Below are 473,911 nucleotides of genomic sequence, written 5' to 3'. Positions count from 1 at the left end.
TATGTCAAAACATAATAAAAATTCATGGTAATTATTTAGAATACGCGCTGCACCTTGAATATCAATAAAATTATGCTCATTCGACGAGTTTTGACGCAAAACGAAAGAATCTAGCAGAAAAATGCGGCGGTCTGCCCTGCAAAGCGAGATATTTAGCGTTAAAGTTGACGACTCTCAGACTAGGAAAAACTACGGAGCGCGCTATCTGGACCTCGTCATCGGCAACCTGGGACACCTAGACATCAAATTCAACGTATTTTTACCTCTGGAGACCGAAAACTATGGAGCGCACTATGTGGACCTCGTCATCGGCAACCTGGGACACCTAGACATCAAGTTCAACGTACGATTACACCTGGACACCAAAAACTATGGAGCGCACTATGTGGACCTCGTCATCGGCAACCTGGGACACCTAGACATTAAATTCAACGTATTATTACCCCTGGACACCGAAAACTACGGAGCGCGCTATCTGGACCTCGTCATCGGCAACCTGGGACACGTAGACATCAAATTCAACGTACGATTACACCTGGATACCGAAAACTATGAAGCGCACTATCTGGACCTCGTCATCGGCAACCTGGGATACCTAGACATTGAATTCAACGTATTTTTACCTCTGGAGACCGAAAACTATGGAGCGCACTATGTGGACCTCGTCATCGGCAACCTGGGACACGTGGACATCGAATTCAAGGTATCAATACACCTAGACACCGAAAACTACGGAGCGCGCTATCTGGACCTCGTCATCGGCAACCTGGGACACGTAGACATCGAATTCAACGTACGATTACACCTGGATACCGAAAACTATGAAGCGCACTATCTGGACCTCGTCATCGGCAACCTGGGATACCTAGACATTGAATTCAAGCTTGATTCATAAGAATCGACTTAAAAATTCCCTAGCGGCAGAATTAAAATTATGTCTAGACATAATAAAAATTGGCTGAATTAAAATTATGTGTACACATAATTTTAATTCATTTTTATTATGTCTAGACATAATAAAAATGGGATGAATTAAAATTATGTCTGACAAAAATAATTCCGCATTTTTATTATGTGTACACATAATTTTAATTCATTTTTATTATGTCTAGACATAATAAAAATTAGCTGAATTAAAATTATGTGTACACATAATAAAAATTAATTAAAATTATGTGTACACATAATAAAAATGCGGAATTATAATAAAAATTGGCTGAATTAAAATTATGTGTAGACATAATAAAAATTGTATGAATTAAAATTATGTGTACACATAATAAAAATGCGGATTTATTTTTACGTCAGACATAATTTTAATTCATCCAATTTTTATTATCTCTAGACATAATTTTAATTCATACAATTTTTATTATGTCTAGACATAATTTTAATTCAGAATTTAAAAGAAATATGTGTTTAAACATCATTTTCATTCGATGCATTAAAATTATGTCATAACATAATTTTAATTCTCAATTTTAATTATGTCTAGACATAATAAAAATGAGATGAATTAAAATTATGTCTAGACATAATAAAAATTTGTTTTTATTTTTGTGTACAGATAATTTTAATTCATCCAATTTTTATTATGTCTAGACATAATAAAAATTGAATAAATTAAAATTATGTGTACACATAATTTTAATTCATTTTTATTATGTCTAGACATAATAAAAATGAATTAAAATTATGTGTACACATAATTTTAATTCAGCCAATTTTTATTATGTCTAGACATAATAAAAATGAATTAAAATTATGTCTAGACATAATTTTAATTCATCCAATTTTTATTATGTCTAGACATAATTTTAATTCGTCAATTTTTATTATGTCTAGACATAATTTTAATTCATTATTGAGAATCGCAATTTTTCTGAAGACAATTATTTTTTGAAACTTTTATATTGAGTATAATTTTATTTATGCTATTAAAAAGTAAAACGGCATGCCATACATCCCGCTTGATTTTCGTCCGCCCTGTGCACATGGTACGGAATTTAGCCAAAAATTCGGCTACAGAATTTAAAAATATTTTTTCAAGTTGTAAATTGTATTGACGAAGTTTTTAATAATGTAAAGACGAAGGTAAAATTAATATTGAAGAGTATTATACATTTCGCGAATCAATAAAATATCGTCTAAAAAGAATTATTTTTTAATTTATGTTTTTACATAAACGCGTCATAACCCCCTTTTCTCTCTCTCTCCCGTACCATGTGCACAGGGCGGACGAAAATCAAGCGGGATGCGTTATGCGGGATAGCTCTGATTGGTTGTTGCTATGACGGACGCCTATCCCGCATCACGCATGACGCATCATGTGACCGCAGCCTAAACGTCAGCTTTTTTTCGCTGGTATGAAATTGCGGCTTTATTACGCTTGTCCCATTTGCTCCAATTTCAACGAGAGAGCGCGATATACATACGCAACGCAGGCAGACAAATAGATACATATAACATACGATACGTACCTATTCACCGATTTTGTCTCGTGTCAATAGGCGGTGATCGCGTATGGGTTATTCGAGTTTTGCGAGGACCGAAGGAAAGGAAGACAACGTGTGAGATCCACAACGTCCACAAGCGCTACGGAAAACGACCAAGTGTTGGCGACATGCGGCTATGACGTTTTTAAAATTCACCCGAGCGAAATATATTGCTGTCATGTAGTACGATGACGTATAGACGTCAAGATCACACGGAGTACTTATTTTTTTTCAGCTGTTATCATGGGATCTAGATTAAGGCAAGTCTGTTTTTCTTTCTTGTGCAGAGTCGCAGATTTCGATATAAATTCCTTTTGAGTGAGACGTGACGAGAGCATAGTTTCACTTTTGCATCGTAGTCAGATGGTTCTGCAATATAGAACGTTTCCGTTTCGTTCAACAGAATGTATTTTATATTGTAGATAGGGACGAAATCTCAAATTCAATATGTAATAGAAAAAATCCGAGTCAAATCCAATAATAAAGTGTTTTATTTTCTAGAATTCAAGTAATATTTTATACAAAAATAATATTTTGAACATTGTACAATACTTGCGAAGTAATCAATCCCGACTAGTTAGTTTTGTATCTTAGAATGAATACCTACGAGATTCGAAATATACATACTTATAAGGCTGCGGTCCACTTGACGCTACAAATGCTTCGAAGCATTCTTCTTCTCCTTTCTTTCAATGAAGAAAACGGGAAGAAGAATTCAAAGCATTTGCAAGTGGGCCGCAGCCTAAGTAGTTTCTAAAGTTTCTATTGTAAAGAATCGAATTTTTTAAAAGTAGTACTCGAACAGTAGAACTCTAAGAGTGAAGTTGTCAGTTTAAAGATTTTTAATAACTTTTATTCCATAGGTATTTTTAACATATTTTTATTATAATTTCAATGATCGATAATTTCTTATTTGTAATTTATAAAAATAATTGTTGCCTTATACAAACGTTTTGATTTATAAGAAGACAAAATTTATAGTGAAATACTCATTAAAGGTTTGTACATATTTGATCCAAATTTGAACTCACTTGAAAGTAATACTCTTGTTTTTCGAGGTACTCATAGAGAATTTAAATCAAATTTTATTCAAGTCTACTTTGAGCTTACTTAAAAGTAGAACTACTTAAAAGTAGTTCTATTGCTTTTATTTTTTTATTTATAAAGAGTTTGAAACAGATTCCAACTTATAAGATACTTAATCCTATCGCGCTAATTGTAACATAATCAAGTATAACCAAACCGAATAAGTACATTTATTATGCCAACAAATAATTAACAAATATTTTTCGCAATAAATAAATTATTTAATTTATTCAAAATTACATCAATTTAGAAAGATTAAAACCCATGTTGATTTATCGAAATGTCTTGACGATTAATCTGATCAAAACCGATGGTCGATTTGTCATGATGATAGTCAATCGAGTCGATTAAAAAATCTTAATTTATAATCATTACCCTTAAAATTTTGTTGCAGTACCTTCGAAGCTTACAAGCTGTATTTTATTCAAATTGCATAAACGTGGGTATTTTCTGTAATATTTTCAGGGAAAATGTCAAACAGCTTTTTGAATGCTTCTGCGAGGTAGCCGCACCAATAGGAGAAAAGCCAGCTTGGATACTCCAGAAATATCCCAATTCCTTTTCGGATGAAGAGATACTTAAATCCGTTCCTAAATTTGCATATCCTTGCGAATTTGAAAAGTATATTGACATTAATTACTATGTGATTGGTGAACTTTATCTACCTTTATCATAATATATCTGTTACATCTTTCTGTTTTAGTTTATTGGTACAGCACTTTTCGTTCGTGCTTACTAGCATAGATTCAAAATGGACTTTTGGATTCTGCCGTCACGATCCCAAAACAGAAACGGCTTTAGTAGTCCTGAGCGCACTTCCGTGGCACGAAACATTTTACAAGTTAGTTAAAATGTATTAATTAAATACTTGTACAAAATAGATCAAAATATGAAACTACGTTTTCATCGTAGATTATTGAATCACATTGCATCCTTGACCAGCAATGCCAGCGGAGAAGATCTGTGGAAATTTCTTGAGAGTGTACATACGTGTGGAGTTCCAGTGCCTGGAAACTCCCTATCCATCCCTTTACCAAATTCTACATTAGTAAATAAATTTTTGAAATCTATCGCAATATCATAATTTGTCAAATTGACAAGTGTATTTAAATTATTATTAGGATAAATTTTATGTTATTTTTCTGATATACGGACTGTTTTCTAATGCTCTTTTTAATATTACATTACTTTCAACGCATTAAAAATATTTTATTTCTTTCAGAATTTTATTTGTCAAAGCCCAAAACAGTTTCAATTACCTAGTATCCCTGAAAATGTAAGTATGTTATATCAACAGCTTATTTACACACACACTCACTCACTCACGCATGCACGCACGCACGCACACACACACACACACACATACACACACACACACACACACACACAAGGTATTCCCAGTTTAAACGGATAAACTTGAAATATAAATTTAGATCTTAAAAAAAGAAAAATTTTTCTCTAGAAGTATGCTGGCAAACGCTTTGTTCAAGAGATATTGATTTCTGAAGTTACAGAATTATTAGGAATAAATAAAATTCGAAATAATATAGATTTATCCTTTTTACTGCTAAATTATAATGAAAATTAAAACAATTATCCTCTTTACTGCTAAACAGTAATCAAAATTAAAACAATTATCCTTTTTACTGATTAATAATAATCCAAACTTACAGTAACCAAAATTAAAATCATATTTTCTTTACTGCTAAACATTAATCAAAATTAAAATAATTGTTGCCTTTACTGCTTATAGTAATCAGCTTTACACTAATCAAATTTAAGTATTAAATATTTTATTCAAAATGATGACTTTCTCCCTAGCCCAGAGACAATCATTGCATCTATGGGTGAGAGAACAAGTGGCTAATGACATTGTGTGTCTGTTATTTCTTCGCACGCTTGCACTATCGTCTGTTTTAAGACGACCTTCTGATTGAAGGTCATTAACAGCCATTTCATATACTTTTTGCTTGAGAACACCGCATTCAAAAAATCTATTATTATTAAATCATTTTGAACAAGATATTACTTAAATTTTGATTACTGTAAAACAGTAAAAAGAATAATTATTTTAACCCTCGGTGGTCACACCTCTTTTTCAAATACGTTTGTCACACGGGATCAATTTGACTCCAACCAATTCAAGCAGCTGCTGTTCAAAAACTAACAGTTTGGACAGGATCGCAAAAAATTCTAGAATTAAGTTTAAACATTATAGAATGTATTCTTAGGCATTATGTTCAAAAAATCCTAAAAAAAATGTAAATTTCGAAAAAAATCAAACTTTAATTTTTTAATATTTTTCGCTCAAAATTTTGCATAGTACTCTTAAGATATGTTACTTGAAAAAATATGGTCATTTTAACCCCATGTGACAACCAAGGGTTAATTTTGATTACTGTTAAGCAGTAAAGAAAATAATTTATTTAATTTTGATTAATGTTTAGCAGTAAAGAAAATAATAATTTTAATTTTGGTTACTGTAAATTTGGATTACTGTTTAACAGTAAAAAGGATAATTGTTTTAATTTTGATTACTGCAATACTTAGCAGTAAAGAGGATAATTATTTTAATTTTGATTACTGTAAAGCAATAAAGAGGATAAACCTACATTATTTCGAAATTATTTATTCCTAATAGTTCTGTAACTTCAGAAGTAAATATCTCTTGAACAAAGCATTTACAAGCATACCTCCAAAGAAAAATTATAATTTGAAAATAATTCAAAAAACATTAAAATAATTTTTAAAAATTTGTCTAGAACATAAAATTGTTGTCAAATATCTCTAAATTGTGGTTTTATTGTTTCAGAGGAACTTGACTGAATATTATAGCGCTGTAGATTCGCACAATATGATGATGATATTCGCATCTATGTTATACGAACGCCGTATCATTTTTATTTCAAAACGTCTATCAAGATTGAGTGCATGTGTACAAGCATGCAACGCTTTAATTTATCCAATGATTTGGCAACATATATACATCCCCGTTCTGCCATTATCATTAATAGATTATTTATTAGCGCCTATGCCATTCTTAATTGGTGTGCCTACCCTGACGCTTCAGGTACCTATAACAAAAATCTTTCAAGAATATTATTTAAAATATATTATTATTATTTATAATACATACGTTTTGTATGTACATTTTAATATTATATATACATCTATTATTTGTATAATATTGTTTGCAGAAAGTACCCAAGAGTGATTTAGGAGAAGTTGTTATTTTAGATGCTGATAATAATACAATTGAATCACCGTTTCAAGATCTGGAGTCTTTACCTCAAGACGTAGTGCGTAAAGCGATATACCACTATGATACAATAAGATAACGTATCTTTAAGGATTAATATATGTTTTAAGTAATAAAATAAAAAGTTTCTATGTTGTAGGTAACGAATTTGAAGAAAGCGTTACGCAACAGGCCAGCTCTTCTCGGAGATGGCGTATCAAGGGCATTCCTGCGTGCGTTAGTGCAGTTAACAGCAGGTTATAGAGAAGCATTAACTTTACAGCAGGGTGAGCGTATTACGTTCAATCAAAATGCATTCGTCGAAAGTAGGCCATCTTCTATGCAACCCTTTTTACGAAAGATGTTGGAATTACAAATTTTCCAACAAGTAAGTAAGTGCGCGTTATAAATATAGCATAATTATAACTGCTCGATACAATATAATAAATTTTTTGGGGTATTTTCAGTTTATAGAAGAAAGGTTGAACATGCTCAATTCAGGACTCGGTTTCTCGGACGAGTTCGAAATGGAAGCCTGCAGTTATTCAGCCAAATCAAGTAGTAAATTTATGCAGCAGTATAGGGAATGGACTTACACCATGCGAAAAGAAAGCTCCGCATTTTTCCGTAGTGTAAAAGATAAGGCATGTTACATTAACATTTTAATTAGATCAGATTCAATATCAGTTTATCTCCAACATCTAATATCTGCCTTTATTATAAAATAAAATAAAACAATGTTTTATCGATTGCAGGCTAATCCAGCAGTAAAATATGCTGTTAAATCAGTAAGTTTAAAGCACATTACTTTGCATTATATACAGTATATTCTTTTTCTCGTTAACATTTTTGATCGTTATTCATAACTTTCTGTATTATTTAGTATCTATTGGAGTATAGTAATATAGTCGATAGTTAATGGAAGAAATATGTTGTAAAAATTGATATCCACAGGTGAAAGATAAAGGCAAAGATATGAAAACGGCATATAAAGGATTAAAGTGGAAAGGTGTGTTTTTTCGTGATGTTGGTATATATAATCTTTATTTATGTTAAATATCTATTTATAAATATTTGTTTGGAGGACAGGACGGTCTAATAGAAGTGAAACCAGTATGAGATTTCACCAGCCACGATCGGCTCCTAGCTCGCCTACATTAGACAGAAGACCTATTGGATTTACATCCCCGCCAAAGTCTCCAAATGGTATATCAGCAGCAACTAGTTACCGAAAGGACTTGCGTTTGCCGAATAGCAATTTCACTGATACAAGGTATATACAATCATTTATGTATTGATCATTTCTTCGTATCACTAATATAGGGTTGTGTGGGGTGATGTGCAACGTTGGTCTGCATGTCGACATTTGACAGAACCGCATACTGCCATGTGTTTGTGTCGACAGTACCTTGTTTTAGATAAATGACTCGCAAGATAGCACGCATCCTGGTTTGCTGTACGAAAAGCGAGTTAAATTTCTCGAGCTAAAAGTTTTTTTGCTTTTCACATTCATAGTGATTTCGTGAATTGGTTTTAGTCATCTTATAGGTAAATATTTTTATATTGTTAGTTTTTCAAGTGCGTTTGATAATCCAAAGCAATTTTGTGATTTCCTTACATTGTGTTGGTGTCACGCCAGTCCGCGCAAAATAACGTGTTTGGGGTGATGTGCAACACTGTGTCGACATGCAAGGGCGCAACTATTTTACTTGTGATAACTGCGATTCAGATGATGAAAAATAAAATTTTTAGCGTTTTTTCTTTCATTATATTAATTTTTAAGCGATAAATAAATAAGAAATAAAATAAAAAATGATTGTTTTTTTGTGGTCGATTACAACACAGTGAAATTTTCTGTTCACCGGTTTCGATTAATTTGTATTTAAGAAGCTCAAATTTAACATTTAAGTCGATTGATGTCGATATTCATGCATTTTTTACCTTAATTTTACCTGTGTTGCACATCACCCCAAAAAAATTTGAAAATGCTAAAACAGACGTTTTTTTGAAAACTCGAAAAATTTTTAGGAAAAATTTAAAATTTTGAAAATCTAATCACGCAGAATTTTAGTATTTTCCTTCCTCTACATTATACAGCCATAATATATTCAAGAATTTGATTTTTGGATATGTTTTCCGAGCAACGAAAAAAAGTGTTGCACATCACCCCACACAACCCTAATTTATTCTTATACTATTTAAACTATTTTCTTATATTACTTAAATGTCAGATTAAATGTTTTATTGTAAAATTCCTACACAATTATTTCCAAAACTCCATTATCCAAAAAAATTTTTACATATAAAAATATAGATATTTATTCAAATCAATTCTCTTCACCGTTTTGCATATGAAAATTATTATGATAAAATTATCGAAAAATGAATATTTCATGATATTTTATATATATGTTATGGTCAAAGCCCCCAAAACGCGGGCAAGGATTGACTAATCAATTTTGCCGAACGGCTAAGCGTCAAAGCTTTGTAGTAATTTGCTAATATATGTGTGTATAGACAGTACATAAATAGGCGGGAAAAAGACTCCGCCACAGGCGGAGAAAGTTATGCGTGCGTGCGTGCGTGCGTGCGTGCGTATATATATAACTTTATGTTTTATATAACGTTGTAAGCTATTTTTTTACCCAAAATTATAACATTAAGCATAGCAAAGAGATTTCTCTTGTTTTTCGCAATTTATATAAAAATAATATAGAAAGGCACTAATTTGTCTTCTCCAGGTAGTTCAAGGAAAACATTCAATTTCATAAAAAAAGTATGAAACTATAAAAACAGAAAAAATTGTGTTTGGAAGATAATTGCATGGAAAAATTAAAATGGGACATCTCTTATATAAATAGAATTTTATTATGTTCATTATTATTTATATTACAGTAGAAAACAATACTCACCTTTAAGTCCTAGTTCTCCTGAAGAATCAGACTCTCCATTGGAACGTATAAATATAGATCTTATGCACGAACTTCGAGATGTGATATTTCCAAATACACCGCCTGTGGATAGGACAGTAAGTCTTCTACAGTTTACATAATACTAATACATTACTATTTTGCAATTTACATAAAGAGTACAATCTTATTAGTTGTCGAAAACGATGAAGGTATATTCATATAAATGAAATATTGTACCTTTTTTTTACAACTGCACACATCTTCATGCTTTCAATTCTTGGCTGTAGCAAAAATATTTAACATATTGTAAGCAAATTTGATCCAATGCCAATTTTTTAAAATAAATTATCTGTTTGCTTTAATCATATAAATCTCTGTTGCTTTTTGTGAATCGTTTGTTCGTGTCTTTAACAAGCGATGAACCTTATCATTTTCATGTCCAACGTGAAACATTATGAGAGAAAATAGTTATATACAGCATGTGCCCTCATAAATTACGTCCAACGAAATATTAGATGTATGCATAGATGTCCAATTCGTAGGGAAATATTTTGCATGCTCGTACTTGAATCATCCTCGTCCACTTAAATTTTCCATCGGCATTACTTTATATTCTCGATTCTTCAGTTATTATAATAAGTCATTTAAATATCTACCTGACTTGGTAAAGCAGTTACTTGGATAAATTAGATTGATACATGTTAACATGTTAAAGATATCTTTTTACAAATATTATTGTTTTATCAAATGTTTTATGCTATGCACCATCTCTGTATTATTAAATGTAATAGCACACAATTCTGACTGATAATAATTCCAAGTAAACATACTCGTGTGCCATTATCATGCATGCGTCACATATTGAGAATCAATAAAATTTAGACATTTTGTAACTTGTATCAGTTAATTTCTTATAAAGAGGAAAAGTAAAGATTTGTCGTTGCATCACTTTCAGTTGAAACCAGTACGCAGTTTAGACAGCTTGAGACCTGCATGGAGTGGGCACTTACGGCACGGCCCTCTACCTAGTACTATCATTACAAATCCACGCAAAGTTTCTTCGACAAAGCAAATTTTATTTTCCTCCTCCTCTCATCCCCTTCCCTCAAACAATTCGGGTAATCAATTGAAACCGTTTACTTCTAATTCAGTGACTACAAAGTCAAATAGTACCATGGAGATTGAAACGTCACCTTCACCTGTATTGCCCGTGTTACACAATCAAAATGCTCAACCAAATCAATTTTTACGTGAATTGCATGTACATAATGATTTCGTAAAACCTGTCGTTAACTTATCATCGTGCATTCATGAAAAAGAGAATGCGAAATCTCAAGAGAGATTTTCTTCAAATGATGGAAAATTCAATCCGAAAGATTGTCACATTTTTACACGTGCCGATCCAATTCCAAATACATGGGATGACGAACCTTTCAATAGACCTTTCAAAACGTCAAATTTTCTTCACGAAGTAAACGAAGATGATCCTTTCGATACGAGTAGAGTATTCACGCCTACTTATTTGCAACAAGCTGCGCCACTTTTTAAATCCACGATTTCCTCGACGCCCGCTCAATTTCATCCATTATCACATCCATTCGATACTACATCCTGTTCTGCACAGGCTAAGGTAAACATCATCGTTCACTATCTTTTATATCTATAAAACATTCCGATCAATTTTGGTTCGTGATTGTTGGGCCCGCAAAGTATGTGAAAATATAATACTCGAGATATTTCAGATTTACTGAGCTATTCAGTCGCAAGTGCCAAAAACCAACTTGAAAAAATTAAGTGCTATTTTTCAATATCAAGATAGCACTTATTATCGCGAATCAAAGGATTTAAGTTTCAAATCTCTCTGATTCGATAATAAAGTCTTCAACAAGGAGATTTAAAATTTAATTATCGAGTGGCTTAAAAAAATAAAAACTCGGTAAATCTATCTTTCCAAAATTTAGTTTCTTATTTATAATATTTCCACTGTCGTGTTTTTGTCCACGTCCTCAACTTTTGGCTGTGGTAAATTTTGTAGTAATTCATGTACGAACGCAGTATCAAATTGTCAAACGATAATGTCCAATAATTTTAAAAATGCGTATACAAAATAAACTATTTTCATGTATCACTTTATACGTATTTCAACTACATTTTTCATTTTAGAAAAAAGTTTTGGAAGAAAATAAAAAGTTTTAGAAGGGTATGTAGAACATGTACACATGTTTTATAATATGAACTTTTTTACGAGATACTAACGTCTATTTTTTTTAAATGGAATTATATGATTTTTCAGTAATTTGATTCTTTAAATTATTCTACACTCTGTAAGACAGTCATCGAGAAAAATCAATACTTTATGAAATATTACATTTTTTTATGTTAACACACTTTATAAAAATTCCGTCAAATATTGCTTTTCGATTATTTCACTTTAATATTTTTATATACAGAATAATAAATAACAACATATTGATATAAATATAAAAATTAATTTCTGATTTGTAATTGTATATTTCTTCTATATAACAGATGCATGATATAAAAAATTTGTTATATATCATCATAGTTTTCCCTTAAAATTGAAATTTTTATTCTATTTTTTCCGAAGTGAAAAACAACTGATGTACTCATGATGATACAGTAGAATAGCTCATTTTGTATACAAAAGCTACATACATATATCATGCACATTAACTCAATCATTACCACTAAAAAATAACATTTTGATACTGCAAGTTGAATTCGCGTTATCCTCTCACATATCAAATGCTGCCTGAATTCATTAATGAAAATTAAACGATCGGTACGTGTTTTTTTCTTACAGGATTCTCCCGATGTCCCAGATTTGATACGGCTAGATTCAACAAACAGCAACGACGATTTCGATCCGCTTCTATCTAAATCTTCCGAATTTTCGAGCACAAAACAGATGAGCCAATCGTTACATTTACCTGAAATGGGTGAAGGTCTCAGTAACCCCTTATACCCTTATTTTCAACAACCGTTGCACAAAAACAATGAGAAGGCGAAAACCTCTGATAATGTGGGTGATATGGATTTATTACAGGCGTATGGTATAGACTTTAATAAATTTAGCTTATCCAATGGTGATAATCCATCCGCAATGAATACCGCCGCGTGTAATCGAAGTGATAACAGTATTAATAACACGATGGACACATTCAGTTTAACGCTGAATACACCTGCCATTAAATCACAAAATAATTGGACGAAGTTTGAGTAAATATTAGTATTATATATATATATATATATATATATATGCCTACACACATTATAATTGTAAATATATCATTAGTATTTTGTTATGCATTTAGATACCTTTATCAGCAAACATTCTCATTAACACTCCTTTATAAGATCATCTCATCATGTTAGCCAATAATTATCATGTTATACACAGAATCAACCGCCGGAATACTGTTTTGCGTCGTAAACGACATATACTTATGTACTTTGTATATCTTTCGTATTAAAAGCCAATGGCATCTGTGCATGCATATTTCGGCCAGTGCGATATTTCTGTTTCTATCATATAATCAGTATCTTTTCTGCTACATTATTATTCGTTCACGGATTGTGCAATGCAAGAATATAATATTTTTATTTGGTAGCAACAACATAACAAAAAGACTTGAGGAAATAATATAGGTTTGGACGAACTAAAAATTTAGATACTTTAATACTTTAATGTTGATAATGTACATAATTAACGTATTGAAAACCCGCAAAAAACATATTACGTTTACAAAAATAACAGTATTGTTTATTGCTTATATAATAATACTGTCACATCCTCTTACAAAATTCTAAGGTATCATTATAATTTCTACGTTACATTCACCTCTATCTACATCTTACAAATTTTCATGAAATACTCAATTACATATATGAGTACAGTTTTATAACACATTCGTAGATGCTCAAACATATTTACTGCAATGAAAGCGACTGCATATATGCAATAGCGAAGGAAACTAAGTGAAACGAACATACCGTACAATTTTATAGTTTAGATTATTGTTAGATATATCAATTTTAATAATTGTTGCACATTTATTGGCAATGCTTTATAATAAATTAATGCAAAAAAATAAGATGCACCGTTTCTAGCATATTTATCATATTTGTTAATATCCCGTTATCATATCCTACATATACGCAATACTACATATATAAAATTTAAACATATTCTAATAAAATTACTTAAAAATCCTCATGCCTTACTGCTATTTTCTAATTTTTTCGTTTAAAGGTGGAAGCACATAAAATTGCAGGAGCCATGAGCACGAATGCAGAAGCCATATGCGCATGCGCTATGGTGTCTGCATACTGTCTATGGTTTCTGAATTTTCAATCTACATAAAAATACATAAGCATAGTGTATGTAGATTGAAAATTCAGAAGCCATAGGCAGTATGCAGACACCATATAGCGCATGCGCATATGGCTTCTGCATTCGTGCTCATGGCTCCTGCAATTTTATGTGCTTCCACCTTAAACATACTCGAAAAACAGCCGTTTAACGACTATCGAAAGGAGGTGAAAACGTTCCTTCCGCATGCAAATCTTACTTTTCAATTTTACGACTTTCACGAATACGTTAAACGTTAGAGCACAAGCACAGAGCGATAATAATAAAGAAATAGCATGCACAACAAAATAGGTTGTCAACATGTCACAAAGGACAGAATTCTTCATTGGAGAGAGTTCTGATTTCTGCCGCGACGGTACGTCGCCACCGTCAACGCAGAGTTCTCGGCTCAGGACGGGGGACCGACGTATAGTTGGCAAACAAATTAAAAATTATTGAAAATTATCTTATCCAATCGTTTGGAAATCATTTGGAGATATTTGGAAAAAACTTTTCAGAGTTTGGAAAACCATACAATAATCACAATTAATTATAATTAATTAAGCGTATAATTAGCAGAAAGTGCCTAAAAAATGTTTTTTTTTTAATCCAATCGCTCCAGAATCATTTGGATAAAGTGTCGATATAATTTTTATTATTTAGAAAACAACTCTATTCTAATAAAAATTAATTAAATGTCAATATTTCGTTTTAATGTCTGCACTATAGTGCAATAAAGTGCACATACTTTTCTATGTATGTTTGATTGGTAGCCAGGCTGTGTTTCGATATTGACTGTAAGTACTGAAAATCTACAATGTTACATACGTCATCACTTTTTCAGTACTTTATAGTCTACTAGACTACGTCGGCTTGGAGTCGGTTATTACTCCAGCGTTACTCCATCCATTTTGGAGTAAAATTAATTAGCACGAAGATCCAGCTCTGACCGATGACGGCTTTACTTATTTAATTTGTTGTTTTCATGTATCGGTCAATATTCTATATTCTGTTTTAAAAATAATTATCTACACTGCTACGGTACTGCTTCAGGGGCATAATGGAGGAGACTGGTGTGAACAGCTACGTGTTAGCATTAAAGCTTAAAGCCAAAAATTGACTTCCTAGGCCCTACATTATGTTGCACTGAACATAACAATTACGTAAGTATAGTTAACCTAACTTCAAAATCTTGTTGAAACTTTAAAATCCTTTTTTATCAATACTTTAACTAATTTGGTAATTATACAATAATACGGACCACCTTTCGATGACCTTGACCTTGACATATATTGTCAAGGTCACCCTCCTGAGTGACCTTCAGAAGTTTTTAGCCAGCGGTCGTTATTCGTTAAAAAGTTATTAACAAAAAAAAGTTTGGAAAATATATAGCAGCTATTTTGAGTATTGGAAGGCATAAATGACTAATATATATGTCGAAATAGTTCACGCATACACTTTCCACGCGAAATATTCTTTCGGCGTATAGAAGTGACGCGCTTTAAAAGTATTTATAAGTGTTTAAGGGGATCCTATACCCGTCTGTAATACCGACACTTTGTTTTAACCTCAACTTGCAAAAACATTCGCTTTATATAAAAATTCTACAATGTATTATTACAAAAAGACTGTGGCGTGGCCAGCGGATTACATCTAAAAATACGATACCGTTGTCAGAATTAGGTTTAGACTCTAAACAAAAAAGTTATCTGTAAAAAATGATTATTGCAAACGTGCAATAAAAGTGCACGCGCCCCACTTTTAGTGCACGTTTGCAATAATCATTTTTCACAGATAACTTTTTTGTTTAGAGTCTAAACCTATTTCTGACAACGGTATCGTATTTTTAGATGTAATCCGCTGGCCACGCCACAGACTTTTTGTAACAATACATTGTAGAATTTTTATATAAAACGAATGTTTTCGCAAGTTGAGGTTAAAACAAAGTGTCGGTATTACAGACGGGTATAGGATCCCCTTAAAGCACGTCAACTAACCTATGTAACCTTTTTGTTAATAACTTTTTAACGAATAACGACCGACGGCTAAAAACTTCTGAAGGTCACTCAGGAGGGTGACCTTGACAAAATATGTCAAGGTCAAGGTCATCGGAGGGTGGTCCGTATTACTGTATAATTACTACTAATTTTCATCAGTTATCTAATAATAAACTAAATTTTATTCATACCTAATTTACAGAGCATTCTTAAAGAAACTGCTACAAAGTAGTTCTTTCAATGCAACAAATTGTCAATCAACAACATCTTCAACACCTTCCATATCTTCATTATCTAACAATACAACTTCTAGTTTCATTGACGCTGCACGTTATACTGGTCTCATAAGTTATCCAAACGCCGAGCCATGGCATACATGACACTTTGCTGAAACTGGCAGAGTTAAGGTAGTTGTATCACAAATATCCTTTACCAATGAATCTGCATAAAAATTTAAGAGTTTATAGAGAAATATCTAATCAAATTGCTGTTAAAATTTTAATTCAATAGACCACATTATATTTGAGATATCAATTACACAGGTCCACAAAAAAAAAGTTGTCTGCGCCATGGACTAGACCATGGTATTCCCATGTATTTTAGCCTGCTGAAATCAAATATGACCTCAGTTTTGCCCCTACCCGTCAGGAATTTTTTTCCACAGCCAAAAATACCTGTCGATTTAATGGATTTTCTAAGGTGTTTTTGGCTATAGAAAAAAATCCTGACGGGTAGGGGCAAAACTGAGGAAAATACATGGGAATACCATGGTCTAGTTCATGGCGCAGACAACTTTTTTTTGTGGACCTGTGTAATTATAATATCTCAATAAATATGTGGTCTATCAAATTAAAATTTTAACAGCAATTTGATTAGATATTTCTCTATGTTTATAGAGAATGTTTACACAGATTCGTCGGTAAAGGATATTTGTGATACAACTACCTTAACTCTGCCAATTTCAGCAAAGTGTCATGTATGCCATGGCTCGGCGTTTGGATAACATATATGGGACCAGTATAACGTGCAGCGTCAATGAAACTAGAAGTTGTATTGTTAGATAATGAAGATATGGAAGGTGTTAAAGATGTTGTTGATTGACAATTTGTTGCATTGAAAGAACTACTTTGTAGCAGTTTCTTTAAGAATGCTCTGTAAATTAGGTGTAAATAAAATTTAGTTTATTATTAGATAACTGATTAAAATTAGTTAAATTATTGATAAAAAAAAGATTTTATTAAAGTTTCAACAAGATTTTGAAGTTAGGTTAACTATACTTACGTAATTGTTATGTTCAGTGCAACATAATAATGTAGGGCCTAGCAAGTCAATTTTTGGCTTCAATGCTAACACGTAGCTGTTCACACCAGTCTCCTCATTGTGCCCCTGAAGTAGTACCGTAGTGTAGATAATTATTTTTAAAACAGAATATAGAATATCGACCGATATATAAAAACAACAAATTAAATAAGTAAAGCCGTCATCAGTCATAGCTGGATCTTCGTGCTAATTAATTTTACTCTAAAATGGATTGGAGTAACACTGGAGTAATAACCGACTCCAAGCCGACGTAGTCGTAGACTATAAAGTACTGAAAAAGTGATGACGTATGTAACATTTTAGATTTTCAGTACTTACAGTCAATTTCGACACACAGCCTGTCTACCAATAAAACATACATAGAAAAGTATGTGCACTTTATTACACTATAGTGCAGACATTCAAACAAAATATTGACTTTTAATTAATTTTTATTAGAATAGTTGTTTTCTAAATAATAAAAATTATATCAACACTTTATCCAAATGATTCTGGAGCGATTGGATTAAAAAAAAAAATATTTTTTAGACACTTTCTGCAAATTATACGCTTAATTGATTTTAATTAATTGTGATTATTGTATGGTTTTCCAAACTCTGAAAAGTTTTTTCCAAATATATCCAAATGATTTTCAAACGATTGGATAAGGTAATTTTCAATAATTTTTAATTTGTTTGCCAACTATATAATATACGTCGGTACCAGAGCCTTAAGGGTCGACAGGAGTAACACTACCGACCTCTGTCGGGTTGCTTAGCTGCGAGTCCGTATTTTATTTATTATAAATTTTTTAAAAGCCAAAATGGAAAATCCGGCTCTGTACCAGCTTGCGGCTGATCTTACTGATTAAAACGAGCATAAGTGAAATGAGATTCGTTAATTAATTTGGCTAAATTTTGGGACAAGCCGTTCCTAAGCAGCTTTGCAGGCTTGCTTAGAGCTGCAAAGCTGCTTAGGAACGGCTTGTCCCAAATTTTAGCCAAATTAATTAACGAATCTCATTTCACTTATGCTCGTTTTAATCAGTAAGATCAGCCGCAAGCTGGTACAGAGCCGGATTTTCCATTTTGGCTCTTAAAAAATTTATAATAAATAAAATACGGACTCGCAGCTAAGCAACCCGACAGAGGTCGGTAGTGTTACTCCTGTCGACCCTTAAGAGAGGTTCGATCATTACTTGTGAGTCAAAAATGCGATTGAAATAAATGTCATTACAGCGATCCCGAATTATATGCAATATTAGTATCATGAATTGTGGATGCTACTTACGTGCTATATTCTTCGTCAATTATTAATGTATAGAATATTAACAAACATATATATATATACTGGGGTATGAGAGCGTCAACGACTCGGGAATTGCTTATTTGGCCAACATTGTAGGTTAGAACTGCAGGTCACTTTGTGACAATAAGCTTTCTATACTCGAAACCCACGGTAGAGCCTTAATTTTTTTATATATTTACATAAACACTTTACACAAATAATCGGAAAACTTGAGCAATATTGACCATATAGTTTTTTTGTAATATTATTCAGAAGTTGACCACTTTTAGCCTATTCCCTCATGGAGAAAGTCGCTCCGAGGTAGATTATCACTGGTTTACCCAGTAAGCAAAAAATCATTATTACAATGTTATTGCAACGATATTCTAGAACTTGTAATGTTGTTAAATATGTAGTTCTTAATGTTTATAGAACATCATTATGAACATACTTTGACCACGATTGCGAAATTTCAGTAATGTTGAAATGGGAGTCCCATAACGTTGCAAATAACATTGCGCTAAGGTTTCTTTATCATTCTTGTAATGTTGTTGAGATAAAAATTTAAACGTACTATCAATTTTATTACAATATTATATTAAGATTACCGTAATATTAATTCTAACATTTATTAAAAATTCTTATTGATGTTTTATTTTTATTACAGGCAACATGTTTTCAATAAATATGCAATAGTAATAAAATATCTCAATATTTATTGTCTAATTAATATTTAGATTGCTTTTATAAACCAGGCTTGGACAACTTTGAGCTCCAGAACCACGACACTTCTTTTCTATCCACGGAAAGTAGGGGAGTGTCGTGACTCCGGAGCTCGAAGTTGCCCAGATTTGTTATATACTAATCTGCATTAGGGAATAATTCACTAATTATCATAAAAAAAAGTTTTATTTAGTTTCAGTTTATCACAATAATATCTTTGGTGAAGATCATTGATCATAGCGGAAGGTTTTGGGATAAAACTCATCTTTTAAATAAAAAATCAGATTTTTGTCTCAAATCCAGAAAAAAATGCATTTTAAGGCAAGATCAGATGTGGTTCCACATCTTCGTCGTTGATCCTTGAATAAAAACTAAATGTGATACTGAGAAAAAATGTCAAACCAAATAATTTTATCAAAATCTTCCTTTTTTATTTGAAATGTGCCATGTCCCCTCGAATGAGGGTGTTAGTGCCTTCGACCTTATCCTTTTAGATCATATAGCACAAATCACTATTTCTAATGTATAAAAACTTTCTTTTTACTATCGCCTAGACCTATGTATTTTTTTTTCATTCTACAAACTTTCTAAAACGGATTATTAAACCACATACAGGTCTTTTAAGCCTTAAACCATTTACGAGGACTGTATATGCGGGATGCAGACTAAGTCGAGATCAAACCTAAGACCCTTTTGTTACTATAATAATCACTTGTGCGGAGCCACGCAAGTGAGATAATATATTTATCACTTCCTGAAAAATAAAAGTAGAATTAAATTAGTGAAAAAGTCACTTATAAATTATAACGCGGCAAACTATAATGATGTTATTTTATAGAGAGTATATACCGAAATAAATTACATTACCTTTTTAATGTTTTTTTCTTTCCTTACGGACATTTGCGAATCTGATAACTACTCCATTATAAAGTGTTCAAAATCTTTTTCTGTATTCCGAGGGAATAGTGCTCTAAAAGCTTCTAGAATAAGAAAAATTTAATACAGTTTATTGTTAGATAAAAGAAATAAATAATGTTAATTTAACGGCAATTAAAACTTATGATAATTATTGAAATAACACAAAAGTTTCCGGAATAGTTTACATATGTACTAAATCGATCAAAAGTATTAGTTTATGGATATATATATTTTTTTTTATTTTGTAAGAATTTTTAACGTGGTGTCCTGCTTTTTAACGATGATTGCCACAAAAAAATAGGAGACAATTTTAATAAATTCTGAGACATAAAACATAGCATTTAATACTGCAAGTAATATATACATCTCTTAAAAAATTACTTACTTTTAATGCTCAGGATTGCGTATCTCCAATTTTATAATTATTTTTTTGGTCAGTCCATGAACACATGGAGGTTAAGTCATCAGAAAATGTAGCACTCAAACTTCTTCTAATAAAATCCTTTTCATGTTTCCCTCCAATTAACATAACCTTGTTCACCTGAAAAATTTATACTTGTAATTCTATATAATGCAGTTTATTATTATAAATTGCAAGGAAAATAATTCAGAAGACTTTTAAAATATAATAACACATATTATAGGATATTATAGAACATATTAAAGGACATATATTATAGATATAAGTTTGTAAGATTAAGAGTCAGAGTAACCATTTTTGGTTTTAGACCCATTGGGTGCTCCTCCTCAAGATTCTATTTGATCGTTTTATACAGAAAACATACAGTTGAATACATTATAAAAATTAATACAAATACATTTTGATTTTTGAAGGACATACCATATTTGAAAACTTTACCAACAAAATTCTACCTTCTTTTAGAAAATTTACATATATCGTATTGGTTGCATAGAATTACAAATGCTTTTACATAATAAAAATAGGTGTAAATCAATTAGAGCATTTGCTCAATATATCACAAAAATGATTAAAAAATTTCAAAGTAAAGATCTCGAGCTGTCAGTGTAAATATTTATCTGTTACAAAAATTGTACAACTTTTATATATTATCAGTATGTTTGCTCCGTTAAGGGGTTATACCCAGTCATATATGTCAAAAAAATTGATTTTTTAGAAAAGATTTTTTAGAGGCAGCAGCTACAGCTGAAGACTTTCTGTATGGGCCTGGAATAAATGACTCTGTGTAAGTTAAAAAATAAATGTTTTAATTACGTGTAATCAGCTTTTGAAACTTTAAACGCGTTTTTCTCGAAACTACGTTTTCAAAGTCGGTGAGCAAGATATCTCAAAAACTACTGCATCAATCTTTCTGAAATTTTTTGTGCTTTTTTTAGATATAAAAGTCTAGTGTTTAATCGAAGGATTTTTTTTTCCTATGTATACTTTCGTTTTGATGAACGAAAAATGTCCAGTTTTTTTTCGCAAAAATCAAGACTCTAACTTTAAACACCCGCCATTTTGTTTTTACTTAATATTTCGGAAATTCCATCGATTAACCACTAGATAAACTAATATACTAACGAAATCTTTTTGGTTTTTTGATTTTAGATAACCTAGTTCCGAACGGCAGTGCTCACCGCAAAAGTACTTTTCAAAAAGTGCTTTCCGGACATCGGCTGTAACTTCCTTATAAATAAATATTTTTACACGAAAAAATTACTGAATGTTCTTCAAATGTTATTGTTTCAAATACAAAACTTTTGTACAAATATATGCTTATGATTTTTCAACAAAAATTTTCAAAAATTTGCTTTTTTTCGGCCTCTTGACTAGATATAACCCCTTAAAGAAAATTGTAAAAAAATATTACTGTACCATTTCCATTAAATTTAAAAGTTTAAAAATATATGAAAAGTTTGCAAAAAGATTTTTATATATAAATACTTAAGCTTTTTGCTAAATATGGTAAAACAAAGCAACACACATTTATATATAGAAGATCTATATGCATAAAAGACTAGAACAATGTAGTGTGAATGCGTTAGTATTTATTAGATGATTTTGTCTGTATGTTACTGACACTTTTAGAGTTTTTCATCTATTTTTTCATCTAATAAATTGTCATAAACAAAAAATATATGCATATGTTACGTTACAATCAAAATAACTATAAACATAGTAGATACAAATAATGCGCAATTACTATCTTTGCTATAAGTACTACATTGAAAATAATACCAAAAAATTGGTAAAAATTGCAAATCCTGGTGATCTCTTTGTCGACTCTAAATTGCAAATATTATATTTACTACTCTTGGAGAGAAAGGGAAAAAGAGGGAGAGAAAAGGGAGCGAGAGAGAGAGGGAGGGAGAGGATTTTCAAAGTCTGATTTTATTGTGTATATCTACTACGATTATGTAACTACTAACCGGAAATGTTATTTGTAAATGTTTATAGAATTAATTATAATTGTGATAAGCAACTTTACTTACAACTTGCATGAAAGCTTCTTGATCAGTTTTTAGCATATCTTCAAAAGTCAGAAAATTGTCAATGAAAGATAAGGGGAGATATTGTCCAATCTTTGTATCTTGTATAATACTTTCCTTAGAATATTGCTCAGCCTCGCGGCCCGAGTACATCAAGAATATGTTCGCTCCTTAATACTTTGGTATATTTCTTTTCTTCTGCAAATCTCTCTCTTACATAGGTCAAAAAATAGGTCTTGAATCACCAGCTACCTATTTACAGCACATATAGATAATTGAGTTTCTTATCATTAATATGCAAGTTTTAGAATATAATAATTACTTACCCATATAAAAATGTTGTATAGAATTAAAAGCGCTCGACAGCACAAGCACAAACGTACGTATATATGACACACTCACGCATCATACGTATGTAAGATAATATGCGACTACAGTCTCCAGAACTATTACTGCTTCCGATTGGCTGTCGCGACAAGCGTGCGTCTGCTCATGATTTCGACGCGCTCAAACAGCTGAAAATAATCGGCAGTAAATTGCAAGAAAATAAGAAATAATTCCACTATATAGCTTCTACCGATACCCAAAGAACGTTATTTGTAGTTAACCTAAATTACAGGTTATAGAAGGTTATAGATCATCATATCAGCTACTATTCATAGCACGTATGGTTAATTGAGTTCTTATTATTAATATACAACTTTTAGAATATAATAATTACTTACTTATATATAAATATATTGTAAATAAAAAGCATTCCGCACTGCTCGATCCACTATACGCACTCACGCATCGTACGTAGGATAATGTACGCATCATGGCTCTCGCGATGAGCGTTGCGCACAATACAAAACAATAACATTTTAACAACAGAAAATTAATATACTACCAACGTTATTTCCAAGTCCAAATTACAAGGAATTTTGAACTGTTGCATTGATCTCAAATAAATGTCAAAGTAACATTTGAAAAATATTTTCTATAACGTTTTTAAAATATTTTAACAACATTCAGAAAAATCATATTACAAAATAATATTTTTCAAATATGTATATAATATTATTAAAAAACGTTTAAAAAATACACATAAAGTCAATATTTCTAAACGTTAATTTAATGTTCCTTGCTTACTGGGAGTACACACTTAAGGCTCTTGCACGTAACAAAGTTTTAGTCGTAATCGTAAGGCCGTAAGAAAATAGACCAATCACAGTCGATTATTCTTTTTGAGCTCGAAGAATAATCGAGTGTGATTGGTCTATTTTCTTACGGCCTTACGATTATGACTAAAACTTTGTTACGTGCAATGGCCTTTAGCCACGTTAGGACTTTGAAAAACTAACATTAGATAGATGAAACATCAAGGATTGTATAAAGACTTTAAAAATCGGACTTTACCATGTGGATTGAAGGCTTTTATCGTCACAAAGTTCAGATTCCGGCGTAGAATAAGCGATTCCCGAGTAGTTGACGCTCTCATACCCCAGTATATGTTTGTTAATATTCTATACACTAATAATTGACGACGAATATAGCACGTAAGTAGCATCCACAATTCATTATACTAATATTGCATATAATTCGGGATCGCTGTAATGACATTTATTTCAGTCGCATTTTTGACTCACAAGTAATGATCAAACCTCCTTAATTTCAAGAAAATGGACCACTGTCACAGGCCTTTTTTTCAAAACTGAAGTATAAATTATTTTAGAAGATGAGTGGAAGTCTTTTGTCAAAAAAAATAAACTTGCAACTAGATTATTTATAAACATTAAACGTTTATTTCATCGACTACAATTGGCAAACAATCATCGTGACGATTCGACCATTGGTTTTGGTCCGGTTGATCGTCAAGACGTTAATAATCTTTGATACTTTTATATTATATATATATATATATATATATATATATATATATATTATATATATATATATATATATATATTATATATATATTTTATATTATATATATATATATATATATATATATATATATATATATAAGATTATTAAGGGGATCCTGCAGTGACTGGCGAACTTCCTCGATGTCGATAATGTCAACCTTTCTAATTTTGTTTTCCCTATATCTGTCTTTGTCTAACGAAATGACATCTGTCCTTTTTTCGATTGCTCGCCATCTCTCGCAAGATCCGGCAACTACTGTTGCTGCTCTTCTTGTCATTTGCATTCGTATTTGCATTACTAAAATAATTTTTCGATGGATCTTTTTTTGTACGCATTGAATCTTACTTCTACTTGCACGATATTATTCCTACATGTTTTCCCAAGGGCAGATGATAAAAATTATGTATGTATAAACTGCAGAATTTTTGTTTTAAGCAAATATTGTCGTCAGGTGACAGCTGCGTATGTGCCCAAATAAGTAACATTTTTAATTTTTTGGCGTTTTTGATATAAAATCGCGTTTTCTGCCCTAGATTTTTGTGCGTACTTTAATTCTAGACCAAAAACTTGCAATTCTGTAAAGCCAATTAAAAGATCCATCGAAAAACGATAATGTCGGTAAATCATACGGCTGCAGGATCCCCTTAACGTCTTGAGTTTGACGATGAATTGAACCAAAACCAATGGTCGAATCGTCACGATGATTGTTTGCCAATTGTAGTCGATAAAATGAACGTTTAATGTTTATTATATCGTTGGCGAATTACGAATGTACTTTCGGTTTAGATTATTTATAATTAAATTAATAATATTTCGCTCACAAAGCACCTCTTATGAGGAAGCTTGTATTTTATTTGATGCATAATTATTAGTATTTATTAGTTTGGCTTCCTCATAGAGAAAGCTTATTTATGAGCGAAATAAAATAGGAGCAATGGTAGGAGAAAACTAAAAAAAACATTTTTTTCGGTCTTCTACTCCTATTTTATATATAATTCTTTAAAATTTGGTTAATTAAGACCTAGCTTTATACACGATCCAAGGCCCATATACAAGGTTTACAAAAACAAAGTTTCCTCTATAAAGAAGTAAAAAGTGATTAAGGGTGGCTACTTTGACGAAAAAAAAAATCTAATACTCTTTTCATCTTATAAATAATATTTTTTGTCGCGCACGCGCGAATTCTTATGCATTTTGTGTTATTTTTTACTTAATTAAACCATGAATTAAATAATAAAAATATTTTAAATTATAATGCAAAAGTTTTATTTCATATGGCAGACATTTTCAATTGCAATTGCAGAATTTAGAGATATAATAAATAAGGTTTTCAATCTCTAAAAGCTCTCATTAAACTCAGATAAAACGGAAACAATTTACTGTGTTAGGAAAAAGAAATCCTTGAAATTAACCGTGAATGGCATCAAATGTCCTGATCACATTCAGTAAAATATTTAGTACCAATATTTTTTACATAAAGATGTCGGATGGTGTAAAGCAATAAAAGGATACGCGAATTTATACTCTCATACAAAATTCTATTTCTCTTATATTCATCGGAAATAGCCCAGTAAGCAAGGAACATTAAATTAACGTTTAAAAATATTGACTTTATGTGTATTTTTTAAACGTTTTTTAATAATATTATACACATATTTAAAAAATATTATTTCGTAATATGATTTTTCTGAATGTTGTTAAAATATTTTAAAAACGTTACAGAAAATATTTTTCAAATGTTACTCTGACATTTATTTGAGATTAATGCAACAGTTCAAAATTCCTTGTAATTTGGACTTGGAAATAACGTTGGTAGTATATTAATTTTCTGTTGTTAGAATGTTATTGTTTTATATTGTGCCCAACGCTCATCGCGACAGCCATGATGCGTACATTTACGTACGATGCGTGAGTGCGTATACACACGTGTGGATCGAGCAGTGCGGAGTGCTCTTTATTTACAGTATATTTATATATAAATAACTATTATATTCTAAAAGTTGTATATTAATAATAAGAACTCAATTAACCATATGTGCTACGAATAGTAGCTGATATGATGATCTATCCCAGTAAGCAAGGAACATTAAATTTACGTTTAGAAATATTGACTTTATGTGTATTTTTTAAACGTTTTTTAATAATATTATACACATATTTGAAAAATATTATTTCGTAATATGATTTTTCTGAATGTTGTTAAAATATTTTAAAAACGTTACAAAAAATATTTTTCAAATGTTACTCTGACATTTATTTGAGATCAATGCAACAGTTCAAAATTCCTTGTAATTTGGACTTGGAAATAACGTTGGTAGTATATTAATTTTCTGTTGTTAGAATGTTATTGTTTCATATTGTGCGCAACGCTCATCGCGACAGCCATGATGCGTACATTTTTAAATCATTTTTGTAATATATTGAGCAAATGCTCTAATTGATTTACACCTATTTTTATTATGTAAAAGCATTTGTAATTCTATGCAACCAATACGATATATGTAAACTTTCTAAAAGAAGGTAGAATTTTGTCGGTAAAGTTTTCAAATATGGTATGTCCTTCAAAAATCAAAATGTATTTGTATTAATCTCCATAATGTATTCAACTGTATATTTTATGTATAAAACGATCAAATAGAATCTTGAGGAGGAGCACTCAATGCGTTCAAAACCAAAAATGGTTACTCTGACTCTTAATCTTACAAACTTATATCTATAATATATGTCCTTTAATATGTTCTATAATATCCTATAATATGTGTGTTATTATATTTTAAAAGTCTTCTGAATTATTTTCCTTGCAATTTATAATAATAAACTGCATTATATAGAATTACAAGTATAAATTTTTCAGGTGAACAAGGTTATGTTAATTGGAGGGAAACATGAAAAGAATTTTATTAAAAGAAGTTTGAGGGCTACATTTTCTGATGACTTAGCTTCCATGTGTTCATGAACTGGCCAAAAAAATAATTATAAAATTGGAGATACGCACACACACACACACACACACACACACACACAATTCTGAGCATTAAAAATAAGTAATTTTTTAAGAAATGTATATATTACTTGCAGTATTAAATGCTATTTTTTATGTCTCAGAATTTATTAAAATTGTCTCCTTATTTTTTGTAGCAATCATCGTTAAAAAGCAGGACACACATACACGTTAAAAATTCTTACGAAATAAAAGAAAAATATATATATCCATAAACTAATATTTTTGATCGATTTAGTATATATGTAAACTATTCCGGAAACTTTTGTGTTATTTCAATAATTATCATAAGTTTTAATTGCCGTTAAATTAACATTATTTATTTCTTTCATCTAACAATAAACTGTATTAAATTTTTCTTATTTCAGAAGCTTTTAGAGCAATATTCCCTCGGAATACAGAAAAAGATTTTCAACACTTTGTAATGGAGTGGTTCAGATTCACAAACGTCCGTAAGGAAAAAAAAACATTAAAAAGGTAATGTAATGTATTTCGGTATATACTCTCTATAAAATAAAATTATTATAGTTTGCCGCGTTATAATTTATAAGTAGCTTTTTCACTAATTTAATTCTACTTTTATTTTTCAGGAAGTGATAAATATATTATCTTACTTGCGTGGCTCCGCGCGAGTGATTATTATAGTAACAAATTTTTTTATTTGAAAGATGAGTTTTATCCCAAAACCTTACGCTAGGATCAGTGATCTTCACCAAAAATATTATTGTGATAAACTGAAAACTGTAATATATGGTATATATTATTTTTATATAAATAAAACTTTTTTATGATAATTAGTGAATTATTCCCTAATGCAGATTGGTATATAACAGGCCTGGGCAACTTCGAGCTCCGGAGCCACGACACTCCCCTACTTTCCGTGGATAGAAAAGAAGTGTCGTGGTTCTGGAGCTCAAAGTTGTCCAAGCCTGGTCTATAAAAAAGCAATCTAAATAATAATTAGACAATAAATATTGAGATATTTTATTACTATTGCATATTTATTGAAAACATGTTGCCTGTAATAGAAATAAAACATCAATAAGAACTTTAAATAAATGTTAGAATTAACATTACGGTAATCTTAATATAATATTGTAATAAAGTTGATAGTACGTTTAAATTTTTATCTCAAAAACATTACAGGAATGATAGAAAAACCTTAACGCAATGTTATTTGCAACGTTATGGCACTCCCATTTCAACATTACTGAAATTTCGGAATCGTGGTCAAAGTATGTTCATAATGATGTTCTATACAACATTAAGAACTACATATTTAACAACATTACAAGTTCTAGAATATCGTTGCAATAACATTGTAATAATGGTTTTTTGCTTACTGGGAGTGTACCGAACACGAAATATAAAATATTATTCTACAAAACATACATTATCACTATACTGGTATACGCATTTAGATGGCAGAATTGCACCTGCTAAAAGCACAAATAATCCAGATAAAATACTGAAATGTACTATTAATATTAGAATTAAACGAAGCCAATGTAGAACTTACACTTGCATTAAAAATCTTTCCAACAATAAACACAATCACGAACAATCACAGTCGGTAATGATAAGCGCTGTGATCGCTTGAAGACGAAATGCAAATTTATTTCAGAAGAAGAAATAAATGGACATAGTTCTCCATTTAGGTGCTATTTACTACTTGTATTTTAGATGTAAAAAATTGTAATACAAAACTTATTAAAAACATAGGAACCCACTCGGCATGTTATGTTGCTAAAATATTGAAATATTCGGAAATGGTGCAGAAATATTTCGTTAACATTTCATTTGTAACTGCATCTGAAATATTTCAGAAATGTACCTGCATCATGTTTTTTATAATATTGCATTAATAATATTTCTGAAATCTTTCAAAAAGTTGTTACAATATTTGTAAGTTTCTGTAATATTGCAAAAAAATGTAAGATGCAATATTTCAAAAATATTTCTGAAACATTATAAAAGTAATATTACGTTTGCATTGCACGAATAATATTTCTGTAACATATCAAACGCAACATTGCATTTAAAATATTTCTGAAAAATTTCTGAAAGATTGCGTAGGTAATGAAAAATTTAATTGCAGGCAGTGAATTTCTACAATATTGCAGAAGAAATATTGCAGATGTAATGGTTTAGAAACATTTCTGATACATGATAAAACTATTATATTATACGTTTACATTGCACGCGTTATATTTTTAAATGTTTTACATACAACATTGCATTTTTAATATTTCCGAAAAGTTGCTGACAGACTTTAGAACTTATAAAAAATTAAATTTATTATTATATAATATTGCATTTTTTTCTCTTTTATTAAGAATTTTATCATATTCCAAATTTTTTCACACATATGGCATTTTTTATATAAAATATAAAACAAAAGAATAAATTTTTTTCGCCAGTATAGAATAACAATCAAGTAATTTCTTTAAATCGACCGTGACTGGCAATAAATAACGTCTTTTCGATGAACATTGAAAAACTGTGAGCCAACTTGGTTTGTCAGATTCACACAGCACTTTTTCGGATCAATCATCGAGGGATTATTAATTTCGACCATGGGTTTTGGTCAGTTGATGTAATTTCTAAATTAAAACCGCACGGTATACGGGAGGTTCCAGGTTCCAGGTTCAAACCCTGGCTGAGGTAATATTTTTCGCAATAAAAAATTTAAAACTATTTAATTTATAAATTACATCAACTGACCAAAACCCATGGTCGAAATTAATACTTAATGCCTCGATGATTGATCCGAAAAAGTGCTCTGTGAATCTAACAAAGCAAGTTGGCTCACAGTTTTTCAATGTTTATCGAAAAGACGTTATTTATTGCCAGTCACGGTCGATTTAAAGAAATTACTTGATTAAAATATAAAATATTTAATAATGTTTTATATAAAATAATATTCGACGCTGACTGGCAAAAAATATTTATTCGTATATCTGTATTGTTAATATTGTTATGCGATAGCTTTATGCTCACCAAAATAAGCAAGTATAAGAAAGAAAGAAGCGTCAGAGTCAGAGGATCACCACTACCCTGTTAGATCATCGATGTCAAGCAACAAGGCGCCGGTATACTACTTGGATGGGTGGGTGACCGGCTGAGAAAGTGGATTTACGCACATGGCTTAATATATATTTTTTTGTTTCGGTAACAAAATATTTCATTTTTCACATATCAACAAATAGTTTTTGCGTCACAATCTGCTATTTTCTGATCTAGTTTTCCTCAGACACTTTGCTTTACAGATTGAACCTACAACGGAGTTTATAAAAATTGTTTTGTTTCCGTTATCATTATAAATTTTTACGCGCAAAATTAGAATTTTATCTTTATGTTGTTACCATTTTGTAATTACATTTTTCTAATAATCTATTGTAGGTTCTATCTTTAGAGAAAAGTGTCCTAAGAGAGGGAAAACTAAACCAGAAAATAGCGGATTGTTCCCTTAGAAATTACAGAATTGTGGCAAAATCGAGAAAAATTTCCTCGCTCTCAGATTGAACCTACAACGAAATTATTTATTATTGTACTAATTATTATTTATTATTTGTAAGTATATTTGAAATGTAGAAAATTAATTTGTAATATAAAATGTATTAAAAATGTAGAAAATTTTAATAAATTAGTTTAGGTTTTTTATAACTGACAAAAAAACAAGATTGAAAATTTCGAGTGTCTCGCGTTTTGCCACAATTCTGTAATTTATAAGAAAGCATTTCTAATTAGATCAAAAAATAGCAGATTGCTTCTTTAGAATTCTAAACTTAAGTTACGGAATCGTGGCAAAATGCAAGGCACTTGAAATTTTCGGTCCTATCTTCAATGACAGAAAATTCCTATGTTTTTAATAAGTTTTATATTACAGTTTCTTACATCTCAAGTATGGGTAGTAAATAGCACCTATGTAAATGGAGAATTATGTCAATTTATTCCTTTCCATGAAATATAAATTAGCAAATTTCATCCCTTCAATTTGACTATATAAACTTCCTTTCCCCTCTTGATAGGAAATGGTTTCGTACAATATTGGGTCCAGAACTTTTACTAAAACACTCGCGTTTTATTTAAGCTTATAATATTATTTCTTTATAAACATTGATATTTTCAGTAGATAGATAAATTGAAAAAATAGAAAAAAATAAGATGGTAGTACGCGATTAATTATTTAACATGAATATCAGATGATTGATTTTAAAACTTTTTCCAATTGAACACACACAATTGAACAAAGAAATTGCCTTCTACTTTCAGAGGAATATATTCAAAAGGCTACAAAAGATGGACTATAATTCAATATATTCATAATAGGTGCCCAAAAAAAACTTGAGTAGAGGTAAAACTACCAATACAATTCAAATATAGAAAAAATATAATTATAGTATCCCAAATATTTGCATTTGAAAACTCGCATCGACTTAAATTTACTTCGTTTGTTTTCTATAAATAGGTTCATTATTTTACTTCTTTGTTGTGCCAATTACTTGCAATTATCTGTTCTATAGAAATTTACACCTTACCTAATATGTTGATTTTGGAAAGAAAAAAATAGGAAATATATAAGTAAATAATACAATAAATAAAAATATAAAACTTATTAATCAAATTGTATACTAAATAATGAGTGCAATAAAAAAGCATTTACTTTTAAGATTGCATTAGTGCTGGTCTACAACCTATTTTAAAGGATATTTAAGCTCTAAGCCGTAAGAAATTGACCAATCACAATGGAATGTAAGGAGAATACTCGATTGTGATTGGTCAATCTCTAAGTCCCCATCTACAATAGGTGTTTTAAGCCCTAAGCCTTAAGAAATTGTTCAATCATAGTTGAATTTGAGGAGAATAATTGACTTTGATTGGTCAATTTCTTAGGGCTTAGGGCTTAAGGACGTTCTCTCGTCCTTATACTAGAGAAAATCGATTTTCTTAGGATTTTCTTGAAACTGTGAATATACGTTAATTTAGGCGTGCTTTATGCGTGGTATAAATTTCAGTACCTCTTCCGGTATAAAAAATCACGATACTGAGCCTCAAATTTGAAATTGTAGATGGGCACTTACGGCTTAGAGCTTAAATACCCTTTAAAGCAAGTTGTAGACCAGCACTTACATTCATAACAACATTGATGCTACCCAATAACTGGCGCGTCGGCATTATTTGTACAATATAAGCAAATACATTAATAATTGCATTACAGTTGGTGCCTTAGAGAGTACAAATTCCTAGCGATAGATAACACAACGCAAAGTTAACGCCTGCAAAGCGAGCTTCTTTCTTGGATTTCCGAACTCTTGACCATAGTATCTTCAAGAGAGCTTCAAAAAGAGTTTTCTTTTTACTTAGAACTTTGATACTTTAATCTTTTTGATAACGTAAACTAGGAATCTTTTAGTAAAGGATCGGACAACAGGTTAATAGGCTGCGGATTGGTCGCCGCCATTCGAGAAACACTTCCGTGCTTCCTGTTATATTTATTACATGCAATATGTGTTAAGTAAATGTAATGCTAAAAATATTATATTTACATAAATATCAATAATTATTAAAATCTGTTACGTTATTTCCGAATATACAATATATATTATTTAAGATTAAACATTCATAATAAACATTTGAATGTCACTTTTGCATTAGAATATATAGTTTGAACATCGCGTGGCGGTTGCTTCCGGACTCTCAAATGGCGACGTATCCGGCGTGTCCGATCCCTTACTAGAAGATTCCTAACGTAAACGTTTATAAAGTTTACAATTATTAATAGTTATTTAAAGTTATTAATTGACTTTTAAAATATCTTTCCAACAGACTGTTGTTTACAAACTATTTGATTGTAAAAACGTTTGATTCAAAAATTTCAAAATTCTGAATAATATAAAAAGGCGGTTTAATTTAGTGTAGTTTAAACTAAACTAAAAAGGCTAAAAAATCAGACTGTTTAATTTAAAAAACCTTTTCTAATTTTACATTTAGTAAAAATTAAAGATTTAAATATTCGTAGAGCGAAACATCAAAGTTCTAAACGGAAAGAAAGCGTGATACTGTAAACTTCAAAAGGACGAAAATCCAAAAAGGAACAAAAAAAAAACTTTGTTAGCTTCTCTTTATTTGTTAATAAATGAATCATCGTTTCTGGACACAGTAAATAACTGCGTATCGTCTCTGCCATGTAGGAAGCAGATTCTCGAGAATTTAAAAAATGTATTAAGGCTCCTGTTCACTCATTGCAGCTATCTTAAATTGATGACGTCAAAAGCAAAAAAATATATCATAAAAATTCTTACAACGTACATTAAAATAAAAATATTTTTTTAATAAAATCGCATTTGTAATCGATGGATTTGTAAAATATACCAAAAACTCCCCTATTGTGTAGATAATCAATAACCCATGTATGTCGAATTGAATTGTATCTAATCAAGGACGAAACAAGCTGTTTTACAATTGCCGAATTGAAATAAATATTTGCTTTCACATATTTATAATAGATGGGAATCCTCGGTATATTTTAACACACACTACAATTATTTTAAATATAAAAACACTACAGTAAAATGAAAAATGACGCTGTATGTTACAAGAATAATTTAGCTTTTTAACGTCATTTTCATTTTTTATAAGTTGCAATTTTGCCAAGAGTGACGCTGTATGTACTGTCAACATAAACTTGGCAATCGAGCTAGTAGGAGCCTTACGCCAGCTTGCAATAGAAAACATTTACAGAATAACACGTTAGAAAGTGTCTAACTTAGATCTTTGACGCACACATTAAAAGGTTACAGAATAGACTTGTTCTGTATACATTTTATACAGTCATCTGTACATTTTCGCGCACGCACGTATTCATGTTTAATCCGACTACAATTTTAAATAAGAAAAGAGCATAATTTCTAAGTAAATTTTCTATTAACTCAATAAATAAGTTACTTAAGTATGTTAAATAATTCAATAAATAAGTAACTTATATGAATCGTAATTTAAATGTTTATAAAATTTTCTATGTATTTACTGTCTACATTGTTTGTAAGGCCATTGCTGCATCAATTATTCGTTGCAATTCGCCTTCGTTATTCGCCAACTTTTCCTTGTTATTCTTTTGAACATCAAGAGGTACCTTTACATCATAATCGGGCACAGCTAAATCCTGTTTCAATTTTTGTATAATCTCGACTAATTGTCCTTCCTTTTTTTGTAATTTTTCTAACTCTTTCTTTGGGTCAATCAAACCCTACAAAATACATTTATATTAATAAATATATAATAATAATTAAAGTTACTTTAATTATTATTGTAAAAGTATATAATATGGTGTAATGTGTTTACCTTTAGTAATAGATGCACTTGAACTTTGTCGGTTACAGTAACAATAGCACAACCTACTGGTGGTTTTCGCGTGCTGAGAATAGAATATGCAAGAGTTTCTATGAGTAATTTATACCGAATAATCTTCTCCTTTAAAGCCGAATCACTACACACAATATACGCTTCAGTTTTCGTTTTATTCGGTAAATTGTAAGTTGCGCGGGCAGATCGAACATTTTTAATTATTTTTTGCGCAAACTCAACGTCCTTTTCGACCTCTCGGTTTCTCCAACGGCACTGAAATACATCAGACATATCGCAGCTATAGCACTGACTTTAATCACGCGTCATCATCGCGGTTGTAAATATATAATTACCTACCTTGGCATCATCTGGATATGGACTTACACATATACTTGGATATATTAGCTTCTTACGAGGTAAACGTTGATAAAGCTCTTCCGTTATAAAGGGCATAAATGGGCTCAACAAACGCAACCCCACATCTAGCGTTATAAATAATATTTTTTGAGCCGCTAATTTAGCCGCATTATCTTCGCTTTGGAATATTGGCTTGAGGTATTCCTAGTAATAGACACGTAAATTGTTGTATAAAAAGATTTTTTCTCCGTGTCCCATAATGTACCATAACATAAAAAAATCAATTATTACTGACCAGATAAATATCACACAAGTCATATAGCCATAAATTGTAACAGGTAGAAGTAGCTAATGCAAAATCATACTGTTTTATTGCTTCGTCGCAAGTCGCGGCGGCGTAACTAACTCGTGATAACATCCATAAATCTACATTTTTCTCATTCCCAGTCAGCTATAATAGGAAAATGTGTTACGAGTACAGATTAAAATTTTTGCTAATTTTTCTAAACAAAGGTGTTACTTGTATATTAAATAAAGCTTTACCTCAAATGTATCGTCATTATTGCGTTGATGCTCGTTAACGTATGCAAGTTTTGGTATCATTTTATTTTGTTCCGCACGAAACACAGCCTTTTCTTCAGCCGTAAATGTGGCGACATGGTCGTACCAACGTTTAATGTGCAGATGCCTTGCAAGATCAATGTTTAATTTCTTCAATGATCGATGAACTGCCGAGTCAAGTTGCGAAGGTGTATAACCATCGAGGTACGGGTAATCCGCCAAGTAATTATTTAGCGCCTCCTGCACGCACGATTCATTCAAAGTCCACTGATACCACTCACTATCTCCAACCATGTCAATACAATTTGCGTTATTGTATTTCTGGCGTAAAAGAATTTACAATTACATATTTGATATTTTACAATAGTCAGAACATGGGTGACTTTCATAAAATGTTAAAATTTACCTTATCATTTAAATTGTCGCATTTAAATTGAGATCCAAGATAGGTAAGTGCGAATTTTGTAGCGTTCCATATCTTGTTGCAAAAGAATCTGTATCCTTGTACGCGGAATATATCAAGATTTATATCTCGCCCTTGAGTAGTATAGGCACAGAGAGCGAATCGCAGAGCATCCGTTCCACATTCGGGAATGCCTTGCGGATAATCACGCTTCTGACCTTCTTGAGCTCGTTCAAGCTCTTTTGGATCCAGGTTGGAATCTAACAATTGTCTTTGGAGATCCTGAAAGAAAACAAAACATTCTTGATTTAAAAAGAAATTACGGAACATATAATAAATAGCAAGTCATTCTTCCTACACACTTCTAAAGATATTCCTTTGATTACATCCATAGGATCTATTACATTTCCCAAGGATTTACTCATTTTTCTTCCATGTGCATCTCTCACCATCGCGTGCAGATATACTTCTCTACAAGAGAGATAGATCATTATTTCTTCATACAAAAAAATATAGATGTTGAATGCATTTAACATACTTGAAAGGCAGCTGTTTCAACAATTTTTGACCCATAAAGACCATCCTGGCAACCCAAAAAAAGAGTATATCGTGGCCAGTTTCTAATAGCGTACCTGGATAAAACGCCTTGAGCTCAGGAGTCTGAAAAAACACATTCCGACATAGAAGTTCTTTACTTTAAATTTCATAAGCTCAATCGCTTTGTTTCTTAAGGCTCCTGGAGCCCTATTCTCGAATCGTTTTCATGAAACTCGCATGCGAAATTCAATGCTTTTCAAATAGAAAATCGCATATGAAAATCATTAGGGCAAGCTCAAGAAAACGGTCCCTGGGCTCTTTCCCGACATCTCGTGAGATGTGCCGTCAGAAGCGAGAAACGTTGAGAATTCTTGCATACCATTTCCAAATAAAAAGGTATTTGCATAAAATAACACTTCAGCACACTTCGAAAATACTCCGAGTTCAGGTTAGGTCTACCCCTTTCCCTTGACAGTTAATAAACAGCCGTAAAATGAACGTAATATGAAACCTAGTCATGCGCCTGCGCATACGCCTGCATCGTTTCACATTCGTTTTACGGATGTTTAATAACTGTCAAGGGAAAGGAATGCAACTCGGAGTATTTTTGAAATGTGCTAAAGTAATCTGTAATATTATTTTAAGCAAATATCTTTTTATTTGAAAATACCATGCAAGAATTTTCAACGTGTCATTTCGCTTCTGACGTCACATTCCAACATGCAGAGTACCCAGGAGCCTTAATTCACTGTATTATGGCATACATACTTCATCTGGCCAACCAAAGACAGAGAATGGAAAAAGAGCAGAAGAGAACCAAGTGTCTAATACATCAGGATCTTGCTCCGCAATAATGTCGTTTACGTTAACGTCCAATTTCTTAGCCGCTTTCTCTTTAGCCTCAGCCTCGGAATGCGCACTTACCCAATATTCATCTATCTATATAAGATTTTTTATTCATTATGTGTAAAACTATCTGCTTAAAAATCATTCAGTACAAAAAAGCCTACAGTTTTTGAAGATTTCATAAAAATTACCTTCTTTGCGTTTATAGAAGAACTAGTAGACTTAATTGCATAGGCAGGAATGCGATGGCCCCACCAGAGCTGACGCGAAATACACCAATCTCTGATACTATCCATCCAGATATACCAAGTTTTCTTAAATTGTTCTGGAATTATTTTCAGAGCACCCGTACTTACCGCTTCCCTAGCTTGAGCAGCCATTTCGTCACACTTGACATACCTGAGTACGAAAAAAAATCAGATAAATTTCTTTAAAAAAAGGTCAACAAACACAAAGGTTCAAGTACACAATGCGTTAACTTACCATTGTGGCTTCACGAGAGGTTCGACCACATCTTTCGATCGACTACATATGGGTATTACCATTGGATTGTCTTTTATACTGATCAACAGGTTTCTTTTTTTCATCTCTTTAATGATAGCTAATCTGGCATCAAATCTTTTCATTCCCTGTAATCAAGGGCTATTTAATTCGTGTACATTTACTTTGGTATTTATATAATAAAATCTCTCGAAAAAGTTCTCTATATTATATCTATAAAGAGAAATATGATACCGTAAATTCGCCATAGTCTCCAATAACGTTTCCATCATCGTCAAAAATGTTGATAAATGGCAGATTATGCCTCTTTCCAACCTCATAATCATTTGGATCATGGGCTGGCGTAATCTTTACAGCACCTGAGAAATAGTTCAGTTATCCTTGACCTACTTTCACCACAATGTTACTTTCACAATAGCTTAACTTTCAGTACATTTGCTGATTTATCAAACTACTTATATGTATACCAGTGCCAAATTCCATGTCGACGAACTCATCTCCTATAATGGGTATATGCCTGTCGCAAAATGGATGCTGCACATATTTTCCAATATATCGTACGTATCTACTGTCCTTTGGATGCACTGCAACAGCGGTATCTCCTAACATAGTTTCAATGCGAGTGGTTGCCACAATTATTTTGTCTTCCGAATCAAGGAGCTGATAAGCGAAAAATACCAAAATACCAAATTCTACTTTCTTTTCGTAGCCAGGTATAGAAAGCAGAGTCCGTCCACTTAATTCCACTTTATCAACCTTTTTTCAACAAATATATTTTTAATAAAGATTTTCAAATTGGTCATTGTACATACATATACATTTCAAATATACATTTGTTAAAGAAATATCTATCATCTACATAGTACTCACTTCAATATCCGATATCGCACTTTTTAAAGCGCACGACCAATTAACTAAACGATTGCTGCGATAAATAATACCTTCATCATGCAAGCGCACAAATGCCTCTGTTACGGCTTTACACAATTTAGGATCCATTGTAAAACAAGCACGGCTCCAATCAAAAGAACCGCCTATCTTCCTCAATTGCGAATAAATTCTATCGCCTTTTCTGAAAAATTATTCAAATAGATAACCTAATTAAATATTATATATACATATTACATTTTGTTTTCCATGTAATTGTACAAGTTGTTTTAATAAATGTTTTGTTTACAATTTTTCTTACTCATATTTCCACTGCCATATTCTCTTGATAAATTCTTCTCTACCAATATCATGACGAGATTTATTTTCTTCCTTCCACAGCTTTTTTTCTACAACTACCTGGGTAGCAATACCCGCATGATCACAACCCGGATTCCAGAGTGTTGTACGACCTTTCATACGGTTCCTATATTAATTACATTAACAATTAGAAATCCAACAACTGCAGTTCTATCTTTTAGAAAGTGTCAAATTATATCCTAAATTCATATAACATTTATACCATCTAGTAATAGCATCTTCTACAGCGTTAGTCAGAGCATGTCCAAGATGTAAGAAACCAGTTACGTTAGGCGGTGGTATTACCATTACAAATTTTCCCTTTGGATTTTCCTCCAATATATCTTTTTTCTAAGATGAAATTTTAACGTATACAGATAAGTACGTTTTAAATCCAATGATATTACATATATTTCAATTTTTATCTTTTCCAATTTTTCGTTTACTTACTCCATATTCTGGTTTAAAAAAACCTTCCTTTTCCCACCAAGGATACCATGCAGCTTCCACATATTGCGGACTATACGTATCTGGCATTGGGCATGTGACATTTTTCTTTTCTCCAGGTGGTGTATCGATAGTATACAAGATTGCTGTAGTTTCTTTCTTGTTATCATTTTTCTACGATATATCAGATTAATGAATAAATTATTAACACATTGCTTACAAAAATGCAATATTTCTTTTCCATTAACACTAAATCGACAATACTTATTGCCAATAAAAATATATGGAAATATATAAATATTTCTAAATTATGGTGCAAGTACAGTCAGGAATTGTAAATACTCAGAAAATGTAATATTAAAATTATGTGAAATAATTATTACTCAAATAAATGTATTTGAATTATTTCACTAATCCAAATCTCAATATCAAAAAGCTAGATCCACGAATATGTAAAGAGTAGTTTGGATCTAAACTACAACAAATTAGACAGAAAACTAATTATAAAATAAAAATATGCGCCAAAATTTATCAAAATTATATGCAAGTTTCCTGTCAAACTTGAATAATGCAACTATCGTGTTTTATTTTTGTGACACAGATAACTCTCGAATAATATGTACTTAAATTGCATAGAGTTTCAAATAGCACGGTAAAAAATTGTAATAACTTAATTTAAAAAAAATTTTTTAAATAAAATAATAATTTAGGACTCTCGAAATTGGAAATTTGTAATAGGATAGCTATGAGAGTCAAACGCAGTTGTCTGTGCGTAGATGATCAGAATCACTGATTTATTCCAAATCTATTCCAAATGAAATACAATCGAATTTTTTAAAATAATTCAATTTTTTTTAATAATTCCTTGAATTAAATGCCCAATTTTATATAGATCTGGAGTCTTGAATTGCAATTTTCAATAGCACAAAACGTAATCTCTAAAATTGTATGAATCCTAAGCCTTGAATAATATAGTTTTCAATAACTTGAAATAATTTAATCATAATATATTATTTGAGGATTATCTGTATGTATAAATACAGATGGCAGTGCAATCAATTCTATACAGTAACAATATATAAAAAAGATTGCTTTACATTTTATGTATTTTATAGTTACATACATAGTAAAAATAAATACAGAAAATAAAAGTCTGACGCAAAATCTCTAAGAAATAGAGGCCTCGTTTACACTGACCGTTTGATATATGTACACAGTACTATATTCGTATTAAATTAGCTTAATATGAATGATATAATAAATCAAAATAATACGCATACTTACAATTAGTAGCAGTGTAAACATTAAAATACTAAATAATGATCAATTTAAGTTTTCTTCAAAAATATGTCTTTCATAATTCTAGTAATGAACGTATGGGTATGTGAGATCATAAGTAATCTACGAAAAATATTATAATTAATAGCATGTTGTGTAAAAAAAGACAGATATATGCTCTAAAATTTCAGACATAAGTTAGCAACGAGACACCATATATCATTTGACCTGTGCTTTGAAACCTTATTCCTACTACTCTATTTACTTCGAATCATTTGGTGTAAACGTATTGAAAATTTAGTGCTTGGTGTGTACTATCCTATTATGCCCGTTCTAGACTGGAGGATGATCCTACTCTCGGCTCATTCTCCTTTCTATAGTGTACGTGACATAAACTATAGATTTTTACCCGTCTACACTACTTCTCGGATGAGCCGAGAGTAGGATCATCCTCCAGTCTAGAACGGGCATAAAAGGTGTGTGGGATAAACTAAGTGTATAACTTGATTTTCCCTCTATGGAAAACATTCGAAACAGGTGGAAGTAGAAATAACTAAATAAATGCTAGTTAACTCAGCAATTAGTTCCTTTGTTGCGATAAAAAAAATTTGGAACTGAATTTTTGCACATTTGGACAGATTTAATTCTTTATCTCTAGATATCGAGGTTTGAATCAATTGAATAATTCAAACACTTAACAAGAATAAATTAGTAAATTAATTGCGCGAATGTCCGAATGTTAGCAAATTTGGACCACGTTTGTAAGTCTAATTAAAATAATCTAGAATAAGAGACATGGCCGATTAAAGCGATCAAAGAGTTATTTATGAAACCTACTTAATGAACGGTTAGACTCCATATGGATAATAAAGATACCAATATTTTCAGCACTCTCTCTCTATCAGAGCCAGGTATGGGCTTACCTCTGGTTTCTCTTTTACGTTTACCGGCTTTTCGGTCCCCTTTTTCTCCTGCTTCTGTTTAAATTTCTCTAACTTGGCCAACTTCTTGGCCTCCTTTTGCAACTGCTTGGTCGTTTTCTGTGGGCCATTTTCCACGACCGCGGTCTCTTCGTCCTTCGCATTGACCATTTTCTCCTATTGCTTTTTTTTAACAAAGAGTTTACACGTCTATTTTCTGCTAATATTTATTCACACACAAACCGGTTTATGAAACAAACTCGACGATTGCAAAGCTAACCACGCTGATTGTGCTGCGCCGTATCGTCCAGGAGAGCGCATGCATGCGCATGCAATAGTATGGAAATATGAAGGTATTTGGGACCGTATTCTCGAGCCTGCCCTAATGATTTTCGTATGCGACTTTCTATTTGAAAAGCATTGAATTTCGCATGCGAGTTTCATGAAAACGATTCAAGAATAGGGCCCCTGTCTGTTTCTTTTAGCTGCACTGATTGAGCTGGGGCTGAACTGGTAGTAAGGTGAAATTTCATGGGCAGTAAAAAGCAGCAGCAGATCGTACTGATTGGCTATAAAATAGAGAAGTTCTCGAGTTTCTAGAACTTCTCTATTTTGTAGCCAATCAGTACGATCTGCTGCTACTTTTCACTGCCCATGAAATTTCACCTGTACATACAATTAAAAAGGTGGAAGCACATAAAATTGCAGGAGCCATGAGCATGAATGCAGAAGCCATATGCGCATGCGCTATGGTGTCTGCATACTGCTTATGGCTTCTGAATTTTCAATCTACAAGGCCATTGCACGTAACAAAGTTTTAGTTTTAATCGTAAGGCCGTAAGAAAATAAACCAATCACACTCGATTATTCTTCAAGCGCGAGAAGAATAATCGACTGCGATTGGTCTATTTTCTTTGTTACGTGCAATGGCCTAATGCTAATGGCTCCTGCACACAGGACGCGGCAGCGCGGCATTGCGGCAACGCGGCACCGCGGTAACCAATCACCATCTGCCTTTCCGTACTACTTTCAAAAGTAGAACGGAAAGGCAAGACGGTAATTGGTTACCGCGGTGCCGCGTTGCCGCAATGCCGCGCTGCCGCGTCCTGTGTGCAGGAGCCATAAGACTCCATAGACGCGGAAACGCCGTGCGGTAGAGTGCATTGACCAATCAGAAGGCTGCCGCAAGTCGCCTGCGGCAAAATCAAAATTTGTGATTGGTCAACGCACTCTGCCGCATGGCGTTTCCGCGTCTATGGAGTCTTAGCATAAAAAATACATAAGCATAGTGTATGTAGATTGAAAATTCAGAAGCCATAGCAATATGCAGACACCATAGCGCATGCGCATATGACTTCTGCATTCGTGCTCTCCTGCAATTTTATGTGCTTCCACCTTGCGGGGAGCACACACTTCTGCACAACGCATAAGGCTGCGGTCACATGATGCGTCATGCGTGATGCGGGATAGGCGTCCGTCATAGCAACAACCAATCAGAGCTATCCCGCATAACGCATCACGCTTGATTTTCGTTCGCCCTGGCCTGCGTTCTGAAACCTTACTCGAGTTAACTCTAGTTAACTCGAGGCGTTCAGAAATGCCGAGTTGACCCCATAGACTTATATAGATAGACCGGCCCCTGCCGTAAGAGCACGCGTAGGAAGATAGACGGTGCAGACATAGCCCGTGGATATGGTCCTCTCTCTTTCTTCTGATCGCTTGGTGGGGATAGAAGTCTAGACTAGTGGGGACTAGTAGGGAATAGGGATGGGGGAAACGCACACATTGCTCGTCAGTAGATGAAAGGCAGATGGAGGGGAGAATAATGGCAAAAACATGCTGTATCTGTATGAAAGACCTTGGTATGACGGAAGATGTCTTTTTATCGGTAAATATTCAATGTATATTATATTACATTATAGAATAAAGTTAACCCAAAAAAAAAACAACTGTTTTTCATATGTCTCCTCCGTGAGATTTGCAAGTAAAAATATTTATTCAAAACATTTTCTGCACATGCAAAAGAATATTTGGAGATTGTCGTTCTTTATTATATGAAAATAGTAAAATGTCAAAATGTCTTAAAAGATTTGAAGGTTATAATAACGATAAAGCTTGTTATGTGAAAAAAAAAATTGTAAACTTATTTAGAACAATACAATTATAGATTCTGCTTTACGTAAACTGAAATGTACTGTAAATGTGTTTAAAAATGCCTTTTCCAACATATGCATGCGTTAGATTAGATTGTACGCGTAAATATTGCATTATGTTGGTTGTTATATGTTGAAAGCAATCGGAATACACTTACTAAATATAATTTAAGTAATTATATGGTAATCATTAAATAAAAAAGCAGAGGAGTGCATAACTCTTGAAAATTTGCAAATGATAGACAAAAATATTATAGATTACACTAACTATATTCAGGGTAAAACTGAAGGAGAGCTCCCTCCTCACCGATTTCGATGAAATTAGGCTTAATCGATTCGTTTTTGCACAAAACGAATGAATCTGACAGAAAAAAGCCCCGCTCGGCCCCGCGAAGCGAGATATTAACTGTTAAAGTTGACGACTATCAGGTTATGAGACCTGTCATACCGACGCGATGTAGCGACCACGAACATGCCCTGCGGCCACATGCGCATGCTCCGTAGCCGCACGCGCATGCAAAAGAAGGTCACGTGACAACTGTCTGTTTGGTAAGTACATATTTATGTGTACTTTTCACATACCAACTATTCTCTGCTTTAACAAATTATTTATGTTTTGTTAACTTAAACGCTTAATAACTGTAACAGAAATAATTTGTTAAAGCAGAGAATAGTTGGTATATGAAAAATACATGTAAATATGAACTTTTCATATACCAACTATTCTCTGCTTTAACAATTTTATTTCTGTTTCGTTAACTTCAACACTTAATATCTGTAACATAAATAATTTGTTAAAGCAGAGAATAGTTGATATATGAAAAGTAAATATTTATGTGTACTTTTCACATACCAACTATTCTCTGCTTTAACAAATTATTTATGTTTTGTTAACTTAAACGCTTAATAACTGTAACAGAAATAATTTGTTAAAGCAGAGAATAGTTGGTATATGAAAAATACATGTAAATATGAACTTTTCATATACCAACAATTCTCTGCTTTAACAATTTTCGGTATAGTTAAACGGCCTGACTGGCAAGTTTTATTAAGTATATCACAACGACGTTTCATATAATATGTCATTGAGGTTGAGCGCTCAAGTACATCACGTGACCACGGGACATGCGCGCATGTGGTCGCGGAGCATGTCCGTAGTCGCTACATCGCGTCGGTATGACAGGTCTCATAACCTGATAGTCGTCAACTTTAACAGTTAATATCTCGCGTCGCGGGGCCGAGCGGGGCTTTTTTCTGCCAGATTCATTCGTTTTGTGCAAAAACGAATCGATTAAGCCTAATTTCATCGAAATCGGTGAGGAGGGAGCTCTCCTTCAGTTTTACCATATTCAGTCATTACAAATAGTCGATAAGAAGACTGGTGAACGTATACCCATTTTGCAAAGTAAAAAAAGAGTCGGTTTTTGGGGTTTTATTGTAGGCATGAATAGCGCGTTACATGTAGCAAAATATTTATTTGAAAGAAAACTTATTACATATTTACTAACATATAAAATGTCTCAGGATCACATAGAGACATTTTTTTCAAGTATAAGAAGAATGGGAGGATTTAATAATAATCCGACTTGTCTCCAATTCAAAAGGTCATATAAGAAATTGATGACCCATGTTCATGCAATAGTACCAGAAGAAGGAAATTGTACCGTCCAAGATGAAACCCACATTCTTAAACTTGAAATAGAAACAAACAACGCGGATGAATTATTAGTTGATAACATTTTGACATTGTCTGATCATGATTATGAGTCCTCAAATAGTTGGTGCTGGAATGAATACAATTCAGAAGTTGTAACTTACATAGCTGGAGTTGTGGTTAAAAGTATTAAGGATAAAATTAAATGTGATATGTGTCGCCAAAGTTTAGAGATTAAGGTAACCAAATCTTTATTATTAAGAATAAAAAATAGGGGAGGATTATTATTTCCTAGTGATTCAGTTATTAAAATTTGTAAAGTTGCTGAGCGTGTTCTTAGACAACATAAAAATCTATTTACAGTTAAAAATTTAATGAATAGTTTTATATATAGCGCAAAACGTTTGTTACCTAATGATATATTTAGTTATTTAGATGATTTTATCCAAATAACATATGTGTTGATACTCATAAATCTGAATTAGTACATCAGGTTTTGCATAAATATTTTAACATAAGATTACACCACAAAGCTAAAAACAGTATAACAGATATAAAAAGAATAAGAAGTTTTCATAATCGATTAGTTATATTTGCTAATCAATAATTTCTTATATAAGTTTAAATATATAATTTTTAATACCACGTTAATAGCGTTTTTACAGAAAAACATACATTTTTAATATAAAATATTTACATTTAAAAAAGTAGTTTTATGTTTTATGTTTTATGTTTTATATTTTATGTTTATATAAAATATTCTTTAATATAAAAAGTATGTTTTTATATGTTTATATATACAAGATATGACGTCATATGTTTATGAAAGAAAGTTAATATGAATAAAACATTCAGAAACGTGCAAATTGCTTTTTTATTTAATAATTACCATATAATTACTTAAATTATATTTAGTAAGTGTATTCCGATTGCTTTCAACATATAACAACCAACATAATGCAATATTTACGCGTACAATCTAATCTAACGCATGCATATGTTGGAAAAGGCATTTTTAAACACATTTACAGTACATTTCAGTTTACGTAAAGCAGAATCTATAATTGTATTGTTCTAAATAAGTTTACAATTTTTTTTTCACATAACAAGCTTTATCGTTATTATAACCTTCAAATCTTTTAAGACATTTTGACATTTTACTATTTTCATATAATAAAGAACGACAATCTCCAAATATTCTTTTGCATGTGCAGAAAATGTTTTGAATAAATATTTTTACTTGCAAATCTCACGGAGGAGACATATGAAAAACAGTTGTTTTTTTGGGTTAACTTTATTCTATAATGTAATATAATATACATTGAATATTTACCGATAAAAAGTCACATCTTCCGTCATACCAAGGTCTTTCATACAGATACAGCATGTTTTTGCCATTATTCTCCCCTCCATCTGCCTTTCATCTACTGACGAGCAATGTGTGCGTTTCCCCCATCCCTATTCCCTACTAGTCCCCACTAGTCTAGACTTCTATCCCCACCAAGCGATCAGAAGAAAGAGAGAGGACCATATCCACGGGCTATGTCTGCACCGTCTATCTTCCTACGCGTGCTCTTACGGCAGGGGCCGGTCTATCTATATAAGTCTATGGTTGACCCATTTGTGGCGTTCAGAAACACGCTTGAGTCAACTCTCGAGTTAACTATTTCTACCCACGTCGAGGAGGTAGGTAGAAATTACTCGACATGCGCACATATATAGATTCCGTCACATAAGGGGCACATAACGCATGTTCTCGAAACACGCCTTTTTTAGGTTAAAGTTATTCACAAGAACCGGCGAACAAAAAGGGATACGTTTCGTTTCGACATTGAGCTTCAACGATTTTCATACTTTCGTGCAATTAATAGTTTGAAATTGAAAATTGAGAAAAATGTCTGAAAACAGACAAGAAATCGTATTTGTGACAGATAAAAAAGGAAATAAAATTTTCAACAAGGACAGGTTAGTCCTCGTTCAAAATACGGCAAGTAAGTTGACATAGAAACTGATAGAGATTAACAGAATTACTTTCATATCGATGGATTGTAATAGAAAAAAGACATTTTAAGTCTGTATGAGCATAGATGACTATATAGGCGAATTAGCTTTAGACTATCGATATTATATAAAATTCAATTATTAATTAACCGTACCTTAATAATTGTAATAGCAAATTGTTTGCAACTGTGACTGAAAACAGTATCAGTGGATTTATATGGTGAATCTCTTATAAATCTCTTTGAAATTATATATCTCTTATATATCTCTTTGAAATTTTTCCGCACTACACTTTATTATAGAGAGTCTCTAATGATTAGAGGCTCTCTACTTCATTATTCTAACAATAATTAGCGGCTTGAGCAGCGATTTGTGCTATTACAAAAGAAATTGCTCGTTTGATACGGACACTATTTTCCTGATGCGCTGCCATATTTTCACTCATATTCAATGCTTGATGAGAGAGCGCCATGTTAACCCGTGATGTTACTTTCGTCGTCCATAAACGACAGTAACCCGAAATCAACTCTAAAGCCCCTTGTACAATGCCAGGCAACAGGCAATAGGAACAGGAAATAACCAAAAAATCGTTAATTACAACCTAAAAAATTCAAATGCTATGATTGGTTGGCAATAGGCAATAGGCACAGAATTTCCAACGTGACGGAAACTCTGTGTCTATTGCCTGTGTCACTGTTTATTCTGCATTTATACATGATTTCTGATTTCTATTCCCTGTTCCTATTGCCTGTTGCCTGGCATTGTGCAAGGGGCTTAACTCTACTCCTACTCTACCTGGGTAAAAGTTTCTGAACGCAGGTCTGTGCACATGGTACGGGAAAAGGGGGTTATGACGCGTTCATGTAAAAACATAAATTAAAAAATAATTCTTTTTAGACGATATTTTATTGATTCGCGAAATGTATAATACTCTTCAATATTAATTTTACCTTTGTCTTTACATTATTAAAAACTTCGTCAATACAATTTACAACTTGAAAAAATATTTTTAAATTCTGTAACCGAATTTTTGGCTAAATTCCGTACCATGTGCACAGGGCGGACGAAAATCAAGCGGGATGCGTTATGCAGGATAGCTCTGATTAGGTGTTGCTATGACGGACGCCTATCCCGCATCACGCATGACGCATCATGTGACCGCAGCCTAAGGGTGTTGTCACATGGCAGTCAGAAATTCGGAAAACGGAATCTCGGAAAAGTAACGGAGAGGGGGTCAACCAAATCAGAGTCAGCTCGATTGGTGCGATTTTTCAAGGGCCGGGCTCCCCATGGAACGACTTTTACGGAAAACTAAATGGCATTCTAACCTTAACATATTTTTAAATTAAAGAAATTTCTATATAATTTTAGAGTATAATAAAAAATACGTCGAAACTTTATTTTTTAATAGACTCTACTACTACGGTAAGTATCTTTTTTCTTCTAAAACAATAAAAATAATTTTTTTAATTTTTACTTATTCCGGAAATATCAGTCCATGGGGAGCCCAGTCACAAAAATTTCGGACTGACAAGTCCGCAATTTTTGTATGTCCAGTATATGTACATTAACTATTTATGTATTTAAAATTTGTGTATTTATATTATTTTGTAGAGATAGAGATCATGAAATGGAAAAAAATTAAAACTTTTAACGAAAGAAGTTATTAAATGCATTTAAGGGTGCCTCCCCTGCAAGACGGAATCTCGGAAAACGGAATCTCGGAATCATTCTGATTGGTTAGTCCCATGAGGCTATTGGTTAGCCTCATGGGACTAACCAATCAGAATGATTCCGAGATTCCGTCCTGCATGGGGAGGCACCCTAATAACTTCTGATCCCCTCTCCGTTAAGGTGGAAGCACATAAAATTACAGGAGCCATGAGCAGAATGCAGAATTCATACGCGCATGCGCTATGGTATCTGCATTCTGCCCATGGCTTCTGAATTTTCAATCTACATACACTTATGCTTATGTATTTTTATGTAGATTGAAAATTCAGAAGCCACAGCCATGGGCAGAATACAGGCAGATACCATAGCGCATGCGCATATGGCTTCTGCGTTTTGCTCATGGCTCCTGCAATTTTATGTGCTTTTACCTTTACTTTTCCGAGATTTCGTTTTCCGAATTTCTGACTGCCATGTGACAGCACCCTAATGCGTAAGCATAAGAAAATCGATTGGTCCATACACATGTGCATAAGGAAATAGACCAATCAATTTTCTCATGCTTACGCATTATGCGTTGTGCAGAAGTGTGTGCTCCCCGCTTTAACCCGAGTTCCCGACACCCGACACCGCGGACACACACACACAACTACACATACACGCGTCAGTGCAATTGAAAAAAGACACACCTCACGGCTCATATTTGCGTCAGTGCAATTGGAAAAAGACACGCCTCACGGCTCATAAAGGTAGGTTTTCATGGGCAGTGAAATGCTGCAGCAACGAGTAGAGTTCCTATAATAAGAGTTAAGCCAATGTGGTGACGATTTTTGATTGGTCCCGTCATATGTTTCAGCCAAGTTAGTAAGAGTGAGACAAGCTGTAAGTGGGAGTGAGACCAAGCTATCATGGTCGCCATTATGTTTCAGCCAAGAAGTTAGTGGGAGTGAGACAAAGCTATCATTTGGCTGTACATGGCGGCAGTTTGTCCTAACTCTTATTATAGGAACTCTAGCAACGAGCAGCAGTTTAGTAATTTCTTGGAAATTACTAAGTAATTTATAGAAAAGTTGAGTAATTTGTAGGAAAGTTTAGTAACTTTCTAGGAAAGTTTAGTAACTTTCTAAGAATTTTCTAAGAAATTACTAAACTGCTGCTCGCTGCTGCAGCATTTCACTGCCCATGAAAACCTACCTTTAGACTATTGGTTCGCCCCTGCAGGGCGATTCTCTAACTTCTTAAGGTGGAAGCACATAAAATTGCAGGAGCCATGACCAGAATGCAGAAGCCATATGCGCATGCGCTGTGGTATCTGTAGAGCTCTAGAAATACCATAGCGCATGCGCATATGGCTTCTGCATTCTGCTCAAGGCTCCTGCAATTTTATGTGCTTCCACCTTTAACGTCCTTAACGACAGTTTCGGTATCGTTGCGCAAGTATTATATACGGTAAAAATGCTGCGCAACGATACCGAAACTGTCGTTAAGGACGTTAAGGAGTTAGAGAATCGCCCCGTAGTGCGATTCTGTAACTCGTTATGAGGTATCGACTATCGTTGCGCAGATATTTTATATGGTAAAAAAGCTGCGCAATTGTCGTTATAGCTCATAACGACGGCATAACGAGTTACAGAATTGCACTGGCCGTTTTCGGAGCAGGGAATCGATTTTGTATCTTGGGACGAGGTGAAAATTACAAAAGTGAGGAAATTCACTAGAGAATCTACAATTTCATTTGTCGAAATCTAGTAAATCTGTTCACTTTTGTAATTTTTACCTCGTCTTAAAATACAGAATCGACCTCCAGGGGCCCTAATTTCGAATCGTTTTCATGAAACTCGCATGCGAAATTCAATGCTTTTCAAATAGAAAGTCGCATACGAAAATCATTAGGGCAGGCTCGAGAATACGGTCCCAGGTTTGAAGGCCAATGGCTGCGTTCAGCCGAAACTCCGCTAGCCTAGCAATCGTGAGCGGTCGCTCGTTTTCTCTCCTTTGACCCAATGAATTAAAAGGAGAGGAAACGAGCGACTGCTCGATTGCTAGGCTAGCGGAGTTTCGGCTGAACGCAGCCATTGGCCGCGTTCAGCAGACACAACTGTTGAGTTCGTCTTATCAACACTCTGCGTTGATTGGTTGGTTCTAAAAGTAGGAGCCAATCACGTTCAACTGCTACTCAGCGGCTTGGTCTGCTGAACGCGTCCATTATATTGATTATATAAAGAAGAAGCACATGGCGCCGGTATCTTGTCTAACCTAACTTGAAAACCGCGAAATAGAGTGTTAATCGAATCGCTTGTTAGAGATTTACATGTTTTATGAAGTGATACAATTCCACATTGTTCTACAAGAGTTTTTGGATTAAGGCTAAAATACATGTTTCCTTAAGATAGTTATTAGGATTTAAAGAAATGGATCGTACAAACATGGCAAGCCCGTTAGGGAGGACGTTAGCTTCCCCTAGAAAACGAATGTCAATAATTCAATCACTGAAGAAAAATAGTTCGTAAGTTTCTTGCCACATAACACTTACAATTATACAGTGTGTTTTACGAGTAATGCTTCTTTACTCATAGAACAATAATATGTGAATTTTATTCAGACAAGAAATACTTGTATACCAACTGTTTATATCATGTTAGACTTTATTGATTTAGATGGAATTTATTGTTTTAACATAATCGTATTGTATAACATTTTGTTTCATTTCAAAATAACATTATTGTAAACATTTTATTTCAACTTTAGCACGACGAGCGTGTCTGTACGGACAAATCAATCTGTACAAGTGGTATGCAGGACACAGAACCACACGGTGGAAAGCTTCGGTTCTCCATTGCCAGTTTTAGTTACGGAGGCATTGACATTTGTAGATCGGAATACGGCTGTCAGCGTTAATGTATCTGTGGATGGTTGGGCCTGGCTTGTCTATGGTCGCAAATTACTTGTGTGGCAATGTAAAACCAATATTCACGATCCTAAGCAAAGAAGAACCTTTAAGACTCAGTGTCGCGAATTGTTGCTACCTCAAAGTGATTTGGCTCATAAAGCGGATTGCATAGCAGTCTGGGTACCACCAGGTCACCAGGTATCGAAGAAAGATTATATTACCACTTACAATCTTATCTACATATAATATATTTATGCACTTTCAACAAGTAGATTATCTTAGTATATTACATTGATTATTTTGATTGTTTTTTTTTTTAATGGAGAGGGCAGTGTTTCAAATAATTTTAGTTTCAAGAAAAAAAATTTATACAACAGATTTTGTGTCACACGTGTTTAAATGTGTTACTAGCTTAAATTGTTCGGCGTTACTCATCAAGGAATCCGTGAAAACACATTTTACCTCTTTTTACCCCATTAGAAGGAATATACTTCCTGAATTTCATGTAGATTGTAGGGGTTTGAGCTGAGCGTTGATGAGTCAGTCAGAACATTTGTTTATATATATATAACATTATTGATGTATATTTTTTTAATAGAACAATATAATTTTGTCACATAATTTGATTCTCTCCAACTTCAATTATTTTTTTTATCTAAATGCAGTTATATATTTTCTTTACAATTAATTTATTTTATTAGTCTATGCATACTATAGGTAAGGAAAGTGAAGATACAGGTTTTGTCTGCTATCTGTAAGTAGAGTTACTATGAAACCTTTTGTAAGCCGATGTTACGTAATGAAAAAGCAATTATACCATTAGTTTATATAGAAACATTTTTTTTGAAGAACAAAAATTCTCTTTGAATTTCTTTCGGTCAGCGAAAAGGTCCTGATGTAAATCTTTTGTAAAAACGAAGTAGAAAACTTTCAAAAAGCGGAGAATACTTGTACTTTGCATTTTCTGTCGAAATAAGATATCAAATATTTTTTAATTTTTTATGATTTAGCTCTAATACTTTTATACGATTAATATGCTTTTATAGACTTGATATTTTTATGTGGATTGATAAGAGAATCTATGTAAAAAAAAAGTAAAAGAACATTCATAATACATTTAAATACATTCTAAAATCTTATAGAAAACAAATGGTTTAAAAACTTGCTCGTCTAATGTTTTTTTGTTATAAAATTCTAGAAAATTTTTATTTGAAATCTTTTCTAAGAAACAACTATTTGAAGATTAATTATATAATATTTAGGATGATACATTCCAATTGGTTTTGAGATTTTTCTGATATTTCGCGAAGACATATGATTGACAAGTAAAAAATGCAAAACTTTTGTAAAAATATTGTACGTATATACGTATATAGGAAAACTGTGTGCATTTTTGTTCCATAGGTCCCTAGCTGCATGGCAGTCTCGCCGGAAGGAGTGGTGCGTTTCTGGGCGAGTGTGGCACACGAAGGATCTTCCGTAGAGACTAGCGCTGAACTCGCGGGACAGGAAGTGGATTGTCTTATACACATACCAGGCCATGGATGCATTCTAGCCACGACTACGTGTACGGTGGCGCTCTTACAGCCACAGTTCAACAGTGGAAAGAACCAAATTACGTGCCAGGTACTTCGAACGAGTCAGGGATGGCTCGGCGGTATAGGTCGCAGAATGACCTCCCTTATTTTCGGGGCGATACCACAATCGCCTGTCACGGAAACGAAACTGGTGAAAGTCACGTGCACGCCACTGGACGAGAAAGGCTCGAGAGTTCTCATTCTCGCCGGGTCTTCCCTGCAGTATTGGTTTTTTTCTTGTAACGAACAGGAGAAAATGGAATTTGACGAGGACATCACTCATATCGTTCAGCAAGCATTTGCAAGAAAAATTTGGGAGTCAAGCCCTCAAAACATGAACACGTGGTTCGTCGATATGCAGACATGCGAGGAAGGAATAGTTCTTTTAATGGCGGCCCATTGCGCCGACATATCCATACAAATTCATTTTGCACTTGGATTATTACCCTTGGTCGGCACGACATTGTCAAACTCGTTTAAATGGTTTATACCAGTGAAAATCGACCCAATATTTTATCACAACGATATAGAATCGAGGCTAGTTTCCTATCATTTCATATTGTGCGGTTGGGAGGCAGTTATATACAACCAGCACAACGTCCTCGTAGTTAACACCGCATCTGAAGTCGAGCAAGATAAGATCGATCTGGTGAGAGGTGGCGAGGATGGTATACTTGGCGGTGCTATATGCTCGTCGACTCCAGTTTTGTTCACAAAAAGTATTGGTCTCATATCCATTACGCCGGTGGACTTTGCGGTGCAGGATTTTAATACCGGGTACACAGATACCACCATGAGCATGGACTACACCTACAAAGTGAATCAAACCGCCCAGAACTTTTCCACTCTTATAAGCAACGATGAATTACATGATATGTATTGCAGCTCGGATGCGGCTACACAATTACGCGCCGCCTTTCTTCTAAGTCTGCGACAGAATAAGGCGCAATGCGACGAGATTCTTTCGCAGCTGTTTCCTCTACATGAGGATCCGGTAATGGACATCGACGCTACTCTCGACACGCTCGTTTTAAAGGTCGCGAAGGATTTGATCGATGATTATCCGGCGAACGATCCGAGATGGGCTCATCACAGAGATCTGTCGATGACGGTGAACGCGGTCACCTCTATGCAAATACCGCATCAACTAGAAGGTAAACAAAAGGCATTAGATCTCTTCGTAATGTTTTTGAAGGAGCACAACTTGTGGAACAGGTTCTGCGCGGTCACATGCAGGGGAACTATCATGTCTACGTCCCACATGCTCGGGGAATACGCGGAGAAAATAGTCGCGACGTTGACTCTGTACAGTCTACAAAACAGATATGCGGAAATCGTAGACGCGGTCGTAGAACAGACGTTGAGTCAGAAGGAAGCGTACGTGTCCGACGAACTTACGGCGCGTGACGTATTCTACCGCGAGGTAAGCACGGTGCACCTGTTTCTACCGATTCTGGTGGAGAAGACCGTGGAGATCACGCAGTCTGAGAGACCTTTGCAACAAGTCGGCCGGTACATTGTGCAGGTCAACGCCATTTTACTGGCCGTGTTGTACGAAGTGGTAAAGTATCGTCAGTACAACGCTGAACGCTTTGTCCCTGCCAAGTTTTCGAACGAGATAACGGAATATCTCCCTTGGACGGCCGCACCGGGTAAACACGGCTTGAGAAACTGCCTCAATACGATGCAAAGCATCACCGTTAAGCACGGCGTGACCGCGACCGGCGACTCCACCATGAGAAACGAGCTGTATGAACAACTGGTCAGCTTGATCGATTTGATATTGGACGGAAGAAAGTGTCATTTGGAGAGCATTCGCGGCACGGAGAAGTTCGAGGTTCTCTTGAAGCAATACGAAACGGAACGCGCCAATCTGATACAGCCGCTGATAAAGGAGGAGCAATACGATAACGCCGCTATGCTCGCTGAGAAATATTGCGACTTTCCCTCGCTTGTGCAAATCTGTGAGTTGACCGACAATAAGAATCGGCTGGATGGGTATGTCGAAAAGTTCGCGGCGCAGGATTTCGCCGGCTTCTTATTTTCATGGTACGTGAAGGATGGACGTCAGGGGCAGTTGGTCGAGAGATGCAGACGCGGCGGTACCGCGGAGTTGACGGAAAAGCTGTCGGAGCATCCAACCCTGTCCTGGGTGCAAGCGGCGCTGACCGACGAGCTGCGATTTGCCGCCAATACGCTTCACACTTTGGCGGTTCAGGAGTCCGAGTTGGTTACCCGTAAAAAGTCGATGCTCTCGTTAGCCAAGATGGCTCTACTCGCGTCAGACGACCCGGAGGATAAGGTGATGGACTGCGTGAAAACGATCGACAACGAATTGATGCTTATAGCTTACCAGGAGGACCTGCCGGCACAAGTGCTCACTACATACGGCTACGATATCAAGAAGTTGCGAGTACTCACACCGAGGGAATTAATTATGCTGTGCACCTCGAGTGACAATTTCATTGCCAATGAGTACGATTTCAAGAAGGCTCTCGATTTGCTCGACTACGTAGAGCATGAGGAGGACAAGTCGTCTCTGAGATTGCAAATTTGGGCACGCGCGGCTCGGCGAAATCAATGGGACAACGTAGAGAAGAATCCCGATCAACAAGTTCAAGAGACCCTATTTTTCAAGTTGATGGATCTCACGTACTTCATGGGTAAGCTACTACATTTGACAAGGCATTGATAACACTATTCAACAAAAAAATGCACAAGATCGAAGATAATCGTTTCTTGAATTTTTTTAGGCAATTCCGTAATCATTTCTTGTAATCTTTTAGGTGATTTCGTCTACCAAATTGCTCCTATCATGTCACGATTTTGAGAAATTTGTGATTAAAATGGCAAAAAGAGATATTTTAGTGTATTTTGATATATCATAATTATGATATGTAACGTGTTGGAGAAGTTTTAGTCCAATCAAAATTAAGTATGTTATTAATACTCTCAGCCCTTAAAAGAAATGTGTTAATTATGTCGAATATAGTTAAAAAATATTCGTGATTAATATAGAGTCTAAAAGTGTAATAGTTGCGATTTACATTGCCATAAAGAATCTATCAAATATTTTTTATAATTATTTTTTAAACTTAAGAATTTTTTCAGGTTGTTAAATACTAATCAGATGTTAAAGAAGATGATAAATTCAACATGATGGGTGTCATAATTAGTGTTCAAAATTTTTTATATAATTCACATACACGGGTTTTTCATACAATTTAAATTTGTCAACTCTGACCTCAGATTGGTATTCAGCAATCTGAAAAACTCTTAAGTTTGAATAAAATGATTGAAAAATATTTGATGGATTCTTATAATAGCCTAAGTTGCAATTTTGATGCAACAGAACCTATTAAAAGTTCTACTAACATATTCAATTTTGATTGCAAAAAAATTTGTTTAACACGTCACATATCGTAGTTATAATATGCCAAATAGTCTTTTTTTGCAAATTTAATCGCCAATTTCTCAAAACTGACGTGATAAAACAATTTGGTAAACGGGATTGTATTTAACACCCAAAAAAATAACGGAAAACAATTACTTTCGTTCTTGTTCTCGAAAAAAAATCATTTTTTTGTTAAATAGTGTAAGTATTCAACGAGATAAATTGATGTTTATACTTTTGCCGTTTAGGTGGGAAAGCGGATGAATTTTTGCCGCACATTGATATGCTTCTTAAAGAACCAGAGCTCGGGGAACTTGCTGTTTCTAGTAATTTTCAATTTCTTATAAAATTGATATACGAATATGCTTATCGAAGCTATTGATGTATAAAATATTTACGAGTATAATTATATTTTTGTACGCAATAAAGGAAAGAAAAATTGTATACATAAATATCGACTTGCAAAGCAACGATACTACTATTATCACCACTACATTATTATTTCTATCTTACTAATGACGCATTAAAATTTTGTCGTTAAGGGGATCCTATAGTGGCAGTAGTTACCGACATTTCTTCATTTTAAGAAATCTTTGAATTGGCTTTACAGAATTGCAAGTTTTTGGTCTAGAATTAAAGTACGCACAAAAATCTACATCGCGACATACGATTTCATATCGGGAACGAAAAAAAATTAAAAATTTTACTAATTTGGGCACATACAACTGTCATCTGACGACAATAACAAAATTACTGCAGTTTATATATATGTAATGACACCCAGGCGAGGTAGGGACAACATGTAGGAACAATATTGTGTAAATAAAACTAAGATTCAACGTCTAGAAAAAAAGATTTTGTAAAATGAAGTTTTATAAGCAAAAGCACGTTCAGGTTGATAGGATAAGCAGTATTGCGTGTAGCGAGAGATGGCGCAGCAATCGAACAAAGACAGATGCCTCTTGTTAGACAAGGACAGATGTAGATATATAACATAGAAAACAGGATTAGAAATGTTGACATTACCGACGTTGAGGAAGTTCGGCCTTCACTATAGGATCCCCTTAAGTTCGTTCATAATTATTTATGTCGATTGCTGTATCGATTTTTTTACTTACGTTATAAATTGATATAAAAAAATATCGTATCCTTAAAATATAATATAACTTGATACCTTAAGTCGCTTTAGTTTTATTGAACAAGATCCTCATATGTTAAATACAGCTAATTGTAAATATAAATAAAGCGTTACAAATACATTTATAAATATCATTTTTTTCGCTGAGTTGTATGTATTTTGCATCCTTATGATATATCTCACTTGATCCGGTAATTTACATTCCATTTCTGGAACACGAAAATGCGATATAAAAAATAAAAATAGACATGTAACGAAGAAAATTTAGATCTTGACTTTTTTATCCGAGTATAGAGACGTTACCTGCACACTTGTAAAAGGAAGTGGCGTTTTGTATACGGAGATATATGTGAGGGCAGCGTATATCAATGCATGTATAGTTGTCGATTAAGTTAATCTCCTTATGCGCATTAAGCTGTTGACATGCCATAGTTTCTTCACTATTGAATTGATTCCAAGAACAAGCTTTTATCGTTCCGTATCCAAAATTATGGACCTGGCAGAAATGTCAATAAATCATGAATTATTTGTCAAAGCATATAATTCTGCCAAATAATATTATTTCATTCTATTATCAATAGTTGATCAAAATTAGAAGCATTTCGATAAATTTTTCGTATACACTGTTGGCCAAGAGTTTGAGATCATTAATTGAAAATGTTTATTGTATAAAATAAAATCACAAACTGTGCATTATAATTTAACTAATTTATAACATATTTAACTTATTGAGTCCTAAGAAGCCCCTAGACACTTCTGTTTTAACGCAATCTTAATAAAAATTTTTAGATCGCAATTTATATTTAGGAATAAAAAGAATTGTTCTTTCCAAAAATCTAATTGGTGATAGGGTGGAAGATAAAAAAAAATAAAGGTTGAAAGTAGAAGTAAAAAAAGAGAGTGACTCCTGTCTTTTAACTGACAAATATTCAACTAATAAATGAGTTCGTTTATCTTTTTGAGTAGAAGTTTTGTTATAAATTACTCAAAGAATAATTACAATATATTGATTTTGTCTATTCAAAAAGATAGATAAAATTATTTATTAATTTAATATTTGTCAGTAAAAAGAGTTCAGTTACTTCCACTTTCATAACTTTACATATATTTTTTAAGATATTCTACCCTATCACTGACTAGATTTGCGAAAAGAGCAACTCTTTATACCTCTAAAATATTAACTGTGATCTAAAATTTTTGACAATTAAGTAATTTAAATCGACTGACTGGCAATATATAACGTCTTTTCGATGTGAACATTGAAAAAACTGTGAGCCAACTCGCTTTGTTGGATTCACACAGCACTTTTTCGGATCAATCATCGAGACATTAATTTTGACCAACGCTTTTGGTCAGATGATGTAATTTCTAAATTAAATAGTTTTAAATTTTATTGCGAAAAATATTACCCTGGCTAGGGTAACATTTTTTTATTATTTAATCTATTGTTTTATGATGAAATAAAAATAATAATGTTAAATGTTTGAGAGTTCGATAAAAAAATATTTTTTAGATAGAAAGAATATTAGACACTTGTTTCGTCAAAGTAGCTATCCTTACATTTAATCACTAATCATCTAGGTATAGATTCCTAATTTAGCTATGAGTTAATTTTTTCCGACGGAAGACTCTTCCATTCGTCTTCTAAAATAGTCTATAACTCAAGAAAAAAGGCTTTACGAGACCGTAGTCCATTTTCTTGAAATTAAATGATGCTACGTTTAAACCACAACTATGTTAAATATGTATATGCTTATTTACTTTCAAGTTAAGAAAAAATGAGTAAAGCATGAATCGGATTTTTAAGTAAAATTGCACTGAAATATTTTAAAATTTTATACATGGTCTCTCAAATTTTTGGCCGACAGTGCCAAAAATTTCTTTGCATTCTTATTTTCTTCGTAGGAGACAAAAAATTATATAATTCCTTAAAAATACTGACTGTAATTGTTATCTTCATATTAGCTGTGTGTTGCGAATGCAACATGTATGTAATTGATTTTGAAGGACTTATGTAATTTTCTATTTTATTCTTGAATTTTGATGGTTCTTCTGTGTCAAGTTTCGACACAGTTACTGGCTTCAGAGTTCGCGGCACTAAAATATAATGCACGAGTATTTATTACAAACATATTATAAATTATACGTATAAATATGATTAATTTGTTTGCAATTATTTGTTTTGCAATAATTATACAATACTTACACGTTGACAGGTATTGTGCGATGGCATCGATATTAGGGCCAAGTATTAAACGATCTTGCTCTGATAATACAAACGGTTGAAAAATACGTGAATTGTATTCCGACACATAATATAAAAAATATAGATCTGTAATATTATAAAAATGTTGACTAGGATGTATTCGAATATCTCCACTATATAAATATATTTATTTTGTTCTCGTTTTATATTCTCTTATCTTTTTTTCCAAAACACGAGGGGATGTTTATTTACTTGTGAGCAAAATGACCCCTGTTGAGCTGGCCCCCCTCTCATCTTGCAGAAATTAAAAAACAAGCACAAAATTACAAACTATTTATGAGCTTTCAAAGTTCATATGCCGCTAATTAAAATTTTTTAGCTCGTTACACTGGGCTGAAATTTAATATTTTTTGTGGAGGGGGGCTGAGTCAACGCCCCCCCCCCCCATTACTTAAAAATAGAAATATTGAATCAATCTTTGCGGCAGAATTAAGAGCTATATATTTATGATGAGCTTTCAAAGTGATATAGTTTCGATTTTTGAGCTCACCCCTTTAATCCCCAAGCAACCCTTTATGGGAAACCGGGGCGAAGTTGTCACTATTTTTTTGCTGCCGATTTTTAACAACAAAACAAATAATTTTAGTAAAATGTGGTATACCGTTGTAAAGAGTCTTGGCTACAAAATTTATACGGACATTTTTGGTCTACGTCACTTGTTCAACTGGTATAGAGTGAAAACGACAAAGGTGCAAAAATTGAAATGTCAAAATTGCCGGGGCGGAGTCGTCACTCTATTCTTGGACTGAATTTTAAATAAAAATTCATAATTTCGATCATGAAAAATGATAGGATACATTTTATTAATTATTTTTTAATAGAAAAATGGAAACATTAATTAAAAACACGATGGCGGAAAATAATTACAAGAAAAGCGCACACACTTATGTGCCCTACGCTCGCACGTTTGTCGTCAGCTCTATTATGTCATCTCTGAGCACACGCAGCATATATTATCCAAGTCCTCGCTGGTATCCGACCACTGCTGCTTCTTTGACTTTGATTTTTGCCCGATCCCTCCATGATATGGCTTGGTGACGACTTCGCCCCGGCCACAAGTTTCAACTTTGGTCGCTTATAAAATATTAGAAATCAATGAAAAAATAAAAAAAACTTTACTGGATTCGTGTTCAGCATGTATTACTCTTTAGAATCACTTACTTTGAGATTCGGAGACACAATAATATTTAAGATATTACAAATTTTCGACGCGCGAAAAATTTTACTTTTGACCTCCGAAAACACGTTTGTTTCGATAAGAATTACAACATGGCACATAACCTCACTAAATTCCGTTGGTCATGTGGACACCATAAGCCGCGTTTACAGTATTAATGACGAGTTCACACAACACAGATTTTAAGATAATTGCAATGACGACTCCGCCCCGGTGACGACTTCGCCCTGGTCTCCCCTAATTGATGCAACTCAAGAGAAAAATGTTGAGAAAAGTAAAAATACATAGTATCGTGGATGTATAGAGTATAAATTCAAAGAATAAACTCTTAAAATACGTGCATTTTGATTATTGAGCTATAACCCCTTTGCGAGAAAACCACTCCACATCTTCCCGGCATAACAGAGAACTGTACTTAAAATGAAAGAAATTAATTATTTTACGACTAAATATTGTTTACTAATTTATGAACTCGCAAAATATGCGCATTTCGATTATTGAGCTAGAATCCCTTCGCAAGAAAACCACCTCACAGCCGGGAAAATGTTTGGTGGTTTTCTTGCGAAGGGGTTGTAGCTCAATAATCGAAATGCGCGTATTTTAGAAGTTTATTCTTTGACTTTATACGCTACATCCACGATACGATCTATGTTTACTTTTTTCAACATCAAAAATCGAAACTATATCACTTTGAAAGCTCATAAATAGTTCCTAATTCTGCAAAGATTGATTCAATATTTCTATTTTTAAGTGATGGGGGGGGGGGGTTGAGTCAACGTTGACTCAGCCCCACCCCCTACAAAAAATATCAAATTCTTGCCCAGTGTAACAAGCTCAAAATTTTTAATTTGTAGAATATAAAAGCTCATATTTGCGGGATATTACAAGCTAAATAGCTTGTAATTTTGTGCTACTTGATTTTTAATTTCTGCAAGGAGAGTGCCAGCTAAGCTAGCTTAACAGAGGAAATGTAAAAAGTAGCGATGGCGGATTAAGTATCTTACAAGTAGATTCGAATCTGTTGGCGTAGTTACAAACTCTGTATGATTACTTGGAAAAATAAAAGCAATACTTTCAAATAGATCTAGACGAAATGGGTTTGAACCCTCTATGAGTATTTCGAAAAACAAAGGATATTATTTCCAAGTGGACTCGAACGTGGATTAAATAGGTTCGAATCTTTTATGAGTACTTTACTAGAAATTTTACGTTTCTTCGAATCAAAACGTTGATGTAAAGCGATAATTATTTCAATATATTATTTTTTGATAATTACAAATATTAGATTATCGATCGTTGAAACTAAATATAATAAAAATATGATTAAAAATATAGAATAAAAGTTACTTAAATTCCTTACAAATTACATTCTTTAATAAACTAACAACTTTATTCTTAGAAGTTTTTAATACTATACTTGTAAAAATTCGATTCTTTACGATAGAAACAACTTCATTCCGAATTCTGCAAGTACTCATTCTAAAATTCCGAAAATTCGAAACTAGTCGAGATCGATTACTTCGCTAGTAGGAATAATGTATGAAATATTACTTTTTATGAATTTTACTTGAATTCTAGAAAATAAAATTTGATTATTGGATTTGACTCGGATTTTCAAGTATACATGTATTGAACTTGATCTCTTTTCTAGTAAGAGTACAGAAATGTGTTTATTACCGGGATGAAGATGCTTGATCTCTTTTAATAATTTTAAAATTGTCTGTTGCTCTGATTCAGAGAACTGAGCCAATGGAGCTAATATCACGATCGCTTGACCGAGACTCCCTATTGTATGTTGTTGCCATCTTGCTTCCCAGGTTTTATTCAGATAATTGGATATTGCATTCAACGTTGTAACGAGATCTATACGCGTAGGCCCTGTATAAATATATGTAATATTAGTCATACTGGACAACAAATGATATATGACAACAAACAATATAGAGAGAACTTGCATGAAATATTCCTGAAGTTAGATATAGCGTAATAAGCAAGACTAGGACTGCTTGTTACATTGAGCAACCATTGTCCTGATATACCGTGTAAAATTCCCATTTTTGAACTATACATCGATACATCCAAGTCATCTATTAATGCTCTAATTATATAAAAGGAAGATTAAAATAGAGTTATCGATTTAATTGCGATTAATAATCATTATCCTTATTAGGTACGTTTGAGAAATAGCAAACAAGTCCACTCGTCTCGACTTACGCGACCAAATCCATTGTGTATTCCTCAGTCCAACTACCGTCGAATACGATCAACGCTTCTATTTGTGGATAACGTTTTCTGTTTCGACAGAGTAATTCTGTCAAGAGGTGATCGTTTGCGTAAACTGAGAATTTAGCAATCGCGTGATCGACCAGTCGTTTAAGAGCTTCTGGAGATTTGAATACGATATCGTTATGGTAGGCCAAAAGATGAGATGCGGCGTATGTCTGTTACAAGTGATCCGTAATAATAGAGTTTACACTTTGACTTGTTCGGCGCATGTTGTATTTATATTATATTAAAATGCGTATATAGAAAAAAAAACCTGCTCGTCCAAAAGCGTCCTGGACACGACGTACGAGAAACCCTTCTTCCTGTCACAGACTTTGATGTTTTCATTAAATAAAGTTATACCGTTATCTGAGTAATACATATCAAGAATTTGACTCAAACGAAGACTGTAAAAGTCGTTCACCCAGGTGTGCACCTTACTCGCTATGATGAGACCTATGAATCAAAGGCGAAAGGGTAGTAAATAGCGCTCGTAATCGTATAATACCGTACTTTTCTATGATAAAAGGACGTGATATATTTGTCTGCAGATATGTTTACCATCGATATCACTGACTATTTTAGCACGGGTGGCATCAAAATAGCCATTTTGATTTTTTAAATAATAAACACCGGGACGCATAGTGTTATTCCAAAATCCAGTGGCTCCAAGTTGCATATCGGAGTCTAATATAGGTCCTTGATATACTACCATCTCCGCTAATTCACCTGAAAAGTTTATCTCATTTTTCGATTTTAATTTCAATTAAGATTAAAGATCTAAAATGACAAGTGACATTGCAATTTAAAATTCTCCACCTGCAATCGTTGTTAGCCATACGTTGTCTAATTTTAGATCTGGCTTAGGCGAGGAAATATATGACATTGATTTATCATGAATCATTTCATTTCTTGGTATAATAAAGTCAACTTCTTCGATGTGAGTTACGCTAGCGATGGTAACAGGCCTTTCTAACGAAAGAAAGAAAACATTTTGTAAGGGTTAAATATATATTTGAAATTTTTGTTATTCTACTTTTTATTATTCTATTATTGTATTTTTTAAATTATTTTTTATTATGATGTACAGTTGTAAAACGAGCCGCATGGCTAAATCCGCTGAGAACAGTTTTTGAAAGTGTCTGCTGTAACGTTCGTCGACAGAGTGCTAGCAGAAATATAACAGATGAATCAGGGCATGTATGATGAAACTTTTCGAAATGGATTCCGATCAGAATTATTCTGTTTTCGGTAATTTATGCATAAAAAGACCTCACCTATCAATGACCTTGACCTTGACATATGTTGTCAAGGTCACCCTCCTGAGTGACCTTCAGAAGTTTTTAGCCGGCGGTCGTTATTCGTTAAAAAGTTATTAACAAAAAAAGTTATTTTGAAAATATAGCAGCTATTTTCAGTATTGGAAGGCATAAACGATACATCCAAGTCATCTATTAATGCTCTAATTATATAAAAGGAAGATTAAAATAGAGTTATCGATTTAATTGCGACTAATATTACGTTTTTTTTTTAAAGCAGAGAATACTTTATTTCACGAGAAAGTCACTGCTTTACCAAAACACAACATTTAAAGCAGTAAATTTGTTGATAAATTAAAGTCTTCTTGTTAATGCAGTGAATACTTTATTTCGCGAGAAAGTTGCTGTTTTATCAAAACACAACATTTAAAGCAGTAAATTGTTGATAAATTGAAGTCTTTTTGTTAAAGCAGAGAATATTTTATTTCACGAGAAAGTCGCTGCTTTACCAAAACACAACATTTAAAGCAGTAAATTGTTGATAAATTGAAGTCTTTTTGTTAAAGCAGAGAATACTTTATTTCGCGAGAAAGTCGCTGTTTTACCAAAACACAACATTTAAAGCAGTAAATTGTTGATAAATTGAAGTCTTTTTGTTAAAGCAGAGAATACTTTATTTCGCGAGAAAGTCGCTGCTTTACCAAAAAAAGAAATTACAGGACGAAATAATAGTATACATATGTATATTATAATAATTATTACTTTATTAATAATTTTTACGCGGTTCAAAATTTAAATCCAACATTTCTTTGAAATAGACACTGTAGCTGTAAAATCGACTATAATACGTCGACTTTAATTTATCAACAATTTACTGCTTTAAATGTTGTGTTTTGGTAAAGCAGCGACTTTCACGCGAAACGAGATATTCTGTACTTAAAAAAAAAAGAAATATGTAACATTGGTCGTTTATGCCTCTCAAACTCTCAATACTGAAAATAGCTGCTATATTTTCGAAACTTTTTTTGTTAATAACTTTTTAACGAATAACGACCGCCGGCTAAAAACTTTTAAAGGTCACTCAGGAGGGTGACCTTGACAACATATGTCAAGGTCAAGGTCATTGAGGTCTTTTTATGCATAATTACTCTGTTTTCTCTAGAAAACACAATAGAAATCTATAAGGAAATAACTAAATAATTCTGATCGGAATCTATTCCAAAAAATTCTGCGTTCTGCTAATGGAATATAATGGCAGATTGACTGCGGAAACTGAGCAGAATCTGTTGTTTAAATGATGTACCTATTCCATTTAAATGTTTACGAAATGACAGATTCTGCTCGATTTCCGCTGACAATCCGCTGTCGAATTATATCAACAGGCTCGGCAAATCACAAGTAGATGATACAGGATCTGTTACAATATCTGAGCAAATCTGTTATCATACTGTGGATAGTTTGCTTGGGGAAATAAGTCTCTTAAGTTTCTAAAATATTTTTACGAATACAATACCAAACGTTTCTGTGTTAACGATTTGATTTAATCCAACATTCTGATGTTGAAGGGAAGCAGCAATGGCTCCTATAATAGCACCTGGAGCAATAGTTCCATACGACGTAAGAATCACTCCGTATTCCCTCGGACAATTCCATAGATTAGCAAATAAAACTCTATCTATATCACAATTCAGTTTAATTCAAAATTTTTTATAAAAAGTATATATAGTATATAAAGGTATTTGAAAATAAATGGCATAAAAACGCATTACTTGTTAACTTTTGACCAATCTCTTCACATAATGTACTCGTGCCGCGTGAATCTTCTTTCATTATTGTATTTGAGATAGCTTGATGTAAAGTGCACTGTTCTATCGCTGTGAGTGCATCGAACGGAAAAAGTTCCGGTTTTCCTGGAACCATTTCCTTTATCAATTTATATTTGACACTTTGTCTTCCAGACTGTCCAAAAGGAAGTATTCCATCTCTTTCTTGTACATCTTTATAATGTTTGATGCCATCAAGCTTAAATCTAATACGCATGAAAAAAGGAATATAATACATATGCATGGAGTATAATACATATATAGGGTAACTCCGATATATACGCCGTAGCTAAGGGAAACTTAATTTATCGAGTACTATTTACTATGTTTAAGGCAAATAAATTATTCCAATAATTTATTATTTATACTGTCTACTACTATAAAAAAATAGAAATATGAAATATTCATCCTTTGTATTTAATTAAAAAAAACTTTTAGAAACCTTTGCATTTTTGCCATATATCCCATAGAGGTGGGATAAATGACATTCATGGGTGAAATATACGCCTTATAAAAAATTACAAGTAATGTTTATAAATAAGGCAATAAAATATATCATATATTAAGTTATAAAATGTGTACAAAGTTTATTAAGGCGTAAGAATGATAAACCAATTATAAAACTGAAAGATTTTAAAAAGAAAATAGAAGAACGATAGGATGCATTAAAATTTATTGTTATACGATAAAAAAAAGAAGGAAAAAGAACAGAAGATTTTGATTTTTACGGAGTGTCTGTACTATGGCATAAATCCCGCACGCTAAAAATGTCGATCGTATATCCTAAACAGGTGGAATGTACAAGATATCAAGCTAAACAAAGAATATAAGTGCTATGCACTTGTATTTTGCTGTATTCCATCCTTTACTATCCCTCTACACTTATGTTTCATGAAAAAACCTTTTATTACATTCCCTATACAGTAATCATTTTACGTAGGTCGTAATATATGATCGTGCTACTTACTACGGTGAGAAATCGATTCAACTCACGACGGTTTCGTTAATATTAACAGTAAGGAACTGAAATTACAACACAATACTAATATGACATAGAGGCACATAACAGTATAATTGCGAGCAAGTATCTTTCTTCCTTCTTTTTTTTCTGACTTCTGCGGCGTAAATCCTCGCGCGGCGTAAATACCGGAGTTACCCTATGTATACATACATTGCACCAACGCAATAATGCAATACACAAAGAAAGATCCAAAGTCCTTATAAACACAAGTTGAGTTTATAAAACACAAACTTTACAATTAATATTATACATATAAAAATATTACATATCAATAATATTACATATATGTATATTCTTCCCTTTCCATATATTCCTACTTTTCATACATTTTAAATATAACATATGTAATAATTTATCAATACTTTATCGTATATAATATGAATTATAAAATGTTAAACTTATTCTTGGTAAAAATTTTTCTTAAAATTTACGTAATTTTCCAGAAATTCTATTTAAATTTCAGAATTTTTCACAACTTTAATATAAATTTTATAACTTTTTAGAAACATTTCACAGATTTTATATACTAATTAAAATGCTTTTCAGAAATGTTGACAAAGTGTCTATAAAAAATTTACGTCACGTACACTATAGATTTACTAGTAGTGAATATGGGAACGTATAGCCCTCTTTTCTAAAATTCTTCCTACATGTGAATTCTAAAATATTCCAAGATTTTTCATTCTATATTTTCCGAAAACACATTCGCAAGACACGACATTCACGTTTACACGATATTCTTTATATGTTTGTAATTAGAAAATCGGATATTATATCGATTAACAATGTAATACATAGTCAATAGCAAACCAAATATTTTTCAAATTGTTTTTCTCAGAAAATACGTACACATTGTATATTTTTTACTAAAAAAAAATATCAAAATAATTTATAAATCGTTCTGTTTCTTAAAGTATTGTTTAATTATTATGCAATACATATGTTTCAGTCTATTACTTATAAAAATGATCACGTCCAAATAATAATTATTTTATAAAATATCGCGTTTATTTTTTGAAATACTTAAAAGTATATTATAAATATTCAAATTTATAGATTTTTCAAAGTCAGATTTTTTTACAATAAAATTATTATATTTATTTATCATTATAATTTTTCGGAATATACATTTATGTTGAGTACCCTCAGAATATTCTAAATTAAATTAATATATGTGAAATATATCTTCTGACTATGCAACGATTATGCATGCCCTTTGAATATTCTTGAAAGATTCAAAATATGAATGATACGGATATGAATGGAGTGTTTTTTTTTTACTAACATTTGAATACACTTTTACATTCTGCAAATATTTCTGAATATATCCAGAATATATATTCTTAGAATGTTACTTCAGAATTATTATTTCATTATGAAATTCGTATGAACGTTATTTCTATGAATATTTCAAGAATATTTAGTATTAGCCTAGATGTTATTTATGAATTTGATTTACGTCGAAAGCTTCGTACCTGTGCATCAGGGAGGATGACATTGTTCTGATATCCATCGTAGAGTAAGAATATGTCTCTGCTTTGCGAATGATATCCAGCAGGACGCGCATGTTCATGGGAAGGTGAAAATCATGCATGTTATTATTCACGTAACATTCCTTAAACTCGTCCGGTATGCGGAGTTGAGATTCCGTCGGACTTATTCCTGGGAGAAAGTTTGAGATGTTGACAATTTGACGCTGAATATTATTTATATTCGTCAATTATCGTGTTTTATTTAAATAATTTACACCACACCCTCGTTAGCTTCTTATCTTACCATAGAATATAAGTAAAATTATGAAAAAAATCCATCCTCTTAGTGACAAGATATTGCCACTTGCGACGCTCAGTATAACGCTCATGTTTCACCTGATTCGTATACTTTCCAATGACTCACGCACACATCCATTGTGCGAGAAGATATAGTAAGATTACGTTCTACTTTAATGCTGATAAGATAGCTGTGACTGCGCAATCTGCGCTTGTTATATAGATTTATATATATTACGAGTTGAAATTTTCCCTAAGAAAGAAGTATTAGCTCGACTAAAATTAGATCTGTTTAATCTGTTTAATTGTGTTAAATTCTATTAATGTGCTCTTATCTCTCGTTTATTAACAAAATTTTAATCCAATTCTATTGATCTGACGGCAACATATGGTGCGTCCAAATGCGGAGGAATGATTGTCAAATAATTTTACGTGCGATTTCGTGACAACTAATTTTACAAAGTAATATAAATCTCATAATATATTTATGAAACGATTGGATTTCGATCTGTTCTCTAATAAGGGTCATGTCTACGATCGAGTGGGGGTAGATTACTCATAACATATCGTATCTTATCTGTTGATAGTGATGGTAGGTGTTACTATGTCTCTAAAAAGGTGTGGTGTAGTACCTCGTTAAGTGAAACCGAAGGGTTAGCGTGTCTTTCTTACATAAAAGCAGCAACAGCGTGAGAGAGTCGGGTAAGTTTCCTGAATTTTCAAATGCATTTACATTTCTTTCTCTGATATTAACTTAAATGGAAATATTCGATTCGGGGGAGACGAAACTATTCTATATTTTCCGTTTTTTACAGTCGCAAAATGATTAGATTATATTCCTGGATTATTCTATTTACTCTTGGTAAGAAATTTATTATTTCAATTTACGATGCGCAATTAATTTTGCTGTACAATATCCCTGGTGAAAAATTTTCTTGAAATTCTGCACATCATATTTCAGAACTCTCATATAAATTTTATAATTTTTTAGAAAATTCGTTAGACTTTTTATACAAATGGAACACTTCAAAAATGTTGAGAAAGTCTATAATCTCTTTTCTGAAATTCTTTCTATGTGTGAATTTTGAAATATTCCAAGATATCTCATTCTACAATTTTTGAGGAAAACTTTTAAAATCTGAAGATGTTAAGGTATTTTTTTTAGAAATTATAAATTTAAAACATGAAAAATTCTTAAAAATTATTGCAAGTGTAGTATTATTGCAAGTATGTTATGCAAGTGTTTCTTCACCAGGGATATTTATTAAAAATGGTTTAAAGTTAATACAAGTTAAAACATAAAAAACTGTCGATATATGTATATATAATAAATTTTAATAATTTACATGCATTTATATATATATATATATATATATATATATATATACATTTTTTTATTTGTAAAAATGTAACTTTAAATATTTACTACATTTGCTTGACAATTTACGGAAAAATTAAAATATGACATGTATAAATACAATTGAAATATATGCAAGAGTAATTATATTATAATTGTGTAAACAATGCGATTTAATCTTAATTTTAATTACGTACATTATTTTAGGCGTTTTCGCGCAAGAAACTATATATCGAAGTGTTTCATCAACTCTCAAAGAATGTTACGAAAATAAGTATCTTTTAGAGAAAGATAATAGATTACCCCATACTTTGAATACATTAATCGCAATTCTCCAAAAAATCGAGAAATCGGAATCAAGCAGGGATTTACGAACCTTAACTGTTGGGATTATGCACAGGTAAAAGAAATTCTGATTCTCATATATATAATAGTGCCATATAAAAGATATATTTACGTGTAAAAGTAAGAATTAACCCTTAGCTGGCACACTTCACCAGAATCACATAATTGGCCTTTTGGGGTCGTTTCAGACCCCACCACTAAAATGCTTACTGCGAGGAAGCTATTGATTTTTTTACTTAAAAAAATTCCAAGATGGTCTTTGAATGTTGTTTTAACAAATGTCAGGTTATTTTGATAAAATGTAATATTAAGTATGAAAAAAATTGAAGAACGTAAAAGAAAACGAAAAAATAATTTCACTCAAAAATTCATAACTCTTATATTTGAACTCTTCCATTTTTTAGTACTATTTTCGTACTATAGGGAGGCTTAAATTAGAGCTGAACTAAGGCTGGAGTGTTTAATACTCCACAGTGCCAGCTAAGGGTTAAGTTTGAAGTTTTTGAAATGCATATTAATATTTCATTAAAAACCATAGATTTCGCCAAGATGGAATAGAAAAAAATCCAAACGTAATAGAGCAATCTGGTGTATTGCCATATAGAGCAGCTAGCCAAGCTCAAAAATATGTAGTAATAACTCGTTTCATACCCGAAAAAACGGACCTTATTCGTTGGGACAACATACTCACTGATATCGAAAGGGTAAGTTTGACAAAAGACCACAACCTTTTAAATTTTAAATGTATAAAAATAAATAGTGTAGTTTTCAAAAGAACAGACTTTTACATTTCACGTATTTGATAAAAAAATTTTCATTTAAAAACATATATAAGTTATAGAATTATATATAAAATATATATCTATATACGTTTTTTTTCTCTTGTACAAAACCTTGTTCATATAGGAAAAATAATGAAAAGAAAAATTAAAAAATAATTAAGAGAGGATAATTTTCTCATTAATTTTAATAAAAAATAAAGTTTGAAAAAATGAGAAAAATTACTAATATACCTATATAATTATATGTAAATGTAATAATCATATATAAAATGATTATATATAGATGCAGATTATATATAGAATATTGTGTAACCGTAATTTTACTTTTTGTAAAAAGAAACAATGGACAAATTATTTCTCTAATTATTCTTCTTATTATTTTTTTAAATATATATGGTCAGAGATTATACAAGAGAAAGAAAACATATATATGGACATATTTTATATATAATTTTATATATTTATGTATATTTTTATATAAAATTTTTATCAGGTATAAAAGTCTATACAGCATTTTATTTGGCGGATATTTTTGCAGTGCACTCTTCATTTTATGCTGTCTAGCAGTATTGAAATCTTTGAAAGAGGGGATGAAAACACGGTATGTAGATACACCGACAATGCTTATAGAAGCGCGAGAAGTGTGACTTATTCTAATGGCACTTATTCCAATACAAATTTGGATGTGCACGATGATGTCGAAACCTTAACACCCGAACAAATGTAAGTAAGACAATGTAACATGATGTATTGTGAAAAAATAATGTAAATCGCATAAAAAATATTTGTTTTCAATATTGCTGTAAAATTAGAATATAACGATATTGTCATATTTATTGCTATGAAAATTGATAATTAATTATATAATTATGTTTATTTTCGCGTCAGTCGTGTTGATAAAAATTATAAACAACGCATTGTAAAAGTTACACATTATTTTTGATTATTTTAAACTGTATAACAAATTTATGCTGTTAGTCAATTAATTTTTAATTAATTTTAGTTAGTCAATTTTTTTATTTAAAAAATTATTAATATTAATATAAAACACAAATATAGTAAAACGACAACTTTTATAAAAGCAACTGCATTCAAGCTGTATAAAATTCTTTCAAATTGCAATTCGCTTCACTAAAACATTCTTTAAATAGAAATGTCGCTATTATCACGGTAATATATCAGACTGTTTCGGAATAATATAAATTTTATTACAATCTTTACTATACGCGATATATTTTTGGAACATACAATAAATACATCTGTAGGTACTTATTTCTGAAAATTTTGGTTGCGAACATAGCGATGTTATCACCAATAATAAAAACGGAGTTACTGAACACGTGTTTCATCCAAACGCCTTGTATCCGGAATTACCGCCGAATCATCCGAAGATCGCTCGATATCTCAACCTGCCGCCGCTAAGCAAATGTCCTGTGGAGAATGGCGTTATAAAAACTAGGTATGTAGATTTTATATATAATTTTCATATAATTTTCATATAATCATACACACACGCACGCACGCACGCACGCACGCACGCACGCACACGCACGCACGCACGCGCGCATTCGTCCTATAATGAATTTTATTATAGGTGGGGTCCTGTTTCTGCCGGGCCACTAATTGCTGGTATAGCTGCTGGCTTGCAACCCGAATTTGTAAAGCTCTCAGATGTGTTTCCTGAGGAAAAGAACGAAGAGAGAAAGGCAAATCTATCAAGATTATTATTGGATAATAAATGGATGGCAACTATAGCTGGTAACAAAGCGTTAATTTTTTCTTGTGTTAATGTTTTGTACTGTTTTATATGTCAAAAAAGATGTTCAAGAAAATTGATAAAAAAAATTGGCGTTAAATTTATGTGTCACAAACTCATTCATATATTTTTCAAAATTATTTTATCAACTTTTGATTATTGAATACATCCATTGCAGCAGAGAGATTATACAAATTTTACATACTCGCAGGTGATTTAGCTGAAATTACTTTAATGCAAGGCCCTACAAATGAGAAGATTAGTATAGGTGTAAACGGCATGTGGAATTCATCGGCTATGCCCCGTTGGTATTTCTTGAAATCCAATCAGAAATTACAATTTACCACGGCTGAGATTAGAGGTGACATTGACGGATTAATTCTTGCTAGCGAAATTGAAGCCTTATATTCCAAAGTGCCCACTTTGAGACTGTCGCAGATTTTGGATCAGTATTATAGCTCCCGCGGATTGTTTAATTCCTCAATTAGAGCATGCGATCGAAAAACATTATTCCAAACGATACCGAAATCGATAATGTCTGCACAGGTAATATTGCATAATATATTATAATATATTATATTTAATATATTATATAATTATATATAATATATATTATATATAATTATATATAATATATATTATATATAATTATATATAACATATTATATAATGTAATTATATAACATATTATATTATACTGCGTAATAGATTATACAATCAATTCATTAATTTTGATAAGAAGAAATTGTAAATAAGATCGTTGCATAGACGTATAAAACTTTTAAAAATTATAGATCAAATCTTATATGAATGAGGCATAGATTAAAGAACTTAATTTATAGGCGTACACTGCTTCACTAGTTTTGGAAGAATATCTGCATAGAGCTACAATAAACGATGATAGGATGCAAGAATTTGCGGCACAAGCAACAGACGAGCTGTCTCGTTACGTTGGTAAGTGTATTGGTATTTAGTATTTTGCGAAATAAAATACTCAGGGGCAAAATAAGAAGTAAACTGTAAACCGTATAACTTTCAGGAGAAATGAATAAGGATTTAACATGTCAATCTGAGATGGACAATTTCAACGATGTTATTCAAGTCGCTATTGATCTGACAATTATTCTCGATACAACGTGGTCTTTTAACGCGATACAACCAATTATTGCGTAAGTATAACTTCCACGCATATATAAGCCATCTTAGACAAACATAATTCTGATGCACAAAAAATATACTTTATTTTTTTCTTGATAGAGACATATTGGATAATATCAAGATAAATCCATATAACAGTCAATTTACAGTTATTAATGGTCGTGATGGCGGTATCATGATTAATACTACCAATAGTATTTTAGACATCGGTTATTATAATACAACCCATTATACGAATGGTATGTTTGTATATTTACATGTTAACATATGCGTTAAACGATTATATTCTGTTACGAGCGATTTAAATTGAAAGTAACTTGTTTTTCAGTTACTAATAGCGGTTTCGATCTTCCTAAATCACTTGACAAATTACGTATTTTGCAAACAAAGAAATTGAACGATGAACGTAATGGTCTTGGACAAGCAAAATCTGATGTAGTCTTAATTATTCCATATACATCATCTCTTTCAAGTTCCGACAAGGAATACTGTATAGAACAGATCAAGCAGATGCGAGAGAAAGTACCAGGTAAATTGCTTTCTATAAAAACTGCATACTAAAATTATTATATCGATCATTTAGTTCAGCAATATTCCATACCTTTCTGCGATAATGTAAATTTAATGAGGCTTGATTATCGATATTATTGCAGATGCCACATTACTTATATTGGCTTACGGATCAATAGACAAATGGGCAGATCTTGTAAGTGATCCGTCAAATGATTTATTCTCCACAACCGCTGTGGGTGATATAGGAGGTTCAGCAACGATCGCTAAACTAATTTCGAGAATAAAACAAGGTAAATAGATAGACGAATATCATTTCTTTTGAAATCTACATAATTCTACAATATAATTTACTGTATTTTTATTTATAGTTCCACAGCGCTTAATCAATACGCAATGTGGAGCCGATTATTCTTCTGTTGGATCTACCAATTCGTTTATCGATTATATTGAACCGGCAACAGTTGTTTCGTACAGACTTCATCCTAATTATTTCTTTTCCACTGAGAGCAGCCATGTTTCTCAGATAAAGGTAAAATTTTTCTTACACAAAATGTAAGAAATCATAATTGAACATGTTTTCTCTTTGAATATGTATTATAAATATTTTTTTAGATCAAAGGATCCGGTCGGGGTAATCTAAGAGTATGTACATCGCGACGTTTCATAAATATTAATATGACAAGTAGCTCATGTGAGTCGATAAATAATGATGTACATACTGTTACATTTTCCTGCGGTGATGCTGGTTTGATACATCTTTGTGATCCATTATATCTAACAATTATTGCTAATTCTTCAGTTACAAATTATCAATGTACAAGTAAGTACAAAGAAAGTTATAAAATGAGTTAAATCAAAAAATCGCATAATTTGTAGCAACTGTTAACGTCCCATTTTTAATTATACATATTTTTATGCTAAATGAATATTGTCTGATCGAGATGTTATCTTTTCTTATATATCTCCTGTTTATATTTTTTTAGAGCCAGACGTGTGCAGATTTGCTCATATGATCGAATATACCATCTCCTATGAGAATCTAGTATGTGAAAGTAGTGCAAGCATAAATATACTAAATATTTTCGTTTTAATCATAAGCATAATATACATGTTTTTGTAATAAATGATACAAAAAATGTTACACAAGTTAATTTTTTTTAACAAATAAGATAAATGTGTTTGAACATTAGTGAAAATAGAATTAGAATTAGAATTGTAAATATCACTTAATAAACTGCTCTTTTGTGATAGGGTATGATGCGAAATATTTTGTAGTCACTGCATTTGTATATGTATGATACACTGAAACTTTCAAAATAAGAAAGTGTTGTGAAACTGCTTGCATAAATAAATCGATAACAAATAAACGGTATTGTTCTTTTAAATAAAAGGTTTACAGAGAGTTACTGTATGGTCCACTCCACAGGCAACCTTTCTCACTTGAGCCCCCACTGCAATCTGTTGCAAGAAGACAAAATATTACAGACGGAAAATTTCCATTATACATGTACATATATAATATATATTATACATATATTATATATGTATACATATTATATATGTATACATGTTATATACATATATGTTATATATATTATACATATATTATATATGTATACATAAGTATAATATTGCGTTGTTTTATGTCCTGTTTATTCCTTTAATCGTGTTTTATTTGTGAAATATATGATAATAAATTTACCCTTAAAGGAAAAAATTGATCTTTTACATGTCCTAATCCCAAAGATCCAAATTTATTGCAACCCCACATGTACAAATCTCCTGAATTAGTTAGCGCTGCCAATTGACTAATCCCACAATATACATTTGTTACCTAACAAAGTGTGAAAACTTTATTGATGTACAGTTTATTAGTTTTTAATGAAAAAGACTTTTTAATGTAATTCAAATTTTTTTAATTACCTTGACAGTACGATTATATATATTATTGCCAAACAATGTAGGAGGAATTATAGTTGGTTTCAATACTTTCTGCACTTGAGGTCCAAGACCGAGTATACCATATCCCCATACATAGACATTACCATCATCTATAATGTAAATGCACAGAAATTAATACAAAAAATATTTAATATTTTTAAACAGGAACTATAAATAATAATCATTAAAACAATTGGTGAATTAACATTGTTATAACTTACTGTTTAAGACCATGCAAAAACTTCCACCTGCCGCAATGTCTATAATGTGTCCTAATTCCTGTGTATCTAATTCTGTAGCAATGTTTATTTGGTAACTATTTTCTCTGACTGGTAATTGACCATACTCTGAATTACCCCAACCATACACTTTTCCTTTATCTGTAACAGAAATATTTTAATTTAATTTAATTTTATTTATACATATAAAATTATCTGTAATCTCTGACAAAAATAAATCTTTATATGCCAATATATATGCTATGTATATGCTAGACCAAGCAGTCAGTTCCTAGCAAAGTTGATGACAGAAAAACTCTGAAACAAAAAAGCTTTTGGATACATTTCTCTCTTCTCTTCTAAGGTAACCTGTAATCTTACGTGGTATCTTCTTGAGTTACAAAAAATAAAAGAGATGGTTATACTCAAAGATAATTCTTGTGGCACAGTTTCTTTTACAATTATCTATTTCACAGATTTTACAAGAACCACTTTAATTGTTTTCCCAATTACATAAATATTTGGTTTAGGTCTAGATATACTTGTTACATACCACTAAGAGCTAATACACAATCAGCGGCACAAGCAACTTTGATTATACGTTGTCCTGCTAGGTCACCCTTGACTAAACTCGGTCGATGTTCATTTTGATAGTGTGCAAGACCTGTTTGTCCATCAGCACCCCAGCCAAATGTATATACTTCACCTGTCTCTGTCAAGAGTATGCTGTTATATAATGTTAATGAGAAAATGCATGATAAGAATTGTAAACGCTTAACAGTGAAGTGATTTTATACCTATGATCTTGACCAGCTGTTACTGCAATAATTTTGTTCCTTTTAACATCAGGTATACAATGCACAACCATACTTTTCTCATAATTTTCACTCAATATAATTGGTCTGCCACATTGGCCATATGCATTATTACCCAATGTAAATAAACCTTCTGTCGTCAATATTAATAAGTGTGCTCTTCCAGCAGCCATACCTATAACTTTAGTCGAGATATCTTGCAACGGCAAGGTTATCGGCTTTGGAATAAATACCATATTAGGAATTTTCTCATCAAGGTTATGACCTATTATAAAAAAAAAGATAAGCTATAATTCTTAAAATCAAAATTTGTTCCTAACAGAGACAAATAATACGTCATATAATATTAGTTAAAGTAGTCTTAATTACCAAGTTGTGAATCTGTGTTTATGCCAGTCCCATAAACAATATTCTTATCCGAAGAATGCACAGCGTAAGCTGTAAAGCCATATCCACAAGCAATATCTGTTACCTTATATCGCTCGGCAAAGGACAATCTTTTTGGTTTTGAAAGATACGAAACGTTATTCTTTCTCAATGCCCTTAGTTCACCAAGAGCACCGTGTTCCGCAAGACCCCACACGTACACTCTGCGGTCGTCCTCTTGACTTATTGGATATTGGAAAACTGCAAACAATGTGATTTCAAGTAATCTATCAAATGGGTGCGTTCAGCCGATACTCCGCTAGCCTAGCAATCGTGAGCAGTCGCTCGTTTCCTCTCTTTTTAATCCATTGGGTCAAAGGAGAGGAAACGAGCGAAAACGAGCGACTGCTCACGATTGCTAGGCTAGCGGAGTATCGGCTGAACGCACCCAATTTGATTTGCTAATATAGGCTACAGGCCATTTGATACTAGAAATGCTTTGAAGTGTTCTTCTTCTCCTTCTTTCTTCACTGAAAGAAAAGAGAAGAGAAATGCTTCGAAGCATTTGTAGTGTTAAGTGGACCATAGCCATATATATAGGCTGCATTCCGATATTCACTGTCAGTACTGAAAATCTATATTTTACGTCACGTATACTATAGATTTTCAGTACTGAAAGTTGCTGACAAGTGAATATCAGAATGCAGCCATAGATATAATATTTGAAATAAATGTTTTCTAACTTGGGAAAGTTTTAAGCTCAGGCTTTGAAGGTACGGACTTCTGGTTGTCTAAATGCAAATTTTTAACATTTCTCGTGAGTCGTAAAAGACAACTTCTTCCCGCGCTGAACATTTCTCGTTTTCTCAAAATATATAAAATGTACAGGTTATTTGACAGTTCTTCCACAGTTTCTTCTTGGGTTTTTATCTTACAGCCCTGCGTTCGTTTTCTTCCACTGGGAACATATAAAAGTGAGGAAATTCACTAGAGAATCTACAATGGGGTTGTTCAGTGAAAGCTAGCATAGAGTGCAGCACCATATCAAAATTGGTAGTATTTCGCGCGAGTTTCAAACACCAATTGTTAACATATGGGAAAAATCAGTATTGTAATAAAAATATTATCACTGTATGTCAATCGATAATGTTTGTTCGCATTCTGTTTCGTACAAGCTCGCGCAGGAGCCTAGGCTTGAGATTTAATGAATAGATGAAACGACACATACACTTTACTTTTCGAGGGAGAGATCATATTTTACTTGGCAGAAATAATTACAGAATACCAACATTTGTTGCATGGATAAGGAAAACTGCCTAAAACCTTATCAGTATTCGTACAACACATAAGAAATGATGATACAAAAAAATAAATTGCTAGGAATATAATACATAATATTTCTCAGACGAATGATCCTTTTGTCAATTTGCATAAACTAATACGCTTCTGTTTGAGATCGCAACAATTCGCATTGCGACGAAGTCGCGTTCGGCTGCATGTCAGCACATGCACGCTTGCAGTAAATTTCGGTCTAACATTTCATGAAGTGAAAGTAACTAATGTTCGTCAAAATTGTCGCATGAGAATAGTCACGAAAATATTCGGTATAGCATGGATCTTTCGGGATTAACTTTCGAGAAACTTTAACATTTTTATCAATAATAAAGTCAAACAACAACGCTAGAACAAAGGAACGATCCATGCTATACACAAAGCACTCGAAAACAGGTGACGACCCCGTCGGGTCGCCACGTGAAATCGGTGACGTCAGCTCCATGACGCAGGACTCCGACGGCCAATCACCCTCCCGAAATTCTGGGAAATCTGCAGGGAGGGAGTTTCGCCTCGGAGGTGTTATAAGGGCCGTCGCTGCGCCGCGGAAACGATTTCGCTTGCAGATCATAGAAAACCCGCTTTCGTACTCCGCTTTGCACACCGCTGTTCCGCGTTTCGAACGTTTTCGCCGCATCGCTAGCCGTAGCTTCTGTGCGCGCTCCACGGCTTCCTTTGAAAAAGGGAAAGAACTGTATAGACCTGTACATATTAGACATTATTAAATATATTCGTTTATTTTGCAATTCGATACTTGTGCCTTGTTTTTGTGGTCGTCTCGTTACCTCGCGCTATCTCGCGCAACCGCGCGCTCTTGAACACTTCCCAATATTTAAGGAAATACAATAACTCTTGACTGTTGATTTCTCTAATGAAGTAATATATTCTTAATCTTTCTCTGGACTGTATGTAACTTCAACTATTGTTTGTAAGACTATAACTCACATAGTAATAAGTTCGTGTAATTAGACCATTCGTATGAAACAGATAATACATGAAATAAAGTAAATTGGTATACAAGATAAATAAGCATAAATACATAGCAATAAAGAATATGTGATAGATAGATTGATACGTCGTATCAACTTTCGTAATGTAATTTCCGTCTATTTATAATGCTAATATCTTTGGAAGTATTCAACAGACTCAGAATATAGTCGATAATATGCAAATATTATACATCACCTTTTATATATATATATCTATATATGTCCTTTTTTGTAATGAAAGACGTATTAATCTATAGTTATTTTATCAATAACCGTTTCAACCTTGCATATTTCTAAACGAAGATAATATAATATACGCGAACATGCGCAGGAATGTCATAATATACATATAAAGCTAAATAATTATGACGAAATAATGAATATAATAAAGAAAGTAATTTTATACAAAATTAAAGTATTTCTCAGTCAAAATGATTACTATTTCTCGTGGACTTTAATTAATTACATGTTAAAGTACGAAAATTATCTTATGTATATCGGTTGCAACCTTAAACTAATCAATCTAAGAATTTACTGAGCTCAGATTCGAATAGATTTTATCTTTACATGTAAAGCCAGGTTTGTTGGCAGACAATAGGCATCGTTATGTGAGAACGTTAGCCTCCTTTACTTTTCACGAAATCTGGTACAACGATCGCTATGAAGAGACGGGAATATTAATCCGTCGTAACACTCGTGAATACGAGTGACTCTCGATAACCGAAAAGGATCTATGGTTACCGGAAATCTGAAAGTTACCTCTTTTCTGTAGAAATCGCTGCTTACTAAATAAATTCTTAATACAAGAATCCCCTTTTTTTCAATCTGATAGGCTATCAAACATCTCAAGTCGTTCAACAGCGGTTATTCCTTTGTGAGATACGACGATACGGTAATGGCGGATCGTCCTTCCTTCTTTGCACGCAGTTATAAAGGCGTGGTCATTCTCTGAGCCGGTATAATCTCGTAGCTTATGCTTCGTAAGGTCTGTTTATCGTTGAACAGAGCTGTTATCCATGTAGCAGATATCAGAAATCACGTCGTTTATACGATAATCGGTATTTGTCAATGCTACGATTCTCGCTTCTCGAATATTCTAACACCGGTACGTCTCAAGCACGAGCACGTTGTTACCTCGACCAACGCCCGGAAACGAATGCCCGCTCGGTTCGTCGCAGGCTCGCACGCTTCCTTCTCGCGCACGCGCAATACAATACTTCATTCAAATTACGATGCGTCCAGCGCAGATCGCGCGGGAACACACAAGACGACGCTCGTATCGCCATCTAACATGTCTCGATCTGACTAATTTATTACGAACACAGTCGCGCTATATTTCCGATATATGATCTCTCCTCCTATTTTTCTTACATTTTAAACACATTCATTAACTGAAATATTAACTGAAATGAATAAATTAACTGAAATATTAACTGAAATATATTAGACATAATAACCTATATATTGACGTTTGGATATATGTCACTGTGCGGCTTGTGCAAGTTTGATTGTGCGTGTTGCCGTGTTTATTGATAGCGGTTCTTCAATCTAGAACAGAAATGATAGTGTGTTGTGCGGATAACTGCACGAATAAAGGAGTGCACAGATTTCCGAAGGATAAGGAGAAAAGAAAAATTTGGGAGAATGCACTACCCCAACATCGGCACTCGGACTTTAAGGTTACAAGTGCAATGAGATTATGTTCTGCACATTTAAGGGGATGCTAAAGCTAAGGCCGAACTTCCTCGACGTCGGTAATGTCAACTCTGTCAACTAAAGCAAAGGCCGAACTGATATTGGAGACCTCGCGTGGTGACAACGCGAAACTCCGGTTTCAGTGTTACCAACTTATTTCAGATTCTATGAAGTGGTGTATGTCCGTACACGTACACACACCACTGAATTGCTCACACGGACGCACGGTAGAGAGACATATGAGCTCTGGTAACTTAGCCGGTCAACTTCGACTTTATTAATTTTCATATTTTTCTATCGTTTGTTGGTCGTTTGTTGGTGATTGTTGGCCTAATTACAACGTTTGTTGGTTCTTAATTTTTTTTTAAATTTAAAAAGAAAAATTAGCATTAAGTTAGCCGGAAAAATTTTATTTTTAATTTTAAAAAAGCCTAATCGATGCGTAATCGTTTGCTGATGATTGTTGGTCTAATTTTAGCGTTTGTTGGTTTATTATTAGTCTTACAAACAAAAAAAACGAAAAATTATCTCACATATTAAAGTAATCGAAGATTGGTTTATTTGCCTACGACTTAAGCTTTATTTCTATCAATTTAAGGCTAACATCTATAAAACTGCCATATGAATACGGGCCTTAACATCGGCAGAAAATCGCGAAAAGATCAAGAAACATGGTGGTTCGTGGAAAGCACACACACACACAACGGGGGAGTGCGAGACTTTACAACATAAAGTACATGCTAAGTTGTAAAACGAAATTATAAAGCACATGCATGGAGGGATGCAAGGAGACTTACATGCGTGAGCGCACGTGAACAGAAAGGCTTTTCTCCCCTGCACCCTCCCCCATGCATGTACTTTATAATTTCGTTTTACAACTTAGCATGTACTTTATGTTGTAAAGCGAGGTCCACGCAGCCTACCGGCGGGGTGGGTGCGGGGGAGGGGGGGGCCGAAGGCCCCCCCCTCGCACCCCCCGTTGTGTGTGTGTGCTTCCCACAAACCACCATGTTTCTTTATCTTTTCGTGATTTTCTGCCGATGTTAAGGCCCGTATTCATATGGCAGTTTTATAGATGTTAGCCTTAAATTGATAGAAATAAAGCTTAAGTCGTAGGCAAATAAACCAATCTTCGATTACTTTAATATGTGAGATAATTTTTCGTTTTTTTTTCGTTTTTAAGACTAATAATAAACCAACAAACGCTAAAATTAGACCAACAATCAGCAGCAAACGATTACGCATCGATTAGGCTTTTTTGAAATTAAAAATAAAATTTTTCCGGCTAACTTAATGCTAATTTTTTTTTTAAATTTAAAAAAAAGTTAAGAACCAACAAACGTTGTAATTAGGCCAACAATCACCAACAAACGACCAACAAACGATAAAAAAAATGAAAATTAATAAAGTCGAAGTTGACCGGCTAAGTTACCGGAGCCAGACATATGCTATAGACGCGGCAACGCCGCGCGGCGTTGCCGCGTCTTGGATTCTTTAGCAATACGGCCTGAACCTGAAAATGCTTTCTGGCCGTCTGTAGCAGAAAGCAGTAACGTATCAAGGCTGATAAGCACCCGCTTTTTATAAATTATATATATTCTTATGCACACATGTGCGTATATATATATAATATGTATCTAATCATTATGTGTATGTTTATAATTGTCTGATGACAAATAATAACAGTAGCATAATTGAGAATGTGAATTAGTATACATAGTATATTGACGCGGGTACTTATTAGACTTGACAATTTACTGCATCTCTTGCACCTCTAATAATTTTTTTCTTGTAATGTAAATGAATGATGTAAAACTCTTTCAAAGGATCTATCCATTCTTGATGGGGTAAAATAATAACTTTTATAACAAATGCAATAAATATTAAATATATAGTATTGATTTATATATAACTAATTTTATTCTGTCTTTATATAGAAAAATATACCTTAGTCTTAGCATCAGAGTAGAGGGTAACGGCAGCTGATGAACAGTATAAATAACAAAACTGAATAAAAATCTTAATTATTATAACATAATCCCAGTAAACCAGTTTGTAACTGTTATGTAACTTAGGGAGCACATGAAAGAACAACTCTTCATTAGTACCTATACTTTACTCCTGTAAAAAAATTTTGCGATCTATAAAGCCGTTTCAAAGAACGAACTTTGACAGATATATGTCGTACAGATGCCTCATTAGACAAGGACAAATATCTCTCGTATTATTCCTTTCTCTCCTATGTATGTAATTTGCATGCACCCATTTATTCCTCTTTCTCTCTCTCTCTCTCTCTCTCTCTCTCTCTCCATCCCTGTCCCTCTCTCTCTTAGTACACTGGGTAGCGTACACTTAGTATGGTAAAATCAGGATTTTTTGGAAGTGTGGTGTTAGGATTCTAGGGTAAATTTGAAGAAAGAAAAACGGTAATGTTATTTAGGACAAGAAACTCTATTTATTATATTTCGTTGATAAAATGTTGGGAAATATAAACGAAAATACATATATAAATGAAATATATTATGATATATTATTTTTTTTATTGTTACTGTCGAAAGTAAATAATATTACATAAAACCAGTAATGCAATTCAACATAGATATACATACACACGCACACGCATACGCAATCGCACATACATATGCATACGCGCCACATACAAATTATTTTTATTATTTTTTCTGTGGGCTCCAGGCCCCGTCCACGATGACTATATCACGGACATGGGACGTCTCCAGGATCATGCTCCGATTACTTTGTACTAACAATAAAAATAATTTTGCATACTTTTTTTATTTTGTGCCTTTATATCATATGTATTTTTCAAGCATATAATAGCAACCTCGCAAAAGATGTCTTTTTTTATTTCAATTTCTGTTTCAAAAAGAATGTTTTTTTTCATATATATTTGCTTGTCATAGTGATTGAGATACGCGAGAACGCGCATAACGTGCAGTTTACGCCGAAGTGGCTGTTCGCGAGCGATATATGTTTCGTCGACGGATGATTAGCTAATTATGATTGTATACAGAATACTGGATATTTGCGTAAAGTATCGTTGCCTCGCGAATACAGTCAAAGGACCGTCGAGAAGAGGAAGCTCGCGGTGCTTTCATTTCCCTTCCGAGTGCGCTTCAATCTTTTATCCGTTTTCGCCCTCGTCTTCGTTTCCATTGCCAGTATGCGACAGCCGTTACTGCACTCCATGAAGGGTATCATTGCATGATTTGTCGAATAATACATAAGCAAAAGAGATGTCTTTCCTTGTGTTTAGAAATCCAAAAAGATTATTTCGAGAATCATAAAGAAATTGTATTCTGTTACTGTCTAATCGTTTTTATACATTTATAAGTTTACAAGTATACATATAGGACTTGAAAAGAAAGGAAAAAGGTAATCGTCGCGTTTTTTTTTCACAGAGACGAGCAAACGTGAAACTGTGTTATTCACGTTGCCCGACTAAATCAAACTCGGATGCTACAAAGTATCTAGTTTTTATCCAGCGGGACTTATAGGATGCCGCGAATGCTGATATCAAGAATAATTATGATTTATCTTACTTAGTGGAGTACGTACATCTTTTCGGAAACGAAGACGATGACGACGATGATGATCAAACGAACGCTTCCGTTCTTGTCCCAAAATTGTTTTCGTTTTCTCTTGTAGCGAACGTTTCGAGGAATTTGCTTACGACGGTTCGTTAGCATATGTCTCGCGGTAATTAACAATTATACGGAGCCGTCATATTTCCCACAACGCGTAGGGAAAAAATTAAATGGTTTCTAATATGTATTCAGAGAATGTTGATTCATCATATTATTCTTTCGAACTTGCTTTCCTCCTTTTGAAAATTTACACCAAGAGAAACTTTTGTTACATATTACTTTATATTGATTTTTTTTAACATCTCTATTTCTTAAAAAGGAAACGAAAGCCGTAGAAGAAAATTATTAAACTTATCTTTATCGTGTTGGGAATTCATTCAATTTTATCGCTACGTGTCTCAACTTCTCTTGTTCAAAACAAAAAACTAATTTAAAGCTTTTGATTTTACATATAATTGCTAAATTTCAGTTTTGTCACATGCGATTTGTGCGAGCTTATTTCGTGGAGCAAATATTTTGTTGCGTTTTCGAGAAAGTGTTTATCCGATCATTAGCGAAGCGACGCGATGCATTTATATTCGATCACGAGGGACTATGCGCAAATTTTTGCATTGTTTGCGGATTTTATAACTTTATTGACGAATATAAGATCTAAGATCTTTCGCATAATTGATTTACGATTAAACTCGCGCTTTATTGAGACTCAGATGTACACCCGTCTGTATCACGTCAATAAAAATCTGGCAGCAAAACGTGTATATGAATTCATTCGTTTAGCAAAGGATGCGCGTTGACCTTAGAAGCGCACGTTGGAATTTCATCCGGAGGGAAAAAAACTTTGTCGCGTTTTTTTAATATTTCTGATTCTCAAAATAAATTCTTCGTGTATATTTTTTCGTGCTCATAATATTATTTGATACGCGCCCTCATACGCGCCCCCATATGCGCCGCCGTCGGCGTCAAAATGGCCTAGCTTATATATAACTCATATAGACTCATTATATAAACTATAATAAATAGAGTTTCTTGTCCTAAATTACATTACCGTTTTTCTTTCTTCAAATATACCCTAGAATCCTAACACCACTCTTCCAGAAAATCCTGATTTTACCATACTAAGAGTAGCTACCCAGTGTATACTTGTAAGAGAAAGAGAGAGAGAGGGACAGGGATGAGAGAGGGGGAGAGAAAGAGAGAGAGGAATAAATGGGTGCATGCAAATTACATACATAGGAGAGAAAGGAATAATACGAAAGATATATGTCCTTGTCTAGAGGCATCTGTACGACATATCTCTCAAAGCTCGTTCTTTGAAACGGCTTCATAGATCGCAAAATCCTTTTACAGGAGTAAAGTTTAGGTACTAATGAAGGGTGGGATTGTAAAATAATTAGTAATAATTGAAAAAAATGTAAAAATGCCTAACGAGATATCTGTCCACTAAACGCTACAAATACTACGGAGCGTTTGTAGCAGCGCTACGGTTGGTCCACTTAGCGCTACGAAACGCTACAACAGACCTAGAGAGCCTCGTAGGGAGAGAGTGGCGAACTCGTCACGTGACCCCCTTTCCTCTGATTGGTCGCGGGCGTTAAAGCTCCTTGTGACGTAAAGAAGAGGTTAAAGCAGGTTAATGTTTATGCCCGATCTACAATAGCTGTAGTAAGCTGTAGTAAGCCTCAAGCCGTAAGAAATTGACCAATTACAGGCGGATGTGAGGAAAATAATCGACTGTGATTGGTCAATTTCTTACATCTTGAGGCTTACTACAGCTTACTACAGCTATTGTAGATCGGGCATTACAAACTGTTACAAACTAAGGTTCCGTCGCGTTACAGCAATCGAGTCTCCGTAAGTGATACATTATTATTAATACTGAAATTAATACTGAATACGAAAAAATTTGCCCTCTTTGATTTTATATACATGAAATAAATTCAGTTTTCAGTGTTTCCTGCATATTAAAATGCCTGGCAGGTGCAGTGCTCCAAGATGCACAAATTCAAATAAAGAAGGATTTTGTTTAACAACATTTACTCAAGATCCTAAATTAAGACAAGAGTGGATCGATGCTGCTGGAATTCCGGATTGGAACCCTCCAAAATCAGCTGTATTATGCGAAGTTAGTACTGAAGTGTATGTATGTATAAATGTATTATGGTATAACAGATATTTTTCTCTAATGTACTTGTACCTCTCATTTTAGGTTCATTTTCGTCCATCAGCGTTATACTGCGTGGGCAACAAGAAATTTATTAAAAAGAATATCATACCAAGTTTCTTTTGCAAGTGTGATGGATCTATAAAGAGGAAACCTCTTGCAGAAATTCAGTCGAAAGAACTGCAATGCAATGAATTAGTTGAATCTCTTCCTCATAAAAAAGTATTTTCAAGGAATAATTTCCCAAGCAAGTTTGAGCAAGAAAATAAAAGTTCTGAGGAAGGCCAGTGTGTCAATGAATTTAAAGAACATAATTATTTTTCTATTAAAACGTTACGAATTTATTACAAATATGTATTATAAATAAATGTTTTATACTAAAAAGTAAGTGTAAAAGAAAAATGTTTTATATTTTTCATGACTAATGTTTATAACTAATCTTTTATGACTAAAAATGAAACTTTTTATGACTAAAAATAAAATAACATTTCCTTGTTAAAAATTATTTTATTACATATTCTGTTATAACATATTTTATTAACAGTTTAATGTTGAAAATATGATGCATAGATTTAAGGTTTTATTTCTGAAATCTTGATGAAATTAATGATATCGTCGATACTCCATTACTATTAACTTCCAGAACTTTCTAAACTCATTATTTGATTGACTATTATTGTAATCTCTTACATTTAAGCCTAATAACTATAAATATTATATAATAATAATTGTTAATAGACTCTATGTATTTATTATTTGTTCATGGAATGGCAAAAGCAACATAAGAATATTATAATATATAACGTCCTATATTAATTATTAAAATACATATCTCTTACATGAAATTTTGTATGTTCAACATGTAATTTTTGTACAATACAAAATTTATTTTAAGAAAGAGAAGAAAACTTTTCCTTTATAAAGAACAATGTTTTGGTGTAAAAGAAACAAATATTTAAATAATAACTTATTCTTTAATATGTTTTTATAGTACAAATATGCATTTATAGCACAAATATGTATTTATAGTACAAATATTATTATCAGTATTAAAAGTACAAGATCGAATTCTGTTATCTCTTTCAGACGAAACTTATATAATTGAAATATATATACAGAATTAACAAACCAAAAAAGAATAAACCTTTTCTTTGCCAGTGAATAAATCAAAAGGAGAGTAATAATCGACGCTGACTGGCAATATATAAATTTATTATATATCTCACAGAGATATAATAAATTTATATATTGCTATTGCTAGTCAGCGTCGATTATTACTCTCCTTTAGAATTAACAAACATCATCAAAGAGTTAGTGCGTTATATGTGAGATCCAAATGACTTAATATGCATTAAATCATCTTGTAAACAATGAACTCTTCCCCTTAAAACTTCACTTTCCTGTACAACATTTTTTAACTTTACTTGCATTGCCTTATAGATTTGTAAGAAGTTCTCTTCTCTATTTCTTTCTTTTGTAACTTCACATAGTACAGCTGATTTTGAAGGGTTCGAATCCGGAATTCCAGCAGCATCGATCCACTGTTGCCTTAATTTAGGATCTCGAGTAAATGTTGTTAAACAAAATCCTTCTTTATTTGAATTTGTGCATCTTGGAGCATTGCACCTGCCAGGCATTTTATAATATGCAGGAAACACTGAAAACTGAATTTATTTCATGTATATAAAATCGAAGAGGGCAAATTTTTTCGTGTTCAGTATTAATTTCAGTATTAATAATAATGTATCACTTACGGAGACTCGATTGCTGTAACGCGACGGAACCTTAGTTTGTAACAATTTGTAAACATTAACCTGCTTTAACCTCTTCTTTACGTCACAAGGAGCTTTAACGCCCGCGACCAATCAGAGGAAAGGGGGTCACGTGACGAGTTCGCCACTCTCTCCCTACGAGGCTCTCTAAACAGACCTGATGACGTCATGAATTACGTCATTATATTCGCTACCAAGACGCTCCAAATGCCCTTCCTCATGAGGTGGGTTAACTGTAGCGTTGCAGAAATCTGAAATCGGATTGATTCGAATACGGACGGTTGTAGTGTTGTTGTGTAGTATTGAAAATATCAAAATGCGGAAATTGCAATTGCTTGATGAAGAAAGTGGTGATATATATGTATTAAATGTGACAGAAGAAGATTATGTTCGTGCAGACGGTATATATTCCATAAGTATTGCATGCATTTCTGAATATATGTAGGAAAATTAGGTTAGGAAACTATTACTACGTTTACGCGAGTGTTACTTCTGTAGTAACTTATGATAATTCACCCGTTTACGCGGAGTAAATTATTGTAAATTACTACAAAATCCCGTTTACGCGAAGGAAAATCCCGTTTAAGCGAAGGAATTATCGTAAGTTACTACAGAAGTAACGCTCGCGTAAACGTAGTATATGTGTAATTTGTCGGTACAAAATATCTCTTCCCTTTTCTTAGATTTAACATACCGTACCAAATTGCTGGAAAACGCAAAGAAAAATTTAAGAGAAAGCGATGATACAACAGAAAAAGAAGCTGTCGATGATAGTGAAACTTACAATGGTATGCTGTGTCTCGTATTTATTATTTCAAGTAAAGTTTAAATGAGTTTTTAATATAATATATATGTGTGTAACATTTATTTTTTCAGATGGTTTTAGATGGGTAAACCAAGCAGTCAGGTTATTGTTGGCAGCATACAAGGATCGTGAAGACCTGTTGATCAAAGGAAAAGTATCCGTAAAGAAATTTTGGGAAATAATTTCTCAAATATTAAAGGAAAAGTCCTACAACATTACAGGACCCCAATGTAAAAGCAAATTTCACAGTTAAAAAAAAACATATAAAAACATTAAAGACCACAACGCTAAAAGTGGCAACAACAGGCGCACTTGGCCTTTCTTCGAAGTATGTATCTTCATTATTTATTCACTGTCAGATTAAGAATAGAAATTAAATTATATAACTGAGAATCCAACTATGTATGTTATTTTACAGATTATGGACGAAATGTTTGGCCATAAACCATGGATGAATCCAATTCTAACTTTGGATTCTGCAAATGACATCCCATCTGGAAGTTCTATTTGCAGCAACAGTGACACCACATCTCCATCTCCAGAGATGTCTCTATCACCATCCTTACTTACTTCTACTAATGAAAGACCTAAAAAACGTAAGTAAAAATTGTTACATGAAGAAAATTTTGCAAATTACTTAATTATTTTATACAATATGGATACATAATGAATGGATTTTTCATTGTCTTATCTTGGTTTTAGGTAAGAAAGTTGAAGAAACTGCTTTGGAAGATCTGGTTGCAATTGCGAAAGAAAATAAGGAAGAAAGAAAAAATATGTATGAAGAGACTGCGGCAAGACAAGAGCGACTGTTACATATTTTAGAAAGCATTGCCAACAAAATGTAATAAATTTTGTTGGCACAATAAGTGCAATTCTTATACCAATAATTTTTTTTTTAAACCAAAGCAAAGAGTTTTTATTTTTATATTTTAATTGCAATATTTCACGTTAACATTGCATATAACAAACACATATTAATATTAATGTCCGTTTTCACCAACGTTGTTTAACTTAAACCTTAGTTCAATTCACTCTTTGCCTGTTTCTAAGGGAGTCCATTAGAAAGAGACAAAGGGTGAATTGAACTAAGGTTCAAGTTAAACGACGTTGGTAAAAACGAACATAAATATAAGAAATATATAATACTAAACAATACTGAATATAATACTTAATATATAATAAATACTGCAAAGAAATACTAAACTTAAGAAATGAGATATTAATTAATATTAATAGGAAATATATATATATTTATATTTTTTTAAAATGTAAAACATGAAATATTGCAACTAAAAATGATATTGTCTTATAATCGAAAAGTATTATTTGTTTTCTTATTTTTGTGATATTAGTCTAAATAGATAAAGTATTAAGAGTTGCTTCTAATTTTTTCATTGTATTACACAGTGTTACTTGATTCTAAGTATTCTTATTTGTTCGCTTAAAGCAATTTCCATTTCACTCTTTTGTTATTAACATATTTATCAGTATTAGAATATTTTATGTATCAATACATACGATTATCTTGACTATAGAAAATATTATTTAAATCAGATTCGTTTTATATGAGTATTTGAAATTATAGTCAAAAAGCGTTTAATAAAAAGTACAAAAATATTTTGTATGTAATTAATAGAAGAAATAAAAGTCTAAATTGTGATTATATAGCGTAACTTTAATTAATTAATTTATAATGTTAAACCATACATATAAATACTCTTGCATTTTGGTCACAAACATAAAATATCACAATAATATATTATTTAACATATAATATCACTATCCTTCACACATATCTCATACGAAGTGTTGCACATATGAGATTCCTCTTAGCCTCTGCTTCACCTCTATTATGCTCTGTATTTTGCACTCGCGTTTCAGGAAACACAACTTCAGTATCCAACAATAAGACCATTGCTTCCATTTCATCATTTCTCATCAAACAAATGTTATGCAACACACAGCATGCTAGAATATGATAAGGAATGCGCTCGACACTTTCTATCGCCAAATAATGAAGAAGGCTTCTCCAGCGTCCCTTAAGTAAGCCAATAGCTCTTTCCACAACCATACGAGAAGAAGAAAGACAAAAATTATAATTCTTTTGACGCTGTGTAAGATGGCCATTATCCGTGTATGGTACCATTAATTGTTTCGAAAGGGGATAAAGCAGCATCACCTATTAAGGAGGTTGAAGCAGTTTGGTCAACTCTAGATTTTAGTTTGTAAAAAATATATATGATAGTATAGGATCTACCGCATGTGTGAGAATTATTTCAGATTTATTGACCATCCAGAAGCTGAGATATTAATTTCCAAAAATGCGTCGTTTTACATGGGGTTAGATGGAGAAAGCGTTGACGGCGATGATTGATCCCAATTTTCTTTAATATCTAGTCTATATAAACGCTCAAAAAACGTGCCTACGCGTACAGTAAATTAATGCGAACATTTAGAACGCAAGAAAACACGTATTCACCATCTAATAACAAATATATTACAAGTTAAAGCGATCGAAATTAGACTGAAATAGCAGTTGATAGTTCGCGAGTAGGTAGATGTGGCAACGCAGCGTCGCCCGCGTTTTGGCTGTACCCGAATCCTGTCGGTATGTGCACATTTTTGTGGTTCTCTTCCGTGCTATGTCCACGATTTTTTGATTCTCCTTTGGAAATAAAACCAAAAAATCATGAATCTAACGGAAGAAAACCAAAAAATTGTGAACATAACATAAAAGAGAATCCTAAAATCGTTGACATTACTACAAAATAGTAGACACAGCACGGAAGAGAACCAAAAACGTGCACATACCGACAGGATTTGGGTATAGCCAAAACGCGGGCACCTAACCTCTTATCCAGAATGACAGAAAATTCACCGGCATGTTTACGTTTAGCAACTGCCGTTACGTGGCTCAACACAGAGGCGAGTACTGCTACCAACCCCATAAAAGTGAAACGTTGCCAAGTTTCAATCGTATTTAATATAATCGACGGAAAGTTATTAAAAAATCGATAGCTTATATAATTGTCAAGGGAGCTACCAGTAAGAATCATTATTTCATTCTATCAACGGCAAAACATATATTCATGCCATTTTTATATTGAAATAATTAGCAATACTACAAGTTTTCAAGTTGGCATTGGCAAAAAAGTGTTTCGTTTTTAGCTAATTAAAATAGAAAGATGCATAATATGATACTTTTACTATACGTTTTATGCAATAGCAGCGTATGGAGAATAAAATGATACCTAATACAGATTTTTTAATGACCTAATAAAAAACTTTTTTCTAAACCGTCAATTGACTCAACTGGATCGCTTCAACCTCCTTAAATGGCTATCATTAGGAAATTTTGATGGGTCTGCAATATAGTCTTGCAAAGTTGATAACCTGAATACACGAGCATCATGTACGGATCCTACGTTTCCAACATTTATATGTGTAAACACACGCATATGATCACAAACAACCTACAACCAAGAGCAATTATACTTAAAACATACAAGAATAAATTTAAAAATACTTATACTTTTTTATTACCAGTAACATAGTACATACAAACTAAAAAATTGTAAACCTGGGCTTGAATGGAATAATGTCCTTTTCTGTTAATATAAGCCTCTGGATTTTTCTTAGGAGCTGGTATATTAATATGTGTGCCATCTATTGCTCCAATAGTTCCTGGAAAGGCACCAACGTGAGAAAAACCTTGCTTAATTTCTTCAATCTTTTCTTCTGTCGGCCATTGTATAAATATTGAAGCAAGACCACATAATGCTTGAGTAACTCGTCGTACCGCTCTTATAGCTGTAGCTTTTCCTACTCCAAATCTAGTGTGTATTGATCTAAAATATGTTAATTAAATTAACAGAAAAGCACATTATTCCATCCAAGCTCAGGTTCGTAATATTTTACTTTGTACTGTGTTACTGGTAGTAAAAGAAATATAAACATTTTTATATTTATTCCTGTATTTTTAAAAGTATAATTGGTTTTGTTTATAAGTAGTTTAAGCAATTTTTGGCGATTGTTTGGTATGGTTTGGTACATGTATCAAAGTTGCTATCGGTGGTTGCTATTGGTTCTGGTGCAATTTAGTATCCTTTGGTTGCTTATACCAGAGTCGCCAAAAATCGCCTTTTATGATCATATGTGTCTGCTTACACATGTAAATGTTGGAAACGTAGGATTCGTACATGCTTTTTAAATTTATGATCATTTATTAATATTACAGAGTATGATTCATACCTGTAAGAATCTGGCGTTGCCATACGCCATAAAGCAATTAAAAATTGTTTTTCTGGTGATATCATTTCATTACCATTTGCAGTTCTTTGCAATCGTTCTGCAATCTGTCCTAAGACAAACTCAAATGTCTCTGGCAACATTCTAAAAATAAAGGAATGTTTTTATGAGCGTTTAATACGGAGGATAGGTAATAATAGAAATTGTAATAAAAGAAATATGTAATAAAAGGAAATTATAATAAAAGAAATATATGAGGAATAAATTGTAATAAAAGAAGATAATAGAATTAATTTTACCTAAAATGGCTTTTAAACTCCATTGCACTAAGTGACGGGACAATATTTTCCACGTAACCCTCAATTTTAGGAATATTTTCCCGTTTTGTTTTACCTTTTTCTATTACTGATTTTATACATGCATTATATATTACATCATCTTCATCATCTTCGAATAAAGATGGAATATCAAAAACATCCATACTAGCTATTACAATAGGTATTATCGGTATATTACGTTCCATTCTGATTCACGCTATTGTGCTAATCACATGCTACCACTGCTACAAGTGCTACAGCCTGGTCCACTTGTATAGCGATTGTAGCACTCGAAGCGTTCGTGGACCGCTCCTTTCATAGCACTTGGAGCGTGGCGTTTGGAGCATTTGGTAGCGCTTACTGGACCGCAGCCACAATCATATATCTACCTCTATGAAGTTGGCCGGACAACTTCAACGTATCGAACTTTCATTAATTGGAATCGATTGGTGGTCGTTTGGTGGTCTTTGGTAGTCTAGTCCGATCGTTTGGTGGTTAGTCGTTTTCCAGTAAAATAAAAATAAAATTTCCGGTGTGAAGTTAGCCTGACAATTTTTATTTTTCAACCAATTTAACTTTTTTATAGCTCATTCGACGCGGAATCGTTTGGTGGTCACGAATATCACCGGTAAAACGTTTGGTGGTCAACCGTTTTCCCAGAAAATAGAAAAAACCGTATGCGCATAATGCCGTATTCGGAACAATTGTATTTATCACCCAAATTGACTTTGATAGGGCTCAATCGACGCGGAATCGTTTGGTGGTCACGAATATCGTCATTAAAACGTTTGGTGGTCAATCGTTTTCCTAAGAAATAGAAAAAACCGTACTCTCACGCCATTGGTTGCATGACTCCGTGACGTTAGCTCGGAAATTTGATGGATAAACATTATTTATCAATCAAATTGACTTCCATACGGCTCAATCGACGCGGAATCGTTTGGTGGTCACTAATATAATCAGTAAAACATTTGGTGGTCAACCGTTTTCCTAGAAAAAAGGAAAAACCGTATGCTCACGCCATTGGTCGTATGACTCTGTGCTATTAGTCAGAAAAATTGTATTTGGCACCCAAATTGACTTTGATAGGGCTCAATCGACGCGGAATCGTTTGGTGGTCACGAATATTGTCATTAAAACGTTTGGTGGTCAACCGTTTTTCTAAGAAATAGAAAAAAACCGTACTCTCACGCCATTGGTCGCATGACTCCGTGACGGTAGCTCGGTAATTTGATGAATAAACATTATTTATCAATCAAATTGACTTCCATACGGCTCAATCGACGCGGAATCGTTTGGTGGTCACGAATATAATCAGTAAAACGTTTGGTGGTCAACCGTTTTCCCAGAAAAAAGGAAAAACCGTATGCTCACGCCATTGGTCGTATGACTCTGTGCTATTAGTCAGAAAAATTGTATTTGGCACCCAAATTGACTTTGATAGGGCTCAATCGACGCGGAATCGTTTGGTGGTCACGAATATTGTCATTAAAACGTTTGGTGGTCAACCGTTTTCTTAAGAAATAGAAAAAACCGTTCTCTCACGCCATTGGTCGCATGACTCCGTGACGTTAGCTCGGTAATTTGATGGATAAACATTATTTATCAATCAAATTGACTTCCATACGGCTCAATCGACGCGGAATCGTTTGGTGGTCACGAATATAATCAGTAAAACGTTTGGTGGTCAACCGTTTTCCTAGAAAAAAGGAAAAACCGTATGCTCACGCCATTGGTCGTATGACTCTGTGCTATTAGTCAGAAAAATTGTATTTGTCACCCAAATTGACTTTGATAGGGCTCAATCGACGCGGAATCGTTTGGTGGTCACGAATATTGTCATTAAAACGTTTGGTGGTCAACCGTTTTTCTAAGAAATAGAAAAAACCGTACTCTCACGCCATTGGTCGCATGACTCCGTGACGGTAGCTCGGTAATTTGATGAATAAACATTATTTATCAATCAAATTGACTTCCATACGGCTCAATCGACGCGGAATCGTTTGGTGGTCACGAATATAATCAGTAAAACGTTTGGTGGTCAACCGTTTTCCCAGAAAAAAGGAAAAACCGTATGCTCACGCCATTGGTCGTATGACTGTGCTATTAGTCAGAAAAATTGTATTTGGCACCCAAATTGACTTTGATAGGGCTCAATCGACGCGGAATCGTTTGGTGGTCACGAATATTGTCATTAAAACGTTTGGTGGTCAACCGTTTTCCTAAGAAATAGAAAAAACCGTACTCTCACGCCATTGGTCGCATGACTCCGTGACGTTAGCTTGGTAATTTGATGGACAAACATTATTTATCAATCAAATTGAGCCGTATGAAAGTCAATTTGATTGATAAATAATGTTTATCCATCAAATTACTGAGCTAACGTCACGAAGTCATACGACCAATGACGTGAGAGTACGGTTTTACCTATTTCTTAGGAAAACGATTGACCACCAAACGTTTTAATGACGATATTCGTGACCACCAAACGATTCCGCGTCGATTGAGCCGTATGAAAGTCAATTTGATTGATAAATAATGTTTATTCATCAAATTACCGAGCTAACGTCACGGAGTCATGCGACCAATGGCGTGAGAGTACGGTTTTTTCTATTTCTTAGGAAAACGATTGACCACCAAACGTTTTAATGACAATATTCGTGACCACCAAACGATTCCGCGTCGATTGAGCCGTATGAAAGTCAATTTGATTGATAAATAATGTTTATCCATCAAATTACCGAGCTAACGTCACGGAGTCATGCGACCAATGGCGTGAGAGTATGGTTTTTTCTATTTCTTGGGAAAACGATTGACCACCAAACGTTTTAATGACAATATTCGTGACCACCAAACGATTCCGCGTCGATTGAGCCCTATCAAAGTCAATTTGGGTGCCAAATACAATTTTTCTGACTAATAGCACAGGGTCATACGACCAATGGCGTGAGCATACGGTTTTTCCTTTTTTCTGGGAAAACGGTTGACCACCAAACGTTTTAATGACGATATTCGTGACCACCAAACGATTCCGCGTCGATTGAGCCGTATGAAAGTCAATTTGATTAATAAATAATGTTTATCCATCAAATTACCGAGCTAACGTCACGGAGTCATGCGACCAATGGCGTGAGAGTACGGTTTTTTCTATTTCTTAGGAAAACGATTGACCACCAAACGTTTTAATGACAATATTCGTGACCACCAAACGATTCCGCGTCAATTGAGCCCTATCAAAGTCAATTTGGGTGACAAATACAATTTTTCTGACTAATAGCACAGGGTCATACGACCAATGGCGTGAGCATACGGTTTTTCCTTTTTTCTGGGAAAACGGTTGACCACCAAACGTTTTACTGATTATATTCGTGACCACCAAACGATTCCGCGTCGATTGAGCCGTATGGAAGTCAATTTGATTGATAAATAATGTTTATCCATCAAATTACCGAGCTAACGTCACGGAGTCATGCGACCAATGGCGTGAGAGTACGGTTTTTTCTATTTCTTAGGAAAACGATTGACCACCAAACGTTTTAATGACGATATTCGTGACCACCAAACGATTCCGCGTCGATTGAGCCCTATCAAAGTCAATTTGGGTGATAAATACAATTGTTCCGAATACGGCATTATGCGCATACGGTTTTTTCTATTTTCTGGGAAAACGGTTGACCACCAAACGTTTTACCGGTTATATTCGTGACCACCAAACGATTCCGCGTCGAATGAGCTATAAAAAAGTTAAATTGGTTGAAAAATAAAAATTGTCCGGCTAACTTCACACCGGAAATTTTATTTTTATTTTACAGGAAAACGACTAACCACCAAACGATCGGACTAGACTACCAAAGACCACCAAACGACCACCAATCGATTCCAATTAATGAAAGTTCGATACGTTGAAGTTGTCCGGCCAACTTCATAGAGGTCATATATCTGTCCTGGTTCGATTGCTGTGTAGGAACCAGACAATGTAGCCAACCCCGAAACTGCCCACAGCTGCGTGCGCCATCGCGCCATCTCTCGCAAGATCCGTGAACTACTGCTGTGACATAATTGCTGCTCTGCGTGAATATTTTTGTGAAAAATATACACGATCGTTTCAAAGCTCTCATTTTTATTCCAGGCTTTCAATCTCAATTTCAAAGGTACGTTATTGTTTGTGCACGTCTTCTGAAGGGTGGGAAAGTTTAATTTCGTACATATTACGTATACAACTGTTTATATTAGAAAATAAGGTTATGAGGTGACAGAATTTTAAAATTATTTTCAATTATTACTAATTATTTGACAATCCCACCCTTTATTAGTACCTCTACTTTACTCCTGTAAAAGGATTTTGCGATCTGTAAAGCCGTTTCGAAATGAGACCTTTGACTGTAATTGTCGGTAATTTGAACGGCTTTAGCATCCCCTTAAGGAAGATGATTTCTTTAAAACAACCAAATGTACGGGTAAGTCGCACAAATGAGTAAACTTTTATCTTATACCACACTATAAAATTATATTATTTAATTATTTTTACAGGGTTAACGCTTAAAAGGAAAAATTTGAAACCTCATGCAGTACCTTCTATATACCAAGCGAATAAAAGCTTCTGATATAAGAAAAATGTTATTTGGAGAAACAGAAAGCACTGTAGATAGAAACTACATGGAATTGAAGGAAGACTGTGTTACAGCATGTATTCAAATTGCAGAAGTGAATGTTCCAGGTACTACAAACATTGTAGCTACAGAAGAAAAACTAAAAGACAGCAATAAAACGGTCGAGGTTAACACAAGGAAAGTGATAGATGACACAGAGACAAATGGAGGGAAAAAGATGCAGAAGACGCTTTACATAATGCAGCTAGTAAACAAGGGACCGGAGTTTTAGACAGACCAGGAGACAATCATACTAGCAGCAAAATTAGCGGTGAGTGCCACTATATAATTGTATTCTATTCCATTATTCATAAATAATATATATATATATATAAATGTTACAGAGATTATGGAGATGCATGGATGTGCAGACAGACAGATTTTGGAAGAAATCCCACGTGTAGACCATGAAGAAACAGTCAGTGAAACCTGTATTTCCGTCAGCTGCGACATGTTTCCTCATTTGCGCCTTACACTGTCCTCTAAGGTAGGTTTCGTTATTACGTACCGGTATGCGAGCATTCAGTAAAAATTCATTCTGGTACATTTCTTTGCGCAAGTCTCCGTTCACGCTATATCTCTCCAAAAATAACCGTATATGCTGCTCTGTTATTTGTGGTAATATACAGTTACTACTAATATCTCTGTATGCTGCAGGATCCGGTGTGTTGAATAATGAATTATCGGAGACATCTGCGCTTTCCGTACAAAAATTATTATTTCGATCATAATAAATTAATCTGAAAATAATTACATTCATTTCATCTTCATACACCATTGTAATAAATCACTTATACGTGTTGTAAACCTAAAAATTTATTAATTGAATTAATAACCTCATTTTTTATGACATTTCACCTTACCGATCTTGTAAATCCTTCTTTTTCCCCGTTACTTTTGCTCTCCGAAAACGGAGCTCTTTTTTTAATTTTTCCACAGACCAATTTGCGTATTTTTCGCCACTCATTATTATCACAATTAATAATGATTCTTTCGCTGCTTTGAAACAAATTTCAAACGCAAACGCCGCTAACTACCAGGCACAGTGGCTCCCCTGTGCGGGAGCAAAAGTTAGTGAACAACCTCATTTCATTTGTCGAAATTTAAATCTGTTCACTTTTGTAATTTTCACCTCTCAAAATACCATTGAACCTAGAGACCCTTCAGGGCAGCGATCATGTAACTTTTCCCCTAGGGCGGAAAGGCGAAAAGTGAAAAGTTCCACGTGAACTCGTGATCATGTAATCCGGCGGAACATCGAAAAGTGAAACTTTTCACGCGAACTCTTTTGCCATCAAATTCGTTGGCGGAAAAGTGAGAACCCTGCATAAAACGTCTTATTCAAAAATATTGTTTTGCATTCACGAGATTTTGTCATGAATTCTGCTTTGCAACAATTTCAGATTGGATCACGGTCAATACTTTTCAGTGCGATACTGGGAATAGAACGTGAAAATCTTGTATGCCTCTGAATCCAAAAACAATTAGCAGAAGAAGTGAATCCTTTTTAATGCGAGAATTCGCATTTGTTTGAAGGTTATCGATTGCGATTGAATGCGAGGAATATTTTAAGCTAAGTGAATTCTTGCGAACCAATCCCTTTCTTCGCATCAGAAAGCAGAATTTAAATTAATCTTTTCAATCCGACATTTTATGCAGGGAATTTAGTGACATTGTGAGAGAGACTTGGGGTGCGTTCGTTTATGCAGCAATTAGCGCATTTACTGCGTTTCTCATCTGCGAGTCACGTGACACAATTTGCCGAACGAGCGCCTGCGTGAATTGGCTGCTCAAGATTGTAATTGGAGTGTGTGTGTGTAAGTAAAGAAATGTTAAATAAACATGAATTATTATTTGAATAAAATATAATAACATTTTAAAATAGGATACAGTATAATATTATATTTTAATATCCCAGTGAGAATAAATGACCCGTCGAATCGACGTCTATCGACGTCTATAGACGTCGATTCGACGGGTCATTTCTCACTGAGATATTAATATTATTTTAGAAAAATTAATTATTTTCATTATTTATTTTTCATTTTTTTACAGAAACACAAATCATATTATGAAAATATTTGTTTTTTATTTAAAAAAGTTATGTATGTGAATTTTAATTGTATATATTGTAAGATATTAATTTTTTTTGAATACCTTTAAGCAAATTTTATTTAAAAATTTCAATTTTCAGAAATGGCGGATGGATTTAGAATGGACGATTTAATTTTCCGTAACATTATTGATCAAGCTATGGATCTCATTAATAGCTCAGATTCTGACTCATCATCAGAAGATAGTTCTGATGAAGAACTGCTGTTATTGGATGATGTTAATATTGTTTATTTAATTTATTAATTTGACATTTTAAATATATACACGCACACATTACATCCATTTTTTGTCTACATGCAGGAGCAGGAACGTATAAAAGTGCAGAAATAAGTAGAAAATTATTTTCATACAATTTCTGTAATGCATGACAAAACATTTCCGTCACATTTTCGTCTCACGGAATTGGTCTCATGGAATTGTGCGACGGTGCGTTAATGCCATCATTATCCGCAACTTTTTGACCAAGAACGGAACGAATACCATCCAACAGCCATCGAATTCACCTGATTTGGCTCCCTGCGACTTCTTTCTGTTCAATCGAATAAAAAAACCACTACGGGGAACGCGTTTTAACAGCCGAGAGGAGATAATGGAAAAATCGAAGACGGCTCTGATGGCCATACCGAACACCGAGTATAAAAAATGTTTCGAGGATTGGATCAAGCGCTGGCATAAGTGCGTTGCAGTCGATGGGGAGTACTTTGAAGGGGACAATATTAATATTGATGAATAAACTTGTATTTTGCATTTTCTAAATAAATTCCGGGAACTTTTTGATCAAGGTAGTATACATTATATGTGTATATAGATATATACGTAATAAATGTATATAAATTGTATATGTATATATTTATTACATTATATAATTAATAATTTAATATTAATTTAATAATATTAGGTTGTCAGAAGAGCAGTTGGTCCTATTCTTGAGTCTAATAATAATAATAATAATGGAGGTCATCCTAATGTACCTTTGGAAAAAGCAATATTGCCAACTGTGTGGTTCCTAGGAAATCAAGATTCTTTTCGAGAAGTTAGTAATCTATTTAACTTAAGCCCAAGTACTGTACATAAATTATTTTACGATGTATGCGGTGCTTTGTGTAATATGATAAATGAACACCTATACTGGCAAAATCAGGCAGAATTCCAAAATATAAGACGAGAGTTTAACGAGCCCAGAGGACCAAATAATTTCCCAGACGTGATATGTGCGGTTGATGGAATGCATATAGAAATTCCAGCTCCAAAAGACGATGCTATGAGTTATTATAACCGAAAAGGATTCCATTCGATTCTTTTACAAGGGATGTGCGATGCAAAATGTAAAGGAGGGGTGTCAATAAGGCCGTTTTTTGGACCACGTCAGAATCGCTCCAAACTGTGGTATTTTCTTCCTACCGATGTAGCTCACAACCTCCTAGAACCGTTTGCTGTCCGAGCAATTAGAGCCTGAGAACGGGCAACTTGAAGTCTCAAAAATCAATGGAATTTTTCACATGGTGGTCGTGCTGGTCTCATTTCAGCATGTCATTGTTGAGAGGGAGGGAGGAAGGGAGGGTGGGAGGTAGAGGGGGAAGGAAGGGAGGGGAAGGAAGAGGGAGGGGAGAGGGGGAGAAGGGGGAGAGAGAGAGAGGAAGGGAGGGAGGGAGAGAGAGGGAGGGATCGCTCCAAACTGTGGTATTTTCTTCCTACTGATGTAGCTCACAAACTCCTAGAACCGTTTGCTGTCCGAGCAATTAGAGGCTGAGAACGGGCAACTTGAAATCTCAAAAATCAATAGAGTTTTTCATATGGTGGTAGTGCCGGTCTCATTTCAGCATGTAATTGTTGGGAGAGAGGGAGGGAGGGAGGGTGAGAGGTAGAGGGGGAGAGAAGTAGAGGGGGAGAGAGACAGAAAAAGGGTGGGAGGGAGAAAAAGAAAGAGAGAGGCAAAGGGTGGCTGAGTTAGGTGATGGGCTGTGAGGGGAGGCAGGGGAGTCTGGCCAAGAGATTCACCATGTTGTTCCTGATTTCTTTCTCTTTCTTCGAGTTTCCTCTTCCCTATCTTTTTCTCTCTCTCTTTCAGCGAGATCTCTCTCTCTCTCTCTCTCTCTACTCTCTCTCTCTCTCTCTCCTCTCTCTCCTCTCTCTCTCTCTCTATCTCTCGCTCCCTCCTCTCGCGCGATCTAGATAGCGCTCTCGCAGAGACGCGAGAGAGATCTAGCTCTGGACCCCCTCCCTCTCTCCCTCCCCTCCACTCTCTTTTCCGCCTCTCTCCCCTGTCCCCCCTAGCTCCCCTCCCTCCTTCCCTTTTTCCTCTCGCATCTCTCCATCTTCTTTCTTTTTTTCCCCATATTTTTATTTTTTTTTTTTTTTTATTTTCTGTTTTTTTTTTTTTTTTCCTTTGTTTTTTTTTTTTTTTTTTTTTATTTTTTTTTTTTTTCCCGTCTGTCGTCCCCTTTTTTTTTCCTCTCCCTCCCCCCTCTCTTTGCCTCTCCCCCGGTCTCTTTCCCTCCCATCTTATTTTCCTCCCTTTTCCCTCTCTCTCTTTTCCTCTCTCCGTTTTGGGTTGTTCTCCCTCCCTCGATATTTTCTTCTATCTTTTTCGGGCACCCTCTTGCTTCTTTTGGATTTTTTGTTTTTTCTTTCTCTCTCCTTCCCTAGGTCTCTCTCTCTCTCCAGTTCCGGTCCTCCCCCTCCCTCCCCCACCCTCCTTTTCTCCCTCCCTCCCAACAATAACATGCTGAAATGAGACCGGCACTACCACCATATGAAAAACTCCATTGATTTTTTAGATTTCAAGTTGCCCGTTCTCAGCCTCTAATTGCTCGGACAGCAAACGGTTCTAGGAGTTTGTGAGCTACATCAGTAGGAAGAAAATACCACAGTTTGGAGCGATTCTGACGTGGTCCAAAAAACGGCCTTATTGACACCCCTCCTTTATTGACATCTTTGTTGGATGGCCCGGTGCAACTCATGATGCTCGAATGTGGAGAGAAAGTCTAATTGGTCAGGCACTTGCAGAAAATCCAACACTTATACCAGAAGGAGCTCATATTTTAGGAGATTCTGCATACACACTTTAACCCCTTATTTATATTAACACCATTCCGTGATAATGGGCATTTGTCTCAAAGACAAAAGTTTTACAATAAAAAATTAAGTTCAAAGAGAATTGTCATTGAGCAAGCATTTGGAAGACTAAGATGTAGATTTAGAAGATTAAAATATTTAAATATGTCTCTCATAAACGAAATGAAAATAGTTGTTATTGCTGCTTATGTTCTGTATAATATTTGTATCCGATGTAATGATGAAATCGATTTAAGTGACGACGAACCTGAAAATGAGGATGAGAACCGGAATGAAGACAATGCCATTTGTGAAACGGGTAATGATAAAAGAAATAGAATTGCCGATATTCAAATGTGGACAAATAGAAGATATGAATAAATTATATTTATTAATATTATAACATTTCGTAAGTATGTAACAGGTACATTACAAGTATTGTCAATAAAGTGAAGTATTTTCAACAAAATACATTAGTATATATATTTTCAATATATGACAACATATTTAACAGTCATAAGTACGAATCTCTTAACATAAAATATAAAGATGTCTTAATATTATAAGAACATACCCCCAAACAACACCACGTCCTAAATCAGAACATAAAATGTCATTACGATATCTTTTGGACATTATATCAAAAGTCATATACGAAGTCTTTATGCCCCGATTTTGAATGTGGTATATTTGGATAACATTTTATAATATACAAAAAAACGTTAGTATTGTATTGAAACATTTAAGAACAAAAAAATAAATTGTATCTAGATCATATTTGACTTAATGACAAAAAATGTAAATATTAAAACAAGACATCTGAGATCAAACAAAAAATCCAACTTTATCTAGTGAGATCATACTTAACTTTAAAAAACATAAGCATTAATGCGGGGTCTACAATAGCAGTCTTAAAGTCGTACGTCGTAGAAATTTACTAATCACAGTTGAAGTTCAGAAGAATAATCGATTGTAATTGGTCAATTTCTACGACGTATGACTTTAAGACTGCTATTGTCGACCCCGCATAAAAGGCATCTAAGGCATCTAAGAACAAAAAATACGAAAACTTTATCTGTGAGATCAGGATATTGATCATAAAACTTTTCTAAAGTGAAAGAAAAGTAATAAAAAAAAGTAACGACGCACGTAACAAATCAACATATTTAAGTTTTTAATATATCGACGTCTTTGGCATGTAAAATATTATGAAAGTTTTTAAAATGTTTATGGCATTTATATTATGTAGTGCGATTTTGTTGTAAATCTTTCAGGACAGTAACAAGATTGTTTATTGCTTCAATTTTGTCTGTTGCAATTTTTTTTTATCTTCTCAAATTTCTTTCTTTAATTGTAACGATTGTGATTTCTTTTCCTCGACAAGTCGTAACATTTCTTCTTGAAATTGGATTTTCTCTTTTTTTAATGTCCTTTTTTTTGTTGGTAAAATATTTTCTTGGATATCTACTTGAGTCTCTTCCTGATATGTGCCAGCTGAGTCATCCTTCAAGGTAAGTGTTTCCGGTTTAAAAGTTGAACCCAGGGATTCCTTCGGAGGATTTACACTCTTTTTCTCCGCAAAAACTTCATACATTTGATGGAAATACTTCCAAGTGATGGCACTTTCGCCTGTCCTTTTCAATTTACTTACATTCCGATTGTACATAAAAACTTTAACAATTAAATTCCAATATGGTGTCTTTCGGCTATTTGGGTTTTCAAACTTGTCATTCATACTAAGACGTTGTTCAAGTAAAAGCTGTATTTCTGCGTCTGTCCAACTCTCTTTAGTGGCATCTAAAATTGAAACAAAAAAATTATTTTACTTATAAAACTCATAAATATAATATTTATGTATATCTTAGGAACTCCAAAATAACTGCCACAATTAATTTCTTTTATTATATTTTGTGTTCAAATTTTTTTAATTTTTAATAAAATAAAAGTTTGATTCAGTTTGCCAATCATTTACAATAAAAATAATATAATTTAGTTCCTTCATTATTTACCTTCTTTATCTATAGAATTTGAGTATGAAAGTGAAGATGGAACAGTAGCAAGTGAAAGTCCAGAAGTTGTTATTGAATTCAAATCAATCGAATTAAAAGCTTGAGGATTGTTGATACCTATAAATTGTGATAGTGCAAAGGAACATAAATATATATAATAAAAAAATCATACAATAGTTATAGATTAAAGAAAATATAATATCATAAAAATCACTAATTTATACAATCCTATAGGAAAAGAAACTATATTAGGAAATACTTTACCAATTCGTGTTCTAGCTTTATTACTAATATTTTATTTTAATATTATAACATGCATTTATTATTATATCTATATTGAAATCTAAATATTGTTATTTTATGATTATTGTACATACCTTGTATTGTTAAAGTTGGTTCTGACATTACAAGCATCGGAGAAGTTGAAGGTTGTGTGCGTATAACATTTTCAGGAAGTGATGATGGCAGGATTGAAATGTTATTAGTAGGTAAGCTAGGCCGGTTCTAAGCCATGGGGCAATGAGGGGGGAACCGCGGGGGGGAACCGTGGGGGGGGACCGCGGGAAAGGGGAAGGGGGAACCGCATGTTTCGGGCGTCGCGGGAGAAGGGGAGGGGGGAACCGCATGTTTCGGGCGCCGCGGAGGAGGGGGAGGGGGGAACCGCATGTTTCGGGCGCCGCGGAGGAGGGGGAGGGGGGGAACCGCATGTTTCGGGCGCCGCGGGGGAGGGGGAGGGGGGAACCGCGTGTTTCGGGCGCCGCGGGGGAGGGGAACCGCGTTTTCCGGCGCCGCGGGGTGAGGGGGTCCGCGTTTTCCGGCGCCGCGGGGTGAGGGGGTCCGCGTTTTCCGGCGCCGCGGGGCGAGGGGACCCGCGTTCGCGTTTCGCCGCGCCGCGGAGTCCGCGTGACGGCACGCTCCCGCTCGCGTTATCTCTCCCCCGTCCCCCGGTTGCGCGCGTCTTCTCGTTCGCGCGGTCTCTCTCGCTCCCGTTCGCGTTCACGCTCACGATCGCGTTTAAATAAATTTATATTATACATAGAAAATTTGCTTACCACCGCAGGATTTGAACCAGAAATCCCTAACTCTTGAGTCAGTCACTTTCAGAATTCAGGCCATTGTCTCTTAATTTACACAATAATATGTATACACTAAAATACTGCAGGCTATTTACACAGGCTATTTACACAGTTAAAATTTATACAAAAACACACATAGGACACAGATTACACGGTGAAATCAGATATAATGGGTCTCCACAGGATGAACAAAAGAGACCATCTATGAGGATATACGGACATGTGTCATGTCTGCGAACAGCGTATAACATCGAGAACAATCCGTGTATTCTGACAATGCATGACGCACAAAACTTCATATGTCCTGGAGTAAAATAAAAGTATATGCAACACATCTTTGTCAGAGGGTGTAACATATTCACTTCTGCTTGATTCAACATTCTGAAAATTTCGTCCGGAATATCCTCATCAGCCATTTCACTATCATAACACGAATCGTCCGACAATAATGCTTCATCATCAACTTCCATTGTCATTCACTTCCATTTCTTCAACGTTTGCTTCAACTTCCATTTCATGTCCTTCAAACTGTAATTCTTCGAAATCCATTTTTACAGAACGTTGTATGCCTCAAAAGGCGCAATACACGGTGCTACTGTTAAAATCACACAGTGCAGACAGTACAAACAGTCACGACACTTGAAATTTTTCGACAAGACAAACACGTCCGAACACTATCAAGCATGCCAACCGACTCATAAGGCCGGTTTTCACACGCAATGATTGGTGGCGCCAGGCCGCGCCAGTCGACTAACGCCAGTAAAAATGCAAGTGTAAACACTTGATACAAACTGGCGCTAGTAATGTGGCGTTTACTGGCGGTTATTGGCCAAAGCATATAACCTCAAATTTGGAGGTTATATCCTTGCTGTCATTTACTGTGTGTTTAATAAATGTTAAATATTTTCCATAGTATACGCCAATCACTGTGTAAATACTTGTGAGTTTGCTAGTCGGTTCTGGCGCCAATGAATGCCAGTCAGTTGGCGCCACTAATCATTGCGTGTGAAAACCGGCCTTTACTTCCAGTCCTCGACTACTGAGCGTACCTTCAAATTCATCCTTCTACATTTCACTATTGTCACATCGTTTGTTTATCATATCTAATTTCATCTCAGCATCCATACAATTGCGCCTTCCGAAAAATCTGCGATGTGCAGTTTTGCACGTGTGCAATGAAGCTAGTCACCGCGAGACACGTATGTTCTCGAAAACGATATCGCGCCCTTGACTTTCGGTGATTTGATCTGTAAAACTGCTATCAAACAGCTCTTGAACAGCTATCAGACAACTAAAACAGCTCTTGAACCGCTATGAAACAGCTAAAAACAGCTAAAAACAGCCATCAAACAACTAAAAACAACTAAAAAACAGCTAAAAACAGCTCTTGAACAGCTAAAAACAGCTATCAAACAGCTCTTGAACAGCTATCAAACAACTAAAAAACAGCTAAAAACAGCTCTTGAACAGCTAAAAACAGCTAAAAACAGCTCTTGAACAGCTAAAAACAGCTATCAAACAGCTCTTGAACAGCTATAAAACAACTAAAACAGCTATCAGTATAACTGCGATCTGTATAACTGCATGCTATTGAATCGCTATTGAACCGCTATGAAACAGCTAAAAAGAGCCATCAAACAACTAAAAACAGCTCTTGAACAGCTAAAACATCTATATTATACCACAAAGTATGTAGGAAAAAGAAATAAAACATTTATATATACATATATAGTTTATTTAAAAAAAATCATAATTTTTTCTGGTGTCGCGACCACCAGTTAAATATTTTTAATACATTTTGTAATGCGCAATTCTTAACATGTTTTTCGCATCTTACAGTATTAGTAACATCTAGATTATTTAAAGATTCGATATCTTCGTAATCTGCATCCAAAGTCTCAATTTTTAGATGTTTTCTCGCTTTATTCTCAAGCAGATCCACCAGCCATTCTCGTTTCTGGCATCCCTTGACGTACACAAGAGTCGACGTCTCGTCGCCCTCTCCAAGTACGGCCGATGTAATTAGATTGTTTCGCCATGCTGTAGGGCACGTTTCCGTCCTCCCATCGTAGTCCATGGTGATTCGCAATCAACCAGGAAGCGCATGATCTGTCGGATTTTGTGAGGAGACTCCATGGCATAGGACATGTAAAAATGTAATGCGCCAAAACGGTCCCGTTTCTCAGAACCGCCACCTCCTTTACGACAAATTTCATCCCGACGGTGAATCCTTGCAGATCGACAAACGTCGGTACGATCATGACGAAACGACGGAGCAATTTGTATCTTATCGCGGTACATCAGTGTCTCTTATATTGTAATATCTGCTTATATTGCAATATCTGCTGATATTGCAATTTACATGAGTTTGCGCACTACGTTCGACAACGGACAGTATTCGATTACGCGATCATGCAAGATGAGACAATAGGCGGTAGTATTTGCAGGTACATTTTCTTTACAATCAAATTCTATTCGCACATCCACGGTGGCGCTCTTGACAGATTCGTTTTGTCGCGAGCAATCGATGACAACAAAAGGTCCTTCCACCAGGAATGTATACAAGCTGCAAAGCGTATCGAAGGAATCGTATCCGTAATAAGTTTTACGAAAACGCGCATACATATCGAAAAGAACGGCGTATCGATTTTTACCAAAATCCAGATTCATGTCATCGTACGGATAAAATTCGGAGTTTAGATAAAGTTTCACGTTGGTCAAATTACAATCATCGAATACGCTAACATTTTGAGACATGATATTCTTGCGGCCGGTCTGCAGCGCAAAGATAACGTACCGCGGCTTCTCCAGCTGAGTCGCCGTTTTGACGGCCCACGAATGCTTGGTCGTGCTCTGCAACATGGGATACTCATACAGATCCCACGAACGGAAACTGACACTAAGATATCGCCCGCTTTCCAAGGCCCGTAGCATAGATAGCTTATTGACCTCGTTTAATGTAACGTGAGGCATTCGCCATTGTATTTTAAACAATTCGATTTCCGGCTCCGTCGCAGGATTTCCTACAATGCAATTGTTATCGCTACGCGCTCGTATCAAAATTAATTCGTGACGAGCGTTAAGAACCACGCGTTTGTAATCTTCGCAAAAGCCCAGCAACAACTTGAGCGGTACGCAAAAGTTGAAGTATCCTTCCGGTATGCTCGATGTAACGTCCCAGCATTCCGCATTCCGCATGAGTTGAGAATCATTATACGATAGCGATACGTAGTTCTTGATGGTACTGGTTATGCCAACGTTTCTGTTGCGATCAATCTCCACACCGTTGAGCTCGTATCGAATTTCATCAAACATGAACGCCACGCAATTATTCGCAAGCGTTGTCACAGACTCGTCATTTTTTCTCTTTATTACCAATCGTCCTTCAACGTAGAGAAAGCTCTCGCACGGCAACGTGTATAAATCCTGCTGTTGTATGGGTATTCTTATCTCATCGTTATGTCCAAACGTTGTGTTGGCGTACGGATTGTACGTGTGTGTCTCAATCTTGACGACGCTGTCGTCAAAGATCGGTTCACATCCAATGTTTAAGATATTAGCCATTTCGTACGACGAAACCTAATGATTTCAAAAATTCAATGTTCGACGCAGTGAGTTTCTTCTTTGGCGATCGGATTGTCTTTTTGTTTCTCGTCTGTTGCACCTGCTCAGCTTCGTTCAGTACGAGCATCTCACGTTATCGCTGTCGTCTTCGTACATGCAGTCTAACGGTGATCTCTTCTCCGCGAAAATCAATCAATCGACCGTCCTGATCCACGACGCGAAGCGTCAAGTCCGAAATGCTCCGTACGATGATCGGAAGGTAAATGATCTGTGTGCCGGCGTTTCCGATATCTTATATCCTGGTGGCACGCTCGGTGAAAACTCGTGTATTGTGTGCACGTACTTGTCGTTGCTGTACGCACCCGCGGTCACGTTACACTCTATGCGAAGGATGTTTACGTTGATGATATTTAGCGGAACATCCGATTCGTGCCATTGTCGCGGCTCCAGCACGCGATTCGCTGAAAATCCCAGCAGCGATCCAATGTTGTTCGGTTTTGTGAAATTTATCCGATAAGCGCACTTGATCTCACTCTTCATCGTATTGTTATTAGCATGAATAATAATCAATGGGTGCGGTTCATCTTCGTTTGTCGAGACATTATTGGATTGGTCCCATAAAAGAGCGCGTTTCAGATACATGTCTATATCACGCAGTTCGTACGATCCTTCGGGAATGGTAATCTCCTTGTCGTCGTCATAGTAGAATTTATTGTTCGATAAATTTACATTCGGTATCGTGTGATAGGTTTCAAAATCTGTTAGACCGAGCTTGTAATCGCCATCGCTCAAATCCACGGCGGGAAAGTAGCTTACCGCGAGGATGCTGCTCTTGCCGGTGAGCGTAAATCTCAGTGACATGTTTGAATGAATACTGACAATGAGATTAAACAGCGTAACGCCGATCTTTAAATTGATTGTCAACCGACTGTAGAAAACGCAGACACAGTTGTCCGCAATTGCTCTGATCGTATCGCTGATAAGGTGTGCGATTGTACTCTATTACATTGTTCTCTAGATACTGCGTCAATTCTCTCGGTGGTCGAAGATTGCCAAAACTGTCGAAATATATGGCACGATCTCCCCTCTTCGCGTACGCCACCCAGTGAGTATCCGGTCCCTCAGTATTATCCAAATTCACGATACCGCTCTCGTTTCGACGTATACCGCCGATCGGTAACGAGTCGCGCATGAAAATACCTCTAAAATATGGAATGCGCATACGTTTTGCCAATTGTTGCAGTTGTACATTGGTAGTTACACCCTTGGGGATTTTTAGCGTCTCTTCGACGTTTTTTTTTTCTCGAGACTCCCCGTCCGCGTTTGTACGGAGCGAGATAAAGTCCGTGACCTTCCATGGCGCGATTGTGACGTTGCATCTCTTCCAGCTGACGTCGCGCGGCTTTGTTATCATTCACGGCCTTTGCGACTCCCGCCGCTCCGCCGACCAACGAGCCGAGAACCCCTAATAACGGCAGGATCGGTAGGATACCGCCGCGTTTCGCTACCGGAAGTATTCGCTTGGTCTTCTTCTTTTTCTTCGTTTTCAAACCCATACCGAGTTTCGTTTTAGCCTTCATGGCCGCCCAGACGGCTGTAGCCGCAGCTCTCTCTCCGAGAGTCGAATCGTTCGCGGTGACACGTTTTCGCGCTTCCGCGGCGAGTATATTGTCTGCCACGTGTCGTTCTGCGAGATCGTTGCTACGCGAGTAGGCTATGTCGTGCTCGCGACACGCCGCGTCCAATGGATTAATACCCCGATCACCTCTTGCCAATCGTGTTTCTAAACGAGTTTCCGGTCCGCAAAATTGATAGCCGGGGATATGTAATTCAATCGGAAGCGCGTTCATCGCGCGATTCAGCAGACCTCGACCTATCTTCGGCGGCATTCGCCGCAGTTTTTTATCAACAGTGGCGGATCGTCGATGTGCGTTTGCTGACACGGCAAATTATAATGTATTAAACAGCGCCGATATTGCTGAACCTCCGAATCTGCCTTGATATGTTCGGGAAGCTTATCCCACAAATAATCTATGTGATTATAAAACTGTCGCAGTAGAATGACCTTTGGTATATACTTTAACTGCTCGGCGGTTAAATCGTAAATATCGCTGTTATCCGACACGAACAGAAACATTTTAAAGACTGAGCATCTCAGCTCTACGCGTCTCTATAAATAGGCCAGCTTTCTCGATACTGCATTTCATTCGTTGTGGAGGGGAGGTAAAATGCGGTTCGTACGACAATCGCGGACGATCAAAGTGACAAACTTTGACGATAGGATGCCGTTAACGAAAGAGGTACGCAAACATGGAGGCATGCTACCGATTTCTATACGCGGTATCATCTGCGGTCCGTCGAATTGCGGCAAGACAAACGTCTTGATAAGCTTGCTGGAAAGTCCGCACGGTGTACGTTTCGAGAACGTGTATGTGTACTCGAAATCGTTGCAACAACCGAAATATCGATATTTGGAGAATATACTAACACCGATAGAAGAGATTGGCTACTTTACGTTCTCGAATAACAGTGACGTCATTCCGCCGAGCGAGGCGCTCCCGAATTCTATTTTTATCTTTGATGACGTGGCGTGCGACAAGCAGGATACGATAAGAGAATACTTTGCAATGGGCCGGCACGCGGACGTTGACTCTTTCTATCTTTGTTAGACGTATGCGAAGATACCGAAGCATCTTATACGCGACAACGCGAATTTATTGATTCTGTTTAAACAGGATGGTACCAATCTGAAACACATATACAACGATCACGTAAACACAGATATGTCTTACGATGATTTCAGTAAATTGTGTCATACGTGTTGGCAACAAAAGTACGGATTCGTGGTGATAGACAAGGACAGCGCGATTTCGAATGGTCGATACAGAAAAGGATTTAACAACTTTGCGATACCGAAACGTGGTTAGTTGTTGTCGACGCGTCGATTGAACAACGTTAGCGCAACATGGACAGCAGCGAGGAGATTAGAGAGCGCGAGAGGATAGCAAATCAAATTCATCGAGCCTCTAAGGCAGATTGCCGAAAACACCGTTGCTGGCAAAGAATCTGACGTGTCAAAGATTGAGAATGAAACGGCGTGGGAAGACGAAGAGCCGAAGCTCAAACGACAACGACCAAACGCCTCGTTTAACGACTCTGTAATGGCTTCAACTCCGGTTACGTTGAAACGATCGATAAATGTGCCATCTAATTTGAGCAAAATAACAAAAATTTTTAAACCGCGTAAACCGAAACGATCAAAAGGTCCATTGAATGAACCACCGATAACCTCTGCACCTTCCGTACAACCCACAGTGCTCGCAAACGAAGATGTTTTCGAAACCTCGAATGACCCACTCGTGACGTCCGTTCGACAGCAGTTGCAAACATCTGAGGGTCAAGAAACGTTGCGAAATCAATTGGGTCCATTGAGCCAAAAGTATGTCGGGGCAGTTCTGAGCGGCGATCAAGAAAGCGGTATGGACATCGCGTACGGTGTTAAATTCACCAACGATGGAATGATGCTCGGTAATAAACGTTTTGAAGTGAACTACGCGGACAAGATAATTATCGACGGCATACGATACAATGGCACACGCGGTCTTTTCGAATTAATCTTTAAGAAATATCCCGATCATGATATCTACACAGAGGACGATATGCAAACATACAAGAGCATTCTGTTGATGACGAGTGCTCATAAACGCAATTATGATGCTCACGCTCAAATAAAAGGCAACGGGGGATACAAGTACACACATATAATCGGGCCGTTGATTTCGGGTAAAAAAGCTGGAAAAGGTATACCGCGTGCCATGACAGGCAACAAGATCGACCATATAATTGCATCGTCGATTTCGGGTAAAAAAGCTGGAAAAGGTATACCGCGTGCCGTGACATTAAACGACAACAAGATCGATTATGTTCATTGGGACGATCCCAACGAGCTTGTAGATCGTCTCAGATTGCTCGAAGCTTCGCGCCTAGCGGGTCACACCGGTCACGATAACGAAATCCTGTCGATTATCGAGGAACTTCGCGAGGCTGGACTTATTATAAATTAAGTGGCGCGACAGCGAGTCATTCAATCAACATCGAAATGCCGATCAACAAGTTTGGTATATCGCTCGGAAGAGGCGGTGCGGAACCGTACTATCAATGGAGAGGATTAATCAGAAATTACGTGCGCGATAACGCTCTTTGCATGGTCGCCACCGACTTTGACGCGAAATCGCGCAAGATTCGACGGATAGCGCCGCCTGTAGATGATGGCGATGCAGCCAATAAACGTTACGTGCAGCAGAGCATGCAAATTTTGAAAGATCGACAGGATGAAATGGAGAGAAAGATGGCCGCATTCCAGAATAACGTGCAAACTACCCTAAACGAACTTCAAAAGATGATTCAAGATGTAATTGCGAATCATCGCGAATAGATAAGAACGTACATCTGATATCTGCGTCAGTTGCGCGTCATCGTCATGGCTGGTAAGAAGCAATCAACTGAGAAACGGAGGCTTGTGGAAGAATTACACGCTCCTGCGAGAAGAAATTTTTCTCGAAGACGCGTCATAGTGCGCGGATACGATGACCTGTGGCAGGCGGATGTGGTCAAGATGCGTCCTTACACGCGATTTAACAGAGGCTACCACTACATACTCACCGTTATCGACGTGCTGAGCAAGCACGCATGGGCCGTACCGCTCAAGGCCAAGAGCGGACCCGAGGTTACTGCGGCGATCGCGAAAATAATTCGAGACGGCGGAAGATGTCCGAAAAATCTGCAGACTGACAAGGGAAAAGAATTTTACAACGCAAACGTGCAGAAACTCTTGAAGAAACATAATATCAATCACTATTCGACATATTCCGTAATGAAGGCATCGGTCGTCGAACGATTCAATCGCACGCTCAAGAACGGCATGTGGAAAATGTTTACGCGCAATGGAAATTACAAATGGATCGACTCGCTGCCAGGTCTCGTATCGGATTACAACGCGCGAAAGCATCGAACTATCGGCATGCGACCCATCGATGTTACCCCCGCGATCGCCGACAAGCTCCTAACAACGGTGTACAGCCACGTAAAGATCGCTGCTCCCGCGCGATTCAAAGTGGGCGATTCGGTACGCGTGAGTAAATTCAAGACAATCTTCGAAACAGGATACACGCCAAATTGGACCACGGAGGTGTTTAGAATCGTCAAAGTGCAGAAAACTAATCCTGTGACGTATCTGTTGGAAGATTCCTGCGGAAAACCCGTCGCCGGCGGCTTCTACGAATACGAGTTACATCGCGTTGCTAATCCCGACGTGTATCTCGTTGAAAAAGTTTTGCGCAAAAGAGGGGATGAGGTTTATGTAAAATGGTTAGGATTTGATAATTCACACAATTCATGGATACACAAGAATAATGTATTGTAAAAATTTATTACAGTATAAAAATATACATATATACATATGAGTCATTTATTTTCCTAAATATCTAAATGTAATTACAATATATTAACAGCAATATTTACAATATATTTACAATGGTATTTACAATATATTTACAACCTCGAAAAAAAAACAGTGGTAGTATTATACCTTAAAAAAATCTAAGTAACAAGTGGTAGACGAAATCTTTGTATCTTGAAAAATCTCGAAAAAACCTAAACAGTAGTATCTTCACCTCGAAAAAAAAAACAAAGTAGTAGTATTATACCTCGAAAAAACCTAAGTAACAGGTGGTGGACGTAATCTTTGTATCTCCAAAAATCTCGAAAAAACCTAAGCAGTATTATTTTTATTTCCAAAAAATTATTACTCAAGTGATACACATCACAAAATTACGTTACCTTATTAAAAAAAGAGTCGCGCTTCAAGTGATCTATTATTACAATTACAAAAAAGAAATGATATCTTTTTTTAAATTACAGCGCCAATTACATAGAACATATATTTTTCGAGATACAAAGATTACGTCTACCACTTGTTACTTAGGTTTTTTCGAGGTATAATATTACTACTGCTTTTCTTCGATTAGAATAAAAAATTGAATCATAAAGAATTACACAGAGGTAACAGTACAAAATACAAATATTTTATTAAAATATTTAAACCCAATAAGGGAATACAAGGTATTTAAATACAAAGTTTATATATGTATTTTAAAAGATTTAATCGCATCGCAAAGAATTACAGAGGTAACAGTACAAAAAATAAAAATATTTTATTAAAATACATAAATTTTTCTTGTCAAAAAACTTGGCGCTGCTAGACCTCAAAATTAGGTCAGCCTGGTGTGTATGTGCGAGCGAGTGGGTGTGGGCGATGTGTCTAGCGGCGCCCAGTTTTTTGACAAGAAAAATTTATGTATTTTAATAAAATATTTTTATTTTTTGTACTGTTACCTCTGTAATTCTTTGCGATGCAATTAAATCTTTTAAAATACATATATAAACTTTGTATTTAAATACCTTGTATTCCCTTATTGGGTTTAAATATTTTAATAAAATATTTGTATTTTGTACTGTTACCTCTGTGTAATTCTTCATGATTCAATTTTTTATTCTAATCGAAGAAAAGCAGTAGTAATATTATACCTCGAAAAAACCTAAGTAACAAGTGGTAGACGTAATCTTTGTATCTCGAAAAATATATGTTCTCTGTAATTGGCGCTGTAATTTAAAAAAAGATATCATTTCTTTTTTGTAATTGTAATAATAGATCACTTGAAGCGCGACTCTTTTTTTAATAAGGTAACGTAATTTTGTGATGTGTATCACTTGAGTAATAATTTTTTGGAAATAAAAATAATACTGCTTAGGTTTTTTCGAGATTTTTGGAGATACAAAGATTACATCCACCACCTGTTACTTAGGTTTTTTCGAGGTATAATACTACTAATTTGTTTTTTTTTCGAGGTGAAGATACTACTGTTTAGGTTTTTTCGAGATTTTTCAAGATACAAAGATTTCGTCTACCACTTGTTACTTAGATTTTTTTAAGGTATAATACTACCACTGTTTTTTTTTTGAGGTAACAACATATACACTACTATGCGTGTACTTGGCGCCTTTCTTTACCTTTTTTTTAAAAAAGGTAATTTTGTACAGATATCACGCCTTTTTGCAGTATTACGCATTGTATAAACAATATGTACAGGGTGTTATTTCGAGGTATAATACTACCACTTTGTTTTTTTCGAGGTAACAACATAATACATATATACTACTATGCGTGTACTTGGCGCATTTTTTTACCTTTTTTTTGAAAAAGGTAATTTTGTACGGATATCACGCCTTTTTGTAGTGTCATATAAGACGTCGGCGTTAGAAGTAGATAGAAGAAGAAGTATCTTAATAAAAAATATTCACATTTGGACTTTGCGTCGCAATATCTCCGCTCGTAGGGCACGGAGCGGGATATTATAAGAGAAACCCCCCCCCCCCCTAATTGGACCCCAAGCTATCGATCAAGCCTACTTAGAACTTGATCCGTTCACTCGTTATTGAGATCTCAACATCTCGGGTACTCGCAACCCGTCGCGTCGCGTAAAAAAGTCACGGTCGGTCTCGCTCCGCGTGTACTTGGCGCGAGACACTACCGTGTCTCTTGATTCTGCCGCTAGGGAATTTTTAAGTCGATTCTTATGAATCAAGCTTGAATTCGATGTCTAGGTGTCCCAGGTTGCCAATGACGAGATTCACATAGTGCGCTTCATAGTTTTCGGTATCCAGGTGTATTAATACCTTGAATTCGATGTCCACGTGTTCCAGGTTGCTGATGTCGGGTTCCAGATAGTGCGCTCTATAGTTTTTGGTGTCCAGGTATAATAATACGTTGAATTCGATGTCTAGGTGTCCCACGTTTCCGATGACGAGGTCCACATAGTGCGCTCCGTAGTTTTCGGTGTCTACGTGTATTAATACCTCGAATTCGATATCTATGTGTCCTACATTCAGATTTAAAGTTATTAATACACCTAGACACCAAAAACTACAAAGCGCACTATGTGGACCTCGTCATTAACAACCTGAGACACCTAGACATCAATTTCAAGATATTAATGCACGTAGACACCGACACCGGAGCGCACTATGTGGACCTCGTCATCGGCAACCTGGGACACTTAGACATCGAATTCAACGTACGATTACACCTGGACACCGAAAACTATGAAGCGCACTATCTGGATCTTGTCATCGGCAACCTGGGACACGTGGACATCGAATTCAAGGTATTAATACACGTAGACACCGAAAACTACGGAGCGCACTATGTGGACCTCGTCATCGGCAACCTGGGACACGTAGACATCGAATTCAACGTACGATTACACCTGGACACCGAAAACTATGAAGCGCACTATCTGGATCCCGTCATCGGCAACCTGGGACACGTGGACATCGAATTCAAAGTATTAATACACGTAGACACCGAAAACTACGGAGCACACTATGTGGACCTCGTCATCGGCAACCTGGGACACGTAGACATCGAATTCAACGTACGATTACACATGGACACCGAAAACTATGAAGCGCACTATCTGGATCCCGTCATCGGCAACCTGGGACACGTGGACATCGAATTCAAGGTATTAATACACGTAGACACCGAAAACTATGAAGCGCACTATCTGGACCTCGTCATCGACAACCTGGGATACCTAGACATCGAATTCAAGCTTGATTCATAAGAATCGACTTAAAAATTCCCTAGCGGCACTTTCTGCCAAGCGTAGAGAACCTTCTTTTCCGTTGACTTCATATATATTATATCAAGCTTGATTCATAAGAATCGACTTAAAAATTCCCTAGCGGCACTTTCTGCCAAGCGTAGAGAACCTTCTTTTCCGTTGACTCAATATATATTATATATTACCTAATTTACCTAAATAGAAATCTTCCTCCTGACCGATAAGTCTATCGACCTAATTTTGAAATACGCGCGCGATATCGAAACTGGCGATACCTGCGCCGCCAGCGTCGAAAAAGTGAAAGTGACGTTTCTGATTATGACGTCATCATATAAGTCGGCGTTAGAAGTAGAAGAAGTATCTTAAAAATAAATTTTCCCATTTGGACTTTGCGTCGCAATATCTCCGCTCGTAGGGCACGTAGCGGAATATTATGAGAGAAACCCCCCCCTAATTGGACCCCAAGCTATCGATCAAGCCTACTTAGAACTTGATCCGTTCACTCGTTATCGAGATCTCAACATCTCGGGTACTCGCAACCCGTCGCGTCGCGTAAAAGAGTCACGGTCGGTCTCGCTCCGCGTGTACTTGGCGCGAGACACTACCGTGTCTCTTGATGGTATTTTATAATGTCCCCATGGCAGCGTTTCGGTAGAACCGGGTATAATGTATCGCTTATCATCGTACGGACTTAGAGCTATTTTCGTTTCGGACACGGTGTATACCTCGTGTTTTTTGGATCTTATGCAGGTTTGCTGTCGCGTCATTTCAATTTCGTCGCGCAGACACCGCGTGTAATCGTCAAACGTTATCGACCTGGCTACGACGTTACTCTTAACACCTTTAGCTTTTTTCGTATCTTTCTTACCGTCCACTCGCAAGGCGTACATCTTTGCTCTAAGCCCGACGAATTCGGTCATTATCGCACCGTTATTTTCGTCTTTCATTAAGCCCGGAACTTTTTTATTGACGAGTGGGATACCATACGTATTATCAATCGCGTAATCGCTAGTGTCAAATCTATGAATGTGGCGCTTCATGATATCATACACATCGTCGCACTCGATGTGATAAATGAGACTGTCAGTATCGGTGTACGTGACTTTACACTTGTCGCGATACAACGGTAACATGTACTCGTGATGAAATTCGTACAAACATGTCTTGGATATATCGAGGATGCACATACCCACATAGATTGGTTTGTCGAACTTCACCTCGAGTTTTCGCATTTTTATTGCTACTAAATTCTCCGAAAAGACGCTTCGGCTATGAAAATTTGGTTTCGCAATCATAGCCTCCGCGCCGTATCTACCCTCCCAATGAGTCACGAGTCGCACGTCAACGTGATTGCGCACATTCTCCATGGTTTTGCCAAACACGGCATTGTTCATCAATTTGTATAAATTTTTCTCGAAATCATTGTTGGCCAACGTTCTAAATTTCGTATTGAGGTCTATATAATCGCGAAGCCATGGAGATTGCGCGAATTTCAGTATACGGTGAATTTTTGATATACGGAGACCGTGACGAATACACTGCTGCAGGTTGCGATAATGTATTACATAACGTTTCTTATCGTATAATGTTGCGAGGAGCTTGTCCTGCCGCTTGCCGGGTGGTTTATCGCGCGTCGGACAGAACGGTAGGTCAGTGTGCGCGTCGTGAAGATGTTGCGGATACTCCAAGTCGACTTCGAGAATGTAGCCTATCGAGGAATCCAACGCGACATCCATAACATTAAAATCGGTTACGTCGTCGACCCATTTAAAATCTGCGTATGGCAATGGTTGACTCATTGCCCAGCCGTATAAGTTATTTACATCAAAATACATGAGGTACGACGACGGTTTCGATGGATCGTACGACTGCATGTACTTGTTGTTGGCCAGCGCGTATCTGTTTGAACATTGACTCAAACCGCCGCGTATACCGCGTTCGATAAACATGACCATGTCAATGTCGGTGAGCAATTCGAAATTGATGTGTGTATGCTTCAACATAGCATCCCACGTAAAACGCGGTAGAGTATAATAATACGCCGGATCGAGTCCATAACTCGCGACGCAACTATCGCGAAAATTTTCAAAGATATCGGCCAACAGCAAGACATCGGTCTTGAGATATAAATCGCTGTAATCACCGAGCGTTCGAATGGAGAACCGCTGCCAGACGTCGACGGCGTGCGCGTAATCGCTCTCGGATACGGTGTCACCTGTCAATGAACTGTAAAACGAGTCGCGCGGTGGTAAACACAAGTCCTCCAATTTTTCGACGCAGTCAATGTATTCATATGGAAATACGCCTTTTCGTGTCAGCAAATTAAAATTTTCTGCGGATAATTCACAAAATTCGCGTTGCAATATTCGCAGTTTATCCTTGCTGAGATAAGATGCCAATTTGTCGAGACTAGCGGTGAGAAACTTGTACGAATCGATAAATCGCAATTTGACGCACGTTTTCTTATCTTTATCTTCGGTGCTTTGAACGTTTTTTGTAAACGAAATATATTTTTCTTTTGTGATCGGGAGTAAATCTACATGTCCTTCGTATGCTGTTGCTATTTCAGTTATAATAAAATGTGCATCGTATCCCGATAAATTATGAAACACTATGGGAATGCAATGCGAATCTTTATAATTTAAGTTACAATTCGAATGCGCGGGACCTCTGTATCGACCGGTCAGGTGACAATGGTCGCGTACTCGCACGTCGTCTGGCTCGAACGGTTCTTCGCACACGTAACAGTGCGTTGCGCTGTTAAACTTTTCCCACTCGTCTCGCGTGAAATCTGCCATGGGTATATTAGTGGACAATATAGTTTTTACGTCGTGAGCTAAACGTCTTAGCTCCTCGGCGAACCACGCGACGCAATCCTTATCGCGACAAAACCGATACATAGATAACGACTCGTCGTACGAGCAACGCACGTAGTACCCTATGCTAAACACGCGATGATGTTGATATGTGTACCTGGACGTTTCCGGATCCGCTTCCATCTTCTCCAGGGTACACTCCAGGTCGGCGTATACGACAACGGAACTCGTTCCTTCCTGTTGTGATTTTTAAAGGCCAATCACTTGTCGTTATCGCTCGGTAACTTGATCGCGCAGTCATTCATCTCCTGACAGTCGACGGTGTGGGCAGCCAATTTCTCGTTGGAGCTAAAGTAGTGCAAACATCTGCAAAAATAAACGCAAATATTATAAATTTTTTTATACACAAAATATTCTATATTATCACGGAGAAAAAGTTACGGTTGCTACAACAGAATAATGCTGTTAATTTTCGCCCATCCATACAAAAGGGTTATGGAAACCATAGTACTCTGGAAGTGACCTATGGTTTCCATATGGTTTCCATATGGTTGCCCTAACCTTAGTGAGGGTAGCTACTATATGGATGTTGCAACCATAATATATGGACGTTACAACCATAATGAACAAATATTCACCCGACAAAAAAAATTATTTATTTCGAAATTTTATTACTATTTTTTAACTAAATTTGTTTCTTAAGATGCAGTCTATGATTATAAATATTTTCTCGTATTTAAAAACACATAAAAACACACTTACCTTGGTGGGATTCGAACTCGGGACCTCTGGATCGTGAGCCAACTGCTTTACGTGGTAGACCACTTCTTAATTTAATGTTAGTGTTATATATAGTCTACATATGGCAACCAGCGCAAATATATAATTTTTCAAAAATCATCTTAAGAAACAAATTCAGTTTAAAAAGAGTAATAAAATTTTGAATTGGATATATGATATAATATTTCTTATAATGTCGGGTGAATGTCAGAAACCAGTGTCGGCTCATTACGAAATTTTGTGTTCGTAAATATATTTATGAAAAAAGTATATTTATAAAGGCCTATCTACATAAGACGCAGAACGCGAGTCGCAAGACACACGCACAGTCTACATGTCAATCTAACCTCTATACACAAAGAGGTTAGATTGACATGTAGACTGTGTGTGTGCTTGCGACTCGCGTTCTGCGTCTTATGTAGATAGGCCTTAAAGTTAAAACATCCTTATCAAATCCACTTTATTCTATGCAGAAATTCTTTTGCGCGCGCAATGGAACTAAACTCTCAATCATGCAGTGATTCAGTGCTGTACCGTGCAGCTATATCTTATGGATCTCTCAACCATAATAGTTGTGCTGCAGACCACATAAGAGGGATAGCAATAATCCTTTGGTTGAGGGTTGAGGCAACCATATACGAGGGTATTATAACCGAATGTTACGTATCGTAAGAACTACGGTTATGACAACTGTATAAATAGGCATATCTTAACAGCTACATTCAATGTAATATCAATTTAACTTGAATTCACATACATTTCTCTTTTAATCATAGAGAACATTGTTGTAACAACCGTAACAATTTTCTCCGTGTATTAAAAGAACTACAGGTACTTACCGATCGCAAAAGTATTTCCTGTGCTCTTTTTTACTGATTTGCGAGCTCACGAGGCGGGATAGGTTCTTGATCCACGCAAAATGTCCCACGTTGTCGTTATGCACGTACAGCAGATTTACGTGTCTGTCCATCTTTCGGTCAGTAACACGTATTGGTAGGATTGCAAGTTTCTTGTTTTTTTTCTCGATGCTGTACACGTTGATGGAGATGTTGTTGTGATTTTCAAATTTTTTAATATGATTCAACGTCATTGGAAACTCAATGTCCGTAAGATCTAGCACCGACGTGTAATGAGGATACGACGATTCCAGATCTGCGTGTCTCTCGGCTGGATGTAGAGCAGCCACCACTGACCATGCGAAACATGCATATTGTCCATTGATCGCACGTTTATCACCGCCTTCTTTTTTTTAATTTCTTGCGGTATTTCCACAAAACACCCCGCGTGCAACGGATTGTATTTGTTCACGTTTACCATTAAATTGAGTATACGCGACAACGCCCATCCGCTATCACGTTCCTGGAATTCCTCCAGCTTTGCTAAGGTAGGCTCGATGACGTGTCTCTTGTACCACTCGTGCAGATCGGACTCACGAAAGAGTTCATAGTTTCTCGTTGCGATACTTTTATTTGCGCGTTTGTCACCCGCAACAAATTCACCATTAAACACTGTGTTAATTTTTACATTGCCATGTCGTTGCATGACGTTCCGCACACGATCGAGTACAATGTCTCCCGCATCTTTGAGAAATTGACGAGGGTCGATGTGTTTGGAATTTATCACCGCACCAGTCAATATACGGCTTTCAAAAGCCGTATCTATCTCGCGCCATCTGAGTCCTGTCTCACTCGCACTGTATCCAGCACCCACATGTATGAAACGTTGACGTACCGAGTCTTTCAAACCTTCGAGTCTTGCGATACAAGCGACCAATGACTGTTTGAGACCGATCGATGACTGATCGATTGATTATCGTGGCCGTTTAATTCGGCTTTGTTCTTCCAACGATTCGATAAACTCGTCGCATCGTTGCTCCCACGCGGCAAAGTCTTCCCTCGAATTTAACAGGGTGGATTGCTTCAACAACTCCTGCTCCCTGTTATTACACGATCCTCTTGCTAACGCCATTTGTTGCACTCACGACTTCCAGTTTTCGACTATTGAGCGTATTCCCTAGATTCGTCATTTTATATTCTACTAATGATGCATCGTTTGCTTATCATATCTAATTTCATCTCAGCAGCCGTACATCGGCGCTATTTGCAAAATTTGCAGTTTTGCACGTGTTCGATGAAATCATTGCGAGATACGTACGTTCACGAAAACGCGCCATTGACTTTTGGTGATTTGATCTGTATCAATGCAGCAGCCGTACATCGGCGCTATTTGCAGTTTTGCATGTGTTCGATGAAATCATGGCGAGACATGTCGCGACATGTTCTTCAAAACAATAACGCTCCATTAACTTATGCGAAATTGCAAAATTTGCAGTTTTGCACGTGTTCGATGAAATCATCGCGAGACACGTATGCTCTTGAAAAGAAATTATATTTGATGCCCGATGAGGTGATCTCATCACAAATGTTCTTGACAGAGATATCACATTTAACGTATATGTGGATTGTGGTGGCGGTCACCATGCAGCAGCCGTGCATTGGCGCTATTTTTGCAAGATTTGCAGTTTTGGGTATGTATAAATGGTCTACGTGGATTCTAGAGCGCAGTCGAGAGTTCGATACGGTTCGAGTACGTCGCAAACAGCCTCCAGATACGATGAACACTCACGGTGCGAACTACTACGTTCCGATTCAGGACGAAACGTGTGGGAAACAGCACAATGAGTATGTACCGATAATTTTCATATATACTTGTGCAAAAAAAACTTTTATAAACATACTAGCATGCCCCGCCGGGCTTCGCCCCGGAGAACATGTGTATTAAGACACGCAAATAGTCTCTCTCTCTCTCTCCCCCTCCCCCTTCCCCCTCCTCGCCCCCTCCTTTCCTCCCTCCCTCCCTCCCCCTTCCCCTCCTCCTCTCTCCCTCCCTCTCCCTAAATATCTTTCTAGATTAATTTTTTTTTTTACGTGGTAACGAAAAACTATACAGCCTATATCACTCCCTGGGAAATTCTACCCCTACTTTATATACAATACTTTCAAAATCTGTCCAGCCGTTCTTGAGTTATAAATGGTGTAACTAACCCGACTTTGTTTTATATATAAAGATAATTGTATTTTTTCAGTTTTGATAAACCCCGCTACACGCCACGTATTTTGGGAAGGAGATTTGCCTTGACATCAACAGCGTATAAATTTTTGGATGTTGGAATCAACGCGGGACCTATGTCCTCTGTGGATATACTTATTGGCAATAATCGAGGCAATCGGATAATTCTGCTACATGCAACGTGGGTGACATTCATCGAAAAACGTGCAGATATACAGCGACTCGTGCAGTCATCGGCACCATCATCGCTAACGTTTCGAGATCTGGAGCTTGTTAAAATACGTGACGCAGATATTGTAAAATTGACGTTGTGCGGCACCAGCTTGTACATGAAACCGTCAACTGTACTCTTCCTGTTCGAACTAGAACATTGTGTCGAGAATGTGTATTTTCAACTATGTCAAAATGTTCACGGCGTAAGTGAAAAATTCAAACAGTTTGTAACAATTTTACGTCAAAATTGTATCACTGATAAATGTAACGCAATTACAATCTTGCGTGACGTTTATGATAAAAATTCGATTATTGATTGCGAATTATTAGCTTACGCTTTGGACACTATTGTGTATAATGCGCTACATGATAAATAAATGCATATAATATGGTTAAAAAGTTTTTCCTTTTCATTTACCGTTCATCCCATTTCCTGTCATAAAGCTGTCTTCGTTTATCGTTTACTTAAATGTCATATTAAAAATTAAATATTGCGAAGATCTGAACGATTAAATATCGTTGGCGAAGAAAAGATACGTGATCGCGAGCGAGAACGCGCGAGGGAAAGAGACCGCGCGAACGAAAAGACTCGCGCAAACGGGGGGGCGGGGGCGCGAGACACCGCGCGAACTAGAAGACGAATGGGGGGACGGGAAAGAAACATCTACGAGTGGGAGATAACGCGAGCGTGCCGTGTGACGTCACGCGGACTCCGCGGCGCGGCGAAACGCGAACGCGGGTCCCCTCGCCCCGCGGCGCCCGAAAACGCGAACGCTCCGCGGCGCGGCGAAAACGCGGATCCCCCCCTCGCCCCGCGGCGCGGCGGAAACGCGGTCGCCCCACGGCGCCGGAAAACGCGGACCCCCTCACCCCGCGGCGCCGGAAAACGCGGACCCCCCTCGCCCCGCGGAGCCGGAAAACGCGGTTCCCCCCTCCCCCTCCCCGCAACGCCCGAAACACGCGGTTCCCCCTTCCCCCTCCCCCGCGGCGCCCGAAACATGCGGTTCCCCCCTCCCCTTTTCCCCGCGCGCCCGAAACATGCGGTTCCCCCCCCCCCCTTCTCCGCGGCGCCCGAAACATGCGGTCCCCCCCCCCTTCTCCGCGGCGTTCGAAACATGCGGTTCCCCCTCCCCCTTCTCCGCGGCGCCCGAAACATGCGGTTCCCCCCTCCCCCTCCCCCGCGGCGCCCGAAACATGCGGTTCCCCCCTTCCTCTCCCCCGCGGCCCCCCCCCGCCCTCACCCCCCTCATTGCCCCATGGTTAGAACCGGCCTAGCTTACCTACTGTTATTGTTTAATGATTTCTCAGATCTTTCCAAATTAACTGGAGATGAAGTAGCTTTATAGTTAGGAACCACTGTAACAGAACTGTATCTGAGATAAATTCATAAAAACAAACCACAAAAAGTTACTGAATTTGTTTATACAAAACACATTTTTTTCAACAGATTACTTTAAATTTATATTCTTGATAAATGTGCATTTTTAGGTTAATTTGATCGCAAATATGAATTAACAGACTTCATAGTTTTATTGTATTTGCAGTATTACTTACCTTGCATTATTTTGACTTTTGTGGGATCTATTTGGAGGAGTTGTTCTTCACCTTCTTTATTCTGAACTTTTATAACATAACTCATATTGAATTAATTTTTCAGGCAACGCTCAACCGGCTTAATAATGGACACTAATTTCACATTGGTTTACGCAGTACTGCGAGCAGAGCATCCAGAGCAGGACCTCCGAGATGGCTGCGCAGATAGGCTGCAGCTATGCTTAAACGAACGAAACTGCGCTGCAGTCGGTTGTGCAGGCGGAGTAAACGAACGACATCTGCGACATTCTGCGGCAGTCACTGCATAAACGAATGCACCCTTGTATTACAGGTATCATGGCTGCAGCGTGGTGGATAATTCAACTCGCTGCTGAAGAAGAACAGAAAAGATTTTTAAAATTACAAAGATAACACCTACGGGATACAACTAACCCGTTTGATATATTGGAATCACAATTTATTTCTTTATATCGGTAAGTAAAAAAATTGCAGCAAATAATATTCAACTTGATAAAAATATTAATTATATATATATATTATATCTGCACATAATATAACGATGATGATGAAACTTACTAACAATAAGATGAGTTACAGAAAATAGCCTTAAAACGACGCGACTTATCGACTGTTAGCGACTTTGTCCGAAAATGACCCGCTTTATCTTAAGGGGGTCGTCTGGTCAAGAGGCTGTTTTTTTGGGGAATTTTTTGTAAGGAATCATAAGAATACACTTTTTTGAAACTTTTACATCATATTTATTGATATTTGAAGAGTATTTAGAAATTTTTCCAAGTTGATATATGGCCAAGAATCCGCTGTAGAGCGCCCCGACGACAGCTGTGTAAAAAAAAACGGTACCCACGAATCCGGATCTCCAGTTCATCCTAAAAAAAAAAATTCCTCTTAATCTGTGGATGTGTGGCTATCGTGTGAACTAGAACCAAATAAAAATATTGAAATTTCAATTTTTGCCAACGTTTTGAAAAAAAGTTTCATTATGAACATCGTCACCCATGACGATGACGCGCAACTGACGAAGAGATCAGATGTACGTTCTTATCTATTCGCGATAATTCGCAATTACATCTTGAATCATCTTTTGAAGTTCGTTTATGGTAATTTGCATATTATTCTGGACTGCGACCATTTTTCTCTGGATTTCATCCTGTCGATCTTTCAAAATTTGCACGCTCTGCTGCACGTAGCGTTTGTTGGCAGCATCGCGTTTATCTACAGGCGGCGTTATCCGTTGAATCTTGCGCGATTTTGCGTCAAAGTCGGTGGCGACTATGCAAAGAGCGTTATCGCGCACGTAATTTCTGATTAATCCGCTCCATTGATAGTACGGTTCCGCACCGCCTCTTTCGAGCGATATACCAAACTTGTTGATCGGCATTTCGATGTTAATTGAACGGATCGCTGTCGCGCCATTTAATTTATAATAAGTCCAGTTTCGCGAAGTTCCTCGATAATCGACAGGATCTCGTTATCGTGCCCGTTGTGACCCGCTAGGCGCGAAGCTTCGAGCAATCGGAGACGATCTACAAGCTTGTTGGGATCGTCCCAATGAACATAATCGATCTTGTTGTCGTTTAATGTCATGGCACACGGTATACCTTTTCCAGCTTTTTTACCCGAAATCGACGATGCAATTATCTTGTTGCCGTTTAATGTCATGGCACGCGGTATACCTTTTTCAGCTTTTTTACCCAAAATCAACGGCGCGATTACCTGTGTGTACTTGTATCCCCTGTTGCCATTTAATCGAGCGTGAGCATCATGATTGCGTTTATGAGCATTCGTCATCAACATAATGCTCTTGTATTTATGCTTGTCGTCCTCCGTGTAGATCTCGTCATTGGGAATTTTCTTAAAGATCAACTCGTAAAGACCGCGTGTGCCAGCGTGTCGTATGCCGTCGATAATTATGTTGTCAGCGTTGTCCACGTCAAAACGTTTATTACCGAGCATCATTTCATCGTTGCTAAAATAAACGCCGTACACGGTGTCTATACCGCTTTCTTGATCGCCGCTCAGAACTCCCCGACGTACTTTTGGTTTAATGGACCCAAGCGATCTCGCAAAGTTTCTCGACCCTCAGATGTTTGCAACTGCTGTCGAACGGACGTTACGAGTGAGTCATCAGTAGTGGTTTCGAAAACATCGTCGTTTGCTAGTGATTCGAGCATTGTGGGTTGTACGGAAGGCGCAGAGGTTATCGGTGGTTCATTCAATGGACCTTTCGATCGTTTCGATTTATGCGGTTGTAAAATTTTGATTATTTCATTCAAATTAGATGGCACATTTATCGATCGTTTCAACGTAACTGGAGTTGAAGCCATTACAGAGTCGTTAAACGAGACGTTTGGTCGTTTTCGTTTGAGCTTTGGCTCTTCGTCTTCCCACGCCGTTTCATTCTCAATCTTTGACACATCAGATTTTTTGCCAACGGGTTTTGTACGTAAATTTAGTGCAACAATTTCCGAACGCGACACTATTTTATCGATGACTTCTTTATGATCATCGTCTTCATCGCTGAAGTAATCACTGTCGTCCGTTAACGCGCGATCCTCGTCGAAATTATTGTCTATCTCCATATTTTTTTATGCTCACTGTTACGAAAAAAAAACTTTTTTACTTTATATTACCGCTCACTTGACACAAAAACTTCACCCCCAAGTATAAACGTTCGCGTTGCGAAAGCTAGCCAAAGACTGATTCGCAAGATGTGGATCCACAATCATCCTGGCGACAATGGATGCTATGCATCCATTTGTATAATTACCGTTAGGCATATTTTGTTTATATATTTCAGCAGCCGGACATTGGCGCTCGCTTTTTGTAATATGTCGCGTCATAACCGAATACCGCCGCGACGGTTAAATCGTAATTGGCAGCGGCTCTTTCTTGAAAAAAACATGAAGAGGACTCCGCAACGGTTAAATCGTCATCGGCAAAAAATTTTATCAATTGTTTACCTCGGCTATTTTATCTTTAAACCGTCGTCCAACTGTCGGCGCTCGCTTTTGTAGTGTGAGACGCCGTAACCGAATGACGGCTCGCAAGTTCTAGAAGGGTGAGAAGGGATCATTGCAGAGGCAAGTGTCTCGCAATCTAACTCTCTATTTTGTTTATATTCGCCGATAAAATTCCAGCAGCCGAACGGCGCCCGCTAGCCTTTGTAATACGTCGCGCCATAACCGAATGGTGTCGCGAAATGGCGGCTCGCAAGTTTTAGAAGGGTGAAATCATTGCAGAGACAAGTGTCTCGCAATCTAACTCGCTATTTTGTTTATATTCACCGATAAAATTCCAGTAGCCAAACGGCGCCCGCTAGCCTTTGTAATACCCCCGCGCCATAACCGACGCGCGTCCCCCTCCCCGCGGACCCTTCGCTATAGAACGCGGACCTTTCCCCTTCTCCACGAACCCTCGCCCTAGAACGCAGACTCCCCCGCAAACCCTCACCTTAGAACGCAGACCCTCCTTCTCCGCGAACCCCTCGCCCTAGAACCCTGACCATCCTCCCCCCCTCGGCCGAACGGCGGCACCCCTTTGCCATCGATATGTTTATCAATATTTAATAAACAACATGTCCCGACGCGCTTGCCGAAACCCCCTTCTCCAGCTCCCTCGCCCTCAAGTTCCCCCCGCCCCGCTCCCCCCTCGGAGCACCCGGCCTCGGAAGTCCACTATATTCCTACTTGCCGTCGTTGTATAAGGTATACATTGCAATCCTGGCAGAGAGGCTAAGAGAGGAGCTGGAGTGGAAGAGAATAATACCACAAAACCAGACAGAGTTTAGAAGGGGAATGGGAACTATAGACAACATTTATGTGCTGAATTATTTGGTAAATAGAAGGTTGGAGAAAAAAGGGGGAAAGCTGATAGCATGTTTTGTGGACCTTAAGGCGGTATTCGATTCGGTAGACAGAGGAGTCTTAATAAAAGCAATGAGAGGAAGGGGAATAAGGAGAATAAGGGAAGGGGAATAAGGGTAGGAAAATAAGGGAAGGGTTGGTGAGAAGGACAGAGGAGATTTTGAGAGAAATGGAAAGTAGGGTAAGGGTGGGAACTGAAATAGGGGAAGAGTTCTGGACGGGGAGGGGTGTAAGGCAGGGGTGCCCAGTGAGCCCGTTACTGTTTAATGTAATGTTAGCGGATATGGAGGAAGAAGTGGGAAAGGTGAAATGGGGAGGGATAATGGTAGGAGATAAGAGGATATATACATTGGCGTACGCGGATGATGTAGTGCTAATAGCAGAGGACGAGGAGCAAATGAGGAGCATGTTAGGAAGGCTAGAAGGATACTTAGATAAGAAGGGACTAGATCTGAATACGGAGAAAACGAAAATAATGACGTTTAAAAAAGGCGGAGAGAGGGAGAGCAAGAGAAGATGGAGATGGAAAGGAAAAGAAATAGGAGAGATGAAGAAATTCTGTTATTTAGATTATGTATTTCAAAGGAATGGAGGACAGGAAGCACAGATATGGGAAAGGATTAAAAAGGCGGCCGCAGTGATGGGGAAAGTTTGAGGGATAGGGAAGAGAAGATTTAGGAAAGACTGGGGGAAAAAATGTGGCTTTTTGACAGACTGATGTGGACATTAATAAGATATGGAGCAGAAGTATGGGGATGGAGGGAGAGGGCAGGATTGGAGAGAGTGGAAGAAAGATATATTAAATGAGTTTTGGGAGTAGATGGAAGAACACCGGGTTACTCAGTAAGGGAGGAGCTACAAAGAGAGAAGCTAAGAGGGAGGGCGGGGATGATGGCATGGAGATTCGAGAAGAAATTAAAGGAGGGAAAAGGAAGTGAGCTGGCGAGGCTATGTTGGGAGAAGCTGAAGGGAAGGGAAAAGGAGGGGACAGTGGGATCAAGTTAGGAACAGGAGAGGGAAAGTTTCTTGTAAGATAGAGGGGTGGAGTTAAAAGAGCTGGAAAGGTTAAGAGGAGAAGGAGAAGGGTGGCATTATGCCCTATTCCAAAAAGATAGAGAGAAGCAAAAGAAAGAGAAGGGTGGCGAGGTTTAGGTTAGGGAATGAGATGAAAGAGAGCAGGTATTGGGAAGGAGAAGAGAAGAAGAAATGTAGGATGTGTGAAAGTAAGGCGGAAACGTGGGAGCATGTGTGGGAGGAATGTAGGAGGTGGAAATCAGGAGGAGGAAGTTGGCAGGAAGCGGTGGTATATGGGTATTGGGACAGGAGGGGGAGGGTGAGGGATGGATGATGGAAATAGAAAGGGAAAAGATGGAAGAAAAAGGGGAGGCGGGGGAGTAGAGAAAAGGGGTAGAAGAAGGAGGTGGGGGAGAAAAGAGAGAGAAAAGGAGAGAGAGAGAGGGAAAATGAGAGAGAGGGAGAGAGAGCTAGGACGGAGAGAAAATTGTGACGGATAGAAGAAAACAGACATATATAGAATGCAAGAGGAAACGGAAGTCCCATAGAGAGGCGTATGTGTGTGTGTATTAGGAAGAGGGGAAGAGGAAGCATAGCATATGCAGAATCTTCCCTCTCTAAATTAGATTTAAGGTTTTAGTTAAGGTTAGGTTACGGATGTAGGTTAAGATTTTTGTAAAAAATTGTAAACCCTACGGGGGAAACAATAAACTATACTACTATAATCATATATGACCATATTGTTACGCTCCGTTCGCTATTCGTGTCGCGCGCACTCACGAACGCGTCCGCGTACTTCCGGGATCGCAGAAATAACCACTCTCGTTATACAAAAAGGAACTCGGGTTTATTTAAACTCAGAACGGAATACAAGAAAGTTCTGGGAAACCGGACCGAACGATTCGAGTCACCAGATCAATCTGACAGGCGGTAATTAAATCAATAATTCTATGCGTCCCCGTTGTCAAGGGACGCGCTTCGGCTTGAAACTTCTGCGGAGCAAAGCCAATTTCAGCCCACGAGAACGAACGTCTCAGCACGGGCGAGCGGGCGTAACACTGCCCCCCCTCTTCAGATTGTCGTCCCGACAATCCGGAGGGGCAGTTTCCTGACTGGGCGAACTTTTCTGTACGATTCCAGGGTACCGGGACGGCCCCCTGCCCTACCCTGGGCTGCTGCCACAGGTTACCGGGCACCGTCCTCTTCTCGGTCCCAACCCGTACTCTGGAAGTCCAGGATCATGTCCTCTTCACGGCTTCCTGCCCTACCCTGGGCTGCTGCCACAGGTTACCGGGCACCGTCCTCTTCTCGAGTCCAGGATCATGTCCTCTTCCTCATGGAGCGAGTCCCCAATCGACATTTTCCGGAAGAAGATACTCTCTCCCACCTGCAGACTCCAGGGCGACCCCTCATCAATTCCCTCGCAGGAGATTTCGCCTCCCAACACAGGCCTTTTCCTCTCAGCTCCCGAAGTCGTCGGAGATGTCGCTGCTCCTCTTCTAAATCTTCGGACAAGGGGGGGGGAAGCTTACCGTGGACCCAACGTCTCGAAAGACTCCCCAAGTCCCTGCCTCGGCATTTGCCCTATGCCTCACGGAAAAACCACGGATCAAACAACCGTGAGAGAGGCAGTCTTATCCTTCGCCGGTATTAGGTTCGGCAACAAGCCAGCTCCCAAGATGTCCAACTCGGTGAGGAGTTACGACCGCTTCGGCTTCCGTAAATATCTAAGAACAAAATAACACGCGCAGTAAACAATGCAACACAACAATCTTAATTTCTACCGTAATTAACCTTCCCCGCAAATCATTACACCCAACCTAGTCCATAATATCCCTATCAAACTCTAATGTCTTTCGGAAAAAGAAGCCAACCTATCCGCATGCACAATTTTCTTCTTATGTCTCACAGATCTTTAAATACAATAGACCACATCATTTAACTTTTTCACTATTAAGAAAGGTCCTTCCCAATTGCTCTGCAATTTAGGGGCTCTACCTTTCATCCTACGAGGATTATAAAACCAAACTTTCTCCCCTTCTTGAAAAAGAGTTTGCCTGGCCTTTCGATCATACCAAGACTTTGCTCGTGAAGACTTTATATCCATACGTTCCCTAACGTTGGAATGGATCTTGTCCAACTTCTCTTTCAAATTCCCAATAAAACCTTCCACTGACTGAGATCCTCCCCTCGGAGGACTTCCTAAAAGCAGATCTAACGGCAACCTAAGATCTCGGGCAAAACACAATAAAAACATAGGGACCCAGCGATCCCAATCTTTCTGATTTTCAGAAATATACTTCGCCAAATAATTAATAATAGTCTGATGTTGCCGCTCGACTTGTCCATCCGATTGCGGATGTAGAGCAGTTGTTCTCGTTTTCCGAATTCCAAGGAGATTCATCAATTCCGCGAAAAGTTTGGACTTAAAATTCTTCCCCTGATCCGTATGGACTTCTAAAGGGACCCCGTGTCTAGAAATGACTTGATTAACGAAGACTTCTACCACTGTACTTGCCCTAATATTCCTGAGAGGAAAAACTTCTACCCATTTGGTGAAACAGTCAACAATGACGAGGAGATATCTATTTCCGGAAGTAGTAATAGGAAGAGGGCCAAGTATGTCCATTTGTAATCTTTCAAATGGGGCCCCAACATTATAAATTTGTAATGGAGACTTTCCCTTCCCCAAAGGGCCTTTTTTTGACACACAAACTTTGCAAGTTTTGCACCATTCCTCCACATCTTGTTTACAGGTAGCCCAATAAAACCGCTTTCGGATTTTTTCAAGAGTTTTATTGACTCCAAAGTGTCCTCCAGAAAAAAAATCATGCGCTTCTTCTAGAATCTGGTTAACACGGTTTCGAGGAACAATAAGCTGAAAAATACTTGACTTAAGATTCGGTGCTTCCCATCTCTTATAAAGAACCCCATCCTTTAAACTCAAAGCATCCCAATAAGACCAATATATTCGGGCGGAGACATTTCCAGCGGGTATTTCAAAACGAGACGGACGTACTCCCGTTTCCTTCCCGCGGTAAATAAAAGCAATGCTAACGTCCTCTAATTGCTCCTTGCGCCAATCTTGAAGAGTTTCTCCTATGAGAATAATACGAGCGACTGATTTTCTTGATTCTTCAATCTGCCTTCTCTCCACTTTGACACAATATTCGCAACCAAATGATTCACATTGTCGTCTAGAAAGCCCATCGGCATTCTTGTGAATTAAACCTTTGCGATAAATAATCTCGAACTCATATTGCTGGAGTCTTTCCAGCCAACGCGCCAATTGCCCTTCTAAGTCTTTAAAGGACATCAATCACCTAAGAGAAACATGATCCGTACGGATCAAGAACTTCCGCCCTAGAAGATAATGCCGGAAAAATTTAATAGAATCGACTATCGCCAAGAGTTCTCGACGAGTAACGCAATAATTCCTCTCAGACTTACTAAGTACACGACTGAAATAAGCAATGACTTTTTCTACTCCCTCTTGCTTTTGTGAAAGGACTGCGCCAATTCCAATATTCGAAGCGTCAGTGTCCAAAATAAATTCTCCCTCCCCACTCGGGAAGGATAACATTGGAGAAGAAGATAACACTCGTTTCAACTCTAAAAATGCACTTTGACACTTCTCGTCCCAAGAAAATTTAACCTGATTTTCTGTTAGAGCATATAAAGGTTTGGCTAAAGAAGAAAATCCTTTTACAAATTTCCGATAATATGAGCAAAACCCTAGGAAACTTCGAAGCTGCTTCTTGTTATGTGGAATCGGCCAATCCTTCACAGCAGAGATCTTTTCCGGATCTGTAGTAACACCTCCTGAAGAGACTATATGTCCCAAATATTTTACTTCCTTTGCAAAGAGAATACACTTTTTAGGGTTTACTTTAAGATTAACAGAACGTAACCGTGAGAGCACGTTCTTTAAATTCTCTAGCATTTCATTAAAATTTTTACCGAAAATTATTACATCGTCCAAATAAACCAAACAAATTTTATATAATAATCCTCGCAATACTTTTTCCATTAAACGCTCAAAGGTAGCAGGAGCGTTACACAGCCCAAAAGGCATTACAGTGAATTGCCATAATCCACGTCCAATAGAAAAGGCAGTCTTTTCCCTATCCTCAGGACGAATCTTTACCTGCCAATAACCACTTTTAAGATCCAGAGTGCAAAACCAAAAGTTTCCCGAAAGCTGATCGAAAATGTCATCTATTCTAGGCAAGGGAAACGAATCTTTTTTAGTTATTGCATTTACCATTCTATAATCGACGCAAAATCTCAACGTTCCATCTTTTTTTCTTACCAAAACAGCAGGAGAAACCCACGGACTTTGCGACTCTTCTATGACCCCTTGCTTTCTCATTTCCTCAATAATCTTTTCTACTTCCCCTCGCATTCGTAAGGGAATTCGACGAGGAACCTGCTTAATGGGAGAAGAATCTTCTAAATTGATGACATGTTCGACGACTCCACAATTACCAGCAACAATCTCCTCGGAAAATACATCCTGATACTCCTCTAAGAAATCCGTAAAAATTTCTTTCTGAGCCTTATTTAAATTTGAGGAATTATTAGTATAGAGTTCTTTCAAGAATGGAGCTCTTTCGGAAGAAACTTGAATTCGAGAACAACTCAAAACCTTTTCTTTATCGGATTCCGAAGAAATGAAAGCAAATTCAAAAACATTTTCTAAATTTATCTTCCTTAAGAAATCTACACCTAATAAACAATCATCATCCATGTCTATTACATACATAGGAATTTCCACGAAATATTTTCCCAAGAGAACTTTTGCCATGACCTTAAATTCGATGGGAACTACCTCTCCAGTGGGATATCTAAGAGAATTGTCCTTAATTTGAATGATGTGCTTGCCCTCTCTAAGCATTCTTCTACTAAGAATCGAAACATCCGAACCCGTATCTATCTTGAAACAACACTCGTTACCATCCAACATCCCCTTATAACTAAAATAATTTGAACTTGACTTTATTCGATTAACAGAAAAAGTTTGAGAACAATTAGAACAATTAACACTCGGAGTAATGCCCACTTCAGTTGTTCTTCCCCCGCCGAGAGCAACTAAACCGAGTTTCCCTTGTTCTCAGGACACTCAAACCGGAAATGTCCCTCCTTTCCACAATTCCAACACTCTTTTGTTCTATTCCAATCCCTCCGCTCATAACCATAACCTTTCTTTCCTCTTTCTTCGACTTTTTCATCTCCGTCCCCCTTTTCATTACTCTTCACGCCCCTATCCTTCCCCTTCTCAAATCGCTTCTCAAAATCCCTCCTTCTTTCAAAATTTCCTCCCTGTATAATTTTGACGGCCTTTGCCCTCTCTATGGCCAACTTCAGCGAGGTAATCCCCTCTAGCTGAAGAGTCCTTCTAACAAATCCGTCCGAAAGGGAAGAAACAAATTGAGCGCACGCGATCTTGTCTCGAACCGCGTAGGGACACTCAGGATAAGCTAATCGAGAGAGCCTTTCCAATTCGTGACCGAAAGTAGCTAAATCTTCCCCGAATCTTTGCCTTCTGTTAGTAAACTGAGTATAATAATTTTGCGAAAGTTGCCCCTCACCGAAACGTAGTTCTAATTTGGACTTTAGTTCTTCGTAACCCAAATTCTCTAAATTTTCTACCGATTCTAGGACAGAACGCGCTTTTCCCCTTAAGCACGACGCTAAAGCTACGGTTTTGATCGCATCGTCCCATTGATTCGCGCGTGCGATTAAATTAAATTGCGAGAAAAACTCTCGCAACGGAACCACACCGTCAAACGTGTCAGGTTTAAGTTTATATCCGATTTCACTGCGCGCGCCGTTTCCCACACCAACAGCTTCTACTTCCGGACCGCGATTCGCTCTAATATTGGAAGGACTTAGCTGTGTTTCCTGAGAAGGCAACCGGTCTCCCCGTAAAAATTGGAGCTCCTCATCGTGCCGGCGAAGCATTGCGGCGAGTTCCTCATCACGTTGCGCCTGCTCCTCGCGCATTTGCCGCATCTCCTGTAGCACGGCTTGGAGAGCTGCCGTCTCTGAAGCTGCCGACTCCGTCGCAGGCTCCGAAGAGTCCACCAGGCGTCTCTTTCTCGTCGCAACTAGCGTCGTCATGGCACACACACTCACACGCGCGATCCCGGACGAGCCCCCAAAAAGTGTTACGCTCCGTTCGCTATTCGTGTCGCGCGCACTCACGAACGCGTCCGCGTACTTCTGGGATCGCAGAAATAACCACTCTCGTTATACAAAAAGGAACTCGGGTTTATTTAAACTCAGAACGGAATACAAGAAAGTTCTGGGAAACCGGACCGAACGATTCGAGTCACCAGATCAATCTGACAGGCGGTAATTAAATCAATAATTCTATGCGTCCCCGTTGTCAAGGGACGCGCTTCGGCTTGAAACTTCTGCGGAGCGAAGCCAATTTCAGCCCACGAGAACGAACGTCTCAGCACGGGCGAGCGGGCGTAACAATATATAATATATTAAAAAAGAACTGTTAACTTTGATAATAAAGCATTGATTAAGCATAAATTAAGATGTATATTTTTTCAAAAGCTGTAGAATCAAAAGTGAAATGATTTATTCCATATATTATAACTTGGCACTGCTTGACGTGAGACAGTGCCGTGTCTCTTGATACCTGTTTATACCACTGTTTGTCAAATTTTAAATACGAGAAACGAATTCTATTGAATGTCATCTATTGGATAATCCGAATTTAAAGTTTATATATAATTTTATATAATCATATATAATCTACATAGATAAATGCTTCTTATATATAATTTATATATAAATTATATGAACTCATATATAATCATGTCAAATTGTATATGAAACATTTATATATATTTAAATATATTTTAATCGCCTTTATAATTATATATAATCATATATAATCATATATGTCATCATATATAAGTACGGAAATTTTGCTTTTTATATATAACGTTACATGAGTGCATATATGATCTGTTGTTCATATATCTAGTTATATTTGGAATTATATAAGCTCATATATAATTTTATATAAAGCACCAAAGTTCATATATAATTATATATAATCATGTATATTTATATATAATTATATATAATTATATATAATTATATATAATTACATATAATCTTTTTTTTCCCGGGTTTCCTCAATGGAGTATAAATATCGAATGAGACACGTCTTATAATTTTTTCTCACGCTTCTTTTTCGTGAGATTTTTTTGAAGTCCAAATCTATACTTGAACGGGATAGGAGTCAAAGAAAAAATAAAAAAAACGTGCAAATTAAAAACTTGTCAGAAGGCTGTACTGTAATTGCAGAGCGTGCAGTCACATCAGAAGATATTGCATGCAGGATGAAAGGAAAACGCTAGTATATCTTGATTGAGTAGCAATGCCTTTTAATATGCGTTAATCGGCTACTGAGGTTTATACAAAGATGGACAAAAGACAATGAGAAACCCCGCGCGAATAATAATTTGAGAACTAGAAAGCAGAGCTATCAACCTATGTTTTAGTACAAATTACTATACTTATTAAAAGGGCGGCATTGTGGTCTAGTGGTAGAGCGCCAGACTCGTAATCTGAAGAACCAGGTTCGAGTCCACTAGAGCCATGTAAACATGGAATGTTTTTCCAAAAGCTGCGCCCTCCGTGCAAGATAAGCTCTTGTGCGGAGCAAACTGGGCTCCGTCTTTCGGAAAGAGACGCTAAGCCGTTGGTCCAAAGGGTTAAGTGAGAGGAGAAGGGTAGCATTGGATGAGAATTGAATAAAGGGTTGGGAACGTCCCTACAAAAACGCCTTGCAACCCTGAGGGGAGTCAATAAACGTATTTTTTTTACTATACTTATTAACTGGTATCTTCCTTTCTCGGCATTTTATCTTGTTTACAAATTTTCTTCTATGAGGAGGCCAAAATTGACTAACTCATTTTCTCATGCAGGGAATTTATCGCGAATTTAGTTGGACGCACCAGTGCGCACTTAGTGCACATTAAAGCCGTTGTACATCACTAATTTAATCTCTAATATTTAAAGTAAAATGGAAATATTTTGACTGATAAAATGCCTAATACATATTTTACCAAATAATACAATAATGACTCGTTTATATTAAACATACACTTTCCGTTGATTTGTGTACGGCGGCTTTAATGTGCACTGAGTGCGCACTGGTGCGTCCAACCGAATTCGCTATTAGTTAACAAAATAAAATAATAAAGAAGCAAGGTGCAAGTTTCTAATTTTCTCTTTTTTATATATTGTAGTAGCTATGCTCCACATAACACATGCAAAGTAAAATAATTAAAAAACTTTAATTAAAATTTCTTAATATTAAAATAAAAATTATTAATTGAAATTTTCTTTTATTTTCTTTCATTATTGGTTACAATTTTTTTTATCAAAATTATAAAATTAGTTACTATCACTATTGCCACTACCGTTGGTACTGCTACTGCTGCTGCTGCTGTTGCTACAGCTGCTCAAATGACTACTATTGGAATTGCGTGAAGGTGCGCTCTTATTTTTTTGTTTTGTTTTATTTACTGTTTCTTCTACAACATGAGCCCATAATTTATTTTTTATGTCATGTTTTCGAAATTTAAAATTTTTATCGAACTAAATTTTCATTGGGAGTAAGTCATGACTTGGGAGTAAGTCGTGACTATAGCTCGTCCTATTCTTGTCTACAAAAAATTATGAATCTATAATAACTTACTTGTCGTCTTCGCGACGCGTTTTGTGACTCTGTTTATGTCAGAGATTTCTTTGTCTTATGAATGTTTGGTAATCCCCTACCAATTCTTCAATCTTGTGCTTGTTATAACGACGATATAATTCCAGGAAGTACCTGAATATATCTGTAACAAAAAGTATAATTAAATTATTTTTTGGAAGGTATCTTGAAAAAAGCGCTAAATTTTATACGAAATGCGTCTATCAATTCTGTTTAAAATTTTTCTTTTTCCAGAAAAATTTTTTTGTATGCAAAAAGTCCGTGTACTAACATAAATATATAAATTAAAAAGTAGTTTATTTCTGAACATTTGAATAAACTTTTTTTCGATTGCTTTCACAATACTTTTGTGGCTTTTTTTTTTACTTTTTAACCTTAATATTTCGAGTATCTCAAGTAGAATTCTATAAAATTGTTATTTACTGTATTCATATACTACTGCAACAATAAAAAGTTGAATTTTCGGGATTTAGCGTTGGATAGCCAATATGTCTTTAAAAATGGAGCCTTCTGTGCAAATAGTTGTTAGCGAGTTGAGACTATTGAAGGGCCCATCTTGAATGTAAAACGATTATGTACTTGTTAACAATTATTGAGCTACAAAATTTAGGACCCTTACAAAGACTACAAGTCAATGAAAGTGCTTCCCAAATGCCGATGTCACGTAGAGATAAACGATTAATTCAAGTTGATTACTAGTGCAATATAAAAGTGCATACTTACCGCGAACAGCAAGCGCCTTTGTGAGATTCAGCGAAGGCTTCGGATTACTCTTGGTGCGATTGGATGATGCACCTGTTACGCTCGATCTTTTTAGTTTCTTATCCCCAAAAATAGCGAGAGCCATGTTCTTTATAAACATCACGTCCAAATGTGCATCAAACACGGCATTGTCATAGGTCATTTTATCTATCCAAATATTCTGGCCATAGTGTATCTGTTAATTTTACAATAAATTCTTTGAAACAGCATGCAATAAACTTCTTTTTATAGGCTAACATAAAACAGCCGGAAGTTAAGAGCATGCAAAAGATAGCAGTTTCATAAATTATCTTTTGTAAAGGTCGGTGGGATTTCGAAAAGAAACTGTTAATTCAATATACTTTGACTTACCTTTTCTTCATTGCCATTTTTACGGATGAACCCCGGGACCGGTGATTTATTGATGTCTTCGAGATGTACGTTTTCATCATTGTCGACTGCTGATGTACGAGCACCTGTACTTTTTTAAATTACTTTTATATTTATGATGTAATGACACAGAGTTATGTACAAAGAATTTTATTTTACATTTTTGGAAGCAAACTACTTTCAGTGATCTGTTAATTCAGGATGTTCAATATCTTTAACGACCAAAATATATCATGAAGGTTTTTACACGGTTAGAATATACTTTTTTAATGACATTTTTCATCACAAAATTAAAATATTTTTATTAACACGCTTGAACAATCGTGTTCGAGACTCTTGAAACCATTGCTATCCTTACATATTTAGTTATATTTTATTTAGTTATATTTTGTCATATTCTTTTTAGTATTGTTCCAAATTATATGAAAGGGATTATTCATAAAAATGCTATTGAATCTTTTCGACTGGTGCGATACTTTGGACTTTCCTGCATACTTTAGAGAAAGTTTCGAGACGTTTTCCGAGATGATGTTTGCGCGAGATAATATCTGGCAGCATCAAAATTTGCATATATGTGTGTGGAATACACAAAAAACATCAGCAACGTGAGCATGCTCATGTGGACTACTCGTGTAACAAAAAGTACTTACTCTGTAGCTGCTTCCAGTTGCTCTCTATCGTGCTGAGATATTGCATTACCGATGCCTCAAATTTTTCACATGACTGTTTTGATTGTTCGAGTTGATTCGTTAACTTTTCAACTAATTCTTAGCTTTTGCAAGCAATCACCAACATTTACTTTTTCCATTTCTAAATTCTTCTTTAAGCGCAATTTATCCTATATATGTAAATACCATATTTTTTTTATTTCCGATATATACATTTTTATCCTCATCTAACAGTATTCAAAATAAGAAAGAAATGAAGAAAGAAACCTTTGTATCAACTCAGATATTTGCATATTGCTTCCTCATAACTTTTCCGTCGTCACAAAATTTTCATGAGGAAGCCAAGAGACTGACATGCTCATTAAGAAGTTTTATGATAATGGAAAAAGTTAGGTAAAACACAATGGCAGGTTTCTACAATTTCAAGGGTTTCTTCTCACAATCAGTTGCATTCACTTACGCTTGTTTTACGGGCATGCTTCTTTTTTGTGAGGTGAGACCTCTTCTTCTTATTGTTAGAATGTTTTGTATTCTGTGGACATGATAGTTTTTTTTAAACAAGACATTGCAAAATGTGACTCAATAACTTCATCGATAAAAATAAATAGTAATTCTGCTTTCATACTTTGTTATTATTGTTTGACGGAAGAGGGACCAATTTATTAAATTTTAATGCTTTATTCGGCGGAGTCGCATCTGTTTTCGTTGACGATGGTTTACTGTTGAAAGATAGCGTTGATGAAGAAGTCAAGGAAACTTTACCCGCAGGAGACTTCGGAACTTCAAGATCTTTTGCAAGATATTCACCTGTCGCAGGCGAATTTCCTAGGGAGAGTTCAACGCTCTTTATTGGAGACACCATATGGGGTGTCACAACACCGTCCAAACTCTACAGAAAACATGATGTGATGAAAAGAGGTCCTATATAAACTAACAATAAGTTGATAACAATTGGGGAAAATAGTAATAAAAAATTGCAAATTATCCAAGTAATGATAATGAATTTAACGGGTCACGCCCGGGCACAAAATAATCACAAATTAAAATTTTTTTCCATGCAACCACTGTAATGAAATATTTTTATCATACATGTGCTTTGTTAACGCTGATGGGATTGTAAATAATATATTCTTGACATTGTTTATCTGCTCATCAATCAAAGTTGATTTCTTCTCACAAATATTAAAACACTTGTGATCTTCCAGAGGTGCAGATTTATATATCCATCTACAGCCGCGCTGTGTTGAACGTTCCAGATGCATTTTTTATCGGTGCAGGAAATATTCTCAAATTTGTCGACATTATGTCTAAAAGTTTACATTAAAACAGCATACTACTACATGTGTTATTGTTAATATATACATTAATAACTTTTATATGTACTTACCAATTACAATATAGCAAAACTGCAACCGTGTGTTTGCATTTTGCACTCATCCCTGTTTTACAACTGCATTTTGCAGATGATATTTTCCCTGATTTCTCTATTACTATGTTTATTTTGTGAGGTGTACTTTTAACATCTGACATTTGAAGGCAATATGCAGTTAAATGCCATTTGTCAGGGTTTTTTTTTTCAGGCGTCCTCGGATGAGGACTATTACGGTGCTTTAGACTCTAGAATAATTAGAACAATGCAGACTGAACTTAAGTTACTTTTCCTCTAGTGATCAAATGACTTTGTCAATATGTTTTAAACATTTGAAAATAATATATAGAATATCCCAATTCTTGGTTTTAATGAGGTGACAAATATCCATTTTGACCAGATAGCCCTCAGCTCTTAACTCTACATCCATGTCAATTCTCTGAGCATCGTATTTATGGCATCTTGTCAGCAGATGTTGCAAGTCTTCCCTCTCATAACTACATTCACACCTTTCATCGTCAACATAACCCTTCCTCCTCAAAGAAGCTCCGAGATTATAGTGGTTGGCTCTCAATCTGTTGATTAAAGTGACGAAATATCTCTCCGCGTTAATCTCTCGGAACCATGGTCTAACCGCTTGCCGATCGTAAAAATTGTCGAAGTAAAAGGCGCCCTTGTGCGCAGAATCGCGAATAAATCAATAGTTGTGTGGCGTCCCACGTCTCCCTTCTAGCGCGCGTCATGAGATCCCCCATCGGAGTCTCAATGGAGGGGTCAGCCTCCTCACTGGCAGCCTCCTTGGCCAACACGTCAGCCAATTCGTTGCTGGCAATTCCGACATGAACGGGGATCCACACTAATACGACATTCTTACCATACTCATATTCCAATTCATATACTAATATTCTGGCCTCCGTAATATATTTATTCTTATGAACGTTAAGATGATTGTTATATATAGCCTGTAGGACAGATTTGCAATCTGAGAAAATAACAATATCTTTATTTCTGTCTATGTGTTGAATCTTCATCAGTTGAAGGACTGACTTAACGGCGAAAGCCTCCGTCGTGTATGAGGAGCACAAATAAGGTAGACTCATCTTCTACGCTGTTTCTTGGTCGCAGATGATCATACTGGCACCTGTGGATCTTGAGTCTTCACTATACGATCCATCCGTAAAAATAATTTCCGGGGTATCATTCAGATCATACTGATCTATCACTTTTCGAGCCAATGTTCGATCAGAAAACCTATCACTCTTTCTCTCCTTGCCAATTGCAAAGTTTACCTTGGGCTTGAATGTGTGAGCACTGTATGTGCCCGGAAAAATTTCAAATTTTCTGGGGGGACCGATTGTGGAAATGAACGAACGAGCCCCCCTCCATAACTCCGAAAGGAGCGACAGCCTATACATTGATTGGCGAAATCGGGCGTAGCTTTTGCAATCTAGCAGCCGCTGTAACTTGCCGCATAGACCACTTCGATTGTAAGCAATAGATTTGTTGATAAAATTGCGGCCGAGTAGAGCAGCGCGGTCCTTCAGCAGCCTCACCTTGGCCTCTGCTACGATAACATTGTTTGCTGTATTATTTCTATATCCAAGGGCAGTACGAATGCCCTTGAATAGATATTGGGATCTTTCCAGCTTCAACTGCAGCGTAGTATCCCTGGGAAAAGTAGATAAAGTTCCCATAATCCGTAATGGATCTTACCAGCATGAGGGCTGTGTTGACCTCCATACCTTTAGACACCTTACAGAGGTACTTTATAACAGAATTAGCTCGGTTTATTTTTCCTCTAACTTCTGCCACTTGTCGATCAAACTTTAAACAATTGTCCAGCCAAATGCCCAGGAACCTAGCTCCGTTGCTATTGTGCACCACACAATCTCCCACACGAATGCTAAGGTTTCTATCAACAAAGCCACTCTTGGAGAACTCCACCAATACAGACTTTTTTGGCTCGTGATCAAGGTCAATCTTACGCAGACGTGCCGCAACAATGTCAAGCGCACGCTGGAGCAGCACTCTATTCCGGTGCCGATTTGGACCACATATGTATAGCCCTATATCATCGGCAAATTCAACAACCTCGACACCCTCAGGAAGATTGGCACAAATACCCTGCGTGAACAGGGAATATAGTACAGGACTAAGAACAGCACTTTGCGGGAGTCCCTTAAAGACGTATTAAATTATAAATTCAGGAGAATTAACAATAAATCGTACCTTTCTACGGTAGAGCCAGTTGCTAATAAACTTGACAATACCGGAGGGACAATTAAGTGCTATTAGCTTATCCATCATTATGCGGAAGTCAACGCAATCGTAGGCAGACGAAACGTCGAGAAAGACCGCAAGAGTATATTTCCTAGCACAAACAGAGGCCCTGATGTCCGACACAATTCTCGTCAAATTATCTGCGCAGGATCTGTCTATGCGGAAACTGCTCTGGGAAGTACTGAACTTCTCTTCCTTTTCTGCCCACCAGATAAGTCTCATTGATCATTCTTTCCATCAATTTACCGATGCACAATGAAAGTGATATGGGGCGTACCTTTTCTCGTCCCACTTTGTCGATAAATATTACCTGGTAGTTCAACCATTCCGCAAGCAACATTCCCGAAGACCAGACCACATTGGGGGTGTCCACCGCCATAGTCCATAGCAGGATTAGTCCCCACAAACGGGGGAGCCAATCCTTCAATGGAGGTTCTAATTTCCTCCTCTCTATTCTTCGTGGGCCAAGCATGCCATTCCAAATTCTTTCTAGCGTTCTTGAGAATGCGCATCGTGTTTCACACGTAGCTGAGACTTGTAAAACGATTAATATCGCTACAATATCTCTCAAAGTTAGCTTTCTTCTTTGCCTTAAAGGTCCGCCTGGCCAGCGCCTTGGTCCTCTTATACTCAATCCAGTCATGAATACTTTTTGTCCTCTTTCAAGTAAAAAAAGCAGATTTTCTGCTACAAATCGCCTCGTCACATTCAGCGTCCCACCACTTATGCGATCTCTTGCGCCTGTCGGGATCGTCTGGAGGAGGTCCAGGATCCTCACGTCGTCTACCCGGTGCAATAGAAACGGATTTTCTCAGTATTTCCACGAAGCAATCATAGTACTTCTCCAGATCGACCTTAAAAAGCTCACAATGTGGGAGCAAGAAGGCAACAACCTCGCCTTCCACCAAAGTGCTGAATTACAACCAGTCCGTCCTTGCAGTAGACAATCTATTAGTGATTTTTCTGTACAACTAAGGATAAACATCAAAGGAAAAAGAGATGGGAAAATGATCGCTGTCCCATGTCTCTTCCAGTTGTCGATAGAAAACTCTGTCGACGATACCCTCCGAACCGAACATTATAGGTTGGAATCGCGCTGGTCACGAGAGCCCTGTCGCGACTTAGTGTCTGTATTTATGCATATGAAGTCCTCATCACTCATCAGGTCATATAAAAGATCGCCCCTATCCTTTGTAGTTGGACAGTTCCAGGCGACATTGTGGGCATTCATATCTCCCAATATAATCGAGTCATTATTGTTACCATTAATTGCCTGAAAAACGGGCAAAAGATCACGTCTCGTCATAGGTTTACTAGGGTGCCTATAGATAGCCACTATATTTAGATTTTGATTCAAGTTCTTGGTTCTCACGCCGACAACATCATAGCCCACCGGTAAAGTTCAAAGGATAGAGAGAGTTTCAAACTCCAAGTGATTACGAAGGAAAATTGACACGCCCCCACTGCCGAGGCGATTGTTACTATTGACTGTCTTATAATTGGAGAAAAAACCTTATTGAGACCAGAGCATCTGGTCTCAGTAAGCACCATAATATCATACTCTAAAATATTTTTCGTAAGCTCATCTCTATTAGTCTGATAGCCCCGGCAATTCCACAGACGGAGATTAAATTATAAAGCGGGGAGGGTCCCAGGCCTCCCATATCTTACCAGAGCTTTCCCTAAGTCCTTATTTCTGTTCAGTTCTCTTCTCGCTAAAAGGTTATTTTCACTTCCACCGTAATCCAACTGATCCCGTCTATCAGTATGCATAAGTGCGCTAGTCAAAATTTCTATTGCCTCCGGAAATCTCTGCAGTAGTTGCAGAATATTATTCAATACCTCGCCAACCAGGTCGTGAGAAGGGTCTGAGCCTCCGTGATTATCTTCTTGATCACCCCTAACAATTTGCGCCCAAGAAGCCCCATTATGTGCCGCAAGCAGGGCTATGCCCCTCTTCTCCTTAGTTATCTCCTCAGCACGGCTGTCAAAGCGATCATAATAATTCCCAATGTGCCCCGAAGGCGTCGCGGGTGCACTTCTCGGCCTAAAACAAGGCAGATTGTCCCTTGTCTCTGCAGATTGTGGGTCGCGGAGAGTAGGGTTTCGTCTTAAATTTCCAACTTCTGCAGCATTATTCGGTGGCTCCGTTTCCCTCGATAGTATTGGCCAAGCCTTAGAGTCTCAAAATCTATCTTGTGGCTTTGCAGGAGGGGCCCCTCTCACAACCAACCGCACAGTTTTATGAAATGAAATGTTATTATGTGCCACAGCAATGTTAATATTTTTGTTTTTTTCATGCAGTGGGCATCCTCTATACGTAGATTTATGAGAGCCTTCGCAATTATAATAGCGCACCGGTCTGTCACAATGCCCGTGGATTTATCACTGCAGACGATACACCGAGTTTTGCTTTTACATGCTATATCTTAGTGTGGCCAAATCTAAAACAGTTAAAACATTGGCGTGTAGGCGGTACGTACGGTCTCTCAGTCCCACTCCATTTCTAAAAATTTTTAGGTTACGGGTCTTATTTGCCTTAAATGTGATGATAATATTGTCCGTGTTGACTAGCGACGATTTTTGGGACTCGGGGTCTTACCTCCGCCGGAACATCCTGTCCAATCTGAGTATACCAGATTTATCCTGAATCACGTCCCACAGATCCGGAATACTTGAGGGCCAGTCCGAAATAACTCCCTTGCAGATAACAGCGCGTTGCTCCAAATGAGCTGTTAATTTCGGCTCATTGATTTTTCTTATAATGTCTAGAGCACGATTAGCGTCAAAGAAATCCTTAAAATCTATTTCAGCTGAGAAATGATTAATCATGACAGCGTTGTCGGGCAGATATGCAATTCGTTAAGAAACATCCACATCTTTATACGATTCCTACCTTTTGTCGTAGTGGTTTGGTCGGGGGGGAGGCGAATAATAATCTTGGCGATTCCCTTATGATCTCATATCTCGCAAATCGTTGCACGTCAATAGAATTACCGGGAACACATTTTCTCAAAATGGAATCGCAAATGATATAAGATTCTTTGTCAGGCAACAGGGGATCATCCACACTATTTACGCGTGGCGTGTTCACGTCACTCACGTGATCACCTAAAGACGGCTGCGTGCCACCGGCAACAATATCAATATTACTATTACTCGAAGTCGTTTTGTTTATGAAAAGTTCACGACCTCTAGTCTCCTCAAGGCTCGCGGAGGTGTTAATATCCACCTCCATATCGTCCTCAGGCGTTGGAATACCTGCATCGACCATTAAGTTGCGTCGCTTACGCAATTCCTTATCCCTTTGCTGTTTCGAATTATGGCTCCTTTGGCTTATTCGATCCACATCCAACAAGTCCGACGTCCTAAATTCCTGTGAGAAATTGTCAAATTCCTGCGCAGTCATACAGGTGCGGATTTTCTTGCTCGAGTTGTTCACCGAGTCATCGTCAGAAGAACGAGGGCTATTACGTGCGCGTCGCGTGGTCGAGTCCGTCGTATCCATGTAATCTTAATTAACGAAAAATATTCCGTGCTCTCCCTCCGAGGGGGGGGGGGCAACACTAAGAGAAAGTAAAAACTCTCCCGAAAAAGGACCTCTCGTCACAACCTCCACCACCGCGCAACACCGTATCAAAAAGCCGGTATAATCTCGGAACAATTAAGCAACACAAGCAGCGGGCACACACGTCCGTCTCGCACGGTGGCTCGATCCGAACTCGATGCCATTTGTCATCATCTTGAGAGGTTATCCCGCATGTTAATAAGTGTCCACAGCACAACAAATTTTCTCCTTCCATGAAATTCCTTAAAGAAGAGGTGCACTGTGCAAATGCACATATTTCTTTTATATTTAGGTACATTTTTTTATCACACGCGTTTAAAAGGCATGATAAACCATCTCAGACCGTATATTTGCGTACAACTTTCAGGAATAGGCCAGCCATCTTGGCCTTGTGACGTCACGGCTACGTCACGACTGAAAATCCCAATACGCTGCAGCTAAGGGAAACTTAATTTATCGAGTATTATTTATTACTATGTTTAAGGCAAATGAATTATACCAATAAAAACTTTATACTGTCTACTACTATAAAAAAATAGAAATACAAAATATTTTCTCTCTCTCTCTCTCTCTCTCTCTCATTCTTTGTATTTAATTTAAAAAACTTTTAGAAACCCTTACATTTTTGCCATATATCCCATAGAGGTGGAATATATGACATTCATGGGTGAAATATACACCTTATTAAAAATTACAAATAACGTTTATAAATAAGGCAATAAAATGTCATAATAAGTTATAAAATGTGTGTAAAAAGTTTATTAAGGTGTAAGAATAATAAACAAATTATAAAACTGAAAAATTAAAAAAAATAGAAGAACGATAGATGCATTAAAAGTTATTGTTATACGATCCAAAAAACAAAGAAGGAAAAAGAACACACAGGAGATTTTGATTTTTACGGAGTGTCTGTACTATGGCATAAATCCTGCGCGCTAAAAATGCCGTATATCCTAAACAGGTGGGATATACAAGATATCAAGCTAAATAAAGAATATAAGAGCTATGCACTTGTATTTTGCTGTATTCCATCCTTTACTATCCCTCTACACTTATGTATCATAAAATAACCATTAAACCTTTTACATTCCCTTATACAGTAATCATTTAACGTAGATCGTAATATATGATCGCGTTACTTACTACGGTGAGAAATCGATTCAACTCACGACGGTTTCGTTAAATTTACAGTAAAGAACTGAAATTACAACACCTGTTAGAGCAGAATAGTTGCATGAAACGGAGCGGGAGAGAAACGGGTTAATTTCACTTGTTGCTGTCTATATATAAGCTTCATTATATTACAATGTATGGCGCGTGTTTGCTCTCATGTTTCCGGACTGCGACTGTTCAGTCGCTAGGCGAGACCGGCTTGCTCGTAATTTGGTGCGCGCGCATGCTAACAGGAATAGGCTCGGCGCTCATCTCGATTTCTGCAAGTACGGACTTATCGATAAACATGTCAATATACAATCACTAGCATCACGTAAAACAGGAAACGCGATTAACATTTATTCTTAACAGTACATGAAGCACGGAAACGCGGAAATGCGAAAACGCGAAAACGCGGAAACGCGGAAACACGGAAACGCGGAAGACAAATGTACTAGATTCCCGCGTTCCGTTCCGTCTGTTTTGATTGCCTTATATTACATGGCATATTTTGAGCGGAAAAGCGGAACCGAGAATTATAAAATGTTAATTTTTAACGGTATTTATTGATTAAAATGCTTGTATTCAATAAATAAGCTAAAAAGATAAGCATATTAATAAAAATTGCAATAAATTAAGTGAACACAATTAAAAGAAATGAATACAAATGTCTATTTGTCACATACCGTTCCGCTTTTCCGCGCAAATTGTGCTCTATGTAATATAAGGCAATCAAAACGCGGGAATCTAGTAAATTTTATCTTCCGCGTTTCCGCGTTTCCGCGCTTCATGTATGTGTCACCCTGACGCTCGCTTTGTGACAACGATCGTCAATAGAGAATATCGCTTTCATTAAACGCCAATTTTGAACATCATTCGATCGAACGTTTCTTTCCCGATAAAATAACGTTAAAGAAACTATTATAGAAACGTTTTTTTTAATAATAAAATTTAAAATTCCTACTTTTCACGTCTTTTGAACGTGTTTATGATGTCTTTGAGACATGCGTCAGAATGTTCTAGAAGCTTTATACATGTACCATTTATACTATGGCGTCTATTCTTTTTCGAAGGAATTCCTTAACTGGTGCACATTCGCAATAAGTTAGAGTGAAACAATTAAATATACTTGCCTGACTCTAACTTGTACAGTCCGTTATTGGTTTAATCGTTTTTGTTTCTGGTGATCTCGAGAATGAGTCGTGTGTGCGACCTGAGACGAAGGTCGATAATGATGAATTAAAGGCGATAGTGGAAGCGGATCCATCTCAAACTTCGGGTGAATTAGCAACAAGGTTTAATTTTAGTATTAAAACAATATTGGTCATTTGAAATCAAAATGGTAAAATAAAAAAGTTGAAAAAGTAGATGCCACACGAATTGAACGAACGCCCGAAAGAGCACGTTTTAAAGTCTGTATTTTGCTGTCAAAACAAAAATGAATTTTTTAATCGAATTGTTATTAATTGTGATGAAAAATGGATCCTGTACGAAAATTGCAATAGTTGGGTCCAAGTAAAGCACCTGCTTGGAATATTCCCCAATTCCGAATTCGTAATTACGCTCGCGAGTCGCGTCCATGTTATTTCTCCTTTCCAGGCTCTAGTTCAGATGGCTTGTCGATCGAGTAGTTTAACGACAAGCGGAAGAGAGAAGTGAGAAATAAAGGCGCGTTACGCCGGCACTTGCCGAAAGGGACATGTTCCAAAAACACATGCGATTTTTAGTTTTGATAATCAATCTGTATATAGTTAGACCAGAGTGCAATAAACCAAAGGGTGCTAAACTTTACTGTGTGCTTCTTGCGGACTATTCGCCCTACTGCGACTTGTCGCTGTTTGAACATAATTTGGGAGAGATACTTCTAGGTATTCGGTCAAGAGCAGTAGAAGTTCAAACATTACCAAAACAGTGCCTGAAACGTCTACCAGAAGAAGCTTATAATCACTGTTTGGTGATCCTCTGCCGGTGTTATTTATTTCAGTTTCATGAAACTTGGGATAAAACTTTGATTACGGTAGATGTAACTGCAAGGAATTGTAAACCATGATGGAGAAGCTTGCAATTAAATAATAATCGAGATTAATCAATCACTCTTCCCCTATCTTGTTTCATGATAACGCGCGACCACATATTTTACAAAAAATTGTGTCAAAATTGCAAGAGCTATAATTGGAAACTCTCCGTTAACCGCCATATTCCCCAGACCTTACACCAACAGACTACTTCTTTTGGAATTTGAACAACTTTTTACACGAGAAGAAATTTAATTCACAAGAGGCTGTCGAAAGTGCCTTTGATTTTACCATTGAAATGGCAAAAATGTATTAATAATATGGGTGCATACTTTGATTGAAAATAAAGTGTTTGTCTTAAACACAATATGCCAAACTTTTTATTCAAAAACGGTCACATAAGTAAATCTCTGATACTGGCTTTCATTTAAAAAAAACTACACAAATGTGATTTTGTCATAAGAAAAAGTTGATCCTTTTAATATAAAAAATCGTGCACACATTTTGTGCGCTGTTGCGTGTCGCAACTCATTTTAAATATTTTTAAATATTTATGATTTCTATTCCAAACAGTTTTTATAAACAGTTTTCCCAAACAAATACTCCAATAAGCCCACTATTTGTCTAAGCCCTTACCTCATGACTCATTTACTTTTTATAATATCTAAAATCCTTTCCTGAACATCTGATCCACAATCAACTAATAAGGATTAATCGTATTCAAACGGATCATATTGCACCATGTACCGATCTTTTCCTCTTTATTTTTTCTCTTAAGAAACTGCACTAATCACTAATTTCGAGAGATTAGAACGTCATGTTATTGGTTATTATTTCAACAAAAATTTTACCTGTTTCTTTTAAATTAAGATCCCTCTTGGACACATATTATAAAATTTTTCGAAATGGATTTTGACCGAAATTGTTTAGTTATTTCCTAGATTTCTATTACGTTTTCTGGAGAAAACGGAATAATTCTAATCAGAATCCATTCCGAAAAGTTCAATAATATACTATATACTCTGAACTGTAAAAGCAGTTCTCAGCAATGTGTATATAATTGTTTATATATTTTTTTTAATATTTTCCCAGTTCCAACGTTGTTCTCCTTTACGGAAAACTTTCATCTGAAGTTCTATATCGATGTCTAGATAATGGTATACATTTGCACTTTTCAGCGGTATCCATTTAATAGGACACAAATCCGAAATAACAGGCGTTGGATTTCTAAATAAAATTAGCATTAATTATTAATATGCAATATATACTCTCCATATAAAATGCGAATAAAAATATTAAGTCCATAATACCCTGTTTTAGCAAAATCTGCCCACAGCTGCGTTATGTAATTTATCATTTTATAATCCTTCGAATCAGGTGTAGGCAACGATATTCCCAAGTCTTTCATCATGTGAGGACAAAATAAATAACCCACATCCTCGAAATGAGTTGAACCTATAAAATGTATTGTCATACAATAAATTAATCTTAAAAATGCAAACCGATAATTTCTACTACATATATTAATCTACAGTGTTTGATTAAAATATATACAGAGTGTTTCGAAATATGTGAGAAGTATTACAGTGGTGGATTCAGGATACAAAAACAATGAAGGAAGTTTATATAAACATATGTCCAGTTATTTGACCTTGTTTCCAAGTTATAGCCATTTTTGTGCTTTAGTAATTTACAGCTGCTTACCTTTATAGGAGGTGCTCGAAATCGTCCTTATTTTGTTTGTATTTGTAAACAGTGCAATATATTTTCAGAATATTCCCCTTGTTGATTTCACACATTCTATTGAATGAATTATAATAAGTGGTTCTAGCAAGAGAACCAACTGAAGTGAGTAAATTCAATCAATGGTCTAGTTTACACCGACTGTTTGGTACCCGTACCATGTATATAGTGTATATACTCATATTTGTATCAAATTCGTATCAAATCTCGGTTTACACCGGTATAATCCGAGATTTAATACGGATTTGATACGGAGATTCACAAATAAAATGTGTGAAATCAACAAGGTCGGGAAATTGGGATCTGACATTCGTCGCCATGACATCTGGTGGTCGAAAGTGAAAGCACTCAGGGCTCACAGATCTCGTGGCATTGTACAGGCTTAACGTGCGGTCGTACTGGGTTTGTGTTGTATTTTTATTAATATGGATGAATTTTCTCCGTGTTGCAAATCTACGAGCAGAATTAAGTGTTTTCGCGGTTGTAGAAGTAAGGTTGACAGAATTTAAATGTTCGATTTCATCGCTTTCTCAAGCCCAAAGAGTGCTTCGTACATGTCAAAAATTATTTTGGCAATTTAGAGAAAATTGATCGTTTCAAAGCCTGGAAAAATGGATTAAAAATGGAGAAAGTGACCCCTTGTTTGAAAGTGTGTGCACTGCATTTCAAGAAAGAGGATTATATACTGCCAGGTAAGTTAATTTTTGACAGGAAAAATTAGTTTGAAATTTTGTTTAATCTAAAGCGTGAACATCGTGAATGTGTAAATGATACATTTTCAATAATAATTAACGGTGAATAATTAGATGATAGATGTTGTTGCAAAAACGAGACGCTTGAAGAAAACTGCTGTGAGAAGTTCGTAAACACAGAACTGTAAAGTTCACAACATCACCTCTCATGTTTTGTTCATTTATTCTACATCTATTATTATAAGTACCTGACGTCTGTCTGTCTGTCTGACCGCAAACCTACTCATTCGTTAGTGGACCGAATTTCAAAGTATTGTATATGAAGTAGGGGTAGAATTTTCCGGGGAGTGCTATAAAGTATACAATTTTGTTACCGATTTTATGGAAGCCGATACCAAAATTTTTCCAATTTTTCGGGAAATAATTGACCGAATCTCAAAGAATTATATATAAAGTAGGGGTACAATTTCCCGGGAATTGTCATAAAGTGTATAATTTTTCGTTACCGATCTTTTTGGAAACCGGTTACAAAATTTTTCAAATTTTTCAAAAAATAATTGACCGAATCTTAAAGAATTATATATGAAATAGAAGTAGAAAGAACTAAAGAATGTAATAGAATTAGAAAAATTGCTAATAATAAAGAAGTTTCCGATTTCTGTTTAAAAAAATGTACGTGATTACTCCAATTTCCGCAAATTTTGAGATATCAAGCTGAATTTTTTTATAGATAATTTTTATGGATAATTTTTCGTTACCGACTTTTTGGAAACCAGTTTCAAAATTTTTCAAATTCTTAGAGAAATATTAAGTATTAATAGACCGATTTTCTTGAAACCAGTGCCAAAGTTTTTTTAATTTTTTGAGGATAAGTTTAATTTTTTATTAATGGATAATTTTTCATTAATGAATTGATTTTCTTGAAACTGGTGCCAAAATTTTTCTAATTTTTTGTTGATGATTTTGATAAAACTGGTACCGCAAATTTTGAGATATTAAGCTGAATTTTTAATTCTTGAATAATAAGTTTAATTTTTTATTAATGGATAATTTTTTAGAGGGTGAAAGCGCGCGAAGCGCGGGCGAATAAAAAGAATAAATGAATTGATATTAGAACAGAAAGGCAGCAAATGTAAAACTAAATCCGGCAGAATTTTTAAACAAAATAGAAAAAGGAGGAACAGAAAGAAAATAAAATGAAAGAGAGTCAATAATGGCGGGTCAGAGGGTGAAAACGCGCGAAGCGCGAGCAAAGATAAAGTTTAATAACTTTAATATAGGGAATTACGTTTTTGAAATATTTGACAATATGCTAATCTGCATCTATAATATTATCTATTATTAATTATTTATTAAAAAAGAATTCGAAGATGTAAGATGTTAGAGTTTGAGAAAAAAAACTATCAAATTTGGTGCTCCTAATTAATGGATGAGTTTGGGGAGAGGGGAATAGATTTTGAGCCCGCGCGAAGCGCGGGCAAAAATTTTATTTTAATTATATGTCCTGCTTTTAAAACTCTTTTGCCTTCAATAAATCTCTGCGCAGGATTTGCACCAGCCCAATCACAAATATTTTCCATGGATATTAACATTTTAATAACAGACTATAACACAGCGTTTGAAGTCCACCAAAACTGTGAGCCGATTGGCGCCATATTGGTTAAGCCCCGTCTCCATGTCAGATCCCAATAGTGTGAAGATATTGAGCATTGTTTACAATATAAACCGAATGGCATTTCGAGCATCTATAATGTTAAACAGCTTCACATTACTGGAGTACAAACAACTATAACTCGTACGGGCGCAAATAGACGAGCAACTTTGTCGCGCTACAGTGTAACGTGACAGACATGGAGGTTGTAAGGACGTCTAATTGATGTTATGTTCTGTGTGGGGTTATAAAAATTTTTCGAATAAAGCTATTTTGTTTAAAACGATCTATATAACGACTTAAGCAAAAGTTTTAAATTATTATTTGTCAAACATTTTTAATGAGTTTTAATTTTTTTTTAAATAAAACGTATCTATTTCATTACAATTTTATAAAATTTTTTACAGCACTTGTTACACAAATAACTATTGTGTAACAAGTGCTGTAAGATGGAAATTGGACGTGCGGAGTGGACGCACGAGCCGGAGGCGAGTGTTACACACCCTATTTTATGTTGCAAGTGCGCGGAAAGTGGTCTATCACGCACGCGTCGCGTGCGTAATGGGCCATTTTTCATGCACGTGTGACATAAATAACTATTATGACATACGGTGCAAGAAAATGTAACTTTCAGTAGTTGTTTATGAGATGTCGTTTGTGCTGTTTTTAAATATAAACGGAACGACAAAATATCAATAATAAAAAAGTGTTTATTAAAAACAAAACTTTCATTTAAGTCATTATATGTATATGTATAAATTTTGAACAAAATAATTTTTATTCAAGAAATTTTTGTATGATTCTATTATTTAAAAATATAACTAGTTGTAAGTCTACACTTAAACCTAACACATTATATACATATATTAATATCTTTTAATTTTAAAGACTAGTATATTAAGAAAATATTAAAAAATTCTTTATTAATATTACAAAATCACATTCAAATAACAATCATGTTTACAATCATGTATAAAGATTTAGAAATACTATTTTATATTTGCCATATACAGGGTATCTCATTTTAAAAAATATACTTAAATATATAAAAAAACATCGCATTTTAGAAAAAAATGTTTTTTAAAAAATTTGATTGCATTTTGTAGACACATTTAATTTTGCAAAATTGCAAATGTCAAAATTAATATTAATATTCGATTTCTTTCATTATTCTACGTATAAAAGTATCAAGATAAAATTATATCGAAAAGTAAATACTTCACGAGATATTTTATATTTCATATTAAAAATGTTTTAAGTTTTCAATATGTAGTACCGGGTGTCTGTCTGGCTTTGTCCGGTTATTCAGTGGGCGGTAGTCTCCGCATGCTCTCCACAGGTCCGCTTCGGGACCATGTGTAGTGGTGCTGCTTTTTATATTATTTACATTATATATAATATATATTCTACAGTGCCTACCGAAAGTTCGGGGCCACCTAAATAATTTGTGAACGGTTTGAAATATAGGATTGAAATTTATAAGGATACAATGGGATCACAAAGTTTATTATTTAACCACAAAAACACCCACCTCCACACCCCTGGAGGACGGGGGAATGGGGGAACCAAAAAAATCTTAAATAGCATGTGGGGTTGAGTGAAGGCTCGTTTGAAAGGGATTTCCGAGACGAAAACAACGCGATGTCGCCGAGATCTGTACGATTTTTTTTCGCAGAGTTATGATCATTTGAACATAGCAGTCAGCAGAGATAAGGACCCCACGGTTCGTCACTTCCGCGTTAGTTAACGACTCCAAAAGCTCTCTGCTGTGTGTGTGTGTGTGTGTGGTTAAATAATAGACTTTGTGATCCCATTGTATCCCTATAAATTTCAATCCTATATTTCAAACCGTTCACAAATTATTTAGGTGGCCCCGAACTTTCGGTAGGCACTGTATATGTATATATATAAGTACTTGATGTCGGAGATAACGACTGGAGGGGGAACGAGCGGTTGGCCAGGAGTCAGGGCGGAGAAAGATAAAGGCTTGGAGAGGTGATAAAAGCCGGGAAAATGAAGAGGTGAGGTGGAGTTGGTGGAGGAGGCAAAGAAGAAATCGAGGAAGTGGAGGAGGAGTCGAGGGTGACACGAGTGGAGAGTGGTGTTGGCCGAAAGTCAGGGTGCGCTTGGAGGTTAGGATAAAAACAAGGAAGAAGAAGGGGCAGAGACGGAAGAGGTGAGAGGCTGCAGAGGGGGAGCGGTGGCCTGAGCAGGGTCTGGCGGATGGAAGTGGAGACGTGGGGCCCGCTGGTTGATTGTCGGCGAGAAGGAGGCGCGGTGGAGGTATCGGACCGAGCCGGCGCGGGGGGTCGACTGCTCCAAAAAAGCATGTTGGCTCCACTGCGGGGCGGCGGAACGTGGCGCGCAGGAGTGTACGGCAGGAACTGCGGGTCGGTAAGGAGGAGGGTGGAGATGCCGACGATGGAGGAGATAGCGTGAGAGGCGAGCAGAAGAGGCTTAAGGCGGGTGCACATCGGCGAGTATCTCACGTCGGCGAATGAGAAATGAGCGACAGAAATCGATGGTTTGAGGCGATGGATCGATTAAGGAGGGCGAAGCGTAGTGATAGTACGTGGTAGCGAGAAGTGGAGGATAGTGAAGAGAAGAGGTAAAAAGCGGAAAAGAGTTTTCAAGGGAGGTAAGGAAAAGAGTAGAAAAAAGGAAGAGCGGGAGTGAGTGAAGTCGGGGAGAGTAGAAAGTAAGTAAGGGAGAAGAAAGAAGAAGACAGGAGTCAGACACACACACACCTTGGGGGTTAGAGGAGAGAGGGAGAAAGAGAGAGAAAGGCAGAATCTGAGAAAAGTTTGCTTGCAGGAGGAGGAAGAAAGCAATGAAAAGAGGCGGAGGAGCGGACGGAGAGCGGGGTGAGGAGCGGAGGGACAAGACGAAAGGCTGAAGAGGCGTTGAAGAGGCGAAGCAGGAGAAGGGAAAGGCGAGGGGGTGTAGGGGGAGAAGAAGGAAGGAGGGTGAAGTGAGGGGACGGAAAACAGAGGGGGAGATGGAGGAGTCGCAGAGTATAATGAAAGTGTGGAGTAAAATTGCAGAGGAGCTAGAGAAGATCAGAAGGGTGCTAGAGAGAAGGGAAGAGGGGGCGGAACGAGAGGAGAGCGCAGAAGAAAGAGGAAGGGAGGGTAGGGGAGAAGGGAGTGAGGCGGGAGCCAGGCCGAAAGAGAGAAAGAGTAGCGAGGAGGAGTGGTGGAAGGAGAGGTCGAAAGGAGAGGTCGCAGAATGGAGGAGGGAAAGAGAGGAGAAATTGGCCGCAGAAGAAAGAGAAGCGTCGAGGGGAGCCAGGGAGGATGGAGAAGAAGAGAAGAAGCTAGTTTGGGACAGAGGGGAAACTATCGTAAGAGGGGTGGAGGAGGAGGCAAAGAGAAGAGCTGGGGCGCTGGGGGTGAGAGGGGCGGCGAGAAGGAAGATGACGGAGAGGGGGGATGTAAGGAGAAAGGGGAAGAGCCGCGGAAGGAAGTAGAGGGAAGAGAGAAAAAAGAGAGCAAGAAGAACCTAAAAGAGAGAGTGAAGAGGCTGAATTAAAAGAGAAAGCAAAGAGAGAGAAAAAAGAGGAATATGGTCTGGAGGAGGTTAGACGGGAGGGACGCAGAAGAAAGGAGGGGTATGATGGAAAGAGTGGCAGAGAAGGTGCTGAGCAGAGCGTCGAGAATTCGAAGGGTCTGGGAAAGAAGCGGGGAGGGAGGGAGAGAGGTGTTAATAGTAGAATTGGAGGAGGTTCGAGGTGACAGGTGTGAGAGTGTGCGAGAATAAAGTGAATAGAAAGGAGAGTTGGAGGAGGCTGAGGAAGGCAAGAGTGTGCGAGAAGGGAGGAGTAAAGGTAAGTGAGTGTGGATGGGAGAGGGGAGAGAAAAGGAGGAACGGGAAAAAAGGATTAAAGGGAAGAAAAGTGACAAGGCACGGGCAAAGGGTACGGCACGAACGATAGTTGGTGTAGAGGGGCGACGCGATAGGTGAGCCAAGACGCGTGCGGTAGCGCTAGGTAAGGCGAGAACGATAGCCGGTGTAGAGGGACAACTCGGCAGGCGAACGGAGATACGCGCGGCGGTGCGAGGCAAGGCATAGAGTATAGCACAGGTAGAGGGAGAAGTGAGACGCAGAGTAGGCAGAGATGAACGAAGAGAAAGAAAGAGGGACGGAGATAAAGAAAGCGATAGATAAAGTAAAAGAAAAGGATAGAGGTAGAAGAGGGAGTACGGGGAGCACGGGAAGCACGGAAACTTTAGAAGAGTTTTGGAAAAGGAAGAGGGATGATTTAGATAAGAGTGGGGAGAAAGAGAAGGAGGTAGTTTTCAAGAGAAGCAATCTGACGGCAAAGTTGCCTAAATCGGAAACAGAGATAGGTGAGAAAGAGCTGAGGGAGATAATTAGCGAATTGAGAGTGGGTTTTAGGAGCATGAGAGAAGAGTTAAGGGAGGGTTTCAAGGAGCAAGGAAGGGAAGTAGAGAAGATAAGGAACGAATTAAGAGCGCGAAAGGAGAAGTGGAGCACGGAGAGAGAGGAATTTAAGAAGAGAATATAGATGATTTGGAACGAAAACTGGAAGGGATGAGAATGGAGTCTAAGGAGGGAGGTCACGAAGGAGGAAAAGGTGCAGAAAGAAGCGGAGGAGTGAGAAGGGGGGAGGGGAGAAAGGAGCCTGATTGGAAGGAGAGGGTGGAAATGCTGGAAAAGAGGTATGAAATGAAGGAGAGGGAAGAAAGGAAGAGAAACGTTGTGATAAAAGGAGTAAAAGAAGATACGGGAGGAATAAAGGGGGGAATAAAGGAGGTGATAAAAAAGATAGGAGTGGAGGTTAAGATAGAGGAAATCAGAAAAATAGATGCGGAAAGAGAGAAGGGAGATATGGTAGTAGGTAAGACCACTAGGTAAGAGTAGGAAGTGCGAAAGTGAAGTCAAGAATAATGAGAAATAAGTGAAAATTGAAAGATGAAAGTACTTGGATTGAGGAAGATCTAACATGAGAAGAAAGGATGATAAGAAGGAGGGTAATTCAAATTACATGGAAGGCAAGGGCAGAGGGTAACAGAGTGCAGATAGGGCAGGGAAAGGTATGGATAGAGGGGAAGTGGTGGGTGTGGAATGAAAAAAAAGACGTGCTCAGTGATAGTAGAGGGAGGTGTTGGGAGGCAGGAAAAGGGAAAGAAAAAAAAGACAAGAAAGATGAAGGACAAAAGCAGGGGGAGTAGAAGAGGGAGAGGGATCGGACAAGACAGATGTAAGAAGAGTAGGAAAAGAGAAGGAGAGGAGGGAGGAATTAGAGGAAGGATTGAGAGAGGTGGATGGGGAGGGGGAAGAGAGGGGGAGAGAGAGGAGGGAGCAGGGAGAAGGAGAGTGAGAGGAGTAGGAATGGAGACGGGGGAATAAGAGGAGAAGAGGTTAGAGGGGGGATGTAGAGAATGGTAATACAGAAGTCAGAAGAGAAGAGGAGGGGAGAAGTAAATCAGTTTAGAGGATGGCATTTTGGAACGTAGCTGGTTTGGAAAATAAAGATAAAAATTTCTGGGAAGGGCTGAAGAAAGAAGATGTGTTAGTCATGGTAGAGATTTGGATAGGAGAAAAGGGCTGGGAAAGAATAAGGGGAAGGCTGCCAAAAGGATACGAATAAAGAGTGCAAATGGCGAAGAAGAAAAATAAAAAAAGGAGAGCAATAGGAGGGATGACAATGGGAATAAAAAAAAGAATAAAAGAGAAGGGAACGGAAATAGAAATTGATAGGGAGAGTTTGATAGCGGGAAAGGTTAGGATAGGTGGCGAAAACTGGAGTATTATAGGGGTATATGCAAAGAAAGAGGAGATGGAGGAGAACTTACAGGAGTTGGGACATATAATAGAAAAGAAAGAAGAAGGAAGGTTTACGATAATTGGGGGAGATTTTAATGCAAGGACTGGACAAAAAGGTGGGAGGATAGAGGAAGAGGAGGGAGAAGGACGGTTGGGAGGGGGAAGAAGTTTGAAGTATAAGAAGATAGACAGAGAGGGAAGGTTGCTGGTAAATAGCTTAGAGGAGAGAGGATGGGAGATATTCAATGAAAATGTGAGAGGAGACGAGAAAGGGGAGTTTACTTTCACGGGGGAAAGAGGAGATACGGTAATTGACTATGTAATAGGGGAAGGAGAAGTAAGAGAGAAGATAGAGAGCATGATAGTGGGGGATAGAGTGGACTCGGATCATCACTCCTTGAAAATAATACTTAGAAGGGGGAACAAGGAAGAAGGCAGAAGAAGAGGGTGGAAGAAAAAAAGCAGGGGGGTGTTGAACGAGGAAAGAGTAAAGAGGTTTATAGAAAAAATAGGAGGTGGAAGAAAAAGTGGAAGAGTTGAATAAAAAATGGGAAGAAATGGAAACAAGAATAACAGAGGCAATAAAAGGGGTAGAGAAGGAGCTGGAGGGAAATAAGAAGGGGAAGGTGGGATGGTGGGATAAGGAGTGTCGAGAAGTGAAGAAAGAGACAAGAAGAAAAATAAGGGATTGGAGGAAAGAAAGAGAAGAGGGAAGCGCTTACAAAGAAAAGAGGAAGGAGTTTAAGGAGCTGTGTAAGAGGAAGAAGGAAGAAGAGAACCAGAGATGGGAGAGAGAAGTGGAGGAAGCAAGGAGGGAGGCGGAGGTATGGGAGATAGTAAATAAAGAGAGAAAAAAAGGGGACTTGAGAAAGGAATAGAAGAGGAAGAATGAAAAGAACATTTTATGAAGTTGTTGGGAGAAGTAGAGGAGAGGGTAAGGATGGGGAAAGAAGGTGGGAGGGAGGAAAAGGAAGGAGAGGAGGAAGAGGAGATAAGCCTAGAAGAAATGAGGAGAGTTATAAGGAAGTTAAAGGACGAAAAGGCAATGGGAAGGAATGGGATTCCAGGCGAGGTTTGGAAGCGAGGGGGGAAGGAGTTAGAGAATTGGGCATGAAAATATATCAACATGATATGGAAGGGGGGAGGATGGCCGGAAAATTGGAAAGAGAGAATAATCGCGCCAATAGTAGAGAAAGGGGAAAGAAAAAAGGCGGAGGAATATAGAGGGGTGACAATAATACCGTCTTTATATAAGGTGTACACGGCCATTCTGGCGGAGAGGTTAAGAGAGGAGATAGAGGGAAAGAGAAAGTACCACATAATCAGACAGGTTTTAGAAGGGGGATCTGTAGCCAACATCTATGTGCTGAACTACTTGGTGAACAGGAGGTTAGAGAAGAAGAGGAGAAAATTGATAGCATGTTTTGTGGACCTGAAGGCGGCGTTTGACTCGGTGGATAGAGGAGTGCTAATGAGAGAAAGAGGAATAAGAGAAGAACTGGTGAGAAGGACGGAGGAGATTCTAAGGGAGACGAAAAGTAGGGTAAGGGGGGGAAACGAAATGGGAGAAGTGTTCTGGACGGGTAGGAGTGTAAGGCAGGGGTGCCCGTTGAACCCGTTACTGTTCAACGTGTTACTAGCGGATTTGGAAGAGGAAATGGGTAGAGTTAAATGGGGAGGGATAAGGCTAGGAGGTAAAAGGGTGTATACTTTGGCTTATGCGGATGATGTAGTGCTAATTGCGGAGGACGAGGACCAAATGAGGAGCATGCTAGAAAAACTAGAAGGGTACCTGGGAAGGAAGAGATTGGAACTGAACGTGGGGAAAACAAAAATAATGAGGTTTAGGAAAGAAGGAGGGAGAGATAGTAAGAGAAGGTGAAGATGGGAAGGAAAAGAGTTAAAAGAGGTGAGAAAATTTCGGTATTTAGGGTACGTGTTTCAAAGGAACGAAGGACAGGAAGCGCAAATAAGGGAAAGGATCAAGAAGGCGGCCGCAGTGATGGGGAAAGTCTGGGGAATAGGGAAGAGGAGATTTGGGGAAGACTGGGGAAAAAGACTGTGGCTGTTTGATAGACTGATGTGGACGGTGTTGGGATATAAAGCGGAAATATGGGGATGGAGAGAAAGGGAGGGAATGGAAAGGATGGAAGAAAGGTATATCAGATGGATCTTGGGAGTAGACGGGAGAACACCGTGGTATCTTTTTAGGGAGGAGCTGCAAAGGGGGAAGTTAAGAGGGAGAGCAGGGATGAAGGCATGGAGATTTGAGAAAAAGTTAGAGGAGGGTAGAGGAAGTGAACTGGCGAGGCTATGTTGGGAAGAGCTGAAAGGAAGGGAGAAAGAAGGGAAAGCAGGCTCAAGCTGGGAAAGAGAGAGAGGAAAGTTCTTTGAAGACAGGGGAGTGGAGTTAAAAGAGTTGGAAAGGCTGAGAGGAGATGGTGGAGATGAATGGTTTCTTAAGCTGTTTGGAGGAAATAAGGAGACGCAAAGGAAAGAGAGATGGGAGAAAATCGAGAAATCAGACTATAATAAATGGTACAAGTTAATAAAAGGAGAGGGTATCCCGGGATATCTGAAGAAGGGATGGGGAGAGAGCAGATGGGGAAGGGTGGCGAGATTTAGATTAAGGAATGAGATGAGAGAAAGCAGTTACTAGGAAGTGGAAGGGAAAAAGAAATGTTGGTTATGTGAACATAGGGAGGAATCGTGCGAGCATGTATGGGAGGAATTTAGGAGACGAAAATCAGAAAATAAAAGTTGGCAGGAAGCGGTGGGATGGGTATTGGATGAGGAAGGGGGAGGAGAGGAATGGATAATAGAACTAGAGGGGGAAAGAATGGGAGGAAAAGGGGAGTCGGAGGAGTTAGAAGAAGAAGAAGGTGAAGAGGGAAAAGAAGAAAAGGGAGGAGGGCGAGAAAGAGGGGAGGGAGTGGAAAGTAGAGAAAAGGAGAAGTGAGTAATTAAAGTGCATGTTACAGATTATCCAGGATGAAGCGCGAGGGGAGATCAATAGCAGAGGCAGTCGAAAAGATTGTAGAGGACAAAGGAAGGTAAGAAAGATGTTGAAGGAGAGAAAAGAGGACGGTAGAAAAAAAGACGAGAGAATGGAGAAGCTGGAGGAGAAAATAAGGAGATTGGAGAGGAAGGTAGAAAGATTGGAGCAAGGTGGAAGCAAAAGGAAGAAGGAAGATAGCGAAGAGAGTGGGGCGGGAAAGAAGAAATGGTTGGCAGGGGAGGGCGAAAGGAACGAAGACGAATTAAGAAAGAGGAACGTGATTATAAGGGTCGAAAAGGAGAAATGGGTAGGTAAGGAGTCAAATTGGGAGAAAGTGAAGGAGCTCTTCACGGAAGGGTTGAGGGTGAAGGTGATGGTAAGAGAGGTGTTAGTTGTGGGAGAGAGAGAGGAGGTTGGCTGACAATACTGGTGAAACTGGGAGATGAGGAGGAAAAGTGGCGGGTGTTGGAGGCGAGGAGAAGGGCAGGGAACAGTATAGGGGTAAAGATACATGAAGATAAGTCGGTGGAAAGGAGAGATAAAGAGAGAGGAGAGAAAAAAGAGAGAGCGGAAGAGAGAAGAGAGGTGCACAGGAGTACAGGGAGATCGGAGGAGGAAGAAATCACAAGAGGGATGGAGGAGAAGCTCCTTATGGGCTCCGATAATGAGGAGAAGGAGGATGGGAGAAAGAGAGAGTGGGCCAAATAAGGAAGAGCTGAGACGGGAAGGAAAGAGGCTGAAGGACGGAGTCGCGGCAGAAACGGAGGAAGAAGAAGAGGGGGGAAGAGGATTACGGGGAGGGAGGGTAAATGTTTGTGAGATCAAATGGCCAAGCATAGGGAAATGAGTTTCTGTAAGAGGTTTGGGTACGTTCCTTATAAAAACGCCTTGTAAACCTTACGGAGAAATGCAATAAATATCATACATACATACATACATAGTGGAGTTGGAGGATGAGAAGGACAGAGAGGAGTTGTTAGGAAGGTATGGGGTAATTAGGCAGAAGTGGGGGATAGGGGTGGACGAGGAGGTCCATGGAGAAGAGAAAGAAGAGGTGGAGGTTGCTGGAAAAGGCTAGGGAGGAGAGAGACAAGGGAAGAAGAACGTGGGTGGAAAACAGGAGAATATGGGTAGATGGTAGAGATTGTATGGAACGAGGACAAGAAAAAATGGGAGAAGTGAGCCTGGAGAATGCGGGGATCGAGGAAGGGGGGTGATGGGAAGGAAGCGAGGGAGGTCTGCCACGCGAGGAAGGAGAGGATTACGCCAGAGAGTAGAGACGAAGCGAGGAGAGAGAGAAACGAGGGATGAGATATGATGGGCGGAGCGAGGGGGGGCAGCTAGGAAGGAAAGGGAAAGGGGTAGAAGGCGAGGTTGGATACATCCCTGAAAAACGCTAAGTAGATTAAGTAGGTGGAGAGGAAGGGTAAAAATCGTGTGTAAAATTGTTAGAGGGCGAGGAGGGGAGAAAGGAAAAGAGTGTAAAGGGCCGTAATGGTCAGGTCGGGTTAGGAAGGATGTATATAAAGGGTTGGGTACATTTGGCGACATTTGGGACCCTTCGGGGCCCATTCCGAACCATTTGGTACGGGTTTTGCAAACCCGGAGTGCCCGAGCACACCAGTACCGTAATCCATGGCAGTCCGCAAGGTCTGTCGTGGACCGAGGAGTCCTTCGGGACTCGCGAAGTAGGCGGCCTCTATAAAAAGTCCGCCCGGTCGGACGGGACCGTGAGGGACGAGCTAGCTTTGGCTAGCTTTATTGTCCAGTGTTCTATGGGAAGGAAAACCCTGAGAAAAAACCAGGGGTCTGGGTGCCCTGCTTAGAGGACGACCCAGGCTACCCAGCCTGGGCGACTTTGGTCTTCTTCACCCAGTAGGGGATGGCGGCCCTGATTTCAAACGCCCGGTCGACCGGGACCGTTAGGGGGGGGGGCATACTCCCCTCGCCGGTCTTGTGTGAGACGGGTGGTGGTCCTTAGGGCTACTACGGAGCGGGGAGCCCTTTTAAAGGCTCGCGAGGTAGGCGGCCTTTTTAAAAGATCGCCCGGTCGGACGGGACCGTGAGGGACGAGCATTGCTCCGTCACCCAGATGTCCTAAGGGAAGGTAGCCCAGAATACAAACCGGGGGCTCGATCACTCTGCTTAGAGGACTGACTAGCTAGACTGGCGTCGGCTACTCGGGCCTCAATGATCGATGGGAGATGGCAACCCGGTTCAAACGCCCGGCCGGCTAGGGTCGATAGGGGTGGGGAGACCCACTCCGCCGGTCTAGAGGACGGGCATCTCGAATATAAACCAACGGGGGCTAGGCTGGGCGCCTCACTCATTGCACGTCGGTACGCCGACAGGGTGAGGGTCGGCTTGGCTTGGTTACCCCTATGGGAAGGAAAACCCAGACAAAAAACCGGGGGCTTAGATGCCCTGCTTAGAAGACCGATCCGGGATTTCCGGCCTGAGGATTTCGGTTTTCCTCATCCAGTAAGGGATGGCGACTTTGACTATAAACGCCTGGTCTTGTTGGGACCGATAGAGGTGGGTTTACTCATCTCCGGCCGGAGAGGGAGGATGGGACAAGGAGGTTTTTTGTTCTTTGCCCCGTCGGGGGTTAGGGGGGGGGACCAAGTGGACGGTTTGGTCGTCCGGTCCAGGTTCAGGACCTGGCTATTACGACTCCGTCTGTGTCGGGCCCTTGGCTCCCCACGGAAATATCCCTGGGAGAAATGAGGGCTTTCGTTTCGGGGCATTCTTTCCTCTCTTTTTTGGTACGGGCCTTACTCGCGTGTGGAGGGGGGGACGGATTCCGGGTTTGGGCCGTGGGGGTCGTTCCCCGTCGCTGTCTCGGTTCGGTGGTGGCCAGTCGCATATGACCTGTAACGGGTGTGGGCTGGGCCGCGCCGGGGCGGCGGGGGGTTCGGGCCTCGGTTTGGTTCCCGGCGCCCGTCGGGCCATTCAGGATAATGATAAAAGAGGTGTGGGTTTTTCCTTGCTTCTCCCTTTGCGCGCGGGGGGTCCGGCAGGGAGGGACGGGGGGCGTTCGGGGTCCGGCCTGAAGGCCGGCTCCTGATCGCCCCCTTTGACCGGCTTATGTCGGTACATTTATTGGAGGCTTGGATTTGGAACTTGGTCTGGGTTCCCCGGCTTCCGGCAGGGTGGGGATTGGTTTTTTCCTCGGGACGGGGCGCGATTCGTAACGGCTCTCCTAATCGGCTTATGCCGGGGTGTTCCTTCTGGGGAGTCTGGACCCGGTATTTGGTCGTGGGTTTAGGCACACAAAGGGATTTTAATTTAATTTGCTGGGAGGTTGGGGTTAGCTGCCCCCAACAGTAGAGTCAGAAAGGTTTTGGTTAACGGAAGGGGGGATGGGGATGATGTGACTGGTTGCCGAGGCGCTCCCTGATGGACTCCGTGGCCGGGCGGTGCTCCCCGATCGGGCCTGTGGGGGCCCGTTGACTGGTTGCCGTAGCGTTTCCCGGCCGGGATTCTTGACTGGTTGCCAAGGCGCTCCCCGATCATCTTTTCTTATCTTTTTTAAGGGTCCTCCCAATGAGGACCTTTGAGAATCAGAGACGCGGGAGGAGGCACGGATGTAATTATTGCGTTTCCTGGTCTCCCTCCATGAACGCGCAGTGGTAATAGCTCGTAGGTGGTTTTAGCCGGTAGGCCATGCATGCAGGATCGATGGCGATGTACATGCATGGAATCCGGCACTCCCCTGCCCCTTTGAGGGGTGGGAGATCTTTCCCTTTAGAGGGGCTATTGAGTAAACTCGACTGGTTGCCATGGCGCTCCCCGATCGGACCCTATGACTGGTTGCTCGTTTAGAGCGTTAATTCCCCGATTGGACCGTGACCGGTTGCCATGGCGCTCCCCGACAGGATCCCAATAGTGGAAGATTTCCCCTACGTAAAAAAAAGTTTGGGATCGTTTCTCTCAAAAAACGCCTTGTAAGCCCTGCGGGGAGAAACAATAAACGATATACAAGTACCTGATGTTTGTCTGTCTGTCTGACCGCGAACTACTTATTTGTTAATGGACCGAATCTTAAAAAATTATATATGAAGTAGTGGTAGAATTTTCCGGGGATTGCCATAAAGTGTATAATTTTTTGTTACCGATTTTTTGGAAACTGGTTCCAAAATTTTTTCAATTTTTCGGGAAATAATTGACCCAGTCTTAAAGAATTTGTCTCGAGGAGGTGTTAGGCCCCGGTTGCGAGTTGATCTATATATTGCTCGAAGGACCAGAGGAGGTGTGTTGCGTCTCCTTAACGCGAAATTTAAGCAAAAGAATATAGCGAAAGCAAGCGATTCATCTTTCGGTCGGCCGTCGTTTCCTGGAGGGATTTCGTCCTTCCTCAGGGCGCGAGCAGGCACGTGCGGAGGCAAGCAAGCAAGACAGCAGGCAGGCAAGCGAGAGCAGGCAAGGCAGGAAAAGCAGGAGAAGTTCGCACTCCTGGAAGATCAAGCACGTTAAGGCCTTCCGTAGGTCGAGGGTTTAACCGAAGAGATGTGCTCCTCGAGACTTCTGGACGATGGAGTGAGCTCGCGGTCTTGTAATGTGCCGCGAGCGAGCAGTTTGTCCTTTGAGTTTTATGGCGGGTGCCCTCGTGTGTGCGAGGGTAGCACCGATTGGTGAGTCGCGAAAATATTGATACCGATCCGAGCGATCTGCCGATATTTTGCGCGAGTCACCCAAAATAGGGTAATATACCGAGTCGATAATACTAATACTAACGAAGGTAACTAATATTAACACTAATACTAATAATGACAAAACTATTCACAAGGCGAGCGCCAAATAGAATTATATATGATATAGTAACGCTTAAAAAGTTTTAGCCGTCGCTCGTTATTTATTAAAAAGTTATTAACAAAAAAATTTAAGAAATATAATAGTTTATGCCAGTGCTATGGAAGTAATTTGCTGATATGTGTACTGTCTATATACCACACATATCAGCAAATTACTTCTCTTAGTATCGACACAAACTGTTATATTTCTCAGTTACATTTGTTAATAACTTTTTAATAAATAATGAGCAACGGCTAAAACTTTTTGAGCGTTACTCAAACAGGGTTATGTTCTTGACAATATATATTAAGGTTATTGAAATCCGTAAGGTCGGAGCTAATATGCATAATTATCATATTTTTTTCAAAGCATCTTAATTTTCTGTTTTGTACCCAATTAAATCACGCACACCCACACGTACATATTTATATCAGCCCTTTTTAGGATTACGGCTCGTATTCATAATTGGATCTTATTTCAAGACCGTCTTAAGTAATGTCTTAAGATGCTAATACGGCTTTGTGATTGGTTAATGACATCTTAAGATTGTACTTAAAATGGTCTTAAATATAAGAACCGTGTGATTCACGAGTTACTATGAATACCGGCCACCGTATTAGCATCTTAAGATATTACTTAAGACGGTCTTGAAATAAGATCTGATTATGAATACCGGCCTATGATTGATTATTCATAACATCTTAAGATCGTACTTAAGACGGTCTTAAATATAAGATCCGATTATAAATACGGTCTTTACATGATGTTTTACAAAATCAAGCAATCTTCCCACGGTGTACATTATGAGTAACGTTAATGCCGATGATTCTCAAACTTTAATGTCTCATAGCTCAGAAAATCTTGAACAAAATTCAATTTAATCATAGTAATTTGAAAAAGTCTTGATGTCAGCTACAAGAATCTACAACAAAAAATTAGAGTTTTTATTTAAAAATTTTAATATGACCTTCACGTAACTTTGGAATTGTCACGCAAGGTTTATACTGACTTATCATTTTGTGTCCCCCTCAAAACCAAACACCTTTTTGAACTTTTTTTCTAAAATGCAATGTTTTTCATATGTTTAAGCATATTTTTTTAAATTATATACCTGTATAAACGTATTCTTTAGGGTTGAAAATTCTCTCTTATGTAATCCTAAATTAATTATCGATAATACCTGAGAGATTTATATCCAGTAATTTCCTGATGACTGAAGTTTCACTCTTGTATGAAAATTGATATAGATACGTTACACTATTTAGCTTTGTTTGGATGTCGGCTATTTCCATAGTGCCGCGATAAAAGAGTTCGTCGCCGAGAAAATTAGAATAATCCATTAAAGTTTCCTCTGACACTGGCTTATCGCCGAAATATAAAAATCGTAAGTCTTCCGGTGTAATCGGTATTTGTGATAATCCAGACCAAACTTTGGCTTGTCCGGCCTTCTCGAAATCAGAATCGATTTGTTTAAGAACCTTGTTGCTTATATCTGAAATAATTTTTAAAAACCGTAAATAACTATATGCATAGAATATTGCTAAAATAATAATAATAAATAAAAAATAAATATTAATAATAATAAATAATAAATAAAAATAATATTTTAAGAACATTTTCGTTATATAAGAAATAATTGACTTCGTAATATTAGAAAACTTGTTCTTAAAATATTTATCTTTTTATGTAAAATGGCTTAAAAAACATGACATTTGTATGTTAATATATTCGAAATGCGGTTATAAAGTAACGAAATTATTTCTAAGTAGACTACTTCTATAAATGTTCTATTTTAACAGTAAATATTACATTTTTCCTATTTTCAATATTTTGCTTGAACAATTATACATTGCTCATATTTTTTATTGCTAGAAGTAATACTGTAGAGTAGTGTAGAGCTATCTTTTTTATCAACAACTGTCTTTACTTTTATCATTTCCACGATTTCAAAATAAATTTATTTCAATAAATTATTTATTTATAAGCCATGTACATTAGTTTCTCACGCATTATTCACTGTGTACATAATCAGCTTCGTTATTCTATCTAAGGGAAAGACTAACCCTCCGGATCATCGATTTTGCCGAACTTTTGTAAGAATGTAGTATTTGTATAGAAGTAACAGTGCTATACGATGCGACTCTCAAGCATTTACGAGAAATTGTAACTCGTGAATCACACGCTCCTTTTTTTTAGTACCACTGCAGTGAGGCATCATTCAAAGCTCAAGCGTGACGTAGCGGACTAGACGTCGAACTACAAGTGTGAAGATTGCGAGTTCGCGCCCCGTCGTCGTCTTTCTTGTTTTTTTTAGTACTTTCTATATTATTATACATTATATGCAACATATTTATTATTATTATTATTATTCGGTCAAAATCTTTATATTCCTAAGATGTTCACGAGAGAGCGATAGTTCCATGCCAGTTTATAGACACTTGAGAAGGACCCAATCCCCCGGGTCGAAACGTCGTGATTAAGCGATATTGCCATTTGCGTCGATTTTAATAAAGTTTCCTGTTTTAAATTATCATTGGCGGATTAATCTTTATTTTTTGATTATTATTATTATTACTTTCATACGAAAAAAATATATTTATTGTTATAATTTGAATATTGTGCATAAAATAATGAATGTTTTTTAAATGAAACATTGGCGAGTTTAAAAACAATAATTTTTAAGGCTTCTCACGAAAAACGATTCATATTCGGTTATAACAATACGCAGAAAATCCTTCATGCATTTGAATTTTGAAATGCGACCTATTGCCCGAGGTTTGGTCTTTCAAAAATATCATGACATCATACGGCAAACAAGAGGACTAGGTTTGAAATAAGAAGCTATACTGTAATCGCAGAGCGTGCAGTCACACCAGAGGATATTGCGTGCAGGATGAGAAGAAAGACGCCAGTATCTTGATCGAGTAGCAATGCCTTTAATACGTTAATCGGCTATCGAGGTTTTACAAAGGTGTGTGCCGATGGACAAAAGATAATGAAAGAAGTCCGCGCGAATACGGTTTTTAGGACTATAGAAGCAGAGCTACCAACCTATCATTTTTAGTACAAATTACTATACTTATTACCGCCTCTTAATTTGAAATAAAACATCAAATTGTACTTTAAACCAAACTCAAATCGCGTCGATGCTTAACGAAAAGGTTTCTTCCGAGTCCCTTTGTCATGATGTCAGCGACTTGCTCGTTCGATGCCTTGTACTCAATTTTTACTTCGTTGTTTATAATTGCCTCGCGAATAAAGTTATATTTAATGTTAATGTGCTTCATTCGCCTATGTTCACGCGGTTCCTCGGCGATTACGATGCATGATTGATTGTCCTCAAATATTGGGATTGGTCCGTTACAATCGATGCCCAGTTCAATCAGAAGTTTTCGGATCCACTTTGCCTCGCAAACTGCCTCGGTTAGCGCCACATATTCAGCCTCGGTTGATGATAGACTGACCGTCTTCTGTTTTCGTGATGACCAACTCACGGTGTTGCCGAATACCTTGAATACATAGCCCGATGTTGACTTTCCATCGTTCTTATCGCCGCCCCAATCTGCATCACTGTAGCCGACCAATGGTTCAACTGCTTCTTGTCTGCGATACAGCAGTCTCAAGTCCGTTGTTCCACGAACATATCTCAAAATGTGTTTCGCATGTGCATAGTGATTTTCGTTGAAACAGCTTTGAAACCTACTGAAGTAGCCAGTTGCAGCACACAAATCAGGTCTTGTGGTGATCGTAGCATATGTCAGACAGCCAATCAATTCTCGATACGGTTGCTTGGAACAGCTATCTGCATCGCTCTTTTCCAAATGCAAGCCCTTTTCCATTGTAGTTGATTTTGGTTTGCAATTCTCCATGTCAAACTTTCTCAATACATTCCTCAGGTATTGAGCTTGACTTAAACCAATTGTTCCGTTCTTGATGTCTTGCTCAATGTGCATGCCAAGGAACTTATCTGCCTTTCCGATGTCTGTCATCTCGAATTCTTTTGATAGAAGTCGTTTCACTGTGTTGATCGTATTTATATCCTTGCACAGCAACAAAAGGTCATCCACATACAGCAGAATGTAGCAAGTGACTCCATTTTTCACTCTCACGTACAGTCACGGATCTGATTCGCAGCGTCTGAAACCAATTCGATTCATAAATTCGTCGAACCTTTCGTTCCATACCCTCGAAGCCTGCCTGAGACCATAGAGTGCTTTGAGTAGTTTGCACACTTTAGTTCCATTCGCAAAACCGTCCGGCTGCTGCATATAAATCTCCTCTGATAGTTCGCCATTGAGAAATGCACATTTGACGTCCATCTGATGAATGTGCATATCTATTTCGTTAGCAACTGCAAGCAAGGTTCTGAGAGTTACCAACTTCGCGACTGGAGCATAGGTTTCGTTGTAGTCGTATCCTATTCGCTGTGAGAAACCACGTACCACCAACCGCGCCTTGTATTTGTCGATCTTGCCGTCAGCCCTGCGTTTCAGTTTAAATACCCATTTGTTTGTAATCGCTTTCCGATCCTTGGGTAGATCACACAGTGTCCAGGTTTTGTTTTTAATTAATGATCGATATTCATCTTCAATTGCTTTCTTCCATTCAGGCCAATCGTCTCGCTTTTTCGCTTCTTCAATCGTCAGTGGATCATCTTCAACAAATTGTTCAGCCGATAATGCGTAATGAGCTTCATTCATTTCCCATTCACCATATCTGTCTGGTGCTCGTCGAATTCGCTCGCTTCTTCGTAAAGTAGTCCTATCGCTGTCATCAACGCATTCTTTGTTTGCATCGTGGTTCATCGAAGTGTCGTCAGCATCTTCATACGTTGACTCCAGTTCATCCACCAACTCATCGTCACGAGTCACTTCATTTGGTGTCCTTGCCGCCTCTGAATTTGATATCTCAACTAAATTCATTCGATTTAATATTGATGCTTCGTTGAATGTCACATTTCGTCCTACAACCATTCTGCTCTGCTCTACATCCCAAAGTCGATATGAACCCATTGACGCAGTGTAGCCGAGCATAATGCATTTCGTGGATTTCTTTTCCAACTTATTTCGTTTATTTGCTGGAACGTGATTGTAGCATTCCGATCCAAAGATTCGAAGATGTGACAAATCAGGCTTCTTCTGGAACCAAATTTCAGCTGGAGTTTTATTCTTGAATTGTTCTCCAACTGCACTCGTCGGTGATCGATTCTTAACATAATTCGCCGTGACAATCGCCTCATTCCAAAACTTCGACTCCAAATCACTCGCCAAAAGCATGGTCGTCGCTTTTTCTTGCAGTGTTCGATTCAGCCGCTCAGCCACCGAATTCATTTCTGGATTATAAGGAACGGTAGGAATCATTTGGATACCTTTGCTCTTACAGAAGTGCTTGAACTCGCTCGATGTATATTCTCCACCGTTGTCAGTTCTCAATTTTGCAATTTTCTTGCCGTGCAACGCTTCAGCCATCGCAACAAACTCCTTAAATTTCTCCAGTGTTTCACTCTTGTGTTGAATGCAGTAAATCATTGAGGCTCTCGAATAATCATCGGTAAAAGTAACAAAATACCTCGAACCATCATATGCAGTCGTTGGCATCGGTCCACATACATCACTATGTATTAGCTCCAAAATGCGGGATGAACGTATGTTCTTATTCTTCAGAAACGATGATCGCGTCTGCTTTCCCATGATGCACGACTCGCAGAATCTCGACTCGGTATCCACGTTTACTTTGCTTATTCCGTCAGCCATTTGATGATCAATCAATCTCTTCATGTCGAATGCGTTCAGGTGACCCAACCTGAAATGCCACAGGCTTTGCGATACTCTATGTACATTGTTCTCTCCTGAAATACCAGCAAAAATATTACTATCGACATGCAATACAACCTCATATAATCTTCCACTGGCGTGAGCCACAAACTTCGTTTGTCCGTTGATTGATGCATATGCGTAGTCTCCTTCGAAGGCAATGCGATAGCCTTTCTTCGTTAAACTTCAAATCGACATTAAGTTGCATTTCAAATCCTTGACTAGCAAAACGTCTTGAATCGCCTTCACAGATGAATCACCGTCGTGAAAAGTTTTTACTAAGATTTTGCCCTGTTGCTTCGCTACGATGCTCTGATTCCTTTTTGCGACTGAAATCTGTACCTCGTCGATGTCTTCCAACTTGTCGAAATACCGTTTATCATTTACCATATGCTGTGTTGCACCAGAATCCAATACAAATTTTATTTGCATCATATTATCGCTTTGTGCCTTTGTATTCGTGTCGTGATGTGTTCGCTTGTCATCGCACGCATTTGCTTCTTCATCTTTAAATGCACACATCGTTTCTTGCTTTTCCTCCGATGCTTTGTTCGCGCTGCTACTATTTTTCTGATCGTTCTTTGAATTGTGATCCTTTTTAGCCTTGCATTTAGCCTTTACATGACCTACTTTACCACAGCCATAACAGGTAAGTCGTTTACTTTTTCCTTTGGTACTCATTGCATGAAATTCATTTGATTTGCTTGAACTGCTTCCGCTATTTCGCTTATTATGCTCGTCCATCAAACGTGTCTTCACGAATTCCAAGGTTAGTTTCTCTTGGTCAATCGTTTCCAGTGCCGTAACTAAATTGTCGTAGCTTTTCGGCAATGTGAGTAATAAGTGCACAACAATGTCCAATTCTTCCATCTTCGCACCGGTTGACTTTAATTCGCGGATCATTGTGTCGAAACGTAGGAAATAATCGGTGATGTTATCGCTTTCGCTATACTTCATCATCAGCAACTGTTTTCGTAGCAATAGCTGGCTCGCAATGCTCTTCCGCTCGAAAATGCTACATAACGTGTCAAACATTTCCTTTGCTGTCCTCTTCTCCTTCACATATTCCAGTTGTCCATCGTGAATCGTTTGCACCAGGATCGAGATACATTTCTTTTCTTCGAGTCTAATTCCACCATGCTCGTTGGGCGATGAATTCGTCAAAATGTCATCCAGACTCTCCTCAATGTATTTTCGTAAACCTCTTTCATCGAGCAGAATACCTACGCGATATTTCCAATTACTAAAATTAGTACCATCAAATTGCGGTATTTTAATAACTGTAGCGTGCTCAGTCATTTTCGCGTATCTCAAGATATATACTTTCCTTTACTCAATCTCGTAACGCCACGCAATTCCTCACAAGAGAATCCTCGAGGTTAGGTTATCTTCTCTTAGCTCTCTTAGCCTCTCTTAACTTGTGTTCAGCTCCTGGGCCCATAACCTAAGAAGCTATACTGTAATCGCAGAGCGTGCAGTCACACCAGAGGATATTGCGTGCAGGATGAGAAGAAAGACGCCAGTATCTTGATCGAGTAGCAAAGCCTTTAATACGTTAATCGGCTATCGAGGTTTTACAAAGGTGTGTGCCGATGGACAAAAGATAATGAAAAAAGTCCGCGCGAATACGGTTTTTAGGACTATAGAAGCAGAGCTACCAACCTATCATTTTTAGTACAAATTACTATACTTATTATGAAAGACGGTGCTTTAAGTAATATAAGGCGTGAAATTCTAGAAAGAGGCTGCAGATGTACCGCATTATAATTTTAATAGCAATTCAAATGCATAGAGAATATTATTATTATAACCCACGGTCTTACATACAGGTCTTGCGACTCTGGCAAATTTCAGTGGTGGGGGTGACTCAGACATTGAAGCAATTTTTAGTTGTTCGCATCGTCTAGACGTGTCGCTGCTATCGAGTGCCCCCGAGTGACATAACCTGTAAATTTCTCGTTTAACAGCGTCTCTCTGCTCTTCTTGTTAGCGTCGTTTGCGTAATTATATCTCGGAATCTCGGAATAATTAATGTTTAGTATAATTAATGTTTAGTATTTTTGACAAATGTGTGAAAAGTGGGGAGATCGTGCGGTGTATGCAAGTCGAGTTATAAGAACGCGACCAATAATTCGCTGTTCAAAGTGCCGGTTGACTCCGAAATGTTAAAACTGTGGCAAGCTGCAATACTCGGTGAAATAGAGTTGAAGACGTCTCATTTCGTTTGCAAAACGCATTTCGAGACTAAGTACGTGATCACAAAGTATGTGAAACGGGATGTTAACGGAAAAATCATTGCTGGAGTAAGTGATTCTCAGGAGATTCCTTCGCAACATGTCAAATTTGATTTTTATGTACTGTTCATTTGTGTTTTGAATAAATAATATTTATCTTTTCGGGTGCCATTTAAACATCCTCGGCTAAACAGTTCTGTTATTCCAACAATATTCAATGTCAATACATCGAATGAATCTTTGGCATTGGCTTCAGTCGCAGAGTACGCAATGGATTCTTCCCCAATTCACCAAGAGACGCAATCATATGAGCTTCCTGTTTCGACTGCGCTGATCAACAATATGGGCGATCAATCAGAAATCGCAGGTAATGTGCAGTTCAAATTCTCCTTTAATCATATGGTCGGTATAATATATGTTACTCAAATCACTTTTTTCCATCATTAGCTGCAAATGATGTTTTCGTAGAAAGGCCACGCCTTACTTCTGCAACTCAACTCGCATGCACCGAAACGACAATTTCTCTGGACGGTTAACAGAGCTCCGAAACATCAGCACCAGCACAAACGACAGTGCCAATATCGGAGTTACCAAGAGGATTTTATCTGTCAACTATGATAGTCAACGAGGGTAAGTTAAGAATTATCGGAGTTTTTCTATTAACAAGATGCTTCTCGTTTTCTATTAACTTCTATCAAGATTCACGTTCGTACACTCATATTCATGACGAGAGTAATCGCAAATGTACCAATCAAGAATAGGGATGCGCATTCGGTGATGCAAACTTTTTTGATTTATCATTTGTTTATTCTTGGGGTTGCTCGCCAAAGTTTATAGAGAATCTTGTATACCGTATGTATATAGGTTGAATGAAACAAAACGTATTGCAGGTAATACCCATCGCGTGGGTGATGTGGAGAATAGGCAAAACTGCTCGGCTGTGATTCTTAAATCGTAGAGTGTTGGAGAATTGTCTGGCAAGAGTCTCTTGTTTTCACATGCTCGAGCACTGGTGAAAAATGGAGTAGAATCACCACTGATTGAGAAGTGTGTGATTCTCCATGCCGACAAAACGCTAAGCTACCACGTCTATGGACACGTCGTCAATCCCGCAGAAGGAAAGCTTGCGGAAATCTTGGACAGCACCGGAGCATTGCCACATATTTTGACAAATTTTGGAAAATTGAACCTATGCAGCGGAATATGCGCCGTTAGTGTTTATCATTCGCAAGCGGACTCAGTGTTCAGAGACGGTCTTGAGAGATGGCACCAGAACGATTGTTCGCTAATCTAAAAAAAAGTGACAACTGCTCGAAACTGCGAAAAGTTTAATTGCAGAAGGAGGCGCAATTCAAGAAGAGCAAAACGCTGAATCGAGTTTTCAGCTCTTCAAACCCCGTGGAAAAGAAAAAATGGAGGCAATGCGACGAAAAAATAGTGTCGAAAGACGCAAGAAGAATCGAGCTAAAGCACGCGTAACATTGCTGCTGCAATCTTTGAACGAGACCAAAGATGAAATGTCGAAAATAAGTGCTGAAAGTCTCGAGAGAAAGTTTTCCGATTTAAAAGTTCCTGATTCTCAAAAAACTGCACTCTGAGAGATCGTTGAAGCCGCGACGAAGAAGGATGCAAAAGGCCGACGCTACACAGAACAGTGGATAATATTGTGCATACTAATGAAAATCCGCTCGCCGGCATATTACGAGTTTATGCGGAAAAATAACGTTCTGCCGCTACCTTGCACACGCACGATTCGGGGCTATTTTTCATTGATAAATATAAAGTGCGGTTTTGATGAAAACTTCTGGCAGCTGCTGAAGAAACATTTTGAGCGTAAAACTTCTTTGCAACGCCACGGTGTGATTTTGTTGGACGAAATCAATCTAATAAAATCTGTGGCAGTGTGCTCGCGGAATTTGATGTACGTTGGCTTGACAGATTTCGGAAATAATGGGCCACAATCGACGAGCATCGACGATCAAGCAACTCATGGTTTGGTTTTCATGTTCCAACCGCTTGCCGACACGTACACACAGCCCATTGCTGTCTTTGCGTCAAAGAATTCCGTTAAAGGAGAGGAATTAGCAAAATTAGTTGTTAAAGCTATCATCTACCTCGAAGAAACCGGAGTAAAAATTCACGGGATTATTGCTGACGGCGCGTCAACGAATAAGAAAATTTGTGCTATATTGGGTGTCACGAGCTCCATCGACGATACGAAAACATGGTTTAGCCACTCTCTCGACAGCGACCGAAAAGTATTCGTCTTCTCCGATTCTCCTCATCTGATGAAGACTATTCGAAATCGGCTACACAATACAAAACGACTGAGGGTAAGTTGCGAAATAAGTAAATTAAAAGACATAAAGACGTAACTTTTTTGCCTGCTTTAAAATGTTTTTTTCTCGCAGCACATTTCTAATCGCGTTTTCATAAATCGTACAAGCGTTGCTGTAATTAATCTCAAAGGGTGCATCTCGATTGTATGTAAATAATAAAAACCTTTACGATTAGCCGACGAAATGTTATGCAGTCAATTTTTCCGTAGGTCAGTTCCACAAGTGATTAGATCGAGTGGATAACTTGGAAAAAATTAGACAAAAATATTTCTCATGTATTTTTTCCGAAGATATTATTTTGACGCGTTTTTCACTTTTCTATAAATTTTTTGGCACCATACGCCAAGCAGCGGGATGCAATGACCATCCAAACTTTCCAACGTTCTTGCAACTGTACAAATTGCTCTCGGTGTACAGCATAATCAAGCCGCCGAAGCATGGGAATTGCACAGTTTCGGACGAGGCATTGCAAATTCTCGTGACATTGAGCGAGCTAAAATCTCTGTATTCGGGAGGGTGAGGATGTTTATGGCCGATAGGGTAAGAGGGAAAGGTGGCGAAGAAAAGGAAAAGCGGAGAGGGAGGGGGGCAAAGGGAGAGAAGGAGGCTGACAATAGAATCGGTAGTAGAGGTGGTGGGTGAAGAAAGGTGTTAGGGGGCTAGGGGAAGAGAAGAAATATGCAGAGAAGTATATACGGGGCGGGAGGGTTAAAAAAAGAGCAGAGATGAGAGTCTAAAGTTTATTATAGTTACAGAAGGAGACAAAGGCAAAGAGACGGAAGGGCAGCGGAGAGGAGGATATATGAACATAAGTTCTAACGATGGAGGAGAGGAAAATGAGGTGGAGAATTGTGGAGAAAGCAAAGGAGGAGAGGGCAAAAAAAGAAAAGATAGAGCAACGAATAGGAGGAGCTGGGTGCAGGACAGGGAATGGAGGTGGGATGAGGAGAGGAAGGGCTGAAAGAAAGAGTAAGGCAAGAAGGGGGGCGGCAGGGAAGAATATAGAAAGGGGGAGGGGGAAGGAGAATGGGCAAGGAAGGGAGGGAGGGAACAAGAGTGTAAGAGGTCGCAGTTTGATTAGTTTTATTATGCGAGGGAAAGGGCTCCCCCGCCTATTTGTGTACTGTTTATACACATGTACTATACACATGTGCATAAACAGTACACAAATAGGCGGGGAGGGGCTCCGCCGCAGGCCCCTTCCCCCGCATAATAAAACTAATCAAACTCCCAGCATGATACCTAACTGCAATCAAGACGCTTGGTTATTCCGCATGATTGACCAGTCATTCTGCAGAATTGACCAGTCAATACTAGGAATGCCGTGGGTTTTGACCATAATACTATTTTATACATATATTTATTTAAAATTGAAAGAAAGCCAAGTAATGCATTATAAGTACATATATGTTTCAAATTCGCGCACTTTTTGCATGCGCGTGCAGCCACGGAGCTGTAACGAAGCACATACAGTTTTTTGCCTTTTTTATCGAAACCGTGATCTAACAAACATTTTAATTAGTTTATTCGGGATTAACAAACGGTTCCGCATTGATTAAACCCGTTTTGAAACAAAAACTGTAAAGAATCGGCTATATTAACACTAAAAATTATTTTCGTGTTTACATAAAACCTATTAACTAACAAATGTTTAAATTAGTTTAACAATTACTTACAAACAACTAACAAACCATTCGTAAAAAAAAATGTTTTAAGTCGAAGTTGTCTGGCTAACTTTATTGAGGTGATGTTCTTTATAAGAATCTTTCTATACAGAACAGAAATGTTGTAAGAATTAACACTGTGTAGACATTACATTGTAACATTGTAATATTATGTGTAAGTTGCAAATTGTTTCTGCAATGTTGCTGCAAGATTGTGGTAACGTCAAGATATCGACCTTTAGAAACATTGCAATATAAACGGCAACGTTACAATGAAAGTATTAATACGTTGCCACAGATATGTCATTTACTAGATACATTTGACGAATAAAGGAGAGTTTACACACGCAATAATTTTAGTGGCGCCAACTGACTGGCATTCATTGGCGCCAGAAACCGACTGGCAAACTCACAAGTGTTTACACAGTGATTGGCGTATAATATGGAAAATATTTAACATTTATTAAACACACAGTAAATAACAGCAAGCATGCGCATGTGACTACGGGGCATGTTTATGTCGTCGATATGGCAGCATAACCTAAATAATCGTCAACTTTAAAGCTGGATTTAGACAGGACGCGTCAAGCGTCAAGCAGCGAGCAGCAACCAATCAGCGAGGCGATATTTTCTACGCCACTGCTGATATCACTTCGCTGATTGGGTTGCTACTCGCTGCTTGACGCTTGACACGTCCTGTTTAAATCTAGCTTAACGATTAATATCTCGCGAGGCAGAGGGCACTTTTTTGCCAGATTCTTTTGTTTCGTACAAAAACGCGTCGATTGAGCTTAATTTTATCAATATTTTAAGGTGAAGCCTCTAAACTGTATAATTACCAAATAATTTTTAGTGTTAATATATAAATTACTTCCTTTAGCACTAATACAAACTTGCATTATAAGTATATTATATACACGTTTTAAATTTGCGCACTTTTTGCATGCGCATGTGGCCACGGAGCTGTGACGGAGCACATACAGTTTTCGCCTTTTTTATCGAAACCGTGATCCAACAAACGTTTTAATTAGTTTATTCGGGACCAAAAAACGATTCCGCATCGATTAAACCCGTTTTAAAACAAAAACTGTAAAGAATTCTATATTTATTGGCTATGTTAACACTAAAAATTATTTTCGTGTTTACACAAAACCTATTAACTAACAAATGTTTAAATTAGTCTAACAGTCACCTACAAACGACTAACAAACAATGCGTATAAAAAATGTTTTAAGTCAAATTTGTTCAGCTAACTTTATTGAGGTGGGAACATCAGACTAAGTAAGACTAACAAACTACTTGCAATGAATAAACAGAGATTAAGGGCCCGGACACATAGAAGAACTTAAGCAATAAGACGTGTAAGCAGTAGGGAAATCAACAGTTTAGTATCGTCTATAATGGCAGCAGGAATAGTAGATTAAGATTATAAGACGTCAGAGTAAGCTGGTTTTCCAGTGTAATAGGGCGTACAATAAGGCCGTAAGCGAAATAGTTGAGTAAAGGCCTTTACACATAAAAAATCCCGTAAAGACGTAAAACGTAAGCGTAAGAAAATCGACCAATCCCAATCGAGTATTTTCCCCTACTGGGAACTTACGCATAATAGTCGATTGGGATTGGTCAATTTTCTTACACTTACGTTTTACGTCTTACGGGATTTTATGTGTGAAAGCCTTAAACCGTAGGAAATGGGATTCAATCATTTTGCTTACGACCTTACTGTAAGCCCTATTACACCGGAAAACCAGCTTACTCTGACGTCTTATAATCTTAATACACTACTCCTGCTGCCATTGTAAACAACGCTTTTGAATTCGCTTACGTTATGCCTTAAGTTTTACTTTTGACTGTAATTAGGTTACTGCTTAAGTTTTACGGCTTAAGTTCTTCTATGTGCCCGGGCCCTGCGGGGTCTACAATGCGAGTCGCAAGTCGTAAGTCGTAAGAAATTAATCAATTACAGTCGAATTTGAGGAGAATAATCGACTGTGATTGGTCAATTTAAGACTTATGACTTGCATTGTAGTCCCTACATAATATATTTAATCACAGACATAGGAAGATGTAGACCGAGTGTAAACCTGCAAAGCTACGGATAAGCGCGGTAAGAGCGGGTTAGGTGTAAATTTGGCTGTGGCGGTCAGCTGTCCGCCACGAACGTGCGACGGAGCGCGCGCGGCGCGGGCAGCAGCCCGGGACGCGCGCGACGCGGGCGGCAGCGCGGGCTTGCGCGGCAAGAGAGTTCGACTCGCGCCCGCTACGCGACGTATCACCAGTATCCTTTGCTCGTAATTAAAATTCGACATCGATTCTATAACTAGAGCCGCTCAGCAGGGTTTCTCCAGCGTTCTCAGGATCGCCAGTCAGGGGGTGCTCACTACCCGGACCTCTGACATAATATAACCCTTTTGATTACGGAGTGTGCTTCTCTAAGGCTTCTTTTTTTCTTCTTTTATTTTATTGGCTCCTGCCTCTTTTCAGAAGACAATACGGCCAGCATTTGCCACTGTTTGTTTACAAAGTCTGGAACACTGTTAGCGTAGCGAGGTCTAAATGGAAATATTAGAAGTCTGTTGTGAGTGGGAACCGATGCAGACAGTAACAGTCGCAATACTTTCAAAAATTTTTCCTGTCGGACAAAACACGTCCGAACTGGTCCGCGCAAGTTCTGCGAATGCTTCTCTGAGGCCTTTATTCATACCTACTTTGCAGGGCATTAACTTTCTGTTGTATAGACTCGACAGACACCCTGCCGCGGAAAGGTTTCCGGGGTTGTTACGACCCAGCCCGACGGGCAGTATCGAATTTGGTGGAGACCAAAGTGCTGCCTTTCCTGAGTCCAATCTTGATCCCGATTCCTGTACCTCAAGTAGCAAAGTGACGACATAATAACGTCTATTTTTAGTCATTTTTGGTCTATGACGTCGGCGACTAATAATGGACGTTTATAAGACGTCATTTCTTAGACCATCTAAAGACGTCATTTTAAAAATGTCTTAAAGTCGTCCAAATAAGGTCTTTTTGTAACATTACTATTTTTACTTCTTAATATTGTATAATAAAGTAATAATAAAATAAAAACCACAAAATTAACTACAATATGTTTGTTTCGCAACTTTATGATTGAAGTGGTGAATTTATGTTATAAGTGGATGTAGTTGCGTGTGATTATAGTTTTATAATAACTATTTCATGCAGTGTTATAGCTATCAAGAAGATATCATTACAAAATTTTTGAACACTTTAAAGATGTACCGTTATAGACAAGTACAGTTAATAAGGAAGCATCAGAGTTAGAAGATCGTCACTGTCCACTGGATCATCGAAGTCAAGCAACACGGGCGCGATACTGTACTAGGATAAGTGACCGCTTTGAGAGAGCGGCTATACGCACACGATATGTAAAGAAACAGTTAAAAAAGCGTTTTTTTTTCTAGAATATAAAGAAAAAGAACGTTTTTTAAATAAACGTTTATCAAGTGGACATTTTAACATTTTAATTTCATAAAAAACATTTGTAGAAACCGGTATGTCGTACATTAGTTCTATTTTTGCCGTCAGAAAATGACGTCGTGTGGATGTGACATATCGATGTCATTTTCGGGTCTCACCTATTTAGGACGTCTGATTGGTCATTTTGTGACCAAAATTTACCGTCATTGTGACGTTATTTTGCTACTTGGGACATACCTAAGACCAAGACTAAAGGTCCGTTCCCGATCTCCAAGGTGGAGACTTTACTGCCGTGGAAACTACACCTCATAGACCTGCCGCCCCGAGTACCACGCATCCGGCTCCTACCCGATCCGACCAATCCGAGCACTCCTGGGATATCTGTCTGCGGCGATGCAGACTGACCACATCTTCTGGACGCCTCTTTGAGCTCGGCCTCCTTGAATCCGTTTGAGTCCTCAACCTGCCACACCAAAGGGGAAGCCGAGGACTCCTGGGCGAGATCTGTTCCTGCGGAAGGATCTGAGCGCGAAGAAGAGGTCCCTAATAAAGAAACGGTTCAGAGACGACTAACACAACACTCAATAATACACTACACAAGAAATCTCCTATACAATCCCGCACATCCATCTACTCTTACATATACCAAAGAGATCAATTAGTACCTGTATATAAACCTATACGTAGATAGAGAATATAGAGCGAGATTTCACCTTCAAAAAGGTATATTTATTGTGGGAACCAGAGCCTACAAACTCTTATGGAAGAATAATGACCAGCGTTAGTGACGTTGTCTGCGATGGAACGCCCGGAAAATGGGAACTATGTCGGTATTACCTACCGCCATGTCGTTAACGTCACGCAATAGAAAAGCATAGAAGAGCACAGGGTGGCACGGTGGCACAGGAGAAGTTGGTGAGTAATAATTTTAATCAATTTTTACATTAATTTGCAAATATATCTGAGAAATGCTCAAGGCATTATAATAATCAGAAAGTGAGGTAAATATGCAGAATTGTGGCTTCCTCACCGATTTCGTTGAACTTAGGCTTAATCGATGCGTTTTTGCGTGAAACTAAAGAATCTGGGAGAAAAAAGTGTCACTCTGCCCCGCAAAGCGAGAAAGTTGACGACTATCAGATTATGAGACCTGTCATACCGACGAAATGTAGCGACTACGAACATGCCCTGTGGCCATATGCGCATGCTCTGTGGCCGCACGCGCATGCAAGAGGTCACGTGACAACTGTTTGGTTAGTAAGTCAGAAGTGTAACATAATTCGAAATGATATTCTTTTGGCGTATAGATTAGTGACGCGCTTTAAACACTTAAATACTTTTAAAGCGCGTCACTAACCTACATAGGTTAGTTGACGCGCTTTAAACACTTAAATACTTTTAAAGCGCGTCATTAACCTACATAGGTTACTGACGCGCTTTAAATAATTAAATACAAAATATCTGCTTTAATGAAAATCACAACTTCAAAATAATACATTCAATTTTAATTATTTATTATTGGATTCATATTAAGATTTAACATTTTTCTATCGAAAAGGCTGTAACTGTACACACGGCTGCGTCGCATTTGTCTCAATTGCTACAAAGAATAAAAAACAATATACTTGTTTGCTATAGTTATCAATTAATATTGAAAGAATTACCTCATGATTTAAATATCGATATCTATACTCAATATTGCGCTTCCTCTCAGCTGTGTATGCATTTTTTAGCGTGAAAGCTAATACATCATGCAAAAATTTTTCCGATACCCCATTTATATATATATGCAAAATTGACAATAATTATTTGATTATGATCCGTAAAATTTTTATCCCAGAACATTTGCCGTATAAATTTCGGCCACGTATTTGCATTGCCAATGATGTCCTGAATCGCAAGCCACAGATTATTGTTTAATTGCTGGACTGAGTATGCCATTGTAAGATCAAGATGTGCAGGTTGTAAATGACAAGATATTTAATATTAAACTCAATTAGGCAATAAGAGCCAAGCGTAGATTATTTTCGCTAAAATTTTAATAAAATGTCAATCACTATTAGAATGTCAATTACAATACGTACGTTTCAACCCTTTTTTGGGGTCATCCTTAGCGCGTTGCCTACACATTACATAAAGCTAAATCTAAATCTACATACGGCCTTCTTTTCCCGTAAACTATTGGCGAATCGGTTAATCCTAACGGTCGTTTAGGCAAGTGCGCACTCAGTGGTCGTTTAAATGTCGACGAGACACGGTCCGCTCCATTGCTTTTGTAAGAACAATGATATCGTTAGTCCACCACTTACACGGACAATCGTAATTGCGAACTATTTAATAACTGCACTATCTGTGTCTCACAATCGTACCATGACGAGATGCAAGCAAATTTCTTGGCTCTCAAACCAGGAAATTACACACGAAGACACCTGGGGAGGCTTCGGAGTGCGCACTTGCCTAAACGACCGTTAGGATATTAACCGATTCGCCAATAGTTTACGGGAAAAGAAGGCCGTATGTAGATTTAGATTTAGCTTTATGTAATGTGTAGGCAACGCGCTGAGGATGACCCCAAAAAAGGATTGAAACGTACGTATTGTAATTGACATTCTAATAGTGATTGACATTTTATTAAAATTTTAGCGAAAATAATCTACGCTTGGCTCTTATTGCCTAATTGAGTTTAATATTTCATATATTGAGCCTTTAAATATATTAATTCAAACAAGATATTTATTTAAGTAAGATGCGTTGACACTACATATGTCGCTACGGAGCATGCGCGTGCGGCCACGGAGCATGCGCATGTGGCCGCGGGGCATGTTTGTAGTCGCTACATCTTATCGGTATGACAGGTCTCATAACCTGATAGTCGTCAACTTTAACTGTTAATATTTCGCTTCGCGGGGCAGAGCGACACTTTTTTCTGCCAGATTCTTTCGTTTCACGCAAAAACGCATCGATTAAGCCTAAGCTCAACGAAATCGGTGAGGAAGCCACAATTCTGCATATTTACCGAAAGTGATAAATTTTTCAGAGCTGTAAAGAAGAAGAAGGAAGAAAAAAGAACTTTAAGCTAGGATAACCATAGTATAACCTAACCTCTCTTATTATCCAAATAGTCTGTTATTATGTTTACGCGAGCGTAAACATAGTATGTATAATCCATACAAATTACTTATTCCTAACTTAATATATTCGTATATATTTGCAGCAGTTTGCAGTATATTAAAATGGTGCGAAAATATTGCGTGCCTGGATATGCATCTGGAAAGAAAGCACCGTCGCATTAGTTTCCACGAAATTTCGAACGTCGTCTAGAATGGTACAAAGCTTTAAACATGAAACCAGTGGAAGGCTCTGATGAACTAAAGTTGAGAGTATGCTACAAGCACTTTCGCAACAGTGACTACAATTGCTCTCTAAAATTACGTGTCTTATTAAGTAATGCTGTCCCTGTCATCAATATGGCAGTTGAAAGGAATGTTACGGAAACTGAGTTAGAGATGTTACAAGAGGCAAATATGGACATGACAAAGAATATAGAGATGTAGACATGAGACAAATGTAGATATGATAGGGAACGCAGAAGAGGAAGATCCAATAGAAGTCAAGTTACATGAATTGAAAACACAACAGCAGAGGACTGAAGAAATTTTAACCGACCATAGTGACACATTAATGCTGCAACAGAAATAGATAAAAAACATTTTACAAAACTAAGAAAATAATAAAGCATCAGCGCAAAAAATAACGGCCTTAAAACATACAGTGGATCAACTGGTGCAAGTAACTAAACAAAAGCATGCAAGACCCGATCTTCAAGATTGTACATGCAAAATTGCCTTGTCCCCAAGAGGTAGACAACTATATATTACTACGGTTAAATTGAAGAGAGGTAAAAGGCATCTGAAGAGACTATGTAAAAAATATAAGCAGGAAAGCCGATCAAATACTATTACAATGCGCACTACAGATTATAAAGGCAGAGCAGATAATAGTGCAATGATACGTCAACAATTCATTGATATGATAATAAGAAATAATGATTTAGCGCCACAGGTAAACAAGTAAAACTACCCAAAAGAGAACAGTTATAGGGTGGTATTCATAATCAAATCTTATATTTAAGATCGTCTTAAGTACACACACACACACACACGCACACGCACACGCACACGCATACGAACACGCCATATTGATTTTTAGTTCCTAACGTAGGGTGTCCCATGTCAGAGGGCATTACTAACGCTGGACATGCGAAGTACATGGGAGTTTGTAGGCCCTGGTGAAAACCTGAGCGCACCTATCCTTACCATACCCCCACATCGGCTATTTCCGTACAGTTCGGATATGTTTGGCGTTTTGGCCAAAGCATGATGGCGATGGGGGAACGTCTTTCTCGATAAATCAGGCGCTCAACTATGTGGAGCTGGAGGGGATGCGCTGGTATGCGCTCGGCAGCGTATTTCCTCCACATGCTGCCAACGCACACCAAAGCGAAGGCACATCCGTGTGCTGTCGAGCGTCCGAATATTTTCGAGTCCAACCGAAGTTTGTCGAGCTTACACTTTACTCCCATCCCGCGTTATTGTACCCCTCTTTGCCACAGTAGTACTTACGCTCGGTCTATATCTTCCTGTGTCTGTATTTAACTTTTAGACTGCCGGTATTTTTTTTATTAATTTTTTTTTATTAGTGTTTTTCTTTTCTCAAAAAATTATTTATCAAGAGACACGGTAGTGTTTCGCGCCAAGTACACGCGAAGCGAGACGCACCGTGACTCTTTTATGCGACGCGACGAGTTGTAAGTACCCGAGATTCTGAAATCTTGATAATGACTAAACGGATCGAGTTCTGAGTAGGCTCAATTGATAGCTTGGGGTCGATTTATATAATAAGTGTTTTTATTTTTTCTCTACGTGCCCTACGAACGGAGATATTACGATGCAAAGTCCAAAATGTAAATATTTTTTATTAAGATACGTCGTTATCGTCGTCGCCGTGTCACTTTCACTTTTTTGACACTATGCGGCGCTAATATCGCTTTTAATGATAAACCGTGCGCGCGTTATTATCGACCTAGCAGGTAAATCAGATCGATCGATATATGTACTTTTTTATTACTTCTTCTCCGCGTGTGCAGCGACATTTTTATTGACCTAGCAGGTATATTATCAACCCAGCGAGTAAATCCATTCGAGTCGATATCTATATATATAAGTACCGTCCGTCTGTCTGTCTGTCTGTCTGTCTGTCTGTCTGTATGTACGCGAACTACTCATTCGTTAGTGGACCGAATTTTTACCAAAAGTATATGAAACAGGGGTAGAATTTCCCGGGGATGAAAATGTCGTGGCCATTTTTTTGCTACCGATTTTCTGGAAACCGATTTTTCTAATTCTTCTAATTTTTCGGGAAATAATTGACTAAATTTAAAAGAATTATATATGAAACAGGGGTAGAATTTTCCGGGGAATGCTATAAAGTGTATAATTTTTCGTTACCGATCTTTTTGGAAGCCGATCTTTGGAACGTCTGTCTGTCTGTCTGTTTGTCTGTACGCGAACTACTCATTCGTTAGTGGACCAAATTTTTACCAAAAGTATATGAAATAGGGGTAGAATTTTCCGGGGATAAAAATGACGCGGCTTTTTTTTTGTTACCGATCTTTTTGGAAATTGGTTCCGAAATTTTTTCAAATTTTACGAGAATTAATTGACCAAATCTTAAAAACGTGTATATGAAGTAAGGGTAGAATGTCCCAGAGAGTGCCATAAAGTGTACACGTTTTCGTTACCAATCTTTTTGGAAACCGGACTCATTTGTTAGTGGACCAAATTTTTACCAAAAGTATATGAAATAGGGGTAGAATTTTCCGGGAATGCAATAATGTGGTTAATTTTTCGTTACCGATCTTTTTAGAAACCGGTTCCAAAATTTTTTTAAATTTTACGAGAATTAATTGACCAAATCTCAAAGACGTGTATATGAAGTAAGGGTAGAATATGTCCCAGAGAGTGCCATAAAGTGTACACGTTTTCGTTACCGATCTTTTTGGAAACAGGTTACAAAATTTTACCAACTTTTCGGGAATTAATTGACCGAATCTCAAAGACGTGTATATGCTGATTTTTTTGAAACCGCGAGTTTAATTTTTCATTAATGTACTGATTTATTTGAAACGTTTCCGATTTTTGTTTAAAAAAATCTGCGTGATTTTAAAAAAAAATGTACATTAGAAGACGGTCAGGATGATCTATTGCTAAGAGCAGCACTAAATTATGAAATGGAAGAAGCTGCAAAGGCAAAAAAAATAAATCTTTTTTTTTATAATTTTTGGGAATTAAATCGTTCATAGGTCAATTAGTTTTAAATGAAATATGTTGTATGTAGAATTTGTTACCGATTTTCTAGAAACCGGTTTTTTCCAATTTTTCGGGAAATAATTGACCAAATTTAAAAGAGTTATATATGAAACAGGGGTAGAATTTTCCGGGGAGTGCTATAAAGTGTATAATTTTTTGTTACCGATCTTTTTGGAAGCCGATATAAAAAATTTTTTAAATTTTTTGGGAATTAACCAGTTACTTCAATTCGTGACTGTCGCGAGCGCGTAAGACCGGTTTTTGGAAACCACGAAATTTTTCCACGTTCTCGAAAAATAACAAGTAGTTTGCGTCAGACAGACAGACATACAGACGTCAGGTACTTATATATATAGATAGGGGTAGAAAAAACTAAAGAATGTAATAGAATTAGAAAACGTGCTAATAGTAAAGTGGTTTACACGTTCTGTAAAAAAAAAATATACGTGATTGCACCAATTTCCGCAAACTTTGAGATATCAAGCTGAATTTTTTTATGGATAATTTTTTAAATGGATAATTTTTATGGATAATTTTTTGTTACCACGTTTTAGAAACCGGTTTGGAAATTATTAAAATTTTGAGAAATAATAAGTATTACGTGACCGATTTTTTTGAAACCAATGCTAAAATTTTTTAAATTTTTGGAGGATAAGTTTAATTTTTTATTAATGGATCAATTTTCTTGAAACCGGTGCCAAAATTTTTCTAATTTTTTGTTGATGATTTTGATGAAATTGGTACCAAAAAATTACTAATTTTATGGAGATGGCTACTATGGGATTAAAAATTGGGTTTTATGGGGTTCTATTGGTGCTCCTACGTAATGAGTGAGTTTGGGGAGAGGAAAATAGATTTTGAGCCCGCGCGAAGCGCGGGCGAAAAATCTAGTATCGATATATGTACGTGTGCGTACTGCACTCAGTGCAGTCAGTGCGTTCAGCGCGATGTCAGTCAGTTATAATCTAGAAATAGTGACGATCGTGACCGTCGCCGCGTGATAGATAGTGAAATATATATTGACGGCAGGGAGCTGATACCGAGGAGATCAAGAAGCCAGTTCACATGAGGCGTTTCTGCCGCGCGATTGCAGCCGCGCGTTAACGTTTGCACAAGCCGCGTGCTGTCGCGAGGCAAGGTGCGACAACGCGCGCATACGCGCGTACGCGAAACGGCGAGTGTCCTATGGGTCTAAAATGCCGCAAAGCGTATCGTAGACGCTCGTCGTCACGCGTACGCCGTTTTGCGTACGCACGTATGCGCGTGTTGTCGTACCTCGCCTCGCGATAACGCGCGGTCACGCGCGGCAGCGCAACCGCGCGTCAAAACCGCCTCGTGTGAACAGACTCTAAGAAGGAAGGTGTATTCAAAATTGCACACGTACATACGTATATGCTGTCTTGTATAAGTTGCTAAAATTAAAGAGGACGAAAAAGTGATCTGTATCTATGCACGTTTGACAGGCGCTATTTTTGCTTCCTCATAGAGGAAGCTTTGTTTTCGTAAACTTCGTATATGAACCTTTGATTGGGTATAAAGTTGAGTCTAATCAACCAAATTTAAATGAATTATATATGAAATAGGGGTAGAAGAAACAAAAAAAAGATTATTTTTTTAGTTTTTGATGCTAATATGTTCAGAGTGTTTTAAAACGTCGAAAAATTGCATTACAAAAAATGTCCGTATGTGTGTGTGTGTGTGTTTGTGTGTGTATGTGCGGATTTAATGTCCGTGGTTGGTCTAACTTCCGCAAATATTGAGATATCGGGCTGTTTTTTTTTATCGATAGAGTATCATTCAAGGAAGGTTGATATTGAATTTGGCGATAATCGGTAAAATTCTTTTTTTTAAAAATTTTGAATTTTTTTAGAAATGCTCGTGGTTGCTCTAACTTCCGCAAATATTGAGATATCGGGTTTAATTTTTTTTTTAATCTATAGAGTATTATTTAAGAAAGGTTGGTACTGAATTTGGCGATGACCGGTAAAGGGTTTTTTTTTTTAATTTAAAACTTTTTAGGAATGTCCGTGGTTGCTCTAACTTTTTTAAATTTTGAAATATTGCGTTATTTTTCTGATTTTATTATATTTTTCAGTTTTTTTTACTCTTATTTCATATAAAATTCTTTAAGATTTGGCGAAGATCAATGAAAAAGTTACCGATGTTTGTTCAAAAAGTTACATGTATAAGTTGTATATGTAATTTTATATAGAGTATTATTAAAAAAAAATTGGTATTTTGAATTTGGGGATAATCGGTAAAAGGATTCTTTCTTTATAAAATTTTGAATTTTTTGAGGATCGGTGAAGGAGTTACCGATTTTTGCCTAAAAAGTGGACAAGTTATACATTTAATCTTATATATAGAGTTTCATTAAAAGAAGGTTGTTCTGAGTTTGGCGAGGATCGGAAAATTTTGAAAGGATTACCAATTTTTTTTTAAAAAATATATAAGATGTACATGTAATTTTATATAGAGTATCATTAAAATAAAGTTGTTTTAAATTTTGCGAGGATCGATAAAAGCGTTACCGATTTTTGCTTAAAAAGAACTAATTAATCAAATTTTAAAGGATTATATATGAAATAGGAGTATAAAAGATCTAAGACTACAATAGAATTAGAAAAAATTTTTAATATAATAAAAAAGTGTGAAAATTAGAAATTTGCATATTGCTTCTTATGTACGAATTCCCCGAAATTTTAAAAGGCTATAACTCAAGAGCAAATTAACAAAATAAAATATTAAAGAATAGAATATGAAATAAAGGTAGAAAAGACTGAAAAGTATAACAGAATTAGAAAAAAATTGCCAATATATTTTTTAATCGATAGAGTATTATTCAAGGAAGGTTGGTATTAAAGGCGATGATCGGTAAAGGGGTTCTTTTATAAAAAAATTTTGAATTTTTTTAGAAATGTCCGTGGTTGCTCTAACTTTCGAAAATATTGAGATATCGGGCTGAATTTTTTTTATTGATAGAGTATCATTTAAGGAAGGTTGATATTGAATTTGGCGATGATCGGTAAAGGGGTTCTTTTTAAAAAAATTTTTGATTTTTTTTAGAAATGTCCGTGGTTGCTATAACTTTTGTGAATTTTGAAATATTGGACTATTTTTAATTTTATTATATTTTTTAGTCTTTTTTACCCTTATTTTATATATAATTCTTTAAGATTTGATTGATCAGTTCTTGAGTTAAAGGCATTTAAACTTTTGAAAAATTCAATATAAAGAAAGAACTTTTTTACCGATTATCGCCAAATTCAATACCTTTCTTAAAAATGATAGTTTATCCATCAAATAACTTACACATTTTATAAGCAAAAATCGATAATCCTTTCACCGACCCTCGCAAAATTCAAAACAACTTTATTTTAATGATACTCTACATAAAATTACATGTACATCTTATACACATTTTAAGCAGAAATCGGTAATCCTTTCACCGATCCTCAAAAAATTCAAAATTTTATAAAGAAAGAACTCTTTTACCGATTATTAGATATACCGATCATGTTACATGTACATCTCATACACTTTTTAAGCAGAAATCGGTAATCCCTTTACTGATCTACGCCAAATTAAATAACAATTTTCCTTTAATAATACTCCATCCATCAAATAACTTAGGTTAGATTGAGGCGAATCGGATTAATATAAGTTTTAAGACAATTTTCGTTAGTGTTTTATTTTAAACGAGCTATTTTATCGTGCTAATTAGTAATCCGATTTGCCTCGGTCTACCCTATACATTTTTTAGACAGAAATCGGTAACCTTTTTACTAATCTTCGCCAAATTTAAAACAACCTCTCTTTAATGATACCTTATATATAAGATTACATGTATGACTTGTACACTTTTTAGACAAAAATTGGTAACCCCTTCACCGATTATTGCCAAATTCAACACCAATCTATCTTTAATGATACTCTATCCATAAAAAAAGTGTGCAAGTAGAAGCTTGTATATTGCTTCCTCATAGTTTTTAAGTGTCCAAATGGAAACTTGTACATTGCTTTCTCATAGTTTTTAAGTGTGCAAATAGAAACTTGTTTAAGTGAGCAAGTAAAAACTTGCACATTGCTTCCTTATATTTTTTAAGTGTGCAAGTAGAAATCTGCACACTGGTTCCTCTATGAGGAAGCCAAATTAATAAATATCTACTAATAATTATGCATAAAGAAACAGGCTTCCTCATAGAGGAACCAATGTGCAGGTTTCTACTTGCACACTTAAAAACTATAAGGAAGCAATGTGCAAGTTTCTACTTGCTCACTTAAACAAGTTTCTACTTGCACACTTAAAAACTATGAGGAAGCAATGTACAAGTTTCTACTTGTTCTAAAAAATCTATCGTATTTATATGCACGTGTAATACGTATACAATTTCCTATTTTAATCAATCACCCCCAAAAACTTTTTTATTTGTGATTCTAGAAAAAAATGCTTTAGACGAAAGTTAGTTTGAAGGGGGAAACATGATTCTTACGTGAGTTATATCGTAGATATCGTTTTCAAGAATTTTAAAGATAACTAATTTCTTAAATAGAACTTGATTTTTTTTAGATAAAAGTTGTAGATTTTGAGACGTCTTCAAAACATTATAATAAAACTCTCTTTTGTTATTAGAATTTTCTGAGGTATTTTAAATTTTGTCGTATTTTAAAATAATATTTTTAATATAAAATATGAAATATCTCGTAAAGTATTCATGTTTCGATGACTTTCAGTTTCATACTTTCATACGTAGAATAATAAAAGAATTCGAATAATATTAATTTTTACATTTGCAATTCTGCAAAATTGAATGCATCTACAAAATGCAATCAAATTTTTTAAAATAATTGTTTCTGTTTTTTTTTTTACAAAAATTAGTTTCTTTTATTATTCTACGTATAAAAGTATCAACGTAAAGTCATCAAAAAGTGAATTTAATATTTTACGAGATATTTCATATTTTATATTAAAAATATGACAAAATTTAAAATATTTCAGAAACAGGCCGCTTTTCGCGCTTGTTTTACAATTTCATTTCTCCACTAGTTGAGAAATGGCTCCATGTTTCAACGCTTACGTCATCATTGCGAAATGGATCGTTTTGCTCACTCAAAACAAGCGTGAAAAGCGGCTCATTTCACGCTTGCGTTAGAAAAAAAATTTTTTTAAATTTTATAACGTAACTAGGCGGAAAAGATGCGAACATGTCTGAAACTAATATCTGTAAAATTTCAACTTGATCGGAGCTCATCTTCTGCTCATGTAGGAAAATATCCGTTTTTTGGTTCTAACGTTAGAATCGCTTCAAACTGTGGTATTTTCTTCCTACCGATGTAGCTCACAATCTCCTAGAACCGTTTGCTGTCCGAGCAATTAGAGGCTGAGAACAGGCAACTTGAAATCTCAAAAATCAATGGAGTTTTTCACATGGTGGTAGTGCCGGTCTCATTTCAGCATATCATTGTTGGGAGGGTGGGAAGGAGAGAGGGGGAGGGAGGGAGGGAGAGAGAGAAGGAAGAAGAGAGGGAGGAGAGGGAGAGAGGAAAAGAGAAATAGGGAAAGGGAAGAAGAAGGAAGGGAGGCAGAGGGTGGCAGAGGGAAGAAGAGGGAGGCAGAAAGGGGGCAGAGGAAAGGAAAGTGAGGAAGATAGAAGGAGAGATGGAACGCAGTAGATCGAGCTAGAGCGACGATAGAGCGATCAGAGATCGATCTAGCTAGCTAGATCTCTCGATATCGATCTCTAGCGAGCTCTATAGCTCGCTATCTCGATCGAGATCTGTTAGTGTTGTGAGATCGATGTCGCTAGAGAGAGCTAGAGATCTTGATTGATTGATTGATCCTCCATCCTTCCCTCCCTCCCTCCCAACAATGACATACTGAAATGAGACCGGCACCTCCACCATGTGAAAAACTCCATTGATTTTTGTGTCTGCCATATTAAATCCGCCATTTTGAATTTTAAAAATTTGAGAACAAATTCGTAATCAGCGCCCTAAAAAACCCACAGATGCAAAGTTTCATTAAAATTGATAAAGAAGAATAATTTGTGACCCCAAGGGTTAATTTAAAAAAATATTAATTAAAGTTTAAAAAAACTGGAGGATGATGGAGCAATTCTGACTTCATATTCGTTTTCAGCGGCTCAAAATACGTAGGAATAGCATAATCAGATTTCCAGCACAACTTACTTTTTTTGTGGGCCTGTGTAATTGTTGCGCAACCACTTTTAAAAAATAAAACTCAAGTGGTACGTATTTTTGTATTCCCATTCAAGAGTCTTCTCATTCCAACCTAAGCTTTAATTCTTTTTAACAAAATTATAATATTACAAAAAATCATTTTAATCACAAAGAATTAAAGAGATAACAGTACAAAATAAAAATATTTAATTAAAATAAAATAAATTTTGTCTTGTAAAAAAACTTGGCGCTGCTAGACTTGAAATTTAATAAAATACTAAAATTTTGATTGAATTTAATAAAGCACATTTTTTATTAAATAAAAAAACAATAAACAATTTAGGGAAGTATGCAGGAGTAAAAAAGCAGCGCCAAGTTTTTTACAAGAAAAATTTATTTATTTTATTTTAATTAAATATTTTTATTTTGTACTGTTATCTCTTTAATTCTTTGTGATTAAAATGATTTTTTGTAATATTATAATTTTGTTAAAAAGAATTAAAGCTTGGAATGAGAAGACCCTTGAATGGGAATACAAAGATACGTACCACTTAAGTTTTATTTTTTAAAAGTAGTTGCGCAACAATTATTTTTCAAAACAATATATATATATACATATATATATATATATATATATATATATATGACATTCCAATGGTCCCTCCCTCTGTCCAAAAATTGAAGCGACTTACAATATTGCGTTTGGGCTTAAAATGTTCATATAAGCTTATGAGGCTATATGGTTATGGGGTTATGGGGTTTTGAGGGTTATAAGATCAAGGGGTCATGAGGTTAATAGTTTATAAGGGTTTTAGGGCCAAACAATTTAATTAAAGCGATTATTGAGATGAGACAAGTCGTATAAATCATATTGTAAGATCACTTCATCAGGTTTTTGGGTGATTTTGCTTATGGAGTCATGGGGTTATGGAGTTTTTTAAAAAGGCCACTCAAATTTTAAAAGCCCTCGCTTATACGAACATTTTAAGCCCAAACGCAATATTGTAAGTCGCTTCAATTTTTGGACAGAGGGAGGGGCCACTTGACGTGAATGTCACATATATATATATATATATATATATATATATATATATATATATATTCTCTTTGCAATTGGCGCAATTTAAAGATTTTACATTCTTTTTGAAATACATATCACTTGGGTTGAGTTAGGTAACGCAATTTTATAAATTATTTTGTTAGAGAGAAATAAAGCTACTACCATTTAAGATTTTTGGATTTACAACATACATTGCGCGTGCACTTGGTGCCTTTTTTTACCTTTTTTTGAAAAAAGTAATTTTGTACTGATATCATGCATTTTGTAATGATAAGCAAGTATCGGCAAAAAATTTCCATTTTTTATTTTTTAATTATTTACAAATTAGCAATAACAACAAATTAAATTTATATATATATAAATTTATATATATATCAATCAATCATCTTCATTTCTCTCCCCTTCCGGGGTTAGAAAGGCGTTTTTTTTTCTGGAAAAACGTTCCTAAAACCTCTACAATTATACATTCAATCATTAATCACATACATTTTACATGACGTTTTACAGGGACGTACCCAAACCCTTACACATATACCCGTAACCCAACCTGGCCATATGCGACCTAACATCATATTTCCTTTCCCCTCCCCTTTCATCCGGCACCCCTCTGTCACTCTCCCTCCGTTTCCTTCAGATCCGCATCTCTCTGACTCTCTCCTTCCTGGCGGGCCTCTTCGCTTTTGTCCGGCTCTCCCCCACCCTGCGTTCGGCGCCCTCCTTCCATCTTTCACTGTCCTTACTTTTTCTTCCTATCATCTTCCTCCTCGCCCGACTCCATCAACACACTCTCCTCCATTCTTTTCGTAATCTCGTCCTCCTCAGTTCTCTTCCAACTCCTGCTTTCCTCCTTTCTCCTTTCTTTTCTCCTTTCTTTCTCCTCTCTTTCTCTTACCCTCGTCTCCACCGATTTATCCTCGTCCATTTTCACCATTAATCTACTCCCTTCCTTTTTCCTTGCCTCCAAAACCTTCCACTTAATCTCCTCACTTCCCATCTTTACTAATATCGTCATCCAGTCCCCTCTCTGTCCTATCACACTTACCTCTTTTACCTCCACTTTCACCTTTAATCCATCCGCAAACGATTCCTTCACCTTCTCCGAATTTGATTCCTCTCCTTCCCATCTCTCCTTCTCAATCCTTATTATCACTTTCTTCCTTCTCTTCTCGTTGTCGCTCCTTTCAGACTCCTCCGCCCACCATTTCCTCTTACCAGTCCTACCTTTACTCTCTTCACTATCATTCCTCTTTCTTTTGCCCCCGCTCTGTTCCATCCTATCCACCTTTTTTTTCAATCTCTCTACCTCCTCCTTCATCTCCTCCTCTCTTCTTTTACATTCTTCTTTAACTTCCTTTATCATCTTCCATACTTTCTCTTCCACTATCTTTTCCACCGCCTCCTTCTCTATTATTATCTTCCCTCTGCATTCCATCTTTCTTTGGTTATCTGTAACACACGCATTTAATTACTCTTCTTTTCCTTACTGTGCTTTCTCTCCTGCCCCCTTCTCTCCCTCTGACCTATCACGCTTATCTCTTTCACCTCTACTTTTACCTTTGATCCTTCCGCAAACAATTCTATCAATAATCACCGCTTACTTTCTACTACCGCTCGCTTCGTCTCACAGCTCACCCGCTCTACTGCCATCACGTGCATTTCTTACATGTTCACCTCGCTCTATCGATCCCTTCCTTCGATCTCTCGATCTTGCCGCTTATCCGTCGACACACGTTGCGAAAACGCGTGTTGCGCATCCGCCTTAGTCTTTTCTGCCGCTCTCGCCTCTTGTGCCATCTCCTCCATCGCCCAACCTTACCGTCAACATAACCTCTCTCTCAGGCCTCCTCATCTCCAACAGATTTCTGCCGTCCCGCTTTATTTTCCACCTCGCCTCCCTCCATTTACTCCACCTCCTTTCGGCTTCCTTCACGCCGACCTTTTTTCCTCCACCTTCCCTCTCTATTATAACACCTTTTTCCGACGCTCCTTTCCTTCCTTTCTGCACTCCACCTGTTCCCCCGCCGAGGGCTACGGGGGAATCCCAAATTTATATACATATACACTCTAGGGTGGAGTGAACTTGTATATAAAAAACAAAATTTTTGATTTTTATAACGTAACTAGGCGGAAAAGCGGCGAATATATCTAAAACTAATATCTGTAAAATTTCAACTTGATCGGAGCTCATCTTCTGCCTCCAACTTTTTTTGAAAATTGTACTAAAAGCAAAATTGTGAAAATTAAAAAAAAAGACGCAGCTAAAAAGGAGGGGTGTCAATAAAGCCGTTTTTTGGCTTATGTCAGAATCGTTCCAAACTGTGGTATTTTCTTTCTACCGATGTAGCTCACAACCTCTTAGAACCGTTTGCTGTCCGAGCAATTAAAAGCTGAGAACGGGCAACTTAAAATCAAAAATTTAAATAATTTTCGTAAAACTTTGCATTCAGGGGTTTTTTGGGTCGCTGATTACGAATCCGTTCTCGAATTTTTAAAATTTAAAATGGCGGATCCAATATGACGGACGTAAAATCAAAAATTTAAATAATTTCCGTGAAACTTTGCATCTAGGAATTTTTTGGATCGCTGATTACGAATCCGTATTCAGATTTTTAAAATTCAAAATGGCGGATCTAATATGGTGGACGTAAAATAAAAAATTTAAATTTTTTTGTGAAACTTTGCATCCAGGAGTGTTTTGGGTCGCTGATTACAAATCCGTATTCGGATTTCTAAAATTCAAAATGGTGGGTCCAATATAGCGGACGTAAAATGCAATATTATGTCCGCCATATTAGACCCACTATTTTAAATTTTAAAAATCCGAATACGGATTCGTAATCAGCGCTCCAAAAAACCCCCAGATGCAAAGTTTCATTAAAATTGGTAAAGAAGAATAATTCGTGACTCCAAGAGTTAATTTTAAAAAATATTAATTAAAGTCTGGAATATTAATTTAAAAAACTGGAGGGTGATGGAGCAATTCTGACTTCATATTCGTTTTCAGCGGCTCAAAATACGTAAAGCCGGGTACAGACTTGAGCACGAACGCGCATGAGGCAAGCCGAGGCCGCACCGAATGCCTCGGCCTGCAAAATTGAAGTCTCAAGTCTGTACCCGGCTTTAAGCCGAGGCCGCATGAGCATACAAGTGTGGACGTTGATCCGAGGCGCGGCAGATTGCCTCGGATTATTCGCCGCACGGCCTCGGACCGAGCCGAACGCTGTCGGTCCGTCAAAGACAATTCGTGCTCAGTTTGGACGTGTTCAAGCACGCGTACGGAGGACAGCCGCGCACGACACGAAGTGAAGACCAGTTAATAAATTATCTACAGTATTTTCGATATTTTGCCTTTGATGGCATTCAACAAAAAAATAAAATTATCTTCTGACATTCTAACGAAGTTTCTGAATTGACCACTTTCTTTGTCAGCTAACAAATCATTTAGTAAACAGATGTTGTTCACATTGCTTAATCGGCTTCTCTTTAAATAAAACTGTGTTGATCACCAGCGCCTTTGCCATCTCGTTTTTCTCTTTTTTAAAATAAATTATACATATAAAATAATAAAACTGACACAAGCCACTGCAACATTTCCATGTTCGTGCCGCTGACTCTGAACGACTGGAGCAACGTCGAATAGTTGCCTCGACTTGCCTCATGCGTTCTCGTGCGGAGATTTCAATTTTTCAGTCCGAGGCATTCGGTGCGGCATCGGCTTGCCTCATGCGCGTTCGTGCTCAAGTCTGTACCCGGCTTAAGAATAGCATAGTCAGATTCCCAGCACAACCTACTTTTTTTGTGGGCTTGTGTTATTTGTTAAAGCAATATATATATATATATGGGGCAAAATTTGTCAACCGGGCCACCGGCCTGCCCATAATTGTTTTCATCGTAGAAAAACTACCTTGCGCTTAGAGGTAGCTATGGGTAAGAGCTATCGAAAGCCGTGTGCAACTTTGCAGAATTCAATGTGGCGGTACCAAAATGGCGACCAAAACATCTGAAATCCATGAACGGCTTCAATGAAATTATTAGAAAACGAAAAAAATTGTGATTAAAACAGCTCTAAAATGACCTGTGTTAGAGTTAATAGTAGGTTGACCACGAATCAGTAGCTGGGTGATCGAAATTTGGGATGGTAATCCAATATGGTGGTCAGAAACTGCATTTATGCACCGCAAACTACTGACAATTGACCGGATCCACTTGAAAATGGTTGTGCGGGTGGTTCATGGACTGTATATGACAAATCCGATCCCAAAGAACCAAAATCCAAAATGGCGATGATCGAAATCCAGGATGGTGATCCAATATGACGGCCGATCCACTCTGTATTGTAATCACTGAAAATTCAGCAGATTCACTCAAAATTCGACTTCTATAAAACTGGATTTATAAAAATGGATTTGACACCTAGGGAAAAACCCTTTTTACAACACCTCCACGGAAAATTCGACTTTCCATGCTTGTAGAGAGAGGCAAAAGTGGTCAATTTCACGCCAGGGCGGTCATAGCGAGCGAAAAGTAACCACTTTCCTCCCTAGGGAGGAAAGTAGCAACTTTCATCCTTGTTTAGCGGGTGGAAAGTGAGCACTTTCCGCCCGCTATGGCCGCCCTGGCGTAAAATTGACCACTCTCGCCCCTCTCTAGGCATGGAAAGTCGAATTTTCCGTGGAGGTGTTGTGAAAAGGGTTTTTCCCTAGGTGTCAAATCCATTTTTATGAATCCAGTTTCACAGAAGTCGAATTTTGAGTGAATCTGCTGAATTTCCAGCGATTTACAATACAAAGTGAATCGGCCGTCATATTGGATCACCATCCTGGATTTCGATCATCGCCATTTTGGATTTTGGTTCTTTGGGATCGGATTTGTCATATACAGTCTATGAACCACCCGCACAACCATTTTCAAGTGGATCCGGTCAATTGTTAGTAGTTTGCGGTGCGTAAATGCATTTTCTGACCACCATATTGGATTACCATCCCAAATTTCGATCACCCAGCTACTGATTCGTGGTCAACCTACTATTAACTCTAACACAGGTCATTTTAGAGCTGTTTTAATCACGATTTTTTTCGTTTTCTAATAATTTCATTGAAGCCGTTCATGGATTTCAGATGTTTTGGTCGCCATTTTGGTACCGCCACATTGAATTCTGTAAAGTTGCACACGGCTTTCGATAGCTCTTACCCATAGCTACCTCTAGGCGCAAGGTAGTTTTTCTGCGATGAAAACAATTATGGTCAGGCCGGTGGCCCGATTGACAAATTTTGCCCCATATATATATACAGGGTGTCCGAAAAATCGCCTACTCCACTTCGGGAGGTGATTCGGGACCCAAAAACAAGCAAAAAAGTTCATACAAACATAGGTCCGGAAATGAGCCGTTTCCAAGTTATAGCCACTTTTATGTTCAAAAATCGTAATTTAGAATCCGCTTGACATCCCTCTTTCTTAATTATTTCTTAAATTAAAAATTTTTATTTTTAAATATCAGTTAATTCATTAAAACTTAAACGATCCATTGATGAATACGGAAAGATTAGATACAACCTAAAAGTAAGGTGTTGTTAAATAATAATTTGAAACTTATTGAAAAGCAGTGATTTACTTACTGATTTTGAATAGGCATGAAAACAACTGATTTCAAGTAGCCGTGAAAACAACTAATTTTGAATAGCCGTGTAAACAACTGATTTCTTTTAAAAATAATGTAATCGTATTTACAAATATTGAAAAATTGAAAAAAAATAAAAAAATTAAAAATATTTAAAAATAAAAATTTTTAATTTAAGAAATAATTAAGAAAGCGGGATGCCAAGCGGATTCTAAATTACGATTTTTGAACATAAAAGTGGCTATAACTCGGAAACGGCTCATTTCCGGATCTATGTTTGTATGAACTTTTTTGCTTGTTTTTGGGTCCTGAATCACCTCCCGAAGTGGAGTAGGCGATTTTTTGGACACCCTGTATATATATATATATGTTTTTTTTTGCAATTGGCGCAATTTAAAGATTTTACATCTTTTTTTTAAATATAAATAACAAACACATGCACAGAATGTCGAGATTTGTTCAGAGCCACCAAAGCTTTTCCGACAGTCTAAATAAGGTTAATAAAGCCAAAAACAAATATATACATACGTCCAAAAAATTTGCTGCGTACAAAAAATATTCCTTCCTGACTGGTAAAACCTAAAAGAAAGGGTACTGTAACTCCACGATGTATTAACGTGCGTGGATGTTCCGGAAGAAATGGATTTGGTGACTTGGAATCTAAACTTGGTTTAAATGTGAGAACAATTTGATGGTATTCCTGCAAGAAGATATTATTAATGAAAACATTTTTTCAATGCACACATATAATCTATACATCTATAGCAATATTATCAATATCCTATTGCGCTTGTGTAATAATTGCAATAGTATTAAAAATAAAATCTATTTTTAGTTGTGTTACACACTCTCGCGTCTATACCTTTTTTGGCGGCGGATTAGGCTGAGTTTCCACTGAGCGCGTCACGCGTCGCGTCGTCTGTCGTTAACCAATCTAAACATTTCGTCACAAATAATGTAATAAAATAAGATGTTTTGATTGGTTGCAATGGACGACGCGACGCGTAACGCGCTCAGTGGAAACTTAGCTTTACTTAGATACTATACTATGGGAGCTTTCCAGCAAGTGACACAAGTCAACACAAGCATCGTTCTATCTTTTTTTTTGTAATGAGTAACAAAGATAAAACAATACTTGTGTCGACTTGTATCGCTTGCTGGAAAGCTCCCTATGTAAGCTATAAGCACGAATAAACTGTTCTCTTTGTTTCTGGCAGCTTACGCGTGCACATGTCTTTTTTTATTTTGTAGCGTACTAACGTATCCTTTCGAACATTTCGAATATTATAACAGGTTATGCATGAGCTCAGAAACATTAAATTAACGTGACATTTAGTGCAAGAGCTGTTTAGAAAAGTAAGAAGCGTGTCGCGGAAATTAAAGTGAAAGTGACCGAATGTGAGTGCCACGTGTCAGAGACAATATAATGGAAGATTCTGGAAGCCATGAAATCGGATAAGTCGAAAAGCTTATGGGTCAAGAAAACTACTCTTCGTGGAAGTTTGTGACGCACACGTGTCTTGAAGCACAAGATCTATGGGGCTATGTGCTGGGTACAACAGAATACATTGCAGACACAGAGAATATTAATCTAAAGCACGAGCTAAGATCGTACTGATTGTATGTATCCACCGAGGATTAGAATCGGGTCAGAGTCGAGTCAGAGTCGAGTTAAAGTTAGGTTAGTTTGCCTGTTTCCACCGGAGCAGAGTTACATTAGGGTTATGGCAAGGTTGCCTACAAAGAACATAATATCAGCAGTGACATCTCCGACCTGACAAGTTCTCTTGACGATCGAACGACTGAATATGCCGTTTCAATTTGTATACTGTAATTCTCAACAAACAATAAATTATGTAAGCGCTTATTGTATATTAATTTGGATTATACTTGTTACATGTTGTAATTTTAATGATTAGTTTTAGATGTGGCGTAGCAGGCATTATGCTTAACTAAATAATAATTTGTATCCGTGACGCTTGAAAAGAACCGAAACCCACGGTCAAAACATAGTGTTTTTTTTTTTTTTCAAATAAAGTTGGCCAGTTGGGTCGAATAAACGATACCTAAGCTGAATTTTTTTATCTACTGGCGATATAATTCTCAAATTTGCTGTTTTTAACAGAACATAATATTTAATACATATCTATTAAACATCTTCAATGTATATCCATGATATCTACGAGATATCCATTAGATGAATATAGATATCCAAATGTCCGCAATACGAGATCTAATGGATATCCATAGGGATATCCATTGGACATCTATTAAATATCTAGTAGATATTTATATAAATAACTATTGCACGACTAGTGAATATTGATTAGATATTTGCGTGGATATTTATTCAATATTTTTTATTTTTATATATGTCCATTATATACAAATAGAATCCCATAAAGGACATAAACGTTGAATTAACATCTCAAAAATATTATTTTTATAGATTTAAAAAAGGAGCCGGGTCCGAAGACCCGCAGATGTCGCGATTTTGCTTCGCCGGATACCTGGTTATATTTGCTTCCAACAGAAATTTACTTACGAGTTGGTCTTACCATTATGCGCCGCTTAGCGGCGTTGTTACAAACGAGTAAATATCTGTGGTAGACATGTGGTAGATATATTATACTTACAATAGTAGGCATGGATATGTGGATAACACGTGGATACCTAATGGATATCTTTGATACACAGTTGGAAATATTAAATATAACATAAATTACATGTCCCAAACGGTCCACTCATTGTGTTAATTTAACATAATATAAACATGTTAAATTATGATATAAATATTATGTCTATAATTTATTACAAAATAAAAATAAGTTTGATGATATGTGAACAAAAATTTTATGTACAACAAAGATCTGTATAATGTTAAATATAAATAAAAAAATATTTTTTAAACAAAACTATATTATTTTTATATTAATCTTACGATTACCTACTGTGACGTGAAAATTCGCGTCCACTTCCCGGACGGGCTCGGCCGAGGGGAGTTCGGGGATGCTTCCTCCTCGGAGCGAGGGGAGGGCGGTTGCGTGATATCGGTTGGTCAAATTTGCATTTAAGTTTTAAGGGATCGCCGGTGGTGACCGGAGTCAGACTGTAACGGCCGCGAGCTGTCAGGACTAAGGAAGCGGCCGGGGAGACATGGTCGCCAGCCGGGTCGCCCGGACCTCCCCGCAAGCGCATTGGAGTACCGCCGCGCCGGCTGGAAGCAGAGATCCCAGGTTTAGGTCTCTGCTACATAGCCTGTGGAGGGGATAGGCTGTGGAGGGGATAGGATCGCGTCACGTGACGCTGACGCACACAAGCCAAGCGCCCCGTGTACATGTGCGCTCAGCGCTCGGCCAGCCTCGGCCAGCTAGAGAGAGCAAACATGCTATGTTCTTTCTCTTTCTCTCTTGAACCGGCGCATCGTCAGCCTCGCAGACGAAATACGTATATTAGCGGCTTGACTGTCGCGTGGCTCTTTCTAGATGCGATCAGATGCGATACACTATCATATCGCTTAATGATTTTACAATTTAAAAGTTAAAATTATTAATTAATTAAATTACAATTTCTTGTGTATATAAAAAGTATTAATTTAAAAACAAAACCGAGAACTTGAGTCAGTAAATAATTAACAATCAGCACAGGAGTTGTGTTCGACCAAACTGGCAATTTTATTATTCAAAAGACGCTACGTTTCGATCGCAAAATTCGATCCTTTTCAAGTGTGTATAACTCACAAATATTATTTAGTTAGACATAGTTGCCAAAATATTGAATACATTGAATACAAAACTCGTGGACGACAAAACTAGATCTATTGCATATAAAGTGAGATCAGTTTTTTTGGAAATGTGGAACCACCTTTTTTCGATACCCCTCAAAACCAAGTCTTTCGGTATGTTTGTAAATAAAGCTGTGACATCTAAAGAGATGAGTATCTCATCGTCATTAATTTTTTTATTATTAATAAACTCAGCAAAGGCCCAGCTATCCTTGATGTGTGACTTAGGTTTTGGGATAGAGGAGTGCCAAATCTTTTGGAGGAGACTGGCTACATTATAAAGAGGGCTACCTAACGTTGAGACGATGATACGTAAGGGTAAACCAGCTTTATGCACTTTTGGTAGCCCGTAGGCCCTTGGAAGATTTCCGTTGGTACAATTCAGTTTTTGGTACATCTGATCACTGACGATGCCATTGTCATGCCAAGCTTTGACCAGTTCATTAATTTTAGTTGTAATCTTATTGATTGGATCTTTCGTTATTTTTTTAAGTAGTTTGGTCATTTAGCATTTCGGTCATTTGATTCGCATAAGAGTTCTTGTCTAAAATGACCGTTATTTGGCCTTTATCAGCTTTAGTGACAAGGACATCGTCATTATCACGTAGGAATTTTTTACAGATTGTAAATTCCTTTGTGAAATACCTATCGATGTGATTCATATGTTTATTAAAGCTAAGAAATTTGTGCAGTGAGTTGGTAATCAAACGACGTGTTTCATCAACTGCCTTATCCGGAATTTGTGTGTGTTGAATTCAAAATTTTTTATAACATCCAGAGACGCACGCACGCGATCTTTCTTCTCACTTGGATTAATAGGCAGAGCGAAATTGTCACCCAAGCTTAAGAAATTTAACACGTTGCTTGGAATAGATTTCCCACTCACGTTAATTATCCATTTGCTGCGGTCAATGCTCAAAAACGAATTGTAAAAAGTATTTTGTTTAGTCATAATTCTATCAAATTTATTTTTTAATCTAAATCTAGTTTTATCGTCATGTCTATTGATTTTGTAAGTGTTATGCTGGGTCTACAATGCGAGTCACAAAGTCGTGAGTCGCAAGAATTGACCAATCACAGTCGAATTTGAGGAGAATAATCGACTGTGATTGGTCAATTCTTGCGACTCACGACTTTGCGACTCGCATTGTAGACCCAGCATTAGAGTTATAAAAATTAATGATTAGGTCGTTAGGTAAAATAGAAGCAAGTTTTTCTTCAATTTTTTGTGACATTGGATCGCAGAATTTTCAAATCACAGTTAATGTCTTTGATTTCAAGATTAAGTATATCTCTTTGGTAACATTTATTGAGGCTGTTGAACTTGCGAATAGCATTATTGCTTCAAAAGGCGATGTTCAGTTTGAGGTTGTATATGTATATGTGGAGGTAGGAAGTCATCCCTTCTACATCGGATCAACGTGTTAAATTTCTTAAGCTTGGGTGACAATTTCGCTCTGCCTATTAATCCAAGTGGGAAGAAAGATTGCGTGCGTGCGTCCCTGGATGTTATAAAAAATTTTGAATTCAACACATACAAAATTCCGGATAAGGCAGTTGATGAAACACGTCGTTTGATTACCAACTCACTGCACAATATTCTTAGCCTTAATAAACATATGAATCACATCGATAGGTATTTCACAAAGGAATTTACAATCTGTAAAAAATTCCTACGTGATAATGACGATGTCCTTGTCACTAAGGACCGGTTGTTCCAACCTATTGGTAAGCTACCTGATAGTTAAATCACATGTCTATCTTTGTCCAATGTAAAGGATAAACAAAGACATACATATGATTTAACTATTAGGTAGTTTACCAACAGGCTGGAACAACCAGCCCTAAAGCTGATAAAGGCCAATAACGGTCATTTTAGACAAGAACTCTTATGCGAATCAAATGACCGAAATGCTAAATAACCAAACTACTTATAAAAAATTAACGAAAGATCCAATCAATAAGATTACCAAAATTAATGAACTGGTCAAAGCTTGGCATGACAATGGCATCGTCAGTGATCAGATGTACCGAAAACTGAATTGTACCAACGGAAATCTTCCAAGGGCCTACGGGCTACCAAAAGTGCATAAAGCTGGCGCCGGTTCAAGAGAGAAAGAGAAAGAGCATAGCATGTTTGCTCTCTCTAGCTGGCCGAGGCTGGCCGAGCGCTGAGCGCACATGTACACGGGGCGCTTGGCTTGTGTGCGTCAGCGTCACGTGACGCGATCCTATCCCCTCCACAGCCTATCCCCTCCACAGGCTATGTAGCAGAGACCTAAACCTGGGATCTCTGGCTGGAAGCCACTCCGCACTCGGTTACAACAGCGGCAGGAGAGGAATCGAGAGGACCCCGGCGCACACCCGAGCGAATTGCCACTCAGGCCAGGGTGCCCAGGAGCGGCCCAGGGAAGTGCGCAGCCCTGTGGCCGCCACCCCGAGGGGCTGACGGCGGACGGGGCCGAGGTCCGGCCAGCCTGACCCCGAACGCCGGCTTAATCATCGCGGCCCGGACAGCCGGTTGATTTTAAAAGCCCGCGCCGAGTCAGAGATAGCTGGAGTGGCGTCGCCGGAAGAAGAGGCGCGCGAGAAGCTGAGGCGCCGATGAGAGCGTTCTAGAGTTGGAGTGGCGCCCCCGGAAGGAGCGGCGCACGGGCAGCCTAGGCGCCGGAAGCGCTAGGATCGGCAATCCGGTCGAGCGACACGCTGCAGCGCAGGCGCGGGAAACCGGCGTGATCCCGGCGGACCATCGTTTCGTCACTGTTGTGCCGGCGAGGATCGCGGAAGGATCGCCCGAACTACGAGCTGCCCGGACAAAAGGAGAATCCACGTCGACATTGTAAGGTCACCACCCTGGCGTCCCCGCGTTAAGGTTGTATGACCCGTAAGATCTCTGCCAAAAGTTTAAGAAACGTAACATAAAGCTAATTAACATATTTAAGAAGATATTCTTTACTGGAAAGTAACATTTATATTAATATTTTATTAAAATAACGGTTGCCTGTGTTTTTAAGAGCTATAGAGACATTTTTATGCATATTTTCTCGTATGCAAACTTTCACTTTTAATGATTTTTAGAAAGACTGTACCTGACTTGCAACTGACACAAACGAAAATCTGAAAGTGTGAAAATCTTCAAAAAGTAACAAAACATAGTAACTACTGTTTAAAAATACTAATGAAATTATATTACGTTATTTATTTACGTCATTTATTAATAAATTAAATACAATAGCTCTCATAAAAAAGTATTTTGATCGCAACAACGTCGCATTTTCTGTAAGTTGGTAGCATTGATCTCACTCGACATCAGCTGCGTGAACGCGAAGTGTGTGCTCTGAGCACGTGTAATATACAGACGCAACGTTTGAGGTTAGTTTTCGCTTGCGCTACGAAAATGCCAAAAGTAAAACGTTACATGTGCCATGGAATTGTTACAATCATCTGGTGTAGTTTCGACTCGTGTCTTCAAATTACGTTTCCCAGTATTTGTCTGTGCTAACCGTTGATTGTACACTTTTTCAGTGACAACTTTTCCTTTCCACATGTAACGTTTTACTTTCGGCATTTTCGTAGCGCAAGTGAAAACTAACCTCAAACGATGCGTCTGTATATTACACGTGCTCAGAGCACACTTTCGATACACAGGAGGCTCTATTGGAAAAAGTAACGGACCTCTGTAGTATTTGTTATCCTTTACGGAGAGTGACGGAGAGAGAGGTTCTAATGTGACGTCATAGTGCGCTGTTGCCGGATCTCTGTACTTACGAGTTCAGCGAGACCAAGCGAGACTGTTTTCTGTTTGGTTTTTATTTAATATTTCAGAAAATATCCTCGAAGTCATAATTTTTTTGGTTCTAATTTGTTTGTAAGATGTTTATTAATATTTCTGCAAAGTTTTAAAAGGATGCCATATTTTCTTCGATATTAATTTCTCAAATGAAGTTGAAAAAACAGTGAAACTTGATGAATTCCCATAAGAGCCTATGTTAAATTCAAATTGTTATAACTTTTGAACGGGCCTCGCAAACTTGTTCAAACTTGGCACAATGCTTTATTATTATAATACTCATCACCTGACAAAGTTTGAAGAATTTGGCATTTTTTCTTCTAAGGGGTCATACAACCTTAAGAAAGGAGGGTTCGCTCGAGGCGCTGGCCCCCAGGCCAGCACGTATCGGATACCTCGGCGCAGCAGGAATTACCTGTGGACGGCGGTATGAGCGCGTGCGTTACCTTGCGCTCGCATTCGGGAGAATCGTCTTGGAATTCGTGCAGGGGCCCCGCCGAGAGTGAACTCTCATGTAAGTAGAGACCAATTGTGCCCTCTCCGGAAATACCGCCACGGCTGACAGTCGCGTGGCGTTAATTTGTGTGAGTCGAATAATCGTGTCGCATTTCCTCGTGCTAATCGTGTCGAATTGTGTCGCGTTTTTTTGTGTTGATATTAGTAATCGTGTTGCGTTCCATTGTGTTAAAGTTCGTAATCGTGTCGCGTTTTATCGTGTTCTCGAGAGTAATCGTGTCGCGTTTCCTCGCGTGAATTGAGATAACCGTGGCGTGCCTTGCGTGGCGATAATGGTAGTGAGTTGCAAAGGAAATGGCGAGCCGCGAGTGGTCATGTAGTTTGAAGGGCACTCGCCCTCGTTAAATAACGTATCCGGGCCCTTGAGGACGGCGAAAATTGCGTTTGGCGGGACGGGAAGATCGTCGGGATCGACGCGGGGCCGCGGAATTTCCGGGCTTGCGAGAGAATTCGGGATTCGCGTGGCAAACCGCGGGATCGTCCGCGATACGAGTCTTTGGTTTTGTGTTTGGGGGCGATCGCCGGCCAGCGTGGCCTACACGGGTACGCGTCGAAGTTGCAAACGGAGGTGCGACGACTCGGTTCGTCGGCCTCGTGGCCTAAGTATTCTTTGCGTGTTCGCAGTAAGGTACCGCGTTGCCTTAATTATTTCTCGCGTGAATATTTCGTGTGTTCGTCTGCGTTGACTATTGTTTTGCGTTCCTCTGTGCGTTAATCTTGTATGAGTTCATCTATCGTGTTTAACAGTCGGCATTATCGCGTTTATATATTTTGAGATTCTGGCGTTACTCTACCCGACCTTCTCGCGTCCGTCTACGGCGTGGGTTATCCGGCATTCTTGCGTCAGCACACCCGACCTTTCCGTGGTAATCTACTCAACATCCTCACGTTAATTCGTCGCATCGGCGTCGATCCGCCGTCGCTAGAGTCTCTTTACCGCATGATTTAATTTCGAATGTGATATGCTCGGATCGATTATACCAACATCTACACTGACCGATATTATATTGCAACTACATTATATCTACACCTACTCTGCCTGATTAAATATGTTACTTGTTATCCTGTTACTATAATTTTGTGTGATTAATTGCGTTATGCCTTTTCTCCGAATTCCCTGAAAGGAAGCTACGCCCTGAGGCGTCGCCGGGGATATCGCGCTGTTTAGAATAAAGTACGGTGGTGCGATCAGTCGCACCTGGCGCCCAATCATTTTGTGTCGGAATTAGTTGCGCGTGCTGCCAATCCACGATAGCTCTTCACCGGATTGCGAGACCGGGGGAAAAAGCGTCGCACTACATATATATATTTAACATTTGATTTACTTAAATATGAATTTAACACAAATAAATCAAATAACATAATCAAAATTAGTTAGATTAACACATAAATATGTTACATTTTTTTAGGGCGGCGGTGTGGTCTAGTGGTAGAGCGCCAGACTCGTAATCTGAGGAACCAGGTTTGAGTCCACTAGAGCCATGTATCATGGAAAAAGTTTTTTCCGAAAAACCGCGCCTCTCCGTGCAAGATGCGTGTAGGGAGCAGCATATCAGTCTCCCTTCCGATTGGTCAGCCCCCTCTCCAGCGCCAGCAAGAGGGGTTGAGAGTTACGAGGTTGGCAGAACTGAGTTACGAAGACCGTTAGAATTGTATCGAGACTCGTGGCTGTTGCGTGGCTTGCAATAAAGTTTTATTCTAACATTAGTAATCCAGTGTGTAATCATTCCTCGATTCCTCTCATCAATACGTCGGTAGTAGGCCGACACCCGGAGGGATAATCGACCTCCTGTGGTACCGAATTTCTACATGCGGAGAAAACTGGGCTCCGTCTGTCGGAAGAGACGTTAAACCGTTGATCCGAAGGGTTAAATACCTCATGAAAAGTCACCAATTCGCTCGATAAGCATGGTGACTTCTAGTTAGCGTAGGGCTGACAACGCACCTAATGAAACAAATCTGTCATGAACACATTACTATAGTAATGCAGGCCAAGGCTCTCCCGAGCTGTAGTGCCATGGATTTATTTATTTTATTTTATGTTACATTTTTAACACATAAATTGTAACAAGGACCTTTTTTAACAAAAATACACAAACTTTTTTTACTGTGTAGATATTTTGTTGACATGGATATGTGGATAACGCGTGGATATCTAATGGATATTTTTGATAGATATTTTGTGTGGACATGGATATGTGAATAACGCGTGGATATCTAATGGATATCTTTGATAGATATTTTGTGGGCATGGATGACGTGTGGATATCTAATAGATATCCCTACTGATTATTTGAGAGATATGGATATTTTTACATTTATTAGATATCTATTAAATATCCATAATAGATATGGACGCAAATGCCTTATCATATGGATATGTATATATCCACTGGATATCTATTAAATATTTTGTTCTTTATGAGTGAACGTTACCAACTGTGTAAAATGTCAGCTGTATACAACAGTAGCACAGTATAAGTACATACAGTAGGGACACTGAGCGTCGGCACCTTTGATGTAGTGGGTTCCAAATCACATGACCGCCATCTTCTCTGTAGGATAGAGAGCTGTAAGAGAGAAAGAGAGAGAAGTATTTTCCTTTTTGTCATACATACAGGCCGCCTTATTCTCTGTAGGATATACCGATCATGCGCACTGGAAATTGAAGACCACTAAAAAAGTTCAGTGTCTCTACCTAGACAGCACACGGATATCCGATGGACATCCATAAGACGTCTTTTAAGGACATTGAGAACGTCCATAGTATATCTGTTTATGAAATTGGTGGACATGCTTATATCCCTAAAACATGTCCACAGGATATCCGATGGACGTCCTATGGACATGATAATAAAAGGGAACATCCAGAATTGCAATTTACATTAAAAGGATAAAAACAATGAAATATATAAATATTTTAAAATAATATACCCAGACAGCATAGGATATTCTATGGATGTCCGTTTTATGTCTATTTTTTGTCAGGATGTCCATGGACCTTATAAAGATATCCATAGGATATACATTTGTGGACACTCTGGGAATATCCCAAAATGGACAAGTTTGTATGTCCATATGCTATATCTTATCCATATTCTTCTATGCCAACGCCATCTGCATGTAATTCCGAACCCGATCTCTTTCTGTTTCCTTCTATGGCCGGGCAGGGATCTCACGTCGATCACGTCGAAAATTATACGTTATTTATATTAAAAGTAATCCTTTTTCTTTTTTTACATCTAAAAAACGTATTGTGTGCCATTTGGTTTTATATTATTATATATATACTGTATGTACTTATACTGTGACAGTAACCTCTGTCGGGTCTTCCGGAGGAATATAGACCCATGATAATGGGCCGCGAAAGTTCGGGCCCTTCTATAACTGCAGACGCCATGAAGATCAAGCTATTACAAGACGTAAAGAAAAATCATACACAATCTATCGGCGAAACAGAAACAGTAGCGTTATATACTAAGACGGGTGAGAAGATTGGCAAGGACAAAAAGGTAAAGCAAAGAAATTTTTTATCTGTGGAAAAACAAGCCATTTCGCTGCGAGATGCCGGAATAAGTCACGAGAAGGGATTATAAGAGCAGAGAAGAAAACAAACATAAGGCATTTGCGACTTTCAAGAAAGGACATTACTATACTATTACATGTAAGGGCCAGCGCACGTACATTGCCATATCGTACGATTGGTTTGCGTGTCGCATAATGCAAAATTCTCACGTAAGGCGTAAGACGCTTCGGCAATGTTCGTGCGCTGGCCCTTAGTTACGTTACATTTTTCTTTGTGCGTTGCCGTAAAATTAGCTTACGTGTCGTGTAACGCAAGATTCTCACGTCTAGGCGTGAGACGCTACGGCTAATGTACAGACGGCGTCATTAATGCCTGGTCCCCAAAATTAGATGTAATTCGGAAATTCACTCTTCGTCTCTTTCTAATTGTCCCCCTTAGAAAGAGACAAAAAGTGAGTTTCCAAAACGCATCCAATTTTGGGGACCAGACATTAATGACGCCGTCTGTACGCGCGCTGGCTCTAAGCTGTAAGCACGAATAAACCGTTCTTTTTGTTTTTGGCATGTGTGCACATGTCTTCTTTCCTTTTGTAACGTATAACTAACGTATCCTTTCGAACATTCCGAATATTATAACAAATAGAATATTAAAGGCGTCTTCCATTGGGAAAAACTCACTGGCACTCATTGTCAGTGTCTCAGAAACATGCTCACTAATTCTACCAATGAAATACGCTTCAAGCACTCAGTGCTGCCAGTGCCAGTGAGTTTTTCCCAATGGAAAACGCTATAAGATACTTACTATTTCTGATAAGAGTGATTTTTGTTCAGTCTCTATGAGCTTCTTTGCATCGATTGTTTTGAGAAATTCGTATGCGACTTTCGGATCTGAAGTCGCCTTTCCAAGTTTTTCGACGAGTTTAAAACCCAACATTGTTTCATTATTTGTCCAGTCATCAAAGGCCCAAGGATTTGTGATAACACCGCTTTGTGAAATTGCCTTATGAAACAAACCTATAAAGCGCGCAGTTTAATTAATTCAATACAATTAATAAAAGTTATATTGGTTCCTTATAGAGGAAGCTTTCTTTTCATGAAAAAATTCATTTTTCAGTTTTTTTTGCCAATGTGTTTAGAATGTTCTAAAACGTCGAAAAATCACATTTTTACAAAATGTCCGCGCGCGCGTGTGTGTGTGTGTGTGTGTGTGTGTGAGTGTACGGATTTGATGTCCGTGGTTGCTCTAACTTCCGCAAATTTTGAGATATTGAGCTCAAATTTTTTTAAATGTAGAGTATTATTAAAGGAAAGTTGGTATTGAATTTAGTGATGATCGGTAAAGGGGTTCATTTTTTATAAAATTTTGATTTTTTTGAAAAATGTCTGTGGCAGCTCTAATTTCCGCAAATTTTGAGATATTAGGTTATTTCAGTACGTGATATAGATTTCAACTCGGGAGCTCCGAGGGGGAATGAGGGAGGTGGGTATCGGATTACGCGGGGGGTGAGGAGGAGGGGAGGGGGCGGGTATTGAATTTCGCGGGGGGTGAAGGGGAGGGGGACGGGGTATCAAGTTACACAGGGGTATCAAATTACAAGGAGATAACGCAGAGGTGAGGGGGAGGAGGAGGGGTATCGCGTTACACAAGGTTATCGGGTTACGTGGGGAAGGGGGAGGGGAGGGGGTTAACCTTGGCATACCACAAGTATGACTCACCGGGATGAGTCACGCGGGATGACTCACTCGCGCCGCGGGTTCGCAAGTCCGCGTTCGCGGTCGCGCTGCGGGGTCCGCGTGGGGGTTCGCGGGGGGGGGGCCGCGTGGGGGTTCCGCGTTCGCGTTCGCGGTCGCGCCGCGGGGGCCTCGTTCGCAACGACGCCGTTAGGCGGCGCACAATGGGTAAGACTAACTCGATAGCGCACTGCGTAGGAGCGTGTTTAATAACGCTAACGCATCGAACCTGTCGGAGCATGTTCGTCGTAAACAACATTTTTCTAGGAAAAGAGAGGGTGTTACCGCGTAGACTAAACAAGCTATCTACGCAGTACGCGAGACAAAGGAAAAAATGACGCATCGAACCTGTTGGAACATGTTCGTCGTAAACAACATTTGATAAAATATAGGTAGGGATAGACATGCACGCAAAGAAATTACATCGTTTATTTAGATGTAAAAAAACCTGTTTATTTAACTCTTTTTTTACATAATATATCTTACGTGCTAAAAAACTAAAGCTACGAGCTCACCATCGATGAGCTGATTTGTATTGAACGCATCGCTAGCGTATATTACATTCGACGCTTCCTTGGGATCCGTCACAGTGGATGCAATATCGGAGAACTGCGCAAATTTTGCATCGACTGCCGCAAGTATTCTGACCAATCGATCGAATCTTGCATCGATGCACCGATCGAGATCGAACATACGATGCAACGTCGATTCGGTCACCATCAAGCGTACGTTTACAGATTCTAGACGTATGAGTTTGACGTTATTAACCGACGTACAAACTCTCACCGTTAGCGGTCCAACGTTTATAAAACTATGGACATCTTTGTAGTCATTGCGAAAGAAATTCCGAATATTTCGCCGTTGCTCATAGAGTGCCTTCCACGTTTCGAGAGATAACAGCAGTTCCTTTCCTCGATGATCTCCAACGGCGATCTTCACGTAGCTCGGTGGACCTACCATTGATACCAATTTCGAGAAATTTGTATCCCGTAGCTGTCAACGCGTATCGTCTGCTGAGTATACGAACCGCGCGACGCTCCAACGAAATGCTGTATAAAAAAAATGAAATTAGTTTTATTTATCGTAAGTATTACAATTTGCAAATATATGAAAACTAGGGTAGGCTCTATATGTTTTTTTATCATAAACGAAACTTATTTATTACATCTGGCATTATACGTTTGAGTTTCAACGTCATGAATCGGCACGTAATAATTCACGGCATTCACGCGTTTTGCACCGTTGTTGCTGCTGCTGCTGCTGCTGCTGTTGCATCCTTCAAAGGAGAACATTTTCTCACCCTCTAGGCTCTGAGAAGTTGACCGTTAGTACAAGCGACCGCGACAAGACTGATCATATGAAATTAATCGAGTATACGCGACAATTCTAAAAGTAATGATGTGGTGGTGGGAGAAAGGGGAGGGGGAATTAATGTTTATAGAACTATGCAATGGAATTTTTTTTAGAAAAGGGGGAAGTAAAGCCTACTCGGTAAATGTTTAGTATAACGCTCTCCTCTTCGATTTTCTTAAAACTTTGTAAAATTGTTTATTTCTGTGTGTAAAAAACATTTTGAGAAGGAAAATCGTCGCTCAGGTCTCGTTTTTTTAAAATTTAATTTCAAAGTTTTGATGTCGGTAAGGTAGGAAAATGATAATTTACGTTTTTAAAGTACTGCGCAACTTCATTTGAAGGTCACGTGACAACTGTTTGCTAATTAAATACAAAATATCTGCTTAAAACATGTGTGTGCCCTGCTTTAACAAAAATCCGAGCGAAAATCATAACTTTTATAAAGCAGTGGATACACACGTGTGTACCCTGTTTTAACGAAAATCACAACTTCTATAAAGCAGGCATACATACGTGTGTGTGTGTGCCCTGCTTTAACGAAAATCACAACTTCTATAAAGTAGGGCATACACACGTGTGTGTGCGTGCCCTGCTTTAACGAAAATCACAACTTCTATAAACCAGGGCATACACACGTGTGTTTGTGCCCTGCTTTAACGAAAATCACAACTTCTATAAAGCAGGGCATACTCACGTGTGTTTGTGCCCTGCTTTAACGAAAATCACAACTTCTATAAACCAGGGCATACACACGTGTGTTTGTGCCCTGCTTTAACAAAAATCACAACTTCTATAAAGCAGGACATACACACGTGTGTGTGTGCCCTGCTTTAACAAAAATCACAATTTCTATAAAGCAGGGCATACACACGTGTATGTGTGCAGTGCTTTAACGAAAATCACAATTTATCAATTTATCAATTTTGGCCACGTACAGTATTTCACAACCATAAAATTTTAACCTAAATGGCACCGTTAATGAGTATGCGGACAACTTAATTTGTGAATATAGTAACAAATAACGTTGCGCAGTATTTAAAAAACGTAAATGATCATTTTCCTACCTTACCGACATCAAAACTTTGAAATTAAATTAAAAAAAAACGAGACCTGAGCGACGATTTTCCTTCTCAGAATGTTTTTTACACACAGAAATAAACAATTTTACAAAGTTGTAAGAAAATTGGAGGGGAGAGCGTTATACTAAACATTTACCGCCTACTCTAACAGTGATGATGGGGGAGAAGAAGGGGAGTAAGAAATGAAACATTATAAAAAGTTATATATAATTTATTTTATTAAAAAAAGATCGCAAATCTTTATGGTGTCGCGCGCGACCACCAGTTAAATAGTTTTATTACATTTTGTAACGCGCAATTCTTTTTCCGCATCGCATAGTATTTGTGTCATCTAGTTTATTCAAAGATTCGATATTATCGTAATGCGCATCCAGAGTCTCGACAATTAGGTTTTTTCGCGCATAATTCTCCAGCAGATTCACCAGCCGTTCTCGTTTCTGACATTCCTTGACATACACGAGAGTCGGTATCTCGTCATCGTCATCTTCTTCATCGTCTTCTTCTTTCACACCAAGCACGGCCGACGTAATCAGGCGTTTCACCATGCTGTACGGCAAGTTTCCGTCTTCCTATTGTAATCTATGGTGATTGCGAATCAACCAGGTAGCGCACGATTTGTCCGATTTTGTAAGGAGATTCCACGGCATGGGGTACGTAAAGATGTGATGCGTCAAAACGCAGCTTTTTCTCAGCAACGCCACCTCCTTCACGACAAATTTCATCCCGACGAGGAATCCTTGCAGGTCCACGAACGTTGGTACGGACATGACGAGATTTCTTTATCTCTCTATCTCTCGTCGATGCGTCAATTGAGAGGTACGACGCGCAACTCTGCAAACCGTCTTGCGACACTCTGATTTATACTTCCCCCTTCCTCCCTCCCTTGCTCTTCTAAATAATTGTATCGGAGACTGATGGAAAGAGAGAGAAAATATTCACGTCGACGCTGCCGCGAACACTCAGACTATTTTGCGCACCACGTTCGTCAACGGGTTGTACTCAATCACGCGGTCGTGTATGATGAGACAGTACGCGGAAGTGTTTGGCGGTACGTTCTCCATGCAGTCGAATTCTATTCTGACATCCACGGTGGCGTTTTTGACGGATTCGTTTTGGCGGGAGCAATCGATGATCACAAACGGGCCGTTACGTAGAAAAGTCGAAACGGTGAAACTCGGCTCGAGATATTCGCATCCGTAGTAGCCCTTGCAGAAACGCGCGTACATATCGTACAGAATCGCCCATCTGTGTTTGCCAAAGTCCAAATTCAGGTCGTCGTACGGATAAACTTCCGAGATTAGATAGAGTTTTACGTTGGTCAAGTTGCAGTCGTCGAATCGGCTTGTGTCGGCGGACATGACGTTCTTCCGACCCGTCTGCAGAGCGAAGACGACGTATCGCAGTTTTTCGAGCTGAGTCGCGGTTTTAATGGCCCACGAGTGCTTGGTCGTGTTCTGCAACAGGGGATACTCGTACAGATCCCACGAACGGAAACCCATACTTAGATATCGTCCGTCTTCCAAGGCGCGCAGCATCGACAGCTTGTTGATCTCGTTCAATACCACGTGAGGCATTCGCCATTGTATCTTGAGTATTTTGATAGTAGGCTCCAACGCGAGACTTCCCACCAGGGAATTGTTGTCGTTGCGCGATTGTATCAAGATCAATTCGTGACGAGCGTTGATCACCACGCGTTTGTAATCCTCGCAAAATCCCAGTAACAAGTTGAGCGGTACGCAGAAATTGAAATATCCGTTCGGGTTATTATGTGGTTCCCAGCCAGCGTTTCGCAGGATCACGCTTATGTCGGACGATATCGTTACGTAGTTCTTGAGCGTGCTGGTTATTTCTACGTTTCTGCAACAATCAATCTCCATACCGTCGTCGAGCTCGTATCGAATCTCGTCGAACATGAATGCAACGCAATTAGTACCCAATACCACGTTATCGACTTGGTCGGCTGCTCTGGTCACCGTCAATGTTCCTTCGACGTAGAGAACACTTTCGCATGGCAACGTATACAGATCCTGCTGTTGTATGGGTATTCGTATTTCGTCGCTATAGTCAAACGTTGTGTTGGCGTACGGGTTGTACGTATGAGTCTCGATCTTGACGATGCGATCGTCAAAGACCGGCTTGCCTCCGATGTTGAGAATTTCAGTCATCACTCAGATGTTTCGCACCGAGAATCCCAGAGATTGTAAAAACTTAACGTTCGACGCGTTGAGCTTCTTTTTCGTCGCTTGTTTAACGCCACCAAATGTCGACTTGACGATATCGTAGATCGGCGCAGGCGTAAAGATATTACTGTTATCTGTCGCGTGCTCCGAGTCATTCAACACTAGCATCTCATGTGTCGCGCGTACATTCACGCTCACGCACACATTGGTGCGTTATTGCTCTCGCCGTCGTACGTGCAATCTGACGGTGATCTCTTCTCCTCGAAAATTGAGCAATCGTCAATCGACTTCTTTAATGTTTTTTTTTAATCTTTAACGCTACTCCTCGCCCGCGTTTGTGCGGGCCGAGATACAGTCCTTGTCCATATTTGTACGGAGCGAGATAAAGTCCGTGACCTTCCACGGCGCGATTGTGACGTTGCGTCTCTTCCAGCTGACGCCGCGCGGCTTTGCTAGCGTTCACCGCCGTTGTAATTCCGGCCACTCCGCCGCACAGTGGGAAATTCCGTGCTGTTCAAAAATCATGAAAATTATATTCATTTCGCTTGATGATTTTCCGTTAATTCTTTTAAATAAAGATATAAGAGATATTATACTTTAAGTTAAAAAAAATAATCGTAAATTATTATTAACAATTTGGATCTAAAAGATATCACTTTGAAGGCCTACTATGTTTTTTCTATGTAATTCTGTTCACAGATTTTGAAATGAAAATTTATAAAACATCTTACTTTGAGATAATTTGTTTAAACAAATTAATTTTGAAATTTAAAGCTTGAATTTGTTATCAGCGACTTGAAACATAATTAAAATGATATCCATCTCGGTTAAACTATACCCTAGAAGCTTGTGTCTATGAAGGAATTACCGTTTTTTGCATGGATTTTATATTACTGAATTGCACTCTATGTTTAACAATTTTCGTTGTGCGACAAATATATTTCCGCAGTACTGCATTAATGCACAAGTCTTCCTGAGCATTTAAAAGAAAATTAACGAGATTTTATAAAAATTGTGCTGTCACAAGAATTTTGTCCAAAAACAGCACGGAATTTCCCACTGTGCGCCGGCCAGAGAACCGAGAACTCCCAACAACGGTAGAATCGGCAATACGCCGCCTCGTTTCGCTGTCGGAAGTATCCGTTTTTTCGTCGACTTTGTCCTCGTTCGTGTTTTCCGTGTTTTCAGACCTATTCCCAGCTTCGTCTTAGCCTTCATGGCCGCCCAGACGGCTGTAACGGCAGCCCTCTCTCCGAGAGCCGAATCTTTCGCGATGACGCGTCCCAGCGCTTTCTCGGCGAGTATCTTTTCCGCCGCGTGTCTCTCGGTGAGCTCTTTGCTACGCGAATAGGCTATGTCGCGCTATCGACGCACGCCGCGTCTAATGGATTTACACCCGGATCACCTCTAGCCAATCGTTCTCGCAAACGAGTACCCGGACCGCAAAACTGATAGCCGGGAATGTGCAGTTCAAACGAAAGTGCACCTATCGCGCGATTAAACAGGCCTCTACCTGTTTTTTTATTTTCGTTGACATTCGCCGCAATCCTTAATCATCGGAGCGGGACCGTCGATGTGCGTTCGCTGCCACGGTTGATTGTAATGTGCGTCACAGCGACGATAGGTCTGAACCTCCAAATCCGTCTGTATGCTCCGGAAGCTTGTCCCACGCGTAATAGACGTGATCGCCGCACACTTGCAACAGAACAGCTTTCGGCACGAATTGCAGCTGTTCAGCGCTAAAATCGCAAATGTCCGAAGGTCTCGACAGCAGGACAAACATCTTTGCGACTGAGCGACTCGCGGTGCCGCGGTGCCGCGTATCTATAAATAGACGTACAAACGAGAAAGTTTGATTCAGTCGTACAAAGTGCAAGGAAAAAAAATGAGATTCATGCGACAACCGTTGGCGATTCGCGTGACGAATTGCGACGACAGATCACGGTGGATGGAGGGCAACGCGGAGAAGCGCAGACACGGTACGATGCTGCCGACTACTATACGCGCGATCATTTGCGGTCCCTTGAATTGCGGTAAAACCAACGTTCTGATAAGTTTGCTGGAAAGTCGGACGCACGGTGTACGTTTCGAGAACGTGTACGTGTACTCGAAATCGCTGCAACAACCAAAATACCGATATCTAGAGAATTTATTGACATCGATCGACGAAATCGGCTACTACACCTTCTCCAATAACAGTGACGTCATTCCACCGAGCGACGCGTGTCCGAACTCGATATTCGTCTTCGACGACGTGGCGTGCGATAAGCAAGACGCGGTGAGAGAGTATTTCTCGATGAGCAGGCACTCGAACGTCGATTGCTTTTATCTCTGTCAGACGTACGCGAGAATACCGAAACATCTGATACGCGACAACGCGAATCTGCTGATCCTGTTCAAACAGGATGGCACTGATTTGAAACACGTGTACAACGATCACGTAAATACCGACATGGCGTACGATGAATTTTGCTCGTTGTGCCACGATTGTTGGCAATGCAAGTACGGATTCGTAGTGATAGACAAGGACAGCGCGCTTTCGAACGACCGATACAGAAAAGGATTTAACGTGTTTGCCATACCGCAAAAGCGGCCAGTCGTCGCCGATACGTCGTCGAAGGTGAAACGTTAGCGTTACAGAAAGAGAGATCGATACTCTGCTTTGTTTTTTCCCCGCGATGGCTGCGATCGATGGGAGCGAGACGATTCGCGAACGCGAGAAGATCGTGAAAGATATTGCCGCTGAAAAAGATCGTCGACAACTCGAGCTTGACAGCGGTGAAGAAAGAGGAGCCGACGAAGAGCGTCGCTGGCGCGAAAATCGAACCGCTATCCATTCAACAGCTCGGGGAGGAGGAGGAGGATGCTACACCAAAGAGAAAGAGGAAACGATTAGACTTCTGGTGAGATCTGTCATCGACACCGCGTAAATCTGATCAATCGAAACGATCGATAGTACTACTGATAACCTTTACACCGATAACCTCTACACCGACGCGAACCGTGCAACGTACGAGTCCCGAATTCCTCGAAAACGTGGATGTTTTCGAAACCACGGACGACTCGATCGGGACGACCGTTCGAAAGCAGTTGCAAACGTCAAAGGGTCGAGAATTGTTTGTAGAAACGTTGCAAGATCACTTGGGTCCACTGAGCCGAATTTACATCGCAGAGGTTTTGGGCGCATGTCCAACAATAGACATAGTGTACGACGTTTATCTCGGCAAGAATGAATTGATGCTCGGTAATAAACGTCTTGACGTGGACAAAGCGGATAACATTTATATCAACGGCGTACGATACGCCGGCACACCCGGTATTTATAAGTTGATCTTCAAGAAAATACCCGATGACAAGCTCTACACGGAGGACGATAAGATTAAGTACAGGAGCATACTGTTGACAACGAGTGCTCATAAATTCAAACACGATCCTCACGAGCGAGTAAAGGGCAACGTGGGATACAAGTATCAATTTGTAATCTCACCATTGATATCGACCGGATCCAAGAAGAAAAAATCAGGAAAGGGATTATTCACGCCTCGCGCGATGACGCTAACCGATAATAAGATCGACTACGTGCACTGGGACGACCCCAACAAGCTGGTGGATCGTCTGCGATTGCTCGACGCTTTGCGTCAAGCTGGCAACAATGCCCACGACAACGAGATCACGTCGATCATCGAGGAACTTCGCGAGGCTGGGCTTATTATAAATTAAACGGCGCGACAGCGATCCGTTCAATCGGTGTCGAAATGCCGATCAATAAATTTGGATTGTTCGAGCAGAGCGAAGACGCGACGAATGCCATTTCATATCATCGGTGGAGCGGATTAGTGAGAAATGACTATCGAACGGCAACGAGTGAAGAAAGGCAACGGTTAATTAATACGGAAGCCGGGTTGGCTCACAGTTGACTTGTAGCCAAGTGGCGCTGCACACGGCCACTTTCAACATGTGCACAAGTTCACACGGCCACTTCCAACATGTGCACACACCCACATGTGCAGATGTGCGGGGAAAGTGCGGGTATCTACCTTATCGACCCGAGATAACAAAAAATATATATATTTTTGTCTCTCTCTTGTAACTGACAAATTTTGTAGACAATTTAACAATTTTCAGTACTATTATACTAGGTGCGCAACTAAGTTTCCGGGTTTTTTTTATCAATAAAAAATAAAAAATTTCAAGAGAAATACAAAAAATGGCTTATTCAAAGTATTGTCCCTCGCTAACTATACATTTTCGCCATCTCTCTGGCAATACATGAATACCGCGACGATAAAACGACGCGTCTTTGGACCGAAACCATTTATCCAACCAATTTTGCACTTCTTCGAAATTGGTCAAGTGTAGCCCAGCCAAGCCATGCGCCATCGACCGGAACAAGTGATAATCGGAAGGCGCCAGGTCTGGCGAATATGGCGGGTGCGGTAGCAGATCCCATTTCAGCGTTTTGATGGTGTCCTGGACGATGGAACTGCGATGGCACGGAGCGTTGTCGTGCTGCAATATCACTCGTTCGTGTCTCGTGTACCATTCTGGCCGTTTTTCGAGCAATGCATGGTTTAAATTGGTCAGTTGTTGTCGGTAGCGATGCGCATTGACAGTTTCGCCCGGTTTCAGCAGCTCATAGTACACGATTCCTTTCTGGTCCCACCAAACGCAGAGCATTGTCTTCTTTCCAAAACGATTTGGTCGTGCCGTCGATGTTGATTTTTCACCAGGTGAAAGCCACGATTTTTTGCGTTTGGGATTCTCTAAATATATCCATTTCTCATCGCCAGTAACAATTCGATGAAGAAAACTCTTTCTTTCATGCCGCAAAAGCAAAATTTCGGAAGTGGCTCTTCGATTTTCCATCTGTCTCTCAGTCAACTCATGCGGCACCCATTTTCCTTCCTTTTGAATTTTTCCCATGGCATGTAAACGTTTGGAAATACCTTGGTGAGTCATGTTTAATGCCTCCGCAAGTTGATTTTGTGTTTGCGTATCATCTTCATCCAATAACGCTTGCAGATCGGCGTCCTCAATTGTTTTTGGTCTTCCGGAGCGCTCCTTGTCCTCAGTGTCGAAATCGCCACTTCTGAAGCGTTTAAACCAATCTTCACAGGTAGTTTTCGATGGTGCATGTTCGCCGTAGGCCTCCTCAAGCAAACGACGTGCTTCAACTGCATTTTTTTTCAAGTTAAAACAGAAAAGCAAAGCTTCCCGCAAATGCTGTTTATTTGGCACAAAATTCGACATCTCCATTGTTAGAAAAAATATTTTTGCGTTGCGATATGTATTGGTATAACGACTGGTTATTGTTAACAGATGTCCAAGCTATAACTTCAGACAACTTCAAACATTTAAATCGAGTACATGTGTTATTGGTGCCATCTATGTGTGAAACCCGGAAACTTAGTTGCGCACCTAGTATGTATGTCATCAAGTAAAAAAAACGTGCAATTCGCATATCAATCAATTGAGTTATTTGATAATTAATGAAAGTTTATATTAACTATGAATGTATGAATCATTGTCAATATCTATGTTAATCATTAATGATAAATAATTTGAAATATTACTTATCGCCAAGAGGTTATGAACAGTTAAGATTTTTTGTTATGATAAAAGAATAAACTGTTTAAAATATTTCTACAGCTTTGAAAGTTAGCCTTTGGAGTGAATAACATTATCTTGTAATTTGTAAGTAAAAAATAATATACTATAAAAAAAGTGACAAAAAAAACATGTCAAAAATCCAAAACAGTTAATTAATCATTTAATATATCAGTTACAGGTAATTCTTTGTATTCACGAAACCTACAGGTAATTGTTTGTTTGTACGAGACGATTTGAAGAGATATTTACTATGTTGGAAAGTTTAATAAAACAATATTTCCTAGAAAATTACACAATTATACAAATACGCGAATTGTTGTTAAAAAACCATGGAATTTCTAAATCGATCAGCACTATTAAGAGAATACTTTCTTCATTGGGACTGAAAAGGAAATATTTCAAGGAGTCAGAAATGAGAGACATAATTTCTGCTGTTGTTGAAGAGGTTCACTCATGTGGTTACAATTTGGGATACAGAGGCTTATGGAGTAAACTAAAAATGCAGTATCACCTGAAAGTAAAAAGAGACACTGTTTACGAAATATTAAAGATTGTAGATCCAGTTGGAGTTGCCAACCGATTCGGAAATAAGTTACGTCGAAGACAATACTTAAGCCCAGGACCTAATTTTCTGTGGCACCTGGATGGTTACGATAAGTTAAAACAATTTGGCTTCGCTATACATGGCTGCATAGATGGCTTTTCAAGAAAAATTCTATGGTTAGAAGTAGCAACTACAAATAACGACCCAGCAGTTACTGCTCATTACTTTTTAAAAACAGTTAAGCAGCTTGAATTTCTCCCGACAATAATCAGGTGTGACAAAGGTTCTGAAAACCATCTTATAGGTCTTTTTCAAACTTGTTTACGTAGTAAACATTCTGATAAGCTTGCTGGAAAAGGAAGTTTCATCGAAGGAAAGAGTGTTAAAAATCAACGCATCGAATCATATTGGGGTCGAATGCGTCAGCATACAGTGAATTTTTACATCCAATTATTTAAGAGTATCCAGTTGAAAGGTCTATTTGATGGAAGTAATTTTCATATTAAGTGCCTCCAATTTTGTTTTGAACCATTATTGAAACACGATTTGGATTATAATCGGAGGCTATGGAATGAACACCGTATCAGAAAACAAGCAGCCCGAAATCTAGTTGCTGGACGGCCTAATGCATTATTCAACTTACCTCATCAATACCAGTGCCGAGATTTTAAAAAGCTTATTAACAAAAATACAGTTGAAAGATTAATGGATAAGTTTACAAAAAAACCACAATTGCTTAATCCGATCATAACAGAATTGGTGGAATTATTAGTGCCCGATGTTAAAACTCCAACAAATCCTACGGAGGCATTGAATTTATATAAAAATATTTTAGAAGCATATGCAACTCATAGAAACAAAAATTAAAAATTTTTAGCTTACCTAATTGTTGTTTTTACAATATAAATTTGATGTAATAATAAAATTTAAACTTAATTTTTTCATTTTTAAATTTTTTATTAATATTTTTTGTTTAGTACAGTTTTAAATGCACAGCATTACATTTATATATCTTAAAATAAGTTTCACAAAACTCTTGTTTTAAATGTATCCAATTTTACTCCTAAAGCTTAAATTTTTAACTTCTAACAGTCTAAATATATTTTCTTGAATTCTGATAACAATATAAAAAATAAAGCACCAGCAAGTTATTAAAATTAAAAAAAATACTTAAAAGAAAATCTCTAAAATATAATTACTAAAATGCTTAAATTTTTTCAAGATTTTCATCAGCTTTTTCACAGTTTATGAAAACTTATGGAAATAAAATAATAAAATAAATAGTTACTTAAAACTGCATAATTCTGACTTTTTGACAGCTTCTTAACTTTGACCTATATTTTAAATAACAAATTAAGTTATTACAGAAATTGCAAATAGTGAATACATTTAATCTATTATTGACAAAAATAAAGAATCTAATGGAAAAAATATTAGTTACTTAAAACTGTATAATTCTGGCTTCTTAACAGCTTCTTTAATGCTATCTGTATTTTAAATAAATTAATCTATAACTGACATTGCAAATAGTTAATACTTTCAGTTTTATACTATTTTAATTAAAGAATCTAAAGCTTTTAATCACAACCTGTGCTCAGCAAAAACTTTATATAAAAATCATTCTCTCTAATTTCTTATTTTATTATTTGTCTTCCTCTTCTGTATAAATACGCTTGAATAGGTGAAGCAATATAGCGGCATTTGGTCTTTTTTTTGGTTCATGTTCAAAACATCTTTTAATTGTGTCCTGTATTAATACTGGTACACCTTCTAAGCATGGTACTTTTTGAGTTTTAACGACTTTCCAAACTCTTTGTTCTGTGAACAGTTCGACGATAAAACATGCCAGAGACCATACATCAAAGTATGTAGTACCTTGTGCATGTTTAATGAGAATTTCCGGTGGCATATATAAAGGTGTTCCACGAAAATATTGACCAACAGTTGTTTCTAGGGCCGACGATCCATCACATATCTTGCTTAACCCGAAATCACAAATTTTAATCATTAAGAAATGATTTATTAATATATTTTCAGGTTTTATATCTTTATGAAGAATAGTAGGGTTAAATTCATGAAGAAACGTTATTGCTTTACAAATTTGTAATGCGATGGAAAAGTTTTCATTCTTCTTTACTGCATAATCCAAGACTTCGTCTCGCTTCGATATGAAAACTGCTAAATTTTGACTCTTGAAGTATTCCATAACGATGTAAAAATGAGATTCTGTAGAACATATACCCATAATGGAAATTAAATTAGGGTGACGAATCTTATCCATCACATTTATTTCTCTGTATATATATTTCTGTTCTTCAGAAGCTTTTATCTTCTTCACGGCAACTTCTGTGTTTTTCCAAATTGATAAAATTACACATCCAAATGATCCACTACCTAATAATGTCTTGGTGAACTTAATCTGATTCTTCAATCGTAGGTATCGAGAATCTCAATTGATGTTCATTATCGTCCGTAGACCTTGATTCTTCCTACGTTTTTTTAGAACTCGTGTTAATTTCAGTACTAGAAGATGCTTTTTTCTTCGGTTGAGAAAATGAGATAATTGTTCCGCTATATGACTGTTTTGTCACGGTTTTTTTACTGATATCACACTGTTTAGAGTCTGTCGAAGTGACTGTGGAAGAACAAACTTTTATACTGTTTTTATACTTAACGATAGTTGAAAATAAATATAATCGCAACTGTTTTTTATTTTATTTTCAATTTATCACTAAAGTTCCAAAAATCAGTATTCTTCTTCTTATTGAAATCTGTGAAATTGTGAAAAATTTCTTCCTGGTAATTTCCTAAATGGATTACTGAACTGGCCAAGATTTCTTTATTATATATATTTTCTATTGCAGACATACTCGTTTTTTTAATTTCGTCAAAAGAATATTTTTTGTTCCGATTCAACTCAACTTTTTTTATACCACCAACTGGGGCAATAATTTGCTTATATACTTCATTAGGACTTTCTCTGTGCTTCCAACCTACATGTAAAGTTTTCATGACTTTCTTCAATGGGATCTGTAAAAAATATCTTTCTAAGTACAACTGCAATAATGTAGCAACTCATAAATTTTAAGATACATATTTAATACAATTATGCTAGCAAAATTTTTCAGAATTGTTGAATGAAATAAATTTTATAGGAAATGAAAATAAACCAATGACGAAATGAATTTGACTGTCATACGTACTGGAATGTCTGGTGATTTCTGGGATATTAAATCCTTATTTTCCTGTCCGTCAATGATACCCATAATTTCATCAATCCGTCTCTTTTTAGCATTGCTGTAAATATTTTCTATAAAAAAAATATTAATTATTATTATTATTACTATTATCGCGATTATTATAAATTTTAGCATCGTAAAAATCAAACGTATAATCAATTTAATGAAAAAAAATTTACCTTTGAGAGGATGAGAGTAAAAAACTTCGTATTCATCTACACCTTCAATTAAATCAAATTCTCCATTTTCAATATTAATTCCACACTTGTCTTCTCCAACAAAAAACGTTAAGCCGTCAGCACCTGGAAAATATGCTCTAACGACTTCTATTTTTAGCTTTCTGCGATTTGCCGGTAATTTAACTGCTGTTTTATTGTCTTTTATTTTGACAAAACTCATTGTCAATTTTTTTCGTAATGCTTTTTATAATTTCAATAACTAACTTCTATTTACTTTTAAAGTAAACGAAATTTTAATCGTTCCTAACCTCTTAGCGACGCTGATTAATTGAATTGTTTACAAAATTTGCCAGTTATAAAAGAGAGACAAAAATATATATATTTTTTTGTTATCTCGAATCGATAAGGTAGATACTCGCACTTTCCCCGCACATCTGCACATGTGGGTGTGTGCACACGTTGGAAGTGGCCGTGTGAACTTGTGCACATGTTGAAAGTGGCCGTGTGCAGCGCCACTTGGCTACAAGTCAACTGTGAGCCAACCCGACTTCCGTAAATTAACGACGGCGACGTACAGCAACGAACGATTCGAAAACGGTTGTCGGACGGCTGTCTAACGGTTCAAGAACGGTTGTCCGACGGTTGTCGAACGGTTCAAAAACAGCTCAGAAACTATTACAAGCGGTTTAGAAACAGCTGCGAACTACGCGGAGACAGGAAAGGCTACAAACGGCTAAAGAACGTCGACGACGACGACGACGATGAGTGACAAGAAGCAGTTAAATGACGACGACGAACGACAACGAACGGTTCGAGAACGGCTCAAAATCCTTTCTGAGCGGTTTCAGAAACAGCTACGAACGACGCAGAAACATAAACAGAAACGGCTACGTACAGCTGAAGAACGACGACGAACAGCCAACGAAACGCTAACCAAACATGAGACCGTTAAAATCGACCGATGTGGATAAAAATATCGAAAAGCGACGGTTGGTGGACGAATTGCACGCACCGGCGAAAAGAAATTTTCCCCGTAGACACGTCATAGTGCGAGGGTACGACGATCTGTGGCAAGCTGATATCGTCGAGATGCGCCCGTACTCGCGTTTCAACGGAGGCTACCATTACATACTTACCGTCATCGATGTGTTGAGCAAGTACGCGTGGGCCGTGCCGCTCGAGGGTAAAGGCGACAGCGAGACAGCTGACGTTATCGCTGAGATAATTCGAGATAGTGGGAGGTGCCCTAGTAATCTACAAACCGACATGGGGAAGGAATTTTACAACACCGACGTGCAACGTCTCGTGAGAAAACACTACATCAATCATTATTCCACGTATTCGGTGATGAAGGCATCGGTCGTCGAGCGATTCAATCGCACGTTAAAAAACAATATGTGGAAGATGTTTACGTTCAATGGAAATTACAAGTGGGTCGACGACAGTAGTTCTGTGTAGTATTAATCACTACCTATAATATTTATCACTACCAGTATTTTCCCAGTATTTCCCAAATAAATATTGACAGTATTAAATCACTGAGATTTTAAGTATTTAGTCAGTAATACTTTTCTGTAAGGGTCTTGGCTACCGTGTACAGCGCGATAAAGATCGCGGATCCGGCAAAGTTTAAAACGGACAACTCGGTACGCGTCAGCAAATACAAGACAATTTTCGAGAAGGGTTACACGCCGAATTGAACCACCGAAGTGTTTAAGATCGTTAAAGTGCAGCATACCAATCCCGTAACCTACCTACTCGAGGACTATCGTGGAAAATCAGTCGCTGGAGCGTTCTACGAGCACGAGTTGCATCGCGCGACTTATCCGGACGTGTATCTCGTAGAGAAAGTACTGCGCAGAAGGGGCGACGAGGTTTACGTGAAATGGCTGAGATTCGATGAATCACACAACTCTTGGATACACAAGAACAATGTTATTTAAACTGTATTTTATTTTTAATATAAAAAATGATACATGTAAAGTGTTTTGAAATATGTAATACATATAAAGGATATAATAAAAAATATTAAATACTAAATACATGTACGATATCTTTATTAATATCCTTCCATTAATATACATACGTTACATTATATACATACATACATATATACATACATTTATATGTTATACTACTACATACATTACATACATATATACATATGTACACACATTATATTACATACGTTATATTCGGTAATGTTCCCACGGCAACGTATCGGTCGAATCCGGCACGATATATCGCTTATCGTCGTACGGACTCAGAGCAATTTTCGTCTCGCTGATAGTGTACATTTTGTGCATTTTCGATCTTATGCACGACTGCGATCGAGTCATTTCGATCTCATCGTTCAGACACCGCGTGTAGTCGTCGAACGTGATGGTGCGCGCGATGGCGTTGCTTTTGACACCTTTTGCTTTTTTACATTCTTTCTTACCATTGACTCGCAAGGCGTACATTTTCGCCCTAAGTCTAACGAATTCGGTCATAATGGCACCGTTGTTTTCGTCCTTCATCAGGCCCGGCACTTTTTTATTGACGAGAGACATACCATAAGCGTTGTCTACCGCGTAATCACTCGTGTCGAACCTGACTATATCGCGTTTCATGTTCTCGTACGCGTCGTCGCACTTGATATGATAAATCAGACTGTCCGTGTCGGTATACATGATTCTACACGAGTCGCAGTACAGGGAAGACATGTACTCGTGGTGAAATTCGTATAGGCACACCTTCGACAAGTCGAGGATGCACATGCCGATGTAGATCGCTTTGTTGAATTTCACCTCGAGTTTGCGCAGTTCGACGGCTTTCAGATTTTTCGAAAACAAGCTCCTGCTGTGGAAATTTGGTCGCGCGATCATTGCCTCCACGCCGTATCGTCCGTCCCACTTCGTCAGTAATTTTACATCGACGTGATTGCGTACATTTTCCATCGTTTTCCCGAAAACCACGTTATTCATTAATTTATATAAATTTTTTTCGAACTCATTTTTGGCCAATGTTCTAAATTTTGTATTAAGTTCGATGTAAGCGCGGAGCCACGCAGATTGAGCGAATTGCAATACGCGATGTATTTTTGTGACGCGAAGGCCGTGGCGCGTGCACTGCTGCAGATAAGCGAATCCGAAGCAATCGCGCTAAAGTCGAAATTTGACATGTCTTTGACCTATCGAAAATCTGCGTAGAGCAGTGACCGACACATCGCCCAGCCGTACAGGTTGTTGACATCGAAGTACATCAGGTACGACGACGGTTTCGATGGATTGTACGACTGCATGTACTTGTTGTTGGCCTGCGCGTATCTGTTTGAACACTGACTCAGACCGCCACGAATACCGCGTTCGATAAACATGACCATGTCAATGTCGGTCAGCAGTTCGAAATTGACACACGTATGTTTCAACATGGCGTCCCACGTAAAGCCTGGTAAAGTGTAGTAGTACGCGGGATCAAGTCTGTAACTCGCGATACGCTATCGCGGAAATTTTCAAACACGTCGGCCAACAGCAAGACATCGGTTTTCAGGTATAGATCACTGTATTCGCCCAGGGTTCGAACGGAGAATCGCTGCCATACGTTCGCGGCGTGCGCGTAATCGCTCTCGGATACAGTGTCACCGGTCAAGGAATTGTAAAATGAATCGCGCGGTGGTAAACACGTATCCTCCAGCTTTTCTATGCCGTCTACGTATTCGCATGGAAAGACACCTTTTCGCATCAATAATTCGAAATCGTTGTCGGATAACGCGGAAAATTTGGAACGTATAATTTTCAACTTATTTTTATCGAGGAAGGATGCCAATTTTGCGAGACTTGTGCTCAGAAATTTGTACGAGTCGATGAATCTTAATTTTATATCGCTTCGCGAATCTGATCTTTCAGCAGTATCTTTTACGTGTTTAGTGAATGAGATGTACTTTTCCTTTGTTATAGGTAGTACATCGATCGAGCCTTCGAACGCGGCAGCTATCTCCGTGATAATAAAATGCGCGTCATAGCCCGATAGATTGTGAAATATTACTGGGATGAAGTGAGAATCCTTATAATTTAGATTGCATGTCGAATGTGCTGGACCTCTATAACGCCCGGTATGGTGGCAATCATCGCGTACACGATTGTCAATTGACGCGAACGGTTTTTCACAAATGTGACATTGCGCCGCGTTGTGAAATGTCTCTCACTTGTCTCGCGTTAGGTCTACCATGCATACAATGTCGGACAAAATGTTTTTTACGCGATGCGCCAATCTTTTGAGTTTCTCGGCGAACCACGCGACGCAGTCATTATTGCGACGAAATCGATACGCTGATAACGTTTCATCATACGAGCACTGTACATAGTATCCTATATTACATACCCGATGATGTTGATAGGCGTATGACGCGTGTTCCGTCTCCGGTTGTCTTCTTCAGCACGCACCCCAGATCGGCATACACCACGAAGGGAAGTCGCTCTTTCCTGCTGTGGTTCTTGAAGCTCAGCCACTTGTCCTCGCTCGGTAGTCTGATAGCGCAGTTGTTTACCTCTCGGCAGTCTGTTGTGTGAGACTGCAACTTGTCGCTCGAACTAAAGTAGTGAAGACATCTGCAAAAAAAAAAACACTCAATTATTGTATATTTTTATACACAAAATATAAAATATTTTATATATTATTAAGAGAAGTAGAGGTATTTACCGATCACAAATGTACTTTGTATGTCCATGTTTATTAATTTGCGAGCTCACGAGGCGGGATAGATGTTTAATCCACGCAAAATGTCCAACATTGTTGTCTCGCGGGTCCTGCACGTACAGCAGATTCACGTGTGTTTTTATTCGTGCGGTCGGTAAGCCGTATTGGAAAAACTTTTGAAGTCTTCTGTCCCTCGATGGTATAGACGTTGACGGATATATCGTCATTGAGTCGTTCGAACTGTTTATTTGACTCAACGTCATTGGGAACTCAATGTCTTGTTAATTCAGTACCGTTGAATAATGCGGGTATGATAATTCCCGATCTGAATTTCTTTCAGCTGGATGCAGAGCAGCCGTCACGGCCCACGCAAAACACGCATTGTCCATTGATCGCAGTTTGATCACCGCGTTCTTCACTTTAATGTCTTTAGGCAATTCCAAGTGACACCCCGCGCGCAAAGTATTGTACCTGTTGACGCTCACCGTCAAATTGAGGATTCGAGTCAACGCCCACCCACTGTCGCGTTCCTGGGACTTCCCGAGTTTCGCTAATGTGGCTCGATAACGTGTCGCTCGTACCACTCGCGCAAGTGCGATGTAAGACAGAGTTCTATGTTATTTGTACATATACTCTTATTGGCACGTTTATCACCCGCCACAAACTCCCCGTTGAACGCGGTGTTCAATTTGACATAGTTATGTTTTTTTATAATGTCTCGCACCGCTTGCACACTACGCTGCAGGCGTCTTCCAAAAACTGTCGCGGTTCTATATGGTCTGTATTAATTACCGCACCGGTCATTATTCACGTTTTGAACGCGGCATCGATTTCTCGCCATACGAGTTCTGCCGCGCGCGTGTCGCTACTGGTACCGGCGTTTGCATAATCACCACCGCTATGGATAAATTGTCTTTCCAATCGCGACTTCACACCTTCGAGTCGCGCGATTCGAGCAACCAACGATTGTCTCTGCCCGATCGTTGGATTGTCGGAGAGCCGCTGACGTTTAGCACTACAGCGTGTCTCGAGCTGCTCGACGAATTCCGCGCATTGCAGCGTCCATGTGAAAAATTCACCCAAGGTAGCTACTTGGTCGGACAGCTCCAATAGATCGAGTTCAGTTTGCTCAAATTGATCCATGTTTGATCACTTTCGCACCAGTTCTTTTATTATATCACTTCACAGCACTTGCACGTGATAACGTGTTTAACCACACAATAAATCTCGATATTTTTTAACCGATGTATTGCTCTCAAATCTTACTACTGCGGCTCGATGCGCTTCATTCCACGTTATATACCCTTTGCCCTCTCTCTCGATCCAATTGATTTTTTAAAAGATTTTTTACCTTTGTCTCGCGTACTGCGTAGATAGATTGTTTAGTCTACGCGATAACACCCCCTTTTCCTAGAAAACATTTGTTTACGACGAACGTGTCCCGACAGGTTCGATGCGTTATCGGGTTGATCATCGTCCTGATGACGTTATTTCTTCCTTTGTTTTTTACGTGTTGCGTAGATAGAGCAGTTCTCCGATATCGCGTCCACTGTGACGGATCTCAAGAAGGCGTCGAATGTAATATACGCTAGCGATGCGTTCAATACGAATCAGCTCATCGATTGTGAGCTCGCAGCTTTAGTTTTTTAGCACGTAAGATATATTATGTAAAAGAAGAGTTAAATAAACAGGTTTTTTTACATCTAAATAAACGATGTAATTTCTTTGCGTGCATGTCTATCCCTACCTATATTTTATCAAATGTTGTTTACGACGAACATGTTCCAACAGGTTCGACGAGTCACTTTTTCCTTTGTCTCGCGTACTGCGTAGATAGATTGTTTAGTCTACGCGATAACCTCCCCCCCTTTTACTAGAAAAATGTTGTTTACGACGAACATGTTCCGATAGGTTCGATGCGTTATCGGGTCGATCATCGTCCCGATGACGTCATTTCTTTCTTTGTCTCGCGTACTGCGTAGATAGATTGTTTAGTCTACGCAATAACACCTCTTCTTTTCCTAAAAAAATGCTGTTTACGACGAACATGTTCCGACCGGTTCGATGCGTTAGCGTTATTAAACACGCTCCTACGCAGTGCGCTATCGAGTTAGTTTTACCCATTGTGCGCCGCCTAGCGGCGTCGTTGCGAACGAGTCCCCCGCGGCGCGACCGCAAACGCGAACGCGGAACCCCCACGCGGCCCCCCCGCGGCCCCCCGCGTACCCCCACGCGGATCCCGCAGCGCGACCGCGAACGCGGACTTCCGCTCCCGCGAACCCGCGGAGCGGGTGAGTCATCCCGCGTGACTCATCCCGGTAAGTCATGCTTGTGGTATGCCAAGGTCAACCCCCTCCCCTCCCCCTTCCCCACGTAACCCGATAACCTTGTGTAACCCGATACCCTTGTGTAACCCGATACCCTTGTGTAACCCGATACCCCTTCCCTCCCCCTCCCCCTCACCCCTGCGTTATCTCCTTGTAATCTGATACCCTTATGTAACCCGATACCCCGCCCCCTCCCCTCCCTTTTACCCCCCCCCCGCGAAATCCGATACCCCTGTGTAACCCGATACCCCGCCCCCTCCCCTTCTTCTCACCCCCCGCGTAATCCGATACCCCTCTCTCACCTCTCCCTCGGAGCACCCGAGTTGGAATCGGCCTATATCACCTACTTATTTTTAATTTTATTATATTTTTCAGTCTTTTTTACCTCTATTTCATATATGATTCTTTAAGATTTAGTAGATTAGACTTAGCTTTATACGCGATCAAAGATCCATATGCGAAGTTTATATATGGACCATGTAGCCTGAACTCCCAAAGTCAACATCGATTTGACATTGCGTCAATTGTAAAATCCCACTTGTGCTACTAAGCTGACCCTTTTTCAATTTATAAAAAGGTTAAATTCAAAATTAAAAAAGTGTGCCAATTAGAAACTTGCACATTGCTTCCTCATCGTTACAGATCGCTCCATTGCTCCTGTTTTATTTTGCTCATAAAGCTTCCTCTATGAGGAAGCCAAACTAATAAATATTAATAATTATGCATCACATAAAATACAAGCTTCCTCATAAAAGAAGCTTTGTGAGCGAAATAAAATAAGAGCAATGATATGTATGATCTGTAATGATGAGGAAGCATTACCAAGTTTCTAATTTTTTCTTCTTCTTTTAGTTTAATAATGAGAAATATTAGCTGATGATTTTTAGTCATTGATTTATTTGCTAACTTTGGAGTTGATCTCTCTTTATCAAAAATATATTGCAGAAAACTAACTAGGCAGAACTAACTTTATATTTTTGTTTAATGAAGTTCTTGAATTTTATAGAATATTATTTAGATAATTCTAAATAATTCTATTGTCCTTTAAATGTCGGATTATTGACTCAATTTTGAGACGATTTTCCTTGACCAAAATCTTCTTCAAAGCTTAGTTTTCAAGTTATAAAAGGAAATAGTTATATAGGCCGGGTACAAGAGGTAGGGGAAAGTAGGGGAATAATACACTCACAAGTTCCCAGCCAGCGACTTCTACAGTAATGAAACTTACGATGCAAAAAAATCTGCTTAATTTGCTCTTTCATAATTTGCTCCATTTTACTTTTTTTTTAATAATTAAATGATAAAATTAAAAACAATCTAAACGTTAATATAAGTGAAAATTATTAGAATTTGTAAATTCGCAAGGTACAGAAAAATTGCTCCTTTTTCGTTTGAATTTGCTCCACCTTTACAAACTAATTATCTACAGAATTTATTAAGAAAAACGTAAATAATTGCTTTATGCAGGCTTTTGGAGGTTATCAAGAAATTATGCGCATGCGCAGTATTAGCGCCTGCGCAACAGAAATTGAATGCGCCATTTATTACGTTATTCATTTTTCTGTAATTTGCTTTATACAGTTTGCGAGATATCAAAATTATCAATCATTAGAATTTCTACATTCTCAAGGCACAGACAAATTACTTCATTCTTGTTTCAATTTGCTCCACCTTTGAAAACTAATTGTCAATAGTATTTATTAAGAAAAACATAAAAATAATTGTTTTATGCAGTTTGGGGGTTATCAATCATTAGAATTTGTGCATTCTCAAGGCACAGACAAATTGCTTCATTCTTGTTTCAATTTGCTCCACCTTTGAAAACTAATTATCTACAGTATTTAATAAAAAAATAAAAAATAATTGCTTTATGCATTTTGCGGGATATCAAAAAATTGTGCGCATGCGCAAAAGTATTTAGCGCCTGTGCAATAGAAATTAAAAGCGCCATTTTTAAAGTTAGTCATTTTTCTTTCATTTACTTAACAAATATTATTAGCAATTACTTTTAATATTTTTATTAAATACTGTAGATAATTAGTTTTCAAAGGTGGAGCAAATTGAAACAAGAATAGAGCAATTTGTCTGTGCCTTGAGAATGCACAAATTCTAATGATTGATAACCCCCAAACTGCATAAAACAATTATTTTTATGTTTTTCTTAATAATTACTATTGACAATTAGTTTTCAAAGGTGGAGCAAATTGAAACAAGAATGAAGTAATTTGTGCCTTGAGAATGTACAAATTCTAATGATTGATAATTTTGATATCTCGCAAACTGTATAAAGCAAATTAAAGACAAGTAGAAACTTGCACATTGCTTCCTCATAGTTTTTAAATGTGCAAGTAGAAACTTGTACATTGCTTCCTCATAGTTTTTAAGTGTGCAAGTGGAAACTTTTACATTGCTTTCTCATAATTTTTAAGTGTGCAAGTAGAAACTTGTTTAAGTGAGCAAGTAGAAACTTGCACATTGCTTCTTTATAGTTTTTAAGTGTGAAAGTAGAAACGTGCACATTGCTTCCTCTATGAAGAGGCCTGTTTTTTTTATGTATAATTATTAGTAGATATTTATTAATTTGGCTTCCTCATAGAAGAAGTAATGTGCACGTTTCTACTTGCACTAAGGAAGCAATGTGCAAGTTTCTACTTGCACACTTTTTTTTATGGAGAGAGTATCATTAAAGATAGATTGGTGTTGAATTTGGCAATGATCGGTGAAGGGGTTACCAATTTTTGTTTAAAAAGTGTACAAGTCATACATGTAATCTTATATATAAGGTATCATTAAAGAGAGGTTGTTTTAAATTTGACGAAGATTAGTGAAAGGGTTACCAATTTCTGCCTAAAAAATGTATAGGATAGACCGAGGCAAATCGGATTACTGATTAGCACGATAAAATAGCTCGTTTAAAATAAAACACTAACGAAAATTGTCTTAAAACTTATATTAATCCGATTCGCCTCAATCTACCCTAAGTTATTTGATGGATGGAGTATCATTAAAGGAAAATTGTTATTTAATTTGGCGAGGATTGGTGAAAGGATTACCGATTTTTGCTTAAAAAGTGTATAAGATGTACATATAATTTTATATAGAGTCTCATTAAAATAAAATTGTTATGAATTTTGCAAGGGTCGGTGAAAGAGTTATAGATTTTTGCTTAAAAAATGTGTAAGTTATTTGACGGATAAACTATCGAAAATTAATTTCGTCCGCCAGTGATTAAACAGCAAGTATTGATTTATTCCTCGATTAACTGGCATAAATGTACAAATTAGCACAACGTTTCGGCTCTTAATTCGAGCCTATGTCATCAAAATGACTCGTCATCAAATTAATAAACCTTCCTGCGTTCACGAGCATGTTCCTGCATGGCCATAACTGGCATCTGCGGAAATTTATATTTAACACATGTAACAAATTAAGGAGAGAACGCGAAGATCGAGAAAACTTACGTGTTTAGTAATTACAAGCGCACCGCAGATTCTCGGACGCGACATGTTAGCTGTATGCGAGCACTTCCAAGACTGAGCGAACAACGAAGAGATCAAGGTTTCCAAAAGCCGAAACGTTGTGCTAATTTGTACATTTATGCCAGTTAATCGAGGAATAAATCAATACTTGCCGGATAAACTATCATTTAAGAAAAGTATTGAATTTGGCGAGGATCGGTGAAGGAGTTGCCGATTTTTGCTTAAAAAGTTACATGAATTAGTTATACATGTAATTTTATATAGAGTATTATTAAAAAAAGGTTGGTATTGAATTTGGCGATAATCGGTAAAAAGGTTCTTTCTTTATATTTAATTTTTCAAAATTTTAAATGCCTTTAACTCAAAAACTGATCAATCAAATCTTAAAGAATTATATATATAATAAGGGTAAAAAAGACTGGGGCGGCAGTGTGGTCTAGTGGTAGAGCGCCAGACTCGTAATCTGAGGAACCAGGTTCGAGTCCACTAGAGCCATGAAGCATGGAAATGTTTTTTCCGATAGCTGCGCCCCTCCGTGCAAGATAGACTCTTGTGCAGAGAAAACTGGGCTCCGTCTTTCGGAAAGAGACGTTAAGCCGTTGGTCCAAAGGGTTAAAGTGAGAGGAGAAGGATAGTATTGGTAGTAGATTGCGAACCCTGCGGGGATATGCAATAAATTACGAATTTTACAGGCAATTTTACAGGGTAAAAAAGACTGAAAAATATAATAAAATTAAAAATAGTCCAATATTTCAAAAGGACCCCGCAACGGTCATGGGGGATTTTGGCTCCCAGTCAAATTTGACAATAATGTAGGATAATGTAGTTCATAACATGCTGATAAAAAGTGTCCATAGGCACCAAGCCCAAAAATGGACAGTTTCCGAGATAAAAGGCATTAAAGAGTGGAAAAATGAGAATTTCAGGTTTCAGCTAATGGCAGTTTGCAACTGGCGGAATGCCATGCTTTCACTAAAACATTTACTTGATTGCTGGATGAATTATACTTATGCACAGTATGCGTGTTCACATAGTTAAGTCAATAATCAAACCATACGTAATATAATGTCATTGCATCAAATGACATGTATGCAACATACATAGCAAGCAAGAATCATTTACTTATTTAATGTTAATTTTTGCAATGTATGAAAAGTACAATATAATACTACTAAACCGACTTGTGAATTACAGTTGTACTTTTCATACATTGCAAAGATTAACATTAAATAAGTAAATGATTCTTGCTTGCTATACATGTTGCATACATGTCATTCGATGCAATGACATATTACGTATGGTTTGATCATTGACTTGACTATGTGAACACGCATACTGTGCATAAGTATAATTCATCCAGCAATCAAGTAAATGTTTTAGTGAAAGCATGGCATTCAGCCTGTTGCAAACTGCCATTAGCTGAAACCTGAAACCCTCATTTTTCCACTCTTTAATGCCTTATATCTCGGAAACTGTCCATTTTTGGGCTTGGTGCCTATGGACACTTTTTATCAGCATGTTATGAACTACATTATCCTATATTATTGTTAAATTTGACTGGGAGCCAAAACCCCCCATGACCGTTGCGAGGTCCTTTACAAAAGTTATAGCAACCACGGACATTTCTAAAAAAATTCAAAAAAAAATTTTTTTTTAAATAACCTTTTTACCGATCATCGCCAAATTCAATACCAACCTTCCTTAAATAATACTCTATCGATTAAAAAGAAAACAGCCCGATATCTCAATATTTGCGGAAGTTAGAGCAACCACGGACATAAAATCCGCACACACACACATACAGACATTGTTTCTTAACGCAATTTTTCGACGTTTTAAAACACTCTGAACATATTGACATCAAAAACTCAAAAAACAATCTTTTCTTTGGTTTTTTCTACCTTTATTTCATATATAATTCATTTAAATTTGGTTGACTTGATCCAACCTTATACGCAATCAAAGGTTCATATACGAAATTTACGAAAACAAAGGTTCCTCTACTCTATAAGGAAGCAAAAAATGAATAACTTAATAAATGGCGCGTTCGATTTCTGTTGCGCAGGCGCTAATACTGCGCATGCGCACAATTTCTTGATAACCTCCAAAAACCTGCATAAAGCAATTATTTACGTTTTTCTTAATAAATATTGTAGATAATTAGTTTGTAGAGGTGGAGCAAATTTAAACAAAAAGGGAGCAATTTTTTTGTACCTTGCGAATCTACAAATTTTAATGATTTTTACTTATATTAACGTTTAGATTGTTATAACTTTATCACTTATTTATAAAAAAAGTAAAATGGAGCAAATTATGGAAAATGTATATTAAAAAGAGCAAATTAAGCAGATTTTTTTTATGCATCGTAAGGGTGTGAAGTCCTATGGAGCCAGCGTATGGCTTACCGGCGTATGGCGTACAGAAGCTTGACTAATCACAGGTTTTACGCTCGTTTTCGTTACGCCAGCACAAACATTAGCTGTCCCATGGAGCGTATTGATTAATAAGCCAATCACAGTGTTGTTTTACAAAGCTTATTTTTAAAATGGATGCTCAAGGGGTCTTGTGATTGGCTTATTGATCATTACGCCGGCGTAAATACGTCTCATGTGACAGCTGATGAAATTTTCAGCGCAATTTTTAACATATACATTTATACATAAAGCAATATTCCATATGCGTGTACGTGGGTGTGTATCATTGTACCATAAACGCCAAAACGCTTCAAAAACCTGCGTAACATCTGTGCTGGCGTAACGAAAATCAGCGTAAAGCCTGTGATTAGCCAAGCTTCTTTACGCCATACGCCGATACGCTAGCTTCATGGGACTTCACCGTAAGTTTTATTACTGTAGAGGTCGCTGGCTGGGAGCTTGCGGGTGGCGATGCGTCAGATTGAGTGGCCTGCACTTGGACACGGTACATTTGGACACGATCAATTGGACACCGTTTATTTGGATACGGATTATTTGGACACCGTTCATTTTGGACACCGTTCATTTGGACACCGTTAATTTGGAAACGGTTTGTTTGGACACCGTTTATTTGGACACGGCTCATTTGGACACCGTAAAAATGCGGCCTGTGGAGTTGGACACAAAAATGCGCGGCCTGTGCAGTTGGACACCAAAAGGCGCGGTGTGTGCAGTTGGACACGAAAATGCGCGGCCTGTGCAGTTGGACATCAAAAGGCGCGGTCTATGCAGTTGGACACGAAAATGCGTGGCCTGTGCAGTTGGACACCAAAAGGCGCGGTCTGTGCAGTTGGACATCAAAAGGCGCGGTGTGTGCAGTTGGACACCAAAATGCACGACCTGTGCAGTTGGACACCAAAAGGCGCGGTTTGTGCTGTTAGACACGAAAATGCGCGGCCTGTGCACTTGGACACCAGAATGCGCGACCTGTACAAATGTTTTCAATGTATATAGCACGCGTGGAAAGATGTAAACCCATGTAGCAACTCGTCTCGCGTGGAAAGTGTATGCGTGGAGGCAATAAGTTCCGCCCCCTGCGGGGGGCTCTACTACCGTTAAACTAGACACATAGTGTGCCTTGCAAAGTACTTGCGTGGACTTTTTACGCGTGAAAAGTTGTAAACCCATGTGGCACCTCGTTTTGCGTGGAAAGGTTCTGCCCTCCTGCGGGGGGGCTCCAAGAAAAGTAACCTAACCCAACCCAATTGTTGTGTGGACGGAAAAGTATATGCGTGAATACAATAGACTCACTCTTTCCTACCCACAACAGAATTAATAAAAGATTTATTACTTTTACCAAAAAGTCTTGGTTACAATCACCGGTAAAATTGATACATTTGCTATAATTTATCCCATTTACCACCGTATCTTGAAAACATTTGTACAGGTCATGCATTTTGGTGTCCAACTGCACAGGTCGTGCATTTCGGTGTCCAATTGCACAGACCGCGCATTTCGGTGTACAACTGCACAGGCCGCGCATTTCGGTGTTCAACTGCATAGGCCGCGCATTTCGGTGTCCAACTGCACAGATTGCGCATTTCGGTGTTTAACTGCACAGGCGGCGCACTTCGGTGTTGTCGCATATCGACCGAGAGCAAGCGGGCTGAGGGCAGCACCTGACGGCCAATCTATGACGATCTATGACGATCTATGACGATCTATGACGATCTATGACAAAATGACTACGCGATATAATCCGGGCGACGGCTTCCGGGTTCTCCTCGCTGTCTCGCGGCGACTTTCGTGCCGCACTCGCACTGTACAAAATATATTGTTTATTAAAGTTTAGTAAAGTTTATACCGCGAGTGTTTATTTGACAAATGCCTCAACAAACAATACAACAGGTGTCCAATTGCACAGGCCGCGCATTAAGGTGTTCAACTGTACAGGCCGCGCCTTTTGGTGTCCAACTGCACAGGCCGCATTTTTTACGGTGTCCAGATGAACCGTGACCAAATAAATGATGTCCAAACAAACCGTGTCCAATTGATCGTGTCCAAATGAACGGTGTCCAAATGCACTGTGTCCAAATGCACTGTGTCCAAATAAACGGTGTCCAAATGAACCGTCTCCAAATAAACGTTGTCCAATTGATCGTGTCCAAATGAACGGTGTCCAAATGTATTGTGTCCAAATGCACCTCTTCCATCAAATTTATAAGCCCACAAGTGGTTGTCGATATTAGTTCGAAATGCGAGATGTTGCTTCTGTCCTATAACGGCTAGAATCCCTATATAAGAGTCTGGCCACTGAGTCTATTTTGTAACAAAATGCACTTTATACAAAGACTTTAGCATCTAGAGTCAAGGACACTCAGAGACTGTAGTCGCCAATCTTAGGGTGCAGTCCCACGTAGAGAAAGGAGCGGAACGGAAAATCGGAACGGAAAGGAAGCATAGTAGGGGGTAACCTATTCTTCATTCCGTTCCGCTTTTATATGACTGGGTTTCCCATGGACGATATTTTACGAAAAAACGGAAAGAATTCTAACCTAAAATTTACAATAATTTTGAATATCTTTGTTTTTCTGTAAAATATATTCCATGAGATTGTTCCATTTATCATAGATAGATATTATGATATTAATTATTTTTATGAAGTATAATTAATAAAAAATGATTTTTAATATTTACGTATTTCCGTTTTTCTAGGTTCATGGGAAACCCGGTCATATAAAATCGGAACGGATATTTAGAGAAAAGTTCTGATTAGTTACCCCCCACTGTGCTTACTTTCCGTTCCGCTTTTATATCTACGTGGGACTGCACCCTTAACCTAAAGAAGAAGAAGAAGAAGGGGGCGTAAGTCGCATTCTAATTGGTTTCGCCATTTTGTTACAAAAAGTTGATTGAGTCAATACGCGTGAGTCTACTCAGTGGCCAGATTCTTATATAGAGACTCTAATGACGGCGTATTCATGTATACAGTGTGAGTGTATGTTAGTAGATTACTACACTCGTGATAGTTGCGATCAATTACACGTGAATATAAGAGTAAAGTCCCGTGGAGCCAGCGTATGGCGTACCGGCGCGGCGTATGGCGTACAGAAGCTTGACTAATCACAGGCTTTACGCTCGTTTTTGTTACGCTAATACAAACATCGGCTGTCCCATTGAGCGTATTTAAGCAGCGTAATGATTAATAAGCCAATCTAGTGTATTTCACTGGTCGCACTGGTGCGCACTGAGTGCGCACTAGACGAGTCCAGCGTGTTTCACTGGGTATTTCAGTGCGCACGGAAACGGTGCGCGCTGTTTCACTGGGAAACTTGGTGCCAAGTTTTTGCACTTGAGTGCGGAAACACGAGCTCCAAGAGACGGTGTCGTTCTAGTGCAATATGGCAGCGCGGGATGCTGATAATATTTTCAATGCTCGGTTTGCATTTGAACTTCTTGATGTGTTATCTTCATCATCTAGTAGCAGTGATGAAGATGAATATTTACTTACAATCAAACGTAAAGTTCCTAAAATTGAAAATTTTATTGACGTAGTGCATGAATTTACAAATAAGGAGGTTTGTACATAAACATATTGTATATGTATATACATAGACAAACTTGTTATTATTATTAATATATTTTTTATTTACTATTATTATAAATATTATATATTATTGGTATTAAATTATTAATAATATTTACTACTCAAAACAGATTCTACATATATATGTTCATTATAGTATGTGTATATATATAGATATATATATATATATTATTGTTACAGTTTAAAAGTCATTTTCGTGTTGCTAGAAGCACAGCCTACAAAATTATCAATATTTATGCTGATTCTCAATTCTATCCGTCTGATCGAACCCACGGAGGTAGTGAGCCTACTTCCGCTGAATTGGACATATTGTCATTTTTATGGTATATTTAATATATATGTACATACACTGATATACAATTGTCACTCATTAAACATTATTTGTGTGAATAGTAATTTATATCATTCCACGTAAGTTTGCTGGGAATAAAGTTTGTTTAAGAGATGTCTCCCAGAGATTTGGAGTATGTCCTGCAACAACGTTGAGACACAATGAGCGAGTGATGAACTTTTTAATTGACTTGGCTCCAAATATAATAAAATTTGGTGAAAAGGAGCACACTGCCAACGAATTCTTTGAAGTATGTGATCTGATATTATATATTATATAAATTTATTTTTATATATTACACTTATATATTATAGATTATATATATATTTTATATTTATTTCTTGTGTGCTTTTACTGTCTATATATTTTCGGTGTCGTTTTGTTGATACATCATAAAGATAAATATAACATTTTAGTTCTATAAAGATATATAATTTTTAGATTGCAGGTTTTCTTCAGGTGCTCGGCTGCATTGATGGTACATCCATTAAAGTACGCACTCCACAACATAAAATTAAATCGACTTACGTAAACAGGCACGATATTCCATCAATAACATTGCAAGGCATATGCGATGCCCACAAAAGATTTGTTGATGTCTTTACCGGTATACCAGCAAAAATTCACGATTCGCGTGTTTTGAAATTGTCAGATATTTATGAAGACTTACCAGGAATATGCGAACAAGGAAAATTTCATATATTAGGAGATTCTGCATATTCCATAAGGGAATGGTTAATGATTCCCTTTAGGGATTACGGAAATCTATCTGATAAGCAACGAAAATTTAACAAACGATTTTGTGCAACTCGAGTGTTAATTGAAAATGCGTTCGGTCTCTTGAAAAGTTGTTTTCGACAACTGTTCGAAGTAGATCTATACGTACTGTAGATAAAATATCAAAATTTATTATATCGTGTTGTGTCTTGCATAATTTATGCATAGATAACAATGATTACTTTGATGTCGATATCGCTATAGAAAACAATGAAGATTATAATAATGAAGATAGAGGTGAACAAGAAGCCTTATTGCGTAGATTAGGGGAAATAAAAAGAAACGAATTAATGAACGCACTTTTTCGGTAAATTAAAAACCAATATGTATAGAATTACAAATTAGCAAACGTTTATTCTGTGGCAAATATAAGTACAACCTACGGGACTTCCGTTTCCGGCGCTTTCGTGAGTGACACGTGTGTGAGTGACTGGAAGAAAATCGGAGAAAGAGGAGTGCGAGAGGGTGTGTGAGAGGGCAGTGAGTGGGTGAAAGAGAGAGGCAGAGGAGTGAGAGAGAGTGTGGGAGTGGGCGCAGGTCAAAGGGAAAGGATAGGGTTAGATACGGGGAAGGAAAAGTGACGGTAGAACAACGGGCAGATAGGTAGGCATAGAATAAAACAGAGGAGAGGGGCAGAGCGTATAGACGGGGACGTCACGAAGTCGCGCTGTCGCGGCGACACGCGTGGGGGCATAGGCAGGTGCGAGCATAGAAGGGAAACTTATAGAGAAATAGAAGAACAGGGTAGATAGGTATAGCTGAAGGAAAATGGCTGAGGAGGAAGAAAAAACGGCAAGATTGATAGAATTAATTGGGGAAGATCAGGAGAAGGGAAAAGGGGAGAGAAGAGGAAGTACAGGTAGTATAGAAACAAAGAGAAAGAGAGGGGAAATAGAAGGCGGGGAATCCGAAAAATGGGCCTTTAACAGGAGTAAGAAGGTGCAGAGATCACCGAAAAAAATAGATGATAAGGAAACTACAGGGGATGAAAGAAGCTGGATAGAGGAGATAAAAAAGGAAGTAAAAACCGAGATGAGAGAAGGAATAAAAGAGATGCTGGAGATAATGAGGGAGCAGAAGAGAGAGATAAAACAAGAGTTGGAAGATTTAAAAAGAACCATGGAAGAGAGAGAAGAAAAATGGATGAAAGAGAGAGAGAAGATGGAGAAGAGAATAATGGAAATGGAGAAGACGATAACGGAAATGAAAGAGAAGGGAATAGGGAAAGAAGAAGACGCAGGGGAGAAGGGATTAGAGAGAAAACTAAAAGAAATAGATAAGAAATTAGAGATGAGAGAGAGAGAAGAAAGAAGAAAAAACATAGTTATAAGAGGAACAAAAGGAAAGAGGAATGATATAGAGAGAGAGGTGAAAGAAATTTTAATGGGGATTGGAATAGAAACGGAAGTGAGTTGCAAAAAGGTCATAGAGGACAACAGAGAGGGAGGAATAAAGATGGCAATAATAGGCCTGCAGGGACTGGAACAAAAAAGAAAGGTCATGATGGAGAGAAGAAGACTAAAAGAGAAAGGGATAGGAATAGATGATGACCTGACATGGAAGGAGAGAAAGATGAGATGGAATATAGAAGACATTGCAAGGCAGGAGAGAGGAAATGGTAAGAGAGTAAAGGTAGGATATGGAAGGATACAATTAGAAGGAAAATGGTGGAAATGGGAAGAGGATGAAGAGATATTAAGAGATAACGAAGGAAATGTGTGGAAGGAAAAAGGGGAAAACTAAAAGTGGAAGAAGATGGAGGTAATAAGGAAGAGGGAGATGAGAAGGACAAAGAGGGTGAAAAGGAAAATGAGGAAGAGAACTTGGGAGGAAGAGATGGAGAGGAGGATACCGAAAATGGAGAGAGAGAGAAAAGGAAAATCAGGAGGGAGGAGGAAATGTGGAAGGTGGCTTTCTGGAATGTGGCGGGCATAACAAACAAAGATAAGGAATTCTGGGAAGCGATAAAAGAATGGGATGTAGTGATAATGATGGAGACATGGTTAGATGAGAGGGGGTGGGAAAAGATGAAAGAGAAGATCCCAAGAGAATACAAATGGAGAGTACAGATAGCGACCAGGAGGAACAAGAAAGGAAGAGCGAGTGGGGGTATGCTGTTAGGAATACGGAAGAGAATAGAAGAGATAAAGGAAGAAAGAAAGTTGGAGGAAGAGGAAGGTAAGATCGAATGTAAGATAAGGATAGGAGAGGAAATATGGAGAATAATAGGGCTTTATGTAAATAATGATATAGACAGGAAGCTAGAAGGCCTGAAGGATAAGACGGAGGAGGGAGAAAAGGGAGTAAGGACTATAATAGGTGGGGATTTCAATGCGAGAACGGGGGAGGAAGGAGGTTGGGAAGAGGAGGACGAGGAAAGAGCAGAAGGTGGAGGGAGAAGATCAAAAGACAAGAAAATAAATGGGGACGGAAGAAAGCTATTGGAATTCATAGAGGAAAGAGGGTGGATGATACTAAATGGAGGCGTGAAAGGGGATGAGGAGGGTGAATTTACGTACACAGGAGGGAGAGGCGAGACAGTTATAGACTACGTGATAGGGGAGGAGGAGGTTAGAGAAAGGGTAGAAAGATTGGAGGTAGGAGAAAGAGTGGATTCAGATCACCACCCAGTAATAATATGGATGAGGGGTAAACTTGAGAAAGATCAGAGAAAAAGAGAAGGAGAAAGAGCAAGAAGAAGAGGAATATGGAGCGAAGGGGGAAGAACGCAATTTAAAGAGAGATTAGGAACGATAAAGGGAGGAAAAGGAGAAATACAAGAGGAGATAGAAGTAGGAAGCGCAAGGATAAGAAAAGTAATAGAGGAGAACGAAAATGAGGGAGGGAGAAGGGATAAGAATGGAAGAGGATGGTGGGACGAAGAATGTAAGGAAAAGAAAAGAGAGGTGAGGAAAGAGCTGAGAAAATGGAGGAAAGGAAGAGGAGAAGTGGAAAGGTACAGAGAAGAGAGAAAGGAGTACAGAGAAATGTGTAAAAGAAAGAAGAAAGAGGAGAAGGAAAGGATGATAAGAGAAATAGGGGAAGCGAAAACGGAAGGAAAGGTATGGGAGTTGATAGGCAGAGTAAGAAAAAGAAGGAAGAGGATAAATGAAGAGATAATGATAGAAGAATGGAAGGAGTACTTCATGGAACTAATGGGTGGGATGGAGAATAGGGTAGTGAAAGGAGAAGGAGGAGGGAACAGACAAAAAGAAGAGGAGATAGAGTTGGAGGAGGTAAGAAATGTAATAAAGAAGTTAAAAACAGGAAAGGCAATAGGAAATGACGGGATACCGAACGAGGCGTGGAAATTTGGAGGAGAAGAAATGGAGAAATGGATATGGGAAATCTGTAAAAAAGTTTGGAGAGGGGAAGGCTGGCCGGAACAATGGAAGGAAGGAGAAATAATCCCAATAATTAAAAAAGGAGAAGGAAGAGGGGTGAAGGATTATAGAGGAATAACAATAATGTCATCAATGTACAAGATATACACAGCGATACTGGCAGAAAGGTTAAGGAAGGAGGTCGAGACAAAGAATTTGATTCCAGAGAACCAGGCAGGATTCAGAAAAGGGATGGGGACGATGGACCAGATATTCGCGCTGAATTATCTGGTAAATAGACAATTGGGTAAGGAGAAAGGAAAGATGACAGTATTTTTCATAGATTTGAAGGCGGCCTTCGACTCAGTGGATAAGGAAGTACTAATCAGGGCGATGACAGAGAGGGGAGTGAGGCAGGGTTTAATAGACAGGGTTAAAGAGGTACTGAGAGAAACAAAGAGTAGGGTAAGAATAGGAAGAGAGTGTGGAAGTGCATTCTGGATGGCAAAGGGCGTGAGACAAGGGTGCCCATTGAGCCCGATACTCTTTAACATATTGATCGCGGACTTAGAAGATTACATGAAGAAAGGAGGATGGGGAGGTGTAAAGCTGAGAGGGGGGAAGATTTACACGTTAATGTATGCGGATGATATAGCACTGATGGCGGAAGAAGAACAGGACATGAGATCGATGATAAGCAGGCTAGAGGGATACCTGGACAAGAAGGGACTAATATTGAGTATAGAGAAATCAAAAATAATGAGATTCAGAAAGGGAGGAGGAAGGAAGAGAAAGTATGATTGGAGATGGAAAGGAAAGAAACTAGAAGAAGTTAAGGAATTTAAATATCTTGGATATACACTGAAGGAAAATGGAGGACAAGAGGCACATATCAGAGAGAGAAGAAGGAAGGCGGCGAGAGTAATGAGGGAAGTGTGGGGTATAGGGAAAAGAATGTGGAAAAAGGACTGGAGAAGAAGGATCTGGCTGTATGATACCCTGATATGGACAGTGATGGGATACGGGGCAGAAGTGTGGGGGTGGAAGGAAAGGGTGGAGGTAGAAAGTATACATGAAAGATATATCAGATGGATATTTGGGCTAAACTGGAGGACACCCGGATATATGGTGAGAGATGAAGTGGAGAGAGAGAAGATGAGAGGCAGGGCGAGCAAGAGAGCTCGGAAGTTTGAAAAGAAATTAGAGGAAGGTAACGGAGGGGGAATAGCGAGAAAATGCCTAGAGGAAATGAAAGAGAGATGGAAGAAGGGGAAGATAATAGGAAAATGGGAACAAGAAAGAAAAAGTTATCTGGAAGAGCTGGGGGTGAGAGCTGAAGAGGAGGAAGAGTTAGAAGTGGAAAATCTGGAGAGCAGAGAGAAGGCGAAGCAAAAACAAGAAAGGATGGAAAAGATCGTAGACTCGAAATACAACAGGTGGTATAAATTTATAAGGAAGGACGGGATTCCAGGATACTTAGAGAAAAACTGGGAGGAAGAAAGGTGGAGTAGGGTCGCGAGGTTCAGACTAGGTAATGAAATTAGGGAAGGACTGTATTGGGAAAAAGAGGAAAATAGAAGGTGCAGGATATGCGAGAGGGAGGAGGAAACATGGGAACACATATGGGAGGAATGCTCGAGATGGGAGAGATGGGATGGAGAGGGGTGGCAGGATGTGGTGGAGAATTTACTAGGAGAGGGGGGAGAGGGAGAGGAATGGATGAAAGCGATAGAGAAAATGCGACAAGAGGGTGGGAGGGGAAGGGAAGTGAGGGAGGAGAGAGCAGTGTGATTGAGACGTATGAAAGAAAAATATGAAAGGAAGGAAGCAAAGGAAACGGAAGTCCAACTAGAAATAAGTTAGAATTAAGTTAGATATAAGATAGAGCGGTTAAGCGAGAAGCGACTGAGAGAGGCGCAGGAGAGCGAGCGAGAGAGCGGGAGAACGAGAGAGAGAGGACAGGCAGGGATAGGAAGCGCAAAATTGTAAAGGTTTGGGTACGTTCCTGAAAAACGCCAAAGATTTGTGAGAAAAGGAAGAAGAATGGGGAGCTGTAAAGGTTTGGGTACGTTCCTGAAAAACGCCCTTTAAGGCCCCTTAGGGGCAAATAAAGTACTTTATACATACATATAAGTACAACCTACAACACTTTCATACAAACCTTTTCAATAAAAAACGTTGAAAACAAAACATGTTCTTTTATCTTCTACAACGTATCTTCTACAACGTATGTACGTATCGATTATTTTTGAACATATATATTATATCTCATAAATAAAAAAAATTATTTTCATAAACCTTTTAACATGTAATCTTTTACTATATACTTTTTCCTATACTTATATAAACTTATAATTGGATTCATTTAAACTTAAATTTATATTATTACTCGTAATATAGTAAGTTCGCTTTATACTAGTTTGTACTTAAGAGTCTGAGGAATACTACACCAATTATCAATCTTTGGTAAATAAAAATATGCATACAATTGCACTAATATTAAAAACAAAGATATATAATTATTAAAGGTAGAAAATTATAAGCTATTAAAAATTATATATCACATTCAAGAAAATTATATCACAACGTTAACACGTAGGAACTTTAACATTAATATATTGTTAATTGTTTCAATTTAACATTTGTTTGGTTTTTTTTTAAAATGAAACAAATGTTCATAAGTTGAGAACAACTCTAGATTAGAAGGAAGAATTTGGATTCTTTCCAAAGAAAGTTTTTTTAATACAAAAATGTCGGAAAAAATTTGCAATGGCAGTGTTCCCACACATTCTATCGATAGCTCACTAAAAAGAAAGAAGTTGAATTCTATGTGTTTATGCATCATTTTAGTTCTCGTCTTGTTGTTTAGCAAACAACTCCCGTATTAAATTTAATTTTTCTTGATGACGTCTCTCTTTTGCCGCTTCCTTTTTTTCAAAATACTCCATTCTTTTATCAATACATGATTTCTTTCTTTTCGGTGAACTATCAATATTAGAATGTGTGGGGACATCATCATCATTGCGGACTTCTTCCGACATTTTTGTATTTAATTTAGGGTATTTAACGCTCCTCGCACTTCGCAATACCTCGGGCTCAATGCTATCATCCGAATTATCAATTTTACTTAATTCTTTTTCATATGGTACATCCTCTCTAGAGCTGCCTGATCTAGAGTTGTTCTCAACTGCTTTTTTCTTCCTTTTGAGGACAGTTTTGTATCGATTTTCCACTTGAAGAAGAGTTTTTGATACGTCGAGCATCGTCATCATATCTATCGCAATTTGCGCCCACATCGATTTTTTTGTTTTAAATTTTTTCATGGGACCAATATTCGACATATACGTTTCGTATTTGTCTAAAAGAAATGCTGTTGTTGAATCGTTCCAGTAATCTGAAAATCATCATATTATTTAAATACATAATCCACATCATTGCACCAGTAAAGAACCTATTATTAGTAGATATTACAATAAAAACCTTGTAAAATCAAAGATTTATAAAATTTTTTGTTATATCTTTTATATTATATTTATATATTGTTCATTATACATATATATTATATTTATTTTATTTGTTACTAATATTAATTATATTATATTTATTATATATTTACCAGTACTCTTTTCTTTCTTATTGTGCTCCTGCGATGGCTGCGATTCATTTTGATTGTACTCACACATGGGTTCTGTTTCATTTTCTTTGTTGTCCGATAACTGACCACTATAAATGTTTGCGTGGAATATCAACTGTTCTCTGTAATACAATATATACTTACATATTCTTACACTGCTATATATCTTTTTTAATTTTTTTCTGTTGTGTATATTTAAACTCTGCAGCACACTTTGATTCTTTAAAGAAATAATAAAAAACAAGATTGCATTAAATTAATATTTCTATGTAAAAGAAGAGTATACAAGAGAAGTGTATGTAAGAGAAAAAAATTGAAGAGTTCCTGCGTTTATCCTAAAGTAAACTTATTTATTTTGTAAAAGTAAAGTTGTAAATAAAATAATAATTATTTTATAAAATAAACTTTTTGCTTAAGTTCTTAATATGTGCTTTTCCTAAAGATTCGATAGCCTGTAATTAATGCATCTTTATTCTAAATTCTACTTACTCGTTTCCAATTACTCGAAATATTTCCTGAATTTCGTTTTTTCCATTTTCCACTTTTAAAAAAGGCGTGTTACCTGAGTGAATTTCGTTTGTATCGTAAAATTGAAGCCTCCTTTTCCGCGATGCCGATTGGCTATCTCGATTGATTGCCGCGCCGCGTAGCTTGCTTCATCCCGTGAGGGACTGTCATCGCGGAGTGTGGCGAGTTTCGTGCGTGTATAGTGCGTCGTGTGTGTCATGATGTGACAGCTCGCGTCGTGTCGCGAGGTTAATCGTCCCGCGTCGTGTCGCGATTATTATACAATAGCATAATGTTAAAGCTAAATGGCGCGCGCGGAGCGCGCGCGTCTGTAGTGTCTAGTTAGGATAAAAAATCCATTTTTTATGAGTAGTTTTATATATTGAACGCTGTAGGTATCGTCATCTAAAATTTATTGGTACAAGAATCAGTTAATATTCTTTTATATATAATTTTTATCAATATCAACAAGTTGTGTTTTACCAGCTTTACAAAGATTTTATACTATGTATTCTATTTATTTATTCCATTTAATAACCTCAAAATTCAAGAGCATGCAAATTCCATAATATTCTACTTACTCATCAATTTATTGTATAATTCTTCTTCGCTTGATAGAAGTTCTAATTTGAGTACATCATTATTTACTTTGAAACACATGCTAAGATTTTTTGATTGTTCCATAGTGCTAAATAATATTGCACTTCAACGTCTAATAACTGTTTAGCTGGGAATGCAAGAAACTCGCACTCTTGACAACCTCGTGCAGTGCTGCTTCCACCAAACCAGTTTTTGGTGCGCACGCAGTGCGGCCCAGTGAAATACGCTATTTTTTACAAAACTTATTTTTAAAATGGATGCTCAAGGTGTCTTGTGATTGGCTTATTGATTATTACGCCGGCGTAAATACGCCCCATGGGACAGCCGATAAAATTTTGAGCGCAATTTTTAACACATACATTCATACATGAAGCAATATTTCATATGCGTGTACGTGAGTGTGTATCATTGTACCATAAACGCCAAAACGCTTAAAAAACCAGCGTAACATCTGTGCTGGCGTAACGAAAATGAGCGTAAAGCCTGTGATTAGCCAATCTTCTTTACGCCATACGCCGGTACGCCGTACGCTGGCTCCATGGAACTTCACCTTAATACTACGTTTACACGAGCGTTATTTCTGTAATAACTTGCGATGGGTCCGTTCCGAATTACGCATGAAGCGCGTAGACTGCATAGAAATTCCGGCGATTTAATCAATGCGCGCAATGAAAGCGTTTTGACAGCGCAGAGAATTCCCTAGATTGTACTAACCGTACTGAATTCTTAGGACTTCTCCCAGCGCATTGACTGCTTCTATTTTGACTTGAGGCAGATGATGCGTTTATGCGGTCTATGCGCTTCTTACGTAATTCGGAACGAACAACGGACCTTTGACAAGAGGCAGGAATTTGTATAATCTTAGCCGACTGGCACTTTTTTAAAATTAGGTGTGAAATCGATTGTATTTCGTTTGTAGATTATTGTAGTGCATTTATTTTTGTTTGTTAGTCCATAATTAATTTTTAATTAAATATTTAAAGTGTCAGTCGTCGGCTAACATTATATATGATATACAGGAGACCGGAGCGAAGTCGGCCCTTTTTTTCGGTGCAGATTTTTAACAACAAAATAAATAATTTTAGTAAAATATAGTATACCACATTGTAAAGAGTGAACACTTGGCTACAAAATTTATATAAGCATTTTTGGTCTACGTCGCTTTGTTCAACCGGTATAGAGTAAAAACGACAAAGGTGCAAAAATCGAAAAGTCAAAATTCCTGGGGCGGAGTTGTGTCTTTATTCTCGGATTGGATTTTAAATAAAGATACATAATTTTGATCACCAAAAATAATAGAATACACATTATTCATTGTTTTTTTTTTAGTAGAAAAATGGAAAGCGGAAAATAATTTCAAGAAAATTAATTTTCTTTTTCGCTAACAGTTAAAGCATGTAAAAACAGAGTCTGACGAGCGCACGCACTCGTTGTGTGCCTTACGTCTGCACAAAATGCACTGTTCTCGTTGGCTGTTTTCTATTATCTCCCAGCATGCGCAGCACATATTATTTAGTTTTATTGATTTCGTTTTGGCTTGGAAACGACTTCGCCCCAAACGCAAGTTTTAGGTTTGGTCGCTTATAAAATAATAGAAATCAATGAAAATAAAAAACTGCACTGGATTCGTGTTCAGCATGCATTTCTCTTTAGAATCACTTACTTTGAGATTCGGAGAGACAATAATACTTAAGATACTACGACGAACTTTCGACGCGAAAGAAATTTTACTTTTGACCTCGAGATTTCGAGATAATTGCAAAAACGACTCCGCTCCGGGGCCGACTTCGCCCCGGTCTCCTCTATAGAATAAGGTTTTTTTTATTTTTTTTATTATTATCAATTTTTCAACTATTTTTTAACTAACGCAATCCTCTCTTTTAGCGTAACAGTTGAACGACGTGGCATCGACAGGCAACGACGCTCTATTACCAAAATGTTACTCGTTCCGCGTTATGTGTAAGATTCCGAGGATTTTGCCACTGCTCGTGAGAAAGGTCTATGATTTGGATCGTGCAATGATTTACACGGAGTATTGATTTAATTAACAAGTTTATTTTAATCGAACAATGTTACGGCTTTCTAATGTGCTTTCGATACACATGCTCAAATCACTCTGCCCTGCTCCCGAATTCATCGGTGCGGGTTTGCTAGATCGAGGCGCGCGTCAATCGATACATAGTGGGGGTAAGAGCCTCGCGATTAGTATACCGGTTAGAAACTCACTTTTATGCGTGAACAAATATGGAATTGACTTTGAGCGATTTTTTCAAGGCCAGGTCAATGTGATCCATGTTTTCTTAAATAGAATATCCCATTTTTTATTGCATATTTTTCTAGTCCTTGTCAAGACGTTTTCAAAACACTATAATGAAGCTCTCTTTTATTAAGAATTGAAATATGAATATTTTACGAGATATTTCATATTCTATATTAAAAATAGCATAACAAAATTTAAAATTGGGAATATGTGGTCCAACACGATGTCCAAATTTATTATCAACTTTAGTAGCAACTTGACTTTTCTGCCAATTACCACATCCTTAATAAAAAACTTCTTGTCCGATTTTTTGACGTCTCAGTCTTCAAAGTAGTTGTTTTACATCTTCATGTTTATTATCCCATATAGTGTCGCGCGTTTTAACTGTTAAATCAAAATCAATATTTCCTGGATTTTTATCTAAGTAACAGAAAATTGGATTTCTACATGTTTTACTTTTACAGTGTCCTGTAATGCGTAAATAATGAAGACTGTCTGAACTTTCATAAATCTTTGAATGTTTGAAAACAAATGCACAAGCTACATCAACATATTATTAAATAAAAAAAGTTTGTTTGTATAGTTAATTGTATTTTGTTTGTAGAGTTTTGTAGTCTCTTTAAATTGTTTATAATTAATAAATACATTTGTTGAACTATGTAACAGAGGGCAACAGCTTTCATTAATTGATTGTCGGATAGCTACATAGTTCGACAAATGTATTTATTAATTATAAATAATTCGAAGGAACCACAAAACTTTTTAACTTTACTACAAAGCTCTACAAACAAAATACAATTAACTACAAAAGAGCTTTATCTCTACTATTATATAAAGAGGAAAAGTTTGTTTGTGCCATTGTTCAGGATAATCTTAGAAACTATTGAATCGATTTCAAAAATTTTTACACTAATGGATATTATAGCTTATATCTTCCTAAATAACATAGGCTATGTACCATCGTGCTACAATTCAATTTGAAAAAAAATTCGGGATATCTAAAATTTTTAATTCTTTAAAAGAGTCATACTTTTAATGACTTTCCCTATTCAGATTTTTCTAATCAACTAAATCTTAAAGTATTATATATGAAATAGGGATAGAAAAACTGAGGAATATAATAGAATTCAAAAAATTGCTAATAATAAATAGGTTACCGATTTCTGTCCAAACAAATCTACGTGATTGCTCTAATTTCCGCAAATTTTGAGATATTGAGCTAATTTTTTTTATGGATAGAGTATTATTAAAGGTAGGTTGGTATTGAATTTGGCAAAAATTGGTGAAAGGGTTGCCAATTTTTGCCTAAAAAGTGTATAAGTTATACATGTTATATTTGTCATCTTATATAGAGTATCATTAAAGGAAGGTTGTGTTTTGAATTTGGCGAGGATCGGTGAAGGGGTTACCGATTTCTGCCTAAAAAATGTATAAGTTATTTGATGGATACAGTATCATTTAAGGAAGGTTGTTATTGAATTTGGCGAGGATCGGTGAAGAGGTTACTAAGGCCGTAGCCGGATAAGAAGGGTCAATGTGCCCTCACACGGATCATGCTCATTTTTTTTGCTTTGATTGCTTTCAGTGTCACTTACAATTTAGTCAAATATACTTTATTAATAAACATTTGATTCAATACAATTACAGTTTATCTTTTCACAATTATTTCAATTTACTTTATTTTATTATTTTTTTAGTAGATACCTGTATATATTTATTTAATCGATTCCGGAAAATTATTTGTTGTAGGATTCCATTCCAAGATTATAAATAAAAATATGGCGATAATACCAAAAAACTATGATAATTTTGAAAAAAAATATTTTGTTTTTTAAAGTACCTTCTACCCATTTTATTGGTTCGAAAAAATTACTTGTTATGGAATACCGTCTCAAAAGTTTACAAAAAAAATATGGCAATGATACGAAGAGCATATCATAATTTAGAAAAATAAAAAACAATATTTTATTTTTTTTTAACTTCCGCTTACCTATTTCATTGGTTCGAAAAAATTACTTGTTGTTGAATACTATCCCAAAATTCTATATAAAATATATGGCAATCGTACCAAAAGCATATCATATTTAAAAAAAATAAATAAAAATATTTTATTTTTTTAAAGTACCGCCTACCCATTTTATTGCTTCCAAAAAATTATGTCCGATAGGAAACTACTCCAAAATTCTAGAAAATTTTTTTCGTAATTGTACAAGAAAGATATCGGGACTAAAAAAATCAAGAACATTTATTTATTTTTTTTATCAATGTTTCTGTCATCAAAAACCTTTCCTGAATTTTCCACAAATGTGTCTCAATGATATCTACAACATATTAAAATTTTATCAAAATTGGTGAAGCCGATAAAAAAATATGAATTATTTTCGAAATTTTTATTTTTATTTTTTACAGCAAAACGGTTCAATATTAAAGGCTAATATTTGACTAAATTGTAAGTGACACTGATAGCAATCAAAGCAAAAAAAATGAGCATAATCCGTGTGGGGGCACATTGACCCTTCTTATCCGGCTACGGCCTTTCTGCTTAAAAAGTGTATAAGCTATAGAGGAGACCGGGGCGGAGTCGTCACTACAATTATCTCGAAATCTGTAAGTTGTGTGAACTCGCCATTAATATTGTAAACACTACTTATGGTGTCCATGTGACCAACGGAGTTTAGTGAGATTATATCCCATGTTGTGATTTTCATTAGCAAACGTGTTTTTGGAGGTCAAAAGTAAAATTTTTTGCGGGTCAAAAATTTTAAATACTTTAAATATTATTTTATCTCCGAATCTCGAGATAAGTGATTCTGAAGAGCAATGCATGCTGAACACGAATCCAGTGAAATTTTTTTTATTTTCGTTGATTTCTAATATTTCATGAGCGATCAAACTTAAAATCTGTGTCCGGGGCAAAGTCGTCATTAAGACATATCATGGAGGCTTCGAGCGAAAATCAAAGTCAAGCAAGCAACGGGTGGTCGGATTCCGGCGAGGACTTGAATAATATGTGCTGCGTGTGTTCAGAGATGACAGAATAGAGCTGACGAGAAACAGTGCATTTCGTGCGAGCGTAGAGCACAGAAATGTGTGCGCTTTTGTAATTATTTTCCGCCATTGTGTTTTTTATGTTTCCATTTTTCTATTAAAAAATGATTAATAAAATGTATCCTATCATGTTTCATGATCGGAATTATAAATTTTTATTTAAAATTTAGTCCGAGAATGGAGTGATGACTCCGCCTCAGCAATTTTGACATTTCAATTTTTGCACCTTTGTTGTTTTCACTCTATACCAATTATCCATTTTGTAGCCAAGGGTTCACTCTTTACAACGGTATACCACATTTTACTAAAATTATTTGTTTTGTTGTTAAAAATCGGCACCAAAAAAGTAGTGACGACTTCGCCCCGGTTTCCTCTACATGTAATTTTATGTAGAGTATCATTAAAGACGTTCACCGGTTAATCGATTTTCTATGTATTTGCTTGAACTTTGGACTATATGCTCGTAATAGTGTTATCTATACACCTACAATTATAAGAACCGTGCCGGTACCAAAGTCGAGATATTCAATATCAAAGTTACGAATTTATTTAACATGTAAGGTATAGGCAAAGTGTGTCTTAAAGGGATATTTTAATTTGTTTATTGCGGCAGAAATTGGTTATGTATTTTGCTAAAAAACTAATATATAAATGATATTAGGAATGACATATTACAAAATGGGGATACGTAGCAGTACACTTTATGTGTAATTGTAATCCGAAGTTCTTTATTGACGGTCTTTTGACGATATTTAGAAGCGTGTCGCCATGGAGAAGTGGGAACACTGTACATACAGCTAGTACGCTAAAAATTGTGGAGTGGAGAGAAGGTCGCGCTGTACGGAAAGATACCCAAACACGCGCGAAACTTTTGGCTACGATTTAAACCACGCTCTTACATATAGGTCTCTCAATTCGATAGAATTTTAGTGGTGGGGGTGACACCAATATCGAAGTCATTTTTTGTGGTGTTGCTGCTATCGAGGGATATCGGTTTGAAAGTGCCAACGTAACCTATGTTGTCGTCATTGCGTCAGTGTTGAGCATTAATCGATTAAAATTTTAGTTGATTAAACTAATCCATTAATCACTAATCGAAATTATTCAACATCATTATACATGTAATTGTGAATTTACTCGATTAATGATATTAATGGTTAATCGGTGCAGAATTAATCAAAACAAAATAATCGATTAACGTTTAATCGTTGTATATAATTACGATTTATGAAATCATGATTAATCTAATCGATTAATTTAATGAAATTTAATCAATTAATTTTCGATTTTTAAAATTAATAATTAATCACTAATTCAATCACTGATTAATCAGTATATTGTTCTCCAGTTGAGAACTAGGCTAAGAATTAAGTTTACACATATCACATTAAAAAATGTTGAAATTTTTTGGAATATGATTTACCGATTTTGTTAGAAAATGTTCCACTGCATCTTAGAAGAAGCATGATTTATCAACACGATGGTGCACCAACGCATTCGTCCAGAAATGTTCGCCGTTTTCTGGATGCAACTTATACAAACAGATGGATAGGACGCGGTGGACCACAACACTGGCCAGCGAAATCACCTGATTTAACTCCACTTGATTATTTTCTTTGGGGGACATTTAAAAAATTATATTTATCGGGAGCCAGTGCGCAATTAGGAAGAATTACACAATCGCATTGTCGATGCAGTTGCGAGCATATCTCCCAAAATGATACGCAATGCGCATCGAAGTTTATTGCGACGCGCAAGATTGTGCATTGATATGAATGGTGCACAATTTGAACACTTATTATAATGTATGTGGACTTCCGTTTCCGGTGCTAGCGAGAGTGACAGGTGTGTGTGTGTGTGTGTGTGAGCGAGGTTAAAATTGCATAGAAAGGTAGTTTGGAGGAGATTGGAGAAGGCGAGAGCGATCGAGTGGGAGAGAGTGGAGGTGTGAGAGTGAAAAAGGGGAGGAATAGATAAAAAAGGATAAAGAGAAAGAAAGTGGCAAGGGAAAGGTGACGGGTACGGGACGGACGAAAGTTAGTGTAAAGTGGCGATAGGAGAGAGTCGGAATCTTCTTCTTCTTCTTATATTTGTATTGGCTCCTGCCTCTAATACGAGGTCAATACGGCCAGCATTTGCCTCTGTTTGTGTGTTTTTCACTGTTTGATTACTATACGGTTAAGTGGCGAAGTCTAAAAGGCAATTGCAAGCAGACAGTATCAGTCGCAATACTTAAAAAAATTTTTTCGTTTGGGCGGAACACGTCCGAACACGTTAAAACGTGTCGTCCGTGTCTGCTCGCGAAACACGTCCGAACTTGAGAGAGTCGGGATCACGGTCGTGAATACAGGTCCGGAAACTCGTCCGTTTTTTTGGTGGTGGGGGTGACTCGCTTAATGACGATATTTTCATAGGTTTGCCATGTGACCACGCGCGTCGCTGCGTTGCAAGGATTTTTTATCACGCATACGCGTTGTCCACTAATCCGTTTCACCGTAAAGGCTCCCGCACAATGAAAAATATAAGGAACAAGGAACAGATATTAGCGATTAAAAATAAGAAATCAGGAATAACATTAATCGCTAATATCTGTTCCTTGTTCCTTATATTTTTCATTGCGGAGGCCTTAACCAATACAATATTTTTATAATAAATGTAAGATAGAAAATAGTATATGCAAAAAGCAGCGAGTTTTGTAAATAGTTGGCTCAATCAACGTTTTAAATGAGTTCAAATATGGATGAGTGGTAGCAAGAGATCCGCCTTGCAGTCTTACCGTTTTTAGTTCGATTCTGACTATTGATTTTTTTTACAATTATTTTACGAAAAGAAAATAAAAAGCTTATATGCTTAAGTCCCCTTTTTGCAATAAAATCCATAAATAAAATAAAATACATCTATATGTTAAAAACGCTCATCGTACACCGTACAATTAATATGATTAAAGCAATGAACTGAACTAATTCAATTTTTCTACAAATACATCGTTAACTAAATTCGTTAAAAAATTCCAAGCGTTAAGCATTAAATCCACGGGTGTATTGTTTAAATAATGATTTTATTTTTGTTTATTTACATTTTAATTTCTATTTTACTTAACCATTAAGAATCCTTGTATGTTTACGACAAATTTATTTAAATTACTTTTGAACTTCAATCTCTGAGGACGGTTATTCAAGTCCATACTAAAGTCTATATCCGTCGTTAGCTCGGTGAATGCCATTCGCTAATCTTTGTGCTACTTGTGGATCCGTTTGACTGGATACAATATTCTGTACAAGTTGCTGATATTGTTCTTGATAGCAATATATGAGATGGTAAAGAGGCGTACTGGCGTTCGAGATCAGATCTGAATACATTTAATGTGACAAAATGAGACTTATCAGCAACTGAAAGGCAAAATTTAATATTTCAAAATTTGCTGTATCCTAAAAGGTACGTTTATATGCTCATAAGCTATCGCTTGTAAAAACTTACGTTCAAAGGGTGCCATTATGTCTTTGCACCGCCGTCTTTGCGTAACTTCTTTGTGAATGTGCATGGTCAAGGCTTGGATTGTATCACAGCAAAGGCTAGCTACTTCATTGCCAAATGAATATAAACCTAATTCTACTGATGACGCTAAAAGCTGCTGCAGCAATTTAACAGGTTGCAATTTGGCACGACACAATATCATTAATTTCATTGTAAATTTAATCACTTTCTAGGACTTCGTACGTTCGTTCATTCAATATGTCAATATGTAATATGTTATATATAATATATGACATATGTTATATGTCATATGTCATATGTTATATGTTATATGTCAATTTCAATATGTATTTGCGTTATTTAAAAAATCTCTAGGGATCCTCAAGAGAGGGATCGGACTAAGCGGGTATCGTTTTCTATTGGTCGGCGACCATTAGTTTCAAAACCGGAAACAGAGAGAGAAAGAGCGAGCGAGTAAGAGAGATAGAGCCATACACACACGCGTGCGCGTGACCGTAAATCGCAACGAAACGAGGAGAGGAGAGCGAGTAAACAGAAAACCGCGTCGTCACGGTATACCCTGTCGTCGTCGCCGTCGTCGTCGTCGTCATCGTTATCGTCGTCGTCGTCGTCGTCGTCGTCGTCGTCGTCGTCGTCGTCGTCGTCGTCGTCAACCTACGACGCAGCGTTCTCCTTTGGCGTCAACGATCGGAGAAGGACGAGGACAAGTTAGTCGTGTAGGTTAGTACGCCAGCGAAACGATAATTAGTTAAAATTAGTTAAGGAACTTTACGGTGCCCTTGCCTCGTCTATGAGTGGCTGCGTTCAGCCGATACTCCGCTAGCCTAGCAATCGTGAGCAGTCGCTCGTTTCCTCTCCTTTTAATCCATTGGGTCAAAGGAGAGGAAACGAGTGAAAACGAGCGACTGCTCACGATTGCTAGGCTAGCGGAGTATCGGCTGAACGCACCCATTATTTCACGTGAAACGTTGCTCTGTTTCTGAAGGACTATTAGGCTATTCTCATCTACGCGCCTGACGAAAGAACGGTGGTGTACGATTTAGAAAGCTGCCTGTCATTTTCCACATAACATATATAATTATTTATAAATACGTAAATTTTATTTACAGAAAAAGAAATATGACGGGTTGCAGTGCAGATTACTGTACGAACTGATCGAGCAAAGGCTTCCAAATGTGTAGATTCCCACGAGAAGAGAAAAGAAGAAAAGTATTGTGCAGACTGGGTTCCTGGAGTGAGTTCGACATTGTGTTCAGTAAGTACAAACATAATATATTTATTTGACTAATAAGACTTCTTTTGAAACCAGTATTTAATTTTTCTTCTGCGACCAAGTGTCAGTTTTCTATTTCAAAAAATTTATGTGCAGGTGATGTTCACAACAATTCAGAAGAAATTCAGGAAACTGAAGGAAGTATTGAAGAACTGAAGGAAAAAACGCCTTTCGAAGAAACACTTGAACAACGATTTAATAGATTACAAAAATTATATGACAAATTGGAAAAATCTAGGATAGCTTTGAAAAAGAGTCTTATTGCAGCCAATAAACGGAATAAAAAATTACAACTTGTATACATGTAAAATTACAATTTGTCATCAATATATATTTTTTACGAATCATTAAATATTTTTTACGAAAGGAACTCTTGCGCACCAATTACCACTGAAAGAATTTCTCTAGAGGATCCCTAAAAATCTCTAACCTCCAGCGCTCCAGGTGGTGATAGTGTCAACTACATAAAATGACTTCACTAAGCGAGTCACCCCCCACTACTAGAGTTTCCAGACCTGTATTCACGACTGTGGTCGGGATACTCGGGATGATACGGTGGCGCGCGAGCGGGCATAGATTAGAATTGATATAGAAGGGAAAAGAACGGTAAACACATTGAGGCATAGAATAGCTATTATTTACCAACAGGGAAGGAACAGGTAAAAGTAGTAAGAAGAAGAAGAAAATTAAAACAGATTAACATTTTTTATATAATGTACAATTATTTTATTATAAATAATAAATATATTTTAATAGTATTATTAAAAATATATTGGTGTTGAATTTAGCAATGATCGGTGAAGGAGTTACCAATTTTTGGCTAAAAAGTACAAGTCATACATGTAATCTTATATATAAGGTATCATTAAAGGGAGGTTGTTTTGAATTTGGCGAATTTTAGTTAAAGGGTTACCAATTTTTGCCTAAAAAAATGTAGGGTAGACCGAGGCAAATCGAATTACTAATTAGCACGATAAAATAGCTCGTAATCCGATTCGTCTCAATCTACTCTAAGTTATTTGATGGATAGAGTGTCATTTTAATCTTCACCGATCCTCGCAAAATTCGAAACAACCTTCCTTTTGATAATCTATATAAAATTACATGTACATCTTATACACTTTTTAAGCAGAAATCGGTAATTCCTTTACCGATCCTCACCAAATTAAAAAAAAAACTAAAGAATATAACAGAATTAGAAATAACACAATATCTCAAAATTTGCGGAAATTAAAGTAATAAAATTACATATACAACTTATAAATGTAACTTTTTGAGCAGAAACTCCTTTATCGATCTGCGCCAAATTTTAAAGAATTATATATGAAATAAGGATAGAAAAGACTGAAGAATATAATAAAATTAGAAATAGCTTAATATTTTAAAATTTACAAAAAGAAGCTCTTTACCGATCATCGCCAAATTCAATACCAACTTTCTTTAAATGATACTCTATCGATTAAAAAAAAATTAAGTCCGATATCTCAATATTTGCGGAAGTTAGAGCAACCACGAACATTTTTAAAAAAATTCAAAATTAAAAAAAAAAAGAACCCTTTTACCGATTATCGCCAAATTTAATACCAACCTTCCTTAAATAATACTCTATCGATTAAAAAAAAATAGCCCGATATCTCAATATTTGCGGAAGTTAGAGCAACCACGGACATCAAATCCGCGCGCGCGCGGATTTTCTACCCCTATTTCATATATAATTCATTTAAATTTGGTTGACTTGATCCAACTTTATACGCAATCAAATATTCATATATGAAATTTACGAAAACAGAGCTTCCTCTATGAGGAAGCAAAAGGAAAAGGAAAAGAGAACATGGCAGCAGAGGAGATGTTAAAAGAAATTTTAAAGAAAATGGAGGAACAGGAGAAGGAAAGAAAAAAAGATAAAGAGAAATAAAAAATGAAATAAAAGGGTTGAAGAAAGAATATAAGAGGAGAGAAGAAATATGGGAGCAACAAAGAAAGTCGTTGGAGGGAAGAGTAAAAAACCTGGAGGAGAAAGTGGAGAAAGTAGACCTGAGTGAAACAGAGGGAAATGAAGGAAGAGATTTAATAGAGAAAATAAAGGAGATAGAAAAAAATATGGAAATGGCGGAGAGAAGAAGAGAAATCGAGAAAATGATAGGAGAAATAAATAAGATAAATGTGGCCATTGAAGAAGTACAATAAGTAAGATATGGAGATGCGAAAATGACGATGTTGAAATGTAGGAACTGAGAAGCCAAAAAGGAAATAATGACAAAAAGGAAAGAGTTAGGAAGGAAATATAAAACCTTCTTGGATGACAATCTCACTAAAGTAGAAAGACATATACAGAAAGAAATAAGAAGGATAGCAAAAAAAGAAAGAGAGGCAGGAAAGAGAACCACAATTGGCTACCAGAAGATGTGGGTGGATAACAAAGAGTTGAAATGAAACGAAAGTAAAGGAAAGTTAGAGGAAAAGAGTGATTTTCGGAAGTTATAAGGAAAGGAAAGAGGATAAAGAAGGAGAAGGCCTAAGGAACAGGAGAAAGAGAGAGAAGATGCGGAACGCGAGGCAGGAAGGGAGAAAGCAAATTGAGGAAAGGGTGAACATAATGACAGTAGGCTTCTGAAATATAGCTGGATTAATGGGAAAAAACGAAGAATTCTGGAAAGAGATAGAAAACTGGGATATAATACCTCTGTTAGAAACATGGGTAGAGCAAAAAGAATGGTGTAAAGTTAAAAGAAGGTTATCGGATAAATATGTGTGGAAATGTTCAGTCAGCGACAAAAAAAAAGAAAGAAGGGAAGAGCAAGTGGAGGGATAATAACAGGCGTTAGAAAAGAACTAGTCGCAGATGGAATAGAAGAAAGAGAAGAGGAAGGAATTCTGGAAAGAATAGCAAAAACAAAGGAAGGTACGTGGAGCAGTATATGTGAACAATGATATTGAAAAGAAGATAAAGCATATAAAGGAATATACAAATGATGGTGGTTTAGGGGAGCATCAAATAATAATAGGAGGCGACTTTAACGCAAGAACTGGAAAAGAAGGAGGATTAACAGAGATAATAGGAGAAAGAAGAAAATCAAAAGATAAAGAAATTAATTCAGAAGGAAGGAAGCTATTGGAGTTTGTAGAGAAAGAAGGATTAGGAATAATGAACGGAACAAAGGGAGACAAGGACGGAGAGTTCACTTTTATAGGAGGGAGAGGCGAATCAGTAATAGATTATATAATTGAAAACCATTGAAATTTGAGAGAAAACTAAGGAAATAAAAAGATAGGAGATGCTATTGATTCTGATCATCAACCCATAATATTAAAGGTAAAAGGAATTTGTGAGAGAAGAAAAGGGGAGAAAAGAGTCAAGAGAATAATGAATTGGTCAAAAGAAGGAACAGAAAGTTATAAGGAGAGAATGAAAGAGACAAGAATAGAGGGTGCGAACATAGAAGAAATATTGGAGGGAATAAAGGACGCAGTAAAACAAACAGCTGTTTGGAAAGAAATAAGAGAAGACCAGAGATCGAAGAAAAAAAAAACGGATGGTGGGATAGTGAATGTGTAAGACTAAGGAGAGAAGCACGAGAGAAACTAGTTAAATGCAGGAAGGGAGAAGTAGATAAAAAGAGGTACATTCTAAAGAAAAAAGAATATGAGGAGAAAATAAAAGAGACGAAAAAGATCGAAAAGGAGAGATTAATGAAAGAGGCGAGAGAAGCAACTAACGAGAAGGAAGTATGGAGATTTATAAACAAAGAAAGGAAAGGTAGAAAAGAGGTTTGCGAAGAAATAACGGAGGAGCAGTGGAATAAACATTTCATGGAGCTATTTGAAAAAGTAACTGTGGAACCACGTGAAAAAGACAAGAAGGGAAAGGAAAGAATAGGTAACAAAGAGGAGCAGGAAGGAATAAGAAGAGAGGAAATGGAAGAAGTAATTAAAGAAATAAAAGAAAAAAAGCAGCAGGTACAAATGGATTGCCAAATGAGGTATGGATATATGGAGGAGGGAGATTGAAAGAAAAAATATGGGAGGTATGTGATACAGCGTGGAGGACAGGAGAAATAGCAGAAGACTGGAAAGAAGGTATAATAGTACCAATAGTAAAGAAAGGAAAAGGAAAAGAAGCATAAGATTACAGAGGGGTGACATTAATGAATACAAGCTACAAAATATATGCGGCAATTTTGGCTAAAAGATTGGAGAAGGCGGAAAAAAGAAGAATATTACCAGAAATACAGGCAGGATTTAGGAAAGGAAAGGGTACAATGGAGAATATATACGCACTGAACTATATAATTGGAAGAGCTGTTAGCAAAAATAGAGGGAAGGTAGTGGCAGCATTTATTGATCTGAAATTAGCATTCGACTCCGTGAATAAAGAAAAAATTTGAGAAGTATTGAAAAAAGAAGGGATTAGTGAACAGCTGAGAACTAGGATAGAAGATCTGTACGAAGAGACAAAAAGCGTAGTAAGAGTAAAGGGAGAAAAGGGATCATGCTTTTGGATGGTCAAAGAAGTCAGACAGGGATGTCCGCTGAGCGCTATGCTCTTCATACTGCTGCTGGCGGATTTAGAGGAGACAATGAGGAAGGGGCAAGATGGAGGTGTGGTAGTAGGGAGAATGAAATTTTGGACGTTAGTATATGCAGATGATATAGTAGCTATAGCAGAGGACGAAGAGGAGATGAAAAGGATGATGAAAAGACTGGAGAAATATTTCGACAAAAAAAGCTGAGAGTGAATGTAGGGAAAACAAAGATAATAAGATTCAGGAAGGGAGGAGGTAAAATGAAGAAAACGGAATGAAAATGGAAGGGAAAAGAGAAAGTAAAGAAATTCTGCTATCTAGGCTACACATTCCAAAAGAACGGAGGGCAAGAGGCGCATATAAACGAAAGAGTAAGGAAAGATACCATAGCAATGAGACAGGTTTGAGGAATAGGAAAAAGGTTACTTGGAGGAGACTGGATAAGAAAGATTGAGTTATACGATTCGCTGGTAGCAAGCATAGCTTTATACGGAGCAGAAGTGTGGGGATGGAAAGAGAGAGAAAGAAAATAGAAAGAATGCATGAAAGGTATATAAGGCGGACATTGAACATAGACTGGAGTACACCCGGATACATGCTAAAGGAGGAATCCAAGAGGGATAGAATGAGAGGGAAATGAGATTGCAAGACAATGCTGAAAAAAAATAAAACGGAATATCAGAAAGGAAAAGGCAAAATGAGAAGAAGAGAGAAGGAGCTTCTATGAAAAAAGAGGATATGCAACTGAAAAGATAGAAAGGAAAAGAGGAAAAGGATGGAGCAGTATAGAGAAGTTAACAAGAAGAGACAAAGACATTCAGAGTCAAGAGAGAGATAAAAGGGTAAGAGAGTCTAGATATAACAGGTGGTACAGGGAGATAGCAGAAATCAGAAGGCTAGAATACCTAGAGAAAGAAGGGAAAGAGAAGTCCATGATCAGGATAGCGAGATTTAGGCTAGGTAATGAGATGAGAGGTGGAAGATATTGGGAACCAATAGAGAAAAGAAGTTGTAGAATATGTGGTGCAGAACCGGAGACATGGGAGCATGTGTTAGAGTGGTGCACAAGAGGAAAGGAGGAGGAGAAGCCAGAGGGAATTGGCGAGAAAATTAAAAGAATATTGAATAAAAGGGTAAAGAAAAGGGAGAGAAATGGATGGCAAAGCTGGAGAGAAGAAGAAGACAGGCCAATACAGCGGTAAGTTAGTTAAAAAGAGTAGAGAATAATAGATGATTTTTGTTACAGATAGCCTGAAGGAAGAAGAAGAGGGAAACAGTGGAAAAAAAGATGGAGTGCAGAGGGACGTTTATAATAGAAAAGGAGGCGATAGAAAAGATAGTGAAGGGTCAGATATTGGAAATGATAAAAGAATTTAAGGAGGGTAGTAAGAGAAGAGATGAGGAGATAAAAGAACTGAGGGAGGAGGTAGAGAGATTTAAAAAAAAGGTGTATAAGATGGAACAGAGCACGGGCAAAAGGAAGAGGGATGACAGTGAAGAGAGAAAGGGTAAGTTTTACAAGAGAAAATGGTGGACAGAGGAGTATGAAAGAAATGACGAGAAGAAAAAGAAGAACGTGATACTAAGGATTGAGAAGGAGAGATGGGAGGGAAAAAAATCAAATTGGGAGAAGGTGATGGAATTATTTTCGGATGGACTAAATGTGAAGGTGGAAGTGAAAGGGGTAAGCGTGATAGGACAAAGAGGAGACTGGGTAACGATATTAGTGAAAATGGGGCATGAGGAAGATAAGTGGAAGGTATTGGATGCAAGGCGAAAGGAAGAGAGCAAATTGAGGGTGAAAATGGACAAAGACAAATCGGTGGAAACGAGGGTAAAAGAAAGAGAGGAGAAAGAAAGGAGAAAAGAGAGGAGAGGAAAGCAGGAGGTCAAAGAGGACCGAGGAGGACGAGATAGCGAAAAGGATGGAAGAGAATCTTCTAATGGATACGGACGAGGACGAAGCAGATAGGAAGAAAAAAGAATAGGAATTTAGGATGGAAAGGAGAGATGAAGGGAGATAATGGGAGAAGCGTTAAGAAAGTCGAGGGAGGGGAGAAGGAGAAGGAGGTAAGTTTGTAAGACTGTAAGAATAATCTCTATTTTATATTTAGAATGGAAGGCAGAGTAGGAAAGAAGGAAGACGTCAGGTACTGGAAGGAGGGAGCCGGAAAAAAGAGAAGAGCTGCGTCAGGATGGAGGGAGTCAGAGGAGTGCTGATGAGGGAGACCTAAAGAAGATGACCAGAGGGGTGCAGGATGGAAGAGAGAGGGAAGGGAAATAAGTTGTGAGGTTGTTCAATGACCAGATCGGGGAAATAAGATAAATTGTAAAGGTTTTTGGGAACGTTTTTACTGAAAAAACGCCTTTCCCCCAGCCCCGGAAGGGGAGCGAAATAAAGATGATTGATTGATATTATAAATCTATGTACATCATTGATTTCATAAATTGTATAAATTAACAACTCTAAAATTGTACAATTAATTAATAATTAATTAATTTATTATTCATAATTTTATTAATTGTTTCTAGTTCCTCCGAATTATTTTAATCGAACGTTTAAAGTGTATTTGAATTAGATTTATTTTCATATTAGCAGTAGTAGCTGTTTAGTTTGTTAAATAATTGTAAGATCATATTATTTGCTAACTACGTATCTACTGCTTCATAACTACAGTTTTGTCTGTAGGATATAAAATTGATAGCAGATTTATGAAAGAAATGTCATCTGGTAACTTGCGTTTTATGTATCACGTAAAAATAAAAAATGTGCATTTTCAATATTAAAAAAAATAAAATGTTATTATTGCACAATGCGTTTGCAGAAATATTAATAAAAAGAATCTCATCTTCGCATATGTAATCTGTATATCGATATTAACAAGAGGGGCAAGGACGGACGAATCCCTCCACGCGACGACGGCCGACCGGTGAGTCGCTTAACAAATTCGCTTTCGCTTATTATGTTTAAGTTCGCGTCGAGGAGACGACACACACCTCCTCTAGTCCTTCGAACAATTAGAACCTTTGCAAATCCGGGAACGGTCCTATCACCCCCCGAGCATTGGTTCTTCGAGCCGGATTATCGCGTTAGTGTATACTGCCGACCTTTCGCTCGTTTGCTAGTATTTACTTAATAGCTTAATCGCGCAATTGCATTAACGATTAATCGGTGTTGCTAATTCGTACGCCGCGATATCTCCCGATCGCAATTTCGCTTCGCGACGAGAATACGCGCGCGGAATCTTGCTTGCTATTGTCGTTAATCGCTCTTGTCGTTAATTGTTTCTTATAGTAGGAAATAATTGGTAATATAGTAACCGAAGTATTCAAATCTAGAATATTCTCGGACAATTAAGCCATACGTTTTCGCCTCGCTGTCGGCGGCCTTGGCGCTCGGTCACGGGCCGGCCGCGTGTAAACGTTCTTTTTCTACATAGACTCGCGCTCAATAATAACGCGTTACAATATTTCTCATCGTTGCTGGGTCCGCTTTCGGCACGATTCGAAATACATATTATTCCGATTGTTGGAATTCTTAAGAAAACATTTGCCATCGATCGGGACTATTGTTTGTCGGCACTGGTTCCCGGTATAAAATATCTCAGCACTCTGGCGTTCTTTCAAGTTGATTATTTGCAATTATAATCGAGTCAAAAGAAATTGTAATTAATGCTTGTGTCGTATATGCCGCTCGTGTCGTATATGCTGCTCGTATGCTGTAACACCGCGCGCAACAACCCTAATCTAATCGTAACGCCACAGATATTGGAGTGCATTTCTTGCCGTAACCGGGTACCGTGCCAATCTAATTGACAATTTTGATTATTTTGTACATCCTTTGCAACCATCTTCCCTGATAGTTATCCTGTGTTTGATTCTCGTTTCCTTGCGTTTGCGTCGCACTATTCTCGCGTCCATCAAATCGTCATTTCGATATCGCGCAAACAATACGATTTATTATATTGTATCATAGTTGAAGAATATTCTCTCGTGAATATTCCATCGAACCTTCGCGTAGGAACTCGAACCGAGCCATCCGTTACTCGTCACCTTGGCGAATGGAACGGTGTTGTTTGTTTTCTTTCTCCCTTTCGTCCTTTAGCTTACGAACTCGAAACCTAATATTGTTCTTCGGTATCTTCACGTGACGACGATACATTTTGTGCTGAACCATTTGTCATTGCCTCACGTAAAACCTTCGCCGTCCTTTAATCGTTCCCGCTTCGTATATTCTAAGTCGACTCTTTGCTGACGTGCTGGTTTCACACCGCCCGCTCGCGGTAAAAATATTCGCGGTCTCGCTTGTACTGCGTGCTCTTGGAGTTGATCGCCTTTGTTATTAATCGCTTTGTCGTTAACTGCTATTGGCTGTATCAAACCAACATGTCAAAGTCAAAGTCAGCTCACTCTTGTCGCGAGTTATGTGTCCGGCGGATGCGGGAGATCCATGAGCTTGCCCGGAAGGCCTCGACTGAATCGACGATCCGAGAAAGTTCGTAATAGGATGGCTATGAGAGTCAAACGCAGTTGTCTGTGCGTAGATGATCAGAATCACTGATTTATTCCAAATCCATTCCAAATGAATTACAATCGGAAATAAAATTATTTCCACAAGTATACCAAAACCTGACAGCCATATAAACAACAATTTTGAACTAGTTACAAAACTTAACAGGACACACATTAATAATGATCATGTTCTTATTTCATTAGATGCAATATCGTTATTCACTAACATTCCTACAAATTTAGTACTGGAAAGTATCTCTAATAGATGGGCATACATTTCTAACAAGTGCAATATTCCTAAGGACGAATTCACGCAGGCTATACAATTAATTTTAGATTCAACGTACTTTACTTTCGATAACACAATATACAAACAAAAATTTGGTTCTCCCATGGGCTCTCCGTTGTCTCCCATTGCTGCCGATATGGTGATGCAGGATCTGGAAAGTAGGGTGTTGCGATCACTTACACTGTTTTTACCGTTTTACTTCAGATACGTAGATGATATTGCTATGGCTGTACCATTCAATTCGATTGACACAATACTACAGGTATTTAATTCTTATCACCCTAGGTTACAATTTACCTGTGAAATAGGAGGTGACAGATTAAACTTTTTAGATGTAACAATGATAAAAAACAATAATACTCTCGAATTTGATTGGTTTCATAAACCGACGTTCTCAGGCCGTTATCTTAATTTCTTATCGTAGCACCCTATTTCCCAAAAAAGAGGCACAGTTATGGGCATGGTCGATAGGGCATTTCTACTTTCACATCCGAAATATCATTTAAAAAATCTTAAATTCGTAATAGACACTCTCTTAGAGAACGACTACCCGTTGACATTCATTTTTAACACTATTAATACTAGAATTAAATCTCTGCTAAACAAATGCACTCGAAAACAGAATGAACTTCCATCAACGAACGAAGAGAGACAACGTATATGGTTTACAGTACCATATGTCTCTAATATATCCGAAAAATTTAAAAGAGTTGTTACAGATGTTAACTTGTCGTTCTATAGTCTGAATAAACTTGATAAGTTTATTAAAGTGCAGAAGGATATTCTCCCTATCCAATCAAATAAAAATGTGGTGTATAAAATTTCATGTAAAAATTGCGACGCGTCATATGTTGGTCAGACGATGAGGCAATTAAAAACGAGAATTTCGGAACATCGTAACCATATTCGCAGAAATACAACAACCTAATTTGTTATTACTGAACATAGAATTAATTTCGACCACGAATTTGATTGGGAGAACGTTGAAATCTTAGATAGGGAACGATATTTAGGAAAAAGACTTGTTTCAGAGATGTCTTATATCAAGCTACAAAAAAATAGTCTCAACTTGCAAACGGATACAGAGTTTATGCACCATGCATACTGTCTATTCTAAATAAATTGTAAACCATGTCCATAAACATTTTGCGTCGTACCGCCTGACATTGCCTATACATAGAATATTTAGTTTCATTTTTTACTGGCTTCATCTACACGTTTATAATTTCATTGTTTATACACCGAATATTTATTAGTTTTATTTTCTTACTTATTTGACCGACACGTTTTATAATTTGACTTGACTTACACGTTTACAATTTTCATTGTTTATACACCGAATATTTATTAGTTTTATTTCTTACTTATTTGACCTACACGTTGTATAATTTGACTTAAGACCTCTTCCTGTTAATACCGTTTCGTGCGTCGTGCCGTCGGGATCTCAGAATCCCTTGTGCAGATTATACATTTTTCTCTGTGATGTTCACACCGCATTTATATACCTGCCTCGCTTGGCTTATTTTGATGCATTTGTTCTCCAGACTACTTAGTGAGTTACCATAGAATTTTTAATTAATACTTGGTGTAATAAGGTAACTATTTTTACAGATATGGATCTAGTAGTCTTTTTCAATTTCGTTTCTTGAAATCTCCAAGCAGGAAACTTATCACTTTGGAATGGAGAACTGTGCAATATTTTAATTTTATTCGTCGTTTGATATCGCTGAAGATGGCTCGATCTATAAGCTGAAACGTTCGATTGTAATTCATTTGAAATGGATTTGAAATAAATCAGTGATTCTGATTATCTACGCACAGACAACTGCGTTTGACTCTCATAGCCATCCTATTACGAATTTCCAATTTCGAGAGTCCTAAATTATTATTTTATTGATCCGAGAAAGCTTTTTTGCCCGCTACTCGAGCGTGGCAAAGATCGCCGAGGACTTCGAGAACGCGCATCTCAAAGTCATACAGGAGACTTCCGAGTTCGAGGCCGAAGACGTGATTCGGGCTGAGTTCGACAAAATGCATAACGCCGTGAAGGGACGGTATCACGCACTCACGGGCACGCCGCCCGGAACCGTACAGGCTCAGCCCTCGAGCCACACGTCGGCGGTCAAACTGGCTCGAATTACGCTTCCGCAATTCTTGGGCGATCTCACACTGTGGCCGTCCTTTATCGCGTTGTTTAACGCTTCGATTCACGACAACCGACAGACCTCGTCGATAGAGAAGTATCAATATCTGCTGGTCTCGCTAAAGGGAGAAGCGCTCAATGTAATCAAGAACTTGCCTTTCGCCGCAGAGTATTATATGATCGCCTACGACGCGCTGCTCGACAGATATCGGAACAAAAGAAAGCTAGCAGACCACCACTTAAAGTCGATACGCCAAGCCAAACCGTTGAAATTAGAATCGGCCGATGCTCTCTACAACTTGTTAGACACGTTCACCGAAAACACGCGCGCGCTCAACCTAATGAAATTTCCGACCGATGCGTGAGATTTCATCTTGCTAAATTTTCTGTTAAAGAAGCTTCCCCGTTTGTTACGGGAGAAATTCGAATCTATCCATAGGGCTGAAGAGATACCGCGATATGCTCAACTCATTAAGTTTCTTTCCGAGCATTGTAAAGTCCTTGAGGCCGTCTCGGGTCCGTCCACCTTTTCGACCAAATCGAAATCCGCGTCGGTCTCGTCGTTCGTGACTCATACGGGACTGCCCCGTCTGCAAGGAGCAACACTACGTATCAAAATGCTCTCGGTTTCTCAAACTCTCGTCGAGGGAGAAACTTTCCACCGCTCGCGATCTGAAATTATGTATCAACTGCCTTCGCTCGGGACATGACGTGAAGAATTGTCCTTCCGCGTGGTCATGTCGATCCTGCGAAATGAAGCACCATACGATCTTGCATTTCGAGCAGAGCTCTAGTTCCACTCCTACGGTCGAACCGGTAACCGCAACTCCTGCCGCCCAGGATACCGCGACTGTTCTTAAACCGGAGGATAAACCGCTCGTGACGATGGCTAGTTTCGCCAATAGCGTCGTACTGTTGTCGGCCGTCCGAGCAGAGGTGATAGATTCACACGGCAACGCGTTCCCTGTACGCGTATTGTTAGATAGCGCGAGCCAGGCCAACTTTGTTACTGAAGACTGCCTCCGGAAAGGCGGCTTTCGTCGGACCAAGCATAATGCAACGGTATTCGCGTTAAACGAAACTAAGGCCGCCACTACAAAGAGCCTTACGTCGTTCGTAATTCGTGCACGCGGTCGCGACAATATTCGTTTTTCAATCGAGGCCACGGTTCTTCCGCGCATTACATCGTCGTTGCCTAATAGTAAGGTTGCAGTCCAATCGTGAAATCACTTAAAGGGATTGTCGCTCGCGGATCCCGAGTATTATTTGCCCGGCAATATTGACATTTTACTAGGAGCAGGATCGTTTGTCTCAGTCTTACGTGATGGTCGTCAAAAAGGAGGGGATGGAGAACCGGACGCTTTTAACACAGTATTTGGCTGGGTCTTGACGGGCGCGGTATCTCCGTCGTTACAAGTAACACCCCTGCACTCGTTCGCTACCACTTTCGAGTCGATCGAGACCGCAGTGGGTCAATTTTGGTAATTGGAAGAAGTACCAGAACACACTTTTTGTTCGAAAGAAGATCGTCAATGTAAGGAGATTTTCGCAAGGACCACTTATCGTGACCACTCGGGTCGCTTCGTAGTTTTGTACCCCTTTGCGTCGGATCCTCCTACATTCGTCGACTCGCGTTCTATAGCTGTTAGTCGTCTCCGCGCATTCGAGCGCCGATTCAATCAAATCCCGAATTTAGAATTAGTTACAATAATTTCATGCAAGACTATCTCGATAGCGGTCGTATGGAATTAATTAGTGATCCATTCCCGTCGGATGGTTACATTTATTATTCGCCTCACCATGGCGTGTACAAACTACATAGCACTACCACCAAGTGGCGGGTAGTGTTTAACGCCTCGTCGAGATGCCCAAACGGTCTACCAATAAACGACACATTACTCAGTGGTCCGAAATTACAGCAAGACCTATTCGCCATTCTGCTTAGATTTTGCGCCGACCCGGTAGCTCTGACCGCGGACGTGAAGCAAATGTTTCGTCAAATATGGGTAAACCCGGAGCAATGCGACTATTAACGCATTGTCTGGCGTTTCTCGGAGTCGGATCCTATCCTTGATTACTTCCTCAAGACAGTTACGTTCGGCTTTACTTCTTCCTCGTTCTTGGCGATCTATTGCTTGCTCCAGCTAGCTCTCGAATATCGCGACAACTATCCTTTAGCTCTCGCTGCATTATTCGAGGCGCTTTATGTGGACGACGTCGTGGCTAGCGTCCGTACGGTGGAACAGGCTCGCGCGCTTCAAGATCAATTGTTATCGCTACTCCGGAGCGCCGGCTTCAAACTTAGGAAATAGGCGAGTAGCCATCCTGCCGCGTTGGATGGGCTCTACCCGCAGTTATGTAGCTAATCCATGTTATCGTTTGAGTCGATCGAGGATCAATCACTTAAAGTCTTAGGCTTTCGTTGGCATTTGCAATCCGATAGCTTCGGATTTCAAATCAATCCTTCGGATCGTAAATGTACTAAACGCACCATATTGTCGGAGGTAGCGCGTATTTTCGACCCCTTGGGATTCCTGGCTCCACTCACGTTTACTGCAAAATGTCTAATACAACGCTTGTGGACGCTGAAGTTGGAGTGGGATGACGAGCCTCCGACAGATATCTGTCGCAGTTGGGAACGCTATCGAGCTGAGTTCGACGCGTTGGCTTCCCTTCGCGTTTCTCGCACGTTTGATACGCGCGATGTAGTTTGTTGTGAGCTTCATGACTTTTGCGATGCCAGTGAGCTGGGTTACGGAGCCGTAATTTACTTACGCTTTGTTGCGCGAGATGGTGTAGAAATTCGCTTACTCTGCGCTAAATCTAAGGTAGCACCGCTTCGGCCTATTACAATACCTCGTTTGGAGCTCTGTGGAGCTCTACTTCTCTCAAAGTTGATCGCGTACGTTCGTCAAGTCTTTCAGGGACATCTTACCATTGATGCCGAATATACCTGGTCAGATTCCGAGGTTGCCCTCGCATAGATTCTCTCGTCTCTACATCAGAAACGTGGAAGACGTTTGTTCGCAACCGCGTTGCCCGCATTCAGGACAACGTACGGGTCTCAGTTTGGGGCCACGTCGATACCGAGTCCAATCCGGATCATTGCTCCCATGGACTATTTCCCCGCAATTTAATGACTAATTCGATTTGGTGGACTGGCCCCGCGTGGCTCATTCACTTTGAACCCACTCAAACAACGACATCGGAAGTTGAGGATCTTCCTGAGGAGGAAGCGAATTCTCACGCCTTCGTCACCACAGATCCTGCCGATGCCACTATTGTGGATTTGCTTCTCGATCGCTTTTCGTCGTTGGAAAAACTCATCCGAGTGCTCGCGTATTGTCTACGCTTTGTTAACCGACTTGAATCAAACTCGCACAATAGAATTCTCGTGGTAGATCAAATTGAATTTTATTCGACTTTACTATTTCACGTCAAAATCGTACAATCTTATTGTTTTGCAGAGGACATCAATAGATTAAAACGCAATCAGAATTTCTCCAAACCTCTGCGAAAACTCGCCCCTTTCTTGGATACTCGCGGAGTCCTCAGGGTGAGCGGTAGATTAACACATTCCGCGATCTCATATGAAGCCAGGCACCCAGCATTGTTACCTAGCAAACATCGGCTAACGGAACATATAATAGAGCGCACTCATTGTTTACACTTGCATCCGGGACGTCGATCGTTACATTATATCTTGTCGGAGAACTTCTGGGTTCTTGGGGCCCATCGGACCATTAAGCGTAGTCTGTCGCGTTGCTATCAGTGCTTCCGAATCCACGTACTGTACAACCTCCCATGGCGGATCTGCCACTGGATCGTGTACGTCAGGCTAAGCCCTTTTCGATCGCTGGAGTCGACTATGCTGGGCCCTTTTTGGTTTACGATCGTCGTTCTCGCGGAGCAACCCCTCTCAAGGCTTACGTGTTATTTTGTTTGTTTTGCTACACAGGTAGTTCACTTAGAACTCGCCTGTTCCTTATCTACTGAATCGTTTCTGTCAGTTCTGAGGCGCTTTATTGTTAGGCGCGGCCGCTGCTCGCGGATATATAGCGACTGCAGCACCAACTTTGTTTTAGCTCAGCGAGAACTTGTTAATTATATGCAAGCCGCCTCAGAGCAGGAACGAATTCAGTGGTCGTTTAATCCTCTCTCTGCGCCACACTTCGATGGCCTTTGGGAAGCGGGGGTCAAGTCAATGAAGACCCATCTAAAGCGTGTACTAGGAGCGCAGATTCATACCGTAGAGGAATTCAGCACTCTCATAACACAGATAGAAGCTATCCTGAACTCCAGGCCCTTATGCCCTATTAGCTCCGATCCTAACGACCTCGGGGTACTCTCTCCGGGGCACTTCCTCACCTTGGAATCTCTCGTAGCTGTTCCGTATCCTGACCTGGATCCGGTGCCGATGAGCCAACTTGATTGATGGCAACTGGTTCAGCACATGCACCAGCAGTTTTGGAAGCGTTAGCGGGACGAGTATTTGCACACGCTCCAACAACGCCCTAAATGGTTGAAATCGTCGTCTACAGTACACAAGGACTCGTTGGTCTTGTTAAAGAATGAAAACGTGAATGTACGCCCCTCGCGTACAGTGGAGACGAGGTCGAATTGCAGCGCTTCACCCGAGTCGTGACGGTGTCTCTCGGGTCGCCACAGTGAGGACAGCGGATGGCTCTCTCACTCGTCCTTTGGTGAAATTGTGTCCTCTGCCAATGGACAATTCACCAGAGGAGTCTAGTCAAGCTTAGAATAAAAATACGTTGTATTTTTAAGTAGGCGGTATGTTTGGCGCTCGCCTTTGTAAATAGTTTCGTCAGTATTAGTAGTAGTATTAGTATTAGGGTTAAATTATCGGTACATTACCATATTTCGGTAACTCGCGCGAAACGTCGGCAGATCGCTCGGATCTCGGATCGATATCGATATTTCCGCGACTCACCAATTGGTGCTGCCTTCGCACATCCTACGAGGGACCCGCCGTAAAGGACAAACTGCTCGCTCGCGGCACATTACAGGACTGCGAGCACTCACTCACGGTCAAGACGTCGTAAGAAACTCATTGCTAAACGGTCTCGGGGTGTACTCTCCCTCGTGCATGCTCGAACCTACGGAAGGCTGACTCCGAGAGTGTGATTTCACCTGCCTTGCTGCCTTGCCGCTCCGCCTGCTTGTTCTGCTTGTTTCTGCCTGCCTACTTACTCTGCTTGCTTCTGCCTGCCTGCTTGCTCTGTCTAGCCCGCTTGCTGCATGTGCCTGCCTAAGGACGGACAAATCCCTCCACGTGACGACGGCCCCGAAAGGTGAGTCGCTTAACAAATTCGCTTTCGCTTAATTTCGCGTCGAGGAGACGGACACACACCTCCTCTGGTCCTTCGAACAATTAGAATTTTTGCAAATCCGGGAACGGTCCTACCACCCCCCGAGCAGTGTCTTAGTTTAAAGATATTTCTCTAATTTAAAGGTCATTATCTGATTTTCGAGTTTCCATTCTCAGAAATACGAATTGTTAAGACCGTTTACTTGGAATTAGATTTTATTCATTCATTAAATTCTAAATACACTAATGTAATTTAATTAATTCGCACGTTTTTTGAAATAAAGTTCAGTTAAATAATTATTTAGTTAAATATGTTACAAACTTAAGATATCAGTTAAAACTTTGCTACTGAATAATACCTTTTTTTCCCTAAATTGAATATAAAGGTTATAAATTAGATTCTATCATAAATATTAAAAAAAAAAATGGTTAACATGTTTAATTTAAAGATATACTGAGCATATTGAGTTTATACAATATTATTTTAAGATAATGACTTTCTTTGTTTCTAACATTGTTTAATCTTGTTAAAAAAATATTGTTTAACATATTGATATTTTAAACTGTATAATTATTTGATTTATGTCATGTACTTTTCTAAATTATTTATACTACTTGCATTTCAAACTGAAAGTTAAATACGTATTCGGCTATGTGTTGTCAATTATTCTTAGCATTCAACGAGATCAGGCTTGGTTAAAGCTTGTGCAAACAAACCTAAAAGAAACTAATAACTAAACTTAAGTGAACTTATCTCAAGACTATATAAAGAAATTTGTGTTCGTAATACAGATAGTGAAGCGACAAGATTGTATCGCGCACACTTCGCTCAGACAGTAGAGCTTCTCGTAATGAAAAAAACAACTTAAAGTATATGAGAACTTTAATTAAAGATTACACACGACACCGACGTGATGTTAAAAAATTTAAACAATAATATAATTGAACGGTTACAAAAAGCTATTAATGCACAAGAGCGAGGCAGACTAGACGTGTAACTAAGAACTGGGAATAAAACAGTACGCGCGCTATGGCGCGCCCATCGTGACATCTATACGGGACGCATACGAGTTACAAAGACATTCATCGAAACGCGCAGTACGAAACCATATGGGGACGAAGCGTGCCACTCTTAGCCGCTAGGGGCGCTAGCGAAATTGGAGACACACCGGCTGTCATCGAGTACCGAGTATATCGTTAACGAGAAAATCTGTGTACATAAACGTGAATATTTCGGAATTTTTTAACATGTCGGGAATGTGTGTAGTATATGGATGTAAAAATAAGGAAGGGCATCGGTTCCCGATAGACAAGAATGACAAGATATGATGAAAAATAAACGGTGGATCATTACTGCTATAAAACGCGAGGATTTATGTCCGAATACAAATTCGTGACTAAACATATGTTTCATTATATGTCTATTAATTATATTGTAAACTCACTACTTTCAAAGCCGGTGGTAATATAATCCTCAGGTCTAAAATGGTTTGTGCACAGCAAATTTGTATTCGGAAATCGCGTTTTATAGCCGTTTTTTCATTATCTTGTCCCTCGGGAACCGATGCCCTCCCTTATTTTTACATCCATATGTCACACACATTCCCCCGGCATGTCAAAAAATTCGCAAACCTCTCTACTCATTAAACGTAAACATTATGACAAGTCTCCATTTTCGGTGCTGCCTTCTGCGCTGAGCTTGTCATCTCGCCGCGCCGTCCCCATACACACAAATAGATACAGGCTAAGTACGTTTGGAACTAAAAAAATACTAGGTATCGCGCTTAAACTTAAATTTAAACGCAAATAATAAACTAGAACTAAACAAAAACTAAAAACTATAGCTTTGCATTTCGATGCTTACATGCTAGTCAGTCAGACGGTAATAAAAGTTTACATTTTATAAGCCAAAAAAAGAAAACTTATATTCACAGCCTTATTTCGCTGCATTAATAAATAAATAAAAATAAAATAAAATAAAGTAGAAATAACCACAAAAATAAACTTCGAATACAATAAATTTGCTTGCCTCAATATACTATATAAAGTGAGCGGGAGGGTATGTAGTCCCCCGAAGGCGAAAGTGTTTAATTATTGTTGCTCGAAGGACTAGAGGGGGGTAATTATAATCCCCTCATGACAAATGTGGTAGCAAAAGCGAAATGCGCATGCAAACGAAAGCGGCGACTCACCGTTTAGTCCGCCCGTCGTCCTCTAGGAAAGTCGTCGATCCTCGTGGCCTCGGATAATTTGCGGCTGGCGAGCACACGCATGCAGGGCAGGCAGCAAGGCAGGCGAATAAGCAAGCAGCAAGGCAAACAAAATGCGTAAGATAGCAGGCAAGAGGCAGCAGGTAGCAAGCGAGAGATCGAGCGTGCCGGGCGTTCCGAAGTTTAGGTGCGCACTCCAAGACTCTTTAGCGATGAGTGCCGTAAGACGGTTTGACGCCAAATGTCCGCGGTCCTGAAATGTGCCGCGGGCGAGTAGGTGCTCCCTTTTTTGGGGGCAGTGGGTGCTGTCGCAGATGGGCTATGGCAGCACCAATAGGTGAGTCGCATATTTTCACCGCTCGCGATCCGCCGACGTTTCGCGCGAGAGTCACAATGAAAAACAGGTATAATTAATCTAATTACTAATTACTAATTACTAATTACTAACCTAACTACTAACAAGGCGATAAGGCCAAATATGCCGCCCACCAAAATACAACGTATTTTCTATGCTTGAATGGGCCCATCTGGCGAGTTGTCTACCGGCAGGAGACACAACTTCACCAGAGGGCGAGTAAGAAAGCCATCCGCTGTCCTCACCGTAGCGACCCGAGAGATACCGTCATGACCCGGGTGTAACTTTACGATCCGCCCTCGTCTCCACTGTAAGGAAGGAGCGTTCTCGTTCTTTAACAGGACCAACGTGTTCTTTTGCACCGCAGATGCTGATTTTAGCCATTTTGGTCGTTGTTGGAGGGTGTGCAAATATTCGTCATGCCACCGTTTCCAAAACTGTTGGTGCATGTGTTGCACCAGTTGCCATCGATCGAGTCTACCTATCGGCACCGGCTCCAGATACGGGACAGCTACAAAGAGTTCCAAGATGAGAAAGTGCCCCGGTGAGAGCACCCCGAGGTCGTTAGTAGGGTATAAGGGCTTGGAGTTTAAAATGGCTTCTACTTGTGTTATGAATGTGCCAAATTCCTCTACGGTGAGGATCTGCGCTCCTATTACGCGTTTCAGATGGGTCTTCATGGACTTGACCCTCGCTTCTCAGAGGCCACCGAAGTGTGGCGCCGAGGGAGGATTAAACGTCCACTGAATTCTTTCTCTCTCCGTGGCAGCTTGTATGCAGTTAACGAGCTCCCGATGAGCTCCAACGAAATTGGTGCCGCAGTCGCTATATATCCGCAAGCAACGGCCGCGCCTAGCAATGAAGCGCCTCAGAGCTGACAAAAACGATTTTGTAGATAAAGAAATGCGAGTTCTAGGTGAACTGCCTTTGTGGCAAAGTAAACAAAAAGGCAGTAGGCTTTGAACGAGGTTGTCCCGCGAGCACGACGATTATAAACCGGAAATGGCCCGCATAGTCGACTTCGGTGATTGAAAAGAACTTAGCCTGACGTACTCGATCTAGTGGTAGGTCCGCCATGGGCGGTTGCATGGTATGCGGATTCGCCCGGAAGCATTAATAGCAACGCGACAAACAACGTTTAATGGCCTGATGGGCCCCCAAAATCCAGAAGTTCTGCGACAAGATATAATGTAACGATCGACGTCCCGAATGCAAGTGTAAACAATGAGTGCGCTCTATTATAAGTTCCGTTAGCCGATGTTTGCTAGGTAACAAAGCTGGGTGTTTGGCTGCATACGAAATTGCGGAATGTGTTAGTCTACCGCCCACCCTGAGGACTCCGCGTGCATCCAAGAAAGAGGCGAGTTTTTGTAGAGGTTTGGAGCAATGCTGATTGCCTTTTAATCTATGGATATCTTCTGCAACGAGATTGAACGAATTTGACGAGATGTAGTAAAGTCAAATGGAATTCGATTTGATCTACGACGAGAGTTCTACTGAGCATTTTTTATCTGGTTCCATTAACGAATCGGAGACAATATGCGAACACTTTAACGAGTTTGTCTAACGACGAAAAGCGATCGAGAAGCGAATCAACAACTGTCATAGAATTTACGTCATCAGCAGGATTTATGGAGACGAAGGCGCGAGTTGATGATCTTCCTCCTCGGGAAGATCATCAACTTCCAATGTCGTTTCTTGAGTAGGTTTAAATTCGACGAGCCACGCAGGGCCGGTCCACCAAATCGGGTGATCGACTAGTTCTTGAGGAAACAAGCCTCTTGAGCAACAATCAACTGGGTTAGATTTGGTATCGACATGTTTCCAGCAAAAGATATCCGTGTTGGACTGGATGCGGGCAACACGAATACGTACGAACGTCTTCGAGCGGTGTGGAGTCGAGCGTATCCAAGCGAGGGCAACCTCAGAACCCGACCAGGTGTATCGTCGACGGCAACCTCAGGCCGGAGAATTTTTTCGACATACTCTAACAAGTCTGACAGCAAAACAGCCGCGCAAAGCTCGAATCTCGGCAATGTGATGGCCTTAAACGGGGGCACCTTTGATTTGACGCTAAGCATACGGATCTACTACGCCATTTTCGGCGACGATTCTAATATATACACTAATATATACAACGGCTCCATAGCCCTGCTCGCTCGCGTCACAAAACCCGTAAATTTCTCGTTTGACTACGTTATCTACTGCGATAGTACGAGATATGCGAATGGAAGCTAGCGCGGGGAGCTCCGACTTGTATCTTTCCCATCTGGAACATATCTCCAAAGGAGGCTTGTCGTCCCACTCCAATATAAGCATCCAGAGTCGCTGGATCAATCGCTTGGCTGCCAACGTAAGCGGTATCAAGAAACCTAATTGATCAAAGATGCGAGCTAATTCAGAGAGAATGGTGCGTTTGGTGCAATCTCTGTCCAACGGATTGACTTGAAAGCCGAAGCTGCCTGATTGAGGATACCAACGAAGTCCGAGAACCTTAAGAAACTGGTTTTCAGGCGATTCAAAGGATAGCAATGACTGATTGCAGAGTTCCGGATCTAAATCAGCTAAAACCGACGGATGGCTACTGGCCCATTTTCTGAGTTCGAAGCCTGCAGTTTTAAGCAAGGCTTGTAGCTGCCGCTGAAGCTCACGGGCCTTCTCCTTTGACTCGACGCTCGCCACCACATCGTCGACATAAACACTCTTTTCCAGGACAGCCGCGGCCAACGGGTAGCTTATTTTGCCTTCAGCCGTTAATTTTAACAAGCAAGCAATCGCTAGGTACGGAGAGCATGTCAATCTAAAAATGATTGTCAACAAAAGGTAGTCCGAGATTGGGTCGTTCTCTGAGAAACGCCACACTATTCGCTAGTAGTCGCACTGACCGAGTTCGACCAAGATTTGAAGGAACATCTGCTTGACGTCCGCGGTAAGCGCCACGAGGCCGATCCGGAATCTCAACAATATCACAGTTATATCTGACTGTAACTTAGGACCGGATCGCAACATTTGATTCAGCGAGACGCCGTTCAGATCCTTAGCCGATGCGTCAAACACGATACGCAATTTTGTAGTCGTGCTATCTGATTTGAATACCCCATGATGGGGCAAAGAAAACAGGTTCGTCCACCAGGAACGGCTGTTTAATCAATTTCATATAACCATTATCCAAATAATCCTGCATGAATTTACTATAGTTCATTTTAAACTCTGCATCTAATTTGAAGCGACGCTAAAGTGCGCAAAATCTATTCAAAGCTACTTGACGCGTGCCAACAAAACAAAGGTTATCTTTCGTGAAAGAATACGACACTACAAAGCGACCAGATACGTTGCGATGCGTGGTCTGCGCGAATAGTTCCTCGATGAAATCTCGTTTAATTGCCAGAATCGACTAAGAGATGCGTATAAAGAGTCGAGAGTCAGAAACGAGTGTGTTAACTGGGACGCCTGCGTCGACACTGAACCGACGAGAACCCAGCCAAAAATAGAATTGAAGGCGTCTGTACACGACGACCATCCCGAATCAGTGATGCAAAGATGTCTGCGCCGATTAAAATGTCAATGGGACCAGGTCGGTGGAACTGCGGATCCGCAAGCTTTAATCCTTGTAGATGTTTCCACGCTCTTTGTTCGACTTGACTACTAGGTAATTGGGCGGAGATGCGTGGAAGAATCGTAGCCTCTATTGGAATGCGCGTGTTGCCATTGCCTTGGGTTTGAATCACGAATGAGGTGCTGCCTCGAGTGGCAGCTGCCTTTGTATCATTTACCGCTAAAACTATGGTACGACACTTGGTTCGTCCGAAACCACCCTTTCGCATGCAGCCTTCCGAAATAAAGTTCAGTTGACTAGCACTATCTAAAAGGATGCGAACAGGGAAGGGGTTCCCGTGGATGTTGAGAGCTTCGGCCTGCGCCATTGACAACAATACAACCGGACTCGATTTCGCAACGCTAGTCATGGTGATGAGGGGCTCATTATTTTGCACGACCGACACGTCCACGTCGATGGACAGTTGCTAGCGCCGTGACCCGCGCGAAGGCAATTAAGGCACAAATTCGAAGTTTTTGCCGTTGAATGTCTTCCCTAGGAAACAATTTCAAGAATCGAGGGCACTTGAAAACAAGATGTTGTTTCTTACACACCGGACACTCGGCAGTTCGAGTTGCAAGCGACGAAGCCGACTTGATTTTTTCGGCAAAGACGGCTGTGATTTGAGCGACATATTCGAGGGGCCCGATACGGACGCGAGGACCCGGCAGTAAATTCTGAGAAGAATTTTGTAAGTTGCGCGTACTTTGGTATTTCCTTCGTCCGGTGTTCGGATTCGAACTTCTCGCGAAGTGAACAAGGGAGTTTTTCTAGCAAGAATTTGAAAAGCAGGTAGTCCCAAGAGTTTGTCGGAAATTCCAACAGGTTCAATGCACGCGTATTTTTGGTAAATGTGTCCAACAGTGTGCGCAGAGAGGCGGCCGACTCCGATTTTAACGGCTTGGCGTTCAGCATCAAATCCATGTGGTAATCCGTCAAATCTTGTTTGTTTTGATATCGCAAAATTAAAGCATCGTAAGCTATCGCGTAGTTATCGGCGAAGAGGGGGAGGTTCTTAACGACATTGAGCGCTTCCCCTTTCAATGAGGCCGTCAAATATTGGTCGCTCGGTCGGCCCCCACAAACTTTTCATAACGTCCGATCACCCCGAAGCGCATCGTGTCGAATTCCTTGCAAATCGCGTCCTCCGCGGCAAACTCCTCGTCCGAGGCGTTCTGGATCACCTTGAGGTGAGCCGCCTCAAATTCTTCGATCAACTTAGCCACGGTGGGATACCTAAAGGGTAGGAAATTCGGCCTTTGTGCGACATTGTCCGCGGCGAGCATCGACAGCTCATGAATCTCCCTCATCCGCTGTATACACAACTCGCGTTTAGTTATGTGACCCCGGCTCATAATGATCGGAGAGTGGAACACGCGCGCAAGGTTGAGGATTTACGTGAGCTCGAGTAATGACAACTCAATTCCGCCCGAAAATATCGACAAATACCGGAGAACAATAGGTTTCAAGTTTGGAATGCCAGAAAAACAGAACAACTGTTCCACTCGTCAAGGTGACGCGTAACGGATGGCTCGATTCGAATTCCTACGCGAAGGCACGATGGAATATTCACGAGAGAATATTCTTTAACTACAATATAATAAATCGTATTGTTTGTGCGATACCGAAAATGACGATTTGACTGACGCAAGAACAGTGCGTCGCGAACGCAAGGAAACAAGAATCAAACACAGGATAGCTATCAAGGAAGATGGTTGCAAAGGATGTACAAATTAATAATAATTGTATCAATAATCAAAATATATCAATTAGCACAGGTACCCGGTTACGACGAGAGATGCACGCAAGTATCTATGGCGTTACGATTAGATCAGGGAGTGTCGCGCGCGGTGTTACGGCACGAGCAGCATATACGACACGAGCCTAGCAATAATCCACGACACAAGCATTAGTTACGACAACTTCTTTTGTAATTGCGATTATAGTATCTAATAATCAACTTGAAAGAGTACCAGAATGCTAATATTCTATACCGGAAACCAGTGCCGACAAACAAGTATTTTCGATTGATGGCAAATGTGTTTTCAAGAATTCCAACGATCGGAATAATATGTATTTCGAGTCGTGCCGAAAGCAGACCCAACAATAACGAGAAATAGTGTAGCGCGTTATTTTTGCGCGCGAGTATATGTAGAAAAAACTGTGTACACGCGGCCGGCTCGTGACCGAGCGTCAAGGCCGCCGACAGCGAGGCGAGAACGTATGGCTTGTCCGAGAATATTCTAAGTTTTAATATTTCGGGTATTATACTATCAATTATTTTTTACTAATAAGCAGGCAATTGCGAAACTCGCGGTTAATGCAGATAACGGCGATGGCACGTGTTACGACGAGCGAGAGATTCACGCGAGTATTCTCGTCGCGAAATTGCGAGCGAGATATCGCGCGAATTGTAAATTATTAATGCGCCCCGCGTTATTGCAATTCGCGATTGATGCATATAACGACAACGGCACGTATCACAAGCGAGAAATTCACGCGGGTATTCTCGTCGCGAAGTTGCGAGCGAGAGATATCGCGCAAACTGTAGATTATTAACACGCCGCGTGTTATTGCACTTTGCGAGTACAAAACGAACAAATTAGCAAATTTACGACTAATGCAGATAACGACAATGGCACGTATTACGATAAGTGAGAAGTTCACGCGAGTATTCTCGTCGCCAAATTGTGAGCGAGAGATATCACGCGAAACTAGAGATTATTAACACGTACGCCACGTGTTATTGCAATGCGCGGTTACAAGAATTAGCGAGTAAAGCGAGATAAGCGAAAAATCGGCGGTAATTTTCTAACGCAAAAAATCCGCCTTGAAGGACCAATGAGCGGGGGGGTATGTAGTCCCCCGAAGGCGAAAGTGTCTAATTGTTGCTCGAAGGACCAGAGGGGGATAATTATAATCCCCTCACGACAAATGTGGTAGCAAAAGCGAAATGCGCATGCAAACGAAAGCGGCGACTCACCGTTTGGTCCGCCTGTCGTCCCCTGGGGAAGTCGTCGATCCTCGTGGCCTTGGATAATCTGCGGCTGGCGGGCACACGCATGCAGAGTAGGCAGCGAGGCAGGCGAATAAGTAAGCAGCAAGGCAAACAAAATGCGTAAGGTAGCAGGCAAGAGACAGCAGATAGCAAGCGAGAGATCGAGCGTGCGGCCGGGCGTTCCGAAGTTTTGGTGCGCACTCCAAGACTCTTTAGTGATGAGTGCCGTAAGACGGCTTGACGACGAATGCCCGCAGTCCTAAAATGTGCCGCGGGCGAGTAGGTGCTCCCTTTTTTGGGGGCAGTCGGTGCCGTCGGCGGATGGGCGATGGCAGCATCAATAGGTGAGTCGCATATTTTCACCGCTCGCGATCCGCCAACGTTTCGCGCGAGAGGTACAATGAAAAACAGATATAACTAATATAATTACTAATTACTAATTATTAACCTATACTACTAACAGGGCGATACGGCAAACATATACTTATTGATAGAAGTAATAAATCCATCTAATATATAAATGATTTTATCATCGACATATACTAGAGTCCCTCTAATAAGAGTCGCGACACGAAGCTGCAACTTTTGATTGGTTCGTATTTTCGGCAAAAGCACGAGAAACAAAAAGAGAAAGAGGTATAAAAGAGAAAGAGAAAGCGATATGAATGTATATCGCTTGTATATTGCTTTTTTTTCTCTTTTATTTTACCGAAACTCAAGATGTCGTGACTCTTATTAGAGGGACTCTAACATATACTATTGGACTGCGCCATCCGTATCTAAACAATGTACCAAAATGGTCCGCGTCATAGAAAAAAATAGAGCGCATGTGCGGCTAATCTCTGTCTCTTTTCAACCAATATTACAGTGTTAAATAGAAAGAGATAGATATTGGCCGCACATGCGCTCTATCCTTTTCTATGACGCGGACCGATTTTCGCGTGGTATGCGCAGTCCAGTAGTATATGTCGATGGATTTTATTGTCTAATGTGGTCAAAAGATATTCGACATAACAAATTAATTATTTCACAAGTGACGACGCAGCCACCTATTGACTGCCTATTGTAACTGTACTAACTGTATATGGCTCGGCAGCCGACAATTCTATTGTTTATAACTATATCTCAAAGAGTTTAACCCTTTAACCAATATTGATTTTTGGTAGAATAATTGTTTCTCGCTTGCTCTATTGGGATATTCAATCGCTCCATTCGTATGTATAATACTTTAGCATTCTTATTAAAAAACTAACAAATTAAAGGTCGGATGCATTATGCGTTACGCAAAAGTTTGTGCTCCAGCCTTTATAATTTGTTAATTTTTCAATAAAAATGCAAAAGTATCATACAAAATTAATTATACAAATGGAGCGATTGAATATCCCAATAGAGCAAGCGAGGAACAATTATTCTACAAAAATTAATATTGATTAAAGGGTTGAACTCTTTGAGATATAGTTATAAACAATATACAAACAATTGTTATATTACGTTTGAATATTTCTGCCGTTGGCTGCCGATCGAGCCATATACATATATTAAAGAGTAAAAATAGTTATGTTACAAAAAGACCTTATTTGGACGACTTTAAGACGTCTTTAAAATGACGTCTTTAGATGGTCTAAGTAAGAAATGACGTCTTATAAACGTCCATTATTAGTCGCCGACGTCATAGACCAAAAGTGACTAAAAATAGACCTCATTATGTCGTCTTCTGACGTCACTTTGCTACTTGGGAATAAGTAGTCAATAGGTTAGGTTAAGTGGGTGCGTCGTCACTTATTGTGAAATAATTAATTTGTTAATTTTTCAATACAAATACAATAAATTATTAAAGTAATAATGGAGCAATAAGGAGCAATTATCTTATGCTGGATTTAGTTGCACAAAGTTATTAGAAATATGTTTTTGAGCGATAATTATAAATTTTACGTTATTTGTAAATTTTTAAAAAAATATTAATTTTAAAAGAAATTAGCAATTCTTGATTCTGAAAGATGTATGTCGCTTATGTCAAAATAAAGGGATAAAGCTGAAATTTACAGAGATTGTGCACTTATATATCCAAAAAACCTGTGTTAAATTTGCGATCGATTGTCCGACCCGTTTCTGAGATATTTAATTGCTTTAAAAGTTACAGAAATTGTACATATATAGATATACTTCCCATGTAAATATTATAATATGTATCTCTATGCTCATGTACGGTAAAAATAATTAAATTTTTATGGTACATTTCTATGACATTGAGAATTATGCAATTACGGTTTTTTAAGATTTTTTGTTTATATATTTTTTTCAATTTTTTAATGATTTATTTAAACAATATCAAGTACAAAAATGGGACAAAATTGCGATTTTTACGCTTTTTCTGTCCCAATGATACCATGTTGTTGATAAATAATTTCTGAGATTAGCTCTACACTGTTTAATCAAGAAAACAAAATTATACTACATATAGCTATAGCGACATACATCTTTAAGGAGCAATCGTTTGAGCTATTGTTTATTAAAAAATATAAACTTCCAGCGCCAACTTATTTCCGGTATCTACCTGTTAATTAATTTTTATTAAAATAGAGTAATTTTTCTAAATAATAAAATATATTTCGACACTTTATCCAAATTATTCTAGAGCGATTGAATAATAAAAAAAATTTTTTAGACAATATGCCAATTATACGCTTAATTGTTTTAATTAATTTTCAATTATTGTAATGGTTTTCCAAACTCTGGAAAGTTTTTTCAAATTTCTCCAAATAATTTTCAAACGATTGGAAAAGATAATTATAAATATTCTTTAATTAGTTTGTCTATTATACGTTGGTTGTTAGATGCCAATTTGCCGATCGTAGCGCTGTCGGTGTATGTATTTCGAACTATCACTGTAACCGGGTTTTGGGCTTATTTCGAAACATGAAGTTCGTCCTCCTTATCTCTATTCTTCATGAATACGAGAAACGGATTCCATCGGATGTCATCTATCAGATGATCCGACACTTACTTGTAACCAGTAAATATTAATATAACAATACAATTTATATATATAGATATTTATAAAAAGATAATTTTGTAATGCAAATTGTTTTGTAATGTTCTGTAACAACTGTTGACATTATCTTGTATTTTCAATTATATTACAAAACATTTATTTTTAAAAATGACTTAAAAATCACGATATTATGACGTTTATTTTATACAACGTCACTAAGACTTCACAAAAAAGACGTTTTAAATTAAGTATTATTTGGTCAACTGACGTAATTGGATCAGTAATCATCAGTTTTTAGTGTCATTTTGACGTAGGTATACTACCTGGAGGTAGAGGTCCCATTGACCATATTCCAATTGACCACAGCCCACTCACAGGGCTAGTCCAGTGGAAAAACTCTAGGCACCGGTCGTTGTGAGTGGTTGTGGTCAATCGGACCCCTACTCCACGTGGAATATTAGTTAATATCTATTTATTTATTAAAGAAATATATTTATTTATTTTGCTAACTCACAAAGAATCTTTTTATCTATATATTTTATTCTAAAGAATATATTAGCAACTAAATATTCCTGTTGAGAAAAAATTAAATTAAAATGGTTATATTATATATATAATAAATAATACATAATAAATTATATAATAAATTTGTGATTAATTTGTTTAAGGGTTTTAGAACATTATGTTCAAAGTAATAATGTATTTATAGATAAAGTAAGAGGATTTATACCTTTAGCTAACGGAGACAAAGTTATATAATGTACAATGGCTCCACCAGCGCTTTCGCCAAAGATAGTGATATTTGTCGGGTTTCCACTAAACTTTGATATATTTTTTTGGACCCATTGTAATGCCATAACCACATCCTTCAGACCTTGATTGCCTGTTGCTACTTTGTCATCGAGATTTAGGAAACCTGAAGAAATTATTAATATATATTTCCTTTTTTGCGAAATTGGTTCATTTTAACTAAAAATGGTATATTTTTACCCTTACAAATCCCCCTTCAATGACTTTCTCCTTCATATATATTATTTAGAGGTTATCCTCCTGAGTAACCTTCAGAAAGTTTTAGCTGTCGCTCGTTGTTTATTAAAAAGTTATGAACAAATATAACTGAGGAATGAAACAGTTTATATCAGTACTAAAATAAGTAATTTGCTGATATGTGTGTATAGACAGTACACATAATAAGCGGGGGAGGGGCTAAAACCTTCTGAAGATTACTCAGGAGAACGGTCTTACACACAGGTCTGAAAACTCGGACTGATTTTGGTGGTGAAGAATGGTCGTTTTAAGGGGAGAGCCTCATGTAAAACGCTGAAAACAAGGCAATTTTCTGGAATTTTTTTTAAAGAGACATTAAAATGAAACTTATTGAAACTTGGGTAATTGTTTTAGCAACATTTGTAGATGTAAAAAAATATTTTTTCATTGCAAAATTCTTTATTTATAAGTAGCAACAAAGCTTATTCTCCAAGGCCGCGGCGCCGGACTTCACAATTGGTGTGCAGCATTGCGCCTGCAATTAATCACTGAATAAAAAATACAAAATTTTTTTATTTTTATTATAAGTTACCATTGTCGGTAAACCTGTTCAGTAAATAATGCAAAATTAAAAAAATAACAGGACTTAAAAAAATTCAATTTTTACGGAAAAATTTTGGATTTAATTATGCAATAAAAGTTATTTAATTTAATAAAATAACTAAACAAGTAGGTTTACATACAATGGTATTTAGTTATTTACATGCATGCCAAAAACCAAGTTGATTGGTCGAATAGTTTATGAGTAATCTTGCACACCAATTTAAAAAACGTGGTTTTGAGAAAAATGCGTTTAAAGTTTTAAGTTCTCGGAGCGCGCGGTTTACTTGCGTAATGCCACCGACGAGATACTATTATCTCGTCGGTGGTAATGCTCAAGTATAAAATCGCCTATTTCAAGTTCGAATTTCGCTCTGGAACTTTGGGAATATATTCTAGAGATATTATACTAATAATTTATGCAGGGCGGCAGTGTGGTCTAGTGGTAGAGCCACAAGTATATACTGTGGTAGAGCGCCAGACTCGTAATCTGAAGAACCAGGTTCGAATTCACTAGCCATGTAAACATGGAATGTTTTTTCCGAAAGCTGCGCCCTCTGTACAAGATAGACTCTTGTGCGGAGCAAACTAGAATCCGTCTTTCGGAAAGAGACGTTAAGGGTCGACAGGAGTAACACTACCGACCTCTGTCGGGTTGCTTAGCTGCGAGTCCGTATTTTATTTATTATAAATTTTTTAAGAGCTAAAATGGAAAATCCGGCTCTGTACCAGCTTGCGGCTGATCTTACTCATTAAAACGAGCATAAGTGAAATGAGATTCGTTAATTAATTTGGCTAAAATTTGGGACAAGCCGTTCCTAAGCAGCTTTGCAGGCTTGCTTAGAGCTGCAAAGCTGCTTAGGAACGGCTTGTCCCAAATTTTAGTCAAATTAATTAACGAATCTCATTTCACTTATGCTCGTTTTAATCAGTAAGATCAGCCGCAAGCTGGTACAGAGCCGGATTTTCCATTTTGGCTCTTAAAAAATTTATAATAAATAAAATACGGACTCGCAGCTAAGCAACCCGACAGAGGTCGGTAGTGTTACTCCTGTCGACCCTTAAGCCGTTGGTCCAAAGGGTTAAGTGAGAGGAGAAGGGTAGTAGTGGATGAGAATTGAATAAAGGGTTGAAAACGTCCCTACAAAACGCCTTGCAACCCTGAGGGGAGTCAGTAAACGTATTTATCTTTTATTACTAATAATTTATGCAATAAACATTTTTTCGATTTTTTTGACCGTTACATGAGGCTCCCCCTTTAAGGGTCGGCAGGAGACACGGTGGAGAGGCCTATCGGCCGGCCTGGAATTACGGATTCGTAATAACCAGATTTTAGCCAAAATACCGAATGAATCTTATTCCATTTAGGATATTCTTAATCAGTAAGCTCATCTGTAGTCAGCTACAGAGCTATTTTATGAAAAAAGGTAAAAATAAAAATTTTTAATAAACTTGGGGGAATGGGCAGCTAGCAACGGGTAAGGTTGGGTTAGCCGAGTCCGTATTTAATTTATTATAAATTTTTAAGAGCAAAAATGCAAAATCGGGCTCTGTAGCTGACTGCATTATTATATAAAGAGTATATATAAAAAAAATTCACGAATCTATGTAACTTATTTTATGAAAAATCTCGTTATTACGATTCTCACTAGATCTAAGGAGCTGGGGAAATTTTTGTAGTAACATACTGACTGCTTGCATCTTTGTCTCTCTTACATCGCATATGTAGTAGCGTCCACGTAAGTACAAACACTAATACGTGAACACACGGATGTAAATATTGAGAGATAATGTCAGCAAATACCGGCTATCATATTATTTTTATTTTTTTTGTATATGTATGCATATGTAAAGAAAGAACAAAAATAAAGACAATTTTGAAAAATAAGAAGAATTCATTTGTGTGTGTGTGTGTATGTATAATTAAAAATTAATAAAAAAATAAAAAAATAAATTTATTATATATATATATATATATATATATATATATATATATATATATATGCATGTAATATGCATGACATGTAAAATGTTTTTTTATGATATAAAGTAATAATATTAATTAATAAAAATGGAATTGAAAGATTTTTCCTTGTTTTACATCTCGACCTCTTTGCTCCTTTCTTTCCCCCCCCCCCCTCAACCACTATTTTATACATTATATTTTAGTTTTGAAAATAGTGCATTGCAAATTAGATCGCAATTTGAACTGAGGTGATTACGTCGCAAAGTGTTAAACTCAGATAGGTTTTGCTTTGCAATGTACTATTTTCAAAATAAATATATAATAATAGATAAAAAGTAAATTATATTAACGAGCTTGCATATAAAAAAACAAGAAATATTTTATAAAGTATACTTCCTATAATATGGTTGAGGTCACTTTGCGACGCGATCAACTCATTTTAAATTGCGATTTACTCGAATTATTAATTCGTGTTGTTTATTACTAATTAACATTTTAATATTATATAACATTGTAAGCACGCGGTGACTTACCAACGAGAGAATCCTAACGTCGTATTTACAAGAGCTGACAAAGGGAACGTGTCACAGTGGCATTAAACAAAGATGAATATATTCATAAAATAGAAGCATTATTAAGTGATAATGAGACGTATTCCATAGTTAAGAAAAATCCATCACAATTGAGAAAGAGCTGAATAACCTTCTAAAAAAGTGGTTGAAGAAAGAGTATATCTCTCCAAGAGAATATTATTCTATGCACTCCAGTGATTCAAATCTTATTCCTAAAGCATATGGCCTTCCAAAAATGTATAAAGAAAATGTACCATTTAGAATAATTGTTTCGTCTATTAATACGGCTCTTTATCCTTTGGCTTTCTTTTTACAAACGATTTTGGCCAATAGCCTTCCTGAAGCAAAAAGCCACGTGAATAATATTTTTGAGCTGTGCATTGACCTTTCGAACTTAACGTTGAATGACTCTGAGATATTGGTTTCCTTTGACGTGGTTTCGTTATTCACGAATGTCCCTACAGAATTTAGTGTTTATTATAACAATTTGATTGAGAACGGCTACCTTATGAATTTAAAATTCACCCATATCAATCGGAGATTGAAAAAACTTATCAACCAATCTTTGAACGGTAGCACAGAAGAAACAGAAACACAACAAAAAAAGAATTTTATTGTTCTTTCATATATCAAATCAATCTCGGAATTAATTGCCTTGAAAGTAGATAAATCATGCATATCTATGGGGTACCGTATCTTGAACAAACTTAGTAGTATCATCAGGGTCCAAAAAGACAAGAACTCGTTGTTTATGAACAATAACGTAATGTACAAGATTGATTGCAAAAACTGCGATGCATCGTACGTGGGCCAGACGAAAAGAAAGCTTCAGACTAGAATTAGAGAACATAAGTATAACATCAGACTGGATGAATCCAAGCATTCGGTGATAACAGATCATATTTTAAATTATAATCACACCTTTGACTGGGATAATACATGTATCTTAGATCATGAACCGAATTATCAAAAAACGAATGATCTCTGAAATGATACATATCAAAGAGCAAACAAACGGGATTAACTCTAACAAAGACACCGAATTATTGGACGAAATTTATTTTGATGTTTTAAACGAATTTTCCACGGTCAGGTAATTGCAAACATTCTTTGTCCTCGTGTCAAGTTCATTCCTCTCTCAGTTCACGATGATTCTTCGCGCAGATCAGACGTTTTATACCGATGCCATATAATTATTGCCTGTCATGGTTCCCGTCATCTCTGAACACTTATGTAAGTGTCTCGGTTTTAATTTTAATTTATTTTATTGAGTCGATATTATATCATCTTATCTAAATACATTTATTTAGTTGCCACTAAGTTGGTCCAGAAATGTATGGTGCCTTTTGAAATTGTGGACTTGCATGGGTCTCCACGGGACGATGATACTTAATAAAAACGGAAATTTAACTGGAGCATGATTGACTTGCGAAGAAAGCGTTCTACAATGTTTAAGTTTTTTGACTTTGTGATTGCGGTACTTCTCCATGTTTGATTGATTGCGATTTGACCCCGATATATGTTATTAATTATTTGCTTAATTGACAATTCTGATGAAGTCCGAGTATGGTACGAAACGTCAATTTAATAAATCTTGATACAAGTTAGTTAAAATTTTTGTAACATCGATTAATGCTCGTATACTGGTCCTACTACTCATATAACATTGTTTTACTTTCAGATTTAATAAATAATTTCTTTTATTATATTGATAATAATCTATGTACGTAGAGTTGTTTATTGTTACAAAGAGATTAGAGTTGACATGTCTGAAGGGCGGATCACTTTAAACAAAGAGGCGTGGCTAGCGTTAAATCAACGCCTATTGCAGCAGGTAACGTATGTACAGTGGAGGTTTTAGTGAGTAGAAATCTCACACTACCCTGAAAAACCGGAGTCTTTCGAAGGTTACCTCCACTTAAAAAAAAAAAAAAAAAAAAGCCATCCCAGTAAACACAATGTAACATAACATCAATGATCATCATTATAATGTTCATAGTTTTGCATGCAATTTTTTTTATATTATCTGGTACATCTTTTTTTCTAATTACACTGATTGCTAATATATCTTTTAATATGCATAAAAATATATTTTTAAATTCTTAGTGCTTCTGCATGATAGTGCAATAATTTCAGATTTTTTGCCATCACCTATTACTTCAGACTATCAATCTATTACTGAAAAGGAAGCTGTAGTTTTTATGTAAACTCTTTCAAGCAGAGGGTAACGCAGCTGATGAACAGTATAGATAACATAACTGAATACAAATCTTAATTATTATAACATAATGATATTAATAATTAAGATTTTTATTCAGTTTGTTATCTATACTGTTCATTAGCTGCGTTACCCTCTGCTCTAATGCTAAAACTGAGTGTATATTTTTTTATATACAGGGTGATCCGAAACTATCGTTTGTCCTTAAAATGTCGTATTCCTGACTTAATTTTGAGACGATTTTTCCTTTACCAAAACTTTGTCCGAAGCTTAGTTTTTGAGTTATTACAAGAAATAGTCAGCGAATCACGCGAAACGAGTACGGAAGGTAGGCAGGGGCGGCGCGACTCACCGTCCGACGAGGGTGATTATGTGGGGTGCTCGCTGCGATCGGTGCTCGGTGCTTGCTACAAGCGATGGATGTACGCGTACACACACACACACACACACGCACACGCACACGCACACGCACACGCACACGCACACGCACACGCACACGCACACGCACACGCACACGCACACGCACACGCACACGCACACGCACACGCACACGCACACAATTACTCACTCATACTACGTTTACGCGAGCGTTACTTCTGTAGTAACTTACGATGAGTGAGTCCACGCGGCGCCCACGCGACGCGCGAAACTCGCTATTCGTCGCGGGTCGCGGGGAGGGGATACCGACCCCCGCGAAGATCGCATAAATAGGATGAAGCGATCGACACTGGAATCAATAATCCCTCGATTATTAGAAGCGTTAAGAGGACGATATGGCAGTACGATACACAAACGAAGAATATTACGACATGCTGATGGCACTTGGCGAGTGTCACGGGCAGTATTACGTAGCTGCAAGACGGTACGCCGAATTGTATCCAAATGGAGCAAGACATCCGTCGGCTCCCGTCATACTTCGAGCAGCTCAAAGATTATACGAGACTGGCAATGTCCTTCCGAACATGCACGACACTGGGAGAGATCGCGAGGCGAGAGATTTGCGGGGCATAGAGCAAGTTGTACGTGTTTTCGAGCTTAATCCTGAAACGAGTATTCGGGAGGTTGCTCGAGGACACAATCTATCCTATGGAACTGTACAAAAAGTACTCAAAGAAAAAAAGTTGCACGCATTTCACTACACACGCGTGCAACATTTGGAACCAGGAGATCATCATGCAAGAAGAACGTTCTGCGAAGATTTTCTGAGAAAGTAGATCGAGATCCCAGATTCTCTTCTCGTGTGATATTCAGCGATGAATCATTCTTCACACGAGAAGGGCATTTTAAATCGCATAATATGCATTTTTGGAGCGATGAAAATCCCGCAGTTACGCGACCCAGAAGCTTCCAAACTCGCTGAAAAATAAATCTGTGGGCTGGAATAATGGGAACTCAAATACTTGGTCCGATTGTTCTTCCGGATATTTTAACTGGCCAAACATACTTGGAACTTTTAAGAGAAATCTGGATTTCTTAGAAGAAGTTCTATTATTAGAGAGAAACAAGATTGTGTTTCAACAAGACGGTGCTGGGCCACACAACGCCAGAATTGTAAAGGTGGAAGCACATAAAATTGCAGGAGCCATAAGCAGAAGGCAGAAGCCATATGCGCATGCGCTATGGTATCTGTAGAGCTCTTCAGATACCATAGCGCATGCGCATATGGCTTCTGCATTCTGCTCATGGCTTCTGCAATTTTATGTGCTTCCACCTTAACAAATTACTTGAATAAGCACTTTCCTGGACGCTGGATGGGTCGGTACGGTCCGATATGTTGGCCCGCAAGATCTCCGGATCTCAATCCTTTAGATTTTTTTTATGGGGATATTGTAAGGAAAAAGTTTATAAAACGCTTCCCCAGGATGTTGACGATTTAGATACAAGATTGCGACATGCTATTTGGGCCATATTGACGATAGTGATGCATGGGTATACTCACACAAAGTGTCCAAACAAAGTGTCGACATTTCTCATGTCAAATTAACAAAAATAATAATTTTTTTACATTACCCATGTAAGCTAATGCTAATACTGTCGACGTGGCGGCGATGTTTGTTATGCTACGCTAGCGCTCCTCTTCCCGCGGTGAATGTTTTCTTTCCCAATATGTGAAGGAGAAGGTCATTGAGGGGAAGTTCGTAAGGGTAAATATTTCTCTTAGGACGTTTCCCTTGTCAGTATGAGTACTATTGTTCGAGATTCAGTTACCGCTGCGCCGTCCGATCAGATGGCAGCATCGATCGGGTAACGACGCTCGATCACCGCGGCAGCTTGCGCCCGCACGGGCGCGCTCATCGCCAACGTCTTCCTCGCGATCGAATTCAATTGTGCTAATGGCCGCGCGGTGACAAGTCGTATTACGTGTATTCTGTACGTTTCGACAAGTGACTTCGGGTAATCGTGCACATCGCAGTGCCCACGCTGCTTAGACTTCTCATTTGAACTGTGATATAGACCGCTCATTAACTCTGGTGCCTCAACACGACGACTCAGGCTCACACGTTCGCGAGTGCCGACCGCCACGTGTCTCACCGGCTCACGGGCGACTCACCACACACGGAGGGCAATTCATATAATTGTAGCTCGACTTCAACGATCATACACAGACGTCTCATTTATACACCGCTCATCGATTCTCAGGTCAGATTGTAACAATTTCGATATATTAAAGACGGCTCAGACTGTGGTCTGAGTTACACACAAAATAAAGTGCATATTTTAGTTAACACCTTCCACGCGCGTCCTTCTCATCCCGCTTCCATCGCCGGGATTAATCAGCGATTTCGCGAACAACTATTTATTCAATAAGTCTTTAACTTTTTTTTAATACTCTGATAAACATCGTGAGATTCGATAATATATCTTTGAATCTCTCAACTCGTCGGCTCGCGTATAGATACACGGTCTGTGTTTCTTGATATCCCAGACAACACGCATGTCCAAAAACAGGATATAGATCTAAAAGACATCTTTTAGATGTCTTACGAAAAGATGGCTAAAAGATGTCTTATGTCCCGATTTTGGAAATGGTGCTGTCTGGGATACTTATATCGATTTTGTTGAAATTTAAACGACAAACGCAGTGTACTATTTAAATTTAACGGTTTAATCATTCAATCGATATAAAATCAGTCTTACAGTGAACATTAAAATGTAACAGACATGACTCTACGTGTAAACGTTATTATCTCATAACTCATACAGTATTGTTATTAAATCAGTATTGAGCAACACAATAAATATTAGTAATAAACGCAAAGTTACATATATATCTATATAATGGACTTATCTGAATTTACGGATTAACTCTATCGACCGCGTGGTGAGCTCACCGGAATCCGCCGTAGAAAAGGGAAGATCATTCCGTTGCTATGTACAATATTCAGACGATCGATTTTTTACGCACGCGTTTTTATAATATAATCCAAATGCAACTTCAACAAAATGCAACTTCAAGAACTAAATGAGATTTACCAACACTCTTCCTTAAATTTAATTTAATTTTTTAACAATTTTGTCTCTAAATTTTACAAATTTATTTATACATAATGGCTTAGTCAATATATCCGCTATCTGTTCTGCTGTCGGACAATATATATTTTAAACTAATTATTCCATCTTTTACAAGCTCGTAAATAAATCTAAATTTTACATCAATTTGCTCGCTTCTTTTATTCACAACTCCATTTTTAATTAAAGCAATTGCACTTTGATTATTAATATTTAGTTCTATATTAATTTGTTCACAAAGTAGTTCCTCTAATAGTGTCTTTAGATAAACCAGCTCTTTACAACATTCAGCTGCTGCAACATAATCCGCTTCTGTGGTCGATTGCGCTATAATTGGCTGTATCTTTGAACACCAACTAATTGGTCCACCAGCGAAAAAAATGATATATCCAGATGTGCTTCGTCTTGTTTCTACATCACCAGCGTAGTCTGCATCACAATATGCTTGAAGGATCTTAACATTTCCATTTTTTTTCATATCTTAAACCTTTATCTAAACTTCCATTTAAATATTTTAGAATGTGTTTTATATCATGTATCCTTTCCTGCGTCGGCTCTTCAACTGCTCTGCTAACAAAGTTTACTCCATATGCTATGTCTGGTCTTGTTTTGGATGATGCATAGAGTAGACTCCCTACCATTTCTCTGTATGGATAACACATATTATTAGGTAGTGTTTTACTATTGTCACCAGGCAGTAATGGTACTTTTACGGTCTTAGCATTGTCCATACCATTCTGTTGCAATATCCTTTTGATATAATCTCTTTGTGTCAGCATCATGTAATCTTCAGTAGTATTTCATGTCCCACATATACCTTAGAGTTTCTTGATATTTTAATTTTAAACTCTTTGGCTAATTCTTTCAAGAACTCATTTATTTCTTCAATATTGCTTCCAATGATTACACCATTATCCACATAAATTCCTAGTATCAAGTCACTATCTATCTTCTTAAAAAAAACATTGTTCACTATTCAAGGACTTGAATCCCATCTTCTTTAGAAAATCCGTAAATCTGATGTTCCATCTCAACGGCGCCTGTTTAAGGCCGTAAAGTGCCTTCATCAATTTCAAGATTTTATATTTATAATTATACCCTTCTGGTGGGTACATAAAGATTTCGTCCTCCAAATCTCCATAGAGAAATGCAGTCGTAACATCAAAAATCACTATCTTGAGATTTTTGGCAGTTGCTATGGCAAAGACGCTTTTTAATGCACTTTGTCCTATTACAGGACTATACGTTTCTTGATAATCTATATCCTTTTTCTGCTCACAGCCTTTAACCACCAATCTAGCTTTATATTTTCCATTTGGTTTGACTCTGACACCCATTTACTACGCAGTGGTTTTCTTTTGCTTCCTCATAGAGGAAGCTTTGTTTTCGTGAATTTCGTATATGAACCTTTGATTGCGTATAAAGTTGGGTCTAATCAACCAAATTTAAGTGATTTATATATGAAATAGGGGTAGAAGAAACCAACGAAGAGATTGGTTTTTGAGTTTTTGATGCCAATATGTTCAGAGTGTTCTAAAATGTCGAAATATCGCATCAAAATCGCCTGTCCGTATGTGTGTATGTATGTGCAGATTTAATGTCTGTGGTTGCTCTAACTTTCGCAAATATTGAGATATCGGGCTGTTTTTTTTTTAATCGATAGAGTATCATTCAAGGAAGGTTGGTATTGAATTTGGCGATGATCGGTAAAGGGTTTTTTTTTTAATTTTAATTTTTTTAGAAATGTCCGTGGTTGCTCTAACTTCCGCAAATATTGAGATATCGGGTTGTTTTTTTTTTTAATCGATAGAGTATCATTCAAGGAAAGTTGGTATTGAATTTGGCGATGATCGGTAAAGGGGTTCTTTTTAAAAAAAAATTTTAATTTTTTTAGAAATGTCTGTGGTTGCTCTAACTTTCGCAAATATTGAGATATCGGGCTGTTTTTTTTTTTAATCGATAGAGTATCATTCAAGGAAGGTTGGTATTGAATTTGGCGATGATCGGTAAAGGGTTTTTTTTTTTTTAATTTTTTTAGAAATGTCCGTGGTTGCTCTAACTTCCGCAAATATTGAGATATCGGGTTGTTTTTTTTTTAATCGATAGAGTATCATTCAAGGAAGGTTGGTATTGAATTTGGCGATGATCGGTAAAGGGGTTCTTTTTAAAAAAAAATTTTAATTTTTTTAGAAATGTCCGTGGTTGCTCTAACTTCCTCAAATATTGAGATATCGGGCTGTTTTTTTTTTTAATCGATAGAGTATCATTCAAGGAAGGTTGGTGTTGAATTTGGCGATGATCGGTAAAGGAATTCTTTTTAAAAAAAATTTTTAATTTTTTTAGAAATGTCCGTGGTTGTTCTAACTTCCGTAAATATTGAGAAAATAAATATAATCATATATAATCATATATAAACATATATAATGATGTTATATATATGTAAATATATATAATCATATAAGACCATATATAGTCAATATATATTAAACATTACAAGGAAGGTTGGTATTGAATTTGGCGATGATCGGTAAAGGGGTTCTTTAAAAAAAAAATTTTAATTTTTTTAGAAATGTCCGTGGTTGCTCTAACTTCCTCAAATATTAAGATATCGGGCTGTTTTTTTTTAATCGATAGAGTATAATCATTCAAGGAAGGTATATAATCATATATAAACATATATAATAATGTTATATATATGTAAATATATATAATCATATAAGACCATATATAGTCAATATATATTAAACATTGTGCAAGGAGAAACCTTCGCTCACAAAGCTTCCTCTATGAGGAAGCCAAAACAAATAAATACTAATAATTATACATCGAATAAAATACAAACTTCCTCATAGAGGAGCTTTGTGAGCGAAGGTTTCTACTTGCACATTTCAAAACCATAAGAAAACAATGTGCAGGTTTCTACTTGCACACTTAAAAACTATGAGGAAACAATGTGCAAGTTTCTACTTGCACACTTTTTTTTTGTATATGATTTTAATAAAATATTTTGATTGTTTTTATTATTATTAAAAAGAAAGAAATACAGAAGTGTTGCAAAGTGGCATTACCCAACCGTAATATACCACATATAATTATGTAGTTTAGTTTTAAAAGTTACTTTATTCATAAAAACAGTACAGTCTTTAAAATAAGTTAGTACAAATAGTTTCTAAAATAAAATTTTGTAACTAAATTTACATAATATTAAAATTATTGTAATATTGGATTGCAACATTTGAAATTAAAATGTAAAATAAATCTTAAAAACTTCAAAACCTAACCCTATATATTTTAATATGTTCTTCATCTATCACTTCCCATACTTTGTTTTCTTTAAGTGATTTCTTTTCTTCATTTATAGCCTCTATCCATTTATCTCTGTCATCTCCTGTTACTGCTTCTCTGTACGTTAAGTACACGAAATTCTTGAATTTTTCTATTAGTCTACTATAGATCTTCTTACTTCTGTTACTCTTCCAATTTCCGATAAATCTTCTACTTCATCCTTTTGTATTTCTTCTATGTTTTCTGCTTCTTTAAATACATTTTCTTCTATTTCATTATCCTCATCGTTTTCATCATTATTTTCTTCTATTTCATTATCTTTATCGTTTTCATTATCTTCTGTATCTTCATTTTCTTCTTTCAACAATTTCACAGTCTTTAACTCTTTATTAGTGCTTTGATTCTTTGACTCCGTTAACATCTTGAATTTAACATTTCTGGCTATTATGATACTTCTCTTTTCTTTATTCCAGAGTCTGTAGCCACATGGTGCATAGCCAACAAACTGATAACATTTGCTTCTGCTATCTAACTTCTTTAGAGGTTCAAGTACTTTGACATAGCATTCACTTCCAAAAATTTGCAGATTCTTCAAATCCGGTCTTCTTTCTTCCCACATTTCAAACGGCGTCTTTTCTAAAGTATTCGTTGGTGATCTGTTGAGTATGTATGTTGCAGTGTACAAAGCCTTTCCCCACATATCCTTTTTCATATTGGCATCAAACAGCAAAGCTCTCACTTTTTCCATAAGAGTTCTATTGAGACGCTCAGCTCTGCCATTTAACTGTGGAGTGTGAGGCACTGTCGTATCCAATTCCGTTCCTCTATTCTTGCACCATGATGTAAATGCATTGTTTATGAATTCTCTTCCGTTGTCACATCTTATTTTTGCAACTTTGGAGTTTTATTTAGTTTCAACCTTCTTAACATACTCTTTTATTTTATCTGCTGCTTTATTTTTTGTTTTGAGCAAATACACCATAGTATAATGTGTATAGTCATCCAAAAGAGTGATAAAGTATCTATGTCCATCCCAAGTGTCTGGACCGATTGGACCACATAGATCGGTATGTACAATCTGAAGTGGCCTCTTAGCTCTTGCTCTTGAAGCATTAAACTTAACTCTTCCCGGGAAAAAATGGAGGAGATCTGACCATGTCTGATTTGATAAAATGAGATACAACGAGATCTGAAATTCAAGTAAAGTCAGATCTGATTGGATACAATTTTATCTCGCCAGATCTGCATGGCCATATTTAATCACATGCAGCCAGATATGCTGAACTATAATCCGATCTCACCAGATCTGACCATTGCTGCCGTTCGATATATAATCGCAGATCCAATCGGATCTCTTCCGATCTATAATAATCGGACATTATCTGATTGCTTCAGATCTCCTGAAGTACAAGCAGACATTATGTCTCAGATCTTGTCGGATCTGAGCAGACCTAGCCAGACATATCTTGATCTCACCAGATAAGACCAATCTTGGCTTACAAAGTTGTGTTGCTGATCCAATCAGATCTCTTCCGATCTTGCTGGATCTGAGCAAACCTAGTCAGATATATCTTGATCTCACCAGATAAGACCAATCTTGGCTTACAAAGTTGTGTTGCTGATTCAATCAGATCTCTTCCGATCTTGCCGGATCTGAGCAGACCTAGTCAGACATATCTTGATCTCACCAGATAAGTCCAATCTTGGCTTACAAAGTTGTGTTGCTGATCCAATCAGATCTCTTCCGATCTTGCCGGATCTGAGCAGATCTCGCCAGTATAGAACTTATAAAAATTTCGTTCTCAAATCGTCTATTATTAATTTTTACACCCAATGTTGGAATTATATCAAATATAATATTAACTCTGTAAAGGGGAGCTTTTAAATTATTTTTGGTCAAAAAATCAATTAATTTTTATATTAAAAACAGTTTTCTCAATTTTCAAACATTAACATATATAATATACATAGTCTCTGCCAATTTAATAATAATTGTTAATTTCGATACACCATATTTAAAATTTATTATAAATATTCCATTAAAAAAGTACCGTGCAAAATTAATTAATAATAGGTAAATATAAAAGATTAATGTGTATATGTATATATAAAACATAAATCTTTTAAATTATTTTGCAAACATACCTTATAATTTAAACTGATAAAATCATATAATCACATATAAACTTATATAGTCATATAAGATTATATATGATCAGATCATAATGTTATTGCATCTCAAAGTATCCGATAGATGGCATCCGACGGAATCTGGTGTAGGTATTTGGTACCGCAGGAGGCCGATTATGCCTCCGGGTGTCGGCCTACTACCGACGTCTTGTCGAGAGGTATCGAGGAATAATTACACACTCGATTACTGCTGATAATATAATGCTTTATTGCAGACCACGCAACTGCCACGAGAGTCAGTACAATTCTAACGGTCGTCCAACTCAGTTCTGCCAACCTCGTAACTCTCAACCTCTCTTGCTAGCGCAGGAGAGGGGGCTGACCAATCAGAAGGGAGACAGATATGCTGCTCCCTACACACTCCCCCCCGAGTGTTAACGAAATAAATAATAAGTAATATTGCACTAAGCGAATGAGCTTAAGTGTTTGGCCAGGTGCTATTGTACGAGGTTAACAATACCTTAACAAAAAATATATTATACGCTTAAACGTAATTTGAGCCGACTTATATCTAATAACATTATATAGAATTCTGGCTTACAATTAAATCACTTTGGTTTAGTGGACGGCGCAAATGTAACAGTCTTACGAGAGTAGGTTTTAAGCGCTGGGTTCGGATTTACATTCCGGTTGAGTATGTTCTCGGAAGTTGATGGGGGGTCGGCGGGGTCATCAGGGACAAAATATGCCGGCTTTAATAAATCGACGGACACGCTTTTTGTGTTTCCGTTGATATCAATATTGAATACGCGCTCCGAGATGCGTTGCACTACCTTGTGCGGACCGGTGTACGGACGCTCTAACGCCCTTTTAGCCATATTGCGTAAAAACACATGGGTACAATTATATAAATCTTTAAAATAGAAGGCGCGTTTTTTATGTTTGTGCGCGACGGGAACCGGCCGGACTTGGCGCATATATTCGCGAAACTTTTCAAGGAAATAATTAGGGTTAGGTGTAAAATCATCGGGAAGAAAGAATTCCCCGGGAAGTCGTAAAGTCGTCCCGAACATAAATTCGGCGGGAGACGCATTTGTGTCAGCACGGACGTGCGACCGAAGTCCTAATAGAACGGTAGATAAGGTACGCGTCCAGCACGCATCGGCATGGCACATGATTGCGGCTTTAAGCACCCGATGCCAACGTTCAATCATGCCGTTCGACGCCGGGTGGTAGGCGGTTGTACGAATTCGTTCGCAACCGATTAATGAAAGTAACGCCTCGAATAGGCGGGATTCGAATTGGGCTCCCTGATCCGTAGTTAGTAATCGAGGGGTTCCGTAACGGGAAATCCACGTGTCGTAAAATGCTCTAGCAACGGTTTGTGCAGAGATATCTTTAAGGGGAATTGCCTCGGCCCAACGCGAAAATCTGTCGATCATAGTGAGACAATAAGAGTAACCCTCAGAAGGAGGTAATGGGCCGATAATGTCAATATGCACTTGATCAAATCGCCCGTCGGGAGCAACAAAGTGCTCAGGAGTTAGTTTTACATGACGAAAGATTTTCGCTTGCTGACATTCGATACAATTTTTACACCATTTAGCGATATCGCGGTGCATGTCAGGCCAGACATAACGCTGTCGGATAGTGCGATCGGTAATTTTGCCACTCGGATGGGCTGGGTTATGGAACATTTGAAATACTTTAACGCGGAGACTATCGGGGACATATGGCCGGATAGCTTCGCCCGAGATTTCGCAATATACAGTTGTGTGATCTGGGCCCCACTGAATTTTCTTCAACTTTAAAGGATGATCGGGGGCGTTAGCAATCAACTTGAGTTGCTCGTCGTTCTTTTGTAGCTCGGCGAGCTCATTAAGATTAAATTCAACCGGCAAACGCAGGGAATCGATCCGCGAAAGCGAATCCGCAACAACATTTTGTGAACCAGCGACATGTTCAATATGCGTTGTGAACTGCGCGATATATGACAATTGGCGTAGTTGTCGCGGGGACGCCTTGTCAGACCGTTGCATAAACGCGTACATGAGCGGTTTATGGTCGGTCAAAATTTTAAATTCACGTCCTTCTACAAAATGACGAAAATAATTAACGGCTTCAAAAATTGCCGTGAGTTCTCGGTCGTAAGCGCTATACCGAGTTTGCGCGGGGGAGAATTTATGCGAAAAAAATGCTAGGGGCTCCCAAGTATCCCGTTTTTTCTGTTCAAGAACTGCCCCCATGGCGAAATCAGAGGCATCCGCGACTATACGGAGTTCCGCGCCAATATGGGGATGCACCAGCATTGCAGCGTTAGCAAGTCCGTTTTTGGTCTTTTCAAACGCTTCGATTAATTCGTCAGACCATACGATTACACGCTTATCGTTTTTACGCGAGTCGACTAGTAATGCATTTAGTGGTGCTTGAGCTTCTGCCGCGCGAGGAATGTTGCGACGGTAAAAATTTATCATGCCGAGGAAACGGCGTAAGTCGGCGATGGTTTTGGGTTTAGGAAATTTGGTAATCGCCTCAACTTTTTCTGGGATGGGGCTGATTCCTTTACCATTTATTATATACCCGAGAAACTTTAGTTCATGTGCGCCGAACACGCATTTTTCAACATTAAGGCGGAGGTGAAACTCTTTAAGCCTTTGGAATACAATGCGTAAATGTTTAGCATGCTCCTCTGGAGAAGAGGAAGCAATTAGAATATCATCCATATAAATGAAAACAAAATCTAGATCGCCTAAGGCGCGATTTATATAACGTTGAAAGGATTGACCGGCATTACGAAGGCCAAAGGTCATAAATAAGTATTCGAATAACCCGAAAGGGGTTATGATAGCTGTTTTCTCAATGTCCTCAGGGGCCATTGGAATTTGATTATAGGCTTTATATAAGTCGAGGGATGAAAAGATTGTTTTACCGTGTAGATTAACGGAGCAGTCATGCAGGTGGGGGGTGGGGTATCTGTCAGGTCGCGTGATTGCATTTACACCGCGGTAATCGCCGCACACCCGCCAGGTGCCGTCTTTTTTACGGACTAAATGAATGGGACTGGCCCATGGACTGCTAGAGGGGCGGCAAATGCCTGCTTCGACTAAAGCTCTAATCTCGGCCTTTGCGGCTTTAAGTTTATCAGGAGGAAGGTGCCTAGCGCGCGAAGCGACTGGAGGGCCGGTGGTTATAATATGATGAAACACGTCACAATTGGACGGCGGGGCGAGAGGAAGGGCTCCTGTTATTTGCGGAAATTCCTTGAGTATTTGAGAAAACTCAGAGGAAGGTTTAATCGTATTAATCGAATGTATCGGGGCCGGTTTTTTAGTCGCGAGGGTATATAATTTAGTAGTGGAATCTATAAGACGTCGTCGTTTTAAATCTACTACTAGGTGCGCAACTAAGTTTCCGGGTTTCACACATAGATGGCACCAATAACACATGTACTCGATTTAAATGTTTGAAGTTGTCTGAAGTTATAGCTTGGACATCTGTTAACAATAACCAGTCGTTATACCAATACATATCGCAACGCAAAAATATTGTTTCTAACAATGGAGATGTCGAATTTTGTGCCAAATAAACAGCATTTGCGGGAAGCTTTGCTTTTCTGTTTTAACTTGAAAAAAACTGCAGCTGAAGCACGTCGTTTGCTTGAGGAGGCCTACGGCGAACATGCACCATCGAAAACTACCTGTGAAGATTGGTTTAAACGCTTCAGAAGTGGCGATTTCGACACTGAGGACAAGGAGCGCTCCGGAAGACCAAAAACAATTGAGGACGCCGATCTGCAAGCGTTATTGGATGAAGATGATACGCAAACACAAAATCAACTTGCGGAGGCATTAAACATGACTCACCAAGGTATTTCCAAACGTTTACATGCCATGGAAAAAATTCAAAAGGAAGGAAAATGGGTGCCGCATGAGTTGACTGAGAGACAGATGGAAAATCGAAGAGCCACTTCCGAAATTTTGCTTTTGCGGCATGAAAGAAAGAGTTTTCTTCATCGAATTGTTACTGGCGATGAGAAATGGATATATTTAGAGAATCCCAAACGCAAAAAATCGTGGCTTTCACCTGGTGAAAAATCAACATCGACGGCACGACCAAATCGTTTTGGAAAGAAGACAATGCTCTGCGTTTGGTGGGACCAGAAAGGAATCGTGTACTATGAGCTGCTGAAACCGGGCGAAACTGTCAATGCGCATCGCTATCAACAACAACTGACCAATTTAAACCATGCATTGCTCGAAAAACGGCCAGAATGGTATACGAGACACGAACGAGTGATATTGCAGCACGACAACGCTCCGTGCCATCGCAGTTCCATCGTCCAGGACACCATCAAAACGCTCAAATGGGATCTGCTACCGCACCCGCCGTATTTGCCAGACCTGGCGCCTTCCGATTATCACTTGTTCCGGTCGATGGCGCATGGCTTGGCTGGGCTACACTTGACCAATTTCGAAGAAGTGCAAAATTGGTTGGATAAATGGTTTCGGTCCAAAGACGCGTCGTTTTATCGTCGCGGTATTCATGTATTGCCAGAGAGATGGCGAAAATGTATAGTTAGCGAGGGACGATACTTTGAATAAGCCATTTTTTGTATTTCTCTTGAAATTTTTCATTTTTTATTGATAAAAAAAACCCGGAAACTTAGTTGCGCACCTAGTATTAACCCGTAGTGCGATAGTAAGTCAGCGCCAATGATGGGGTACGGAACTGCGGCAATGCAAAAATTCCATCGAATTGGCCGTCTTAAACCGAGGTCCAGCTCACGAAGAGATTCCCCGAACGTGTCGATACGCGTATCATTTGCTGCGAAGAGCTTTAATTCGGAAGGCCTTCCCTTGATCCTATCGATAGCGGGTACAAGAGAGATATCCGCGCCTGTATCAACAAGGAACATTTGGCCACTAGTACGATCACGGACGTGGAGACGGTTAGAAATTTGAAGGCCCTTGCCGACCGTCTCCGAACGGAAAGGCTGTTTTAGTTTTTTGGATCTTTTACGGAGCGGGAGTTGGATCGCGAATGCGAATTTATCTTTTCCAGCTTCTCTATTCTTTCGATGAGTTGTTGAATCTCAGTCTTTGCGGGAGGGGATGAATTTTCCTTGCTCACGGCGGACGCGTAAGACTCGCCTCCGATATTGCTCTCAGCCATTCGGTCGGCGGTCTCGGCTAAACGGTTGAGGTCGGTAATTTCCGTAGCTATCAGGATCGCGCGGTGATTGGGTGGTAGATGGTCCAAAAAAATTGATTTTATTACATTATCATCTAAATTCCCGTTATTAAGATTGCGCAATCGATTAAGGATTAACGAAGGTTTTCCGTCGGTCCCGACTTGTCCCGTTAGAAGTTTTCGCAATTTTGCTTCGACCGAAGGTGCGTATGCCGCGATAATTCGAGCTTTAATCTGCTTATAAATATCCATTGGGGAAGGGTTTAAAGCAATTATGTCCCTTACGTGTCCCACTACTTCGACATCGAGCGCGGCGAGTATGGTATCGGCTTTAGTGGACTCTGCAGTGATCCTAGAATTTCTCATAAGAATCTCAGCCTGGATGAACCACAATTCTGGGTCAACTTGTGAAAACGGGGGAAGCTTGGGAACCCATAGGTTATCTATACACGAAATTACAATATTATTATCAATCGCGTCCGAGGTGACTGAATCAAGGTTCTGAGCGTTTAGCTGGGCTTCCGCTGCCTCTGCGGGGGTTTGAAGAGCCGCGTCCGACATTGTTTTAAACTTATAGTAAGCTACTAGCAAAACGAGAGCGATAAACAGCATAAACAACATGAGCGTTAAATAATATAAACGATGTAAACGGCACGAGTGTTAAAAAATGACGGCGCGGGGGGGATTACTATCCTTTGTTTAATTACTGTAGTCTGGGTAGAATCCAAAGCCCCGGTGACGATGGGACCCAAGGCGCCGGAGACGTTGGCTTCACGCATTAAATGTCTCAACAACGACGGAATCCAAGGCGCCGGTGTCGTTGGCTTCACGCAATCAAATCGATGAGGCAACAGCGATGTTGACGATCCGTGGCATCGGCGAAGAAAAGCCGGTCGCACACCATCAGGAGACGGCGGTAACGGCGGCGGCGGAGAAAGGCCAGACGCACACCAGGGAATGGTCGTGGTAATAAGACGGCAGAACCGCTGTGGCCACCCGGGCGCCGGTGGGGTCTCACGTGCACGCCTCGTGCCTCGTGCAAAAAGCGCGGCAAGAAAAATGGCCGCCCGAAAGATGTTTCGGCGCGGCAAGGCTGGCTGGCCGCAGCGTGGGCAACTAACAGCCAGGGACGCCGGCATAGGAATGTACCTTGCGTTTGCGGTTAATTCGATCCGCTACTTCTGCGTCCGTTCCTCGGGGAAGATTGGTCCACACGAGGATTTATCTCTGACTCGGGCTTCCGGTAGCGATTTGTGCAAGAACCGTTGCATGTTTTTTAGTCGGGGTCACCAATGTAGGTATTTGGTACCGCAGGAGGCCGATTATGCCTCCGGGTGTCGGCCTACTACCGACGTCTTGTCGAGAGGTATCGAGGAATAATTACACACTCGATTACTGCTGATAATATAATGCTTTATTGCAGACCACGCAACTGCCACGAGAGTCAGTACAATTCTAACGGTCGTCCAACTCAGTTCTGCCAACCTCGTAACTCTCAACCTCTCTTGCTAGCGCAGGAGAGGGGGCTGACCAATCAGAAGGGAGACAGATATGCTGCTCCCTACACTGGTATAAGAACGGTATCAGACACGGCAGTGTCGTGCTAAGTTGCGCCAAGTTATGTAAATCGTGGAACGGCACAACTTTTGTATCGTGGAGTCCACTTTTATAATAAAGTGGCATATTTAAAAAATAACATTTAAAAACAACAATTTTCTGCAGTGGATGGACACCGGATCGGATCAGATCTACTCATGTCTGATTGGATCTGAGCAGATATAATAGATTATTCTCGTTACATATCTGACTCTATCCTCTAGGATTGGATCAGATCTACTCATGTTTGATTGGATCTGATCAGATAGGGCCAATATTTTGATCAAACCAGATCTGAGTGGATTGGATCTGATGAGATCTGCTCAAATCTGTTCAGATCTCTTCCATTTTTTCCCGGGTTGTTTGCTTTGGTTCCATACAAATTCTGCAAACTTTCTCCAGTTTACTCAGTTGTGTCAACGACAAGTCCATTCCTCTTTGCTTATCTTCAATATTCTCTTCATATTATCCAGTCCTCTATGACCAAGTTTTCTGTGCCACATCTCAGCCGCATCGCTTATCTCTTCTGATAACTAAGTCTTTACATTTTGATCTTCTTTTAATTTAACTTCATAAACTCCATTCTTTGTGGTAATTATGCATTTTAGGGGAGGCACCTCCGATGACCTTGACCTTGACATATGTTGTTAAGGTCACCCTCCTGAGTGACCTTCAAAAAGTTTTAGCCGACGCTCGTTTCTTATTAAAAAGTTATAAACAAAAAAAGTTTGAAAAATGTAGCAGTTATTTTAAGTACTAATAAACATAAATGACTGATATTTATGTGGAAATAGTACATGTATGAACGAATGAAAATTATTTAAAGCAGTGAATTGTTGGTATATTGAAAGAAAAGTTATTTAAAGCAGAGAATAGTTGGTATATTGAAAAGTATAGCATCGCATCAGGCCAAACATTGCGGCTCAGGCTCATGTCGCAAATGTGGCAAACGACACAAGACACTTCTTCACTGGGAGCAGGTGACAGCAGACAAGAAAGCGTCTTCAACGGAAGATACAGAATCGTCGACCACGAACAAAACAATAACCACCAGCGCAAGCCATAATTCATTGAATCAGAATAGGCAAGTACTTCTCGCAACAGCAATGGTCAATGTACTTGACAGTAAAGGCAATAGCATTTCTTGCCGCGCATTATTGGACAGTGGCTCGCAGTCTTGTTTTATTACTGCCGAGTGTGCTAAGCAATTAAATTTAAAACAGCAGTGAACGTCCCTGTCTATGGACTGGATAAGATATCTCAAACTCACAAGAAGGTTAAGTTAGCGGTAATGTCCAAGATCAATGGCTATAGAGCGAATTTAAGTTGCTTGGTGATTGACCAAATTACGCAGGCAATTCCCGTGGATCGCATCGACGTTGCAAAATTACAGATTCCTAAAGGTATTGAATTAGCTGATCCGGCCTTTCATGTGTCATCGCAGGTGGATCTGCTGCTGGGAGCGGAGATATTCTTTGACATGATGTGCATTGGAAGGATTTTAGTTTCCAAAACGCAACCAACGTGGCAGAAGACATTACTCGGCTGGATAGTGTCAGGCAATTGTGGCGCTACAAAGCAAACGGGTACAGTCTGCAATTTGGTTACCAACGAGGTGCTTAACGCAAACATGGCTAGATTTTGGCAGATCGAGAACACCGAACGCCAAAATACGAGATCCTCCGAGGAACGCCTCTGCGAAGAACATTTCAAACAAACATAAGCGCAACGAGGAAGGGCGTTTTATAGTAACACTGCCAGTAAGAAAAGATCAACTAGAAAAACTCGGTGAATCCAGAAACATAGCGATTCAACAATTCAAAAAGTTGGAGAGAAGACTCGAGAATAATCCACAGCTGAAAATGGAGTACACAAATTTCATGCAAGAATACGTAGAACTCGGTCATATAAAGGAAGTAAGGAAGTCAACGAGGATTCTCCATCTTGGCATGTTCGACCGCAATATTATTTACCTCATCACAGTGTAATAAAGGAAACAAGTACTACCACGAGATTAAGGGTAGTATTCAACGCATCTAGCAAAACTACCAGCGGCAAATCACTCAATGATGCATTAATGGTTGGTCCAGTGTTGCAGCAAGATTTATTTTTCAATACTAATTCGATTCAGAAGATTTGTGTATGCAATGATCGCAGATATTGCCAAAATGTACAGGCAGATATTAATAAACGAAAAGCAAACCTCACTACAGCGTATAGTTTGGAGGAAGCATATTTGGAAACTTCTCAAGACATACGAGATGTTGACGGTGACGTACGGATCTGCAGCGTCTTCTTTTCTGGCGACAAAGTCTATTGATGAACTAGCGCATCTGGAGGCACACAAATATCCTAAAGGCGCTTTGACAGCTTTTGAAGACTTTTATGTAGATGACTTCATTTCCGGTGAAGATTCTATCGAAGAAGCGAGGGCAATTCGTGATCAAGTCATTTCACTTATGCTGGAAGGAGGATTTGTACTACGCAAGTGGGCGTCCAACAGTGATGAGTTATTAGAAGACATACCAAGGGACATAGACAGCAATATTACATTGGATCTAGACAAAGATGGCGCATCTAAAACGCTAGGCGTTAAATGGAATCGACGGCAGGATACTTTTTGTTAAGAAATGTAATTTTGAGCAAGCTGTATTCTGTTCTTTGTGGAGCTCTCTGTAGCACATCAGTTAGCAATAGTCGTGTTGCGCGCGTCTAAAGAACAGGAAAGGTGACAGGTGGCAATAGTGGGCCTGTCTCGGGGTCTCGCGATTCGGTGCTTCCCGTTCCTCTTTCTCTTTGGTGCGAACTGTGCGTGCGAGCGGATCGTAAGGCCCTGCGAGATAAGTACAGAGAGCTTTGTATAACTGCGTATTATTAATTGTATTAATTTTGCGTGCCAACGAACTTCATTTGCGTTATAGCCCTTGTTTGAGTTTCTAACTTTTTGTTCTTAATAATAAAGTAACATTGTATATCTGAACTAGTTATTTGAGTTGATAATCTATCTACCTCTCAAGTTTGCTGAAAATAACTCAAGATTTCAACAGGTTATGGGCCCAGTGGTAACGGCCTAATTCTTTTTTTTGTAAAAGTCAAAATTGTAGTTGTTAAAATAATTGCTAAAATAATATTTGTAGAACTTGAGAGGTAGAGAGAAAGCAAACAGAAAGAAGAGAGAGAGAGAGAGAGAGAGAGAGAGAGAGAGAGAGAGAGAGAGAGATTGATTGATTGGTTTTATTTATGCCATAGTCAAGACTTTAGGCAAAATGGCAATTTACAGAAGGAAAAAATATATATACACAAGAAGAGAAGAGAGAAAAAAAATAAAATAAAATAAGGTAAAATAATATAACAATAAAAATGACAAATAATCAGAACAAAATTTGCGCGTTAAAGTAAAAGAATAATATGCAAACAAAAATACAACAAAATAGAAGCAAAAACGAAAGTACAGATAACAAAATCACGCAATTACAGCAATTACTGCGGATGCGCCAGACAAGAGCAATGTGTTGACACTCATAAAGGGATAATGAACCGAAGAGGGAGGGAAGGGGCCACGGTGGGATCACAGGACGGAGCTCTGCTCATACGATAAAAGATAGTCGTGTAGCTTTTGTTTGAAAGAGGTGATAGTCGATGACGAAGTAAGATCGACAGGAAGCGAGTTCCACAAGTAGGTCCCCACAAGATGGAAAGACTTGCGATACGTCACAGTTCGATGGATAGGCACATGGAGAGAATGTGGTTGCACAAGACGAGACGATCGTCTGACAGAGGGATCAGGGTAAGAAAAGATCTCGGAGATGTAGTCAGGAGACAGACCGTGTGTAACTTTAAACATTTCGATACCCAGAAAATAAAGACGTCTGTTTTTGACCGAGAGCCATCCTAAACGATGACGATAGGGCGTAATATGTTCATCACGTCTCAAGTTAAAGACAAAGCGAATAGCACAGTTTATGAGTCTCTGGAGCTTTGTATTGAGCTCGTCAGACACGTCGTTGTAAACAAGAGAGCAGTAATCAAGCAAGGGCCACACCAAGGTGGTGACGAGTTTAATACGCAGATTATGGGATAAAGAGTTCTTGTGGAATTTTAGTTTATAGAGTGTGTAGTGGACCCTTCTTGATACATGCGAGACGTGGCTTTCCCATGATAGGTCAGAGCGCATAATGACCCCCAAATTCCGCGCCTCAGCCACGTAAGGAATGGAGGTGCCGTTGACGGAGATAGGAGGAAGTTGGTTAAGAGTGAGTTGACTAACCTGGCCTCTGCTTCCGAAGATCAAGACCTTTGATTTGGCTAGGTTAAGTGTAAGTCTGTTGGCAGCAGCAAACTCTGCGACTATGCCGACATCGTATGCCACGAGCTGCAAGGCCGTATTAAGATGGCTGAGAAGGCATCTACGATAAATCTGGGTATTATCAGCGAAAATGATGCGTTCGGTGAATCTAAGAAAGGCGCCGATGTCGTTGATGAATAGTGAAAAAAGAAGAGGGCCCAAGACGGATCCCTGGGGAACTCCCGAAGTGACCGAAAGCCAATCGGAGAGCACGCCCTCCAAGTCAGCGACAGCCTGAGAGCGACCAGTGAGGTAGGAAAAGATCAATTTGAGGGCAAGATCAGAGAACCCTAGTTTACGGAGCTTAGTTAACAGTAGAAAGTGACTGACTGTATCAAAGGCCTTGCTAAAGTCAAAAAGGACAAGGATAAGCACCTCGCCCAGGTCAACGCCATGTCTAATATCGTGGCATAGCCTCAATAGAGCAGACTGTGTAGAGAAATCCCTACGGTATCCCGATTGCCTATTGTCCAGAAGATGGTGAGAATTGATAAAGTCGGAAATTTGGCTGTGTAGGGCCCTTTCAAACAACTTAGAAAGTTCGCACAGATTGGCAATGGGCCTAGTGTCCGACGGAGAAGCCGGTGACTTTGTCTTGGACAAGGGACGAAGAATAGCCCGTTTCCATAAAGATGGAAAGTAGCCAAGGTTAAGACAACAATTGAAAAACGAAATGATAAGATTAACAATGTAAGGTAAAGCCAAGGCGACAGGGTACAGTGGCAGGTGATCACAACCCGAGGCGAGAGAAGCAGGAGGGAAGGAGGACATCAAGGAAGGGATATTATCTTTAGTTATGGGAGAAAAATTAAAAATCAGGTCGGACAGAGGAATGGATGAAATGATTTCAGAGAATTGAGAATGAGAACAGAGGGGAGAATGATTTGAAATGATAGTGAGCGTTTAGGAGATCAGGAGGAAAGAAATTGAGCGGTGAGGAGAAAGATGAGTCAATAAGGCCCAAATTGGCCAGTTCGCGCCACAGTCTGGAAGGATCAGAAAATAAGCTTAATCTCTCCAAGTTAAACTGCTGCCTAGCTCGTCTCAAATCAAGCGTTAATTCGTTCCTGTACAACTTGTATATGTTAAAATCAAGGATGTTGCCGGATCTACGGGCCGTGTTAAAGAGACGGTTGCGGTAACGAATCCTGCAAGCAAGGACATCAGTGAGCCAAGGCGCAGATGGTCGAGTTACACGAAAAGTGTTGATAGGCGCGTGGATATCCAAGCAAGCAGTAAAGTTGCTCGTGATAGTGTTGAGAATGTTATCCAGGTCGGACTCGCCAGGACTACCAAGGCCAAAGTCGTCAGGAAATGACGTGGATAACATTGAGGTGAGAGAATGGACAAACTCATGCTCATCGAATTTTTTGAAGCAACGTCGGACCAAGGTGCGACTCTTAGCAGACGGGGGTCGGAAGGAGTAAGTCAACTCAATAAGATCGTGACCGTTGATAAAGGGAGCATAAGAGCATACTTACTAAATGATACAACTTTACTCAGGCTGTCGACAACAAAGACGTCGAGCCATGAGTCAGAAGATCGAGTGTGAAATGTGGCTTGAGACTCGACAATATATAGTGACAACTGTGAAACTACATCTCTGAGGTGATTAGATTCATAAGACGTGGTGAGGAGATTAGAATTAAGGTCGCCCGTGATGATGATGTTATTGTAGTTATGTATGAGTGAGGTTAGAGTGTCAACAAACTTGCTAAGATTTTTGCCCTTGGGTCGCCGATAGATAGATGTGAGAAGGAGCGGCTCACATGCATCGCCACAAACATCAAGGACGAGATATTCCGGTTCGTTTGAGAAAGCGGGAGGCGACGACGCCAGGACCCGCACGCACAATGAATCGTGGACATAGCACGCGACACCTCCCCCCTCCCTGCCCTCTCGATCAGCACGTAACAGGTAATAGCCAGGGATGCGAACCAAGTCATCTGAGATGTGAGAGTGAAGCCAGGTCTCAGTGATGGAGACGATATGATAAAAATTAGACTTGAGAAAGACCTGGATAGATTCGAGATGGGCAGGAAGGGAACAGGCGTTGAAACAGGCGATCCTAAGGCAACCAGATGGAGCAGGAGGAGCAACGTCCGCCGCAGCCGGTCACTGCAGATTCGCCAGATCAGCCTCAGAAGCTATACAAATCGGGGGCAAACCCTGGTCCTTACGGACAAGGATCTGACCGTCCCTGTGCCAGACGAATTTGAGAGACAGCTGTCTGGCTCTCGCTCTCGTGCGACGCAACAGGTCATAAGTGTCGGTCGGGAGGAGCTCATTCACATAAATGCGACCAGGAACGTCTTGCGAAAAGACCTCCTCGACAGACAGCCCGCGCTTACGACGCATAACACGCAAGATGTAATCGCGAATCTCTCTGGATTTTAATGCGACGATCACGGTTCTATTTTTAGCGCTGAGCGGGGCATCGAGGAGATGACTGGGGCCCGGCGTCACACCGCGATCCGTGGGTGAACCCCCCGCCACATCGCGGGCCTCAAGAACATCAGCAGAAAGACGAGATATATTGAGAGCATTGAAAACACGTTCGACGATCTCGTTAGGTGTGAAAGAATAACTAGACGGAACACCAGAAATAATTAAATCGGATGTTCCTGAGACGCGCGATGGGGCGGACGCGCTCTGACTTGGATGCTGGGAGCAACACGGAGGCTGAGCGGACTCAGCCTCCAATGCGGTCACTCTGTCACTGAGGTCGGCAGCAGTCTTGAGCAGCGTAAGCAGCTGCTCGAGTCTATGCGCAAAGTCCGCATTAATGGCCGCATGAAAGCGGTGATCCTCTTGTCAGCCTCGTCGAACCTGGCGGTAAACTTCTTGTCAGACTCGTCCAACTTCCTAAGTATCGACTGGAGCAAGGCGTCAGTAGACGATTGCACTCCGGGGGGGGGGGGGAACTCCAGCTCCCGGAGAAGCGCCACAAAGATCAGTGGGACGCTGTCCATGCGTGTCTCTGGGTGTGAGCGGCATAGTAGGCAGTCGTGACTTACAGCAGTCGCGAGCAGCCTTTGTGACAAGGTACGCCTTAACACAACCCGGATGGAACACGCGGAGACACTCAGGGCACGACTCAGCCAAGCCGGCGACTGACTTAGTGCACCTGTCGCACTTGCGCTGCATATGCACTGCAAGACACTGACAGGCGTCACCTCTCGATCAATCGTCGATAATCAAAATCGACACCCGGTAGGCAGCGCGCAGGTAAGCCAACACGTTGAAGGAACCACGAAGATAGACAGTGGTGCCACTCCAAACAACATGCACGCGCAAGAACAGGTGAGTGCAGAAGAGAGTAGCTGAGGCAGCAGGCGCATGCGCAGACGAGGTCGCCGATGTCAACAAAATGATTCTCCGAAATTATGATGGAATAAAGAGAAGCATTTGTCACGCAAATCCCAGAAGCAAGCGCTAGCACAACGGGAAATGAGAATAGCACGTGACAGGCAGCGAAAAACTAGCCCAAACCTGGAACAAGGGAGCCCGAAGGCAGCATACAGCAGCAAAATATCCAAGTAAAAGCGAGAGCCGACACAACGGACGTGCACACTTTACTCACCCGAGAGAGAGAGAGAGAGAGAGAGAGAGAGAGAGAGAGAGAGAGAGAGAGAGAGGAGAGAGAGAGAGAGAGGAGAGAGAGAGAGAGAGAGAGAGAGAGAGAGAGAGAGAGAGAGAGAGAGAGAGAGAGAGAGAGAGAGAGAGAGAGAGAGAGAGAGAGAGAGAGAGAGAGAGAGAGAGAGAGAGAGAGAGAGAGGAGAGAGAGAGAGAGAGGAGAGAGAGAGAGAGAGAGAGAGAGAGAGAGAGAGAGAGAGAGAGAGAGAGAACGGCCGGTTACGACACGCGGCGTACGACACGTGATCACTAGGTCGTTAGGTACAGGGACGATAAAGGTGGAAGCACATAAAATTGCAGGAGCCATGAGCACGAATGCAGAAGCCATATGCGCATGCGCTATGGTGTCTGCATACTGCCTATGGCTTCTGAATTTTCAATCTACATAAAAATACATAAGCATAGTGTATGTAGATTGAAAATTCAGAAGCCATAGCAGTATGCAGACACCATAGCGCATGCGCATATGGCTTCTGCATTCGTGCTCATGGCTCCTGCAATTTTATGTGCTTCCACCTTAAGAGTGACAAATAAAGAGAGAACATACACACATAAGACAGAGATAAAATAACAACCTTAAAATCGAAATGGCAAAGTCGCTCACAAAAGATAGCGTACATATCGAAAAGTTAACCGACGCGGAAAATTTTCAAATTTGGAAGTTTCAAATAGGTATAATGTTTAAAGCGAATGAGTTAGACGAGATAGTAACACAAAATACACCGGAGATTGAAAGAACTCCGTGGAAAAAGAAAGACGCGACTGCACAAAAATTAATAATTACAACGCTGGATAGGAAACCGTTGCTGCATGTGTTAGATTGTAAAAGCGCGCGTGAAATGTGGGTAAAAATTTGCAGTATATATGAAAGGGATTTTGAACAACAAAGATGTAATTTACTTCAAGAATTCTATAGCACAACATATACTAAAGATATAGATATTGCTACATACATAAGTAAATTAAGAAACTTAGCTTTTAGGTTGAACGCGTTAGATACTAAACTTAATGATAAAATGATAGTCTCAAAGATATTAGCCACACTGCCTGAAGAATATAAATACTTTGCGAGTGCGTGGGAGTCGACGGGACAGGCGGAAAAGACACTGGAAAACCTCACTGCAAGACTGATAGCGGAAGAAACAAGAAATAACTTGAAGGAGGTGCAGGAAAAAGCAGTAGCGTTTAAGACCACTAATAGAAAGTGCTTTAAATGCAATAAAACGGGACACTTGACAAAATCGTGCACTAAAGGAACTGCTGAAAGAAGACAAGTACGATGTTTCAAATGTGATAAAACGGGACATATTGCGAAGACGTGTCCAGAGGCGTCAGGTAATCAGAGGTGCAGTATCTGTAAGAAAACTAACCACAGTGAAAAGAATTGTTATTTCAGAGAAAGAAGTGGCAAAAAAGAAGAAAGTAAAGTAGCTTTCTTGACGGCTGATATGAATGCTGCTGACACATGGATAGTGGACTCCGGCTGTACATCAAACATGACAAACAAAAACGCTATACAACAAATGAAGAAAATGAGCTCGGTGATTGGAATAGCGAAGTCTTCTGAGTCAATGACGGCAAGAGGATGCGGAGAAATAGAGTTCGAGAACTGCAGGCTCAAAAACGTGCTGTATATTCCTGAACTGAGTGCGAATCTTCTGTCGGTAAATGCGATAACTAAAAATGGTGGTAAAGTTCTGTTTTCAGGGAATGAAGTAGAAATAAGCCACGAAGATAAAACGATAATGAAGGGACAAAAATTATCTAATGGTTTGTTTCAGGTAAAACTGAAAACTGAAATAAAACAAGATTCATTCTTGACAGAGAACATGAATAGTAGTACTAAAATGTGGCATAAAAAGCTAGGCCATCTGAGCTATGGAAATCTGAAGAAACTGACGCAAATGTGCGAAGGATTAAATTTGACATCAGAAGACATGGAAGAAGAGGAGACAATATGTGCGGTATGTCAAGAAGCGAAGCAATCAAGAAATAAATTTGGCGAGTCGAGGAATAGAGCTAAAAGGCCGCTGCAAATTATTCATACGGATCTATGTGGTCCAGTGGAACCTTCTACGTGGGATAGAAAAAGATACTTTCTGACATTCCTAGATGACTACACGCATTATACTATGGCTTTCTTAATACAAAATAAGCACGAGATTCCGGATAAGATAAAAGAACATATAGAAAAGGTGGAGGCTCACTGGAACACAAGAGTCTCAAAAATTAGATGCGACAATGGGAGAGAGTATATAAATGAACAAGTTACAAAGTGGTGTAAAACAAAAGGCATACAAATAGATAATACAGTTCCATATACACCGCAACTGAATGGAAGAGCCGAGAGATTGAACAGGACCTTGATGGAGAAAGTAAGAGCACTCCTGTTTGACTCGGAGTTAAACAAAAAAATGTGGGGTGAGGCTCTGTACACCTCTGTTTATTTGCTTAATAGATCTCCCACGGAATCATTACAGAAAACTCCGTATGAAATGTGGGAGAAACGGAAACCAAATGTAAAATCCCTACAAATGTTCGGTTGCGAAGCATTCACGAAAGTGATGGGGCCATTGAAGAAGTTGGACAAGAGAAGCAAGAAATTAACATTTGTCGGCTATGCGCCCACAGGATACAGATTGTGGGACACCGAAAAAAGAAAAATTGTTGAACAGTAGCGAGAAATGTCAAGTTTGAAGACAAGAAACTGGAAAACTTGGAAAAAGCAAAATTAAAAGGAACCAGACTGACTCTACTGGAAGAAGATGAAGAACAAGAAGAAGAGTATGAAAAAGTCACAGAAGAAAAGGAAGAGACTGACGATGAAGAAACAAGAGGACAACAACAGGAAGATGAAGAAGACACGGAAACGGAAGAAAACCAGGAAGAACGAAATTTAGAAACAGAAATAAGAAAATCACAAAGAAAAACAAAACGTCCCGAGAAATATGGCGAATGTGTGTTCTTGACGTACAAAGAAGCAATTACGGGGTCAGACAGAAACAGATGGATGGAAGCAATAAACGAAGAGAAGAAATCACTAAAGTAGAATAATACGTGGGACTTGGTAGATACCAAACGATTGGGAACACAAAAACCCCTGCACGGAAAATGGATATTTAAAATAAAACAAAACGGGACGTATAAAGCCAGACTAGTAGTAAAAGGATTTAAGCCGCTCGAAAGTGAACAGTGCCTGTTCATCAAAACAGGCGAACTGATTCTAGGAGTGTATGTGGATGATGGTTACCTAATGGGTAAAAACCTGCAAGATCTAAAACAAATAATCAAGGAACTGAATTTGGAGTTTAAGATGACGGCAGTAAACAATCCGGAAACATTTGTAGGATTTGAGATAACAAGAGAAGAAGAACAAATAAAACTGACCCAAACTGAGTATATAAAAGGAATGCTGAAACAGTATGGAATGGACAATGCGAAGCCTGTAAAAGTTCCAATACTCAAAGGAGACGGAAATCAAACCGAACTCAAAAATATAAACTACCTATATAGAGAAGTGGTGGGGAGCCTACTGTATCTGTCATCAAAGACAAGACCAGATATCTCGTATGGAGTTAATTTTTGTAGCAAACATATAGAAAGTTACACACAAGAAAACGTAAATGATGTCAGACATATCCTAAAGTATCTGAAAGGACATATGGAAGAAGGAATCACATTATGCAGCAATGGAAAAGCCAATCTACTCGTAGCGTATTGTGATTCGGATTATGCTGGTGACCAAGAAACTAGACGAAGCACAACGGGATATGCCATATTTTATGCTGGTGGTTCGATAAGCTGGTGTTCTCGAAGACAGCCAATTATAGCGTTGTCTAGTACTGAGGCAGAGTATGTGGCTGCAGCAGAATGCTGTAAGGAACTTTTGTACTTAAAAGCCTTGCTAGAAGAGCTTTTAGGTGAAGAAATTTTAGTTGAATTAAATATAGATAATCAGAGCGCAATGATGCTGATGACCAACGGAATTGTGAATAAGCGGTCGAAGCACATTGATGTAAAATATAAATTTGTACACGAATTAGTTAAACACAACACCGTAAGACTTAAATATTGTCCAACTAACGATCAAATAGCTGATATACTCACTAAACCGTTAAATGTAGAAAAGTTTAATAATTGTAAGAAAAGTTTGCTAAATCAGCCTGCGCAAAATTAAGAGAGAGTGTTAAAAAATGTAATTTTGAGCAAGCTGTATTCTGTTCTTTGTGGAGCTCTCTGTAGTATATCAGTTAGCAATAGTCGTGTTGCGCGTGTCTAAAGAACAGGAAAGGTGACAGGTGGCAATAGTGGGCCTGTCTCGGGGTCTCGCGATTTGATGCTTCCCGTTCCTCTTTCTCTCTGGTGCGAACTGTGCGTGCGAGCGGATCGTAAGGCCTTGCGAGATAAGTACAGAGAGCTTTGTATAACTGCGTATTATCAATTGTATTAATTTTGCGTGCCAACGAACTTCATTTGCCCTGTTTGAGTTTCTAACTTTTTGTTCTTAATAATAAAGTAACATTGTATATCTGAACTAGTTATTCGAGTTGATAATCTATCTACCTCTCAAGTTTGCTGAAAATAACTCAAGATTTTAACACTTTTCAATACTCTATCCAAATAAAATCATCTACGACGCATACAAAAAGATCGATTCTGTCAAATATTGCACAAATATTTGATCAGCTTGGATTATTGGCACCAGTGTTAATCACCGCAAAAATCCTAATGCAAACCTTGTGGAAGCTAAAGATTGATTGGGACGAAGAGTTGCCACATGACATATCTTCTAAATGGACGGAGTATATCGCGCATATGAAAGAGTTGGATGGTTTTGAAGTTCAGCGCAGAGTATTTGATTGCAGTCCGGATATGGATATACAACTACATGGATTTTGCGATGCCAGCGAGAGTACGTACGGAGCATGCATTTATGTACGCTGCAGTGATAAACAAGCCAGCATTCAAGTGCATTTATTGTGTGCAAAATCTAGAGTAGCTCCTATCAAGATAATATCCATTCCACGATTGGAGTTATGTGCAGCACAATTATTGGTTCAACTAATGAAAAAGGTTAAAAAGGCGTTACGTATCAAGATCCACAGAACGTTTTATCGGACAGATGCATCTATAGTCTTACACTGGATAAAAGCGATCAACAAGAAATTACCAATATTCGTTGCACATCGAGTAGGAGAAATCCAGGAGTTTTCTTCAATAGAAGATTGGTCTCACGTGGGCACCAAGGAAAATCTTGCGGACTTGGTCTCAAGAGAATATAATTCAAAGGAACTACAAAATTGCCGACTTTGATGGAAAGGGCCTACATGGCTGCAAGATCCGATTAGCTATGACGTCGATCAAATGTCTAAGTTGGAAGTACCAGTTGAAGAAGACCCAGAGGAGCAGAGCATAACAGTTACAATTGCAACAGTTGACGAACCCGAGGAGAACTGGATAAACAGATTCTCATCATTCATAAAACTCGTTCGAGTTACAGCTACGTGTATAAGATTCATACAGCTCTGCAGAAAGAAGAATGAGTTAGAATCATTGTAATCATTGATGTCCGAGCTGAATTACGCCAAGGAGTGCCTAATAAAAATGGAACAACGTTCGGCATTCAACAAGGAAATAGTTGCTTTGCAAAATGGCAAAAGTATTCCGAACAACAGTGACTTGAAGAGTCTCAACCCATTCATAGACGACAGAGGTCTTTTGCGAGTCGGGGGTAGACTAAGGCATGCAGAGTTGCAGTACAAGACAAAGTATCCACTGATGCTTCCTCATCATTCAAAATTCACGGAGATAATTATACAGCATGAGCATAAAAGAAATTTCATGCATGAGCGGACGCAACGCTATAGCAGCTGTTCGCCAATCCTATTGGCCTCTCAGGGCGCGCGGGACGGTCAGAAAATTGATTTGTCAGTGCATTATTTGTTTCAGGTCAAAGCCACGCTCATCGGAGCAAATCATGGGAAACTTACCTATTGAACGAGTAAAACTTTCGAGACCATTTGCCAGTACGGGCATAGACTTTTGCGGACCTATTTTCTTATGTGAGGGAAGACGAAGGGGAGCAAAGCGAGTTAAAGCTTACATCGCAGTATTTGTTTGTATGGCTGTCAAAGCGGTGCATCTAGAAGTGGTTTCGGAGCTGACTACAGACACTTTTCTTAACGCTTTTAACCGCTTTATTAGTCGCAGAGGAAGGCCATCAGACGTGTATACCGATAACGGCACTAACTTTGTAGGGGCCAATTGAGAGCTGGAAGAACTCAGGGCTTTATTTATCCAGGAACAAGGCATCATTATCGGTAGGACTGCTTCAGATGGCATAAGATGGCATTTTATACCGGCACGTTTGCCACATTTCGGTGGTTTGTGGGAGTCCAACGTGAAATCATTCAAAAGGCATTTCTACAAAGTGGCAACTGAAACAGCGATGACGTTTGAAGAGGCGTCTACGTTAGTGGCACAAATAGAGTCGATCTTAAACTCAAGGCCCTTAACGGGGTTATCTGAGGATCCGAATAATCTGGATTACCTATCACCCGGTCACTTCTTGATCGGTGATGCATTAAGTGGAAAGCTATAATAATAAGGGGCCGCAGATTAAAGTAGGTCAATTAGTCTTATGCAAGGAGGATGGACTTCCGCCATTAAAATGGATTCTGGGAAGAGTACAAGAGATATTTCCTGGAGCCGACGATATTGTTAGAGCGGCTGTCATCAAAACCGCATCTGGGTCGTATAAGCGGCCTGCTATCATACTTTGTGTTCTTCCATTAGAAGAGTATCATTGCAATGATGATAATGCTTCATCGTCATAGTAATAATAGTATCCGACTAATGTTTATTTTAATTAATTATATTTTGTTTGTCAGTACTGCATAGATTAAAGCGAATTTTGAAAACTATAAGTTATCAAGGCGCGCGGTATGTTAGTGAAAAGGTCAGTTATATAAACCGCGTATATCAAAAGCGCTAGTGCGCCTTCCGGAAGATACTAGGTGGCGTTACTTTGTCGCGTTTCCGTAGTAGTAGTAGTCGAGTCGTCGCCATTGAGGCATGTACAACATTGCGGACAGCAGTAGTTTCTAATAACAGTCTGAAGTGAATTATCATTAAAGACCAATTAATATATATACAGTCCACTTTATTTCATACACACACGAGCACATTAACAAGCTGTCATAGATTCGTTTATTTTAGCAACTTCTATTTTAATATTTATCTTCTTATAATTTATTATAATCTCACATTTATTCGTCATATTAGATGTTGCTCCTGAATCAACAATCCATAGAGATGTCTTATTTTCATCTTCATACTTTCTTATTTTCGACGTCAGAAAAGTTACTTTATCTTCATCTTCATTCTTCTTGTCTTTATTTTTTCTAAAATAACATACCTTTTCAGTGTGATTCTTTTTACAAATATTCTTCTTACAAATACTGCATCCTTTTCCAGTCTTCGTCTGCTTTTTAATCCTGCAAAATTTTTCTACATGTCTTGTTTTATTGCAACAAAAACATCTTACCTGTTTTCCTCCATTATTTAATTTCACTTTGCAATCTTTAGCAATATGTCCCATTTTATTACACTTAAAGCATTTTCTTCCTTCTGCTTTAAATGCTACTCCTTTCTCTTCTTGATTCCTGACGTTTATCCTCATTTCTAAAGTTTTATTAACAACTTCCGTGGAATCCCATGCACTAGCAAAATATGCATAATCTTCAGGTAGCGTAGCAAGTAGGTACCTTCGACACTATCATTGTGTCGCTTATCTCTACATCCATGGCTTTAAGTCTGTATGCAAGATTCTTCAGTTTACTTATGTACGTTGCCATTTTTGTTCCTTTATCATAAAAAATCCATAAAAGTTTTGCAATAGATTGCATTTCTGCTGCTCATTATCCCTCTCAAATATTATTTTTATCTTCGTCTACATTTCAAATGCAGTCTTGCAGTTCATCAAATGTAAAAGTGGCCTCTTGTCCATCGTTGTAATAATAGTCTTCTGCGCAATAGCATCTTCCTTTTTTTATTTTTCATCACGTTCAGCTACCGGTTTATCTAAAGTCACTATCTTAAATAGATTATTAGCTCGAAATAATATTTTCATTAGAAATTTCCATAAAGGATAATCCTCTACATTTGCAAGCTTATCGATGTTTGTAACATCTTCATTAAATACACACACACACTTTTGCCATTTTAACAATATTTAAGTCTTACTGTTTACGTAACTTAACCTTTTACAATAAATCTCTTTTTTTTAAGTATATTATCTATATATATATATATATATATATATATATATATATATATATTATATGTTATCTATATATTATATATATATATATACACACATATACCCAGAAAAAAAACCCTTATAATATCTTATATGTTCATATAAGAAGCGGTCTTATATGCTCATATAAGAAGCTATCTTATCATATATGAATTTTGGCCTGATAAGAGTTTATATGGTCATATATGATTATATAAGATTATATATAAAGACATATATATTTAAATAGGTTTTAGAAAATTGTTATATATCTTAAAATGTAAGAGTGGACTTCACGATATAACTGATACAAAAATTGTGTCGCTCCGAGACAGCGTCGCGCGAGAATAGCGCGAGACAGTGTCGTACGTGTCTTTTTGATGCCGTTCTTATAACACTGTGTGTCAAATTTTAAATACGAGAAACAGATCACATCGAATGCCATCTATCGGATACTTTGAGATGCAATATTCTGATTTGATCATATATAATCTTATATGACTATATCATTTCATATGCGATTATATTATTTTCAGTTTAAATTATAAGGTATGTTTGCAAAATAATACGATTAATACGATATTTGTTTATAAGACCTATAATACATATTATATAACAGTTTTTTTCACGAATTATTACTGGTAATTTCACTGTTTACGAAAATATTTAATAAAAATTAATATGTCAATTAAAGAAATTAAGTATCTTATGCAAAATTAGAAAAACAAACTTAAAATAACATATAAGCAATGAGAAGTGCCGTTTTTGGTCGAAGCGGATTTTGATGCTTAATAATATTTCACAATATCAATTATATTATTAAATACATGTTTCAGTTTTTTAAATTGGCACTGCGTGCTAATATGGACTTTGTATTGGACTTAAAACGCAATTGTGTAAACTGAAACTAAAAATAATATATTTTATATTAATTTGATATTGTCAAGTAAAATAATATACTAGAAGAATATTTATAACAGTTATACAAATTTATATGGATAGATCCATTATAGAGTAGGGGAGACCGGAGCTAACTCGACACTATTTTTTCAAAAGCAATTTTTAATATTTAATTAAAATTTTTAGGCAAATTTAATGGTATATATTTAAAGAGTGTTCCTTCAGGTACAAAATTGATTCAGAAAGTTTTGCTGTACGTCGCTTTGTTTTGCCGCCAGGAAAGGAAAAGTGACGCGAAGACAAATTTTCGAATTGAAAAATGCCGGAGCAAACTCGACACCCCGCTGGGGCAAACTCAACACTTTGTCTGATCGACACAATTGGATCTGGAACTTATTTTTTATACTGTCTGAAAATAAAAATACATTGTTTATTGTGTATTTAAAAAGTACAAAAATTCGGAATAAAGTAGCTAGAATAATTATTTGAAATAATGAGAACAAAAATTATTGAACTTTCAATTATCTTCATCTAAACTCATGTCTGAAAAACAATTAATGCAGGTAAACTCGCGATCGGACGTGCGCATACATTTGTCATGAGCCATACGGCTGCATGACAAGCATCGTTTGTTACTGGGAACCGACGAAACGGCGTGGTGTTGACTTTGCCCCGGACGTTGTTTTTTACTTTTGTCACTTTAAAAACATGAAAATTTTGAAAATATCCAAAAACAATTATCGGATTCATATAGAGCATCAAATTTTCCATGAAAATCACTTACATATAGGTTTGCAAGAGTAAAGCTCGATGAAAGAGCAGAAATTTTCAAGAGATCAGAAAAATTACTTTTCACCATCAAAAACGCTTATGTCGCGCTAAAAATTACACCATAACTCAGAATGTCATCAAATCCCGTTGATAATACTGGCACATAAAGACGCATTTACAGTAGGAAAGGCAAGTTTCTACGATAAATTTAAATTAGCAAAAAGTCTAGTGTCAAGTTTGTCCCGATGTCGAGTTAGCCCCGGTCTCTCCTATATATTCATATATGATTATCTTTAAACTTATAAATATACTTTTACATGATCACACATGATAATATACTAGTATATAAAACCATATATGACTATATAAAGTTATACTTAAAGAGATTTAGCCATATAATATTGTTCAAGATTATATTTCCATTTCTTATATGACCATATATAATTATATATTTACTAATATGAACAAATAAGAGGTATTTTTTCCCGAGTATATAATCATATATGGTCATATATGGTCATATATAATTATATATTCTCACATATCATATTTCTACTAATATAAACTAATATGAATAAATAAGAGTTTTTTTCCCGAGATATGTGTATATATATATATATATTCCGCGTTTTAGTTTTTTTTTAATTATTTCATTCACATTACAGAAACATTTTCTATAGCAGTATTAATTTAATTTAATTATTTTTATTTTTAATCCTTTTAGATATCAAATTCAAAAAACAAAAAACGTTTTTAAGCAATCTATTTCTCTATACGTCCTTTATAACCTTGTATTTTTTTATTCTGCTTTAGTGCCCTTTTCTACGTATTGTTATTGCTCAATATCTATATTTTATATTTATAAAATTTCTCTATATCAACTTTATTATTTCTGCGCATTCCTGGGCTAGTATCTGATTTTATTTTTATAGACTTTACTAATATATCGACTTTATTATTTCTATACGGTTCTGGGCCCATAACCTGTTGAAATTTAAACGACAAATGCAGTGCACTATTTAAATTTAACGGTTTAATCATTCAATCGATATAAAATCAGTCACAGTGAACATTAAAATGTAACAGATATGACTCTACATGTAAACGTTATTATCTCATAACTCATACAGTATTGTTATTAAATCAGTATTGAACAACACAATAAATATTAGTAATAAACGCAAAGTTCTTACATATCTATATAATAGACTTATTTGAATTTACGGATTAACTCTATCGACCGCGTGGTGAGCTATATGTACAATATTCAGACGATCGGTTTTTTACGTACGCGTCTTTATAATATAATCCAAATGCAACTTCAACAAAATGCAACTTCAAGAACTAAATGAGATTTACCGACCAACAGATTTATCTAATATCTAATTAGTATGTGTAAAACTGTTTTTATATTGCGACATAAATGTAAGCAGAAATTCTGGTAATTTTATAGGAGAGCAGTAAAGTGACTATCTATTGTAAGCGATTCATTTAAAACAAAAATTTAAAATGTTTAAGAAAAAAATAGGAGCGTGTGATATGCAGTGATTTATAGATTGAATTTGAGTAACTTACCAAGAACACCTAATCTATAATTTAAAGTAACCAGAACCACATCTTTTTGGACGATATAATCAGGACCATATATGATTGCATTGCCACTTCCCGTAAAAAAACCGCCCCCGTGTATCCATACCATCACAGCCCGTTTCTCCGCAGGGTTAAGATCCGTGGTATATACGTTAAGATACAAACAATCTTCATCGCCAATTATTTCACGGCTAAAGATATCAAGTTGAACAGCAACGTTTCCATATTTAAAAGCATCTCTGTCGCCAGACCATGGTTCCGGCGGTACCGGGTCCTAAAAATAAAAAATTGTTTTTGAATTATGAGCTAACTTAATATGTGAACAATATGTAAAAGAATCAAGAAACACGAGCCAAGTATACTCTTCCGAAATATCCTTTAATATGAGCAAGATGCTACAGCCTATTCTTTGGTAATTATGCATATTAACGGCGACCTCTCACCGATTTCAAGCCTGACATATATGTTATCAAGGGCATTCTCCTGACCTTTAAAAGATTTTATCCGTCGCTTGTTGTTTATTAAAAAGTAATTGACAAAAGAACTTTCATAAATAAAACATAATTTTTGTTTGCTTATATAGAAACAACATATGCGTAAGCGGGGGTTTCTGTGTATATCAACGAACGAAAATTATGTTTTATTTATGAATCTTCTTTTGTTAACAACTTTTTAATAAACAACGAAGTTCTGACCCTCCTCCGCCCATCCGAGAAAAAAACAGGTATAATATGGTTAGATGTAACAATATATTATTAGATATAAAAATATATAATTTTATATGAATTTTATATGATTATTATATATAATCAGATCCGAAATTTGGCGCAATATGATCATATCTTTATGTAATCATATTCGAATTGATCTTATATATAACAACAGATCTGTCATATATAAATAATAGAGAAGCGACATTGAGGAAATGGTCTGATTGGCTAACTAAATCACGTGGTTCAGCGACGTATTGTTTCGTTTACTACGGTAAAATAAATAAGATTTAATGTTTATAATATACAGATATATAGACGGTCTGTTTCTTGTAAACCCGGGAAAAAAGCATTGCATCTGGCTAGATCAAATTATATCTCAGCAGATCAAATTTTATCTGGTCAGATATGACTTCTCATATCTGCGTAGATCTGATCATATATGTTCATATATAACTATATATAACTATGTATGAGGTGTAATCTGGTTTTCGACGGCTCAGATCGGACCATATCTACTCCAATCGAACCATATATGTGATTGAATTTTATCGAAACAGTCCAGATCTGAATGTATCTGTTTAGATATAATCATATCTATTCTCGAATGCGATCCAAAATACATTATCTCTGACCATATCTATCCAGATATAAGTCGAACTGAGATTGTGTTTGATCGAAAACTGTTCAGGTCTGACGATATCTGGCCTTGTTTAACTATAATAAATTAAATGTTTGATGATCGATATTCGTCATCTAGTGTGATATTTCAATATATAAATATGAATTTATTTACACATAGAAAATTAAAGATATTTAATTAAATATCTTTGATATAATTATATAAAAATAACTTAAAGATATAATTTGCAGAAAATAAATATTTTTTTTATAAACAAAAAAATGTTAGTTATTTGTTATAAAAGCATTTTCATTAATTCGCCTTATATCTAAAATACAAAAGACGATCACAGAAATATAAGTTATTTCGTACATTATAAGCTTATAAATGATAGATAAACAAAAGTGAAAAAAATTCTCAATTTGATTATATTATTTAATAGCTGGATTACATTAAAAATTTTTGTTGAAGTTATTTAGAGACTTGCATAAATAATTACCAAATTGAATAAGAATTATTAGACTTTACATTTTTTACTTTAATTAATAAGAATTATTTGCTGGTTATACAGGGTGTAACAAAAAGGGTCTATTAAAAATGTCATGACAAAATTTAAAATATCTCAGGAAATTCTTAACGAAAGAAAGCTTTATCTTACAATTAGTGTTTTCGGGTGTCACCTAACGGCCAGACCTCATCCGGAGGTCGTAAACGAGTGTCGCTCACACGCGCGCCCTTATTTCGATCCGTTGGACCAACCCCTTATCGCGATCATTCGGGTCGCTTCGTTGTTTCGTATCCAATATCTCCTAAACTTTACTAGTTGATCCAGGGCCAAGCCGGTGCCCGCGACCTCGGCCGTGGATCGACTCGAAACGCATTCGGCGTTATTAGTTATAGTAAAACTCGTACAATCGGAATCCTGTCGCGAAGAGATCGATCGAATCAGAAACGGAAGAGACTACCCAAGCCTCTTCTCAAGCTCGCGCCTTTCTGGACCCAACGGGTATTATCAGGGTGGGCGGTAGGTTCATCCACTCGGGATTGACCTTCGAGGCAAAGACGATAACGCGTCCCCCTTGCGCTGGAAGCGCGGTCGTGCGGAAGCGCTACATTTGGGTAGCGATGGAGTCCCGCGTGTCGCCATGGTCCGGGTGGCGGACGGCTCGATCTTGTGCCCCTTGCCGATGGGCACCCTACCTCGGGCCGCAGATGTGGAATCGTAAAATACAAAGCGTTGTATTTTGGTGGGCGGCATGTTTGGCGCTCGCCTGTATATAGTCGTTTAGCTCCCGTATCATTAAGTTGTATATAGTTGATGTTAGCTTACGTAGGATTAAGTTGCATATTTGTCATTGATCGCTTTAACCGTACTAAATCAAGCGGGTACTACGGCGAGTAGTACCATCGATACAATCAATCACGGGTTCGATGACTCGCGCGAAACGTTAGCGGACCGCGGTAAATACTTGCGCGACTCACCCGACTCGTGCTGCCCGCCTGCGGGTGGCCCGCCTAATTATTTGGGAGATTGGTACTCGCTCCGGCCGTACTTCGCAGGTGCGCGAGCCGAAGAGTGCCGGAGCTCAATCACGTATCAGAGAGAGTCGAGTCAAGACGCAAATCACGACGGACACGATCGGAGTAACGCTCGCCCAAGTTTCGGACCCGATCGGAGCAGTCGACCTTCGTGCATGGACATCACATTTCGTGTCGCTTGCAAACGATGATTTTGTTGTGCTCTGCCTGCCTGCCTGCCGCTCTCTTGCTTGCATTGCTTCTCCGTTTGCTGCACGCTTGCACGCCTAAGATCTCGCCAGCCACCAGAAGGACGAGACCGGAGGAAGGAGAGAGAGAAACCCGCTACAAAAAGGGACGGGCAACGAAACAGTGAGTCGCTTATAATAATCGTTTGCTCGTTGCATTGCATTTCATCTCGTGAGGGAACGGTCCCTCTGGTCCTTCGAGAGTTTCCACGCCATAGGACATTCGCAAATCAGGGGCGACTCACACCCTCCCGAGCAGCTGCGTTTTGCCGAACCTCTGCTTAGCTAAGCGCAAAGTAGCAATTAAGTGTAATTGGTTGGATTCAAAGGTAAAAACCAATCACATTCAATTGCTACTTTGCGCTTAGCTAAGCAGAGGTTCGGCAAAACGCAGCCATAGATAAAGTAAAAGAAAAGGATAGAAATAGTAGAGGGGGCACGGGAAATTTAGAAGAGTTATGGAAAAGAAAAAGAGAGGAACTAGAAAAGAATGGGGGAGAAGAGAAGAATGATATTTTTAAGATTTTTGAGAGAAGTAACAAGACGGCAAGATCTCCTAAAAAAGAGTCGAAGATAGGTGTGAAGGAGCTGAGGGAGATAATGGGAGAAATAAGAAATGACTTCAGGGCCATGAGAGAAGAGCTAAGGGAGGGCTTCAAGGAGCAGGGTAGGAGGATGAGAGAAGAGATAGAGAAACTGAGAAGAGAGTTCGGGGATCAGGAGAAGAGATGGAGAGAGGAGAGGGAAGAGATAAAAAAGCAGAAGGAGAAAGTGGAAGAAAAGTTAAAAAGATTGGAGGAGAAAATAGAAGAGAAAAAGGAGGAGAAAAAGGAGGAGGTAAGAAACGGAAGAGAGGAGGTGGAGGGGAGAATGAGAGAGCTGGAGAGAAGGATGGAAAAAAAGGGAAAGGAGAAAAGAAGAAGAAATATAATGATAAGGGGGCTGGAAGTAAGAGAAGGAGAGAAGAGAGAAGAGGCAGAAAAATTATTGGAAGGAATAGGAGCTAAAGTAAAGGCAATAGAGGTGAAGAGAATAGAAGGGGATGCAGAAAAAGGAAGGGAAATGGTGCTGATGAAACTGGAGAACGAAGAACAAAAGTGGGAGGTGATGGAGAAAAAGAAGAGTTTGAGGGGTAGAAAGGAAAGAATCACGGAGGATTTGACATGGGAGAAAAGAAGGGTGAATTGGAAACTGAGAGAGATAGCGAGAAGAGAGAAAAGAGAAGGAAGGGGGGTGTGGATTAGAGCAGGGAGAATAAGATTGGAAAACATATGATGGAGATGGGATGTGGAAGAGGGAGTTTTAAAGGGCGAAAAGGGAAATATAAGAAAGGAGAGCGGAGGAGAGAGGGAGGAGGGGAGAGGTGACGTTAGAGAGAGAGAGGAGTAAGAGTGGAGGAGGGGGAATAAGAAGAGACGAGGATATAGGGGAGGAGATGGAGAGTAGCAATACGGAAGTCAGAGGAGACGAAGAGGGGGGGAGGAGGAAGAATTGGAGGATAGTGTTCTGGAATGTAACAGGGTTGGAAAATAAAGATAAGGAATTTTGGGATGGGCTGAAAAAAGAAGATGTGATAGTCATAATAAAGACATAGATAGGAGAAAAAGGCTGGGAAAGAATAAGGGGAAGATTACTAAAAGGGTATGAATGGGGAGTGCAATGGGCGAAGAGAAAGAATAAAAAAGAGAGAGCGATAGAATGATAATGGGAATGAGAAAAGGGTTAAAAGAGAAGGGAACAAAAATAGAAATCGATAGGGAGAGGTTGGTAGTGGGGAAGGTTAGGATAGGGGGTGAGAACTGGAATATTATAGGAGTATATGCAAAGAAGGAGGGAATGGAGGAGACCCTGCAGGAGTTGAGATACATAATGGAAAGAAAAGTAGAAGGAAGGTTTACGATAATTGGAGGAGATTTTAATGCAAGGACTGGACAGGAAGGTGGGAGTATAAAGGAAAAAAAGGGGGGAGGGCAGTTGGAAGGAAGAAAAAATCGAAAGATAAAAAGATGGATAGAGAGGGGAGGTTGATGGTAAATTGCTTGGAGGAGAGAGGATGGGAAATATTCAATGGGAATGTGAGAGGAGACGAGGAGGGAGAATTTACTTTTACGGGAGGAAGAGGAGATACGGTGATTGACTATGTTATAGAGGAAGGAAAAATAAAAAAAAAGATTGAGAACATGACGGTGGGGGATAGAGTAGACTCAGACCACCATCCCTTGGAAATGGTTTTAAGAAAGGAAAGCGAGGATAAAAACAGAGAAAGAGGGTGGAAGAAAAAAACATGGGAGTGTGGAACGAGAAAGGAATAAAGGTGTTCATAGAAAAAATTGGGGAAGTAGAGAAAAAAGAGGAGGAGTTAAATAAAGAATGGGAAGAAATGGAAACAAGAATAGTAGAGACGATAAAAGGGGTGAAAAAGGAGTTGAAGGGAAATAAGAAGGAAAAGGTGGGGTGGTGGAATAAGGATTGCAGAGAAGCAAAGAAAGAGGCAAGAAGAAGTTGAGGGAATGGAGAAAGGAAAAAGAAGAAGGCAATGCATACAAAAAAAAAGGAAGGAGTTTATGAAATTATGTAAGAGGAATAAGGAAGAAGAGAATCTGAGATGGGAAAGGAAAGCGGAGTAAGCGAGGAGGGAGGCGGAGGTATGGGAGATAGTAAATAGGGAGAGAAGAAAAAGGAGGGAAATTGAGGAAGGGATAGAGGAAGAAGAATGGAAAGAGCACTTTATGAATTTGTTAGGAGGAGTGAAGGGGAGAGTGAGAAGGGGGAAGAAAGATGGGACGGAGGAAAAAAAAGAAGAGAAGGAGGAGGAGATTAGCTAGAAGGAATGAGGAAGGTAATAAGGAAGTTAAAAAACGGAAAGGCAATGGGAAGGGATGGGATACCAAACGAGGTGTCGAAGCGCGGAGGGAGTGAGTTGGAGAATTGGGCATGGAAGTTTATCAACAGGATTTGGAAGGGAGGAAGATGCCCGGAAAATTTCAAGAAGAGAATAATTGCACCAATAGTAAAGAAAGGGGAAGAAAAAAGGGCGGAGGAGTATAGAGGGGTGACAATAATGCCGTCGCTATATAAGGTGTATACGGCCATTCTGGCGGAGAGGCTAAGGGAGGAGCTGGAGAGGAAGAGAATAGTACCGCAAAACCAGACAGGATTTAAAAGGGGAATGGGAACTATAGATAACATTTATGTGCCGAACTACTTGATGAATAGAAGTTTGGAAAAAAAGGGGGAAAACTGATAGCATGTTTCGTGGATCTTAAGGCAGCATTTAACTCGATGGATAGAGGGGTACTAATAAAAGTTATGAGAGAAATGGGAATAAGGGAAGGACTGGTGAGAAAAACGGAGGAGATTCTAAGGGAGACAAAAAGTAGGGTAAAGGGGGGAAACGAAATGGGAGAAGTGTTCTGGGGGGTAAGGTAGGGGTGCCCGTTGAGCCCGTTACTGTTCAATGTGATGCTAGCGGATATGGAAGAGAAAATGGGCAGGGTTGAATAAGGAGGGATAATGCTAGGAGGTAAGAGAGTGTATACGTTGGCGTATGCCGATGACGTAGTGCTAATCGCAGAGGATAAGGATCAAATAAGGAGCATGCTAGAAAGATTAGAAGGGTACTTAGGTAGGAAGAGATTGGAGCTGAATGTGGAGAAAACAAAAATAATGAGGTTTAGGAAAGGAGGAGGAAGGGATTGTAAGAGAAGGTGGAGATGGGAAGGAAAAGAAATAGGAGAGGTAAGGAAATTTCGGTATTTAGGTTACGTGTTTCGAAGAAACGGAGGACAGGAAGCGCAAGTAAGGGAAAGGATCAAGAAGGCGGCCGCGGTGATGGGTAAGGTTTGGAACATAGGGAAGAGGAGATTTGGGAAAGACTGGGGAAAAAGATTATGGTTGTTTGATAGGCTGGTGTGGACGGTTTTGGGACATGGAGCAGAAATATGGGGATGGAGAGAGAGGGAAGGAATGGAAAGGTTGGAGGAAAGGTATATCAGATGGTTTGGGAGTAGATGGAAGAACACCGTAATATCTTGTTAGAAAAAAGCTGCAGAGGGAGAAGCTAAGAAGGAGGGCGGGTATGAGGGCATGGAGATTCGAGAAAAAGTTAGAGGTGGGAAATGGAAGTGAGCTGGCGAGGCTATGTTGGGAAGAGTTGAAAAGAAGGTAGAAAGGAGGAAAAGTTGGAACAAGCTGAAAACGGGAGAGAGAAAATTTCTTTGAAGACAGAGGAGTAGGGTTAAAAGAACTGGGAAGGCTGAGAGAAGATGGAGACAAATGGTACCATAAACTATTAGGAAGAAATAAGGAGACGCAAAGGAAAGAGAGATGGGAGAGGAGCGAGAAATCAGAATACAATAAGCGGTACAAGGTAATAAAAGAAGGGGGTATTCCGGGATATTTGAAGAAGGGATGGGGTGAGAGCAGATAAAGAAGGGTGGCGAGGTTTAGGTTAGCGAACGAGATGAGAGAGAGCAGGTACTGGGAAGGGGAAAAGAAGAAGAAATGTAGGTTGTGCAAATACAGGGAAGAAACGTGGGAACACGTATGGGAAAAATGTAGAAGATGGAAAGCTGGAGGAGGAAGTTGGCAGGAAGCGGTGGGATGGGTATTGGATAAGGAAAGGGGAGGAGAGGAATGGATGATGGAAATAGAAGGGGAAAGAATGGAAGGAAAAGGGGAGTTAGAGGATCAAGGAAAAAGAGTAAGGGAAAGAGAAAAGGAGAAAGAAGAGGCGGACAAAGAAGAAGAAAAAGAGATTAGAAAAGAGAATGGAAGAAAGCAGGAGGGCAAAGATGTCTAAGGAAGAGATTTCGAGAGAGATGGAGGAGAAGTTTTTGATGGACGCGGACGAGGACAAAGAGGACGGGAAGAAATGACAGTAGGACGGAAGGGGAGAACCGGGATAGAAAAGGGGGAGGCAAAGGGACGCAGAGGAGGAGGAAGCGGAATGGGACAAGCAGAGGGCGAAGGGAGAGGAGGAAGGGTAGGGAAATAAGAAAAATGTAAGGTCGCATATGGCCAGGTCAAAAAGGAAAAAAAGTTTGTAAAGGGTTTGGGTACGTCCCTTAAAAAGCGCCAATGTGTTGTAAATTGTAAATCCTACGGGGAAACGCAATAAAAGTTACATAACAAAATACATAACATACATAAAACATACATAAAAAAATAAGAATTATTTAGGGGGAGTTTCCCTAACGCCGGACGGCACCTAGCGCTGGACACGCCAATATCCTCTACCTTTCCGCCACGGCAGCGACACGATCACGTTTGTAGTCTACGTCCCGCGTCAGGTCGCGGTCAAACAGTCGAGAAAAGACACGTCTCTGTCGACTAATGCTGCTATCGATGTGGATACGCGACCCTCGATAAACATCGAGGACTCGGACGAAGAGGGGGGACTAGGCCGGGTGGGCGGGCGGAGGACGAAAGTGGCAAAGAAGTAAACGTCAACCGAGTCAACACCAACGCCGATGAAAACGGCCCCGCCCCCGAACAAGATTTCGAGTCTGCGGGGGAGGAAAAGCTCTGCGATCACTGCGCAAAGCTTTTTAGGGGGCGAGGACGCCCCGTCTCCACGGGCATAGGATTGGAGAAGGAACTCCAGAAGAACAAATGGGAGCTCGCCCAGGTTCAGCGAATGCTGAGAGACTTGGAGAACCCCGCGATACCGCCGAGCCTCTCCAGGAATCGTAAAATCTTGGAGGCTACGGAGGCTCAGAGACTCAAATACTCCCCAACCGTAGAGATACCAGGCCTCATGATAGAGAGCCTGCGTAGTATCAACAAGGTTTCGGAGAGATTGAAGCACTTGAGCGGTACAATGAGGAAGGCGCTCAACGAGGCAGCAGCCGGTTAACTGATCCAGAAGATCAGGGATCCGGAGACCGGAGCGGGCAGAGACCTAGAGTTGGATGAATTGAGACAAAAGGTTTCCGCGCAAAAGACGGATATCGTTAGCCTCACCTCGTTACGCGAGCTCAACACGCAGCTACAGCTGCAAATTCAGAGCGTGCAGACGCAGATGGCGCAAGTGCAGCAGCAACAAACGCTGCTGCAGACGCAACTTGAGATCACGCCCCATTCGGAGAAGAGACCGGATAGGCCAATGGCCAATGGCTTCGCCAGACTGCTGCCCAATCTGAGCGGCGCAGGCGGGCACGTGCGTCGCTTCTACGCGATGACGGTCCACTCCGTTCTGCTGTACGGAGCGCCCGTATGGGCGGAGAGGGTGGCAGAAGATCCCACCCTCTGCAGACAGCTCGTGGCTGTCCAACGGCTCATCGCGAGTCGGGCAGCCCGGGCGTACAGGACCGTCTCGCACGTGGGGGTGACGGCCCTCGCCGGTATTCCGCCGATCGACCTCCTCGCCAGATGTTCCTGAATTCTCGACTCGAGGCACATTTTTCGGGGAGGAGGGTACGCGAAGCCGTCTAGCCGGTCTTACGGGACTGGGTAGGAAGAAAGGGTAGCGGACTGTCGTTTCATGCAACGCAGGTGCTCACCGGACACGGATGTTTCGGGGAGTACCTGTGTCGCATCGGGAAGGAGCGCACCACCGGCTGCCACCACTGCCCGGAGGAGACGGACACGGCGCTAGACACTCTGGAGTTTTGTCCAACGGCGGTTGGGTTTCGGGGGGAGGAAAAGTGAAAGGCGTTCGCCTCCTTCTGCGGCCGAGTTATGTCGCAGAAGCAGGCGGCTGAACGCGTTAGAAGTGGGAAGTTACCCCCCCTCCCGACAGTAAAAACAGTGGACGGCCACCACCGCTGCCACCACCACCGCTGCAACTACGCTTACGACGTAGTCGTGGGAACGGGAACGACGGGACGAGAAACCGGGTACGACGGTCGTCCCCGCCGCCGTTGCGTCGGCGTGCTCCGCGCCGTCGCGCGGGCGGCGACGTCCCCTCTGCTGCTGCCGCTCCCCGTCCGACGGCGATAGCGACGATGAGGGACCGCGATTGCCGCGCTTACGCGGCGGTCGTCGTTCTCTCGTAGCGTCCTCCTCAACCGAGGAGGACAGATGACGACAAAGAGCGGGGGATGTACACCCGTCGGCTAAGGCGCCGCGGTTGCCGTGGGCCTTACGATCTATGGTTCGAGGCCCGCTCCCCACCTCTTAGAGGTGGAAGCACCGCCGTCGCTACGCTACCTGACGGCTCTGTCTTCCCCCCTCCTTTATGCTAGTTCTTGCCCCCCTCACCGGGAGGCGAGTCATCGGATTTGCGAGAAGCCAAGTTCTCCACATATTGAAGGGGAACTAGTAACGGAGGGCGCGGGCGCGCGGGCGGGGTAACCGCGCGCCCGTCGCAATAACCCCTTCAACGCGAGGGGTGGCGGGTTGGGGCAGTCCCTTCAACCCGCCACTCGGAGCCAGGTTTACAAAGGCCATGAGGCATTTCAAATGCCCCGGGATAGACGCCCAGTTACCGGGCGTGGCGCAAGGGGGGTCCTGGACGAATCAGTGCGTTTTCCGGGGCCCCCCTCCTCATCAAAAACGCGCCGAGAAGGACACCCGAAGGTTTTAGCCGGTAAAAATCCGGCACTCCCCTCGCCTTTCCCCGGAGGCGGGAGGGAGTCTTCTCCCTCCTCTTATAGAGGGAGCCACTGGGCAAACCGAGCTATATTAACTTACGTTTCGACACATTGTTCGTGTCCTCTTCAGCGTTAAAAGTTACATAAAGTCAAATACGAAGATTTACAAGCATAATCAAAAAGAAGTCAAGTATAAGGCGTAGTCAATAGACGAACAAAGTATAAAAGACGCAGTCAAAAATTAAAAAAACCAGGATTGAAATTCTATGGATGTACCGTTGCCGAAATTCCAGATACGCCGGTAAGCACTCGCTCCACATCTCTCGCATCTTAGAAATAATCTCGCCAGGTTGAAAGACTAGGTGGGTAAGAAAGATTCGAAAGCCCTACCTGTACCATCAAACGGAGTCGCAATGTGGTAAAGGCATTCCATGTTAAAATCAGATAACTAATGGATTTACTTACAGAGCAATTGCAGACCGGAATATCGCATTGTAACAACAAACTTCACGGTTCGAAACGTCGCGAATGAGTGAGGCATAGGTGGGAAGGTTAACATAATAGAGACTGGTGTATAAACCAGAGGAGGGAATAAACCCTCGCATAAAGTTGTTCTAAATTTTAGACAGTCTCTCGATCACATTTAAATACGCGTCCGGTAAACCCTCCGCATCGGTCTGTAAATTCAAACCATTCGCCTGCCTTTTTATGCATATCATCTCCGAAATCAAACGTTTATCACAATAGGATTCATTATCTAAGATTTCAACGTTATTCCAATCGAAATCATGATTCCATTCTAATCTGTGTTCAGTTATGACAGAATGATTCGGAGTACTCCAATTAATATGATTACGATGCTCCTTGATTCTTGTTTGCAATTGCCTACTCGTTTGGCCCACGTTTATATATTCATATTCGACCAGATTTACCCTCATATATAATAAGGTCAAGCCATAAATATGATTATATAAAGATAAGATCATATAGCGCCAAATTTTAGATTTTATTATATATAATTATATTAAATTGCATATATTATTAGATTTTTTTATATCTAATAATGTATTTTTACCTGACCATGTTATACTTATTTTTCTCATGATCTTAATATAACATTGTACAACAAAAAAAACACAAGAATGAGCCTTCGATAGTCTTTTGGACGCAGAGAACGACCCCATTTGCCAAATTGCTCTATCACATCACAATTTTGAGATATTTGCAGTTAAGTTGCAAAAATAGGCTATTTTTAGTGTATTTTGGCATATTATAACTACGATATGTGACGTATCGGAGACGTTTAATCGCAATCAGAATTAAATATGTTGTTAGGACTTTCAGCCCTTAAAAGGGATTTTTTGTGTTGCTTATGGTTAAGAAGATATTAATGATTAACGTAAAGTCCATTGCGTCAAAGTTGCGACTTACATATGGGGCATTTCATGCCAAATCAACCTGGGTTTGACCCTCGACCTCTTGGATTTGATCGATGATTTTTTTATGTTATTATTCTTACTCTAACATGCACTCAGATTTTTTTAAAGATTTTTTTTTTTATGAAATTGATTTAGTTATAATTTTTTAAACTAACATTATCGATGGCTACAAAAATCTGAAAAAATTCTCAAAAATCCTGTGTCAGATATCAAAATTTTTAGGGTTGTGTGGGGTAATGTGCAACACGTTCACTCGTTGCTCGGAAAACATATCCAAAAATCAAATTCTTGAATATATCATGGCTGTATAATGTAGAGGAAGGAAAATACTACAATTCTGCGTGATTAGATTTTCAAAATTTTAAATTTTTCCTAAAAATTTTTCGAGTTTTCAAAAAAAAACGTCTGTTTTAGCATTTTCAAATTTTTTTGGGATGATGTGCAACACAGGTAAAATTAAGGTAAAAAATGCATGAATATCGACATCAATCGACTTAAATGTTAAATTTGGGCTTCTTAAATACAAATTAATCGAAATCTGGTGAACAAAAAATTTCACTGTGTTGTAATCGACCTGAAAAAAAAAAAATCATTTTTTATTTGATTTCTTATTTATTTATCGCTTAAAAATTAATATAATGAAAGGAAAAACCCCAAAAACTTTATTTTTCATCATCTGAATCGCAGTTGTCACAAGTTGCGACCTTGCATGTCGACACATTTCACATCATGTTGCACATCACCCCAAACACGCTATTTTGCGCGGACTGGCGTGACACCAATACAATGTAAGGCAATCACAAAATCGCTTTGGATTTATCAAAAGTACTTGAAAAACTAACAATATAAAAATATTTACCTATATATGACTGAAACCAATTCACGAAATCACTATGAATGTGAAAAGCAAAAATTACATTCACGGAAAAAAAAATTTGGTTGAATTAATTGGAAATCTGGTTGAAACAACCTGACTGTCTGGTGAGAAATGAACGATCCATAATTTTCATTAAAGTAACCAGACAAATTTGGTTAGTTGCATTCTGGTTGAAGTAACCGGACACATTGGATTGGATGTATCCTGGTTTCGGCAACCAGGCGCATTTGTTTGATTGTAAATCTGACGTCTTATCCACCTTATTAGTGTACTAATAAGCTGTATAATAAGTCTCGCACACATGACACCAGATATACGCGGACGAAACGAAGAGATGATCGCACAAATGCAATCACGCTTTATAACCGTGAACGCAATCGTGCAACAAGATCGCGCTCCAAGGTTAGGACGTCGAGGCGGTTGAGAGAGTCGGCCGAAGAGGACGACCACGACGGCTCGCGCCGCCACGGAAGCCTCGCAGCAAGGAAGATCCGCGGGAGGCCAAGGCACGGGACCAAGCTCGGATCCCGCGAAAACGGCGCGAGAACGCCGGCTTGATTCATTGAACAAGCGGAACATTGTCCAGCGTGGGCCGATGAGCGTCGTGCCCTCCGGGAGGCAATAGGAGATAGGAGAGGACCTCTCCCCAGAAATCCCAGGTTTAGGTCTCTGCTACATAGCCTGTGGAGGGGATAGGCTTTGGAGGGGATAGGATCGCGTCACGTGACGCTGACGCACACAAGCCAAGCGCCCCGTGTACATGTGCGCTCGGCCAGCCTCGGCCAGCTAGAGGGAGCAAACATGCTATGCTCTTTCTTTTTCTCTCTTGAACCGGCGCGTCGTCAGCCTCGCAGACGAAATACGTATTACGTATATTAGCGGCTTGACTGTCGCGTGCTTCTTTTTACACTAGATGCGATCAGATGCGATACACTATCATATCGCTTAATGATTTTACAATTTAGAAGTTAAAATCATTAATTAATTAAATTACAATTTCTTGTGTATGTAAAAAGTATTAACTTAAAAACAAAACCGAGAACTTTAGTCGCCAGTAAATAATTAACAATCAGCATAGGAGTTGTGTTCGACCAAACTGGCAATTTTATTATTTAAAAGACGCTACGTTTCGACCGCAAAATTCGGTCCTTTTCAAGCGTGTATAACTCACAAATATTATTTAGTTAGACATAGTTGCCAAAATATGCTGAATCTGAAAACTAAACATCAGATTTTGTAGAACGCGACAAGCAGAATAAGTCCAGAAACATTATATAAATAAAAATAACTTACATATTGGAGTGTTAATTACAAGAAATAAAAGACAGTTTAACTACATTTCCGTTGTCCGTATTATATTGGAGGGACGAGTCCCTGTCGTGCGATGGTGAAATTGCGACTGACAAGAAAGGACAGAACAATAAACATTGGCTTCGAATTTTTCTGAAGTAAAGAGAGGGAAGTAGATGAGAAGGGGATATTACGTTTCCTTTATGATATGTTCATAGAGAGCATTGAGACTCTCCGTGTCATTTTGCATATTAATAGTGTTGTCCGATTTTTTAATAAAAAACATCTCGGCTAATTCCCTCTTTCTAATCAGTTTTTCTTTGTGCATTATCTCTGGATTCCCCCAATCAAAGTCATGTCAACGGGATATTCGATGTTCTAACTACACTAACTACAGAGTATTTGCCAGCTGGTTTTCTGATATCCTTCTGGTGTTCTTTCAGACGCGTGCAAAGATGCCTTTTTATCTGCCCTATATATATAACATTACAATTTTTACACTTGATCTTGTATACGATTTCCGTTTGTTTCAGATCATCAATTTTATCTTTACCGCGTTTAATCAGGCAACCTAATGTTTTAGGAATTGTGAACAGAGACGTAATATGGCACTTTCTCAGCGTGTGATTAATATTTTCGCTTAAACCCTTTATGTATGGTAACGGCATGCACCTCTTTAAATCAAAGTCTGTTTTATTGTTCGTGGAGATGTTATGTGAAGTATCACATGTTTTTAAGAGGTGTAACCTATTTAAAATGTGTTTATTATAATAATTTGTTTTGGAAAATTGTTGTTATTTAAGATGTCTTTGACTATTTTCATATTATTGCTATGGAATCTTTTATCAGAAAGTAGTATCGCATCGCACGATCAACTAGACTTGTGATGGTATTCAACTTGTATAATAAAAGTTTGTATATCTTCCCGAGAACGTTTGTTTTCGATACCAATTCGTTAGCAGAATATTGCCATTTCTAATGACAGTTGTATCGAGGAAGTTAAGAGACCCGTTATTTTCAATTTCGTATGTAAATTTGAGTCTAGGATGATAATCATTAAAAACTTTAAGTATCAGGTCCACATGTTTTCTGATCATGTCCACTGATCTCACTTTACTGCAATTTTTATATGCAATAGAATATTAATATTAGAATATTAATATAGAATATTAATCACACGCTGAGAAAGTGCCATATTATGTCTCTGTTCACAATTCCTAAAAAATTAGATTGCCTGATTAAACGCGGTAAAGATAAAATTGATGATCTGAAACAAACGGAAATCGTATACAAGATCAAGTGTAAAGATTGTAATGCTATATATATAGGGCAAACAAAAAGGCATCTTTGCACGCGTCTGAAAGAACACCAGAAGGATATCAGAAAACCAGCTGGCAAATACTCTGTAGTTAGTGTAGTTAGAACATCGAATATCCCGTTGACATGACTTTGATTGGGGGAATCCAGAGATAATGCACAAAGAAAAACTGATTAGAAAGAGGGAATTAGCCGAGATGTTTTTTATTAAAAAATCGGACAACACTATTAATATGCAAAATGACACGGAGAGTCTCAATGCTCTCTATGAACATATCATAAAGAAAACGTAATATCCCCTTCTCATCTACTTCCCTCTCTTTACTTCAGAAAAATTCGAAGCCAATGTTTATTGTTCTGTCCTTTCTTGTCAGTCGCAATTTCACCATCGCACGATAGGGACTCGTCCCTCCGATATAATACGGACAACGGAAATGTAGTTAAACTGTCTTTTATTTCTTGTAATTAACACTCCAATATGTAAGTTATTTTTATTTATACACTGGGCAACAAAATTATCGCAACAAAAATTTTCGTAAAAAATTTGCCCAACTTCAAATAAGCACAACTTCGCGAAAAATTGTCATATCTGAAAGTTTTTTTTTTCATTTTAAAGGGTGAAGTCTGTACTTTAAGGAACCATAGTCAGATTTTGAATTTAGCCTTTCCCCATCCCGCCGTTCTTCCAAAAGTAAGGACGTATTACGTCTCCAAAAAATTGCATACTTTGACACATTCTACGGAGTAAAATGAATTTTTTTCGTAACTATCATAGCAACTATTGTAAAATATAGACTTTTCCCTGCAAATTAAAAAAAAAATAAGTCCGTACGATTTTTTTTCGCCGAGTTATGGCTGATCAAAGTTACCTATGCATTTTTGTGCATTCAATCACCGCCAACATTAGCATTACCCGATAGACACTACGGGGAGGTTGCTGGTTGAATTTTGCCCATCGTGTGTGTGCGTGCGTGCGTGCGTCGTGTTAGCAGAGATTTGCACAAACTAATTTTTATTCAAACGAGGCATTGTTACGATTTTGTCTTTTGTTTTCTGAATGAGCAATACAATACAGTGACTGCAATACTGTGAAGTTTTGTAATACTGAAGTAAGTAACTTCACAGTACATTACTTCTCTAAGTAACTTCACAGTATTGCGATCACTGTATTGTATCGTTCTTTCGGAAAACAAAAGACAAAATCGTAACAATGCCTCGTTTGAATAAAAATTAGTTTGTGCAAATCTCTGCTAACACGACGCACGCACGCACGCACACACACGATGGGCAAAATCCGACCAGCAACCTCCCCGTAGTGTCCATCGGGTAATGCTAATGTTGGCGGTGATTGAATGCACAAAAATGCATAGGTAACTTTGATCAGCCATAACTCGGCGAAAAAAAATCGTACGGACTTATTTTTTTTTTAATTTGCAGGGAAAAGTCTATATTTTACAGTAGTTGCTATGATAGTTACGAAAAAAATTCATTTTACTCCGTAGAATGTGTCAAAGTATGCAATTTTTTGGAGACGTAATACGTCCTTACTTTTGGAAGAACGGCGGGATGGGGAAAGGCTAAATTCAAAATCTGACTATGGTTCCTTAAAGTACAGACTTCACCCTTTAAAATGAAAAAAAAAAAACTTTCAGATATGACAATTTTTTGCGAAGTTGTGCTTATTTGAAGTTGGGCAAATTTTTTACGAAAATTTTTGTTGCGATAATTTTGTTGCCCAGTGTATAATGTTTCTGGACTTATTCTGCTTGTCGCGTTCTACAAAATCTGATGTTTAGTTTTTAGATTCAGCGTATTTTGGCAACTATGTCTAACTAAATAATATTTGTGAGTTATACACGCTTGAAAAGGACCGAATTTTGCGGTCGAAACGTAGCGTCTTTTGAATAATAAAATTGCCAGTTTGGTCGAACACAACTCCTGTGCTGATTGTTAATTATTTACTGGCGAATCAAGTTCTCGGTTTTGTTTTTAAGTTAATACTTTTTACATACACAAGAAATTGTAATTTAATTAATTAATGATTTTAACTTCTAAATTGTAAAATCATTAAGCGATATGATAGTGTATCGCATCTGATCGCATCTAGTGTAAAAAGAAGCACGCGACAGTCAAGCCGCTAATATACGTAATACGTATTTCGTCTGCGAGGCTGACGACGCGCCGGTTCAAGAGAGAAAGAAAAAGAGCATAGCATGTTTGCTCTCTCTAGCTGGCCGAAGCTGGCCGAGCGCACATGTACACGGGGCGCTTGGCTTGTGTGCGTCAGCGTCACGTGACGCGATTCTATCCCCTCCACAGGCTATGTAGCAGAGACCTAAACCTGGGATCTCTGCCTCTCCCTCCCGGCTGTAATAGCAAAGACGACCGGGGTGAGGGAGAAAAGCAGGGAAAGGTAGGCAGCGTTCATCTCCTTCTGCGACATAACTTTGTCGCGGACGAGAGGACGAGGAAGAGTGAAGTCGCCTCCCTTCCCCCCTCAAGCGGGGACAAGGACTCGTCCTCGTCCTTAAGTGAGAGCGAGGATTAGATTGGGAAGATTAAATTCCCGGCCTAGATGGAGTAAGGAGAAGGACAACAAGAACTTCCTTCGGAAGTCCTCGGCACCTCCGGGTTGGAGGGATGTGTGCGGCGTGGGGGTTGGGTGGCACGGGGGTGGACGGAAGTCCGCCCCTCTGCCGCTTTTTTCGTGCCGAGCAGGTCGGCGGAGGGTGCGAGGCGGAGGGGGCGCTCGGGCGAACGCGCTCGGACGGGGGCTCCTCCTCTCCCTCGAAAGCAGAAGTAATTCGCCGATAAGTTGAGGGGCGAAGGGTTGCTTGGGCGGGGTCCCCGTCACGGATGCTCCTCCGTCCCTCTGGGGGCCAGGGCTGGGGACTCAGGTCCCTGGCCCGGGCCCTCTGCCCTCCCAGGAGGGCGCGGTGGGGAGAGGGGCTCCGCTTTTCTCGGTGGCGGGCCTGACTGGTGCCGGGGCCGATCCCCGACGGCCGTAGTTCTCAGATGGCAAGGCTCGACCGGTTTCCCCGGCGTCCCCCGACGGCTCGCTGCCGGCGAGTTGCGTTTGCCCCCTCTCCTTTACCGCCTGGGGGTGGCGCGTGGTGCGGGCTCACCACGCGTCACAGCTGACCGTGACTGGTTGCTACGGCGCCCCCCGATGGGTCAGCACCCTCAGAGTGGGGGGGTGGTTGGCTGGGATTAGTCCACCCAGCCACCTACTTATTAGTTTTTCTGTCTAAGGACAGGGGGGCTCCTTAAGAGCCCCCCAGAAGGGCGCCACAAAGACTTGTGGAGGTTTTAGCCGGTAGGCTATGGGCGACGTCGCGCTGGGGGCAGGCTCAGGAGGGCTTCGGCCTTCCTGGAGTATCCCCCGTAATTGCGATAAGCGCCCGTAGAATCCGGCACAACCCCGCCTTGAGCCCGAGAGGCGGGGAGTCTTTTCGAAGATTTTCCCCACATAAAAAAGGCCCTCCCCGGATTCGCGATTGTTCCATGCGTTAATACTCGAAGGACCAGAGGGACCGTTCCCTCACGAGGTTTAAACGAAACGCAGAACGACTAAAGCAAGCAAAAGCGACTCACCGTATCGTTGCCCAGCCCTTTTCTGGCAATGCTTTTTTAATCGTTCTTGTCCTTTCTTCGGCTGCGAGCCCTCCTTGGTAGTGGGAGGAGCAAAGCGTGCAAGAATGGTAATGGCAGGCGGAAGCGTGCCAATAGGCAGGCAGGCAGGCAAGGCACGGTGACAGATTCGTTGCTCGCACTCGACGATTTCCAAATAAGTATCATGCGCGGTGCGAAATTGACTCGGCTACGTCTGAGATATGAGTTGATTTGATGGTGTCCGAATGTGTGTTAATACGATCACGTCCGAACGATGAGTAATCCTTCCGACACTCTCTGACTCGCGCACCTGTAAAGTACTGCGCGAACGAGTACCAATTTCTCCCATTATTTGGGGATGCCACTCGCGGGCGGGCAGCACGAGTCGGGTGAGTCGCGCGAATATTGACATGCTAACGATCGCGATCCGCCAACATTCCGCGCGAGTCACTAAACACGAAATTTAGGTTACCGACGGTAACGCTTTAACAAATACAAGCTAATACAAAAAGCATCTTATCAACTAATATGTAACGCAAAACTTAAACGATTAACTTAACAACTAATATGTACACGTGAGCTCCAAACATACCGCCCACCAAAATACAACGCTTGTATTTTACTACTCCAAATTCGTGGCCCGTGGTGATGTGCCTATCGGCAAGGGGCACAATTTTACCAAGGGGCGCGAGATCGAGCCGTCCACCACCCGGACCGTGGCGACCCGCGGGACGCCATCGCTACCCGAATGTAACTGTTCCACACGTCCCCGCTTCCAACGTAGCGGGGACGCGTTGTCGTCCTTGATGAGGACTAACGAACCTACGTTAAGCTGATTGGCTGCGGTCCACCATTTGGGACGCTGTTGCAGCGTATTGAGATACTCATTATGCCAGCGTTTCCAGAAATCTTGGTAGATCCGCTGTATTAACTGCCATCGACCCAAACGATTCACCGGCAGCAGAGTTACGTCGGGAGAGGGAGCGGCCACAAGAGGCTCCATGGTGAGAAAGTGGCCCGGGGATAGCACCTCGAGATCTAATGGATCGGTACTCATAGGGCAGAGGTCCTGGAATTCAGGACGGACTCTATCTGCGCGAGGACCGTCGTGAACCCCTCTATCGAGAGAATTTGATTCCTTACCACCCGCCGAAGGTGTGTCTTAAACGACCTGATTCCCGACTCCCAGAGACCCCCGAAGTGGGGCGCGGAGGCAGGATTGAAAGACCATCTAATTTTTTCTCGTTCCGCCGCGAGGCGCATATGATTCTCGAGGTCACGCGCTGTTCCCACGAAGTTAGTGCCGCAGTCGCTATATAGGAACGAGCAGCGTCCGCGACGGGCCACGAAACGTCGCAGCGCAGCAAGAAAAGAGTTTGAAAGGAGTGTGAAAGAGCGACTTCCAAATGGATTGCCTTAACCGCGAAGCAAACGAATAGGCATACATAAGCCTTAAAGGAGGAGACTCCCCGAGCTCGATGAGGAACTATCGAGAACGGTCCCGCGAAATCTACACCGCTAATCGAAAATGGCTTGACGGCACTGACCCTTTCGACCGGGAGGTCTGCCATGGGGGGCTGAAGGGAGCAAAGCCGCTAGGCGAGCAAATACTGGAGCGTGCGTCTACCTGGGTGTAAATGCGTACGGTGTACCCGTTCTATAACGAGCTCGGTAAGTCGGTGTTTATTTGGTAGCAGCACAGGGTGTTTGGCCTCGAAAGTCAATCCCGAGTCAATGAGCCTGCCGCCCACCCTGAGGATACCCGTTGGGTCCAGAAAAGGAGCGAGTTTGAAAAGAGGCTTGAGTAGTCTCTTCCCGTTTCTAATTCGATCAATCTCTTCGCGAAAGAATTCCGATTCTACGATTTTTACTATAACTAATAACGCTGAATGCGCTTCGAGTTGATCCACGGCCAAGGTCGCGGGCACCGGCTTGGCCCTGGATCGACTTGTAAATCTTAGGAGGTACGCTACTATTCTACAAATCTTATCTAACGACGAAAATCTGTCTAATAAACAGTATAGGGCTTGAGGCGTATCGCGCGCAACGACGAGGGTTACGATCCTTTCTTCCTTGCATGGAAGAGCTTCTTCAGGAAGAACAGGCTCGGCGCGGGACTCGAAATCCGCCAGCCACTCCAGGCCTCTCAACCACATTGAATTAGCCACGAGTTCGCGAGGAAAAAGTCCACGTGAGCAGTGATCGGCTGGATTGAATTCGGTGGCGACATGACCCCAAGCCGATACTGAGATCTTCTCTTGTATCCGAGCAACGCGATTACGAACGAAGGTCTTCCATCGGTGCGGGGAAGAACGGATCCAATATAGAGCAACCTTGACATCGGACCAGGCGTACTCTTCATCAATGTCTATGTGTCCTCGTAGGACCTGACGGACGTAAGCGATTAAGTTAACGAGAAGCAACGCAGCGCAGGGCTCTAAGCGAGGTAGCGAGATAGCGCGTAACGGAGCCACCTTAGATTTGGCGCAGAGAATTACGATTTTCTTCTCCAAAGAAGTGACAATATGCAAGTACACTACGGCCCCATATCCCTGTTCGCTCGCGTCGCAAAAGCCGTGTAACTCGCGACGAAAACGTTATCGCCCGCGGGAAATGTACGAGGTATACGAAGAAAGGCCAGCGCGTCGAACTCCGATTGATAGCGTTCCCACTGGCGACGAACATCTAACGGAGGTTTGTCGTCCCACTCAAGCTTCAGGGTCCACAAGCGTTGGATCAGTCTCTTCGCGGTGAACGTCAGCGGAGCTAAGAATCCCAACGGGTCGAATATGCGCGCCACTTCCGATAAAATAATGCGCTTAGTGCATTTCCGCGTTGAAAGGTTAACTTGAAACCCGAAACTATCCGACTGCGAGTGCCAGCAAAGGCCTAGAACCTTAAGCGCGTGATCTTCGGGTGATTCGAAAGAAAGCATCGTCTGACTGCAGATTTCTGGGTCGAGCCCCTCCAACGCGGCGGGATAGCTGCTCGCCCATTTTTGCAACTCAAAGCCGGCACTCCGAAATAATTCGAGTAATTGATCGCGAAACGCGATAGCTCATTCGACGGTGCGGACACTGGCCACGACGTCGTCCACATATAGAGACTCCTGGGGAGACCTAAGTCGTCTACAGACGATTCCGAGTCTCGACATCGAACTCGCGAAACTCATGTTCGACCGTTAGACGCCGTGCCGTCGTAAGCGGTGAGATCCCGACGACGGGCAGAGGCGCCGTACGGCAAACCGAGCTCGTGCGACGACCGGCCCGCGAAGACCAGCCGCCTAGTAGTGTGTCACATTGTTTTGAGCCTTTCAACTCACGAGACTCCTAGAGATATCATTGCCACCTTTGACTAGAGAGGATACGGCCTCAGAGGCGTTCAGGCATAATCCCACGAATGGTAACTTCGCACCACCGGCCGCTCGACCGAGTGCGTGAATCAAATGTCCGAACCTGCGGTTCCTCTCGTACTGAGCAGGATTACTATCGCAATGACTGGTCATCAGTAGAGTAAAACTAACCTGTCTCACGACAGGTGTCTCACTATTTTTGACAAACTATTAATTATTTTAATAACTAGAACACTACAAGCGCGCGCTACGCGCGCGCCATTTAGCAAAAATTTTTCGAAATTGACAGCCACAGAAGCGACACAATTGAAACACGCCGCAATGCAAAATTCAAGACAACCAATCAGCATCGCGGAAAAGAGGCCTCAATTCTTCGATACAAATAAAATTAACTCAGTTAAGTCAGTTAACATGCCATTTTTAGAGAGGGACTAGACACCACAGACGCGCGGTTCGCGCGCGCTGTTTAGCTTTAACATTATGCTATTACTATTATACTATTAACTCCTTGATACACACAACTGTCAAAATATACGATGACAGCAGCAAATGAAGTAAGCGCAGCGAAAGAACCAATCGGCATCGCGGAAAAGCGACAACTATAACCGCGATATATTCGAGTATCGACTTTGCACGCCTTTTTTAGAGAGGGATAAAGAATTTATTTCTACTAATTACCAATTTGCAAAAGAATTTAATTTATTTTCACCTAAATACTAACTTTCACGAACTAGAAATTTTTCTCCGACAAATCACGAATTCTTTAAATAATCTGTAATTCACTTTTACCTAAATATTATTAATTTTTATACAATTAGTAATTTTTGTGATTTAAAGACAGGTGGCATACATATACATACGTACACGTGTCGAGGTTAAGGGAGAAAGCAAGAAAGAATGAGAAAGGGTAGGATCAGAGAAAAGTTTGCTTGTAGGAAGAAAAAGGAAAAAAGTGGCGGAAAAGCGGACTGAGGCAGGATTGGTGGACAGAGAAAGGAGATAGGAAAAGTGGCGGAAATACTCAGGAACGTAGGGAGGACCACAGATTGGAGAAGCGGAAGAGGCAAGAAAGATAGCGGAGTGATAAGGAGGTGAGGATGCCGAGAGAAGGTCAGAGGAAGGAGGAGGATGGCTGGGAAAAGGAGTAGAAGTTGGTGGGAGGAGATGACAAGCGAGGAGGAGGGGAGAAGCGAAGAATCAAGGAAATTCGACAGGAGCAGAGAAGGTAAAGGAAAAGGAAAAGGAAGAGACACGCAAGAGAGGATAATGCAAAGAAAACGGAAGAGGAGAAGAAGCGGAGCGAAAGAGAGAGCGAAGATGGATCGTCGAGCAAGGTGGAAAGGAGGGTGTGGAGTGCAGATGGAGAAGAAGGAAGAGAAGAAGATAGAGAAGAAGAGTGGAATGGAAGAGGCACAGAGAAGGAGAAAAGAAACGCATAGGAGATGGTGAAGAGAAGAGAAGAGAAAATAAGAGTCAAGAGAGAAAGAAGCGAAAGAGAGAGAGCGCATAGGGAGGATAGAGAGAGAGCGGCGAAGAAAAAAAGATCCCTGGTATGGAGCGGAATAGAGGGAGCAGGACCAGTAGAAAGGAAAGAATTTATGGAGATTATAGCTGAGATGGCGTTGGATAGGAAGGTGGGGGTTAAAGCTGTGGTGGAGATAAAAGGAGAAGAAAAGAAGGAGTTGCTGATAATGGAAATGGAGGAGGAGGAAGACAAAAAGGAGCTTTTTAGTAAACAGTGGGAAATGAAGAAGAGATAAGGGGTAACTGTGGATGAGGAACTGACCAAAGAGGAAAGACACGTGAGATGGAAAATAGGAGAAAAGACAAGAAGAGAGAGAAGACTAGGAAATTCAGCGGTAGCCACGAGTAGCCGATTGTGGATCAATGGAAAAGAGATATACTGGAATAAAGACAGGAAGGAATGGAGAAAAGTGTGAGGAGAGTAAAGGGGAAAAGGAAGAGGAAGAGCAGCTTGCAGGAGAGGGTGTAGAGGGGGGAGAGATAGAGAGAGAGAGAAGGAGCCAGGGCTTAAGATTTGTAAGTGTCTTGTCTCTTTTTGTTAACTGTTATGATTGTTGTAGAAGGGACGCTGAGTCTGGAAGGGAGGAGCGACAGGAGACAGAGGAGACGAGACAGAAGGAAGATGAGAGGAAAAGTTTTCAAAGAAAAACAGATGGAAAAAAGGGAGGGAAGAGCTATAGAAACTAGAAGGAGCAGAAGGAAGGATATGGAGAAAGATGACAAAAGGGTTAATAAAAGAAAGGAAGGGCTGGTTAACTAATCCTGTGAGGTCGCATAATGGCCAGGTTTAAAATTTACGGATTTATGTAAAGGGTTGGGTACGTCCCTGTAAAACGCCATGTATCCCGAGAAGGGAATTATTACCTCTAATTAAAAAAAAATTGTGATTTGCTAATTTAATAAAAATTTAATTTATTGTTATTGCTAATTTTGTGAATAATTAAATTATAAAAAATAAATAATATTACGAAAAATCATTTTAATTACAAAGAATTTAAACAGTACAAAATAAAAATATTTAATTAAAACAAAATAAATAAATTTTTCTTGTAAAAAAACTTGGCGCTGCTTTTTTACACCTGTCGCATTCTTCCTTAAATTATGTTTATTATTTTTTTATTTAATCAAAAATCTTAGTACTAATCTTTAAATTTTAATGTTTAAATTTCAAAGTCTAGCAGCGCCAAGTTTTTTTACAAAAAAAATTTATTTATTTTATTTTAATTAAATATTTTTATTTTGTACTTTTACCTCTTAAATTCTTTGTGATTAAAATGATCTTTGTAATATTATAATTTTGTTAAAAAGAATTAAGAAGGTATTACCACTTGGGTTGGAATAGGAAGATCCTTTAATAGGAACACAAAGATATCTACCAGTTGGATTTTATTTTTTAAAAGTATAGTTGCACAACAATTATTTTTCAAAGCAATATATCTATATATTTTCTTTGCAATTGGCGCAATTTAAAGATTTCACTTCTTTTGATTGTTTCCTTACTTACTCGGTTAGGCGGAGCGCGTGCCTCGAGGGCTTCGTGCCCCGGCGGTCACGGTGTTCTAGAGCCAAGCGTGTCAGAGTGGCGTGAGGCCTCGCGGCCGATCGCCGTTAATACTCCCGCGTGATCCGATTCGAGGACACTGCCAGGCGGGGAGTTTGACTATTTACTATCTAGCGAAACCACTGCCAAGGAAACGGGCTTGGAAAAATTAGCGGGGAAAGAAGACCCTGTTGAGCTTGACTCTAGTCTGGCCCTCACTTGATGGGTTGAGTTAAATAATATAATTTTGTGATATAATTTTGTTAAGGAGAATTAAATAAAGTTACCACTTAGGGGTTAAATTTTTGAATTTACAAAATACATTACGTGTACTTGGCGTCTTTTTTTTAACCTTTTTTGAAAAAGATAATTTTGTACTGTTATCACGCATTTTGTAGTGTTAAGGTGATGCTGGAGCCGTCTGTATAACCGACAAAATTACCATTTTCTATTTTATCGACCTATATCTGTCCTTGTATAGACAAGGATAGCACCTAACATTGCACGCACACATACGCACGATGCACATCGACATCATACTTTTATATTACGCTTCCAAATCTTGATTTGGGAGGTTTATCGATGTTTTTCTTGTGCAATTCGGGGGAACTTGTTTTCGCGTTCGTACCAATGGTGAGGGAGACCGGGGCTAACTCGACACTATTTTTTCAAAGGCAATTTTTAATATTTAATTAAAATTTTTAGGCAAATTCAATGGTATATATTTAAAGAGTGTTCTTTCAGGTACAAAATTGATTTAGAAAGTTTTGCTGTACGTCGCTTTGTTTTGCCGCCAGGAAAGGAAAAGTGACGCAAAGACAAATTTTCGAATTAAAAAATGCCGGGGTAAACTCAACACCCCGCCGGGGCAAACTCAACACTTTGTCTGATCGACACAATTTGATCTGGAACTTATTTTTTACTGTCTGAAAATGAAAATACATTGTTTATTGTGTATTTAAAAAGTACAAAAATTCGGAATATAAAAAGTAACTAGAACAATCATTTGAAATAATGAGAACAAAAATTGTTGAACTTTCAATTATCTTCATCTAAACTCATGTCTGAAAAACAATTAATGCAGATAAACTCGCGATCGAACGTGCGCATACATTTGTCATAAGCCATACGGCTGCATGACAAGCATCGTTTGTTACTGGGAGCCGACGAAACGGCGTGGTGTTGACTTTGCCCCGGACGTCGTTTTTCACTTTTGCCACTTCAAAAACATGAAAATTTTGAAAATATTTAAAAACAATATCGGATTCATATAGAGCATCAAATTTCCCATGAAAATCACTTACATATAGGTTTGCAAGAGTAAAGTTCGATGAAAAAGTAGAAATTTTCGAGAGATCAGAAAAATTACTTTTTACCATCAAAAACGCTTATATCGCGCTAAAAATTACACCATAACTCAGAATGTCATCAAATCCCGTTGATAATACTGGCACATAAAGACGCATTTATAGTAGGAAAGGCAAGTTTCTACGATATATTTAAATTAGCAAAAAGTCCAGTGTCAAGTTTGCCCCGGTCTCCCCTATATCTCTTATATGAAATACATCTTGTGACGAGCTGACAGCTCGCCGCAATATCGAGACGCCATATTGAGATATAAGTAGATAAGGAAATCTGTATTTCCGTAATTTTTTCTCATTTTCTATGTAAAATCGAAGTTCCCCCGAATCATTAATGTATGTACTGCAATTCTGGTGAAGAATTTTTAATTCTGTCAAGTTAATACGACGGTACGTCACAGCAACAAATGTCGGTAAAACAGACGGCTCCAGCATTACCTTAAGCAGGGATCGGCAAAAATTTTTTATTTTTTAATTACTCATGAAATTAGCAATAACAAGAAATTAAATTTTTATTGAATTAGCAAATTAGTAATTAGTCACAAAAAATAACTAATTACATAAAAATTAATATTATTTAGGGTAATTATTTAGTAATACGGACCACCCCCCGATGACCTTGACCTTGACATATGTTGTCAAGGTCACCCTCCTGAGTGACCTTCAAAAGTTTTTAGCCGGCGGTTGTTATTTGTTAAAAAGTTATTAACAAAAAAAGTTTCGAAGATATAGCAGCTATTTTGAGTATTGAGAGGCATAAACAACTAATATTACGTTTTTTTTTAAAGCAGAGAATACTTTATTTCGCGAGAAAGTCGCTGCTTTACCAAAACACAACGTTTAAAGCAGTAAATTGTTGATAAATTGAAGTCTTTGTTAGCAGAGAATACTTTATTTCGCGAGAAATTGCTGCTTTACCAAAAAAAGAAATTACATTCTTTATTATTAAAATATTTAATAGTTTGTAAAAAATAAATTACTACATATTTAAAAATTAATAATTAGTAGAAAATAATTATTAATTTCTTCAATAATAAATAAATAATTAAAGTATTTTAAATCGACCGTGACTGGCAATATATATAACGTCTTTCCGATGTAAACATTGAAAAACTGTGAGCCAACTTGGTTTGTCAGATTCACACAGCACCTTTTCGGATCAACCATCGAGACATTATTAATTTCGACCAATAGGTTTTGGTCAGTTGATGTAATTCTAAATTAGTTTTAATTTTTATTGCAAAAAACATTACCCAAATAAATAAATAGTCTCAGGTAAATGGGGTGACGGCTGGTCTAGTGGGTAGAGCGCCAGATTCGTAATCCGGAGAACCGGGTTCGAATCCCGCTAGGCTACTGAGAATTCTCAATAAAAACGCTGTCTCCCCCATTTAGCGAAGAGAGTTATCCCTAGATGGAAAACTGGGCTCCGTCTTTCGGAAGAGACGTTAAACCGTTGGTCCAAAAAAAATGGTAATAGTAGGGAAAGAGTTGGATAGGGTTGGGTACGTCCCTTGAAAAACGCCTCTTCCCCCTTGAATTGGATAGAATTGGATAGGGTTGGGTACGTTCCTTTAAAAACGCCCTTTAAGGCCTCCTTGGGATATATAAAGTATATATCTTTTTAGTCTCAGATAAATTACTTATTTTAAAAATTATTAATTGGTTAAACATAAATAATTTAATTATTGCAGTTAAAGGTGGTTTAAGAAATAATTATGTTAATGTTTTATATATGTATTGTGACGTGACAAATGTCACGTCCCTTAACTCAGATGGGAGCTCGGCCGAGGGAGGCGTCAGGGATGGTGCCTCCGCCCGAGGCGGGCGGAGCGCAAGCGTTTTAGGTCAGGGCTAATATCGTTTAAGCGAGACTTACAGGTAACGAGGGAGTGCGGAGCAGATGGCCAGGTCACCGGATTTTGTAACGGCGTATGCCGCGCCGAGGAACTTTCAGGTGGACAGCCGGAAGCTTCCAAGGACGGACGGCTGACGGACGGGTCACGCTGGAACCCACAGCCGGAACAGCAGAGGGCCTGTCAAGGCACACGATCAGCCCGCACTGAAACACTGCAGTCCGAATACGGGGGACCCGAAATGGGGGACGCCCCGAAAAATGTCCCCGTCGAGGAACGGGGCCACCACCGGGATACCGCCACCGGTCGACGAGCCATGGCCCGGCCAGCCTGGCCGTCGAATAACCGGGCGATGAGTCGCGCCCTGGACAGCCGGTCTCACGTAGGTGGAAATTTGAAACTACCGCCGGCGGAGGAAAGCAGCTGCGAGGGGCGCTCTAGGCAGGCGCGGCGATCGCAGCGATACTAGGGAGATCGCTAAAGTGCCAGGGCGCAGCACCGAACGGGCTAGGAACACCGGCGCGCGCGGGCCCAGCGTGGTCCCGCCGGGGGCGCCGGGGCGAGGACAAATTACTGTCGTGCGAGCCGCCATCGAGGTATCATCCAGCCCTGCGATCCGAACGACGAGCTGTCGGATCGAGCGACGAATCGTAAGGCCACTGCTCAGCCTCCGCAACGTAAGATTGTAGAAATACTAAGGCCCTCCCGGGAGTCGCGTTGTGCCGCGAGAATAGATGAGATCCGCTGTAACTGAAATAATACCGAATACCATACCGCGGGAGGGCCCGTACGGGAAAGTGATCGCGAGTGCCCGTCTCGGGAATTCGAGCGTACGGCCGCCGACAGTCAGCGTGCGTGTAATTGTGTAGTCTTCGTTCGTATAATCGTATCGCGTTATTGTGAGAATGTCGCAAAGATTCGCGTTGTAAAAATCGTTCGCGTGGAGGATACTATGCGTAGCGAGATGAGCTCTTCGTGAGCATCACGTGATCACGCCGTGGCGACGGGCGCCTTTGAGTTTTGCGCCCTTTCGGGACTCGCGTGATCGGGAGATTCGCGGTCATTCGGGACTCGCGTAATCGGGAGATTCGCGGTCATTCGGGACTCACGCAATCGGGAGATTCGCGATCATTCAGGACTCGCGTAATCGGGAGGTTCGCGTTTATTCGGGACTCGCGTGATCGGGCGATCCGCGGTCAATTCGGGAAGTTGCCCTCGCGCGTGCGAGTGTCTCACGGTTATTGTTTACGATTATGTTCGCGTTAATTGTAAGTAAATGTTCTTGCGTTCGTCGGTACTAACTTTTGCGGTAATTGTAAGTGAATGGTTTTTTTGCGTTTGTCGGTACTAATCCTGTCGCGTTAGTTGTAAGTAATTGGCTAGTTGTAAGTGCGTAACTTTGTGCGTTCCGTTGGGAGTAAATGCGCTCAGTTATTTCGCGTTCGAGGGACATGGTAGAGTTCGTTGCGGCTTATGTCGGGAATTATTAATGTACGAAATGCTTTCTGATTGGAATTGCTGTGCAATTCGACGACGGAATGAGTATCGCGCTCGTGGGGTGACACGGGACGCTTGGCTCGGATTCTGCTTGTTTGCCGTGGAACACGCCTACCTTCTTCCACATGTTATCTGCATTAATTAAATATATTTCTATGTTTCTTGTTACTCGGATGTGTTAATTGCGCTACGCTCCCTCTCTGCTTCCACCTACGATTCCTTGATTAGATTCATGCCCGAGAAAATTACGTTTTGTGTATCGTGGTGCGAGGAATCGCACCTGGCACCCACACTTTAAGGAATTCTTTGGTCGAGCTTTCATCTGGGTTTCTGAGGGTCTGATCGCGATTGGGAAAGTAATTAGAAAGATTTTTGGTGAATAAAAGCGATGGCGCGCTCCGGCCCGGTTGGCGAGACCGGGCGGACATTGTCGTTGTCGTCATAATATCTATTATTATAAGTGTCTGACGTCTGTCTGTATGTATGTCTGTCTGTCTGACTGCAAACTACTCATTCGTTAGTGGACCGAATTTTTACCAAAAGTATATGAAATAGGGATAGAATTTTCCGGGGAATGCCAAGATGTGTATAGTTTTTTGTTATCGATCTTTTTGAAAACCTGTATCAGAAATTTTTCCAATTTTTCGGGAAATAACTGACGTGTGTGAAGTTGGCCCCGCATTTTTTGAATTCTGTATTTTTAATCATTGTGCTACATTGTGCTACGTTTGTGCTGTATTGTGCCGCAAACCGCAACTCTGTAACTCAAAGCGTACTCGAGAAAATAAAACAAAACAAAATTTTTGATAACCCCGCATTTCTTGAATTTTCAGTTTTTTTTTATTGTGCCGTATTGTGCTGCATTTGTGCTGACTTGTGCCGCAAACGCGAGATTGATAACTTCGATAACAATTAAAAAAAAAAATAAAAAAATATTATACTAGCCCCACACTTTTCCCGAAATAAACCCAATTTTTTTGGTTGATAGGTAGTAATTTGTGCCACGTTGTGCCATTGGAATAAACTCGATATCTCTTTTCATTTGGCAGATAAAAAATATTAAATCTCAAAAACAAAATAACAAATAATTATTTTTAAAACGCATTTACCGAACTTTTGTAAGCTGTGCTGAGTTTCGCTAGATGAGTACAACAAAGAAATGGCCGGAGATGCATAGAAAGTTGTATGGGTTGAAAATAATGGGCTAAGAGAGGGAGGAAATGAGGGTGAGAAAAAAACTTTACATTTTTAAATTTTGTAAAGTTGTGCCGGGTTGTGCTCGGTGAGTACAATAACTTTTCCTAATGACAAAATGTCCGCAAATCGTTAGTTTACGCAGCACAAGTATCTAAAGAAAGCAGTTTTTAGGAATTACAATTTTCAAACCGCTATAACTTTTGAACCGTGACAGGGAATGAAATTTTGCGACTTGTGCTGAATTGTGCTTTAATGTTATATATAATAAAATAATAAAATAAAAATCAGAAAATTAACTACAATATATTTATTTCGCAATTTTATGATTAAAGCGGTGAATTTATGATATAATTAAGTGATTATAGTGTAATTAGTGGTTACATATATGCAATGTGTAAACTATTTTCCTGACCGACATATTATTTAAATTGCATGTAATAATCATTTCGATTTCGTTTTGTTTAGCGCCGATTGCGCCCGCATTCCTATCTGCGCGCAACCCAGCGTTTCGACACTACTTTTCACGCTTGCGCTAATCTTGTTCATTGTCACGCGATCGGCGGTCGTCTCATTGTTGTCGCGATCGAGAAGATCGGCTCGTGCCGGCAGAGATTTATTAACTGTGCTCACGGTGATACTCTCGTTCATTATAGTTTACGCGGATGTTTCTCGTTTCATAACCTCATTTCTTTTGTGTCGCCTTGTGTTGTGTCACTCGTGCCGTGCGGTAGTACCGTGATGAAAGTTCGTCCGGTTACACGAGTTAACGTTGTCGTAATTGTATTATAAGAGCACGTGGCGGTTATCGTCAGTGTGCATAGCTCGTGTTAATTGCAGTCCCGCGTTTATGGTGTTCTCTGTGGCATTTCTCTGTGTGTGCCCATCGAGTTTTCTCGACACGATGAGACGTGTTCGTGCAAGTGCGCTTTGTACAGTGCGTTAAGGACATTCAAGGACAGAACTGCATTACAGCGTAGAAGATATTGTCCTATCTAGTTTTTTGGCACCCTCATTTCAGCTTTTCGTGAATTCAATCTGCTCGGATATCTGACATTACCAAGATTTAACAACCTTACACATGCATTACAGTTATTTTTACCCGGCAGTAATATAATTTATAAGTAAGTAATTTAAATAATTTTTTATTGTAAAGTTTATATGTATATTATTGAAACTAATTTTGTGTGTGAAACTATTTTTCTCGTGTCTTAATTTTTAACAGATTATACTCATTATTATATGTCATAATTATGTTCCACGATTAGCATTAGGATGGGACAATAAACTGTACATTCCAAGTAAGTTGATTAACCCTAGAGAGAGCAGAAAAATTAAGTCATGGATATACTTTGACTCTATTGTGGTCTTGGACGTCAAATATATATATATAAGATTTGTACTTTCTCAGAGTCATGTGGGAAAAACCGCATTTTCAGTGTGATTATGCTATGATCTGACATCAGATTCGTATTCAGCGACCCCGAAAACCCTCGAGTAACAAATTTTAGGTGAATCTGGTCAATTTTCAAAAATTCATCGGGTATACTGGATCTGCCATTTTAAATTTTGGAAAACTGACATCAGATTCGTATTCAGCGATTCCAAAAACCCTCGAGTGACAAATTTTAGGCGAATTTGGTCAATTTTCAAAAACTTATCGGGTATACTGGATCTGCCATTTTGAATTTTGGAAAACTGACATCAGATTTGTACTCAGCGACCCCAAAAACCCTCGAGTAACAAATTTTAGGCGAATCTGGTCAATTTTCAAAAACTCATCGGGTGTACTGGATTTGCCATTTTGAATTTTGGAAAACTGACATCAGATTCGTACTCAGCGACCACAAAAACCCCCGAGTACCAAGTTTCAAGCGAATCGGATCAATTTGAAGAAACATCTGCCATATTAAGTCCGCCATATTGGATCTGCCATTTTTTTTATTAAAAAATCTAGTCAATTGTTATGTAATTCAAGCTTTTGAATCCGAATCCACGGTCAGAATTTCGAAGCTAGCTCGCGCTTTTTCATTACATCTCAAATAATGTACTAAAAAAGTATGTTTTTTGAGATTAGAAAAAAAAACGAACCAACTTTTGAATTCTGACCTCGGATTCGGATTCAGCGACCCAAAATACGTAAGAATTGACTAGTCCGGTCCGCCGGACAGAAATTTCATTTTTTTTGTGGGGCTGTGTTATTTAATATTCACCAGGCAATTTTTTTACAACAAAAGCAAACAAATATTTGTTTTCTTTAATAATCTATATATATATATATATATAGGTATATATATAGGTATATATATATATATATACCGGGTGTCTGAGACCACCCGCCCACCTCTTTTCTTTCAAAAACTAAGCATTTTAGAGAAAAACGTTCCAGACAAAAATTGTATGGTTTTGAGGGGAACAAAAGATGGTGTTATTGATTTGACCTTGGGTGGCATCGTTACCCAGCGAGAAATGACCCATCGAATCCCATCGAATCGACGTCTAATCAACGTCGAAATCATGATTTCGCTGGGTAAGGACAGGTCAAGGACACCTTCAGTTTTTTAAATAGAATCCCCTATTTTTTATTGGATATTCTTATAGCTTATGTCGAGAGCTTTCCAAAACACTATAATTAAGTATTTTTTCATTAAGTACTTTTCGAGTTATAAGGCTTGAAAGTTACAGTATTGTGACATAATATTTTGTTAAGTATTTATAATTCAAATTCCTTACTTTTTATTTTTGCAAACAATATAAATCAATTAATGTAAAAAAACAAAATTTTCTTACAGAAAAACTTATTGCGTAAGAGCGTAATGTGGCACAGTAGATACCGCACTAATCTACAAAGCTGAAGAACAATTTTAATGCCATTTATAATGGTAATTCTTGTACCGTTGTTAAGAACAATGTCTAAAATACCTGGAATAAACTATTGCGCGCTGTGTAATTTCTGTAGGCATTCATATTCATGCATTAAGTTTCATTCTTACAGAATCTCTATTCACCAAGTACATATTGAATTACTTTCGACAAAGACTTAAATTTAGCGTATACCATGAAAGAACAGTACCGATTTTTTTATTGCGTGATTGATAGTTATTGAAAAAGCATTTTATGTCACACGTGCATGGAAAGTGGCCCATTACGCGCACGACGCGCGACGCGACCCCGAATCGTGAGAGGCAAGGGGACTCACGTAAATCAAGCACCCCGAATCATGAGAGGCAAGGGGACTCACGCAAATCAAGCACCCCGAATCGTGAGAGGCAAGGGGACTCACGCAAATCAAGCACTCCGAATCGTGAGAGGCAAAGGGACTCACGCAAATCAAGCACCCCGAATCGTGAGAAGCTAAGAAAATAATAAATATGCAATAAACAGTTACACAAGTTTTTCTGTAAAAAAATTGTGTTTTCTTTACATTAATTGATTCGTATTGTTTTCAAAAATAAAAAGTAAGAAATTTGAATTATAAATATTTAACAAAATATTATGTCACAATATTGTAACTTTCAACCCTTATAACTCGAAAAGTATTTAATGAAAAAATACTTAATTATAGTGTTTTGGAAAGCTCTCGACATAAGCTATAAGAATATGCAATAAAAAATAGGGGGTTCCATTTAAGAAACTGAAGGTGTCCTTGACCTGTCCTTAACGATGCCACCCAAGGTCAAATCAATGACACCATCTTATGTTACCCTCAAAACCATACAATTTTTGTCTGGAACGTTTTTCTCTAAAATGTTTAGTTTTTGAAAGAAAAGGGGTAAGCGGGTGGTCTCAGACACCCGGTATATATATATATATATATATATATATATATATATATATATATATATGGGACGTTCCATGTCAACCGGGACAGGGCCGTCTCCAAAATTCTATTGAACCGATTAAAATAGTTTAGGGTTTAAAATCTTTGTTTTTGTGTGCTTTATCAAATACTTGTGGTACTTTTGAAAATTCAATATGGCGGTCAAAATATGGCGCTTCATATGAGTTAAAAACACAAATCATATGATTAAATTGTTGTTTCTAATGGAAAAAAGAGGATACATAGCTTGTGAGTAGATAGCACTAAGATTTGGATGTCTCTTAAAAAAATAAAAATAGCGGATCCAATATGGCGGACAAATTTTTCTTTATCAGATTCACTTGAAACTCGTTACTCGGGGGTTTTTGGGGTCGCTGATTACGAAATTAAAATCAGATTTTAAAAATTCAAAATGGCGGATTCAATATGGCGGACTGATTTTTTTAAAATTTATCGGATTCACTTGAAACTCGTTACTCGGGGGTTTTTGGGGTCGCTGATTACGAAATTGAAGTCAGTTTAGAGAAATTTAAAATGGCGGATCCTATATATCCAACAAAGGCAAGATGTAATAATCCAACCAACCTTGGTTACGAACGAATGTATTTGACGTATTCTTATTGAACAGATACAGTAATAGGCTGATACGATACGTTATGCACAAGATTGATGCAATGGACTAATATAAAGAATGTAATAGCGGATCGTAAAAATTAAGGCACGTGTGCACGCGGGACGTCTCTCTCTGAAGGCAAGTAGAACGGAACCGGTTCTAATAAAATTAGATGGCGTATGCGCTGCTGTCTCGAGCGCTGTCGTCCCGAGCGCTGTCGTGCAGACCGTCCAGAGCGGCCACCTCAACACAATGGAATGTTAATGAAATGATGATCTGCTGATCGTCTTTTGTTTTTAGGGTTTCGCAACTCTAGGCCGAACTGTTTAAAACAAGACTCAGTCCGCTCGACGCTCACCGCTCCTAGGTAGAATATAGGTTCAATGTAAGGAAAAATAGGTCCATTGTAGGACAAAATAGGTTCTATATAAGATCAAAGTAGGTTTAATGTAGTGACAAAGAAGATTTAGTGTTGGTTAAAAGTTAGTTCACCGTTAGATTCGTAATCAGGGACCCCAAAAACTCCCGAGTAACGTGTTTCAAGTGAATCCGATAAATTAAGAAAAAGTCAGTCCGCCATATTGGATCCGCCATTTTAATTTCTTTAAACTGACTTCAATTTCGTAATCAGCGACCCCAAAAACCCCCGAGTAACGAGTTTCAAGTGAATCCGATGAATTTTAAAAAAATCAGTCCGCCATATTAGATCCGCCATTTTGAATTTTTCAAATCTGTAATATACTTCAATTTCGTAATCAGCGACCCCAAAAACTCCCGAGTAACGAGTTTCAAGTGAATCTGATAAATTTAAGAAAAATTCGTCCGCCATATTGGATCCGCTATTTTTATTTTTTTGAGAGACATCTAAATCTTAGTGCTATCTACTCACAAGCTATGTATCCTCTTTTTTCCATAAAGAAACAACAATTTAATCATATGATTTGTTTTTTTTAACTCATATGAAGCGCCATATTTTGACCGCCATATTGAATTTTCAAAAGTAGGGTTATGTGGGGTGATGTGCAAGACGTTCACGCGTTGCTCGGAAAACATATCCAAAAATCAAATTCTGGAATATATTATGGCTGTATAATGTAGAGGAAGGAAAATACTACAATTCTGCGTGATTAGATTTTCAAAATTTTAAATTTTTCCTAAAAATTTTTCGAGTTTTCAAAAAAACGTCTGTTTTAGCATTTTCAAATTTTCTTGGGGTAATGTGCAACACAGATAAAATTAAGGTAAAAAATGCATGAATATCGACATCAATCGACTTAAATGTTAAATTTGGGCTTCTTAAATACAAATTAATCGAAATATGGTGAACAAAAAATTTCACTGTGTTGTAATCGACCTAAAAAAAAATCATTTTTTATTTGATTTCTTATTTATTTATCGCTTAAAAGTTAATATAATGAAAGGAAAAACCCAAAAAATTTTATTTTTCATCATCTGAATCGCAGTTGTCACAAGTTGCGACCTTGCATGTCGACACATTTCACATCATGTTGCACATCACCCCAAACACGCTATTTTGCGCGGACTGGCATGACACCAACACAATGTAAGGAAATCACAAAATCGCTTTGGATTTATCAAAAGTACTTGAAAAACTAACAATGTAAAAATATTTACCTATAGATGACTGAAACCAATTCACGAAATCACTATGAATGAGAAAAACGAAAATTACATTGAGCTCGAGAAATTTAACTCGCTTTTCGTACAGCAAACCAGGGTGCGTGCCATCTCGCGAGTTATTTATCTAAAACAAGGTACTATTAATACAAATAGATGGCAGTATGCGGTTCTGTCAAATGTCGACATGCAGACCAAGAATCGGAAACGTTGCACATCACTCCATGTTGCACATCACCCAACACAACCCTACCACACTGTATTTGATAAAGCACACAAAAACAAAGATTTTAAGCTCTAAACCATTTTAATCGGTTCAATAGAATTTTGGAGACGGCTCTGTTCCGGTTGACATGGAACGTTCCATATATATATATATTTTTATAAATATTCTTATAAATTGGACGATAATTTTGAAAATAGATTAATTTTTTTAAAAATTTTTAATTTACATCCTCAATAATAATTTTAGTTCTAGAAGACGATCGGGACGAACTTCTGATTTGAGCAGCAGTAAAATCAGAAAGGGAGCAAACAGCGAAGTTAGAAAATACTCAAGACAAAATAAAAGATATTGATTAAAAATTTCATATAAAAATAGTATATTGTACAACTAGTGGAAAAGCGAGCGAAGCGAGTGCGACCATCACACTCATTTGGGCTCGACCACTCTTCCCACGAGTTGTCCATACTATTTTTCTTAACAAAAGCGTGAAACAGGCCGTTTTTCGCGCTTGTTTTACAATTTCATTTCTCCACTAGTTGAGAAATGGCTTCATGTTTCAACGCTTACGTCATCATTGCGAAATGGATCGTTTTGCTCACTCAAAACAAGTGCGAAAAGCGGCTTATGTCACGCTCGCGTTAGGAAAAAGTATTTAAAAAAAAAAAAAAAACATTGAGAAAATACAGTTATTTTTCTCATTCTTATTTTTTTCAATATATTTATTTTCAGAATAATGCGTTTTTTGTGTATCGTTTTGAGTATTTTCCAAAGTCGCTGCTTGCTCCCTTTCATAATTTTCAGCAGCTTGAATTAGCAAGTCGTCCTGACCGTCTTCTAGTACTAAAATTATTAATTGCGACGTAAATTAAAAATTTTAAAGAAATTCAAATTTAAAAAAAATTCAGTTATTTTCAAAAAATTGTCGTCTAATTAAAAAAAATATATATGTATATATATTGTCACGGCTTTTTGCACTCCCGGACCGCGCCGGGACGTGTGCCGGATCAAAAGGAGAAACGGAGAGAAAAGTGACAGGCCTCTCCGACGATTTCCTCGCACCTCCGACACTTCGCGAAACAATTTTGCTGTTGGGCGCCAGACGCGTAAATCCGCGTCCACGAAATCGCGAAAGAAAACCGAGACGAGACGCGAGACGAAACGTGCGGATATGCGAGGAATCGGCTAGCTCGCCTCGACCTAAGGGCTGGGGCGGGGGTGATGAAGGGCGGCGCGATATCCGGCGGGGTGACACACAATAAATAAGGCCACGAACTCAAGCGATTAACAATTCAAAATTAACATTTATTCTTTAGTAATTCGCGGGTGAAATAATAAATCCCAATTCGACTTCAGTCAATCGAACAAATCAAATAGTCAATCACGCGAGCGTCAGAAATGAAACAAATAAAATAATGATAGCGCGGACGCCAGAAATGAACGGAGTATTACATTATTGTATAGCAAACGCGCAGAAGACGCTGCGCTTAGATCAGAGAAATACCGTAGGCTGAAACTTATAATTAATATGGAACATCGACAGTAAACACGAAATAATCAAGGAAATAGAAAATATGGTCTCGCAGGAAAGATCGCGAGAGGACGGTACGTCACGCTCGGAGCGCGTGAACGCAACGTACAGAGTCGCACGAGAATTCTGTCGCCAATTATTTATCTTAAGCCTAACGCAAGTCACTCGGGTGAATACAATAGTCTGTCTGCAGTGATTTTCGTAACGCGCAGAATGATACGCCGAGATACTCGAAATAGCGCAGAACACTAGAACGAATGCGAGGAAAACTATGCGGAATTACCGCGAGCAATAATAACACGCAATCACGACGGCACTGAGCCTATCGCAAGAATGGAGTAAATCACGCGAATAACGTTCTCCCGCCAGCATGACTACTCCCTACACGCAGTTACCGAAACAACGCATCCGAACATAACTATCCTAACACGCATAATTTTCTACGGCAATTAGCCCACATAAACGGCAGGTTAACGCGATTGATGGGCCGACGCGGACGACATTCTAACATAAGTAATGTTTGGTAATTCGATACGCCGTGAACACTGTAGGCGCGAGACGCAACCACGAGCGCGGACATTACACGAAAACGGACTCGCATTACCGGATTTCGCCACGAATCTATCGCGATCTCCAGAGGCTCGTTATCACGTCTTTATCCCCATTCCGCGGCCACGATACCATCCCGAGGCCCTTCGCTCTCGCTGTCTCAAGGAACCGTACGCGTGTCGCGATATTACAAACGTTTTTCCCGAACGAGAGCGCGCAACGGAGGGCGGCGTCGTGGCTCTACATGTCGGTATCAAGTACTTGCGGGCAACCTCACCGATGCGATGCCTTCTCGTAGGACTCCTCGCCGTCAACTCGTACCAAGGATCGTCGCCGCGTAACAGATTCTCCCGACTCGGGGCGGCTATCGCGAATCTTAAGGAAACTTTCAATCGTGTTCGGACTCGCCGACGGACGACCAGAGAGTGTCTCGCTAAATCCGCTCGATTGCGGAATCGATGTGGCACCCCCTTTCGTAGGGGCGCGCCGACCAATCGAGAGCAAACTTGCAAGCTCACGCGATATTTTAACGCAGGATCGTCGAAAGGTGGATCCTTCGGGGGCGCGCAACGGTCCGTCGGCGGCGTAGCGACTCCTTCAATTTGTCCCTGGGCAGCGGACTGGACTTCGTTCGGGCCGGTGTGCCTCCGGTTTGACCTCGGGGCGGTGGCCAGCCACCCCGCGGGCCGGTATTTCGTGGAGGTAAATTACTGAGGCCGGGTTTTTCCCGGTACCTGGAGCCCCGCTATCGGCGGCCTTGTCCATTGCTGCCTCACGCGCCGCACGCCTGCCGCGTTGCTCTCGCCGCCCGGGATTCCAGTGGTTTCCGCTTTCACCCTCGCCACCCCTCCTCGGTCCTTAGTCCTCCCGGACCCTTCCGCTAGGTGTATTCCCTCGAAGATTTGTCGTGGTGGGGTGAGGCACCGCGCGTATTACGATTACATACAAATAAAACAATAGTCAAAACGCGGAAATGATATAAATTTTTGGCCTCTGGAGATCTCGTCGTCGCCTCTCTGGCTCGTCCCTGGGCGCGAATTTCCGCGCCTTGTGACGGCGGCGGGGCGCTGTCACGAAGCGGCGGGCCGCAACGTCACTATATATATATATATATATATATATATATATATATATATATATATATATATGTGAAAGTCGTTATTATATTCTTTCACAAATACTGAAGAATATAATAAAATTAGAAATAGACCGATATAAAAAAATTTGCGGAAGTTATAGCAACCACAAACATTTCTACAAAAAGTACAAATTTTCTTAAAAAAGAACCGCCTTAACGAACATTGTCAAATTCAATCCCAACCTTACTTACATGATACTCAAAATAAATAGGTGTATATATGTATGTTTGCTTTTATATCTCGAAAAGTATTGGACCGATTTTGATCTATTGGCGTTAAATATAAATATATGCTATCATCTATTTGCGTGTCTTATTACATATGTCCTCCGGGGCAAAGCCCGGTTATTATTATACATATAAGTGTCTGACGTCTGTCTGTATGTATGTTTGTCTGACCGCGAACTACTCATTCGTTAATAGACCAAATTTTAAAAAATTGTATATGAAGTAGGGGTAGAATTTTCCGGGGATTGCTTTAAAGTATATAATTTTTCGTTACCGATTTTTTTGGAAACCGGTTACAAAATTTTTCCAATTTTTCAACAAATAATTGATCGAATCTTAAAGAATTATATATGAAATAGGGGTAAAAAAAACTAAAGATTGTAATAAAATTAAAAAAATTGCTAATAATAAAAGGGTTTCCAATTTTTCTTTAAAAAAATGTATGTGATTGCTCTAATTTCCGCACATTTTGAGATATCAAGCTGAATTTTCTTTTATGGATACGTTTATGGATAATTTTTTGTTACTGATTTTGGAACCAGTTTCCACAAGATCGGTTATGAAAAATTATACATATCATCACCATCCTCGAAAAATTAGATAATTTTTGAACCCGTTTTGAAACTAATTTTTCGGGAAATAATACGTAAGTTTTCGGGAAATAATAAGTATTTAATGTCCGACAACGAGCTAATCATTCAATAATAAACCGAGTTTTTTGAGACCGGTGCAAAAATTTTTCTAATTTTTTGGTGACAGACCGAATCTTAAGAAATTGTATATGAAGTAAGGGTAGAATTTTCCGAGGATTGCCATAATGGGTATAATTTTTTGTTTCCGATTTTTTGGAAACCGGTACCAAAATTTGTCTAATTTTTTGGAAAATAATACGTAATTTTTCGGAAAATGATAAGTATCTATTAAGTATTGTATATAGCAAACTACTTATTCATTAACCGATTTCCTTGAAACCGCGAGTTTAATTTTTTATTAATGGACCTGACGTGTGTCTGTCTGTTTGTCTGTCTGACTGCAAACTACTCATTCGTTAATAGACCGAATTATATATGAAACAGGGGTAGAATTTTCCGGGGATGGCGGTGATGTGTATTATTTTTTGTTAACGATTTTTTGGAAACCGGTTTCAAAATTTGTCTAATTTTTCAAGAAAAATAAGTATTGATTTTCTTAAAACCAGTGTCAAAATTTTTTTGGTTTTTTTTAAGATTTTAATTTTTCATTACTGGGTAATTCTTCATTAATGGATTAATTTTCTTGAAACCGGTGCCAAAATTTTTCTTATTTTTGGGAATGGCGACGATGTGTAAAATTTTTCATATGGATTTAATTTGTTATTAATGTACCAATTTTTTGGAAACTGCAAGTGCTAAAATTTTTATGACTGCAAACTATTCATTTAATTAATGGACCGATTTTTTTTAAAACAGTTCCAAAATTTTCTAATTTTTCGGGGATGGCGACGATAAGTTTAATTTTTCAGTAATAGACGTTAATGCCGGTGCAAGCACGGCATAACCCTAGGGACCAACCTTAAGATATGCATTAGGCATTTTCCTTCTCCAACGAGAAACAAAAAAAGTCCAATACCTCAAAATTTGTGGAAATTAGAAAACACAGGCATTTATGATGTGGAAAAACTGAAACTTCTTTAAAATCAAAAACAATGTATACATTTTTATCAAAATAAGAGTAAATAAAAGGGTTGTACTACCTGACTTGAGTGCCAAAATGCAACGCGATAGAGAATTAGAAAAAATAATTGAAAAAGTGAAAGTGAGCCAAAAATGGCGGGTCAGCGAAGGTTACATCCAACCAATGCGCGGGAAAAATAAATATATATCTCTATATATACATAAATTTAAGAGAGGGAAATATAACTTAAAGTGGAGAAAAAATTGTCTGACCCGACTGTTTGTCTGTCTGTCCGCGAACTACTCATTCGTTAATGGACCGAATCTTAAAGAATTATATATGAAGTAGAGGTAGAATTTTCCGGGGATTGCCATAAAATGTATAATTTTTAGTAATTATGCAGTTTAGGGGAAGCACCTCCGATGACTTTGACCTTGACATATGTTGTCAAGGTCACCCTCCTGAGTGACCTTCAGAAGGTTTTAGCCGTCGTTCGTTTTTTATTAAAAAGTTATTAACAAAAAAAAGTTTGGCGACCTTACCGATTTCAATGACCTTGATATATGTTGTCAAGGTTATGACCCCGAGTGACCTTCAGAAGGTTTTAGCCGTCGCTCGCTATTCGTTAAAAAGTTATTAACAAAAAAAGTTTGGAAAATATAGCATATATAAGTGCATATATAGGTTAGTGATCAACGATTTACTGCTTTAAATGTTGTGTTTTGGTAAAGCAGCGACTAAAATAAAGTATTTTCTGCTTTAACAAAAAGACTTCAATTTATCAACAATTTACTGGTTTAAATATTGTGTTTTGGTAAAGCAGCGACTTTTTCGCAAAATAAAGTATTCTCTGCTTTAACAAAAAGACTTCAATTTATCAACAATTTACTGCTTTAAATGTTGTGTTTTGGTAAAGCAGCGACTTTCTCGCGAAATAAAGTATTCTCTGCTTTAAAGAAAAACGTAATATTAGTCGTTTATGCCTCTCAGTACTTAAAATAACTGCTATATTTTTGAAACTTTTTTTGTTTATAACTTTTTAATAAAAAACGAGCGACGGCTAAAACTTTTTGAAGGTCACTCAGGAGGGTGACCTTGACAACATATGTCAAGGTCAAGGTCATCGGAGGTGCTTCCCCTAAACTGCATAATTACCTCTTAAAGAATTATATATGAAATAGGGGTAGAAAAAACTAAAAAATGTAATAGAATTAGAAAAATTGCTAATAATAAAAAGGTATTTGATTTTTGTTTAAAGAAATGTACGTGATTGCTCTAATTTCCGCAAATTTTGAGATAAGCACAAATTTTATGAATAATTTTTATGGATAATTTTTCGTTACCGATTTTTTGGAAACCGGTTTCAAAAAAATCGGTTATTAAAAATTATACACATCATCGCCATCCCCGAAAAAAAATAAGAACAAAAAGGGTTTAGGAAATTAGGGATCTAGACTAAAAAAAAGGAAAAGGTTCTGAGCCCGCGCGAAGCATAAACGCAACTGATGCTAATAAACATTCTTTTTCAGCAGACCTTTTCCCCTCACTTTGACCCTTTCCCAAAACCCTCTACGGGCTAATTTATTAGACAGTAGACGATGTTTTTTTTCTAATAGTAATATTTACCACCCAAAAATTTTTTTTTGAAAAAAGGGACTCGCCTTCGGCTCGTGCGTCCACTCCGCACTCGTGTCCAATTCTCAACCCGCACGTGTTACACACCCTATTTTATATTACAAAGTGCGTGGAAAGTGGCCTATTGCGCACGCGCCATCTGTGCGACGGATGGCCGATTCCGCACGCGCGAGAGATTTCTCACTCGAGGTCGTGCAGGAATGAGATATTCCCGCACGCAGTGTTATATGTAAAAAATTCAAATATTTTATTTTTATAATATGCCAAAATACACTAAAATAGCTCATTTTTGCAACTTTAACTGCAAATATCTCAAAATTGTGACGTGACAGAGCAATTCGGCAAACGGGGTCGTTTTTTGCGTCCAAAAAATTATCGAAGGCTGCAAGGCTCGTTCTTGTGCTCAAAAAAAGTGATTTTTTGTTGTACAGTGTTATAAACCAAGGTTAAAGTTAAATATTGTCTTTAAAAGTGCCTATAATAATATATGTATAATCACCTTAAATCGGAGTTCGCCAATTGGGGGTTTTGCATATGGTATTCCACGGAAAGCAAAGTAGCGGCCGCCGTAGCCATCTTCTTCGACAGTGCCGATTAATCTTCCCTCATGTATGTGCACATCCACTTTCTTATTTCCCATGATAGAAAAAACTGGAAAAACAATGTTGAAAAACCTACTATTATTCCAAAACACACGTCCTTTCTAAGTTTAAGTTTTTAAGAAAAGCAAAAGTTATTTTGCAGTGTAAATTATTGAAATTATTCTTATCATTTTCTCTTAATTATGTCAGAATTACAAGTAAAGATACAAATATCTATAAATTATCTATTAATTGTAGAAGAAACCGGGGCTATCTGTCCACGGAGACTACATGTCCACAGGGTAAATATACTGAATAAGGACATATTTTGTTGTGGCGGCCGAATCTTCATAGCGCCACGGGGCACCGCGCCGCGAAGCTACGCGCCTGGCGAGCCGCCGCATGGGACGTTTCGCCTATTTTCTGGCCAAAAATGGCAAAAATCAAAGTCAAAGTTCGTAATGTTTAACGATTGGAAAAGTTTCTATAAACATTAGTGAGACACGGGGAAAAATTTAAGACCATTTGTTCCACGCAAAGTATTATTTCTGTTGCATTTTGTGTTTAAAAGTGTGTAAAAATGTACCTTGAAATTACGAAAGATTATTGTTTCTTTGATCTTTTTTTTCTCCTCCAATGTTGAAGACGTACAAATCATTGCTTGAAATACTTTTTTAGCATAAGTTAATGCTTGAAAATAATAAGAATAAATTAAGCTTTGGCCATTCTGGAGGAGAGAACTTTAAACTTGAATTAGAAAAAAGTAATGACTTTATCAGTTTCTGATATTTAAAAGACTAGAACTTCCGAATAACAAACAATAACAAAGCGATCTTTGGCTTGAATATTAGGTGGGACTCTACTCTTTCTAAAACCGTTTCGTAAATCACCGTCTAGAACCGTCTCCGGGAGATATAATTTTTTAAAGTAAAGACAATCGACTATTTTTTTCTTAACAGGTTCGTGATTAAGCTAAGCGATATCACAGTGCACAGTGGGACGTTATATAGGGGTTTTTGAGGTTGCTAATTTTGAATATGATATTAAAAATTAGAAATACAAAATGGCGGATCCAATATGGAGCCCAAAAATATTAAAAATTGCTTGTTTTGCATAAAAATGGAACCTAGGGGGTTTCTAAGGGGTTTTCAAGGTCGCTGATTTTGATTGAATATGACATTAAAAATTAAAAATACAAAATGGCGGATCTAATATGGCGCCCAAAAATTTGAAAAATTGCTCCTTTGCATAAAAATGAAACGTAAGCGGTGTCCGAGGGGTTTCTCAGTTCACTAAATTCTAATTTGAAATCAAAATAGATGTATATAGAAAGTATAAGAAGAAATGCAAAGTATATAGAAGAAATGCAATCGTTATGATGTAAATATGTGTATTTCGTGCCTTGTGGGTATGTCATCCATTCTTAACCTTTAAGATCTCCGGTAAAGGGCTTTACAGCCTACTCGTGATGATTCCTAAATGGAGGGTAAGGAAGAGCCCCGGTGCTGTAAATAAACCCTTACCCGATGAAATTTAGGATGAACGGGCAGCACTGAGGAGAATGGATGAATATACACACAAGGACAGAAATACTGATGACAACTTGGACCCTAGAGCGGGTAGCTCTCACGACTTGGGTAGAACCGGCCATCAGGTCACCCTTCCAGAGATTGTTCTGGAAGCTGATGGATTGCCAGTAGGCTCAAGTTCGTGTTCCTGGACTGGTGACACTATCCCTTCTGGAAACGAAGGTCGCTGCAATATTGACTTTACCATAGGAATGGACACGATGGAAAATTCCGTGTTGGATCCGCCGAGCAATATTGCAGTAGCACCAGAAATCTCCATTGGGCGGAAACGAAATATTCAGAATGTTTCGAAAAGATATTTATTTGAAACATTTTTCTTTAATAAAGACGTACAAGGTTGTTACTGGTATGTCTTAGAACATCTTGGGCAAGAAATAGATGAGGAACAAGAAAAGATTCTTTTACAAACTGTTCGTTCTTTATTTTCTAGATATAAAAATTATTTTAATAATGTAGGCCAACATAGAAGACTGTTTATAACTAAGTATAAAAAATGGTTGGACAGTGATTTCATTTATCCACAGAATGTTTTACAAAAACCTAAAAAAATGTTGATGTCAGAAAAATCTGAGATGCTTTTATCTTCAAAATCAGGGCGTCCTGAAAAAAAATTCAGCGAAAAATCACTGATTGTGAGATCTCAGAGAAGAGATGCCAGCAAGTTGTCAACTGAAGTAAGTAACAACACCTTACAGCTTTTGATGGCTGCAAAAGTATCAGCAAAGAGAAATAAAGATAATGATTTAGCATCCGTTATTAGTGAAGTGTTGAAAACCCCTACAATTGTTGAGAAAATTAGAAAAAATTTAACTAAAAATAATGTAGTTATAAAAGCTACTCCTGCTGAAGCTATGGCTTATTTAATTGATAACAATTTATCAAAAAACCAATATCACCGTATGCGCATGGAATGTAAACGACGAAATGCTGATATATGACCAAGATATGAATTGGTACGAATGGAAAAAGAACAGTGTTATCCGAAAGGTATAATCGTCACAGATATAACAGCTACAGTTCCACTTCAAAATTTCCTCGAACATAGAGTGAAGCGCCTAATAGAAATGCAAGTAGAAGTTATTGAAGCTGACATGCAACAAAAATCTTTGCAATGTGTTGAAGCTACATTGATATCATCATGGGGTTTTGATGGATCTAGTGATCACTCTACTTATAATCAACACTTTAATAGTTCAGGTAAATCAGTTGGAACAACGGATATTAACTTGATAGCTACAACTACCATTCCATTACGTTTAGTTGCTAAACATGGTGCAATATATTAGTGCAATAGAACTCCACAATCGATAAGATTTTGTTCGCCAATAATGTTAGAGTATAAAAAAGAAACTCCAGAAAATATTAAAGCGACAAATGAGAAAATGAAAGAACAGATTAAAAATTTGCGTCCAATTACATACGAATTTTCCAGTGGCAATAGAAAAATTATAATCTCCTGTTCCTTCTTTTGTCTCTTATAGATGGAAAAGTTTTAAGTATTTTGACTGGATCTTCTGGATTTGCTAATTGCCCAATATGCCACGCCAAGCCAAATCAGATGAATGAAATTACAAATTTTGGTACTCCTGCATTCGAACCGAAGCCAGATACATTACAATACGGGTTGTCTACACTACATATGTGGATTCGTTTTTTCGAATGTATATTACATATTTCTTATCGTATTGAATTAAAGGTTTGGAAAGTTACGGGAGATAAAGCAAAAAATATTATAAAAGAAAGAAAGAAACAAATTCAGGAGCGATTTCGAGAAAAATTTTCAATGTCAGTAGATCAACCAAGATCGGAAGGTGTTGGAACTAGCACTACTGGAAACGTTTCCAGAAAAGCGTTTGAAAAGCCAGAACTGTTAGCTGAGATATTAAATCTTGACGTAACGTTAGTTAAAAATTTCAGAACAATTTTAATTGTTTTGAACAGTCAACTTCCAGTTGATCCTATTAAATTTCAAGAGTTTTGTTTCGACACAGCAAAGATTTTTAACGAGAAGTATGGATGGTACAAAATGCCATCAACTGTTCATAAAACACTTGCTCATGGAGCACAGATTATATTAAACTCTCTGCTTCCTGTAAGCGTCTTCGGAGAAGACGCAGCAGAAAGTCGGAACAAATATTATAGAAATGATAGATTAGATCACGCAAGAAAAACAAGTAGAGTTGATAATTTGACAGATATGTTTAAACGTGCCTTAGCAAGTTCCGATATTATAATTTCAAGTATTAGCTTACAAAAAAGAATTAATACAAGAAAGCGTAAACATTTTCCACCAGAGGTTATAGATTATTAGTTATTAATGATACAGACTTTGACATTAATTTAAAAGATGATGATATTTTAGATGTTACTAGCGAAACTGAAGACGAAGACGAGTGCAACTTCGAGCTTGAAAATATAGTATTTCATTTAGACAATCTTGATATAGAAATGGAAGACAAAAATATTGAATAAGTCGTTATTAATTAATATAAGAAAGTCCCCTATTATGAGATAGGCTCCTAATATGCGACAGCGAGGTTTCTGCTAAACTAATGGTTGCTGGAGTATGAAAGTTATTGTATAGTAATAAAAGCAGAGAAAATACTATATTAACGTTAAGGGAAGGTTTATACGAATTTATAAGACTGTGCTGACCTTGATTTGAGAAGAAAGGGTGGAGGGAGAAGATTAGGTACAATATTGAGTATAAGTAGGTTTACGATTGTGGCAAATATGCTTCTCCATTACATTTGTCTTTCAAAAACTTTAAATAAGGTTCTTTAATTGCAATATCATGTATTTTGCACTTTATTAGCGATTTCCCGGGGTCTCTCATATTAGGAGCACATTTTTGCGATTTTGCCGAAAGCTCATTTTTCACATTTTTCTAATTTTTAGCAAAATTAATATTTAAATTAAATTTTACATTTCAGCATCTTAAAGCTTATTAAATTCCCTTCAAAATGACCTACTATATATTTCAATTCTGCCCATAAACTTTCGGCAATCACACAAAATAGATATGGTATCTCATAATCGGGTACTTTCCTTTAAGTTTTAACAATCATTTTTAATTTCAAGTTTTGATCGACAATTTTATAATTTTGTCGGGCGTCATATTCGATCCGCTATTTTGTATTTATAATTTTTAAAGTCATATTCAAAATCAGCGACCTCGAAAACCCCTTAGAAACCCCCTAGGTTTTATTTTTATGCAAAACAAGCAATTTTTTATATTTTTAGGCGTTATATTGGATCCGCCATTTTATATTTATAATTTTTGAAGTCATATTCTAAATCAGCGACCTCGAAAACCCCTTAGAAACCCCCTAGGTTTCATTTTTATGCAAAACAAGCAATTTTTTATATTTTTAGGCGCCATATTGGATCCGCCATTTTGTATTTATAATTTTTGAAGTCATATTCTAAATCAGCAACCTCGAAAACCCCTTAGAAACCCCCTAGGTTTCATTTTTATGCAAAACAAGCAATTTTTTATATTTTCAGGCGCCATATTGGATCCGCCATTTTGTATTTCTAATTTTTAATGTCATATTCGAAATCAGCGACCCCAAAAACCCCAATATACAGACGTTCATCTCATGACAACCGAATCTGATATTTTGGCCAGAAAATAGGCGAAACGTCCCATAGTGGCGCCGCTCGGGGACGCCGTACGGTCGAGTCGCCGCACGCGCTAGCGAGTTCGCCGCGCCGCCGCTAGGCGGCTAACGCCCGTGCCAGTTTTGCGTAAGTCAGATCACACTGGGGAGCTATAAGAAAACCACCCGCTGAGAAGACTTCAAAACCTTTTCTCGACTTAAGACGCTTTTACAACGGGCTATCAATCGAGATTACGGTCAGAAAACAGTTCCTACGGAACTATAGAGCGAGCTCCTTAAAGGCCTCTAAATCAGAGCGAGTTTCTTAGGCCTTTGTATATTGTGCCCCGGGCCTCTGGTGACAGAGAGAGCTCCGGGCCTTCGGTTCCAAACTACATCACACCGGCAAGCTGCCACAAAAAAGGAAGCAGCGTGGCTGTCCCAGCCACGGGCAACCGCCTGCTCCAAGTCCGCCCGCTCCAAGGGCTCGGCTTTCCATCAAGCAAACACCGGAGATGTTTCAATCACTTCTCGAAAGGAAAGTGGAATCTTTCCGAGAATGGAAGTTAATCCCTCTTGACCTGTCGGGCCTGCCGGAACCACGCTCCTGGAAACATCGCCTGACGGAGTTAACCTCGCCAAAGCAGAAGTGCCAGCAGACGCAGACCGACTCCTTGCCACCCACACTGGTGGTGTTCAATCCACCGAGTCCGCTGCCAAACACGCCCAAGTGGATGCCCAGGACTCCGGGCAAGGGCTTGATTCTTAAACGATACACTAGGATCAGCAGTCGGAGATGCTCTTTATTAAGGGAGTTATTTGGAGAATAACTTCTTCTTGCATAGCGTATCCGGAGACAATACATTCCAGGCACCTTGCACACGTGTTTCGCACGTTGCCTCGCATCTTGCGGGGCCCCCAAAACAAACTAAAATTAATTCGCAGGTTCTCCTCAGGCGTCACTGGATCACAATATAAATTGTAGGACTGAGACCGTAAGTACTGACATAACCACAAAGTGGTGACTCTGACGTGATCCAGTATGACGAATCCGACCGAGGGAACTAGTGAAATGGCGAATTTGAACGAAGAGCGTGCGCAGATCAACCGCGTAGCTTTAAAGGTATCCCCTTTCTGGGCAGATGAACCGCAGCTATGGTTTGCACAATTAGAAGGGCAATTTATGCTTGGAGGCATTACACAGGACAGCACCAAGTACGCTCACGTGTTGTCGCACATCGATACGAAACATGCCAAAGGGATTAAAGACTTAATCACGAAACCTCTGGAAACCGATAAATACGCAAGCATTAAAAGGGCATTGATACAGCGTTTATCGGTATCTTAAGGAGCAATAAATTTGTCAATTATTAGAACATGAGGAGATGAGTGATCGAAGACCATCGCAGTTTCTACGACATTTACAAACCCTTGCTAGTTTGGCCATTCCGGAACAACTCTTGTGCACGTTATGAGTAGACTACTATTTCAACTGCAGGCTATCCTTGCAACGAGGACCGCTGATAACTTAGAAACAGTAACCGAGCAGGCAGACAGAGTATTCGAAGTCACCTGTAGAGCAATTACAGTCGCCAGCGTACAACCCTCGACGAGTACTCCTACATTAGAGGACCAAATTAAAGGACTGGCCAGACAAGTAGCAAGCCTAAACAGTCAATTGGCTTGGTCTGTGGAGAACAGCAAGAAACCGTTCCAAGCGACCGTTCCAAGAGCCGTCCCTGCAGGAAACAGAAGGAAACGAACGATAAAATATGCATTTACCATAGAAGAGTCAAATATAAAGCCCAAAAGTGCACACAGCCGTGTCAATATAAAAATCCATTGCCGTTGGAAAACTAGCTGGGCGGTCGTTGTTAGCGGCAAGCAACCCCGGCCCGAAACGACCCTGCCGCCTGTTCATTACAGATTGCAAGACAAAGACGCGATACTTAATCGATACAGGATCCGACGTCAGCGTTTATCCTCGATCGTTGGTGCAGAATTGTCGTTTGATTGGCACTAATGGACTTTTTGCGGCAAATGGATCCGTCATTAAAACATATGGAGACCTCGCTATACAACCAGATCTCGGTTTACGTCGAGTGTTCCTGTGGCGTTTTGTTATAGCTAATGTGACATTGCCAATTATTGGATCGGATTTCCTGGCGCATTTCCACCTCCCCCCAGATGTCAGAAGGGGGCACTTGGTGGATGCCAAAATAGGGTTAATAGCCAAAGGGTCAGCAAACAGGAATGGAGCGCCGTCCGTCAAATCAATGATAGGGAACTCACCCTATCACCAGCTATTAAAATGTTTTCCACGTATTACAACAAGAACACACAAGCAGAAGTGCTCACATTCCACAGTGCATTACATAAAAACTACACCGGGACCTCCAGAGGCCTGCCGACCTCAAAGACTGGCACCGGACAAATTCAAGGCAGCGAAGGCAGAGTTTGATCTCCTTCTGGCAGAAGAAATCATTCGTCCTTCTAAGAGTCCGTGGGCCTCACCCTTGCATATGGGTCCAAAAAAGGAAGATTCTTGGAGACCCTGCAAAGACTACAAAGGAGTAAATGCTCGCACGGAACCGGACCGATACCCGGTCCCGCACATAGAAGATTTTACGCATTCGATGTACGAAAAGAAAATATATTCTACACTGGATCTGGTCTGGTTAGGGCTTACAATCAAATTCCAGTACATCCAGAGGACATCCCGAAGACGGCAATTATTACGCCATTCGGGTTATTTGAGTTCTGCTACATGCCCTTTAGTTTGCGGAACGCATCACAAAATTTTTAAAGGTTTATGAACAAAATCTTACATGGTTTGGATTTTTGTTACGCCTATATCAATAACATCGTAGTCGGTTCGGACTCGGAAGGAGAACACCTTAGAGATACTATTCAAGCACCTCGAAGAATATGGTATACAACTTAATCCAGAAAAATGCGTGCTGGGAGCTACTCAGGTGAAATTCCTGGGGTACCTAGTGTCCGCAGAAGGCGTACAACCGTTGACAGAAAAATTCCAGGCCATACAAGATTTCAAGAAACCCGAGAACATTAAACAACTGAGACAATTCTTGGGAACGCTAAATTTTTATCGGAGATTCATACCGAATGCAGCAAAGGACCAGGCGGCGTTGCATGACGTTCTACGTGGTCCGAAAACGAAAGGAAAAACTCCAGTAGAGTGGGCTCCCCAGCTGGAGCTGGCGTTTAAAAACTGCAAAGACAATTTGACGAAAGCTACGCTATTGGCACATCCGAAAACGGGAGCAAGGATGACCCTGACCACAGATGCCTCAGATACGACACTCGGAGCAGTGGTACAACAAGAGACTGAAGTAGGATGGCAGCCTCTCACATTTATGAGTAAAAAGCTTAATCGAGCTTCTGAGCAATACAGCTCGTATGACAGAGAACTTTTAGCAATCTACACAGCGGTAAAACATTTCTGCCATTTATTGGAAGGGCGTGAGTTCACAGTTCTAACGGACCATAAACCGTTAATATACGCTTTTCGACAAGATCTACTACAAAGCTCCCCTAGACAGGCTCGACATCTGGATTTTGTTGGTCAATTTTCAACAGATGTACGACACGTGGCCGGCAAAGATAATGTCGTCGCGGATACACTATTATGGCACGCCGTTTTGCTATTTAATACTATCATAAAAATTCTACCAAATTAAATTGATACTCAAAGAAAAGAAATTATTTTATGTCTAGACATATTTATAATTCATCGAATTATTATTAAGCTATTACATAATTGAAAATGCAGAATTAAAATTATGTCTAGACAAAATATTAATTCTGAATTTATTTTGTTATGACATAAAATTTTTTCAGGAATTAAAATTATGCACATAATTGTAATTGCCGATTTTGTATTATGTTAAATACATAATTTTAATTCTAGAATTTTTATTATGTACATAAATTTAATTTTAGAATTTTTATGTACAGGGTGATGCAGATACATATTAGGCAGTACGACGGGTTGCACGGCAGATTTTGCAGGGGCAAGCATGGTAGGTAACGGCTCAGTAGGTAACGGCATATACATATACCGTCAGAACTTTTCAACAGTACACAATATTTATGATAAATATTCATAAATATATATACTACAATGTTTATGGGTTAAAAATTGACGGTAATTGTTTATTTAATAAATTTTTAATATCTATATTATCTATACTATTATTATAAAGCAACAGGGTTTGCATTTTTTTGTTCGCTATGATCTCGGAAACCAATGGACCGAATTTTTACCAAACGTATATGAAATAGGGGTAGAATTTCCCGGGGAGTGCTATAGGGTGTATAGTTTTTCTTTACCGATTTTCTGGAAACCGGTTTTTCTAATTTCTTCAATTTTTCGGTAAATAATTGACGGAATTTCAAAAAATTGTATATAAAACAGGGGTTGAATTTTCCGGGGAGTGCCATAAAGTGTATAATTTTTTGTTACCGATCTCTTTGGAAGCCAGTACTGAAATTTTTGAAATTAAAAATCATTTGACCGAATTTTTATTAAATTTCATATACTTTTAATATCGATTTTTTTGGAAACCGGTATCAGAAGTTTTTCGAATTAAAAACCATTTGACTGAATTTTTATTAAAAGTATATGAAATAGGGGTAGAATTTCTCGGGGAGTGTAGAGGTAGAGTGTATAGTTTTTTTTACCGATTTTCTGGAAACCGGTTTTTTTAATTTTTCTAATTTTTCGAGAAATAATTGACCAAATTTTTACTAAAAGTATATGAAATAGGGGTAGAATTTTCTAGGGAGAATTATAAAGTGTATAATTTTTTGTTACCGAGATCATAGCAAATAAAAAAAGGCTACAAACTGTTTTTTTATTACATTGTAATAGTAAAGAATTTTACATAAAACAGGGGAAATTAAAAATCATTTGACCGAATTTTTATTAAATTTCATATACTTTTAATATCGATTTTTTTGGAAACCGGTATCAGAAATTTTTCGAATTAAAAACTATTTGACCAAATTTTTATTAAAAGTATATGAAATAGGGGTAGAATTTCCCGGGGAGTGTAGAGGTAGAGTGTATAGTTTTTTTTACCGATTTTCTGGAAACTGGTTTTTTTAATTTTTCTAATTTTTCGAGAAATAATTGACTGAATTTTTACTAAAAGTATATGAAATACACACACACACACACACACACTAACACAAACACACATACACAAGAGGTGTAAATCCGACCAGGCAACCTCCACGTGGTACATCTTGGGTAATGCTAATGCTGGTGGTATTGACACAAAATTGAGGTATGGCATATTATATGCAAAAATGCTTTATTTCCGAAATATAAATTTGTAATATTGAAAATTAAAAAATGGCAAAAGCTACGCGTGTGAGAGCAATGCATATGGAGAGAGGGAGAGAGAGAGAGAGAGAGAGAGAGAGAGAGAGAGAGGGAGAGGGAGAGGGAGAGGGAGAGGGAGAGGGAGAGGGAGAGGAAGAGAGAGGGAGAGGGAGAGGGAAAGGGAGAGGGAGAGGGAGAGGGAGAGGGAGAGAGGGAGAAGAGGAGAGGGGGAGAGGGAGAGGGAGAGGGAGAGGGAGAGGAGAGGGGAGAGGGAGAGGAGAGGGAGAGGGGAGAGGAGAGGGAGAGGAGAGGGAGGGAGAGGGGAGAGGGAGAGGGAGGGGGGAGAGAGGAGAGGGAGAGGGAGAGGGAGAGGGAGAGATTTGGAGAGAGGGAGAGGGAGAAGAGAGGGAGAGAGAGAGAGAGACGAGAGAAGCGAGAGATGAGAGAGAGAGAGAGAGAGAGAGAGAGAGAGAGAGAGAGAGAGAGAGAGGAGGAGAGAGAGAGAGAGAGAGAGAGAGAGAGAGAGATTGATAAGTTTAATTATGCCCGAGCAATGGCTAAGGGGCAAAAATAAGATAACAAAGTCTGATTACAACGGCATATGCTCACTCTCAGACAATGTAGTATAATACAAAACAACTTATAGCTAACGCAACTTAGGAACTAGCGCAATACAAAACCCAACAGAATAACGCGATATAAACCAAAATGCAAGAAGAAGAAAAGATCCAAGAAAAGTACAAAAAAGGGAGTGCACAGAACAACGGAGAAAAGAACACAAGACTTACACGTCTGATTCAGATGAAAGCAAGAACATGCGAAGTGAGCTTTTAAATGATGCAAAAGACGATGCTGAGGTAACAGAATTAGGAAGAGAATGCCAGAAGTAAATGGAAGAAAGCTGGAAAGAGGATCTATAGGCGACAGTTCTATGAGCAGGAATGTGAAAAGTTTGAGTAGATGATGAAGCGAGCCGATCAGACTTCCTAAGAGTAGGATCAGGGGAAGTAAAAAGTTCACGCAAGTATGATGGTGAGCCCATATGCAGGATACGATAAATCTGGCATCCAAGAAAGTAGTATCGTCTATTTTCAACAGAAAGCCACTTCAACCTACGTCGATATGGAGTAATATGTTCATCACGCTTTAGGTCATAGATAAACCGAATACAACAATTGACAAGTCTCTGTAACTTAGTATTCAGTTCCTTGGTCAGACCGTGGTATACAAGGCAACAGTAATCTATATGCGGTATAATCAAGGTAGTTACGAGCTTGATCCTGAGATTGGTGGAAAGAGAGTTTTTGTTGTATTTCAGATTGTATAACGCAAGAGAGAGAGAGAGAGATAGAGAGAGAGAGACTATTTGCGTGTCTTAATACACATGTTCTTCAGGGCGAAGCCCGGTAGGGCATGCTAGTTATATGAATATTTTTATAATAAATCTTTATGATCTATTCAATCTAAGATTACGAAAATATTTATGAACTACATATTTTGGTAAATATTTATAAAGCATTCAAATAATTATTATAAATGTTTTATAAATATTGTGTGCTGTCTCGGTTACTGATCGAGTGCCTTTATATCAATAAAGTGTGCAACGTTCCAATTATGACGGATTTGGATGATAATCATTTTGTGATTATTATAAAAGAAATAAAGATGAAAAATTAAATTTTATAAAGTTAACACGATAAAATAATCATGATGCTACAAACTTTCTTTCTTCACCTTTTTACTTTTCGCGCGTATTGGCATTATTATAACATTGGCATTATTATAAATGAAAGAAATGTAGATTGTAAGTTGTCGCATTTAAAATATAAATTTAATATAAGTTAAATATATAGTCATATTTTATAATAATATTATAGCACATCGAGTGAAAACTATCTATTATAATCTATTATGGACTGAAGTGATCGTCTTTTGTTCTCCCGCAGAAGAAGCTGGTAAAAGACTCAGTAGACTAATAGTGCAGTCAACGATGCCACGTCCTCGTTATTCTAACGAAGAGTTAACAAACATGTTGCTCATTTATGGCGAATGCCATAAAAATGAAAGGATTTTATATGCTAATCGTTTCCCTGATAAGCGGCATTCGACACACTCGCTCTTTGGTTTACTGTATCGTCGAGCTTGCCAATTTGGCACTCTTCACGCATCAACACGTCCACAAAATGTACGCCAACGCGATGAAGAAACGGTAAATCAAGTAAGAGAGGCTGTGTTAGCAAATCCTCATACCAGCACCAGGTGTATTGCAAGTGAAAGAAATTTACAGCAGACCAGGGTGCACAGAATAATTAAAAAAAATCTAGGATGGCATCCTTTTAAAAGACACACAACGCAAAAGTTGCTTCCCCGAGATTTTCCTCGCCGAGAAATATTTTGTGATTGGATCTTAGACCAAGTAAGTTTAATAATTTATTAGCCATTTTGCTTTCACAAAAGCTTACAATATACAAAATTATTGACTAAACTTTCGTTTGTCGCTGGTTGTTCCTTGTTCCCATACAGCAACGATTGTTGCGGAAAGTTTAAAAAAAATGGAAAGTATGAAAAAATACAACTATATTATTGTATACTTTTATCATACAGGTTGGCGTAGACAATGATGCAAATGATAATTTCCTAAGAAGAATCTTGTGGACAGACGAATGCAATTTCCGGAGTGACAGACGTATTAATCGCCACAATGAGCACCACTACGCGGAAGAGAATCCCCATTGCCGGAAAGAAACGCACATCCAGGGGCAATATAGCGTCAATGTTTGGATGGGGATTGTGGATAATATGATCATAGGACCATACATTATCCCAGAACATGTTAACATCACGGCTCAAGTATATGCAGAGTTCCTGGAAAAAACACTGCCATATTTATTGGATGATGTCCCGTTAAATATTCTGCCAAATATTATATACCAACAAGACGGCCATCCAGCCCACACATCCTATCTCGCTCGTGCTATATTAAATCGCCGATTTCCGCACAGGTGGATAGGCATCCACAGCGATCTCGACGAGTGGCCAACGCGATCACCTGATCTCACACCCATGGATTTTTTTGCATGGGGCTACATACGAGATCAGGTGTATCAGACACTACCAGACAACCGAGCTGATTTAATTGCAAAAATTGAAGCAGCAAGTCTTAATATAACACCTGCGATGCTGGATAGAGTGCGACAAAGCTTCATGCGGAGAGTCGCATTGTGTTTAGAAGAGTCTGGAGGATGTTTCGAACATCTCCTTTAAAATCATAAATAGTCCATAATAGATTATAATAGATAGTTTTCACTCGATGTGCTATAATATTATTATAAAATATGACTATATATTTAACTTATATTAAATTTATATTTTAAATGCGACAACTTACAATCTACATTTCTTTCATTTATAATAATGCCAATGTTATAATAATGCCAATACGCGCGAAAAGTAAAAAGGTGAAGAAAGAAAGTTTGTAGCATCATGATTATTTTATCGTGTTAACTTTATAAAATTTAATTTTTCATCTTTATTTCTTTTATAATAATCACAAAATGATTATCACCCAAATCCGTCATAATTGGAACGTTGCACACTTTATTGATATAAAGGCACTCGATCAGTAACCGAGACAGCACACAATATTTATAAAACATTTATAATAATTATTTGAATGCTTTATAAATATTTACCAAAATATGTAGTTCATAAATATTTTCGTAATCTTAGATTGAATAGATCATAAAGATTTATTATAAAAATATTCATATAATATTATTAAAAAATAAATATAGTGGAGGCAAATTAGGTTTTTATCTCGGAACCGGTTAAAACTACTCGGATTTGAACTTTTTTTTTTTAAATAAAGGTAATTAGAAACACTACAATGTTTATGGGTTAAAAATTGACGCTAATTGTTAATTTAATAAATTTTTATTTAATAATTATTTAATAAATTAAAGAATTTGTTGCTTGGCTCTTTTTGGTCTTAAAATATTCTATGGACTGTGCCCTATCAGGATATGCAACTTAGGATTTTGTTGCTCGCTCCTAACTGCAAATAAACAAATTATTTATAGTGGAGGCAAATTAGGTTTTTATCTCGGAACCGGTTAAAACTACTCGGATTTAAACGTTTTTTTTAATGTAGGTAATTAAAAACAAAATCATACGTTGCATATTCTGGTAAGGCACGGTCCATAGAATATTTAAATAACACAAAGACCCGAGCAGCAAATTCTTTTAGTTAGTTCTTAGCCATCGAAGTCGTAGGTAACGGTCGACGCGGAGATAAATAATTTGTTTCTTTGCAGTTAGGGGCGAGCAACAAAATCGTAAGTTGCATATTTTGATAGGGCACGGTCCATAAAATATTTAAATAACAAAAAGACCCAAGCAACAAATTCTTTTAGTTAGTTCTTAGCCATCGAAGCCGTAGGTAACGGTCGACGCGGAGATAAATAATTTGTTTATTTGCAGTTAGGGGCGAGCAACAAAATCGTAAGTTGCATATTCTGATAAGGCACGGTCCATAAAATATTTAAATAACAAAAAGACCCGGGCAACAAATTCTTTTAGTTAGTTTTTAGCCATCGAAGCGTAGGTAACGGTCGACGCGGAGATAAATAATTTGTTTATTTGCAGTTAGGGTCGAGCAACAAAATCGTAAGTTGCATATTCTGATAGGACACGGTCCATAAAATATTTTAAGACTAAAAAGAGCCGTGCAACAAATTCTTTAATTTATTAAATAATTATTAAATAAAATTTTATTAAATAAATAATTACCGTCAATTTTTAACCCATAAACATTGTAGTATATATATTTATGAATATTTATCATAAATATTGTGTACTGTGGAAAAGTTCTGACGGTATATGTATATGCCGTTACCTACTGAGCCGTTACCTACCACGCTTGCCTCTGCAAAATCTGCCGTGCAACCTGTCGTACTGCCTAATATGTATCTACATCACCCGTACATAATTCTAGTTCTTGAATTTCCATTATGTACATAATTTTAATTTTTGAATTTCTATTATGTACATAATTTTAATTCTTGAATTTTAATTATGTACATAATTTTAATTCTTGAATTTCTATTATGTACATAATTTTAATTTCCGAATTTTTATGCATTGTCACGGCTTTTTGCACTCCCGGACCGCGCCGGGACGTGTGCCGGATCAAAAGGGGAAACGGAGAGAAAGGTGACAGGCCTCTCCGACGAGAACCCTCGCACCTTCGACACTTTGCGAAACGATTTTGCTGTTGGGCGCCAGACGCGTAAATTCGCGTCCGCGAAATCGCGAAAGAAAATCGAGACGAGACGCGAGACGAAACGTGCGGACGTGCGAGGAATCGGCTAGCTCGACCTAAGGGCTGGGGCGGGGGTGATGAAGGGCAGCGCGATATCCGGCGGGGTGACACCCAATAAATAAAGCTACGAACTCAAGCGATTAACAATTAAAAAAAAAATAACATTTATTTTTTAGTAACTCGCGGGTGAAACAATATATGCCAATTCGGCTTCAGTCAATCGAACAAATCAAATAATTAATTAATCGCGCGAGCGTCAGAAATAAAACAACAAAAATAATGATAGCGCGGACGCCAGAAATGAACGGAGTATCACGTTATCGTATAGTAAACGCGCAGAATGCGCTGCGATTAGATTAGAGAAATACAGTAGGAGGAAACTTATAATTAATATGAAGCATCGACAATAAACACGAAATAATCCCGGAAATAGAAAATCTGGTCTCGCAGGAAAGATCGCGAGAGGACGGTACGTCACGCTTGGAGCGTGTAAACGCCACGTATAGAGTCGCACGAGAATTCTGTCGCCAATTATCTTAAGCCTAACGCCAGTGGAATCGTGGTGTAAGCCGCGGCTCAACGTAATGAGGACCGTACGCAACGCAATAACGCGAGAAATATTCCGGCGCGATCGCCAGGAGACGCGAAATCTTATAACTAACGCGAAAATACGGACTTAATTTAACGTACGTAATAACTAAAGTCAACGCAAGTCATTCTGATCGAATTCGGCACATTGTCTCCCGTGACTTTTGAACGCGAAGAATGATACGCCGAAGTACTCGGCATAGCGCGAAATACTGGAACGAACGCGAGGAAAAATATGCGGAATTACCGCGAGCAATAATAATACGCATTTACGACGGCACTGAGCCGATCGCGAGAATGGAGTAAATCACGCGAATAACGTTCTCCCGCCCGCACGACTACTTCTTACACGCAATTACCGAAACACGCATCCGAACATAACTATCCTGACACGCATAACTTTCTAAGGCAATTAGCCCACCTAAACGGCACGTTGACGCGATTGATGTGCCGACGCGGACGACATTCCGACCTACGCAATATTTGGTAATTCGATACGCCGTGAACACCGTGTGCGCGAGACGCAACCGCGAGCGCGGACGTTACACGAAAACGGACTCGCATTACCGGATTTCGCCAACAAATCTATCGCGATCTCCAGAGGCTTGTTATCACGTCGTTATCGCGATTCCGCGGCCACGATACCATCCCGAGGCCCTTCGCTCTCGCTGTCGATCGCCATTCGATACTCGGTCTCAAGGAACCGTACGTGTCGCGATTTTACAAACGTAATCCCGGACGAGAGCGCGCACCGGAGGGCGGCGTCGTGGCGTTACATGTCGGTATTAAGTACTTGCGGACAACCTCACCGATGCGATGCCTCCTCGTAGGGTTCCCCGCCGTCACCTCGTACCAAGTCGTCGCAGAACGAAACGAATACCCGACTCGGGGCGGCTATCGCGAATCTTAAGGAAACTTTTCGTGTTCGGCCTCGCCGACGGACGACCAGAGAGTGTCTCGCTAAATCCACTCGATTGCGGAATCGATGTGGCACCAGGGTGTGTTCGGTTTGAACGCTCACGCGCTGTAAGCGCTTATGAGCGTTACTCACGTCGTTCGCTTTGGAGTTGTAAGCGCTTACGGATCGACTAATGACGTCATCGTGACGTCATAACTTCTGCTGACAAACGCTTATTTCTGCAAGGTAGGGCAGTGTGAGCGTGATCAAGCGTAAGCGCTTACGTTCATTTCGGAACGCATTGTTAGCGGATTGCATATCAACAAACATGTCGTTGAATCGAATTATAGACGTAAAAATTGTAACGATATTCCAATTTCCAGCATTTAACGCAGTGGCTTTTCCTACACTGAATTTCTCACAAATGGATCTGTACATAATTTAAATATTAAGCAAGGAAAAATTATATGCATATACAAATATAAATTAAAATTTGAATAAACGAAATATAGGCTCTCTTGAATAAATCAAATAAAGGGAAGTGAGAGAGGCAATTAGAGCCACGCGCGGTAATTAATGCGCAATCAAAATAAGTCAATAATAAAATATATTATGTTAATACTTTTTTGTGTCATCTTCAGCGTAAAAATGAAAATAATACATGAACATTTCAGACGATAAATTATAGTCAATGTCAATTGCGATGAATTGAGTCAATCAGTAGAAAAGCGCAGTCAAATCAATAAAATAAAATTCGTACGAATGTTCGGTAGTCTGTCAGGATATGCAAATGCTTCGAATCGATCGCACCTTCGACGTTTACTCTCAGGTTGGAAAACCAGACCAGGTAGAAAGGAGAGATTCGATTGTCCTTTCTAAACCGTGAATCGGAGTCGCAATATGTTAAAAAATGCAATGTATCAGTATTAAAATTACAATCACGAATTCTTACTTACGGACCATTACAGACCAGTAAGTTGCAGTGTTAAAATAATGTATCTGTCGCTCTAGCATGTCGTGAGTGAGTGAAGCGTTGGTAGAAATCGGAAGGTTAACATAATAAAAGCGGTGTGTGCATGAGTTAATGGTGGGGATAAATATTCACAACGAATAACTCTAAATTTGTGATAACCTATCAATAACGTTCAAATAAGTATCCGGTAAATCTTCCGTGTCCGTCTGCAAATTCAATCCATTTTCCTGTCTCTTTATGCACAGCATCTCGGAAATTAAGCGTTTATAAAAATACGATTTATTATCTAGAATTTCCACATTATCCCAATCAAAATTATGATTTAATGCTAATCTATGATTTGTTATAACAGAATGATTAGATGTATTCCAATTTATATATGGTTCTGGTGTTCCTTAATTCTTGTTTGTAATTGTCTGCTCGTTTGGCCTACATAAAGATGCGTCGCAATCATTACAGTTAATTTTGTATACTACGTTACATTGTTTAGAACGTGGGAGACTATTCTTATGAGCTTTTATGAAGGTTCGCATTTTGTTTAAGCTATTATACGATAATCTCACTTTCAGATCCCTTGTTATGTTCTTAAATTGTTCTGTTTAAAAAATCGTTGTGAATTTTTATCCCCACCATTAAGACCCAGTTTCACAAGTGTCGGTTAACTTTTAATCTTAGATTAACTCACTTTTAATTCGCCTCCTTCTAACGTTCCCCTTAGAAAAAGACGAAGAGTGAGTTAATCTAAGATTAAAAGTTAACCGACACTTGTAAAACTGGCCCTAACTCATGTATACACCGCTTTTATTATGTTAACCTTCCAATTTCTACCAACACTTCACTCACTCACAACACGTCAGAGCGACAGGTACATTTTAACACTGCGACTTACTGGTCTGTAATGCTCCGTAAGTAAGAATTTGTGATTGTAATTTTAATACTGATACATTGCGTTTTTAACATATTGCGACTCCGATTCACGGTTTAGAAAGGACAATCGAATTTCTTCTTTCTACCTGGTCTTCCAACCTGAGAGTAAACGTCGAAGATGCGATCGATTCGGAGCATTTGCATATCGGCATATCCTGACAGACTACCAAAGATTCGTATGAATTTTATTTTATTGATTTGACTGCGCTTTTCTACTGATTGACTCATTTTGTCGCGATTGACTGTAATTTATCGTCTAAAATTTTCATGTATTATTTTCATTTTTACGCTCTGAAGATGACACAAAAAAAGTGTCGAAACGTCCGAATTTGTGTTAACTAATATATATATTTTATTATTGACTTATTTTGATTGCGCATAATTACCGCGCGTGGCTCTGATTGCCTCTCTTACGTCCCTTTATTTGATTTAAAAATTGAAACAACAATGTGTAATAATAATATTAATAACATACCGATATGAATCTGGGGTGGCCATTTTCCATATAGCGATAGATAATTGTTTTTCAGGTGATATTGTTTTACGTCCTGATTTTGATCTTAGTAATTTAGGTTTTAAAATTTGTAGAATAAAATTAAATGTTTCTTGCTTTATTCTAAAAAAAAGGTTTATTTTAAAAATTAAATATTCTTCCTCATCGAATAATAATTTTAATAATGTTATTATTTGCTCAAATATAACACACAATAACCTATCGTTGTGCTCATAGTCGCTTACATTGCCAAAACGAACGACATTTCTTACTATTGTGTAAGCGCTCAGATACCAAATCAAACGATTGAAAACAGCGCTTATAAGCGTGAGCGCTTACAGCGCGTGAGCGTCCAAACCGAACGCACCCTGTGTAGCACCCCCTTCCGTAGGGGCGCGCCAACCAATCGGGAGCGAGCTTGCAAGCTCGCGCGATAATTTAACGCAGGATCGTCGTAAGGTGGATCCTTCGGGGGCGCGCAACGGTCTCTCGGCGGCGTAGCGACTCCTTCAATTCGTCCCTGGACAGCGGACTGGACTTCGTTCTAGCCGGTGTGCCTCCGGTTTGACCTCGGGGCGGTGATCAGTCACCCCGCGGGCCGGTATTTCGTGGAGGCAGATTGCTGAGGCCGGGTTTTCCCCAGGCGCCTGGGGCCCCGCTATCGGCGGCCTTGTCCATCGCTGCCTCACGCGCCGCACACCTGCCGCGTTGCTCTCGCCGCCCGGAATCCCAGTGGTTTCCGCTTTCGCCCTCGCCACCCCTCCTCGGTCCTTGGTCCTCCCGGACCCTTCCGCTAGGTGTATTCCCTCGAAGATTCGTCGTGGTGGGGTGAGGCGCCGCGCGTATTACGATTACATAAAAATAAAACAATAGTCAAAACGCGGAAATGATATAAATTTTTTACCTCTGGAGATCTCGTCGTCGCCTCTCTGGCTCGTCCCTGGGCGCGAATTTCCGCGCCTTGTGACGGCGGCGGGGCGCTGCCACGAAGCGCCGAGCCGCAACGTCACAGCACATCATTTTAGTTCTTGAATTTTTATGTACATAATTTTAATTATTGAATTTCTATTATGTACATAAGTTTAATTCTTGAATTTCCATTATGTACATAATGGAAATTCAAGAATTAAACTTATGTACATAATAAAAATTCAATAATTAAAATTATGTACATAAAAATTCAAAAATAAAAATTATGTGCATAAAAATTTGGGAATTAAAATTATGTACATAATAGAAATTCAAGAATTAAAATTATGTACATAATTGAAATTCAAGAATTAAAATTATGTACATAATAGAAATTCAAGAATTAAAATTATGTAGGGGAGACCGGGGCTAAACAGTCCGTTTTTTTTTCGGTGCCGATTTTTAACAACAAAATAAATAATTGTAGTTAAATGTGGTATACCACTGTAAAGAGTGAACCTTTAGCTACAAAATTTATATAGGAAATTTTTGTCTACGTCGCTTTGTTTAACCGGTATAGAGCAAAAACGACAACGGTGGAAAAATTAAAATCTCAAAAATGCCGGGGTATAACAGTCTGCACTGCATTTTCAATACATATACGTACATCTAATCCTAAAAAATAATAGGTTACATTTTAATAATTGTTTTTTAAGAGAAAAATATAAAAATTTATTTAAAATTTTTATGCAAAACATTATTAAAAAATAGTTACGAGGGTTCCTCTTTCCGCAGAAGTCACTCGCCCGACTGTTTCACCCCTCGACGTCCGATGACTCTATTCGGTGTCTGAACGGTTCTAATTCCCGTCTTATTCATATTCCATATGAGCCCGAAAATGCCTTGGAAATGCACCCGGACTGCTTACTGACCGATTAGCCCCAAACATAAGTTTCAGGTTTGATCGTCCACGAAATATTAGACATCAACAATAATGAAAAAACTACACTGGATTCGTGTTCACCATGCATTACTCTTTATAATCACATAAGGTAAATGCACCTATTTGCGTCCATGTAAGGGTTATAGCAGAATATAAGACCAATATACGAGTATAATCTATTCCAATTTGATTAAAAATCATTACTGATTGAAAAATATATATTTCTTTATGGAAAAAAGCTTTTGTTTTGACAAATTGCTACATATTGCACCGGAAAATTCTAAAATTACGCGAAGGTATTATTGTACGTCGTTGCGTCCGCCTGATTAATTTTCGAACGTATTTGCGTCCATTGCGTTGCCCCCTTTGCGTCAGGACGCAAACTATAGTAGGACGATTTGACTGCACTATTTTGCGTCCGTCATGGTCATGGATAAAACGAATATGTATTGAATGTTTTCGGTCGCAAATAGAAACAGAATGTGTAGGGCCCCCATTTGCGTCTGCTCTTCAGAGGTTATGGTGGACTTGAATTATTCTGATAAAACTTATGTTACTTTATAAGTTGTGCCGCAGAAAAAAACAGTGCACATCGAAAAAGTGATATTTTTCGCATCATTTACGACAATTTTTAGCATGAATACACTGACGATTCAATTACTTTGAATATTCGAAGCAACCGGACGCACGCATGTACATTAGGATGTTGTTGCGTTGCTTTGCTACTATTGTGTGAAATTAATAATTTACTGACCTTTTGTGTAATGAAATCACACGTTTTGAGTAGCTTGTGGAGCTGGATTGCTTAAAACACTTGGACTTACTTCGTGATTATTTCTCAGGATCCGCAACAACGATAAAAATGACAGTCACTTTCACCGTCTGATCTACTAAGAATTTGCCCTCAGAGCACGCGTATACACAGATGGTCATTTACGGCGCGCACTATGAAAATTGAAACCGTGTTGTATTTTTTTAATTTCAATGAAACACATTTTAAAATAGACGCAATTATAGAATATTGTCTATAGAATGGAATAAATATTCTTCATGAATCAATAAGTGTGGATATTAATTGATTTTATTACTTTTTAATCAGATTCGGACGCAAATAGGTGCATTTACCTTACCTCGAGATTTGGGGAGCAAATATTATTGCAGATATTACAAAATTTCCACGCGCAGAAAATGTAACTTTCACCTTCCGAAAACACGTTTGCCCTCGAAAAAATCATAACACGGCAGGTAACCTGCCGAAACTCCGTTGGTCACATGGGTACTATAAGCAGCGTTTACAATGTTAATAGCGAGTTCGCACAATATACAGATTCCGAGATATTTGATTAGACGTATTTACCCCGTAGACGTTTTAGCCCCGGTCTCCCCTACATAATAGAAATTCAAGAATTAGAATTATGTACATAAAAATTCTAAAATTAAATTTATGTACATAATAAAAATTCTAGAATTAAAATTATGTACATAATACAAAATCGGCAATTACAATTATGTGCATAATTTTAATTCCCGAAAAAATTTTATGTCATAACATAAAATAAATTCAGAATTAATATTTTGTTTAGACATAATTTTAATTCTGCATTTTCAATTATGTAATAGCTTAATAATAATTCGATGAATTATAAATATGTCTAGACGTAAAATAATTTCTTTTCTTTGAGTATCAATTTAATTTGGTAGAATTTTTATGATAGTATTAAATAGCAAAACGGCGTGCCATACAGAGGAAAGACATAGAGCTGAAAGAAATCTTAGACGGTGACAAACAGTTGTCATTAAAATTAAAACAAGTTTAAATACCAGGCTTTTCAACGACACTTTATTGTGATACGTCTACACCGGTCATGCGTCCCTTCGTCACTGAACCATTTAGATGGCAGTTATTTCAAGCCCTGCATGGTCTGGCGCATCCCGGGATTAAAGCAACGACGAGACTAGTAAAGCAGAAATATGTATGGCCATGCATACAACAAGACAGTCGCAAATGGGCACAAGCATGCTTGCAGTATCAGAAAGCCAAAATGTTTAGACATACAGTCACACTGACAAGAAATTTCCTAGCGCCCACAAGAAGATTTCAACATATCCATGTGGATATAGTGGGCCCGATGCCAATTTTACTGGGATACAAATATTGCCTAACGATAGTAAGGCTAACCTTGATGAACATCAAACCTGCCTGGAAAGAAGGTCTTCAAGCCACACCAGCGGAAATGATCTATGGGGAATCCATACAATTACCTGGACAATTTCTGGACGAAGAAAACACAGAGGATCATATGACAAAAGGTTTTGCTACACAATTAAAGAAAATAATGAGAAACTGACGACCGAAAATTAGAAGACATGGTCAAAAAACTACGTTTATATACAAGGACTTAGCTACATCACAACAAGTTTTTCTGAGACATGACGCGCCGACAAGAGCTCTCCAGACACCATAGTCTTATCAAGTCCTCAGTAGAGGAGAGAAAACTTATATAGCCGTATTCATAGTCCTTCCTTGAGTAAGGGGGGATTTCTTGTTCCTTATTCTACACTTCATAAATTTTAAGGTTCCTTGATCGATCAAGGAAGGTTAATAAAATGTAGAATAACTAATAAGAAACAAGAAATCCTTATTCCTCAAGAAAAAACTATGAATACGGCTAACAAACTCCGCATAAACGGACGAGCTGTTCGAGTATCGGTAGACAGGCTGAAACCGGCTTACGTGCTGGAACAAGAAGAAGAAGGAGCGCCTTAATGCGAGCAAAGCCCCGAGAAGACGCAGCCAACACGTACGAGAAGCGGACGAGCGTCACGTCCACCAATCCGTTTTCAAGACGGACTTTAAATCAACCAAGGGGGTGATGTGGCGGCCAAATTTTCATAGCACCACGGGGCACCATGCCGCGAAACTACGCGCCTGGCGAGCTGCCGCTCGAGCACGCCGTACGGCCAAGCCGCCGCGTCAGATCACACTGGGGAACTATAAGAAGACCACCTGCTGAGAGGACTTCAGAGCCTTCTCTCAACTTGAGACGCTTTTACAACGGGCTATCAATCGAGATTACGGTTAGAAAACAGTTCCTACGGAACTATAGAGCAAGTTCCTTGAGGGCCTCTAAATCAGCAAGCTTCTTAGGCCTCTGCAAAACGGGGTGTGCCCCGGGCTTCTGATGACAGAGAGAGCTCCGGGCCTTCGGTTTCAAACTACATCACACTCGGCAAGCTGCCACGAAGCAGCGTGGCTGTCCCAACCACGGACAACCGCCTGCTTCAAGTCCGCCGGCCGCTCCAAGGGCTCGGCCTTCCATCAAGCCAACGCCGGAGACGTTTCAACCACTTCTCGAAAGGAAAGTGGAATCTTTCCGAGAGTAGAAGTTAATCCCTTTTGACCTGTCGGGCTTGCCAGAACTACGCTCCTGGGAACATCACTTGACGGAGTTAGCGCACCAAAGCAGAAGTGCCAGCAGACGCAGACCGATTCTTTGCCACCCACACTGGTGGTGTTCGATCCACCGAGTCCGCTGCCAAAAACGCCCAAACGGATGACTAGGACTCCGGGCAAGGGCTTGATTCCTAAATAATACACTAGGATCAGCAGTCGGAGACGCTCCTTATTAAGGGAGTTATTCGGAGAATAACTTCTCCTTGCATAGCGTATCCGGAGACAATACACTCCGGGCGCCTTGCACACGTGCTTCGCACGTCGCCCCGCATCTCGCGGGGCCCCCAAAACAAACCAAAAATAACTCGCAGGTTCTCTTCGGGCGTCACTAGATCACAATATAAATTGTAGGGCTGAGACCGTAAGTACTGACATACCCACAGTTGTCAAGGACATGACCCTGAGTAACTTTTCCTTATAACTTAATCGTCGCTCATTGCTTATTTAAAGTTATGAACAAAACAAGTTTGAGAAATATAACAGTTTATGTCGATACTAAGGGAAGTAATTTGCTGATATGTGTGTATAGACAGTACACATGTAGGCGAGAGAAAGACTGCTCCTCTTCCGAAGGCAGGGGTGGGTAGGGGTGGACCTCGTTTCGCGTGGAAAGTTGAAAACCCGAATCGTACAATAATAGACCTTGTTTCGCTCTATAAGTAGGGTAGGATGAACTTCGTTTTGCGTGAAAAGTACAATGCTGTCCAGAAAACCATCTACGTGAACCGAGGTCCTTCTCCACTTATCCCCCTACACGTGTATTCCCACCCCGAAAGCAGAGCATACTATTTATTTCTCTGTTTGTGAAATTTTGTAAACACTCTGAATTGGTACGTGTGAAGGACATTACTACTATTAGTAACTGCTTCGTTTTTTATTGATAACTTTTAAATAAGCAATGAGCGACAATTAAGTTATAAGGAAAGTTACTCAGGATCATGTCCTTGACAACATATGTCAAGGTTAAGGTCATCGGAAGTGGGTCCCTTATTTGGTATATTTACTTCAATATTAACTGTTAGTACTTATTGTCAGACATTTTTCAAAAACCTGTTAAATGGTTTCATGACAGAACGCTGATAGCATAACTGCGAGCATTGCACGCGTGGAAAATTGTAACTGTACAGAAGTTTTATAGATATATGTAACAAAAAGAGATACAGAATGGTATGATGACGGGGATGATAACGTTTCTTAAATAGATATTTCAATATTAAAACTTTGTATCGTAATATCTTCAAGGCTGCGGGCAAATAGAAAAAAATTAAAAATATTTTTGTGATATAATTCAGACCCCCAAGCTATATCGATTACAATTAACAGGAACTCGATCGGTCTAGCCATTTCTTAGATAGAGTCCAATATTCTCAGTTACTCGCAACTGGCCGACTCGCGTCAAGGGAACAAATGTATTTCTGTAATCACGGAAGTTTTTATCACGCACAGCTAGAATGACATTTATATAAGTTGCTGCAACTTTGTAAGTATATACTGATATTTTTAAAATTTTTATTAATGTATATATTTCTTATTTTTATACATATATAATTTTTATACGTTTTAATTTTACTTTTAATTTTTTTAAATCAATTATTACAGAAAATCAAAATTATTTGGCATATTATAATACTTCGAAGAAACATCTTTTGATACTTCGTATAACTTTTGTAGAAGAAATATATATGCACATCACACAGGATTATTATTATAAAAAAAACCTCATAAAGAACAAAGATTCAAAGAAGCTACAATATGTACGCATGTTTAAAATAGAACCAGACTTTAAAAAATTAAAGGTAAATTGGATGAGAAGTACAAACATTAATAGATATTTTCATAATATAATAAATATATCTAATACTTACAAAATTACACTGATTAATACACGATAAAATGATGTCATGTGCTGAACTAATGCTCGCAAAGTGACAGCATTTAATATTATTGCTTATCCAACAATATATTGCTTTGCGTGTTAACTTTATTTTGAACTTTTGTTATATCATTCATCTCTAATCTTCTATTTTATTGCGATTTAATTTTTCTTGCTGGCATATTAAACTAAAGTAGCACAAAATAGAAACACGACAGGGGACCTTAACATTGTAGTAAGATACTAATTTTATTTATACACAGAATAATAAGTATAATAAATATAAATGCAACATTACATAAGTCTACATAATTCAACTAGTAATGTCGAATTAAAAATATCCATAACTATATAATTTCACCGCGCGAGCACTTTGTATCAGTCATATTTCATTTTCATATCTTGAAATATCATGACCTTATATACTATATGTGTAACTGTTATGTAAATGTCATTCTAGCTGTGCACGATAAAAACTTCCATGATTATATATAGAATGTCCTCCAAATGTATTTATCATCGTGATTTATTACGTAAAGATACAAATAGAATGTGTTGCGTGAAGAATGTGTGAACGGGCACGAATAGCGTGTGTATACCGAGATATTTGTAAATCTCGAAAATGGTTTTTTTAAACATAATTTTATTATATTTTATTATATAGTTGAATTCATAGTAAAAAACCTTTAACTTGAAGATAAAAAAATTTATTTTTAAAAATGTTAAATAATAAAAATTAAAAAAAAAAAACAAAAAATGTTCTCTTATTATTTTAAAGTACTCTTAAAATTATCTCATTTTTATTTAAAAATTATTTTTTTATCTATTAGTTTTCTATCTAGTACACTAGGAAAAAATATTAGTGCCTCCAACAAAACTGTTTAGTTGAGACGGTTTTTAACAGCAACCAAATATCTTGTTTTTCTTAACAAATTATTTAGCTACTTCTGCTAAATGTATTTTTCTGATTTGTTCTGTGGACCAAATAATTTTGTTCTTAGACTTCACATACAAAAATTAAGCATTTTAGTTATTTACCCGCGTAAATACTACTAATAATGAAATTTTCTTTTACATAAACTGAAATAATGCCCAATAAGTACAATTTTATTTTTCTATGCATTAAAATTTAGACTTTATATTACTTTATATTATATACTAACAAAATATTATAATGCAATAAAGCAATTTATATTACCAAACGCTTTCAACATAACAAAATTTACATAGTTAAAGATTTTTGGTTGTTATAACAAAAGCAATATGTTATAAGAACAAAATATAAGCAACAAAGATATTTATTTACAGCAACTGACTAGTTTTGTTGGGCATATTTTAATTAAATTATTTTGTTGTTACAACAAAATTTTGGTTCATACAACAAAACATTTTTCCTAGTGTAGTTTTCTATCTTATAGTTTCAACGATATTCGCTCTGAAAAAGAAAAAGACCGATTTTTTTAAAGGGAGGTTTTACCCCGTAAACGTGCAATTGGACACGTATAAAAAAATACGTATCTCTTATTTCGATCTAAAATACAATGTATTAAAAGTTCATCAATATCGGAAGGGGACACTTCCGTGTATTTTCTTTTTAAGTTCCATTTAAGTGACGGATATACGTGCAAACAATAATATTACAATAGTATGTTGAATCAAAGTATACGAATTACTGTCTCAACAGAACTGAAAAATTTAACGTAAAATAATTCGCTTGTTGAGGAAAACGGAACTTTAAAATAATAATACCTGCAAAAGTAAAGATTAGAAAACAACTTCAAAAAATTAGTCGACCCCACTGGCCATTACTTCTTTATTCTTCCTCTTCACAACGTTTCGGCCTCAATCAGGCCCTTTTCAAGTGAGATGTTATATTATACATCAAGCAACAACCAAATCACGCGTCGCCGACGCCGCGTCCAAACCACATCGTGCGCACGCCAAAACTAAAAACGAATATGTCAAACGAATATGTCAAAAATGTCAAAAATAAGAACCACACAGAAGGAATATCAGAATTAAAACGTAGAAGCTTACATAAATTGTTGCATCGAAGGAGTGAGATTGTAAAACTCGCGAACATCGCTAGCGTAACCGTGAAGAAATTTATTTTCTCCACACGGTCCACAACGTGTCATATTCAAAGTCGCACTGGCACAAATCATACACAATGACAAATTACATTACAATTAAGTCGTGTTCCCAAAATACCGCAGGACAGGCTAAGATCAAACAAGTTACCGTGTTCTGAAAGTATACAAAAACAAACCGAAATCCTATACAGCCTCGATGACTCGATCGTATATTGCGGGCAAATTCTCCGTGTCTTTTTGGAGGTTGACCGAATCTTGTGGATAGAGCCATTCTGCTTTCCAATGGCCAGTGGGGTCGAGTAATTTTTTGAAGTTGTTATTTATATGTATTGGCGAACCTAATATACTGGATTGTTAAAGATTATAACTTATTTAATTATTAAAAATAGCGATTTTTTTAAAAGAAAAGTTTAGAATAATTATTAGAAAAGATAGAATTGGGATAAAAATCGATATATGCGAAGGACGAGATCCACACATATTTAACCTATTTAAAGGATTTAAAAGTAACTTTTACTACTACAGGAAGAGAGATACAGAAATTTCTTTTCTTTCTTTTTTTTAAGATACAAAAGACAGTATAGATACATTAAGAAAACATGCATTTCCGGGATTTTTTGTGCATGGAAAAAATTACAAACTTTATTTGATGAAAGTTTTCTTTTTTTAAATAATACATTTTTTAGAAATAGTAAGAATTTTTTGATAAAAAAATAATGAAGAATATAAAAGATGTCAATTTTTTGTAAACACTTTTTTTTAGAGACGTTTTGTAGCGACCACTGCTGAGACAATTTAAAGACAATTTAAATAATAGAATATAATTTGGTTGAATATCTATATTCGTATAACTACTACATCATATAGTTGTACATAATTCGTGCTTGATTGTACTTTTTACACTATCTATGCTATTAATAAAATCTATAATAAATTGACTAGCTTAATTGGTCTTGCTTAATATTTTGAAGATATTGATCACCTATCAGTCTACGTATTGGAGATATATCTAGAACTTTATTAACTGAAATATAGCAGTCAATTTTCTCATAACATTGTTACGTTCAAAGCGGATAATATTATTTTATAATATATATTATAAATTTCTATATAATAATATAGGAAAATATTTTTCTAAGAATAGAAGAATGAATAATACATTGAGTCGAAGCATCAATAGTATAATACATTATCGTCATTTTGTAATCTTTATATGCTCCACAAACCAATAAGATCATTATTATTATCAATTTGACATTTTACGACATTTTCTGATACTGCCCAAGTCATGTACTTTTCGATGACGTTGTGTGTTTAGCGATATTAACATTTTACATTTTACTAATCTGTACTGCTTTCGCAATCTGTGGTATTTAATTATTGCTAATTCATTTGCTGTTACAGATAAAGGATCATAATTTATAAGATACCCACTTGAGCGCAGTTACTCATGAAAGAGCAACATATATTTGTTCACAACTAAATATAGAACTTCCAGAAGTCGCTCAACGTTCGAAAACCGCTCTCAACTGTTCGGAGTGTCTTTATATACAACATTTATTTATTTATTTATCTATCTAATTATTATGTTTGACTGTTAAAAAGATGCTTCAGGGGTTTTATTCAAAATAATAACGAGAGTTTTAATGCTCTTGTTTGGAAATATGCTCCAAAAAATACTTCAGGCAAAGCTAAAATCGCTGAAATGCATATGATGGGGTCTTATTTAGCTGCAATCCAGTTTAACGAAGGGTACACTGGATTATTGGAAGTATTGGAAGTTCTAAAGATAAAATTTGGACAACAAGTAACCGAATACCGCGACAAGCAGAATGCGCTCCGTATTTCCGCTGCTGAGCAAAAACCAAAAGCAACGACGCGTGACACTAGATTTCAACAAAGGCATACTTTAAATGAACAGAGAGGATGCTGAACATATAATTTGGGAGACTTATTTTATGGTCCTGGAGTAGATGCGCTATGGTAAGTTAAAAAATTCCAACGTTATAACGTAAATAATTTGTTTTAAAACTAATGCGTTTTTTTCAAAACAAGATTTTTTAAACTAAGTACACTCATAATTTAGTGAATTTTCAACGAATGCATTTAAAATTTTATGTGAAGGCTTATAATTAGATTATCTTCAGTTGCACGTACGGAATTTTCAATTAAATAATTTGTTTGTTTTTATAACGTTAAAAAACAGGTCAGTTTTTCACCAATTTTTTTTTTTTCAAGAGTTCGCCATTTTGTAACAAATTATAATTTTTTTAAATCCGTACGTGCAACGTACTAAAACTATTGTCTCATATTTTTAGAAAATACTTGTCTTTTTTGTTTCAGAACTTCTGTTGGTCCGCTACGCATGCGCCCGTTTAACATAATTTTTTTTAGGCGACTCTGTGATTATTGTAGCTATAAATATTATCTAATATTTTTTCACGGAAATTTCACAAAAAGTAGTTCAAATTATGTACTTTGAGATGTTAATAAAGTAATTTAGAAAAAATTATTTGTCAGAAAAAAATTTTTTTAAAATAGTCTTTTCTAAAGCTGTTACACTGATTTTCCTCCTTAACGACTATAACATATCGAAAATCGTTTTCTCACAACAAATGCTCTATCCATTACTTAAAACTTAACACTTAAACCATTCTATCGTATGTTCAATTCCCGATGACAGTATTTTTAACATCTGTAAATAATTAATTCGTTAATATTAAAAAATGCATAGCATTTTGTGCAGTTATTATTGTATATATTTCTATAATGTATCTTAATTATAGTAGACATTTATATAATGCTGATGCAAACTTTTGACTGCAATCAATCTGTTTAAGCTTGATAAAGTTAATCCTTAGATCTCGAAGAAATAAATAATAATGCTAATCCAAGCTGTCGATTTGCAATCAGTCCGTTGATACAATTAATCTTGAGATCTTGAGATCTTGCTTTATCAAAAGTATTTAAAAAATTAATTTTAGTTTGTACTAAAAATTAGAATTTCTACTCGGCGTTATATTATTATAACTTATTAACTTGATAGTAAAAATAAGCATATTCAATGTTATAATGTAGAAGATGGGATAGAGAGAAAAAAGAAAGAGGGAGATAGAAAGGAAAGGAGAGAGATTATAATGTATTATGTGCAAATATAAATGTTAATTTATTTTAATTAATTGTTTCTTATTATTTTATAAGCGAAAATCTCTCAACAAGCTAATTAAAATGAAAGACGGTCAATTTCTGAGCAATAATAAAGATGTAAAAAAATGAAAAATAAATAGAAATTTTTGTTTATTAAGAATTCAAAAGTAACAATAAGCTGTTAAACTACTCTCTCAACAAGTTTTTATTCTTAAAATATTCATTAACATTACGACATCATTAACTGTCATCCGCATTGTGAACGCATTAAAAAAACAATGTATTGTACATGCTTATTACGTACATTATACATTCAAATATGCGATTCAACAGCAGTGAGACCGCTAAAAAATGTACAGGAAAATGTACACGTGTTTAAGTTCATATGTGTCACATATATCCAAATATGTACGAACATGAGAGTTCCGAACGGGTCTTGAGGTTGCGAGAAACAAAGACTTGAGGGACAAACTCGCTTTGTGTGTGTGCGTGTATACTTACGTCTGACGGAATCTCATTTCACAAAAAAAAGTGACTATTTTACTGTTGAGATTTCGAGATGTCAAAATTGATTGCACCGATTTGAATCAGACTGGTTGCAATTTACATGCGCGATATTATTATAAGAAAAATGTCGTTACATATATTTATCATGCCTATAGCTTCTGAGATATTTTAATTAAAAAGTTGATTGATGTGAAAACTTTTAAGTTTAGTGGTACCACGTCGTGATGGAACGCTGTACTGGACATAGTATTATTTTTTATGTACTTGGCGTCGCGGTATTACCGTATCGCTTGGTCGTAAACGGAAAGATAACAAAAAAAAATAAACGCGTGGTCGCCACGCGCGTTAGAAGTGAAACTTCTGAAGGAAAGGGCTTTGCCATAACTTTTCTGAAATTAATACAAAAACAATACAACGGCATCAGTCACTCTACGCAGCCGCCTGCAACTCGAAAATGTATTACACGCAGTTCTCACTCTACCCGTCTCGCCAGTGCCGTACGCCTATTAGTCGAATTTTCGTTACACTTTCGAGTTTTGTGTTGCAAAATCGAACTTACTACCGTGCCAAAAGAAGGAGCCGTCTCGCCAATGCCACTTATTGGTCGAATTGTCGTTATATTTTTTGCTTCCTAAAATTCGTGTCGCAAAATTCGTGTCACAAAATTCGTGTCGCACAATTCGTGTCGCTTTTTCGTTTCGCAAAATCGAACCTACTACCGTGCCAAAAGAAGGAGCTGTCTCGCTAATGTCGTACGCCTATTGGTCGAATTTCCGTTACACTTTCTGTGTCGCAAAATTCGCGTCGCTTTTCCGTGTCGCAAAATCGAACTTACTACCGTGCCAAAAGAAGGACCCGTCTCGCCAATGCCATACGCCTATTAGTCAAATTTTCGTTATACTTTTTGTGTCGCAAAATTCGTAATTTTGTGTTGCAAATCGAACTCACTACCGTGCCTAAAGAAGTTTCACTTCAAAAATAATTTTAGGAAGCTTAAATAATTAAAAATCAATGTTAGTAAAAAAAAGAGCACAGAACCGTAACAAAGCGTTATTTTTTTACTGATATAACAAAAAATGTTTGAATAATTGATAGAAATAAATTCTTTCCGATTTCTGAATAAATTTAAAATTTTATTGAAAATAAATAAAAGAATTCGATCATCAAAATATTCTCCATTATTCTTAATGATCTTACATTTTTCGAGCAGCTTGCTAATGTTGTCACGATAAAGACTTGGCGGTTTTGAGACGATAAAACTATAATAAAGGCATTTTTGGACAACTGTCTTGAAGTGTGTATTCGTTAAATGATGTCGTAGCGATCGAAACAAATGATAATCTAAAGAGCTATGTTCGATATAAATAAGCCGCGCGAGGAAGAATTTTTTAGCTCAAAGTGAAGATGACATTCTTTGTCATCTTTACAAAGTGTGGACGATTTTATCATGAAGCAAAATAATTAATCTTACGTTTACCTTACCAGTAAATAGCCTTTTCTTGCTCGATTTTGTCACTCAAATTGATAAGTTACTGTTGGTAGAACTTAGCAATTACTGTTTTTTCTGGATTTAGTATATATATATATGGGTGTATCATTTTAAGTGATTCAGCTGAATATCTCTTAAAGTAAAAAAGATTGGAAAAATTGTTTCAGACAAAAGTTGTTTGGTTTCAAGGGGTACATAAGATGGTGTCATTAGTTTCACCTTAAATAGTTGCTTGAAGGTCACGTAAAGGTCATCTTCAATTTTTTAAATAGAACCACCTACTTTTTATTACATATTCTTGTAGCTTATCTCGAGGGCTTTCCAAAACACTATAGGAAAGTATTTTTTCATTAAGAACTTTTGGAATTATAAGGCTTGAAAGTTCTAGTATTTTGACATAAAATACAAAATATCTTGTAAAACATTAAGTTTGCGGTAATGTTACCTTAATACTTTTATGCACAGAATAATGAGACGAATCAATTGATATGAAAAAAGGCATAGTTTCTTTAAGAAAAAATATGTAATTTGCAACACGCATCTGCATACTTTTTTTTAAAAGCAACTATGTCTTTTTTTCATACCAATTGATTCGTCTCATTATTCTGCGCATAAAAGTATTAAGGTAACATTACCGAAAACTTAATGTTTTACAAGATATTTTGTATTTTATGTCAAAATACTAGAACTTTCAAGCCTTATAATTCCAAAAGTTCTTAATGAAAAAATACTTTCCTATAGTGTTTTGGAAAGCCCTCGAGATAAGCTACAAGAATATGTAATAAAAAGTAGGTGGTTCTATTTAAAAAATTGAAGGTGACCTTTACGTGACCTTCAAGCAACTATTTAAGGTGAAACTAATGACACCATTTTATGTACCCCTTGAAACCATACAACTTTGGTCTGGAACATTTTTTCCAATCTCTTTTACTTTAAGAGATATTCAGCTGAATCACTTAAAATGATACACCCTGTATATATATATATATATATATATATATATATATATATATATATATATATATATATATGTATATATATATATATATATATGTATATATGGGACATTCCATGTCAACCGGAACAGCGCCGTGGCCAAAATTTGAGTGGGTTTAAACATTTTTTTTAGGGTGCAAAATTTATTTAAACATATAAGCTTTCGAATACCAAAAGCGCATTTAAAAAAATTCAAAATGGCGGCCTTAGTATGGCGCCTAGAATGCAGAGAGTCACATAATAAAAAATTATAACTTAAAATTTGTAATTGAAAAAAATATGGTCATATTCTGCGTCAAATTTGAAGTATAAATGCTTTCTTGCAATTTTTCGATATAACGCATCCTTTTCGAGATAAAAATTCATTAATATCGAAGTGCTGATTAAACTTGGAAGACACGTAACTTGTGCACGTGATAGTAGGTTTTGGGGTCACTGAAAACAAATCTGATATGTCAGGTGTGTGTGTGTGTGTGTGTGTGTGTGTGTGTGTGTGTGTGTGTGTGCGTGCGTGCGTGCGTGCGTGCGAGCGTGCGTGCGTGCGTCTGCGTGTGTGTGCACGTGCATGCATGCGTGCAAGTAATTGGCCACATATAAGAACCGAGAAAAATACTAAAAGGCGGTCTGTTACGGGAGATACTAATACTGCACAGTAGTCATCGGTTCTGTCGCTGTTGAGTACCTAAAAATTAATAATTGCTTACTTTCATTCACTACACAAGCGTGTGAATTCTGAATTTTCGGTACAGGGGGAGCATTGGCAAACCTGTTTGACAGAGACTTCTTAACTTTGTTATATTCTCCCTTACTGTTTTTACTAATGAACAGTTTTATCGTGCTAATTAGTAATTAGCACGATAAAGCAGCTCGTTTGAAACAAAACACTAACGAAAACTCCGATTGATCCGATTCGCCTTGGTCTACCCTACTAAAAAAATCGGAGCATGTAAACAATAATTATCTATTTCATATAGGGTAGACCGAGGCACGTTGTCACACATTTGGTTCAATATTTTTTGTATTTTTTACATTCAATATTTAAGAGTACTTTGATATGCCAAAATTTCGGGTGAACCCTCAGCTTCAATTAGACAGTATCGAATTTTGTGTGATTGTTACTCTACAGTTGTTACATAACAATAAATAACGACAGGTCGCTTGTGACAACGTACCCCATGTCCGGGGCACGTTGTCACATCAAATGTAATCGCATGCAAAATGTTATCCAAACTGTATTCAACGTAAATATCAATATATTATAGTGCGCTGCAATGTAAAAAAGTAAAATCCTTCACAGAATCATTTATTTTATTTCAAAACAGCACAAAAAGCACGAAGTTTTCGTCTTAATCTAAATATAAGAATTCCACTCGAATGCGCAACTTATTGATACACATGTTTTTTTATTATCATGTCGGTGATTAAACATAAAATATTTTTACTCGTTATCGTCATCCGAAGATTCGCAATAGATTCCCATCAAATTCGTGACAACGTGCCCCGAGGGCATTTTTTTACTTCAAACAGCCTCATGGCCGACACGTTTGAGATATTCATAAGGTTAGGTATTGCACGCGGTAGGTAAAAGTACATACTTTAAGATAATATAAAGGTCTATTCTGAAAAAACATAAGCTTCATGTCCAGTACGTTGAATATTAAACAATAAAATTTTACTTACGGTCGCAAAAAACTTTCAAGTTGATTTTACGTCGACACGACTGGAGCAATCTCAACACTGTAAACACACCAAAGATGGGCATACACTAACACGTTTTGAGAATGACGGGTACTGCTCTCTGGTTATTAGTTTTTTAAATAAAGCCGATGTGACAACGTGCCCCGTGTGACAACGTGCCCCGGTCTACCCTATGCTAAATATTGCTAATTAGTTTAGAATTTTGAATCATTTTGTTATATGACTTTAAACTTTTGTCAGTATAAATCCATTTAAGGATAATATATTCATTTTAAGGTCATTCAAAATATTTTCACCGAAGAATACCTACGTAAATAGGACGTGAGTAGTTTTCAAAAGTTTATCCTGTAAACGCTTACATTAACGTTGCATAATTTCAAAAAAATAAGAATAAAATATTTTAATTTAAATAAATGTACTATTTGAGTAAAGTGAGTAGGAAAAAATATCGTAATTTTTATTTTACATTATTTCTATGTTTGAGAGCCACTTCGACCAAACTCTTATTAACTTCATCATTGATTTAATTAACGATTAAGGGTCGCCAACATGACAAAATAATTAGTATGAGCATTTATGCGGATATAATCGTTCTAACCCAATCTTTCATTACATATCTTTTCGTGTATTGCAGAAAAGAAAGATATGTAACGAAAGAAGATGATTATAACGCCAGAAATACAAATGGTTACACTAATTATTTTGTCATATTGGCAACTTTTTAATCAATGATTACGTTAATTGGAGTTTGGTCAAAGTGGCCTTAATACATCTAATAATTTAATAAAATAACTGTACATCTAACAAAATAACAATTCCGGTTTAAAAAAAAAAAATAATAATAATAATTAAAATATCTAAAATAATAAAAATTCTATTGTATTTTATATTTTCTTATTTATTGCAATAAAATAATATTTTTTAAAGCACATAATAATACTTTTCTCAAATTCAGAATAGATACTTTAACATTTTTTTCATAAAATAAATAAGTACTGACATTTTTAGTCATCGAACAATATATTTTGCTTCATAATAACTCTTGTGAATTATATTATTTTCTTATATAATATCGATAAAAGCTTTCGATTGCAACCAGTCTGAAAAAATCAATGTAGACTGCAATGTAGTCAATTCTGAGATGTTAAGATCTATTACGTAAGACGTGACATCTTTTGCGTTCTAGTTTCAGTTTCAATCACACGTACGCATAATCAGCGATTTTGTTTCTTAAGAGGCTTACGCAATGTCTATATACAATATTATTAAAATTATAAGAAGGAATATTTATACACATATTTACGCGCAATAATTTTTGATGTACACAAAACAGCAGACAAACAAAAGAACACAAAAGGACAAACAAAGAAAGAGGATAGGAAAGAATGAGAAGAAGAGGAGGAAGGAAGGGGGAGAGAGAGAGAGGGGGAGAGAGAGAGAGAGAGAGAGAGAGAGAGAGAGAGAGAGAGAGAGAGAGAGAGAGAGAGAGAGAGAGAGAGAGAGAGAGAGAGAGAGAGAGAGAGACGAACACGTACATACTCACTTAAGCACACACTCATTCACAATCATGAATAGAATCATATGAATTGTACATGACATAAATTGTATTGATTATAAAATCAATACAAGCAATAGAAGGCACTGCTAATTACAGTTTATCGTTTGTTTTGATCGAAAATAAAATAAAATTATGAGTGGAATCAAAGACAAAATATACCCAGACAACATGCGCGTCTGAAAGATGTCTTTACGTTGGGTATTTCATTAATATATGTGATAATATATACATATATAATATATAATTACATATATAATATATAATATACGTATATCAAGTTATTACTGCAAATTTTTACAATGTAGAGGAAATATAACTAATAGACATTGTACAAACATAATACTTTTTCTAAAAATATAAAATGGTTATTAATAAATGATTTAGAAATAAAATAATGCAATTAGCCAGAAGATGGTAGAAATGCATATACGTATATTTTGTGCAGGAAAAATATAATGAAATTTGTAAACCTCATAAAAAATCTTTAAAATAATTAGTGGAAGTAGTTTCCTAAATAAACTGCATTTATAATCATTCTATTATATTCATTGAATTATAATCTATATCTTCTTAAAATGCTGTTTTTCAGTCCCAATTATTTTCTAAATTCTATGTACTTGATTGATTTGTCTTGATTGATTTGACTTACCTTTTCGCAAGACAAACAAATATTGATTTAAAAATTCAATTGCTCCAAGAGAGATCTGAATAACGAACTGAATGAATCATGAAAATCCTCACACTCTTATTGAAAAAGAGCGTTTGTGTTGCGCCAACATACGGACGAGCGACGCACTAACGGCGAATCTATCTCTCACAAGTTATTTAATCAAATATAGACATGATTATTATACCTCATTAATTGTTAAAATATTAAATTACTTTTTCAAAAAAAAAAGGTAAAAAAGGCAACAAAAAAAATAGCATAGCTAAATACAAATTTTGTAAGAGTTTTGATGTATAAAAATAAATTTTAAACATTTAATATAATATTATAACAATCTCATAAAAAATCTTACAAAGTAAGAAAAAATTACGCCAAATACGTAACAAGTATTTAAAAGCGTATGTCATTAAATAAAAAATAAATTAATTAAAAATAGATATTAAATTAAATTAGTTAGCCAAGTATTATTTATTGAAACAAACATAAATCGTAAAAAATAATAAAAATAATAAATAATAAATAACACTTATAAATAATCAATACTTTTATTATCATAATTCTGTTTCAATCAAGAGACCACGAGTCTTGATAACCCATATATATGTCAAATTGAATTTGCCTAATCAAGGACAAAGATAAGCTGTTTAACAGCTGCCGAATTGAAATAAATTCGGATAACGAAGTTGTATATAATTTTTCTCTTTAGCTACCAACTTATCACATGTACAACCAGGTAAACTGTTATACACGTATGTCGTACTTATGTTCTTTTAGTCTGGTTTGAAGCTGTTTTTTTGTCTGGCCAACATAAAAGGCATTAGTTTTTGCAACAGATCTTATAAATTACATTGTTATTTGAGAAGAAGGACCTCCTATTGAACCCTAATAATACTGCTGAGTTTGTTTAGAATCCGGTACTCTATAAATATATTAGATTTATCTAAATATTAGATTTATCACCGACGTGATTATTTCAGAGGCAGATTTAAGATATAGGAGAACGTTGAATCTCTCTTTTTGTTGTGATTTGACGTCTTCTGTGTTTTTGTTTAAAGATTGTGTTTCGAATTTCTTTAATCTGAGGTTAATATGTGTGAAAAAAAATTATATCTATAGGATAACCATTTCTCAAGCAAATTATTTATAATAAGTTTTTTCTGTAAAAACTAAGATGGGACAACATAATTGTTCTGTCTACCAGGTTATATAGATGGTTCCTAATTTATGTTGTATAGAGTGGCTAGAGTAAAATGATAAAAATCTACCCGAGAACCAATTGAAATATATGGAGTATAAAGCCGTAACAGAGGATGTTACAGCGTTAATAATTATATATGTGTATTAAGGGGGCATATACACCTAGCAGGGTCAAACAAATCGATTTTTGGATTTTTACATATTTATAAAGTTTAATATGTCAAAAATGTTTGGTGCAAATTTCAGGTAAAAATTCCGAGTTATAGCCCTGATACATTGGTGTGCGCTACTGCCCCAGCGTCGTGCCGCGCCGTTCAAGTATCGCGACCGGATCACGACCCGACGGTCCTTTCGGTTTTGTATTTGATATATTGTATTCTTTGGTAAAGTATAAAAAGCATAAAAAGTATTGGAAAGTATATAGGATAAAAAATGCAGGATAGAAAAAGTTCCAGAGACGATCATATATCCGGGAAATTTAGGAAATTCATTAAAAGAAAAAGGGAAAATATGCATAAAAGATTACACTTCACCAATTTTATCGCTACTTAAATATGTTGTAGAGGAGGTCTTTCTGAGTAATTACACGCAAGAAAAAAGTGGAGGGCGACATTAGTTCAGAAGAAATTGCAAATTAAAGTTTCACAATTTTAATATTTTTTTTAGATATTATAAAGTCACATTAATTCTAAGAGAAGTAATTTGTTGATATGTGTGTATAGATAGTACACATGTAGGCGGGGAAGGGGCGGTAGCCCCTCCCTCGTAAACCGGGGTGGTGGGGGTGGACCTCGGTTCGCGTGGAAAGTTATGGGTATTTTGTGAACAATTGAATTAATCGATATTGCACAATTTGTTAGAAGATTTCACCATGCAACTATACGAATTTCTCAGCCTCGTTAACGGTAATAATAAATCGTTAATTCGATTGTTGACAAAATATCCATGACTTTTCACGCGAACCGAGGTCCACCACACCCACCCCTGCTTGCGGGGCGATAGCCTCTCCCTCGCTCACATATGTACTGTCTACACACATATCAGCAAATTACTTCCCTTAGTACTGAAAAAAAAAAACATCATAGAATATACAAATTTTAATGTCAAACTTCAATTTGTTGTATTTTCTTCTAAACTAATACCGTCCCCCACTTTTTTCTTACGTAGAATTACTTAGAACGACCTCCCCTACAACATATTTAAGTAACGGTAAAATCGGTGAGGTGTAACCTTTTATAGATATTTACCAAAAAAAAAGTTGCCACCTAAAAATAGATATAAAGTAGAAAAAAGGAAGCAGGTGTAAGTGCTAGTGCAAAAAAATTGACAAGTGCGAACAATGTTCATGTATACCTGAAAAATCAAATATTGGATATCGAACTTTAAATTTCTTACCAGTTTTTTCTACTTTATCTAAATGTGTAAAATGCAAAACGTGCGGAAGTGACGTGAAATTCAGACAGTACTCGAGGACTGGGATTTAAAATAATGGTTTTGTGTTCATTATGCAAGCCGACTTTGATACCTTCATGCCCTTACATCAACACGGCTTATAGTCTGCGCAATATTCCCTCCCCGTGGTCACTGAGAGGTCCCCGCAATTTGAGAGTGTTTCTTTATGTTTTCAGGTGTGGGAAATTCAATTCAATTGTTTTTTTTACCTTGCTCCGCGCAGTTATTTGTTAATAACAATTTTATGTTGAAAAATCCATTTTTCAGAAAAGACAATGCGAGTTACAAAAAAATGTGTTAAACAAAAGTTTTCCCTCTCTTTTTAATAAAGAAGTACGTTTTTGAATTTTTTAAATCTGACGAGTAGTTTTGGATATACGAGCAACAGAGCGATAGGCGGTGGGGGCGAGCGGGTGATGGGGCGAAAAACTAAAATACTAAAGCATGCATATTTTTAGTTGCAATTATATATCTGTACTCACCTTTTTTGGGACTCAAAAAATAAAATTTGGGAGGTGGCTCGGAACCTTTGTTCCTGGGAAAGATGTGTTTCCCGGGAATTTCGTATGACGATGACGTCGACCTCCTGGGAGGGTGTCCCAGGTCTCGCACAATCCTCTGAGTACCTCTGCTCTCGAAAACGATGTCCTTTTCGGGAATCTTACTCCGCTGATAACTTTGATACCGTAAACCCGTATACCAGGTCCGGGGGATGATCCTCCGGGCCTCTAATCCTGGAGATTGTCGCGGTTCACCGCTTACGCACTTAAATTATCGCATCGACCTTCATGCACGAAACGAAACGAATATAATTTCGCAATAAATTCTTTACAGTTTTTAAATAATTAAATCATGTCAATTTAATTGTGGGGGGATGGAAGGGTTTTTTAACGTTCTAATGATAACTGTGTGTTAAGTCCGGCTGTGATCGGAGCACAGTGAATAGTTGGAATATATATGTGTTACAATAATACATATAAAAATTAGATATGAATTTTCCGTAACATCTATTAATGCTCGTATAATGGTCTTTCTCATTATAGAAACGAATAAACTTGGTGATCCGTCAAAATAAAAGTCTTTTATTAGTCGACGGTGTGTCAAAACGATATCCTAACCTAATTTTGGCCGTGCGGCCCAACACGCAATATCAATTAATCTTATAAGCTAATGCGGTCATATGGGCCTTACGCATATCTTATCGCTAATTAATCTTTTATTCATATAACTGACAGCGGAACTAAAAAGAAAAGAAAACTTGATTGACGCTAGGCGCTACAAAATGGAAACCGAATATCATAATAACGCTTGCGGCGCGCGCCTTGCTGCCTCGGAATTATATGTCCTTCGTCTTAGCCGTGGGGTTGCCACGTGTCGTCGTCCCCGTCACTCTCCCCGGATGGGGTCTCGAACTCATCTGAGGGCTGGTTCTCCGGCCATATCGGGAAGTCGTAGCCCACGACAGCGGCTATCTCCTCGATTAGTGGCGGTGGCGTGGGATTCAGTATCGGCACTTCAAGTGCCGACATCATCAGAGCGGGTGGAAGTGTTGGGAGGGCCGCTTCCCGTGTCACGGTGGCCGCTCCTGAACTCCCCGCCGCGGCTGCTCCCCAGGCAGGGTTACCGTCTGGTTTGCCTGTATAAGACGGACCTGGGGCTCCGACAAACGGCGGAGCATCATTTGGGGGGAACGGCTTGTCAGACGGCGCGCGACCGCGAAGAGCACGGTCTCACGGTCCTACCACCCCCCGAGCATAGTCATTCGACCAAAGCTTCCAAAAGCTGTCGCGTATTTGTTAAATTAGCTGCCATCGAGTGAGACGCGTTTCCTTTTCCTCAAGCAAGGAGGGTGCGGGTGGGTTTGTTAACGTTATACCGATAAGAAAATGACCCGGTGCCATTGCACTATAATCATCAAAATTGTCGGACATCTGAGCGATCGATCGCGAGTTTAAACACGCTTCGATTTTACACAGTAGCGTGCTTAGAGCCACCGCACAAGACTCTCGTATGGTCACGTAGCGTAACATAACGTGAGCCAACGCACAAGAAACGTATTGGTTACGGCCGTTACGGCGTTATACGTTTCTTGTGCGTTGATCTACGTTACGTTACCATACCAGAGCTTGTGCGGAGGCTCTAACCGATACGTTTCTTGTGCGTTGATTCACGTTACGTTACGCTACGTGACCATACGAGAGTCTTGTGCGGTGGCTCTTAGCTCCTCGAATGTTAATGTGTGAGCCCCGATAACGCGTTTCATATGATGCTTAACGCTGCGGACGCACAGTTCCCAAAGACCGCCGAAGTGCGGGGCGGACGGAGAAATGAAGTTCCACCGAACGCCTTGAGTCGCGATTTTATTCAAAAAGTTCGGATTGCAAGTGGCCTCATTCCACGCTACGGATATTTGGCGTTGGGCGCCGTAAAAGGTTGTAGCGTTATCCGAATACATATGTTGAGGCACCCGTGGTATGATAGGAAAGGAGCAGGAGTTTTCTCGTGAGGAATAGAGACAACTCGTCGTACAATATGAAACTTTTATTCTGTATAACGTGTTATCTTTGGTAGTTCGCTTGCGACTAGACAGCATGGCCGCGCTCGGAGGCTTTCGGTTCGGAACCTTCTAACCCGAAGTGCCGCGCTCGGCACACATTGCGCCTTTTCGGGATACGCATGCGCGTGCGTCAAATGCGACGACCTGTCTCAACACTTCCACCGTCCGACACCTTAATAACTTTCCTTTCAATATATCAACAATTCACTGCTTTAAATAATTTTCCTTCGTTCATACATATATACTATTTCCACATAAATATAAATTATTTATGTGTATTAGTACTCAAAATAACTGCTATATTTTCCAAACTTTTTGTTCATAACTTTTTAACGAATAACAAGTGTGGGCTGAAACCTTCTGAAGGTCACTCAGGAGGGTGACCTTGACAACATACTAAAATATCAAGGTCATCCAAGGTGGTCCCCCCATTTATACAATTACCAAAAAATCATAAAATATGCTATTTTTTGGTCCAAGAAAGGTATATGCCCCTTTAAATTGCAGAAAGTGCAGTCGAAAGTGCTCAGGGCAATTATTGTTTATTTTTTGTTTATTTGTTAATAACTCGATTCTGCTAGATGGACAAACGAGAGTAAGCACGGGACAAACGAAAATAATGAGTGGACAAACGATTCCAGTGCTTAAGTTGCAGAAAATGCAGTCGGAAGTCCTCACGACAATTATTGTTTATTTTTTGTTTATTTGTTAATAACTCGATTCTGCTAGATGGATAAACGAGAATGAGCAATGGACAAACAAAAATCATAATTGGACAAACGATTTCAGTACGTAATTTGCAATCAAGGTTGTTTATAAAGACAATTGCTTTTTTTTATTTCTTTATAACTCTTTTTTGCAGGATGGACAAACGAAAATGTTGGGTGGACAAACGTGGACAAATCGCGGACAATCGTATCCCGTTTGAAAATTAATGATAAATGTTCATGGGGGTGTTGATGTCAAATTTTTTAATTTGGTCATAATTTTTCTTTGAAGAGTGGACAAACAAAAATGTTGGATGGACAAATGTGGACAAATCGTGGACAAACGAATGCCGTTTGCATTTTATAAAAATTCGCATTTCGGGGTGCCAACTTCACAGAGCTCACTAAGGGATGTGCAGCGAGCACAACAGGATGCTTTTTATCGTCGGGAAGTGCCGAATTCCGGAGATGACCATCGACGCAAATATGACCCCGTTTATCAAGAAACGGGTTTAGCAACAGCAATTTATTGCTCCTTGAAATTCGTTGGGATGTCTTTAGTTGATCGTATTCAAGCGAAAATAGTTGTTGTTGCACATTCCCAAGCAGCATTTTTCGGTTAACTTTCCGACTAAGGACTACTTTTCTACTAATTACAACGTTGTAAGCAGTCCAAGAAAGTTATAAAATGTAACTTATAATTACTAACGTTTTTTGGACGTTGTCTTAACGTTAAAATTACGACGTGCTTTTTTTATCACTTTCCCAACGTCAAAACAGTTAAATCCTATTACCCGACGTTAAGATATTTAACGTTCGCCTGACGTTATACTCTGCACTACACTTTTCGAGCGACTTCAATACGTAATTCCCAACGTAAACCAACGTTTTGTTATCAAACGTTGTAAAACGCTAACGCTGTGAAACGTCGCTTGTGGTCATTTCTAACTGACGTTGTGGAACGCTGACTTCGCCATTTTCATTCCTCAAAGAGGAAGGCAAATAATCCGCCATTTTCCAGTATCTTTAGATTTATATTTTTTAACGCACTTTATTAACAATTTAAAGCATTTATATAATATCTGTTGTTAAAGTTTTGACAACATGTTTATCTTAAAAGTAATTTTGATAAAAAAAAAATTAAAATCTACATTTTGAAAATTTTAGTTATTTAATAGAATATTTAGTAAATTGGAATATTTTAGAAGGGATTCGTCTAATTTCGACCTATTATTTCCACATTTATCAATAAAGTGGGTTTCGTTATAAATTTTCAGTGCTGGGTTTGTGTATTTATGGCAAAATTACAATAGTATCAAAGACTGCGCAAACTATATTTTTCCTCTAAAGCAAATTGATAAGTACGTATTATGATACACTTATTACACCAATGCCGTAATATGGTTTGAATAGAAGCACGAAAACTACACCTAAAATGTACATTGTGAAAAAATAACCTCAGGTCTAGCAGAGTGTACAAAATCAAAGTTTACAAAAATTACTTACACCAACGTTAAAACTAGTGGAAAAAATGTAACCTCAATTTAACTTATATAAGGGTGCATCCCGATGGAGAAGGAATAGCGGAACGGAACAATAACGGAAAAGAGACATGGTGGGGGTTAACCGTTAACCAATCAGAGTAGTTCCGTTTCAATTCCGTTCCGTGATATAGTGAGTGGGTTCCCCATGGCACGGAGCTGTTACGGAACGGAAAAGAAACGGAAAAATTTGTAACCTATCCTGTCGAAAGTTTGCGAATAAGTGCTTGGCAATGGATCGATCGCTTTGCAACATATTTTTGCAAATAAAGAGCAATATGTCGTCATTGGTAGGTATTATATGTGAAAATAAAATATATACGTTAAAATCCTATGTTAATATGTTAATGCGTTTTATATGTTATATGTTATATGTTAATATAAAACTACTGAAGAAAGAAGATATCGTCAAGGAGACAGCAACAATTTAATTAATGAAATGGCAAATAATGATTTCTTAATTTTATATTAACATATAATAAAATTATTAAATAAGTGCTTGGCAGTGGATCGATCGCTTTGCTTTCGAGATTTCGATCTTTATCCATTATTAATTCTGTATGATTTGCTAAGCAAAAATGATGTGAAAGTCCGTTTTTATCGAACCAAACAATCCAGCCACAATATCCACATTTGAATTTCTGGTAATTAATAAAATATATCACATTCGGTTAATTAGCATTAACATATTAACTGTGACGTGACAAGTCGCGTCTCCTTCCCGGACGGGCTCGGCCGAGGGGAATTCGGGGGTGCCTCCTCGTTAGAGCGAGAGGAGGGCGGTCGCGTATTAGTAATTGGTCTAATTAGCTGTTAAGTTTTTAAGGGATTGCCGATGGTGGCCGGACTCAATTTGTAACGGCCGGGAGCCGCAACAAGGAAGGGCAGAGGATTAAGGAGACGGCCAGGGGACATGGCTAAAAGTCGGATCGCCCGGACCTCCCCGCAAGTGCATGAGCGTCGCCGGCCGGAGTTCACTCCACACTCGGTCGTAACAGCGGCAGGATAACGATCTGGAAGACCCCGGGACACCCCCGAGCGAAACGCCAGTCAGACCAGGGTGCCGAGGAGCGGCCCAGGGAAAGGCACAGCCCTGGGGCCGTCGCCCCGAGGGGATGCCGGCGGACGGGGCCGAGGCCCGGCCAGCCTGACCCCGAACGCCGACTCGATCATCGCGGCCCGGACAGCCGGTTGATTCGAACAGCCCGCGCCGAATCGGAGGTAGTTGGAGCGACGCCGCCGGAAGGGGAGGCGCGCGAGAAGCTGAGGCGCCGAGGAGAGCGCCCTAGAATTGGGGTGGCGCCCTCGGAAGGAGCGGCGCACGTGCGGCCTAGGCGCAGGAAGCGCTAGGATCGGCAATCCGGTCGAGCGACACGCTACAGCGCAGGCGCGGGGAACCGGCGCGATCCCGGCAGGCTATCGTTTCCGAGACTGTCGTGCCGGCTAAAGAACAGGAAGCATCTCCCGGATCCCGAGCTGCCCGGACTACCGAAGGGACTACGACGTATTGTAAGGTCACCACTCTGGCGTCTCCGCGTTAAGAAAAAGAGGGTTCGCTCGAGGCACTGGCCCATGGCACGCATCGGTTACCTGAGCGCCGCAGGATTACCTGTGGACTGCGAGATGAGCGCGTGCGGTACCTTGCGCTCGCATTAAGATAGAGTCGGGTGGAAATCGTGCCAGGGCCTTGCCGAGAGTGAGCTCTCTAGTGCGTAGAGACCAATCGTGCCCTCCCCGCGAGCACCGCCACGGCCGACAGTCGCGTGGCGTTGAGATATGTGAGTCGGATTAATCGGGTCGAATTGTGTAGCGTCTCGTTGCGTGAATGTAAGTAATCGTGTCGCGTTTCATGGTGTTCATATTCGTAATCGTGTCGCGTCTTGGCCATATTATTGAGAGTGATGCCTTGCGTGGCGATAACGGGAGCGAGTTGTGCGGGTAACAGCGAGCCGCGAGTGGTCATGTAATTTGAAGGGCACTCGCCCTCGTATTTGAGTAACGTATCCGGGCCCTCGAGGACGGCAAATATTGTGTTTGGCGGGACGGAAAGATCGACGGGATCGGCGCGGAGCTGCGGAATCTCCGTGCTTGCGAGAGAATTCGGGATTTGCGTGGCAAGCCGCGGGATCGTCCGCGATACGAGTCCTTATTTCGTGTTCGGGGGCAATCGCCGGCCAGCGTGGTCGACTCGGCGAGATCGCCCATAATTTTTGCGTCGTGCGGAATCGAGGTGGCCCGGGTGCGCGTTGAAGGAGCAACCGAAGGTGCGGCGAGTTGTGAGTTCGAAGCCAGGTACCGCGATACCTGAATCGTAATTTATGTTAAGCTTTCGTGTGTTCGTCTGCGTTTGTCTGTTGCGTTGATCTAATCTACAGTGTGGAAGATTCGACATTACCGCGTGCACTTATTGCGTTATTGCGGCATTCGTGCGTCAGCCTATCCGACAATTTTGCGGTAATACGAGAGACTCAGACCGATTATACCAATTGATATTATCTGACGAAATTTATCTTATGTTATTATTATTTATTCTCTTGTGTGTGATTGATTGCGTGACGCCTCTCTCCGAATTCCCTGAAAGAGCCCTACGCCCTGAGGTATTGCCGGGAATATCGCGTTGGATATAATAGTGTACGGTGGTGCGATCCGTCGCACCTGGCGCCCAATCCTTTGGTGTCGGAATTAGTTGCGCGTGCTGCCAATCCTCGATAGCCCTCCACCGGATTGCGAGACCGGGGGAAAAAGCGTCGCATAACATAGGATTTTAACATATATATTTTATTTTTACATATAATACCTACCAATGACGACATATTGCTCTTTATTTGCAAAAATATGTTGTAAAGCGATCGATCCACTGCTAAGCACTTATTCGCAAACTTTTGACAAGATAGGTTACAAATTTTTTCGTTTCTTTTCCGTTCCGTAACAGCTCCGTGCCATGGGGAACCCACTCACTATAACACGGAACGGAATTGAAACGGAACTACTCTGATTGGTTAACCCCCCACAATATCTCTTTTCCGTTACTGTTTCGTTCCGCTATTCCTTCTCCATCGGGATGCACCCTAAGTCGGATCCCAACGTTGGTACAACTTAAATTTGATTCCCCAAATTAGTGCAAAAGAGGATTGAAACGACGTAGCAAAAACGTTGGATACCAACGTTAAGTGTGTTTATCTTAACGTCGGGCGGACGTCAAAATGCTGCTTGGGTTCTTTAACCAAAATTCGCGAGCAAGGTTGACTTCATCTGGAAGAAGCATTTTCAACGCGTTTTGTAAATGCAAGGTGACGGATCGTGAGCGGTTTACATCGCAAACGCGAAGAGAAAATTGCATGACATAGGCTGCGGTCCAGTAAGCGCTACCAAATGCTCCAAACGCCACGCTCCAAGTGCTATGAAAGGAGCGGTCCACGAACGCTTTAAGTTTAAGTGCTACAATCGCTATACAAGTGGACCAGGCTGTAGTACTTGTAGCAGTGGTAGCATGTGATTAGCACAATAGCGTGAATCAGAATGGAACGTAATATACCGATAATACCTATTGTAATAGCTAGTATAGATGTTTTTAATATTCCATCTTTATTCGAAGATGATGAAGATGATGTAATATATAATGCATGTATAAAATCAGTAATAGAAAAAGGTAAAACAAAACGGGAAAATATTCCTAAAATTGAGGGTTACGTGGAAAATATTGTCCCGTCACTTAGTGCAATGGAGTTTAAAAGCCATTTTAGGTAAAATTAATTCTATTATCTTCTTTTATTACAATTTATTCCTCATATATTTCTTTTATTATAATTTCTTTTTATGACATATTTCTTTTATTTCAATTTCTATTATTAACTATCCTCCGCATTGTGACATAAACGCTTATAAAAACATTCCTTTATTTTTTGGAATGTTGCCAGAGACATTTGAGTTTGTCTTAGGACAGATTGCAGAACGATTGCAAAGAACTGCAAATGGTAATAAAATGATATCACCAGAAAAACAATTTTTAATTGTTTTATGGCGTATGGCAACGCCAGATTCTTACAGGTATGAATCATACTCTCTAATATTAATAAATGATCATAAATTTAAAGCATGTACGAATCCTACGTTTCCAACATTTACATGTGTAAGCAGACACATATGATCCATAAAAGGCGATTTTTGGCGACTCTGGTATAAGCAACCAAAGGATACCAAATTGCACCAGAACCAATAGCAACCACCGATAGCAACTTTGGTATATGTGTTATAGTCAAAGCCCGAAACGCAGGCATTCCTAGGATTGACTAGTCAATCCTGGGGAACGACCAAGCGTCTTGGTCAAAGCCCGAAATAAGTTTTGCGTTTCGGCTTTTGACTAGTCAATCCTAGGAATAACTAAAACAGCTAGTCAAAGTTAGAAACTACACAAAAATCCAGGGTTGGCATGTTTTAAACAATTTGTTTAAAACTGTCTGATTAAAACTGGTTTAAAACAGTGGACACTGTTTTAAACAGTTTTGTTTTAAACAGTTTTAAACTACTGTTTAAAACTGTTTAAAACACTGCAATTAAAAACATGTAATTATTTAGAAAAAATTGCAAAAAAAACAACAAAAACTAAACTTTTATTTAGTTTTTTTGTTTTTTTTTATCTATATTGTGTAGCTTGTAGCTTAGCATATAAATATAAGGATTTAAAGATATACTAAAATAAAAATTAAAAATAATAAGATGGGTATTATTCTATTATTTTAGCTTTTAGCAGAATATTTATTTTTCGATATTAAATTAAATAACAGTCATCACAATAAACTAATAAAGTAAATAAAGACTACTTAACTTAGTAGACTAGATTAGATATTGAATAACTTTAAGAACTGTATTTTAATCCGCAGTATCCGCACCAAGTGTAATATATAAAATACCTAAACTAAAACAAGTACTGACAATGGAATTTGTAAAATTGTTATTATATAATTATATATTGGCCTAATCAAAAATTCCGTACACGTACACAGACGAGGGAGTAGACAGCATATTACTAAACATTTAAGTACAAAAAATGAAAAAATTATTGGTAACGCTTACATATTGCAATTGCATTGCAGTCATTGCATCAAATATAGTTTTATATATACTAATAAAATAAAAATAAAGAATAGAATAGTAGTTTTTTGGTTTTTTCTATTACTGTATTACTCAACTAAAAAATACTTTTTTAAAAGATCAGTTTATAATTATTAATATTAATTGTGCTTATACAAACTCAGTCTCAATCTCACGTTCAGTTTGATTAACTTCACCTTTTTTGTTGAGTGCCTTCAAAATTGTTACTAATTTTGAAGCTTTTTCTACGCCTAATCTGTTTCTCAGTTTTGTGTGCACTAAACCAAAAGCTGAGAACAGCCTTTCTATGCCAGCAGAAGAAGCAATTGCTGTATGGAGTTGTGTTACCAAGTCAAACGTTACAATATTGACATTATTTCTTAGCGCAAGCCACCATGTTATCGGCTTAACATTATTAATAGATTCCTCAGAAAAAAGATAATTTTTGAACGGAGAAGTTTTTGCTCGATAAGACATTACGTCAGGCATAGCTGCAGGGTGGTACGAATTGACGTATTCCATTGCTTCATCTATTTGTTCTTCGCTTAACTGAAGTCCTCTAAATCGATGATCTAGCAAATTTGCTAAATAATGTGCAGGCGTCATTGCCATTTCGAAACGCTGCAGAACACAATCAAGATCGGACTCCAAAAAAATGTTCTCTTTAAAATGGTTTATTATTTCTATCCAAATTTCTGTGGCTTCACCAATTGTACAGCAATCTCGTTGAATTTTGTCTAAAGCAACTGAAATTACTTTTAGTTTTTCCAAATAATCCGTTGCTTTGATTTTTAAATCCATATCGTTAACTTTGGATGAAATATCCGAGCTAATTGCTACTCGATTATCAGTGCAAACTTTAGACAAAATATGCCAGTTACTAATATATGACTCCAGACAATCGGCCAAGGTATTCCATCGAACATCTTGTGGCATCACTAAAGCTTTTCCACCTGCTTCTTTATACTTAGCAGCGGCGAAATGTGTGTTTCGAAAGTACTTCATAATTTTTTTTACGTGTCCTTTGATTCCTGGAATCTCAATGTCGTGTGCAAGAAGATTTAAAATATGTGCGGAGCATCCATAAGTAATAATGTCAGGCATGCCAAGTTCTTCACACGTTGCCAATTGTTCTCTCATTTTACGCATATTTGCTGCATTGTCAGTTACAAAGCTTCTCACTTTGCAACCATGTTTTTGGCAACTTTTGATTGAAAGTACTGCCAAATTTAGCAAATACTCCGCGGTATGGCTATTACCTTCAGTATCAATAGTATCGCACAAATGCACAGTTTCCTCAATGATATCTGTCGCTGCTATGCACACTATTGAATCATTGTGAATATTACTCCATCCATCCTGAGCCATACATACAGTTTTTCCATTTAAACAGTCTTTTATTTTTGCCAACTCTGAATCAAATACTTCATTTAATAGTTCGTTTGCGATTTGACGTCTTAAAGGCGGTTTATATCCAGGATGCAACAAGTTTATTAATTTTATGAATTCTGGGTGTTCTACATGTCTGAAAGCCGAGTTTGTAGCGTAAATAAATCTAGCTATTTGTATGTCAAACTTTTTCTTGTCTGCAATTGATGTTCTAACAATAAATGATTCCATATCTTTTGACCTCAATTTAGACTTTGTTAGCGTAGATATTGTAGATCTTGATGTTGATGATGAAGCATGTGCGGCTGTATCTGACGTATCTGTCGCTGTAATGATACCAAACCATATAAAACAGCAAATAGAATATGCCATATAATATGTATTATGTATACTATGTAGTATGTTATGTACTAACTTATACGAGACGGGGACCGGGAACGGATGCTGGCGATGCTGCTGCTATCAGAAGCGCTATCTTCATGTTCTTCATCAACGACATCAACGTCATTAACTAATGTGGAGTTACATTTCTTCACATGTGCCTTCATTCTAGCGACCAATCCTACCATATTCAAATCGCATTTTTTACATCTTGCTTTGTTAAGTTTGTTGGGTTCTTTAATTTCATGGAAATGACACCATATTGGATCTTTTTTCCTTCCCGTCATTTTGTATTTGTTAAGAACTGAAAGAATGTGATCGAGAATGTATAATATAAGTAAAATATTGAAAATAATCAAATATATAGTACTTTAAATTACAATTGCAACATTGCAACATTATTTTACATTATAGATATATGTACAATTGAAAACCTAATCTAACAACAATAACAATACTGCATTTTCATTGCGCCACGTACCTATTTCGTGTTGAGTTGCAGTATGCAACATGCAATATGTACTATATGCAGATATGTAATGTACTATATGTACTATGTAGTAAATATCAACCGTTCGTACTCTCAGTGATCCATTAAATCTACCGACAGCGTATACGCGTCCGGCGAGAACACAGAATCCTATAATTCAACACATACAGTCGTGCATACTTTATAATAGGAAGAAAAGAGAACGATTCTGCCAAGTCGCAAATTGATTAGCGCTATTTACCGGCTCTGCAACGTCGCGTTGGTAGCTCAGAAACTTGATACCACTTTTTTTCTTTAAAGTCAAAGCACTCGACGCTCCTGATCGCCTTTGGTGCTTGGCCACCAACAACAAATAATACTTTGGGTAGTCCTCTCGATTGTCTCGGTTTGGTACGCGCCGTTTTGAATAGTGACTTTTGCTCACCTTTCAGTAAGTGATACTTTATTAAAGCTTCGATCAAGAAATCTTTGTCTACGGAAATTAAGGAATATGCATATCTTCTCTTAGCGTAGCGTATACATACAGCGTATACGTATACATCGTAATAGCAAACTTACATTGCAAATTTGCCTTGAGGAGCGGTTCCTCTTCTACATGTTGTACCAAATACTCTTGAGAGAGCAAAGGCAAGCGCACGTGCTCAATTAACAGAGCCAAATCGTTTTGTCTCTTTTCGAGATCATGGTGTACGCATGAGATAACGCATTCGTATACTTTCTCCTCGGAAGGTAGCATTAAGCGGTCGCTGCAGATAAGTTTAGCCACTTGTTTGGGTGCCAGAGTTAAAAATTCTTCCGCATCAACCACTTCTCTACAATCGATGTTAAAAAATGCAATTAATACAATTAACAATTGATACCGCATAATACAATCTGAATGAATAGATCGGGACTCGAGATGCGACTTACGAAAAATGCTGCTTGATGTAACTGTCCACGTGCGTCAACAACTCGAGACATTTATGCAAATCGGCAAACGCCCTAATACCGAGACAATTAGACGGATGCAATTGAGCTTGTAGGAAATCGCTACAGGCGTCTCGTACGTCCATTAGTTGTAACAAATTTGCAGCAGGTAGGAGCACCTTGCACGTTATCCTCGATGACGTGAACCTCGACGGATTAAACGTAATGATACACATAACATAACACATACACAGAGAGGCTGCCAAATGTAAGGCTGTTCTGTTCTGCCACCGATATTTCGCGCGTCAATCGACACGTACAGTCCACGTGTCAATTTAACCTCTATACATACACAGAGACTACAGAGAGGCTACCAAATGTAAGGCTCTTCTGCCACCGATATCTCGCTCGTCAATTCGCCTGCTATCAAGTTGCAATAATTTTCTACAGACTTCTATATGTCCCGCTAGACAACTCAGATGTAAAGGTACGTTGCTGTGCGTTGCGCGTAGCCGGAGACGCAGCGCTTTCCAATAGAGATGTCGTCAAAGGTCGCGTTCAGCAGACCAAGCCGCTGAGTAGCAGTCGAACGTGATTGGCTCTTACTTTTAGAACCAACCAATCAACGCAGAGTGTTGATAAGACGAACTCAACAGTTGTGTCTGCTGAACGCGGCCAAAGTCGTCAAACATCAAAGCTATCAAGTGTTTTTTTTGCTTGTTTAAAACATGTTTTTTTTGTTTAAAACATGTTTTTTTTATACCTTAGTTTAAAACACAAATAAAACATAAAACATTGTTTTAAACAAAAAAACAATGTTTTTTGTTTAAAATAAAAAAAACATGTTTTTTGCCAACCCTGCAAAAACCACTTCGGACTTTGACTAGTCAATCCTAGGTGTGGCTTAATTCGGACTGTGTGACTGTTAACAAATAAAATCAATATTTTTTTACTAAATTAAGTTCTTATTGTTAACATAATGTAGCTTTTTATTTAGTCGGCGGTCATTGTTTGTTAAAAAGTTATTAACAAAAAAAAGTTTAGAAAATATAGCAGCTATTTTGAGTATTAAAAGGCATGAAAGTACACTAAAAGTGGGGCGCGTGCACTTTTAGTGTACGTTTGCAATAATCATTTTTCACAGATAACTTTTTTGTTTAGAGTCTAAACCTAATTCTGAGGTAAAAGTTTACAATAACTTACACAGCTCGGATTACTTTGACCTTGATATATGTTGTCAAGGTCACCCTCCTGAGTGACCTTCAGAAGTTTTTAGCCGGCGGTCGTTATTTGTTAAAAAGTTATTAACAAAAAAAGTTTGGCGACCTCACTGATTTTAATGACCTTGATATATGTTGTCAAGGTCATGACCCCGAGTAACCTTCAGAAGGTTTTAACCGTCGCTCGTTATTTGTTAAAAAGTTATTAACAAAAAAAGTTTGGAAAATACGTAGGTTAGATGACGCGCTTTAAAAGTATTTAACTGTATTTACCCTGCGTTAGTGACGCGCTTTAAACAGTTAAATACTGTTAAAGCGCGTCATCTAACCTACGTATTTTCCAAACTTTTTGTTAATAACTTTTTAACAAATAACGAGCGACGGCTAAAACCTTCTGAAGGTCACTCGGGGTCATGACCTTGACAACATATATCAAGGTCATTGAAATCGGTGAGGTCGCCAAACTTTTTTTGTTAATAACTTTTTAACGAATAACGACCGCCGGGTAAAAAATTCTGAAGGCCACTCGGGGTCATGACCTTGACAACATATATCAAGGTCATTGAAATCGGTGAGGTCGCCAAACTTTTTTTGTTAATAACTTTTTAACGAATAACAACCGTCGGCTAAAAACCTATGAAGGTCACTCAGGAGGGTGACCTTGACAACATATGTCAAGGTCAAGGTCATTGGCAGGTGGGGTATTAATATGCATAATTACCTAAATGCTATATTTTCCAAATTTTTTTTGTTAATAACTTTTTAACGAATAACGACCGCCGGCTAAAAACTTCTGAAGGTCACTCAGGAGGGTGACCTTGACATATATCAAGGTCAAAGTAATCCGAGCTGTGTAAGTTATTGTAAACTTTTACCGAATTTTTATATAAAGCAAATGTTTTCGCAAGTTGAGGTTAAAACAAATGTCGGTATTACAGACCCGGCTATAGGATCCCCTTAACTGCAGTCATTTGTCTACCAAACAGTTCAAAGAGAATATTTCTTCTGTGTACCGCTTTCTTTGCTGCCTCCACCAAAGCCATATATTTGGCCTCGGTCGTCGATAAAGCTACGGTCGGTTGCTTCTTGGACTCCCAGTTGATTGCTGCGCCTCCAAGCATGAAGACATACCCTGTATAGGATCTTCGATCACCTTCGTCTCCGGCCCAATCCGCATCAACGTAAGCAGAGACTGTTTCCGATTGACTATATGTGAGACACATCTTGCTCGTACCTCTCAAATACCGTAACACCTCTTTGCAGCTTGCCAGTGCTCCTCCGTGTAACACGTATTGAATTGGCTGAGCACGCTAGTAGCGTGTGCAATAGCTGGCCTTGTGCATGTTGCCAGATACATTAAAGAACCAACCAGATTCTGATAGGGTACCGAGGGACTCTTTACTTTTTCTCCATCTTGAGGCTTCATTAATTTCTTCTTTGGCTCCAAAGGTGTTCCAACCGGTTTACACGCGGTCATGTTAAACTTCTGTAATATTTGTTCAACAAATTTTTCCTGATCATTTTTGATGGTTCCAGCCTTGCGATCTCTGGTGATCCTCATTTCGAGGCACTTCTTTGCCTCTCCAAGGTCCTTCATTTTGTATTTTGCGCTCAATACATCTTTCACTTTCTTTAACTCTATTTTATTATTAACAAAAAAAATAGTCATCTACATAGAGAGCACTAATAAAGATCAAACCTTTATCTATCTTGTAGTAGACACAGGGCTCCAGTGCACTCCTCTTGAAACCTAATTCTTTCATAGTTTGATCTATTTCCTCGTTCCATGCTTTAGATGATTGTTTTAGTCCGTAGATAGTCTTGCAAAAACGACAAACTTTATCTTCTTTACCTTGCTCGACGTATCCCTCCTTGCTGCATATAGATCTCTTCATGAAGTATTCCATTTAAGAAAGCAGTAGTGACATTCCAGTGATGGATGTCGAGACCCAGTTTAGCAGCTAGAGCAATCAACATGCGAATAGTTGAGTGTCTTACGACTGGTGCAAAAGTCTCTCTATAATCAATGCCATGAATCTGCGTGTAACCTTTCGCCACCAATCGTGCTTTGTGTCTCCTTTGTGTGTGATCATTATCTTTCTTGGTCTTGAAGACCCATTTACTCTTCACTACATTTTTACCTTCTGGAAGATCTACCAATTCCCAGGTATCGTTGATTTAAAGTGACTCGATCTCTTCGTCCATGGTACGCTTCCATTTACTTGAGTCATGACTACTTAGTGCCTCCGATCTAGTCGTCGGATCTTGGGTGAAGTTTTTGTCTGCAACACATGAGTAAAGATACATCTCACCTGGATACAGTTTTGTGCGTCGTCTCTTCCTTTGAGGATATCTCCTTTGTTCCTGGACGACTTCCTGTGGTCCGACAGCGTCTTCTTCTTTATCAGCATCTTCAGCTTCTTGTTCTTCCACGTTGTCAAGTTCTGGCTCTTCAGATGGAGTGATAACTTCTTTTACCATTATGTCACTTGTCCCTTCTTTAGTATTTTTAGCTTTAGCATCTATAGCATCTTCAATGTCGCTTGTAGTGGTTTTATCTATTTCTGGAATGTCTTAAGAAAAGACAACATCTCGCGCCCTGACTTCTTAGTTTCAGAATCGTACAACCGATAACAGGCACCATCTTCACAGTAACCTAACATAATGTGCTCCTTCGATTTTGCATCCAGCTTTGTACGCAACTCCTTTAGTATATGTACATAAGTCTTGCAGCCAAAAATCCTGAGATGCCTGATGTCAACCTTCTTGCCACTCCAGGCTTCTTGAGGCGTCATACCTTGAAGAGCTAGCGTTGGACATCTATTTCGAAGATAAATGGCCGCGGTCATAGCTTCGCCCCAAAACCTTTTGTCCAGTTTTGAGTCTAGCTGAGTTTGAGTGTACCTTACGGTTTTATATCTCTTGATCCCATTTTCTCTTAAGATATTGTCCATGCGCTGATTGCAGAATTCGGTTCCTTCATCTGACTTTAGAATCTTGATCTTTTCACCTGATTCTCTCTCAGCAGAAATCATGAAATCCTTGAATACTTTGGGCACTTCGTGCTTGGTCTTCAGTAAATATCCAAACGTCTGCCGTGTATAGTCATCTGTAAAAGTTAACAGATAACGTGCTCCTGAAAAAGTGGCCACACTCATGGGCCCACACAAATCCGTGTGGATTAGTTCCAGCTTTCTTGTAGCTCTTTGAAACGACCCATTCTTCTTAAAAGGTTTTTGGCACTGCTTCCCCTCCAGACTTACGAATCGCGCGACGCTTCAACGAAATGCTGTAAAAAATAACGAAATTAGTAATAAAAATAATACAATTTATAATTTGCAATTTAAAAAAAATATATAAAGCTTTATAATTTAAGGAAAAAAAAACAAAAAACTTACTTGTTACACTTGTTCTCGTACGATGGAGTTTCATCATCATCATCGTGAATCGGTACGTAATAATTCATACGTCTACTGCCACTGCTACCGCCGTTGTTTCCTTCAACGGAATACATTCTTTCTCTCGGTTATGAGAAGTGAACACCCTTCGCACAAGCAGTCGATACGAGACTAGTCGTATAAAATTAATCGAATATACGCGGCAACTTCCAAAACTATGATGAAGAAGGGGGGGAAATTAATGTTTCTGGAACGCGCAATCAGCGCTCTGAAATTTAGGAGAGGGGACTAAGGTAGGATGTTTTTTTTTATTAAGACGTATCCCCCCCTCTCGGTTCCGCATGACATCAACCGCGAAACATGTTCAGACATGTTCGCTGAAACCTGATACCCCCCTCGAAGCTATCGAGTTAGAATTCGTCACGTATACCTACTTATTCTTTAATTTTGTATACTATTGACTAATGGGGGAAAGGAAATAAAACATTGTAAAATTTACACTGTTTGAAACGTACAAGCTCGCGCAGAAGCCTGGGCTCAAGAATTGTGAAATAGGAAACGACACATTAACCGGGGAGTCGACGAAAAGAGATTGTGTATTCTTGACAATATTAGTATCACAAATAAATCAAAATAACATTCCAAACATTAGTATAATTGTGTTATATCAAACAAGAAAGAGGCTATATAATGCAAAAGAATAATCATTAGTAAAATGATCCTTTTCTGAATTGAAATTGAGATCGCACTTTTCCTGTATATACCATACAGTTTGTTCACAAATATATTTAATCTTTATGGCATCTTCAAAAGTGTATCTTGACGTAATCAAGATTAATACATAATTAATCCGTCTCAAAAAAGAAATGTTCTCATAAAGAACACAAGCAATTCCATAAAGTACATAATTAATCACACAGGCAAATATGATCACAAGATAAAGAACAATCCATATGAATTCATGAGTCAATCTGATTGTAATCAGTAAAGTAATATGTAGCATAAAACACTTTTATTACAAACAGTCACATACTGCGGAAAGAAATGTTATTAGACGAACGACTAAAAGAAGTAAATATTATACAGTCCAATATATCTGTATCGCAAATCAATCAACGATTCATTAAATATCCTATCCACGATCCACGATCTTGCACAGGGAACAGTATGTCAAAAAACGTGAAACGGCTGAAATGATATTAATCAAAAAGCATACAGACGCTATAAATTTGCAGAAGGACACAGAAAACTTACCGTTGGTTTACGATCGTATAATCGCTACTCTTTAAACTTTACACTCTATGTTATTTTATGTGTTTGTGATTATTCTTGACGACACAATGTATATCAGTCGTTCGTCAGGCGCTATACGTGACGGTCATGCCGCACAAAGTTTATATCTGTTTTCCATCCGCCTTGTTAAAACGTAACGATGATTAATTTTATATTGTTTGACGCACATTGATCCATGTAAGTAGAATACGTAATTTGCATTGCCCCCCCTTTTTTATATGTATTACCGGCAATTTATATTTTCCAGCATAAACTTGATAAGGACCCAAAATAGAGGTCGAAACGTCGTTATAATTTTTAATATATTGCCAGTCAGGCCGATCATTAAACACTGATTAAATATCCTATTGACTCATGCTTTCCATCAATATAATAAAAGAATACGCAATGTAACTAAATATGATTCGCAATATAAAGGCGGGTCCACACCTGAGCACGCTCGGATCCGAGCCAAGCCGAACACGAACGAACATACTGGTGTGGACGATGATCTGAGCCGCGCCGAACAGGCCCAAACCGTTCACCGAACGCGCTCAGACCGAGCCGCGAGTCGTGGATCAGATCCGAGCATTCGCCATTCGTATGAATGTGTGTGGACGGGCCAGAGCGAATGTTCGAAGGTAAGCCGTGTTCGGAGGAAGAAATTGAAGAGAAGTCATCTTATCTTCGTACAGTAGGTCACAGAAACTGATAAATGCATCTTTCAAGTCTTTGTCCGCTATGTTCACTACCTGGGGCTCAATTCTTGATTTCATTCGCAAAAAAGAAACGTATGCGAAAATTCTGCTCTTACAGAAACGTTGCAAGTTGATTGGTTAAAAGCTATGCGACAGCCAATCGACTTGCAACTTTTCTGTAAGACCAACATTTGCGCATACGCTTCTCTTGCGAATGATTTTAAGAATCAAGCCCTTGCCGAACGTCTGGATCACTTTCGAATACTTCCGAATAGATGCTTGGAGCAAGTATCGTGCTAGTTCGTTCAGATGCCGTCCACATCAAAGCATGCGTGTGCTCATTCGGTTCGGCTCGCGTTCGGCTTGGCTCGGGCCGAGCGTGCTCAGGTGTGGACCCGCCTTAAGAGAAAATATGCAAGCATAATTGAATGTAATACGCAAAGTACTTGAATATAAGACGCAAAGTAATTGAATATAAGACGCAAGGTAATAGGATGTAATCCGCAAAGTAATTGAATATAGCACGCAAGTAATTGAACATTAGACACACTTAAGTGAATATGAGACGCAAGTATTGTTTGTCAAAATGCAATGGATTTATCATCAAATCGAATGTAATATGAGACGTAAATTAACACCACGTTAGTTAAGATCGTAGTGACCTTGCTCGAAAGACTAATAGCGACACTTTGCATTTACTCGAAAGATAATATGTGAATTACGTTAATCTGGTTGCAACAACGATATCAAGATAATGATAATTACACTGAGATCAGTTTAAGCCTAATATCGCTTGCATTTACGTTAAGATCAAACGTGACGAGAGTATTTTTACATCGGAATAAGATCGCTTATACAATCCGAGGCTTTTGATGTGTAGATGGATTGGGATCTCTGAAATCATGAACCATAATGAGTGTAAACGAGATTTACATGATATAGATTGATAAGTGTACGTAAACGAGATTTACATGATATAGATTGATAAATGTACGTAAACGAGATTTACGTGATATATAGATTTTGATATGGTCCGATTTCGACAGAGATCACCGAATTTACCTTTGATTAAGATTTCCTTGTTTCGAATAAATCCTTAACGATATAGTCGTAGTTAGTAAGGCCATAAAGAGCATTCCGATTTTAGCAAGATGACCAGGTCGTCCTTACTTTCAATAATGGCTAATGATCCTTTTATCGGGTAACGATATCGATATGGCGATAGTCGTCCTTCATATTCAGACGATGGCGTTGAGCCAGAAAATCATCTGAGGCGCCTTCCTTCAACGTCCTCGTTGACGTGTTGAAACGTAGTAGTACGTTCTCCGAGAGGAAGATAAGCACACTTCCTTGCGCACAATTAAACGCAACCAAAATACGTCGCGATTCTCGAAACTTCGTAATGGCGGAAGGCCCAAACTGACAATCTACGCAAGATGTTTACTGAACGACTGCTCGTTCTCGAATGCCCGGATCGCCGGGCTGCATGCACGCACGTTCACGCTCGCGCAAGCGCATTCACACACCGTTGTGGCGTGATCCGTCTCTGGGGCGTAACGCGGCCCGCGCTGTTCGCGCGCATAACTGACAACGAAGTAGTGCCCTTGTTTCTGCTACCATTTATGATAGCGTTACCGTACTACTCTTAATGCCGCGATTATCCGATTAGATAACACACACAACACAATCTCTCTTCAAATTTAACTATCGTTTAAACATACACATACATATAAAATTTATTTTTTTAAAAAGATGACAATTTTTTCTGGCGTTTCGACCACCAGTTAAATATTTTTAATACATTTTGCAACGATCAATTCTTAACGTGTTTTTCACATCGCATAGTATTGGTAGCATCTAGAATATTTAAAGATTCGATATCTTCGTAATCCGCATTCAGAGTCTCGATGTTTAGGTCTTTTCGCGTTAGCGCGGCTACCGGAGGTAACGACCGCGAGCGAAAGCAACACGCCGCAAGGGACTTTGACTTTATATTCGCCCGAACGGCTACCGGAGGTAACGACCGCGAGCGAAAGCAACACGCCGCGAAGGATTTTGAATATATTCGCCCAAGCGCGGCTACCGGAGGTAACGACCGCGAGCGAAAGCAACACGCCGCAAGGGACTTTGACTTTATATTCGCCCGAACGGCTACCGGAGGTAACGACCGCGAGCGAAAGCAACACGCCGCGAAGGATTTTGAATATATTCGCCCAAGCGCGGCTACCGGAGGTAACGACCGCGAGCGAAAGCAACACGCCGCGAGGGACTTTGATTCTATATTAGCCCGAACGGCTACCGGAGGTAACGACCGCGAGAGGACTTTATATATTTTAAATAACACACACACACACACACACACACACACACACACACACATTTGGATTTATGTGCATTCGCCCTACCGGAGGTAACGACCGCGAGCGAAAGCAACACGCCGCGAGGGACTTTGACTTTATATTCGCCCGAACGGCTACCGGAGGTAACGACCGCGAGAGGACTTTATATATTTTAGATAACACACACACACACACACACATTTCCAGCCATTCTCGTTTCTGGCATCCCTTGACGTACACGAGAGTCGGTATGTCGTCGTCGTCGTCGTCGTCGTCGTCGTCGTCGTCGTCGTCGTCCTCTTTCTCACCGAGCACGGCCGACGTAATTAAACGCTTCACTTTACTGTACGGCACGTTTCCGTTTTCCCATCGTAATCAACGAAGCGCACGATTTGTCGGATTTTGTGAGGAGATTCCACGGCATGGGGCATGTAAAGATGTAATGCGCCAGAACGGCCCCATTTCTCAGCACCGCCGCCTCCTTCACGATAATCTTCATCCCGACGACGAAACCTTGCAGGTCGACGAACGTTGGTGCGGACATGAAGAAATATCTCTCTTTCTTCGATGCGTGAATCGAGAGGAATGACGCGCGTTTCGCAACACTCTAATTTTTATATTCTGCTCCCCTTTTTTCCCCTCTCATAAATTTGTATCGGGAGTTAAAAAAAGAGAAAATTTTCGTCAACGTTGCCGCGAACACTCAGACTATTTTGCGCACTACGTTGGTCAACGGATTGTACTCGATCACGCGATCGTGTATGATGAGACAGCTACGCGGAGGTATTCGGCGGTACGTTCTCCATGCAATCGAATTCTAGTCTGACATCCACGGTGGCGTTTTTGACGGATTTGTTTTGTCGAGAGCAATCGATGATCACGAACGGGCCGTTACGTAGAAAAGTCGAAACGGTGAGACTCGGCTCGAGATATTCGTATCCGTAATAGCCTTTGCAGAAACGTGCGTACATATCGTACAGAATCGCCCATCTGTGTTTACCAAAGTCCAAATTCAAATCGTCGTACGGATAGACTTCCGAGTTTAGGTAGAGTTTTACGTTGGTCAATTTGCAGTCGTCGAATCGGCTCGTGTCCGCGGACATGACGTTCTTCCGACCCGTTTGCAGAGCGAAGACGACGTATCGCGGTTTCTCGAGCTGAGTCGCGGTCTTAATGGCCCACGAGTGCTTGGTCGTGTTCTGTAACAGGGGATACTCGTACAGATCCCACGAACGGAAACCCATACTTAGATATCGTCCGTTTTCCAAGGCGCGCAGCATCGACAGCTTGTTGATCTCGTTCAATACCACGTGAGGCATTCGCCATTGTATCTTGAGTATTTTGATAGTAGGCTCCAACGCGAGACTTCCCACCAGGGAATTGTTGTCGTTGCGCGATTGTATCAAGATCAATTCGTGACGAGCGTTGATCACCACGCGTTTGTAATCCTCGCAAAATCCCAGTAACAAGTTGAGCGGTACGCAGAAATTGAAATATCCGTTCGGGTTATTATGTGGTTCCCAGCCAGCGTTTCGCAGGGTCACGCTTATGTCGGACGATATCGTTACGTAGTTCTTGAGCGTGCTGGTTATTCCTACGTTTCGGCAGTGATCAATCTCCACACCGTCGAGCTCGTATCGAATTTCATCGAACATGAACGCGACGCAATTATTCCTTAATACCACGTTATCAGCTTGGTCGGCTGCTCTGGCCACCGTCAATGTTCCTTCGACGTAGAGAAAATTTTCGCACGGCAACGTATACAGATCCTGCTGTTGTATGGGTATTCGTATCTCGTCGCTACTCGAACGTTGTGTTGGCGTACGGGTTGTACGTGTGAGTCTCGATCTTGACGATGCGATCGTCAAAGACCGGCTTGCCTCCGATGTTAAGAATTTCAGTCATCGTTCAGATGTTTCGTACCGCGAATCCCAGAGATTGTAAAAATTTAACGTTCGATGCGTTGAGCTTCTTTCTCGTCTCTGTTTTCGTCTCTGTTTAAACGCTACCGAATGTCGATTTGATGATATCATCAATCGTCGCAGTTGTAAAGATATTCTTATCTGTCGCGTGTTCCGAGTCGTTCAACACGAGCATGTCACACGTCGCGCGTTATCGCTGTCGCCGTCGTACGTGCAATCTGACAATGATCTCTTCTCCTCGAAAATCGAGCAATCGTCCGTCTTGATCCGTGACGCGTATCGTTAGATCCGTAACGCTTCGCGCAATGATCGGCAGGTAAATAATCTGCGCCGGCGTTTCCAATATCTTATATCCCAGTGGTACGCTCGGTGAAAATTCGTGTATCGTGTGAACACGTTTGCCGTTGCTGTACGCACCCGCGGTTACGTTACACTCCACGCGGATAATGTTTACGTTGATAATATTAATCGACGCGTCCGATTCGTGCCACTGTCCCGGCTGCAATATACGCTTCGACGAGAATCCCAGCAGCGATCTAACGTTGTTTGGTTTGTTAAAGTTTACTCTGAAAGCGCACTTGATCTCGCTCTTCATCGTATTGTAATTTGCGCGGAGCACTATCGGGTATTCCGCGGCCTCGTCTTTGTAACCGTTCGCGCGAGCGGTCGCCTCTCGCGCGATATTCGCGACCGACGTACGATCATCGTTGCAACGATTTACGCGTCGCAGGCGTTTTCGTGAAATTTCGCGTTTCAAAAACTCATGTATGGCTCGTATCTCGTACGATCCCTCGGGAATCGTAATTTCCGTGTCATCCTCGTCGAAATAAAATTTATTGTTCAAAGAATCCACGTTCGGAATCGTGTGATAAATCTCAAAACATGTTAGACCGAGCTCGTAGTCACCGTTGCTCAGATCCACGGCGGGAAAATAGTGCTCCGCGAGGATATGCTGCTTTTCCCGGTCAGCGTGAACGTTATAGACATGTCGGCGGAAACCGTTAACGAATACTGACAAGGGAACGGTCGGAAGTGTCCCTACCCGATTTGGATGCGCTTTGGATACGTTGTTGAGCATCAAAAAATATTAGACACGTATTTTTTTGCAGCGTATCTCGACGTTTAGGGGTTAAAACAACCCCTTAAAAATAATGGCCGATTTGGATGCGCTTTGGATATGTTGTAGAGCATCAAAAAACATTAGACACGTGTTTTTTTAGCTGCGTATCTCGACGTTTAGGGATTGGAACAACCCCTTGAAAATAACGACCGATTTGGATGCGCTTTGCATATGTTGTAGAGTATCAAAAAACATTAAACACGTGTTTTTTTTTTAGCTGCGTATCTTGACGTTTAGGGGTTGAAACAACCCCTTGAAAATAACGGATTTTATAGTTTTTAGCAAATATCTTCGAAAATATAAGGCGTAACGACAAACATTTGTACGAAATGTTTACGGCTTTTTGTGCTCTTTACAATGGCGTAATCAGATTTTTCAAATTTGTCACATTTTTTAATTTAACCCCACCCCCACCTATTATTTTTGCCAAATATAACAATTTTTGCAACGCAAATTTAAGAGCGTCAAATGCCAAATACATCCTTGTGTATTTTTATTATGATACCATTATTAGATTTTTGGCAAGACGAGATGATATGTGGTATAGGCGTCGCGCTGTAGGTATGTGTTGCGTTATTTCTGTTCACTTGCGCCGTACGCTTAAAAATTTCCATTTCAACTCCGGGATGACCAAAAGCGCTGATGCAAAGGCCAGCGCAAGGCACTGACAGCCAGAGGTTAACGCTATTTCGAGAGTCCTAGACTAGCAACGGAATGTCGACTCCGACATTATAAATACCGCCGAATTGTAAGATCGGGCGAGCAGTCGCAAATCATAATCTGAACGAACACGTGCGTCACATTAACCGCTACAATAATATACTATCCAGGTTACGGCACAACAAAATCAACAACCAAATTCACGCATTTGAATATTATTTGCTTGTGTCATAATTCCGAAAAGCAAGCATTTCAGATCATAAGTCTGAAGTGTAAACTGTGTTGTACGCTGTCGTTTTGTGAACATGTAAGTGCATTTTTATTGTTAACTTTTATTGGTTTCTTACGCTTGTTACTTTTTTCTTTGATATTGAATATTGAATATAATTTTTTATTCAGCTCTTACTCAATTCTTTGCCAGTCTTGCCAGTGACTATATAATCTTTCTTGTTCATAAAATGTCACGTTGTAAGCATCTACTATAGTATATTGTGCACCAAGGAGAGAAAGCAGCGTTTTTCAGACGAGTGTGAAGTTTGCCACCCGTGCCAAAGAAAGGCGAGAGCGGCAAATCACACGAGTCTAAAAAACCTTTTGATCCGAGGTGCACACGATATTTTTCACAACACTAATGAAAAGTTTGACTTTCATGCCTAGAGAGGGGCGAAAGTGACCAATTTCACGCTAGGGCGGCATAGCGGGCGGAAAGTAACCATTTTCCTTCCTAGGGAGGAAAGTCCAGGCATGGAAAAAAAAACACGTGTCTAATGTTTTTTGATGCTCTACAACATATCCAAAGCGCATCCAAATCGGTCGTTATTTTTAAGGGGTTGTTTCAACCCCTAAACGTCGAGATACGCTGCAAAAAAAAAATACGTGTCTAATATTTTTTGATGCTCAACAACGTATCCAAAGCGCATCCAAATCGGGTAGGGACACTTCCGACCGTTCCCTTGTGAATCACCACGGCGCACCATCAGGCTTTAAATTAGCGTCGATCGTCCGGAAAAATCGCAGGCACAATTGTCCATAGATGCTCTGATCGTATCGCTGAGAAGACGTGCAATTGTACTCAATTTTTGTCACGCTCGGCCCGAAATATCGCACCAATTCTTTCGGCGGTCGAAGATTGCCGAAACTGTCAAAATATACGACTCGATCTTCCCTCTTCGCGTACACTACCCAATGAGTACCGGGACCCGCTGCATCGTCCAAATTCACGATACCGCTCTCGTTTCGACGTACACCGTTGATCGGTAACGAATCGCGCATGAAGACACCTCTGAAGAACGGTACGCGCATACGCCTTGCTAGTCGATTCAATTGTACGTTAGTCGTAATACCCGCGAGCATATTTAACGTCTTTTTGACGTTTTTTATTTTATTTTTGACGCTACTCTTTGCCCGCGTTTGTGCGGGCCGAGATACAGCCCTCGTCCATATTTGTACGGAGCGAGATAAAGTCCGCGACCTTCCACGGCGCGATTGTGACGTTGCATCTCTTCCAGCTGACGCCGCGCGGCTTTGTTATCGTTCACGGCCTTTACGATTCCCGCCGCTCCGCCGGCCAGAGAACCGAGAACTCCCAACAACGGTAGAATCGGCAATACGTCGCCTCGTTTCGCTGTCGGAAGTATCCGTTTTTTCGTTAGCTTTTTCTTCACCGTTTTCGATTTTTTTGTTTTCAAGCCCATTCCGAGCTTCGTCTTAGCCTTTATGGTCGCTCAGACGGCTGTAGCGGCAGCTCTCTCTCCGAGAGTCGAATCTCTCGCGGTAATGCGTTTTCGCGCTTCCGCAGCGAGTATCTCGTCCGCCGCGTGTCTCTCGGTGAGATCGCAGTTACGCGAATAGGCTATGTCGTGCTCGCGACACGCCGCGTCCAATGGATTAATACCTTGATCGCCTCTCGCGAATCGTTCTTGTAAACAAGTTCCCGGACCGCAAAATTGATAGCTGGGAATGTGTAATTCGAACGGAAGTGCGTTTATCGCGCGATTTAACAGGCCTCCACCATTTTTTTTCGTTGACATTCGCCGTAATCTTTTATCATTGGCGCGGGACCGTCGACGTGCGTTCGTTGCCACGGTTGATTGTAATGTTTGTAACAGCGACGATATGTCTGAACCTCCAAATCTGCCCTTATATGTTCCGGAAGCTTGTCCCACACGTAGTGGACGTGATCGCCGCACGTTTGCAGCAGAACGGCTTTCGGCACAAATTGCAGCTGTTCGGCGCTCAAGTCGCGAATATCGGAAGGTCTCGACAGTAAAACGAACATTTTTGCTACTGAGCGATTCGCGGTTCCGCTCGCCTATAAATAGACGTTCGAGTCAGCCAGAAAGTCGACAGTGTGGAAAAAAATGAGATTCGTGCGACAACCGTTGGCGATTCGCGTGACGAACTGCGACGACAGATCACGGTTGATGGGAGGCAACGCGGAGAAGCGCAGACACGGTACGATGCTGCCGGCTACTATACGCGCGATCATTTGCGGCCCTTTGAATTGCGGTAAAACCAACGTTCTGATTAGCTTGTTGGAAAGTCCGGTGTACGTTTCGAAAACGTGTACGTGTACTCGAAATTGCTGCAACAGCCGAAATATCGATATCTGGAGAATTTATTGACAACGATCGACGAAATCGGCTATTTTACGTTTTCCAATAACAGTGACGTCATTACACCGAGCGACGAGCGTCCAAACTCGATCTTCGTCTTCGATGACGTAGCGTGCGATAAGCAAGACGCTGTGAGAGAGTATTTCTCAATGGGCAGGCACTCGAGCGTCGACTCCTTCTATCTCTGTCAGACGTACGCGAGAATACCTAAAAATCTGAAGGTGCGATTTCATTGACGCTGGAAACTAGCGGCAGCGTCAAGAAAATGTAGTGGGGGAAGAAGTTTCGTTGAATTTTGCGGTACGTTAAAAAGTTGAGACGGTCTAAACTTATTCCCCCACTACATTTTCTTGACGCTGCCGCTGGTTTCTAGCGTCAATGAAATCGCACCTTGATACGTGACAACGCGAATCTGCTGATCCTGTTCAAACAGGATGGTACAAATTGGAAACACGTGTACAACGATCACGTGAATACCGACATGTCGTACGATGAATTTTGCGCGTTGTGCCACGATTGTTGGCAACAAAAGTATGGATTCGTAGTGATAGACAAGAACAGCGCGCTTTCGAACGGTCGATACAGAAAAGGATTTAACGTGTTCGCGATACCGTAAAAGCGATCAGTCGTTGCCGATACCTCGTCGGAGGTGAAACGTTAGCGTTACAGAGAGAGATCGACACTCTGCTTCTTTTTCCGCGATGGCTGCGATCGACGGGAGCGAGAATATTCGCGAACGCGAGAAGGTCGTGAAAGAGATTGCGAAGACGAGTAATTCGATTCGCAAGAAACTTCGCGCTTTGAAGACCGGTAAGATCGAGAAGGACATTGAGTTGGACACGCACTTTAAACCTCTCATCGGGCCGTTGAAAAAGATCGTTGACAACTCGAGCTTGATCGCGGTGAAAAAAGAGGAGCCGACGGAAAACGACGCTGACGCGAAAATCGAACCGCTATCCGTTCAACAGCGCGGGGAGGAGGAGGAGGAGGAGGAGGATGCTACACCAAAGAGAAAAAGGAAACGATTAGACTCCTGGTCGGATCTGTCATCGACACCGTATAAATCTGATCAATCAAAACGATCGATAGTACTACCGATAACCTCTACACCGAAAACCTCTACACCCACGCGAACCGTGCAACGTACAAGTTCCGAATTTCTCAAAAACGTGGATGTTTTTGAAACCACGGACGACTCAATAGGGACGACCGTTCAAAAGCGGTTGCAAACGTCGGAGGGTCAAGAATTGTTTGTAGAAACGTTGCAAGATCACTTGGGTCCACTGAGCCGAATTTACATCGCAGAGGTTTTTGGCGCATGTCCAACAATAGACATAGTGTACGGCGTTTATCTCGGCAAGAATGAATTGATGCTTGGTAATAAACGTTTTGACGTGGACAAAGCGGATAACATTTATATCGACGGCGTACGATACGCCGGCACACCCGGTATTTATAAGTTGATCTTCAAGAAAATACCCGATGACAAGCTCTACACGGAGGACGATAAGATTAAGTACAGGAGCATACTGTTGACAACGAGTGCACATAAATTCAAACACGATCCTCACGAGCGAGTAAAGGGCAACGTGGGATACAAGTATCAATTTGTAATCTCACCGTTGATATTGACCGGATCCAAGAAGAAAAAATCCGGAAAGGGATTATTCACGCCTCGCGCGATGACGCTAACCGATAATAATATCGACTACGTGCACTGGGACGACCCCAACGAGCTGGTGGATCGTCTGCGATTTCTCGACGCTTCGCGTCAAGCTGGCAACAATGCCCACGACAACGAGATCATGTCGATCATCGAGGAACTTCGCGAAGCCGGGCTTATTATAAATTAAACGATGCGATAGCGATCCGTTCAATCAGCGCCGAAATGCCGATCAACAAAGGACCCCGCACCAAACTACGGGAAATTGGTTCCCGGTCAAATTAGCTAAAAATTTAGTATAATGTAGTTTATGACGTCCTGGTAAAAAGGGACCATGGGCACAAAGTCCAAAAGTATGGAGTTTTCGAGTTACAGAGCGTCAAACATCAGGAAAATGGGTTCATCGGCTCATTGTAGTCCTGTGTACGGTCGTACTGGTTTGTGCCTGTGTGTGTGTGTGTGTGTGTGTGTGTGTGTGTGTGTTTTACTATGTTGTTCTTTGTAATGTTCTGATCAAAAGCTCCAATGGGCACAAAGTCTAAAAATCGCTAGTTTCCGAGATACAGAGCGTCAAAGTTGCGGTATATGGCTATATTCCTGTTTAACTAGGCAGGATGCCTTAACACCGTTTCATTATTTAATTATGAAACCAATGAAGACTGAACCACCGCAACTCTTCTTTGCATTCAGTGTGTAAAAGGGAGTTTGGATATGTATTTTTAAATATAACCCAAGAACCGTCGGCATCAGCATTACCCGATGTATACCACGTGGAGGTTGCGCGATCGGATTTTATACATCACGTAGCCCTTAAAAGGGCTGATTTTTGTAACATTTTCATAAGCATTCTAACTCACAATGGAGTATCACGGTTGATTGTTTACTTTTTAGTAGCGTGGTCTATTTGCTGCATCTTGTACGGACTCGATTAGTCTTCTGGATGGATAATGGACGTTTTCTTGATGTTGTGCATATTCCAAGAACCATATAACACTTGCAATGTGTGCACATGGTCCAACAGTCCGAGCACCAGACTTACAGGAGCAATAATAACCTTTTATATGATTATCATTTTCATCTTCTTCGTCCTCCACTTGTTCATTTTCCTCATCAGTTGGTATATGCTATCCAAAGCTGATGTTTAGTAGCATTACGAAATCGAGAAAATACTCGAACTCTCATGAATCCTGGCTGAGGCAGTCTGTTTTAATCTCGTAACATTTCCAGCTGGAGTTCTTCTTCACCTTCTCGCTGTAATTTATCTTGCACATATGAAGGGGCCAGCTTTACTTGATATATACCAAATGTGAGATCTTTCAAATGTTGAATTGTTAAAATTGGGAAGTCCTGTATTTGTCCAGCATTCAAACGTATCCATCTTTGCGCGTTTCTTGTGTGGAGATTCTGAGCTTCTACAAGTGCCTAAACAACATTCGGTTCCTTGGCTCGTTCAAGTAGTCGTTGAGCCAATTCAGCATTGGCTCCTTCCATCAAAATAAGAGGGCGATATCTGTTTATAATTGCACCAGCTATCCGATACAAGTCTCCAATATACGGAATCTGCTGAATTTGTACAGTCTGCTGGAAGATTTTAAATATTGATCTAAGGTGTTCATTTCTGGCTTCTACTACCCACCTTGATTTTGTAACAAGCCGCGAATCGTTTGCATCTTCAGTGCTGAGCTGACGTTCGTTGTGATTCAGAAGCGCTGGCATTTTCCAAGTAATGCCCAATTGTTCAAACAGTGGAATGGCATCTCGGTACCCTCTGTCAACAACAATAATATCATCATCCTGAAACCATCTTCTCATTCTATTCGCATCGCGCTGAAATTAATTTTGCAAAATAGCAGCATCATTGTTCGGATGATCGGAAAAGTATGGACCTTAAATGTTAAGAATCCAGCCATTGGGTGCAACTATCAATACCGGTTTGACCAAGTGACGTCCTTTGTGAACAGAATAAGACTGTCGAAGTGCTCTGAAGTTGGTACTTTTCGGCATGTACGTGTATGTGGCATCTATAATAGCAATGACTCTAGGAGTACGGGGATCTGGGTTGTATAATTAATTGGCGAATTCAGTTACATGTCTGGCAATATAATTTTCCCGCGTTATTGCGTCAAATCTAATATTGGCAGGTACAAATCATTGCATCAGAGATTGTCTTACAGTAGCAATAGTTAAACTTGTTGCTTGTCTGCTTGGATATTGAAACATGGCGCAGAGAAATTCATCTGAAAGCCCTTGCCGCATTTTACACAAAAACATTAATAGTCCTTTTTTACCAACATACCTATAACCACCTTCACGAGGAACTCGGTCGCAGTAAGTAAATAGTTCCCTGAATTGATCTTTTGTTATAGGACAGAAACATTCGAATTCCTCATCTGTTAAGCTGTTCTCGTCATCAATTCGCGTCATACTTATTGCTACATTGCGCAGAGCTTGCAAAAATACTTGGAGTTCTGGTTCTGTGATCACATATGGTCTATTAATAAATTGCAAACCAAGTAACAATGGTGGTAGCAAAAAACCTCGATCATCCAAATGATGTCGACATGATTTAACAAGCTGAGGAATGTATATGTCTTTGGAGATAAAAACATTAGCTTTACACTCAATTGACAATCGATGGAGGTCACCCTCGGCGTTGCATATAAGACACGTACCGTTCCTAGTTTGTCTTAGAACATTTAATCGTAAGCGACCTGGATCTTCTTCAATCGCTTGTATTTCTTCACGAACCGACTGGTTGCAATTTATACATATTCGTGTCAGATTTGTTACTTCCAGGGGAGGCCTATTAAAGGCGTCACGTCTCTGAACAGCTGTACCCATTTTGGCAGCATTTTCCTCTCCGTCAATACGAGACATTGTTCTAGGAAGAAATCGTCCATCACAAATATAACAGTGAAAATAGATTCTGTTGGCCATTTTGTATTACAGGTTCTCGAATGGCTAAACGTTAAGATGGAATAATTTAATAGCTCCGGATTTCGCTGCTTTTAGAGACTCTTATAAGTGCCAGTGTAGACTGCCTTTATAAGGGCTGAAGTAATAGCACTAATAAGTGATGATGTGGCAGCTTACTATTCTAAAAAGGACTGTTGGGCTATCAGCTACCCAACAGCGAAAAATCTTCTTTCAGTATATAAAAAAGGACAGTTGAAGAAACGATTCTCGAAAACGATGTAAATGCTAGCTTAATATCCTGAAAAGGACTGTTAATCCAGCAGCTACCCACCGGACGAAGTCTCTCAACTATCATAAGAAGGACTGTTGCAGAAACAATCACTGCACCCGACGTGAAAAATCACCAACCACCCACCAAATGTGAATGCTTAACTATCCTAAAAGTGACTGTCGAAGAAACAATCATTGCACCAACAACACTAATGTGAAAAACTGCTAACAATCCTCAAAAGGACTTACAGACATTATCGCTTATTAGACGCAGATTTGACGTGTAATAAGCGATAATTTCCAGTGCTTACCATTACTGACGACTCATAAAATCGAAAATGATTTGTATTAACCAGTATTGACGTCTCATAAATGATAATGACCAGTGTTGACCACTATTCACCCGTAGTAACCAATAATTACCAGTATTGATTACTTATAATCAATATTTACTGGTTTTTACCAGTATTGACCACTAAAAACCGAGAATAGTCAACGTTAACACTAACGCACCGTAACCCAACCGTACAAAATGTCTGTAAGTCCTTTTGAGGATTGTTAGCAGTTTTTCACATTAGTGTTGTTGGTGCAGTGATTGTTTCTTCGACAGTCACTTTTAGGATAGTTGAGCATTCACATTTGGTGGGTGGTTGGTGATTTTTCACGTCGGGTGCAGTGATTGTTTCTGCAACAGTCCTTCTTATGATAGTTGAGAGACTTCGTCCGGTGGGTAGCTGCTGGATTAACAGTCCTTTTTAGGATATTAAGCTAGCACTTACATCGTTTTCGAGAATCGTTTCTTCAACTGTCCTTTTTTATATACTGAAAGAAGATTTTTTGCTGTTGGGTAGCTGATAGCCCAACAGTACTTTTTAGAATAGTAAGCTGCCACATCATCACTTATTAGTGCTATTACTTCAGCCCTTATAAAGGCAGTCTACACTGGCACTTATAAGAGTCTCTAAAAGCAGCGAAATCCGGAGCTATTAAATTATTCCATTTTAACGTTTAGCCATTCGAGAACCTGTAATACAAAATGGCCAACAGAATCTATTTTCACTGTTATATTTGTGATGGACGATTTCTTCCTAGAACAATGTCTCGTATTGACGGAGAGGAAAATGCTGCCAAAATGGGTACAGCTGTTCAGAGACGTGACGCCTTTAATAGGCCTCCCCTGGAAGTAACAAATCTGACACGAATATGTATAAATTGCAACCAGTCGGTTCGTGAAGAAATACAAGCGATTGAAGAAGATCCAGGTCGCTTACGATTAAATGTTCTAAGACAAACTAGGAACGGTACGTGTCTTATATGCAACGCCGAGGGTGACCTCCATCGATTGTCAATTGAGTGTAAAGCTAATGTTTTTATCTCCAAAGACATATACATTCCTCAGCTTGTTAAATCATGTCGACATCATTTGGATGATCGAGGTTTTTTGCTACCACCATTGTTACTTGGTTTGCAATTTATTAATAGACCATATGTGATCACAGAACCAGAACTCCAAGTATTTTTGCAAGCTCTGCGCAATGTAGCAATAAGTATGACGCGAATTGATGACGAGAACAGCTTAACAGATGAGGAATTCGAATGTTTCTGTCCTATAACAAAAGATCAATTCAGGGAACTATTTACTTACTGCGACCGAGTTCCTCGTGAAGGTGGTTATAGATATGTTGGTAAAAAAGGACTATTAATGTTTTTGTGTAAAATGCGGCAAGGGCTTTCAGATGAATTTCTCTGCGCCATGTTTCAATATCCAAGCAGACAAGCAACAAGTTTAACTATTGCTACTGTAAGACAATCTCTGATGCAATGATTTGTACCTGCCAATATTAGATTTGACGCAATAACGCGGGAAAATTATATTGCCAGACATGTAACTGAATTCGCCAATTAATTATACAACCCAGATCCCCGTACTCCTAGAGTCATTGCTATTATAGATGCCACATACACGTACATGCCAAAAAGTACCAACTTCAGAGCACTTCGACAGTCTTATTCTGTTCACAGAGGACGTCACTTGGTCAAACCGGTATTGATAGTTGCACCCAATGGCTGGATTCTTAACATTTAAGGTCCATACTTTTCCGATCATCCGAACAATGATGCTGCTATTTTGCAAAATTAATTTCAGCGCGATGCGAATAGAATGAGAAGATGGTTTCAGGATGATGATATTATTGTTGTTGACAGAGGGTACCGAGATGCCATTCCACTGTTTGAACAATTGGGCATTACTTGGAAAATGCCAGCGCTTCTGAATCACAACGAACGTCAGCTCAGCACTGAAGATGCAAACGATTCGCGGCTTGTTACAAAATCAAGGTGGGTAGTAGAAGCCAGAAATGAACACCTTAGATCAATATTTAAAATCTTCCAGCAGACTGTACAAATTCAGCAGATTCCGTATATTGGAGATTTGTATCGGATAGCTGGTGCAATTATAAACAGATATCGCCCTCTTATTTTGATGGAAGGAGCCAATGCTGAATTGGCTCAACGACTACTTGAACGAGCCAAGGAACCGAATGTTGTTTAGGCACTTGTAGAAGCTCAGAATCTCCACACAAGAAACGCGCAAAGATGGATACGTTTGAATGCTGGACAAATACAGGACTTCCCAATTTTAACAATTCAACATTTGAAAGACCTCACATTTGGTATATATCAAGTAAAGCTGGCCCCTTCATATGTGCAAGATAAATTACAGCGAGAAGGTGAAGAAGAACTCCAGCTGGAAATGTTACGAGATTAAAACAGACTGCCTCAGCCAGGATTCATGAGAGTTCGAGTATTTTCTCGATTTCGTAATGCTACTAAACATCAGCTTTGGATAGCATATACCAACTGATGAGGAAAATGAACAAGTGGAGGACGAAGAAGATGAAAATGATAATCATATAAAAGGTTATTATTGCTCCTGTAAGTCTGGTGCTCGGACTGTTGGACCATGTGCACACATTGCAAGTGTTATATGGTTCTTGGAATATGCACAACATCAAGAAAACGTCCATTATCCATCCAGAAGACTAATCGAGTCCGTACAAGATGCAGCAAATAGACCACGCTACTAAAAAGTAAACAATCAACCGTGATACTCCATTGTGAGTTAGAATGCTTATGAAAATGTTACAAAAATCAGCCCTTTTAAGGGCTACGTGATGTATAAAATCCGATCGCGCAACCTCCACGTGGTATACATCGGGTAATGCTGATGCCGACGGTTCTTGGGTTATATTTAAAAATACATATCCAAACTCCCTTTTACACACTGAATGCAAAGAAGAGTTGCGGTGGTTCAGTCTTCATTGGTTTCATAATTAAATAATGAAACGGTGTTAAGGCATCCTGCCTAGTTAAACAGGAATATAGCCATATACCGCAACTTTGACGCTCTGTATCTCGGAAACTAGCGATTTTTAGACTTTGTGCCCATTGGAGCTTTTGATCAGAACATTACAAAGAACAACATAGTAAAACACACACACACACACACACACACACACACACACACACAGGCACAAACCAGTACGACCGTACACAGGACTACAATGAGCCGATGAACCCATTTTCCTGATGTTTGACGCTCTGTAACTCGAAAACTCCATACTTTTGGACTTTGTGACCCATGGTCCCTTTTCACCAGGACGTCATAAACTACATCATACTAAATTTTTAGCCAATTTGACCGGGAACCAATTTCCCGTGGTTTGGTGCGGGGTCCTTTGGATTGTTCGAGCACAGCGGAGACGCGACGAATGCCATTTCGTACCATGGGTGGAGCAGATTAATGAAAAATGTCGTGCGCAATAACGCTCTGTGTCGCGCTGCTACGGACTTTGATGCAAGGTCGCGCAAAATTCGTCGCGTAGCGCAACCTGAGACTGACGGTGATCCGGTTAACAAACTATACGCTGATCAATTCTTTAAAATGTTGAGCAATCAACGAAAAGAATCAGACGAGAAGCTGACTGCGTTCGAGAAAGATCTGCAAGCGTTACGAACTGCAATAAACAAGCTTCGACGTGCGAATATCTTTGAATCAGACGCGACAACGAACAACAATGGACAAACGGTTCAGCAGAAACGACTATCGAAAGGCGACGAGTGAAGAGAGGCAGCGGTTAATTAACGACGGCGAGGAATGGCAACGAACGATTTAAGAACGGTTGTCGGACGGCTATCTAATGGTTCAAGAACGGTTGTCGGACGGTTGTCGAACGGTTCAAAAACAGCTCAGAAACGATTGCGAGCGATTTAGAAACAGCTGCGAACTACGCGGAGACAGGAAAGGCTACAAACGGCTAAAGAACGTCGACGACGACGATGACGGCGGTGAGTGGTAAGAAGCAGTTAACTGACGACGACGAACGACAACGAACGATTCAGGAACGATTGTCGAACGGCTATCGAACGATTCACGAATGGTTCAGAAGCGGTTACGAACTGTTCAGAAGCGGTTATGAACTGTTCAGAAACTGCTACGAACGATGCACTAGAAGCAGAAACGGCGATAACGAAACATGAGACTGTTAAAAGCGACCAATGTGGATAAAATTATCGAAAAGCGACGGTTGGTGGACAAATTTGCTCGCACCGGTGAGAAGAAATTTTCCCCGCAGACACGTCATAGTGCGAAGGTACGACGACCTGTGGCAGGCTGACATCGTTGAGATGCATCCGTACTCGCGTTTCAACGGAAGCTACCACTACATACTCACCGTTATCGATGTGTTGAGCAAGTACGCGTGGGCCGTGCCGCTCAAGGGTAAAGGCGGCAGCGAGACAGCCGACGCTATTGCTGAGATAATTCGACGCAGCGGGAGGTGCTCTAGTAATCTACAAACCGACATGGGGAAGGAATTTTACAACACCGACGTGCAATGTCTGGTGAGAAAACACGACATCAATCATTATTCCACGTATTCGGTGTTGAAGGCGTCGGTCGTCGAGCGATTCAATCGTACGTTAAAAAACAACATGTGGAAAATGTTTACGCTCAACGGAAATTACAAGTGGGTCGACGCGTTATCGCGACTTGTGTCGGATTACAACGCGCGCAATCGAACCATTGGCATGCGACCCGTCGACGTTACCCCCGCGAAAGCCGAAAGACTCTTGGCTACGGTGTACAGCGCGATAAAGATCGCGGGTCCGGCAAAATTCAAAGTGGGTGGCTCGGTGCGCGTTAGCAAATACAAAGCAATTTTCAAGAAGGGCTACACACCGAATTGGACCACCGAGATGTTTAAGATCGTTAAAGTGCAGCGTACAAATCCCGTAACCTATCTACTCGAGGACTGTCGCGGAAAATCCGTCGCTGGGGCGTTCTATGAGCACGAGTTGCATCGCGCGACTTATCCGGACGTGTATCTCGTGGAGAAAGTACTGCGCAAGAGGGGTGATGAGGTTTACGTGAAATGGTTGGGATTCAATGGATCGCACAACTCATGGATACACAAGGACAATGTTATTTAATTCGTGCAAACTGTATTTTTATTCTTAACATAAAAAAATGCAATATCTAATATGTAATACATGTAAAATGTTTGAAATATGAAATACATATAAAGTACGTAAAAAATATGAAATACACATGTGTAATATCTTTATTAATATTCTTTCCAATACTGTAATATAATACTCACAATACGTTACCTTATACTACATTCATACATTCGTACATTCATACGTTATACGACATACATACATACATTACAAAGGTATTCGGTAATGTCCCCACGGTAATGTATCGGTCGAATCGGGTATAACGTATCGCTTATCGTCGTACGGACTCAAAGCGATTTTTGTTTCGGACACGGTGTACACCTCGTGCAACTTCGATCGTATACAGGACTGCTGTCGCGTCATTTCAATTTCGTCTCGCAGACATCTCGTGTAATCGTCGAACGTTATAGTACGCGCTACGACGTTGCTCTTGACACCTTTTGCTTTTTTACAGTCTTTCTTACCATCCACTCTCAACGCGTACATCTTCGCCCTGAGTCCAACGAATTCGGTCATGATCGCACCGTTATTCTCGTCCTTTATCAAGCCCGGCACTTTTTTGTTCTCGAGCGTTATACCGTACGCGTTGTCGATCGCGTAATCGCTCGTGTCGAATCTAACGATATCGCGTTTCACGTTCTCGTACACATCCTCGCACTCTACGTGATATATAAGGCTGTCCGTATCGGTGTACATAATTCTATACATGTCACCATACAGGGGAGACATGTACTCGTGATGAAATTCGTACAAACAGACTTTCAATACGTCGAGAATGCACATGCCGACGTAAATAGGTTTGTCAAATTTAACCTCGAGTTTTTGCAGTTCAACGGCTATCAGATTTTCCGAAAAAACGCTCCTGCTATGGGTCGTGCGATCAGTGCCTCCGCGTTGTATCGTTCGTCCCACTTTGTCAGTAATTTTACGTCGACGTGATTTCAAACGTTCTCCATTGTTTTCCCGAAAACCGCGTTATTTATCAATTTATATAAATTTTTCTTAAAATCGTTCTTGGCCAGTGTTCTAAATTTCGTATTGAGCTCGATGTAAGTGCGGAGCCACGTAGATTGAGCGAATTGCAATACGCGATGTATCTTTGTGACGCGAAGGCCATGGCGCGTGCACTGCTGTAGGTTGGATGACGTAACGCTTCTTATCGTACAGCGTGGCGAGAAGTTTGTCCTGTCGTTTGCCGGGCGGTTTATCGCGCGTCGGACAGAACGGTAGGTCAGCGTGCGCGTCGTGTATATTCTGCGGATACTCTAGATCGACTTCGAGAATATAACCCGTGGGCGAATTCGAAGCGATCGCGCTAAACTCGAAATTCGAAACGTCTTTGACCCATCGAAACTCCGCGTAGGGCAGTGGCTGACACATCGCCCAGCCGTACAAGTTGTTTACATTAAAATACATCAGGTATGAGGATGGTTTCAATGAATCGTACGACTGCATGTACTTGTTGTTGGCCCGCGCGTATCTGTTTGAACATTGACTCGAACCGCCGCGTATACCGCGTTCGATGAACATAACCATGTCAATGTCGGTGAGCAGTTCGAAATTTACGCGAGTATGTTTCAACATGGCGTCCTATGTGAAACCTGGCAAAGTGTAGTAGTACGCGGGATCGAGTCCGTAACTCGCTATACAACTGTCGCGGACATTTTCAAAAACGTCGGCCAATAACAAGACATCGGTCTTTAGATACAGATCGCTGTATTCGCCCAAGGTTCGAACGGAAAACCGTCGCCAGACGTTCGCGGCGCGCTCGTAATCGCTCTCGGATACGGTGTCACCGGTCAAGGAACTGTAAAACGACTTGCGTGGTGGTAAACACGTGTCCTCCAGCTTGTCCACACAATCTACGTATTCGTACGGAAATACGCCTTTTTGCGTCAAAAGATCAAAATCCTCGGTCGATAATTGTAAAAATTGAGAACGTACAATTTTTAACTTATCTCTGCATAGAAAAGATGCTAATTTATCGAGGCTGCTACTCAAAAATTTATACGAATCGATAAACCGTAATTTTATGTCGCTTCGCGAATCTGATTTTTCTGCGGTATTTTTAACGTGTTTCGTGAACGATATGTATTTTTCTTTCGTGATTGGAAGTAAGTCTACGTGTCCTTCGTACGCTGTAGCGTGATAATAAAATGCGCGTCGTAACCCGATAAATTATGAAAAATTATTGGAATGTAATGCGAATCTGTGTAATTTAGATTACAGTTGGAATGCGCGGGACCTCTATAACGACCGGTCAGATGACAATGATCGCGTACTCGTACGTCGTCTGGCTCGAACGGTTTTTCGCAAATGTGGCAATGCGTCGCGCTGTGAAATATCTCCCGCTCGTCTCGCGTTAATTCCATCATGCGAACATTACCGGATAAGATAGTCTTTACGTCTTGTGCTAAACGTCTTAGTTCCTCGGCGAACCACGCGACACAATCCTTATTGCGACGAAACCGATACGCGGATAACGAGTCGTCGTACGAGCACCGCACGTAATATCTTATGCTAAATACCCGATGATGTTGAGACGTGTATGTGGACGTTGTCGGATCCGCATCCGTCTTCTCGAGAATACATTCCAGGTCGGCGTACACGACGAACGGAACTCGTTTCTTCCTGCTGTGATTTTTGAAACTCAGCCACTTGTTGTCCTCGCTCGGTAGTCGGATGGCACAGTTGTTTATCTCTCGGCAGTCTACTCCGTGGGCTTCCAATTTATCGTTTGATCTAAAATAATGTAAACAACTGCAAAAAGAAAAACACATTTTTTTAATTTTTTATATTAAAAATATTTTATAATTTATTAAAAAGGAGTATAGGTACTCACTGATCGCAAAAGTATTTCCGACCATTATACCTGCTCAATTGCGAGCTAACGAGACGCGATAGATTTTTTATCCACGCGAAATGTCCCACGTTGTCGTCTCGCGGGTCCTACACATACAGCAAATTGACGTGCTTTTCTCTCTTCAGGTCGGTGAGCCGTATCAGGAGAACGTTCGGCGTTTTCTCTCCCTCGATGGCATACACATTGATGGATATATCGTTGAGTCGTTTGAACTTTTTAATCTGTTTCAAAGTCATTGGAAACTCAATGCCTTGTGTGGCGGTCCGCGCCACCAATGATACATGCCTGCGCGATGCCTGCAATACCGGCAGTTCGCGTCAACGCCGCTAGGCGTCGCATCGCCGGGGCATCTTTGCGAGTTCAAATTTCCGCACCTACCAGTATATAAGAAAGCCCCCGATGGGACCACACACAATTGTTTTTCGGCGCTAGTCGCCAAGGCAGCTACAGCGCTAGACGCTAGCTGACACACGGCGCGAGTCGCCCGGCAAACAGCGCGAGTCGCTTGCCGAACTCCACGGCGCGAGTCGCCCGGCAACAGCGCTAGACGCTTGCCGAACTCCACGGCGCGAGTCGCTTGCCGAAATTCATGGCGCAAGTCGCCCGGCCATAGCGCAAGTCGCTTGCCGAACTCCACGGCGCGAGTCGCCCGGCAACAGCGCTAGACGCTTGCCGAACCTCACGGTGCGAGTCGCCTGGCTACAGCGCAAGACGCTTGCCGACCTACTCGGCGCGAGTCGCCTGGCATGAGGCGCAAGTCGCCAGCCAACTCACGGCGCTTGGTCGCCTGACATGAGGCGCAAGTCGCCAGTCAACTTACGGCGCTTGGTCGCCTGACACGAGGCGCAAGTCGCCAGTCAACCTACACGGCGCGAGTCGCCTGGCAGAAGCGCAAGACGCCGGCCAACCTACGGCGCTTGGTCGCCCGGCACGAGGCGCGAGACGCCAGCCAATCAACGGCGCTTGGTCGCCCAGCTCTTTGTTTCAGGTCACACACGGACTTCTACACACGACCAACCTACGCGTGACCGCCCGATCCTGGCGTCCCTCGTCGCAGTACAGACCATGGCAGAGACAGAATACAAGTTAAATTAGCCAAAAACACTTACACGCAAACACTTGTAAATAGTCTGTAAATATAATGTTATTTCTAGCCTCCTTTGCGATTCACAAACCTTGGGCCAATTCCTACTCACGCACCAGTAGCAGACTAAGTTAGATATAAGGTAGAATACCGCTCTGTGAATAAAAGTAGTAGCGCCCATACCTTGTAAAGTCCGGCTAATTTCACGGAGTCATACGACCAATGCCGTTGGCATACAGTTTTTTTTTCTACTTTTTATAAAAACGATTGACCACCAAACGTTTTAATGACGATATTCGTGACCACCAAACGATTCCGTCTCGAATGAGCCCTATGAAAGTCAATTTAGTTGATAAATATAATTTTTCCGGCTAATGGTACAGGAGTGATCCCAGGTAGCACATACAACGTTTCAGAAATGTTTTATAAGCGTTTTTCCGATACGTTATATAACCGATTTCTAGAAATGTTTTTTATGAGTAAAAATGTCCATTCGAAAAACGTTCGATGGAACGTTTCTTTTCCAATAAAATAACGTTTAAAAAACTATTATAGAAACGTTTTGTTAATGATAAAGACATTTTAGATAAAGACATTTAAAATTCCTACTTTTCACGTCTTTTGAACGTGTTTATGACGTCTTTGAGACATGCTTAAGAATGTTCTAAAAGCTTTATGCATATACCATCTGTGACGTCTATTCTTTTTCGAAGAAATGCCTGAACTGGTGCACATTCGTGCAATAAGTTAAAGTGAAACAAAATATACTTGTTTCACTCTAACTTAATTGCATTACTGATGTGCACCAGTTCATGAAGTTCTTCAAAACGGAACACACTTATAAATGTTCTTTCAATAATCACGTTCAGCAGAACGTTTATTTTGCAACTGTTGGAAGTTTTCTAAGCTCAGATTTGTCCAATGACAAATAGATTAAGACCGGTAGAACAAAATTAATTTAAGTAAATAAGTGGATATTCTTCTTAGGGCCAGGGGCACATACATTGCCGTAGCGTCTTACGCCACCTTACGTGAGAATCTTACGTTACGCGACACGTAAGCCAATCCTACGGCAACGCACGAAGAAAAGCGTGACGTACGTATGTAACGTGACCAAAGTATCCGTGTGACAAGGGTTAGTATTAACTCAAATTATTGAACAATAAGTAAATCAAAAAGAAAATAATAATATCTTTAAAGCCTTGTTACGTCCTGCGGATTTCACGATTTCCCTTTTTTGCGGGAATTCTTAAACACTTAAGATATCCCTTAAGGTAGGATAATAAACTGAGCGCGGACGGTTATCGATCGGTGAGTAAGCTTAGACCTCCTCACATTCCTTTTTTTTATACAACTATAATAGCTATTTACCTAGGCGACGAAGCGACCCTCCAGAGTAAAGTATTGACAGACGGGGCATACGTGATCGGATTTTGTCTATCAACCTTGTCTGGCCCATAACTATAAACCCGGCGACACGACGCGCCAAAAGGGCCTGAATCCCAGACATAGTTGATGAAGATTTTTATTGCATCAAGCGAGCTTTCTAAAATTGTTCGTACGATGGTTCCGACAAAGCCTAGGACGTGCCTGTAAATACACGTGGCGGAAGTTCTGTTTGCCTTGTACCTACTATTAAGATTGAAAAGTATGCATCGTCTGTCGACATAAAAACAGGGTCGCGAGATAAGTGAGGAACCCTAATAAAAGAGAAATCGGCGATAGCCGAAAAACAAATGCGTCACTAAAAGAACCGATGGGTTACACCCCCAATAAGACAGTGGGGGCCTTACAAGGGGGCTCACCAATGGAAAACCGGAAAAATCAATAACCGTCTCTAGCTTTCTAGGATAGGCGAAAACTTGAAATCTACCTGTTGGGTGAGAAACATCTCGTCCAATAAGAAATCCCTTAAATAATAATTAGAAACATCCCGCCAACCAGAAATCCTTTAAACAAAAACCAGACACATCCCACACGAAATCCATCCCTTCCATCCTTCGAACTTTCCTATTTAAATCGCGACATCACAGGACTAGCTCAGAAAAATTTTCTTAGTCTCCCAAGCTTTAGTCTGTATACTGTTGCGTCTACCTATTGTTCGGTATTATAATCGTGATCGCTCACTCGTTTTGAGTCGCGACTCCACGTTTAGAGTCAGTGCAAGAGATTCGACGAACCATCAGTCGCCCCGACTCACCCACCAACGAGACCAACGTCCATTTCGGAGAGAATCCCAACGTCCAAAAACTCATCAAGTAGTAAGTCCTGTGCACATATATATGTATATATATACATACATGTCGGTTCCTTTTCTTTATACATTCTCGTGTACGGGAAGTCTCTCGGTTAAACATTAAACTTTAATCCTTCCAACCCCCCACTTCTCTTTACTATTCCGAATTAGCTGAGTTATCAGTAGATTTGGAGTAATCTTCTTCACTATTATTCACGGATTAGTCGATTCATCGGCAGATTCGGAA

The 473,911-nt window shown here is 38.5% G+C and overlaps 13 protein-coding genes, 9 long non-coding RNA genes and 4 pseudogenes across 42 annotated transcripts; 10 read left to right on the top strand and 16 right to left on the bottom strand.

Moving 5' to 3' along the window:
* Positions 1-2,403: 2,403 nt before the first annotated feature.
* On the top strand, positions 2,404-13,846 carry LOC139809200 (DENN domain-containing protein 1A). Of its 5 annotated transcripts, none has more exons than XM_071771944.1 (15): positions 2,404-2,755; positions 4,047-4,202; positions 4,285-4,422; positions 4,494-4,629; positions 4,804-4,857; positions 6,394-6,651; positions 6,779-6,880; positions 6,980-7,207; positions 7,287-7,463; positions 7,575-7,607; positions 7,774-7,828; positions 7,909-8,092; positions 9,739-9,847; positions 10,687-11,361; positions 12,556-13,846. In XM_071771944.1, the coding sequence occupies exons 1-15, from the start codon at positions 2,739-2,741 to the stop codon at positions 12,973-12,975; spliced, it is 2,742 nt and encodes a 913-aa protein (XP_071628045.1). In that variant the 5' UTR covers positions 2,404-2,738; the 3' UTR covers positions 12,976-13,846. The 5 variants fall into 5 exon arrangements, with proteins under 5 accessions (XP_071628045.1, XP_071628036.1, XP_071628052.1 ...); XM_071771935.1 differs by having other exon boundaries at positions 2,406-2,755; positions 9,715-9,847; XM_071771951.1 differs by lacking the exon at positions 6,394-6,651 and having other exon boundaries at positions 2,406-2,755; positions 9,715-9,847.
* A 5,969-nt stretch (positions 13,847-19,815) lies between these two features.
* On the bottom strand, positions 19,816-42,613 carry Valrs (Valyl-tRNA synthetase). 5 transcript variants are annotated; one of them, XR_011731048.1, is made up of 24 exons: positions 42,392-42,613; positions 42,115-42,294; positions 39,917-40,087; positions 39,690-39,817; positions 39,429-39,593; positions 39,110-39,311; positions 38,707-38,995; positions 38,474-38,598; positions 38,222-38,367; positions 37,930-38,137; positions 37,661-37,831; positions 36,894-37,015; positions 36,718-36,826; positions 36,359-36,637; positions 35,935-36,273; positions 35,687-35,842; positions 35,392-35,595; positions 35,032-35,307; positions 34,718-34,936; positions 23,105-23,293; positions 22,782-23,030; positions 20,713-20,868; positions 20,277-20,389; positions 19,816-20,163 (listed from the first exon to the last, which is right to left on the bottom strand). XR_011731048.1 is itself a non-coding variant. In XM_071771921.1 (19 exons), exons 1-18 carry the CDS (start codon positions 42,280-42,282, stop codon positions 34,721-34,723), a joined length of 3,474 nt encoding a protein of 1,157 aa, XP_071628022.1. In that variant the 5' UTR covers positions 42,283-42,613; the 3' UTR covers positions 28,668-33,434; positions 34,718-34,720. The 5 variants fall into 5 exon arrangements, 2 of the variants coding, with proteins under 2 accessions (XP_071628022.1, XP_071628015.1); XR_011731050.1 differs by having other exon boundaries at positions 20,277-20,386; positions 42,115-42,613; XR_011731049.1 differs by having other exon boundaries at positions 22,782-23,026; positions 42,115-42,613.
* Positions 42,614-45,911: 3,298 nt separating this feature from the next.
* Positions 45,912-47,370, bottom strand: LOC139811316 (uncharacterized). The gene is made up of 3 exons (XR_011731602.1): positions 47,252-47,370; positions 46,330-46,451; positions 45,912-46,048 (listed from the first exon to the last, which is right to left on the bottom strand). It is a non-coding gene; the product is annotated as an uncharacterized lncRNA (long non-coding RNA).
* Positions 47,371-51,740: 4,370 nt separating this feature from the next.
* Nup133 (nuclear pore complex protein Nup133) lies at positions 51,741-58,723 on the top strand. The gene is made up of 4 exons (XM_071771812.1): positions 51,741-52,096; positions 52,339-52,678; positions 53,885-56,720; positions 57,700-58,723. Exons 1-4 carry the CDS (start codon positions 52,002-52,004, stop codon positions 57,831-57,833), a joined length of 3,405 nt encoding a protein of 1,134 aa, XP_071627913.1. The 5' UTR covers positions 51,741-52,001; the 3' UTR covers positions 57,834-58,723.
* LOC139809138 (uncharacterized) lies at positions 58,623-70,426 on the bottom strand. The gene is made up of 14 exons (XM_071771833.1): positions 70,177-70,426; positions 69,876-70,062; positions 67,326-67,585; positions 67,070-67,231; positions 65,117-65,269; positions 64,859-65,026; positions 64,572-64,753; positions 64,247-64,473; positions 63,988-64,130; positions 63,710-63,910; positions 60,796-60,921; positions 60,532-60,686; positions 58,893-59,085; positions 58,623-58,798 (listed from the first exon to the last, which is right to left on the bottom strand). The coding sequence occupies exons 1-14, from the start codon at positions 70,259-70,261 to the stop codon at positions 58,659-58,661; spliced, it is 2,382 nt and encodes a 793-aa protein (XP_071627934.1). The 5' UTR covers positions 70,262-70,426; the 3' UTR covers positions 58,623-58,658.
* An 87-nt stretch (positions 70,427-70,513) lies between these two features.
* Positions 70,514-77,447, top strand: LOC139809135 (uncharacterized). Its single transcript, XM_071771822.1, has 17 exons — positions 70,514-70,631; positions 70,757-70,871; positions 70,985-71,031; positions 71,734-71,926; positions 72,410-72,575; positions 73,192-73,376; positions 73,954-74,112; positions 74,248-74,411; positions 74,621-74,955; positions 75,252-75,363; positions 75,449-75,578; positions 75,667-75,806; positions 75,896-76,096; positions 76,221-76,370; positions 76,449-76,609; positions 76,693-76,900; positions 77,064-77,447. The coding sequence occupies exons 3-17, from the start codon at positions 70,992-70,994 to the stop codon at positions 77,198-77,200; spliced, it is 2,481 nt and encodes an 826-aa protein (XP_071627923.1). The 5' UTR covers positions 70,514-70,631; positions 70,757-70,871; positions 70,985-70,991; the 3' UTR covers positions 77,201-77,447.
* Positions 75,626-101,533, bottom strand: LOC139809145 (RCC1-like G exchanging factor-like protein). Of its 3 annotated transcripts, XM_071771847.1 has the most exons (10): positions 96,330-96,762; positions 96,034-96,174; positions 80,164-80,378; positions 79,424-79,681; positions 79,037-79,319; positions 78,793-78,965; positions 78,243-78,401; positions 78,004-78,131; positions 77,783-77,914; positions 75,626-77,538 (listed from the first exon to the last, which is right to left on the bottom strand). In XM_071771847.1, exons 1-10 carry the CDS (start codon positions 96,551-96,553, stop codon positions 77,461-77,463), a joined length of 1,791 nt encoding a protein of 596 aa, XP_071627948.1. In that variant the 5' UTR covers positions 96,554-96,762; the 3' UTR covers positions 75,626-77,460. The 3 variants fall into 3 exon arrangements, with proteins under 3 accessions (XP_071627948.1, XP_071627964.1, XP_071627956.1); XM_071771863.1 differs by lacking the exons at positions 96,034-96,174; positions 96,330-96,762 and adding an exon at positions 101,505-101,533; XM_071771855.1 differs by lacking the exon at positions 77,783-77,914.
* LOC139809166 (uncharacterized) lies at positions 89,690-91,900 on the bottom strand. Its single transcript, XR_011731045.1, has 3 exons — positions 91,759-91,900; positions 90,957-91,225; positions 89,690-90,866 (listed from the first exon to the last, which is right to left on the bottom strand). It is a non-coding gene; the product is annotated as an uncharacterized lncRNA (long non-coding RNA).
* LOC139809159 (uncharacterized) lies at positions 91,236-93,442 on the top strand. Its single transcript, XR_011731044.1, has 5 exons — positions 91,236-91,375; positions 91,658-91,762; positions 91,851-92,107; positions 92,198-92,375; positions 92,482-93,442. It is a non-coding gene; the product is annotated as an uncharacterized lncRNA (long non-coding RNA).
* LOC139809173 (uncharacterized) lies at positions 95,241-96,027 on the bottom strand. Its single transcript, XR_011731046.1, has 3 exons — positions 95,582-96,027; positions 95,344-95,466; positions 95,241-95,255 (listed from the first exon to the last, which is right to left on the bottom strand). It is a non-coding gene; the product is annotated as an uncharacterized lncRNA (long non-coding RNA).
* On the top strand, positions 101,135-102,670 carry LOC139809180 (uncharacterized). The gene is made up of 3 exons (XR_011731047.1): positions 101,135-101,267; positions 101,341-101,483; positions 102,400-102,670. It is a non-coding gene; the product is annotated as an uncharacterized lncRNA (long non-coding RNA).
* Positions 102,671-106,537: 3,867 nt separating this feature from the next.
* On the bottom strand, positions 106,538-114,017 carry LOC139809083 (uncharacterized). 2 transcript variants are annotated; one of them, XM_071771731.1, is made up of 3 exons: positions 108,552-114,017; positions 108,175-108,291; positions 106,538-107,962 (listed from the first exon to the last, which is right to left on the bottom strand). In XM_071771731.1, exon 1 carries the CDS (start codon positions 112,812-112,814, stop codon positions 111,609-111,611), a length of 1,206 nt encoding a protein of 401 aa, XP_071627832.1. In that variant the 5' UTR covers positions 112,815-114,017; the 3' UTR covers positions 106,538-107,962; positions 108,175-108,291; positions 108,552-111,608. The 2 variants fall into 2 exon arrangements, with proteins under 2 accessions (XP_071627832.1, XP_071627823.1); XM_071771722.1 differs by having other exon boundaries at positions 106,538-108,291.
* Positions 114,018-125,515: 11,498 nt separating this feature from the next.
* LOC139811525 (uncharacterized) lies at positions 125,516-127,957 on the bottom strand (annotated as a pseudogene).
* Positions 127,573-129,294, top strand: LOC139820436 (uncharacterized). The gene is made up of 2 exons (XM_071790708.1): positions 127,573-127,775; positions 128,180-129,294. Exons 1-2 carry the CDS (start codon positions 127,573-127,575, stop codon positions 128,751-128,753), a joined length of 777 nt encoding a protein of 258 aa, XP_071646809.1. The 3' UTR covers positions 128,754-129,294.
* A 14,265-nt stretch (positions 129,295-143,559) lies between these two features.
* On the bottom strand, positions 143,560-426,230 carry LOC139809040 (esterase FE4-like). 9 transcript variants are annotated; one of them, XM_071771673.1, is made up of 18 exons: positions 426,140-426,230; positions 423,915-423,971; positions 387,002-387,153; positions 341,968-342,256; positions 301,118-301,303; positions 220,577-220,788; positions 218,739-218,819; positions 208,688-208,859; positions 174,609-174,920; positions 157,071-157,215; positions 146,764-156,987; positions 146,466-146,683; positions 146,002-146,265; positions 145,837-145,908; positions 145,359-145,546; positions 144,691-144,799; positions 144,301-144,514; positions 143,560-143,701 (listed from the first exon to the last, which is right to left on the bottom strand). In XM_071771673.1, exons 3-11 carry the CDS (start codon positions 387,140-387,142, stop codon positions 156,825-156,827), a joined length of 1,701 nt encoding a protein of 566 aa, XP_071627774.1. In that variant the 5' UTR covers positions 387,143-387,153; positions 423,915-423,971; positions 426,140-426,230; the 3' UTR covers positions 143,560-143,701; positions 144,301-144,514; positions 144,691-144,799; positions 145,359-145,546; positions 145,837-145,908; positions 146,002-146,265; positions 146,466-146,683; positions 146,764-156,824. The 9 variants fall into 9 exon arrangements, with proteins under 9 accessions (XP_071627774.1, XP_071627765.1, XP_071627761.1 ...); XM_071771664.1 differs by lacking the exons at positions 423,915-423,971; positions 426,140-426,230 and adding an exon at positions 404,342-404,574 and having other exon boundaries at positions 146,764-150,298; positions 150,697-156,987; XM_071771660.1 differs by lacking the exons at positions 423,915-423,971; positions 426,140-426,230 and adding an exon at positions 404,342-404,574 and having other exon boundaries at positions 146,764-151,469; positions 151,628-156,987.
* LOC139813620 (uncharacterized) lies at positions 163,344-170,803 on the top strand (annotated as a pseudogene).
* LOC139813043 (uncharacterized) lies at positions 221,911-300,736 on the bottom strand (annotated as a pseudogene).
* On the bottom strand, positions 234,384-242,662 carry LOC139809124 (uncharacterized). Its single transcript, XR_011731033.1, has 3 exons — positions 235,690-242,662; positions 235,475-235,581; positions 234,384-235,301 (listed from the first exon to the last, which is right to left on the bottom strand). It is a non-coding gene; the product is annotated as an uncharacterized lncRNA (long non-coding RNA).
* On the top strand, positions 249,427-253,612 carry LOC139809105 (putative nuclease HARBI1; annotated as a pseudogene).
* On the bottom strand, positions 253,631-262,410 carry LOC139809099 (uncharacterized). Its single transcript, XM_071771757.1, has 6 exons — positions 261,347-262,410; positions 261,110-261,170; positions 260,748-260,795; positions 260,241-260,380; positions 258,765-260,018; positions 253,631-253,680 (listed from the first exon to the last, which is right to left on the bottom strand). The coding sequence occupies exons 1-5, from the start codon at positions 261,447-261,449 to the stop codon at positions 259,471-259,473; spliced, it is 900 nt and encodes a 299-aa protein (XP_071627858.1). The 5' UTR covers positions 261,450-262,410; the 3' UTR covers positions 253,631-253,680; positions 258,765-259,470.
* LOC139809114 (uncharacterized) lies at positions 261,169-271,734 on the top strand. Of its 2 annotated transcripts, none has more exons than XR_011731029.1 (4): positions 261,169-261,183; positions 270,523-270,888; positions 271,278-271,423; positions 271,538-271,734. It is a non-coding gene; the product is annotated as an uncharacterized lncRNA (long non-coding RNA). The 2 variants fall into 2 exon arrangements; XR_011731028.1 differs by lacking the exon at positions 261,169-261,183 and adding an exon at positions 263,348-263,362.
* Positions 315,900-325,573, bottom strand: LOC139809127 (uncharacterized). The gene is made up of 2 exons (XR_011731034.1): positions 320,330-325,573; positions 315,900-319,040 (listed from the first exon to the last, which is right to left on the bottom strand). It is a non-coding gene; the product is annotated as an uncharacterized lncRNA (long non-coding RNA).
* LOC139809118 (uncharacterized) lies at positions 411,385-421,123 on the top strand. Its single transcript, XR_011731030.1, has 3 exons — positions 411,385-413,609; positions 417,500-418,078; positions 418,439-421,123. It is a non-coding gene; the product is annotated as an uncharacterized lncRNA (long non-coding RNA).
* Positions 426,231-438,852: 12,622 nt separating the features above from the next.
* LOC139820062 (uncharacterized) lies at positions 438,853-440,749 on the bottom strand. The gene has a single exon (XM_071789998.1). The coding sequence runs from the start codon at positions 440,461-440,463 to the stop codon at positions 438,853-438,855; it is 1,611 nt and encodes a 536-aa protein (XP_071646099.1). The 5' UTR covers positions 440,464-440,749.
* A 670-nt stretch (positions 440,750-441,419) lies between these two features.
* Positions 441,420-442,104, bottom strand: LOC139820056 (kelch-like protein 3). The gene is made up of 3 exons (XM_071789989.1): positions 441,872-442,104; positions 441,534-441,774; positions 441,420-441,434 (listed from the first exon to the last, which is right to left on the bottom strand). Exons 1-3 carry the CDS (start codon positions 442,102-442,104, stop codon positions 441,420-441,422), a joined length of 489 nt encoding a protein of 162 aa, XP_071646090.1.
* A 9,464-nt stretch (positions 442,105-451,568) lies between these two features.
* On the bottom strand, positions 451,569-453,312 carry LOC139820044 (uncharacterized). Its single transcript, XM_071789969.1, has 2 exons — positions 452,929-453,312; positions 451,569-452,567 (listed from the first exon to the last, which is right to left on the bottom strand). The coding sequence occupies exons 1-2, from the start codon at positions 453,310-453,312 to the stop codon at positions 451,569-451,571; spliced, it is 1,383 nt and encodes a 460-aa protein (XP_071646070.1).
* Between the last annotated feature and the right edge of the window lie 20,599 nt (positions 453,313-473,911).

Source organism: Temnothorax longispinosus, chromosome 1 (assembly GCF_030848805.1).
Source record: "Temnothorax longispinosus isolate EJ_2023e chromosome 1, Tlon_JGU_v1, whole genome shotgun sequence".
Classification (NCBI taxonomy): domain Eukaryota; kingdom Metazoa; phylum Arthropoda; class Insecta; order Hymenoptera; family Formicidae; genus Temnothorax; species Temnothorax longispinosus.
Note: the sequence above shows the minus strand (reverse complement) of the source record. Positions and strands in the feature narration are given on the sequence as shown.

Coding starts and splice junctions, on each gene's coding strand:
- LOC139809083 (XM_071771722.1), bottom strand. CDS start 112,814: ATGGCTAATATCTTAAACATTGGATGTGAACCGATCTTTGACGACAGC.
- LOC139809040 (XM_071771673.1), bottom strand. CDS start 387,142: ATGGGAAATAAGAAAGTGGATGTGCACATACATGAGGGAAGATTAATC. Junction 218,820..220,576: donor AATCACTCTTATCAGAAATA/GTAAGTATCTTA, acceptor TCTCTCTTACAG/CTCTCTATCCTACAGAGAAG. Junction 174,921..208,687: donor ACGCAGCAAATTTTTTGGAC/GTATGTATATAT, acceptor AAATTATTTCAG/ATATAAGCAACAAGGTTCTT.
- LOC139809138 (XM_071771833.1), bottom strand. CDS start 70,261: ATGAGCGTTATACTGAGCGTCGCAAGTGGCAATATCTTGTCACTAAGA. Junction 65,270..67,069: donor CGTTAACACAGAAACGTTTG/GTATTGTATTCG, acceptor TTCTTTCGTTAG/AAAGGCCTGTTACCATCGCT. Junction 58,799..58,892: donor TTCCTTTTACAAGTGTGCAG/GTAACGTCTCTA, acceptor TTCGTGTTCCAG/AAATGGAATGTAAATTACCG.
- LOC139809200 (XM_071771935.1), top strand. Junction 7,464..7,574: donor TCCGTAGTGTAAAAGATAAG/GCATGTTACATT, acceptor TATCGATTGCAG/GCTAATCCAGCAGTAAAATA. Junction 7,608..7,773: donor TAAAATATGCTGTTAAATCA/GTAAGTTTAAAG, acceptor TGATATCCACAG/GTGAAAGATAAAGGCAAAGA.
- LOC139809145 (XM_071771847.1), bottom strand. CDS start 96,553: ATGGAACGTAATATACCGATAATACCTATTGTAATAGCTAGTATGGAT. Junction 79,320..79,423: donor AAACACAGATTCACAACTTG/GTAATTAAGACT, acceptor TTTTTATAATAG/GTCATAACCTTGATGAGAAA. Junction 77,915..78,003: donor TATATAATCGTACTGTCAAG/GTAATTAAAAAA, acceptor ACACTTTGTTAG/GTAACAAATGTATATTGTGG.
- Nup133 (XM_071771812.1), top strand. CDS start 52,002: ATGGATCGTACAAACATGGCAAGCCCGTTAGGGAGGACGTTAGCTTCC. Junction 52,097..52,338: donor TCACTGAAGAAAAATAGTTC/GTAAGTTTCTTG, acceptor TTTCAACTTTAG/CACGACGAGCGTGTCTGTAC. Junction 56,721..57,699: donor GGATCTCACGTACTTCATGG/GTAAGCTACTAC, acceptor TTTGCCGTTTAG/GTGGGAAAGCGGATGAATTT.
- LOC139820044 (XM_071789969.1), bottom strand. CDS start 453,312: ATGAAGAGCGAGATCAAGTGCGCTTTCAGAGTAAACTTTAACAAACCA. Junction 452,568..452,928: donor AGATCATTGTCAGATTGCAC/GTACGACGGCGA, acceptor CCCATACAACAG/CAGGATCTGTATACGTTGCC.
- LOC139820062 (XM_071789998.1), bottom strand. CDS start 440,463: ATGGCATATTCTATTTGCTGTTTTATATGGTTTGGTATCATTACAGCG.
- LOC139809099 (XM_071771757.1), bottom strand. CDS start 261,449: ATGGAACAATCAAAAAATCTTAGCATGTGTTTCAAAGTAAATAATGAT. Junction 261,171..261,346: donor ATTATACAATAAATTGATGA/GTAAGTAGAATA, acceptor AATAAATTTTAG/ATGACGATACCTACAGCGTT. Junction 260,381..260,747: donor TTTCGAGTAATTGGAAACGA/GTAAGTAGAATT, acceptor ATTGTATTACAG/AGAACAGTTGATATTCCACG.
- LOC139820436 (XM_071790708.1), top strand. CDS start 127,573: ATGCAGCAGCCGTGCATTGGCGCTATTTTTGCAAGATTTGCAGTTTTG. Junction 127,776..128,179: donor TGTGGGAAACAGCACAATGA/GTATGTACCGAT, acceptor GTATTTTTTCAG/TTTTGATAAACCCCGCTACA.
- LOC139809135 (XM_071771822.1), top strand. CDS start 70,992: ATGATTAGATTATATTCCTGGATTATTCTATTTACTCTTG. Junction 76,097..76,220: donor GATGCGAGAGAAAGTACCAG/GTAAATTGCTTT, acceptor ATATTATTGCAG/ATGCCACATTACTTATATTG. Junction 76,901..77,063: donor TACAAATTATCAATGTACAA/GTAAGTACAAAG, acceptor ATATTTTTTTAG/AGCCAGACGTGTGCAGATTT.
- Valrs (XM_071771914.1), bottom strand. CDS start 42,282: ATGGTCAATGCGAAGGACGAAGAGACCGCGGTCGTGGAAAATGGCCCA. Junction 38,996..39,109: donor GTGCGATATCGGATATTGAA/GTGAGTACTATG, acceptor TGTTGAAAAAAG/GTTGATAAAGTGGAATTAAG. Junction 34,937..35,031: donor AAGTGCATCTATTACTAAAG/GTAAACACATTA, acceptor TGTATTTTGTAG/GGTTTGATTGACCCAAAGAA.
- LOC139820056 (XM_071789989.1), bottom strand. CDS start 442,104: ATGTGTATCATTACGTTTAATCCGTCGAGGTTCACGTCATCGAGGATA. Junction 441,775..441,871: donor TACATCAAGCAGCATTTTTC/GTAAGTCGCATC, acceptor CATCGATTGTAG/AGAAGTGGTTGATGCGGAAG.